The sequence below is a fragment of the Giraffa tippelskirchi genome, chromosome 8 (genome assembly GCF_054371585.1).
Source record: "Giraffa tippelskirchi isolate mGirTip1 chromosome 8, T2T-mGirTip1v1.2.pri, whole genome shotgun sequence".
Lineage (NCBI taxonomy): Eukaryota > Metazoa > Chordata > Mammalia > Artiodactyla > Giraffidae > Giraffa > Giraffa tippelskirchi.
Genome location: NC_137282.1, coordinates 51,767,730 through 52,344,445, shown reverse-complemented (window position 1 = coordinate 52,344,445; position 576,716 = coordinate 51,767,730). Strand labels below are relative to the sequence as shown.

Sequence of the window (576,716 nt, the reverse complement as noted above, 5' to 3'; positions counted from 1 at the left end):
AGATAATATGCACTTGGCACAGTTGTTTCTAAAATTAGTTTATCACTAGTCACTTAAGCTAAGAAAAAGTCTGATTTTAACTTGTAAGAATGAAAATGAAAAATGAGAAGAATGAAAATGCTGGCTTAAAACTAAATATTAAAAAAATAACAAACTAAGATCATGGCATCAAGGCTCATAATTCATGGCAAATAGAAGGGGAAAAGGTGGACATAGTGACAGATTTCCTCTCCTTGGGCTCTGAAATCACTGTGGATGGTGACTGCAGCCATGAAATCAGAAGACTGTTGCTTCTTGACAGGAAAGCTATGGCAAACCTAGACAGTGTTTTGAAAAGCAGAGACATTACTCTGCTGACAAAGGTCTGTATAGTTAAGGCTATGGTCTTCCCAGTGGTCACACACAGTTGTGAGAGCTGAACCATAGAAAAGGCAGAGCACCAAAGAATTGATGCATTCAAACTGTAGTGCTAGAGAAGACTCCTGAGGGTCCCTTGGACAGAAAGGAGATCAAACCAGTCAATCTTAAAGGAAATCAGTCCTGAATATTCATTGGAAGGACTGATGCTGAAGCTCCAATACTTTGGCCACCTGATGTGAGGTGTTAACTCATTGGAAAAGACCCTGATGTTGGGAAAGATTGAAGGCAGGAGGAGAAGGGGACAACAGAGGATGAGATGTTTGGATGGCATCTTTGACTCGATGGACATGAGTTTGAGCAAACTCCAAGAGCTGGTGATGGACAGTCAAGCCTGGCCTACTGCAGTCCCTGGGGTCACAAAGTTGGACAGGACTGAGTGACCGAACTGAACTGAACTGAACTGAGAGTCAATCTACAAGTCCAGGAATTTCCAAATTTATACTTTCACTTTCCATGATGCATGTTGTTGTAATCCATGGACTCTTAAAATATGTGACATGCAAAATTATTAACTATCCAATTCAGCTATTATCAAGTCTATACCCAGTAATTCTTTTTGTGTATATATATGTAATCTTTATCCAAGATTACTTGTGAGGTGGGGTGGTTGAATCACTAAGTTGTGTCTGATCCTTGTAACCCCATAGGCTGTAAACTCCCACGATGCTCTGTCCATGGGATTTCCCTGGTAAGAATATTGGCATGGGTTTCCTTCTTCAGGGGATCTTCCTGATCCAGGTATCAAAGCTGCATCTCCTGCATTGCAAGTGATTTTCTGCATTGCAGGCAGATTCTTTACCAACTGTGCCACCAGGGAAGCATATATATATGAAACTGTTGTTATTCAATCATGAAGTGGAGTCTGACTCTTTGTGACCCCATGAACTGTAGCACGCCAGGCTTCTGACACAGACACGCCAGGCTTCCCAGTCCTTCAGTATCTCACCAAATTTGCTCAAACTCATACTCACTGAATCAATGATGTGCTATTTATGTATATATATACATGAACATATATGTGTGTGTATATATTTTAATATATACAAGATTATATACAAATTAAATGAAACCATTCTTCTCAAATGAACGTTTCTTTGTCTATCCTTTAGAGCTATCTATAGGGCATAATTCAAATTCTGAGTATAACCTCCCTATTTTATTTTTCTCAAAGCTTGCTCACAAGTTCTCTACTCCCCCTTCTTCCATTTTTTGGTCTACTTTTTAATTTTATCCTATTCTCACTTTTTTAATATATTCTCAAGAGCACCATAAGCATTGAATCTAATGCACCTTGTTACCTCATTTCTATGATAAAATAAACAGAAATAAACTTACAAAAAAAATCTGTGAAAAGGAAGCTCCCTGTTTGCCGAGGATTATTGTGTAACGTTTTTGCATGAAATTATTTTTTAATTAGTTAGGATAACATTTTAAATATTTAATTATGCAATGCAAACATAGAATGCAAACAAGCCTGAATAAAGGAATAATTCAGCATGTGAGTATACTATTTAGCAGGGGGATTTTTAAGACTGCATTTAGATGGGGAAAATAGCTAAATTTGGGTTAGTTGAGGTACAGCTTGAGGACTTTTTTGATTTTTTCAAAGTCATTTACCCTAGAATGAGATTTAGCTACTAAATCAATAAAAGGGAAGCATAGCACTAACCTCTTAAAGTAGTTGGGAATAGACCTAGTAGAAGCTACATGCTCTGTGAAAGTATTATCAGGTTTAGTTGCAGTGGGCCACAGAGAATTCCAGCTGGTTAGTTTCTTTTAATTGATGTGATACTCATTTAAAATTGCCTAGTTCTAATTTGATTGAGGATTATTAAGTAAAATGGAATAATGCTCTTTGAGACTAGACTTAATAATAATGGATCTTGTCATCAATATCAGTACAAAGAAATGATATTGGGTCAGCCAAAAAGTTCATTTGGGTTTTTCCATAGCTATTAGGGAAAAATCTGAGTGAGCTTTTTGTCTAACTCAATATTTTTAAATTCTGTAGTAAGATAATTACCTTCAGTTGTCATAGACCAAACCATCACTTCATCTAAAGAGTTGCCTCAAACACATTTTTTAGGGAAACTCACTTACAAAATACCACAAACATGTTTATTTCCCTTTAGATTTAGTGCCAGAAGGTTAATAGGATTATAGTGTATCAGATGTGTCATGAAAACATTGTTTTTCAGTGATACATTCTACATCCTAATTTATACTTCATTATCTTGTCTGCAGCAAAGTAATCCTAGAGTATGTAAAACTACATTAGAATGATTCCTCAAGGGGAATAAATATATTTTAACAGTTTCTTGTCCCTGAGATATCTATTTTAATGTATTTGCTCTAAAACTACAAGGTAGTATTTTTTAACTTTAACATAATTTTCTTCAGCTCGATAAGCATAATCAGATTCCTCATTTCTGATTCTCCTACTAACAAGGCATTTTAAACTCAAAAATCTGGACTGGTAATCACCTTATTCTTCTGTATCTAAATTGGAATTCTCCAGGCCAGAATACTAGAGTGGGTAGCCTTTTCCTTCTTCAGGGGATCTTCCCAACCCAGGGATCAAAGCCAGGTCTCCCTCATTGCAGAAGGATTCTTTACCATCTGGACCACCAGGGAAGCAGCGTATTTAAATTAGAAAATTAAAATATGATACTTCAAGTTTGAAAAGTACTAAGATTTGCAAAACATTTATTTTCAAATTATTTTTTTGTTGTGACTACTGCTATGTAAGTATAAATGATTTATTAGAATGTAAAATTAATGTGTTTCCTTTATTTTCTATGGTATAATTAGAGCCAGGAGCTTCCTAGGTGGCGCTAGAGGTAAAGAGCCCATCTGCCAATGCAGGAGACAAGACACAGGTTTGATCCCTGGGTTGGGAAGATCTCCTGGAGGAGGGCATGGCAACCCACTCCAGGATTCTCGCCTGGAGAATCCCATGAACAGAGAAGCATGGCAGACTACAGTCCCTAGGGTTGGAAAGAGTCAGACATGGCTGAAATGACTTAGCATGCATAAATAGAGTCAGTTGCAAAGTATACATGAAATTATCAAAATGATTTTATAATTTATTTTTCCCCTGTAAGAGGCTCCCTCTTCAATTTGTATTATTATTTATTATTTATAATGCAGCATAAGATCAGTAACCGATTGTCATGGTGTGGCCATGACATTCAGAGCTTATTTTCCCATTTATTAACTTATTTTAGCAAATATCAGAAACAAAAATGCTGGAGAATATCTATGGATCAAAATAATATCCTAAATCTGAAGTGGACTTAATATCTAAACAAAATAATCTATAACCACTTCTTTCTTAATTTTTCTCAATTCTAATTCTAATAGTCAACAAATTATAAACAGCAAGCCTTTCAAAAAAAGACAAAAATATAAGAACTTCCCTCATGGCTCAGCAGTAAAGAATACACTTGCAATGCAGGAGACTGTCTGCTATGCAGGAGATGCTGGTTCAATCCCCAGGTTGGGAAAATCCCCTGGAGAAGGAAATGGCCACCTACTCCAGTATTCTTGCCTGGAAAACCCCACGGACAGTGGAGCCTAGCAGGCTACAGTCCACGTGGTCGCAAAAAGTCGGACATGACTTTACCACTAAACAAGTTAAGTATTTTAAATGGACCTTAGTTATTCTATTGGTAATAAACCAAGCCTCTCATAAAGACACATCCCATCATACAGGTTTAGATCATATTCACCTTATCAACTCATTTCTCAGGACTAAAATCTTATGTAACCTCTTATGCAGCTTCTTCAGGTAGCCCACCTTCCCAAGTTATCCATATACATTTTTTTTTAAATTATCACAGCAACTTTGTCTTAAGTATTATAATACTTTCCATTAGAAAGCAAAAGCAGTTTCAGTTCAAAATTTGAACAACGTGTCTCGTGTCTAAAAGGTCACGCTACTTATATCTTATGGTGAACAGTGTTGAATTTGTGATCTCCAAAGGAGAAAATTTTGCTTTGGGGCCAAAGATGCAGGTTCAGTCACTCAGAGCTTCATGTGGCAAAAGTTTTATTAAAGTGAAAAGGGAACAGAGAAATCTTCTGACACAGACATCAAAAGGGGGCAGAAAGAGTGCCTCCTCACTAGTCTTAGCAAGGCATTCATATACTTTTTCAATTGGTTACTAACAATAGATCAAAAAATGTCTCAAGGTTTTAAGTCTTACCAGATTCACTCCCACAAATACTTCTTAAGATAACAAGATTAGGGAGAAGGTAAGGGTTCCTGTTCAGAAGGAGAAACATGTCCTCCAGCAAGCTTCATTGTTGTTATACATTATCCTTAAGCACAGAGCTCAAGGAAAAACATACCCTTGAGCAATATGTATTATTTTGTTGTTTAATCATTAGCTCTGGGCTTAAAGAATTTAGTCTTTGGTGAAATAGATTGTTCCATAGCAATATAGAGCTTAAGAAAAAAGTCTTATGTGATTATGGCAAAGGAATGTAGAAAAAAAAATGTTTGTCCCCTCCTCCTCCTCCGGGGCCCTGGACTCCTAATCAACCTACCTAAGAATTAGCTCTCTCACTACTAAGATTATAACAACTGGATTCTAACATTTTTTTCTTGTGTTCTGTGTCACAGAAGAAGCAGTGCCCGTATGTTCTAGATATTAACACAAGTCATCTCGGGAAAGGTAACATAACAAGCACTTAGTTTCATAAGTCAACGTTATTGGATATTTTCTTTCCAACATATAACTCGGGGTTTATTGAGGTGAGCCACTGCATACAACTCAGTAAAGCTATGTTCTTTTAGAAAAAAACGCCGTCCTCAATTTGCTAGAATTCTGTCTCACTGAGCTCAAATGGTAAACACAACCATGGGAAAAGGATCATCATCTGATGTGTGCAGTGTAGAAGCGTATTATATTCTGCCTTTAAAACGTTATTCATATTTTCTCTTTTCTGCAACTCATATGCCATTAGTTACCTCTCCCTACCGTCCACCATCTCTCCCACCCTCCCTTTCTCCCTCCCTTCCTTCCCTCTGTCTTTCTCTTTTCTTCTTTCCTTCCTTCCTTCTTTTTCTTTATTTCTTTCCTTTCTCTTCCCTTTTATCTCTTTTTCTCTCCTTCCCTCCCTCCCATCATTGCTTTATTTTTCAATTTTTCCATGTATATGTATATATGAACCATTATAACAGCTTAAAAGTTAAATATCAAGTGTGCTATTATCTAAAAGCTATTGAATAGGGTTTACCCCAAATTTTCTATAAGCTTAGCTGTAATATTTTAACCTCTTCATGGAGCTTTTAAAAAAATATACATTTTTTAAATGAAAATAACTAAGGTATATTGATTTGTGGATAGTTCTAGTTGTAAAGTTATATGATTGTAATTGATTTTTAAATAATAGATTTTATGGGTGATATTTATCTGTCAATATTCCTATAAAACAACATTTTAAAAAAGTGCTTATACCTCTAATTAATTGGATTATTTGATACTGTTGAAAGACTTTTGAATTAAATAAATTATCTGTATCCTTGGAACATGTAGTTAGAATGCAGAGAAATAATACTCTTGATTATTCTCAAAGTGTATTCTTTCATTCTTTCCCTAATATTGGATGTATTTCATTAAGGTTGGGGTAGTAACAGTCCTAACAACCATAATATTTTCTTTCCAGTGACAGCTTGTTGTTTTACTCCTATAATTTTCAGCATTTGGTTTGGGTTTTCTGATATATCTTGATTTAATGGTATAGACTTTTCTTTTTTCCTTAAGGAGAAACTTCTCTCTTTGTATCCTAGTCTACTATCATGAAGTTATTTCCTTTCTATCCTGTAGAAAATAGCTATACTTTGCACAAGATTAGGTCAAGGTGTGCCTGCTTTCTGATCTTCCTTCTCTCTGACGGCCTGTCTTCTTTTCATTCCCTTGAGGTAAGGTCACTAAGGCATGAACTGCAGAAACTAAGTTCAATTCAGGGGGAAATATATAGGAATTTCATCTTAATTTCTTGTCCAAACAACATTTTCTAGTCAACTGTACTGGTAATAAAGGTACTATTTTGTTCGATGTCATACTTAACTTAAGCACTCTACCTCTCAAATGGTTCAAAATCTTTAAGGAGGACAGTATGATAAAATCATTTCATCAACTCACAGCGAATCTCAACATAAGACCCAATGCTTTTGTGACCCAAGAGCTTTTGCAAAGCATTTAAGAGACTAAATTCCTTAAAAGAGCACAAGTCCCCAGATTAAGCCATTATTTATTAAAATGGGTTTCTAAGTCCTGTATGATTCTTTCAGTGTCTTATTGATTATAGATATTCAAAGTTTATTGGTGAAATAATTAAGAGAAATAACAGAAAGTCTCTTGAAATCAATACCACATATTCTGTAATTTACCTGGCAAAAGAAAGCCAACAGATGGTGTTTCTGTTTCTGAAGAGAACTGAAATTTCACTGGGATTATTATATAAATTATTTAACTGATATTTCCTGGTTAATATGGCATTTTGGTTTTACTTTAGAACACATATTATGTTATAATCATCTTTCCTTTACCCTACCATATAGGCAGAGCATTGAACACAATAGGAACTTAATAAATAATTGCTGAAATACAGATACCTCTATTTAAAAGAGGACTGTGCAAAGTAAACTGTGTATTGGATATACATTAATTTTACCCTCTAGTTTATTTAAAAACCACGGATAGAATATAGCATCCACTTAACCTTTAAGAATTCTTGCTAGAAGCAAACTTTTGTCTGTGTCGGTCAACAAAAGTCCACAAAGGGAACAAGGTTATTCAATATTTAGATACTTTCTTATGCTCCAGTTATACAAACACAGGGCCAACAGCTGTTTATAAATATTTCTCTTTAGCATTAGAGTCTGACTTTAAAAAAAATCAAATTTCTAGCATAGAGAATGTCACCCATAGATCACTTAGTCCAACAGGAACTTGACAATAGCAACTGGCTTCAAGATTTAGGCCTCAATATGTGCTTATTGATCTTAGAAAATGTTCTAAGAATATGGGTTAAGATATTGCCACTAAATAGGAATTTGGTGACTAATTAGAACAGAATACTTTCTTGAATCTTGTTATGACTCCCCTTCTGATACATATAAAATAGGAAGACCACACTTTTTGGAAGTTGTTAGACGGTAGGCTACAGACCATAGTATCTCAAAGAGTCAGACATTATGGAAGCGACTAAGCACGCACACATGCAGGCAGATTTCTATTTTCATAGTTTTCTAAAATATTATCAAAAGTCATTTACTTCTATAAAAATAATTGTCATGACTGGTTATCATCAGGGGTTCTGTAGAATCCTTACATCAGCTTCCCATACCCATCTCTGTACAGCTCATCATTTATAATTAACCAAGCTCTGTATAACACATAGATTTTTCTACTTTGCAATGTCTTTGTTCAATGAGATTGTCATCATTTAACAGGTGACCATGACTGTATCCAAATCACAAGTGCCAATCATGTCAAAGCCACCAGATTGTAAGCAAAATTAAATGAACATACGGAAATTGATCTCTGAATAGTTTGCCAGTCCAGCACTCAAAGATTTAGTAGTTATTCTTGTTTTGTAGAATACATCTAGGGTGAAAAAAAGGTAACAATATGAAAAACAGTCAATTTCATGTTTTTGAAATTATACTGCTTTCAGTAATTTTAATAACTCAATAGACTTATTCCATACACATTTACTTTTTCCAAGAAAACATTTACAAGAAGTCTATGGAGAAAAAATATATATAAAAAGAAACCTGTTTATGACAAATTGAAGTCACTTATTTGCTTGTCTTTTTGTTATGTGAAGAATAGAAAAAAAAGTGTTAAGACAACAAAATGAATAATGTAAAATGTTTCTGTGACTACAAGAACAGACATATCAAACAGGTCCTGTTGTTAAGACATTTGACAAAGTAATAGGCAAAGAAGGAAAATTCACATCTTAGGTACAACAAAGTTTGTGTAAACTACATAAACAGCATGGTGCACGTTCTAAATATTTACGACTCCATTTTGAATAAGGTAATATTCTAAGTACTGGTAGTTTAGTTCAGTTCAGTTCAGTTGCTCAGTCGTGTCCAACTCTTTGCGACCCCATGAATTGCAGCACGCCAGGTCTCCCTGTCCATCACCAACTCCCGGAGTTTACCCAAACCCATGTCCATCGAGTTGGTGATGCCATCCAACCATCTCATCCTCTGTCGTCCCCTTCTCCTCCTGCCCCCAATCCTTCCCAGCTTAGGGTCTTTTCCAATGAGTCAACTATTCGCATGATGTGGCCAAAGTATTAGAGTTTCAGCTTCAACATCAGTCCTTCCAATGAACACCCAGGACTGATCTCCTTTAGGATGAACTGGTTGGATCTTCTTGCAGTCCAAGGGACTCTCAAGAGTCTTCCCCAACACCACAGTTCAAAAGCATCAATTCCTCGGTGCTCAGCTTTCTTCACCATCCAACTCTCACATCCATACATGACCACTGGAAAAACCATAGCCTTGACTAGACGAACCTTTGTTGGCAAAGTAATGTCTCTGCTTTGCTACACATAAAGTCTTTCCTGCTTCATTTCATTTTTATACAATGTATAAAAAGATGTTTAAAGTGAATACTACAGAAAAAAAAAATCTTCCTTACAGAGCTCATGTTATAGTGATATCTGTATGATTGCTAAGAGTGCTGTTATTGTTACAACATATTTCCTTAGGACAAAAAGGGATTAAATATATTTTCCTTTATCATGATTATGTAATAAATTAAAATAATTTACAAACTTTGTATTATTTTCTTCTCAAAATCCAAAGGCAGGAGTATGATCCAGATCAACCAAAGACTTGAATCTATAACTCTCGAGAAGGACTTGATTTGCCCAAACTATTTACCCTTATTTTATCATCCTTTGGACTCAATATTAGACTAGAGAACAATGTGGTTAGAAATAGTGTGAGAAAGACTTTTTATTCCTGAGAATATGACAGATACCATAGTCCTCCTAATTTGTTGGGTAAGCCCCCTTTCCATGATTGTTTCTAGCAGAAAGCCCATCATATTGTATGACAATTGTACATTGGCCCTTCTGTCTTTCCTTATTAGCCTGCAAACATCTTTAAAATATCATGAACAACACAAAGCGTATCCTTTCTTCCACTGAATCCCTAGTGCCCCACACAAGGCATGGTGTTTAAAGTTTCTGGAATAAAGTATTGGGTGGAGTACAGCTCAAGTTCAGGGAAATAATAAAAGTTTAATCAGTCTAATAAATAATGAGCTAATATTTGGGTTTGAGTCTGCATTGTTCTACTAAGTATTGATGTATTATACATTTTGTTTTATTTTCCATAGTGTTGTCTTTAGTGAAACTTTCACAAACTCATACAAAAGGTCAATTTCTTTAAAAATCAACTATTTTTATTATTAAAAAAATTTCTTTAAATTGTCTTGAGACTTTCAATACCATGAGAGTTTCTCAGCCAAGAGTAGAGTCAAATAACCTCATTTCCATTAGAATGCAACATAGTCAATCAACAGGTTTTTCTGTATCAGGTCTTCTTTTAAAAAAAGTGATTCATATTAGCTTATTTTAAATGTAATTTCAGGATACAGTATCATTATATGTTGTCCTATTCAAGTTGAATGAAGAAGAAACTTTAGATAGAAGCACCTCAGATTTAACACCATGCACATCATTAAATACAAATTAGAAATATATACATAAATTTATTGACCTTTACATTTTATTGAAGTTATTTATTTTTACTGAGTTCTCTTCACGATTTTTTTCCACTGGAAAATAAAAGTATATTGCATGTGATAATATTTAAGAACTGCAATAAAATGTAATTTAATTACACAATAGTTGATATTAAATTGATATGCTTTGCCTACATTGTGGTTTGATAGCCAGAGTAAGTTATATGGATCTCTCTTATCTTGCTTATTAATTTCTACATAAACTGTTTAAGGTTTGGATGTTTTTATTTCTAAATTATATAATCTTTCTGCACCTGGGCCAAATGAATCCCAGTGTCTCCAAGGTTATTAGACAGTTAGCAAAACACTTGCATCTATAACACCTGGTGGCAGTAAAATGTAAGCTCAGATTGAAATTAGAAATTAGTGAAGTCTTTAGCATCTTGAGGATTTTGGCAACAATAAAAGTAACTACAAAGTAACACAAAGAAATCAGGTTGTACGAATAGCTAATTTTGCTTCAGCAGAGCTACTGAAAACGTACATACAAAAATAAGTACAATTTAGACTTACCTCTCTCTGGTCTCCCTGTTGTCTTCTCAACTTTGCTTAGGTGAGTTAAAGCAGGGTGAGCAAATTGCCATAATCAGATGTAGGAAATATATACCTTCTTTTTAAATTTTAAGATAAGCAAAGGACCTTGATGGACCAGCTCTGGGAGGTAAAGTAGACATGGAAAGTACATCATCAAAGTTCCCATAGCCTAACTCCAGAAGGGTCTCAAAGCAGAGAGAAACCAATTTAGTTTTAACTTAATTAGATGAAATCCAAGAGTAATCTATTGCAGGCTGTATTGAAATTACCCTGGTGTTTGGCGTTTACAACATATGTACTCAAGTTTCTCAGAAGGCTGTTTGTTGCAAGCATTTTGCATGCAAATTCACCATAAATAGAGAAATGTATGCAATATCAAGTGTAGAATGTTGAACTTGATTCTTTGTATGCGCCTGCTCAAGGACAAGTCTTTGAACAACTACCATAACAGATATTTATACTTACAAAGTATAGAGAGAACACTTAATATTTTAAAGAACCATTCTATTTATCTGAAGAATATTCCTGTCCTGTATTCTGCTTTTATTAACAGTCATAGGCCTTTTAGTAGATTCTCCCAATTCTTTTCTTCTTCATTTTTCTCCAAATCCTGATTTCTCCTCTTACTTCCCCAGAAATTGCTCTAACAATTTCAGCAATGACTGCTATATTCCTGTACTTTGAAACTACTCATTCCATTTGGAGTTATTTACTCATTTGTCTTCTATGACACTCATTACTCTAAGCCCTCTCTGCCTCCCTCAATTTTTCCCTTCTATTGTAGCTCTTTAAACACATTTTTCCTCCCTCTCTTTTTTGGTCACTATTAAATGCCATTTTTGTTTATTAATCCAAAATATACAATTCTCTCCGATAATGTCCTTGAACTTTAAATTTTAATATCCAACTGCCTGAAGGACATGGTTACTGAGAATATCCTTACACATTTCTGTATAAATAGTTATATTTGAACTGAACATCTTCTCTCTGAAATGTGTCAGTTGACTGTATTCCATTTTTTTTTTTTTCGGAATATGGCACAATAATCTCATGTAAATTACAGAAGCTTAGAGGCTACCCTAGATTTCTCTCTCATCTTTATTTCTGATGACCCAGAAATTCTTTTTCTTACATCTTCCTTTTCTACTCCATTCTACTACCTCCATGTCTATTGATGCTGCTCAGGCTCTTGTAAACTCTCTGGAACAATTCTGATTGAGTTTTCCACCTTCTCTCCATTGTCCCCTTCAAATCCACATTTTATAAAGCTGCCATTTGAGCCCAATGAAGTGAAAAACAACTACAACAAAATGGCAGCAATGGTTCTCAGAGTAAGTCTACAGCCCAGTAGGATCATAGTTAATTGGGAAATTTAGATGAAAATCTCAAGCCTTATCCCAGAACCATTAAATCAGAAACCCTGGGGGTTAGGGCCCAGAATCTTTGCTTTGCTAGCTCTCTATATTTGACTTTAACGTACTTTCAAGTTTGAGAACCGTTATTCTACAACATAAAATCTAGGACACATATGCATACTTTGTAGACTTTCTTTGTGGAACTATACTGTTTGTTTGTTTTTTTGCTTTTCCTACCTGAAGTAGCCTTGCAATATTTACTCACTGAAATTTCTTAAGTGGACCACTTAGACTTTTCAGATATCCTCACTTCTGCAACTTCTTTCATTTCTCCAAACATCCTCCATATTCCCGACTCCTTTAGTTTTTGGTGCATAGCCCTAAAATTTTTTGTCTCACATTTTCCATTAGCCACAGTTTCCCCATCCTCTAAACTGCATCTCTCTGGGCAAATGATGGTGTGCTCTTTATTTTAGTATTGCCAAAGTTTAAGCATGCTGTTTACAAATGATGTCAATGATAAAATTCTCCAAAATACTATAGAAGACAAAGTGAATAAGAAACACCCTACAACCTGATACCTCACATTTTTACCCAGAAAAAGAAAGTGTATATGTATGTATCTCTAAGATAAGTGTATGCACCTCTTTCTCTATTATCTCATGAAATTCAGTATACCAACTGAAAAAAAAAAAAAGTGCAGTCTAAAAGTTAAAAGTTATGCTTTATTCAACAAACATTCTAAGGACTTCATGTCCAGGAGACAGGACACTCAATTCACTGTGGGGGGCTGCTCCAAAGAAGCAAGAGGGGAGGATATATAAGAGCTTTCGCAACAAAGACCAAGTAGTTGGAACATCGAAAGATTACCATTAATTAAAGAAAAACAGACATCTCAAATTAGGAATTTAGTGCTTTTCTTTGTATGGGAAGATGCAAGAGTGGGCTCACTGAAATCATCCCTTTGACATGCACCTCGGCTCACTGGGGCCAGTATCCTATATTTTTTCATCCTGAGTTCCCTCAAGGCTCATCTTTCCATGGCTTTAATGTGATGGCATGATGACTGCAACATCCTTTGTTTACTGTTACGACAGGCAATATTTTTCATTCACAAGTATCTTTAGTTTCATGTAATAAGATGAGACTTTCAGAATTTATTTATTCACTTTTGGGTTTAAACTTGTAACAACAAAATGGTAAAAGCGTATCTAAATAGATGAGAAAAAAGGAATACCACATAAGTACATTAGCCACAATCTGACTTCTGAAGAAAGCAGCAGAAACCACTTCAAATGCAACATTTCCACATGTTTTATTTGATTCAACAGAGACCAGAAAAGATATTGGTATTGAAACATGTTTGAAAACTGAAGAAATGATTCATCAAAAAGGAATAGAGTAATTATGCATAAGAGAATGACTAACTTAAACAAAGACAACTTTGTAGAGTGGATAAAATGGTGAAGATCCAGAGAGTGAGTGGAGTGATCTGAGATGAGAAAGACTGTTTTTGTATTGGGAGTGGAACTAACAGAGAGATGGTAGGACAAGCCCCAGAAATTAATAAATTTACACATATATTGCTGACAAAGCAATGATAAACAAATGTAGCTATTTTTACAATTCAATATGAGAAAGACACTTTAAAATGATCAAGAGATTTGAAGAGGCACTTAACAAAGGCACTTAACAAAGAGAAAAAGCTAAGATGTCTGTGAACTAAACAAAATAGCCCAGTCTCAATAAAAATAGGGAAATGTATATTAAAACATCAATGGAATACTACAACGCACAGCAGATAAGCAAAGACTAAGAAGTGTATTTTCTAGGGTGGGTTACTATATAGAGCAGCTGAAGCTCTCATTCCTTGCTGGAGAAGTATAGGAATGGGGGAGGAAGTGGAAATGATTAAAGCCAGTTTGGAAAACATTTGGCACTTTCTAATATAGCTGAAACTTGACAATAGTAACTTAGCAATTTTACCTTACATTTTTACCAAAAAGTTTGCACATATGTCCACAGTAAATATTCACAGCAGCTTTATTTATAGTAGCTCAAAGTGAGAAAACCAAATGCTCATTAATACTAGATCTAAAGATATATATACAACTGAACTTATTTGCAAAACAGAAAGAACTCACAGACATAGAAAACAAACTTATGGTTACCAAAGGGGAATGAAAAAGAGGGATAAATTAAGAGGCTAATATTAATAGCTACACACTACTATATATAAAATAGATAAACAAAAAGGACAACATAGGGAGTTGCAGTCAATATTTTCTAATGGCCTATTGTTTTTGACACCAGGCTTGCTCTGCTCCCTGCACGATAGGCCAATGAATCCAAAGACAAGATGTTGAGGCAGGGAATATGACTTTATTCAGAAAGCTGGCTGACTGAGAAGATGGTAGACTAACCATCTTGTCAGAGTCTGCATTTCAGATTCTTCTATAGATCAGAGATGTGGTGAGGGAGATGAGGAAACAACGTAAAAAAGCCCATTAACCTGAAAATATCTCCTAGAATGGCAACCCTTAGGAAAGGAGTGTGTTAATTTCTTTTTTCCTGCCATCCATAGGTGGGCAGGGTCCTGAACAAAGGTGCTTTGGCTTAGTAGTCAGACAGAGGGGCAGGATTCCCTTAGGCAGGCTATTATGTATGATTATAATAACAAAAGTGGAAGAAAAAAGGGTTAAAGTCAAAGAAATAGATCTAGTATGAAAGAGTCAATTTTGACTCTTCCCTTTTACACTGTAAGTAAAAGACCCTAAAACACACACACACACACACACACACACACACACACACATCTATATATACTTATATACCTAGACAGTGTATTAAAAAGCAAAGACATCACTTTAACTACAAAGGTCCATATAGTCAAAGCTTATGGTTTTCCCAGTAGTTATGCACAGATGTGAGAGTTGGGCCATAAAGAAAGCTGAAAGTGAAAGTACTAGATGCTCAGTCATGTCTGACTCTTTGCGACCCCATGGACTGTAGCCTGCCAGGTTCCTCTGCCCACGGGATTCTCCAGGCAAGAATACTGGAGTGGGTTACCATTCCCTTCTCCAGGGCATTTTCCCAACCCAAATATCGAACCTGGGTCTCCTGCATTGCAGGCAGATTCTTTACCATCCGAACCTCCAGAGAGGAAACTGAGTGCCGAAGAACTGATGCCTTCGAACTGCGGTGTTGGAGAAGACTCTTGAGAGAACCTTGGACAGCAGGGAGATCAAAGCGGTCAATCCTAAAGGAAATCAGCCCTGAATATTCATTGGAAGGATTGATGCCGAAGCTCCAGTAATTTCGCCACCTCATACAAAGAGCCAGCTCACTGAAAAAGACTCTGATGCTGGGAAAGATTGAAAGAAGGAGGAGAAGAGGGCGGTAGAGGATGAAGTGCTTAGATAACATCACCAACTCGGTGGATATAAATCTGAGCAAACTCTGGGAGATAGCGAAGGACAGGGAAGCCTGGAGTACTGCAGTCCATGGGGTTGCAAAGCGTCGGACACGACTTAGCAATTGAACAACAAAAACAACACACACACACACACAGATATATATATATAATATATATGCATGTGTGTATATGTATATATATATAACTGAATTGTTATGCTGTACACCTGAAACTAACATGACATTGTAAATCAACTACACTTCAACATAAATAAATAAATAGAAATCTGGATCATTGAAATTAGCCCCCAAACATTTCTTAATTCATAAGAAGCAAGCCCAATTCTTTCAATTAAAAATTAATTACCAAAAATCTTAAACATATTGTTAATTTCAAAATTGGAAAAAATATTATGTGGACCTCCTTGCAAATCATCATTCAATAAATAAATTTAAGCTTAAAGAAAGATGAAAAGTACAGATAGGTCTATGATTAATGTACTTATCTCTCCATTCCAGTTGGCCTTGTAATTATTTAAACTAAAGAATGAAGCCTCTCCAATACTAAGGAAGATGAATTACTGACAGGGTATGACACAGGTTAAAAAGACAAATACGATCTAATCAGGATAATAAAGGAAATTTGGTAGTTTTTCTCCCTCTAATACACCTGAAAGAAAATTTCCAGATTTTAGTTTCTGTCTTCCCACCTCCATTCCACCAAATAAGTGAAATGCAAAAGAAAATATATTACTATAGTTTGATTTTCCTATTAATAATAAATCCATAAGATATTTATGCTCTCATTACGAAAGTAAGAAAATGAAAAAGCAAAGTTAAAACCTTAGCATGAAAAATTCGTTCTGTGAAGGCAGGTAAGAAGAATACTTTCTGATCAAACATTGAATAGATCTTGTTCTATAACTGATCCTGGATCCTTGTTTTATGTTTGAGATAGTCATATTACATAGTTATATTAGTAAGGAGGTAGTCTATATCGACAAAATGCCAACTTTTATAATACTTAGTATATTTTAGAATCACCCTTCTTCTTGCATGAAATGGTTATTCAAGAGTAGATACAAGGCAAGAAAACATGGAAAAAGAGAAAAGCAATTTCACCTTAGTTGTTCTTTACAGGAAGCAATTAAAGATTTTTAAATCAATACACATAACAGCCACAGAGTAAAACCTCATTAATTGTGCAAAGATGGGGCAGTAATCATTATGAAAGAAGAAAATGGAGAAAAGCTAGCATTTCCTTCTAGAAAAAAATAATGGCTCCATCTAACATTTAAAGTTCAATTATCTGAAAATGAGTTTAGTTCTTTAATATAGCAGTTTGGAAGGGAAAAGCTATGTTTTTTAACTACTGCTTTCAGTGAGTTCCGAAAGTTGAGATCTATCAAAGATTTAACAGCTTGAAATGTTAATAGACGAGAATACAATTGAAGTAAATACAATTTGTTTTTCCATCACAGATTTCATAGGGGAAGGTGCTTCAGAAACAATTATGATGGCAGCTTTCAAATAACAATAATGCAAGGTGGCAGACGGAACACCTGCAAAAGCTGCAAAGTCAAGATAAACTTTGGCACCATGAAAACAATGGCCTGAAAAGATCAGCAATAACATAAAGATGGCAACTACTCTGGCAAGTAATTTACATATTGTGTTTTTTTGTGTATATTATGTGCATATGGATGGGAAGACAGTTTCCTCTCAAATATTTATGGGCACACAAGCATCCCTGTCAGCTTAAATTATGTATTTCTGCATATCCACTTTAAATAAACAGACATCAAGCAGCAACCCTTTCCTTAGGTATAAAAAGATTTCATATCCAGAATTAGGGAGCACCAGGCTATACATTTGCCAAGGCTTCCTCAGGCAAGTAGGGGTATTTCTATAAAAAGAAATGACTCTAACCCTAAACTACTGAAGTCCTTGGTGCTGAAACACATAAGGCCCAGGGTATATCCAGATACTCATTGTTAGAATTTAGTGTGCACTCTTTCTCCATTCCCCACCCCGCCCTTTGGATCAGAAAGAGCAGTTTGACTTGTCAAGCTTCATCATAAGGAAACTGACTTATCCAGTGATCTCATGTATCATACTTTCCATAGCTTCCAATAATCTAACACCAGAAAATTTAAGAAAAAATGCACAAAGTAAGAAATTATGATGACATGTCTGTATATATACACCATGCTCATGAATTACAATATTTTCTTTCAAAATAATGAATTTGAACTAATCATGATGGGAATAATTACAAGGATTAAAATGCATATCTGCTAAAGTGAGTACAGCTTTCCTTATTAATAAAAATATGTGTTTCCTTCAGTACAGTACCATGTCAATATCAAATAAATAACCCAAAATGCATTTTTGTATAAGTAACGCATATGTGTACATGCTAAATGAATTCAGTCATGCCCAGCTCTTTGTGACCCCATGGACCATAGTCAACCAGGCTCCTCTGTCCATGGAATTCTCCAGGCAAAAATACTGGAGTGAGTTGCCATGCCCTCCTCCTGTGGATCTTCCTGACCCAGGGATTGAATCTGTGTCTCTTATGTCTCCTGCATTGGCAGGAGGGTTCTTTACCACTAACTTCACATGGGAAGCCCAGATTATGGGTATACAAATATATATATATACTTACACATGTGCTTTCATGTGTTATATTTGAATATCCTTCCATATGCTGTGTGCTGTGCTGAGTCGCTCAGTTGTGTCTTACACTTTGTGACCCAATGGACTGTAGCCCCCCAGGTTCCTCTGCCCATTGAATTCTCCAGGCAAGAATACTGGAGTGAGTAGCCATTCTGTTCTCCAGAGGATCTTTCCTACCTGGAGGACTGAACCTGCCTCTTCTGCATTTCAGGTGGATTTTTTACCGCGGAGCCACCAGGGAAGCCCATAGTATAAATTATACCCCATCAAAAGATGTCAAAATTCTTGCCTTTGGTACTTGTGAGTGTTATTTTTTTTTTTTGGAAACAGGGTCTTTGCAGGTGCATTTACGATATTAGTTAAGATGAGGTCATACTTGTCATATACTGGTCATTCCCTTCTCCAGGGGCTCTTCCTGAGCCAGGGATTCAACCTGGCTCTCCTGCACTGTGGGCAGATTCTTTACTGTCTGAGCCACCAGGGAAGCCCATACTGGTCATACTGGACCCTTAATCCATAATACTATTGTCTTTATGGGAAGAGGAGACGAGGCATAAAAAAAAGAGGAGAAGGGGCACAGAGACACAGAGGGAAGACAGTGTGAACACGGGGAGAATGTCAGTGTACAATGAAGGCAGAGACAGGAATGATGTATCTACAGACAAATGCTGCCAAAAACAGCAGAAGCTGGGAGAAAGACATGAAATAGATGCCCTTCTGGAAACTTTAAAGGGAGAGCCAGGCTCTGACATTTGATTTGAAACTTTTAGCATTGGTGGGGTGCATGAAATGTGAGATAATAAATTTATTTTGTTTCAAATAATTCAGCTTGTGGTAATTTGTCACAACTGCCATAGAGAACAAATGTGATGACAAATTCTAATATGTTAATTCAACTCAAGTATTTTTTTTAAATACCCTACAGTTTTCTCTACTGAAACCACAGAGATAATATATATGCCCCACATATTATTAGCCCATTTGTTGAACAGATATTGGCTTAAAACCTGGTGATATTTTGCTTGATAATCAAACACTTTTGAGATCATTAGAATAAAAGCAAGGTCACTCAGAGCACAGAAGGTGTGGAAGCAGCCTACTTGGGCAAGTTCAGAGGAAAAGTGATGAGATTATATCAGAAATGGGAGATGAAGAAAACCGCCAGGACATCTACATCCTCATAGAGATTGTCACTGTGTGTACAGCAGTGCAAGAAACACTTGGAAGTATGATGGAGCTAGAGAGCGTAAGTCCTTGAATTAAGGAACTCAGTGCCTTCTCTGTGATAAACTTACAGAAGATATTTTCAAGAATTTCCACGGCAAATACATGTCAACTACAAATTGACACTTGCCATCTACCTCTACAAGAATAAACTCATGCGCTATTTGCAGCTACTCTGTTGTTTTCCTTATACTCTATTGGTTATGCTCATTAAAAATCCATCCACATTTGAGGGTAGATCTTCAATGAGAACAGTGTCAAATAATTTTAAGGTATGCTTTAAATTTGCCATAGGACACTAGACTGTAAGGACAGTGAGTCAAGTTACCAATCTACTCAGCTCTGTATAAAAAAAATGCAGGGATGCATACTTAACTCTTACAATAAGAAAATATGGCAAATGGAGATGTAAGTAGGAAAAAATAACACCTATTGTGTTTTGTTCTGATTTTCCCAACATGTGTCATTTTATACTTCACCTGATATTTCTCTGAGGATCTTATCCTATTTCTTTAGCAAAAGAGGGCATACCTGATACTTTCTCTGAGGGATGGTTTGTATATTTTCATAGTGTGTTCATTGATTAGTCTGAGTTTTCAGGTAACTCATGTGCTTGTAGGTTCACAGTCATTTTAGCACAGTAAAATAGATCAGTCTTCATGCAAAAAATACACTTGAATCCTCTGCAACCTTTAGAGATAAATTTCCTATATTCCTCATTTTTACCTACAGCTGAAGCAGAAGGAGACTCCTCTTCATCTCCTGCACAATTTTAAAGTTTTTATTTTCAATATGACCCCATATAAAACAGTTCTTTGGACTTCCCTGGTGGTCCAGTGGCTAAGACCTCAAGTTTCCAATGCAGAGGATCTGAGTTCAACCTTTGGTCAGGGAACTAGATCCCACAGGTCACAACTAAGACCTAGCATAGCCAAATAAATAAATATTTTTAAAAATCAATTATCAGCACTTCTTCAATATTCATAATGAAGTCATTAAGTAGAAGATATTTCAGTCTAAATTTCGTACAACTCATATATGTAGTTGAAATTATATTCACCTAATTTAAATGTTTTAAATTAAAGACTATTGATCAGCTAATTAACTGACCCTTTAACCTTTTTGATTTAAAGATATATCTTCATTCTAACAAGTGAGGAACTTTTTCAATTAAGTATTGATGATAGTAGTACTTATACTCAGAAATGCAGGAGCAAGTGAAATTAGTAATTAATGTGTCAGTAACCAAAATGTAAATATAAAATAGTTTTAAAGTTATAGTCTTGAACATTTATGACTAAAATATATTAATAAAATATTTCATAAATAGTATTATAAAGTTAAGATTTACTATCTTTGGAAGTCTACAACTGGTTATTTCAGTTTGAAATGTACATAAATTAGAATTCTTTACTTTTAAAACAATTGGCCTGTTTTTACTTGGCAAGTGAGCAAATGTACAAAATCAATACTTTTTATACATCATGAAGCTTTAAAAAATGTATAATTTCATGCTTCATGCACAACTTGATTTTTATACTGTGAGTAACTTGGACTTCACATTGAGATTAAAAGTGCTCTTTTTCTTCATTTCCTCACAGCTTTCTAGTTTCCCCTTGATGCTATGCAGGTCCTACAAACTGTGACTGGTGTACTCCTGGGATGGATTCATTTAACCTTCCCACAGTTGTTGGGGTATTTATTTTTAATGTTTTTCCCCATAAGCACTTTATATGTTAGAACAGATCCCTGGGCCCTAATAACTCAGAAAAGCTTACACTTGACTTTCAGCCAAACCCTTTTCTAAGCATATGTTTTCCCCAAATGCCAAGTTTGGAATTGTCGTTACACAAATTCATTGTGAAACTTCAATTTATTATTCAGAATGGAAAATGGGAATACTTACTAATCTATCAAAATGGCCAGGAAAGTTTTAGTTATAATATTTTCCTGGTACATCTCAGCTTTTTAGTTATTATAAGTCTCCCCTTGCTCCTCAAGATTATTTCAACTCTATTTTGAATGCTGATAAAAGAGCATAACAAAAAGCACCACTTCCATTTATTTTTAGATAACTGTTTGGAAGATGAGAAACAATTCTAAAAAATATTTAAAATCAACTAAATAAAATAGTTTAATGGAAATAGATCAAGCAAATTAAAAATAGCAGTTTTGTTTCTTATATATACTCATGCATATTTATGCTAACAATCAAGTACTAGAAGTATAAAAGGATCTCTAACTTGATTTATAAGGTCACTTAGAACAACTTCACCTATGGCATGTTGGCAGTCTGCAACATAGAGCCATTATTTCTTGGACTAACTGTACTACCTTTTGATTTCATGACAAGAGACTGCAGAAAAGACATCCATGATTAATCTAAAAAAGATTGTCACTACTCACAGATAAAAGTCAAGTCATTCGTGTTGCATCAGCTTTGTAATCCTGTTCCATATCTCTTCAAACTATACTACATAAAACTTGTTTTTTCTTTTTATTTCTTTGAATATCTTATTTCACTATACATGAAGTATCAAAAGCTCTTAGATTGGTTTACCCTTGTACATGGTTCTTCTGTTTGGATCTGTGGATGGCATATAGCTACTCAGCCTAAAAACACCCAGAATTCTAAGGAAATAAATTCTCTAGATCTATCTGCTCTTTTTCCAATGTTCTTATCATGACTTAAACTTCTTGAGCATAGGGATTATCCCTTTTTAAAACCTGTATTTTCTGAGATTTGCTAATAAGTTTAATGGATAGGTAGGTGTCTTCTCAGCTGGATTACTAGGGGCCCAAGCTCAGGATCCACTTCTGACTACTCACTCTAGGTCATTGGTAGACTAGAAACCAGTCTGCAAGTAGTTTGGCGTTTCTGTTTCTATACAGTTCACAGATTTGAAATAAAAGATTAATTGAGGTTTTTATATGGAAATTTCAGAATATTTACACTAAACCTTATTATCAAGTTTGCAAAAGCTTCAGAAGAAGTGTGTTTTTCAGTTAATCACCATACATTTATTTAATTAAACTTTACTTCTTAGTTATTTCAATCATTGGAATTTTTTAAAATGTGTTAAATTTTCATTTGCTGCTATTAATTGTATTTTCGGAATATGATAAATCTTTTGAATATTAATTTAGATCATAGTTTAAGAGTTTAAGAGTTTCATGATCCATATTTTCATGTTAAGATTTCTTTTTTTTTGGCCACAACATTCAGCATGCATGACCTTAGTTCCTCGACTAAGGATTGAATCCATGCCCCCTGCACTGGGAGCACAGAATCTTAAACTATTGGACCACCAGAGAAGTCCATCATGTTAACATTTCTGACATCAAGTTGTATTTATTTTTAATTGAAAGTATTTTTTCAGGTAGTGACAAATATTAAATGCCATCTTAAAGTCAAAGAAATAAAGAATTATGTATCACTAAATTTTACTTAAATAATAATGCGCTTTAAAAATAAACAGGTTTAAAATATGACAGAATGCAAATATGTAATTGTGACAAATGAACCTGATAATAAAGGGATGTTGAAGAACCAGAAAACTGTGAAAACTTTATGAATATGTTAAAAAACAAATTTTAATGCAAAAGTGACTCTGGGACCTGTCAGAAGTCTGACATGATAGTAGACAGATTTTACAAAAGCAACCTCAGATTTTGTATAACACTCAAAAATTCTTTCATTAATTTATTGAATTTTCCTAAGATAACAGTGAAATCATGATTTTTATATTAGCATTCAGTTTAGTAACTAAAGAAGAGAAAGAGAAGAAAATTAGGGTGCTATCATTCAAAGTCATCCTCTCTTTTGTGAAGGTGGGAAAAAGCCACAGTTATGGTGAGAGGCTCATAAAATGAATTGAAAAGTTCTGACAAATATTCTCAGACAAAAAAGCAAAACCAAGCTTTGGAGAAAATGTTTTTGTCTAATGACTTGATTGTGGTTCTATGATATTAATTTCATAATGTATGGTGGAAAAAATTAGACTGTATTCATAAAAAAACTTCCCAGGTGTCTCAGACGATAAAGAATCCTCCTGCAATGCAGGAGACCCAGGTACAATCCCTGGGAGGGGAAGATCCCCTGCATAAGGGAATGGCTACTCCAGTATTCTTGCCAGGAGAATTCCATGGAGAGAGAAGCCCAGAGGGCTACAATCCATGGGGTCGCAAAGAGTCAGACATGATTGAGCGACTAACGCACACATGAAAAATATTAGAGTGAGATGAGACTCTGAACATACAATGCTTGGTACAGTGGTGGTAAATATTAATACTTGAGTAAAATACTTGAGATACAGGATTTTGTAAACTGGAGTGTAGAGAGTATTCATTTGTGTATTGATACACCAGAGATAATTATAGCGACAAAGTTACCGTTAGGAGAATGCATGTATTTATAATTACATGTCACTCCACATACTATTTTATTATGTTCAAGTTAATTAATAATTTTCTCCCTGATCTTGATTCATTTTTTAAAAAATGTAAATCACGATCATTGGCTGTATATGATTTCAATGTGCTGTAAAAAATAAAAAGAGAGAAAGCAAACAATCAGTACTGTATTTCTTCATTCTGAAGTCCACTACTTCTCAAAGTTCACATAAGAGTTTTGAAATGATGGTTGAATTAACACTTGCAGTTTAATGACTTTCTTATGTCAGTAACTAACTTTGATTTGTACGTTGAGTGTAATTTGAATGTATTTCAAATGCTTCGCATCTCATATACATCAGGTACGCGTCTTGAGAGATGCAATATTTTACTGTAAAAGTATACCAATTTGGGCTTCCCTGATAACTCAGCTGGTAAAGAATCTGCCTGTGATGCAGGAGACCCCGGTTCGATTCCTGGGCTGGGAAAATGCCCTGGAGAAGGAATAGGCTACCCACTCCAGGATTCTTACTTGGATAATCCCCATGATCAGAGGCGCCTGGCAGGCTACAATCCATGAGGTCACAAAGAGTTGGACACGACTGAGTGACTAAACACGTACCAATTTAAGTTAGATAAGGTTTCGTGATGACATAAGGACAAACTGTCATCCACAGGGCTCAAGTTTGGGGATTCCAACATTTTTTTTTAAATGGTGGGTTTTTTAAATCAGATCATTTGAAATGATTAGATAGTTTGACATTATTAAAGTTTCTTAAGATATTTAGATTAATGTTAACAACTACTTGATAGAATCAAATGCAGTCAAATTGTGTTAGAAATCCACTCCCTAATTCAGTTTTCTCCCAATTTGAAAGAGACTTCCAGAATTTGAAAATTACTTGAATTTCCCCAGAGTATCTAATGAAGCATTACAAAGGATCTTTAATAAGAAAAATCTCTGTGGTTTTGGGGTCCATGTTACACTTATCTTTTTACTCAGAGATCTGCAGTTTCCAGGTCTCTATGTTCATTTTTTTAGGAACCATGCCTTAGAATTCAAAGCTGAAGCAATCTTAATACAATTTTATTTTTGAAGGAACAACTAGCAGTTCAAGGAAGTGATTGAGAAAGGAAAAGAAGCCAACATTTTACAAAAGTAGGATAGTGAGTCGAGTAGAAAAAAATTGAACTGAAGCTAGTCTGTACAGTTTCACTTGTCATTTTGTGCTGCTCAGGTGAAGCTTAGAGAACACAGGTATTCACACAGCAGTAGGAGCGATGTTATGCCAAGCACTTATGGAAAAGGAAAGGGCTGTGGATAGTTGAAGGGAGTGACGCATGTTTGAAGTGTGTGTGTTTATGGGGTGAGAAGGGGTTATGCCTAGAGCAGTTGTTCTCAAAATGTGATCTATGAACACTGAAGTACACGTGTCTTTTTCAATTATGGTTTCCTGCGGAGCCTGGTGGGCTGCCGTCTATGGGGTCGCACAGAGTCGGACACGACTGACGCGACTCAGCAGCAGCAGCAGCAGCAGGGTATATGCCCAATAGTGGGATTGATGAGTCATATGGTAGTTTTATTCTTATTTTTTTTTAAGGAATCTCCATGTTATTGTTGTTCCGTCACTCAGTAGTGTCTGACTCTTTGCAACCCCAGGGACTGCTGCCCACCAGCTTTCCCCGTACTTCACTATCTCCAGAGTTTGCTCAAATACATGTCCATTGAGTCAGTGATGTTATCCAACTATCTCATCCTTTCCATACTCTTCTCCATAATGGCTGTATCAGTTTATTCCCATCTACAGTGCAAGATGGTTCCCTTTTCTCTACACCCTCGTCCGCATTTATTGTTTGTAGATTTTTTGTTGATAGCCATTTTGACCAGTGTGAGGTGATACCTCTTTGATTTGCATTTCTCCAATAAAGAGCACTATTTACAACAGCTGCAGCATAGAAACAATCCAGATGCCCATCAACAGCTGAATGGATAAAGAAGTTGTGGTACATGCATACAATGGAATATTAGCCATAAAGAGAACACATTTGAGTCAGTTCTAGTGAGATGGATAAACCTAGAGCCTGTTACACAGATTGAAATCAGAAAGAGAAAAATATATATTAATGCATATAAATGGAATCTAGAAAAATGGTCCTGATGAACCTATCTGCAGGGCAGGAATAAGGCAGACATAAACATCAAACTTTGAACACAGCAGGGGAAGGAGAAAGCGTGATGAATTTAGAGAGTAGCATCAAATATATGCATTACCATGTGTAAGATAGATAGCTAATGGGAAATTGTTGTATAACACAGGGAGCTTCATGTGGTGCTCTGTGACAACCTAGAGGGGTGGAATGGGGTGGGGAGTAGGGGGAAGTTCAAGAGAGAGGGGACATATGTGTACGCATGGCTGATTCATGTTGTTATATGGCAGAAGCCAGCACAATATTATAAAACAATTATCCTCCAATTAAAAATAAATTTAAAAAAATTTAAAAATAGCCTATGAACCAGCAGCATTAATATCACCTAGATATGTTTAGGAAAACAAATTCTTAGGTCCTACACTAGACCTACTGAACTCTGACATAAAGGTCCAGAAATCTCTTTTTATTAATACCATATTGTCCAGATAATCTTGAGGCATGATGAAGTTTGTGTGCATATATTTATTTGTAAAGACACGGGATGATATTAAGAGAGTGGAACTTTGAGGCCAGGATTTTTGGAGACTATATATAAGGCCCATGGAAGTGAGTGACTGATATAGAATAAGTGACAATTACCAGAAAATGAGGAGTCGAGAAATAGAGACAAATTGTTGAACAGATTATACAGGTGACTCATCAACTCACCAAAATCATTGTGAAAGTTCTAATGGAGAGAAATTCAGCAGGCCAGTAGAAAATATTTTCAGTAAATCTGGAGTTCAGTTCAGTTCAGTTCAGTCGCTCAGTCATGTCCGACTCTCTGCGACCCCATGGATTGCAGCACGCCAGGCCTCTCTGTCCACCACCAACTCCCAGAGTCCACCCAAACCCATGTCCATCGAGTCGGTGATGCCATCCAACCATCTCATCCTCTGTCGTCCCCTTCTCCTCCCGCCCCCAATCCTACCCAGCAGTAGGGTCTTTTCCAATGAGTCAACCCTTCGCATGAGGTGGCCAAAGTATTGGAGTTTCAGCTTCAACATCAGACCTTCCAATGAACACCCAGGATTGATCTCTTTTAGGATGGATTGATTGGATCTCCTTGCAGTCCAAGAAACTCTCAAGAGTCTTCTCCAACACCACAGTTCAAAAGCATCAATTCTGCGGCGCTCAGCTTTCTTCACCGTCCAACTCTCACATCCATACATGACCACTGGAAAAACCATAGTCTTGACTAGACGGACTTTTGTTGGCAAAGTAATGTCTCTGCTTTTAAACATGCTATCTAGGTTGGCCATAACCTTCCTTCCAAGGAGCAAGCAGCTTTTAATTTCATGGCTGCAGTCACCATCAGCAGTGATTCTGGAGCCCAAAAAAGTAAAGTCTGACACTGTTTCCACTGTTTCCCCATCTATTTCCCATGGAGTGATGGGACCAGATGCCATGATCTTAGTTTTCTGAACGTTGAGCTTTAAGCCAACTTTTTCACTCTCCTCTTTCACCTTCATCAAGAGGCTCTTTAGTTCTTCTTCACTTTCTGCCATAAGGGTGGTGTCATCCGCATATCTGAGGTTATTGATATTTCTCCCGGCAATCTTGATTCCAGCTTGTGTTTCTTCCAGCCCAGCATTTCTCATGATGTACTCTGCATATAAGTTAAATAAGCAGGGTGACAATATACAGCCTTGACGGACTGCTTTTCCTATTTGGAACCAGTCTGTTGTTCCATGTCCAGTTCTAACTGTTGCTTCCTGACCTGCATACAGGTTTCTCAAGAGACAGGTCAGATGGTCTGGTATTCCCATCTCTTTCAGAATTTTCCACAGTTTATTGTGATCCACACAGTCAAAGGCTTTGGCATAGTCAATAAAGCAGAAATAGATGTTTTTCTGGAACTCTCTTGCTTTTTTGATGATCCAGCGGATATTGGCAATTTGATCTCTGGTTCCTCTGCCTTTTCTAAAACCAGCTTGAACATCTGGAAGTTCACGGTTCACGTATTGCTGAAGCCTGGCTTGGAGAATTTTGAGCATTACTTTACTAGCATGTGAGATGAGTGCAATTGTGCGGTAGTTTGAGCATTCTTTGGCATTGCCTTTCTTTGGGATTGGAACGAAGACTGACCTCTTCCAGTCCTGTGGCCACTGCTGAGTTTTCCAAATTTGCTGGCATATCGAGTGCAGCACTTTCACAGCATCACCTTTGAGGATTTGAAATAGCTCAACTGGAATTCCATCACCTCCACTAGCTTTGTTCGTAGTGATGCTTTCTAAGGCCCACTTGACTTCACGTTCCAAGATGTCTGGCTCTAGGTGAGTGATCACACCATCGTGATTATCTGTGTCATGAAGATCTTTTTTGTACAGTTCTTCTGTGTATTCTTGCCACCTCTTCTTAATATCTTCTGCTTCTGTTAGGTCCATACCATTTCTGTCCTTTATCGAGCCTATCTTTGCGTGAAATGTTCCCTTGGTATCTCTAATTTTCTTGAAGAGGTCTCTAGTCTTTCCCAATCTGTTGTTTTCCTCTATTTGTTTGCACTGATCGCTGAGGAAGGCTTTCTTATCTCTCCTTGCTATTCTTTGGAACTCTGCATTCAGATGAGAATATCTTTCCTTTTCTCCTTTGCTTTTCGCTTCTCTTCTCTTCCCAGCTATCTGTAAGGCCTCCTCAGACAGCCATTTTGCTTTTTTGCATTTCTTTTCCATGGGGATTTTCTTGATCCCTGTCTCCTGTACAATGTCACGAACCTCTGTCCATAGTTCATCAGGCATTCTGTCTATCAGGTCTAGTCCCTTAAATCTATTTGTCACTTCCACTGTATACTCATAAGGGATTTGATCTAGGTCATACCTGAATGGTCTAGTGGTTTTCCCTACTTTCTTCAATTTAAGTCTGGAGTACTTGGAAGTAAATGATGCTTCAATGGAACAAATGTTCTTAGAAAACAAAACAGAAGTAACATTATTAAGTAACAAAAATGAGCAACAGATACACCTAGTTCACCTCTCAGGAAAGATATGACTTGGTGTTGAACACATTCCATCTCTTCATTGTAAGGCAGCATTTAACCGGAGGCTACCTGTATGCTGTTTTCGGTCTTAGATAAATCCTTTTGTTCCTTAACAGCCCCAGAATACAGGTGTGAGAAGAGCTGGCAAGCCAGCTCTCGGGAATAATAGGAATTTATGTATCTCGTATACAGCCATTTACTACTCTTTTCCCTTCTAATATGGAAAGTAACTTTTACAATCCCCTCCCTTGAAAATGATTCTAGCCTCCAGCTTCCTGAATAACTTGTAAGATTTTTTATCCCTATCTCTGCTAAAAAGGGCTATCTTGTAACAGAGTATATATACGCCCACAATGTGTTAAATAAATGCCTTTGTTCCACCAGAGCACTGGTCCCCGTGTCTTTCTTCATTTCTCTCTCTCTCTCTCTGTCCCCTTCAGGCTGCTCAGCCTCTTTTCTTCCTTCTTTCACTTTCTTATCGGTCGACTCTGTACCCCCAAGTTCTGGTCCATTAAAGGACCCCAACACTTCATGAAATATATACATTTCTTTTTCATCTAGAGTAGCTTTTATTTTAGAAAATAAAGTGTTTGCCAGCTAGATGGAAGCATGAGATTATGCCTTGTCCAGGGGTCAAAATATAATTTTTTTCTTTTCATGAAGGGGCTGTACATAGGGAAGCAAAACAACCCCGAAGCATGAACTAAAATATTTACATAGCTACACATTACCATTGATCAGTCTGTTACTTAAGATAGTTCTTTACTCAATTTCCTTAGAACCAGAGATTCATTTTTTGACTAATTTCTCAAAAAAAAAAAAATCTTCCAACACTCTCAATGTCTTAGTTTCTCAATTATCATCCAGATTTATTTTTATTTATACCACTTTCAGGTACCCTCTGTTAAATGTGCATTTGTTTATTCATTTAAACTGTCAACTCTAGCACAGAATATTTTATGAGGTTATGGACTTCACCTTGTTTTTCACTATCACTAATTCGGAAAATAGTTTCTGATATATATTCAGCCCTTGGTTATTTTTGTTGCATAAATAAATGAAGACATTAATGACTTTTGTGTGGCTGCTGCGGTGATATGTCTTCCATTAGATAGCATGGTGTGCTTATCTTCACATCAGAAATCACTGGTGCTGGCAATTATATCTAATTTCTAGCCACTGCAATACTTTAAAACATTCTCTGGGGAAATGTTGTGCCACTTTCATTATATCTTCAGAGAGATGTGTGGGGGAAAAAAGACTGTTGTTTAGGAAAAAGAAATTTAAAAACTAAGCAAAGCCCTTAAAATCATGTATTACAGGATGCTACATGATATTGGAATGCTTGTTTATATCATGATATAGTCAACTAATATTAAGGGCTATGCCCTTAACTTGTTTCCATAACCATACAATAAAAAATGCAAAAATCTAAACAATTGAATGATTTTCTACTTATGATAAATTCCATTACAATGAAAAGCTCCTAAATAATGCAAAAAATTTCATTTTCTGTTCTTTTTACATCATCACTATTCCTGACTTTATTATTTCAATACTTTTCATTATGAGTAATATTTACAGTTAAAACAGAGCTAAATGATAGGATGGAGAAAATGACTTATGTGGAGCTTAATAGAAATTCAATAATACCTACCCATTTCAAGAAAACCCTGAAAAATAAGAATCAAAGAACACAGAATCCACAAAACATAGGGTTCTTTTCAACTCTCATTGTCAGAGGAGAGCAGATCATGATCAGTGATTGAAATGAAAGCTATTTTATGCAAATAAGGTAAAAATGTAAGTACATCAAAATCCTGTATTAATGCCACCGACTTGATAAATGTCTTGGAGAAATTTATTTTCCTTAATGCTAAACAAGAGTTGATAACTCAGGTAAGAATTGTGGTGAGGATAACATAAAACAAAGATAGCTACAGGACCCTGCTGAGTGATTTTTAAAGAAATGGATTTTCAACTTTTATTCCCACTGAAAGTGAAAGTGAAGTTGCTCAGTCATGTTCGACTCTTTGCCACCCCATGGACTGTAGCCTACCAGGCTTCTCAGTCCATGGGATTTTCCAGGCAAGAATACTGGAGTGGGTTGCCATTTCCTTCTCCAGGATATCTTCCCAACCCAAGGATTGAACTCAGGTCTCCTGCATTGTAAGCAGAAGCTTTACCATCTGAACCACCAGGGAAGATTCTCACTGAATCTACATTTTACTAAGAAAAAAAAAGTAACCATTTTTAGGTAGACAATATGCTTTTCTAATACAAAATAATAATTGGAGCATAATAGAAAGAAAGATGCTTACTCCTTGGAAGGAAAGAGTACATCATGAGAGATGCTGGACTTGATGAAGCACAAGATGAAATCAAGATTGCCAGGAGAAATATCAAAAACCTCAGATATGCATATTACACCACCCTTATGGCAAAAAGTGAAGAAGAACTAAAGAGCTTCCTGATGAAAGTGAAAGAGGAGAGTTAGAAAGTTGTCGTACAACTCAACATTCAGAAAACTAAGACCAAGTCATTTGGTCCCATCAGTTCATGGAAAATAGATGGGAAAACAATTGAAACAGTGAAAGATTTTATTTTGGGGGGCTGGCTCCAAAATCACTGCATATGGTGACTGCAGCCATGAAATTAAAAGACACTTACTCCTTGGAAGGAAAGTTATGACCAATCTAGACAGCATATTAAAAAGTCCATCTAGTCAAGGCTATGGTTTTTCCAGTAGCCACGTATGGATGTGAGAGTTGGACTATAAAGAAAGCTTAGCGCGGAAGAGCTGATGCTTTTGAACTGTGGTGTTGGAGAAGACTCTTGAGCATCCCTTGGACTGCAAGGAGATCCAACCAGTCCATCCTAAAGGAGGTCAGTCCTGAGTGTTCATTGGAAGGACTGATGTTGAAGCTGAAACTCCAATACTTTGGCCACCTGATGCAAAGAGCTGACCCATTTGAAAAGACCCTGATGCTGGGAAAGATTGAATGCAGGAGGAGAAGGGGATGACAGTGGACGAGATGGTTGGATGGCATTACTGACTCAATGGACATGAGTTTGGGTAAACTCCGGGAGTTGGTGATGGACAGGGAGACCTGATGTGCTGCAGTCCCAGGTGTCACAAAGAGTCGGACACGACTGAGCAACTGAACAGAAATGAACTGAGAAAGATCTTTATGGGAAGGCAATGGAAATGTATTTGTTAGTCTTTGCAGAATTAGAACTAAGTTAAATTAGTTACCCCATAAGTGAGGGGTTGTTAAGCTCACTTTGAGAATTAGCTTTTAGAGTTTGACCATGGCGAATAGCTCCAGGATATTATAACTTCCTAGGATCAATGACTATCTCTATTTATTCATGCTGTCTTTTATCAGAACTATCAGCCACTTTTCCAAGTTCATCATAAGATAATTTACCTGATGCCTGAAGGATGGTCACCAGTGGTGATCAAGGCATGCAACTTCTGTTTTCTCATCTAGCAAGACCTGGAGAAGGTCATGGCAACCCACTCCAGTATTCTTGCTGGGCAGATCCCATAGACAGAGGAGCCTGGAAGACTACAGTCCATAGTGTGGCAAAGAGTCAGACATGACTGAAACAACTTATCATGCATCAAACAAAAAATGAATTTATGACTTCCCAAATGTCTTTCCTAAGAGTAAAAAATATTTTGCCAAAAATGTCTAGCAAATATTGTCTACCTATGGCCAGATTTGTGATATATTCCTATTCATGACCATATTCACTGTAACATGGTTTTGTCATTAGAATAGTCATGAAATTTTCTGAGAAATTAAGTTTTTCTTCTTGTCCTTAACTCCTTGAAAGTCCTCCAAACACATACTAATAAATGGTTAGGTCATTACTTTATTTCCATGAAGTCAGAATTTAACCTCTGAGAAAAAGATCCTATATGCTATTTTTAAAATGTCATTTAAGCAAGGCAGAACCCTAGTTCCAGAATACAGATCCGAAAAGAAAACCACATACACTTAAAGGGCACAGCTGCAGGAAATGTGAAGAGTGGTTTTATTGTCTCCATTCAGCATTTAAAATTTTCCTATAATTGATGGAAAATGCTCTTACAAACACCTCTCTATCACCTTAGGAAATTAAACTAAAAACACATGAAATTATATAAAATTAAATAGAAAACATCACTTGAGTGCAACAGATATTTCAAAATGTTGCTAAGTATTCATGGGCAATGGGATTTGTGATTTCATGAGTTAATTTTGTCAAAGCTGTGACAAACAGAGACAGCATATCGAAAAGAAGAGACATCACTTTGCTGACAAAGGTCCGTATAGTCAAAGCTGTGGTATTTCCAGTAGTCATGTACAGATGTAAGAGTTGGGCCATGAAGGCTGAGTGCCAAAGAAATGATGCTTTTGAACTGTGGTGTTGGAGAAGATACTTCAGAGCCCATTGGACTGCAAGGGGATCAAACCAGTCAATTCTAAAGGAAATCATTCCTGAATATTCATTGGAAGGACTGATGCTGACGCTCCAGTACTTTGACTACCTGATGCAAAGAGCTAACTCATTGGAAAAGACCCTGTTGCTGGGAAATATTGAGGGGGAGGAGAAGGGGACAAGAGGTTGAGGTATGTGGATGGCATCACCAATTCAATGAATGTGAGTTTAAGCAAACTCTGGGAGATAGTGAAGGACAGGGAAGCAAAGTGTGTTGCTGTTCATGGGGTCACAAAGAGTCAGACATGACTTCGAGACTGAACAACAACAAAATATTAGTGAAAGAATTGTTAATCAATCCATTCCTGCTAATGATCAGAAAGGATTTCCTAAGATTTGTGCTGCATAACACACTCACACAGACACACACACACACACACACATACACAGAACTACAACTGAATTTTGGTTTCTTTTTTTTTTTAAACTAAGGAAAGAATGATGTATTTGGTCATAAAAACTTCACTTCACAATAAATTTGATAAAATGAAATGAATGGCAATTATATAATTTATATGACCCTAATCACATGTGAGCATAAAACATTAGGGCACATCATGCTTTTAAACCGGAATTCCACAACATTACACTATATAGTATCTGGGGAATTCTTTAACACTCCTTATGAATATCTAATTATTGTTTAGTGACAAATATATCAAGAAACAATTCTAGATGTCCTCATCTTCATATTAATGTGAGAAACAGTAATCTCATTTTAATAATATATTCAGGGAAATGCACTGATTATAGACACATTAACTTGAACATAAACAGAAACAAATAGAAACAAAACACATTTTTCATGTCATAAAATCATATTGCAAGTTAAAAATTGATTAAAATGACTTATATACAGGTATTTTAATAAGACTTTTAATAGGGATCATACACTAAATTTCTTCTCAACTCTAGTGGAGCTGTTTCCATTGTTTCCCCATCTATTTGCCATGGAGTGATGGGACAAGATGCCCATCTTAGTTTTCTGAATGTTGAGTTTTAAGACAACTTTCTCACTCTCCTCTTTCACTTTCATCAAGAAGCTCTTTACTTCTTCTTCACTTTCTGCCATAAGGGTGGTGTCATCTGCATATCTGAGGTTACTGATATTTCTCCCTTCAATCTTGATTTCAGCTTGTGTTTCATCCAGCCCAGTGTTTCTCATGATGTACTCTGCATGTAAGCTAAATATATAGTCTTGACATACTCCTTTCCCTGTTTGCAACCAGTCTGTTGTTCCATGTCCAATTCTAACTGTTGCTTCCTGATCTGCATACAGATTTCTCAAGAGGCATGTCAGGTGGTTTGGTAGTCTCATCTCTTTAAGAATTTTCCATAGTTTGCTGTGATCTACACAGTCAAAGGCTTTGGCATAGTCAATGAAGCAAAAGTAGATATTTTTCTGGAACCCACTTGCTTTTTGTATGATCCAACAGATGTTGTCAATTTGATCTCTGGTTCCTCTGCCTTTTCTAAATCCAGCTTTAACATCTGGTAGTTCACGGTTGATGTATCATTTCATATTCTTACCCAATTTCTGAAGAGTATAGTATCAACTGAACACAGTGGAAAAGAAAAGAGCGGTGGTCACACCCCAACCACTCATATTTCCTTCCAGCAATTCATCTTGATTCTGGATTGTGTCAACAGATGAAGAGTTTTGGCCCAACTCTAATACCAGCTATTTCTGGTTATAACACCAACCTATCAGCATGTTACGTGCAATGGGATCAAACAGTCTGCTATTTTGTAACTACACAAATTTTGTGTGACTTAGGTGTTGGAAAATTTAAATGAAAGAGTAAAGATGTGGTTTTAGTGAATAGTGGAAAGCCCTACAATTTGCCAACCTGGGAGTAACATGTTTATATATAGTACAATTTGTTGTTGCTCAGTCTGACAACATGTCTGACTCTTTGCAACCCTGTGGACTGCAGCACACCAGGCTTCCCTATCCTTCACCATCTCCCAGAGTTTGCTCAAACTCATGTCCATCAAGTCAGTGATGCCATCCAACCATCTCAAGCTTTGTAGTCCCCCTTCTCCTCCTGCCCTCAATCTTTCCCAGCATCAGGGTCTTTTCTAGTACATGCGCTTTTTGCATCAGTGGCCAAAGCATTAGAGCTTCAACTTCAGTATCAGTCCTCCAATGAATATTCAGGATTGATTCCCTTTAGGATTGACTGGTTTGATCTCCTTGCTGTCCAAAGAACTCTCAAGAGTCTTCTCCAATACCACAGTTCAAAAGCATCAAATCTTTGGTGCTCAGTCTTCTTTATGGTCCAACTCTCACATCCATACATGACTACTGGAAAACCATAGTATATAATTATGTACATGATACATAATTACAGGAAAAATTGGACTATAAGGAAAATCATATAATCTTTTTTTTTCTTTCATTTTAAATTCCCTCAGTCATGTTCGACTCTTTGTGACCCCATGGACTATACAGTTCATGGAATTCTCCAGGCAAGAATACTGGAGTGAGTAGCCTTTCCCTTCTCCAGGGGACCTTTCCAACCCAGGGACTGAACCCAGGTCTCCCACATTGCAGGTGGATTCTTTACCAACTGAGCTATCAGGAAAGCCTATAGTCCAATTACTTGCTATAATTAATACCAGTGTCAGTTGGACATCCTCAAACTGTGTCATGTGGAGGCAGATAATTACATGATCCAACCACAGGACAGAGTTTTTGTCAGAAATTTGATGTCTAGGGTAAATAAGATATTTGCATGATGCATGCTTGCTCAGTAACTTCAGTTGTGTCCGAATTTTTGTGTTGCTATGGATTGTAGCCTTCCAGGCTCCTCTGTCCTTGGGATTCTCCAGGCAAGAATACTGGAGTGGGTTTCCATTTCCTTCTACAGGAGATCTTTCTTACCCAGGGATCAAACTCATGTCTCTTACGCTTCCTGCATTGCAGGCAGATTTTTTACACTAGCACCACCTGGAAGATCCTAGGATCATATTTAAATGTTAGGAAATTTACACTAAAAGTCAAATGTTTTGTACATAAATAGAGAACTATTTAACATTCTTTCCTCGTTTTGCATAATTATTGCATACCCTGTGGCAATTTTTCAGAGATCTCATCAAAAATTCTATTATTTTTTTTTCTGTACTTCTATTTTATACAAATTTGTGTTAGTGGCTACATTTGATTTTATTTTATTTTTTTAACTCGTAAAAGCCTCAGAAAAAACAACTTGTTTTGGTATATGTATATATATATCTTTGGGGAATGCAGAAGAAAAAAATGTGTGACCCATACCATACATTATTTGTGAGGAAGGAGAAGAGAGATGTAAGGGATTTGGGGAGGAAGGGGATGAGGGTGCCCCTATGACTGATTTTTGATGTATGACAGAAAACCACAAAATTATGTAAAGAAATTATCCTTCAATTAAAACATATAAAGTTGCAATAAATAAATAAATAAATAAAATGTTTTACCCTGTTACATATTATAGATATTTAAATTTCAACATTGAATTATGATAGTTAAATGATAATATAATGTCTCAAAAAAGTAAACAACAGGGCAGCTAGCTTTCTTTCAACTACCACTTCTCACATAAGCTAGAAAAAAATTGCACTTTCTATATATCATCACAAGGGAAAAAAAGATTATAAAATGAATGAAATACTCTGTTGGCATTCTGGATAAAAGTTTCTGTAATGCCCACTTATTGGATATTAGGATAAAGATATTGTTAATTTTTATCCCTAAATCTCAATAAGGTTAATTAAAATTCATAAGAATAAACACAAAATATTTGCATGAATAATATCTTAAGTCAAAAGTCCATCGTTGCAAAGGAAAAAAACTTAAAATATAGCTTTTGTATACATATTCAGGCCTGACCAATGAACTAAACAAATCTGCTAATGAACTGAGTAATCTTAAGAGGGATTAATTAGGTTGGTAATTAAACATTATGAATTAAGAAATTAAAAACCAATAAACTATTTTGGTCACAGATAATGACAGTTGACAACTTGTTATACATTGTTATAGTATTTATTATAATAACATTAATTATGCACAGCTGTTCTGCTTTTTGAGTAGTTATAAGAGTAATTCCATAGTATTTCTTCACAAAAAGATCTGTTCACAGAGGGGAGCTGAATATGTGATAAGAAATACAAGGTGTGCTTTTCATGTGCTCATAAATTAGTTTCAAAGGGTAAAACATCTTTCTAGGTAATGTCAGATAAGTCTCTGAAATATTGCAATACTAATTTGAGTAGTATAGTACCAAATTTATTTAACAATACATGCAAATTTTGTTAATATAGGACATCCCATTGTGAATTTAAATGTCCGATTCTGAGAAAAAACTAAACAATATTCACTTTAACCAAAAGAGTAACTCAGTTGCACTGTAAGGTTAATTATATATTTGGATTAGGTACTATTTTGTTTATTTGTTTTTTCCTATTCAATATCCCTGCCTTGGGCCTTCCCAGGTGGTGAAGTGGTAAAAAATCCACCTGCTAATGCAGGAGATGTGGGTTAGATTCCTGGGTCGGAGAGCTCCCCTGGAAAAGAAAATGACAACCCACTCCAGTATTCATGCCTGGGAAATGTCATGGACAGAAGAGCCTGGTGGGCTACAGTCCCTGGGTCCCAAGGAGTCAGACACAACTGAGCGACTGAACACACACACATCCCTGCCTTAGCAGAGAAGCAAGCTCTTAATTTCCAAATACTAGCTTATTAGAACGAACACATTTGCTCTTTCTTTTTCTTAATACTCAGTCTTTTTGTTTCCCCCTTAAATTATGCACATTAAATGTAGGGCTAGGTGTGAAGTTTGGTAAGAGTCTGATACACGTTGAGGAAACTTGCTTTTTAAATGGGTGATGCTATGCACCTCAAGTTCGGAAAATTCCTTGTATCTTCTATCCAGAAGATATCTGTAGCTTCTTGCTGCCATGGAGATGATTAATTCAGAATGATGGGAGCGTCTTCTCCATTCTTTCCTTCCAGCTGATAACCAAACTTGAGTGGAGTGGAAGTGCCTGTGCTGTAGAATCAGGTTGGAAATTCTTCCCTCCTCCTATTTCTTCCCCTAATTAACATGCCTCTTAGGTTTAAGGTCCTTGAGTCTCTCTTGAGCTTCAAATTTTTTCTGTTAAGCTGAAAGAGCTGGACCAGCAAGGTGGGATAACCATTCCTGAGGTTCAGTTTTGTCAATAAAATGGGGGGATAAAATTCGTGTCTTTATGACCTCTGCTTAAGCTACATTATTTATCATACTTTAAAACTGCTTTAACATTTTAAATTGACTGGGAAGACTCCTAAGTTTGAATATAAACTGGAGAATTTTCAATTACTTGCTTGCTTCTAAAAATTCCAATTAAATTTTTTGTGAAGTTCTCTGGTCCAGGTACATATTTGTTGTTTCTGTTTAGTCGCTAAGTCATGTATGACTCATTTGTGACTCCATGGACTGTAGCCCACCAGGCTCATCTGTCATGGGATTTTTCAGGCAAGAACACTAAAGTAGGTTGCCATTTCCTTTTCCACGGGATCTTACTGACCCAGGGATAAACCCTATGTCTTCTGCTTGACAGGCAAACCCTTTGCCATTGAGCCACCAGGGGTGTGTCCAAGTCTTAGGTATATTTTAGCATGCTAAATCTTTCTGATTTTTTTTGTAAAATGATACATAGTACAGAGGATTCTTTGTAGCAGTTTATATTTTACAAAGCATATTTTCAAGTTTCCAACATGTCACCATGGGATTGGATAGGAATAATTAGTACTAATACTCATGCATTTGTGGTTGATCTCTTTCAACATTTGTATTCTTGCAAATTTTTCCATTCTTACATTGGGCTCATCAGCAATTTATCTAATAAATAATTGGTTTTTCAAAGTAATAAGTTATTACTTGTCTAGTCTACCACTTTTGTGGGGATTCATTAATTTCACTATTACTTCTAGTAATTCCCTCATCTTAGTTTCCTTTCCATTGTTCTGCTTTTTCTAGATTCCCAGCACAAGCCCTCCTTTTTAGTTCTCATAACAAGCTACTTCTTATGCAGTAAGATAAGACTGGCATACTGGAATTAAATTTATTTTTCTGTAATATTCTAGTGAGATTGGGAATTGGATGAAATAAGCTATGTGGCTTCTTAAAAAAAAAAGAAATCAAGAAAAACAGACACTAGGAAGCATCCAATAGCAGGTAGAAGTCAGCATGAATTTGCTTTCATAAAAATACAGCCAGAAGGGAAAGACAGTTTTGAGGCTTTCCAGCCCAAGAGCTGAAAAAAACATTTTTTTTTCCCCTAAGACTATGAAAAACAACATTAGAAACCAGAACTTCAGTCATTCAAGGTGTCAGAAATAGGTGTTTACAGTGGAGAATTTAAGGAGAAAATTCTGGGAGCATGCAAATCACAGCAGAACACCACAGATTTTGATCATATAGCTTTCATAGATTTCTTGATATTATATGCATTATGCACATTAGTGAGATCCTACCCCCCAGCAGAATATTGTAGGAAGAGACTGGAAGCTTGAAAGACAGAGCCATATGGGGTGAGATCTGTGAGATCTTGCTTCTCTGAATGCATTCCCCAAGTCTATAGCTCAGAAAGCAGAAGCCTTCTGGTTTTATAATGTCAGATAGCAATCTGAAGCTCAGAGTGGTGTAAATAACACAGAAAGTAGGGAGAAACCCAGAGTATTTGGATAAACAGCAATAGTAGGAAACCATAAGAACAGCATATAGATCTGTTTCTGTGAAATGAAAGGAAGAAAAATTTTACTATTAGAGTCCAGGAAAATGATAACTTCCATCTAGAAGAGCAGTTGCTAAAGTGATATTCAACAATGTCCAATTTTCAACAGAAAATTACCAGCCATGTAAAGAAATAGAAAAATGAGTCATACATTGACAAAAAGAGAAAAGGAAAACAGACCATCTAGGTCCAGGCATGGATTTAGCAAAGACTTCAAAACAACTATTATGCATATATTTAAATAATTAAAGGAAAATATATTTTAAAATAAGTTCAGTTCAGTTCAGTCACTCAGTTGTATGTGACTCTTTGCAACCCCATGGACTACAGCATGCCAGGCCTCCCTGGCCATCACCAACTCCTGGAGCTTACTCAAACTCATGTCCATCGAATCGGTGATGCCATCCAACCATCTCATCCTCTGTTGTCCCCTTCTCCTACTGATTTCAATCTTTCCCAGCATCAGGGTCTTTTCTGATGAATTAGTTCTTCGCATCAGGTGGCCAAAGTATTGAAGTCTCAGCTTCAGCATCAGTCTTTCCAATGAATGTTCAAGACTGATTTCCTTTAGGCTAGACTGGTTGGAGCTCCTTGCTATCCAAGGGACTCTCAAGAGAATTCTCTACCACATTTCAAAAGCATAGTTCTTCGGTGCTCAGCTTTCTTTATAGTCCAACTCACATCCAAACATGACTACTGGAAAAACCATAGCTTTACTAGACAGAACTTGTTGGCTAAGTAATGTCTCTGCTTTTTAATATACTGTTTTGGGTTGGTCATAACTTTTCTTCTAAGGAGCAAGTGCTTTTAATTTCATGGCTGCAATCACCATCTGCAGTGATTTTGGAGCCCCCCCCCAAAATAAAGTCTGTCACTGTTTCCATTGTTTCCCCATCTATTTTCCATGAAGTGATGGGACCAGATGCTATGGTCTTTGTTATCTGAATGTTGAGTTTAAATCAACTTTTTCACTCTCCTCTTTCACTTTCAACAAGAGGCTCTTTAGTTCTCTGCTTTCTGCCATAAGGGTGGTGTCATCTGCATATCTGAGGTTATTGATATTTCTCCTGGCAAACTTGATTCCAGCTTGTGCTTCATCCAGCCTGGCATTTTGCATGATGTACTCTGCATATAAGTTAAATAAGCAGAGTGACAATATACAGCCTTGACGTACTCCTTTCCCGATTTGGAATCAGTCTGTTGTTCCAATCTGGTTCTAAATGTTGCTTCTTGATCTGTATACAGGCTTCTCAGGAGGCAGAAGAGGTGGTCTGATATTCCCATCTCTTTAAGAATTTTCCACAGTTTATTGTGATCCATACAGTCAAAATCTTTTGCATAGTCAATGAAGCAGAAGTAGATATTTTTTCTGGAATTATTTTGCTTTTTCTATGATCCAACAGATGTTGGCAATTTGATCTCTGATTCCTCTGCTTTTTCTAAATCCAGCTTGAACATCTGGAAGTTCTTGAACATCTGGCTTGGAGAATTTTGAGCATTGCTTTGATAGCATGGGAGGCGAGTGCAATTTTGTGGTAGTTTTAACATTAAAGGAAAACAAAGTAGAACAAATAAAATTTTTTTTAAAATGCTATTTATGTTTTAGTAGATTGGGGATTTTTTTTAAAAAGTATAACCTTGAAGCCTGGTTGAAAGAAACTACCCTCTCTGAAGAACTAGAGGACAAAAATTGGAGAAATTTGGATGGATTTCCATTTCTATCAACAAGGTGATAGTAGAAACTAGATTTATCCTTTTTTTTCAAACAACTATAAAATCAAATAAAGTCTAAAAAATGATAGTTTTCAGATATTGCACTAACAAAAGCATAGGATGGTGATTTCTGAGAGGACTTTTCTAGACTGCTACTTAGAAAGAAATTCCTGATGTCAGTGCAGACAGTAAATCAAAAGAGACTTGTGGTCTTGCTGACTTGAATAAAGAGTTCATAGTCCAAGTCCAGAAGGGTCAGATTGTCTTAGTTTTCAGCCCAGAGTAGAGAGGATCAAGACATAGAAGTAAAAGCAACAGAGATCTCTACAGGAGACCCCTAGACTCTTTGACTGAGAACTGACCTATATTATGGAAAAGTGAAGTTTAAAGTGTAAAAGTGCTAGTCGCTCAGTCATGTCTGACTCTTTAGGACCCCATGGACTGTAGTCCAACAGTCTTCTTTGTCTATGGAATTCCCCAGGCAAGAATAATGGAATGGGTTGCCATTTTCTTCTCCAGGGGATCTTCCCAACCCAGAGATTGAACCCAATTAGCCCACATTGCAGGTGGATTCTTTACTGTCTGAGCCACCAGGGAAGCCCATATTATGGGAAGGAGTTACCAAATCTGGAGAAAAATCCACAAGATAAAATCCTGTGATGAACTGTGATATGTTCATTTGGTTTGGTATCCAGGTAATACTGGCCTCATTGAATGAGTTTAAAAGTACTGTCTGCATTTCAATTTTTCAGAACAACTTCTAAAACATTGATGCTAATCCATGTTTAAACACTTGGCATAATTCACCAGTGAAGCCACCTGGCTGGGAATTTCTCTGTTGCAATTAAAAATAATAATAATTTACTCCCTTTACTTGTTACATATCATATACATCATCTTAGATTTTCTAGTTTTTCTTTTTAAATTTCACAGAGGTCAATTATATCAGGCAAACAAATGTATAAACTTTTCAAGACAGTCCTGCAGACATATTATAATACACCAATTTCAGTGTCCCTCTTCCCCAGAACCCTCAAAGCATTGTTAAAATCATACAAGCTCCTTAGATAGACTAGCTGTAAAATAGCAATCATCAATGTTTTTCACATTGTTGGACTTCCCTTGGTTCCACAGAACTAAAACTCTTTCTCCTTTCATCTCAATATTTGAGCATTTGCTACCAATTTTCTGTATAACATTTGCATCTTTACAAGTTCTATTCCTATTCTGCATCATTGAATGCCATACATTGCACTTCAGCTTCTGAGAACTGAAATACCCATTGTTTGAGAAATTATAACATTTAGAGTATTTGATTTCTTATTTTGTGATGCAATTGTATGGAGATACAATCATATATTCAGGTCTTAAGAAGAATGCAAAACTGGCCAATCTCACAGAGATATTTCTGTGGAGGAGTGTTGTTTGGTAACTAAATTTTATGACTACAGAGATGGGTGAATCTGTTCTTATCTCATGTACATAAATTTTAATATGTTATCTCTGGTCATGGAACAATGAATATGCCAACAACTGAGGCTTCTCACCACTGACCCATTAGTGTCCTCAGATTCGATTACAAAATATTAAAGTTTCCAAAAGTATATTATAGTCGTGACTTTATATTAGCTGAAAGTAGTGCTCAGACAGCCTTGCCAAATTACTTATAGACATTAATGCAAAATTATTTCTGGGTCATCCGATGATTTCATGTTATCACTGCTTGGGCTTAGAGGCAACTCAATTTAATGACTTCTTTATGTGGAAGTCAGATTCTGTTAAAAAATGCCATATTATTTCCCTTTACTTATTAGACTCTGTGATCAATAACTGTGGAGAGCTCTGTTTATCTTATCTATTTTACATTTGCAGACCAAATGGGTGTCCAGAATGCATAATTAATTTTATCTTAACTAGCTGTGCTTGTTTCAGAATGGTTTAATTATTCCAGTCAAACTCAGATTTATTTACTTGCTAAAAGGACAAAAGACTTCTACGCTTTCTTGAATGTATTTATACATGGCCCTCTTTGAGTCTTAACTATACCTCCTTGCCTTGAGAAAGCAGGGATTTTCATGTTCCCATTATTTTGATTGCCAAAGGTCAACATCTATCGTTTAGAAAATTGATACATGCATTTTAGTTCTAAGAATACTATTTTCATGAAGCATGCCATGTATTAATGGAAAATTAATCTCTTAACCAATACACCTTCCCCTTTCAAGTATTGCCACCTGGTTGGCTATGATCTAGCAGTGATCATCAGAGTGAAGTCAAGGAGACTAGCTCACTAATTTGATGAAGCAGTGACACAAAGCTGGATATCTACTTATTCCAGTGACTCCATTTATTTCTATTGTTTGTGTTTTTTGTTTGGAGTTAGATTTCTAAGTTGCATAAGAAAGTAGGGTTAGCCATCAAAATTACTTGTAGTCACTTAGGATTTGGTCAGTACAGATATTTCATTCACTTGGTATTCCAGACTTGACTAAAAGGAGGATCTGTAATGCACATATGCCATTGTTACTTCCACTGGCATCATAAATAAGCATGCGAACTAGTGAATTGAAATTCTTAAGAGCAATGGGGTGGACTGTAATTTAGTGATTCTTAATGAACCATGACATTGAAATTCAAAAACTTCTACCTCCTACATGGACACTGACCTTAGTCTTATGATTGGCTTTGAGCAATGAAAAATAAACATGGTGTATGTGGAAACTTGGTAAAAATTTAGCACTTGTATTTACATTGGGACTTTTTCTCCTCTAGAATGTTCTTGGGATTGAACTATTTTAAAAAATAAGCCAAATAAACCACAGGAAGGGACCAAGAAGGACAGAGAGTCACTTCGGGCTTCCAGTTGTTCCCACTAAGGTACAGACTCATCAGTGAGACCATATTGCATGTTCCAGGATAAGTTTTTATCTGACCACAGTGGCACAAAAGACACCAGAAAGTCTGGCAGGAGGACCAATCAATGCAAAATAAATAAAATTCATTGACGTGGTAATGGATAAAAGAAGATGAAGTGTATATGTGTGTGTGTGTGTGTGTGTGTGTGTACAATGGAATATTACTCAGTCATAAAAAGGAATGAAATAGTGCCATGGCAGAGACATGGATAGACCTAGAGACTGTCATACAGAGTGAAATAAGTCAGAAAGAGAAAAGCAAATATTGTATAATATCACTTATATGTGGAATCTAGAAAAATGATAGAGATGAACTTATTTGCAAAGCAGAAATAGAGTCACAGATGTGGAGAACAAACATGGTCACCAAGGGGCTGGGAGAAGAGACTGAGTTGACTTCAGAGATTGGGATTGACATATATACACTCCTATGCATAAAATAAAAGAGAACTTACTGTATAGCACAGGGAATTTTACTCAATACTTAGTAACGACATGTATGGGAAAATAATCTAAAAAAGAGTGGACATATGTAAATATATGCCTGAATCACTTTGCTGTAGAGTAAGAAACTAATATACCACTGTAAAGTAACTATACTCCAATAAAATTACTAATAAAAACATAAGGAGTAATGTAATTTATCTTAGATTAAGCCATTAAACATTGGAATGACTTATTACACCAACCACTGGCAACTGAAATGAATTGTTCTTTTGGAACCTCACTTTGCGTTTGACTCACCTGGCTATAGTGACAAATTTCAGATTATATTTCAGTGATATGGGGTCAGAGCTGGAGATTTTACATTTTCTACAAGCTTCCAGTTGATGTCAGTGATTCTGCTCTACAGACTACACTTTTAAGTTACAAGTTTCCAGAGGAGCAATAATTAATTGTTCCTAGTCTGGAGAAAGCAAGGGAGCATCAGGAAAAACATATACTTCTGCTTCATTGACTACTCTAAACCCTTGGACTGTGTGGATCATAACAAGTTGTGGAAAATTCCTAAAGAGATGGAAGTACCAGACCACCTTACCTGTCATCTGAGAATGTTGTATACACATCAAGAAGCAATAGTTAGAACTGGACATGGAACAACTGACCCCAAATTGAGTAAGAGAAGGCTATATATTGTCACCCTATTTATTTAACTTATATGAAGAGTACATTATACAAAATTCCAGGCTGGATGAATCACAAGCTGGATAAAGTTGCCAGGGGGAATATCAACAACCTCAGATATACAAATTAAAGGTTGAAAGTGAAGAGGAATTGAAGAGCTTCTCAAAGAAGGTGGATGAGGAGAGTGAAAAAGCTGGCTTAAAATTCATCATTCAAAAAGCTAAGATAAGATTGTCTGGTCCCATCACTTCATGTCAAATAGAAGGGAAAAAAGTGAAAACAGTGACAGATTCTATTTTCTTTGACTTCAAAAATCACACTTAAAGACACTTAAAAGACACTTACTCCTTGAAAGGAAAACTATGACAATCCTAGACAGCATGATTTTGCTAACAAATGTCCATATAGTTAAAGATACAGTTTTTCCGGTAGTCATGTATAGATGTGAGAGTTGGTCCATTAAGAAAACTGAGTGCAGAAGAACTGATGCTTTGAATTGTGGTGATGGAGAACACTCTTGAGAGTCCCCTGGACAGCAATGAGATCAAACCAGTCAATCATAAAGGAAATCAACCCTGTATACTCGTTGGAAGGACTGAGGCTGAAACTGAAGTCCAATATTTTGGCCACCTGATGCGAAGGGCCAATAGTTTGGAAAAGACCCTGATTCTGGGAAAAATTGAAGGTAAAAGAGAAGAGGGTGGCAGAGGATGAGATGGTTAGCTAGCATCACTGACTCAATGAATCTGACATGAATCTGAGCAAACTCTGGGAGATAGTGGAGGCCAGAGGAGCCTGGCGTGCTGCAGTCCATGAGGTCACAAAGAGTCAGACAGGACATAGAGATTGCATAGCAACAGTATTCTTTCCTAAGACTATCTCTTTTTATTAAAAACTCAGATACATCTTTTTTTAAAGTCCTCTTTTACTATGGCAAAGAGTGTGGTAGATATGTTATTCAACAACATATATGGAAATGTGCCTGTATCTATGTGTGCACATACATTACCCAAGATTTTGGTGCCTAAAGAAATCTGTTTTAGTGAAACATTCCTTTTATGTCCTAATGTAGTAACTCAGTTTTTAATCATTTATTAGTCAAAAGCATCCTCAGAAGAATTACATTCATTACTATTACTATAAATTTTGTTCCCATTGAATTCTGCTACAGGATTGACTTCGCTGACTTAGGAATCTTTCTATGCCACTTTTCTTTACACTGTGCAGTGCTATACTGCCCCCACAATGTTTTGTGAAAATATACTTATTTATGCAAAGAACTTTTTTTGAACGTTTGAAGTGACAGAGCATTCAGGGTACATTATGATACAATCAGCAACCTAAAACTAAATTTTATATTTTTTTTACTCAGAATTCCATGTGTTCCTTTTTTTTTTGCAACCTCTTGCCTCTATCAAGCCCTCAATTAATAACATCTTCTCCATTCACTTACCCTGCATATGTGTCCATCAGGCTTAACTCTTAATATTGCTGCTAATTTTTTCAGAAAAATAATTTTTCTTCCATCATTTATCCAAATTAATCTTCTGATCTAAACATATTGGTTCTAAACTTTTAAAGGTGTTTTACTGAATTTACTGTAGTCCAACATTTGAGAGTCCTGCACATGATGATAATAAAATGGTACCAAAAGATTTCTACCTTGAATAAGCTTATTTTTATTAAAACAATTGAAAATGTGTATTTTAGAAAAGCTAAGTTGAATGACTGGAGGGTTAGAGTGGGGCAACTGTCAAAAGAAAAGACACCTACATCTAAACTTTCTCTTCTCTTTTGTTTCTAGAATCTGAATGTGTACCCAGTTTCTGACTTTATCTCATATAAAAAAATTCCTCCTTCTCTTACAATAACTGATCACCTGATCTTTTTATTTTTTGCAAATTTATTTCTGTCCATTCTTTCAAATCATTATTCTGTAGTAATTGAAAGGAAGAGTTTAAGAAGTTATTATACAAACCCAGACTCATTCTATCTTAACTAATATATTACCAAATATAAAGGTTCTTTTTGGGGGGTCTTCCCAGGTGGTACACTGGTAAAGAAACTGCCTACCAATGCAGGAGACCCAAGAAACATGAGTTCCATCCCTGGACTGGGGAGATCACCTGGAGAAGGAGATGGCAACCTATTCCAGTATTCTTGCTTGGGAAATTCCACATACAGAGGAGCCCAGCGGGCTCCAGTCCATGGAGTTGCAAAGAGTCAGATATGACTGAGCCAGTGAGACACACACACACACACACACACATGCACACACAAGGTCCTTTTTTATTCCTGGTAGCCAAATCCAAACTTTTAAACACATTTTGGTGACAGAGTCTGTTACCTGTAGTTGAGTAGTTGCCTGATACACTGAAGCATATTTATGACAGTTCTCCTACCAGGTTAAAGTCTGATATAATTTTCCTTGAACTGATTTAGTTGCTACTGTCGTGATAACTATTATCAATCAGCCTCAACTCTGTATTTTACTTTGCCTGTCAAAACCATGAAATCAAGTTTTGATGTGTGTGTGTGCTCAGTCATGTCCAATTCTTTGAGACCCCATGGATTGTAGCCTGCCAGGCTCCTCTGCCTATGGAATTTTTCAGGCAAGAATACTGAAATGGGTTACAATTTCCTCCTTCAGGGGATCTTCCCAAACCAAGAATCGAAGCCATATCTCTTGAGTCTCCAGCACTGGCAGGCAGATTTTTTACACTTGTGCCACCTGGGAAGGCCAATAGACATGTGTAAAAACAGTGAAAACTCATAAATCTTGATCTTATTCAGAATATGTATCAATTTATCTATAAGCTTGGCTTAAAAGTGCATTGATGAAATATACAAACAAAGGTTAAAGTATTTAGATTTATGTATTATTTAAATTCTGTTCATATTCAAAATGTTTTGAGGTATTACAATCCTCCACAGTAACGTAAAATAATCATACATAATCTCCATTAAGAGGGGTCATGAAATGATAAAAGTGTAAAACCATAGATTGTGAAAGGCAAGTCATTTGTTTCCAATAAAATTTTCATGAAACTTCTCTGAGCAAAAAATTGGGGCTCATAGCCTTACCTGAGGGCATATTTTCCCATCAAAATTTAAGTTTAATTTACTTATTCTGTCTTTGAAGCCAAAGTAGAACAACGAATGTAACTTGTCATTAAAAAAATTCTTAAAGATGAGTAGAGCTCATTCATAGACAATACTAATATAAAAAATTATTCTAACACAAGGCAAATAAATAACTAATCCATTCAAAGATTCAGATTTAATGATATAAAAAGCACATTATAATTTCATATGTTCTTTAATAATGAGCTTTGTTTAAATATTTCATTGATAACCACATATACTATCTTATAAGAAACAAAGAACACTAAGTTGTATACAATCTTAATACTAATATAACAACTTTAAACACATTTCTGCATCCTTATGTTTTGTCTTGTTTACAAATGCATGCTTAAGATCCTGACTAGTTGAAATTCAAATGTGTATAAAGCACAAAGCAAATGATCCAGGTTTTGCATTTCAAAACAAAACTGTAAAATAGTCAAAAGGCTTGGGAAGTTTATTAGCCCTACAGAAGCAAGTCTTTTATAGATATATATGCATTTATGTAAATATAGCAAAATTCCATATGAAAATATTTATCTTAATACTGAATTCAATGTGTCCTAATTTATTATGCTTCAGTGAAATTCAATTCTTTATTTTAATCCAAAGATTGAGATAAAAAAGGAAGGTTATAAGTGAGTTTAACTTCATGATGAAATGCCCTAGTTCATATTTAATGTTAAAATATCTACAAGTTCTAAAAATATAAATAATGTATCCTGTAGCTCTTTTGTTGTTTTCTTTATTATAGAATGTGCTTCATTTCCTTCATCAGTTAGAAAAAGAAGATGTGTGTTTGTGCTCAATCACTCATGTCAACTCTTTGCCACTCCACAGAGCAGGCTCCTCTGTCCACCAGATTTTCCCAGTAATAATCCTGGAGTGGATTACCATTTCCTCCTCTAGAGGATCTTCCCAACCCAGGGATTGAATCTTTATTTTATTCATTGGCAGGTAGATTGTTTACCACGGAACCACCTAGAAGCCAGCAAGCAGATGGTGGTGGTGGTGGTTTAGTTGCTCAGTCGTGTCCAACTCTTGTAGCCCCATGGACTGTAGCTTGCCAGGCTCCTCTGTCCGCGGGATTTCCCAGACAAGAATACTGGAGTGGGTTGCCATTTCCTTCTCCAGGGCCAAAAGCAGATAACAGCATATAATTAGGGAATGACTTAGCATTCTTCTGCTAATACTACCTAAGGAATTGGTTATCTGAGAGCTATGTTTGGTCATAGTCTTTTATCTGATTAAATTTTTGGTTGAGAAAAATAAACATTAAATACACACTAATAGACATATAGAATAATGAAGTAATGTCACTAGCTTGTTCAACCAATGCAAGTCAGTTCAAATAGTTTAAGCTTGAAATAGAAATAACAAGTTAGAAATGCATTTCACTTACTTTTTTTTTTCTAAAATGAGTCTTAATCAAACATAGCATTCATGCATGAAAATACACGTCACAAATAAAACATTTTTCTCAAAATAAATTTATCTGTGTAAAAGATCAAAAGATAGACATCTTCAGTATCTGAAGACATTGCAGTGACTAATCTCAGACTTCCTCAAAGAAACAACTACCCTGTCCTCTAATGGTCTAATATTTTACTTAATTTTAACCATCTCTGCAGATGGTGACTGCAGCAACGAAAGTAAAAGACACTTGCTCCTTGGAAGAAAAGTAATGACCAACCTAGGCAGCGTATTAAAAAGCAGAGACATTACTTTGCCAACAAAGGTCCATCTAATCAAAGGTATGGTTTTTCCAGTAGTCATGTATATATGTGAGAGTTGGGCTATAAAGAAAGCTGAGCCCTGAAAAACTGATGCTTTTGAACTGTGGTGTTGGAGAAGACTCTTGAGAGTCCCTTTGACTGGAAAGAGATTCAACCAGTCCATCCTAAAGGAAATCAGTCCTGAATATTCATTGGAAGGACTGATGCTGAAGCTGAAACTCCAATACTTTGGCCATCTGATGCGAAGAATTGACTCATTGCAAAAGATCCTGATGCTGAGAAAGATAGAAGGCAGGAGAAGAAGGGGATGAAGAAGATGAGCTGGTTGGATGGCAACACCAACTCAATGAACAAGAGTTTGAGCAAGCTCCAGGACAGTGATGGACAGGGAAGCCTGGCAAGCGGCAGTCCATAGGGCTGCAAAGAGTCATACATGGCTGAGCAACTGAACTGAACTGAACTGAATTTTAATTTTATAATACTATCTTGTCTCGCTTTTGTTTTTTTAACTCTCAGCATATATTTGAGAGACTTACACAGGTTGTTTTGTGTAGCAGTAGTTGTTGATTTTAATTCTGTATATTACTCCATAGTGCATGCTAAGCTGCTTCAGTCATGGCCAATTCTCTGCAACCTCATGAACTATAGCCCACCAGGCTTCTCAGTCCATGGGATCCTTCAGTCAATAAAGGAATGGGTTGCCATGCCCTTCTTCACGGAATTTTCCCAACCAAGGGATCAAACCCAGGTGTCCCACATTGCACGTGGATTCTTTACTGTCTGAGCCACCCGGAAAGTCCAAGTATATTGGAGTGGGTAGCCTATCCCTTCTCCAGCAGATCTTCCTGACCCAGGAATTGAACTGAGGTCTCTTGCATTGCAGGTGGATTCTTTACCAGCTGAGCTACAGAGAAACTGAGCAACTAAGCACAGCACTGCAAAGCATTTTAATGACAATTCCTAGTCATGGATTTTAATTTATGATAATACTATAAACTCATCTTTTGTACAAATGTGCTGTCATTTTTTTTGAATTTATATCAAGGATTACAATTTCTCGATAGTAGACTGTAACTATACATATGTATTTTTGCTTTATTCAGTCAGTAGGCTGTGTCCAAGTCTTTGTGGCCCCATGGGCTGTAGCCCTCCAGGTTCCTCTGTTCAGGGGATTCTCCAGGCAAGAATACTGGAGTGGGTTGCCATGCCCTCATCCAGGGGATCTTCCTGACCCAGGGATCAAATCTGCATCTCTTGAGTGAATATACGTAATTATAGTGTATATGCCCAAACATTTTCCAATATTTCTGTACCAAATCTTATTCCCAGCAGCAGTGTATGAAATGTCCAGTTGCTTCACATCTTCACCAACACTTGAATTTGTCAGGATTTCTCTAAATCAACTAATTTAAGCATAATTTACTTAAAATAAAATGTACAAATTTTAAGCATATAACTCAGATTTTTGACAAACATATACAGCCATGTAATCACCATCCCAATTAGTATACAGAACATTTCAATCACCTATCCCGTTTCCTCGAGAGCTTTGCAATCAATCATTCTCATTGCCAATCACAGATGACCAATATCTGATTTCTATATTCATTTGTTATTTTTGCCTGTTATTGAATTTCATATAAATGAAACTATACTGTGTGTACCCTTTTGTGACTGCCTTATTTACTTAAGCAAAATATTTTTAGTATTTTTTGTGTTTGCAATTCATTCATTTTTATTCATGAGTAAGACCTCCTTATATGGATATACCACGAGTTACTTTATCTATTCATCTGTAAACAGATATTTGAGCTGTTTTGAGTTCTAGGCTATTATGAAAAAAGTGATAAATTTCCACACATAGTTGTGTATATACTTTGTGTAGATTTGCTTTGGTTTTTCTTAAATAAAGATAGTAGGATTAATCTGAGTCATATGGTAAGCATACGCTTATGTATGTGTCTGCCAAACTGTTTTACAAAGTGGTTGTACTTTTGCACTTTCACCAGGAATGTGTGAATTTCAACTGCAGGAATTCTTCATCAACTTTATGAACTTTTTATCTTAGCTACCTTATGAATGCAAAATCGTATTTCTGCATGATTTTAATTTTTACTTAACTAAAGATACTGATCATTTAAAGAACATTACATGCCCATGATAGTCATTCATGTCTTTTATAAAATATTTGTTTAAATATTTTCCTATTTAAATATATATATATATATACACACACACACACACACACACATACATATATGCATTCTTGATAAAAGTCCTTTGTTAGAAATGTGTTTTATACAGTCTCTGGTTTACATTTTCCCTTTCTATGAGCATTTTTGAAGAACAGTGTTTAACTTTGTATGAAAGCCCAATTTATTATGTTTTGCTCATTTAGGACTTAGTGCTTTTTTTGGCATTAGTAAAATTTGCCTACTTTAAAGCTATGAAGTTTTAGTCACTATTTTTCCTGCAGATCTTGTTTTCATTTTAACTTTAGGTCTATAATCCATTTCAAGTTAACTTGTGCATTATTTGTGTCCCAGAGCAAGTTTTTTTTTTTTCCCAGTAAAAACATTTTTCAGCATTTTGTTAAAAATATAACATTTTCTTCACAGAATTTCCATGGTGTTATATAAGTTTGACAGCAAGCTATAAAATAATGTTTTCCCATTCATTATTTTGTAATTTCACTTAGCTCAATATCCTTTAATTTCTCTCCACAATATTTCTTCAGTGAGTATAATCTTTATGTATTTAAATATCATCCTAAGCATTTTATGTTTTTGATGCTATTGAAAGTGTTGAGTTTTTAATTTTGATTCTAGATGGGAGTTGATAGTATATAGAAATAGTTGGGTTCTTTTTTTATGTTGGCTTCTTAACTTTATTCATTCCAATTGAGTTTTGAACAAAACCCCTCCCCCTAAGATTTCCTAAACAAATGATCATGTTAAGTTTAAGAAAGAAAATTTGATTATTTCCCCATATATGTATGCTGTATATTTTTTTTACTGTTTGTTTATTTTAATCAATAGATAAAACTGTCAGTATAGGGATGATTTCTCTGACCTTCTTCTTTGTTCTTATGCACTTAATTCACAACTAGGTGTTATATGAGCTTTAAGATTTTTATAGATATCCTTTATTAGACTGAAGAAACAGCCTTATACTTCTAACTTGCTGATAAGTTATATTATGTGTGACTGTAACATTTAGTAAAATGCCTTTTTTACATCTATTGAAAAGGCTTTATTATTTTCTCTTTGTTCTGATAAGTATAAACTTATACTCAAGTATAAACTTGATTTTCAAATGTTAAACCAAATTAATATTCTTCAGATAAAATCTAATTAGTCACAATGTACTATCCTGTTTATATATTTTTGTAATTGCTTTGCTAATACAAGTGTATTTTGCTAAGAAATTTTGTGTAAATAATCTGGAAGGACATTTATCTATGTCTCTCATTTTTTTAATATCTAAATATATTTTTGGTGCCGTGGTATATCAGGTCTCATAGGAGTTTAGAACTATTTGTCCCTTCATGATACTTTCAAGACATTCATGGAAGGTTGGCACTATTTTGTGCTCAAGGAATTCACCTGGGAATGTTTATCAGCCTGAATCTATTTTGAAGGACAGTTTAAGTTTGAATATAACATGACTGATACATAGAAAGCTATTCAAAAATTCTTATTTCTTCGGGTCTTCATTTTAGCAAGTTGTGCTTTTTGTCCATGTCATCTGTGTTGCTTTGTTTGGTCACAGTGTTGTTCACTACATTTCCGTATGTGAACGCAGTTACTCAGTTGTGTCTGAATCTTTGTGGCCCCATGGACTGTAGTTTGCCAGGCTCCTCTGTCAGTGCAATTTTTCAGGCAATAATATGGAGCAGATTGTCATTTCCTATTCCAGAGCATCTTTACTACTCAGGAATTGAACATTTCCTTATTCTATGAATGCCTAAAAGTTCTGTAGGGACACTTCATCTTTCACAGTAATTCTTTCATAGTAATTCGTGCCTTCTTTTTCATTTGTGGATAGAAATGTAAATTATTGGACAAGTACATCTTCCCTTCCAGTTAATAAGCCTCAAAGAACGATTTCAGTTACATTCATCTTTTATTCCCCCTCTAACATCTTAGAAAGAATTCTGCTGCTAATTTGTGATCAATCTTTTATACTTTGGATGGCATATTTGGCCTTCTTAGGGGATTAGAACTTCAATTACATCATGACTTCAGGATGTTTAAAACTCTAAACTAGATCATTCTCAAGAACACCTGAATACCCTCCACACCCTTGAATCTTAAAAATCATCAGTTTCTAAACCACCACCTACCATTATTGATGCCAGTCCATAACTCTTCTACTCTGAACAAGTCCTTGCATTTCTATTGAGTTGAAAAAGCAATTTTAATGAACTTATAAACAACCAAATATTACAAAGTGAAAGTGTTTGCTCTTGAACATATTTTTACTAGGAGTCAAGTTCACTGAGAGAAATTGAAAGGTATTAACCTATTTTTAAAAATGTTTTACCCCTATAGTCAGAAAAAATACAAACTATTCCAAGGAAATATGGAAATCTCACTGTGAACAAAATGAAGAAGCATTTTACTAGCATAATGGTTGTGGATACAGAAGTCAGGTTAGGCAGATGATAAAGGGAAAGCAGATAAATTCTTTTCCAAAATGATAAAACATATAGGAATGAAAAATGCAGTGTATATTTATATTATATCTGGAGGGAAGAGGAAAGCCTAGGAAAGCTGAATAAAGTAATTACAAAGAAGCTCTTTAAAAGAAATCTCAAGTAATTTCCCCAAAATATAGTATAAAGGACTCTTAGAAATGTTTGAAAGAGTGAATAAAAGTTCAGTTCTGAGCATTTAGGCATCATTATGGTATTATTATCTTTAGAAAGATAAAAAATGCATAGTAATTGTGGACCCCAAAACAGAATTGTCACGCATTTTGAGGGAACATGCCAATAAATATATGGGGCCAGGTACATGAGGGAAAGAATTGGATGATATGCCGTTCTCAAGGCTTGGGATAGGTGTTGAATTTATAGTAGCATATATCCTGGGTAGAATTGTGCAATCCAGAAAGAAGTTGGTAATGTCACTGATAAATAGATGACTTTTTATAGACTCCTACTCACTATGAAAAATGTAGAGCCATATTCTTTGATGTACCTTCAAATAGGGTATTGAAATAGAGAAGAATTTAAGGGAATATATTACTTGGAAATGTACTTGGAAAAGTGTGGCACTGTGTCCAAAAAGCAAGCATGTCACTAGATAAACTTGCACTCGATTAAGCTCTGAAAAAGCAGAAGCTCAGATATCAAATTATTAATGGATTTTGGACATTTAATTCCCTGAGGGGAAACAAAATGACTTAAGGCCTGAATGATACACTCTTATGAATTGCCTAAATCATCTGAGTAGAGGCATGTCTTCAATTTTATTGGAAGGAGAAATATTCATGTGATGGGAGACTCTTTCCAGCTTCATCTGTGTTGTGAGCATTTGGATTTCTGACCTAAATACTACTGAGATGGAAATCAAGCAGAATTTTTTTTCTTTTCTCCTGTTATTTTCTGTTTGCCTACCTTCCATCAAATAGAAATAAGTTGTTCTAATACACTTGGCAACTTCCAGAAATAGGTGTTTTGATTGAATTCTTTTCTGAGTTTGAGAAACATAATTTTGATTCAGAAAATTATTTCAGAGATTGATGATTTGCCATGGCTTTTTTTTTTTTGATATTGATCTGATGTTCCAGTAATCATTCTCATGAAAATTGTCTTTCTTCAAAATAATCGGACACATGGCAGCCTGCAGAGTGTATTAATTTAGCTTTGCAAACGCTGAAAGAAGTATGCAGTTGTGAACAGAAGAATACCAATATATAGCTGGTAAAAATATGGCTCCATTTAGATTATATGAATAAAAGCTTCTGGTTTATATATTTTTTTAAATAGAAGTTAAAGCTAAGGAGGGCAGGATACTAAAATCAACTTATTTTGGTAATTATTGTTAACTATAACTGTTCCTAGAAATTTTCTACTAGAAAGAAGGTGGTGGTATAATTTTCATATTCAATATTGTCATTTGTATTTATTATATAACAACTACCTAAAAACTTGGATAATATGGCCAAAGATTTAACTGAGAAGTAGAGTAGGAAATGAATTGTTGGCCTATCTTAAAATGTGGCTTTAATATTTATTCAATTAATGTCTTATTTTCATTCATTTCTTTGTTTTAAAGGAATGGTTTACAGGACCAGCAAGAGGTAGTGGCTGCTAGTTGATTGGTCACCTAAAAAACAGACACAGGTTGTGCCCCCCAAATTTCAGTCTTTCTCTTGTGAGGCTACTATGCAAGTAACTGAAAACAGGCTTAGGTTTCATTGCAACGGATTTAGAGCAAAAAAAATGGATAGATGTCATCTTACTATTGCTAATATTTCAAAGAAGGAAGAGTATAATAATAAGTTGTATTTTTACATTAACCATCCATTATACTTTTTCCAGGAAAAAGACTTCATTGATTTTGCTGATAAAATTGTAAGGAGTCTGAAATCCATTTGGTCACACTGTACATGGAGAGAGATTTTTAATTTGGATTCCTCATGCTGTGGATCCATGTGTTTCTTGGCTTCTCAAATTATCTAAGCTTGCCTTAATTTAACACCCATCTATTGCATAGCATGGAGAAAGCAATGGCAACCCACTCCAGTGCTCTTCCATGGAGAGTCCCATGGACGGAGAAGCCTGGTGGGCTGCAGTCCATGGGGTCTCTGGGAGTCGGACACAGCTGAGCGACTTCACTTTCACTTATCACTTTCATGCATTGGAGAAGGAAATGGCAACACACTCCAGTGTTCTTGCCCGGAGAATCCAAGGGACAGGGGAGCCTAGTGGGCTTCTGTCTATGGGGTATCACAGAGTTGACTGAAGCAACTTAGCAGCAGCAGCATTGCAATACAAATGCTATTTATTTACAGTTTATTTATAAATAATAATTTATAAAATAATAATTTTAAAAAAATAATAAAATAATCTACTGCATTATTTATAATGCAGTTTATTTACATAACTGCTTTTATTAGTTTGGAAGAATTATTTATGATTATTCATATGTATGTATATATACCTGTGTGTGTATATATGTATATATATATATATGGCAATTAAAGTGATGTAATACAAACTTAATGAAAGAATGAAGATAAGAACTGATGTGTGGACAGTGGATGATTCTTATAAGAATATTTGAAAATAAGCAATAATATTTTCCCCTTTTTCTGAAGAAACACAAAGTGATTTTGTAATTTACATATAATTAAATGCATAGTATTGGTAACATTGATGAATGTTTCAGATATTCTGGCGGTTAATATGGCATCAGTTCATTTAGTAATGTTGCTTTACCTTTTCTAGTTCCCTGTCATGGTTTCATTAACTATGCTTTGTAAATCATGATACAGAAAGTTTGATATATATATTTCTTAGTGAATAGGAATCCTCTTAATATGCTCTTAACATGCTGAAAAGTGTCCAATCTTAAGCATGTCTTGCCTCCATTGCTTTTTCTTTCCCAGCAATATTAATATAAGCAACTGACTAAATGGACATGAGATTGAACAAACTCCAAGAGGACAGAGGAGCTTGGCACGCTGCAGTCCATGGGGTCACAAAGAGTCAGAAATGACTGAACAGCATAACAAACTACAATTAAAAGGAAGGTAATTTAATTTAAAATTATAGAAGCCCTCAAGAAAGCAGGCATAGAAGGAACATATCTCAACATAATAAAAGCCATATATGACAAACCCACAGCAAACATTACCCTAAATGGTAAAAAATTGAAAGCATTTCCCCTAAAGTCAGGAACAAGATAAGGATGCCCACTCTCACCACTACTATTCAACATAGTTTTGGAAATTTTAGCCACAGCAATCAGAGAAGAAAAATAAATAAAAGGAATCCAGGTTAGAAAAGAAGAAGTAAAACTCTCACTGTTTGCAGATGACATGATCCTCTAAATAGAAAACCCTGAAGACACCACCAGAAAATTACTAGAGCTAATCGTTCAGAAAACTAAGATCATGGCACCTGGTCCCATCACTTCATGGGAAATAGATGGGGAAACAGTGGAAACAGTGTCAGACTTTATTTTTTTGGGCTCCAGAATCACTGCTGATGGTGATTGCAGCCATGAAATTAAAAGATGCTTACTCCTTGAAAGGAAGGTTATGGCCAACCTAGATAGCATATTTAAAAGCAGAGACATTACTTTGCCAAGAAAAGTCCATCTAGTCAAGGCTATGGTTTTTCCAGTGGTCATGTATGGATGTGAGAGTTGGACGGTGAAGAAAGCTGAGCGCTGAAGAATTGATGCTTTTGAACTGTGGTGTTGGAGAAGACTCTTGAGAGTCCCTTGGACTGCAAGGAGATCCAACCAGTCCATTCTAAAGGAGATCAATCCTGGGTGTTCATTGGAAGGACTGATGTTGAAGCTGAAACTCCAATACTTTGGCCACCTGATGTGAAGAGCTGACTCATTGGAAAAGACCCTAATGCTGGGAAGGATTGGAGGCAGGAGGAGAAGGGGACGACAGAGGATGAGATGGTTGGATGGCATCACCGACTCGATGAACGTGGGTTTGGGTGGACTCCGGGAGTTGGTGGTGGACAGAGAGGCCTGGCGTGCTGCAATTCATGGGGTCGCAAAGAGTCAGACACGACTGAGCGACTGAACTGAACTGAATCAATGAATATAGTAAAGTTGCAGGATATAAAATTAATGGGAAGAAATCCCTTGCATTCCTATAGACTGGCAATGAGAAAACATAAAGAGAAATTAAGAAAACAATTTCATTCACCATTGCAATGAAAAGAATAAAATACTTAGGAATAAATCTACCTAAAGAAACAAAAGACCTATATATAGAAGACTATAAAACACTGATGAAAGAAATCAAAGATGACACAAATATTTGGAGAAATATACCATGCTCGTGGATTGGAAGAATCTTTATAGTGAAAATGAGTATACTAACCAAAGCAATCTATAGATTCAATGCAATCCCTATCAAGCTACCAATGGTATTTTTCACAGAACTGCTGCTGCTGCTATGCCGCTTCAGTCGTGTCCAACTCTGTGTGACCCCATAGATGGCAGCTCACCAGGCTCCTCCATCCCTGGAATTTTCCAGGCAAGAACACTGGAGTGGGTTGCCATTTCCTTCTCCAATGCAGGAAAGTGAAAAGTGAAAGTGAAGTCGCTCAGTCATGTCTGACTCTTAGCGACCCCATGGACTGCAGCCTACCAGGCTCCTCCATCCATGGGATTTTCCAGGCAAGAGTACTGGAGTGGGGTGCCATCACCTTCTCCTTCACAGAACTAGAACAAATAATTTCACAATTTGTATGGAAATACAAAAAACCTCAAATAGCCAAAGCCATCTTGAGAAAGAACAGAGCTGGAAGAATCAACCTGCCTGACTTCAGTCATCAAGACAGTATGGTACCGGCACAAAGACAGAAATGTAGATGAATGGAGCAAAATAGAAAGCCCAGAGATAAATACATGCACCTATGGACACCTTATCTTTGAGAAAGGAGGCAAGAATATACAATGAAGAAAAGACAATCTCTTTAATAAGTGATGTTGGGAAAACTGTTCAACCACTTGTGAAAGAATGAAACTAGAACATTTTCTAACACCAGTCTCTGACATAAACCACAGCAGGATCCTCTATGACCCACCTCCCAGAGTAACGGAAATAAAAGCAAAATAAACAAATGGGACTTAATTAAACTTAAAAGCTTTTGCACAACGAAGGAAACTATAAGCAAGGTGAAAAGAGAGCCTTAAGAATGGGAGAAAATAATAGCAAAGGAAGCAACTGACAAAGAATTAATCTCAAAAATATACAAGCAGCTCATGCAGCTCAGTGTTATCATATGTGAAACAGGTAGCCAGTCCAGGTTCAATGCAAGAGACAGAGTGCTCAGGGCTGGTGCACTGGAATGACCCTGAGGGATGGGATGGGGAGGGAGGGGGGAGGGGGGTTCAGGATGGGAGTACCTGTACACCCATGGCTGATTCAAGTCAGTGTATGGCAAAAGACCACTACAATATATGTAAAGCAATTAGCCTCCAATTAAAATAAATTAATTAAAATACATAATTCAAGTCACTTACTTTCTCAGCTATCTCTACAGATTGCCACGTAAACAAATTCTGCATAGTGTGTTATTTTTAATTTCATTTTTCCTTTTAGAATAAATGAGAATGTTTGACATTATTGAAAGCAGTCGTAACTAGATCTCCACATTGCAAACTGGACTAGTTTCAGTCTGGGGTCTATGAAGGGTACAAATCTGATATTGATGATAATTATAGGATTAATGCTCCCTTAGAGATTCAAGGGTAATGAAGCGTTACCTAGGTGTGATTTATCATAATGTGAAAAGCTGGATGGATTAATTTACTTCCTTTTGTAAGAGACAATATTCTGCTTATAAGAAGGGACTTCAATTTTTAATCAATTTGCCTTTGAGGAGGTCCCCAGTTTGTATATGTGAACTAGATGGGCAGCCACTGCTGCAGCATTTTCTGAGGACTGAGGTCAGTACTCTACCAAAGTCTTTGTCCAATGTCCAGTGTCCAATTCTGCCTCCTGTGTGAATTCTGCCAGCTAAATCACTCCTTCTCTGGATGTTGTCTGTCGAGAGATTAAGTCTGTGGTCGTGGTTCTCAGCATCTCTTGACAAGTGCTTGTTTTCCAAACTGGTTCTCCAGCCATCCAAGTTATTCCTTGAGCTATTGTATAGTAGTAGTGAAAGTCGCTCAGTTGTGTCTGACTGCAACATCATGTACAGGAGTGGGTTGCCATTCCCTTCTCCAGGGGATCTTCCTAACCCAGGGATTGAACCCTGGTCTCCTGCATTGCAGGCAGATTCTTTACCATCTGAGCCACCAGGGAAGAACTGTTTACCTTTTTCATTATTTCCTTTCCCTGTTTAATCAAACCAGAGTTGGTTTTGAAGGGTATACTATCGCCTATGGCTGTCACAGTAAATTGTTACATACTGGGTATCTTAAAACTACAGAAATTTATTTCCTCACAGTTCTGGATGCTGGAAGTCTGAACTCAAGGTGTCAGCAGGGCCATACTCCCTCTAATGCTCTCAGAGAGGGTCCTTCCTGCTTCTTCCAGCTCCTGGGGACTCCAGACTTTACCTGGCTTTTCTAGCTCCATACTTAAACCACTATGGTCACATAGCCTCTTTCTAGTAATATGTCTCTATCTTTTCTCTTCTTTGTCTCTGATTCCCCTTCTTTATGAAAAATGTAATTAATTATGATAATAAGTATAATATAAAATTTAACATCTTAAAAATTTTTATGTGTACGTTAGTGCTAGGTTCACTTTCCCTTTCACTTTTACTTTCACATTATTGTGTAACCAGTCTCATCTGCTGTATTTTATTTGCTGTTGTGTTCAGTTGCCAAGTTGTGTACAACTCTTTGCAACCCCATGGACTGCAGCAGGCCAAGCACCTCTGTCCACTAGCTCCCAGAGTTTGTTCACATTCAGGTCCCTTGAGTCACTGATGCTATCTAAATATCTCATCCTCTGTCACCCCTTCTCCTTTTGTCTTCAATCTTTCCCAGCATTAGGGTCTTTTCCAACGAGTTGGCTCTTTGCATCAGGTAGCCAGAATATTGAAGCTTCACCTTCAGCATCAGTCCTTCCAATGAGTATTCAGGGTTGATTTCTTTAGGATTAACTGGTTTGAACTCCTTGTAGTCCAAGGGACTGAAATTGGCCTTTTAAAATTTCTTTCATCATGTGAATTTTGTTTCACTAATGTCATTTAATGTCATAAAATACTTAGGAATATATCTACCTAAAGAAACAAAAGACTTATATATAGAAAACTATAAAACACTGATGAAAGAAATCAAAGAGGACACAAACAGATGGAGAAATATACCGTGTTCATGGATTGGAAGAATTAATATAGTGAAAATGAGTATACTACCCAAAGCAATCTATAGATTCAATGCAATCCCTATCAAGCTACCAATGGTATTTTTCACAGAACTAGAACAAATCATCTCACAATTTGTATGGAAATATAAGAAACCTCGAATAGCCAAAGCAATCTTGAGAAAGAAGAATGGAACTGGAGGAATCAACCTGCCTGACTTCAGGCTCTACTACAAAGCCACAGTCATCAAGACAGTATGGTACTGGCACAAAGATAGAAATATAGATCAATGGAACAAAATAGAAAGCCCAGAGATAAACCCACGCACATATGGACACCTTATCTTCGACAAAGGAGGCAAGAATATACAATGGAGAAAAGACAATCTCTTTAACAAGTGGTGCTGGGAAAACTGGTCAACCACTTGTAAAAGAATGAAACTAGAACACTTCCTAACACCGTACACAAAAATAAACTCAAAATGGATTAAAGATCTAAATGTAAGACCAGAAACAATAAAACTCCTAGAGGAAAACATAGGCAAAACACTCTCCGACATAAATCACAGCAGGATCCTCCATGACCCACCTCCCAGAATATTGGAAATAAAAGCAAAAATAAACAAATGGGACCTAATTAAAATTAAAAGCTTTTGCACAACAAAGGAAACTATAAGCAAGGTGAAAAGACAGCCTTCAGAATGGGAGAAAATAATAGCAAATGAAGCAACAGACAAACAATTAATATCAAAAATATACAAGCAACTTCTGCAGCTGAATTCCCGAAAAATAAACGACCCAATCAAAAAATGGGCCAAAGAACTAAACAGACATTTCTCCAAAGAAGACATACAGATGGCTAACAAACACATGAAAAGATGCTCAACATCACTCATTATTAGAGAAATGCAAATCAAAACCACAATGAGGTATCATTTCACACCAGTCAGAATGGCTGCTATCCAAAAGTCTACAAGCAATAAATGCTGGAGAGGGTGTGGAGAAAAGGGAACCCTCTTACACTGTTGGTGGGAATGCAAACTAGTACAGCCACTATGGAGAACAGTGTGGAGATTCCTTAAAAAACTGGGAATAGAACTGCCATATGACCCAGCAATCCCACTGCTGGGCATATACACCGAGGAAACCAGAATTGAAAGAGACGCGTGTACCCCAATGTTCATCGCAGCACTGTTTACAATAGCCAGGACATGGAAGCAACCTAGATGTCCATCAGCAGACGAATGGATAAGGAAGCTGTGGTACATATACACAATGGAATATTACTCAGCCATTAAAAAAATACATTTGAATCGGTTCTACTGAGATGGATGAAACTGGAGCCCATTATACAGAGTGAAGTAAGCCAGAAAGAAAAACAACAATACAGTATACTAATGCATATATATGGAATTTGAAAGATGGTAACGATAACCCTATATGCAAGACAGAATAAGAGACACAGATGCATGGAACAATTTTATGGACTCTGAGGGAGAAGGTGAGGGTGGGACGTTCTGGGAGAATAGCATTGAAACATGTATATTATCATATGTGAAACAGAAAAAAAAAAATTCAAACTGTCATGTACTTACTTGACAATATTAAATCAAAAATGAATGTTTTCAGAAATTTATTTTTAAGTATTAATACTTGCAAAATTCACAAAGCATTTTTTGTGAACAATGTTTGTTAATGCTGTTTTGACCTGTGGAAGAAGGATTATTTCATACACAAGTGAAACCTGGATTTTTAATTTCATTAATAACATCTTTTTCTGAGATTTTCAACATTTGAAAATGCACAAGTATAATTTGTTTAATGTAAATTGTGATTTTTATATCTGAGATATTCAATTACAAGTGGTTGATATATTCTTAGTATTTCCCCATATGTGTGTGTGTGTGTGTGTGTGTGTGTGTGTGTGTGTGTATATATATATATATACGTTGTTGTTGCTTAGTCGTTAAGTGATATCCAACTCTTTGAGACCCGACAAACTGTAGCCTGCCAGGCTCCTCTGTCCGTGGGACTTCCCAGGCAAGAATACTGGAATCTTCTTGACCTAGGGAGTGAACCCACATCTCCTGTATTGGCATGCAGATTCTTTACTGCTGAGCCACCAAGGAAGCCCATATGTGTGAGTGTGTGTGGGTGTGTGAGTGTGTGTGTGTATGAGTGATTGTGTGTGTGCTATGTTCCATTGCTTCAGTCATGTCTGACTCCTTACAACTCCATGGACTGCCACCCACCAGGCTCCTTGACCCATGGGATTCTACAGGCAAGAATGCTGGAGTGAGCTGCCATTTCCTTCTCATATGTTTTATATATATATTATATATATGTACATATATATATATAATATATATAAAACATCCAACTTCATAAAAGCCACTCTCCTCAATTATCCATTAGCCTACTTTAGCCTTAGCTTGTGTATGTGAGTGAACTCTTAACACATTATGCTCTTACAAAGACATTACCCACCTTGCAGTAGAAATGGGTTCACCAACTGTCACCTGCATGACAGGTCAGAAAAGTTTAAGTATTTCCTTTGCATTATGATCTTGCAAAAATGAGACTTGACGATTGAAAGGCCAGACCTCTGTGACATGCAATTCTGGAAGACTGTTGAACATTTTTTGAGACAGCAAAGTTGGCAAATAAGGGACATTTATTATGGTAGACAGTCTTGGGGTACATATTCATTTTCCCCTGACATGTTGTATATAGATGCAAAGGTTTAATTCATTAGCACTTTTTTTTTTCACAAAACATTATGCTGTGCTTAAAACTGAGATAAATGTAAGCACATCATAAAGATAGAAAGATTTCATTACTTCAATTACTTCCTAATTTAGAAAGTGATTTTAGATAAAGTCTGCAGATGTGTAATTTGCTTTCTATATTCAAAGATTTAAAATTGTTTGGATGGCTTCAATAGGAAGATATTTTTATCAGTACTTGTTTGGTTTAAAGTGTATGCATCGTTTAAAAGAAAAACTTAAATTGTTAGTTACTCACTTGTGTCTGAGTCTTTGCGACCTTATGGATTGCAGCCTTCCAGGCTCCTCTGTCCATGGAATTCTTCAGGCAAGAATACTGGAGCGGATAGCCATTCTCTTCTCCAGAGGATCTTCCCAACCTAGGGATGGAACCCAGTCCTGCATTGCAGATGGATTCTTTACTGTCTGAGCCACCAGGGAAGCCCGTGTATCTGTTTAGAGTTTAATAAATAAATGTTCGAACTCTATGGAAAAGAATTGCAATTCTTTCATGAAAAAAATCCAAATACTAATTTTACTAGAGAGTTAATATTGGTTTTCTGAAGCTAATTTAGTATTATATCATTTGATATATATATATATATATAAAAACTCAGTGACTTGTGTGTTTAAAAGACCCATTTGGATCATTACTTTTCAAATCAGTTTCCATACACTCACTATTTACTGAATTGATTTAGAAAATAAAAAAATTTGAAAACGGAGTCATTCATGAATATAACAGTATGCTATATCACTATAATTATAGCTTTCTATTTACGCTTATTTGATCAACAAATCAGTCAGGTATTTTTTAATATAACTAGATTGGGAAAGGTCATTTTTCAAAGTGCTGTATCAACTGCTCTGAATTTTAAAAAGCCAATATTACCTATTCTCATATAACTTAAATTCTAGAGTTAAAGATAAGTGATAAGTTCCAAATGATAAAACTATATCCTGTGTTAGTGGAGGAGGAAATGGCAACCCACTCCAATATTCTTCTCTGGAGAATCCCATGGACAGAGGAGGCTGACGGGCTACAGTCTACAGGGTTGCAAAGAGTTGGACACGATTGAGTGACTAAGTGTGCACCCATACTATGTTACATGACAATAAATGCTATGGTGACATGAAAAAGGACAATAAAAAGGGCTCCAGGAGGGGAGTGCAATTTCAAATTCAAATATCCTGGACTGTGTTGGTCTAATTGAGAAGGTATATTTGAGCAAAGATTTGAAAAAGATAAAGATAATCATTAGATATGGGTATCTGGGGAAGAGTGCTCCAGATAAGGAATGCACAGGTACAAAAGTCCTGAAGGAAAGCATTGCTTAGCATGGCAGAGGAAAGACATGAAGAGGCTATGATGGTCAGAGCTAGATGAGACAGTGGTGGGGCAGAGAGAGTATAATGAGGAAGGTCAAAGATTGTTACACAGAGGGTGATTTAACTCAGTACAATTAGCTGGAAAACCATTGCAGCATTTTGAATGGACAGACCTGATGTGTCTTCATTTTTACAAGAGTATTCTAGCTGCTGTCTAGACAGTAGACAGGGGTTGAGGTGTGTGCCGGAGTCCTGCTCCAGCCGGTCCAGGGGTACCCAAGGGATGAACAGCATCAGCGAAAGGAAAGAAAGGAGACAGAGAGTTTTTTGATGGCCCAAGGACCATAATCTTTATTGCTTTAGTCTCTGTTTATATAGCACATGTTCTTCTATGTAATGACTCTTACAATATTTTTCCATTCAGATCAACATCCCCTGATTCTAAGATGTGTTAAAAGTTTTTTCCTGGTCCTTTGTCACATTATGGTTACATGTTTACCCTGAAACCTATTTTTATTCTACTAAAACATAGTCTATGAATCATATTATTCCATCTACTTATTCTGTACAGCCTGCAACTACAGTGAGTACAGTGTCTTGCTTCAGTGAATAAGTACTGTAGAGGTGTCTAAGGGCAAAAGTTTCTCATAGTAGAGCCATTGTCAGTGGTGGTTTGTTTACAATCTACCCACATACCACAAGACTATTTCTGGCAGGGACAAGTCTTTTGCAGTAGAGCTAGAAATCATTTACAATACAATTCACATATTTCTTTCTGTTTACGCTTAGAGTCTAAGGGGCACAAATATCTCTAGCGTCCCAATCTTTATGAGAAAAGGCAATTGGCTTAGTTTCTGTAATTTTCCCTGATACATGACCCAAGTTTCCCAGTCATCAATAATAATCTCCTCATGAGGCCAGGTCACAATAGGCTTAGGGCTTGTTTTCTAAATGAACATGGCCTTATTCCCTGGCTGAGTGTTAGGCACCCACCAGTCAGGGGCCTCAGTAGGTTTAATCATTTTGGGGATGTTTCTCTGAGGCAAGGGATCATTTTTCTTTTTCCTGGACTCTCAGGACCTCATCGTGGAAGCCCCTACAACTCCAGCCATCAAAGAATGAAATGGAAAAACAAGCCAGAAAGAAAAACACCAATACAGTATACTAATGCATATATATGGAATTTGAAAGATGGTAACGATAACCCTATATGCGAGACAGAATAAGAGACACAGATGCATAGAACAATTTTATGGACTCTGAGGGAGAAGGTGAGGGTGGGACGTTCTGGGAGAATAGCATTGAAACATGTATATTATCATATGTGAAACAGAACACCATTCCATGTTCGATGCATGAGACAAAGGCTCAGGGCCGGGGCAATGGGATGACCCAGAGGGTCATTTTGGGGATGTTTCTCTGAGGCAAGGGATCATTTTTCTTTTTCCTGGACTCTCAGGACCTCATCATGGAAGCCCCTACAACTCCAGCCATCAAAGAATGAAATGGAAAAACAAGCCAGAAAGAAAAACACCAATACAGTATACTAATGCATATATATGGAATTTGAAAGATGGTAACGATAACCCTATATGCGAGACAGAATAAGAGACACAGATGCATAGAACAATTTTATGGACTCTGAGGGAGAAGGTGAGGGTGGGACGTTCTAGGAGAATAGCATTGAAACATGTATATTATCATATGTGAAACAGAACACCATTCCATGTTCGATGCATGAGACAAAGGCTCAGGGCCGGGGCAATGAGATGACCCAGAGGGATGGGATGGGGAGGGAGGTGGGTGGGGGGCCCAGGAAGGGGAACACATGTAAACCCATGGCTGACTCATGTCAATGTATGGCAAAAACTGTTACAATATTGTAAAGTAATTAGCCCCCAACTAAAATAAATAAATTTATTAAAAAAAAAAAAAAAGAATGAAATAGAGTTAGCCACAACAAAAGCATAGAAACAGGAAGGAGGGAAGGTTCTGATCCTGGAGAGAAACTGCTTTGCAGTTTCTTCTTGAGTGGTGCCGTGACTTTGTCATCCGGCAGTAGATCCAGGACGGCCCCCAACAGGTGTGGGTGGGGGTTGAAACAGGAAGATAAAGTTATTTCAATTTGTCAAAAGAGGAATGATGGTTATGCTGACCTGGATAACACCAATTCAAGTGGTTAGAAGGTGCTGAAGTCTGAGTATATTTTGAAACTATCTTATTGCCAGGAAGTTTTGTAGACTGACTGTGAGGCAGAAGGGGAAAAGATTAGTTGAAATGACTGATATATTTAGTTATATAATTCCATTTACTAATCATGAAAAGCCTATAAGAGGAGGAGGACTGAAGAATAAGTTCATGAGGGAAGTTTAGTAATAAAATATATACATATATATATATATATATATATAATAGATACATCATACCTTGTCTTTATATCTACTTGTATATGTAACTCTCTATCTACTTATACCTCTAATTCTCTATATATTTGCACTTCTATGTCCAAATTTTAAAATAGTGCCTGGACTTAGTGGACAAACTATAATTGTTGTTGAGTAAATGTTGAATGTGTATGTATCACATAAAATTTGGTTAGTATTGCAATTCCTATATATAGGAATACACAGCTTAAGTGTGCGTGACCTCAGGAAGAACATCCAATTGAGCCCAGCCAATACCTCTGATCCAAAAGCCTGGAGGATAATAAATGATAGGTGTTTTAAGATGGATGGTATTGCAATTCCTATATATAGGAATACACAGCTTAAGTGTGCGTGACCTCAGGAAGAACATCCAATTGAGCCCAGCCAATACCTCTGATCCAAAAGCCTGGAGGATAATAAATGATAGGTGTTTTAAGATGGATGCCAAGTTTGAGGTATTTCATTGTATAGCAATTGAACTTTAATGCCATATTCTGATAGACTTGACTTTATCTTAAAATGGAAGAAAGCTTACCCTGTGATAAATTCCTGTGATAGAACACCAGTATGATCTCTATAACCTTGTTGGTTACCAGAGAATAGTTACATCCAGTGGCCTAAGAGACATTCTATAATTATAAGTGATCAGAGTCACTGCTATCCTAGACGGCAACTCTGATCCAGCTGGAAAAAGATGCTGTTGTCTCAAGTTACTATATTTCTGTCTTTGCAGAAAATGTTAAAACAAATAACCTATTTTCAATGTTTGAGATTTGAATGACTTCCTAGAAGGTTATGGAATATCCAACTTGCACAGCTTTGTGCAAGTTAAGTGAATGTTGGCAAAAAATAACAAGATAGATGCCTGATGCTTTCAAGAGCTATCACTTATTAAAGCGTTGTGTGTGTTAGTTGCTCAGTCATGTCCAACTTTCTGCAACCCCAGGGACTGTAACCCACCAGGCTCCTCTGTAAGTGGATTTTTCCAGGCAAGAATACAGGAGTGGATCGCCATTTCCTTCTCCAGAGGATCTTTTCAACCCAGAGATTGAACCCGGGTCTTCTGCATTGCAGGTAGACAATTTACTGTCTGAGCCACCAGGGAAGCCCCCTCAGTTAATACTATTTCAGTAATAATTGTTATTGGGCTTACCTGATGGCTCAGAGGGTAAAGAATCTGCCTGCAATTCAGAAGACACAGGAGATACAGGTTCAATCTGTGAGGTGGAAAGGACCCCAGAGGAGAAAATGGCAACCCACTTCAGTATTCTGGAAAATTCCATGGACAAAGGGAAACTGGCAGGCTATAGTCTTTGGGGTCACAAAGAGTTGGACACGATGGATATATGGCACCAAAATTATTATTATATCATTGGATCATTATGTCAATATTATATCATATTAGTATATCAATACTAAAAGTTCAGTTAGTATTGAAGGGTGCTTTGAAATATTTTTAAGTACAAATATGTCCTCTGGTGGGTGCTATTTGTGTCTTGCCAGGTTCATCCCCTAGCTGCTGTGAGTGTTGGCTGGAAACAGCTCAGAACTGCCATTTTTCTGGAGACTTGCCTATGAGAAACAGAAGTCTTCACAGAAGGAGTATGGTTTTTCCCCTCCAGAAGCTCATAGACAGGAATGACTGATCTGGGGAACTAAGACCTGTTCCCTGACCTTGAGATGAGACCAGTTTTGTGTGTTACCTTTGGGATTGGGCTGATCTCTGGCCAAGACTGCAATCTTGCTGGTTAGTTCCCTGATCTATCCTGTGTATTTTCCATCCTTTCTTCCTCAATAAATCACTTGAACAAGAATCTTCATCTCATGTTCTAATACAACCCACTACAAACTATGTTCTTAGTATAGGTCCATTTGTACAAAGAAATAAGAGATAGACTTGGTATGAAGCTAATAAATCCTAAAGACAGGTTCTCTTTACATATATGACTTATTCCAAAGCCTTAAAGTTACCTTGGCATTATCCCCGGAGAAGGAAATAACCTACTTCAGTATTCTTATCTAGGAGTTTCCATGGACAGAGAAGCCTGGAGGGCCACATTTCATGGGGATGCAAAAGAGGTGGACACGACTTAGTGACTAAACAAACAGAAGTTATCTTAGAAGTGTTCAAACAGCACAAAATTTGTAAAATTTGCCAAAGTGAAATATTTTGCATTCTTTTCTTAAAGGAGGACTCCCAAAACAAGAATTCAGGCCCCACAAAACCGGCATGCCCTTTTGGAAAAAGATTCATATATTTTATTCTTCTAATTGTGAATATTATTCCAGTCTAATTTTTAGAATTACATTAATATAAGCTGTAAAGTCACGTGGTGCTAAGTTGCTTCAGCTGTGTCTGACTCTTCGAGATTCATGGACTGTAGCCCACCAGGCTCCTCTGTCCATGGGATTCTCCAGATAAGAATACTGGAGTGGGTTGTCATGCCCTCCTCCAGGGGATCTTCCCCACCCAGGGATTGAACCTTGCATCTTTTATGTCTCCTGCATTGGCAGACAGGTTCTTTACCACTAGAGCCGCTTGGGAAGCCCATATAATGTACAAATTTAAACAAAAAAGAAAAATCACTATGTAGGTAGAAAGATAACCCTTACATTCATTTTTCTCTGAATGAGGGAAACCTGAGTCCGTTATTTTCAATAAGTAAAGATTTAAATAGAATTTTTTGTAAAAGGATAAGCATTAATTGTCTTATTCTGGTGTTTCTGTAAGCTTCAGTATAGAGAAGGGAATATTGCTGACAAAAGTCCACGTTGTCAGGAGTAATAAAGCTGGCAGGTTGTGGGTAAGCCATTTTCAAGGCCATGGTGAAATTCCCGTTGCCAGGATTTAATGACTCTCTCAACATGAAGATTACAATCCAATGTCCAATAAAGATCCATACGTTCTGCACTCACTTGAAATAGCGCTAGTTGCTTTAAATGTTGATTTCAGAAATAAATGACTTGCAAACGTGCTGATTACTACATTTGGGGTAAAAACGTATATTGATATTGTGGACATTTTTAACATTACTTTTAAAACTTTCTATGTGGTTTAGTACATTTTATTTGTAAAAACTAGAGATCCTTTAAAGCTCAAGTAAAATTTTGAAAATAAAAAGGAATAAAAAGAAAATAGACATCGTTATGTAGCTATATTTTCCTTGTAAAGAACAGAAAAATATATCACCACTTGCATACACATAAACATACACACACATACACAAATCCCTTGATTAGCTTATCATTTTAAGTATTATGCCAACTCATTGGAGAAATTATATTTTTCCCATATATTTATGCCATATATATTTTAAAGTATAAACTATAATTTATTTATCCTGTTTTCTTGATTTCATTTTTGATCAGGTATTAAAATAGATTCTTTTCCTAAGTTTCAGCATAAGAAATAACACAATACTAGTTTCCTTTAAACAGAACTAGCTTTAGAGGTAACACATACTTGGAAACTTTGTTTTACTGTACTGTAACATTTTAAATAATGGTGTCTTCTATGTTAATAGATTTTATAAAGGAAAAACTTTACAAGCTTTCATCTAATGAATTTTGAAAATTCTGGAATATGAAATTTCTTATATTTATTTGTTATATGACATCTTTATGACTCAATCTTGATTATATAACAACAAAATTACCTTATGTCGTATTCCATAACCTTGGGGCCATCTAATAGGATTATCCTTTGCAATATTTTTCTATACTTTTATATGTTATTCACATGCAGTTCTGGCAAATATGATTATAATATTGGGGAATGGAAAATGCCAACTTTTTGAGTATCATTTTACAAGTTCAGTGTTTACATAGTATATTTCCCTTTGAGCTATACTTTTTAAATTTATAAACCTATTTTAAACTGTCAGAAATAAACTGCTCATACCCCCTGTTTGCTGTTTTATGCCAGACCTTACACTCATCCCTGGGTAAATTATAAAGTTTGTGCTGCATTAGTGCCCACAGTTAGCATTTTCATTCTCTGCCTTTGTTGTGATTCTTTGCAGTTGGATGCTCTTTATTCATAATGTAACTAAATTGCTCATTCTAATTTTGAGACTGCCATGAAAATGATTGGCAGAAGGCCTCAGTCTATCAAGATGGAAATGAACATAAATGAAACAGCACATTATGTGGTATTCCATGAACAAAGGAATACAAGACACTGGATAATAGAAAACATAGAGGGAAAAATAGAATTCTGTGCATAGAACAGAATGAAACTAGCTTATATACTTATGAAGCAACAAATCATTTTCTAGATAAAAAGGAAGAACATCCAATGGCACAGTCAGTGTATTAAGACCAGTATTGTGGAATGTCCATTTTAAGAACTAAAGCAAAGCGGGTTGTTTTAGTTTGCATATAATCAATGTATTGCAACTAAATTATAGTCAGAACTTTTCTAGAATGATTGTTTCAACACAAACACCATTAAGAACAAATATTCTTTTATGTCATGCGCAAGGAATGTAAAATTATTACACAACTATGTGGTATATCAATATTCTCAGATATGCAGATGATACCACCCTTATGACAGAAAATGAAGAGGAACTAAAGAGTCTCTTGGTGAAAGTGAAAGAGGAGAGTAAAAAGTTGGTTTAAAACTCAACATTCAAAAAATGAAGATCATGGCATCCAGTCCCATCACTTTATGGCAAATAGATGGAGAAACAATGGAAACAGTGACAGACCTTATTTTCTTGGGCTCCAAAATCATTGCAGATGGTGACTGCAGCCATGAAATTAAAAGACGCTTGCTCTTTGGAAGAAAAGCTATGACTAACCTAGACAGCATATTAAAAAACAGGAACATTACTTTACTGACAAATGTCCATCTAGTCAAAGCTATGGTTTTTCCAGTAGCCATGTATGAACGTGAGAGTTGGACTATAAAGAAAACTGAATGCTGCAAAATTGATGCTTTTGAACTATAGTGTTGGAGAAGACTCTTGACAGTCCCTTGTACTGCAAGGAGATCAAACCAGTCCATCCTAAAGGAAATAAGTTCTGAATATTCATTGGAAGAACTGATGCTGAAGGTGAAATACCAATCCCTTGGCCACCTGATGTGAAGAACTGATTCATTGGAAAGGATGCTGATACTGGGAAAGATTGAAGGCAGGAAGAGAAGGAGACAAAGGATGAGATGGTTGGATGGCATCACCGACTTGATGGACATGTGTTTGAGCAAGCTCTAGGAGTTGGTGATGGACAGGGAAACCTGGAGCGCTGCAGTCCATCGGGTCACAAAGAGTCAGACACGACAGAGTGCACTGAACTGAACTGATGTGCATATAGGTGTTGCTGAAAGGTGTGGGATCTGGCAATTCACCTCACAAAAGCCAATAAACAGGCCAGGTTGGTGGAAAGGAAAGTTTGCCTAATTTCAGGCACAACTGAAGTGACTGAGTATGCATATATATATATATATATATATAAATATATATACACATACACATATATATATGTATATATCTTAGTATATAATATCTGTACATTCTTCATATGACTAGATGAAGATTCCTATTAGCAAAACTTGCATATAAACCAAGAAGACATTTTTTAACAGCAGAATAGAATATTTTGAATTTTTACATTGTATCTGGCAAAGGTGAAGGGAATATCATTTTTATTTTGAAATATAGGAGTATTAAATTCTTCAAGGGCTTCCCTGGTGGCTCAGACAGTAAAGAATCTGTCTGCAATTCTAGAGACCAAGGTTTGATCCCTAGATCAGGAAGATCCCCTGTAGAAGGGGACTCAAAGAAAAAAAATTCTTCAAAAAATGTGTTAAGAATTAAACACTAAGTCTGAAGTGAAACAAATTAATAAAGAGGAACTAAACTAAATTTTTGTCCACTAAATCTTACAGGATTTTTTTTTTAAAATTAGCACCCATCTTCCATGTAGAAGTCAAGCAAAATAAAGAAGGAAAACAAAAGAAAAGCATTAACACATACATATGACATTTATAATAATATTCTTAAAAACTAATATCCATTACGGATGTGAGAGTTGAACCATAAAGAAAGCTGACCAATGAGTAATTGATGCTTTTGAACTGTGGTGTTAGAGAAAACTCCTGAGAGTCCCTTGGACTGCAAAGAGATCAAACAAGTCAGTCCTAAAGGAAATTAGTCCTGAATATTCATCGGAAGGAGTGATGCTGAAGCTGAAGCTCCAATACTTTGGCCACCTGACGCAAACAGTCAACTCATTGGAAAAGACCTCTGATGCTGGGAAAGATGGAAGGCAGGAGAAGGGAACAACAGAGGCAGAGATGGTTGGATGGCATCACCACCTCAATGGACATGAGTTTGAGCAGACTCAGGGAGATGGGGAAGGACAGGAAAGCCTGGTGCACTGTGTTCCATGGGGTCACAAAGAGTGGGACACGACTGAGCAACTGAGTAACAAAGCAGCACCACACCTGACTCGAGATATTTTTCTTTAAAAAAAAAACTTAATTTGTTGGGGTTTTTTTTGCTGTTGTTGCTATTTTTGTTTGTTTGTTTTTATTTTGGCTTAACTAGGTCTTCATTGCAGTGTGCGCAGGGTTTTGTTGTTGTTACATTTTGTGGACTTTCTCTAGTTGAGGCAGACAGGCTTAGTTACCTGTGGCATGTGGGATCTTAGTTCCCTGACCAAGGATCAAACCTCCATCCCCTGCATTGGAAGGCAGATTTTTAACGGCTAGACCACCAGGGAAGTCCCTGAGCTAAGGTATTATATTTGAGTCAAATTATAAAGTAAGGATTTTTAATGATAAAGAGGGTTGTATCTGAAGTACTAATAAGGATATATAAACACATTAGCAATTTAACTGGGTAATTTTAATAATACTCCATTATCTTGCAGTCTTTGTAGGTGATATAGTAGCAAATTATAAAGTGAAAAAAAAATTACAGAGAAGCCTGAGCTAGAACACAGCATAGCATTAATGGAAAGAGAGTCATTTAAAATGGAAATTGTCATTTCTTTAGATACAATGCTTATTTAAAATTTTTGAGATTATGACAAATAAGCATAAGGAAAAGAAGAAACAGAAATAATAGAGACACATTACTGATTTCATAAAATATATTATGTGGGAACAATGAAGAAAAGAAAATATGGAGCCAAGGTCACATCAAACTCTGTGGGTTTGTACTATCATGGACGTGAGTTTAATCCTCACATTATAGCATAGAGTTTCCTTTTTTGAGAATATCTGCAGGTTAATTAAAAAATACTATTTTAAGTCTCTGAACTAAGCATTAGTAGATGCTACACGGAATGGGTTTTGATTATTGTGTTTTCTTTGGTCCAGGAAATAATAAACACAAATGCATGAAAAACCGTAGATCGTGAAGGCTAATTTTCTTTGTCAACTTGACTGAGATACAGGGTGTCCAGGTAATGGGCCAAATATATTTTGGTGTTTCTTTGAGGATGTTGTTTTTCAGATGATTTAACATTTGAATCAGTAAAGCAAAGCTGACTGCTCCTCCTACTGTAGCTGGGCCACCTCCAATCATTTTAAGTCCTGAATAGAACAAAAAGATTGACCCTCCCCTCAATAAAATTACCTGCCTCTGGACTCAAGCTCAAACATTGGCTCATGTTAACTCAGTTGGTAAAGAACCTTCTTGCAATGTAAGAGACACCGGTTCAATTGCTGGGTGGGGAAGATCCCCTGGAGAAGGGGTAGGCTACCCACTCCAGTATTCTTGGGCTTCCTTGTGGCTCAGCTGGTAAAGAATATGTCTGCAATGCGGGAGATGTGGATTTGACTCCTGGGTTGGGAAGATCCCCTGGAGAAGGGAAAGGCTACCCACTCCAGTATTCTGGCCTTGAAAATTCCACAGACTGTATAGTCCATGGGGTTGCAAAGGGCTGGACATGACTGAGCAACTTTCACTTTCACCCTCACTTTGATCTTGAGGCTGACAGCCTTTGTACTGGAGCTTCCTCCTCTTCAGATTCTCAGCCTTTCAATGCTCACTGGAACTACACCTTCAGCCCTCCTGGGTCTCCAACTTACTGAGTACACATCTTATGAGTTTTTGGTCTCAATAACTGTGTGAACCAATTTACTGTAATAGATCTCTTTTTATTGTAAGGAATGTTTGTTTGGTTGATCTGGACAATGCTAACTGGAACAGAGATATCCAAAAACCTGTTTAATATAGTATTTATCACAGCATTTAATATTTACAAGTTTCTAGTTTGTATCGATAGTTCAAGGTATATTTTAAATTTCAATTCACAATCTCTCAAATCAGCCTATCATATATGGATTTTAAAATTCATTTCGTAGTCCCTGTGCTGTTTCTCAGGCTTCCAGGAGGAGCTAGTGATAAAGAACCCACGTGCCCATGCAGGAGACATAAGAGACTGGGATTGATCCCTGGGTCAGGAAGATCGCCTGGAGGAGGGCATGGTAACCCACTCCAGTATTCTTGCCTAGAGAATCCCATGGACAGAAGAGCCTGGTGGCTACAGTCCATAGGGTCACAAAGAGTGGGACAAGACTGAAGTGACTTAGCAGGCATGCACGTGCTGTTTCTCATAAATTTACCTTCAGTGTGCCCATTAAATAATTACTCTATAAGTATTCATATATTTCAAAGCTGTTAAGTAATATGAGGTCTCCACTTCATAATAATGATCTATTTATCGATCACTTATATTGAACATACATTATATTTAATTAGTAATAGTTATCTATTAACAAGCTATATTTTTCTCTTTTGATGGCTATATTATGGATTATAGAAAGAAAAGATTTTAATGACTTCTTTAGATATTGCATTGTTAAATAATTCTATGGGTCCCTATTTTAGAAATATATTTTAAAACTCCAATTTCATTATTCAGAATTATGCAATATGAAGTTTATAGTATTTGATTAATTTTCTTTTCTAAAACAAATATTACCTGCTATTTATCATCATCTTCTTCTGACTCTTAGTAATTCCTAAATCACAGCAAAAGCAATGTTACCACCATTGATAAAACCAACACCAGCAATGATATTTTAGTACAGCATATATACATAAATGTTTTTATTTATATACATGTACCTTAGGTGTCAGTATATGCAGATGCACCTTTAACTGTATAAGAATTATGTGCATACATAAGTATATACATATGATGTGTGTATGTATATACTTTTCTGAGGTATATAAATATATGAGTACATCAACATATTTTATATTTATAAATATATTATATTTTTATATTAGATCATCTTGTTTACCCCTAAGACACAGTAAACAATATATATTTTATATATATTTATATATTTATATATATTTATATATTTTATATATTTTATATATATAGATAGATATATATTTTATTGTTATATCTAGCATCTAGTGGGTAGAGGACAGAAATGCTGCTAAACATCCCATAAGGCACAGACATCCCCCCACACATACACACAACAAAGAATCATGAGGATTAAAATGTCAGTGGTTGGTGAGGCTGAAAAACTTTGCTCCAGAATGATCTTGAGCATCCCCAAATCCTGGTGAAGGCATATTGGCAATAGAGTCTATTTACATAAAGATATATTGAAAAACAGAATATAGACAAAAACTGCTGTTCATGTTTCTATTTGAAATCACTGGTTTGCTCAATTTAAACTCCATTTCATGAATCTTATATATATATATACATATATATGTGTGTGTATATATATGCTTTATGAGGCTGTCATCCTTTGTTTTTCTTGCAATTCTTTTTAGGACTGAAATCCAATTTCCTACCTGCCCTCAGGCATGCACACATTACTCTGTGTTATACTAACCCAGTTCTTCTCTCAAAATTCTAAAATTTCAAATTGATATCCTGAACTATGTGGCATATTGAATCTCTTATTTCCATTCCCTATGCCTTTCCTGCACTGGAAGTAAATATGCACCCTTTGTCCATGTGACTTTACAGTCCTTCCCATCTAGAGGTGAACTGTGCCGTTCTGTTCCATTGATGACATCATTGTCCTTGTGGCCAATAGACTGTGAGAAGTGACTGCGTGGCAGCTCCCAGGGGAGACTTCAAGAGGCATCCTGGGTTTCCACTTTCTCTGTGGCACTCTTGTCATTCTCGACTAGAAGCACATGTGTGTGTTTCTATGTGTGTTCAGTTGCTCAGTCCTGTTTGACTGTTAGAGACTATATGGACTGTAGCCCACCAGGCTCCTCTGTCCATGGGATTCGCTAGGCAAGAATACTGGAGTGGGTTGCCATATCCTTCCCCAGGAAATCTTCCTGAACCAGGGATTGAACCCAGGTCTCCTGTACCACAGGCAGATTCTTTACTACTGAGCCACCGGGGAAGTACTTGATGCTATTATGTAATTAATTGCTTGTTCAAGGAGGGTGAAGGCTCTGTGGAGCACACTTGAATCAGGTCCCAGAACTAGGAGCTCAGAGCCCGAAATGTAGCCTAGCCAAGGATTCCACAGCCCATGACTGAAGGTTAAACACTTGTTGTATTTTGAGCACTGAGAGGATTTGCTTTACAGTAGACATGGCTGAATAATAGAACACTATTAGAAGTGGGTATTTATTTCCTATGAAAACAAAACATGCAGTATCGGCTTTGGAAACATGTGGCACGTGTCCAAGAAAACTCACAGAGCAGAGTGTAAGACGATAGCTTGTGTTAATCAACAGCAAATAAAGGTTAGAAAAATGTCCCTTCAGCAAACTTGGAAGACCAAAAAAATATGGTACCTAAAAACTATTCCAAAAATTATTATTATTAATTATTCCAAAAATTATTCCAAGTAAACCGCATTTTCCGGTTAGAACCAGGGACACCTTATCTTTTTGTTACTACAAAGCCTGCCCTCTCCAAACACTTCTTGTTTGCTGAGTACCTCATTGTAACACCTTGTGGACCTGCGTGGTAAGCAGCGTCCAGCTATATGGGCTGGGAGTGTATGTGATGGTAAGCTGCTGCCATTCTCATCTGTCCAGTGTCAAATGTCATGTGTTAGAACATCTTTTGCTACTTGGGATGACGAATCCCTCTCTCACCAGTGGGATGGATAGGAGGCAATCAGAACAGTGATCTGACACATATGGCAGAAGCTGTGAAAGATGATTAGTTTGATTCTCATGCCAGTCACTTGCAACTCCCTACTGCTCCTGGAATCAAGCTTTCTCTGAGTTACAGCTGAGGATTCCTTTTCTCATACACTTTTTTCCTCAGTCCTGCAGGTCTTACTCTATCTAGGTTAACTACTATCCGTTCCCTCTCACTGTCAATAAGAAAAGCACGCTGTGTGATGTCTGCTAAAATTAAGGAAGCATTGCTGTCTTTCTGGACTTATATCCCCCCAAGCTCTTGGCCAAATACTGTAGCATGATTATTTAATCCCAGTATTACAGGCTATGAATCTTTTTTTTTTTCCTTTTACCAGGTCTCTTCACACCTACTCTTAGAGACATTTGCTTCCAGGGTTCCTCAACGCCCGGAAATCAAAACTCAACTCCTGAAGTCATCCTATAATAAATCACCTGTAACCGACACATGCTGACCTAGTAGGAAGTTCAGCTAGGACCGTTCATTTTAAGTGTGCATTCCATTCTCTTGGTATCTTTCCTTGCACACTGTTCTGAACTACTATCTCCCTAACTGAACATGTATGCTGAACAATCTCTCTATATTATTTGCAGAAAACAATTCAAACATTGTGATACTAGTTCTTGTGTTAGTTTTCTTCTCAATTCAATTCTCAGGTTATGTCAAGGACACTCAGAGTCTGCCAAACCACAATCCAGCCCTAGATTGTTAAATTCCATGGAAATTTCATATAAGACATAAGAATTAGCGCCAATGCTTTATCTAAGCCCATGCTTCTTCCACAAGCAATACTGATGAATTAGGGGAATATGTAAGTGTAAGTACACATTTCTGTTAATTTCGTTGACTCAGGTCAGCTAAAGAACAAGCATTTCAAAACTCCAGAAATTCTCTAATTTGCATCACATGGATGAACATATCTGTACATGCATGTTTCTCCAGTTTTGTTTATGTATATATTTGTCAAAATTTGGATTTTTTTGTCTACTATTTCTGTATTAAAAAGCTGGCCATGCACTATCATTCCCCAGTTATATTGCAAAGGAATCCTTATTCTTTAAGAAGGCATTTGGCCTGCTGAAATACTGCAAACCTGTTTATTACATACTGATTCTTCCATGATTAAGTCATTTTAATGCTTTGGTGGTTGGGTTTGTATTGCAGCCAAAAAATAACAAAAAAATGTTATATTTTGTGTTCCCCAAACAAGGTAAGTGGCCATGAAGACAAACAAACATAGATTGGCATTTGGATTAATATAATTGTGGTTAGTTTATTGAACTAGAAAATGGTACAGAACAGTTTTAATTCAATTTTCTGCCTGCCTGCCAAGTCACTGCAGTAGTGTCCGACTCTTTGTGACACCATGGACTGTAGCCCTCCAGGCTCCTCTGTCCATGCGGGTTCTCCAGGCAAGAATACTGGGTTGCCATACCCTCCTGCAGGGGAATCTTCTAACCTGGGATCCATCATGTATCTCTTATACCTCCTAAATTGGCAGGCAGGTTCTTTACCACTAGCACAAACTGGGAAGACTCACAGATTTGTAGCAACTGTTAAATATCAAATTCCTAGCACAAATCTTGGTACATAGCATATATAAGTAATATTTGACTTGTTTTCCATTTTCATCAAAAATTGCGTTCATTCAAAACTCCTGAACGTAGGATTATACCACAGGTGAAACTGGAACTATAGGTACACCGTTGTGTCACCTTGAGTTATGGGTATGAGCAATGTGTAGAATGTTGAGAATTCAAACAAATGTTTCATTGAAGAGCTGTAAAGAGTAAAATATTAGGTCTGCACCTAGAGATAAGATAAGCATCCTAAATTAAATGTCGGTAATAGATATGACATCATTTGATAATATGCTGATAACAACATATGACTGATGCTAAAGTTTAAGCTTCAATACTTTGGCCACCTGATGGGAAGGGCTGACTCATTGGGAAAGATTCTGATGCTGGGGAAAATTGAAGACAAAAGGAGAAGAGGGCTGCAGAGGATGAGGTGATTAGAGAACATCATTGACTCAAAGGACATGAACTTGAACAAACTGCAGGAGATAGTAGAGGATAGTGAAGCCTGGCATGCTGTAGTTCATGGGCTTAGAAAGAGCTGGACATGACTTAGCAACTGCACAACAACATGAGTCATATTAGCCATCAGGGTTAAATGGTTATTTGAGAAATTAGAAGTACAAGGCATGTGATTACAAGTAAGAAAAATGAAGCAAGAAAAACCCTGAAGCCATTTGTTTGCACATAATACACTGACCATAAAGAAGGCTGAGCACTGGAGAACTGATGCTTTCGAACCGTGGTGTTGGAGAAGACTCATAAGAGTCCCTTGGATGACAAGGAGATCAAACCACTCATTCCTAAAGGAAATCAGTCCTGAATATTCATTGGAAGGACTAATGCTGAAGCTGAAACTCCAATACTTGGCCATCTGGTGTAAAGAGCTGACTCATTTGAAAAGACCCTGATGCTGGGAAAGATTGAGGGCAGGAGAAGGGGGCAACAGAAGATGAGATGGTTGGGTGGCATCACTGACCCAATGGACATGTGTTTGAGCAAACTCCAGGAGCTAGTCAAGGACAGGCACACATGCTGTACTGCTGTTCATGGTCTCAGAAAGAGTCGGACATGACCAAATGACTGAATCACAGACACACAGAAGCACACATATATGCATGTACACACTATTTAAAAGCTCACTTTTAGGTTCTAGTATGGAGTAGACCAACTTGTACATTGTTGACTAAAAATACCCCAACTATTTTAAAGGTGTGTCACCCACTTTGGCCAATGTTAAATGTTCATGAGGCCTAAGAGAAGAAGGGGACATAGGGTTTGCTAGGCAGATTAACTAAAGTAACTGTGATTAAATGGTTGTAAGGGAATCACAGTCAAAATAATGTGAAAATTAAGAAAATCAGATCTGAATTGTCTAGTATTCAAAAGTTAAAATGCAAAACCTCGTTAGAAGTTCTTGAAAAAATAGATATTGGAAAGTGAAAGTGAAAGTCACTCAGTCATGTCTGACTCTTTGGGACCCCATTGATATACATTCCTTGGAATTCTGCAGGCCAGAATACTAGAGTGGGTAGCTGTTCCCTTCTCCAAGGGATCTTCCCAACCCAGTGCTTGAACCCAGGTCTCCCACATTGCAGGCAGATTATTTACCAGTTGTGCCACCAGGGAAGCCCAGCACTGGAAAGTTGACTTAATTTTGCCACAGTAGTCAAGTCAAAAGTGTTTTATGAAATATGTTCAGTTCAGTTCAGTTCAGTTCAGTCACTCAGTCATGTCTAACTCTTTGTGACACCACGGACGGCAGCAAGCCAGTCTTCCCTGTCCATCACCAACTCCCGGAGCCTACTCAAACTCATGTCCATTGAGTCGGTGATGTCATCAACCAGCTCATCCTCTGTCATCACCTTCTCCTCCTACTTTCAATCTTTCCCAGCATCAGGGTCTTTTCCAAGGAGTTAGTTCTTCACATCAGGTGGCCAAAGTATTCAGCCTCAACATCAGCCTTTCCAATGAATATTCATGACTGATTTCCTTTAGGATTGACTGGTTAGATCTCCTCACTGTCCAAGGGACTCTCAAGTCTTCTCTAACACCACAGTTCAAAAGCATCAATTCTTCAGCACTCAGCTTTCTTTATAGTCCAACTCTCACATCCATACATGACTACTGGAAAAATGTATGTGGTGCGAAAAAAATGGCCACAGCCTTTTTCTGTGAATGATCTCCATCTTAATGATTGTCTGCATTCTCTGTCTTTTGACCCTATGACACCTTTGACATATATCAAGAGAGTAACCAATATCAGCCACTCTGCTCTTCCACCTGAGCCCTTATTTATGAAACACTACTGCTCCACTGCTGAGGCTATGTAAAGAAAACTTGATATTACACAGGCAGAATAGAGTTCTAGAGGACTCACATTTACAACTATCCCTGCCAGGATGCCAGGATTGTGAGCATAGCCAGCAGCGACTTTCCAGCACAGATCAGTTGTCAGCATCATACAGTTGGGTGACTCAATCCATACCATAGACCTAAAAAGTAGTCCAGCCAAGCCATCATGAAACCCTGATTAAATAATATATTAAACGGGTCCTTTGCTAAGCTAGTAAGTTTTCAGACAGCTTGATTTAAAACTGCTGCTGCTTCTGCTGCTGCTAAGTCGTTTCAGTCATGTTCAACTCTGTGCGACACCATAGACGGCAGCCCACCGGTCTCCCCTGTCCCCGGGATTCTCTAGGCAAGAACACTGGAGTTGGTTGCCATTTCCTTCTCCAATGCATGCAAGTGAAAAGTGAAAGTGAAGTTGCTCAGTCATGTTCGACTCTTTGCGACCCCATGGACTGCAGCCTACCAGGCTCCTCCGTCCATGGGATTTTCCAGGCAAGAGTACTGGAGGGGGTTGCCATTGCCTTCTCTGTGATTTAAAACTATATATAACAAATTGGCAAAGTAAGGCATCATGGATCGATAAAATTTGGAAGTCAATATGGCACAATGACTGATAAGCATATATACTTTTTGAGAATTAGGGTAACTTATGGAATCAAAGGTTCTTCCCTGGTGGCTCAGTGGTAAATGCAGGAGACCCAGGCCAAATCCCTTGGTCAGGAAGATCCCTTGGAGAAGGAAATGGCAACCCACTCCAGTATTCTTGCCTGGAAAATCCTACAGACTGAGGAGGCTGGCAGGCCACAGTCCTTAGGGTGGCAAAGAGTAGGATATGACTGAGCTACTGAACACAAACGCATGCAATCAAAAAAACCAAATTCATAATTTTAGTCAGTCCTACTAAAGACCCCAGAATAGCCTTACTATAATGAAATACAACATTTACTATTCTAAGATCTAGAATTGTGTCTTTGTAGTGATTTCATCATTATATAGTAGAAATAATGAAGAAAAATTCAACAATTAATCATGCATTTGCTCTGATCCAGAATGGGATGGGAAAGGGGAATAAGATGTAGAGCCTATAAAGAAGCTTACAATCCGATTCTTCTGTTTTAGTGTTTTACTTATTTTTGTTTATGTGGATGGTTTGAATGGAACATCTGAGATGGGTTAGGTGACAGTCCTCAGACCACACAGCTAAGGATGGTGCTAAATTCGTCTCTCAGTTTCTGACCCAGAGGCCACTGCTGTGATAATCTTGCTGCGTCCTGAGGACTGCTTCAGGGACTTGTACGTTCTTGAGTGCCAAGCCAGTGGTGTCAGTGGTAGAGGCCTTTGTGAGCTGCAGTCAGAGGGACTGGAAAAGCTAAGAAAGGAGATTTCCAGTACACGAGAATGAAACAGCTTGTCAACTCACAGAATTACCAATTGTGAAAGGTCAGCAAGTGAAAGTCGCTTAGTCTGACTCTTTGTGACCCCACGGACTATACAGTCCATGGAATTCTCCAGGCCGGGATACTGGAGTGGGTAGCCTTTCCCTTCTCCAGGGGATCTTCCCAACCCAGGAATTGAACCAGGGTCTCCTGCATTTCAGGCGGATTCTTTACCAACTGAGCTATCAGGGAAGCTATCAGGTCAGCAAGAGTCTGAATTAAACTTTCAGATCATGGTAAAGAGGATACGATAACTGAGTGAAAAATAAGGCCATTACTTGTTCACTTGATCTCTCCTGATGGCAACCAAAAATTTGTCTTGATATATGCTAATATTATCCAAGACAGCCGACTTCTCAGAAGCTGTGTCCTTGCCTAATATTTCTTCACAGTTAGGAAAAGTTATTTTCAGACTCTCAGTGATTGCTATAAATACACAACGCAGAATCGAAGATGATCACAGAGCATGAAATTTAAGAAAGAGAAAAACCAACATGTTGGCATCATCCCTTGAAAATCCAGATTATTCCAAAAGTGTTAATAATTACAGATTTCCCACATTCATTTATCACTTGTTTGTTTTAGTTTCAGTGATATTCACAACAAAAGAATGATTTTCAGTAGCAGTTATAATAATCAGATACTGTTCTATAATTATGTACTCATATACAATCAGACCATGTAAGTTAATACGGTAATAATATTCACATTGATACTTGTTATTTGAAACATTTTAAAGCTACTACTGCTTTTTCCCTTCAGAAAATTACATTAAATAACTAAAAAATACTTCCTGATGAGTGTGTGTGTGTGTGTGTACTCAGTCATGTCTGACTCTTTGCAACCCCACGGACTATAACCCACCAGGTTCTTCTGTCCATGGAATTTTCCAGGCAAGAATACTGGAGTGGGTTGTCGTTTCCTCCTCCAGGGGATCTTCCAGACTCAGGGATTGAACCAGAGTCTCTTTAAGTCTCCTGTATTTTGCAGGTGGATGCTTTGCCACTTGCATCACCTGGGAAACCCTTTCTGATGCATAGCCATATCCATATAGCCTAGATATTGGAAATAACTGACACGTTATGTTTTCTCTTAATTCAAAATTAATGTATCAAAAATAATATATTCAAAAATAAAAATAAACAATATAACACAGAAAAGCAATATGTTCCAAAAGTGATATATTCAACTAGTTTTTTGTTGTTTGTTTGCTTTGGTCTTCCTCAATAAATAGCAAATATGTTTATTTGCTAACCAGTCTTAATGGTATTTATTATATAACTTATTTCATCGATCTTCTCTCATCCAGTCTTAATTCTAAGTATCATCTATACATTAACAACCTGATAAATATACACATGATCTGCTTAAATTTCTTTGAATTCCAAGCATATATATCCATTTATTATTTATATTGTAAATAGAAAATACGTAAGAACTGAAGCTTGGACACTTTGAAACTCATGGTCATGAGGAAGAGAAATGCCAGTAAAAGAGGCCGTAGAGAGCTGTCTAACATGGACTGAAAATGAGGTCTGCGGTAACCTGCAAGCTACATGAAGAAGGCATTTTGGTTGGAGGGAACAATCAACTGTTTCAAATATGTGGCTAGTTAAGTGAGACTGGAAGACTGAGAATTAACCATTGTTTTATCAACCCGGAGGTCATTGGGGGCCTATATAGGAGCAGTTTTGATTATACGGTGTGCATGCATGCATGCGTGTGTGTGTGTGTGTGTGTGTGTGTGTGTGTGTGTGTGTGTAGCCAGTCGTGTCTGACTCCTTGCAACCCTATGGACAATAGCCCACAAGCTTGTCTGTCCATGGGATTTTCCAGGCAAGAATACTGGAGTGGGTTGTCATTTCTTCCTCCAGGAGTTCTCCTCAATCCAGGGATGGAACCCCCGTCTTCTGCATCTCTTGTATTGGCAGGCAGGTACTTTATCACTAAGCCACCTGGGAAGGCTGATTATATGGTAGGTTTGAAGCTTAATTAGATAGGATGATTAAGACAATAAGCAATAAACAATTGTATACTACAATTACAGTTATTATGAGGAGATTTGTTATTAAAAGAAAAAAATAGGATTGGTAGCTAAAAGGTGAAATTAGAGTGAGGAATTTTTTTTTAACTTTTTGAGAAGAGTTAAATAATAGAATTTTTGTAGGCTTAGGTGGAAAATTAAATATACCAGAGATAGAAAGAGTGAGAATATAATTTCTGAGAATTCAGTTTATAGTCATATTTCTCCACCTTGCTCTCCCTGCTGCTTTTCCAATCTTTTTGAAAAGTGTCACCAATATAGTTCTGTCTTCTTCCTATTTGTTGTTTCCTAAACTTAAACCTCATTCCTCCTTGTATAGATAACTGAGGGAGACTAACTCAAGATTTAAAAATATGCTTTTACCAGTATATCTGCCATTGGAGTTTCTCAGTCACAGGCACTGGCTGATTTATGTGTGATTTTAATCATCCATCTACTCTGCTTATGACCATCTTATTTCAGTTTCCTATGAAACCTGTCCTTGACTCTTTTCATTTCTGCACAAATTTAGTGCAGCAGCATATTATTTGAAAATTTCCCATCATCAAACATGTGGATGGTGTAAATCAATAGAGAGGAGCTGGAAACGAACCGTCTTACACAGAACATTAATGAAATATTTTCTTGCATGCTAATTTATCTGACTAAATTGGACCTTGAAGTAGTGCATCCTCTTAGATAGATATTAATCTGAATGTTTTACCCCAAGATAAATTATTTTCCTCAGCTACATTCCTATAAAGTGACTCGACATGAATGGAAGTTGAGCTAGATTGGATATTACTACAAATTTTTGTTTTTTAATTCTGTGTGTTTGAGTTTGTTTTCATGTTTGTGGATGTTTAGTCACTAAATCCTGCCAGACTCTTTTGCGACCCCGTGGACTGTAGCCTGCCAGGCTCTTCTGTGCATAGCCTTTCTCAAGCAAGAATACTAGAGTGGGTTGCCATTTTCTTCTCCACAGGATCTTCCTGACCCAGGGATTGAACCTGCATCTCCTACTGCACCACCTGGGAAGCCCATTCATGTGTGCATTTAATTGTAATTAAAACAGCATGTAGATGCACTCACTGGTGATAAATTATAATCTTTGATGAAGACTGGATTCTTGAGAATAAAACAAAAAACAAAAAAGCACAGCTTGGCTTGCATATGATTAATCTATAGGTTTTTGAAGAAATTGGAATGAGTTGGTTATATCATCAGTGGTTCAAGGTATAGTTTTTTTTAGGTTTGTGACATCTGGCTGGGCACTTTTATTTATACATGAGAACAGTGACAACCAATAAACGCAATGCTTTTATTTGCAAGTGACAGTGGCAGACATTATCCTATGCATGCTACAAATATTAAATTATTTAATGTTTATGACAAATCTAAATGTAACAGTCATTGGTCCATAGCAATGACTGAAATCCCAACAGGAAAATGCTGCCACATCCCTTAAAACAGGACGTGGATGTTCCTTGATCAGGATTCAGTTTTGTTTTCTGGGAATAGCTCTTAAGGGAAGGGAAGGGAAGTCGCTCAGTCGTGTCCGACTCTTTGCGACCCCGTGGACTGTAGCCTACCAGGCTCCTCCGTCCATGGGATTCTCCAGGCAAGAATACTGGAGTGGTTTGCCATTTCCTTCTCCAGGGGATCTTCCCGACCCAGGGATCGAACCCAGGTCTCCCGCATTGGAGGCAGACGCTTTAACCTCTGAGCCACCAGGGAAGTCCTAGCTCTTAGAATAGCTTTAATTCTAGAGAGTGAATCCCTAATTCAGGGTTCATTGTGATTTTCTCCAGGGTTCTGGGCTCTGCCTTCTTAGAAGATGTTTTATTTTATCAAAGAATTAGCCTATGTATATATATGAGCTTGTATATGAGTAGCCTGCTTTCTGTGTACTTATACTTAGGGTCCAGAAGCCTTTCTACAGTTTGAACTATCTCAGACACTTTCAGTCTAGATCAGTAGCGTTTTTACCTCTGTGTGCTGTGTGCTAAGTCTCCTCAGTCAGATCTGACTCTTTGAGACCCCATGCACTGTAGCCCACCAGGTTCCTCTGACCCTGGGATTCTCCAGGCAAGAATACTGGAGTGGGTTGCCATTGCCTCCTCCAGGGAATCTTCCTGAACCAGGGATCAAACTCGCCTCTCCTGCATTGACAGGTGGGTTCTTTACCACTAGCATTGCTATTCTAAGATTTTTGAAATTTGTGTGGATTTATTTGAATGAAGTTTACTTCATTTATCAAAAGCCACACTGACATTTCATTTTCAAAATGTTATCATCTTATTTCAAAGACACATACCTTCATGCTCTTGGTTTTATCCTTGTTTACAGGTCTTGTTTCACTTCAAAATCTCTTATCAACTTAGAAAACTAGGCATTAAAGACATGATTTTCTAAACCCACAAAACTACCCCATATATTCCATTTAAGTTCTGCTTGAAAACTCTCATTCCTCCTTTAGCTCATCTTTCTCTTGCAATGCTTTATCAGAGTCAGCTCTGTGCACCCAGTTGTCACTTTCAGCAATATGCCTGGATCTATCTTTAACCAAATCTAGTTTCTTCAGCACATTTTATGTCTTCTAAGATCATTCAGGTAATATCTTTGGCATTTGTTTCACTAATACTAATGTCATTTTTCCTAATTCCAATTACATGCACTATTTTTATTTCTTTTGCATAGTTTGCTAATAATTCATTCACCAGTTTTTAAGGACCACAAGTTACTTGGTGTCAAAGCCAATTTCACAATTTTATTATGGCAAGGTCATACTTCTAATACTCAACTTCTAGAAGAGAAATATTTCTGGTATGAAAGAATTTATAGTACGGAGAAGAAAACAGAGGGTTACTGATAGGATGATGCCAACATAAAAGGCTTATACTTACATAAGAGCTGCCCATTAAATTGTTCCTGTAAAATTGGAGCAATTGCTGTCAGTGACACAGTGAAAGCTTGACTCTGGCCCTAATGGGTTAGACATTTACAGTCAGTGACATAAAAAGGTACATCAAATAAAATACATGGATGCTTTGATGTTAAGATGGAAATGCTAAAAGCAATGCTAAAGAATGTGTATTCAAAATAATCTTAAAACATGGTACCAAGCAAGATGAATTTAATAGGATCCACATATTTAAGTTCTGAACTTGGAGCAAAACTACAACAGCAACAGGAAGAAGAATAAAACCACAATGAACCAAAAATTAAAAACAGAAGATGTAAGACACGCACACAGAGGAAAAGCAAACCTGAATGACCGCCTGCTATGAAATATGTCACTCACGAGAGAAGCGTGAAAAGGATTAGAGGACTATGGTTCAAAAACGTGTTTGTGGGAAAAAATAACCACTGAATTTCAAGATCCTCAACATTCTCAGAATAGTAAACTCTGAGTAATTGTCTCTATAAAGAAACTTACAAGTTTTTGTTCCTGTTGTTTTAACAAATCCTTCCCCAAACGTATTATAATTTAAAGTAGTTCTTATTACTAGGAAGGTTATACTGTGAATATTTCAGTAATCATTTAATGAAAGAACTATTGTTTCTTGGCAACCCATTTACTATTTTACATTAGTTCATCATTGTATATTTACTTTGATACAATATTTTTTAATCTATGCTACTTTTCAGAGATTTTACAGACAAACCTACTTATTGTTACATCACGTGGACAAAAAGGAGGCCAATGATTTTCCAAATTGGGTAAGAGTACATCAAAGCTGCAGATTGTCACCATGCTTATTTAACTTATATGCAGAGTACGTCATGAGAAACGCTGGGCTGGATGAAACAAAAGCTGGAATCAAGACTGCTGGGAGAAATACCAATAACCTCAAAATTGCAGATGACATCACCCTTATGGCAGAAAGTAAAGAGAAACTGAAGAGCCTCTTGATGAAAGTGAAAGAGGAGAGTGCAAAAGCTGGCCTAACATTCAAAGAGCAAAGATCATGGCATCTGGTCCCATCATTTCATGTCAAATAGATGGAGAAACAGTGGAAACTGTGACAGACTTTATTTTCTTGGGCTCCAAAATCTCTGTACATAGTGACTGCAGCCATGAAATTAAAAGACTCTTGCTCCTTGGATAAAAAGCTATGACCAACCTAGACAGCATATTAAAAAGCAGAGACATTACTTTACCAACAAAGTTCTGTCTAGTCAAAGCTGTGGTTTTTCCAGCAGTCATGTATGGATGTGAGAGGTGGACCATAAAGAAGGCTGACCGCCAAAGAATTGATGCTTTTCAACTGTGGTGTTGGAGAAGTCTCTTGAGAGTCCCTTGGACTGCAAGGAATTAAAACCAGTGAGTCCTAAAGGAAATCAACCCTGAATATTCACTGGAAGGGCTGATGCTGAAGCTGAACCTAAATTTCCAATACCTTGGCCACCTGATGCAAAGAGCTGACTCATTAGAAAAAGACCTCCATGCTGGGAAAGACTGAAGGCAGCAGAAGAGGCTGACAGAGGATGAGATGGTTGGATGATATCACTGACTCAATGGGCATGAATTTGAGTAATCTCTGGGAGTTGGAGATGGACAGGAAAGCATGGCGTGCTGCAATTCTTGGGGTCACAAAGAGTTGGACACAACTGAGCAACAGAACAACAATGATTTTACACAAACTTAGAGAAACAATTGTTTGGGTGCAATACTCAGGTTCAGAATCTGACAATTCCACTCCAGCCTTCAAGTACACTGTGGAACAGTGGTTGAATGTCCTTGAAAGGGAAATATTCTTGCATACTCTTGTATGTTGCAGGTCCTGTCAAGATAAAAGCCAATAGGTTTGTGGTAAATGAATTAATGAGCTTAAATAGTAACTCTTTCAAACTGACTTCAATAACATTTAGAAGCTTTTTTTTAAAGCTGTTCAAAGGTATCTTAAATAAAAGTTACTTTAATGAATAACTCCCCAGATTACATACCTAGGTTGATATAAGGTCTCAGAAAATCATTTTCTCCTTTTATATTTAATGTCATTCAGTGTTACTTTTGGTTGCTTACAAAGTTTTCTATTCGTGCATCTACTACAATTTATTTAAGTTAAAATGTGGCTTGAGCCCAAAAATTGGAAGGAAAAAAAGCATACATTTGATGTGTATTACAAATCTTTCTAAATGTGAGAAGGAAATAAACTTGAATATTTTTTCAATAATGTATTATCAGAGGTCAGAATATTTTTATCATATTATATATAAGTTCTTGCCTATCATGTAGGTCTCAGACTGCAGGCTATGTTATTTTTATTCATCAGCTTAAAAGAAAATTTACAACCACAAAATAAAAGGCATTAAAACTGAGAAGGGAGCTTATATAAACTCCTAACTTATTTCTAAACTTTTTTACTCTGCTTTTATGTAACACAAAAAAGTAACTATGAACAAGGTAAATGGGTTGCCTAGATAAAAATTAGTTTTTAATTCATATGGGATTTATAGCATTTGTTGCAGTGATTTTGAAATAACTGTTTCATAATGCATTCAGTTGCAAGGACAACAAACAGGTAATAAATGTTAAATTTGCCAGGCTTGGTTTATCAAGGAAAATTATTATTAATAAATAAGAATATCCATGGAATGCAGTTTAAGATTTTCAGGTAGAGTTTAACAAGTTAGCAAAGCAGAGAACAATAAGAGACTGTGATTTCTCCTAGTGAGATAAACATATGATATCATATAACTAAACACAATAATGAACTTTATTATTTTTTTAAAATATTGTGCATATATTCTCTAACTCTATATGAATACCATAAACTAAGATATGTTTATAATACATACAAATGTACTTTAACATTAAGCACTAAGATTGAGATTAGATTTAGTTAAAAATGTATAGAATATAATTTTTAATGGATTGAATATATATTAAGTTCTTGTTTCAGTTTCTATATTCTTGTCCTTGTAGTGGAAACAAAAAATACTTCTATAATACACAGTCTTGCTATTTTCTCAATAAAATATAAAAAATATTTTGTACATACTTAAAAATGGAAAGAGTAATATTGGAGGCACTCATTATATTATGTTTACCTTTAAAGCTTTATTTTTAACTATTCTAAGGAAAAAAATTCTCAAAATTTGAATAAATGCCCAAAATTCTCCAAGCCAGCTTCAACACTACATGAACTTTGATTTCCAGATGTTCAAGCTGAATTTAGAAAAGGCAGAGGAAACAGAGATCAAATTGCTGACGTCCGCTGGATCATCGAAAAAGCAAGAGAGTTACAGAAAAACATCTACTTCTGCTTTATTGACTATGCCAAAGCATTTGACTGTGCAGATAACAATAAACTGTGGAAAATTGTTAAAGAGATGAAAATACCAGACCACCTGACCTGCATCTTGAGAAACCTGTATGCAGGTCAGGAAGCAACAGTTAGAACTGGACATGGAACAACAGACTGGTTCCCAATAGGGAAAGGAGTACGTCAAGGCTGGATATTGTCATCCTGCTTATTTAACTTGCACGCAGAGTATATCATGAGAAACGCTGGGCTGGAGTAAGCACAAGCTGGAATCAAAATTGCCAGGAGAAATATCAATAACCTCAGATATGCCGATGACACCACCCTTATGGCGGAAAGTGAAGAGGGACTAAAGAGCCTCTTGATGAAAGTGAAAGAGGAGAGTGAAAAGTTGGCTTAAAGCTCAACATTCAGAAAACTAAGATCATGGCATCTGGTCCCATCACTTCACGGCAGATGGACAGGGAAACAGTGGAAACGGTGACAGACTTTATTTTGGGAGGCTCCAAAATCACTGCAGATGGTGACTGCAGCCATGAAATTACAAGACATTTAATCCTTGCAAGAAAAGCTATGACCAACCTTGATAGCATATTAAAAAGCAGAGACATTACTTTGCCAACAAAGTTCCACCTCATCAAAGTTATGGTTTTACCTGTAGTCATGTATGGATGTGAGAGATGGACTACAAAGAAGGCTCAGTGCCGAAGAATTGATGCTTTTCAACTGTGGTGTTTGAGAAGAGTCTTGAGAGTCCCTTGGACAGCAAGGAGATCCAACCAGTCCATCCTAAAGGAGATCAGTCCTGAATATTCATTAGAAGGACTAATGCTGAAGCTGAAACTCCAATATTTTGGCCACCTGATGGAAAGAAATGACAGTTTTGAAAACACCCTGATGTTTGGAAAGATTGAGGGCAGGAAGAGAAGGGGACGACAGAGCATGAGATGGTTGGATGGCATCACCAACTCAATGGTCATGAGTTTGGGTAAACTCCGAGAATTGGTGATGGACAGTGAGGCCTGGCGTGCTGCAGTCCATGGAGTCACAAAGAATTGGACACAACTGAGCGACTGAACTGAACTGAACTGAAGGAAAACAATTACAGATACATTGGAACTTTAAAAAATCTTTGTCAACAAATCTTCTCTCCCTTCTTTTTTCTTTGAGCAAGCTATATTGTGACATTGCTGGATAGCATTACTAAAGTGGTTTTGTTTGTTTTATTGTTCTTAATAATATACATATATTTATCCATTAATAAGTTCAAGTGTTTTATTTTTTTTTTATTTTAAAATTTTCCTTTAAGTCAACATATATTTTTTAAACTTACTCTTTGTAATTAAAACTACATTATAGGGTAAAAATCGTTCATACTTTTTACATTTAGATAATGTTTTTGATTGGAGAAGGCAATGGCACTCCACTCCAGTACTCTGGCCTGGAAAATCCCATGGACGGAGGAGTCTGGTAGGCTGAAGTTCATGGGGTCGCGAAGAGTTGGACACGACTGAGCGACTTCACTTTCACTTTTCACTTTCATGCATTGGAGAAGGAAATGGCAACCCACTCCAGTGTTCTTGCCTGGAGAATCCCAGGGACGGTAGAGCCTGGTGGGCTGCCATCTATGGGGTCGCACAGAGTCGGACACCACTGATGTGACAGCAGCAGCAGCAGCAATGTTTTTGATGCACAGAATTTTGATGAAGCTCAATTTGTCTGATTTTTCTTTTGCTATTTACTTTTGACATGATGTCTAAGAAACTATTACTAATACCAAAGTCATAAAGTTTACCGTTGTGCTTTCTCTTAAGTTCAGTCAGTTCAGTTCAGTTCAGTCACTCAGTCGTGTCCAACTCTTTGCGACCCCATGAATTGCAGCACGCCAGGCCTCCGTGTCCATCACCAACTCCCGGAGTTCACCCAAACTCATGTCCATCGAGTCGGTGATGCCATCCAGCCATCTCATCCTCTGTCGTCCCCTTATCCTCCTGCTCCCAATCTCTCCCAGCAATAGGGTCTTTTCCAATGAGTCAACCCTTCCCATGAGATGGCCAAAGTATTGGAGTTTCAGCTTCAACATCAGTCCTTCCAGTGAACACCCAGGACTGATCTCCTTTAGGATGGACTGGTTCGATCTCCTTGCAGTCCAAGGGACTCTCAAGAGTCTTCTCCAACACCACAGTTCAAAAGCATCAATTCTTCAGCGCTCAGCTTTCTTCACTGTCCAACGCTCACATCCATACATGACCACTGGAAAAACCATAGCCTTGACTAGATGGACCTTTGTTGGCAAAGTAATGTTTCTGCTTTTTAATATGCTATCTAGGTTGGTCATAACATTCCTTCCAAGGAGTAAGCATCTTTTAATTTCATGGCTGCAATCACTATATGCAGTGATTTTGGAGCCCCCCAAAATAAATTATGCCACTGTTTCCACTGTTTCCCCTTCTACTTCCCATGAAGTGATGGGACAAAGTGCCATGATCTTAGTTTTCTGAACGTTGAGCTTTAAGCCAACTTTTTCACTCTTCTCTTTCACTTTCATCAAGAGGCTCTTTCGTTCTTCTTCAATTTCCACCATAAGGGTGGTGTCATCTGCATATCTGAGGTAATTGATATTTCTCGTGGCTATCTTAATTCCAGCTTGTGTTACTTCCAGCCTAGCGTTTCTCATGATGTACTCTGCATATAAGTTAAATAAGCAGGGTGACAATATATAGCCTTGACGGACTCTTTTTCCTATTTGGAACCAGTCTGTTGTTCCATGTCCAGTTCTGTTGCTTCCTGATCTGCATACAGGTTTCTCAAGAGACAGGTCAGATGGTCTGGTATTCCCATCTCTTTCAGAATTTTCCACAGTTTATTGTCATCCACACAGTCAAAGGCTTTGGCATAGTCAATAAAGCAGAAATAGATGTTCTTTTGGAACTCTCTTGCTTTTTCGATGATTCAGCGGATGTTGGCCATTTGATCTCTGGTTCCTCTGCCTTTTCTAAAACCAGCTTGAACATCTGGAAGTTCATGGTTCACGTATTGCTGAAGCCTGGCTTGGAGAATTTTGAGCATTACTTTACTAGCATGTGAGATGAGTGCAATTGTCTGGTAGTTTTAGCATTCTTTGGCATTGCCTTTCTTTGAGATTGGAATGAAAACTGATCTTTTCCAGTCCTGTGGCCACTGCTGAGTTTTTCAGATTTTCTGGTATATCGAGTGCAGCACTTTCACAGCATCATCTTTCAGGATTTGAAATAGCTCAACTGGAATTCCATCACCTCCACTAACTTTGTTCATAGTGATGCTTTCTAGGCCCACTTGACTTCACATTCCAGGATGTCTGGCTCTAGGTGAGTGATCACACCATCGTGATTATCTAGGTCGTGAAGATCTTTTTTGTACAGTTCTTATGTGTATTCTTGCCACCTCTTCTTAATATCTTCTGCTTCTGTTAGGTCCATACCATTTCTGTCCTTTATCGAGCCCATCTTTGCATGAAGTGTTCCCTTGGTATCTCTGATTTTCTTGAAGAGATCTCTAGTCTTTCCAATCTATTGTTTTCCTCTATTTCTTTGCATTGATTGCTGAGGAAGGCTTTCTTATCTCTCCCTGCTATTCTTTGGAACTCTGCATTCAGATGGGAATATCTTTCCTTTTCTCCTTTGCTTTTCACTTCTCTTTTTTTCCCAGCTATTTTTAAGGCCTCCTCAGACAGCCATTTTGCTTTTTTGCATTTCTTCTCTATGGGGATCGTCTTGATTCCTGTCTCCTGTACAATGTCACGAACCTCTGTCCATAGTTAATCAGGCACTCTGTCTATTAGATCTAGTCCCATAAATCTATTTGTCACTTCCACTGTATAATCATAAGGGATTTGATTTAGGTCATACCTGAATGGTCTAGTGGTTTTCCCTACTTTCTTCAATTTAAGTCTGAATTTGGCAATAAGGAGTTCATGATCTGAGCCACAGTCTGCTCCTGGTCTTGGTTTTGCTGATTGTATAGAGCTTGTCCACCTCATAGTTGTATTTTAATAGTTATGAGAAAATTACTAGATAAAATCAGTAGATAGGGGAACTTATTAAGCCAAATGTTAAGCCTAGCTTCATCTTCTAAATTGCAGAAAGGATAAATGGATAATATCTGCCAATTTTCTTCCTCTGACAAGCAGCCATGCCTGCTTTGAAATATTATTTTCATTCCATAATATATTTTTTGAAAGTTGATGCATATTATTTACTCCCATTTCTTTTTACTTGAATTGTAAAGACATTTAAGCGTGTCTTCAGTGAATACTATATGTACCGCTAGACTGAGCCCCAACCTATCATGTTGAAGTCAAACTATAATTGACCGTCTTCTTCTGACATTGTAAATACTGTCCCCTGTGTACACAGACAAATGCATAGCCATTGAGGAGTTTTATGTTGTCTGCCATCCTCTTTATTTATCCAAATCTTGCAGGCAGATTTTTATTTTAGTGTACAAGACACTATTAGTACACCATGGGATTCCCTGGTGATTCAGACAGTAAAGAATCTGCCTGCGATACAGGATACCCAGGTTCAATCCCTGGATTGGGAAGATTCCCTGAAGAAGGGAATGGCAGCCCACTCCAGTATTCTTGCCTGGAGAATTTCATGGACAGAGGCGCCTGGTGGGCTACAGTTCATGAGGTCCCACAGAGTTGGACAGAACTGAGCAACTATCACTTTCACTTTCTTTCGGATATTATTGCAGATTAACTGCTTGGATACTCCAAAGCATTGTGATCATCCTTTATAAACATGTTTATAACAATGATGCTAATTTCATTCAACATTAACATATTACAATGGTATCCTCAGAATCAAATAATTTCACACTCTTGGAACACAGTAATGAAAAGAAGACTGCCATTCATTCTCTATTGAAAGAAACAAAAGCTTCGAAAGTTAAAATACTGTGCTGAGAGTGCTAGAACAGAGATGTGCAAACATAGATACACCTGATCTTACCTTCGAATTACTATGAATAACCATTTTCTATGGAGATTGTTTGTTTTGTATTTCCTATAGAATCAATCCATCCTAAAAGAGATCAATCCTGGGTGTTCATTGGAAGGTCTGAAGTTGAAGTTGAAACTCCAATACTTTGGTCATCTCATGCGAAGGGTTGACTCATTGGAAAAGACCCTAATGCTAGGTAGGATTGGGGGCAGGAGGAGAAGGGGACGACAGAGGATGAGATCGTTGGATGGCATCACCGACTCAATGGACATGGGTTTGGGTAGACTCCGGGAGTTGTTGATGAACAGGGAGGCCTGGCGTGCTGCAATTCATGGGGTCGCAAAGAGTCGGACACAACTGAGCGACTGAACTGAACTGATAGAAACTAAGGAAATCACATGCTTCTATATTTTTTATATACAAATTACATCCATATCCTTAATCTGCTATTTTAGGACTTCTCCTCAGTCTCCTCCAGAATCATCTTTCCATTACAATTTTTGTGCTATTTCCCTGAATTTGCTTTTTGTATGTCCAACGTTTGGAACACCCATGCTTTAGGGTAACATGTTTCTAAATGAAGTGCATTACATCAGCTCTGGAACAAATGGTAACTTTTCTTGGAATATTTTCCCAATAACACTGATTGCTACCAAAATTCTCCTGCTAAATTTAGCTATGTTTCTGTCTTGACATTTCCCATATGCCTATTCAGTTATAGCTTTCTGTCTGTATTTTTATTCCATCTAATATTGCATATTACTTAAATATAAACCTAATGATAATAACATGAACTGTAAAAAAAAAAACCAGCAAGGCTGTCTTTTAAATAAAAATATATTTGACATAGAGCAATGTATACCAAAAAAAAACAGCTACGCTTTTTAAAAAAATAAATATATGTATTTGACATAGAGCAATGCATACATTTGGGCTTCCCTCATAGCTCAGTTGGTAAAGAACCTGCCTGTGATGCAGGAGACCCTGGTTCGATTCCTGGGTTGCCAAGATCCCCTGGAGAAGGCAACGGCTACCCACTCCAGTATTCTGGCCTGGAGAATTCCATCGAATGTGGGGTCACAAAGAGTAGGACACGACTGAGTGACTTGCACTTTCACTTTCAATGTATACATTTAAGGCTTACAGAATATTAATTTGATGCATTTTTATTGTAATATGATTACCACTGTAGAAATAATTAGCTTCCTTATCACATTATACAACTGCCCTTTCCGTTTAGTGGTTGGAATCTTTAAGTTCAGTTCATGTAGCCAGTTTGTTGATACAATTCAACATTGTTGTTTATATTTACTAAACTGTGCATTTTATATGGGTTTTATGGAAACGTAAATTGACTCAACCACTATGGAACATAATATAACAGTTCTTCAAAATATTAAGTATAGATCTAACATATGGTAAGCTATTCCACTTGCAGGTATGCAACCAAAGGAAATAAATGACGTATTGATAAATATCTGTACTTCCATGTTTATTGCAACATTATTCACAGTAGCCAAGATAAGAAAATTACCTAAATTCTCATCAGTAGATGAATGGATAAAGATAATGTGGTCTATACATAAAGAGAATAGAATATTGTTCAGCCGTGAAAATGAAGGACGTCCTGCAATTTGTTGCAACATGGATGCAAACTGAACATAATTTACCAAATGAAACAGGTTGGACAGAGAAAGACAAGAATGGTATTACATATACACGGAATCTAAAAAAGCCAAACTTACAAAGCAAAGAAATAAAATTGTGATTAGTAGGCATGGTGGTTCTGAGAGATAGGAAATAATTTTTTTAAGGATTCAAGCAGCTAATCTTGACTGAATATGCATTATATTTGAAGATATTGCCCTTGGAATGTCTATGAACTCTACCTATAAAGCTCTTATATTACTGTTTCTTTAATGATACCAATGATACCACTCAACATTCAAAAAGCTAAGATCATGGCAACTGGTCCCATCACTTCATCACAAATAGATGGAGAAACAATGGAAACAGTGAGAGACTTTATTTTGAGGGCTCCAAAATCACTGCAGATGATGACTGCAGGAATGAAATTAAAAGACGCTTACTCCTTGGAAGAAAATTTTGACCAACCTAGACAGCACATTAAAAAGCAAAGACATTACTTTGCTGACAAAGATCTGTCTACTCAAAGCTATGGTTTTTCCAGTAGTCATGTATGGATGTGAGAGTTGAACTGTAAAGAAAGCTGACACTGAAGAATTGATGCTTTTGAACTGTGGTGTTGAAGAAGTCTCTTGAGAGCCTCTTGGACAACAAGGAAATCAAACCAGTCCATCCTAAAGGAAATCAGTCCTGAGTATTCACTGGAAGCACTGATGCTGAAACTGAAATTCCAAAACTTTGGCCATCTGATGCCAAGAATTGACTCATTGGAAAAGACTCTGATGCTGGGAAACATTGAAGGCAAGATGAGAAGGGGACAACAGAGGATGAGATGGTTGGGTGGTATCACTGACTTGAGGGACATGAGCTTGAGCAAGCTCCAGAAGTTGGTGATGGACAGGGAAGCGTGTCATGTAGCAGTCCATGAGTGTTGCAAAGATTCAGACATGACTGAGTGACTGAATTGAACTGAATGATACCAATAACCATTCACAATCAACAAATGAGAAAACCAAAGTAGAAGAGGTTAGTTTACAAAATGATATCTCATCATTTTTGCCATTTTCTAGTAGAAATAATTCACAGGTTGTCCCCCTACTTAAAAGGAGAAGATCAATACAGGTGTGAATACCAAGAGGTAGGAATGGTTTGGGACATGGTAGAGTCTGTCTCAGTCCGTCTTTCGGTCACTCATGATCCATATCCTTCTGACAGGAAAAATGCGTTCACCTCTTCCCCAGGTCTGTAAGAGTCCCATCCCATTAGACTATTTACTCTAAGTTCAGATACTCAACATCGAAATCAGGTCCAGGTGAAGATGAATCTCCTGAGTGTAGTTATTTTCAACCTGTCAACCTATTAATGCAAAACTAAATAAAAGGTTGTCTGTTCCCACACTCACTCAATATACAGTGGTGAAAGAGTCAGGATGAGAGACATACACAAGTCTGTTCAAAAAGGTAACAATAAAGGTATAAAGAATTCGCTGGCCTGTAGTGATCTTAAAATGAAGTAAAAACATGTTCAGTTCAGTTCAGTTCAGTCACTCAGTCGTGTCCGACTCTTTGCGAACCCATGAATCGCAGCACGCCAGGCCTCCCTGTCCATCACCAACTCCCGGAGTCTACCCAAACCCATGTCCATCAAGTCGGTGATGCCACCATCTCATCCTCTGTCATCCCCTCCTCTGCCTGCCCCCAACCCTTCCCAGCATTAGGGTCTTTTCCAATGAGTCAACCCTTCCCATGAGGTGGCCAAAGTATTGGAGTTTCAGCTTCAAAATCAGTCCTTCCAATGAACACCCAGGACTGATCTCCTTTAGGATGGACTGGTTGGATCTCCTTGCAGTCCAAGGGACTCTCAAGAGTCTTCTCCAACACCACAGTTCAAAAGCATCAATCCTTCGGCATTCAGCTTTCTTCACTGTCCAACTCTCACATCCATACATGACCACTGGAAAAACCATAGCCTTGACTAGACGGACCTTTGTTGGCAAAGTAACATCTCTGCTTTTAAATGTGCTATCTAGGTTGGTCATAACCTTCCTTCCAAGGAATAAGCGTCTTTTAATTTCATGGCTACAATCACCATCAGCAGTGATTTTGGAGCCCAGAAAAATAAAGTCAGCCACTGTTTCCACTGTTTTGCCTGGTAGACCTGGGTTCGATCCCCGGGTTAGGAAGATACCCTGGAGAAGGGAAAGGCTACCCACTCCAGTATTCCGGCCTGGAGAATTATGGACTGTATAATCCATGGGGTTGCAAAGAGTTGGATACGACTGAGCGACTTTCACTTTCAATTTCCCTTTCCCTGAGCCCCAAGATGTGTATCCATGTGTAAAACATGCTTCTATTACCCAAAGTGAAGTCAGCAGAACAAAATAAGTAATTGAGTTTATGGCTCTATCTTTTGTAAGGTTCCTTTCTATACAACTTTACAGTAACTCTAGAAACCTACAACTAACCTGTTTTGTTTGTTACCAGTACTGAATTTTTGTCTTATACACACATCTTGTGAAATTAATAACTGGTTGCTTCCTCATGTCATAGATTTTTGTTATTTTATGATTTGTGTGCCTTTGAACAGTCTTACTTTACAGTGGCTCCAACCTAATTATCATGAGAATACTTAAAAGGTGACCATTTAATTCCCTGAAAACCTTCTTTTTTAATGTCAGAAAAATAGGGCTAAAACTCCAAAGATGGTATTTTAAGGCTCTTCATTATCCACCTCGTATATACCTGTTTAATTTGATATTTTACTGTTAATCTACAGAAGATGCTGCTGCTGCTGCTGCTAAGTCGCTTCAGTCGTGTCCGACTCTGTGCGACCCCATAGACGGCAGCCCACTGAGGAAGGCTGAATCTTCTTCCTGTGGTACAACAAGCATTGATTAACACCTATGCCTTTTATTTCCATTTTCTCTACCTACATGCCATTCATTTATCTCAGCAGACATAAACACAGTTGTCTTTCCTAATTCATCTTGTCAAGAGAAAACTGTAATTTATAAAATAGTTTATTCTCTCTTAATTAGGTTACACTATCCTTATGGTGGAGACCTATACTTGGCTCATTTTTATAACTGCAACATAATGGCTAACACCTGGTCCAAGAAATATGACTAATAGAAGTTTTTAGACATAGTAGAGAACTCAAAACAGTTTAACTATACACATGGACAGATCATAAATCAGCATGCAAAAAATAGATCTTATTTTAGTTAAGGAATTATACATTGAATGTGAAAGTATCATTGATTTTCAGGAATAGATCACAGAGATGTAGAGGTTACAGACTTTCTACCCTCTGATCTTTCTGAATAACCTTTAACCCTGCTGAATACCGGAGTGTGTAGCAGTTCCCTTCTCCAGGGGATCTTTCCAACCCAGGGATCAAACCCAGGTCTCCTGCATTTCAGGCAGATTCTTTACCAGCTGAGCCACCAGGGAAGCCCAAGAATATTGGAATGGGTATCTTATCCCCTCTTCAGGAAATCTTCCCAACGCAGGAATCCAACCAGGGTCTCCTGCCTTGCAAGTGGATTCTTTACCAGCTGAGCTACCAGGGAAGCTTTAACCACGCTAAATTTGTGCAAATTACCTCAAAAATGTGAAGCAAAAAAGTATATCAACAAAGTAAAAACATATAGCAATAAAGAATATAAAAGGAAAAAATAAAAAACTACTGTCTTGAAACTGCGATCATATTTAAGCACTATTTGTGCCCAAACTGGAACTGAGCTTTTATTATTTTTTTTTCCCACTAGGCAACTCCTGAATATAAGAAAATACATGAAAAATTTTATAAAATAATTTTGTTAAACTTGCTTTGGAGACTCACATTCAAATTCAAATTTAATAAGTTATATACTTTCTGTAAGCAATACATATGTAACTTAGGTCTGTAGGAAGACACAAAATCAAATATGCTGTTGTCTTCATGTAGAAATCCATAGTTGAGAAAGGTTACAAACACAAAATATTTTGGATTATGTTATAATGAACTTTCCATACATTTTCAAAGGGTGAATGCGTCACCTCCCTAGGTTTTAAAATAATTTTTAGAATAAAACATAACACCTGTTCATGTATCCCTTCATTTAGCAAAGAACTAGCTCTTGGTCAACTCTATGTATGAAGCACCTGTAAGCAAATGGGAAACACTTCCAAAAGGAAATATACATTATTCAATTCCATTCTCTAAGGAATACTGTTTACTGAATTTCTCCTTTCTAAATATCTTCCCATTGTTAATGGCGTCACATGTGTGGTGGGTGAATGTATGCGTGTGGGTTTGAGTGTACATGAGTTACTGACACATGCTACTACTGTTGTTTAGTGGCTAAGTCATGTTCAACTCTTGGTGACCCCATAGACTGTAGCTGGCCAGGCTCCTCTGTTCCTGGGTTTCCCAGGCAAGAATACTGGAGTGGGTTGCTGATATACACCCAATGCCCCCCAAAATCAAGGCATTTCAAAGGATACCACATTGTAACATTTTCATAGCATTTTTTTCTACATATAACTTTTTTCTATAAATAGATCAAGATGGTTAAAAATTTGATTAGTTTTTTTTAAAGTTATCATACTATATAAATTTGATTATATTAAAAATTTCAAATGATGTGTCCTACTTTCCATAGGGATGTTCTGGGGCTCTTGGCAGGCACACGTGCATTATGATGGATGAGTATATAATAAGAACAGGGAAGTGCTTCTTGATATACAGGGTCAGAAGATTTACCAATTGACAGGTTTGGGACCATTCCCTATTTCTGGCCAATTTGAATGAGATTTGGTAGACTTCACAAACTTCCTATGTTTCATGCCAAGAATGTGAAGGTACAAAGTATGACTCCTTTGGCTGACATCAGTGATGGCAAGTTTACTGGGTGGATTTCAGATCATCCCAGAGATAACTGGTAAGACATGACTCTATTCTCTGCTCCTTCCTCCACAAAAGTAGCTCTCAGAGTTCAACAACTGAACATAAGTGATTTAGGAAAAGTTTAATTCATAAAATCATGGACTAACTTCAGTAAAAGATATCTGGAAGAGAATGCAGATTTATGCTCTTACCTATAAATGGACTATTTAACCTACAAGTCTGATTGATGGACATCAGTATGTTTGAAAAGAGCTTAAAAATCTACCTTTGGGAGCACTCTGCTCCCACTGTCTTCAGTCATATCTCAGTTCAGTATTTAAAACTATACACATCCAAAGATAATTAATTGCACTTTATAGTTAGGCAATGTGGGAACAAGTTTGAAAAGTGCTGCCATATATATATTTATATATTTAACTAAATTATATAATAGAAAAACCCATGACTTGTTTCACAGTAGAAGTATTTTGAGCTATACCAAGCATTATTCACTTCAACAAAAGAAAGAGAAAAAATAGTGTAAGCAGTAGTGAGAGAAGAGAACAGTAACCTGTCACAATTCATCCATCCATTCACGTATTCTTGATAGATACATACGGCACTCCTGCCACGCTTGAAAAGTGTATGGATTTTGTGAATACATAAATGAATAAAACAGGCTCCACAGCTTAAGGAATTCACTACCTCCGAATACCTGCATAGCATCCATCCCATAAGAACAATGTTCTACAAGCTACTCACAAGAGAATGAAGATGGAGGGCAGAATTGCAGTTTACCAAAAATACAAATTTACTTTGAAAATAAGCATATCTCTCTTAGCTAGGGTGGCTTTCCTGGAGGATTCATAGATTTTATCTGTTAATTTGAAAATTCTGCAGAAATCAGTCTCACTAACAGATGCAAACCAACTGGGGAACACCAGCTGTCGGACAATTGCCCAAGCCTGCTCCCTCTGAGAAGAGGAAAGCTGCCTCAGTGCTCACTCACATAGCCCCTTCCATCAGACTCCTCCAACGTCCCCTTTCCTTGGAGAACATGAGAAGTCCCAGAGAAGTCCTCTGGTGGGGGGTCTCCCTCTTCTCAAAAACATACATCCCCAGTAAAGTTGGAAATATGCTTTTTTAAATGTCTTCATCTCCATATTTGATGCATAGTGGGTACATTGGCTTGAATAATGCCCCCTCTGCAAACAAATTCATGTCCACATAGAACCCCGGAAGTGTTTTGAGGTTTATGGTTTTTCCAGATGGAATTAGTTAAGTTAAAATGAGGCCCTAGATCCAATAACTGGTGTCTTCATAAGAAAAAGAAAAGACTCCCAAAGTCACTGAAATGTAGAAGGAAGAAGACCATGTGACAATAAATGCAGAGACTGGAGTGATACAGTTATAAGCCAAGGAAGGTCTGGGACTGCCAGTAATTACCAACTAGAAGGATAAGTAAGGAAGGATTCTTCCAAGGAGAGAGGAAGGATGGTCACGCAAACACTTTGAATTTGAATGTCTTGCCTCCAGAACTATGAGAGAATAAATACCTATTTATTAAAGCAATCAAATGCATGATGCCTTTTGGGAAACAAATATGGTAGAAGTGGTAATTTTGGTTAAAACTGAAATTAACAGGTGTGACAATTTTAACTCGTAAAGTTAAATGGGAAAACTTTTACCACAAGAAGAAAATAATTAAATGGAATCCAGGAAACTAGTAGCCTTTAGTATATTTTTGCTTGACACAGCAACCCAAAGACTGAAGGCATATATTATAAATATATTTTAAGCATTCCTGACAAAATCCTTCTCTCTTTCATCTATTTCCTTAGGGTTGAAAGGCTTAGCTACAGTTTGAAATACTTCATAAAGATAAGTTTATGGACTCAGCATTTAATGAGACGCAGGAAATATATATATATAATTACAAGTATAAATCAAGACTTACACCCAACTAAAAGGATTTCTACTAAAGATCACATCAATTCACGCAATATTCCCCAGAGTTTCACACATTGGAGGTTAAAGAAAAAAAAAAAAAACTTACAGAAAATGCTTATGCTCAAATTGTAGTAATAAGGAGAAAAGGAAGTAGGCTTCTTATGCCATGAGGAAGGCTTTTTGTGTATTTGTTTTTTTGGTTGTTTTGTTTTTCTTTAACATATTGCGATGCAGGATCTCCAATATTCTTAGGCAATGGAAAATTCTTGAGTTAGGTTTCCAAAACGGATGCCTCTTTCTGCCAAGAATGTGGTCCTCTGTGCTTAGAATATAGAGTGAGCTCTGTCTCAAATAAGTTAGCTGCCACCCCTGAAGGCATGAGAGAGGGTCAGACTTGGACCACATATCACTTTCTGCCATAAGGAGGTGGGCTGGGAGGTGCATTTCAGTCTATTCAGGAAAATTGGCTAATGTTTTTATGTTTGTTTACCACTTGTACATTTTTTTCTCCTTTCTTATTCATCTACATTATTCCTTTTTTCTACTTCCCTTTCTTCTTTCTTTCTCAAATATTTTATCTTAGTCAGACACGACTGAATGACTGAACTGAACTGAACTGAACACTGCTTTCCTTTCCTTATGATTTTATATTTTCTATATTCATCAGTTCAGTTCAGTCGCTGAGTCATGTCTGACTCTTTGCGACCCCATGAATTGCAGCACGCCAGGCCTCTCTGCCCATCACCAACTCCCAGAGTCTACCCAAACCCATGTTCATCGAGTCGGTGATGCCATCCAACCATCTCATCCCCTGTCGTCCCCTTCTCCTCCCACCCCCAATCCTACCCAGCATCAGGGTCTTTTCCAATGAGTCAACCCTTCGCATGAGGTGGCCAAAGTATTGGAGTTTCAGCTTCAACATCAGACCTTCCAATGAACACCCAGGATTGATCTCTTTTAGGATGGATTGATTGGATCTCCTTGCAGTCCATGGGACTCTCAAGAGTCTTCTCCAACACCACAGCTCAAAAGCATCAATTCTGTGGCGCTCAGATTTCTTCACCGTCCAACTCTCACATCCATACATGACCACTGGAAAAACCATAGCCTTGACTAGACGGACTTTTGTTGGCAAAATAATGTCTCTGCCTTTAAATATGCTATCTAGGTTGGCCATAACCTTCCTTCCAAGGAGTAAGCGTCTCTTAGTTTCATGGCTGCAGTCACCATCAGCAGTGATTCTGGAGCCCAAAAAAATAAAGTCTGACACTGTTTCCACTGTTTCCCCATCTATTTCCCATGGAGTGATGGGACCAGATGCCATGATCTTAGTTTTCTGAACGTTGAGCTTAAGAGTCTATATTCATAGTAATTAGCATATGCTATTTATTTTATTTATTATAAAAGCAAGAGTTCTGGTTAACAAGAAAAGATAATTCCTCTATATGTACAAGAAAACTATCCAACTAGGCTACTTACTGAAGCATTTAGATGGTTATAGCTTTACCTCTCTTCTTGTTCATCACTCTTTTGAAAATTTTTTTAGTATTGGGCTTGTAAAATTCTAATGCATTATAGTTGAGTTACAGAGCAAACTAATTTCTCATTAATTTTCTCATAGCTAAACCATCCCTTAGCATCTCATAGCCATGCCCAAGTGATTAAGTTACATAGTCTTTTATTTATTGGGCAAATATCTAAGGAAAGACAATTTGTATGCTGAATCTGAAATTTTAAATGTGTGAAATGACATACTTTACACAGTATAAAATAAATAACTATGAGATAGTATAGTGAGTATAAGAAATTTTAAATAGTACCACTTGATTATTAAGGAGTAGGAAAGTTATTCCTATTGTAAAATGGATTACAGAGTCCTTAATGTGTTAAATAAAATTTGGCCAACATTATATTTCAATTTAATGACAGAAGAATTGTCTGAAAAGAGAAAGGCAGCAGTACACGTTTTGTAAAATTAGTGAGGAGTTTTTGCCAGTGTCAACATGAATATATAACCATCAAAAATGAATATTTAAAAGATGATATGGTAACTGAGAATACATGCTTTTAATGTCTAGTTAGTCTTACATTACTGCAAAAAAACAATAAAATAAGTCACATTAGGTTATTTTACTAATGCTACAGAAGAAACTTTTTCATCACACTATCCCAAGGCAGATTCACAGGAATGATATTTTACTATTTTACTTCTTGTGGTAATTTTATGTTTTTTTTTCCCGAGCTTTTGACTGCATAAAATGTCAAGAAAGAAAATTCTTCCAAGTAAAATACAATACATATCAACTCAAAGAATTACATCAAAAATGCTAACTTGCTGTTTTCTCAACATGGATAATAGCTTTGCTTAAGGGCACTGAAAGCAAAAATGGTATTACATGTTGTCAAGAGGGCAGAGATTGTTGAAACATGCTGCTTCATAGAAGAAAAACAAAAATGTTTTATGTATAAAAATACTTATATGAAAGGGGAAATGGAAGTCTGTAAACTATCACAACATCTCTTTTCCTTTGCAATTGTATTTTGAAATGTCATAAGAAAATCAAATATCATATTTTAGCACATATAAGTGGAATCTAGAAAAATGGTACCGATTAATCTATTTGCAGGGTAGAAATAGAGACCCAGGGCTTCCCAGGTGGCTTACTGGTAAAGAATCTCCCTGCCAATGCAAGAGGAGTGGTTTGATCCCTCAGTCGGGAAGTTTACCTAGGGAAGGAAATGCCAACCCACTCCAGTAACTTTCCTGGGAAAATCCCACGGAAAGAAGAGCCTGACGGGCTACAGTCCATGGGGTCACAAAAGGGTCTGACACATCTTAGTGTCTAAGCAACAACAAGAGAGACACAAATGTAGAGAATGGATTTGTGATCACAGCAGGGAAAGGGAATGGGACAAATTGAGCAAGTAGCATTGACATATATACACTACCATATGTAAAATATTTCTTCGCAGTACAGGAGAAGAACCTGAGAAAATATCAGAACACCAGGGTGAGTATATAAGAAAGAGAAAGAAAATCAGGATGCTGGATGGTGAAAAAGGATGATGGATATAGAGAATCAAAATCTCTGGCTGTAAAAGAAATGGAATAAGTAACTTTGAGGTCACCAGTCTAAGAAAAATGGAAAGATGAGAGGATAATAGCTTTGCTGAGTTTGAAGGATTTTTTTTTTTAAACAGAACCAAGAAAGGAGCAGTCACAAAAAGATAAATGTTGTCAGATAGCAGCCTATTTCTTGTTTTATGTGGGTTTACAGAAGGAGTTTTGTGGTGCCACTCCTAAGAAATATGAGAAGATACATTGTATCTAAGTCCAGCAGCTGAAGTATCATTGTATACCCAGCAATCTAGAGGCAAAAAAGTCAATCAACTATTGTTCCAGTCTTGGCATTTAAATATGTTTTTATACAATAATGGGGAGTTTTGAAAAAGTGACTGCTGCTGCTGCTGCTGCTGCTCAGTGATGTCCAACTCTGCGACTCCACAGACTGCAGCCCACCAGTCTCCTCTGCCCATAGAATTCTCCAGACAAGAATACTGGAGTGGGTTGCCATTTCCTTCTCCAGGGGGCCTTCCTGACACAGGGATCGAACCCGCATCTCCTGTGTCTCCCGCTTTGGCAGGCAGATTTTTTACCATTGAGTCACCTTGAAAAAGTGAGGGCTTCTTCAACTTCAACTAAGAAGAGAAAGAGACAACTTTGGGGGTTCACCTTTCTTCTTAGAATATAGGCAGGAAAGTAGTTTTTCCAGAAGAGTCCAATAAGGCAAGTCTTGTATGGTTGTGTAGTTATATGTTCCAAGGCTGTTTAGAGAAATAATATCAACCAAATGGCAAACTCCTCAGCAAATGATGCAGCAGAACAGCTCAGTCTTCATGAGTTAGCAGCAGAATTTCAACAGAGTGAGGGTTTCCAAATCTCTGCTAGCATCAGGTTTGCTTCTGACCCTTTGACTAAAAGTTGAGAATATGTGTGAAGAGGACAGCCCACGGTGTGCATATATTTAAATAGCATCAAATAATATGTTACATATGAATAAAGATAACAAAAATTGTGCAATATATCTACACCGGAAACTACAAACATTGGGAAATTAAAAATACTTAAATAAATGGTTCATGTTTTGGAAAGAGTCAATGCTGTAAAATGTAATTTCTCTCCAAAATAATCTACAAATTAGCACAATTTCAATCATAAAGCCAGCAGCTTTTTTTTTTTTTTTTTTTTTGGCTTTTTGGGGAAACTGTTCTTAAAACGTGTACAGGAAATCAAGAGACCTAAATTTACCTAAATAATCTTAGAAAAGCATGTGCATTAGTCGCTCAGTCATGTCTGACTCTTTGTAACCCCATGGACTGCAGCACAACAGGCTTCTCTGTCCTTCACTATCTCCTAGAGTTGGCGCAAACTCATATCCATTGAGTCAGTGGTGCCATCCAACCATTTCATCCTCTGTTCGTCCCCTTCTCCTCCTGCCTTCAGTTTTTTCCAGCAACAGGGTCTTTTCCAATGAATTGGTTCTTCATATTAGGTGGTCCAAGTACTGGAGCTTCAGCTTCAGCATCAGTTCTTCCAGTGGATATTCAGAGTTGATTTGCTTTAGGATTGACTCGTTTGATCTCCTTGCTGTCCAAGGGACTCTCAAGAGTCTTCAGCACCACAGTTCAAAGGCATCTATTCTTTGGCACTCAGACTGTTTTGTGGTCCAACCCACATTTGTACAGGAGTACCGCAAAAAATCATAGCTTTTACTATATGAACCTTTGTCAGCAAAGTGATGTCTGTGCTAGAACCAGAGAACACAAAATTAAAGTTATATTTAGGGACCACCTGATATTTGACAGTTTCCAAAGCAACCTAAAAGGAAAAGGAAAATTGTTTCAATAAATATTTTATAAAAACAGAACATCCACTTGGAATACAATTAAGCTCAAATCCCAGCTCACACCATACAAAAAATAAAACATAAACTAAAACTAAGTCATAATATGTCCAGAAGAAAAATAATTTAGTAGAATATGTCATTAGTTTTGGATTGCCAAAGTTTCCTTAAGATACAAAATGTAATAACCATAAAGAAAAAAATAGATAACTTAGATTTCATCAAAACTAAATGCTTTTGCTCATCAAAAGTCTCTCTTTAGAGAATGAGTAGGAAAGTCACATTCTGGAAGAAAATATATCACAGCATGTGAAAAAAAAGGGTCGTAATTTAGGATGTATAAATAAATTAATGACTAAAAGAAGACAAACTCCAGAAGGGACAATTGGAAAAAAAAAAATCATTAACTACACACGAAAAGCTTTTTGACAGCATTGATCATCAAAGAAACATAATTTTAAATCACATTAACCTACTAATGCTTCATAAATCTAAAATTAAAAATACTGAAAGAGAGAAGATTGAAAATTGTAAGAACCAGCACTCTCATCTACTGGTCGTGGGAGTTTCACGTACTGTTGAAGCCTGGCTTGGAGAATTTTGAGCATTACTTAGCTAGCATGTGAGACGAGTGCAATTGTGTGGTAGTTTGAACATTCTTTGGCATGGCCTTTCTTTGGGATTAGAATGAAAATTGACCTTTTCCACTCTGGTGGCCACTGCTGGGTTTCCCTAATTTGCTGACATATAGAGTGCAACACTTTCACAGAATCATCATTTAGAATTTGAAAAAGCTAAACTAGAATTCCATCACCCCCACTAGTTTTGTTCGTAGTGATGCTTCCTAAGTCCCACTTGACTTCGCATTCCAGGACATCTGGCTCTAGGTGAGTGATCACACCATCGTGGTTATCTGGGTCATGAAGATCTTTTTTGTACAGTTTTTCTGTGTATTCTTGACATCTATTCTTACCATCTTCTGCTTCTGTTAGGTCCATGTCATTTCTGTCCTTTATTGTGCCCATCTTTGCATGAAATGTTCCCTTGGTATCTCTAATTTTCTTGAAGAGGTCTCTAGTCTTTTCCATTCTATTGTTTTCCTCTATTTCTTTGCATTGATAACTGAGGAAAGCTTTCTTATTTCTCCTTGCTATTCTTTGGAACTCTGTATTCAAATGGATATATCTTTCCTAGCAAGTAGGAAATAGATGAGTTGCCTACTTGCTAAAATCAACAATATTCAAAAGGAAAAACATCTTTAATTTGGTTTTATAGTTTGTGATTCTTCTATGCATTACATATGCTACTGAGAAAATTATATTTTCTGTCACCAACCCCTATTCTACCCAGTTAAATTACTGGCAGATTTTCTTTCCATCCAAATGGTTTCTCAGTACTTTATCAACATTTTCATGGCATTTTATATTCTAATTTTGTTATTCAAGTACTTATCAAGTTTTCTTGTTAAACTAAAAGTCCAGTAAGTATAGCATCCATAAGTCCTTCATAATTTACAATTCTTTCTCCACAATAATTTCACTTATAAGACTGAGCTTTCTTAAGACATAGAACAATTCATATTCATCTGCCTTAATATATTCAAATGGTGAGCACAAATATGTCTGATACATGCATGTTGGTAGAAATTCAGTAAATATTTACTGAATTGATTAATTGTTTAAAAAATCCACAAATACTTACACTGGACTATATATTTTATTTTTCATCTTATTTTCTATACCCAAGGTAGCTCCATTTTATAATAGATTGACTTGTTCTATAAGATATTTGAGACTTAAAAATTAAAAAGTAGGTTAAATGAATTAGACAAAAACTATTTTCACTATTGGCTTCCCTGATAGTTCAGCTGGTAAAGAATCCACCTGCAATGCAGGAGATCCTGGTTTGATTCCTGGGTTGGGTAGATCCCCTGGAGAAAGGATAGGTTACCCACTCCAGTATTCATGGGCTTCCTTGGTGGCTCAGATGGTAAAGCATCTGCTTGCAATGCAGGAGACCTGGGTTTGATCACTGGATTGGGAAGATCCCTTGGAGGAGGGCATGGCAACCCACTCCAGTATTCTTGCCTGGAGGATTCCCATATAGTCTATGGGGTCACAAAGAGACAGGGCTGAGCAACTAAGCACAGCACATATTCACTACATCCATAACTAAGCCCAAGTTTAACAAAGTAAAAAATAGTTTCCTTTATTTTTAAATATTTAAATGCCCTATTTAGATCGAATGTTATGGTTTTGATAAAGCAGCTTATGTGAAATTTCTTCCAAATAATTGATCAGTTTGTTTTTTCTGAAACAAAGGTCTGTTTAGAATTTATTTATATCATGAGAATGTAGTCTGATATTCTTTTTTTTCAATTAATCCTATTTTTAATGGTTATGTATTATGAATGTACCCTGTACCAGGAATCATACATGCTAGAAGCTGAGAAGAGCTGATGAACGCAGACATAATATTTGTGCTATAGGAACCAGTGACCTAATGAGAAATGTATTTTAACAACGATTCCACCACAAGACCATATGTAGTACCAGACCAATATATAGAAAGATATTTCTGTGTTACATAGAATCCTAACGGAACCTCCCTATCCCCCAGTTTCTTATGGCCCTAAATTACCCACCCTATTCCCAAGAGCTGGAATATGACCAGATAGAACATTCTAATTAAAAATTATGTTGTGTTATGTGCAAGGGGATTTTTCAAATGCCACTAAAATTACTAGTCAATTGATTTTTGCTTAATCACCAGGTAGATTATGTGATTGGTTACATGGATAATGGTTTACATGAAGACTTATCAATTTTCAATTACAAATGAATCCTTTAAAAACAGAGAGTATCCTCTAGCTGGTATTAGGAGGTACAGTCAAATATGAGAAGGATTTGGTGTGTCCTTGCTGACTTGAAGATGGAAGAAGCATGTAATGAGGTATATGCATGGGCTTTTAGAACTAATAGAGGTCCTTGACCGACAACCAGCAGCAAAAGAGAGTCCTCTGTCTGAAAACCATGGGAATTTAATCTGACCAACATGCTGAATGAGGGTGAAAGTGGATTGACCTTGATTTCAGTCATGTGAGACCATAACAGAGAATCCAGCTTTATCTCATCTTGACTTTCGCTGTATAGAACTATGAGATAGTTAGTGGATATTATTTTAAGCTGTCTAATTGTGATGATTTTTCATGAAGCAATTGAAAACAACTGAAGACTCTGAGAGCACAAAATAGAAGACAATTTTATTGGCTTTAAAGCCAAGCATGGCTTCACAGCAGAGAGAAGATTTTACATAAGCACTTTTTCCTCATTTTGGAGAATTCTTATCAATAAGACAGGTAGTATGATCAAAGTCATGAAGAAAAATGAGTATAGTGCTTTCAGGCATCATGAAGTTACATACTGTGACAAGAATGCCTAGGGTTTAACGGAAGGTGTGACCCCTAAGTTTGGATCAGAATACTTTGTGAAAAAAGAAAAAGAAAGAAAGTGAATATATAGTGTTCTAATAAACTTTGACCTCTCTCAGCAATAAAAAAATCATGGAAGGTATTTTTAAAAATTACTTATTTTATAGAGGAATGGCGTGGTTCTGTTTGAGAAAATTGCCATTAGAAAAAAATCAAGGATTGAAAAAATGAAATTTGCCACTTTAGACTAAGCCATACAGTTTAGAGATTATCAACAATAAGCAGAGTTATAAACACTATAAATATTTAGAGGTTTCTATAATATTATGTATCTATTTGATTTATCTTTTATCACTGATGTCTTTGTGTACAATTAACAGGTGGTAACGAGCCAAAGATTGATGCTTTTGAACTGTGGTATTGGAGAAGACTTTTGAGAGTCCCTTGGACTGCAAAGAGATCAATCCAGTCAGTCCTAAAGGAAATCAGTTCTGACTATTCATTCAAAGGCCTGATGCTGAAACTCCAATACTTTGGCCACCTGATGCGAAGAGCTGACTCATTGGAAAAGACCCTGATGTTGGGAAAGATTGAAGGCAGGAGCGGAAGGGGATGACAGAGGATGAGACGGCTGGATGGCATCACAGACTTGATGGACATGAGTTTGAGCAAGCTCCAGGAGTTGGTGATGGACAGGGAAGCCTAGCATGCTGCAGTCCACGGGGTCACAAGGAGTCGGACACAAAGAGTAACTGAACCGACTGATGCCAGTTTTTTGGTTATTATTTTTTAAATGTAATTACACCAAAATTCAGTGAAATAAGCAAGAAGTATACATTAATGTTCATTAGTCTGTGAGTCAGCTGGAGAAATCTTTGAGTGTCAACAGGGCACATCCATGCATCTCTGGGTAAGAATCTAAGCTAACAATGCCTGGGCTCTGTCTCATGTTTGGCTATAGGCTATTAGACGTCTCAATTTCTACCTGCCTCATTAAGAAGGTTAGTCTCATAAATGACAGAATATCAATACAACCATGCTCTGTTGGAAGAAATAAGTCACAAGTTAAAACTCCGGAGAAACCGATGTTACTGCTTGATGATAGTAATCATATGGCAAAGATTATATATAGAGGAAAGTATAATGATTTGGGTCACAACCAGTCTGTCACAGTGTGTTTTCACCTTTTCAAGTAAACCCCTACCCACTGGTCATAATGTCATAAAACCAAATGCTTTTAGGATCAAGTGAATGATAGAAGGTATGAAAATATCTGAATAGGGACATATTATATATGGCAAATCAGTGAGGAGGTAGGTAGTTACTACAAGGTAATTTCAAAGATTATTTTAAAAACAAAATATTCTAGACATGTTTGAAGGAAACCCATGGCTGATTCATGTCAATGTGGCGATGTAGTGGCAAAAACCACTACAATATTGTAAAGTAATTAGCCTCCAATTAAAATAAATGAATTAAAACAAAATTTAAAAAAATCATCCTTTTGTTATATTATCTCATTAAAGAAAGGTTAATTTTATTATACAATATTAATTTTAATTATACAAATTTCTGATCTCGATACTTAATAGCTGAATTTGCAGTATTTTCCTCTACCAACACTGTAGAGTTTTCAGTCCAATAGTTAGTTTTATTTTTCTTCCAGGGCAAGCTCACCCTTTATAGTAATCTGTTTGCTATTTTTTATAGCTTCATGATGCACTGTGAAAAAATTCTCCAAGTACAGAAATTTTAGTTCATTTCTTTTCAGGAATAATTTCAGAAACACCAATATCAACATATTGCAAGATGTTAATCCATCATTCTCTTTTCAGCTTTATCATTTAATTTCTTAATATAGTTTGCTGTTCTACTGTTAGCTAGAATTGCAAAACAAAATGCTCAGGATAATTAGTAATATTAATGTTGAGCATATTACATCTGAAAGCAGTCACATAGTTGTTGATAATTCCCCACACATAAACAATAAATTATTTTGCCATCAACAAATGGTCTATAGGAAAATTTCTTTCTAATATTTACCTATGTAAATTTGACGTAGTGCCACTTTTCATTTTCACTTTTGCTGTTTGTGTTTTTACTGTCATATATAAAAAGAAAATAATAATGCCAAGGTCAAACGTAAGGAGATTCCTTGCTGCATTTTCTTCTAGGAATTTTTGCAGTTTAAAACGTTATGTTTAAATGTTTGATCCACTTCAAGTTGATTTCTGTGTAAGATATTAGCTTGATTTCTGTTATTTGCATACGATTATACAGTAATTCCAACACTATTTTCTGAAGAGATTATTCTTCTGCCATTGAGTATTCTTGGCTCCCATGTTGATCATAAATATGGGGATTTAATTCTGGGTTCTCTGTTCTGCTCCATTGTTCCATGCCTCTATTTTTATGCCAGTACTGACTGAATTGAACTAAACTGAACTAATCCGTCTGAATGCAGAGTTCCAAAGAATAGTGTGGAGACATAAGAAAGCCTTCCTCAGTGATCAGTGCAAGAAATAGAAGAAAACAATAGAATAGGAAAGACTAGAGACCAACATTTCATGCAAAGATAGGCATAATAAAGGACAGAAACTGTAATGACATAGCAGAAGCAGAAGATATTAAGAGGTGGCAAGAATACACAGAAGAACTATTCAAAAAGAACTTAATGACCCAGATAACCACCATGGTGTGATTACTCACCTAGAGCTGAACATCCCAGAATGTAAAGTCAAGTGAGCCTTAGGAAGCATCACAAAAACAAAGCTAGTGGAGGTGACGGAATTACAGTTGAGCTATTTCAAATCCTAAAAGATGAAGCTCGGAAACTGCTGCACTCAATATGTCAGCAAATTTGGAAAACTCAGCAGTGGCCACAGGACTGGAAAGGTCAGTTTTCATTCCAATCCCAAAGAAAGGAAATGTCAAAAAATGCTGAAACTGCCACATAATTACACTCATCTCACATGACAAAAAAGTAATGCTCAAAATTCTCCAAGCCAGGCTTCAGCAATACGTGAACTGTGAACTTCCAGATGTTCAAGCTCGTTTTAGAAAAGGCAGAGAAACCAGAGATCAAATTGCCAATATCCCGTGGATCATCGAAAAAGCAACAGAGTTCCAGAAAAACATCTATTTCTGCTTTATTGACTATGCCAAAGCCTTTGACTGTGTGGATCACAATAAACTGTGGAAAATTCTGAAAGAGATGGGAATACCAGACCACATGACCTGCCTCATGAGAAACCTGTATGCAGGTCAGGAAGCAACGGTTAGAACTGGACATGGAACAACAGACTGGTTCCAAATAGGAAAAGGAGTACGTCAAGGCTGGTTATTGTCACCCTGCTTATTTAACTTATATGCAGAGTACATCATGAGAAATGCTGGGCTGGAAGAAACTGAAGCTGGAATGAAGATTGCTGGGAGAAATATCAATAACCTCAGGTATGCAGATGACACAACCCTTATGGCAGAAAGTAAAGAAGAACTAAATAGCCTCTTGATGAAAGTGAAAGAGGAGAGTGAAAAAGTTGGCTTAAGGATAAACATTCAGAAAACAAAGATGATGGCATCCAGTCCCATCACTTCATGGGAAATAGATGGGGAAACAGTGGAAACAGTGGCTGACTTTATTTTGGGGGGCTCCAAAATCACTGCTAATGGTGATTGCAGCCATGAAATTAAAAGATGCTTGTTCCTTGGAAGGAAAGTTATGACCAACCCAGACAGCATATTAAAAAGCAGAAACATTATTTTTCCAACAAAGGTCCGCCCAGTCAAGGCTATGGCTTTTCCAGTAATCATGTATGGATGTGAGAGTTGGACTATAAAGAAAGCTGAATGCTGAAGAATTGATGCTTTTGAACTGTGGTGTTAGAGAAGACTCTTGAGAGTCTCTTGGACTGCAAGGAGATCGAACCAGTCCATCCTAAAGGAGATCAGTCCCTGGGTGTTCATTGGAAGGACTGATGCTGAAGCTGAAACTCCAGTCCTTTGGCCACCTCATGCAAAGAGCTGACCCGTTGGAAAAGACCCTAATGCTGGGAAGGATTGGGGGCGGGAGGAGAAGTGGACAACAGAGGATGAGATGGTTGGATGGCATCACTGATTGAATGGACATGATTTGAGTAAACTCCGGGAGTTGGTGATGGACAGGGAGGCCTGGCGTGCTGTGGCTGATGCAGTTGCAAATTGTCTGACATGATTGAGCAACTGAACTGAAATGAACTGAGTACATACAGCCTTGCATGGGACAAGAATTTTGGGACAAGAATTTTGTCCCAAGCAAGGACAGCGACTGAGTGAGACTCATTGTCAATTGTTTGCCATCTGCATAGCGTGTAACCCACAAACACTCTTCACATGTGTATGTAAGAGATGACAGAATTAGAAAATTGCCTACCTGTATTGTGTGCCCTGTGCATGAAAATTGTTTGATTTACTGTTTCTCACGTAGAAAAGTCATTATATGTTTCAACATCATATTCTCCCCTTTGGAGGTCATTTTATAGAAGTTTTTCTTTAATATATTGAAGAAAGATAGAGGTCTTATTTTTTTTTGCAAAAACATGCACTGTGATAACACCATCTTGTATTCATGTCAATAAGCAAATGTCTCATATATTTTTTCAGCGTATGGATCAAAAAATGTTAAAATATATATTTTTTAAAGTGTCTCTCTGATTAGCAAAGTTGAGTCTACAATAACTATATTGACTCTTACTGAGAATGCTCTCATGTTAAAATATTTAAGTAATTCATAAAGTAGGTTCTGTTTGAATGTAGTTTCTATGTCTTTTTTCTTGCAGTTTACTGCCTAAGGAAAACAAATATTTCACCAGTATTATATGCTACAAACTCAAGACACATAAATAACACTGACTATAGGATATATACAACAAAGGAATATTGGGTGTGTTACTCTTATTCTCAAGACTGTAGCATGTACAGTTCACTTGTGGGAGTAACTACATTATTAATTTTATGCAAAGTTATCAATTCTTATGAAGAGAAGTCCTTATATGTCTAGACAAACTCTAAGCAGTTGCAAGTCCATTTACATCTATTATCATTAATTGTTATAACTCCTTTCTCTATATTCCACCTAAGAATTTAAGAGATATCAAGATAGTATTGGGACTTGTAGGATAGTCACGGCAGAAATATAAGGAAACTTTAGAAACCTTCATGGGATCACCTGGAAAAGAAAATAAAGGAGGGGGCAGTTTTATCTAGGAAGGTGTTTCAGAGATGTCTTCCAGGCCACAGGAAAACCTGTTATGTTGACAGTTCCAGGAATTCCCAGCTTGGTTGCCTGCCCTAGTACCTCACACCACAGGGAGAACTTAGCCACATGACTCACTTCACTCTGAAATGAAATTTCATTCATCGGTTTGATTTGCTAAAATGACCTATTAAGGAAGAAGATGAAGCAGTCTTGGGTGAGCTTTGGATGATATCCTTAGAAGCTACTTATAGTATTCAACACAATTTTTCATCCAAAAATATTAATGGACAACAGCTATTGTCAAGCTCCACACACCCACAATTATTCTAATCAATATCACCAGATTCAAGATAACATACACCTTAAAATACAGAATGAGATCTTGTATAAAAACTAAATAAGACATGAGGTTATAAAATAAAATCCACATTTTACCACATTCTGCAACACAGTAGTGATTTTAAAATGAATGGAGGAAGGGAATTCTAGTCTAACTGAGCAGTATAAATAAAAAAAGACCCTTACCAAGATATCTTGGTAGAATTTTGAACATCTATAGTAAAGAAGATATTCTAAAAGTTTTCAAGGTAAATGCTACTACTATGAGAAATAAATTTCAAAACTACTTACATTTAGATGGGATTTAAAGCCTTAATTCTGGTCATCTAGTGACACTGTAGAGAAAAAAGAACAGTCTGTGTTTGAGAGATCTAGGGAACTCTAAAATTCAGAGAGTAAAAGTATAGAATATAAATTATATAAAACTAGCCATACATGAAACCTGATAGATAATGCAGACAGTAAAACCAAAATTATATATTCAGTTTATGTGTTTGTGCCGTGAATATGCAGTTAAAGAATGGTCTATATGTATAAAAGATATAAAGGATATCTATATCTATACTTTTATATATTACTTCTGAAGGATCTATTAATATGGAGACAAAGAATGAACAATTGGACAAAATTATAAACTAAGGCTTCCCCCGTTGCTCAGCTGGTAAAGAAGCCGTCTGCAATACAGGAGACCCCAGTTCACTTCCTGGATCAGGAAGATCCGCTGGAGAAGGGATAGGCTACCCACTTCCCTGTTCTTGGGCTTCCCTGGTGGCTCAGCTGGTAAAGAATCTGCCTGCAATGTGGGAGACCTGGGTTCGATCGCTAGGTTGGGAAAGTCCCCTGGAGAAGGGAAAGGCTACACACTCCAGTATTCTGGCCTAGAGAATTCCATGGACTGTGAAGTCCATGGGGTCACAAAGAGTAGGGCAGGACTGAGCAACTTTCACTTTCAAAAACTAGTTTCACTGGATTGATGGTGAATCCATTGTATCCTGATTAAAGTAAAAAGGAAAAGAAAATTGAGCAAATAATCACTGTGAGCCTCATGGATTTGTTTCTTTTTTCCCATATACAGTTCAGTTCAGTTCAGTTCATTTCAGTCACTCCGTTGTGTCCGACTCTTTGGGACCCCATGAACCGCAGCACGCCAGGCCTCCGTGTCCATCACCAACTCCCGGAGTCCACCCAAACCCATGTCCATTGAGTTGGTGATGCCATCCAACCATCTTATCCTCTGCCGTCCCCTTCTCCTCCTGCCCTCAATCTTTCCCAGCATCAGGGTCTTTTCAAATGAGTCAGCGCTTTGCATCATGTGGCCAAAGGATTGGAGTTGCAGGTTCAACATCAGTCCTTCCAATGAACACTCAGGACTGATCTCCTTTAGGATGGACTGGTTGGATCTCCTTACAGTCCAAGGGACTCTCAAGAGTCTTCTCCAACACCACAGTTCAAAAGCATCAATTCTTTGGTGCTCAGCTTTCTTCACCATCCAACTCTCACATCCATACATGACCACTGGAAAAGCCATAGCCTTGACTACACAGAACTTTGTTGGCAAAGTAATGTCTCTGCTTTTTAATATGCTGTCTGGGTTGGTCATAACTTTCCTTCCAAGGAGTAAGCATCTTTTAATTTCACGGCTGCAATCATCATCTGCAGTGATTTTGGAGCCCAGAAAAATAAAGTCAGCCACTGTTTCCACTGTTTCCCCATCTATTTCCCATGAAGTGATGGGACTGGATGCCATGATCTTAGTTTTCTGTATGTTGAGCTTTAAGCCAAATTTTTCACTCTCCTCTTTCACTTTCATCAAGAGGCTCTTTAGTTCTTCTTCCCTTTCTGCCATAAGGGTGGTGTCATCTGCATATCTGAGGTTATTGATGTTTCTCCCAGCAATCTTCATTCCAGCTTGTGCTTCCTCCAGCCCAGCATTTCTCATGATGTACTCTGCATATAAGTTAAATAAGCAGGGTGACAATAACCAGCCTTGACGTACTCCTTTTCCTATTTGGAACCAGTCTGTTGTTCCATGTCCAGTTCTAACTGTTGCTTCCTCACCTGCATACAGGTTTCTCAAGAGGCAGGTCATGTGGTCTGGTATTCCCATCTCTATATAAACCCCTCATTTTCAAGTAGTTCAGGGTTATTTTATTAACGTATTTCCAATAACTATAGTTTTTTCTCCATTGCTTAATTATATTCACTAGAACTTCCAAAAGCACACAAAAACTGTGAAATTGATAATCCAAATTTCTATTTCCAGTGGTTCCCTGTTAAGCACTTTGGCATAGATAAGGCTTATTATGTATTCTCTGTGGTGCTCTGCAATATCATCCTCTGTTGGGAACAGGTTGAGGCCATGCATGCATTCTGCCTAACGATCTGTATAGGTTTGAATCATGTCACTTCTAAACAGAAGCAGTTAAAGGCCGATTCTTCTTCCATCCCTCTCTCCTGCCACTAAAATCTTAGAAACACATTTTGAAATGACTGCCCCACAATATAGAAGAACTATGGGCCCCAGTGTCACCATCTGGAAGAGTGCTTCACAATGGATAACAAAGCAAGCTCCAGTGTTTTGCTGTCTACAGAGACACAACAAAAGTATAAAGACACAGAGAGTTTGAACCTAAATCACGGGTTAATGCTGCATTCATTTTCCATCGATGTGTAACCAATTTCCACAAACGTAGCATTGCAGTGCCACACATTTATCTTCTCACTGTTTTGCGGACCAAAAGTTCAGGCACAGCTTAGCTGTGTCTTCTGTTTTGTGTCTCACAGAGCTGGGTTCATATCATCCACAGGAATGGGCCCTCAAGTCGGGGCTCAGCTAGGAAGAAACTGCTTCCCCAATAGCACAGCTGTTGATACCATTCTTTCCTGGCAGTTGGGTTATTCAGAGAGTTTTGTTCCTCAAATCCAGGAAGTAGGGAAAGAGATGCAAGATGAATGCTACCTGACGTTGTGCAATCACTCTCACCCCATCCCCTAAAAGTCAGCTGGGTTTGTATATAGAAAAGCAGATACTTAGTTACGCTAAAATAATAACTCTATTTCCACAACATCAAACGAAACTCAAGGAGAGAAGAGAGAAAGTTGAAAGTTGGTGGTAGAGTTGAGATCAAAGGTGACTGTACCCTGTGGGAGAGAACTGACTGGTGGTAACGAGGGAAAAGAAGCGTCCCAGAACACTGGACATAGTTGATCCGTAACATTTTAGACACTAGAAAAAGCAGATGTTAAAATTCAGAGTAGAGTCGAAATACTGATTTACATAGTAGAGAAGATAACTTTCAATTATAACTAGATAGGAGGGTGAAAGTGTGGGCCTGTATGCTCTTTGGTGTTCAGGTGAATGACAGAAAGTTCAAGAAAATTCTTGTTTTTTAATGTTTGCTGCAATATACAATATCAAGTTAATTATTGAGAACAGAGGAGACAGAGCTAAAGAAAAGGCAAATATTATAACATTTATTTTTGACTGTGAGGTTGAGCTTTGAACAGGGGAAGTGAGTAAGGTTATTGGTTGGTATTTGAGGTACGGACTACAGATGACAGTGACTCATCTGTTCACTTGCAACTTTGCTCTGACATTGATGAGTAATGCAGTTGCCACATTTACTTGGCTGAAAGATAACACTCAGATAAGGATATTGTTTAAAGGATGTTTGATATTAGATGATGACACCTCAGCATACATGCCAGAAGAAAAACCCGTGTGTATGTTCAACGGAGTCTGGCTCTGTGGCCCTATGGACTGTATCCTACCAGGCTCCACCATCCATGAGATTTTACACATAAGAATACTTGAGTGTGTTGCCTTTCCCTTCTCTAGCGGATCTTCCTGACCCAGGGATTGAACCCACGTCTCTTTTGTCTCCTGCATTGGCAGGTGGATTCTTCACCACTAGTGCCACCTGGGAAGCCGTAAGCATACAGGCAGGAAGAAAAACATAATGTGAAATAATAACATATGAGAAAAGAAGGAAGAAACTTGAATGGAGCCCTGATTTGTTTTGCAACCGGAGTACTGGTAGTATTATACGGAATCAGAAAAACTGCTGATATTATGTTCTACAAGAAAGTGATTCCTTTGTATTATCTGAATTTATCTCAGAGTGATCAAAGTCCAAGGATATGGCCCTGGGATTAGATGATTGAAACAATAGAGAATACAACTGCAAAAAGACAGAGAATATGGAGAAGGAGATGAAGATGGCAGACCAGGAGAATGCTGAGCATCCTCATGAGAGCATTGAAAATACATCTACATGCGGAGCAGTTCTCACTGAAAACAAACTGAAAACTCACAGAATAACACGTTTACAACCAAGGCTGTAAAGAAAAATCCAGAGTCAGGTAGAAAAGGAAGAGAAGCAGTCAGGTTGAGACCTTGCTCTTAGGATGAAAGAGAGTATGGAGGGGAAATATACAGACTTGGATATCCTTCCTGGGGAGTAAGCAGTTCAAAGCACATATTGAGCAGCCCAGCCCTGGGGTTGGCCACCAGAAAGACAAATCCTCTTAGCTAGCTTGAAAACCAACGGAATTAACAAGAGGGCTGTAAGACATCTTGACTCCACTCAGGAAAAGGATGCACACACTTGCTCACTCTTGGGAACAAGGCAAAGGAAGCAGATTGAAACTGCCTGGGACTTCATCCAGTTACCCCCAAGCACTCCAGCACACGTCCTGGCCCACACTCAGTACCTACTTCAGGGCTCAGAAGGGAATTCTATCAAGTATTAAAAATACCTACTACTTACCTTTACCGAGCTATTATAAGAAGTTAAAGAGGAGAGAACACTCTCAAATTCACTCTATAAGGCCACTATTAAGTTCAGTTCAGTTCAGTGACTCAGTCATGTCTGACTCTTTGCGACCCCATGGACTGCAGCATGCCAGGCCTCCCTGTCCATCACCAACTGCCAGAGTTTACTCAAATTCATGTCCTTTGGGTCAGTGATGGCATCCAGCCATCTCATCCTCTGGCATCCTCTTCTCCTCCTGCCTTCAATCTTCCCCAGCATCAGGGTCGTTTCAAATGAGTCAGTTCTTCGCATCAGGTGGCCAAAGTATTGGAGTTTCAGCTTCAACATAGTTCTTCCAATGAATATTCAGGACTGATTTTCCTTAGGATGGACTGATTGGATCTCCTTGCAGTCCAAGGGACTCTTAAAAGTCTTCTCCAACACCACAGTTCAAAAGCATCAATTCTTCTGTGCTTGGCTTTCTTTATAGTCCAACTCTCACATCCATACATGACTACTGGAAAAACCATAGCCTTAACTAGACAGACCTTTATAGGCAAAGTAATATCTCTGCTGTTTACTATACTGTCTAGGTTTGTCATTACTTTTCTTCCAAGGGGTAAGTATCTTTTAATTTCATGGCTGCAGTCACCATCTGCAGTGATTTAGGAGCCCTCCCCACCCCCCAAATAAAGTCTGTCACTATGTCAAAGCCTTTGACTATGTGGATCGCAACAAACTGTGGAAAATTCTTAAAGAGATGGGAATATCAGACTGCCTGACCTGCCTCTTGAGAAATCTGTATGCATGTCAGGAAGCAACACTTAGAACTGGACATGGAACAACAGACTGGTTCCAAATAGGAAAAGGAGTATCTCAAATCTGGATATCGTCACCCTGATTATTTAACTTATATGCAGAGAACATCATCAGAAATGCTGGGCTGGATGAAGCACAAGCTGAATCAAGATTACCAGGAAAAATATCAATAACCTCAGATATGCAGATGAACCACCCTTATGACAGAAAGTGAAGAACTAAAGAGCCTTTTGATGAAAGTGAAAGAGGAGAGTGAAAAAGTTGGCTTAAAGCTCAACATTCAGAAAACTAAGATCATGGCCATCTGGTCCCATCACTTCATGGCAGATAGATGAGGAAACAGTAGAAACAGTGACATATTTTATTTTGAGGGGCTCTAAAATCACTGTAGATGGTGACTGCAGACATGAAATTAAAAGGCCACTATTACCCTGATATAAAAAACTACACAAAGGCACTAACAAAAAAAATTGGAAATTAAAGGCCAATATCTCTGAGGCAGGTAGATATAAAAAATTGTCAATGAAATATTTGCAAACTAAATTCAACAATATATAAAAAGAATCATACATTATGATCAAGTGGGATTTATTCTAATGATACAAAGATGATTCAATATCAACAAATAAGTGCGATATATCACATTAACAAAACAAATGATAAATATCACATTATCATTTTAATAAATGCAAAAAATCATTTGACATAAATGTAGCACCCATTTATGGTAAAAAATCTCATCAAAGTTGGAACGGAGGGAATATATTTCAATATACTAAAGGCAAATTTTGACAAACCCACTGCTAATATCAGAGGGCTTCCCTGGTAGTGCAATCAGGTCTGTTCAGTCATTCAGTCGTGTCCAGCTCTTTGTGACCCCATGGACTGCAGCACACCAGGCTTCCCTGTCCATCACCAACTCCCAGAGCTTGTTCAAACACATGTCCATTGAGTTGGCGATGCCATCCAACCATCTCATCCTCTGTTGTCCCCTTCTCCTCCTGCCTTCAATCTTTCCCAGCATCAAGATCTTTGCCAGTGAGTCAGTTCTTTGCACCAGGTGGCCAAAGTATTGGCGTTTCAGCTTCAGCATCAGTCCTTCCAATGAATGTTCACGACTGATTCCTTTAGGATGGACTGGTTGGATCTTGCAGTCCAAGGGACTCTCAAGAGTCTTCTCCAACACAACAGTTCAAAAGCATCAATTCTTCGGTGCTTAGCTTTCTTTATGGTCCAACTCTCACATCCATACATGACTACTGGAAAAATCATAGCTTTGACTAGATGGACCTCTGTCAGCAAAGTAATGTCTCTGGTTTTTAATACACTGTCTAGTTTTTTCATAGCTTTTCTTCCAAGGAAGCAAGTGTCTTTTAATTTCATGGCTGCAGTCACCATCTGCAGTCATTATGGAGCCTAAGAAAATAAAGTCTCTCACTGTTTCTATTGTTTCCCCATCTGTTTGCCATGAAGTGATGGGACCAGATGCCATGATCTAAGTGTTTTTTTTTTTAATGTTGTCTTTTTAGCCAGCTTTTTCACTCTTCTCTTTCACTTTCATCAAGAGACTCTTCAGTTCCTCTTCACTTTCTGCCATAAGGGTGGTGTCTTTTGCATATCTGAGGTTATTGATATTTCTCCCAGCAAACTTGATTCCAGCTTGTGCTTCATCCAGCCTGGCATTTCAACATGATGTACTCTGCATATAAGTATAATAAGCAGGGGGACGATAGGTAATGAATAAGCAGGTAGCTCAATAGGTAAAGAATATGCCTGTAGTGCAGGAGACCTGGGTTAGATCCTTGGGTCTGGAAGATCTCCCGGAGAAGGAAATGGCAAGCCACTCCAATATCCTTGCCTGGAAAAATCCCATGGCAGAGGCGCCTGACAGGCTGCAGTCCATGGGGTTGCATAGATTCAGGCAGGACTGAGCAACTACCACGTACACTTTCATTTTCACTGCTACTAACATACTCAAATGGTTAAAAGCTAAAAGCTTTTCCTGTAAATTCAAGAATAAGACAAGGATGCCCACTGTGACCACTTTTATTTTAAAAATATTAATAAGTCCTAACCCTAACAATCAGATAAGAAACATAAAGGGTGTCCAAATTAAAAGGGAAAAAGTAAAATTCTCACTATTTACAGATGACATGATATTATAAATAGAAAAACTTGAAGTCTCCACCAAAAAACTATTGGAGCTAATGATTTAAATTATTTAAAAGTTTTCATCTCTAGACCAAGGTTTGGAAAAAGGAAATTTGAACAAAAAATTGATAGTTAAGCAATTTTGACCCTCCTTTCTCCTTACTTTTTCACAATTATCTGAAAGTGAGTCTGTTTCTACCTCTTCTGACACATCCTCTACCTACTAGCAAATCTCTAGCCTTTGATGACATAGATGAGAGGATATCTTCTTCATAGTAGGGGTTAACTTTATGAGCCAAATCCTCTAGGCTAGGCCTTTAATATACTAATTAAAGCAAAATAGTTCTAAGAAATCTTTTCTCAAAACATAAAAAAGACCTTAACTTTATTTTATCTTTGTTTTCAAAACCCTTTATTTTATTTCTATAATGTTTCTAATCCTAACCTTACATAATCCTTGTGATTTCTTTCTCTTTACATGAATTCAATAATGTCCTAATCTTTCAACTTCTTCCCATCTGTTCAATCCAAGAGAGAGAATAAACAAACAAGCAAACAAACAAAAAACTCAGTCATTACGACCTAGCAATTCCATCTTAGACATATATTCAGAGAAAACCATTATTTGAAAGGATGCATGCGTTCCAATATTAATCACAGCACTATTTACAATAGCCAGGACATGGAAGCAACCTAAATGTCCAGCAACAGAGGAATGGATAAAGCAAATGTGTACATATGCATGATGAAATATTACTCAGCCATAAACAGGAACAAAATAGTGCCATTTGTAGAGACGTGAATGTACTTAGAGATTGTCACACAGAGTGAAGGAAGTCAGAAAGAAACACAAGTATAGGATAAAGTCATTTATATATAGATTCTAGAATAATGGTAGAGGTGAATTTATTTGAAAATTAGAAATAGAATCAGAGATGTACAAAACAAACTTATGATTATCAAAGTGGGAAAGAGAAGGGGGATGAACTGGGAGATTGGAACTGACACATATACACTGCTATGTATAAAGTAGATGACTAATGATAACCTACTGTATAGCACAGAGAACTCTACTCAATGCTGTTTGGTGACCTAAGTGGGAAGAAAACATAAAGAAGAGTGGAGATATATATATATATACACACACATATATATCACAAAAGTAATTGAGTCACTTTTCTGTACAGCAAGAAACTAAAACACCATTATCAAAAACTACATCAACAAAAATTAATTAAAAAACAAAAATTAAAAAAGCCCAAAGGCAGTCTAGTAGCCTTGATCATTTGGTCAGAAATGAAAGATAAGCATAATTCTGAGAAACACAATAACATAATTAAAGCAGGGAAGAAAAGGCGTTTTTGTATAAAGTTGTTAATTTTTGTTTGTTTTTTTAAAAACATATGAAAACATAGACTTCTATTAATAAAAATATACAAACAAATTAAAAAACAACAGCAACAACAACAGTCATTGAAGGCCCATCATAATAAAACTGTTTTGGAAGCAAAAATAGAAAAACATTTTTGGGTGTTTTCCAAAAACTTCCTTTGGTTTTTAAGTAAAAATAAAGACACAGTTTTTATGTTCACCAAGAATTTTATTGAACAACATAATCATCATTTTGCTCCACTATTTTTTGCAATTTTTATGCATTTTCATCATTCTGTCTTTCCAAAACTTTTTATCTTTTGAGCAAAGAACTGTTTCAAGTGATTTTTACAGTCTTCCAGAGAATTGAATTATTTTCCTTTTGTAAAGATCAAATAACTTGGAATACAAAAGTACAGTGTCTGGCTGAAGTCAGGAGGTGAATCAGAACTTCCCGGCCAAGTTGTAACAGTTCTTGACTGGTCATCAAAGACCAGGCCAAAAACATGTGGTCTTGCATTACTCTGACGAAAGATATGCGTTTTCTGTTGACTAATTCTGAATGCTTTTCATCAAGTGCTGCCTTCAGTTGGTTTAATTGGGTCCACTATTGTTAGAATTGATCATTTGGTTTTCTGAAAAGAACTCGTAATAAAGGACTCCCTTCCAATCCCACCCCATACATATATCATCCTCCTCTTTGGATGTCGCCTGGCCTTTGGTGTGGTTGGTGATAGTTCATTCACTTGCCCCACAATCTTGTCTTTTCCACATTATTGTACAATATCCACTTTTCATCATCCATCACAATTTTGTTTTAAAAATGGAACATTTTCCTCACGTTTCAGTAGAGCATCACATGTGGAGAAGATATAGGCAAGGAGTTTTTTGGGTTTTTTTTGCTTAACGCAGAATCCAACCATAAAGTGATTAACATTATCAAGTTGGTGGTTCAGATGATTTTCAACACTTGATTTGGATATTTTGAGTATGCTGGTTATCTCTCACATGGCATAATGCTGGTTATTTTTAATTAATGTCTCAACTTGATGGCTATAAAATTCAACAGGTTTACCTAACTGTGGAGTGTTGTCCAGTGAGAAAGCTCTAGGACAAAACTTTGCAAACCCCTTTTGAAACATTTGATCAGTCATAGCACCTTCTTCATACACTGCACAAATCTTTTTTTGTGTTTCAGTTGCATTATCTTTTTTGAAATAGTAAAACATAATCTTCCAAAAACGCTGCTTTTGTTCTTTCAATATTAAAATTACTACACAGAAATTCACTAATTTTGATGTCTTTTTTAAAGTACATGCTGATATGACAGCTGTAACAATACAATCTAACAAAATTGTTTCAAATGAAGTTGGAAAACTAAGTGCTATTAGAGTCATTTTATGGGAAAAAATGAACAAACTTTTGGCCAGCCCAATAATATTTTTAAATGTCTTATCTTAGAGAGAACTTACTATTTTACTGTTGTGTATATTACTGATTAAAAATATAAATATGCTCTTGTAGGAAAGGGCTGAAATAATATGTAGTTTGAAGGAAATGAAAGAAAATCGAGTTCCATATTGGCACATGTGGCAGTTTTTGCAAAATTATACAGACAAATAAATGTTAAGAAAAAAAAACTCAATAACAAGATTAAATTGTCCCTCTTACCTTTAGGCAATGTAATTTCTCAAAATAATTCTGGGGAAAAAAAGCACAATGACATTATAAAAAATAGTATAGAATAAATTCAATGAAGCAAAACAATTTCAGAGAACCTGAGGCCTGGGTGGCTGTGTGAACATGAACCCTAAACTAAAGGTCATAGGAAATAGAGCCTCTGGGGTAAATGTGTGTGTGTGTGTGTGTGTGTATGTGTGCACGTGCGCGCGCACATACATGTGCATGCATAGTAGTGTCTGACTTTTTGTGACCCTTTGAACTATAGCCCACCAGGTTCCTCTGTCCATGGGCTTTCTCAGGCAAGAATACTAGAATGGGTTGCTATTACCTCCTCCAGGGGATCTTCCGGACCCAGGAATCAAGCCTATGTCTCCTGTGTCCCCTGCATTGCAAGCAGATTCTTTACCTGTTGAGCCATCAGGGGCCCATGTTGTAATCATGATAACCTTAATTCTCCATACACACTATAATAGGTTTCTTGTTTTCAGGCAAGTGGTTAGTGATAAAATGGTTGATCCTGTTAGCAAAATGGGAACTTAAAAAGATTCAAGTTCCATGAGAGCAGAGACTTTATCCTATCCACCATTGTATTTTTAGCCAGTGGAAGGGTTCCTAGTTTAATAAGTCTTAACTGGAACACTGGATGACTAATGTTTCTTTCCCTGTAGGCAGGAGACAAGTCATTGCTTCTCTATTAGTTCTCTACCATTACTGTTTTGACACAATTTTATTTATTATTTCACTATTTTATAGGTCAGAATTTTGACAAAGTTTTCACAAAACTGAAATCAAGGAGTTAGCAAGGCTGTGTTCCTTTCTGATATTCTGGGGACCAATCTTCCAGGATTTTCATGTTGTTAGCAGAATTCAGTTCAGTGTGGTTGTAACACTTGGGTTTCCATTTTCTGGCTGCTTGTCAACCAAGGGTCATTCTCAAAATCTATAAAACCAGATATGTGTGGGCATAGGCATATGTGTGCATGTATGTCTGGTGTGTGTTTACAAAATCTGTGGCAGTTTTGTGCCACATTAAACTGGATAAATGATAACCTAAAGTTGAGAGATTGAAGATAATATTTGTAAAATTTAGGTATTTGATTAATAGAATGCTCCAAGATAAACTTTATATGTTAAGGTAATTAAACTCATTTTTACTTGTGAATGACATGAGTTTAGATTATAATGTAATCGAATTGTCTCTTAGAAGAGAGAATTTAATATGGAATCAGATTATTTTTTTCTCCATACTGCTTTTTCCTTTCCCTTGCTCATATGGCTTTGCATATATACTGCTTTCACATTTTAGTCCTTTTTTTCTATTTATTTATGTTAACAGTACTGGCTTTTGGAAGATAATGCAGATATGCACAGACTTCTCCCCTCTTATATAGCTATATCAAATGCTTATTCAAATACCAAATGGCACTGATTCAATTCACTGTTACTGAAGCAAGCAGAAGATTGCCATCAAGTAAATTTTGGTTTATAATTCATGGTCATGAGAATAAAAAAAAAATAATGTAGTCAGGAAAATGAATGCAAGTAAGAAGCACATTTTCAACATATGTTATGTGTTCACAATTGATAAGGTTCTTCAAGAAAACACTTTTTTATGGATTTGTGACAATAACCACTTGCTATAAATTTATGTGGTGAATATTTGAATGATAGTATTGCAAACTGATTGCTGCCAACATCAGACACTTCTCACAGAAGTACTCCAGTGAACACACAGTTCCTACACACTAGCTCCATTCTACATGTTGTTGAAAAAAAAAGTACACAAAACCTTGTTAATGAGGATGGGGTTATCTTTCTAGATTAGTCTGAGTGAGATAAATTTACTTAGAATTATTATATCCAAATTTAACTGAAAAGTACAGCTTTTGCCCTGTTTAATAACTTACATGATACAAAAACTTATTGATTTTAAAGCTTTTCAAATTATATTGCAAAGAGATGACAAAATTGATCATTTTAAGATGGTGGAGTAGAAGGATGTGCACTCATTTTCTCCTGTGTGAACACCAAGATTGAAAATCGCTGCTGAACAACCATCAACAGGAGAATGTTGGATCCCACCAAGAAAAAGATAATCCATGTCCAAAGGCAAAGGAGAAACTCCAACAAGATGGTAGGAGGGACGAAATCACACTTAGAATAAAACCTCAGAGGCCCCAGAAACCCTCAGAAGGCAAAAACAAAACCTTGTGCACAAAAGGATCCAGGATAAGGAGCAGTGACCCCCACAAGAGACTGAACCAGACCTGCCTTTGAGTGTTTGAGTGTCTCTTGTGGAGGCATGGTTCAGCAGTGACCTGCCACAGGGTCAGGGATCCTGGCTGCAGTAGACCTGAATGGTGCAGTGTGTGGCATAAGTCCTCTTGGAGGAGGTCACCATTATAGAGCTGCTGAGCAGACCACCCACAAACTGGAGAACATTATATCAAAGAAGTTCTCATACTGTTGCAAAAGTTCTAGGGCCCACAACAGATTTCCCAACCTTGGGATGATCCATTAAAAGGACTCCAATCCCCTTGGAGTGCACAACAAAACTTGTGTGCACCACGACCCAGAAGAAGAGAGAAATGACCCCACAAAATACTGAGCCAGACATGCCTGTGAGTGTTCGGGAGTCTCTGGCAGAGGTGTGGGTCAAGTGTGGCCTACCGCGGAGTCAAGGGCACTGACTACAACAGTCCTGGGAACCACAGCTTGCTGCACTAAGTCCTTGTGAAGGATGTTACCATTATCACCATACCCTTACCATAGTTTGGCCTCACGCCAAACTACAGGGAGGAAACACAGGCCCAGCCATCAGCAGAGAATTGGATTAAAGATTTACTGAGCATGGCCCTGCCTACCAGAGCAGAGTTTTATCAACAGCCAGTCCTCACACCAGGAAGCAACCACAAGCCTCTTATCCTCATCCATCAGAGTACAGACTGAATGGAAACCACAATCACAGAAAACTAGCCAAACTGATCACACAAATGAAAACCTTGTCTAACTCAATGAAACGATGAGCCATGCCGTGTGGGGCCACCCAAGACGGATGGGTCATGGTGAAGAGTCCTAACAAAACGTGGTCCACAGGAGAAGGGAATGGTAAACCACTTCAGCTTTCTTCACTTGAAAACCCCATGAACAGTATGAAAATGCAAAAAGACATGACACTGAAAGATGAACTCCCCAACTCAGTAGGTGTCCAATATGCCACTGGAGATGCGAGGAGAAATAGCTCCAGAAGGAATGAAGAGGCTGATTAAAGTTGTGGATATGCCTGGTGGTGAAAGTAAAGTCCGATGCTTTAAAGAACAATATTGCATAGGAATCTGGAATTTTAGGTCTGAGAATCAAGGTAAATGGAAAGTTGTCAAACAGGAGATGGCAAGAGTGAACATTGACATTTTAGGAATCAGTGAACTAAAATGGACATGAATGGGTGAATTTAATTCGATGACCATTATATCTACTACTGTGGGCAAGAAAACCACAGAAGAAATGGAGTAGCCCTTATAGTCAACAAAAGGGTTTGAAATGCTGTACTTGGTTGCAGTCTTAAAAAAGACAGAATGATCTCTGTTTGTTTCAAGTAAAACCATTCAATATCACAGTAATATAAGTCTATGCCTCAACTAATAATCCCAAAGAAGTTGAGATTGAACGGGTCTGTGAAGCCCTAGAAGACCTTTTAGAACTAACACCAAGAAAAGATGTCCTTTTCATCATAGGAGACTGGAACATAAAAGTAGAAAGTCAAGGGATACCAGGAAGAGCAGACAAGTTTGGCCTTGGAGTACAAAATGAAGCAGGGCAAAAGGTAACAGTTTTTGCCAAGAGAACAAACTAGTCATAGCTAACAACACAAGAGACAACTCTACACAAGAACATCACCAGATATTCAATACCAAAATCAGATTGATTATATTCTTTGTAGTCAAAGATGGAGAAACTCTACACAGTCAGCAAAAATAAGACCAGGAGCTGACTGTGGCTCGGATCATGAACTCCTTATTGCCCAATTCAGGGTTAAATTGAAGAAAGTAGAGAAAACTTCTAGATCATTCAGGTATAACCTAAATCAAATCCTTTATGATGCTACAGTGAGAGTGACAAATAGATTCAAGGGATTAGATCTGATAGACAGAGTGCCTGAAGAACTACGGATGGAGGTTACTGACATTGCTCAGAAGGCAGTAATCAAAGCCATCCTCAAGAAAAAGAAATGCAAAAAGGCAAATTGGTTGTCTGATGAGGACTTACAAATAGCTGAGCAAAGAAGAGAAGCGAAAGACAAAAAAGAAAAGGTAAGATATACACATCTTAATGCATAGTTTCAGAGAATAGCAAAGAGAGATAAGAAAACTTGCAAAATGAACAATGCAGAGAAATAGAGGAAAACAATGTAATGGGAAAGACTAGAGATCGCTTCAAGAAAATTAGAGATACTAAGGGAATATTTTATGAATCACAGCCTAGTAGTACCTAACAGGTTCACTGAAATGTGTTCAACAAAATTAGCCATCAGGGAGATGAAAACCAGAACTACAATGAAAGACCACCTCACACCTGTTAGCGTGGCCATTATCAAAAAGATGAAAACTAGCAGATGTTGATGAGTACATGGAGAAAAGGAAACTCTTCTAAATTACTGGTAGGACTATAAACTTGCCCAGCCATTGAGGGAAAGAGTGTGGGGATTCCTCAGAAAGTTAAATATAAAACTACCAAAGAGTCAGTAACCCTCTTCCACTCACCTTCACTCTTAGAGATGGTAACTGCCTATATTTCTGAAAGGTATTATTGTATTATTATTTATATTTGCTATTCCCATTGTCTGGAGAGTATATTACTCCCTTACCTGTATGGCTAATGTTAATTTGCTTGTGAAAGCAAAACTTTCTTTCAAGGAATAAAAAAGAATTTTTTGAGTACCTACTTACATAGTACAAATAAAGGAGTCAGAATTTAATATAGGAAAAGCTTACAGTCAGTATTTCATATAAGGGATATACTGGAAATTTGTATCTCTATTTCAAAAGGCATAGTAAATGACTTTTTCCTATAAATATGTGATAAAAATCTTGAGCTCCAAAAACATACAAAAATTATGAGCATCCAGACAAGATAAAAATGAACTTAACCATAAAAAATAGACTGGCTTTAATGTTTTCAGTACATTAAAAATAAGGTTGGTATATATTCTTAAATATAAGCTTTAGTTTAATACATTACCAGCAAAATGTTACTCACTTAATTATGCTGAGATAATTACTTAAAAATGTGAGAATCATATATAAAAATCATTTACTTACATCAAACACCAGAAAAAAATAACTGTATTTAATTTTAAAATCTAACAAGATTTATAAAATAAATAAAATCTCACAAAAAAGACACACATTAATATCAGCATACATTTAGAGGAATGAATTTTTACATATTCATATGTAAAATGTGAAAAATGAAAGATTGATGAGTTTGACTGAAAATGATTAATGACCTCTAAATCATAAAAATAAACAAAATTAAGAGACAAATGACAAGTACCAAGAAAAGCTTGCAGTATATGAAGCAATGTGTTGATATATTTAATATCTAAAGTCCCATTTGCAAATCATTTAAAGAATAGCAGCTTGCAGTCTAAACATAGGAACAATTCACATAAAAATACATTTTATAAATAAAAAAAATTAATTAAGCAAACATAAGAAAATTATGCTTCATTGACTACACTAAAGCTTTTGACTGTGTAGATAACAACAAACTGTGGAAAATTCTTAAAGAGATAAGAATACCACACCACCCTACCTGCCTCCTGAAAAACCTGTATGCAGGTCAAGAAGTAACAGTTAGAACCGGACATGGAACAACAGACTGTTTCCAACTTGGGAAAGTACATCAAGGCTGTACATTGTCATCCCACTTATTTAATTTATATGCAGAGTACCTCATGCTAAATGCTGGACTGGAAGAAGCACAAGCTGGAATCAAGGTTGTAGGGAGAAATATTAATAATCTCAGATATGCAGATGACGCCACCATTATGGCAGAAAGTGAAGAAGAACTAAAGAGCTTCTTGATGAAAGTGAAAGTGGAGAATGAAAAAGCTGGCTTAAAACTCAGCATTTAAAACATGAAAATCATGGCATCTGGTCCTGTCACTTCATGGCAAATAGATGGGGAAACAATCGATGCAGTGGCAGACTTTGTTTTCTTGGGCTTCAGAATCACTGCAGTTGGTGACTGTAGCCATGAAATTAAAAGACACTTGCTCCTTGGAAGAAAACCTATGACCAACCTAGACAGCATGTTAAAAAGCAGAGACATTACTTTGCCAACACAGGTCTGTATAGTCAGAGCTATAGTTTTCCAGTAATCATGTATGGATGTGAGAGTTGGACCATAAAGAAAGCTGAGCACCAAGAATTGATGCTTTTGAACTGTGATATTGGAGAAGACTTTTGAGAGTCCCTGGGACTGCAAGGAGATCAAACCAGTCAACCCTTAAGGAAGTCAATCCTGAATTAGTAAGACTGATGCTGAAGCTAAAGCTCCAATACTTTGGCCACAGATGGGGAGAGCTGACTCATTAGAAAAGACCCTGATGCTGAGAAAGATTGAAGGCAGGAAGAGAAGGGGATGATAGAGGACAAGATGGTTGGATGACATCACTGACTAAATGGACATGAGTTTGAACAAGCTCCAGGAGATGGTGAAGGACAGGGAGACTTGTGCTGCAATCCATGTGGTCCCAAAGAGTCAGACACATCTGAATGACTGAAGAAAGAAAATTATACCAGGTTTCATTTCCGACAATACTCAACCTAATATTATTAATATAATGATTCAGCAGGCTCACAGCAACTACAATAATGTTAATAAAGAATTCCTAGTTGTTCCCCCATGCCAATGGTTTTGATGACAGTCTGATTATTTAACATTCACCTAGATTTGTTTCCACTTGCTCAACAAATTCAATGGTCTTCGAATTCAAGTATATATGTCATAACAACAGCATATAAAAATAGCATGTTCACATTCAACTTGGAATTTTTTTTACCAACCACTTCACATTTCAAAATTGTTGAACAAGGTGTATACAGAGGAACAAGTTACATAATTTTCAAAATCTCAACAGAAATATGTAAGTAAAATAAATTCACTACAAACATAAAAGTCATCACTATCAATAAGAAACATGTATTTTATCTGAGACGGTGTTTACATTTAGTCATTATGTAGGCTGAATGGTGAGTGACTCCCCCCAAAATGTTCTTGTCTGAAACCCAGAATTTGTAAATATGTTACCTTCAGGACAAAAATAACTCTGAGGTATGAATTTAAGTTGTCTTGGATGTGAGAAATTCCTTGAAAAAGACATGTTTAAAGGAGCCATCACTTCTATTCTCAAAAGATAAAGCAGAGGAATACACTGAAAATCAATGAATTTTCTTAGATCAACAGAAAACTGAGGTAACAGGGCAGATTGTCACCTGTAATTTAGAGAGGGAGATAAATATACCAAGAATCAGCTAAGATCAGCTTACTGGAAGCCAAAAATTCTAGAGTAAGTAACTGGTACACAAATACTGAAAGGCAGTTTTGATGAACTGCTGGAGGCTGAGAGGGGACTAATTTGAGAGTTAAGAACTCCTGGGGTCATTGTCCTAAGAGCCACTATATGATTAAGGCTTTTACTACAGGGGCCCCACTGAGTTCTGACAGTGAACAAGGGAGAAAGTTCCCTTGGGTTTCAGACAAGGGCGGGGAAAAGTAATCAGTTTGAAATATTCCTACACTGTTGTTCATTTTAACAGTGGTCTGATCTGAAAGCAAGACTACTTTACCAGAGCCTTATCAGACCAAAGATAGGGACAATGAAACCACTTCTGTCCCCCCTTGACTTATGGGAGGAAAAAAAAGAGATTTAAAGAAACACTTCTGTGGGTCCCATCTCCAGGACTCAGTATTGTGTGCTCACTCGTGTCTGACTCTTTGTGATCTCATGGACTGTAGCCCACAAGGCTCCTCTCCCTGTGGGATTTCCCAGGCAAGAATACTGGAGTGGGTTGCCATTTCCTCCTCCAAGGGATCTTCCCAACCCAGTGATGGAACCCATTTCTGTTGCATCTCCTGCATTGGTGATTAGATTCTTTACCACTAATGCCACTCAGGAAGCCCATATACTTCCACATTAGGAAACAACAAATTGAAAACCATATAAAAGTAAAGAAAGCAGAATAAATAAAATGTTACAAATAAGAGCATATCAGTATAAATGAAAACACAGAAACAATAGAGAAAAATCAATAAAACCAAAAGCTAGTGCTTTGCAAAGATTAATAACATTTACAAATCTATAGCTAGGATAAAGAAGAAAAAGAGAAGACACAAATTACTAGTTTCAGAAAGAAAGTAATAGGAGAATATTATGAAAAGAGGTATGGCTGTCAATTTTATAACAGATGAAATGGAGCAATTGCTTGAAAAAGGCAAACTGGTAAAATATGCAAAGAGAAAAACATAAACTATTCTCTATATTCATAGTTGTAAAACACAAAAAATGGACTTTACATAATCTATGAACTTATTTAATAATAATATACCAATACTAGTTCATTAATTGTTAACAAATATACTACCCTAAGGAACTTCCCTGGTGGCTCAGACAGTGAAGAATCTGCCAGCAACGCTGGAGACCCAGCTTTGATCCCTGGGTTGGGAAGATATCCTGGAAAATGGAATGGCAACCCACTGTAATATTCTTGCCTGAAGAATTCCATGAACAAAGGAGCCTGGCAGGCTACAGTTCATGGGTTCACAAAGAGTTGGACATGTGAGTGACTTTCACTTCACTTTAAAATTTTCCTTTCTGCACAAAAAAATTCCACTTATCAGTTATTTGATGGTATCATTGCCCAAATTCTGATGACAAACATCTTTCTTCAGTTTTAATGCACTTGTGAAACCCATTTCATTTAGATTTTTAAAATATCTTATTAGTTATTAAAATTTTGGAATCATTTTTAAACTGTTACTGCCTGTTCTTCAAATGTTACTCTAGAAATGTAAAATCTTAGCCTGTTTGCGACAGGACACTTTTGCTCAGTGGATTACACTAAGGTAATTCCGACTCAAAAGAAATGAACCTAAGTATTAACTGCAAAAATGCATTTGGTGAGTGTGAATGGTTTGATTTCTGACAGGTACTTTGCTTAAGCTCACGGAACTTAATTTGAACCACATCTGCAGACCACAGTTTTTCAATCAATTGTGCTGAGCTGAAGCATCTGACCAGATTTCTAAACAAAGTATTGTCTTTTAGAGAGGCAAGCAGTCTTCTCCGTCCTCCCGGGAATTATCTTTTGAAGTGGATGTGGCAGCAGCTCTAAGGTAACAAATTTAATGGAGGAAATGAGGCCAACTTGGGGAAAGTAGAAACAGAGCAATGCTCTCCAGACAAAGCAGCAAGAACCATATCACAATTTGAATAAAACCAAGAACAGAGGGGCTGGATTACTTTGGACTTGTTTTTAAATATAGGTGGCAATAGAAAAATTAATCTTAATTAAAGGACTTTTGTAACAGTTAAATATTATCACACCTGAAAATGTGGAAATGATTCTCTCTGTTGTGGTAGTTTGAAAGACATTTATTGGGCATTTCTTCTGGTTTTCCTTTGGCCAGTCATTTTGATTTCCGTGGTTCAGAGTTCATATTTGGTATATCTCTGTTTTGCAGGAAAGAGAAAACTCTGGCTTAAAACTCAACATTCAAAAACGAAGTTCATGGCATCTGATCCCATCACCTCATGGCAAATAGATGGGGAGAAATTGGAAATAGTGACATATTTTATTTTATTGGGTTCCAAAATCACTGTGGATGGTGACTGCAGCCATGAAATTAGAAGACACTTGCTCCTTGGAAGAAAAGCTATGACCAAACTGAACAGCATATTAAAAAGCAGAGACATTACTTTGCCGACAAAGGTCAATCTAATCAAAGCTATGGCTTTTCCAGTAGTAATGTATGGATGTGAGAGTGGGACTATAACGAAAGCTGAGAGCCAAGGAATTGGTGCTTTTGAGCTGTGGTGTTGGAGAAGACACTTGAGAGTCCCTTGGACTGCAAGATCAAACCAATCAATTCTAAAGAAAATCAGTCCTGAATGTTCATTGGAAGGACTGATGCTGAAACTGAAACTCCAATACCATGGCCACCTGATGTGAAGAGTTGACTCTTTGGAGAAGACCCTGATGTTGGGAAAGATTGAAGACAGGAGGAGAAGGGGACAACAAAGGATGAGATGGTAGGATGGCATCACTGACTCAATGGATATGAATTTGAGCAAGTTTCAGGAGTTGGTAATGGACAGGGAAACCTAGTGTGCTGCAGTCCATGGGGTCACAAAGAGTCGGACACGACTGAATGACTGAACTGAGCTGAACTGAACAAGATCCTCCCATATGTGTGCATGAATCTTAGTCAAGATGGATTCCACCATCGAGGCCTATGGAAAGTGAGCATCAGTTGGCATCATTCCCCTTTTTACCTCCAAGGAGATTTTCTGTGCATGTGTAGTCGGGGAGGTCTCTGACTTGAGAATGAGAAGTATATGGTCTCTTATCTTCTATCTGATGTACTTCCCTGGTGGCTCAAACGTAAAAGCGTCTGTGTACAATGAGGGAGACCCGGGTTTGATCCCTGAGTTGGAAAGATCCCCTGGAGAAGGAAATGACAACTCACTCCAGTATTCTTGCCTGGAAAATCCCACGGACAGAGGAGCCTGGTGTGCTACAGTCCATGGGGTCGCAAAGAGTCGGTTAAAACTCTGCCTTCTCTCCCAATTGTCCCGCTATTCTCATCGTGGAGTTTCAGTCTACAGGGAATGAATCTCCAATCATTTTACTCTGAGGGTCCATCTACCTTCTGCCCCAGAAAGTTGTGATCTTTAAAATTATAAAACCAATAATCCATTGGCAAAAGAATAGAAGCTAAATGCAGATGCACAGTTAACATGCTATGTCAGCTGAAACTCCTAAAATGTGCTGGATACTAGGATGCCCAAGGGTAATGAGCTATAAATATGTAGATGCATTTACTTTCAATGTAATGCAATGTTAAAACTTTTAACAACACACTTATGCCATTTATTTTTGTTTGAAAAAAAAATCTCATCTGGGAGTCCTTCAAACAAACAGCATATATGCAGATACAGCTGTCACTTTCTTCCTTTCATAAAAGAAATGGAAAGCAAAAGCTTGTTTATTAACTGCAATTCTAGGAATGGCAAGTACATAATTGTGGACTTCTGATTCATGGAACAAATTATATAACTAATGATTGTTAATTATGCTGTCTCCAGAGACTAAAGGTGAGTGTCACAGTAGATGCTAGAGAGATTAAAGTTTAAAAATCATTATGGTATATTTTTATCAGTAGCACAGAAATTTACATTCCAAGAGAAAATGATTTTGAGGGGAAAGTGCCTAAGGATAGGAAAGGATACAGAGAAGCGTGTGTGAAGTTTACAGTCCAGAAGCACAAGTTCACTAAAAGAATGAGACCTAATCAAATGAGTCTAGAATGCCTGCTTCCCCCCACATCTTACTGACACATTAAGGCCTATTTACCAGCACTCCTTTACCTAGTACATCATATCTAGCTTTCAACGAAATATTACAACGCATACTAAAAGGTAAAAAACACAATTTAAAGAGACAGAACAAGTATCAGTACTAGACTCAGACTGATTGTACCATTCCAAAGTATTGCTGGAATTACCAGACCAAGAATTTAAAACAGTCATAGTAAATATGTTAAGCATGCTAATGGAAAACATAAGCAGAAAGATAAAACTTCTAAAAACAATTCTTTTTAAGCTAGAGATGAAAAACACTATAGCACAAATGAAGAATGATTTTAATGGGATTTCTGTCACTGAGAAAAGAATATCTGAGCTCCAAAACATATTAATAGAAACTTACAAAACAGAAAGCAAAGAGGAGAAAGACTGGGAAAAAAAAAACCCACCTGAATAGAATATACAAAGACTGGGAATAACTAAAAATGTGCAATGGAAATAGCAAAGGAAGAAGAAAGAAAGAAACAGGAATAATATTTGAATCAAAAATAACTAAGAATTTCTCAGATTAATGTCAGATATCAAACAACAGATCCAGAAGTTCAGAGAACACTAGGCAAGGTAAATGTAACTGTATGTATATATATATATATATATATATATATATATATATATACACACACACACACACACACATATACATACATACATATATATATATATATATATATATATATATATATATATATATATATATATATATATACACCTAGGCATATCACATTCAAACTTCAGGAAATCAAAAATAATGAAAAAATTTGCCAAAGGTAAAAAAAAAAAACAAAAAAAACTTGCCTATAAAGTATCAAACATAAGAATTTCATCTGACTTCTCAGAAACCAGGCAGGCAAACACAGTGAGGTGAAACATTGAAAATGTTGAAAGAAAAAAATATCATTAGCTATAAATCTGTACCCTGTGAAATTATACTTCAAAACTGAAAGAGAAATAAAGAGTTTCTCAGACAAAAAAAAAACAAAAAGATTTTGATGCCAGCAGACCTTGCTTTGAAAGAAATATTAAAGGTATTCTTAAGAGAAGGAAAATAACATACATCAGAAACAAATTATACAAAAGGAAAAGAAGAGTACTGGAGAAAGAATAGTGAAAAAAATTAATTTGTTTATCCTTAACTGACTTTACAAAAAACAATTCAATATAATAATAGCAAGAGTGTATTTAATTATGTATCTGGTGTGTGTACACATATATATCTATATTTATATATGATTATGTATAAATGAAATGGTGGTAATGATACAAGACAGCAGAAAAGGTTTAGGTATATTATATTATTATAAGATACTTCCACTACCATGAAAAGTAAAGCATTATATAACAGTGGACATGGACGAGTTGTAAACGCATACTGCAAAGGCTAGGGCAAGAGCAAAAGAATTAAGATAAATAAATGAACAGATAGATAGATGAATCTCCTTTAAAAATCATCCATGGTTTATCTTAAATTTAAATTTAACTAGGCATCCATTTTGTTCATTCCCTTAACCTATTCACTTCAGTTCAGTCTCTCAGTCATGTCTGACTCTTTGCAGCTCCATAGACTGTAGCACACCAGGCTTTCCTGTCCATTCCTGGAGCTTGCTCAAACTCAAGTCCGTTGAGTCAGTGATGCCATCCAACCATCTCATCCTCTGTCGTCCCCTTCTCCTCCTGCCTTCAATCTTTCCAGCATCAGGGTCTTTCCCAGTGAGTCAGTTCTTCACACCAGGTGGCCAAAGTACTGGAGTTTCAACTTCAGCATCAGTCCTTCCAATGAGTATTCAGGACTGATCTCCTTTAGGATGGACTGGTTGGATCTCCTTGCAGTCCAAGGGACTCTCAAGAGTCTTCTCCAACACCACAGTTCAAAAGCACCAATTCCTTGGCGCTCAGCTTTCTTTATAGTCCAACTCTCACATCCATACATGACTACTGGAAAAACCATAGCCTTGACTAGGCGGACCTTTGTTGACAAAGTAATGTCTCTGCTTTTTAATATGCTGTCTCAGTTGGTCATAGCTTTTCTTTCAAGGAGCAAGCGTCTTTTAATTTCATGGCTGCAATCACCATCTGCAGTGATTTTGGAGTCCAAACAAATAAAATCTGTCACTGTTTCCCTGTTAATCGTGTGAAATAACTTGCAGAAAACTGCATGGAAAATTCATGCTTTGGAATAGTTTTTAAGGAAAAGGAAAGAAGGATACTGGACTTGGTGGCCTTGTCTCTCCTGTCTCTTGACAAAATATGTTCCATAAAATATCAATGTCTCCTTATTTCTGAACTATTGCCAGACTCCTCTGGACAGCCACTGAAAAAGGCTGGCAGTGTCCATTACACATCGTTTTAGTCCAGATAAGATGGAGGTGGCCAGAACCCACTGGAACCTGGCCAGGCAGGGCCTGAGTGATGGGGCTGGTTGGCACAGTGGAGGCCAGGCCAGATCCAACTTAGAGGAGGCTGAGACTGTTGTTGGAACTGTAGACTAAAGGACGGCTTAGCTTTTAGCTTTATTTTGAATATCTGATGGCTGAGAGGAAGTGAGGGCCAAATAAACATGGGAGGTACATAAACTTAATTAGTTATAATGAATTACTCAGGGGTTGTCATGAAGATTAGGCAGGAGAAGCATGCAGAGTACAATATACAAGGTGTGGCAGACAGAAACATATGCTCATAGGCAGTATTAGGATTACATCCTCATAAGAACATAAATGTACCTCCTGCCTTTGTAGTCTTCAAAATAAACCAGTAGCAACAGGTCTGAGGATTTCATCATAGTTAAGTAACTATATAATTATAGTATTTAAAGCATTAGTAGACAGAGCAGAAGGTGAGGATGCTGAGAATTCATTGGAGAAAACAATCTAATAACACCAGATCTCTCACATAGTGAAGAGAAAAAAGATTATGACAATTTACTTAAAAATTAAATTCTAAATTAGAATCTAAAATTTAAGGATAAAAATAAAAGAGCAAAATATAATGAATTATATAGGACTTGGAGGTACAATCCGAAGGGATTGCAAATGTCATAAATTCTTCATCATTCCTAGTGAGGACTTGTCACAGACTGTCGAAAATAGTTAATATTATAATTAAAAAGCAGGTATATCATCAAAAATAGAAATAAATTTCAAGAAGGGACCGGGGAGGGAAACACAGACTTTAATAATTTTACTTTTTATTTACAACTATTCTTTAGTGGGACATTACTCTTGGGGAAATATAAATAAAAATAAAATCTTAGAAAATCTTTCCACAAAAGTAAAAGAGAAGAAAAGATTTTCATTATTGAATTACCATTACACCAGAATGTGATGCCCATCACAGGCAGTTCACTAAAAATTAGGACAGAGAGAAATCTCACCCTTTTATGCAGGCAACTAGAGCAACCCAGTACCTGCTCTCAAAATAAATGATAATTAGTCTGCAAGTAAGGTAGGACTTGACAGCATTATTTGTCACACATAGTTCATCCTAAACTCACCTGGTAATTAGATGGCAATTTGCATTTGCTGATTACCCTTATCTAAAGGAAAACATAAATTTCCAGTCTATTTGTGCAAGTATATAGCTTTGAAACTTCGAGTCAGACACCCAGAGATTAGGCTTCTACTTTCTTATGAAAACTAAGAGAGATTCTATCTTCCTCTCATTTCAAAGAGATGACTTCCTGGTTCTTGAAAAAACACTCTAGATTTATAAAGCTGTCAATAGGTTATTTAGCTTTAAAAAAAAAAAAAAGAATCATACATCTCAAAGGAGCAGAGAAAGAATTCACAATTACAAGTTTTCTAAAGTAAATGCTCCCTTCATGGATCAGTGCCTTGTCATGGCGAAAAGGCTTGCATAACTCAGTGAAGCTATGAGGCATGTCGTGTAGGGTCACCCAAGACAGACAGGTCATAGTGGAGAGTTCAGACAAAACGTGGTCCACTGGAGAAAGGAATGCCAAACCACTGCAGTATCCTAGCCTTGAGAACCCCATGAATATATAAAAAGGCAAAAAGATATGGCATCAAAAGATGAGTCCCCCAGTTCAGAGGGTCTTCAACATGCTACTGGGGTAGAGCAGAAAACAACGCTAATTGCTCCAGAAAGAATGAAGTGCCTGGGCCAAAGCGTAAGTGATGCTCAGTTGTGGATGTGTCTGGTGAAGAAAGTAAAGTCCAGTGCTGTAAAGAACAGTGTTGCATGGGAACCTGGAATGTTAGGTCCATGAATCAAGGAAAATTGGAACTGGTCAAACAGATGGCAAGAGTAAACATCGATATCTTAGGAATGAGTGAACTAAAGTGGATGGAAATGGATGAATTTAATTCAGGTGACCATTATGTCTACTACTGTGGGCGTGAATCCCATAGAAGAAATGGAGTAGCCTTCATAATCAACAAGAGTCTGACAGTATTCGGATGTAACCTCAAAAATGATAGAATGATCTTGTTTCTTTTCCAAGGCAAAACATTCAACGTCACTGTAATTCAAGTCTATACCCAAACCACTAAAGGGGCTGAAGTTGATCAGTTCTATGAAGACCTAGAAGACCTCCTAGAACTAACACCAAAAGAAGATGTCCTATCCATCATAGGAATTGGAATGCAAAAGTAAGAAGTCAAGAGATACCTGGAGTAACAGGCAAGTTTCTCCTTGAAGTACAAAAGTTCCAGAGAATATCAAGGAGACAAAAGAAGGCCTTCATCAATAAAAGATGCAAAGAAATAGGGGGAAAAAAACAGAGGGGGAAAAACTAGCAATCTCTTCAAGAAAACCAGAAATATCAAAAGAATATTTCATCCAAAGATGGGCACAATAAAGGACAGATATGTAAAGACCTGATAGAAGCAGAAGAGATCAAGAAGAGAAGGCAAGAATACACAGAAGAACAGTTCAAAAAAGATCTTAATGACCTGGATAACCACGATGGTGTGGTCACTCACCCAGAGCCAAACATTCTGGAGTGGGAAGCCTAGGGGGCCTTAGGAAGCACTGCTGCCAATAGAGCTAATGGAGGTGATGGAATCCCAGCATATCTATTTAAAATCCTAAATAATGGTGCTATTAAAGTGCTGTACTCACTATGTCAGCAAATTTAGAAAACCCAGCAGTGACCACAGTACTAAAAAAGGTCAATCCTTATCTCAGTTCCCAAGAAAGGAAGTACTAAAGAATGTTCAAACCACCAGACAGTTGCACTCATCTCCCATGTTAGTAAGGTTAGGCTCAAAATCCTTCAAGCTAGACTTCACTATTATGTGAACCAAGAACCAGATATTCAAACCGGGCTTAGAAGAGGCAGAGGAAAGAGAGATCAAATTGCCAACATTCAAAGTATCCTATAGAAAGCAAGAGAATTCCATCTACCTCTGTTTCATTGACTACGTTAAAGTCTTTGACTGTGTGGATCATAACAAACTGTGGAAAACTCTTAAAGAGATGGGAATAACAGACCATCTTATCTGTCTCCTAAAAAACCTGTATACAAGTCAAGAAGCCACAGTTAGAATCTTGAATGAAACAACTGACTGTTTCAGGAGTGAGAAAGAATGACAAGGGTGTTTATTGTCACCCTGTTTACTTAACTTACATGCAAAGCCCTCAGGTGAAATGCCAGGCTGGATGAGTTACAAGTTGGAATCAAAATTGACAGGAAAAATATCAACAACCTCAAATATATGGATGATACCACTCTAATGGTAGAAAGCAAAGAGGAATTAAAAAACATTTTGAGGAGGGAGAAGGAGGAGAGTAAAAAAGCCAGCTTAAAACTAAAAAAAAAAAAAAAAAAAAAAAACTAAGATAATGACATCCGGTCCGACTGAAAATAAATGGAGAAAAATTGGAAGCAGTGACAGATTTCCTCTTCTTGGTCTATAAAATCACTGTGGATGGTGACTGAAGCCATGAAATTAGAAGATGATCGTTTATTGGCAGGGAAGCTATGACCAATCTACCCAGTGTGTTAAAAACAAAAGACATCACTTTGCCAACAAGGATCCGTATAGTCAAGACTATTGTCTTTCCAGTAATCACATAAGGATGTGAGAGCTGCACCATAAAGAAGACAAAATCAATGCTTTCAAACTGTAGTGCTGGAGAAGAGTCTTGAGAGTCCCTTGGAGAGCAGGAAGATTAAAACCAGTCAATCTTAAAGGAAATCAACCCTGAATACTCATTGGAAGGACTGATACTGAAGGTGAAGCTCCAATATTTTGGTCACCTGATGCGAGCAGCTGACTCATTGGAAAAGACACTGATGCTGTGAAAGATTGAAGGCAGAAGGAGAAGAGGGTGACAGAGGATGAGATGGTTGGATGGCATCACTGATTCAATGGCATGAACTTGGGCAAACTCCGGGAGTTGGTGAGGGACAGGGAGGCCTGGCATGCTGTGGTCCATGGGATCAAGAAGAGTCGGACACAACTTGCCAACTGAACAGCAACAAAGTAAATGCTCTAAAAATAGGGAGATTTTTTTGTTGCTTCAGAGATAATTTTTCTTCTTACATGTGATTTGTATTCATCTTTATGTTGCTTACATTATCTTTCATACAGTTAAACAATAAAACTGAATTCTGATTTCTAATTTAAGTCGGATCCAGAAAGGAGTGTAAATATTATTTGCAAGTGTCAGCATTCTTACGTGAAAACAAGAGGTATATTTATATAGAAAAGCAAGTATTCCGCTTACAATGAACAAATTTGACCCTTTTAACTGGGCTCATCTTATATTGTGGCATGATGTCTTTCAGAAAGTGACGCAAACTAGATTCCAATATACACGTCCTTAATTTTTGTGAACTACAAAATAAATAATTGCTCTCTGAAGTTCAGCACTATTTGGTGTAAGCTTAGCTAAAAAGTGGAGAAAGGAAAAAAAATCAAAATTAAATAAATATCTCATACTCATTTTTGCTTGTTTTTTTTTTTTTCTGTTTCTTATTTTATAACTCCCATACAACTAATTGTGTGAATGGAACATACCATTATTGAAGTCTACAATATTTTAGGATCTTACCAAGTGACCAATATCTGAAGATTTTTAAGTTTATTTTTCATGATGTCTAGTTATCTGAAGCATTCTTGATAAAGCTGTTCTTGGAAGAAGCAAGTCTTTTAATCAATATCCTATGTTCAGAGAGTCTGGGATGAAACCTTAAATTTCTGATCCTTATTGAACTATGTTCTTTCTATGTGGCATCTAATATTTATGATGCTGTGTGTGTTGCACTGTGTGTGCATGCGCAGTCATGTTCTGCTCTTTGGGACCTCGTGGATTATAGTCTGCCAGGTTCCTCTGTCCATGGGATTTCCCAGGCAAGAATATATTGGAGTGGGCTGCTATTTTTTCTTCCAGGGGATCTTCTTGACCCAGGGATTAAACCTGCATCTCTTGTGTCTCCTGCATTGGAAGGCAGAAACTTTACCACTGGGTCACTGGAAAGCCTTAATATTTATGAAATGTTTTCCCAATTAACTATGACTTGGACAAAGTAATATGGGAAATGGGTCCTTACATCTTAGAAACACCTTCTTGTTTCCTACCTTCCATTAATGAATATCATTGATATACATTTCAAATGTGTCTACCAAATATGGTCAAACGTTCAAAAGTCCTAGGGTGTTTTTTTTTGCATATTATAACAATAGATAAACTCTTATAGAGACTATATTTTAAGAAGTTGATAAATAACCTTCAACAAATCCACAGAATGTTAAGTAAGAATAGAGTACTATGTTAATATCTAAGTTGATACCATGGCATCTCTTCTTTTTCTGGGACTTCAGATCTAAGAATGCTATGCTGACAATATATCTGATTATTTTAAGGAATGTAGAAGGTAAAGATGCAGTTTAGACATTTTTCTATTACAGCGGAGTCACCTGGAAACTTTTAGTAATACGTTCTGGCCAGATGGAGAGAATAAAATTTAATAGTGGGTATTTAATCCAAGACTTTCTATAAGAATATGTTTCCTTACTACTGAAATTACATTTACATTCAACATTTACATCCTCTGGTTGAAAATGAGAAGGTACCAAAATGTGAACAAGCTTGCTATTTTTTTTAAAGCATGATTTTTTTTTCTTTTCTCAGGACCATTATCTATATGCACTTACTCTGTCAAGCATTTGTCCTTTTCAGTGAGCCAGAGGAATATGTATCATTTCCATCTTCATGTTGTTTCAAAAGCTTGCTTGAAAAAGTCAACCCTAAAAAAATTACTTGTGAATTTACTTTGGTTTCCTTAATCTGTGCAGTAAATTATGTGGGGTCCTACTTTCACTTTGAATGAAGCAACGTGTAGAAAAAGGCTTGCTCCCACCCTCACAATAAGAAAAATTCAGATAATGTAAATAGTCATCATTTTATTTAACCATCAAAGAGCCAGTTTCAAATTGCCTAAAGTTTAAGGAAAGAAAACTCCATGCTAGGAGAGATCAATTGCAGTCTCGGGCTCTACTCCTAGAGACCAAAATAGGAACGAATGAAAACCGTGCAAACACGTGGGAATTCAGGAAGAACTTTTAACCCCACTGCCAAAGCTGAATGTGGGTGAATTCACCGAGTCATGCGTTCACCCTCCACAAGAACCATTATGACAGCGTGTCCATAAAAAACACCCCTTTCTTGATCCCAGTGGCTAGCTACAGAATCAACTTCGCTCCTAACACTGAACAATGCTTCCTCAATTAAAATGTCTTGAGACTTTCCTGGCTGTCGAGCGGCTAAAACTCTGTACTCCCAATGCAGGGGGCTAGGGTTCAATTTCTGGCTAGGGAACAAGATCCCAAATGCTGCAACTAAAGAACCAGGATAGTGTAACTATAATAAAAGATCATGCATGCCACAACAAAGACTCGGTACAGCTAAATAAATAAATAAACATTTGAAAAAAAAAGTCTTGAAACTTCTTACTGGCTCCGCTATAGCCTACTGAGGATCAACTAATAGCATGTTTGCCGACCAGAACCTGTCTTAGTATATCCTTTTTTTCTCTCTCTCTACAAGATTTAACACTATTTTCCAATATTTTTGAATCTTTGCTGAAATGAAAGTAACAGCAGATGGGCTATTTTTTTGTTAATTTATGAATAAACACTGTGTTAATTCTGTTCTACACTTTATTTTTTTCTTTGAGAATGTAGAGCCCCCTGGGAGCTACAGATATAAGGAGAATTTAGTCCTATTTGTGGGTTCTTTTCCATACTCCTGAACAAGATGCTTAAGAGAAAGCTAAGGGCAGAGAAAGAAACTAGAGACAGTCTCTCTCATCATGCAAACACATAGAGAAGCTGAGTTACTAACAATGTGGGAAATACAGGAAGCCTATCAGACAGTTCTCCTCTATAGAATAGAAGCCTTATGCTGTGGAAGAGAACTAACAAGGCCTGTTACCCCAGCACACAAATGAAGATGCATTTTGTCTGGGAAAATAGAAAAAAAGATTTCTTTATGGACAGGGGAGGGATTAGAAATAATGCTGGGCAAATGAAGGTCAATGAATATACCCTGAAAGCATTGTGTGTTTCACACGGCTATGAGAGCAACTGGAAACTTTTGGGGAAATAAAGCTCATCAGGGGCATAAGACAGTTATGGTTGCCATGGAAAGAGTACAAATCACTGAAGAAAACTTTTGAGCCAGATCCATAGGAACAGGGAATGCCTGGGACAGAGTCTTCATCCCATCTTTCCCAAGCCCCTAAAGTAGGAGGTACTGTGTAACAAACAACAGCAGTCTGCTACTGAAGGAGAGATGGCAGTGTGTATAGAGACTGCTTTTGATGTACAGGTGGGCAGTGAAGACCAATAGCTGGTAGTAGAGGAGGAGTATTGAGAAAGAGCCTCCAATACTGCCAGCTGTCACACTCAGTACACAGTAAGATTGGAGAATTGTGAAGTTAATGCTGCACTCAAGCTGACAATAGCAACTGCAAAACCCAAACCCAGCTCAGCTCCTGACTAGAATCAACCTCCATTCATAATGGCCAAGCACCCAGTCCATCAAAAGCGATGTCCAACTCAGGGCATAAATACTACTTACTTCAGTCTCCACCCTTTTATACACGATGTCTGGCCTGACACCGTTCTTCAAAATTTTAAATTTATAAAATCTGCTTACTTACTGAATTCACATCTCAGTATTGGGGGCATGGGGATACAGTGGTCAAAGAATGCAAATTTCCAGTTACAAGATGAGTAAGATCCAGGTGTCTAATGTATAGCACAATTATAGTTAATAATGCTGTGTTATATATTGCAGGTTGCTAAGAAAGTAGATCTCAAATGTCCTCACCACAAAAAGAAATAAAAAAATAGAAAACATGTGGCATGATGCATGTGTCATTGTGCTGGGCTTAGGTGCTCAGTCGTGTCCGACTCTTTGGGACCCTATGGACTGTAGCCCACCAGGCTCCTCTGTCCATGGGAATCTCCAGGCAAGAATACTGGAATGAGTTGCCATTCCCTTCTGCAGGGGATCTTCCCGACCCGGGGACTGAACCCAGGTCTCCTGCCTTGCAGGCAGATTCTTTACCAGCTGAGCTACCAGGGAAGCCCACATGTGTTACTAATTATTAGGAAATCATTTCACAATACATGTGTATCAAATCAAAATAAACACCTTAAACTCAGACAGTACTATGCATCAAATGTATCTCAACAAAGCTGGGAAAAGAAGACACATTGAATTAGTACTTCTTGCAGAGTTTGAGGAACATGTTAAAACTTTAATTTCATAAAAATTATGAAATTATTTTTCATAATTAATTAAATTATGGTTTAAAAAGTGGTTAAAAAAAGTACATGTGATCATGATCCAAAATATTTTATTTAACTCAGTTTATCTTAGGAAACTGTGTTGATGTCTTCACTAGTTATGCTATCATTTCCCCACAGACACTGAAGAATAAAGGAAATATTAACAATTCCTTCTTTCCCATGTTATTGATACTGCTTTTGATTTTCATTTCTCCAGCATTTTCTTTTTTACAACCAACCCCCAAAGAACTGTATTTCATATTTATTTCTTTTACTTCTATCTGCTTTTTCCAATGGAATTTTGTTGTTTGTTTTTTAAGCTATGGACTTGCACATAAAAGTAATATGTATTTTATTGAATTTATGTTCAGAGTAGCTGAGAGGCTTCCAGAAATTCTGCAGAAACAATAGTTTGGAATATGTAATGATATACTGCTTTGCATGTGAAGGAAGGAAATTCAATCCACTCTATGCTCCCATCAAAATGCATATTAAAGAAAAACTTGCTTTATAAGTTTTCAAAGCAAATGTCAGTGTACATAAGCCACAAAATCTAGGAGAAAGCAGTACTGGTCCCAAGTCAAAAACCAAATAAACAAGATAATGTAGAAAGCTATTTTTACATGAAATCCACAGCAAGACACTTGAAATATTCCTCTATCTGCCAGATTTTGTCTAATCATGTCTCCTGTGGACACAGTGATATATATTGTGATTCAGTCTCAATGGCATGGGAGCAGCACACAGTTGTCATCCTTATTCTGTGACATAAACATTAAAATGAGATGCTACTTGTAGTTCTAATGTAGTACCCATTTATTTTGAAATACGTAGTTAAAAATATATAATGCCTTGCCAATTTTCCTTTAGCCAAGTCTGATGGTATTGTCTCTGTTTTCTCCTTACCCTAAATTATATTCTTTTGGTAACATGCCATCAAAAAATAAATGCTATCCTGTACTAAAACAACTGAATTATAATGATGCTTTAGAATATCACAAGAATCCAATAAAACACTTGACAATAAGCAAGTTAAAATTTTTCTCTGAATTCAACGGTAATTTTTTAAACAACCAGTGCCCCTTGCCTACTGTGTATCATGTCACAGGATACTCGTTGAGAAAATGAATTACAAAAGCTTAAGAATCCTGTGAAAGTTCACACTAGAACCTTGAGTTATTCATACTGTGAAACACAGGTTTGACAAGCTGCAACTTCAGAAGCATGAAAGTAAAATAAAATTTAACTCCAAAAGAGTAGATAGGTGCCATATGCCCGTTGGAAAAGTTTGTCATATTCCAAGACAAAGCATACACTTTGGGATTCCTAGAAATGACACAAATAATCAGTCTAAATGGATTGACTCAAAAATGTAAAATAATTTCAATAAACAAACTATACTCCCAGACTCAAAGTGATAGCAGACATATTTCAAATTTTAGGTAGTATGACGTTTATCATTCTACCAACCAAATTGACAAAGACAAGAGGAATCTCATCTTTAGAATGGCTGGTGAAGATATCCAATTCAAACTCTAAATTGTTTCCATTTTCCCTTTATTTCCATCTTACTAAAAGCATATCTCTGTGGATTTGCAATTGTTCCTTCACCATTTGGAGTTTGATTATTTCCTACTTTGTTTAGCATGAATAAAGGAACTGATCTGAAAAGAAAAAGTTAAAATTAATGGTGATTAGTATAGTGCAAATGAACATATAATGGACATAGGAGCCTGGCAGCTACACTCTATGGGGTCGCAAGAGTCAGACACGACTTGGCAACTAAACCACCACCACAACACAAAAGGGCTTCCCAGGTGGCTCAGTGGTAAAAGAATCTGCCTTCCAATGCAGGAGATGCAGGTTCAATCCCTAGGCCAGAAAGATCTCTGGAGGAGGAAATGGCAACTCACTCAAGTATTCTTGCCTGGAAAATCCCATGGACAGAGGAACCTGGCAGGCTACAGTCCACCAGGTCACAAAAAGAGTTGGACATGAGTTAGCGACTAAACAACAACCTAGTGTGAAAGAACATTTGTATCGAATTTGTATCCACAGAAAATGGATCTTATAGAGGTTCTCTTCTGTAGGGGTTTATTTTATCTCCTTTTCCAACTCCGTGCACTTGTTCTTTGGTTCCAATTATGTAACAAGGATCTTCATATAGACAGTTGTTAAAGGCTGAATTGTGTGTTGCCAAATTTCATATGGGCTTCCCAGGTGGCACTAGTGGTAAAGAACCTGCCTGCCAATGCAGGAGACATAAGAGATGCAGGTTCAGTCCTTGGGTTGGGAAGATCCCCTGGAGAAAGGCATGGTAATCCACTCCAGTATTCTTGCCTAGAGAACCCCTTGGACAAAGGAGCCCAGCAGGCTACAGTCCATAGAGTCACAAAGAGTTGAGCACAACTGAGGCAATGGAGCACACGTGCACACAAATTTCATTTGGACAGAGGAGCCTGACAGGCCACAGTTGATGGGGCTGCAAGAGTCAGATGTGACTTAGCAATGAAACCATCACAAATTTCATATGTTGAAATGCCTAACCCCCAGTACTTCAGATAGAGCCTTTAAAGTGTTGATTAGGTTCGGTAAGGCCATTTAGGGTGGACAATCACACAATTTTCAGATGTCCTTACAAGACTAAGAAATTGGAACACAGGTACAGAAAGGTAATGATGTGATAATACAGAGATAAGACAGCCATCTACATACCAAGGAGAGATGCCTCAGAAGCAGCAACCCTGTAGACACCTTGATCTTACATGTTTAGAATACAAAACTATGAGAAAATAAATAAATTTAAGCCATCCAGTCTGTGGGATTTTTTGGGGGGCAGCCTTAGAAAAATAATACATCAGAGTTGCCTCCTATTTTAAACAAACAAACAAAAAAATAAGTTTATAAGAAACAAATCCATGCTAATAGATGTATACTGTATATTGAATTTTAAGTACCTTTAATTGACTGCTCATAATATTATGCAAAGATATACATTTAATGTAGGTGCTCATTTTCTTACCCAAAACCAGGTGCATTTCAAAACTTAAGGTAAAACTGTGCATATGTTATAAATGATATAACATCTAACACCCTTGGGGACTCTATGGCAACACCTGTAATTAATCATATTACCATTTCTACCTAGAAACGTATGTATATTCACACCAAATGCAATAAAGTATATGAACCTTAATCATCATAACTATTCAGTAAGACAGAGTTATCAAATGTTTTGATTTTTCAAAGTTTTAGGGGGGGTTGGAATTTCAGATTATTAATCTAAGTAAAGGAGGAAATAATGCAGAAGCTTGGTGTTGGTTAACATCTCTCTGAATAAGGACTATCAAGGTTTTAAACCACACTTGTCATTAATAACATTACAGCCTCTGTGCTATGCTTTCATCCTTTCGGATCAGACTGCTGTGCCTGGTTCAGCATCAGCTCCTCATTTTCTTTAGAAAACACGCTAGACAGAGATTTAGAGGGATCAAAATGAATGTACTATTAATACTTTCAAAGAAGACCCAGTGTTTAATTCTCCAAAATAAACTCCCTAAACATTATAACCAAAGAGTTTGTAACCCACATTTTTTTTTAAGGAATATGAATTCTAAGATATGAATAGGAACATGTGACAGTGGAGTGATGGGGGACTTCTGGTCAACCTCACGTCAGTATGGTTGGATTTTGGAAAGTCTGTACAAGTAGTAAGTTGGTTTATAAATCTCCAAAGAAGAACATAATCAAGTTTCCTAAAACAGAACTGAACATGGAACAATGGACTTGTTCCAAACTGGGAAATGAGTATGTCAAGGCTGTATATTGTCACCCTACTTATTTAACTTATATACAGAGTACATCATGTGAAATACCAGGTTTGATGAAGAACAAGCTGGAATAAAGAATGCTGGGAGAAATATCAATAACCTCAGATATGCAGATGACACCACCCTTATGACAGAAAGTGAAGAGAAACTAAAGAGCCTCTTGATGAAAGTGAACGAGGAGAGTGAAAAAGCTGGCTTAAAACTCAGCATTCAAAAAATGAAGATCATGGCATCTGGTCCCATCACTTCATGGAAAAGAGATAGAGAAACAATGGAATCAGTGACAGACCTTATTTTCTTGGACTCTAAAATGACTGCAGATGGTGACTGTAGCCATGAAATTAAAAGACACTTGCTCCTTGGAAAAAAGCTATGACCAACCTTGACAGCATATTAAAAAGCAGAAACATTACGTTGCCAACAAAGTTCTGTCTAGTCAAAGCTATGGTTTTTCTAGTAGTCATGTATGGATGTGACAGTTGGTCCATAAAGAAAGCTGAGCACTAAAGAAATGATGCTTTTGACCTGTAGTGTTGGAGAAGACACTTGAGAGTCCCTTGGGCTTCAAGGAGATCAAACCAGTCCATCCTAAAGGAAATCAGTCCTGAATATTCATTGAAAGGACTGATGTTGAAGCTGAAGCTCCAGTACTGTGACCACCTGATGTGAAGAAGTGACTCACTGGAAAAGATCCTGATGCGGGGAAAGATTGAAGGCAGGAGGAGAAAGGGACGAAAGAAGATGAGATAGTTGGATGGCATCACCAACTCAATGGACATGAGTTTGAGCAAGCACCAGGAGCTGGGGATGGACAGGGAAGCCTGGCATGCTGAGTCCATGGGGTCACAAAGTGAGAAACAACTGAGTGACTGGACTGAAATAAATTGAATGGAAAAATATTTAATCTTATTTTTTTTTCTGGAATTCTATCAGCATTCGAAATAGAGGAAAACAACAGATTGGGAAAGACTAGAGATCTCTTCAAGAAAATTAGAGATACCAAGGGAACATTTCATGCAAAGATGGGCTCGATAAAGGACAGAAATGGTATGGACCTAACAGAAGCAGAAGATATTAAGAAGAGGTGGCAAGAATACACAGAAGAACTGTACAAAAAAGATCTTCACGACCCAGATAATCACGATGGTGTGATCACTCACCTAGAGCCAGACATCCTGGAATGTGAAATCAAGTGGGCCTTAGAAAGCATCACTACGAACAAAGCTAGTGGAGATGATGGAATTCCAGTTGAGCTATTTCAAATCCTCAAAGATGATGTTGTGAAAGTGCTGCACTAGATACGCCAACAAATTTGGAAACCTCAGCAGTGGCCACAGGACTGGAAAAGGTCAGTTTTCGTTCCAATCCCAAAGAAAGGCAATGCCAAAGAATGCTCGAACTACCGCACAATTGCACTCATCTCACATGTTAGTAAAGTAATGCTCAAAATTCTCCAAGCCAGGCTTCAGCAATACGTGAACGGTGAACTTCCAGATGTTCAAGCTGGTTTTAGAAAAGGCAGAGGAACCAGAGATCAAATTGCTAATATCCGCTGGATCATCGAAAAAGCAAGAGAGTTCCAGAAAAACATCTATTTCTGCTTTATTGACTATGCCAAAGCCTTTGACTGTGTGGATCACAATAAACTGTGGAAAACTCAGAAAGAGATGGGAATACCAGACCACATGACCTGCCTCTTGAGAAACCTGTATGCAGGTCAGAAAGCAACAGTTAGAACTGGACATGGAACAACAGACTGGTTCCAAATAGGAAAAGGAGTATGTCAAGGCTGTATATTGTCACCCTGCTTATTTAACTTATATGCAGAGTATATCATGAGAAATGCTGAGCTGGAAGAAACACAAGCTGGCATCAAGATTGCCGGGAGAAATGTCAATAACCTCAGGTATGCAGATGACACTACCCTTATGGCAGAAAGTGAAGAAGAACTAAAGAGCCTCTTGATGAAAGTGAAAGAGGAGAGTGAAAAAGTTGGCTTAAAGCTCAACGTTCAGAAAACTAAGATCATGGCATCTGGTCCCAACACTTCATGGGAAATAGATGGGGAAACAGTGGAAACAGTGTCAGACTTTATTTTTTGGGGCTCCAAAATCACAGCTGATGGTGATTTCAGCCATGAAATTAAAAGCTGCTTGCTCCTTGGAAGGAAGGTTATGGCCAACCTAGATAGCATATTTAAAAGCAGAGACATTACTTTGCCAACAAAAGTCAGTCTAATCAAGGCTATGGTTTTTCCAGTGGTCATGTAAGGATGTGAGATTTGGACGGTGAAGAAAGCTGAGTGCCAAAGAATTGATGCTTTTGAACTGTGGTGTTGGAGAAGATTCTTGAGAGTCCCTTGGACTGCAAGGAGATCCAATCAATCCATCCTAAAGGAGATCAGTCCTGGGTGTTCACTGGAAGGACTGATGTTGAAGCTGAAACTCTAATACTTTGGCCACCTAATGTGTAGAGTTGACTCACTGGAAAAGACCCTAATGCTGGGTAGGATTGGGGGCAGGACGAGAAGGGGACGACAGAGGATGAGATGGTTGGATGGCATCACTGACTCGATGGACATGGGTTTGAGTAAACTCTGGGAGTTGGTGATGGACAGGGAGACCTGGCGTGCTGCGATTCATGGGGTCGCAAAGAGTCAGACACGACTGAGCAACTGAACTGAACTGAACTGATCAGCATTTGATTTGTCACTAGTGTTGCAAGTATTATTTCTTAGGATAGATCACTCTAATTTTTTTTCTGTTAGTTTTTGCATAAATCCACAAAATGCTGAATCTCAGGCACATTTCTTTTCAGTAAAAGTACACTTCCACTGAAACAGAGAAACAGTGTAGAGGGAGGAAGTTGTTGCACAATGCTGTAACTTGATAGGTGCTGCCTCAAAATATCTTGCTTTATCTCTCAAAAACTAAATCAAAAATATACTATAATATACTTGTCTTAGTATTTCTGGTTAACTAATCCACATACATTTCTATGAGGGCTACATCTACAATATTTTATCACACTTAACATCCAGACTATTTTAAAACTTGCTGTGAACCTATTTTTCAGCACAGGGCAGAAAAAAAAAATCTCTGGGTGAATAAACTCATAAAAATTAATTGTAAAATGCATACTGAGTACAGAGATTAAAAAATAAGCTAATTAATAATTAAATGAATTAATGGATTAATTACTTTAAAGTTTGGTGATAATGATTTAATTGAGAAAGCCATTTTTTCTGAAAAATATTTCAGAAAATGTCTAATGATTGAAGGTGACCAAAGAATAAATTTTAGATTGATATTGTGGCTTAAAAGTCAGTTTTAAATCTCTGGACTTCCCTGGTGGCTCAGATGGTAAAGAATCTTCCTGTACTGAAGAAGACCTGTATTTGATCCCTGGCTTGGGAAGAACCCTTGGAGAAGTCAATGGCTACCCACTTCTGTATTCTTGCCTGGAGAATTCCATGGACAGAGGAGCCTGGCAGGTTATAGACCATGAGGTTGCAGAGTTGGACTCGACTGAGCAACTAACAATTTCACTTCCCTTTCAAATCTGATTTCTAAGATATTCTTTATTTCATAGGAGCAATCAAGAGCTCTATTCTACAAACTTCTCTCACTACAGTGTGCCAGGATGGAGTTTGCCAGTGAAAATCACCAGCGTGGGATGTATATAGGAGAAAGAGAAATGCAGCCATTAATTGTATTTAGTCTAGAAAGAATCAGCAAAACAGAAACGGGTTATCATTGGACACCAGATTTAAATGTAACAGGTAAGAGTAATGCAATCTTTCCTAAATTCATGCTTCTTCAGTGCTAGTTACACAGAAGGGCACAAATCTAAGAGGAAGCCACTGTTACTTGCAATATCATTGGATTTGAGGAAACAGAGGTCCCTAAAATACTGGGTAAGGACAACACTGTGGAGAACATATATTAGGTGGAATAAACAATGATATAGTTAATAGGTATACCTATAGCGGTACAATTAACTTGTAACACCATACCGTCAAATGGAATATATAAAAATGTATATTATGATCCATAGCATACAACAATATATATAAATTTTAAAAACCTACATATTCAAATTAAATTCATATTGGGAAAACAATTAGCTTGTAAAGAAAAGTAAAACTAAGCTTCTTCCTTATATCATATAAAAATACAAACTTCCTAATCTTTGTCAAAAATTTACTCTTTGCTAATGGGGGAAATATTTGTATTTTACATAACAAATAATTAATTTCTCTAATAAATAAAGGAAATCTACAAACTGAAGAGAAAATATCTGAAAAGCAATAGAAAGGTGAGCAAAAGATATTAAGGGAGAAATCAAAGAAAGAAAAAAAGACTCAAAATCCTATAAAATATTTTTAACTTTACCCATAAAAAGACAAGTCAAAATGAAGAAAAAAGGAAAAAAAAATAAAAGATATTCTTTCCTTCTTAAGATAACCCAGAAGGATCTTAAAAGAAATCAACAGCCTACTGAAAAGACACTCAATGAACTTTTGTACATTTCAAAGTCTTTCACGATTTTTCCTGGGATAAAGGAATGGTCTAAGTTTTCTGTAAAGGGCCAGACAGTATTTTAGAATTTTCCACATTTTCTCCTGCAAATATACAGCTTGCCATAGTGTGAAAGGAGCCATAGGTATTACATAAACAAATGAACATGGTTATTTTCCAATTTTATGAAATTTTATTCATATTTCATGAAGCGTTATTCATAAAATAAAAAGAAGAGCAAGTGGGACTGAGCCTGTGAGCTGTACTCGGCTATCCCCAATCTATGGAAATTTTTCCAGAGCATATTATTAATACTAAACAACATGCTAAAGTTATGCCGATGCTCATCACCAAGGAGTTGCATATGATAGATTTAAACATTCATGAAGCTTTTATTGGCACCACTCACCATAATTCTGTACATCTCTACTTAAAACTCTAAAGCAACCCCAGAGACCACATTATTTGTCCTTTTTCTTAAAGGAAATGAGAATCAAATCCTAATTTTATTCTTTCACTTTACTAGAGAAATACTACAGCTGAATCAAAATCCAAGTTTCAGAGAAAATTTTTAGAACATGGCTGTTCAGACAGTGGACTTCTTGAGGGTGAATGACACTGGTTTGCTGGTGTTCTGAATACTGTACATGGTGCGATGTCACTCACCTAGAGTATGACTGGGGTGAAAAGACTGACTCAGTCAGACATGACTGAGCAGCTAACATATGCACAAAGTGTACTTTTAGCTATTTCCTCACAATAATCCTGTGAATTAGTCAAAGCCGTGTTATTACCCACAAATAGTTGACATTTTTTGGCTTCATATAATCCAGTCAATCAATAATTAAAGGATAAAATGGAGACTAAGTGTGCTTAATCTAAACTAATCTATGGATATATACTTTATTGCATATATATTCATTTTTTAAGATTTTAAAGGGGGGTTGTTTTGTTTTGTTTTGTTTTTTGGACAGGGGCATTACCCTGGTTGCTCAGATGGTAAAGAATCAGCCTGCAATGAGGGAGACCTGAGTTCTATCCCTGGGTCAAGAAGATCTCCTGGAGAAGGGAATGGCAACCGACTCCAGCTCACTTGCCTGGGTAATCCCATGGACAGAGGAGCCTGGTGGGCTACAGTCCATGAACCACAAAGAGTCAGACACAACTGAGTGACTAACAAACACAAAGTGTGTTTTTAAGTATTTTCTCACAATCATCCTGTGTTAGTCAAAACAGTGTTATTACCCCCCAAATTTTAAAAACTCAAAATCAAATTCACAAAGTTTGAAATTCATACACCTAGCAAATAGCACTGAAGAATTGATATTTTTGAACTGTGGTGTTGGAGAAGACTCTTGAGAGTCCCTTGGGCTGCAAGGAGATCCAACCAGTCCATCCTAAAGGAGATCAGTCCTAAATATCCATTGGAAGGACTGATGCTGAAGCTTACACTCCAATATCTTGGCCACTTCATGCAAAAAACTGACTCATTGGAAAATACCCTGATGCTGGGAAAGATTGAAGGCAGGAGGAGAAGGGGATGACAGAGGGTAAGATGGTTGGATGGCATCACCGATTTGATGGGCATGAGTTTGAGCAAGCTCCCGGAGTTTGTGATGGACATGGAAGCCTGGCATGCTACAGTCCACGGGGTCACAAAGATTTGGACACAACTAAGTGACTGAACTGAACTGAGCAAATAGCAGAGCTGAAATTTAAATTCGTGTCCTCTGCAATACTTCACTGGTAGTGGTCTGACCTGAATTCACCACAATCTTGATCTGTTTCTTTTTTCTGGCCTGGGGAAAATTTGGGAGATTTGCAGAATGATCCAGTTGACATTAGAATATGTTTTTAAAACATCTTTCCAGAAAAACAGACCTCATGTTAACTTTCGGGTAAGAGGCCATTACTGCAGCATTGGCAGGAGTGAATGCAGTTCACTGATTCTCTCAGCTTCCAAGGCAATGTCTATGAAGTTAAAAGCATCATCCAATTATTTACTTCTAATTGGAGTAATTTTACACATAGTTTCAGCTACAGGCTATACCACATATTAGATTAAATAACATGTCTCTTCATTACTCTGTTGTTGTTCAGTCATCAGTTGTGTCTGACTCTTTGTGACCCCATGGACTGCAGCACGCCAGGCTTCCCTGTCCTTCAGGAATTTTCTGATTCATGTCCATTGAGTTGGTAATGCTATCTAACTATTTCATCTTCTGCTGCCCTCTTCTCCCTTTGCATCAATCTTTCCCAGCATCAGGGCCTTTTCTAATGAGTCAGCTCTTCTCATCAAGTGACCAAATATTGGGGCTTTGGCTTCCACATCAGTCCTTCCAATGAATGATTAGAATTGATTTCCTTTAAGATAGACTTATTTGAGCTCCTTGCTGTCCAAGGGACTCTCAAGAGTCTTCTACAGCACCACAATTTGAGGGCATCAGTTCATCAGTGCTCAGCTCTTCTTTTGTAGTAACTCATAATTCAATCTTTCCCACTTCCACAAAAGTTCTTATACAGACATGGAATATAAATCTCAGAAAAATTAAAATGAATAGTGAGTAATCTTGACCTCTCCAATCAAAATTTAAAGAAAACACATTTCAATATATATATATATATATATAACTTCAAAAGTCAGAAAAATGATAAACAAACTTAATTTTTTTAAAGTTATAAATAGCTTTAAGCCAGCTATTAAAATTTTTTGAAACAGTTGATTTAAAAACTCAACATTCAGAAAACTAATATCATGGTCTCCCGTTCAATCACTTCATGGCAAATAGATGGGGGAGAATTTATTTTTTGGGCTCCAAAATCACTGCAGATGGTGACTACAACCATGAAATTAAGACACTTGCTCCTTGGAAAAAAGCTATGACCAACCTAGACAACATATTAAAAAGCAGAGACATTACTTTGCCAACAAAGGTCGGTCATCAAACCTATGGTTTTTCCAGTAGTCATGTACGGATGTGAATTGGACTGTAAGGAAAGCTGAGCATGAAGAACTGATGCTTTTGAACTGTGGTGTTGGAGAATACTCTTATTAAGAGCCCCTTGGACTGCGAGAAGATCCAACCAGTCCATCCTAAAGGAAATCAGTCCTGAATATTCATTGGAAGGACTGATGCTGATGCTAAAACTCCAATATTTTGGCCACCTGACACGAAGAACTGACTCACTGGAAAAGACCTTGATGCTGGGAAAGACTGAAGATGGGAGGAGAAGGGGACGACAGAGGATGAGATGGTTGGATGACATCACTGACTTGATAGACATGAGTTTGAGCAAGCTCCAGGAGTTGGTGATGGACAGGGAAGCCTGGCGTGCTGCAGTCCCTGGTTGTCGTAAACAGTCGGACACAACTGAGCAACTGAAATGAACTGATAAATAGTTTGCAGCAGTCATTTCCATAAGATCTATGCAATACATATTTGTTACATGATGAAGGAAATAAATGATTTTTATTTAATATAAATGGAGACAAAAAGAACATAATATTTTGAATATGATATTATGTTTGAAAGCAAACATTGGAAGGAGTGACGCCAATAAGAAAGGAAAAGAGACAGTGAAGGGTGAAAGAAAGAAAATACATGCAGTAGAAAAATGGCAATAGGGAAAATAACAAAATGTTAAATGTCAAAACACTGTGTGGTGACAATGAAAGAGAGCATTGCTTTCTTCTGGCTTTCTGTATTTCTTATGTTTTTTTTCTTATTTTTTTTCCTAATCATTTTGCATTTAAGGTTTTAAATATTTTTTCAACTCACAAAATCAGTATGTTTCACATATATGTGTTAGTATGTGATATTTGTTTTCTCTTGTTTTTGTTTGTTCTCTTCATTTCATTCTGAATGACAGTCTCGAGGTCCATCCGTGTGTCTGCAACTGGCACAATTTTTTTCCTTTTCACAGTTGAGTAATATTCCATTATATGTGCCACATCTTCTTTACTCATTGAGAACTGACTGTTTAGCACAGAGAACTCTACTCTGTGCTCCGTGTTGATCTAAAAGGGAAGGAAATTCAAAAAAAAGAGGGAATATATGTATAGCTGACTCACTTTGCTGTGCAACAGAAACTAACACAAGATTGTAAAGCAACTATAGTCCAATTAAAATTTTTCAATTAAATCTCAATATTTTCAAATTGATAAAACTCAATATAAATTTCTGAAGGCTAGTTTTGATTGTCAAAAAACAACAGCAATAACAAAAATTTTAATATTCTTGTTATCTAAGTATTTGGCATAGCCAGAGGCAAACAGAATCAGTTCTTACCTCTGTGACTCTGTAAATAAATGACATTTTTTATTCCATTCAGCTGGCTGTTTTCCCATAAATTTAAAGAAACATAATAGCAGCTTGCTTGTTGTACTGATTTTACAACGTTGAATGTGTTTTTGATCTTGGAAAAAGTAAACCTTCATTAACAAGTTGTCACTTTCACAGCAGATAATTTCTAAATTACAAGATTTCATTAGGAAAGGAAAATATCCCTTTCCAATAATATGAAGTGATTAAATGTTCTTTGTGTAAACTGATGAGTTTTAATTTTCTAAAACTAAACATTTAACAAGTTTGCTTATTTGCATTACATATTTTTGGAGGTTATTTACTTGAAACTCATGTTAACCTACATGTGCTCACTGAGGAAATCATGCCTTTTATCTTAATGCATTAAGACAAGAAACAGTTACAATAGAAATAAGGGAAAATGGCAGAGTTGCATAAATAAAGGATGCATTAAAAGTGTAACTTCAAAGGCTGAGTCAATTAATCCTTTTTGATTTAGAAATGCTATAAAATACTAGTCATCTAAAGAAAGCTTTTTCTAATTCTGTCCTTGGTTTTTTCCTACTTTAACCAGATGTCTGTGTGACTCAATTAGATCAGACATTCCTTGGTATCCAGGTAACAGGATTCATCAATGTTCTACATCTACGTTTGAATGGACTATGACTGGGTGGAAAAAACTGCTAAACTCAGCCTTGCCTTAGTTTTATTGATTCAAAGACCAAAAAAAAGAAGAGGAAAAAAAAAGGTTATACTCTCGCTCACAGAAAGCAAATGCCTTCTAGAGAGGCTGAAATTCACTCCTATCATCAAACATAGCTTAGGATACCAAAACAGTTGTTACTAAGAATGTTCTTGTCCTAGAATTTTGGCAAATAAGATCTGAATCATGAAATTGGATCCTGAACTATTGTTTTGATATCTCAAATCATGGTTGGTCATAGGAAGAGAGAATTTCAATCTTGCTCCATGATATAAATGAAATTTCATCCAAAATTACGTTTGGAAGGCAACTTTTTGAAAATGCTAAGTTGTGCATTTATTTCTCTTCACTGTGAGCCAGTTACCTGGGTGGCCATTCCACATTACACATCAGGGAAAGAGGTAGAGAAAATGCCTCTTTGAAGATATGAAAGCCAGGTCATGCCAGACTGAAAGAGAACCTAGGGACAGGGAGACCAACACAGTGGCCAGAAAAAGCAGATGTGCAGTCACAGCTCTTCAAGCTCTGGCCTTGGATGGTGCAGTTGAGTTAGGATGAAAGAAAAGCAAAAAAGGGAGGTGGTGAGAGGCTGAGGGTTCCCTATTCCCTAGATCCTATCATTCACTCACATATATACATTTTCTGTTTACCCAAAACTGCTATAGGATATCAAATTGGCAAGGAACCTGGAATAATTAGACAGAAGGAGAATCTGATTTGGGCTTCTAAGGATTTTCCTTGGGTTCTATGTAAAAAGGAAGATACCCAGGAGCTGCATTCCCCCAGGACTGTGAGAGGAACCTAGAAGCTACTAAAGGTGCTGACTGCTGATTTACCAGGGATGTCATGGTTGGATTTGAGTGATGTGACAGCTGGGGCAGCAAGACCAGAAGGTAGGAGTATGCCCAAGGCCAGTGATACTAACTGGTCCCTTGGCAAGTGGCAGATGGGAAAGGGAAATCTGACAAACCAGGCCATCTGAAAGAGATTGAGTTGATTATTAAAGTGAACTCAGTTTACTGAGTAAATATTTCTCTGCTCCTTATTTAGGGGCTCTTGGGATGGGATAGAGGTAAACAAATGGACATTTAAACTGACCTGTCTTTGTATGTTTGAGTGCAAGTGTGTACATTTGTCATTATACTACTTCTCAAATAAAGACTGGCTCAAAATTTTCTTTGGAATAAAGTCACAAATTCTAGACCTTCTGTGTACCACTTTAGGACGTGAAAGAGCTGGTGAGATGAAATAGATTAAAATAATTCTAATTGCTTATGTGGATAAAATAAAATATAAAAACTTTGAACTAATACATCCATACTATAAATTAGCTCAAACAACTTACAAGGCCATTAACATTTTTACTAATAGAAAAAGGTTATGTCTTTGAGATAATTTTAAGTAAAGCTGAAGGAAAACATTCTGGGTTGTACCTTAATATTCTTGGACGGCATTATCTTTTAAGTACTCACTGGAAGAACATAATGGAATAATTATTTCGTCAAAAAGAGGACATGACTATTTGGGTAAAAAACAAAAAGAACAAAAAGAATGTTTGGGGAAAACATCCTCAAGAGTTATTTTTGTTCTTTTATAAAGATAAGCACTGTGCTTGTCAGTATTCATGTAAAAGTATTTCATGCCTATTGTTGATAAGGGAGGAAAATATTTCTGGGATTTTAATTCTTTAGAAGACTGAAATAACTTTTCAAAAATAATTCTGACTGTATTCAGATCCCAGAATCTGGATGCTGGGCTGACATGTGCTATCTTTCATGAAAACAGTTTAATTTCTTAACCAAATAATTATTTCCCCTCTTAGAATATTTTATATCTAACTATTCATGCTGATAAGTGATAATCTAGCATAATAGGAAGTATGTACAATAAGATTTAAATAATAAGCATATAGCATCTATTTTCTACATCTCTGTGTTTGCATTAAGGGTCAAACAGTAAATGCCATACACAGCTTTCTAATTATTCCTTCTCTTGAACTTCCTAAACCCTTGCATGATTTATGAAGATCAAATGCTCAAAAGCATAGTATATTTTGTTACAAATACTGCAGTATACAAAAGGGAAAAGCAATAGTATCATAAGATTAAGCCATGATCTATTAAACTATGTCTATTTGTAAAGAAAGAACTTGCCAGTGTAACGTAACAAAGTTTAGCATTTTGAATTGAAAGAGCAATTTACAAATGGAGATGTGTGCAAAGGTAAAGAATAAAATGCTACTTCAGTACTTGTCCCAACTTCTCTCTGGTATTCAACATTTTGTTGAAACTTGCCATAGTTGTTTCCTTTCACATGTGTTATCAGAAATTAGAAAAGGCCCCAGAAGCACCACAAAAGAATGAAGGCAGATAGGATAAAGATGAAAAGTACGTTTTATTGTTTCAAAGTGTTTGTATTAATAGCATACTCTTCAACTCTTACAACAAAAAGGAAGCTGCTTAAAGATTTACTATTATTAACAAGTTATTATTTACATGTTTATAAAACAAAAATAAAAAATGACATACACATTCGGTGCCAAAGTTGGCACATCCAAACTAATATCAGTACAAAAAATAAACATTCAAGCTACATGTTTCTTTAAAAAAGGAAAGAAAGAAAGAAGGAAGCTGCTTCGACATTGACCAATAATTTTTAAACCTGAACCCTGAAGAAAAACAGAAACTACTCGTCTTAACTCCAAATATTATGTTTATTTCTTTTTGCTTTTGGTTTTGGGTACAAAGCTAGCAGGAAGTGATGGTACAAAGAGAAAACAAAATTTAGTGTAACATGGCATTGGATTTCAAATCTGACATTGTCTATTACTAGCCATTGACTCTTGAGACAATTATGTGAGGCAGTTCTGCAAGCTGTGTTTCTCCCAATTTCTGACTGCAAGCTGGAGACCCAGCAAAGCAGATGATGTAGCTGGAAGACCTGAGGGCAGGAGAGTCAATGGTATAGATTTCAACCTAAGTCTGAGCCTGACAAACAGTACTGAGGGCAGGGGAAGGTTACTATCCCACCTGAGCAGTCAAAGAACCTTCCTCTGCCTTTTAATTCTATCTGAGGATCAAGAGGTTGCATCAGGCCCACACACATGGGGGAGAGCCATCTGCTTTATTCAGTCTCCGAATGAAAGTACTAAGGAACACCTTCATAGACACACCCAGAGATAATGTTTAACCAGATTCTTAGACATTCCATGAACCAATCAGTTGGACACATGCAATTAATTTTCATTTTCACACATGAAATGAATTCATTCCTGTAACTGCTGGTGTCATGGACAACCAGGTCTAATCATACTGACTTTCTAAAGTTGTGCACTTTAATATTTGTTCAAGAGACAAATGTGACTGCTCACATTTAAAATAGAGCTTTTTTTTATTCTTGATGAATTTGAGTCCTTGTTTGTTTTCTGCTTATTGGGCCATGTTATCAAGGTGCATGGACATATCAAGACTGTCCCCCATCAATCCACTGAGATTAGACATACTCTTCCTTACCTCCATTGTACTGGACCTGGGATTGTCCCTACAGATGACAAACAGGGGAGCCGAAAGTCACAACAGGGTGATGCTAACTTTAATTTTGGGGAAACATCTGCTCTGCTGCCAATCCTGCCCTGGTAGACATGCTCTCATACAACCCTCAAGCACCAGAACAACTGGCAGAGGACCTGCAGCACGTCTGGCACAAGTGAGTAACTGGATGGTGATGAGAAGATCTACCCTCTGTCCACACTTTGGATACTGGAGCTGCTTATTCTAGACATTGACAAACAGAATTCTATACTAGATTTTTGGTCACGGTATCTCAAAAGGTGGAGCTCCAACCATTGTAGTGTGTTGCCCCAAACTGTTGTCTCTGATAAGCATTAAATAAACCTTTCCATTATTCTGTGTGCTGGATCTTTTCCAATGGACACCTACTTGTATTCCACTGATTCAGAGTTGCCATTGGAGAGTGGCCATGCACATATAGAGGGGAAAGGGGAGAGTGGAACTAACTGAGAGAGTACCATTGGCATATACACATAGTATATAGATAGCTAGTGGGAAGCTTGGTTCACTATGATGACCTAGCCAGGTGAGATGGGAGCAGGGGTGGGAGGGAGACTCAGGCAGGAGGATATGTATGTATACTTAGAGCTGATCCACTTTGTGGTGCAACAGAAATTAAAAACACTGTAAACAAATTATATTTCAATAAAAAATGACTCATATCATCAGAGAAGTTATAAATTAATTAAAAAAAAAAAGAGTTGCCATTGGGAGCATAAAATCTCATGCACTTCTGACGTGTGCATGTGCATGACTGTCCAAGTATTTATGGCTTTGCATATAGTCCTTGGTCATTCAAAGAAGATTGCCCATGATTGATGCTGGAAACTAGCTAAGTAAACAGAATTTTCCCATAGAGCTGCCCTGAAAAGTGGTAGGCCACGAGCACATGAAAGTGTGTATCAAAAGTGTTTTTATAGTATATATTTATTTTGTCTCCTCCTCTGAATATAAACCTCACTGTCTTTATCATGCTCAGTATTACACCCAGCAAGTACCATACAGCTTAGCAAATGGTAGATCTCCACTGAGGATGTAACATCCTCAATGCATCAATGAAGTTGCATATCTTCTTTGGTGAGATGTCTGTTAAGGACTTTGGCCCACTTTGTAGTCAGGTTATTTTTCTTATTGTTGAGTTTTGTGTGTTCTTTATATATTTTGCATAGCAGTCCTTTATTAGGTGTGCTTTTACAAATATTTTCTCCCAGTCTGTGGCTTATTATGTCATCTTCTTGATTATTTTGTAATATAAGTGACAAAATAGATTGCAATACTTCTCTAGGCCATTGTTATCATTGTATAACATGCTGTAGAATTTCTAGATAATGCAAGAACAGAGGAAAAATTAAGCAAACTCTTATAATAACAAAACGATATCTTCATTCAATGAATTTGTGCATTTATAACTGCGTGCATGCTTGCTGAGTCACTTTAATCATGTCTGACTCTTTGTGACCCTATAGACTGAAGCCCGTCAGGCTTCTCTGTCCACAGGATTCTCCAGGCAAAAATATGTGAGTGGGTTGCCATTTCTTCCTGCAGGGGATCTTTCTAATCCAGGGACCAAACCTGCATCTCTTGTGTCTTCTGCACTGGGAAGCAGGTTCTTTATTACTAGAACCACCTGGGAAGCCCAATTTATAACTGGGGAAAATACAGTAAACCACAATAGGAACTGCTTTGCCTTCAGTGCCTCTCTTCCTGAAGAAGTTTGTTCTTTATCATTAAAATAATGGTTAACATGAATATTGAGTGACATGAATTATTTTACAATTGAGAAAGATTGTTCAGTTTTGAAACAATATAGAAACAAGAAAAGAGTGGAGGTGGATGGGATAGTTGTAAGAGCATCTACATAATTCAATTGATGCAAAAATTAATAATTATTTAAATGATTAATTAAATTATTAACATAATCACATGAAGACCAAATAAAAGCACTAACTCTGGGGATGATTAAAAAATAGATGAAGTTAAGAAACAGTGAGACATTTGTATTAAATGATTTTGTCTGTATGTGTGTGCTCAGACTCTTTGTGACCCCGTGCCCACCAGGCTCCCCTCTCCATGGATTTTCGAAGCAAGAATACTGGAGCGGGTTTCCGTTTCCTCCTCCAGGGGATCTTGCAGACCCAAGGATCAAATCTGCATCTCTTGCATCTCCTGCATTGGTAGGTGGGGTTAATTGGTAAATAGAAATGCAGATTTCAATTATTGGTAAATAGAAATGCAGTTCATGGGGGTCGCAAAGAGTCAGATCTGACAGCCTCTGAACAACAAATAGAAACAAGGCAGAAAGGAAAAGGAGGAAATAAAGGGAGGGAAGAAGAGAAAGAGAAAGAAAGAGGAAGAAAGAAAGGCAAAAGGGAGGGAGGGAAAGAGGGAGGGAGGAGGAAAGAAATCTCCCCAGTATTTTTCTCAGTTATTTGAGAACATGGTATTTTTCTGTTGTAGAGATAAGAAAACTATTTAAATGACATTGATAAGTTAAATGGGGATGTTTAGCATCACAAAACAAATGGTGAACTTAGAACAGTAACAAGGTGCAATGATGCATGGTTTGGAAGGTGTATGGAAGAAACGCTAGAACTCAGGAGAAGTGTTGGTGTGTCTTTTTGTGAATTTCACGTGTGATCTAAAAGATACCAAGTAAACTTTTCAAGTTCTGAAGGAGAAGAATTTATTGTCAAATGCATACAATCCTCATTGATCTTTTGTAAAAGAGTTGACTTCATTAGTGCTATTATGTGTTAAAATGTAGCTTTATTAAGTATTCTAGGGTCTGTGGGTCAGAGGTTGAGGGAAAATATTTTCTGTCTTTACACCATTTGGAAACACAAACCAGTTGGTATTTTAAGAAAAAAGGTGAACAATTTATTTGTTATCTCCAAACTCGATGGTAAATGGCCTGTAACCAAAGCGCCAGATGCCTCATTTAGTTCAATGAATAATTTGAAAGACAGAAACTAAGAAAAGTATACCTTGTACTTCTAAATGATAATAAAATAGCACATTAATATAAATGAAATTTAAGGGTGATCAGAAACAAACATTGGAATTTAGCATTTAATGATATTTTTGCAGCAGCAGTCTTGCATTTTAAAGGCAAATAAACCTAGACACATGAAAAATATTCTGACATCATTAAAACATTATAAAATGTTTTTGAATGTCTGTAGCTAATATCGCTTCTTTTTCAAAGCAGTATGTTTACAGACTGACATTTTGTACTCATGTTGCAATAATTTTGGGACCAGGAGGTATGAACGTCACACTACTTTCTAAATGAATTTTATAAACGCAAATCCTTGGGGCAGAGAGGATCCAAAACAGCCCTTACTCTATACGTCAATCTTGATGTTCCAATAAATATACACTTCTCATGGAAACCCCAGTGACCTAAAACGTATCTTCCTAAAAGAATACTATACTGAAAACTTTTCAAGTTATACATGATGAAAAACTCAGAATCATATTAAAAACAAATTCAATTTAATTTAGCAAACATCCAATGCACAGTATCAGCTTCCACCTGCTATTTCAGGTTTCAGGAATAATTAAACAGGAAGCAATTAAATATAAAATAACGAGACAAAAAACACAATAGTGGTATCTATAATTTGTTATGGAGTGGTTATTTATGGAAAGTTGCTAGGAAATGTCTTCAAAATTGTATTATTTTTACAATGTGCATAAAAAAAATTAATTCGTATTATCTTTCTCCAGGGGCAACTTTTTTGAGTTAGCAGTAGATTATCAAAAGCTTTTGCATTGATTTAGAGTTTGGATCCCGGAGTAATTTTTCAGAGCCTTTGAAGATGGTATCTCCACTTCCAGAAAACCGTTTATAAACAAGTAACAGCTGCTCCCAACTCTGTAGAAATGAGGTTATCTGAAATAGACCCAGATTTTCTCAAATGCCTCAAGATGTGTAATATTATACACTCCTCAAAAACTGCAGCGGTCCCCACTTAGCCTCTGCTTCCATTTCTGTAGTCCCTGCTTAGCCTCTGTTTCCATTTCTGAAGTTTCTGTAAACTGCAGCCAACTGAGATCCAAAAATATTAAACAAAAATTCCAGAAACAAACAACTCATATTTTAAATTGTGTGCCATTCTGTGGATGTGATGAAATTTTAAGCCATCCCACTCCATCCCGCCCCGGATGTGAATCACTCCTTGATTCAGCAAATCCCACTTAGTAGAAGCGTGGTTATCAGAGCCACTGTTGTGATTTCACAGCTTTTGTGTTCAAGCACCCTTGTTTTATTTAATAACGGTCCCAGAGTGCAAGAGTGGTGATGATAATGACACTTTGGATATGCCAAAAAGAAGCCATAAAGTGCTTCCTGTAAGTGAAAAAGTGAAAGTTCTCAATAAGGAAAGAAAAATACTCTACTATGCTCAGGTTACTAAGATCTATGGTAAGAATTTTTTTTTTATCAAAGTATAGATGATTTACAAGGTTGTGTTAGTTTAGGGTATACAGCAAAGTGAATCAATTATACATGTACATATATCTACTCTTTTTTAGATTCTTTACCCATATAGGTCATTACAGAGTATTGAGTAGGGTTCCCCGTGATTTAGAGTAGGTCCTTACTAGCTATCTATCTTATATATACCAGTGTGTATATGTAACAAATTTCTTACATTATCACCCCCTCACACTTTCCCCTTGGTAACCATAAGTTTGTCTTTGTCATATCTTGACTTTATTTCTGTTTTGCAAACCATTTTTTTTAGATTCCACATATAAGCAATTTCATATATTTGTCTTTGTCTGACTTACTTCACTCAGTATCACACACTCCAGATTCATCTTTGTTGCAGCAAATGGTGTTACTTTGTTCTTTTTTCATGGCTGATTAACACATATATATATAAAATATTAATATATATAATATTGGGGTCACAAAGAGTCAGACACAACTGAGCAACTGAACTGAACTGAACTGATATAATATATATATACCATGTATATATGTATATGTGTGTATATATATATCTTCTTTATCCATTCCTCTGTTGATGGACATTTAGGTCACATCCATGTCCTGGCTATTATAAATAGTGCTGCAGTAAACTTTGGGGTGCATATGTTTTCTGAATTGCGGTTTCCTCTGGATATATGCCTAGGAGTTGAATAGCAGGATCATATGATAGTTCTATTTTTAGTTTTTAAAGAAATCTCCATACTGTCCTCCAGACTGGCTGTACCAATTTACATTCCCTCCTATAGTGTCAGAGGGTTCCCTTTACTCTACACCCTCTCCAGCACTTCCTGTTTATTGTTTTTATTTATTTATTTATTTTTTTGATGATGGTCGTTCTACGCTGTGTGAGGTGATACCTCATTAAAATTTTGATTTGCATTTCTCTAATTTGCAAATTAGGGAAATTTGCACTATTAGTGTTGCTGAGGATCTTTTCATGTGCCTTTTGGCTATCTGTGTGTCTTCTTTGGAGAAATGCCTATTTAGATCTTGTACCCATTTTTTATTAGGTTTTTTGTTTGCTTGTTTTTTCATATTGAGATGCATGAGCTGTTTGTATATTTTGAAGATTAATTCTTTGTTGGTAGCTTCATTTGCAAATATTTTCTTCCATTCTATGGGTCATCTTTTTGTTTTGTTTATGATAAGAACAAATCTTCTATTCAAGAAATCCTGAAGAGGGAGAAATAAATTTGTACTAGTTTTGATGTCACATCTCAAGCTGCAATAATGACAGTCACAGCATGTGATAAAAGCTTAGTTAAAATGGAAAAGGCTCTAAATTTGTAAAATAACACCTTCTGAGAGACAAACAGAGAGAGAGATCACATTCACACAGCTTTTATTACAGCATTGTTATAATTGTTTTATTTTATTATTAGTTGTTAAAGTTTTACTGTACCTAATATAAATCAAATCTAATCATAGGTACAAATGTATAGGAAAAAACATAGTGTATATAGGATTTGGTAGTACCCACATTTTCAGACATACACTGGGGGTCTTGGGACATATCCCTCTTGGATAAGGGGTGGAACACTGTCTCAGCATCATTCCTGAGTGAAGTAACTTTCAACATAACTGTATAGGATGTTTTTTCTGATTTGCTTGTTACAAAGTTATTTCCAGGCTCTCATGCAGTTCTAGTTATAAACATTACAAACCATATAATATCATGTATTATATAATAAGATCCATCTGTAGATACATCCTTGAGAAACTGGTATGTGTTTTATTTTTAAGTAATGGTTAAAGGAAACCATGTCATAAACTTGGCATTTTCTACATATTCAACACATTCTTGTAGTAAAAGGAGGGGAAAACTGCTAATAACAATTTACCTTCACTGTAGCTTTAAAAATGTTTAATTATCCTTATGGAATTATTGCAGCCTGAAAAAAATAACTCATCATTTTTTAAAGTTATTTTTTGTTTGGGGATCTATGATAAAAGCCTAACCACTAAGGAATCATATACTAGGACCTAATTAGTTATTTAACTGGGACCGTTGGTAATTTTCATTGTTTAATCATAAGATAGAAATATGGACTTGGTCCCTAGATTACAAGTAACTCTTCTTCCACCCAACATGAAGTCAAAGGGAAGAAATTTTAACATATGTTATGGCAGCTAGGCAAACTGTCATGTTTATAAGCAAGTCTTGAAAGCAATTCATGCAAATTGCATAGCAGATTGTTGTCACTGGATCTTGCATGCTGTGGGCAAAGAGTCCATAACAGTGGAACCAACAGGTTGCAAAGAACAAAAACAAAAGAAGGGACAATAGGATGAAGAGCAGTATTTTAGAGAATAAAAGTGTAAACACATTTAGAGTTAGACAAACATAACTTGCTAAAAATAATTTCTGTCTTCCAAAAACCTAGAAAAACACACTTATGAAGTGATAGCTGCTGGGCAGATAACATTTAAAAATTAAAAATAAACAGGAAACCTTATTTACATGTAAAAGAAATGATCAAAAAAGATTAATATGATTAGTGAAAATGTGGTGGGGGAAAATCTTTGAAATTAAAACAAATGTGAATGTTTAAAAGTCTCAATAAATTAAACCATTATCTGCACACTAAGTAAACAAGTCATGAACTTAATCATTTATGAACATAGTTGTCATAAATTTATGTTTCACTGGAACTCACTGTCATATCTCTGTTGCTTTTGGGTTTTTGTTCTGGAAAATAGTAGAATGAATTGTAGAAAACATCATTTCCTGGAAAATAAAACACTTTGTCTCTGGAGAATGCAAAATGGAACTTCTTTGAAGTCTGAGTGGAGGGATTGAGTAGTGAGTTTTCTGAGACTGGAATCTATTTGCTTTGTTTTTCTTCTTACCCTAGTAGTGCTCCGGATTTGTTAAGCAGATGAGAAGGTTGTCGTCACCTGCTCAGTCCTAATGTGTGCCCAGAAAAGGTGATATACAGCTAGCCCTGCTTATCCTTGAGTTCTGCATCCATAGTGTCAACTAATGTCAGATCAGATATATTTGGGGAAAAAAATATCTAGAAAGTTCCAAAAAACAAAACTTGAATTTGCCACATGATGTCAACTATTTGCATTGCATTTGCATTGTGTTAGGCATCATATATGATCTATGGATGATTTGAAATATATGGGAGGATGTGAATATGTTATATGTAAATAGGATACCATTTTATATTATTATAAAGGCTTGAACTTTTATGGATTTTGGTATCCTTGGCAGTCCTGGAACCAATGAATGTCCCCTGAGTTCCCAGGGACAACTATATGGGTGTGCTTTGAGAATAAAGCACTGATTGGAACTTCAAAAAGGCATTAGTGTGTCCCATAAACAGAGTTAAGAAAGTTTCTAAATTCAGAAATCTAAGATAGAGACCCAAGAATAAGGATGCTACCAGAAAAAAATGGTGACTCTTAGAAACTAAAAATACACCTCTCCTCCTCCAATTTTACTTTATTTAATTTTATTTTTGAAGTACATAATGACAAATATGGTGCAATTTATATATATACATATATTTATATATATTCTGAATGTCTCAGTAATATTATATGTTGAAGTGTTGTTAATTAAACAATGTTATACTAAAAAGAGGCTTCCTTGGTGGCTCAGATGGTAAAGAATCAGCCTGCAATGTGGGAGACCTGGGCTCGATCCCCAGGTTGGGAAGATCCCCTGGAGGAGGGCATGGCCACCTTTTCCAGTATTCTTGCCTGGAGAATCCCCATGGACAGAGGAGCCTGGCAGGCTACAGGCCACGAAGTCACAAAGAGTCAGACACAACTGAACAACTAAGCACAGCACATACTAAAAAAAAAAAACAAAAAAACTTACAGATGGCTTTGCTGCTTATTCAGATATTGACATTTTAAGAACAAAATCCAAGAATAGAAGGCTACTTACTATATATCATACCAGAATTACATATATATTACCAGTATTTCATCAAAAAATAAAAGTGACTGGTGGGAATTTCCTGGGTTCCATCGTTTAAGACTTTGGCTTCCAATGCAAGAGGTGTGGGTTTGATCCCTGGCTAGGAGCTAAGATCCCACATGCTGCACCACCAAAAAAGCAAAGCATAGAACAGAAGCAATATTGTAACTAATTCAACAGAGGCTTAAAATTGGTCCACATCAAAAAAAATTTTTTTTTGAAGTGACTACTTTAATATTCTTGTCGTTCAGTTGCTAAGTCTTGTCCGGATTTGTCACCCCCTGGTTAGCCAGACTCCACTATCTCCCAGAGTCTGCTTCACATTAAGTGGCCAAAGCTTCAGCTTTAGCATCAGTCCTTCTAATAATAGACAGTGATCAAGACCATCCCCAAGAAAAAGAAATGCAAAAAGGCAAGATGGTTGTCTGATGAGGCCTTACAAGTAGCTGAGAAAAGAAGAAAAGCTAAAGGCAAAGAAGAAAAGGAAAGATATAACAATTTGCATGCAGAGTTCCAAAGTATGGCAAGCAGAGATAAGAAAGCTTTCCTTAGTGATCAATGCAAAAAAATAGAGGAAACTATAGAATGGGAAATGCTAGAGATCTCTTCAAGAAAATTAGAGATACCAAGGGAACATTTCTTGGAAGGATGAGCACAATAAAGGACAGAAACTATATGACCTAACAGAAGCAGAAGATATTAAGAAGAGGTGGAAAGAATACACAGAAGTACTATACAAAAAAGATCTTCATGACCCAGATAACCACGATGGTGTGATCACTCATCTAGAGCCAGACATCCTGAAATGGAAAGTCAAGTGGGCCTTAGGAAGCATCACTACAAACAAAGCTACTGGAGGTGATGGAATTCCAGTTGAGCTATTTCAAATCCTAAAAGATGATTTTGTTAAAGTGCTGCACCCATATGCCAGCAAATTTAGAAAACTCAGCAGTGGCCACAGGACTGAAAAAGATCAGTTTTCATACCAATCCCAAAGAAAGGCAATGCCAAAGAATGTTCAAACTACCCCAAAATTGCACTCATCTCACATGCTAGTAAAGTAATGCTCAAAATTCTCCAAGTCCAGGCTTTGACAGTACATGAACCATGAACTTCCAGATGTTCAAGCTGGATTTAGAAAAGGCAGAGGAACCAGGGATCAAATTGCCTCCATCCTTTGTATCATAGGAAAAGCAATAAAGTTCCAGAAAAACATCTACTTCTGCTTTATTAATTACACCAAAGCCTTTGAGTGTGTGGATCACAAAAAACTGTGGAAAATTCTTCAAAAGATGGTAATACCAGACCACCTAACCTGCCTACTGAGAAATCTGTATGCAGGTCAAGAAGCAACAGTTGGAACGAGACCTGTAACCATGGACTGTTTCCAAATTGGGAAAGGAGTATGTCATAGCTGTATATTGTCACTCTGCTTGTTTAGCTTATATGCAGAGTACATCATGCAAAAGGTGAGACTGGATGAACCACAAGCAGGAGTCAAGATTGCTGGGAGAAATATCAATATTTCTCAGACATGCAATGACACCACCCTTATGGCATTAAATGCTGCTTCCGCTAAAGAGCCTCTTAATGAAAGCGAATGAGGAGAGTGAAAAAGGTGGCTTAAAACTCAACATTCAGAAAACTAAGATCTGGCATCTGGTCCCATCACTTCATGGCAAATAGATGGGGAAACAATGGAAAGAGAAAGACTTTATTTCCTTGGGCTCCAAAATCACTGCTGATGGTGACTGCAGCCATGAAATTAAAAGACGTTTGCTCCTTGGAAGAAAAGCTATGACCAACCTAGACAGCATATTAAAAAGCAGAACATTACTTTGCCAACAAAGTCCATCTAGTCAAAGCTATGGTTTTTCCAGTAGTCATGTATGGATGTGAGAGTTGGACTATAAAGAAAGCTGAGCACCAAAGAATTGATGCTTTTGAACTGTGGTGTTGGAGAAGACTCTTGAGAGTCCCTTGGACTGCAAGGAGATCAAATCAGTCAATCCTAAAGGAAATCAGTAGTGAATATTCATTGGAAGGACTGATGCTGAAGCTGAAGCTCCAATATTTTGGCCACCTGATGCAAAGTACTGACTTATTTGAAAAGACCCTGATGCTGGGAAAGCTTAAAGGTGGGTGGAGAAGGGGAGGCAGAGGATATGGCATCACAGACTCGATGCACATGCGTTTGAGCAAGCTCTGGGAGTTGGTGATGGACATGGAATCCTGGCGTGCTGCAGGCCATGGGGGTCACAAAGAGTCAGACACAACTGAGCTACTGAACTGAATTGAACTGAAGTGAATTGAACAAGGAGTAGAATGAATTCAAGCAAATCAATTAGGCTTGATAGATCTACCATTTTATCACTGAAGTCCTGACTGATCAAAATTGACTAGAATCTTAGAAACGAAAGAAGGTTTTCACCCTCACATATGGGTGAAGGAAGTGATAGTTCTCAAAAGTTGTCATATATAAATCATGCGCCATTTTATAAAGCAAACTTCACTGTCCTGTCAGGTTAAAATAAATTTTTTTGAGGGAATGTCTGCTTTGGAGTTTTAACTTAGACAAATTTTGAAAAATTGGTGCCAACTGGAAGCATTTTATTGACAGTTTAGTGACTGGCTTTTCTTCTGATAACAGCAGAAATTTAAGGTAAAAGAAATATCACTAATATTGAAACAACTTGATCGTTCTCAAGAGCAAGTTATTTCCCGTCTCAGTCTATTTGGAAACCTTTGAAAAAAATACTTTGATTCTGAAACATGTTGATTTTAGCCAGGTTTGCCAATGATCACCAACTCTGTTGATATAGAAATCGTATTGCATGATTGGGGATTTATAAGAAATCTTTGATAAAAATATTTTATTCTATCATGAGGAACTCAACTGTGTTCTAACTATTATTTGAAATGTATTAATACTGAATATATGCACAATATAACATCAAAATGAAATAGATTTTCATCAAAATATAAATCACTTAATTTAGCAACTAACAATAGTAATATCAAATTTAAATGGGTAAGGAGGGACTATGGTATTTTATTAATATGCCTGCTGTCTATAAGTTTTAACCCTTACTATTTCTTCACTTTTGTATTTGTATATGTATTAAAATTAAATGTTTTTTAGGAACCATGTGTCTAGGTCTTTCTTTTCTAAGCCATTATTAATATGTGCCTTCTAAACAGTTCTTATAATATTAATTATATCTAATTATATAAAATATTAAATCAACCTTCCAATTTTATTACTTATCATGTTTGTTCTCTCATCTTTATTCCACTGTTTTACTTTCCTTCATTTATTGTCATTATTTTAATCTTTTGATATAGGCTATTTAAAATCATCTATTGGCTTTTTATAGAAGTAAAACATCTTTCGCTTTATTGACTATGCCAAACCTTTGATTCTGTGGGTCACAACAAACTGTGGAACATTTGTAAAGATATGTGAATAACAGACCACCTTACCTGCCTCCTGAGAAATCTATATACAAGTCAAAAAGCAACAGTTAGAACCAGACATGGCATAACGGACTGGTTCCAAATTGGAAAAGGAGTACATCAAGGCTGTCTATTGTCACCCTGCTTATCTAACTTATATGAAGAGTACATCATGCAAAATGCCAGGCTGGATGAAGCACAGCTGGAATCAACATTGACAGAAGAAATATCGGTAACCTGAGATATGCAGATGATACCAACCTTATGGCAGAAAGTGAAGAGTAATTGAAGAGCCTCTTGATGAAAGTGAAAGAGGAGAGTGAAACATCTGGTTAAAACTCAACATTCAAAAAATGAAAATCATGGCCTTTGGTCCAATCACTTCATGGTAAACAGATGGGGAAGCAATGGAAGCAGTGACAGACTTTATTTTCTTGGGCTCCAAAATCACAGCAGATGCTGACTGCAGCCATGAAATTAAAAGACGCTTGTTCTTTGGAAGAAAAGTTATGACCAACTAGACAGCATATTAAAAAACAAAGACATTACTTTGCCGACAAAGATCCATATAGTCAAAGCTACACTTTTTCCAGTAGTCATGTACGAATGTGAGAGTAGGGTTATAAAGAAAACTGAGTGTCAAAGAATTTATGCTTCTGAACTGTGGTGTGGGAGAAGACTCTTGTGAGTTCTTGGACTGCAAAATCAAACCAGTCAATCCTAAAGGAAATCAGTCCTGAATATTCATTGGAAGGACTGATGCTGAAGTTGAAACTCCAATGCTTTGGTCACCTGATGCAAAGAACTGTCTCCTTGGAAAAGATCCCAGTTCTGGGAAAGATTGAAGACAGGAGGAGAAAGGAACAACAGAGAATGAGATGGTTGTATGGCATCACTGACTTGATGGACACGAATTTGAGCAAGCTCTTGGGAGTTGGTGATGGACATGGAAGCCTGGTGTGCTGCAGTCCATGGGGTCACAAAGAGTCAGACACAATTGAGGGACTGAACTGAACCAAACTGAACTGAACTGGCTTTTTGGGAAAAATTATTTCTGTTTTCAGTAATTGTTTCTGATATTACAAGATGCAAATCTAATTTTCACAAACTACTTTGTTGTTGTTTCTCAGTCATCAAGTCCTGTCTGCCTTTGGGACCCCATGGACTGCAGCATGACAGGCTTTACTGTCCTTCACTCGCTGCCTGAGTTTGCTCAAACTCATGTCCAGTGAGTCAGTGATGCCATCCAATTATCCCATTTTCTCTTGCCCCCTTCTCCTCTCTCCCTCAATCTTTCCCAGCATCAGGCTCTTTTCTAATGAGGCTACTCTTCACATCAGGTGGCCAAAATGGTGGAGCTTCAGCCTCAGCAACAGTCCTTCCAATGCATATTCAAGGTTGATCTCCTTTAGGATGGACTGGTTTGATCTCCTTGCAGCCCAGTGGACTCTCAAGAGTCTTCTCCAGCACCACAGTTCAAAAGCATCACTTCTTCAGAGCTCAGCTTGTTTTATGGTCGAACTCTCACATCTATTCATAACTACTGGAAAACCATAGCTTTGAATAGGTGGACCTTTGTCAGCAAAGTGGTGAAATTTGAAGAAAATTTTTGAAAAATACAATTTACCAAGCTGATATAAGAAGAAAGAGAATATAAGTAGTTCCATTATCTAATACAAATTCAGAAAACTTTAAACAAAAACACTCCAACCAGAAATCTTCAGGCAAGATGATTTTTACTGGAGAATTAAATATTCAAGGAAGAACAAATATCAATATTAATTAGTCACTTTATTTATTTATAAAATAAATCATTGCTCTAATAATTTTTTAAAGGCAGTATATAGATAATGCCAAAATCTGAAAAAGCAGTTGAGGGGGTGGTTTAGTAAAGGAGGAAAGAACAATGACACAGAGAGTTGAGAAATGGAGATAACATGGAAGGAAAGAACGAATAAAAGAAGAAAGGTAAAGAAAATAACATGTCACCACTATCTCTCATTCAGCAAACTGAATTCACCAATGTACACAGAGAGCTTCCCAAGTGGCACAGGTTCTAAAGAACCCACCTGCCAATGCAGGAGACATAAGAGACACGAGTGTAATCTCGGATTGGGAAGATCCTCTGGAGGAGAGCATAGCAATCCACTCCAGTATTCAGCCAGGAGAATCTCATGGACAGAGGAATCTGGTGGCTACAGTCCATGGGGTCACAAAGAGTCAGGCATTACTGAAGCGACTTAGTACACATGCATACGAAGGAGAACCTATCATAACCAAACTCTCTTTCATCTCAGAAATTCAAGGGTATTTTTTTTAAGTAGCTTTACTGATTTATATTCCATGTATCATAAAATTCACTTACAGCACACAATTAAATGTATTTAGGATGTTTACCAATATATGCAACTATCACGATGGTCAATTTTAAGTTTGCATAACTTCAGAATGTAATCTTATATCCTGTATCGATTGCATGCTGAATTAAATTTGCAAACTGACATAACAAGGGATTGACAGGATCATACTCCCTCTGAAGACACTAGGGAATGATCTTTCCTTGTCTCTTTACTTCTGTGCATTATTGCAGATGCATTTTTGTGCTCTATTATTAGGTGCATATGGGCTTCCCTGTTGGCTCAGATGGTGAATACTCCCCTTGCAATGCAGGAGACCCAGGTTTCATCTCCGGATGGGGAAGATCCCCTGGAGAAGGGAATGGCAACCCACTCCCTCCAGTATTCTTGCCTGGAGAATTCCATGGACAGAGGAGCCTGGCAGGCTACAGCCCATGGGGTCACAAAGAGTCGGACACGACTGAGTGACTAACACTTTCACTTTTTTTCATGAGGTCCATATGTGTTTATAACTTTTATATTCCTGATGGGTTGAACTTTAAGCATTATGAGATATGTCTCTTTTACCTAGTAACATTTTTTGTCTTAAATGCTTACCTAAAACACTTGATGTGCAGACCATAATTTTTTTAAAGATAAGTTGGTTTCCCTCATGTATATTTAAATTTAGGAAATTAGAAGGCAGACAACACACAGGGAATGACTTTCTAGAAGTAAAAAGAACTCTTGAAATTAAAAAAAAAAACTCAATATAAATGGTCAAAACGATCTGAACAGACATCACACTTAAAAATATATATGAATTGTTAATAAACATATTAGAATGTTATACATGTTTAAGGCATATAAAAATGAAAATCATAATGAAGTTCAATTTCATATCTATCAGTATTATTAAAATTTGAAATAGAAAATCAAGTGCTGATAAGCATATGGGGCAACTGAAAGCCTGCTGTACTGCTGGTGGAAATGTAAAATGGTTAGATCCACTTTGAAAACTAAATCTAAAAATTTTAAACATACATTTGCCATAAGTTACAAATTTCAATTCCTAGATGTGTACATAGGAGAAATGGAAATAGCCACATAAAGATTTGTATGCAAAAGTTTATAAAATGTCATTGGTAATAACATAATTGGAAATCAAATTATTACAAAGAGGAGAATACTGGATAAACAATTTGTGCTATATCCATACATTGGATAACTTCCAGGCAATAGAAAAGAATGAACTGCACACGAGGCAGTACAGATAATATCAAAATTATTACACTGAGTGAAAGAAGTCATACAATACTGAGTACCTACTGTGTAAACTCATTTAAGTAAAATTTCATAAAAATAAAATCTAATTTAGGTAAAAGAAAACAGATCAGTGAGGAAGAGCAGTGGAGAAATAGAAAGATTACAAATGGGCACAAGGAAACTTTGAGGGGTAAACAAAATGTGCCTTATGCTGACTATACTGATGGTTTCAAAAGTGCATCTGCACATCAAAACACAGCAAATAATATACGTTTAATAAGTGCAGCTTATAATGAATCAACTACCACTCTATAAAGTGATAAAAGCAGCATATTTCCAAACATATCTTTATTGGTTATGATATTTAGTTTAATCTTAAAACATTCTCCAACATCTAATCAGAAACAAGTTCAGAGATACAGCTTCAAAAGTGACCATGAAATAATGCTCTTTTCCTTTCCTTTATTAAAATTAAGTATAAATGGAGTGGAAGAAAAAGGTGAACAGATACAAGTATTCTAAAAGTAAAATACCATGGTCCCAATCAAACTTGAGTAAGTTCCCAGCAGTAGAAATAGCCAGCATGTTAGCTTAGCGTGAGATTGGAAGATTTTTGTAGAGGGGAATGTAAGAAATGGAATATTTTCATTTTTTACTTGTTTCAAGTTTTTTATCAGTCCCTTTCATTTCTCTTGTCTCTTCTTTTTCCTCTGTTGCTTTTATTTTTCTTGTTTCTTGTCTACATACATTTTATTTTATATGTTGTATTTACTTCATGTCTCATTTCTGTCTCTTTATTTGTATCCAGACAAGATTCAACTTTAGTATATTATTATTTTCCACTTTTTTTCTTTCCACTTATTGCTTCTATCATAAAATGTGCCTTTATGTTTTGTTTTTATTTCCTTCTTATCATCTTAATTATATATCTCTGAAACATATTATTAAATCTATTAGTGTACCATTATTTATTACATTTCTATTATATTTACATTGAAGAGCAATTATAAAAAAAATTAGTCACATGTGGGAGCAATAATGCCTAGTGAAATTCATTTTTATAATTTTCTATAAGTAGCAATTAGTTGAGTTATGATTAAATCCCTGGTGTTTTCAATTCTTATTTACTATACTACCTAGTTGGCAAATCTTTCCATATCCTTTCATGCTGATGACCACATTATAATATTATGCCTAACTAATTTAAAATTCTAGCAGCAGTTCTGCATTTGATTAACTAAACTGTTATTTCTTTAGGTTGATATTGGAGTGAAAAAGTACGTTTGTAAGTATGTTCATAAATAATGGAAAACATAGCTTGCATTATCAGATATCAGAACTGCTCTAATAGAGTAACAAGAAATGAATTTTCACTTGGCAATGTTAAACACATAAATACATGGTCTATGTAGAATTCCAACTTTCCCAGATTAACATTAATACTTTAAAAAGCTTTTACTTTATTTTCTTGAAGACCTGTGAAGAGAAGTAAAATAGTATATCCCATAAAGGAATCATAAATAATATTGGAAACAGGTCTTAATATATAAGGCTATTAGAGTATAATATGTTTTCTTTATTTAGATCTTAAGAAATAAATATGCATTTTAAAGTTTTTTTCACATAGTAATGAATTTATAAGAAAGTAGAAATATTGAAACTAAACTGTGTAACAAAATATTTGGGAGGTTAAATCAGTTATGGCCTCAAAGTTTTACAGTAATAGTTTTAAAAACCAGACCTCAGATATATATATCTATTGAGTTATATACTTTCAATGATTTACTTCTCAATAAAAGAAACATACAGTAGTATTTAAATTATTATTTACATACATATTTTATGCCTATTAATATTTACCTTAATAAATCATATAAGCATTAGGTAATCACACCCAATTGTTTAATTTCAATTTAATCTAATGTTTAGGTCATCAAATAACTTTAAAATTTTTTTAAAATAAAAAGAAAATTGAAGTCTATATTAACTTTGGTCTAAGTCTTGGATGAAATAAACAACACATAAAAAATTTCTGTCTTGGATATGAGAACCTAAAAATGAATGCTAATTACAGGAAGAGTTCTGATCTTCAGCCATTATTATTTTCACAGTACATTGAGATAGATTCCCCTCAATTAACCAAAAGCTAACCCAACCTCCTGATTCTCCACAGACTGTTTGTTCCTTTTTCTTGAAACAAAAAATTATAGGTTATTAAATATTTTAATTATCTTAACTAAATATCAGTATTAATTTAAAACAATGTCAAATATTTTACTGATTTGGGAAGTTTCTTCTGTTTATTTGCTTTTATGTCAGGATATACAAAATGGAAGGTTATGTTGCCTCAGTTATGTCCCCAAATTAGAATTATCGTATTTACAGAAGTTAAGAGGATCTTCCCTGGTGGCTCGGGTGGTAAAAAATTTTCCTGAAAAGCAGGAGACCTGGCTATGATCCCTGAGTAGGGAAGATTCCCCAGAGAAGGGAATGGTAACCCACTCCAGTATTCTTGCCTGGAGAATGCCATGGACAGAAGAGTTTGGTGGGCTACAGTTCATGCGGTCACAAAGAGTCAGACACAACTAAGCGACTAATACACACACACGTGTGCAGAGTAGTTAAGAAGACCAAGGAGGGTATAAAAGGGCCAGTTCCTTTAAGGAAATTAATTGTGCATAGTGTATCTTATTGTCTTAGAATAAGGCAGTGTTCCAGTTAAGAACACTGGAAAAAGGAAGATGTTTCAAGTTCAAACAAAGGCAAACTTGGACAAAGCTACAGCTTTTCTATCTCCCAGATTTTCTAATTTGATTTTGATGTATTTTTCTTGTCTCTTCAGAATTAGCAACTTGTAAAATTCCCTTTTGTATATTATGGACAACTATTATTTCCCCAAACCTGTTCTCTCTTCTGGTATAATGCCCTCCTACTCCTGGGAAATTATGTGATAATAGCCATGTGGGACAAACGCAGGACATAGCTGTTTGATTGCGTGTCATTTCATCCTTGAATATTTCTACTTAATTCTTCTGTGTAATTATGAAATAAATAAGTTTATCCTCTCAAAGTAAATTAAGTTATACAAATTATTGGAGCAGGTGACTTTATAAGATATGAAGCAATTATTGATGCATGAACATTGGTTGAAATAAATCATAATGAGAGCTGTTTATTAAAGGTCTTATTTCAAAGAATTTTTAAGAGTCCTAGCAATTTTTAAAAACAGTCATTTTGACTCAGAAATGTGTCCAAATTAATTAAAAGTAGCATCAGCTATTTTTAAAAATTACAGCAGATGTGTCAAGAGTTATTTACTAAATTGTGTTGATTAGATACAAAATATTTGTTTTTATTCACATCATATTATTGAAGATTTATAAACAGATTTTAATCAGGTTGATTAAAACAATTCAGTAAGTCAACAGATGCTCACATATTACTGCTATGAACCAATAGAAGTTCAGGAATTATTTTTTTCTGGATTTGGACATAGTTGATACAGTGTATCCACTTCTGATCTCACACACAGATATCGAAGTTGCCGATGCTTACTGCAAAGTTTGTAATGTGCCAAATCATTTCAAATGTGACACAAGGAAAATAATCATGTTCAAAGTGAATATGGGCTTGTCATCATCTACCTTGCAACACATTTTAAAGTGAAGAAATGCTCACTCTTCTTGGAAAACCTAACTTTTTTGTTTATTATAACCTTTAACAATTTGTCTCCAAAGAAACCAAACTGTCAACAATCGCTGAGCCAGATCTGGCAGCTTGGCAGTTCTCACTGCTCAATGAAAAAAGAGCAAAAAGACACAATCCATCAGAGACCACACAGCTCCAGGTATCAATTATTATGATGCTTCATTTCAAAATATTTTCCAGAATCATCTAAATGAACACTTGCTTACATTAGAAAATAAGTGTGAAGACTCTTCATTATGGCTCTTCAATATAAATTAATTTATGTTATGAATCTATCATTTTGATGACTTTGATGTCTACAAGGAAGAAAGAAGGACAAACTTAAAACCATGATTATTTTCCTAAACCATTAATAGGAATCATGTAGTTATAAATCATTGAAACTTCCTTCTATAAATTAAATTTTATCTGCATACTATGTTTTCATATTCTTCTTCCTTAAATTCTCACTAAGAGTTCCAGATTGACTCTAGATAGCTTTGATAATGTATATTTTGCTGTTGCTGTTTAGTCATTAAGTTGTGTCCAACTCTTTGCATTCCCATGGACTGCTGCATATCAGGCTTCTCTGTCCTTCACGGTCTCCTGAAATTTTCTCAAACTCATGCTAATTGAGTTGGTGATGCTACCCTAACATCCTATCATCTGTTGTCCCCTTTTGCTCCTGCCTTCAGTCTTTCCCAGAATAGGGTATTTTCCAATGAAACTGTATATTTTGAGAGAATGACAAATAATTAACCTTCAATAACAATAAGCTTTTTTAAATCTGGAAACACTAATAACCAAAGTTTAATAGTACATTTTAATTTAAAGAGAAAAGAACTATCCCTTTCTCTGCAGTCCCAGTTCTCCTCATTCTTCACTACTTTTACACAGGAATTAATACGGTACTTAGAGCAACTAGGCACAGCACAGGATAGCACAAACACAGGTGGTTTTGATGATTTATGTTAAGAACTGCACACTTGCACACAGTAAAGTTGAAATTGCTACATTCATTACAATAATTATTATTCATAAACAGCTCATTGGGGCTTCCCTGATGGCTCAGTGGTAAAGAATCCACCTGCAATTCAGGAGTTGCAGGAGACATAGATTCAATCCCTGAATCCATCCGGAAGATCCCCTGGAGGAGGAAATGGTAACTCACCCTAGTATTCTTGCCTGGGAAATCCTATGGACAGAGGATCCTGGCTGGCTACAGTCCACGGGACTGCAAAGAGTGAGTTACAACTGAGCTACTCAGTTTACATATATATATATATACAGATATATATGCATATATATATATATATATATATATATATACTTTTCCAGAGCAGACATATTTTTAAAATTTTGACAATTGATGGTAGGTCTTGAAGAAAGAGTTTTTGAGTGACATATATGAAATCATAATTATTAATGTGTTTTCATGCATTAAATAGTTTAATGATTTTATTAAACATCATGATAAGGTTTTCACTACCATTTTACTGTGTGAGGATTTAGTTTGATTATGATTACATGAGTTACTATAAATAAAATACACCTTTTCAAATGTTCAACATGCCAAAATCCAAAATATGAATAGTACCAAATTCTAGCCAAACAGTGGAGCCTTAATTTCTAGCAGGAATACAAAGTGATTCAGCCAGTTTGGAAGACAGTTTGGAAGTATTTTACAAAACTAAACATACTCTTACCATACAACCTGACAATTTGTTATTTACCTAAATGTGTTGAAAACATGTCCACACAAGAACCTGCACGCATATGTTTATGGCAGATTTATTAATGATTGCCCAAACTTGCAAGCAACTAATATGCTCTTCAGCAGGTAAAAGGATAGATATACCATGATGCATTTAGGCAATTCAACTCTAAAAAGACATGAGCTATTAATCCATGAAAAGATATGGAGGAAACTTAAATGCATACCACTAAGAAAAGGAGCCAATCTAAGAAGGCTGCAAACTGTATCATTTTAATGATATAACATTCTGGAAAAGATAAAACTGGAGTCAATGAAAAGATCAATGGTTGCCAGAAGCTGGGTTGCTGGATAAATAGGTGAGGACAGATTTTTAGGGTAGGAGAAACGATTCTATGGGATGCTATAATGGTGGGATTGATTCATGCAAATATGTTGTTGTTGAGTCACTCAGTCATGTGCGAGTCTTTGCGACCCCATGGACTGCAGCACACAAGGCTTCCCTATTTTTCACCATCTCCTGGAGTTTGTTCAAACTCACGTCCATTGAGTCAGAGATGCCATCCAACCATCTCATCCTCTATCAACCCCTTCTCCTCCTGCCTTCAATCTTTCCTATCATCAGGGTCTTTTCTAATGAGTCAGCTCTTTGCATCAGGTAGCCAAACTATTGGAGCTACAGTTTCAGTATCAGTCCTTACAATGTATTCTCAGGGTTGATTTCCTTTAAGATTGAATGGTTTGACCTCCTTGCTGTCCAAGGGACTCTCATGCCACTATACATTTGTCTAAACCCATAGTTTGTATTACCACAAAACCAAGAGTTAACGCTAGTGAAAACCATGGAGCTTGGCTGATCGTGTTCTGTCAATATTGTTGTTGTTCAGTCACTAATTCTCACTATTTGGGACCCCATGAATGGGAAGATGCCGAGCTCCTCTGTCTTTCAGTATCTCCTGGAGTTTGCTCAAATTCATGTCCATTGAGTCGGTGATGCTATCTAACCATCTCATCCTCTGCCGCCCACTTATTCTTTTGCCTTCATCTTTCCTGGCATCAGGATCTTTTCCGTGTGTCATCTTTTCACATCTGATAGCCAAAGTATTAGAGCTTTAACATCAGTCGTTCCAATGACTATTCAGGGTTGTCAGTGTAGGTTCATCTATCATAATTAATATACCTTTCCAGTGGGGATGTCAACATGGAAGAGGTTTGGCTTGTAGGTACAGGAGGCAAACAAGAAATCTCTGTATTTTCTGTTCAATTTTGCTATGAACCTAAAATGTCTCTTAAAAAAAGTCTATATTTTTTCAAAAGTTCAATATTACTACTAGTTCATACTCTGTTTCAGGATGCATACTATTTAATATGTTAAACATCATGATTAATTCATGATTTTTTGGAGTCCCTATGAAATGGATAATAATCGGTGGAATTTGAGAAGAATTTAGATGGAGGAAAGGAAGAACAAAATAAATTAGGAGAAAAGGACTTTTCTCATTCTGTTAGAAACAATACAGATGGCCATAAACACCAATTCAGAAAATAAACTCAGGAGGAAAAAAAAAAATTTAAACTGGAGTTCTAAGTGTTACCAGTGACATTTCACTATCCTTCTTGGTCTTAATGCATTTTTCCACCATTGTTTGTCAAGAATAGATGATATGCTGCTAGTATTAGCCAACTCTGTGCAGGAAAATAGACAAAATATCAACAGTATCTTCAATAGCTCACAGAATCAGCCTGCATTTTTATATACTATTGAATTGGTCTGATTCAGGAAAAAAAATTTGAGTGGAAAATGTTACAAATTCCCTCAGAGTGAGAAGCCATACTTTCTTCTAAAACAGGTAGCTCAAGACATGTCAAGGTTTTAATATGAGTAAATGCACTTTGTAGTTTCAAAATGTTTTCAAAACTCTTAGAGAGTAGCAAAGTTAAGAATATTATTTTATGAATAAATCTTTATGGGTTACAGTCAAATGATATTTTCAAAATAAACTTTCTTCAGTAAATGAGATACATGACTTTTACTCCCCAATGAAAATAGTAATGATGTGTTCATCCTTGAAAACAGATTCCACATAAAAACAACTCTATTGGAAGAGTCATAAGAATTGGAACTTTTTTAGTAATGACTAAGGTTTCTCAGGTGCCACTAGTGGTAAAGAAGCTGCCTGTCAATGCAGCAGACATAAGAGATGTGAGTTTGATCTCTGGGTTGGGAAGATACCCTGGAGGAGGGCATGACAACCCTCTCCATTATTCTTGCCTAGGGCATCCCACAGAGAGAGAAGCCTGGCAGACTACAGTCCATAAGGTCACAAAGAGCTGGACATGACTGAAGAACTTAGCACACATGCAGGAAAAATGCAATACTTTTATTAGATTTATTTTACATTAAATTGTATTATCATAAAAATGCCTCACCATACTTGGAATGTTTAATAAGCAATTGTAATCATTTACTTTACAAACATAAAGGTGACCTACTGAAAAAGTATTTAAAATAGCATGGTCAAAAATGTATCTAAATAAATCTGTAGAACATCTTTATCTATTCATCTGTGATAGACATCTAGGTTGCTTTCATGCCCTGCCTATTGTAAATAGTGCTGCAATGAATTTTGGAATGCACTGTCTTTTTGAATTATGGTCTTCTCAATGTATATGCCCAGTAGTGGGATTGCTGGGTCATATGATAGTTCTATTTTAGTTTTTTAAAGAATCTCCATGCTGTTCTCCATAATGTCTGTATCAATTTACATCCCCACCAACAATGCAAAAGGGTGCCCTCTTCTCCACACCCTCTTCATCATTCACTGTTTGCAAATTTTATGACAATGGCCATTCTGATTGGTGTGAGGTAATAATACCTCACTAGAGTTTTGATTTGTTTTTGCTAATATTCATGATGTTGAGTATCTTTTTATGGGCTTCATCTTTTCATGTGCTTCTTGGCCATCTGTGAAGTGAGGTGAAGTCGCTCAGTTGTGTCTGACTGTTGAGGTCCCATGGACTGTAGCCTGCCAGACTCCTCCATCCATGGGATTTTCCAGGCAAGAATACTGGAATGAGTTGCCATTCCCCTCTCCAGAGGATCTTCCCAACCCAAAGGGATCAGACACGGGTCTCCCACACTGCAGGCAGACTCTTTTTTGTCTGAGCCTCCAGGAAACAACCAGGTATCATGAAAGAAACTTTCTGCACTGGCACAAGAATATCATGCTTTGCGTCTTTCTTTTTTATCTTTTTCATCACGGGCATTTGTCTAATCTATCTATATAATTCCTGAATTGTTCAAGCATAATAAAACCTTCATCATGAGGCTATTCTATTGGAGCATTAACAGAGATTATGTATAGGAAAATGCTAAGCAAACTGTAATATGCTTATGTAAAATTTAATTACATCAAGTCTGCTTCTCACACTAATTACCATGCTGTTATATGACAGTAAATCATCAAAACTCCTTCATCATAAAATGTAGCATACAGAAATGTACATCAGGTACATGTATATTTTAAAGGATAACAATTTTCAAAACGCATTGTTTAAGATAAAATGTTGTCTACATTTTGGATATCTCCTTTTGTCCTTCTTGATAATGTCTCCTCATACACTTTGAAATCCCAAAAGGTAATCGCTTCTCTACATCTTGTGATAATCATCCTCTTTGTCTTCATAGGTTTCCTATACATAATGGGTGTGTGTTAAGTTGCTTCAGCTGCATACCACTCTTTGCGACACTATGGACCATAGCCCACCAGGCTCCTATGTCCATGGAATTCTCCAACCAAGAATACTGGAATGGGTTGCCAGGCCCTCCTCCAGGGGCTCTTTCCAACCCAGGGATCGAAGCCACATCTCTTATATCTTCTGCACTGACAGGTGGATTCTTTATCACTAGCACCACCTGGGAAGCTATATATCCCTAAATACATAAGTCTCACATTGGCTTGCTTAGAGAGTTTAGGGACACTTAAAATGATTAGCTTAGGATTCCTCATGACATGGCAGTGAGATTCAAAAAAAGGGCATTGCAAAAGGAAAATCTCCAGTGTGTAAACATTTGTCAAACTTTGTTTTCATTATGTTTGCAAAAACCTTATTGGACAAGCTCAGAGTCAGTGGGGGAAGGTACTTCACAAAAGACATGAATTCTAGAATTTGTGACTCATTTGGAACAATCAAAGCCATAGTCTACCTTCGAGACCTAAGCAGGTAGATGGACAGTATTACAGATGTATTTATACAGATGCGTGTATGCTCAGTTGCTCAGTCTTGTCCAACTCTTTGCAATTCAGGGACTGGAGCCTGCCAGGCTCCTCTGTCCATGGAGTTTTCCAGCCAAGAATACTCGAGTGGGTTGTTTTTTCCCTCTCATTAAAGTAATTAACTAAATTATTATATCATATAATGGATTTGCTTGTATTTTAATATTGTATTTGTATAATGGCTTTTGATTACTCATGTTATTATTATTTAATTATAAAATAGTCAGAATACATAATTTTTAATCAAAATTAAGAGGCTGGAAAAAATCTAAAGAAAAGTAATTTCAGTACAAATTTTCTTTTTCCCTAGAGTGATCAATTCTGCATCTTGATAAAAAATGTAATGTGTCATATTTTGAAAATCAGACATTGGATTTAAATAGAAAATGTGTGGCACATGTATTCTTGTTTCAATCTCTTTATCCCTTTATTTGAATCTTATAAGTCAAATTAGCAAACAACTCTTCAGACAAAGAATAGGACATGTGCATTAAATAAGTGCTCATAAGTTTTCATATTTCATGAGTTTTCATAAACCATGAAACTAAGATCCAGGAGAGACTGATACTTAAAAGTTTCTGCTTGTGGAATGACTTCTCTGATTTTGCCATGGTTATTTTACATTTTCTCTCTTCAAATTCTGGCAGGTATGTGATAGTCCATGCAGCAGCTTTTGAAGACAGAACTTGAATGATAAAATGTTGACAGATGATACTTACAAAATTGAAAAGAATTTATTTGTTAACTCCAGAGACAGCAAAATTAGCTGACTAATGTTAGAGGTTTAAGATAAAAAAGGTAACACAGGTATTGTGGGTTACCATTAAACTATATTATTTCAATAAACTGAAATTTTATTCACGTTATGTAAAATATTAAAATTAAGCAACCAGCAACATACTCAATGTATTGATACAAATGAAAGGTATCATATAAAGAAATTTATCTGATAGAAAACATAAAACACATTTGTTTCTCTTTAAATCAGAATTTAAAAATTATTTGTGTTTTAGCAAGTTTCCTTTTTCCTTGAATAAATATTATCCAAGCAAATTCCAAAGATATAATTAGCATTTAAGTTTAAGAAAACAATTTTGTTTCAAGCAAGCTATCTAACCATTAAAATGGCATAAGATTTAACTATAACTATTGTATAAATATCTCATTTTCCTCAATAAAACATAATGAAACATCTGGGAAATAGTAAGTATACATACTTTGATTCAAAGAAATAAATTTGAATTAAAATATTTTATATCAAAATATGTATATATTGTTTTTCATTTACATATGCCACTATTGTCTATTAAAAAACAACCTCACCTTCCCCCAAAAATCCTGAAAGTAATAAGCAAGTATAACAAATGTGCAGTTTAAACAGTCAAAAGTCAATTGCTTTCTTATACAGAACAAATGAAAATTCGAAGTTTGAAATTTAAAAATAGCATTTACAATAACACCTAAGAAAGTGAAATACTTAGGTGTAAAATCAAACAGAAATTTTTTTATATGCAGAAAAGTATAAAACTCAATATTTTGAGCCTTACAATCCATGAAAACTAAATATCTTTTCACTTATTTAGATATTTTTTGATTTCTCTTAACAGAGTTTCACGGGATCCAGCAATTCCACTCCTGGGCATCTTGAGAAAACCATAATTCAAAAAGGCTATGGTTTTTCCAGTAGTCGTGTATGGATGTGAGAGTTGGATCATAAAAACTGAGTGCCGAAGAATTGATGCTTTTGAACTGTGGTGTTGGAGAAGACTCTTGAGCCTCCCTTAGACTGCAAGGAGATCCAACCAGTCCATCCTAAAGGAGATCAGTCCGGAGTGTTCATTGGAAGGACTGATGTTGAAGCTGAAACTCCAATCCTTTGGCCACCTGATGCGAAGAGCTGACTCATTTGAAAAGACCCTGATGCTGGGAAAGATTAAAGGCAGAAGGAGAAGGGGACGACAGAGAATGAGATGGTTGGATGGCATCACCGTCTCAATGGACATGAGTTTAGGTGAACTCCAGGAGTTAGTGGTGGACAGGGAGGCCTAACGTGCTGCAGTTCATGGGGTCCCGAGAGTCAGACACAACTGAGAAAATGAACTGAACTGAACTGAACTACCTACTTCTTGAATAATATTGAGTGGTTCTTCACATCTGACATTCTGTTGTATATTCTATATCATAAGACATTAAAGGTATTTATTTTCCCCAATACCCAAATATTTTTATTAAAACCTAGTATATAGCAAATAGTCTTCATTCATAGAATTAGGCAAATCTATATGTAAAAACTACGCTGCACATAAGAACAGACCCACAATAAGACAGAAACATGAAATTAACATGACTCAAAATTGGAGCTAGGAAGAGCAACCATAACTGATATAATTTCATATGAACTACATAAGAATTAATTAAATGAATTTCATCATCAAGCTTATATAGACATTAGAAAATAATTGTAGTAAAAATAAGTTTAATAAATATGCCAATAGGAGAATATAAGCCTCACAGGGGCATATATCCTAGTGGACTAAGCTTAGCTGTCATGGCTAAAGTTATTCAGGAAATGAACTTTTTTCTTCATCTCGCAATCATAGAGATACTGCAAGAAATGTCTGAGCAATAGAATATAACACAAGCAATAAAATTTTAGGGGACTAGAAGATACTTATTAATTTTTTCACTCTTCAACAGCTAGAACTTTTTTTAATCATAATCATCTCCAAAGGTATATTTGAAGCTTTCCTTGTCCTCACAGCTGTATAATGTCTACATACACCAAAACATGCAGTTAGCAAGCATTTAGGCATGTTAAAATTATAAATTTGTTTCCTCCCATTAAATTACAAAATATTTGCAGGAAGATACTAAATTTTATTACACTTTCACTACATTTAACACAGTACCAAAAAGTCATTTAATTAATCAATTAGTTCTTTACATTGCTAATGACTGCATAATACAGTGAGATTGAAAGAACACAAGAGGAACAAATACATAACACAGAGAAAGTAAAACTTACCACGGATACTAAAATATGAAAAGAATGGAGAAATCTAAGAATTTTAACATCTTTGTCTTTATAACTTGGCACCTACTTTTGCATTCAATGGTAATTAACTTTCACAGGCAAAGTCTCCATGGAATTACTCATCATTTTGATGAGTTATTAGATGGAATTATTATTTACTCCACTTGTACAGTCAATGAGCAACACTCATTCTTTTCCCAAGTCGTAACTCACACACTACCATTTCCACAGCAAACATTAATCAACAGGTATTCAACTATAGTGCCTGAATGCCATGAGCTAAATTGTGCTGAATTATAATGCACATTAATACACTAGATCTCTCCAGAGACTTTTGATATATGGCAGTTGTAATTCCACTTTTACTGATCATACATTAAATTGTATTAAGGTGAGAAACACCCCTTAAATAAATAAATGAGAGCTTACTCTGCTTGAATAATTTCAATTTAGAAATTAATGTGCTAACATGGCCTGTGAGTCACTGCCTGTCTTCTCCGAGTAAACTCTAGTGATGGAGGCAGGCTGTGTTCACTTTATATTCTACTGCCCTCTGGCTGATAAAACGTGCTGCCAGAATAAGAGATTAGTTAACATTCAGCATAAGTTAATTAATATAGTTTATTAAAATGTGTTATTGTTGCCTTTATTCATTCTTAGTACATAATTCATTGCTGTAAGGGATATAATAAAACTATTAGGGCTTTCCAAACAGTCATCAAAATCTCACACAGCTGAGTTAGATTTTAAATAGTAGGATTCCTTTATTCACCTCTTGCTGCTTAAAATATTTTTTCTCACTGTGTGGCAAACCATAATTCAAAAGTTTATTATACCAAGTGAGTAAGGAGAATTCATTTGCAAAGTATGTGGGAGGTTTATCCCAAGAAACTCAATTGAATATGTTTAAAATACTCGGTTAAATAGACTAAATGTTGTAAATCTATGAATTTGGGAAAGCCATTTAAATTAATGGACACACTCAGGCATACAACAGAACTTTTCTAATCAATATAGCTCATTCCTTCTACAAAACATGATGTCTAGTGCTTGGGTAGGCTAAGAATTTTCTTTTAATGGGCTACTGTGAAGTGTGATGACATACATGTATTCCCACCAGGTGAACTAATATGGTTAACAAAAGTTAACTCTATCAAGTTAACTCTATCAGCTTCTCATCTTCCTATATCACACATGGTGAGCTGGGCAGTTTTTGTGGAAACAACCCTAAAATCCTAGTGCATGTGTATTCAGTTGTGTCCAACTCTTTGCGACCCTGTGGACTGTAGCCCACCAAGCTCCTCTGCCCATGAGATGTTTCAGGCAAGAATCCTGGAGCGGGTCGCCATTTCCTCCTCCAGGGTATCTTTCCAGTCCAGAGATCAAACCCGTGTCTCCTGTGTTTCATGCACTGCAGGCAGATTCATTACTGCTGAGCCATTGGGGAAGCCCAAAATCTTAACACAAAAGTCTTTTGCTAACTTATTCAAGGTCAACTACATGTCCTACGACACTTCAGTCAGCTCTACTCCATCAAAAATCTAGATTCCACCAAGATAGCACGAGTTGCCATCATGTCATTTGTGTTGTCTTTTCAACAAGTGCCTTTCATACTCTTGAGGCAAGGAAAGAGAAAATGTGGAGAACAAATAGAGCTTCTAGGCTTCCCACAGGTGTCTACACAATTTCTCCTGAAAATCACTGTCCAGGGCTAATCACATAGCACCATACAAACTTCTGAGGAGGTTGTAACAAATACAAGGATATTTAGTGCTCATTAAATGGTTCTTTTATTGGCATTACATCATGTAAACTAATTTTAAGATATATATTAAATAGGAGTGAAAAAATGAGGTATAGTTATCAAAACAGGACCATTTTGAAGTACCTTGATAAGGTCTAATCAATTTGAAAAAGCATACAACCCAGTTGTGTTAGGTAAAATAAATAAATAACTCTAAGGAAAAAGCACTAAAATCAAAGTAAGAGATTTTAACTTCTCACTGTGTGTGCTCAGTTGCTCAGTCCTGTCAGACTCTGCATCCCCATGGACTGTAGCTCACCAGGCTCCTCTGTCCATGGTGCTTTCCCATCAAGAATACTCAAGTGGGCGGCCATACTCTCCTCCAGGGGAACTTCCCAACTCAGGGATCAAACCCACATCTTCTGCATCTCTGGCATTGGCAGGTGAATCTTAACCTCTGAACCACCAGGGAAGCCAACTGCTCATTAATTTTCTTTAAAATAGCAGATAATAATAATGAAGCACTGCAGTTATTTCTGCAAGTTGTGTGAAAAATAAGAAACACTCACAGTAAAACTCAAATAGACTCATATTAAAAGAAAGAGCTTTGATCTTACATTATGCTTATAAATGAACATTATTTAAGATAAAATGTTTAACTCAGGTACATATACTGTAAATTAAAGAATAGTGAGATGATGTTTGATTGAATGTGTTACTTCTATGTGACTTTAGTCAAGTTATTTAGCTTTCCCATCACTCAGTTCCTCGTCTATAAAATAGATTAGGAATAGTACACATCTCTCGGAGTCATAAGGAATAAAGGGGAAAATATATGGCAAGTTCTTTAGCACATAAATATCACTGAATGCATGTTAGCTATCCTTAGTATCATCACGATTTTAACTGACTTATTTAATTAACCATGTTTTTTTTCCAGTAGTCATATACAGACATAAGAGGTGGACAATAAAGAAGGCTGAGTGCTGAAGAATTGATGCTTTTGACCTGTGGTGCTGGAGAAGACTCTTGAGAGTCCCTTGGACTGCATGGAAATCAAACCAGTCAATCCTAAAAGAAATTAATCCTGAATATTCACTGAAAGTACTAATGCTCCAATACTTAGGTCACCTGATGTGAAATCGGTTCATTGGAAAAGACTCTGATGCTGGGAAAGATTGAAGGCAAAAGGAGAATGGGTGACAGAGGATGAGATGATTGGATGACATCAGTGACTCAATGGACATGAATTTGCGCAAACTCCAGGAGACAGTGAAGGACAGAGAAGCCTAACATGCTGCAGTTCAAGGAGTGGTAAAGTGTCTGTAAATTGGACTTAGTTTCTGAGCAACAACAATTTAATTAGCAAGCCAAATTCTAATATGATTTCCGTTGAAGAATAAACCTTTTATTTCTAAAGTTTAAATTGTATTTAGCTTTATTGCATTTCAGTATATGTACTTTGAAAGTTAGCAACCTTTTAGACATTTTAAATTTTAATAAATTTAGTATTTTAATGTATATATATGGAATCTAGGATGTTACTGATGAATCTGTTTGCAGAGCAGCAGCGGAGGTGCAGACACAGAGAACAGACTTATGGACAAGTGCCAGGGAGAAGAAGGAGAGGGTGAGAGTAGCATGGATGCATATACACTAACATATGTAAATAGATAGCCAATGGAAATTTGCTCTAAGACTCAGGGAACTCAAACTGGGGTTCACAATAATCTAGAGGGGTGGGAATGGGCAGGACTTGGGAGGGAGGTTCAAGAGGGAGGGGACATATGTACACCTATGGCTAATTCATGTTGATGTATGACAGAAATCAAACCAATATTGTAAACCAATCATCAATCAATTAAAAATAAATAAATATTAAAAAAAAATCTAACTTGAAAAAAATAAATGTAGTTTCTTTTTAAAATATAGTTTCCAAAGAAATTTGACCTTTAAATTTTGAATAATTTATTAGCTTCTTTAGCATCTTGTTTTTAAAAGAAAGCTAATGCTTGAATTCCAAGCAAGGGAAGTCATCTGCAGTAAGGTTTTATTTCAACTCTAAAAACTGACTAACATACATAAAAGCATACAATCAAACACTATTTTCAATCCATCTGTTACCATTTGTAAAGCATTTGACTGTCAGTAGTGAATAAACCTAGAGATTAAAGAAGTAAGACTTTAAAATAATAATTTGGAAATTTAAATGATTATACATTCTTAATAGTGCCATATTTTTAGTTGTTTATTTTTGAGTGATCTAGTTGTTTTTTTTTTTTTTAATCTTAACTTTGGAATTTAAAAAACACACAATACAGTGCTGTGATATACTCTATTACATGTTTAAAATAAATTCGCATGTTGACATTTGTAATGAATATATCTTATTAACCTATATTACCACCAAAAGATATGTTTTAAAATGGACCTGCATACATAAAATTCTCCTTAAATAAATTCCCAAAAGGATGTATACTTTAAATAAAATACAACATTACTTTCCTTTCAGCTTTGAGTTCTTTTTTGTTTTCCTTTTCCAAGCTATGAGTGCAAAAATATGTTAAAAAAAAAAACACTTTTGTAAACATTTAGAACAAAAATTGAAAAGGCACAAAATATTCAAATTTTAATTTGCTTTTCTCTTCTTTTAGCCAAATTACATGAAATGATAATTATTAGTAATTTGCCAATGACCTTCTTGTGTCTTCCGCTGCACTCCCTTTTATCAAGGAAACCAATCTACCAATTTCTCTCCATTCTATTCAAATGCAAATATTAATCAATCAGGCCAATTTCAACATATTCAAATTCTACCTAGAATGAAGTTCATTTGAATTTCAAATAGGATTTGGAATACACATTCAAAAAAAGTTGAATTTATTTTGATCTCAACAGATTCTTGGGTCAGGATCAAACATCCTGCTAGGAAGAGATAAAACCTTCAGCTCCATTTCTTTGATAGAAATCTCTCTCTCTATTTTTTTTGTAGTGTGAGAGGAAATATTCACTTCTGAGAGAGAATGAATATTCAACCAAGATCAATAGCCTTCAGTGCTTGGAGTTTGTAGTTGCAAATTCATAGCCTCTATAACTTTGATGGGAAATTTTGAACAGGAAATATGGTGCTGTGATTTTATAATCCAACAAAAGAAACATGTTTGCAAATAAACGACATAAGCATCACTTTCAGGAGAACTTGTTGGACATGGGTTGTAGGACCAGATCGATTTACACAGAGCACCTGCTGCCTGAGTAGGATTCCCCGTGGTCCTGTGGATAGATCTGTTCCCAGTGGTTAGGAGAGTTTCTTTTATTGTTTCTGACAAACATAGCAGTCTGGTCACAGGTGTGGAAGACAGTTTTTTTAAAAAAGAGAAGAAATACTCAAATTTTGACTGACATTTAGGTTATAATAAGACACAAATGCATAGTAAGTCCAAGTGAAAGTGAAGTGAAAGTCATTCTGTCCTGTCAGACTCTTTGCGACCCCGTGGACTGTAGCCCACCAGACTCCTCTGTCCATGGAATTCTCCAGGCAAGAATACCAGAGTGGGTTTCCATGTACTTCTCCAAGGGATCCTCCTGACCCATTAATTGAACCCAGATCTCTTGCATTGCTGGCAGATTCTTTACCATCTGAGCCACCAAGGGAAGCCTGAAAGTTTAATGAAAGACTTATTATTAAGCCTTATACCACATTGATTTGGTACTTTGGGGAATCGGATATACTCCTTTAAAGTTGCTTTCGGAATAAACAGGAGTTACAGCAGATAGGATGAGTAAAACATTTCCATCATAAAATCACACATCCTGACTATGCAAAAGGTTTACCTCTGGTAACCACTGGCTCCTTTGCAGTTCCTATGGAAGTATTTATTTCTCGTTCCATGACTTTTCATTTCAACTGAAGGCTATATATTATTCAGATCCAGTATTGGATTCATTATCTGTGACTATCTCTATCTCCATGGAGTATTATAAAATCTTTTGTATCAAAATAATTTGATCCTCCTCTTAATTTCCATTTTGATGACATTTCAGTGTCCATAATCTAGCCATTCTTACATATCTAAAAAAAGCTGAAACATGAAAAAGAGACCATAATTAGAGAAAAGCATAAATCTGCTCCTTTATTGAAAGGTGTTAGCAGATGTGCAAATTTATATACTGCAGAGATTACAAGCATAAATATTTTAAAAATCAAAAACATAAACTCTCATAAACTCACAGGGTTTCCCAGGTGGCACTAGTAGTAAAGAATGCCTGAATGCAAGAGACACAAGAGATGGGGGTTTGATCCCTGGGTCAGGAAGATCTCCTGGAGTAGGAAATGGCAACGCACTCCAGTATTCTTGCCTGGAAAATTCCATGCACAGAGGAGCCTGGCGGGCTATGACCATGGGGTCACAGAGAGTCAGATATGACTGAGCACACTGAAACAAAAATCACAACAAACACAAATGCACAAAATATAAGTCACTAGAAATGGTTCATAATATTGTAATATAGACTTAAAAATGAGAGGCAAAATTTTCACAGCATTATAGCTATCAGAACCCTCGCTGGTTGAAGCTGTCTCATTAAAACTATATGCTGATAAATACTACGATAAGCCTAAATATATTACGTTTATGTTGATACCTCACTTTGGTGTGATGATTGTTGGGATCCTACTCAACTCTGCTCTCACATCACCAAATCTATCGTTAAGTTGCGCTTCTTCTTTCTGCCTGAGACTTGTTTTGATGTTTACGAAGTTAACTAATTAATGAAAATCTTGTTTCTTCCTCTCTGGATGCTGAGAACATTACATGTAATGCAGAGAGCAGACTAGAAGTATTACGTTTATTCTAAGGCAGGGTCAACATACTTGGAAAGTCATAATATTGAAATAAACAGTGCTTCCTCAATATTTTGATTTCCAAGTTCATTCTACTTGCATGACAGTCGGATGAAATTTATGTTTTGAAGTCTTTTGTTTTCTGACATTTTGTGTTCTTAAAAGTTCTTAAAATGTTTTAGTATTTGTAAAATATAGGAAGTAATACATAATAGTCAATATCAATACTCCATTATATTTGATTATAAATGAATTATAAGAAACCATAATCATTTCAGAAGAAAACGGTAATGAATTACAGACTCTTCAGTGTTTAGAAAAGACAATGTGGGAAACAATGACTGGTAGTGATTTAAAAAAAAGAAAGAAAGCTTCTAATGGTGAAAAGAAAATGTATATAAAACCAGAGCACAATGATACTTTTAGTGAATCAAATTATTTGGTATGATTGGAGGATTTAACTTCATTTTGCAGAAAGACCAGGTAATTTTCTCTCCTCATTTAATGTTTTTGTCCATTTTTATTTTTTCTGTTTACTTGTCATTGAGGCACAAGGTAGTGAAAGGTACATTTTTGTACACTGCAAAATTGGAAGAAAAAAATATGGCCCTATTTACCTGTGACTGTGATATTTTGGATTAGAAACAAATATAATGATCACTAGGAAAATTGTATAACTCAATTTCTAGAGAAAGTTATCAATCCAGTCATCAGTAAACTTAAATACTAGGCAAATCTAAGTTCTGTGGTAAATCTCTGAAAGGAAATCAAATGAGAAACTTAAAAATCTCTTCTGAACCATTTAAAATATTACTAATTGACTCAGAGAATCATCCCGGGAGAAAAATTAAAATGCTTATCAGGTCCAAAATTTAAGAGTTCCTTTTGACTCTTTTAAACTTATTTCACTTCCCTCCATTCCTCCCTGAGGCATGCTGATTTGCATTGTCCCACAAAAACAAAAACATCATAATCACAGATAAAAGCAACATACAGTAACTTTTGATGGTATTGGTGCTGTGATTTTTAATCTTGATGTTGGAAAACCAGCAGTCTTTCTGCCAATAGACACAAAAATGATTTACAGAAGGTTCAGAATTAGGAAGCTTAAAGTAAACAAGTGAAGAAGCATCCTGGATTCTCTACCTCTTGTTTGACCAACAATTCTTTAAATATTAAAAGCAATATTTAGTCTCACTATGTCACACAAAATATCTTTGTTTGACTTAGATTGTTGTGTAAGATAAAATTTTGAACACTCTCACAACATTTTTGCTATGTGTGAACCTTAAGCTTCTATCAAGGGGAAATGTTCACAAAACCAAATTTGGCCTTGTCATCAGAGTCTACCCAGTAGCCGACCTCATCACAGTCACACCAAAGTACCACTCAATATTTATCTACTCATGTATGCTACATTGCTTCAGTCCTGTCTGACTCTTTGCAACACCCTGGACTGTAGCCCACCAGGCTCCTCTGTCCATGAGATTCTCCAGGTAAGAATAGTAGAGTAGGTTACCATGCCCTCCTCCAGGGGATGTTCCCAACCCAGAGATCAAACTCGCATCTCTTATGCCTCCTGCATTGGCAGGTGGGTTCTTTACCACTAGTGCCACCTGGGAGCCACAAATCCTATTTGTAAAACATTCCCAATATGATTTCAATAAAGTAAAAAAAAAAAGTTAGAAATAACATTTCTTCTGGAAATTGTACTTTGGCAATTTTAGCCCTCAAATCTTTGGCTTTGCTTTATTTTCCTATAAGCAGTTAAGGACTAGACAGATGCTTTCAGTAGCAATTTTTTTTTCTTTCATAAATGAAAATACCAAAGATTGTAATAACATTTTTGAGAGCAGATAATCTTCTTTTAGTCCATTTGAAAATAATAGAATATGCATCAAAATGGACAGGTCAATAAGCATGCAGGGCTGTCTACGCAGAGAATTGTGAGTTCTGATTTAGCTTCAAATGCTGTGAATAGATCTATCTCATTTTATTATCACCCAAATTCATCTTGCTTCAGTAATTTTACATTTTACTTTCTAGTTCCAGCTTTGGAGGCCTTGAATAAACTAAGATCTTGCTCATCCACAGACATTGTTACTTTTATATGCATTTCCTAAATAGGCTTGAAGGATAAATTCAACGGCTTAGCATATAAGAGTCAACAGGGTTCAACCACCTCTTTAATGCTGTTTATAGTCTTAAGAACATTGCCTAGGGTGTTGGAAATCCATTTTGAAGGGAAGAAATTGTCAAATCAAATAGCTTTTCATAAAAAGTAGGCAACAAGAAAAGTAAAGGTGACTACTTAAACCACCAACAGTATGAACTTATGCCCTTTGGCCCAGGAGAATTTAAATGTTCGACAATACCTATCTTCAGCAACATATGACCAGAAAGTTAGTACCGAGTGAATTTGTCAAAGGACATGAGAGATGCACTGTGGTTGTTGATTTCCAAGAAAAAGGAGTAGGAGGAGAAGGAGAAGAAGTAGAAGGTGAGAGCAAGGGGAAGACAGAAAAGGAGAAGAAAATGTTACTTTCACAGGCCTGTACTTAAAAGCATGGCCTTCAGCTGTCATTCCCTGTTCACTCCTCTCTCTCCACTGCTGTAGGATGCCTGGCCTACACTTTAGAGGAACTTCTCTAATTTAGTACCAGGGCTTCCCTGGTGGCTCAGCAGTCAAGAATCTGCCTGTAATGCAGAAGACGTGTGTTTGATCACTGAGTCAGGAAGATACCCTGGAGAATGAAATGGCAACCTACTCCAATATTCTTGCCTGGAGAATCCCATGGGCATAGGAACCTGGTGGGCTACAATCCATGGGGTCGCAAGAGTTGGACACAACTGAGCGACTAAACAGCAGCAACAGCATCCTTCCCATATTTCTCACCAGAACTCTCTCCCTTTTTTGACAGTGTTGGCTGGCTAACTCTTTAACTGATACACCCATCTCCTACCCTCTGTGACAACAAACCTTTGTGGGTTCCCTCCTACCTATAGGCTGCAGATTCTCAGTATCCTTGCAACAGGATATTTGTTTTTCATTTCTTTTTGAAGTAAACAGCAAGTGCCAGGTGCATCAAATCTGTCAAATCATTATACTGGAAAAGTAACTTGGAGAAATGTATAAACCCAAACATAGTCCATAGGGATTTTAAATCTATCAAATATTATATATAGTCACTCTAATGCATATCTTATATGCAATTAAGTCTGTGAGTTTCAAAATTTTTGGTGAAAATAATTATAACTTTTTTTTTTTACAGTGCTAAATAATTTACCTGGCATTTTCTCAACCACTTTTTCACTATACACTCATAAGTGCTAAATACTAAAGTGACTGTTTACATTTCCTAACCAAAGTAACTAAATTTAGCATATTGAAAATGGAGTCTCAGAAAAGTTAAGTTATTAGTGCTAGTTTAAGTATCTTCAACACTTGTAAGAGTTGAGTCAAATGATCTTAGCTGATATAGTGTCTATAAATAGGAAACAGAAGATCAAATTTCATTATTGGCAGCAAACAAAAACTAAAACTTTCAAGAGCTACAATTTAAGACATAATGTTATAATTCCATATTAACAAAGCATTCATAAATTGATTTATTTTTCTTAAAGATTATAAAATGTTAGTTTTCTGAAAAATGTAATCAAGTAAATGTATTAGAGAAAAACATTGTGTCTATTACACTTATGATAAAGTATGTTAATTGTATGTGTCCTTTCTATGGTATGATGAAAACAGAAACTTACTGCTGTGGTCTTCTTCCAGTAAGTCATGTATTTCCTAGTTTAATCTTGGGGAAAAGCATCAGACCTATCCCAATTGAAAGACCGTCTACATATCTATCCATTACTCCTCAAAGTTGTCAATATCGTTAAAAGCAAGGAGAGTCTGAGAAACTGTCTCAGTTAAAAGGAGCTTAAGAAATCAGGCAAACTAACCACAATGTGTATCCTGAATGGGATCCTGTAACAAAAACATAAATAAATACATAACTATAAGATGTCAATATTGCATTCATTAATTGCAACACATGTACCTGACTAAAGATATTAATGCCAGGGGAAACTGAGTTTGAGGCATGTGGAAACCCTATACTTTCTTTGCAGTGTTTCTGCTAATATAGAATTGATTTAAAATAAACATTTTACTGAAAAAGAAGCACTTAAACATACACGTACTTTTTCCAAGTAGACTGACAGTATAAGTTTCTACAAAATAATCTATATGAGAATGTTTATAGTGGCTTTATTTGTAACTGTTACACATCCAAAAAAGTCTGAATGACATTCAGCTTGAAAATTAACAAACAGGTAATTCCATTGTGAAACAGTACTCAGCAATGAGAAGAAATGGGCTATTGATAAACCAACAACCTGAATGAAGCACAAATGCATTATGCTTATGGAAAGAAGACAGATTTGAAAGGCTACCTAATGTTTTTCCACTTACTTGACATTCTTGCTAATACAGAATTGTCAGGACATATAACAGATCACTGGTTGCCAAGAGATGGGAGATGAGTATTGTGCAAATATCAGGCTAGGGAAAATGTTTGGTTGTTGGAACTGTTCTTTACTTTGATTTGTAGTATAGTGATTATACAATTGATACATTTTTAACTCACAGAATGATTTTCTACAAGGGATGAATTTTATTGTATATAAATTATACCTGAACAACAGCAACAAAAAAAGAAAAACATTGTGGGTCAACATAATGTGTCAACTTAGGTATGATATAAAAGTAATGTCTTGAATCATAACATGAAAAGGCTAAAGTACTGTTAGTCAAATCTTTAGGCAGGCTTAACAATAGAAAAACAGGCTTCCCAGGTGGTAGTAGTGGTAAAGATTTTGCCTTCCAATACAGAAGAGTCAAGAGATGCATCTTCAATCCCTGGGTTGGTAATATCCCTTGGAGTAGGAAATGGCAACTCACTCCAGTATTCTTGCCTGGAAAAATTCCATGGACAGAGGAGCCTGGCGGGTTATAGTCCATGGGGTTTCAAAGAGTCAGACATGACTGAATGACTGAACACTCATCCACGCAACAAAAGAAAACAGCCATGACAACTGTGGGCCAGTTTATACATAGGGGAAAATTGGGGGAAGAATTTTAAATTGGAGCCATCATCATGGGAAGAATAAAGATCTGATATGTACTGGGCAAACTGCTTCCATGAGTGTTAAGGATCAGAGTGTGGTTGTGAGGTTATTCGAAGAGACATCAAATTACACTTTTACATCAATTCTGAGAACTAAACATTAGAAAAAGAAGCAGTAAGAATGGAGAGTCACACCATATTTCATAGTTATCCACAAAATAATAACCTTGTTCATGTAAAAGATGAAGCATCTCATTCTGACTTTCTGTATAAAGCCACTTTGCTAGAAAAATGAGTAGTTCTTCTCAACATTTTCTATTAAAATCTGCATGAATATTTTCCCAATTCAATATTATATTGCAATTTGTTTACAAGCACTTGTGAAATATTTTCCTGTCATGAGCAGAAGAATAATCTTTGTTGATTTAAAGAAACAACCAGAGCCCCTGAAAATGAAGATAGCAATCAAGGTATAACATATTTAATAATGCCTCATTGATGTATGCAATTCAGAATAGCATGAGGAATAAAATTACATTCTCATCAGTCAAGGAAGAATAATCTCAAAGTATTATTTAAGATTTAAAAGAAGTTTAAAATGGAAGTAGTCTTGTACCACTGATGCTAAAGCTGAAACTCCAATACTTTGGCCACTTGATATGAAGAGTCAACTCATTGGAAAAGACCCTGATGCTGGAAAAGATTGAAGGCAGGAGGAGAGGGGGACTACAGAGGATGGGATGGTTGGATGGCATCACTGACTCAACTGACATGAGTTGGAGCAAATTCCGTGAAATAGTGAATGACAGGGAAGCCTGTGTGTCCATGGTGTCGCAAAGAGTCGAACATGACTAAGCAACTGAACAACAGACTTGTAGAGCTCATTAGGTTACAAAACTTGCTCTAAAGGAATGTGAACTCAGGTATGATTACTATAATGAGAAAAAAAAAAAAGTTAAATTACTGGCCCTAAGAGGTTAATGATGTATCAACCCAGCTAATACTGACCAGGGTTCTTGGCTTTCCCCAATCCACAGAAATTGGCTAAGGCTTCCCAGGTGGCTCAGTGGGTAAAGAATCCACCTACAGTGCAGGAGATGTAGAACATGTGGGTTTGATCTCTGGGTGAGGAAGATCCCCTGGAGGAGGGCATGGCAACCCACTCCAGCATTCTTGCCTGGGAAATTCCATGTAACCCTGACAGGCTACAGTCTATGGGGTCACAAAGAATCGGACATGACTGAAATGAATGAGTACAGCATATAGCACAGATGCCAGAGAAGAAATTCAGGCAAGGTTTAATAGGGACCCCTGCTGCAGCAAGGGGGAACAAGAACAAACAGCAGTTTCCCTTACTTGCTTCCTTGATTCTTGGAGGTGGGGAAGGCAAGCATGTTCCTTATATGGGGTGAGGGTAAGGGTGTGTACAGGGGTTGAACCAGAGGGGTGGTTTAGGTGTTTTGCCCACCCCTCTAGTGGTGTTGAGTGCAGGAGGCGTGCTCAGTATACTGCTTTTGCTTCCAACACCCTGTTTTTGCTCTATGCTCTTCAAAAATGGCTGTTGGGTTTTCTGGTATCTTTGTCCAGAATTTAACCCAATTGCAGCATGCACCCAGTTATTTTTAGTTCCACATAGTTTCTTTGTGTCCTATTGTTGGAGGAGAGATGTGTCCAGGTGCAAGAACTGCAGCATTGCAGCAAAGGGTCCTAGATCCCAGTCTGTCTCACACCCTCTTATAGAATGAATTATTTATTAAGAATAAATATAAAAACTTTGATTATAGCTGAAATATAAGAAATATTTAAAAGTTAAAATGGAATACATGAAAAGAAAAGCAAAATAACTAGAACTGGAATGAGAAACTGCTAATTGACTATTTTTCATCCAGTGTAGCAAATTAAAGCATCTTATCATGAAGTAGTATATTAGTGTGCCTGACATTTATTAGGAATTATATATAGTTTGTCCCAATTAATCTCCAAGTTAATAAGGTAGGATCCCTATCATTATCCAAGCTTTACAGTTGAGAATATCAGTCTGTTATGTCTTTCCTTGGGTCCTGGTATCTGAAAATCTCAAAATCTACACTGTTTGGTCCTTCATGGTTTAGATCACTTTGCATCCAGAAAAACTTGTACTAAACTGGTGAGTGGAATCCAGTGGAGATTATAACTCTAATTGGTTTAGTATTGTCAGAGTTAAATATGATTCAATTTCCATCTTGTTTCCTATTTCATTAAACTTTTATTTAGCTCTACATTGTCTGAAACAAGAGTATTGAATAGTGACTGAAATAGGACAATTTCTTGGGTTGATCTGCTCAGGTTCACAAATGTGAATCATAGAGACCTATGTTAGAAAACCTTAAATGTTAACATACACACATGTCTTATTTCTACACAAGTGGTTCTGATTTATTTGGATTCATTTTGCTACTATTTCCTCATAACACCTGGAGGTAGATGCTTTGATCATCAATTTTCACCATTTCTTCTTCTCTAGTTTAATAATTTAAGGCAATAAATTTCCATCTAAGTATCACTTTAGCTGCATGCTACAGGTTTTCACAAGAGCAATTTTGGCATTGATGTCCAAAAATTTTCTAATCGCACCGTAATTCTGTATTTGACCCAGGAGTTATTGATCATTGGCTTATTTTTTCCTGGATTTTAAAACACATTATTTCCCTAGTTCTTTTTTCTTTTTGTTTTTTAAGCTAGATGTATTGTAATCACAGAACATTTTACTCCTTAAAAATATCTGAGATCTGCTTTTAACTCCTAGGATGTGGTCAGTTCTCACATTGGCTTAAGGTGTATGTTTATTTAACATATCTGGCTTGTATACTGGTTTGTTTGAATTTTTTAACCATGATGGTGTGATCACTTACCTAGAGCCATACAGCTTGGACTGTGAAGTCAAGCGGGCCTTAGGAAGCATCACCAAGACCAAAGCTAGTGGAAGTGATGGAATTACAGCTGAGCTATTTCAAATCCTAAAAGATGATATTCTTAAAGTGACACACTCAATATACCAGCAAATTTGGAAAACTTAGCAGTGGCCACAGGACTGGAAAAGATTAGCTTTCATTCCAATCCAAAGGAAATGAAGTGCTAAAGAATGTTAAAACTATAGCACAATTCCACTCATCTCACCCGCTAGCAAAGTAATACTAAAAATTCTCCAACCTAGACTTCAATGGTACGTGAACCAAGAACTTCCAGATGTTCAAGCTGGATTTACAAAAGGCAGAGGAGCCAGAGATCAAATTGCCAACATCTGTTGGATCATGGAAAAATCAAGAGAATTTCAGAAAAACATCTACTTCTGCTTCATTGACTATAATAAGGCCTTTGACTGTGTAGATCACAACAAACTGTGGAAAATTCTTAGAGAGATGGGGATATCAAACCATCTTCCCTGCCTCCTGAGAAATATGCATGCAGATCAAGAAGCAACAGTTAGATCTATATATGGAACAGCTGACAGTTTCCAAATTGGGAAAGGAGTATATCAACTCTGTATATTGTCACCCTGCTTATTTAACTTAAATGCAGAGTACATCATGAGAAATGTTGGACTTGATGAAGCACAAGTTGGCATCAAGAATGCATGGAGAAATATCAATAACCTCAGATATTTAGATGACACCACACTTACAGCAGAAAACGAAGAACTAAAGAGCCTCTTGATGAAAGTGAAAGAAGAGAGTGAAAAAGTTGGCTTAAAACTCAACATTTAGAAAACTAAGATCATGACATCCAGCCCCATCACTTCATGGCAATAGATGGGGAAACAATGCAAACAGTGACAGACTTCATTTTTTTGGGCTCCAAAATCACAATAGATTAGACTGCAGCCATGAAATTAAAAGATGCTTGCTCCTTGGAAGAAAAGTTATGACCAACCTAGAGAGCATATTAAAAAGCAGAGACGTTGTTTTGCCAACAAAACCCATCTAGTCAAAGCTATTGTTTTTCCAGTAGTCATGTATGGATGTGAGAGTTGGACTATAAAGAAAGCTGAGCACCAAAGAATTGATGCTTTTGAACTGTGGTGTTGGAGAAGACTCTTGAGAGTCCCTTGGACAGCAAGGAGATCCAACCAGTCCATCCTAAAGGAGATCAGTTCTGAATGTTCATTGGAAGGATTGATGCTGAAACTGAAACTCCAATACTTTGTTCACCTGATGTGATGAAATGACTCACTGGAAAAGACCCTAATGTTGGGAAAGATTGAAGGTGGAAGAAGAAGGGAACGACAGAGGATAAGCTGGTTGGATGGCATCACTGACTCAATGGACATGAGCTTGAGCAAGCTTTGGGAGTTGGTGATGGAGAGGAAAGCCTGGCATGCTGCAGTGCATGGGGTTGTAAAGAGTCATATATGACTGAGTGACTGAACCGAACTGAGAGAGGGTCTTGTGGTGGTAAACACTTAAAGCTTTTTTTTATGTCTGAAAATGTGTTTATATTGTTTCCATTTGTGTTAGATATTTTCAGTTGATATACAGCTCTGAGTTCTGCTTTCTCCCCCCTCTAAGCACAGTATGACTTTTTTCTCACTGTTCGTTTTTGTTGTTGAGAAATCATTCGTTGTGTGGTTCAGCTGCCAGGATAATACTTATGCCTTTGAAAATAGTCTGTCTCCTGGTGATAGACGCTTTAAGACTTTAGTTCTCTCAGTGCTGATCCAAATTTTACTTGACATATATTTAGGAGAAGTATTCTGTTTACTTGTCCTGCCTGCTATTCTTGGGTTTTCCAAAGTGTGTATGTTGGTTTATATAATCAGTTATGGAAAATTCTCAGTCACTTCTTCTAACTTTGCCTCTTCCCCACTATCCATTTGTTTGAGAACATTGGTTAGATATGCTATATTTCTTACTTTAACCTTCAATTTTCGTGATTTTTTAAAACATTTTATCCCATTGTATTGTATTCTGTATAATTTCTTTAGATTTATCTTTAAACTCATTAAGATCATCTTCAGATGTTCCTAATCTATTAAACTTGTACAATTACTGATTTCTTTCTTTCTCTTGAGTTTCCTTTTAAATCCACTTATTTTATATAGGTCTTGCCATAAACATACTTTCAATTAGTTTTATTTTTAAGTATTTTATATGATTTTATTTCATTTAGTAATTACAATATATGATTTGTTATGGGCCTCATTCTATTTTCTACTTTATCTGCTGGTTCTGAATAATACCATTTACTTTTTATCTTTTGTGTTTTGTGATTGTTCACTTAGTATATTCATAGAAGTTTTCCATGGGAATTCTTTGAACCAGGTTTCAAACTGAGTTTCTGCAGAGAATTTTACTTTTTATTTCTACCAGGCATTTATCAGTATTACTTGGCACATTTTCAACTAAATTTTGGATTTCAGGTGTTTTATACTAACCAAGTTTGTAGGAATTTATAATGAAAACTTGCAAAACCATTTGGGATTTTGTGCTTTTAAGATTTTTGGTTTTCCTCATCACTCAGGGGCAAAATTATTATGAATCACTGGATGAAGGATAAGACAAGTGGGTCTACTTTATTGTTTTCCCTTAGTACAATTGTGTTCTTTAGGACTTCATATATGAAAATCTAAGAATTCTACTTTTCTTGCTGACTTTTCTACAGAACAGGAAAAAAAAATGTTCTTTTGGATCCATATTGCAGGAATCAGAATTTACATCTAGCTACTTTGGCCTCCTGATGCAAAAAACTGACTCATTAGAAAAGACTCTGATGCTAGGAAAGATTGAAGGCAGAAGGAGATGGGGGTGAGATGGATGGATGGCATCACTGATGCAATCATGAACTTGAGCAAACTCCAGGAGACAATCATAGACAGGGAGGGCTGTGTGTGTGACAGTCAATGGGGTCACAAAGAGTTGGACATGACTGAGCAACTGAACTGAACTGAACTGAACTAGGCTACAACTATGCAACAGTCAAAAATTGGTGGTGTATTAAATCATGATTCAGGAGGGAAGAAAGATATTTATTTCCCAAATCTAATCAAGAGTAGCCTCAAAAAGCTGTATAAACATGAGGATAATGTTGAAGCTGGAGTTCGTGATGACCCTATTAATTCTCTGTACACAACAGGGTCCATTGGCACCAATTTGCAAATAGTTTTTTTAAGCAGTTACAAATAATTGTGTGTATTATTGTTTAAAGGCTTTCATTCTTTGTCAGAGCAATTAAAAGAAAAATTGTAAAAATTACTTAATTAGAAAATCATTTTATCTTAAAAATACAATATAAACTATAACTCCATTATTTTTATGTATGTACACACTATGGGTTATCAGTGACATTGTTTTTCTGTATTTAATTCTTTTCATTATAACTCATTATTCATAATTATTTCTAACCAAGTTACCAAAAATTAAAATAATAAGTAAGCTTTAGCAGGGTGTAATAGCTACAGGGAAGATAAAATATTAAAATACATTATTACCTTTCAGTTTTTTATTATGTTACCCAAAGTATTACATCTTCTTTCAAGAAGGTATTAAACAAATTGGAAACATCTTTGTAATCTATTTTTTATAATGTATTGAACATTATTGAGAATTCAGAATTTTAAATATTTTATGTACAATGACAAAGAGAAAAAGCTGATATGAGAAAATGCAGTATTACTAGATGAGTCAGGAGATGAACACGAGGAGACAGAGAGCATCCCCCTGGACTCTAATATTGAAGGTCAATTAATCATATCAGTGACCTCAGACTGAATCTTCAGATGATAATATTCTAAATAAATGTTCCAAATTCAGAAGCCAACAAATAAATACTCCAATAACAGTAAGAAAGTACAGCTTTCCTTCCAGTTAGAAATAGTGTTACCTTACTTCAGCTAGATTTAAGATCATCACTGTCATGGGCAAAGTCTTTAAAAATAGCCAAATGTTTCTCATATACAATAAACTGTAGTAGGATCATTATTATCCCTGCTGTCATTTCTGATAATCTAATTCTTAGTTTATGTTATAATTTGGAAAATGCAGGAATTTTAGGTTAATCTACATAATGCAAATTGAGATGATAAAAAAGCACCATTTGCCAGTTTTGAAACCAGTATTTTTCTTACACTTTTGTACTTTTTCTGTATTAAGGCACTCAATTTTATAGGCCTGTGTATTAGGAAGCTCAATTTACATCTATTCTTACTAATGTGTGTAATATATAAATAAATATATTGGACCTTCTGGGAAAAATTGAAATTCCACTGAAACTCTATTATTTAATATCACAAAATGAATGTTGGAGAAATGCAACTTTTTTTTTCACTTCTATGACCCACAGCTGACACCTTTCTTTAAACAAGTTTATGTAACTCAGAGACAGAATCAAATAAAAAGAATCATTAGAACATTCGGCTTGTATTTGAAAGACTGCTGATAAATTCAGAAGATTGTTTAATGAAGGTTACTGAGGTCAAGTCTATCTTTTGTCTAATATTATAAATATTCCAAATCTCCTGCATTGTCTCTCACCATCTCAGCTGACTGGGAGCTATTTCTGATTTTCTGGTCACCTGTGGAACTCAATGGAGTGAAGTTGGAAGAGGTTTTCACCACAGGCACAGAGCTTAGATGAGCTCAGAAGCAGAGTTCACAGGTTTGAAATTTGGTGCATGGCCAGTCCCTGGGGACCTCGGCTCTTGGTATCTCCTGATATGTAGGCTCTTCTTGCCTTGACCTATGGTCATCTTTTCTGTCTATTCTTCTGCTTTCTGTGGGTTGCATTCATCTGTCTCCTTATCCACTGATATCAGCTCCATTGGTAATTCTAATTCACTTATAGGTGATGGAAATTATTCCAGCCCTGATGGCTTCTTCACTATGCCCTAGGGAGAGCCGACAAATTATCCCAGATGCTAGAATTATCTCCATGTGAGGCTTTCGAATGGATCCCCGTTGCTAGAGTTGAGATGGTTTCCTGAAGACAGTTACCCCCTTGCCTGATCTGATATGATGCCAAATCCTTGAATATATCCTGATGCTAACTTCCTATATTCAACACACATTTATGGAGAACTATCTCTACCGAGGCCAGTGTTAACACACAGTTTCTCCCTTCAAGGACCTCAAAGTGCACTACATGGTTCTAAACCTTGACAATGTATAATGAGTGCTTTAAAAATGCAGATTCCTTGACCTGACACTCCGGCATTTTAATTCCATAAAACCAAGGAATCCTGTAAACCAAAGAAGATGAACAGGAAACTGTAAAAGAAAAAGTACTCCAAGTGAATCTGGTATTCATCAGATTACAAAGAATCCACTTGTAAGGCAGGAGACTTCCTTGCAAGGAGAAGGAAATAGCTACCCATTCCAGTATCTTTGCCTAGGAAATCCCAAGGATAGAGGAGCCTGGAGGGCTATGTCCATGGGGTTGCAAGAGTGGGATACGACATAGCAATTAAACCATCACCAAGATAGCTTACTCATAATAAGTGAGGCACTGAAAATTGAAGCAACTCTCAAATTAGTCTTAACACTTTCGTTTTTTATTAAGGTGTTCAGTTCAGTTCAGTTCAGCTGCTCAGTCACGTTCAATTCTTTGTGATCCCATGGACTGCAGCACACCAGGCCTTCCTGTCCATCACCAAACTCCTGGAACTTGTTCAAATTCATGTTCATCGAGTCAGTGATGCCATCCAACCATCTCATCCTCTGTCATCCCCTTCTCCTCCTGCCTTCATTCCTTCCCAGCATCAGAGTCTTTTCCAATGAGTCAGTTCTTCATATCAGGTGGCCAAATTATTGGAGATTCAGTATCAATGCTTACAATGAATATTCAGGACCGATTTCCTTTAGGATTGACTGGTTTGATCTCCTAGCAGTCCCAGGGACTCTCAAGAGTCTTCCTCAACACAACAAAAGCATCAATTCTTGAGGTGTAGATTAGCAAGGTGAAAGTAACAGAACTATGGCTCAATTTCCCACACCTTTTGGTGAGAGCAAGCAGAGCGAAAACCACAATGATAGAAAACTAACCAAACTGATCACTTGGACCACAGCCTTGTCTAACTCAATGGAACAATGAGCCATGTCATGTAGGGCCACCCAAGATGGATGGGTCATGGTGGAGAGTTCTGACAAAATGTAGTCCACTAGAGAAGGGAATAGAAAACCACCTTAGTATTCTTGACTTGAGAACCTCATGTCAGTTCAGTTCAGTCACTCAGTCGTGTCCAACTCTTTGTGACCCCATGGACTGCAGTACGCCAGGCTTCCCTGTCCATCACCAACTTCCAGAGCTTTATCAAACTCATGTCCATTGAGTCAGTGATGCCATCCAACAATCTCATCCTCTGCCATCCCCTTCTCCTCCTGCCTTCAATCATTCCCATCATCAGGGTCTTTTCAAATGAGTCAGTTCTTCGCAGCAGGTGGCCAAAGATTTGTAGTTTCAGCTTCAGCATCAGTCTTTCCAATGAATAGTCAGGACTGATTTCCTTTAGGTTGGACTGGTTGGATCTCCTTTCAGTCCAAGGGACTCTCAAGAGTCTTCTCCAACACCACAGTTCAAAAGCATCAATTCTTCATCGGTCAGCTTTGTTTATAGTCTAACTCTCGCATCCATACATGACTACTGGAAAAGCCACAGCTTTGACTAAACGCACCTTTGTTGGTAAAGTAATGTCTCTGCTTTTTAACATGCTGTCTAGGTTGGTCATAACTTTTCTCCCATGGAGCAAGTGTCTTTTAATTTCATGGCTGCAGTCACCATCTGCAGTGATTTTTGGAGCCCCCCAAAATGAATCTGTCTCTGTTTCCATTGTTTCCCCATCTATTTGCCATGAAGTGATGGGACAAGATGCCAAGATCTTAGTTTTCTGAATGTTGAGTTTTAAGCCATTTTTCACTCTCCTCTTTCACTTTCATCAAGAGCCTCTTTAGTTCTTTTTCGCTTTTGGCTGTAAGTGTGGTGTTATTTGCATATCTATGGTTATTGATATTTCTCCCGGCAATCTTGATTCCAGCTCATGAACAGTATGAAAAGGCTGACTCCTAGTGATGGAGGTTGAATCACTGCTACTGGGTAATTAATTATCCCATCTTGACCCCATGTACTCCAGGTAGGACAAAATGTGTCACAGCCCCAAGGCTTATAAGGAACACATATTTTTATTTTACCTGAAATAATGGCAGTCTCAAAGGAAATATAAAAAACCTTCAGCACTTTGAAGTTATCTACAGCTGCTTTGGTTTTGAAGTAGGTTCACATTTCTCTGGTGGCTCAGATCATAAAGAATTTGCCTGCAGTGCAAAAAACTCAAGTTCGATCCCTGGGTTGGGAAGAGCTCCTTGAGAAGGGAACAGCAATCTACTCTAGTATTCTGGTCTGGAGAATTCCATGGACAGAAGAGCCTAGCGGCCTATAGTCCATGGGGTTGCAAAGAGTCAGACACAACTGAGCAGCTTGTGTATGCACATAAGCACAAATATTGTTCTTTTCCTGAAATTCGTAGTTTTCACTTTGAAATTAATACTTTAATATATACAGACAGTTGACAAGAGTTTTTAAGGTAAAGACTGTCAAAAGGAGCATTTATTATTATTTATAGGAGAGGAGAATGTGAATATTTTAAGTAGATACTTTGGGAAGCATGACTTTTTGTATATGAGCTGATGCAACTCATATTCACCAGTCTCTAGGACAAAATAGTTATATTATATAAAATACTTATATATACTTATATTAGGGCTTCCTCTGTGGCTCAGAAGTAAAGAATCTGCCTGCATTGAAGGAGACTCAGGTTCGATCCCTGGGTTGGGAAGATCCCCTGGAGAAGGGCGTGGCAAGCCACTCCCGCATTCTTGCCTGGAGAATCCCCATGGACAGAGGAGCCTGGCGGGCTGCAGCCCAGGGGGTTGCAAAGAGTCGGACAGGACTGAAGTGACTGAGCAGCACAGCAGCAGCAGCCTACTTATATTACAGTGTAATTGACACATAAATTATATTCGTTTCATGGGTTCAACTTAATGACTTGAATTTGTATATATTGAACGCTTGGTTTCCTGGTGTTTAGCATGACCTGAATTTTTCCAGCCTCGGTTGTGACTGTGAACAACTTACCAGAACATCGAGAGGAAGGACACTGGAGAAGTTGAAAGCATGGTCTCTGGGGTCAGCCTGCCACTTGCCATCTCAGCGAACCTGAGCATGCTGCTTAACTGCGTGCTTCAGTTTCCCATCTGTAACTTGGGTAGTAATTGTCCTTACCTCTTAGGGATTTTGAGATGTTTAAATATAAAGGTGCATTGCCATGTTTATAATAATATCCAATGCATAACCAATATATACTAAATAAATGCAAGCTCTCAATTTTTCCTAAGAAAAGCATATTTATCAGATGATTTTTTAAAAATGGGAAGGTTATTATTTAAAGCATCAAAGAATTTTGCCCTACAAGTTTAAAGATTTCTGCATAACTTCCTACCTTATTGATCAGAATAAGTGACTGTAGTTTAGCCTCTCCTGAAGGTTCAGGTTAGGGTCCTCTTTATGTCATTGATGGTGAAGCCCTGTGATGAATAGCAGGCCCATAATTCCCTGAAAGATGGGATTGTTTGGCCCATAGAAAAGAAATTCAGCTTGCATTGATCTTCAAGAAGGTAATCTTCCTTCATATTCAGTAGACGTGTTTTTATTCTTCTAAGGACATTGAATGCAACCTCCTTTACCTGCTGAAGAATACAAAACAGAGCACTTAAAAAAATGATAGTTAATGCAGCAGTCTCGATTTTTCAAACAATGCAAATGCAAACAGACTTAGATTCTTGAAGAACAACATAAAGACACCAATTTCCAGCTGTCATTAAAAGCTCAGGCAATTTTATGTTTATTTTAACTTGAAAATTCTGTGCTGTGAGTTTAAGTTGTGGAATTTTTGTCAAATTATTGCAAGCATATTTTGTCTGAAATATAAATATTCCAAATCAATATGATTTTACCATTGTTACATGCCAGATACAAAGATATTAACTCTAGGGGAATTAGGTAGTAAGTCAGTGTATCAGTCAGAAAAAACAGCCCACATCAGATATTTCAATCGAGTGAAGTAGCTACAAAGCAGTTAAAAAGCTGAAAGCTTAAAAAGAGCAGATGGTGAGGCAATTTAGTAATAAACAAAGCAGGAAGCTGCTCTCAGTTATTGGAGGAGGTGGAGGAACACAGGCCTTGGATCCAGGGCTTCCAGTGAAAATAAGAACCGCAGATGAGATCTGGCTACTTCCAGAAACATCCCTGAAGCAGAAAAAGAGTTTGGGTGAATCCCCCATGCTCTAATTTACATTTTTTCCAATAACTGTCATTGGTTAACTGGTAAGAAATTAGTTGGTTAATAGAGGCCTGGATCTGAGAGTAAACAGGCAGTGAGCAAAGTGAGAGTACAGGAAACAGATAACAATATAATACTGACTCTCGAAAGCTCTGCTGCAGGAGAGCCAGGACATGTGTGCTCTGTATGCCCAGAGGCATGTTTTTTGTAATATCCCAAAATTAATATCCTGTGATTACCAGAACAACAGTTTCTTCATTTTCTTTAAGTATGATTGCCATAAATAAATGGCATAATTAAATTAGGAGAAAATTTGATTACATTTATTAAACATCAACTCTATTTAACTTGAAAGAAAAATTAAATGTCACTCAATATTCCAAGTAAAGGTAAATTTAAAAAAAAGAGAAAGTTATTTGCATTCATCGAGTAAGGATATGTTGATGAATTGAGATTATCTTACATTAGAATATTCTAGAAACTTGTTGACAATTAGATATCTCTGTGCCTTCTAATAAAAGTAGACAAGAAGCATCATTAGGTATTTTTTCAATGTATTTTCCTCTTGTGTCCTGTGAATAAGGTAAGAAAAGGGAAAAAAGATCAAAAAGTAGTAACAAATGTTAATAGGGGAGAAATTCTATTGTAGCCTAATTCATTTAGCTTGGTCATTTTCTCCAAGTCGAGCCCCATTTTGTGCGTTCTTCTCTAAGGCACTCCTAGTAGTACTGACGTTGCTGGTGCTCCCTGTCAACTGATGGGACCATCAAAGTCAAATTTGAACTGCCAGGTGAATTTACCTCTTATCCATTAGCATTCAAAGAAGTGTCAGTCACTCAGTCATGCCCGACTCTGTGACCCCATAGACTGCAGTCCACCAGGTTCCTCTGTCCTTGGGATTTTCCAGGAAAGAACAATTGAGTGGGTTGTCTTACCCTCCTCCAGGGGATCTTCCTGACCCAGGGATTGAACCCAGGTCTCCCGCATTGTAGGTGGATTCTTGACAGAATAAGCCACCAAGTCTCTTAAGTCCCCTGCATTGGCAGGCAGGTTCTTTACGACTGTGTGTATGTATGTTAGTTGCTCAGTCGTGTCCGATTCTTTGTGACCCCATGCACTGTAGCCCACCAGGCTCCTCTGTCCATGGACTTCTCCAGGCAAGAATACTGGATTGGGTTGCCATTGTCTTCTCCAGGGAATCGTCCCTACCCAGGGATTGAACCCAGGTCTCCTGCCTTGCAGGCAGATTCTTTACAGTCTGAGCCACCAGGGAAGCCATGAAGATCATACATTACATTTATATGTGAAAATCTCCATGAAGTATAATATTCTATACATACATAAATTATCATTGTAATTCATAACTAGAGGAGAAAATATCACAGCATACTAAAGGTGATTCTAATAAGTAATACTTGAAATATTATGATGAAAATCAAACTTGATGACATCTTTGAACAATAAGATTACACAGCAGATACAGTCCAACCATGCTGTACATCAGAGTAAAAATAGACAGTGATTTCCCATGGGATTTAGAATAATTTCTAAACATTTACTCTTACCTAACAATCTCTACTTAAATTGGCCCCAGCTACCTTACTAATATTACCACTGAATATCTTCCCCGGCCCACAGTTTTTAAAGGCTCCTTTTTGCTAGTCTTTAAAAATATAAGCTTAATTCTGCCTTAACAATTCCTTCTGCCAATAAGGCATTTCCCCTGATCTCCTCATGGCCAGCACCATCTTGTATTTGAATCACTTCCTCAGAGGTTCTTAGTTGACCTCTTATTCAAAAGTAGCCACTCAGTCAAAATCCTAGTCTATTACCTTGTTTATTCTACAGACCACTACTTCATATTCCATTTCTCAATATTTTATATTTCATTTGATCCAATTAAAAGGGCTTCCCTTGTGGCTCAGCTGGTAAAAATCCGCCTGCAATGTGGATGACCTGGGTTCTATCCCTGGGTTGGGAAGATCCCCTGGAGAAGGGAACAGCTACCCAATCCGGTATTCTGTCCTTGAGAATTCCATGGACTGTGGCTTCCATGGGATTGCAAAGAGTCGGATACGACTGAGTGACTTTCACTTTCACTTTCATCCAATTAAAAGCAGTCTACATTTGAATGGAAGCCTTGTCTCTCCTCATGAACTGGCATTAGTAGATAACAGCATATGTGACAGAATAAATGAGTGAATGAATCATAAATAAATAATAAAATAAATATATTTTTTAATACAGAAAGCATCATCATATTAAGACCAAGGTCATGGGCTAGAGCTCTATAAAAACCAATTAGCATCAGCAGAGTTTCAGTATTGAAAACAAATTCATTAACATAAAAATTCATAATAGTAGTCAAAATAAAATCAAAGTAAAAGTATAGTATATATAAACTCATATGGATTCATATCCTCACCTTTTAATGAGATTGTATCTCAAAATGGATGCCACTTTTAGTGTTACCTATAAGATGGTATTAATAAAGGCAAAAAATGAAAGATATGATATAGAGAGTTATATGAATGCAAAATAAGTGTCACTTATTTAAAATTATAAAAATGAACAAACATGGAATTCAGTAGAATTATTTTGAGTTTAAATATCCACAAAATATCCTTTCGGGATAATATAATATTACCTTTGAAAAGAAAATTATAAATATATTTTCACCAAATGCATTTGTTGTTTTTTCCAAAATATTTTGGTTTCAATTTTCAGTAGTTACTTCAAGTCCATTTCACCTATAAAAGTCTTACAGTTAGCTTTGCTTTATACGCATTCATTTATATTCACATGAAATCTCTCTCTCAAGACTTATTTTCTGTTATTTGCCTTTGTCACAGTCGATGTATGAAATAAGCCATTTAACTGGAAAAAGTGTTTAAATTGAATAAGGATGACATTGACAATGAGGTGACTTTTGCATGAATATATATTTAAAGTAAAATGACTTTTCCTAAGATTTACAATGAAAACTTTTATGTTAAGACAGCTGAGGTCAATATGCTTGACATCAATGTTAGATTGCAGGATTTATGGTGAATTTTATACTCTATATTTTTACAGTAAATTCAGTCCCTGTTGTATCATTTCTGTCTAGTGTTTCAACCATGGCTGGCACGTATATAATTTTTAGCTTAATTCATTATAATAAAGAAAAGGGTTCTTCCAAAACAATGTTTACAACCTATCTTTTCTTCATATTCTTTTTTTTTTTCTCCAAGGATAGTGGAAAGAAAAGGCTAGAATTTTTTTAAAAGACTACTACTCTTGTTCTGAAGTTTTCCAATAAGGAAAGTTCACATTTTTAGAAATGAAATTAGCATCTATAATGACTTCTCAAATTTAAACAAGTATCTCTTCAAAATAATTAATTGAGCTAGAACTCCAAAATGTGGACATTAAGGGACATAAAGTCTATGGGATATTTTCTAAAGCATAGAAATCCATGAGTGAATAAACTTTATAAATACAGTTTTGTATCTAACATGGAGAGTCAGTCACAATAATCAGTCAACTAAAGATTTTGAGAAATTCAGCTGTAATGGTATCTGACCATCTCATGCATAATCTGTTTAATTCAATTTTTATAAACTCACCTTAATACAGATGCCCTTCATACAGCAACCTAATAATTTTAGGAAAATATACTTTGGCAAAAAATCACTTTGACTTTTTTTCTAAATTAATTTATGCTTACTTATGTTAAAGTGCTTTTGTATTAGGTTTATTTTATGTCTATATTTACTAGAATATATTCTTCCCCTGATCACTCTAGATAAATGTACATGGGTATGTATTCATTAGAATACATGTGCCTCTGTCAGGTAAGATTTTTACCAGCATCAATGTCAGCACACATATGGTGTGCACACATGTGATAAACATAAACAAAATCTGATTACTGTGATGTCAAGTAAAATTAAACTGTGTTTGCATGGCCCATCTTTGAATAATCCTTTGACTTCAATTGACAGTTAAGTGAGAAGTGAACTCAGGACAGTGTTTCTACTTTGGACAAGAATAGAAAAGAAAGTTGAGTTTCCAGGATAAAGGACAATAAGTCTATCAATTATGATTCTAATATTTACAATTCTCTCAGTTATTAGATTTGGACAATTTGGGAACATATACATATTAGAAGGGTGCTGATTTGGTAGAATAGATGGTATTGGCATCAGGATAAAATTTAACAAAGCATAGCTGTGAATATTCTATATAGAAAGCAATGAGATGAGGGAATGTTGGAGACAGAAACCTATGCCCAAATACTCTGATAGGTTTAAGTGGAGAGATGTGAGAATTGGAATAAGAGGCAGAGGGATGAACACCTTAGAGACAGGAAGTGAGAAGGAATAGAAGTGATGAAAGTGCTCCTTGTGAAATGCAGATGGATTCAAGAGAAAGGGTGAGATTTCCTGGGACAGAGATACAATAAGATGCCTAAAATATTTCCCCCACTTTAACCCTCCCCAAAGACGCACAACCCAAAACAAACCAGTACTGTAAAGTAAATATTTATATTATTTACCTAAAATAATAAGCAAGTGTTGAACGAATACACATTGTTTTTAAAGATGCCAACTGACCCACTTCAGAAAAGTGTGTGTGCTAATTCACTTCAGTCGTGCCTGACTCTGCGACCCCATGGACTATAACCCCCAGGCTCCTCTGTCCATGGGATTTCTCAGGCAAGAATACTAGAGTGGGTTGCCATTTCCTCCTCCAGGGGATCTTCCTGACCCAGGGATTGAATCTGCATCCCTTATGTTTCCAGAATTGGCAAATAGGTTCTTTACCACTAGTACCACCTGGGAAGCCCTGACAAATATAGATTGTAAACATGAAAATTAGCTTGTTAAAGATTGTTACCATTACTGATTCTCTAGTAATCATAGGATTTTCCTTGAGTTCCAAGAAAAATCATTAATTCTTAATTTATTTTCTTAGGGTAAATAAAAACCCAGTAAGCTAAAATTACTTTCAATGTCTTATGTTATAACTGCTTTTTGAATCAAAAGAAAAGGAAGAAATATTCACTGGTATGATATCATGGAAAAAAAAAAACAGGACTATAAATCTGCTGATTGTAAGATAGAATATTGTATAAAGCTAACAAAGTATTGAAATTGGATGGAACAAAGAAAATATTAAATCTACTGACTGTAGAATTTTTGTTTTGTTATGTGAATAAGAGTAAGATTTCCATTTGCTTTATTTCAGTAAGTTTAAACTAAGTCATTCAAAACTCAAGCTTCATAAGGTTTTATGAATTCCAAGAATAACCACTTCAAAATTTTGTCAACATCAGTTCAGTTCAGTTGCTCAGTCGTGTCAGACTCTTTGTGGCCCTGTGGACTGCAGCACGTCAGGCCTCCCTGTCCATTGCCAACTCCCAGAGTTTACTCAAACTCATGCCCATTGACTCGGTGATGCCATCCAACCATCTCATCCTCTGTCGTCCCCTTCTCCTTCTGCCTTCAATCTTTCCCAGCATCAGGGTCTTTTCTGAGTCAGTTCCTCATATCAGGTGGCCAAAGTATTGGAGTTTCAGCTTCAGCATCAGACCTTCCAATGAACATTCAGGACTGATTTCCTTTAGGATTAACTGGTTGGATCTCCTTGCAGTCCAAGGGAATCTCAAGAGTCTTCTTCAGCACCACAGTAAAGCATCAATTCTTCAGTGCTCAGCTTTTTTTATTGCCCAACTCTCACATCCATACATGACCACTGGAAAAACCATAGCTTTGACTAGATGGACCTTCATCAGCAAAGTAATGTCTCTGTTTTTTAACATGCCATCAAGGTTGGTCATAACTTTTCTTCCAAGGAGCAAGCATCTTTTAATTTCATGACTGCAGTCACCATCTGCAGTGATTTTGGAGCCCAAAAATATAAAGTCTGTCACTGTTTCCACTGTTTCCCCATCTATTTGCCGTGAAGCAATGGGACCAGATGCCATTATCTTAGGTTTCCAAATGTTGAGTTTTAAGCCAACTTTTTCTCTCTCCTCTTTCACTTTCATCAAGAGGCTCTTTAGTTCTTCTTCACTTTCTGCCATAAGGGTGGTGTCATCAGCATATCTGAGGTTATTGTTATTTCTCCCGGCAATCTTGATTCCAGCTTGTGCTTCATCTAGCCCAGGGTTTCTCATAATGTACTCTGCATATAAGTTAAATAAGCAGAGTGACAATATACAGCCTTAACGTACTCCTTTCCCTATTTGGAACTAGTCTGTTGTTCCATGTCTAGTTCTAACTGTTGCTTCCTGACCTGCATACAGATTTCTCAAGAGGCAGGTCAGGTGGTCTGGTATTTATTTGTCAAAATAAAATGGGACAATTTCACTGGTAGAATATTATGTGAAACAATCACCATTATGAGTAACTATATCTCCCCCCAAATATAAAATCATATTAAAATTTAGAATCACTTTACCTTACTAAGCATTTCACTTTGGCATTCATTTATTTAATAACAATTTCTATTTGTGGAGTACTTAAACTTCTCCTTTTTGTTATTCATGATAAGTGATTATATACTATTTGACTTTAATAGAATTCAGTAAATGTATCTAATTTTAGCTGCTAATAATTCCTGTTTGATTGAGATTCTTTGAAATTGTTTCTGTCTTCTATTAAAAAGTTATCAATATTGAAGAAATGAGTTTCCACAAATATATGCTGAATTTTCTTTCATACAAAATCACCATTGACCATATAAACTTAGAGGATCAGGCAAAACAGATTGGACAAGAAAAATGCTTCATGGGATTTCTCAGGGAGGAAGGAGATTCTGTGCCAATAATTACATATGAAAATATTTATATATTATTTTTATAGTTTCCTTTTAAATATTACTCATTAATTCATCCTTAACATTCTTAACTTCCTATCAGAGTACTATGAGTGTTTAACACAATGTCTGTGTTTTACTATTGAAATCTTTGGGTTCCTTTTATTCTTATGCAGAACAAAATTATTATTTCAAGTTAGATTGCAATGTCAGGACATTAATGTTGAACAATACATATGGCACTGAAAAAGGCTGATGGCTAACTCTGGATATTTAAAAGATGCGCTTTAGAGACTTATTAATCTCTTTACATGTACTCTTATTATTCTAACAATGTAATGAAGGAAATATTAATAATTAATAAACATGATATTTTCAATCACTATACAACATTCCCAGTTTTACTGTATCAGGTAAGATTCCTGAAAAGGTAATAGGTTTGTCTTAGATTTCGAAAAGATTCACTTAGAGAAAAAGAAATTATTCAAAGTCTAAAATGGAGATTTGGTGGGGCAGTAAATATTAACATCAGGAAGAATAAACACTATCTATCTTACAGTGTCTTTGTAGTAAGGAAACAGAGTAAGTCCTAGATATGACTTTGAATAGTCATTCTTATGCGCTTATTTCAATAGCTTACAAATCTAATTTTCCCTACTTGTTACTTTTGCTAAACTCAATTCCTGTAAGATAAGTAATGAAATAAAGGATAAAGCTCGTACAATAATATAACTCCTCAGGGAATGTCTATAGGAGACCACCTTTGTCACCTCAATCACAAGCAATGATTGCCCTTTTTTCACGTTCATTACTATTTGTTTGTTGCCAGATGTTTTCCTCAGTCCAGCTCATGTCACTTTGGTGTACAGCGAGCTAAGGAACATATCTCTGATGCTATCACAAGAGGCCTTTATTTACTTTATGGGACTTATTAAATGATAAATACAACTGGAGTTCTAAATATGACCTAAAATGTTTCATGCATGTGTGCTAAGTTGCTTCAGTCATGTCTGACTCTGTGCAACCCCATGAACTATAGCCCATCAGACTCCTCGGTCCATGGGGTTCTCCAGGCAAGAATACTGGAGTAGGTTGCCATTTCCTATTCAGGGGATCTTCTGGGTCAGGGGATCTTCCTGACCCAGAGATCAAATCCCTGTCTCATGTCTCCCTCATTGGCAGGAGGCAGTTTCTTTCCACTAGTGCCACCTGGGAAGCCCAGAATGTTTTGGTATTTCTTATTTGCTCAATAACAGGCCTTAAGAAGTATATTTTAAATAGAAAAAAAAAAAAGTGTTTCTGTATAAACACATACATGACTATAGTACAAAAGGATTTTAAAAAAGCAGATTTGCAATAAAAGTGAAAACAAAGTTTTGGAGAGAATGAGAAGACTTGGATTTATTCTGATTGAAGACAAGGGAAGTATGAAGTATGAAAGTCACTCAGTCACGTCTGACTCTTTGTGACCCATGGACTCCACACTCCATGAAATTCTCCAGACCAGAATACTGGAGTGAGTAACCTTTCTCTTCCCCAAGGAGATCTTCCCAACCCAAGGATCGAACCCAAGTCTCCCACATTGCAGGCAGATTCTTTACCAGCTGAGCCACAAGGGAAGCCCTTCACTCCAAAAGGGTAAAATTTAAGCTAGCTTTAGAAGACGAGTCAGATTTTGACAGATGAAAATGGGTGGAAAAGCCTACTAGATATTCTGATATTTAAAAAAAAAATTGACACTGCAACATTTTTGGCAGCTTTTCTTTATTAATTTTTTTTTTCCCTGAGCTCTAGGAAGACATTTAGCAATTAATCTTGTGGAGCTACAGTGAAATAGGCGAGTGTGATTAGAATCATGAAAAGCTCTGTATGAGGATAAAAGATAAAAAAGACAGAAGTGACAAGTCTAAGATCATAAAAGCATCAATCATCAGAGATTAGAATTACTAAATTTTAGACTTTACTATGTAGGCCTCAGTCCAATAATAGATGTCACTGGCATTCTTCCATTTACTTGCCATGATGGTGTCTCAGGAAAAAAGAAAGCTATAGGATTTTGGTCCTTTATCAAGTATACTACAGTCTAAAATACTCTGTTTCTCTGAGGGAATTAAAATAATATTTTAATAATGTTTATTTACTATTTTATTATGTTAATACAAAATTCATTCTTGGAAAAATTCAAAATTTCAGACATTTGTTAAAGTCAGGACAATATTCTCTAGAATTAGTTAAACCATAAAATTATATATATATATATGCACAGCATGCCTTTTTTTTTATTCACTGTTAGTAGAGGATCAAAATACTATACACATTTTAAAATAAGAACTTGAAAGCAAACTCCTTTTTTGGAAAATTGTAAGAAAAAGACACAATATAAAGAGCAAGTAAAAATAGTGTTTCACATTTGGACTACATAGTCATTGTACATGTACGCATATATTTGTAACAACTTGGAATAAAAGATACTTCACTACTCTGTAAGTTATAATAAGTAATTATTATCTTTTCATTATTTTCCTCCCTAAGAAAGCCTGTCATAAGTCCAGGTCAAGAAACTGAACTTCACTAAAGAGTAGAAATATCACAAACTAACTAATAAATATGATTCATAAATTTTAAACAAGATAATGTATTTAAGAAGAGATGTAGAGGTTTCAGAGTCACAGAAAACTTTAGTTAAGGAAGTAAACAAAGTTATGATGGAAAGTCATGGACTAAATCCGGGAATCATTAATATAAAATCAGAAAGTGTCTTTATTGGCTACAGTCCAAAATGGACTGTCCTAGTTCCCATATTCAGACCCAAGGATAGAAAGCAGAAAGTAAATGTTAAATGGGTAATACTGATTGTTATAATGGAGGGTTAAAGATAGTACACTAGTTGTTGTAAGTAAAACATTCTAATTTAGTAAATTCAGAGAGACGTCCATTATCAGAAGAACTTTGTAAAGAAACCAACAAATGAAACAGAGAAAAACTTCAGAATAGCTCTTACTTGCTAACACAAGAGTGAAGTGATTTGGGATCACAACTGAAGTTTGAGTAAGTGTAGTAAGAATCCATTTGACATTGGTGTGTGTAATGTCCATCCTGGTTCTCAAAAATCTGATTTTGATCATTTTAAAATTTTAAAAATTGGCATTTAAAAGACATGCAAAGACTCCCATTTTGAGGTAGACCTATAGAATATTACAGAATGGGTTTTTGCAATGAATAAAGAATGAGATTATAATCAGGGGAGTAGTAGAGAAGAATCTGGATCTTGTATAAGCTGTAAATTTGATCTCTGTGCTCTGTCCCATCACTCCTGTGTATAACTCAACAGAAGTACATATATCTGTTCAACAAAAAAATATATTAAAAATGTTCAAGCATAACAAATTATAAAATCTAAAACTGGAACCACTGTAGTTCACCTGGTGTTCAGTAGAATGGCTATATTGTGAAGTATTCACAAATGGGACATTTTTCCAATCATACTTTATGGTTGCAAAGTATGAAAAGGTGCACAAGGAAACTTACTAGCAAGTTCAGAGCATCATTTTTATCATAGGACAAACAAGAACCAAACAAGATGTCCACAATAATAAAATGGAAAATTTGTAGAATATCTATATAATAAAATATTATATAACCACAATTATGAATGGACCAAAGCTACAGGAAACAACCCAATGAATTACAAAAGCCTTAAGGTTTAGTAAAAAATTAAATACTATATGTTTCCACTTGCATAATTCTATAATAGTTAAAATGGAACTCTATTATAAAGTATAGAGAAAAACAAGGAAGTGGTTTCTTTAAGTCAAATAGTACTTGTGAAAAATACTTAGGTATATAACCCCAAAATTTAACATATGATCATGAAAAAGAAAACACTATTTCAACTAGTATATAAATAACAGTATCTGTATTCATGCCAAAAATAACTACAGACAATGGTATGATTTCTAGTAGGTAGAGTTCTAGTGGAAAGAGAATCCTGGCATAATGACAAGCCATGTTCTAGGATACTTTACAGGTTACTAGTTGTTCAATACGGAAAGAGTTCTTTGTGCATGCATGCTAAGTCGCTTCAGTCGTGTCCAACTCTTTGCCACCCTATGAACTGTAGCCCTCCAGGCTCCTCTGGCCATGGGATTCTCCAAGGCAAGAATACTGGAGTGGGTTGCCATGCCCTCCCCGGGGATCTTCCCAACCCAAGGATCAAACCCAGATCTCCCACATTGTATGCAGATTCTTTACAGAATAAGCCACCAAGTCTCTTAAGTCTCCTACATTGGCAGGCGGGCTCTTTACCACCAGCGCCACCTGGGAAGCTGTCTTTAACTGAACAAGAGGAATTCAATTATTTCATTTCTGCCCTTGAATCTTGGGCTTTCACAGTCTCTTGATTTCAAATCTGTAGTCCTTTGACTGCAGTGTTTGACTGGGAGAAGACCTTCAATTTCTTAGGAATCCTGGGCTTTTTAGTTTTTGGGTTTTATTTTAACATGGAGTCCGTGAATGCACGCTCCCCAGGTTGCACCAGTGGTAAAGAGCCTGCCTGCCAATGCAGAAGCAGGTTCATTCCCTGGGTCAGGAAGATCCCCTGGAGAAGGAAATGGCAACCCACTCCAGTATTCTTGCCTGAAAAATCCCAAGGAGAGAGGAGCCTGGCAGGCTACAATCCATAGGGTTGCAGACAGTCCAACACCACTGAAGCGACTTAGCATGAATGCATCCTATTAAATAACCACAGCAAACATTTTAGTCTTAATTTTAGATTTCTATTTTTATACCAATATATTCACATATTTAATTTTCTTTTTTGAAATTAACATAGTATATTTGCTCAGTGACAAGTCAAGGTAGATAAAATTTATGATTTTCACAAGTGATAACTTGAGAGAAATGGTGATGTTATATTTTTGGTAAATAACTTACAATAATAAACCATGATGATTCACAGGAGAATTTTTTTCCTATTCTAAGGAATTTTTTAAGGCAAGACAATGCTTGAATATGATTTCTGAAACCTGGAGAGGATACAAAAAAGAATAAAACTCAAACATATAGTGACTTTTAAACGCCATTCAGAACCTACAACTCATATGCAGTGCCTGCAGCAAGACTGACTGGGAACATTGCTCTTCATTTAAAGGTCACTCTCAATCATATGCAGTTTCATGCAAATCTTTGCTGCACTCTTAGTTTTATCTCTCCAGAAGCAAATGACTGTACTTTTTCTTTGCTAATTAGTCAGAGAGAAAGAGAGAGCAAGTTAGCTCCCGTTTATTTTTGGAATCTGTCATTTTATGCCAGATGCTTCTTGAGATTTGTACCACAAACATCTGAAATTTAATTAGAACATTCATCCTTTAGATTGTGTCACTGTGATTTGCCCCCTTGTTCATTTCATATGCTATGTATCTGACACATGAAAAGGAAAAAAAAAATCATTTCGGTAGTGCAAATACAATTCTGTTGCCATTTAGAGGTATGGGATAGAAGACACCAGGCAGATAATTGGCTGAACAAATGCTTCACTTTAGAGGGTAAACAGTCAGACTGTAGAACTGAAGTGTCAACTCACCAGACATTAAATTTTCTTACAGTTAGCTGGTGATTACAGCATATGTAGTCATGATTCATTACAACAGGGCAGTCTTAGGGAAATTGTTCTTCATGTTCATATCTCTCAGTGACTTGAATGTAATTGCTACAGAAGAAAGTAACAGCACAAAATTGTCTTTGAATAATTAAAAAAGTCTTAATATTTCACATCACAGAAGCAGCTTGCTTTATGACCAAGACCCTTGGGAATCTGTTTAATAATGTTTCAAGTCCCTGCAGTCTTGGGAAGTTTGATCACAATTGAAACCATAAAGCTATGGAAAAAACTGCCATTGTTAAACTTGACACAATGGAAATATTCATATGATGTAATGTGTCCCTAGATTGCCTGCCTGCCCCCTACAACCTCAGTAATCATCTACCTAGATAAAAAGCTCTTACCTTCACAGTCGAATAAAAGATTTAGGAGAGCCAACTAGAAGCAAATGGGCTACTTATAGTCCCTTGGGTTAGAGGAAGCCAGGCAAAAGAGAGTTAGTCCCAAGTTTATTGAGACTGACTTTTACAAAGTAGCCATAGAAGCAAAACACTGAGATGATTTGTTATCAGAACCAAAAACTATTGAAAATGTTTAAAAGGGTCATACTTCTGAAATGACAATGAGAAACCTTGTTTTAAGTAGCTATACAAAAGTTACCTCATCTCATTGTCTTGGGGGGATTACATGTCACATTAAATGGAATATCTTGGACCACTCTGGGTATTTGATTTATGAGACTATCATGTGCTGGAATAATTGGAAGAATCTCAAGAATATATGGAGGCTTTGGGTAAAACAAATAAAAGAATCCTTCCCTCCTAAGTTATGAACATTAGACTGAGCATTCATCATTGTGGGCATCTGCAGATACATTTCTGAATCACAGAACTACTGCTGTCCTAGCAGACCTTTCGCATGTGGAATGGAGAATTTTGTTTCCATTAGAGTGAAGTTCAAAGAATCCTAGGAATTTTGAGGATTACAAGATTTGAGAAATACAAATATATGAGGATACACCTGTTACCTTCTTCTTACACCTGAAGGAAACAGTATTAATATTAAAATCAAAGAAGGCAGCAACTGAGAATCAGCATGATGTTGTCATTGCATGGTACAATGACTCTCAGAGCCCATTTCTGAAGAGATGCTAGTAAATTCAAATATGTTAGCTTCTGGGATTGCAAAATGATGCAAATTTTCATTTTACTTTTTACATTTTCTTTTTACTTTTCTAACTTTTATAAATGTACAGATAAAATCACTATCACTGGTGTTATATTTTTGTAAAGGCATTATGCTTATACTTTTATATTAATAGATATATAAGATCAAATTTATATAAATGTATAAATTATAAACATTTTATACTTATATAATTTAATTTATATAATTTCATACATTTATATAAATTTATGTGATTTAATTTACAGAAGATGAGATGGTTGGATGGCATCACTAACTCAATGAACATGAGTTTGAGCAAGCTCTGAGAGTTGGTGGTGGACAAGGAAGCCTGGCATGCTGCAGTCCATGGGGTCACAAAGAGTCAGACACGACTGAGCGACTAAACTGACTGGACTAAAGATCAAATATAAAGAAGTACCTGAATATTTGTTGTAACTTTTTAAATGAAACTCTAAATTATACTACCCATACTTCTTCAGTTTTAATGACCACGTTCAAAGAATCTGTGCAAATTATTCCTCCAAATCCTTTCTTCAGTTCAGTTCAGTTTCTTAGTCATGTCCGACTCTTTGCGACCCCATGGACTGCAACACACCAGGCTTCCCTGTTAATCACCAACTCCCGAAGCTTGCTCAAACTCATGTCCATTGAGTTGGTGATACCATCCAAGCAGCTCACCCTCTGTCATCCCCTTCTCCTCCCACCTTCAAACTTTCCCAACATCGGGGTCTTATTGGAAAAGTCAGTTCTTCGCATCAGGTGGCCAAAGCATTGGAGTTTCAACTTCAGCATCAGTCCTTTCAATGAATATTCAGGACTGAATTCCTTTAGGATGGACTGGTTTGATCTCCTTACACTCCAAAGGATCTCAAGAGTCTTCTCCAACACCACAGTTCAAAAGCATCAATTCTTCTGGCACTCAGCTTTCTTTATAGTTCAACTCTCACATCCATACAAGATACTGGAAAAACCACAGCTTTGACTAGATGGCAAAGTAATGTCTTTGTTGGCAAAGTAATGTCTCTGCTTTTTACTATACCATCTAGGTCTGTCATAGCTTTTCTTCCGAGGAGCAGGCGTCTTTGAATTTCATGGCTGCAGTCACCATCTGCAGTGATTGTGGAACCCAAAATAATAAAGTCTCTCATTATTCCATTGTTTCCCCATCTATTTGCAATGAAGTGATGGGACCAGATGCCATGATCTTTGTTTTCTGAATGTTGAGCTTTAAGCCAACTTTTTCACTCTCCTCTTTCACTTTCATGAAGAGACTCTGTAGTTCTTCCTCACTTTCTGACATAAGGGTGATGTCATCTGCATATCTGAGGTTATTGATATTTCTCCCAGCAATCTTGATTCCAGCTTGTGCTTCATCCAGCCTGGCATTTTGCATGATATCTTTTCATGTAAGTTAAATAAGCAGGGTGACAATATACAACCTTGATGTACTCCTTTCCCTGTTTGGAATCAGTCTGTTGTTTCATGTCAAGTTCTATTCAATCAAATGTTTGCATTTAAATGCAGTATTTTGCACTTGCTATCTTCTTTTTGCTTTGAGAGAAAATTAAGCCATATTGAGGTCTTGGAATATATTAGCATAAAAAGTAAACAAAAAATACCATTTATCTTTACATATAATATTAAAAAACTTTAAACAAGGTGAAAAACATGTTTTTTTAAACAAAGGATGGAAATTTCTGTTGATAATTTTGTTTGGGTAATTGCAAAGGTATATCATTTTTTATTATCAATTTTAAAAATGGACACTACTAAATTTAGGTAAATATTTGTTGACTGTGTCTTAAGCTTTGTGAGAACTGTACCACATTTATAAGGATGTTTCCATTTTTGTAAATGCATGAATAATTTCTATAGCATATTTAGCTATAACTGTAAGCTAAAGGAAATGAAATTATAAAAAGGCATGATTACATTATTAAAATCAATCAAACATATAAAAGTACAATTTCTCTTCTGTACTTGATGATAGCATTAATATTGTCTTTATTTAAAAACTTTAATGGCTAAGTTTCTAGAATACAAATTCTATGAGCAATTTATTTTTATCTTTCATTTAAATAGCAGAAGGCAATTCACGAAAAATCATAGATCAAGATTTATTTCCAGAAATAATTTCACAATATGTCTTGTGGATGGTACCTATGTGACCTGATCACTTTCATTCTATAACAATGTCCTGTACTGTGAGAGCTAAGAAGAGAGAGAGAGCTAAGTCCTCAGAAGAGAGCTAAGTCCTCAAAGAATGTAGTAATTTATTTTAACAGAATTAACCACTATGCCATGAAAAGCAACTATTTAATTTTAAAAAGACTTCCAACATAAATTTTTAAGGGAAAGTTTTTTTTTGGTTAGTTTCCCCAAAAATCTAGTAAGGAAATTCTACACTATTGCATGATTCAATATAAGGTGACTTATATGTCCCCAGCAACATCTTCATCTCATGATACTCCAGCACTGGCACTTTTAGCACCTACTGTTTGATCAGGAAGGGCTTCCCAGGAGCTGCAGTGCAAAGAATCCACCTGTCAATGCAGAGACTCAAAAGATGTGGGTTCCATCCCTGGGTCAAGAAGATCTGCCACAGGATGAAATGGCTACCCACTCTAGTATTCTTGCCTGGAAAATTCCATGGACAGAGGAACCTGGCAAGCTACAGTTTTTGGGGTCACAAAAAGCTGGATATAACCAGCATGCATACATTTGATCAAGGCCTTTTATCCCAAGTGTTGTCTGGGTGGTTTTAATAAAAGTTAAGGAACAGCAGCTACACTGTCATAGTCAAAAAATGTCTATGTTTGCTGAAGAAGAGATTTTTGTTATCAATATTTGTCATTCTTATTCTAATGAAAAAATTCATAAGATTATTTTCACTTTCAAAGTTCAATGCAGTAAGACTCCAATAGTATGAGAGCATAAAAATTGTATATCTTGGAATAGTTAATAAAAGTGATATAATTTTCTTTACATGCTTCTGACTAATATTTTAAATAATAAAACACTCCAATTCATGTCTTCAGCTTCACTGAGGTATAAGTGACAAACAAAATTGTAACATACTTAAAGTATGCAATGTGTATCTGTATACATAAACATAGTGAAGGATCTCCACCATTGAGCTAACATGTCCATCACCTCATGTATATACTTTTTTCCTTTTGGGTGAGAACACAAATTCCACTGTCATAAATATTCAGCTATACAATATAGTATTACCAACTATAATCATCATGTTTTACATACGATCCTCAAATATTATTCATCTTATAGCTGGAAGTTTGTATCCATTTATCAGCCTCTCCCTGTTTCCTCTATCCCCAGCATTTTGCAAACACCATTCTATCATTTCTATGACTGAAAAAAAAAAATTTTCAGAATTCACATAGAAGTAATATCTATTACACAGTATTTGTAGTTCTCTGTCTTACTTACTTCATTTGGCATAACATCATCAAGGTTCATCCATGTTGTTCTAAATGGCAGAGTTTCTTTCTATTTTAAAACTGAATGATGTTCCACTGTCTCCATATAGAAAACTTTTTATATCCACAGGCACTTAGATTATTATCCTAATTCGACTATTGTGAATAACGCTGCCATAAACATGGGGGTACAAATATCTCTTTGAGGTAATATCCTTTTCCTATTTGGAACCAGTGTGTTAGGTCCTTCTAGAGTTCCTAGGAGATACTGATTCTGCATTTTCTAAGAAACTCTCTGGTTGATCCTTAGATTCACCATAAATTGACAATCAACATAAAATAAATTAATCAAGCTGTAAGAGACATATTGTAAGAAATGAGAAGTCATCATGAGTGTGGGAAGACAGCAAGTTAGCCAACATGGTGTGTTCAGGCTCTCTGGCCCCACGTTTTGTAAATATGATTATGTAACAGCTGAGATCACTAATAGCACAGCGCGTGCGTCACGAGGTATTCACTTGGTCACTGGCTACTGTGTGCAGTACCCCAGTATGAGCTTCACCATGAAAGCCCTGGCTGCTTCTGCATTGGAGCTGCATTGAAAAGATATCATGTTGATGTTATACAAGGCCAGGTTATGGCTATGTTATAGCTATGTTATGGCTATATCATAGCTATATTATGTTATGCTGTGGCTATATTATGTTATAGCTATGTTATGTTGTGGCTATATTATGTTATAGCTATGTTATGCTGTGACTATGTTATGTTATAGCTATGTTATGCTGTGGTTGCTTCTATGGCTGCAGTACCAGCCAGGAGAGAATAAATGTGCCTGCAGTTCCTATGGCTCCTCAGGTCTTCCAGCCTCTTAGCTCGCACCTTGCCTACCCTAGGCTCAGCGAATATTGTGAACAGCAAGACAGTTGGTATCACGAACAGGATCAGCAATACAATGGGGAAAAGATTAAAGAGTATTGCATAGGCAAGTATTCAATAGAGGACAGAGTATATGTTTGTTTCTTGAATACATAACATTTGCAGAAAAAGCTTTTTTTTTACATTTGTAAAGACTAAAATGCAGAAATAGGGATTTCCTGATTATGGGAACCAGTATGTTGGGATAGAAACACTTGAGATTAAAGTCATTGTGTTCTGGGGACATAGATAATGCTTAATAAATCTTTATCATTTGAATAAATTAATAAGACCTTAAGTGAAGGACTGCGGAGTTCAAAGGTGTTCTCTGAAATAAACAATATTAATCATTTGTTTCAAATACTTCCTATAAAGCCATTTGTGTTTTTCTTCCCCTCCATGCATAAAACAACTCTCAATGTGAATAGATAGTCTCATAAATAACAGAATAGTAAATTCAGGCTCAGAAAGTTTAAAGTAACTTGCTTGACTTCCTGTAGTTAATCAGTGAACCCAGATTTTCTTCCTTCCTTTGGACATTTCCTCTTCACATCATAAAATAATCCCTACAGTGGGACAGCATCCTGTGCAAAGTAAGTTTAATGCTACAGTAGTCAACATTATCTGGTTCTTTGTGAATTTTACTTTCTAAATGAAATTGCTTGTGTTCCTTTAGAATGCATATTGTTCTATAGGAATTATTTTCTATTTTCTGGAGAAAGAAAGGTCTAGTTATTTCAATAAAGGTTGTCTTTATTTTGTTGTATAAATATAGCAAATACTATTTGGTGTTTTTTGTAAGTTTATACTGGAAGCTTCAAGTCTCTACATATAATCATGACATTGTTTTTAAAAGTGAAAAACTTCTTTTATCTTTCCCAAGCTCAGCCAATTGATCCTAAGCCTGCACTAACCAGCAATCTATAATTATTTCCATGATTGGTTTGCTCAGAAGCCTAGAAAATTACTCTAAGGTGAGGATAGTTAATGAGCACAACATATTAACCTATATTTAATTCTTCTTTTCAGAAATGAGATTGTGGTTTCAATTTCAATTACAGTCACCAGGTCTGCACATCACTGAATCATCATCAACATAATCTGCACTGATAGCCTCAATAGTATTAAAACAACAACAATTCTAAACTGAGACTTAAGAGTCAGAAATAAAGTCTAAAATTCTCATATCTCAAAACTGCAATTTTAAGAAATGAGAAGGGCTTAAAAACTATTGTCAAGCTGTAACTTTGTAATTTAGTCTCCTTTATTAGTTCTCAAAGTTTCTCCCATCATTTTTCAATAATTGTCAACTTTTTCTCCAGGTAAGTTATAGACTAGTTCTTATTACAAAGCAGAAAGAAGGAAGGAAGAAGGGAAGGAAGGAAGGAGGGAGGGAGGAAGTGAGGAGAGAGGAATGAAGGGAGAAGTACTAATGTATTTTTTACAGTATTCAAAAGGCTGAATCATCTGGACGATTAATAACTTCTCACTATCAGTTCCTCTTTACAACTTAGATGAGTCCTAAAGAATTCACACCTCAAAAAGTAAACAGAATTGAATTGTTATAATCTAATTCTTCAAAACATGGTAAGAAATGATGCTTCTAATTACTGGAATGCCTTACAGATTGTCATCTATTTTTTTTTTCTGTAAATGTATTTGGAATTAAATTTGGAACCATAGCTAAATTACCTGAAAGATATTACCTCGTGTATTGAAGGCAAAGAAATATGTGCATATTGTATTATTTCTTGGTTCTAATCATGACACAAAAAATCAAAATAACTCAAGGTTTCAGGATATTGACTAATTTGGAATATATCATATATAAATGTTTCAAGAATGTAGTAATTTCCTGAACAGTAAAAATAATGAACACAACTTAAGACACATACAAATTTTCACTTTAAAGATCACACATCTACAATATTTTGGTGAAAGTATGGTGAATTATTCAGACAGTGGCTTCAAATCTTCATTTCAGTTTTCATATGTAGATAACATGTCAACTTAATTTTTTCTCTGTCATGATTTTCTATGTGAATATGTATTCAGACATTCGTGTGCAAAATCTGTACCCATAACCAGGAAATAAGGTAGAAATTGAGGTATTTAAGTAATCAAATACTGAGCAAAGTATAACATATAAATGATTTCTTCAAATATTGTGAATAAAATATACCAAAACACTTAATAAGATAAAAAAATAATATTTTAATAAAGTGAAAACAGAATGATATAAATTGTTGAAGGCAGAGAAATATTGAGATTGGTTGATAGAATGGAAACAATTTATGCTGGCATAGTGTATTTAAAATATTTTCTATTCTTTGTTATTAAATTGAATGATATGTAGACATTAAAATCTAAGGCAATATTTCAAATACCAGATTACAGGACTATGTTTATTTCATATACTTTAATAATCTACATGGATACAAGACCCCTGTAAATAAGAACAGGGTAATCTGTATACTGTCAGTGCTGAGAAAGAAAAGAGGCATCAACCATTATTTGCTGACATGGATTTTTGAATAGAATCCCAAGATGAGAGAAGCTCAGGCTGACCCTAGGCTAAATTATACAGGATATGTAGTTTGTCTTACTACCTGTCCTACCTTCATTTTTTTTAATAGTGGAAAGCTGTATGTAACATAAAATTTGCCATCTTATACATCTAAGTGTAAAATTCAGTGACACTGAAGATGATATCCACAATCTTCTGCCACCATCATCACTATTTCAAGAATTTTTATCCCACCAAACAGAAAGTTGCACCCACTAGACAATAATTCTCCATTTCTTGTACTCCTAGCCCCTGACAACTTCTAATCTAAATTCCGATTTCTTTTAGATTCATGGATCCAATTTCCAGTGTAATCCAAAACTGTAACAAGCTATTCCCTGGATACTGGGTGGAAACCCTACAATATTGCTCAATTCTCTTGCTGTCTGCCTGGGCAACCTATCAAGCATGACAGATGAAGGGTTCAGTACAAGACTGTCGATCCCCCCATCACTTCAGATACCAGCCCCCATTGCAAGTTACCCCTTTGACTTATGGGCTCCAGATCAGAGGTTCTAACAACATACTCTTTGGACTTCAGACTCCAATTGCAAATCCACAGTGTCACCTGTACTAGCCAAATAGCTATAAATCAAAACTTCCCATAACATCTCCCTTGGGTTTGATTAATGTGCTAGAGTGAAGAGGAAAAATTAAAATTTTACATAACCTCCTTCTCCTTCTGCCTCTGTAAGTCGGCTTGCTCCTTGCAAAGTCTAGATCACGTAGGTCACCTGGTCTCAGAAAGTGGGGACTTGCGATACTAGGAATGGAGCTTGTCTCACTCACCCTTGTCCTGCTCTTTGCAATTGCCCGGCCCCTGCAGACCTGCTTCATCATGCCTGTCCAGGTTAGGCAACCCCCTCCCCATCTTGACTGCTGATCCCCTGCGTGAAACCCCTTAGTTTAAACCAGCCTATTAACAGCTAGTGTTGCCCACTACACCACTACAGTCTATTAAAACTCTGTAATCCCTCTGTTTGGGGCTCAGAGCTTGGAGTGTTAACCTGAGTTAAACCTGAGTTCTCCAACTCTCCGAGTGTGGTGCTTGGTTTCTGCAACAAGAGCACCTTATAGAACTCAGAGAAACACTTTACTTACTAAATATTAGATTATTATAAAATATAGATTATATATATAGGTTATATGTTATATAAATACAAAAGAATATAACACAAGAAGAATCAGCTGGAAGAGATACATAGGGCAAAGTAAACGGGAAGAACCATGGAAATTCCATGTTGCACTTTTCCCAAATCTTCTGTTCAGCAACCTGGAAGCTCTCTGAATTCTTCTATTTGCATTTCTACTGAAGCTTCATTACAAAGGCATAACTCATTAAATCATTAGCCACTGATCCAGACTCCAGCCTCTCTCACCTCAGGAAGGTCAGTGCAGGACTGAAAGTTCCAATCCTCAAACTGGAGGGTTCTGGCGATCAGATTCCATCCTTAGGTGAGGTCTGAAATTCACCTCATTAACGTAGCAAAATATAATTTTGTCACTCTCCACATTTAGGACATTCCAAGGACTTGGACATGCTGAGTTACTAACTTTCTTTTTTCAAGGATTTTAAGAGCTCTGTGTTCTAACGGAAGACAAAATATGTATTTCTTATTAGAGATCACGATCATATAATGAATTTGCTATTCTAGATATTTCCTATAAGTAGAAACTATATTTTTCTTAACTTTCCATTTTCCTTCCTTTTCCTTCAATCACTTAGGTCCACATTCAATACATGTATAGCACCTACTCCACCCCACCACCCAAAGCTCCATATCGAAAAATCAATCATTTAACTCATTTATTTGCCACAAAAGAATCTGTCTTCACTCAGGTTTTGTGAAAGACAGGCCATTGCCCTAAATTATTGTCCACTGAGTTGAAACAAAAGAAAAAAAAGTGAATTACATTGTTTATTCCAAAGTTTTTAATTTTCTCAAAATAAACTTATACAGATCCTTCTAGATGTGCTTGCACCTCAATTCAAGAAATAAATTACTTCCTGTTTTCTTATTTTGTTGGACGCGTTCATCAGCATAAACAGGATTGATCTAGTCATTTTCTCAATGGCCCCATTCCCACTGAGTTTGTGCCTCAAAGGTATAAGCATTGCTCTTACTGGAAGTATTTATCAGCATGAACAAAAGCGATCTTATTAACTATATCATCGCCCACTTGGGCTTCCCTGCTGGCTCAGCAGGTAAAGAATCTGCCTCCAATGTGGGAGACCTGGGTTCAATTCCTGGATTGGGAAGATTCCCTGGAGAAAGGAAAAGCTACCCACTCCAGTATTCTGGCCTGGAGAATTCTATGGACTGTAGAGTCCATGGGGAAGCCAAGAGTTGGACACAACTGAATGACCTTCACATCACAATGCCCACTTCAGTGAATATTGTACTGATGTCTCAGAAGCTTCATTTTAATATCCCATCAGCTGCACCTAAAGTTAATGGTCTACATCTCAATCTTTTTATGTAGTAATCAATGATGCATAAAATATTGCTGAATATCAGAATTAGAATAAGATCTTCCATTTCAATATGGGAAAAGTCCCAGATTGTTCCTCTTGTTTGACAGATTTCCAGCAATGTTTCCTTGACAATCATCATTATTCCTAAAAGTTATTTGCATATAGTCTTCAAATACCTCCCTGCTATTTTAATTAGTGGGTTTTTTTTCACACAATAAAAATTCAGAATACAGATGTTGGCTTCATGCAGTTAATTAATAACAGCTATGATGTAGAGAAAGCAAAATATTTTGAAAGACAAACCTAGAAGATAAACATGTACTGGTAAACAGTGAAACTAATATGGCACTGCTGTATAACTGCCATAAAGCAGTAAAGTCCTGTGCAAATTATTTCAATCAATCTAAGTTTCAAGATTCTAGATATTCTTATTGCATCTGAAGGCTTAGAATAAAGCTTTGCTTCATGAGTCCTAGATATTTAAGTATTACCAATGAATCTGTCATTTGATATTATTTTTAAAAGTTTATATTGATCCAAAAAGCAACATGAAAAAAAGGACATGCCATCTTAACTTTTTTATTCTAAAAAAAGTATGGCTCTGAATTGGATTTAATTACCTGATGATTATTGAATTATTTTCAGAGAGATAAATATTTTTCAGGGTATGCTGCTTTTGTGATATAATAAAAATATCCAGATACTATAACTACAGCCTAAATTTTATATATGTATATTAATGTGTATTATGCTAATAAACAACTGCAAGCAAGCTTTAGTCTCTCAGTCGTGTCCAACTCTTTGTGACCCAGTGGACACCAGGCTCCTCTGTCCATGAGATTTCCCAGGCAAGAATACTGGAGTGAGTTGCCATTCTCTTCTCCAGGAGATCTTCCTCATCTAGGAATTGAACCAAGGTCCCTGGCATTGCAGGCAGATTTTTTACCATCTGAGCCACCAGGGAAGTCCTGAGCTAATGATATCAATATATTAGATATAATATTAATATTATGATTATTGCCAATAAATAACATTATCTATATCATTTTAAATAATATATAGTGCTCTAAATATGCATGTTTATAAATTCCTGTCTTTCAAAGGAAATTTTTACAAATATTGGCATTATAAGATGAATTGTCAGATCTGAGCTCAGATTTGTCAATTAAGTTTAATTCTGTCATTATATGTTATTTGATTTGCCTATGTATAGAAAATTAGTCTAGTTGATACATAATATGAAATATTTGATATTATAACCACCACATAAAGAAAAGTATATGATGTTTCTTTATAAAACTTATTTTAAAAGTTTTTTAAAGACGATTCATTGGCTCCAAATTTCTTCTCAGAACAGTCTTCTATTTCTGGTTCCAATCTTCATTGCAATTTAGATTGCTACATCTAGCAAAATGTAAGGAATCCATAATAGGATTTCCTTACCAACTTGAAGAGAAAAGAGAGAATTTTGCAAGAGCAAAGTTTGAGATGGAATGGTAATTTGATAAAGAGGTATGTCTTTGCTCAAGGTAACCAGCCAAAACAAAAAGTAAAATTATTTATACTATTAATAAACATACCTAGTTTTTAATTCACTGCGGGAAAAATATGAATATAATTTATTTTGTTTACTAACACTACTAATAAGACATTTATTAAATGGCAATTATCATTTAAGGTTTATTTCTATTTACCTTTTATTAAAGAAAAAATTTATATCTGAACTGTGAGTTAACTTAAATGATAGTTGACTATTCTATCAAAGAAATTCAATATTCACTTAAAAGTCTCAGGAGAGAAGCAGTATAGGTTAGAGTTATGTTCTCAAACTTTATAGAGTGTATTCCCTGCTTGTCAAAGCTCAGACTGCTGGAGCCCACCACCAAAGTGTCTCATTCAGTAGATTTGGGTGGAAACTGAGACTGTGAATTTTTCCCAAACTGTGAGAGATGCTGATGCTGCTGATTTAGGCTTCAAACTTTAAGAACACTGGATTAGTATAATTAAAAGTTTGCCTCTATGAAATGAAAGTATTTCCTGCCATATTAATAAACAAGAAATGTCACAGCCATCAGCAGTTTCTGGCCTCTGAATGTGTGTGTGTTAATCATTCAGTCGTGTCTGATTCTTTGCGACCCCACGGACTGTAGCCTGCAAGGCCACTCTGTCCATGATATTCTCCAGGCAAGAATACTGTAGTAGGTTGCCATTCCCTTCTCCAGAGGATCTTCCTGACCCAGGGATCTAACCTGGGTCTCCTGCATTGCAGCCAGTTTCTTTACCATCTGAGACACAAGGGAAGCTAGGGCTCCCTAAACTGCAATCCAGCAGATGCCGCCAACCTCCACTGTGATTGCTGAGGAGCTCTTGGGAATGTAAGAAATAGCCATCTGACATTCCTTAAGGTGAACAATGAAACAAGATTTGGCCCCAGATAACTGAGGTGCCTATGAAAGGAATGAATTCAGTGAGCCCAGAGGCCTGCATCTTCCCATACATAGAATGCTAAGTTCCTTAACTTGATATCTGATCTTTGATGTTCAGACTGCCTGCTCCCTTTGTTGCAAACTTGTATATAGTCTGACTACTCCTCTGGCCTCCTTGGAGCAGTTTTCTCAGAAGAACTAAGATGCTGTCTCCTAGTCTCAGAGTCTTAAACAACTATCTTCACGAAATAAAATAACTCTACCTTCAGGCTGTGACTATATTTTTTAGTTGACATCTTCACACTTTGTAATGTAAAACTTTTTTGTTTTTAGAACAAGTCATTTTAACATTGGGGTCTATTCCCAGGTGGTTCAGTAGTAAAGATTCCACTTGCTAAGGCGGGAGATGCAGGAGACACAAGTTCGATTCCTGTATCTGGAAGATCCCCTGGAGAAGAAAATGGCAACCCACTCCAATATTGTAACCTGGGAATCCCATGGACAGAGAAGCCTGATGGGCTACATGGTAGACGTGACTGAGCACACATACATTTTAACATTAGACATTAATCCAGAATTATAATATCTGTCTCTGTAATCTCTGTGCCAGATGAAATTTATATTAGACAGGGAATCCTAACAAGTTTGGTATTTGAAAATGTTTAAGGAATTTAGGTTTCTCTTAAGTCACTCAAATTTTGAGATAAATGGATTTAATATTTGATCATGAGATTCTTTGATATTTATGAGGAATAACAGATACATGAAAATTCAGATGATCCAAACCATTGTATTTGTTAGGGTCCACAAGGGGCTCATAGCATATTATTTAAAAACGCTCATTGTGGTTCCTGACAAACAAGGGATGATGTCACAGTGGCCACACTGCCCTGGTGGCATCCTGTTCTTCCTTAAGGTGATATCACGCTTTTCCCTGCAGGTACCAGTTTCTCAGGACTATATGACCACTTGACTGTGAGGACCCCTCTGACTAACTGATCACGAGACCCCAGCTGCGGGCTAAAGATAAAGTAAGGCCCCCTCCCTTCGGGACACAATTTCGCATCGATAGGATATAACAAGGGTTGGCTGTAAAAATAGAGCACTGGTTTCTCTCTAAAGTCAGTCACTTTCTTTCTTCCTATAATAAATCTTTCTCGGCCTGAATACCCAACTCACTCTCTTTTTCTCTGTGCTTGCCTTATGGTATTTAAGCCTGATGTTTCTTCAAAAATACTCAAAATTAAGCTTTCTTAGTCAATCTTTATGACTTTTACTACCATAGGACCACCCTGGCTCATTTGCTTCATCTTTAGTGAGAGCTCACTCTTACTGAGAGCTCTTAGGCACTTGCAGGAAACATCATCTGAAAACGAGAAAGGAAGGAAAAGGAAGGAAGGAAAAAGAAGAAAGGAAGATTGATTTTCATAAAACACAGAATATGTAGAAAATGCAGCATCAGTTAAATCTCACACCTAAAAATCAAACACCCTTGAAGTGTTTTTCATTTGGCGGCTACCATCTTGGCGACAGTCAAGCAGAGCTGGCTTCATGGACATTTGACTTGTACAGTCACTCAGAGCCTCCTGCTCAGAAGGCCCTTGTGCTTGGTTGAATGATCTACCTGTTTTGCACTGGAACTCTTAATAATTTATTAAAAAGGGCTCCATATTTTCCTTTGGCACTGTAGCCTGCTCTACATTCAGGTAATAAAATTAATTCAAATATTGTGTTTACTTTTCTCCCAATGTAAACTTATACTTGGTAAGCATATGTCTAAAAGTTTAAGCAATAACTCTTGATATATTCATTTAAAGTCACAAATACTTCTAAGCCTATCCACACATAGAAAATGTACTAAGTATGACAAAATAATTATTATAGAAAAGAACTAAACCTGGAGAAAAAGAAAATGAGCATGTGTGCAGTGAGAACAGATTCACAATGAAATTAATCAAAGAAGAGAAAAAATTTGAGCCTAAGGACTTGCAGGCTTTGGAGGAGCACTCCATCTCTGCCAGGGGAAGGAAATCAGATTCATGCATGAGAGGACTATATTGTTGAGCAAACTAGGTTGTGTGTGTGTGTGTTTGTGTGTGTGCCTGTGTGCTCAGTCCCTCAGTTGTGTCTGACTCTTTGAGACCCCATGAGCTATAACTTGCCACGCTCTTCTGTCCCTGTGATTTTCCAAGCGAGAATACTGGAGTGGGTTGCCATTTCCTCCTCCAGGGGATTCTCCCAACCCAGGGATCGAACCCACATCTCTTCTCCTGAGTCTCCTGCATTGGCAGGCAGATTCTTTACCACTGTGCCACCTAGCAAGTCCATTAGCATTTAGCCTACAGTGAAATACACACAGGCCAATCTAATACTTGATAAATTGAGCTTGGAGAGGTTTCTGGCCTGTATGAGCATAGATAAAATCCTCCTAAAATTCAAGTTTACATAATTCATATGGGCATGGTTTCTATTAGGAAGTTCTTGTTAATTATTAAATTGATGCATATTTTTGTGACCCACAGGAAAAAAATTTAGCTTAGTGAATAAAAATGTGATGTCATTTTTTTTTCAATAACAACATTGTGTCTTGGCCAGGATCCAATTAGTGTTAGCCATGATAATAAATATGTTTGCTTGAAATCTCACATCTCCTTCTGATGACTAAAGGACATTTTGCTTTAGAGTCTACATATATTTCTAAAATCATTTACTTCCTTTTAGTACAAATCATCACCTCTCAAACAAAAAAGAAAAATCTCTTCTCTGACTCTTTTTGATATAAATAAGTACCCTGTTTTCAAAAGTTGGAAAAATAAATTCTATAGTTATAAAATAAACATTTGGTACAATGCCTATCAAATTAGGACACATCTAAAAGCTTTGAAATATAGTCCACATACACAATGAAATTCTCTTCTGCTCATGTCCGTTTTCTTAAAATAAAAACAATATACAGTCATCCAACCCTTAGCAGGCTCTACTGAGATGTCTATCTCTCTGGAGCCCCTATTAGACTATATCACACTGACAATATAAAACCTCTAGTTCTTCAGTGTATTCCAACTTTTAGTATGATACTGGAAAATGGTGAGTATTCATATGCATTTTAAAAATGAATGAATAAAATGAATGAATGAAAAGTCTATGGAAATTATCTCAATGATGAATAATTTGCAAGTATTGTGCTGAAAATGATGTTCTTAAATAAAAGCCTGATCTCAACTCTGTGGAAAGCTACTAATAATAGAGAATAAGCTTCAGAATTTATTTTAAAGAAAAAAAGTTAAATAATAATATGCATAATGTAATACCCTTATGTTTAAAGAGAGAGAAAATAGAAGCAAACAGTTATATTTGATATTTCCTTATAAGATATCTAGAATTATTTCTCAGAATTTGTACAAATTTTAAGTTAAAAATTTTACAATAAGAACTTTACAAATGGAAATAAAAGTGTTACCTGCATGTGCTGCATGAGAGTAATGAGGAATGTCCATGGAAACACACAGATGTCAGGGAAGGAAGATTCTACATGGCACAAATGAGCTCCTCAATCCAGATATGTAGAGTTTGATTTAATTTGGGTATGTTTGTAAGAGAAACACTTTTGCAAACAAATTTAAGCTACCCTCTATTGCACAGTGACTTTTATATACTAAGATCACCCCAAAGTTCTTGCCTACTGCTCCCAGATACCATTCATAAATAGATTTATTTTTTGTGTGTATTCTGATAAAAATACTTTCCCTCTGCTACAGTTTACCTAATTGCTCTCTTGTGGATTTCTACAAAAGTAGCCATCATATCTCTCTGTAGGCTACAGACACCTCCTAAGAATCATCGATCTTACTTTCTGCACTAGAATGCATTACAGACCACAGAGCAGACTAGATAATCCAGATAACCAGATGGGAGCACCTACAGATTTTCTGTTTTAGGTAGCAGAATTAACATTCTTTACAAACTTCACTGAACTGCTGTTTGATCAATTGCCTCTTTACGAAAAAAAGTAGTACCTTTTTACTGAGAAAAAAAAATGTTCAACTTGATTTACCATAATTTCAGAGACAGCACGATTTAATGCAGGGTTTCAATTACATCGGGTCTTACAAGAGCTCATTTGTGCAACTTCATTGACATTGTAAAGCATTGAGCAACCCTTGGTCCAGGAGGAAAAAAGAGACTTGGAAATATGCTCTTACATGGACCATAGTTCTTCATTCTATTTGAAAGAAATTTTATACGAAAGAGACAATGCTTATTGCTCACAGTTTAATGCTCTTTGAAATAAAAGAATTCACTTTATGTTGATCCAAACAGAAATTTACTTATTCTTTCTTCTCTGGAACTTCAGTTCCCCCAGAAAAGGGAATCATGTTTTCAAAAACATTAATTTAAAAGTAATCTAACAGTACAGAAATGCTACTTATCTGACTGGGCCATCTGCCCTAAAGCATACAAATTTTTTGACTTCAGGAATACTATATAATTAAAACATATTGAGACTGAGAATCCAAAGGGCGTTTGTTTACATGGATTATATATATTATTGTCTACCATATTAGAAATAAAAACCGAGACATTAAAAGACATTTATTTATTAATTCAATTTAAATAACAATAAAATACATTTGAGGTTAATGTAAATAATGTATCTTGATTTAAAAATACCATAAAACCATCTCAAAAAAAGGGGGAAATTATTTTACAAGTTTGCACATCTTTTTAAAATCTGTATTAACAGACAACAGGAGGGTTATCATACCTGCTGGTACATTCCATCTGTTGCCTCCACACAGACACACCTGGAAAAGTGTTTTAAACAATTTGTAGATAATTGTGGGTATTCTTACTTGCTTTTACAACAAAGTCTGATAGTTGTGGTTTTTTAAAGGTTAACTGCAATGTGGAATCTGAATTTGATCGATGCAGTTTTTGTACTCTACTACATGAGTTTGAGCAAGCTCTGGGAGTTGGTGATGGACAGGGAAGCCTGGCGTGCTACAGTCCATGGTGTCACAAGAGTCGGACACAACTGAGCGATTGAACTGAACTGATATTAAATTCATTTTTTTGAGTTCCAAATGAGTCATTTACCCATGTACTAAATCATGGATAACATCCATGATTATTGGATGTTATTGGTCATTTGAAATATACTGGTTCACTGAATTACACAGGTGATCAAAATGTTGATGCATTTTATTATACAATATCAAGACATCACATTTGTTAATATCACCAATGACCTCATCAGAAAAGTCTTTGAGACTAAGAATCTCTCAAGCACATGATGATCGATACCAAATTGGGGAAATTATAATTTTCACTGGAAATGTCCAGTATAATCATTTGGCAACAAATATTGTCAGTTATTGTCCTTGAAGTGGCAATCTCACTTTTCTGATGAATTCAAGAAACTACCTTTTGAATATCCAAGTCTGAATAATTATTGTGTCAGTCTTTATTTTAAATACATCTTATGTTCCATGTCAGTCATTGTTTGAAATAAAAGTATTTTTTCATGAAAAAGAAGCTAGGGTAGCCTCAAATCTCAAACAGCTGCATAAATACTTCTATTCAATACAAGCATCATATTTCATTTTTGTAACAATTGTTCTTAGTCTGTACTTTCCATTTTATCACACAGAATTTTGAAAAGACATGTACTCAAGGGTCACCCAAGTGTTACTCTCAAGAAGAGTAAAGGGAATGAAAAGAAAGCTTCTAATAAAACAGAGTCAAAACATGGTAAAATATTATTTCATAAAGTGAAGTTTTCTTTACATCTCACTTCATTACTTTATATGATATCTTTGGTTCCTACTTTGTCAAAATGTGTTTCTGAAACCTAGCTTTATACAGGGAAGTTTAAATTTTAAATTTTTATCAGAATTGCTCAATTGTCTATCATGTTAATGGAATGAATATTCCATTTCATAAAGTGATTTAATTCTTCTTTACCTGGACCATAGAATGCAGGTCTGATTTTGATATTAACCATTTATCACAAATATTATTTAGTCCTCTGGGTCATATTATACATATAATTTATATAATATTATATTTATTTTTATAATTTATATAATTTATATTGTCTTTGCACATTTTAAGATCTGAATGTATGAGTTTAAATGTTGAGAATGAGCAAATATTTCTAATTAGCATTAATTTTCCAGCTACCTTCAACTGAAGCCAAAATTCACCAAAGAATTTCATCAGTATTCAAAAAAATACTGTGTGAATATCTTCACAGTTCTTTCACAATCTATTTGATTAATTGCTTAATTTGAATTTTTTGAAAAAATAAAATGTATAGAAGCACTCAGATTTATGCTGAGATAAAATGAATAAAATAAATGTGTAAAAATAAACATAAGATCATAATCCACTGTGTTAATTGCATTGAACACAGGGCAATAGAGTCATTTGTTATAAATTTGTTAGTTGGTTCAAAATATCCATTTATGTCATACAATGGTCAGTGTTTCAGTTCACAGAGAATATGAGAAAACTGCAAAATTATATTCTTGAGAAAAAGGAAAGAGTTGAAATCAGATAATGAGTTAGAGAAAAGTTCACAGATAAGTTATCCTAGGTAGGAAGTGTAGGTGGAAGAGAGTTGCTATTTAGTTGCTGTGTCACTTTGGACTCTTTTGAGACCCCATAGATTGTAGCTGCCAGGCTCCTCTGTCCATGGGATTTTCCAGGCAAGAATACTGGAGTGGGTTGCCATTTCCTTTTCCAGGGGTGCTTCCGTACTCAGACATCCAACCCTCCTCTCCTGAATCTCCTGCATTGCAGGCAGATTCTTTACCATTGAGTCATCTAGGAAACCAGGAGGGACGCCAGGATTTGTACAATTCTGACTATGGACTGAAAGGAAAAAAGCAAGAAATTTCTACTGCCATGTGCTAAGGTGCTTAGTCACTCAGTCACATCTGACTCTGCAACCCCATGGACTGCAGTCTGCCAGGCTCCTTTGTCCACGGAATTCTCCAGGCAAGAATACTGGAGTGGGTTGCCATTTCCTTCCCCAGATTTTCCCAACCCAGTGGTCAATCCCAGGTCTTCTGAACTACAGGCAGATTCTTTACCATCTGAGCCACCAAGGAAGCTGCCGTGCTAGGGTTAATGGAAACAAATAGGTGGAAAGTAAGAAAAAAATGTAATCAGAAAACAATTTAATATCTTGTCCTCTTGAATGACTTAAATCACATCGGGTTAAATACAGAATACATTTCTTTGAAGGCATAGTAGCAAGGGCAAACAGCAACAGAGGTTACTTTAAGCTAATAGTTATAAATAATTTATTATTTTACTGAATTGTTGGCTAGGGAGTTAATTTAGAAGAGAGTTTGTCTGTGCAGTGTTGGCAAGAATCCCCATGGATGAATTTAATAGAAGACGGTCTCGCTGGGAGGCAAATGACTTTATTCACTGCTCCAGCCAATTCAGAATACTCCCAACTGCCTGAGCTCTGCCCAAGGCTTACCAGGAAGCAATATAACCATGGTGCAGAATGCTGAGGCTTCCTTTTGAGGCGATAATTAGTCATAAAAGTCACACTGGAGGAACAGTAATTAATGATCAGAAATACTTTCAGGCTGCTTCATTTGGGAAGGGGAAACCAGAGCAAAATGCTGGGTTTAGGAACTGTGTGCCAAGTGTTCATCAGCCAATATCCAGACTACATCCTCCTTGGAAGACTTCTGATCATATAAGCCTTAAGCTCTCTAGTCCTCAGGAGTCCCCTTATGTCTTGGTAATGGCATTTTTTCCTCTTCTGTCTCCAAGGTAGGTTGCTGGAAACTCTGAGAACTCTAGAAAGTTATCTAAAAGGCAATTATCTCACAAAGCTACTTAGTAAAAACAAACTGTCTAAGGACGAGGAAAAATTTTTTTTTTAATTTTTAACAAAGAAATATAACTAAAGGTACATGGCACCGGCTTTATTAAATGGAAAGAATATGAACTCAAGTTCTAAAAGGATACAAACAACAATAATAATATGTTGTATTACACATGATATATATTTATATTATGTTTCTTGTTAAGGAAAAAATGCACTCTTGAGGCATCTTAAGAGTTTTGTTAAATAAAATTTTTATTTTAATATACAACTTCTGTTCCATAATATCTAATTTTGTGCTGGTTTCTGCTTATAATTTAGATCAAAAGTGACCAGTAAGAGCATCAGGAAATATAAGAACCATGGGGTCATTTAAGTGTTTGTTGCTATTGCTCAGTCCTGTTTGACTCTTTTGCAACCCCATGGACTGTAGCCTGCCAAACTCCTCTGTCCATGGGATTTCCCAGGCGAAAATACTGGAGTGGATTGCCATTTCCTGCTCCAGCTGAATCTTCCCAAATCAGGGACTGAATCTACGTCTTCTGCATTGGCAGGCGAGTTCTTTACCACTAAGCCACCTTGGTAGCCCCTAACTCCCCAGAAGGCAGGCCTTCTTGTTTTGCTTGTGTGTGTGTATGCTAAGTCGCTTCAGTCATGTCTGACTCTTTGCAACCCTATGGACTGTAGCCGGCCAGGCTCCTCTGTTGCTGCTATTTATTCTTACCCAAATACTGCCTAATGCCCATATATCACATTCAACTATCTCAATGGAAAAATAATATTTACTTCTTCTTCTGTAAGTGGTAACTCAGCACTGCTTCTGTTGCTGCTAAGTCGCTTCAGTTGTGTCTGACTCTGTGCGACCCCATAGACGGCAGCCCACCAGGCTCCCCCGTCCCTGGGATTCCCCAGGCAAGAACACTGGAGTGGGTTGCCATTTCCTTCTCCAATGCACAAAAGTGAAAAGTGAAAAGTGAAAGTGAAGTCTCTCAGTTGTATCCGACCCTTTGCGACCCCATGGACTGCAGCCTACCAGGCTCCTCCGTCCATGGGGATTTCCAGGCAAGAGTACTGGAGTGGGGTGCCATTGCCTTCTCCGAACTCAGCACTAACCTGTCAAAATAATCTCCATCATCTGTCTTTTGTATACTACCTTCATCCATCAGTAAATCTCTTTGAGATGAATCCTTACTGAACTAGAATATCACACAATCTTGCAATTCTATGTCTGCTATGTTTGTCACCCGTTTCTCATCCCACGGCTTTACAGATTACATGTATTTGGGATTAATGTATTTCCATTAGTACTAATGGAAAAATATACCATTTTTTAATGGCTCACTAGAGAAGACCATAAATTATAGGCTATAAAATGGTTGTCATATTCAAATTCGCAATGTTTCACATGTCCTGTGATGGTTTTCCTTGGTGACCCTAACTTAGTGACATTTTGTCTTTTCTCTGAGTGCAGTTTGCATCTCTGGCTTCCAGCATAAACTTAATTACACATATTTAAATTCCATAGTTTCTGTCTGAGTAAATTATTTCCCCAACAGTGCTTAATCTTCTAGTCAGTAGGACCTGTATTATTTTTCCTCTGTTTCCCATGAAGTGCCTAGAATACTACTCAGTAGGTACTTGAAAATGTGGATAGATTTGATTTAGTAATGTCATAAAGGGAAATTATACAGAATATTGAATCTCTTCAACTGTTAGTTTTCTAGACTTGAGTTCTAACTTGTAACTATGAACATTTTTCCAGAAATCAGAGAATGCCTCCTGTTGACATATGCACCCCCTCAGCACCTGTCTCAGTGTTCTTGAAGTTAGAATGTAAGTTAGATGAAGCCAGGTATGCTGACTCTATTTTTTTAATTGTTTTTGGAGTATAATTGATTTACCACGTAGTATTTGTTTCAGGGGTATAGCAAAGTAAATCAGTTATATTTATAAATGTGTCCACCCTTTTTTTAAAGATTCTTTTCCAATATAGATCATTACAGAGTATTGAGTAGAGTTCCCTGTGCTATACGGTAGGTTCTTATTAGTTATCCATTTTGTATATAGTAGTACGTATATGTCAATACCAACCTCCCGATTTATCTTCTCCCCTTATAGCCTGGTGACTGTAAGTTTGTTTTCTACATTCAAGATTCTGCTTCTGTTTTATAAATAAGTTCATTTGTATCCTATTTTAGATTCCACATGTAAGCAATATCATACATTATTTGTCTTTCTTTGACTTCACTCAGTGTGACAATTTCTAGGTCCATCCATGTTCCTACAAATGACATTATTTCATTCTTTTTTATGGCTGAGTAATATCTCATTGTATATATGTACCGCACCTTCTTTATCCATTCCTCTGTCGACAGACGACGTTCAGGTTGCTTCCATGCCTTGGCATGGATGTTGATGCTTTCATTCACCTCTGCAACCTGTCACATGATATAGGCCCTACATAAATGCTTATTGAATGAAGAAAGTGAGTTTTATTAGATAATTTCTGGGATGTCTTCCTAATCCACATTCATTTTTTCCTTGAATCCTTCCTCCCTAACCAAAGGTGAATTCAATAGGCAGTAATGCCCCTTCCATTTTTGCCATAACTGATTGGACCTATGTGCATTTAGTACACAACTAGCCGTCCAGAGTCTCCTGTATTCTTGCTGGAATATTCCTTGGTGGCACTGGAGTACATTACAGCAATGAAAGCTTGTGAAGGTAGTGAACTGCAGGGCTGAGAGAGCCACATGCTACCATGGCTACAGATGGAATAACTCTCAAGCATGATGGCTCTGAGGAGCAGAGAAAGAGAGAGAGAGTGCTTGCAGAGACAGACAGATGGAGCAAAGGCCAAGAGAAAGAGAGTTAAGGGGCAAGGATGGAGATCCTCTGGCCCTGCCTCTAACTGCTTGAGAAGTTGGCTCATATTCTACCCTGTTTCCATGAGTGTGTCCTGAGAGGTAATAAGCTAGTCTTCAGGGTTTCCTGTTATTATATCAGCACAGACATTTTACTAACTTGAAATACTCAATTAAAACTATGCATGGCCAAAACCACTACAATATTGTAAAGTAATTAGCCTCCAACTAAAATAAATAAATTTAAAAAAATAAAATTCTCAGTAATCTGCTGAACATTAAAACAAATAATAAAAATGAAAACTATGTAATAGAGACTGACTTGAGAAGATATTGAGGGTATTTTGGGGCTACCCTAGTGCCTCAGCAATAGAAGAATCCACCTGTAATGCAGGAGATGTGGGTTCCTCCCTGGTGTGGAAAGATCCCCTGGAGAAGTAAGTAGCAACGCACTCCAGTATTCTTGCCTGGGAAATCCCACGGAGAGAGGAACCTGGCAGGTTGCAGTCCATAGGGCCGCAAGAGAGTTGAACATGACTGAGTGATTAAGTCACAGCAACAACTGAGGGTATTTTAACTGTTGGGGGACTTGGACTCTAGTTGCAGCTCTACCACAGGCTGGGTGTATCATCTGAGTTCCTCTGCTGGTGAGTAAATGATGCTGAAGGAGGTGATTTCCCTTAACCTTCCTATCCCTTAACTTTTGTCATCTTGCCATGATTCCAGTCACTTTGATAAAAACTATAATGCTCAATTAGCCAAGTATTTCCAAGTTCCCAGATATTTTATCACCAAAGAGAGACTTACTTAGATATTCAGAGCATTCTTTAGTTTTCACCTAGATGTTTGAATTTAAATTGGTGTAGTCTCCTTTCAAATTCACTCTTTAGCTCTTTGCATTCATACAGCACGAGACTTTATTTCTTTCATTCTGGGATCCTTCCAAATAACATTCATGAAATCAAAATTAAGCTTGAATAGGTTTTTCTAATCCATGTGCATGGAACACCTGTCTTTTTCATATCTGCAGAAGTCTGTCTCACATGAAAAATTTTAAATCACAATTTTAAATTCTTTCATTCTGAATGCATTAAAGTAGCTTTCCCAACAAAATTTACAAGATTTTTTGAGCATATGTAAATATAGAAAATTCGGTACAAGGCCTTGTCTCAATCGATATAGACCCAAGGGACAGAAACTGGCAAGACAGTACATTGCAAAGAACTCAATAAACATTTATCATTACATCTTAGTAACCCTTTCATGATGACATCTATGTAACTGCGTAAGAGCTTCTCAATTAAATTACAGTAGCTAAAGGTTGGAAAAAAACACATTTTGAAATTTAATTCATTTGGTTCTTTTGTAACTCATTCGGTTCTTTTCTTTTTCCTGTTAATCAGCTATAGAATATGTCTCCTAAGTATGCATGAAGTGAAGCAAAGTATTAGTTGTTCAGTAGTGTCTGACTCTTTGCAATCCAATGGACTGTAGTCCACCAGGCTTCTCTGTCCTTGGGATTCTCCAGGCAAGAAGAGTGGAGTGGGTTGCCATTTCTTACTCCAGGGGATCTTCCTGACGCAGGGATTGAGTCTGGGTCTCCTGCATTGCAGACAGATTCTTTACCATTTGAGCCACCAGGGAAACCCAACATTATATTTATGTGACACAGCAGCATTAGCTGCCTAAAAATGCTTGAAACAGCCTCTCATAGCTTCATTCAGAATACTAATTTTGTTCATGCAGTTATCACTATATGTTTTTCCAGGAAAACTCGTGCTAAAAAAGACGGCAGAATTATCTTCCTGACCCTGAGCTCCTCACTAAAACCACAGCACTAGCTCAACGACCTAATCCATAGCATGCTGCCACTCATCTCCATGCCTAGAAATATACAGTCACTTAACAAACTTACCCAAAGACATAAGTCTGTCTCTACCTGTTGAGAGCCAAACAGTCTGAGCACCCAGACTCATTTTAGCAGAATAGTTCCATGGGTGGCCGACATGAAGAGTGTGGGAAGAGCCAGGTGACTACAGTGTATAAGGAGAAAGACCAAGAGATACGTCAAAATGAGATTCAAAGATAAAACAGCAAACATGTGCAAAGAACACCAAACAGTTAAGTTTGACTCAGTTGGTACTGCATGAAGTAGGAAATAAATCTGGCAATTCAGATTGGCACCAGATTATAGACAGTGTTGATAGCCAGGCTGAGGAAACCAAAACTCAAACTATACATAAAACACCAAGTGACATTTTTTAAGCAGAGAACTTACTTAGAGCAATAGAAAGAGTGACAATATTAACTTCAAATAATATGTCACACTCATCTGCATTGGACATGGGACTGCATGAAAAATTAAGAATAAGGCAAGTGTAGTATCTGCCTTTAAGAGAAAAACTACACACACATACAAAGTCAAATAATGAATAAATTAGACCTAAACCCTAAGGCAGAAAATGTTAACTTCTATAAGAAAGGATCAAAATGCTTTGGGAGTCTTAACAGTCTCATACATTCTTTGACTTTTATGTAGGAGTTATTTACCTTGAACCTTTGACTGTCTTTCATCAATACATTGATGATTCTCAGCAATAGCAATCCTATTTCATACAATCGCTATATCCTCAAAAACTATCATGCAACCAGCACATTACCTTTCTCTACTATTGCACTGCAGTTCAGCACCAGTGAAAGTTGAATGTTCATACCACACTGCATGCCATGACCCATCAGGCTGCCATATTCCCAAAGGAATGAGACCCACCATCTGATCACTGGGTAATTCAGCTTGAAAATCCCATTATAAATTCACCTTCTCATGCCAATGAAAGTGAAAATGAAAGTGTTAGTTGCTTAGTAATCTTCGATTCTTTGTGACCCTATGCACTGTAGCCCACTAGGCTCTTCTATCCATGGAGTTCTCCAGGCAAGAATACTCGAATGGATTGCCATTCCCTTCTCCAGGGGATCTTCCCAACTCTCTGATTGATCTCACCTTCCCATGCCAATAACTGGCACCAATTATCTTAATAAGATTCCCAGAAAATATTCTGAAGAAGGAAAATCCCACTCTAGTATTCTTGCCTGGAGAATTCCATGGACAGAGGAGCCTGGCAGCCTAACATCCACAGGGTCACAAAGAGTTGGACAGACATAACGGGGTGACTAAGACACACACACACACACACACCAGAAAATAGATGTTAGGTGTCCAAACTTTGCATGCAAGTGGTTTATAAAGGAGAAAGTAGTTAGTGGTGCAGGACTGGGCAGATATATTGAACAGTGAGGAACTTTCATCTTGTCCTGTTCAAAATGAGGCTAGGATGCCATGACTTTTTACTTCTACATCAAGGTATTGAATACAGGCTGACGCCAGGAAGTGCATTTAACTTGGGAAACACAGCCTCCCTCATCCAAGGGTAGTTCCTGGAGAAGAATTGGGCTACAAGCATTCAGTAGACAAGACTACCAGCAGCTGTGAGAATTCATGCTCAGTACTTGAAGAAAACCACATACCAGGATAAAGTCCTCAGCTTACTTGCAAGAACTTTCCTCTAGATTGATATTGATTAGTCACTTTGCTAATGGTTAAGCACATTTACCCCCTTTAAAACCTTTTATGTAGAACCCATATCACTCTTTTACCCCTTAAACTGTCTTGACACAGAGAAATACAAGTTTTTGATCCCCTACTGCCTGCTCTTGATAAAACTGAACACATAGAATGTAAAGAAAATATCAATTTAGTGCCTATGAAAGCTCCAATAAAGAATATTAGCTGGTTAAGATTTAAGGGGCTTCTACCACTTAAACATCTCCAGTTGGCACCAATATATTTATTAATAGTATAAAAGATCTTTAGTTTCTCTGTAAGAGGAAGGTAATGGTCAGTAATTAATGTTTCAGTATCTTATTATATTGGGAGTGATCTAACTGCTTAATAAACTTCCATCATCTAATTTAATTTAGCACACCTTTAGAAATTTAATTTACCAAAACCTAGTGGTGTTGGAGAAGACTCTTGAGAGTCCCTTGGACTGCAAGAAGTTCCAACCAGTCCATCCTAAAGGAGATCAGTCCTGAGTGTTCATTGGAAGAACTGATGTTGAAGCTGAAACTCCAATACTTTGGCCACCTCATGCGAAGTGTTGACTCACTGGAAAAGACCCTGATACTGGGAAGGACTAGGGGCAGGAGGAAAAGGGAATGACAGAGGATGAGATGGCTGGATGGCATCACCGACTCAATGGACATGAGTTTGGGTGGACTCCGGGTGTTGATGATGGACAGGGAGGCCTGGTGTGCTGCAATTCATGGTGTCACAAAGAGTCTGGCACGACTGAGCAACTGAACTGAACTGAACCAAGAGGGACTCAAATAGATAGACATTTCTTGTTGTTTTTCAGTTGCTCTGTTGTCTCCAAATCTTTGCAACGTCACTGACTGCATATGCCAAGCTTTCCTGTCCTTCACCATCCCCAGGAGCTTGCTCAAACTTGTGTCCATTGAGTCAGGGATACCATCCAACCATCTCATTCTCTGTGGTCCCCTTCTTCTCTTGCCATAAATCTTTCACAGCATCAGAGTCTTTTCTAATGAGTAGGTTCTTTGCATCAGGTGGTCAAAGTATAAGAGCTTCAGCTTCAACATCAGTCCTTCCAATGAACACCCAGGACTGATCTCCTTTAGGATGGACCAGTTGGATCTCCTTGCAGTCCAAGGGACTCTCAAGAGTCTTCTCCAACACCACAGTTCAAAAGCATCAATTCTTCAGTGCTCAGCTTTCTTTATAGTCCAACTCTCCCATCCATACATGACTACTGGAAAAACCATAGCCTTGACTAGATGGACATTTGTTGACAAAGTAATGTCTCTGTTTTTTAATATACTGTCTAGGTTGGTCATAACTTTCCTTTCAAGGAGTAAGTGTCTTTTAATTTCATGGCTGCAATCACCATCAGCAGTGATTTTGGAGCCCAGAAAAATAGTCAGCCACTGTTGCCACTATTTCCCCATCTATCTGCCATGAAGTGATGGGACCGGATGCCATGGTCTTAGTTTTCTGAATGTTGAGCTTTAAGCCAACTTTTTCACTCTCCTCTTTCACTTTCATCAAGAGGCTCTTTAGTTCTTCTTCACTTTCTGCCATAAGGGTAGTGTCATCTGCATATCTGAGATTATTGATATTTCTCCCAGCTATGTTGATTCCAGCTTGTGCTTCCTCCAGCCCAGTGTTTCTCATGATGTACTCTGCATATAAGTTAAATAAGCAGGATGACAATATACAGCCTTGACATATTCCTTTTCCTATTTGGAACCAGTCTGTTGTTCCGTGTCCAGTTCTAACTGTTGCTTCCTGACCTGCATACAAGTTTCTCAAGAGGCAGGTCAGGTGGTCTGGTATTCCCACTCACTGACCACAATGTACAAGATACTATGGAAAGACAGGTAGCACATGACAGGACACTAGGTCTTTGCTTTAACAAACCTCTTTTCATAGAAACAAATTTATTAGGTAGAAAAAAATCATTATTTTTTTCCAATCAACATTTGTGGATCAATGCCCAAATGCCAGTCACTATCTGGGCAATTTAGGTGATACAGAAATAAACAACATTTGACCCCTGAGCCTGAGTTTGCAGTTTAATTGGTTTAGTCAGAAAAGTATAAAGCTAACTGCACTAAATGACACAGGGAGCTAGGTAGTCTAGAAAATGTGCAAGTAAAATATTAGGCAGAGAAGAGTGGGCCAAATTCATTTGAATTTTGAATCTCTGGGACACACTTCGCAGTAGTTACCTTCATCCATCAGAGAAATCCCTAGATAATAGTTCTCCATATAGAAGCATACAGAGAACTAGGAATGTAGCAGACTATGAAGTTGATCACACAAGCATATGGGTCAGCAGCCCATAAAGTCTGCAATCAATACCAGAAATTGAAGTAAATATGCCTAGAAAATAACCCATCAGGCAGTAATGAGAAAATAATGCTTCTTCCAAAGAGAAAGAAAGCTATTGTCTTTAATATTTCTGCATGTATTTGCTTGTTTTATCTCAACTGATAAATGCATGACATTTTTCAAATGGGTAAAAATACAATCCATCTGAAATACAGGTCATGGACAGTAAGTGAACCAAAAAATCAATCCCCTACATCCAAGGAAGTATTGATTTGTTTAACAAAAAGGGAAAAATACAATGAGGCCAAAAGTTGAATAGAAAATATACTTCATACTGCTCCTGAAAAATGGCAATACATGAGCTCTGAAACCACAAAGAAAAGCTAATACCAGAGAAATTTCAGGCAATTCAGTCTGAGAATTCATATCCAGAGTCTGATGATGAATGAATTATGTTGGTATTCATTTTCTTATGGACTAATCCCTACATTCCAACTTCATAAATATTTATTAGTGCAGGAGAGTATAGATTGCTCTGCTGACTACAGTATTTTACAAACGGTGAAGTGTAAATTTTAAAGGATAAAATAGATGTATCTGTGAAAAAAAATGCATATTCATAACATCCTTAAAATGTTGCTTCCATGACTAGTTCAGTTCAGTCTCTCAGTTGTGTCCGACTCTTCGCTACCCCACGGATCACAGCAAGCCAGGCCTCCCTGTCCATCACCAACTCCCAGAGTTTACTCAAACTCATCTCCATTGAGTCGATGATGCCATCCAACCATCTCAACCTCTGTCGTCCCCTTCTCCTCCTGCCTTCAATCTTTCCCAGCATCAGGGTCTTTTCAAATGAGGCAGCTCTTTGCATCAGGTGGCCGAAATATTGCAGTTTCAGCTTCAACATTATTAGTCCTTCCAATGAACACTCAGGACTGATTGCCTTTAGGATGGACTGGTTGTATATCCTTGCAGTCCAAGGGACTCTCAAGAGTCTTCTCCAACACCACACACAATTCAAAAGCATCAATTCTTTGGTGCTCAGCCTTCTTTATAGTCCAACTCACACATCCATACAAGACTACTGGAAAAACCATAACCTTAGACAGCCCTTCAAATGACAAACATAGGCATGTATTCTTTTCTGTTGTCCTAATACTATTAATTTTGCCTACAAAGTCAGTCATCACTGACTGAGACATCATTTTGCAGGCAAAATGTATAGCCAAAGCTATGGTTTTTCCAATAGTCACATATGGATGTGAGAGTTGGACCATATAGAAGACTGAGGCCCGAAGAATTTGTGCTTTCAAACTGTGGTGTGGAGAAGACTCTTAAGAGTCCCTTGGACAGCAAGGAGATCAAAGCAGTCAATCCTAAAGAAAACTGACCCTGAATATTCATTGAAAGAATTGATACTGAAACTGAAGCTCCAATACTTTGGCCACCTGATGTGAAGAGGCCACTCATTAGAAAAGACTCTGATACTGGGAATGACTGAAGGCCAAAGGTAAAGGAGGTGGCAGAGGATGAGATGGTTGGATAGCATCACCAACTCATTAGGCAGAATTTGTGCAAACTCCAGGAGTTTGGAGGACAGAGGACCTTGGTGGGCTATCGTCCACGTGGTCACAATGAGTCAGACACAACTTAATGACTGAACGACAACAAGAAAGTCAGTCAGTATTTCTTTCTTTTTGTTTTCTGAGCTTTTATTTAGTTTCCTTTTATTTAATATATTTGTCTTGTCTGGCCTGAATAATCAGACCTTCTTTGAACACTGGGCATATTTTAGTTCTTGGGAAAAAATGGAGAGCTCTTGAGTATTCAACATGTTGAAAATCTAAAACCAGTATTTCATATATGAAAAATGAATCTTAAAAAAGGATGATATATATATATATATATATATATATATATCTGCATCACTTTGCTTTACACCTGAAGCTAACAAAGCATTGTGAATCAACTATACTCCAATATTTTTTTATTTCAAAAATAAATAGAAGAATTAAATTTAAAAATCAATGTTTATATTTTCTTTCTGAAGCAAAACTATTGGAAAACACAATGAAAAGGGAATAATTTCAAAAGCAACAAACAAACATGAAATGAATTGAGCCTGCTTCTGTTACTTTTGGCCTTCTAACCAAATTGACCCATATCCTTATGTTTCTGATCATATTTTTCGCTCCAAACTTATTGAAACATCCAGAGATTGCATTTGTGTCCAAAACTTGCGAGAAAATACATAAACAGGCACCCAGCCAGAGAATACAACAGGGTACAAACTGTGCTTCTCACTCAGAGTAGCTCAATTACTCAGAAAACTTCAAAACATATGTTTAAGAGCATTTATTCAAGGTTAAATACCAAGGAAGAAGAGATGTTAGCATGTAAATCACTCAGCTCATGTTTGATATTTATGTAGTAAAGGATGATTATCTTTGACTTTAGATTTCACATCTTTATTATAACTTTCATAATGTGACTGTTTAAAAAATTCTCCAAATTAGCAAGTCTTCTCAAACTAATCCAAAATTTCAATACTGTATTGACTTCATTTGAATGTTCTGTTTATACTTGCCAAATCTCAAATTGGGACCTCAGTTCTAGTTTGAAGTTAACATAAGCTTTACAATAATTATAATACAAGAGCTAAATTAAAAAGCAAACAAAATGTAGATCTTATTAATTTGTAATCGAATTTTTTGTTTATCCTTCCTTCTATTCATTCACGTGCACTGGGTCCTAGAGGGATGCTTTCACTCCAATATAGTCGAATGGGAATCCTAATTCCATGCATACAGTTTTGCTTTAAATACATCTTTTAGAAATCTAAATGTTATGAAAGTTGATTTTCACTGGGTTTTTTTTGGTGAATTTTTCTTAAAGTGTTTAGCGAATTTGTTACAATATTGCTTCTATTTTATGTTTTGGATTTTGGGCCCAGTGGCATGCGGGATCTTAGTTCCCCAACAAAGGATCAAACTCACACCCCCTGCATTGGGAGGTGAAGCTTTCATCTCTGGACCATCAGGGAAGTCCCTCACAGTTCTTTTTATTGTCGAGAGCAGATAACTCCATTCTAAAGTTGCTCTAGACTCTCTACGAGAAGGATCCGCTTTACAAAGCCACCCTTTTATGAACAAATACATAGACTTGGTTGTTATTATTAAAGAGTGATTAAAAGTCCTTAGTACCATGAATGAAAGAACAAAATGCACAGATGTGTTACATATATAGAAAAATTAGAAGGTGCAATGCTCTTAAGCCCTGGTTACTTGAACAAGAGAAAACTAGCATTGTTCCAATAGATGGTGCCTGGTTGAAGGGTGAGAGTATGGAGGGTGAGTAATAAACTATTTTCCAAAAAGCACTATTCCTTCTAATGATACACTTTCTGAAGTTTCCAGCTACAGAGATGATAGTTACCTGGGGATACAAGTCTTCCTTTTAGATCAAGAGTCTGCCTCACAGAGTGTATAATCATGATAAACACAGTGATGAGTTATTGGTAAGAAAGTCTGGGCTAGAAAATGGACAAGTTCAGTGGCCCCTGTAACTTTCGCTTCCTCCTTTGAATTTTCAGCTCTAGCCACAATTTCTATCACTTCTAAGAACTTGCCAGAATCTTCTTAGAATCTTTGTATACATAAAACTTCTAGTCAATGTTAACCAAATGTTAACCAAGAATTTATTAAGAACCCACTCAATAGCACTTTTGTGTAACAGAAATCCGAAAGTAGTTTCACTGAACAATCTCTTCATTATTCCAAATCCATACTTTCTGAAAATTTAGCACTGTGTGAGGGAGGTGAAGAAATCATACTAATAAGTTAAAATTTCCTAGTGTAGTAGAAATTGAGAAAAGAAACTAAATTAAGTTGGAAAATCATCTATGGCTATGTATACCTATGGTTATCTAAGAACAGTTGGATGTATAGATAGATGAGCCAAGTCTTGGTGTTCCTGCAAGCTGGTCTGGGATCCACTGCTAGATATCAGTGTTCTCTTGAACATTAACGATTTCACAGAATATCAATATCAGACAAAGCCATTTTTGACCATGATGGATACACACACACACACACACACCCCAAAAATGAATGTTGTCCAAATGGTAAAAAAGGACCAAACATCTCCTTATACTAGCTGTTATTTTTTGACCAGTCACATGTAAATTTCAGTTCAGTCTTCCTTTCTTCTAGATAAAGTTTATTAAGATACCCAGTCACAGCAGTACCCTCACCTCATAACAGCATACAATTCATAGCAAAGCCCTACTTCCTTAAACCCTCCCAAGGATCATCCAACTGAAGCCCAAATCCTTTGAAAGCCTTCTTGCTGAGACTCCAGAGTGGCCCGTGGTGTGCCTTCTCCCTTGTTTCAATTTGTAAGAAACCAACTCGTTCAGCTGCACATAAGTTCCTGGTGATCTTTTTGCTGCAGGGCATTGACACAGCTGTTACCCAAACAACACATTGCTGCCTTTTTCTTTACATTCTAGGTGACATGCTGCTACTTTTAACATGCTAAAAATAGAAAATGTATAATCTTTTCACATCGAAATCTGGATGCAAAACTTCCCCTTGGATGCACACATTATAAGCTGTACGAGCAAGAGGTCATGTGAAAATATAAAACTAAATAATATTAGGGAGAAAAATGTCCATCTTTATCTAGGTTATTTCAAATACAGATTTAATGGGAGGCACATACATAACCATCTATCATGATCTCCTCTTTCTGCATTTTTGCTCTCCGTGTGCCTGGTAGATTTTTAAAAATCAATTACAGTTTTAGTCTCTGAAAAATGATCCCTCTCTAGGGAAATTTTATTGTTGTGCTTGTGATATATATTTTTGTTATTTTTCCTTGAGAGCAGAAGAAAATTACTGCATATTCTTTAATATGGAATGATTTATTTATTCACTTCACTAGCCAAAATATTTGGGAATTGAAAGAATTATTCTGCATGTTACTATACTGCTGCTGCTGCTGCTGCTGCTAAGTCGCTTCAGTCGTGTCTAACTCTGTGCGACCCCATAGACGGCAGCCCACCAGGCTCTGCCATCCCTGGGATTCTCCAGGCAAGAACACTGGAGTGAGTTGCCATTTCCTTCTCCAGCGCATGAAAGTGAAAAGTGAAAGTGAAGTCGCTCAGTCGCGTCCGACTCTTAGCGACCCCATGGACTGCAGCCCGCCAGGCTCCTCCATCCATGGGATTTTCCAGGCAAGAGTACTGGGGTGGGGTGCCATTGCCTTCTCCGGTTACTATACTAGCCTCCAATAATTTATGTTCTTTTTATGCTGAACCAATTGATCAATTTACATATCATTTCATAATTTTTGTTTGCCTCTGACTTTACCATTGTAATGTCCAACATGATTCATTACACATACTTTATAAATTGTCACTCCTTTGAAAGAACCTTAAATAAGAGTCAGAGGGGAAAATGATATATTTCATACCTAACAGTTTGCTTTCTGCAGTTCCATATATTCCCACCTACGCTTTGTTGGGCTGAAAACAAATATTCATTAAGTTTTAAACATATGTTGAAATATTATTCTGAATTAGCAACCATGCATTTAGGGGAAAAAAAAAAGTGTTAGTTGCCCAGTCGTGTCCTACTCTTTGAGAACTGCAGACTGTAGACCACCAGGGTCCTCTGCCCATGGGATTTTCCAGACAAGAATACTGGAGTGGGTATCCATTCCCTTCTCCAGAGGGTCTTCTTGACACAGGGATCAAACTCAGGGCTCCCATATTATGGGCAGATTCTTAACTGTTTGAGCCACCAATCACATATTTAGGTTTACCGAATTTGATATATCACTTCTATCACTTACATATAACATCACATCAAAAATTTAAAGTCATTCAGAAGTCAATAAAGCCTGTCCTGGAAACTTTTCAATTGATACATTTGAAACAGAAGCACAGAATTCAACATCAACCAGAATACAGGTATAACAGAATATTAATACTTAAATTTAAATGGCCATCTATTAGGCATCAAAAAAAAGTAGTCATAATCTCAGTGTTTCTGTTTCTAAAAATTATTTTGAATGTAATTGATGGTTTCCAGTTTCAGTGTGTTTACATGGATAAAAGGAACAGAGGAACTAGCAACCTTGGCAACAAAACCTTATATGTAATGTTATGGAAGTCAGCAGATTTTTAACACTTGTTATCAGGGATCCTACGCAATAAATAAAAATTTGTTAAGGACCACAAAGAACCCTTGATGATTTATGTTTCAACATTTGCTGCATGAATTATTAAAACTGAGACTTAAGTATTTTTATGAATTCATTTCAAAATAATAATCCTATGACACATTAACATAAATAAGAAGAAATCTATATATGACAAAACAAAAAATAATAGTGGAAAGAGTAATACAGAGTAATATAATTTTGCATTTTTGAAAATCTCTTTAATGCCTGGCAACCAGTCTGTTGCAATATGTGGCTTTGGTTAGAGTAAATGAAGGAATACATAGATATCTAATAGGCAAGAAAGAATGTTAATAGTCTTTCACATAATTGTGGGTATTTCTTTTGTTACCATACCAAAATTCACAATGACTAGTTGCAATATGAAACCTGAAATCATATCAATTAACTCTTTGCACTCTGCTTCATTATAATCTATTAGTGGTTTTAAAACAGTGTGCTTTTGTACCTTGAATAGGTCTTTTGCCCATTGAGAGATTCTGTTAACATCATGCAATGATCATTTAGAAACCATCAGATCCTTCAACTATGTTGATCATCCAAATATCAACATATTTCTTTATGTAATATCAAAAATTACTTTTATCAGCATCACTGGTAATCTCACTAGAAAAGTCCTTAAACTTTTGGAAGCTGATAGTAATCAACATACATTTTCCAAAAATTTAACTACCCTTGAAAGTTCAAATTTTATTATTGGCCTCAAATGCTCTCAGTTATTTTCCTTGAGTAGCAGTCTCATCTTGTTCATTTTTGAGAAAATGTCTGTCAGGAACTCAGGTCTGAAAAGTCATCGTTTGTTTGTCAGTTCTTTTTTTTAGATGAAAAAGTTGCTCCATGAGAAGAACATTTAGATCAGTTCATGACTCAAACAAACACACATGTGTTTATTTTTCTGGAGACAACCATCATACTTCAGTAGGCAGCAGAATTGTTTGGTGTGTCCTTTCTGTGTCATCAGCCAAAATATTAAGAGGAAGAGTACTTGATAAGGGATAAAAATTAAAATTCGACCCAGTGAGATCTTCCTCAACTATTATAGGCAACATTTTCCATTACTTCTTTTATATTTGTACTTTTCTATTGCAGTGCCCAGGCGTTTATTTACCAAGTTTACCAAGTATGTGTGGAGAAGGAAACGGCAACCCATTCCAGTATTCTTGCCTGGAGAATTCAACTGACAGAGGAGCCTGGCAGACTACAGTCCATGAAGTTTCAAAAGATTGGACGTGACTAAGCAACTAACACACACACACACACACCCCAAGTATGTGCAGTCTAGTAATCACAGAGGTGTTTACCTTCCTCATAAAATGCTGTTTCTCAAGGTTTAAGATAATGTCATTCATGTGTTTGTCATGTAATGTCATTCATATTGATTATATTCTTTGCAGCCTACAATGGAAAAGCTCTATACAGTAAGCAAAAACAAGACCAGGAGCTGACTGTGGCTCAGATCATGAACTCCTTATTGCAAAATTCAGACTTAAATTGAATAAAGTAGGGAAAACCACTACACCATTCAGGTATGACCTAAATTAAATCCCTTACAATTAAACAGTGGAAGTAATAAATAGATTCAAGGGATTAGATCTGATAGATAGAGTGAAGAACTGTAGACAGAGGTTCATAACATTGTACAGGAAGCCATGATCAAAACCATCCCCAAGAAGAAGAAATGCAAAAATGCAAAATGGTTGTCTGAGGAGGCCTTACAAATAGTTGAGATAAGAAGAAAAGCTAACAGCAAAGAAGAAAAGGAAAGATATATCCATCTGAATGTAGAGTTCCAAAGAATATCAAAGAGATAAGAAAGCTTTCCTAAGTGATCAATGCAAAGAAATAGAAGAAAACAAGGCTGTATATTGTCACCATGCTTATTTAACTTATATAGAGAGTACATCATGTGAAATGCCCAACTGGATGAACCACAAGCTGAAATCAGGATTGCAGGGAGAAATATCAACAACCTCAGATATTCAGATGATACCACACTAATGGCATTAAGCAAAGAGGAACTAAAGAGACTCTTAATGTAAGTGAAAGAGGAGAGTGGAAAAGGTGGCTTAAAACTCAGCATTCAGAAAACTAAGATCATGGCACCCAGTCCCATCACTTCATGGCAAATAGATGGGGAAAGAACAGAAATCGTGACAGACTTTATTTTCTTAGGCTCCAAAATCACTGCAGATGCTGACTGCAGCCATAAAATTAAAAGACGCTTCCTCCTTGGAAGAAAAGCTATGATCAATCTAGACAGCATATTAAAAAGTAGAGACATTACATTGCCAACACAGGTCTGTATAGTCAAAGCTATGGTTTTCCCAGTAGTCATGTATGGATGTGAGCACTGTACTATAAAGAAAGCTGAGCACTGAAGAACTGATGCTTTTGAGCTGTAGTGTTGGGAGTCTTGAGAGTCTCTTGAACTGAAAAGAGATCAAACCAGTCAATTCTAAAGGAAATCAGTCCTGAATATTCAGTGGAAGGACTGGTGCTGAAGCTGAAGCTCCAATACTTTGGCCATCTGATGCAGAGAACTGACTTATTGGAAAAGACCCTGATGTTGGGAAAGATTGAAGGCAGGAGGAGAAGGTGATGACAGAGGATGAGATGGTTGGAGGGCATCACCAACTCAATGGACATGAGTTTGAGCAAGCTCCAGGAGTTGGTGATGGACAGGGAAGCCTGGCATGCTTCAATCCATGGGGTCGCAAAAAGTCGGACATGACTGAGCAACTGAATTGAACTGATTCATGTGTTTGTAATCGGCACTTAGGAAATCCTTTGGCCGATAGTAAGCCTTTGGAGATGGGAGAAAACAGAAATAATTATGCTTTCTATAACAGTTTATTAAATGCCATGTAATGAAGACTGCAGTTCCTTGTTAAAGCCTGTGGAAAAACAGTATAGGAGCTCTTCAGAAAAATTGATACAACTATCATTTTTATCAAACTCATTTCTGGGTCTGTTTCCAAAGAATTTGTATTAAAGTCTTGAAGAAATATCTTCTCATGTTCATTTCAGCATTATTCACAGTAGTCAAGATATGGAAACAACCCAAATTTCAACTGACATTTAAATACATAAGGGAAAAGTATTATATACATGTAATGGAATCTTAGTATTAAGCCTTAAAAAAGAAGGAAACCCTACCATTTGTGACATGGGTGAATCTGGAGGACATAATGAAGAGTAAAATAGACCTGTCACAAAAGGGCAAATACTTCATAATCTCACTTATGTGAGGAATCTAAAATAGTTAAAAAAAAAATTGGAGTAGCTTGGTGGTTGCCAGGAGCTGGGAAGAGGGAGAAATTGAGAGCTGTTCACTGGGTATAAAATTTCAGTTATGCAAAACTGAACAATTTCTAGAGATCAGCTACAAACATAATGCCTGTAATTAACAAACCAATATTTTGCACTTAAAAAATTATTAAGAGGATAGATCACATGTTAAGCTTCCTTACTACAAAAAAAAGGACAACAGTATATATGTAATTAACCTCATCATCGTATTAAATAATATATTGGGTGTATTTTTAAAAAGATAAGGAAAATCATTAAACCCACCAGAGGAAAACAAGTCATTTTTCCTGCTAACAATTGTGGCAGATTTTTTTTAGCAACAAAGATGCTGGAAAAGCATATAATACTGTCTTTAAAATTCTGAGGGAAACAATCTATTAACCTAGGATTTTATATGATGACAAATTATGATTTAATATTAAGGTGTAATATTAATAAACAGTATTTTCAGATATAGATGATAAATGATATTAGTAGTTAACAGCAACTGCTCTTCTAGGTGCGAGTAATTCCCACATAGTTCCCTTTCACTGATGAATAATGTCAGGCACAAAGGGGTTAAGTAACTTGCCTCAAATATGGCAAGAAGAAGTGGCAAGGGAAGAATTTGAAGTCACATATTTTCTAGATGCAGAGTCTATGTATTTAACATAACACTAAAGAATCTGTCAAAGGATATTTATCAACAATAAGCAAAGTCAATCTGGAAGAAAGCCATTACGTGCAGGATGATCTGTCTGTTTTTACGGAATGCTTTCATCTAACAATCATCTTGCTGATAAAAATCTTTGTAACTCAGCAGCATATGTCTCATTTCGATAAAATATACTGTATATTTCCCTCTGAGCCTTCAGGGTTCTTGCTTATATTATATTCTATATTAAATCTATGAAAAAAAAATCTCTGAAAAATGGTACATAAAAGCTGGTCTTTTGAAGACATAAATAACTGCAGTAAGACCTAGGCACCTATCTAGCCCATTTCTGCTTAGAGACATCTTCAGAGGAAACACACAGATCCTATTCCAGAAACCTTGAGGCATACTGCTGATCTACAATGTGGGTTTTCTTTAAAAAGTTCAGGCCAAGAGTTTTACCTATTTTAATAGGCAAAATGTTTCCAAAAATCTTCTCTATACCTCATTGTTCTTTGATAGAGAGAAAGGAAAGAAAGTGAAAGTGAAAGTCATTCAGTCATGTCTGACGATGTCATGGACTGTATAGTCCATGGAATTCTAGAGGCCAGAATACTGGAGTGGGTAGTCTTTCCCTTCTCCAGGGGATCTTCCCAACACAGGGATCGAACCCAGGTCTTCCACATTGCAAGAGGATTCTTTACCAGCTGAGCCACAAGGGAAGCCCAAGACTACTAGAGTGGGTAGCCTATCCCTTCTCCAGCAGATCTTCCTAACCCAGAAATTGAATTGGGGTCCCCTGCATTACAGGCAGATTCTTTACCAACTGAGCTATGAGGGAAGAAGAAAACTTTAAACACATCAAAGAAAAGACACAGACATAAAAGACAACACAAAACAAGATATTGACAGAAAGAAGTCCTGGTCCTTGATGGTTTCCAAGTTCTCAGAATCATCCTGCCTTGTAATCTGGCTTCTCTTTCTGCCCCTGGCTTCCAGGAGGTGCTTATGTAGCCTATTTAATGTGTAAAAAAGGGATGGGATGATTTGATATTTCATTGGAGAAAAGTGACTCTGAGTATGGTAGAGTAACTGAAGCAATGGTAGAGTAACTGGAAAACTAAATGAAGATCAAGAGACTTTTTTAAAAGTTGAAAATAAGGTTGGTTGTAATATGAAAGATCCAGTAGAAAAGGAGAGGCTGATGGTTCAGAAAAATGGTTAAGGCCAAAGGAGCAAAGCTCTTGAAAAAGGCAGAAGACAATGGAATTGGTCTTTCAGGACTGGACATGCCTCAGTAAGAGAAGATAGCAAAAATGAAGAGAGAAGATGGGTGGGAATATAGGACACATAGATATGTTTTGATCTGGCCAGGAGCCTTTTGATGAGGGTGAAAGAGGAAAATGAAAAACCTAGCTTAGAACTCAGCATTCAAAAAAGTAAGATCATGGCATCTGGTCCCATCATTTCATGGCAAATAGATGGGGAAAAATTGGTAACAGTGACAGATTTTATTTTCTTGGGCTCCAAAATCACTGTGGACGGTGACTGCAGCTATGAAATTAAAAGATGTTTGCTCTTTGGAGGGAAAGTTGACAACATATTCAAAAGCAGAGACATCACTTTGTCGACAAGTTCAGTATGTCAAAGCTATGGTTTTTCCAGTAGTCATGTAAGGTTGCGAGAGTTGGACCATAAGGAAAGCTGAGCATCAAAGAATCGATGCCTTCAAATTGTGGTGCTAGAGAAGACTCCTGAGAGTCCCTTAGACAGCAAGAAGATCAAATCAGTCAATCCTAAAGGAAATCAACCCTGAATATTCACTGGAAGAACTGATGCTGAAGGTGAAGCTCCAAGACTTTGGCCACCTGATGTGAAGAATCAAATCATTGGAAAGGACTCTGATGCTGGGAAAGATTAAGGGCAAGAGGAGAAGGGGTCAGTATAGGATGAGATGGTTGGATGGCATCACTGGTTCAATGGATATGAATCTGAGCAAACTCTGGGAGATGGTGAAGGACGGGGAACCTGGCATGATGCAGTCCATGGGGTCACAAAAAGTAGGACACAACTTAGGGACTGAACAACAACAGACTCAAGCAGGACCAATGGGAACTACCTGGGCTACCTCTTCTAATACAAAAATTTCTTGTCTTCCCTGCTGTTTAAAGGTTTTGATCTATAAAGAATTGAATAATTATATTTACAGTATAGAAGAGTGTTCAGTAGTGAGATGTTTTTGCTGATGAAGTTACTAGAGAGAAAGGAGAAACTAACGTATGTTATTTTGATTTTCCATCCACTCAGACTAAGTATACAGATTGTTTTTTATAAGTCACTACTTTGCCCAAAAACTTTTAAAATCTAGTTTCCTATTGTCAGTTGCCTAGTTATTTCATAATTTCAATAGTTTAAAATATTTCTGTTTGAAATGTATAGTAAGGCCATGGGATACTGACTGTGACACAGTCACTAGACTCCTTAAAGAAGGAGATCAAATCCTCATACTCACCTGGGGGGAAAATTTCAAATGCTAAAGCCAAGCCACAAAGTGAAAAAGAGGTCTGAAGCCTTTAAATTTTACTTCTTTCTTTTGCCTTACTTACCAAATACCTGGAGTGAATGTGTATTTTTAGCCTAACTTTACACCATAATTATTTCAATTCTGGATCACATCACCACTGTATAACTGTTAATATACTACCAAAGAGAAGTTGAAAAAACATTTCTGGTAAAACATTTCTTTACACAGGTTGGAGCAACCCTGTAATTTTCAGTGAGATGATTACATAAAGTCCTACCTATAATTTTATTTAATTGTGCCTTTTTACTTCATTTTCTCAACCACGATCCCTTTCATTTTTTCACCTTTGTCTCAAAAGGAATACATTGAAACTATCTTCAGCAAAATGTTCAAGGATATTTACTTAGCTAACTATTCTCCATTTGTGTCTAAGATTACAGTATTTCAAACTATTAGCAGATAACATAAAACACATTCTAGCAACTATTTTCCATTGTTACAGGTACAGAGGAGATCTTTTCTTTTAAACTTGGGCCATTAAAGCAATAGTCATGGGCTACATATAAGTAAAATTAATATGGAAAATATATAATGAAATTAATATGCTATATGGCAAAAAATACAAATATAACCTTACATGAGCACATATGCTACATAGATGGAGTGTGATAGATAAGAGTGTGGATTCAGGGGCAAATATTTCCTCAGTTTAAATTCAGCTCCGCCGATACTGACTATGTGAATATCCCCAAGTTCTCTACCTTTTCTAACCACTGACTCCTCATGAGTAAAGTGAGGATATCTGAAAGGATTGATTGAGTGCTTAAATTAAAAAGTAGAGATAAAGGATATAAACCAGTGGTTGGCAATTGTGAGTTGTGAGATCCGTGCACAGGTTAGCTTTTTCAATTAAATGTCTATATCACAGAATTACTGATAGCCTAGATTAAATTATTAAGTGATTTGCTGATTTTTCTACTTATGTCTTCTAGTTCAAATAAAGATAAAACTATATCTTCAATCTATATTCAGCTAAAAGCATGAGTATTTTATTCATACAAGTCAAAAATTCTAGATCTTTTGCTGAAGCTTAATTAACAAATCATTTAATTCATGACTTGGCACACTTTTTTCTGCAGTTAGCCATTTGGGCAATATATTCATCTTTGCGGGCCCTGTAACTTCTTTCCCAACTTCTCAACTCAAGTCATTGTAGTATGAAAGCATTCATGGACAACACAAATAGGCACAGCTGTGACCCCAGGAAGTTTTATTAACAGAAACACACAGCGAGTCAGCTTTGTCCCAAGGGTAGTTTACTGACCCTTGCTCTATGCACTTGATAAACTAAAAACAGAGTTCTCAAATATTTTAACACTGTTTAAACTTTCCCTTTTTGGTGGCTTCTCCAGTGGCTCAATGGTAAAGAATCCGCCTACCAACACACAAGACTCTGGTACAATCTCTGGTCTGGGCAGATCCCCTGGAGAAGGAAATGGCAACCCACTCCAGTATTCTTGCCTGAAAAATCCCTTGGACAGAGGAGCCTGTCGGGCTATAGTCCATGGGGTCACAAATTGTCGGACATGACTGAGCACACACACACACACACACACACACACACACAAAACCAAACAAAACACAACTGAACTTTCCTGAGTTTCCAATAAACTCAACTGAGCTACTTGGGTACCATGGTTCTGTAAATATATATACCTAAACTCTGAATTATCTTTCAAATAAAATAAATAACAGTCCAGTATTTCTTGTTAGCAAGTACAAAGAGGAGATATGACAGTTGACAAAACTTAAAAACCATGTTTGACTCACCAGTTGAATAAGCTTTAAGTAATTAGAGGAGTTGTGCTCATATATTAATTTTTCGGCTTACCATGTAAAGACAACACACCATATACATGGTAAAAGTACTATTATGTACAATTGTTCCTTGAACAACAAGGATTTGAGCTGCCCAGTTCCACTTAATGGGGAAATTTTTAATCCATGGATGTGGAAACTTGGGAACTTCTCTGGTGGCTCAGATGGTAAAGAATCTGCCTGCAGTGTAGGAGACCTGGGTTCTGTCCCTGAATCAGAAAGATTCCCTGCAGCAGGAAATGACTACCTACTCCAGTATTCTTGCCTGGAAAATTCCATGGACAGAGGAGCCTAGTGGGCTATACAATCCATGGGATCACAAAGAGCTGGAGATGACTGAGTGACTAACACTTTTTACTTGGAAAAACATGAGGAGGAGCTAAGGTAAGGAGAACAGACTATGAATAATACTCAGATCTTCTGCTAGGGGAGTGGGGTGAGGGAAGAAGATGCCCATAAACCCTTTGTGTTGTGGAAGGGTCACCTGTATTATTAACTTGAGAATGTTCTAAATTCTAAGATAATGGCATGATAAATTCTTAATCTGTGTGCTTAGTTATTCAGTCGTGTCCAACTCTTTGTGACTCCATGGGCTCTAGCCTGCCAGGCTTCTCTGTCTGTGGGGATTCTCCAGGCAAGAGTACTGGAGTGTGTTGCCATGCTCTCCTCCAGGGGATCTTCCCAACCCAGGAATTGAACCCAGGTCTCCTGCATTGCAGGAGGATACTTTACCATCTGAGCCACCAGGGAAGCCCATGATAAATTCTTAATAATCAAATATAATGTTTTCTAAAATAAAAAGCAGGTGAATCTGTCTTCAGATTTCTCTGGTCTTCACACCAAATAAAAGTGTGAGAAGCAGCACTCCACAAGAATGATACTTGTATCTTCACACATATACTACCTTCCACTCTTTTAAAATCTCTGTTGTACTCTTAAAACAACTGACTATCAGGTATTTATTAAGTGTATACTTAATATGCATATAATATGTATATGTTGGGCACCACGGACAAGCATAAACCTTGATTAAAAAAGTGAAGTTGCTCAGCCGTGTCCACTCTTTGCAACCCCATGGACTGTAGCCTACCAGGCTCCTCCATCCATGGGATTTTCCAGGCAAGAATACTGGAGTGGGCTGCCATTTCCTTCTCCAGGAGATCTTCCCAACTGAGGGATTGAAGCTGGGTCCCTCGCATTGTAGGCAGAAGCTTTACCATCTGAGCCAGCAGGGAAGTCAAGGCAAGTCTAAAATCTGGTTGGCTGCATGAGCTGCTTGTATATTTCAGAGATTAATCCTTGGTCAGTTGTTTCATTTGCAATTATTTTCTCCCTTTCTGAGAGCTGTCTTTTAATCTTGTTTATTGTTTCCTTTGCTGTGAGAAGCTTTTAGGTTTAATTAACTCCCATTTGTTTACTTTTGTTTTTATTTCCATTACTCTAGGAGGTGGGTCAAAGATCTTGCTGTGATATTTGTCAAAGAGAATACTATGTCTTCTGCTGAGAGCTTTATAGTTTCTGGCCTTACCTGTACATCTTTAATCCGTTTTGAGTTTTTTCTTGTGTATAGCATTAGAAAGTGTTGACAGCAAGTGGGAATTTGCTGTGTGATGCAGGGCACTCAATCCAGTCTCTGGGACAACCTAGAGGGGCAGGATGGGGAGGGGGATGGGAAGGGTTTCAGGAAGGAGAAGACATGGTGAAAAGAGAAAAGATTCATGAGCCAAGATGTAAATCTGTGGACAGGCCTTCAGGGGTTTAAGAGGAGGAGAGCCTTGTCTGAGTGGGGGCTTGTGTGAAGGCATTCGTACAATAGGAGGTGCAGATTCCTATCACACTGACAGTGGTTTCTGTCTCCTTTTAATACTCTTGTAATCAGTTAAAAAAAAAAAATCTAGTTGGCAAAGCTGAACCAGAGAAAGTATAGAATTCTGGAAAGTACATGAGCTTATAGTATCTTTTACATATATACTAACATAGATCAAACCAGTCACTCCTAAAGGAAATCAACTCTGAATACTCACTGGAAGGACTGATGCTAAAGCTGAAGCTCCAATACTTTGGCCACCTGATGTGAAGAGCCGACTCATTGGAAAAGACCCTGATGCTGGGAAAGATTGAAGGCAGAATGAGAAGAGCTCAACAGAGGATGAGATGGTAGGATGGCATCAGCGAGGCAATAGACATGAACTTGGAAAAACTCCAGGAGACGGAGGGAAACAGGGAGGCCTGGTGTGCTGCAGTCCATGGGGTTGTGAAGAGTTCGACACGACTTGGCAACTGAACAACAGCAACAAAACTGAACAAAATTCAAGGATGCAGTTAGAAAAATCAGATAATTTGTGTTGCAGTCCAAAGAGTGGGCTGTGGATAAACCAGCATCACCAGAAGCTGTTGAAAGTTTTCCCAACATCCTGCTTTACCATCTCTAGCCAATGCAGAGCCCTGAAAATTAACAGCTTGGATGTTCATTCACCACACTCTTTATTTAATCTAAGAAAATGTTCAAGCAAACATCAAGACTGGGGACATTTTAGGAAAATCCTTAATACTTGTGAAGCCAGTTTTTGTCCCGCCCCCCCCTTACAACAGATCTCTTACAGCAGCCGTCATAAAAATGCTCAGCTGAAAAATCCCAGATCATTTATAGCACTCAGATAAATAAAATGTGCTTTTGGAATCTTATACTACACCTCATAATAGACTCTACTTCACCTCATCAAATAATGAAAAGAGAAAATGAAACCCTTTCCTTGACAACAATTTGGACTCAGTAAGAATGTATTAAATCAACTGCCCTGGGACAGAGGGATATTTTTCATCCTGCAATAGATGGGAACTAACAGATCTGGGAGGGGTAAGTGGAACCTTCTTACTGTTTATGCTTCACAGCTTTATCCTGAGGCCAGAGCCACCTGGAGTCCTTTCGCACACACACAAGACTGACATTTGTTTTAATCTATGAAAAAGCACGGACACCATAGTGGCAATGAAGTCCCAATGACCCTTTAGCTACTTTGAGACTTTCCTGACGTTATGAGATAGTAACAGAAATAAAGAGATGTCCAAACTCAATTTCGCATTTTAAAACATTCCCATCTGTTAACATTCTTCTCGTTACAAGCATCATCACAGAATCACATCTAAGCAACCTGAAATTTGAGGGGTTTTTTGTTTAATATGTTTGAAATTATTTTAATGTAATCATTTTACCCACACTCTGCATGTTCTCAGTAAATTTCAGATGGTAAAGAATCTGCCTGCAGTGCAGGAGACCCAGGTTCGCTCCCTGGGTCGGGGAAAATTCCCTGGAGAAGAGAATGGCTACCCACTCCAGTATTCTTCCCTGGAGAATTCCATGGACAGAGGGCCTGGCAGGCTATAATCCATAGGGTCCCAAAGAGTCAGATGCAACTGAGTGACTAACACTTAAGCCTCCTTTCCTCTCTAAGTAAATTTTTATGTATGCTTTCCAGCATCAGATAAAAGGTATAATTGTACAATCATTTCTGTCATTTTTCATGGATTTGGGTCTATACATCTTTGATTTTCCAGTACTCCTTGTTCTTCACTCAATTATTTATTTTCAACAATAGAGTTGGGAATTTAAAGTTGAAATGATCTGAGTGTTAACTCATAAGTTCTGTAAAGACTTTGACATTCTTCCAAATGCTCTCATCCTGAATGTGGTAAAATAAATGCAAGGAATAATAATGTGGTGGATGTTTTTGACATAGATCATGGTAGAGGCAATACATTGTAACAGGAGGCATGGATTTAAGTAAAATTAGCAAGAAATACCAATGTTATTCCTGAAAAACTGTAAAACTGAATTATTCCTATCATACTAATCCTAGAATTTCATTATTACAACATCTTAATCATTTAATTGGACAATAATATACTTTATCATAAAATCCTGATTTAACTTGACATCATATGTTTACAAAGTTGTATTTAACACTTAGGTGTCTTTTCAGACCAAGAAGAATCAAATACATAAAAGGAATTGGCTAACAAAGTAACTTGATCATTTGCATAAATAATACATTAATTAGAGAAAAATTTCTGAAGCTATCCTTGATCCCATACCCCTGTTCTCTGGCTTTCCAATTCTGAGCCTAGCTATCATAGTCAGTAGGCTGAAAAAGTCCCTATTTATTTGTATGCCCCTAATACTGTGTGCAATGCCTTGTTGATGTACAGTGGACATTACATAAATGTTTCAATGAGTAAATCAACTTAAGCTTTCTGTTTGAATTTGTATAAGATTAAAACTTTCTAATTCACAAAGAAACAAGAAAACATAACCCACTGCACTTTCGGGGTTTGACTGGGCCCAATAAATATTAAATTTATGACTAAAGACTTAGAGACAAAACTAGGGACGCAAGTTCTAAAGAAAATAGACGGGGAAAAACTAGACAAATTTTATTAGAAGGAAAACCAGTTTAGAAATATAACTGCTTCCAAATACCCAGTAACAAATCAGTGCAAGCAATTTTCTCGTATAACGATTGGTTAATACTTACAGAGGCAAAGGGTTAGAGGCACTCTGTAATGACCTACTTTAAGGAAGAATTCATGAACTACCATTTAAAGGGCAGGAATTTGCTAGAATTTTATCCCTAACAAGCTCACCCTGCCACCTGGTGGTAACTTCCCTAAATTGCAGATGTTTGGTCTGCGGTGCTCAGGGCCGTTTTTTTTTTTTTTTTTTTTTTTTTTTTTTTTTTTTATAAATTTATTTATTTTACTTGGGGGCTAATTACTTTACAATATTGTAATAGTTTTTGCCATACATTGACAAGAATCAGCCATGGGTTTACATGTGTTCCCCTTCCCGAACCCCCCACCCACCTCCCTCCCCCTCCCATCCCTCTGGATCATCCCACTGCCCCGGCCCCGAGCCCTTGTCACATGCATCGAACATGGAATGGTGCTCTGTTTCACATATGACAATACACATGTCTCAATGCCATTCTCCCAGAACGACCCACCCTCACCTTCTCCCTCAGAGTCCATAAAATTGTTCCATGCATCTGTGTCTCTCATTCTGTCCCGCATATAGGGTTATCGTTACCATCTTTCAGATTCCATATATATGCATTAGTATACTGTATTGTTGTTTTTCTTTCTGGCTTACTTCACTCTGTATAATGGGCTCCAGTTTCATCCATCTCAGTAGAACCGGTTCAAATGTATTTTTTTTAATGGCTGAGTAATATTCCATTGTGTATATGTACCACAGCTTCCTTATCCATTCATCTGCTGATGGACATCTAGGTTGCTTCCATGTCCTGGCTATTGTAAACAGTGCTGCGATGAACATTGGGGTACACGCGTCTCTTTCAATTCTGGTTTCCTCGGTGTATATGCCCAGCAGTGGGATTGCTGGGTCATATGGCAGTTCTATTCCCAGTTTTTTAAGGAATCTCCACACTGTTCTCCATAGTGGCTGTACTAGTTTGCATTCCCACCAACAGTGTAAGAGGGTTCCCTTTTCTCCACACCCTCTCCAGCATTTATTGCTTGTAGACTTTTGGATAGCAGCCATTCTGACTGGTGTGAAATGATACCTCATTGTGGTTTTGATTTGCATTTCTCTAATAATGAGTGATGTTGAGCATCTTTTCATGTGTTTGTTAGCCATCTGTATGTCTTCTTTGGAGAAATGTCTGTTTAGTTCTTTGGCCCATTTTTTGATTGGGTCATTTATTTTTCGGGAATTCAGCTGCAGAAGTTGCTTGTATATTTTTGAGATTAATTGTTTGTCTGTTGCTTCATTTGCTATTATTTTCTCCCATTCTGAAGGCTGTCTTTTCACCTTGTTTATAGTTTCCTTTGTTGTGCAAAAGCTTTTAATTTTAATTAGGTCCCATTTGTTTATTTTTGCTTTTATTTCCAATATTCTGGGAGGTGGGTCATGGAGGATCCTGCTGTGATTTATGTCGGAGAGTGTTTTGCCTATGTTTTCCTCTAGGAGTTTTATTGTTTCTGGTCTTACGTTTAGATCTTTAATCCATTTTGAGTTTATTTTTGTGTACGGTGTTAGGAAGTGTTCTAGTTTCATTCTTTTACAAGTGGTTGACCAGTTTTCCCAGCACCACTTGTTAAAGAGGTTGTCTTTTCTCCATTGTATATTCTTGCCTCCTTTGTCGAAGATAAGGTGTCCATATGTGCGTGGGTTTATCTCTGGGCTTTCTATTTTGTTCCATTGATCTATATTTCTATCTTTGTGCCAGTACCATACTGTCTTGATGACTGTGGCTTTGTAGTAGAGTCTGAAGTCAGGCAGGTTGATTCCTCCAGTTCCATTCTTCTTCCTCAAGATTGCTTTGGCTATTCGAGGTTTCTTATATTTCCATACAAATTGTGAGATGATTTGTTCTAGTTCTGTGAAAAATACCATTGGTAGCTTGATAGGGATTGCATTGAATCTGTAGATTGCTTTGGGTAGAATACTCATTTTCACTATATTAATTCTTCCAATCCATGAACACAGTATATTTCTCCATCTGTTTGTGTCCTCTTTGATTTCTTTCATCAGTGTTTTATAGTTTTCTATATATAAGTCTTTTGTTTCTTTAGGTAGATATATTCCTAAGTATTTTATTCTTTTTGATGCAATGGTGAATGGTATTGTTTCCTTAATTTCTCTTTCTGTTTTCTCATGATTGGAGTATAGGAATGCAAGGGATTTCTGTGTGTTAATTTTATATCCTGCAACTTTACTATATTCATTGATCAACTCTAGTAATTTTCTAGTAGAGTCTTTAGGGTTTTCTATGTAGAGGATCATGTCATCTGCAAACAGTGAGAGTTTTACTTCTTCTTTTCCTATCTGTATTCCTTTTATTTCTTTTTCAGCTCTGATTGCTGTGGCCAAAACTTCCAAAACTATGTTGAATAGTAGTGGTGAAAGTGGGCATCCTTGCCTTGTTCCTGACTTTAGGGGAAATGCTTTCAATTTTTCACCATTGAGGATAATGTTTGCTGTGGGTTTGTCATATATAGCTTTTATTATGTTGAGATATGTTCCTTCTATTCCTGCTTTCTGGAGGGTTTTAATCATAAATGGATGCTGAATTTTGTCAAAGGCTTTTTCTGCATCTATTGAGATAACCATATGGTTTTTTTCTTTCAATTTGTTAATGTGGTGTATTACATTGATTGATTTGCGGATGTTAAAAAAACCTTGCATTCCTGGGATAAAGCCCACTTGGTCATGATGTATGATCTTTTTAATATGATGTTGGATTCTGTTTGCTAGAATTTTATTAAGGATTTTTGCATCTATGTTCATCAGTGATATTGGCCTGTAGTTTTCCTTTTTTGTGACATCTTTGTCTAGTTTTGGAATTAGGGTGATGGTGGCCTCATAGAATGAGTTTGGAAGTTTACCATCTTCTGCAATTTTCTGGAAGAGTTTGAGCAGGATAGGTGTTAGCTCTTCTCTAAATTTTTGGTAGAATTCCGCTGTGAAGCCGTCTGGTCCTGGGCTTTTGTTTGCTGGAAGATTTCTGATTACACTTTCGATTTCCGTGCTTGTGATGGGTCTGTTAAGATCTTCTATTTCTTCCTGGTTCAGTTTTGGAAAGTTATACTTTTCTAAGAATTTGTCCATTTCTTCCAAGTTGTCCATTTTATTGGCATATAGCTGTTGGTAGTAGTCTCTTATGATCCTTTGTATTTCTGTGGAATCTGTTGTGATCTCTCCATTTTCATTTCTAATTTTGTTGATCTGATTCTTCTCCCTTTGTTTCTTGATGAGTCTGGCTAATGGCTTATCAATTTTGTTTATCTTCTCGAAAAACCAGCTTTTAGTTTTGTTGATTTTTGCTATGGTCTCTTTTGTTTCTTTTGCATTTATTTCTGCCCTAATTTTTAAGATTTCTTTCCTTCTACTGACCCTGGGGTTTTTCATTTCTTCCTTCTCTAGTTGCTTTAGGTGTAGAGTTAGTTGATTTATTTGATTTTTTTCTTGTTTCTTGAGGTACGCCTGTATTGCTATGAACCTTCCCCTTAGTATTGCTTTTACAGTGTCCCATAGGTTTTGGGTTGTTGTGTTTTCATTTTCATTCGTTTCTATGCATAATTTTATTTCTTTTTTGATTTCTTCTGTGATTTGTTGGTTATTCAGAAGCGTGTTGTTTAGCCTCCATATGTTGGAACTTTTAATAGTTTTTTTCCTGTAATTGAGGTCTAATCTTACTGCATTGTGGTCAGAGAAGATGGCTGGGATGATTTCAATTTTTTTGAATTTACCAAGGCTAGATTTATGGCCCAGGATGTGATCTATCCTGGAGAAAGTTCCATGTGCACTTGAGAAAAAGGTAAAATTGATTGTTTTGGGGTGGAAACTCCTGTAAATATCAATTAAATCTAATTTGTCTATTGTATCATTTAAAGTTTGTGTTTCCTTGTTAATTTTCTGTTTAGTTGATCTATCCATATGCGTGAGTGGAGTATTAAAGTCTCCCACTATTATTGTGTTATTGTTAATTTCCCCTTTCATACTTGTTAGTATATGCCTTATATATTGTGGTGCTCCTATGTTGGGTGCATATATATTTATGATTGTTACGTCTTCTTCTTGAATTGATCCTTTGATCTTTATGTAGTGTCCTTCTTTGTCCCTTTTCACATCCTTTATTTTAAAGTCTATTTTATCTGAAATGAGTATTGCGACTCCTGCTTTCTTTTGGTCTCCGTTTGCATGGAATATGTTTTTCCATCCTTTCACTTTCAGCCTGTGTGTGTCCCTAGTTTTGAGGTGGGTCTCTTGTAGACAGCATATATAGGGGTCTTGTTTTTGTATCCATTCAGCAACCCTTTGCCTTTTGGTTGGGGCATTCAACCCATTTACATTTAAGGTAATTATTGATAAGTATGATCCCGTTGCCATTTACTTTGTTGTTTTGAGTTCGTGTTGAAACATCCTTTCTGTGTTTCCTGTTTAGAGAAGATCCTTTAGCATTTGCTGGAGAGCTGGTTTGGTGGTGCTGAATTCCCTCAGCTCTTGCTTGTCTGTAAAGCTTTTGAATTCTCCTTCATATCTGAATGAGATCCTTGCTGGGTACAGTAATCTGGGTTGTAGATTATTCTCTTTCATTACTTTAAGTATGTCCTGCCATTCCCTTCTAGCCTGAAGGGTTTCTATTGAAAGATCAGCTGTTATCCTTATGGGGATCCCCTTGTGTGTTATTTGTTGTTTTTCCCTTGCTGCTTTTAATATTTGTTCTTTGTGTTTGATCTTTGTTAATTTGATTAATATGTGTCTTGGGGTGTTTCGCCTTGGGTTTATCCTGTTTGGAACTCTCTGGGTTTCTTGGACTTCTGTGACTATTTCTTTCCTCAATTTAGGGAAATTCTCAACTATTATCTCCTCGAGTATTTTTTCATGGCCTTTCCTTTTATCTTCTTCTTCTGGGACTCCTATGATTCGAATGTTGGGGCGTTTCATATTGTCCCAGAGGTCCCTGAGGTTTTCCTCATTTCTTTTGATTCTTTTTTCTTTTTTCCTCTCTGCTTCGTTTATTTCCATCATTCTATCTTCTACCTCACTTATCCTATCTTCTGCCTCCGTTATTCTACTGTTGGTTCCCTCCAGAGTGTCTTTTATCTCCTTTATTTCATTATTCATTCTATATTGATTCCTTTTTATTTCTTCTAAGTCCTTGATAAACATTTCTTGCATCTTCTCAATCTTTGTCTCCAGGCTATTTATCTGTAACTCCATTTTGCTTTCAAGATTTTGGATCATTTTTATTATCCTTATTCTAAATTCTTTTTCGGATAGATTCCCTATCTCCTCCTCTTTTGTTTGGCTTTGTGGGCATTTCTCATTTTCCTTTACTTGCTGAGTATTTCTCTGCCTTTTCATCTTGTTTAGATTGCTGTGTTAGGCGTGGCCCTTCTGTATTCTGGTAGTATGAAGTTCCTCTTTGTTGTGGAGGTTCCTCACTGCGGTTGGGGTTGGACAGGTGGCTTGTCAAGGTTTCCTGGTTGGGGGAGCTTGTGTCGGTGTTCTGGTGGGTGGAGCTGGATTTCTGCTCTCTTGAGTGTAATGGAGTGACCAGTATTAATTTTTGAGATGTCTATGGATTTGGTGTGCCTCTGGGCAGCCTGTATATTGATGCTCAGGTCTATGTTCCTGCGTTGCTGGAGAATTTGCGTGGTATGTCTTGCTCTGGAACTTATTATCTCTTGGGTGGAGCTTGGTTTCAGTGAATTTATGGAGGCTATTGGATGGTCTCTTATTAATTAATGTTTCCCCTGGCTTTCAGTCTTATTCTTGCAGTAGCCTCAAGACTTCTCCTTCCATACAGCCTCAATAATAAAACTTTTAGGTTAATGGTGAAAAGATTCTCCACAGTGAGGGATACCCAGAAAGGTTCACTGAGTTACATGGAGAGATGAGGTGGGGGGGGTGGGTTGTAGTGACCAGGAGGGGAAGAGGGGAATTCAAATGTGGAGAGAGCAATCTAGCCAGTAAGCACTTCCCTCTGTGCTTTCCACAGTTTGGAACCCTCAGAGTGATTCACAGAGATACATAGAGAGGGGGGAGGAAGGTAACAGAGGTGAGCATGAGTAGAAAGGGAGGAATTAAGAGAGGAGAGAGAGATCTGGGCAGTATCCTGTTCCTGAAGTGTTCTCCGGTACCCAGAACACCCTCAGAGATTCACAGAATTGGGTTGAGAAGAGAAGGAGGAGGGTGGGAGATAGAGGTTCTCAGGGCCGTTTTTAAGGAAGTCTGTTAGTCGCTCAGTTGTATCTGACTCTTTGTGACCCCATGGACTGTAGACCCCTAGGCTTCTCTGTCCATGGGATATCCAGGAAAGAATACTAGAGTGGGTTGTCATTTCCTTCTCCAGGGGATCTTTCTGAGCCAGGAATCGAACAGGGGTTTCCTACATTTCAGGCAAATTCTTTCCTGTCTGAGCCACCAGGGAAGCTTGTTTTTAAGGAAGTGTGCCCCAAATCCCACCAATACAAAGCATCCTTGTGGTGATATGAGTTCTTGTGGTCCATAGAAACACACCACTACCACTACTATCATCACAAACTCACACGCAATAGATTAAAAAACAAACAAGCGAAACAAAAGTTTTCATTGTTCTGTCCCAAAAACAAAGTCTGGTCTAAAATGAAATTTTGTAACAAATGAAGAGTATGTTCAGTACTTGGCTCATTCCCTTCCTGTACCAGCTTTCTACATCTACCAGTAAAATCATTGCCCTTGTTCAGCCCACTAGCCCTTCTGACCACAGCTCACTGAACACGTCGAACACATGCTTGAAATCTTCCTTTCTACACTCTAGCATAGCGACTATTAATATTACCTGGAAAAATCACATGTCCAGAATTCCATAAAAGTGACTCAAGGTGAGTCCTTTGTCAAAGGGCCAAGACCTAGATAAGGACTAGCACAATAAAAGTGTACAAGAAAGTAAATTAACTACTGTAAACGATGTTGTTCCTTTGTGTACAGTACTAAGCATTTAAACAAAGGAGTCTCATTTTTCACAGATGTGTTTCAAATGGCATTGAGACGTGTGTATTGTCATATGTGAAACAGAGCACCGTTCCATGTTCGATGCATGTGACAAGGGCTCAGGGCCAGGGCAATGGGATGATCCAGAAGGTTGGGATGGGGAGGGAGGTGGGTGGGGGGTCCGGGAAGGGGAACACATGTAAACCCATGGCTGATTCATGTCAATGTATGGCAAAAACTATTACAATATTGTAAAGTAATTAGCCCCCAACTAAAATAAATAAATTTATAAAAAAAAAAAAAATATTAGTTGGTGCTCTGTTGATTATGATGAGTTATGTTTAGTAAATATTATGCATGCATGCATGCTCAGTTTCTTCAGTCGTGTCCGACTTTTTGAGACCCTATTGACTGCAGCCTGCCAGGCTCCTCTGTCGATGGGAACCTCCAGGCAGGAATACTGGAGTGAGTTGCCATGCCCTCCTCCAGGGGATTTTCTTGACCTAGGAATCTGACTGGTGTCTCCTTAGTCTCCTGCATTGCAAGTGGATTCTTTATCCACTGAGCCACCTGGGAATCCCAGGTAAATATTATATGGAATGTAAACAGAAATATGTTCATTACCTTTTGCATTTGTGGTTTATGCTCTAAAAAATCTTTAAAAGAAAAAAAAACATTTATAAACTACCAGCATATAAGCCCTATTTTCCATAGTCAAGGTTTCATAACTCAGGAAATTAAGCAAGTATTCAGTATGTGATTAAGATAGTTCAAGAGAAAAAGAATGGCACTTTATATTAAAGAAAAGGGCTCTTTCAAAAAATAAGTCTAATTTATCAAAAAGCTAATCAAGTATCCGCGGCGCCTGCTTCCTCTGTGTGTGCGTGCTCAGTTGCTCAGTCCTGTCAATTCTTTGCAACCGCGTGGACCGCAGCCCGCCAGGCTCCTCTGTCCATGGAATTTTCCTGGCAAGACTACTGGAGCGGCTTGCCATTTCCTCCTCCAGCTTGCTTCCTATAGACAATGAGTAAACAACTTGCTCCAGATGGGCAAGAACAACTTAATCACTTTACTAGATCTCAGTGCAAAGTCAAGGTCAGCACTTTAAGGTCAAACTCTGGGACTTTTATTCAATTACCAAACTTGAGAATTCCTTGTGAAATCTAGAGGCGTGCATCAAAATGGGATTGAGATTTTGAACAGGTTTCTTTCTTCTTTTTTTTTTTTTTTTGGAGTATAGTTGCTTTACACTGCTGTGGCAGTTTTTTCTACGTAACAAAGTGAATCATTCACATGTATACATATATCCCCTCTTTTTTGGATTTCTTTCCTATTTTGGTCATCACAGAGTATCTAGTAGAGTTCCCTGTGCTATAGGGTAGGTTCTCATTAGTTACCTGTTTTATACATAGTATTGTCTATATGTTAATCCCTATTTTACATTTCATCCCCAGGCCCCTTCCCCCTTGGTATCCATGTTTATTCTCTATATCTGTGTCTCTATTTCTGCTTTGCAAATAAGATCATGTACATCACTTTTCTAGATTCCACATATATGTGTTAATATATGATATTTGTTTTTATCTTTCTGACTTACTTCACTCTGCATGACAATCTCTAGGTCCATCCACATTTCTGCAAATAACACAATTTTTTTTTTTATGGCTGAGAAATATTCTATTGTATATATGTATCACATCTTCTTTATCCATTTCTCTGTTGATGGACATTTAGGTTGCTTCCATGTACTGGCTATTGTAAATAGAGCTGCAATGAACACTGGGGTGCATGTATGGCATTTTGAACAAGTCTGTTAAGTACCTTGTCCTCACTTTTTATAACATTTTCAAACAAACGTGGTTTTTTTAAATTTATTTATTTTAATTGGAGGCTAATTACTTTATAATATTGCAGTGGTTTTTGCCATACGTTGACATGACTCAGCCATGGGTGTACATGTGTTCCCCTTCCTGAACCCCCCTCCCATCTCCCTCCCCATCCTCTGGGTCATCCCAGTGCACCAGCCCTGAGGACTCTGTCTCATGTATCGAACCTGGACTGGCAATCTGTTTCACATGTGATAATATCAAATGTTTAGAGTCATCATACTTGATAAAAATTAAATAAGGTATATCATGCCTGAATACCTAAAGATAAGAAAAAACTTCATGTATCAGAGATTGGAAAAAAATGGATAAATGGAGAGAAAGAAAGAGAGATAGGGAGGGATACATACAACTTTATAGATTAAATTACTAAAATGTTAAGAATTTAAGCTATATAAAATTAATGTGAGTAGATTTTTAAAATTCCTTTACAGTGAAAATAAGCAAAAAGCACTTATCTTAATTCAACATCCAATTCCTATTTTTAGCTTTCAGTACTGCACTGACTTATCAGGAGACATGAAGCCCCATGTCAAAACTACAAAGGAACAAAGACGAAGTAGCTTCTTCCAAACCAAAATATGTCTTTCTCTGAAGAAAGATGGAACAATTGAGTTAATATGCCATGATAGTCTTAAGGGCTGATCATGTGTTCTTATTCCCTCTCCTTCCAGGTACATGGAAAGATTATAGTTTCCAAATATCGTGAATCTAGTTAAGATCATGAGACTTACGTGGGTCAATGAAATGCGACAAGTAACACAGCTATGGGGCTTCCCAGGTGGCGCTAGCGGTAAAGAACCCGTCTGCCAATGCCAGAGACTTAAGAGGTGTGGGTTCGATCCCTGGGTCCAGAAGATCCCCTGGAGAGAAGCATGGAAACCTACTCCAGTATTCTTGCCTGGAGAATCTCATGGACAGAGGATCCTGCCGGTTTACATTTCATGGGGTCACAGAGAGTCAGACAGGACTGAAGCGACTTAGCACAACACACCTATGGCATTTGCTTTACTGTGTGTTTTTGTTTGTTTCAATAACAAGTGATAACACATAGATAACAAGAGATAACAGCTGGGTCCTGGAGTGAGGAAAGATTTCCCCAGCCAACTCAGACTGATTTATACTATAAATGATAGTAGTAGTGTTAGTCACTCAGCCCTGTCTGACTCTTTGCGACCCCATGGGCTGTGGCCTACCAGGCTCCTCCGTCCATGGGAGTTTCCAGGCAAGAGTACTGGAATGGGTTGTCATTTCCTTCTCCAGGGGATCTTCCTGACCCAGGGATTGAACCCAGGTCCTCCGCATTGCAGACACTTTACTGTCTGAGCCACCAGGGAAGCCACAAAATAATAATAATTACATTGTACTAACCACAAATTCACCAAGAACTTAGGCTTAAAATTAATAGTAATTACAATAATAATATTAAAATGGCATGCTATCTGCAGCATGGATCAAAGTATTACCTATCTTTGGAAGAGGAATAAGACTGAGTTTTCTGAAATACTATATTCCAAGTTCAGAGTTCCTAATGTGCGTGTCATACAAACCAACCAGAGCAATAAAGCAAATTATTATTCACAGTGAAATTGAGGGCCCAATACTTTAAATGGACTTCCCCTAGCTCAAATGGTAAAGAATCTGCCTGCAATGCAGGAGACCCGGTTTCAATTCCTGGATCTAGAAGATCCTCTGGAGAAGGGAATGACTATCCACTCCAATATTCTTGCCTGGAGAATCCCATGGACAGGGAAGCTTGAAGGGCTACAGTTTGTGGGGTGGCAAAGAGTCGGACACAACTGAGCAACTAACTTAACTTAAGTACTTTAAACAATAGCCAAATTGCCAGAAATAACTTCTTGAAATAGAAACTAAGTTTGTGGATAATTCAGGCTTTGGTTTGTTTGTTTTTTAACTAATTCCTGCTGGTATATATATATGCTCATTAGAATAGAGTGAAAAACTCATACTACTGACTTGGAAATTTAATATACTTAATATGTTTTCCTCTATGTTCTATGGCTATTCTGTATGTATATGTCACCATAGACTAAGTTATACCTTGATCCAAAAAAATCTAATCTCTAAATCTTAGTAGCTTAAAACCAAGATTCTTTGTGACAAGTGTGCTCCTATGGGCAAAATACATCAGGTCTATATATTCGTGATAGTGGAACTATTAAATATCATGCAGATGCTAATATTATATAGTGTTTAACATCATATTCAGATACTTGATGTCATATGGACAGTAAACCTATATAGTAACATAGCATAAAAGACAATAGAAATTTGAGTCTTTCAATCACACTGTTATACAAATTGTCTTCAATTTCTGCTGTTTCTACTAACTTAGGCAAACTAATGATATAAACACATCCTGACTAGAGTTCTAGCTGAAGTGATCTCATGATTCCTAAATTTGTTTCTTCACATTGTATCTGCAGCAAACCAGTTCTAGGCTATAATACTCTGAGTCTTGGAATAAAATCAAAGACTAAGCTCACTAAAATCATCAGATAAGCTCTTCTGACCAAATTTATCAGTCATTTGGTTAAGTATTTGGTTTGGCAGATAATCAGGTTGATGAACCTTTTTGCTGACTAAATTAGTTAAATTGAACTAAATTTACCAGCTACTTTGACACCGTTCATATCTCCCTTAATTGATGGTGTGGAAAATGTTCCAAATTAATTATTCATTTGAACTCTTTCCAGAACAGATTTAAAGTGTAGCACATTATTATAGCTTTCTTTAACTTATAATGTTTTTGGAGATATGTTTATTTTCTCGAAAGCTTTCAGGAAATTCATTATTAAAGTTTACACTATCTATTGAAAATAACCACTGTTCTTAGGTGAAAGTGAGTATATGGATTTAAAGTATGATTTAAGTGCAGTGTATAGTTTATTCTCTCAGTTGTTGCTGGGTGTTGCTGTTGTTTAGTCACTAAAACTTTTCTGACTCTTGCAACCCTGTGTACTGTAGTCCTCCAGGCTCCTCTGTCCATGGGATTTCCCAGGCAAGAATACTGGAGTAAGTTGCCATTCTCTTCTCCAGACAATCTTCCCAACCCAAGGATTGATTTGTGTCTCTTGTAGGCAGATTCTTTACCACTGAACCATCAGGGAAGTCCTTGTTGCTGGGTATCTGAGCAGATTCATGCAGAATGCTGAGGAATGGACTTTTATATAAATGGCACTGCAGTATTGAAAGGAACCAAGCAGATCTCTATACATTGTCATATCTTCCTTACCCCATCCTTACCCAACCAGGACAGCATGCAGCCTGGAACCAATAATATTACCATTAAGGTTGCCGTATTTAGACACTTGTTTCTTGGAAGAAAATCTATGATAAACCTAGACAGCGTATTAAAAAGCAGAGACATCACTTTGTCGACAAAGGGCTGTATAGTCGAAGCTATATTTTTTCCAGCAGACACGTACAGATGTGAGACCTGGACCATAAAGAAGCCTGAGCACTGAAGAATTAATGCTTTCAAACTATGATGCTGGAGAAAACTCTTGAGAATCCCTTGGACTGCAAGGAGATCCAACCAGTCCATCCTAAAGGAAATAAGTCCTGAATATTCATTGGAAGGACTGATGCTGAAGCTGAAGCTCCAAGCCTTTGGCCATCTGATGTGAAGAGCCAATTCATTTGAAAAGACCCTGGTTCTGGGAAAGATTGAGGGCAGGAGGAGGAGAGGGCAACTGACTCAATAGACATGAGCTTGAACAAACTCCGCAAGATAGTGAAAAACAGGGAAGCCTGGTATGATGCAGGCCATGGGGTCGCAAAGAGTCAGACATGACCTAGCAACTGAGCCATAACAATTTGGGACACGTGTATACTAAAAAAAAAGTGTTATTTATCAGAAAATTGCATTTAACTGGATGTTTTGTATTTTATTTGTAAAATCTGGTGACAATGCAGTTCCTTGAAATATAATAGTGGTCAAGTTAAGTAACTGTTAATATTTCTTCTGTTTTCTCTGTCTTAGAATGAATTATTCATCTGTGCTGAGCAGTGTGCAAGCAATAATAAAGCCAAATCCACATTTCTGTGACACTCCTGACAAACTGCTGGTATATTAAAAAAATAAATTACAAGTCCTGTATTGCTTAGCTACATGGCCCTCATCCCTATTTTTGAGGCATTTCAATCAACCTTGCAATCTTCACCAAGTTGTAAGATATTAAACATATATTTTATCCACCCTGAAGTAGCATTGATTTTGAAACCGTAAGATCTTCTGATTTTTTTTCCAGATAATGGTCAAACTGACCATTTGGGTTATAAATTAGGTTTTTCATGACGAACATACTTCACATCGGCACTTATTATACAAGCGACAATTATGTCATCACAAGGTTCTGTTACAACGTGAAGGGAGCGTAAATGTCAGGGTTGATGATGATGGCCCTGAGCCAGCTCATTAAAGGCAATGGTGTGAATAATACAACTGTGTTGCTTTGGAAAGAACCGAGTATGTATTATCCACCTATCACTGCACCAAAGCGGCACCCTAAGCATAGATCTCTAACTGCAGCCCATTTAAATGATGAAAGGGTGTATATTAATCTATGAAATTGATTTTACCCAGGGGGAAAAATTGTTCTCTCTATTTATGAAAGTTAAAGCATTCAGTGCACAGAGCAGCACTTATGAAATGAGCATCCGTGCTATGTAGATGCATTTTACTAATGCTTCCTGCTAAGATAAATAGGTTACAGTCATAAAAGATGCTACTATAATTTGCTAGAAATAAAGGAACTAAAAAAGAGCAACATGTATACAGCTTTTTGTAAAGCATAGAGAGTAAATTTTCTAAATTACTGAGCCTCTGTGTTTGATATATTCAATTTGAAAGTCATTGATGAAACATACCAGTGATTTTATACACACACACAAATAATTCAGTATTTTTTTATATTTAGTATTCCCTACAGGTAAATTGGGCTTCCCTCATGGCTCAGTGGTGAAAAATCCACCTGTCAATTCAGGAGACGCAGGTTCGAGCCCTGGGTTGGGAAGATCCCTTGGAGAATGGAATGGCAGCCTACTCCAGTATTCTTGCCTGGGAAATCTCATGGACAGTGAACCACAAAGTTATCATCAAATGATTTATTAATTTACCTGCTGTTTGTTTAGTTGCTAAGTCACGTTCCAAGTCTATGACCCCTTGGACTGAGGCCAACCTGTCCACAAGAGTTAGTGAAGGATGGGGAAGCCTGGTGTGCTGCAGTCCAAGGGGTCACAAAGAATCAAACGTGACTGAGTGACTGAACAATAGTCTCTCAACAAATGTATCTAAGCACATCTTCTATTTGCAAATACCCAATTTACAGATTCCAGGGGAAAATGAAATTTCACACAGTATAAGGAAATAAAGCAAGAAATAATTTTACTAGAGAGAAGGTGGCTTTAAACATTCTCACACATGGAGTCTCTGAATCCCCTCATAACCTAGCAAGGTCAGTGTAATTCTCTACATTTTTCAGATTGAGGCACTGAAGATGCCAAAACTGAAGGTCCCGACACTAACAAATGGAAGAGAAAATATTTGAACCCAAGATTTATCATTTTTTTAAAGTTTTTATTTTATACTGGAGTACAGATTAACCCTGGTGGCCCAGCAGTAAAGAGTCTACCTACAATGCAGGAGACCTAAGAGACGCAGGTTCAATCCCTGGGTCAGGAAAATGCCCTGGAGGAGGGCATGGCAACCCACTCCAGTATTCGTGTCTGGAGAATCCCATGGACTTCAGGAGACTTCAGAACTTCAGGGCTTAAGGAGGGGGGCAGGCTACAGTGCATAGGGTCTCAAAGTGTCAGACATGACTGAAGCAACTGAGCATCATATAGATTAACAATGTGATAGTTTCAGATGTACAGCAAAGGGACTCAGTAATACACATACTTGTATCCATTCTCTCCCAAACTCCCCACAGAATAGTTTGCATAACTTGGATTCTCTCTTTTCCTCTTTTTTCCCTCTGAAAGTGTTCCATCCATTTAGCCACAGGAAGGGCTTCCCTTTTGACTCACCTGGTAAAGAATCTGCTTGCAATGCGGGAGACCTGGGTTCAGTCCGTGGGTTGGGAAGATCCTCTGGAGAAGGGAAAGGCTACCCACTCCAGTATTCTGGCCTGGAGAATTCCATGGAGTGTACAGTTCATGGGGTCACAGAGTCAGACACAACTGAGTGACTTTCACTTTCACAGCCACGGGGGGAAAAAAAGGTTGGGAGGTTATCCATCCAAATAAATAATAACAATAGTTATCCCCAGGGAATAACATTATTAATAATTTTTCTTAAGTACTGTTTATATTTTATAGAGCAAAAATACAATTTTTTTTTAAAGGTTAAGCTAAACAGGGAAGAGGAGATCGTTGATACTTATTTACTGCCTACTATGAGACCTGACTTGGGCTTCCTTGGTGTCTCAGTGGTAAAGAATCCTCTTGCCGATGCAGGAGACACAGGTTCGATCCGTGGGTCAGTAAGACGCCCTGGAGAAGGAAATGGCAATCCGCTCCAGTATTCCATGGACAGAGGAGCCTGATGGGCTACAGTCCCGGGCATCAAAAGGAGTTGGACATGATTTAGCTACTAAACAACAATGCAAGACATGACAAGTACTTGTAAGTTTAATTTTCAATACACCCTATTTTAAAAGCTCTATTTTACAGATTTATTTTACAGCTGCAGCTGTAGATGAGCTTTTTCCCCAGTTTCTGAACTAGTATATATCTCATGCTGTTTTAAATGACAAGAGCCATCTTCTCTTTTTGAATTGGTAGAAAATTTCAAAATCCAGCTCATCAGAACCTTTCATTAAATAATTTGAAGAATTTGATGGGTAAATTTGACTATCATGATATGAGTCACTTACACTGATAAAAACCTCTCAATGACTTACAACTTCATTTGGCTGCTAAACTCATCTGTGTATTTTCTCATTTTTTCCAGAACTCAGACTATAAGGGAAAGCCTCTACTTGAATTTGCCCTTTTTCCTGGTAAGTGTAAAGAACTAAAAGATTTCAGCACCCATCACATCCAGTCATGTGTCCTTAGACAAAGCAAGCCACATGGGCCAACCCAGAATCAACAAGAAGCACTGTATGCATGACAGAACTTCTCACGGATGAATAATACTTTTATCAGAAAGATGAGTGAATCCTTGGGAACAATATTGCAATCTCCTCCCTAATTAAATTCATTTGAAAATTTTTTCTCTAACATTTTCCCTCTTTGAATAAAAGAATTAAAGGAATGTGATGTTTTCAACCTTGCATCCGCAGCATCTACCACAGTGCCTGAAACAAGTGTTTGCCAGATGAATTACTGGATGGATGAATGAATTGATAAATGAATTAAAAAATAATCCATTTTTGACAGATTACTTGGAACTTAGTCAGAAATTCCTTTCAGCATAGATATTCTATTCAAATTTCTTTCATTTCCCTTCCTGAAACTACCTGTAATTAGCATAGAATTGTATGAGTATACGTTCAGAAAATCTTGCTGAGGACTGAGTAAATGAATGAATGCAGTCAACAGACGTGTACTCATGACTCCCTCCATGTAAAATCATCTTCAGTAATGACACATGTCATATAAAGGAGATATGACACTCAACTAGTTGCATTTTAAGAGAACTCTGGAAAACTACTCAAGTTTTTGCTCTATTCAATTTTGTTCTTGAAAGCACATTGTGTATACAAGCTTGGTTTTATATAGGTCCATATAATTAAAATTCAAGAAGGAAGAAATGTCTACCCTCAAAGACGAAAAGTGTCTCCTTAAAAATAATGCCAACGTTTATTTCTAGCCTTTAAAAAAAATCCCCAAAGATTATTTGATGACAATTTTCTTAGAAAAGCATGGAATAAAGTGAAAAAAGCTTTCACTGCAGTTCCATTGTTATGAGAGTGCTCAGAAACACTATTTCTGGGTAAGTATTTAAATCTGTGGTGGCTAGTGTTACTGATAGTGAGAAATCTGGGCTGGGTCATCTTCTGTTCTCTTAAGTTGACACTTAGTTGTCTAGAAACTGATGATCCCACTATAATTGATATAGACATTGGCAATCTGCATGAAAACTGCCCGACTTTGTTATTAATTCCATTTTCAACTTGATGTTCAACTTAAGTTCTTTTGGACTGTCAAACTTCATATCTTACTAAATCTTCCATCACAATTCCAGTAATTTTGCCTACTGCTGGTGCTGTTTTTGGAATACGATTTTGCCCACCAAGCTAAACTGAGTATCTATCTAAAACAGAAGATGTATAACAAACGTTTTAATAATTTGTCACTACTGAGGAGAGAGGTTCTGAAGAAGGTTTCAGAATACCCAAGACTTATTCTCTTTCAGTATCATCATAAAAAATAATAATCTTGAAGGAAATTATTCCAAAACATATTCAACAATTCCATATTTTCTTTCAAAAGTATACAAATATACATTTTTCTGATGAAGCAGCATTACTATGATTAGTTTCCATTTATATAAAAAAAACGCTGACTTGTTTTTTTTTTAATCTGCTCATAGTTATATTTTGTTGAGTTTGTTTGCCTCTTATGAAATACATTTCCCATAAAAAATTTAACTGCTATTTTTTATCAGCTGTAATTGATGAAAAATAAAACTATGATCCTAAGATTTCTGGGCTTCCCTCGTAGCTCAGTTGGTAAAGAGACTGACTGTAATGCAGGAGACCTGGGTTCAATCCCTGGGTTGGGAAGATCCCCTGCAGAAGGAAATGACAACCTACTCTGGTATTCTTGCCTAGAGAATCCCATGGACAGAGGAGCCTGGCGGGCTACAGTCTATGGGGTCGCAAGAGTAGAACAAGACTGAGCAACTAAGTGCCCATGCACGTGCATGAGATTTCTATACATATTGAGTCAACAAATGGGAAATAAAAATCATTTATTATGAAGTGAAATTCAAACACTATAGCATAGAGCCTTTGCTGTTGTTTTCTACTAATCAGTGTTTTTGTTTTCTTCAGATTTTTTTTCTTATGTCAATTAAGCTTGCCCCCAAATTAGAATAATTTCTATGCTGAAGTAGATGGAAAGGTAAATGAAATAAAATATATTTTTTCATAAATCTAGACCACCATTTATTGTAAGATACACCGCTATTTTATCACCCTCTAAAAGAGAAAAACATTTTTAATTAAGCTTTTCTTATCACTTTAATTATTTTATTATGAATTCAATAGATGATCACTTAAAAACTTATTTACACATGTATTTTTATCTTCATAATTTTAAAAAAGGAAGAAAATATAAGTGGAACAAGTTGATTATGATACTCCTCAAACTTCTTGAGCAACTTCATTTTTGTGTGAATTTATTTCCATTCATTCTGGCCTTCACCATGGGGTATAATTTCCTTCAACCTGATTATGTAGTTGCAGCATTTTGCCTCCAGTAATTTTCATCAGTCACTTTATCAGTTTTCACTCATTAACCAACTGAAACTCAGCTATAAAATCTGAAAAGATGTAGTACCATGCTTATTTTTCTGGCTTAATTGGGAGAAAATAACACCTCTGTGTGACCAGACTTCACTGTGGCTTCTCTCTAAAAACTGACAAATTTTCTTCTGATATATAACTCCTGTATCCTTTATAGGGTCATAAAACAAAACATAACACAGACACACACACACATACACACACACTTCTAAACAGAAGCTTTTCCCCTGGAATCTAAGGTTAAATGTTATAATATATCAAATTAGTTTAAAGATTATAGTAAAGGGAATTTTTAAATTTTATTATTAATGCTATTGAGTGCATGCCCATATGCCTGAGCCCCTAGGATCAGCTAGATCCATTTTGTCTCGGTTGATTTACTGGATTTGCTCTTTGCCTCCATGAACAAAAATACATCCTGCCAGTACAAAACAATATCCAGTTACCATGCTTCCTAGAGAACTCTCTCCATACCAAGATGGCCTTCTGGATTCTCAAAAATCCCTGCCAGCTTACTTTTATCTTCACTCTAATATGATATCAAGTGGCCTCTGCAATAGCCATTGTGTGTTCAGCACAGTACCTGTCTGTTTCCATTATAAAAATGCTCAGAGCAATTTCCTTGACAAGAAATGGTCTCAAGGACCCTTCTTGCACATTGACCCATCTTGAACACATTTTATTTCTATCATCACTTTGGAGAAGCAGGAGACATGAGTTCGATCGCTGAGTCAGGAAGATACCCTGGAGAAGAAAATGGTAACCCACTCCAGTATTCTTGCCTGGAAAACTCCATGAACAGAGGATGTTGGCAAACTACAGTCCACAGGGTGGCAAAGAGTTGGACACAACTGAGAATGCATGCGTGCATCACTTTGCTCATGTCACCTAAGGTATCGCTAAAACACAATTTTCTCTCTGCTGTTTTCAGAAGGTGAAAGAGGTGCGATTAATCTCAGAATATGGTGTCTTGCAAGCATTGTAGTCAGAATTCACCTGCCAAAAGATCTTGATGCTGGGAAAGATTAAGGGCAGGAGGAGAAGGGGGCAACAGAGGATGAGATGGTTGGATGGCATCACCGACTCAATGGACATGAGCTTGAGCACACTCAGGGGGATAGTGGAGGGTGAGGAAGCCTGGTGTGCCGCAGCCCATGGGGTCACAGAGTCAGGCATGACTGAGCAGCTGAACAGCAGTAACATCACCAAGAACAAACTCAGCAACAAAAAGCCAAACACAAGTGCTCCAGACTCACTCTGGCTAACATTTTGAGTGAGACTCCAGCTGTGCATCTAACAGCTCTTGGAATTGATGGCACTGGTGGTTTTGAGCCAAGCCAAGGCAGACAGAACATTCTTTTTCTAGCTACAGTGGGTGTAATTTTGGCAAAGAATGTCAGGAACAGTCCTCCCTGTCAACAGCTCTGCCCTCTCTCAGAAGAGAACTAATACACCAGAATGAACTAAAGATGGAGGACAATTTGATAGCGTCTGTGGGGGAAAGAAACCCACAGTTTAATAGACAATATTATAAATATTATAATAGAGTTATTAGTGAGAGCAGACTGAAAACCAGCTGGATTGTAGCAGTCAAAAATGCTATAGCCTCGGGCTTGAATATGAGAGTGCACAGCTGAAGAAACTTCGCATCGAACGTTCCATTCTGTAGAACCGAAGAAGCTGGAGAAAAAAAACAGTGTATTTTGCCAATGACTCCAGGGAGAAGGGCCTATCATTATTCAGAAGGGCTTATTCATTTTTTTTGCTTCTGAGGGACATTGGTGATGATATCTGAGTGACTCTTGACAAGTGCGTCTCTGAAATTTAGGAACTGTGAGGCATGTCTCTCAAGGGGAAAAAAAGAACTTGAGAAATCTTAACAGTACTTTCTGAGATAGAAAAATCCCCCAGGTCTCTCAGAGCAAGGCTGTGAGAGGATATGTGAGAGAAAATGCAGCATGATGATTTTGCACGTGTATTAGACTCACCAGTTTATATACACAGGTGTGGTCATTAGAGACTCATGGTATTAACATATCAATTGCTCTCTTATACGCCTGAAGAAAATTCTGCAGGAAAACTGTAGAAACCAAGTACTGTTCAAAGCCATACTTGCACTATAGGTTACTAAGCAACTTCAGACAAATTTTCTACCTTCATCCCTCTTAAATATTTTAGGGGTAATGGAAATCCACATTAACTCCAGACCTTAAAAACAAATGGGACAGCAAAGTCAATTGGCAACTTCAGTGTTGAGAAAGTGAAAGTCACTCAGTCGTGTCCAAATCTTTGGGACCCCATACAGTCCATGGAATTCTCCAGACCAGAATACTGGAGTGGGTAGCCTTTCCCTTCTCCAGTGGATCTTCCCAACCTAGGAATCGAACCAGGGTCTCCCACATTGCAGGCAGATTCTTTACCAGCTGGGCCACAAGGGAAGCCCAAGAATACTGGTGTGGGTAGCCTATCCTTTCTCCAGCGGATCTTCTAAACCCAGGAATTGAACCAGGGTCTCCTGGGTTGCAGGCAGATTCTTTACCAACTGAGCCATCAGGGAACCTCTCAGTGTTGAGAGGAAGACATTAAAATGAATAGACACATCCACGGAAAATGTTTTCTGCTAATGAACAGTCCTTAATACATGGTCTACATATAAGAGTACACTATCACTCAGGTTGCTATATAACCCCTGGGTCATGGACCGGTACTGGAAGCAGGTCACACAGCAGGAGGTGAACAGTGGGTGAGCAAGCAAAGCTTCACCTGAATTTACAGTTGCTCCTCTTTGCTCAAATTACACCCGAGCTCCACCTCCTAACAGATCAGTGGGGGCAGTAGACTCGCACAGGAGCACAAACTCCACTGTGAACTGCACATGTGAGGGATACAGGTTGCACTCCTTAAGAGAATCATCCTGAAACCATCACCCACCTCGGTCTGTGGAAAAATTTTCTTCCATGAAACCGGTCCCTGGTGCCAGAAATGTTGGGCACCACGCTGTAACACAGACATAGCAGGGAAGGATTTAAAGGCTAATGAATTATGATACACGATGTTTTCTTCTATAATAGTAGTGTTTGAATCAAAGTGAAAGTGTTGTTCTATTAAATATAACCATGTAGGCCATGGTTCTTATGCTGAGGGGAAAAAAATTATAATTTTGAAATCAAAATTTTAGGAAAGGCCACAGGCAAAAGAAGCCTGTTGTTTCTGCGGAAGCGGTCTTAGAAATGATTCATATCGAAGCCATTCTGTTCTACTCAAAATGATGTTCCCAATCACAGTGACCTTCCCAGGAAGCTAATGTGATGACATTTGAGTTGTAGCAGGTTTAAGGATTAAATAGTGAGATGAGGAAACTGATCAATGAGGTTCCCGGCCAGTGAACTAAAATGTCCAGAAAGACCACAGATATTTGAGCAGCGGTCCTGTGGTTAGGAAGGCGCTCCCTTCTGCACCAGATGAGCCCCTTAGCTTTGCACCTCCAGTGGCAGCTTGGCAAGGAGAAAATACAACCGTGAAATACAGACTGAAAGAACAGTTCAGGAAGATCTCACAGTTAGTTTTGCAAATTGGTTAATACTGAGTGAGACACTAAAAACAGAATTTTTTTAAACCTTCTAAAAGGATAGACCACTGACCCATGAGTTCTCACAAGACCAGATCTTGAGGCAGATTTAAGAGAAATGTGCTACATAACTGTAGCCGATGCTGTCAGTCACCAGACCTCATCTCCTGGGTACCCACAGTACTCATTCCTACTGGGTTTACCCCAGTGGCAGTAGCCAGCTCAGCTTCACTACAGGACAAGCCAGAGCATTTCAGAGCTAAGAGCTCTGAAGTGGCCCACAAGTAATAATGAACAGGAAGTGGTGGGCAAGCAAAATAATTTCTCACTCCTCTGGAGGCACAATTCTGAGATTTGTGTAGCACACACAAAACCCTGATTTCCAACATTAATAAGCAGACTCATTATTGCAATACACATAAGGTTGTGTGTGTGTTAGTCACTCAGTCGTGTCCTACTTTTTGCAACCCTATGGATTGCAGCTCACCAAGCTGCCATGGAATTCTCCAGGCAAGAATACTGGAGTGGGTAACCATTCCCTTCTCCAGGGGATCTTCCCAACCCAGGGGCTGAACCCAGGTGTCCCGCATTGCAGGCAGATTCTACACTATCTGAGCCACCAGGGAAGCCCACACATTGGTTTATATGGGAACAAATAGAAGCTGTACTATATAATAATGTATGGTGAAAGAAAGCAGTTGAAGAACAGAAATGCAGAGAAAAGAGAGGAGCCAAATAGAGGCACCTGCTACATTAAGGGGGCGGCAGAGTGCCCACACTCACATTTCTGCCTCTCCCCTCCCCTCAGAAGCCCTCTGTGACTGTGCCATAACTCTGTGATGCACACCTAGGACTCAGCTCAGGTTCACTTTCTCAGGGTCCACCTGCCTTCACATCATGGAGAAGGATCTCTCCTTTCGAAATTTCGTTTTTTATTTTTTGTGTGGTACGTGGTTCCTCGTTGTAATTTTCTACCTTCTAAAGAGGAATCCAGCTTCACCAATACTTAGGAAAATTAGAGACAGTCATCAGGGGAGGGAATGCTTGGCCAGCACTGGGAGACCAGACCCCAGAGCAGCCAGACTGGTTTCTCCTGTCCTTCTCCTCACCTCCCTGCATCAGTTACACTAGCAAAGAGAAAAGCGTGAGCTCTCGGGCCAATTAGAACATCCTCATCCCAGGGAACAAGGCAAATCTTTGTGCATACAGTAGATGGTTCCATGGTATAATTTCAAACAGTGACTTGTGACCCTGGGTTTGGTTATGAAGAGACTTCCAGGTGCCCACAGGAGAACAAAGTACCCCAATCCATGATCATTGGTGCCCTTCTCATTCCAGGTGGGGCGGCCAAATCTTCGTGCTCAGGCTAATGTGGATAGCCATGTGCAGGAGAGCAGAGGGGAGCCACTGAGAGCCTTTGATCAAGAGTCCCAGCTCTCCCCTGCAGAATTGCAATTCTTTGTCTTTCTTAATCAGAGGAATACTGACTGAGAAATCAGTTGAGGAAAATGTAGAGAAAGAAATTCACTTGAAGAGTACATTTTTAGGCTTCTAAAGGTAGGCAGATGCATAGAGGAAAGTTAAGAGGGATTTTCCATATCTACCACCTTGCAGAGTACATTTATTCTGTTAAGATAGCATAACTTTGGAATATATAATTATTCATCATAACAATCAGATCAGTTCAGTTGCTTAGTCACGTCTGACTCTTTGTGACCCCATGAACTGCAGCACACCAGGCCTCCCTATCCATCACTGACTCCCAGAGCTTACTCAAACTCATGTTCATTGAGTCAGTGATGCCATCCAACCATCTCATCCTCTGTCATCGCCTTTTCCTGCCTTCAATCGTTCCCAGCATCAGGGTCTTTGCCAATGAGTCAGTTCTTCACATCAGGTAGCCAAAGGATTGGAACTTCAGCTTCAGCATCAGTCCTTCCGATGAATATTCAGGACTGATTTCCTTTAGGATGGACTGATTTGATCTCCTTGCCGTCCAAGAGACTCTCAGGAGTATTTTCCAACATCACAGTTCAAAAGCGTCAATTCTTCGGCACTCAGCTTTCTTTATGGTGCAACTCCCACATCCATACATGACTACTGGAAAAAACATAGCTTTGACTAGACAGACCTTTGATGGCAAAGTAATGTGTCTGCTTTTTAATATACTGTCTAGGTTGGTCATAGTTTTTCTTGCAAAGAGCAAGCATCTTCTAATTTCATGGCTGCAGTTGCCATCTGCGGTGATTTTGGAGCCCCAAAAATATAAAGTCTCTCACTGTTTCCATTGTTTCCCCATCTATTTGCCAAGAAGTGATGGGACCAGATGCCATGATCTTAGTTTTTGAATGTTGAGTTTTAAGCCAACTTTTTTCACTCTCCTCTTTCACTTTCATTAGGAGGCTCTTTAGTTCCTCTTCGCTTTCTGCCATAAAGGTGGTGTCATCTGCATATCTGAGGTTATTGGTATTTCTCCCAGCAATCTTGATTCCAGATTGTGCTTCATTCAGCCCAGCCTTTTGCATGATGTGCTCTGCATATAAGTTAAATAAGCAGGGTGACAATATACAGCCTTGATGTACTCCTTTCCCGAACTGAAACCAGTCTGTTGTTCCATGTCCAGTTCTAACTGTTGCTTCCTGACCTGCATACAGTTTTTTCAGGAGGCAGGTCAGGTGGTCTGCTATTCCCATCTCTTGAAGAATTTTCCACAGTTTATTGTGATCCACACGGTCAAAGGCTTTGGAGTAGTCAATAAACCAGAAGTAGATGTTTTTCTGGAACTCTCTTGCTTTTTTGATGATCCAACAGATGTTGGCAGTTTGATCTCTGGTTCCTCTGCCTTTTCTAAATCCATCTTGAACATATGGAAGTTCATGGTTCACGTACTGTTGAAGCTTGGCTTGGAAAATTTTGAGCATTACTTTGCTAGCATGTGAAATGAGTGCAATTGTAGTTTGAACATTCTTTGGCATTGCCTTTCTTTGAGATTGGAATGAAAACTGACCTTTTCCAGTCCTGTGGCCACTGCTGAGTTTTCCAAATTTACTGGCATATTGAGTGCAGGACTTTCAAAGCATCATCTTCTAGGATTTGAAACAGCTTAACTGAAATTCCATCACCTCCACTAGCTTTGTTCATAGTGCATTGGAAAAAGGAAAATTAGTGTTAAAATAGGGCTTTTGAAAATGAGAAATCCAAGTAAAGCCCCAGCCCTAGTGCCTTGCTTAGCCAGTTCTTCCATTTCATTAATGACCTACCTGCCTTTCCATCTCAATACCAATGAGCCTGCAAGCAGCTCTGAGTGAGTAATACAGGTGTGTTAATACATGTGTAGTAACTTTGGCTGGGTGGGTATTGTAAACCCAGGTGAGGTTAGGGGTTGATGTATTCTCCCTTCTCCTTTCTCAACAGGAGGAAGACAGAGGGTAAGAACGGAAGAGGAAAGAGCTTGGCTGAGCTAGGAGGAGAAGGGAAATATCTCATTTTCAAGCTTGGATAAGAAATCTTCACATATTTCCAAGTAGAACTCAGGTCACTTTCCAGACTCTAGATGAGTATAGGATTCAAAGTCAGGGACACACTAAAACTTCCCTCTGACCTGATCCAGCTTGCCCAAACTTTCAGCATGACAACCATGACAACAAGGGGTATGAATGGGCTCAAGGATAAAAACATTTTCCTGTTTTGTATGCTAGAAAACATAACCAATGTGATGCCATATGATATTTGTATTTCTGTATTTTTTCCCGACATTTCACTTAGTATGATCATCTCCAGGTCCATTCATTTTGCTGCAAAGGGCATGTATCATTCTTTTTTATGGCTGAATAATATTCCATTGTATATATCTACCACATCTTCTTTATCCATTCATCTGTCAATGGAGATTTGAGTTGTTCCATGTCTTGACTATTGTAAATAGTGCTGCTATGAACACTGGGGTGTGAATATCTTTTTAATTTATAGTTCTGTCTGGGTATATGCCCAAGAATGGTAACTTTATTTTTAGCTTTTTAAGGGCCTTCTATACTGTGTAAAACATTTTGAATGTTATTGCTCAGACTCAGAGATCAAAATCAGGCTCCATCATCCATCTTATGCAGATCTTTGCTACAGAGAGTGCTGCTGATACTGAATGCAATGGGGATGCGGCTACCTGAAGTTATGCAACACAAAGCCTCACACCTCACACTTAGTATCAGGATAACCAAAACGTAGACATGCTTAGACATCTGTTACACAGTCTACCCAGGATCGCATGTGGAAGGACATTTAGCCAGTTTTTCCTGAGATGAACCTGGGAGAAGATAAGATGAATGCTGGGTTGAAAGAGGAAGAACTGTCCAAGGTTAGCAACAGCCCCTGCGTAATTATGGTAAAGGATGTGGGGATGGTTCAATTGGTGTCATTTTCCTGTGGGGTTGGATGTGCCCACAGATGCAACTGCACTTATTGAAGTGAATACCATGATTAGAGAAGAAATGTTGCCACCAAAATTGACTGGTATTGGGTGTCATCTCACTCAAGTAAAGAGGAATATTGAAACTGATACAAATCAATTTTGAAAAATTAAACTATGTGATGCTTCTTTCACCTCAGCATTGTGAAATATATTCATACTTTTGTATTCATTATGTTGTTCAATACTCACAACTCTTTGAATCGGTAAATATTACATGCCTTATTTTAAGAGAAGAGGAATTAAAGGCACAGAGATGTAAATGTATACTTAGCATAATGTGGACTAGCATAGAAGAAGGAGCCAGGGATTGGGAACACTCTTTTATTGTGAGAAAATTCTTTTGACATAAGGTGACAGAAAATACAAGGTAACTGTCTTAAGCAAAACAAAAGATTGACTCATGAAATTGACAAGTCTGAAATAAGAGCTGCATTCAGACACCAGGGTTGTTGCAGGAGCTTCATTGATGTCTGCAGGATTCATTTTCCTTCTATTTCTTGGTTCTATTCTTTTGTGCTTCTTCATTTTCAGGCCTTATATAGTGGAGACATCCTTGCCAGCAAGTACAAAGTGATATCTGACTCTTTGCTACTCTTTGCAAGTAGCCCACCAAGCTCCTCTGTTCATGGAGATTCTCCAGGCAAGAATACTGGAGTAGGTTGCCATGCCCTCCTCCAGGGGATCTTCCCAACCCAGGGATCCAACCAGCATCTCTTCTGTCTCTTGTGTTGGCAGGTAGGTTCTTTACTACTAGCACTACCTGGGAAGCCCAATCAGTGGACACGAAATGTTTTTTTCAGTTGGGTCTATGTCAAATGTCCACCCTTGAACTAGGTGTGAGGGTGGAAGACACTCCACCTACACATGGACAGAAATTGAAGAACAGAGGTAGTTCTCCTACATGAATTTTGATAATTGTTTTCAAGTAACAAACAAGTATCAAATCAAGTATCAAACAAGGAGATATTTTTCACTAAATCACAATGAGGTATATTCCTTCACAGTGATCACAAAATTCTAATTGAATCAAGTTCCAGATAGACATATGACAAATGACTAACAATCCAGATTCTCTGTATCTCTCACCCAAACAAAACTGATCTCTATAATCCACTAACCTGTAGACAGAAATTGCCAAATATTCATATTATAAAGCTAATTTCTAATCATTGCTGAATGAAAATTGAGAATAATTCTCCTGGTGGCTCAGATGGTAAAGAATCTGCATGCAATGCAGGAGCCCAGGATTGATCCCTGGGTTGGAAGATCCCCTAGAGAAAGAATAGCTACCCCTCTCCAGTATTCATGCTTGGGAAATTCCATGGACAGAGGAGCCTGGCAGGCTACAGTCCATGGGGTCGAAAAGAGTCCAACACAACAGAAGGACTAAAACACTTTTTTTCCCCCCATCTATAAACAGACCACTAATAGAAAGTAAACCAAAATTAGTAGAGAGGGAAAATCTAGGGGAATAGTTTGAGCAAAATTAAAGGTCTGCTATTCATGTTAACTTCTGCAAGTCTGAACTCAGTCTGTCCACGAGGGACATATTTTTGACAATCCAGTTAACCTGGCTCTGTCAGAAGAATCTATTGTACATATCAGGAAATGACCTCCAAAATTGATAAAGACAGTGTGCGTTCAGTTGTTTCGTCAGTGTAACTCTTTGAGGCTCCCTGGATTGTAGACCACCAGGCTCCTCTGTCCATGGAATTTTCCAGACAAGAATACTGGAGTGGGGTATCATTTCCTCCTCCATGGGATCTTCTTGACCCAGGGATCCAACCCACTTCTCTTGCACCTCCCACATTGGCAAGTGGATTCTTTACAACCAGCACCACCTAGGAAGGTGGTCATAGTTGTGACTCTCAAACAGATATACAATGAACACTGTGAAAGTTTTATTTAACCCATTAATTAATGAGGAAATCAGTAAATGTGTCAAGTGATTCAAAGGAGAATCCAAAACAATACATTCATAGGCAAAGGAGAACTATTGGAATAAATGTATAGACACATGCAAAATAAGTCTATCTATAGGGTAATGACCCATTGCATTCATAAGACACGACTAATTTACATATCTATGGACAAGTATCATTTGCATTATTATTGATTTTATACAATTTACAGAAGCTGTAAAATAGCTCAAAACTGTAAAAGGTAGAAATATCATAAAAGAGATTTTCTATTTCTGAGTAAGTACTCTTGTTTGGTTTTCTTTTTTGCCATTTCAGAGTCTTTCACAATATCCCATGACACAATTTGCTCCAACAGGCGTTCCAAGAGGACCAGGGACCCCATTACATTGAGAACCAAAGAAAGGATTTCTCTCAATCTCCAAGTCCCATACATTTTTTAGTGAGACAGCTTTCCTAGTTTTTGTTGAATCTCCCCTCCCTAGAACTGAACTACTTTCCATGGAAATTAGGCCAAAATAGTATAAGTCTACTGGAATGTACTCAAAATCATCTCTCCTCACCACAATATAAGTATCTAAATTACATACATCTTTATATATCGCTTAATAGTTTCTTGCATCTATGAATTTGTTTATAGAAGTTCTTTCAGTTACACTCTAAATTCCATTTACATTATACAGGGACTGTATGGAACTTATTCCATTCTTTTTCTCATTGAAATTTCTTTAATGAGAAACAGGCTCATTTAACGTTACCATTATGAGCTCTGGTACACTGAACTTCTATGAGCATACAATTAACAACTCAGAGTATCTTTTCAAGTTTGATTTGTTGAAACACATAAGGTCATCTTCTATAACATATCTTGGGCTTCCCTGGTAACTCAACTGATAAAGAATCCACCTGCAATGCAGGTGGTTTGAGAGTTTGATTCCTGGGTCATGAAGATCCCCTGGAGAAGGGATAGGCTACCTATTCCAGTATTCTTGGGCTTCCCTGATGGCTCAGATGGTAAAGACTCCTCCTGCAACGCAGGAGACCTGGGTTTGATCCTGGGTTGGGGAGATCCCCTGGAAGAGGGAATGACAACCCACTCCAATATTCTTGCCTGGAGGAGCAGAGGACAGAGGAGCCTGTGCCAATGGCATCACAAAAAGTCAGACATGACTGAGCAACTAAGCACAGCCCATGACATAACTCACTTTTTTATTTTTTTTAAACTACACTGAATCTCTTGAACAGCCACTGTAAAAATGTTTTATATTGACAAAGAAAGCTTCCCAGGTGGCTCAGTTATAAAAAAATGCACCTGCCAGTGCAGGAGCCGAGAGATGTGGGGTCATCCCTGGTCAGGAAGATCCCCTGGAGAAGGTAATGGCAACTCACTTCAGTATTCTTGCCTGGAAAAATCCCACGGACAGAGGAGCCTAGAAGGCTACAGTCCATGGGATCACAAAAGACTCAGACACAGTTGAGTGACTGAGAATGCACACGTAGATGATGATACCTGGTCCCCATGCTGGAAGAGTATTTAGTAACATCAGTCTAAAAGAATTAGATTCTCCAAGACATGAGATCTATTTCAAAGGCTGGTCATGACAGCTGTCATACTTTTCACTTCAACTCAGAATTTCTTGTTCATAATAATGTCCTTTTTAAGAACAGCCTTGCCACTGAAAGAGAGAAGAGATTTTGTCATTTTTCTCTTTAACACATTCAACAAGTTCCCTGAAGCAATGAAGTCTTTCAATAACACTGTTTGCACTTCTTTCAATTTACATAATTTTATAGCTATTGAGATGCTGAACATTATGAAGAAAAAATAATAGGCCTTACTTAATAAATTATTTAAAAAGTCAATAAAATTTTTTACATCTTTTGTTCTGAATTAAAATATGATTTCAGCACTTCAAACAAACTGAGAATTCTTTCAGGTCTGTTTGTTAAAGAGACCAGTGGTTTTTGAATGAGAAAGAATTAGAACATGTTGAACTCCAAGTGTTTTATAGACGTCTCACCAAATTTTAAAGAAAAAGCTAATCTTACCCAAGTTGTCTGATAAAACTTGCTGCCTAGCTCATTTCACAGGGTAAAGTAGCATTAATTTTGAAACTACATAAAGGCAAAGCCAAAAAAATCACTTATAAACATAGATTGTTGTTGCTGTTTACTCCCTAAGTCATGTCCGAATCTTTGTGACCCATGGACTGTAGCCCACCAGGCTCCTCTGTCCACGGGATTTCCCAGGCAAGAATACCGGAGTGGGTTTCCTTTTCCTTCTCCAGGGGATTTTCCTCACTGAGGGACTGAACCCTTATCTCCTGCATTGCCAGACAGATTCTTTACCAATGAACCACCAAGGAAGCCCCTAAACAAGGTGTAAGTATGCACATAAAAAAAATTAGGTAGGAAGATCAAGCAAAGCATTTACAAAAACATATTTTATTATTAGAGTATATGCCAGGAATATAAGAATCTTTCAACATAAGTAAGACTTGAAAATACACACTCCAAGGGATTATGTTTGCATATGTAGTTAATTTTTCCATGGCTCTTATCGTAAGATGGGGTACAACTACTCTCAAAGAACATCAGAATTTTGCAAGACATTTTGAATTAAACTCCACTGTGAGAACATGTGACATCATAATTCAGTGGTTAATTGACCACTGAGAACACTGCTGCAAAAGTTGACCAGTTTGGAACTGTAAGACTAACATCATATGAAATAACTGATAGTTGATAATAGGTACAAGCATAACTGATATTTTTGAGATACCTACAATAGTTATCATGTGTAGAAAAATATTCATGATTTCTGTTGACACTGATACCACAGGTAAAGTTCAATGCTAACTGGTTTTGCCTATATTTGTAGTGAAAGAAGATGTTAAATTTCTCATAAGAAAATTAACCTTGCAGATTAATAAAAAAAAAAAGACTTTATTTTTCCTTACTACAACTACTACTAAGATGCTTCAGTCATGTCCAGCTCTTTGTGACTCCATCGCCTCCAGCACACTAAGCACATCTGTCCATGGGATTCTCCAGGCAAGATTACTGGAGTGGGTAACCATTTTCTTTTTCAGGGGATCTTCCCTACCCAAGGAATCTTCCCTACCCAGGGAATCCATGTTTCCTGCATTGGCAGGCAGATTCTTTACCACTGAGCCACCAGGGAAGCCCCGTTATATATATATATCACCAAGAAGCTAGATTGCTGAGTATGTTATAGAGGCCTTTCACATTTCACCAACTGCAAAAGATGTTTGCTCGATAAATTACTCTAAACTTTGGTAGTGTCACTTGGCAGTTTCCCTAATTGAGGACTAATTTAAAACATAATTTCATTGTAACCATCACTTAAGCTGTATGTCTAAGGCAATATGATTTGTTAGGGAAAAACAATAATAATTTAATGATAATTATAGCAAAAACAGACCATACACCAATCTTAACAGCACACAAATGACATGTCTCTACACTTAAAACACCTGAGCTTGTATACAGCTCTCTCATTATTGAATCTTCAAAGACCAAACACAAATGATTATGTTTTTAATTATACTGATTGCAATCCGCAATAAACAAAAAATGTGCCTCAGAAGGGTATGCAGAATTTGTGACTTTTTTTATATTCAGAGAGTAGTAGTTTTTCTAGGAAAAAATAACAAAATAAAAAATGTATAGTCTTTGGAGATCCTGGAAAATATTGACTTTCTTTTATATAATTAATTTTTATCCATATATAAAATAATGCAAGTTAAAAAGCAAAGAAAAACAATATGTTTTATACATGCATGTGTGCATGCATGCTAAGTCAATTCAGTCATGTCCCATTCTGTGCGACCCCACGGACTCTAACTGACCAGACTCCTCTGTCCATGGGATTCTCCAGGCAAGAACACTGAGTGAGTTGCCATGACTTCCTCCACCAGGAGATCTTCCCATTAAGGATAGAACCCTTGTCTCCTGTGTCTCCTGCAATGGCAAATGGGTTCTTTACCACCAGTGCCATCTGGAAAGCCCATGTTGAAGGTATCAGTTCAGTTCAGTTCATTTCAGTTGCTCAGGCATCTTCAACTCTTTGCAACCCCATGGAATGCAGCACTCCAGGCTTCCCTGTCCATCAGCAGTTCCCAGAGCTTGCTCAAACTCATATCCATTGAGTCAGTGATACCATCCAGACATCTCATCCTCTGTCGTCCCCTTCTCCTCCTGCCTTCAATCTTTACCAGCATCAGGGCTTTTTCCAATAAGTCAGTTCTTTGCATCAGGTGGCCAAAGTATGGGAGTTTCAGCTTCAGCATCAGTCCTTCCAATGAATATTCAGGACTGATTTCCTTTAAGATTGAATGGTTTGATCTCCTTGCAGTCCAAGGGATTCTCAAGAGTCTTCTCCAACACCACAGTTCAAAAGCATCAATTCTTCGGGACTCAGCTTTCTTTTTGGTTCGACTCATATCCATACATGACTACTGGAAAAACGATAGCTTGAACTAGATGAACCCTTGTTGGGAAAGTAATGTCTCCGCTCCGCTTTTTAATATGCTCTATAGGTTTGTCATAGTTTTTTCTGCCAAGGAGCAAGCATCTTTTAATTGCATGGCTGCAGTCACCATCTGCAGTGATTTGGAGCCCAAAAAAATGAAGTCTCTCGCTGTTTCTATTGTTTCCCCATCTATTTGCCATAAAGTGATGGGACCTGATGTCATGATCTTCATTTTTTGAATGTTGAGTTTTAAGCCAGCTTTATCACTCTTCCTCTTTCACTTTCATCAAGAGGCTCTTTAGTTCCTCTTCACTTTCTGCCATAAGGCTGGTGTCATCTGGATAACTGAGGTTACTCATATTTCTCCCAGCAATCTTGATTTTAGCTTGTGCTTCATATAGCCCAGGATTTCATATGATGTACTCTGCATATAAGTTAAATAAACAGGGTGACAATATACAGCCTTGACGTACTCCTTTCCGAACTGAAACCAGTTCATTGTTACATGTCCAGTTCTAACTGTTGCTTCTTGACCTGCATACATTTTTCTCAGGAGGCAGGTAAAGTGATCTGGCATTCCCATCTCTCTAAGAATTTTCCACAATTTGTTGTGAGCCACACAGTCAAAGCCTTTGATGTAGTCAATAAAGCAGAAGTAGATGTTTTTTCAGGAACTCTCTTGCTTTTTCGATGATCCAACGGATGTCGGCAATTGATCTCTGGTTCCTCTGCCTTTTCTAAAACCAGCTTGAACATTTGGGAAATTTCAGCCCATATACTGTTGAAGCCTCACTTGGAGAATTTTGCACATTACTTTGCTAGCATGTGAGATGAGTGCCATTGTGCCGTAGTTTGAACGTTCTTTGGTATTTCCTTTCTTTAGGATTGGAATGAAAATTTACCTTTTCCGGTCCTGTGGCCACGGCTGAGTTTTTCAAATTTGCTGGCATATTGAGTGCAGCACCTTAACAGCATTATCTTTTAGGATTTGAAATAGCTCAGCTGGAATTCCATCACCTCCACTAGCTTTGTTCATAGTGATGCTTCCTACGGCCCACTTGACTTTGCACTCCAAGATGTTTGGCTCCAGGTGAGTGATCACACTATCATGTTTATCTGGGTCATTAAGATCTTTTTTGGTATAACTCTTCTATGTATTCTTGCCACCTCTTCTTAACACCTTCTGCTTCTTTTAGGTTCTTCCTTTTCTGTCCTTTATTGTGCCCATGGAAGGTACAGCTGGCACAGTTTTCTGAGATGAACCATGACTATGAGAGTAGTGTCGGATGCCTCCAGGACTTTTGACCTTAGTGACTGGAAGAATGATTTTCTCTGGAAGGAAAGACTATAGAAGAAGACTTATAGGATAAGAAATTAAAGGCAACCAAAATTCTTTAGCACTTATACTATTGAAAGTTGGGTCTATACATTTGCCCTTAAACCTGAGTGGGCTCTGTGATTGTTTTAATTCATGAATTATGTTGCATGTAGTACCTTGCCAGTGTCTGGGCCCATGCCCTAAGAGATTGGCAGCTTTGCTTTGTTTCTTGGAACACTTACTCTTGGAATCTGAAGCTCCATGTGAGAAGTATGACAAGTCTTGTCTTCCGCACAGTAAGAAAACCCAAGCCATGTGGACAGATCATGAAGGGTGAAACTATGTGAACTGTAATGGAGATGAAGGCAGAGAGGAAAGACAGAGAGACACAGAGAGAAAACCATGTATGAAAGAGAAGAAGCCATTTTGGGAGTGGATCATTCAACCCCAGATACCTCAGTTGATGGCATATGGCTTAGAGATGAACCATCTATCTGATATCTTCCCAAACTCCTAACCCACAAGATCCTGAGGAAAATAAAATGGCTATTTTAAGACATTAAATTTAGGAGTAGTGCACTACACTACCACAGATAATCAAATCAGAATTGTTTTATACATGGTAATTCTGAGATGCCCATAATTACTCATAGTTTCAACATATTCCAGCATTGGGATATTTGATGAAATGTTTTTTTGAGGATTAAATGAGATAATGCTTACAGAGAGCCCAGTTTAGCTATTTTCTGTCATAAATTACTCAGCCAATGTTAAATATCTTCCCTGGTAGTTCAGATGGTCAAGAATCTCCCTGCAATGCAGGAGTCAGTGGAAACATGGGTTTGACCCCTAGGTCCAGTACTCATGCCTGGAGGATTCCATGGCCAGAGGAGCCTGGGAGGCTACAGTTCATGGGTTCACAAAGAGTCAGACATGACTAAGCTACTAATACACACAATATGAAATGGTTTCCAGTTTTTAAAGTCACCTGATAGCTAAAGGACAGAGGAAATTAATTATGTTATGAATCAGAATGCTCTATAAATTTTATGGAAATTAAATCATGCCAAGAAGTAGAGGGGAAAAAGCAGAAATGAAATCAGAAATGTATATATTAGTATCATCCTATTTTATAATGGATAGTCGTAGAGATTCTTTAAATGTGATATTTCATTTTCAAAAATAAGTTTATCTAATCTAAGTCTTAAAAGTTTATGTCTAGGATAACCTGAAATAATATTTCTAAAATAGGAAAGGTAAAGTGGACCAAATTGGGGCTCTATTGAAAGCATGATAATTTGTTCCTCTTACAGCAGAAAATCATATGTCTGTAGCAGTTTTCTACAAAGAATTATGCACTAATGTGTGTTTTGGAGGAGGGTGTATGTATAACGGAACACAATATGGATTGTATGATTCATTCATGAAGATAATATTGAATATATATTTCATATGCCAGAAATAATTTTTTAGACTATGCAATAAATTTTGGATTATAGGAAAAGGAAAAACTTCTCCTTTTTACTGTCACAATTTTATACTTTCAAATGAAGATTTTACAGTTACAATGAAAGTAAATTTCCAGTTATTACTTAACACATTTTTAAAAAATATGCCAACTCTCATCCAATTAAAAAAAATGTCCTTTTACTTAAAATTTGAATTATCTATATAGTCATTAATGTGCTTTTTAAACTAATCTCCTTTGTGATAACTAGAGGCTTTCATTCTTCTGTGAGTCTTTCTAATTCCAGTTTATCCAAAGTTATTTTGTCAGCATAAGATAACTGTTCTCAACTAAAAAATAAAGAATATATTACACTATACTTCAGAATTCTATTCTTAAACATTTTGAGTAGACTGGACATCTGAAATCTGTCAGTACTGGAAAATCAGAAAGTTGTGGTTACCATCTTCATTTTCTCCTTTCCCTTCTAATTTGACTCAGAAACTGACCTTTTGACCATAACTTGCCACCCTTGCCATGAGCAACACATCATCAATCATACTTTTGAAAAGACAAAGCTTTCTACAGGCTGTACAACTTTACCAAAACCAAGTTGATACTAGTACAATGAAACAGAGAACTAATTTGATCATTCAAATCATGTGGGTTCCAAAGCATATTCATACTTTTCTCTAAAATATGTAAATAACTGTATCAAAAGTGATATTGTTGTTTAAAATGCCTGAAATTACCACACATTCTCTGACTCTCCTGCAAATAAAAGCTGTTCTGTCTCACCGCATATCTTAGTTCTAAATAAGCACTAACCTCATGTCATAGTGTTCATTTCACCTTATGCAAAACCTCTATTTCATAATAACATTATTCATTTACTTCTGTTATAACTATTATTACTGATTACTTGGTTTATGTTTTCTAAACAGAAGGGACTAGAAGCAAACAAACAGGCAAGTAGATGAATCTACAGTCTTTATGGTGAAACATCCTGAGGGAAGAATCCTTCAATAGTCCTTTTGTGGCACTGTCAGAATTATTTTTCAAAGAACTAAGCCACAGAGAATCCTGTCACTAGCTCAGAGCTTAAATATATTTTATGAAGAAAAATAGATTTAAGCAAAAGAAGGCTAAGGAATTTTATTGCACTGAAAAAGAAAGTTTAGTTTAAGAAACTAGCTCAATATCATAGTCGTTTTATTAAAATTCCATCAAGTGCCCATTTTCTTGTTCTGCTTTGCCTTCTTTATCTTTGCAGCATATGCATTATGACCTACTATATATGAAAGATATTTCAAGCATCAGAGGCCTTGGGAAACTTTTTCAGTCTAAATATCTGAGACATTCTAATTCATCACCATGCAAGAAAGTATGACACATTTAGTGCATCATTTCCCTGGGGGCTGTATTGTGACTTGACAACAAGGTAGAGACAGTGACCTAAAAGGTCATTTCTATCTCTTGCTTTTATGCTAAAACATTGGGAATTGGTTGTGTTTTCATTCTTAGGATTATAGGGCATTTTAAAAGGTAGACATGCAGTCATTTTGGCATAAAAAGGTAATAACTGGCAACTGAATATATAATAGAGTAAAATATGAAAGCTGTATGACGTTCTGATAATAGATAGCATCTGCTTCAAGAATACTGTAGCATGACAGAGGTTGCATGACTTGAACCTTCATGTTCAACTGTTGTACAAGTTAGGAAGCCTGAGTACCGGAAGGAAAAATAACCAGAATGACGTTTGAATGGCTCTCATAATTCCTGCCATTTCAAAACAAACCACAGAAGAATCCCCACAAACTTAGTAGTTTGAGAGCTCTGAAGGGAGCTATCAATGGATGTTCTGACAAGGAAAAAGAATCACATGTAGAATCACAGAGCAATTACAGGCATTACTAACTTGAAACAGAAAAATTGAGCCCAGCTGCTTTGTACTGATCACTGGGGAAAGATCTGTGTTTCTGTTGCCTACTGCAATTCTTGGCAAATATCATCACAATTTAATACATGTCTCTATGCCTGGTAATTAAAAACCAACACGTTCCAACCAGTTGCACAGAGGCTGAGGTCAAAAGACCATGTTAGGACAGCTGAACTAGCTCAGCTGCATTTCCAGAGGACAATTGCTTTGCATAATTAAACTTTCAACAATGGAATTCAGAGAGGAACCACCCACACCTCCTAAGGCCCATTCTGATACAGTCAAAATTTCTTCTAATTGGATGTTCTTGGAACACAGACAGAGTATCAGCATGGGACTTGGAAGCCATCTTGGAAAGGAAGTTACACTGGAAAATCTTTTGTTTTTCTTTCTGGCTTGCTTCGCTCTGTATAATAGGTGGGATGATATGGGAGAATGGCATTGAAGCATGTAAATTATCATATGTGAAACGAATCGCCAGTCCAGGTTTGATGCATGATATAGGGTGCTCGGGGCTGGTGCACTGGGATGACCCAGAGGGATGGGATGGGGAGGGAGGTGGGAGGGGGGTTCTGGAAAACATGTACACCCATGGCAGATTCATGTCAATGTATGGCAAACCAATACAATATTGTAAAGTTAAAAAATAGATAAATAAACTAATTTTTAAAAAAAGAAAATCTTCTGTTGCCTTCTCTTTCACATATCTTTTTCCCTCTCCCTCCTCTCATTTATTGCGAATCTTTATTTGTGAGTAAAACTTCAGACTAGTGTTCATTACCACCCTTATTTCCACCAAGCACACACATCTTTTTTGTTACCTAATGCATCAACTCAATCCACAACTACACTTATATTGCATCTACATGTCACCCACTGCATGTCTACCCAGTCCCCTTGAGGGGACTCTCAAGAGTCTTCTTCAATGCCACCGTTCAAAACCATCAATTCTTCAGTGCTCAGCATTCTTTATGGTCCAACTCTCACATCCATACATAACTACTGGAAAAACCATAGCTTTGACTAGACAGACCTTTGTCAGCAAAGTAATGTCTTTGCTTTTTAATATGCTGTAGCCTGAGAGTTTTTTTCTGGGAAATATTCAATGGTATGGAGGAAAAAGGAGCACAGAGTTTACACTCCTTATGCATCCGAGGGTGCCCTTTTATAAAAGGGGGCGCTATCTATGAAGGTATTTAAAAATGTCCTTCTTATTTCCATAGTTCACAGAGAACACTAATTCGGCAGAAGGAACACAGTTCCCAAAGAGAATGAAAACATAGCTCACCAATATGACTGACACAACGAGTGACTGGGTCCTGGGAAGTTGTTCTGGGGTTAACAGACAGTAAAGCAATCTGCAATTAGTAAAGAGAGTCCAGTGACAAGAACCTGGTACAGCATTACAGAAATCTTGAGGCAAAGCAATGTAGGATACTCAAGATTATTTTAGGAAGTAGAAAACCAAGTTTTATTTCAGACAAGAATTCTCTGCCTAACCAAAATGATTAAGCATCAGCACAAGCTATTTAAAGAGAGGAACTGGAGAGTGATTTTTAAAAACCTGAACATTATATATAGCATTGCTTCTCAACATTTTTATCTTCTTTCTTTGTGATAAATTAAACATCTCAGTGCCCCTCCCCCATCACATCACAATGCCTGGATATTCTGATAGTTTTAATGAAGATGCCAGTGACAAATTATTGTTTTGTCCCAATTGTGTGTCCCAATCAGACAAGAAGTTCTATCAACCTTTCAGTTCAGTTCAGTCGCTTAGTCGTGTCCAACTCTTTGTGACCCCATGGGCTGCAGCATGCCAGGCTTCCCTGTCCATCACCAACTCCCAGACCTTGCTCAAAGTCATCTCCATCGAGTCAGTAATGCCATCCAACCATTTCATCCTCTGTCATCCCCTTCTCCTCCTGCCTTCAACCTTTCCCAATATCAGGGTCTTTTTCCAATGAATCGGTTCTTCACATCAGGTGGCCAAAGTATTGGAGTTGCACCTTCAACATCAGTCTTTCCAATGAATATTCAGGACTGATCTCCTTTAGGATGGACTGGTTAGATCTCCTTGCTGTCCAAGGGACTCTCAAGAGTCTTCTCCAACACCACAGTTCAAAAGCATCAATTCTTCGGCACTCAGATTTCTTTATGGTCCAACTCACATCCATACATGACTACTGGAAAACCCATAGCTTTGACTAGACAGATCTTTGTTGATAAAGTAATGTCTCTGTTTTTTAATATGCTGTCTAGGTTAGACAAGTCAAAACTATGTTGACTAATAAAGAAAACACATCTGGTGCACCATTTGCCGTTGGAATCACTATGTGATATTAATAAAATAGATGATAATCCATTGTAATTTGCCAATGCCCATATCTTTTTACACAGACTAAATAAGTTATTAGAATAAGAATGTAGCAGAAATCACCATCTCTGTATCCTCCAAGACCTTGAGAGTGGCACTAATCTCTGCACATCCACTATGAGTGCACTATTAGTTTTGGTTAACTAGTTTTCTAGGTAGATACAGATCTAGTGGCTTCCACTAAACTTGTTCTACAATAATAGCTCTCACTCCACCTGTTAAAGAACAAACATGTGGATTAGGCTTTTTCTAAATGTTTACACTAAATTATGCATTTCAGAACTGGGAAAATAACCACCAGATATGTTCAGAAACCAAACAGGCCAACTAAAGGTGAATCTCAGAAACAGACATGATTTACTTGGCCTTCAATGCCCCTAATCCTACCAGCTGAACATTCTGGACTTCAGAGGAATTAAAATCAGTATAGAGGCAATTCTGTGTAATCCTTGAAAATTTGGGGAGTATATCCACTTCTCACTTCAGTTCAGTCACTCAGTCATGTCCGACTCTTTGCGACCCCATGTACCGCAGCACACCAGGCCTCCCTGTCCATCACTAACTCCCAGAGTCTACCCAAACTTTGAGACTCATTGAGTCTGTGATGCCATCCAACCATCTCATCCTTTGTTGTCCCCTTCTCCTCCTGCCCTCAATCTTTCCCAGCATCAGGGTCTTTTCAAATGAGTCAGCTCTTCACATCAGATGGCCAAAGTACTGGAGTTTCAGCTTCAACATCAGTCCTTCCAATGAACACCCAGGACTGATCTCCTTTAGGACGGACTGGTTGGATCTCCTTGCAGTCCAAGGGACTCTCAACAGTCTTCTCCAACACCACAGTTCAAAAGCATCAATTCTGCGGCGCTCAGCTTTCTTTATAGTCCAACTCTCACATCCATACATGACTACTGAAAAAACCGTAGCCTTGACTAGATGGACCTTTGTTGACAAAGTAATGTCTCTGCTTTTTAATATGCTGTCTAAGTTGGTCATAACTTTCCTTCCAAGGTGTAAGCATCTTTTAATTTCATGGCTACAATCACCATCTGCAGTGATTTTGGAGCCCCCAAAAATAAAGTCAGCCACTGTTTCCACTGTTTCCCCATCTATTTGCCATGAAGTGATGGAATCGAATGCCAAAAATGATGGGACCAGATTTCTCACTTACAGTCACCCTATTAGTGACTAAAATTCGAGGCCAGGAAGCTGAATTTTGCCAAGTGAGTCCTAGAGAGAAAGGGATCATTGTACCATTCCTATTTCAATACCTAAATGTTCTTATCTGTGTTCTATCTTTAATGGATACTCCTTGAGATAACAGCTTTTGATATAGGATTTGTACTGTATTTTAGAAATGAAACCCATTCTTGTAAGGTGTGCATGCGTGCATGCATGCTCAGATGCTCAGTCGTTTTCGACTATTTGCAACTCCATGGACTGTAGCCTGTCAGGCTCCTCTGTCCATAGAATTTTCCAGGCAAGAATACTGTGAGTTGCCATTTGCTACTCCAGTAAGGTAGCTACACCAATCTTTTATTCAGCAATATATTCAAAAAGTATTGCAATTCTGATAGCTTTTTTGGGGGGCGGGGGGCATTAGGTCCCATAGTCCTAAACCCTTTACCACATTCCCTATGAAGTATAGTGAGCCCCTTGGTTTAATGCAATATTAGCCAGTATCTGTGCCAGTGAATCAGTCCTATGTAAGCCTTATATACTCGTGCAGGTGGAGGCCCTACAGGCAGAAAAACAAACAGGAAATGTGCTATTTTTGGTAAATATCAAAGGCTGCTGCTTCCAGGATAGAAGTACAGCTACACAATGTAATCAATGTACCAGTAAGTGGCTGGTAGCACAATGCCAGTTCTCAGCCTTGCTCTCTGTTGATGGTGGGTTACATAGGTTTGGAAGCAGTAGCTTGGCCGAGATTCTTAGGGAGATAAGGAGTGTTTTGAAAACAAAAGAAATAATATGAATTTAATACAACACCTTATGGAAAATAGAAGAGGAAAAAAGTGGAAGCAGTGACAGGTTTTATTTTCTTGGGCTCCAAAATCACTTCAGACAGCGACTTCAGCCATGAAGTAAAAGATGCTTGCACATTGGGAGGAATGCTATGACAAACATAGACATCACTTTAAAAAACAGAGACATCACTTTGCCAACAAAGGTCCATATAGTCAAAGCTATGGTGTTTCCAGTAGCCATGTCCAGATGTGAGAGGTGGACCATAAAGAAGGCTGAGCACCTAAGAACTGATCTTTCAAACTGTGGTGCTGGAGAAGACTCTTGAGGATCACTTGGACTGCAAGGAGATCAAGCCAGTCAATCCTAAAGGAAATCAATCCTGAATATTCATTGGAAGGACTGATGCTGAAGTTGAAACTCCAATTCTTTGGCCTCCTGGTGGGAAGGGACTATTGACTGAAAAAGACCTTGATACTTGGAAAGATTGAGGGCAAAAGGAGAAAGGAATGACAGAAGATGAGATGGTTGAATAGCATCACCAACTCAATGGACATGAATTTGAGCAAACTCTGGGAGATAGTGAAGGACAAGGGAGCTGGGGGGCTACAGTCCATGGACTAGCAAAGAGTCAGACATGATTTATTGACTGAACAGCAATAACAAATTACATATTATTAATAATTATACATCTAGACAGTAATGATTTAGAATGTAGTAAGCCAATGTACTGTCGATGGGTGCAGGGTTTCCAGACACCCTGCTTTGCTATCAAGAAAAGAGGCTTGTTGTTAAAATACATGAGACATATGTGCTGTGATGCTCACATTGGCCCCTCTGGATAAAACTCCATCCTTCTCCGCCTTGGTTTCTCAAACTTCCCTCTGCCTGAATGGACTTCTTTGCCCACATATTGGCTTCAGCTTTGGCTTTGACTCATAGAAATTCCTGGAAGAAGATTGGAGAAAGGGAGTGAGCTTGGGGTTTTTGTCCTCACAGCTCCCTACCTGCAAGATTTGTGTCCTTTCAGTTTTCAGGAAGAACCATCTCATTCCTTCAGCCTAGAGGAGCAAGCTACCTCTAGTGTTAAGTTCTGTACATTACCACGCCTATGTAGAGGGTTCATGTATTAAATCCTCTTCACGTTATCCATATTCGTGTATGCCGTCTTTTTCCTGTCAGGACTCTGACTGACACAACATGTAAAAAATTGGGGATAGGGAACTTTAATGAAAGTGAAAAAATGGAAACCAGGATATTCTTTTTCAAGTGACTAAGAAAAAGGATAAAAGGTTTCTAGTAAAAATGTTTTATTGATACTGAAGTGAGAACCTGGGCAAAGGATAAATCCCAACAGATGTAATTAAGCAATAATATGCAATCTCTTGTAAGAAAGACTTTAAGATATGAAGCTCTAGCAGTACTAAATTAAAGTTAGATGTAATCTACTTTCACTGATTTTAAACTAGCTAATTGTGTATATTCATACCAGAGGAGTGATACAATTAATTTTTAATTATAAAGTCATACTTCCAGAACTTCCCTGATGTATAATAAAGAGTCCACCTGCTAATGCAGAAGACCTGGGTTTGATCCCTGGGTCACGAAGATCCCCTGGAGAAGAAAATGGCAACCCACTCCAGTATGCTTGCCTGGGAAATCCCATGGACAGAGGAGCCTGGTAGGCTACAGTCCATGGGGTCGCAAAAGAATCAGACATGCCTTAGCGACTAAACAACAACAAATACTTTCTTCCATTTGACCTCAAATAGTCAAATATGTTCACTGTTGCCCTTATTGTACTCCTCATCCACCTCATGGTTTATCTGTTATCTATCACCACAAAAATAATAAATAACCAACAATACAAAACATCACTAGCTTAAGCAATAACTGATCATTGCTCATGTGTATGGAGTTGCTGTGACTAGACCAAGTGGCCCTGCTGATTGTGGCTGGGTTTGCACATGATGGTTGGCTGACTGCTGGGTGACTCAGCTTTGCCCCATGTGAGTTTTTCTCTAGCAGGCTAGCCGTGGCATTTTCTCATGGCAGTGGAAGAGCCACAGGGGCAAAAGTAGAAAAGCAAGACACTTGAGGCCCTGCCTTGGAGCCTTATGACCCCTTCAATCATATGCTACTCAGAAAAAACAATGTGCAGGGCCAGCCCGCTGAAGAAATGGGGAATTATCTCCATTCTTTCAGTGAGAGGAAAGGCAAAACCACATGGTATTTGTTTTTCACTTTCTGATTTACTTCACTCTGTATGACAGTCTCTAGGTCCATCCATGTCTCTGCAAATGATCCAGTTTCATTCCTTTTTAAGGCTGAGTAATATTCGATTGTATAAATGTGCCACATCTTCTTTGTCTATTCCTCTGAGGGCATTTAGGTTGTTTTCATGTCCTGGCTATTGTAAATAGTTCTGCAACAAATATTGAGTTGCGTGTATCTTTTGGAATTAATGCATATATGTGGAATCTAGAAAATGATACAGAGGAACCTATTTGCAAAGCAGAAATAGAGACACAGATGTACAGAACAAACATGGACACCAAGGTGTGGGGGTTGAGGTGGTGGGAACTGCTGGGTGGGATGAACTGGGAGAATGGGACTGACATATATACACTACTGTGAATAAAATGGAGAAGGAAATGGCAACCCACTTCAGTATTCTTGCCTGGAAAATTTGTGGACAGAGGAGCCTGGCGGGCTACAGTCCATGGGGTCACAAGAGTCGGACACAACTTAGAGACTAAATCACCACCACCATGTATAAAATAGATAACTAACAAAAAACCTACTGTATAGCACAGGGAACTCTAAGTGGTAACCTAAAGGGGAGGAAATCCAAAAAAGAAGGGATATATGTATACATATAGGGCTTTCCAAGTGGCTCAGGAGTAAAGAATCTGCCTGCCAATCCAGGGGACACAAGAGACTCAGGTTCAATTCCTGGGACAGGAAGACCACCTGGAGTAGGAAATAGCAACCCACTCCAGTATTCTTGCCTGGAGAATTTCCATGGGCAGAAGGAGCCTGGCAGGCTACTGTCCATGGGATCGCAAAGAGTCAGATACGATTGAGCAGCTGAACACACACACACACACACACACGTATATGTATGACTGATTCACTTTGCTGTATAGCAGAAACTAACACAGCATTGTAAAACAACCATATTCCAATTAAAACTTTTTTTGAAAATCACATGGTAAATGAACTGAATATGTAGTCTTAGTTCACTCAATCAAGGTTCTTCATTCATTCAAGCTACGCTGTATGCATTTTCTCATACCTAACATGACTATGAGGGCCAGCTGTGCAGCTCTTTCCATTCTCTAATACTCATGTCTTCAAAATAATTATTCCCATTTTAGACAATTAAGACCATAGGTTCTTCTCCTAGCAAGGAACAGAGATGGTGACCAGGAGCATCAAGAAATGGGAGTTTGCATTCACCAAAGCATAGGAAAAAGTGAGCACCCAGACTCAGGAAAAGCAGAGTCCTTATACCAGGCACTGATGGCAGGCAGCCATCAGAACTTGGAACTTTGTACTCAGGTAGCTGGTTGCCTGATCAACTCTCCATCTCTTTGCTTCCTGCACAGATCTATGATTACCCTGCTCCTCTTTTCAGTCAATAAAATCCACCTCCCATGGGGCCAACATGTCCCCACTCCCTGCCCTCCTCAGTAGATTGATGGAGCAGAGGCTAGCATGGAGGAGCTCTCCTGAGCAGGGTGGAAAGAGTAGGCCATTGTAAGGTCGCTAGCAGTCAGGTCTGGCAGGAGTCCTGAAACAATCTCCAGGTAGAGAAGAGGTGTTTTCCCCCATTACTACAATCATTAGCATGAAGGCTGCTTTTCCCTTTTCATGACTCAGAAACCCTGCAAGAAATGAGCCAGGCAAAGAGGAATTCTTAACGCGACTGTTGCTAAGGAAACGTCCTCCTTTTATTAAATTGTTAGCTCAGTTGGTAAAGAATCCCACTGTGATGCAGGAGACCCTGGTTCAATTCCTTGGTCAGGAAGATCCACTGGAGAAGGGATAGGCTATCCAGACCAGTATTCTTGGGCTTCCCTTGTGGCTCAGCTGGTAAAGAATCCACCTGCAATGTGGGAGAACTGGGTTTTATTCCTGGGTTGGGAAGATCCTCTGGAGAAGGGAAAGGCTACCCACTCCAGTATTCTGGCCTGGAGAATTTCATGGACTAAGTCCATGGGGTCGCAAAGAGTTGGACACTACTTTCACTTTCACTTACTACAATAGTGGGTCTTCCTAGGTGGCTCTACTGGTAAAGAACCTGCCTGCAAATGCAGGAAACATAAGAGACTGGAGTTCGATCCTTGGGTCAGGAAGATACCTTGGAGGAGGACATGGCAACCCACTCCAGTATTCTTGCCAGGGAAATCCCATGGACAGAGAAGCCTGTGAACTTCAGTCCATAGGATCACAAAGAATCAGACACGACTGTGTGACTAATCACGCACAAAATATATGTATAACTGAATCACTTTGCTGCATACCTGAAACTAGCACAACACTGTAAATCAACAGTATTTCAATTTAAAAAATTTAAGGCAAAAAAATTCTGAAACAAAAATTGACTTCTGTTCCTTGTTTTCCAAGTACACTCAATTTTGTTTCACAAAGATAATCTAGTAAAATATAAATGATTTCCTCTATGCTGTTCTCAGTCACTTCCAACTCTCTGCAGCCCTATTGACTGTAGCTGGCCAGGCTCCTCTGCTCATGGAATTTTCCAGACAAGAATACTGGAATGTGTTGCCATTTCCCCCTCCAAGGATCTTCTGGATTCAGGGATCAAAAGTGCATCTCTTGCAGCTCCTACACTGACAGGTAGATTCTTTGCCACTAGGGCCACCTGGGAAGCCCCAATTTTCTCTATATTTAACTATAAATTTGAATACAGCTTTTTAAAAAATTTATATTCAGAAACTTTAGGGATGGAATCAACAAACTGTCATATTTAGTAGAAATGCTGACCTCATGAAGTTCTTCAAAAAGGAAAGAAATTGCACATCTGCTGGGCATCAGCCTATGGGAGATATTTTGGAAAACATCCTCTTATAAAAATGACCTGAGGGGACTTCCCTGGTGGTCCAGGGACTAAGACTCCAACCTCCCAATGCAGGGGTGCTGAGTTCAATCCCTGGTCAGGGAACTAGATCCCACATGCCACAGTTGAGAGTTCAAAGGCAGCAACTAAAGATACTGCATGGTGCAACTAAGACCTGATGCAGCCAAATAAATGAATTAAACAAATAAATATTAAAATATATAAAAAATAAAACCTACCTGAATGTAGTGGTGATGGGGGGGGTGGGCTTGGTGGTCATCTATTGAATTCACATCTTGCCTCTACCACTTTGGGCAGATTAATTTCTCTGTTTCAATTTTCTTATCGGTAAAGGAGGGCAATCACACTACCAGTCTCATAGGATTTGCACATAGATGAAAGGAATTCAGATAAGAAAACCCTGGAGACCTAACGGGGCTTCCCCAGTGGCTCAGCAGTAAAGAATCTGCTTGCCAATGCTGGAGATACAGGAGACAAGGGTTCGATCCCTGGGTTGGGAATATCCCTTGGAGGAGGAAACGGCAACCTACTCCAGTATTCTTGCCTGAGAAATCCCATGGACAGAGAAGCCTGGCAGGTTATAGTCTGTGGGGGTCATAAAGAGTTGGACAGGACTGAGCACATTGTCTAACACTGTCCATAGAGCTAACATATAGTAAATGCAAAGGAAGATGAGCTATTATTGTTATTGTATGATGATTTACAGGTTCTATTCATTATTACTCAAAGGGATCATTCAATGTTTCTTAAAATTAAATTACCTATAATTTGGCTTAATTAAGGTTGGCAAAATATATATACAGTACTAATATATGGTAAATTGGCTTGACTGTATTTTCATTGTTGTCATTTTTTTCATCTATCTTTTTCCTGAATGGAAGTTGTGATACTTCCATCAATCTACCATTGTCAGATCCCACCTCATGCTATGGGCCTCTCAAAGATCAGTTCAGTTCAGTTGCTCAGTCGTGTCTGACTCTTTGCAACCCCATGGACTGCAGCACACCAGGCCTCCCTGTCCATCACGACCTCCCGGAGTTTACTCAAACTCATGTCCATTGAGTCAGTAATGCCATCCAAACAACTCATCCTCTCAAAGATCAAGCCTGGATAAATCCTGGAAAAAAATTAATTCTGCTGCTCTCTTTTATGAAGAGGAAAATCAAAGATTCTCTCTTACCTTCTGTTGAAAGATTTTTAAGATTAACTTCTTCATGGCTTGGTTTCAGTCCCCTCAGCATGGAGTACCTGGAAGTAATAGCTATTTTGCATTTTAACTAAGGGCCTCCTTAACCTTCTGTCTGGCATTTGAAGATCTGACTGTGACTCTGATAAAGGGCAAACACTAGGGGAAGTGAAGGGCAGTCTTACCTTCGTCCGTATGTTGCAGCCTTTTAGGAAGAGGAGGGGGAAAAGGCTCTGATTAATTTTGTGCCTTCAAGTTTTCCCATGACATATTGGAGTGCTTCTCTTTTATGATTTCAGCTTTTCTCTGGTGCTTCCTTTACACACTCCTCCAACAGAAACCTAACCTTTCTGCTTTTATAGACTGATCCAGCTCAGAGTCAAAGCAGAGCTGGCAATCAAAGGCGAGGATGGCATTTGAAAGGAAGATCATACCAATGGGGTTCCCAGGATGAGTTCTCTGAAGCTCACAAAGGTCTCTTTTGAATCCAGTCTTCTTTGCATATCACTTGTTACTAAAATGCTAATACTGTTAGTGTTCAAATTGTACTCCAATTCTCCATGGGCTTTATGTTCACTGTTCTTCCCATTGTTCACAGACTGAATATGCAGCTCGTTGGACCAAGTCCTGGGCCTTTATCCTGATTTTACAGCCACTCCATCTCCTTCAGGGCCATTTCACTGATTGATGTGTATTACACAGCCAGAAGGTGATTACCCATCATGCCTCTTCCTGCTTAAATGTACTGGCAGTAAGATTAGATATTACAATGCCTGCGTTCTCCTTCCTCTGCAGAGATGCAGCTGCTAATTCATTACTTCTGGGGCTTTCAGATCCGTGGGGAAGTTTTGGTTTGTTAGATTTTCTGTTCACCTATCTTGTCTTCTCTCTGATTTAGCCCCCTTGCTGTTAGAGGCATGTGAGTATGAAGCCATAGTATTCAACACTATTTGTATTAGCTTCACGTGCTACGTGTGCTAAGCAGCTGCAAGTCTCTTTTTTTGGAAGGGGTCAGGAGGTGGGGGCATTGGGATAGGATATAAGATAAAAGTTGGAAGATGCTTATAGGAGGCCAAGATTTTCTTTTTCTTTCATCCCTTTGGAGGGAAAAGGCCTTTAATGATGACAGAGTAAAAAAGGAGAATGTCTTTGGGAGCTTAACAGTGTATCAGCTTTATGCTCCTGGAGTGGACATCACCACCATTGTCTGTACTCTACGGGGAAAACATACGAATGACTGAAAGTTTGAAGGAGATAAAGAGCCCTTGGTTCCTGCCTCCCCGGTGGAATCAAGGAGAGCACAGGCTTGCCCGCTTTCTCACAAAGATTAAGCCTAAACAAGTTGCTGAAGGTAAGGCAAAGAGGGAGAGAAATGTCTAGTAAATCCAATACGAGGAGAAAAAACACCCATCCAAAAAAAGAAAAAAATATATCAGGATAGAAAATAACTCTGATTGAGACAAGTACAGAAATATTTTGTACCATTATGTGAATTATTAGCATATATAAGATTAATAATGACATTCTTTTATTATAAAGGATTGTATTCACATGGCCAAAATATACTGTGTACCTAATGAAATGGTGATATTTAGAAACTAACAAGCAAAGTATAATGGGACAAACACAGGCCTCTAAGTTAGGAAACTGAAGGTTTGAGGAGTTTGGGTTTTTTTGTTTGTTTGTTTTCCACTTATAAATCCTGTGAGTCTCAGCAACCCACATATGAAAAGGTGAGAATAATCTCTTTCCTGTGTTCTAAGAAAGAAAAAATGATAATTTATTCAAAATCTTTTTCTAAAATCTAGCAGGCCTCTATAAACTTAAAGTAATATCATCAGGAAATTAATCCTACCCTTCGACAGACTGACTTTTGCTGCAAATTCCCCTCCATCTAATTGCCATCAATAATTTATCTTAATTTAATCTAGTTCAGCATTGCTGGTGCTAGGGGTAAAGAACCCACCTGCCAATGCAAGAAACATAGAGACACGGGTTCAACCCCTGCGTCGGGAAGATCCCCTGGAGACGGAAATGGCAACCCACTTCAGTATTCTTGCCTGGAGAATCCCATGGAAGAGGAGCCTGGTGGGCTACAGTCCATGGGGTCACACAGAGTCGGCCACAACTGAAGAGACTTAGCACACAGGCACATGCATTCTTCAAACTGGGAATCATGTAACTTCTGTTCTAATTCTTCCAACCTATGGAAGCTGAGTGCTAGAGAATAAATTTTGCTCATCACCGTGTTGCTGATCTTCTCCCTGGGAATAAATCTCTTCTAGAATTTAATATCGGAGAAGGCAATGGCACCCCACTCCAGTACTCTTGCCTGGAAAATCCCATGGACGGAGGAGCCTGGTAGGCTGCAGTACATGGGATCGCTAAGAGTCAGACACGACTGAGCGGCTTCACTTTCACTTTTCCCTTTCATGCACTGGAGAAGGAAATGGCAACCCACTCCAGTATTCTTGCCTGGAGAATCCCAGGGACGGGGGAGCCTGGTGGGCTGCCGTCTGTGGGGTCGCACAGAGTCGGACACGACTGAAGCGACTTAGCAGTAGCAGCTTAGCAGAATTTAATATACCAGTGCTGAGAACGACCTCTCATTTAATTCCCTAAAACAGTCCCTTTATCGAATGTGGACTTAGGCCAAACAACAACTGCACATTCTTTTGAAATGTAGAAAATCTGAGTTAGTTAGATCCCTGCTTCTAACTGATGTAGGCTGACTTCTCAGCTTTTGCTAGATATAATCCAGGTTGCACTCAAGAATTTGAGACTGTAGTAAAGAAAATGTGCTTGGCATGCTGAGCTTGTTCTGTAAATCCTAATATTTAAATAGACTCTTCACCTCCAAACTTCACACCTGGGATATGCAATCAGGAAGAACTTAAGAGGAAAAACATTACAGTTATTTAATTTTACCAATATGGAGGTTGAGTACTCAAAGACTGCAATTGAAACACAAATAAAAATAGTAATTATGTGACATGATGGTGGTGTTGGCTAATCCTACGTTGGTAATCATTTTGCAATATATAAGTATATTGAATCAGTACATTGTACCTTAAACTTATACAATGTCATATATTTTAGTTATACCTCAATAAAGCTGGAAAAAGACATAAATTAAAAAAAAAAACTTGGTTTCCATTGTTATTTGATCTCTGCACCAATTCAAATGAATTATGAGACCTGAGAAATACAAAGCAATGTAAAGAAACAAGGTCTACAAATTCATGCTAATACTGATTGAAAGTGAAAGTGAAAGTCGCTCAGTCATGTCAACCCTTTGCAACCCTGTGGACTATACAGTTCATGGAATTCTCCATGCCAGAATACTGGAATGGGTTGCCTTTCCCTTCGCCAGGGTATCTTCCCAACCTAGGGATCAAACCCAGGTCTCCCACATTGCAGGCAGATTCTTTACCAGCTGAGCCAAGAGGGAAGCCCAAGAATACTGGAGCAGGTAGCCTATCCCTTCTCCAGGGGATCTTCCTGACCCAGGAATTGAACCCAGGTCTCCTGCCTTGCAAGTGAATTCTTTACCAACTGAGCCACGAGGGAACACTAAATGAAAACTCTGCTTTTTAAAAGGTTACAGTGATATTTACTGTAAAAAAAAAAAAAACCATGAAAGTACTCTAGACCACCATTTGGTAGCTTGTAGGATCACTTAGAATACGTTTTTATTCTATTCTCTCCACTGTTTTAAACATATGAATTGGAATTATTGCCATTGCCTTCAAATGCAGGTACAATTTTTTAAGAGAAAATCATTTTACTTTTATCAAGTTGTTTATGCTTAACACTGTTAAATCTTTTGAATTTAAGACAACATTAACAATCAACCACTAACAGTTACATTGTATTTGAACTCTGAATATAAGTACTAAATTCACTCATATTTCTGTTTTTATTTAAAATATGTCTTTTGAGCCAAATAAAAATTACTTAAATTTTCTTAAACATTTAAAATGAGGAACACCTCTGACATTCCTGCCAACTTTTAATTCAAATCAATTTTTTTTCCATGCAAAAAAAGCACCATTGTTGGTTTGAAACTTTGAGAGTTTCCTGGGTAAAATCTGAAATAGTAGAGATGATCAAGGGTGAAAGGTCAAGAAGAGACCAAAGAAAGGGGTAGACCACTCCAAGTTGCTAAATGGCAGGTTTAACAAGGAAATTTACAAACAAATCTTGTCTTGGGCATCACAAAATTAGATCTCTGCACCCACGAATCTTAAAAGTTTATATGTATAGAGATTTTAGACTGAGTTCAGTCACATATACGATCCAGATAGTCTCAGCAACACCTTCCTCTCTCAAAGCTACACATCCTTGGAACAGCTTGGGCTGTGAGAACAATGGGCCAAGTATACATTCCAAGGACCAGGGAAGGCTTGAGGAGTTTCCAAACCCCAGATCTGGTTCACAGGTCAACCAACATACATATCCTCTTGATGGCCTCTTCCAACAACCATTTTCCATTTCTTTCTTTCATTTAAAAAAGATTATTGAAATATAGTTGATTTATAATATCTCATTTGCTTCACGTATGCAGCATAGTGACTCAAAGACAATACCAAAAAACAAAATAAAAAACCACAGGCCAATGTCTTTGGTGAACATAGATGCAAAAATCCTGAACAAAATATTTGAAAACTGAATCATTCAACATTTTTTTAACAGTACATCCTTGTAAGCTATCACAAATCCTCTTTGAAGAAGTGGTATCAAAATAAACTCTCTTCAAAATAAACTTCAAGAGGTTTAGTTAATTTGCTATTCACCAGAGAAAAAGTACATCAATAAGACACGTTTCAAAGTAAATATGAGATATTTACCAGTCAGACTGGGCTAGCTGTGTGCAGTAATAAACAACCTCCAAATTTCAGTGGCTTAAGCAGAGTTGTGGTTCCTTTCTTCATGTTTCATGGCTGTCATGGTTAACTGACACTCTGCTCATCCTAAATCCAAGCTAATGAGGCAGCCACTGTTGAACTATTGGAGTCATTCTGCAGAGGCAAAGACAGTACTGTTGAGAGCCTTGGATCGAAACTAAAATACGAAACCCAAAAATGATACACAGCATTCCCACTCTCAACTTATTGGTCAGAAATGGATTTGTGGTTCTGTCAACCAGAATAAGCAAGAGAACAAACCAAACTTGTGCCCAAAAACTGGAGGATAAAAATATGTACATAGTAAGGAACCCCAAAGATCAGCACAATCTACCCTTCTGAACACCAAATATTAGTTTCAATTTTCATTTTACCAGCAAGATACACTTACAGCCTCCCTGAGTGAGAAAGCCTAAACACTGTGCATCCAGTCATGGCATAAAGCTCACAGCCTTGGATCTGAGAGAGGAACAGTAAGATGTGTATCAGGGCATGTACCCCTCATTAAGCTACATTCTCTCACCTCGAATTCCATCTTTCTATATTATATCCAGATTCCACAGACCATATTTTATTTCACCAGCTGACTCCTCATTAGACTTTGCAGTCAGGGATTCTGGAAGAAGATTGGAAAACTTGAAGAATGAAAAAGAAATGATGCTTGCTTGCTTGCTTTTTGATTCTATAAAATCACTCATGTAATATTGCTACAATGGCAGTTATTCTAGTCACAGTGGTTGATAAGAGTTGATAACTTTTCAACACACTCCAAAGAGGCTTACTATGCCCCCTTGGAGATAGCAGAACCAGATAACTGGGGTAAGTGCCACTCCATCAATGTCTCTGTGTCATCTCTAGCAGGCTCCTCCTCCCATCATCAGTTCATCAGTCAGCTCGGAATCCCAGCTCAGAACCGAGCTCTGTGATAGTTCTAACTTTTCCTTTCAATTCCCAGTTTCTAGACATAGTTCAGTTCAGTTCAGTCACTCAGTTGTGTCCAGCTCTTTGCGACCCCATGGACTGCAGCATACCAGGACTCCCTGTCCATCACCAACTCCCGGAGCTTGCTCAAACTCATGTCCCATGGAGTTGATGACGCCATCCAACCAGCTCATCCTCTGTTGTCCTCTTCTCCTCCTGCCTTCAATCTTTCCCAGCATCACGGTCTTTTCCAATTAGTCAGTTCTTCCCAGGAGCCAGTTACTCCCAGGTGGCTAGAGTTTTGGAGCTTCAGTTTCAGCACCAGTCCTTCCAACGTATATTCAGGACTGATTTCCTTTAGGATTGACTGCTTTGATCTCCTTGAAGCCCAAGGGGCTCTCAAGATTCTTTTCCAACACCACAGTTCAAAAGTATCAGTTCTTCAGTGCTCAGCTTTCTTTATAGTCCAATTCTCACTCCATACATGACTATAGAAAAATGATAGCCTTGACTATGTGGACCTGTGTCAGCAAAGTAGTGTCTCTGCTTTTTAGATGTGCTCTATAGGTTTGTCATAGTTTTTCTTCCAAGGAGCAAGTGTCTTTTAATTTCATGGCTGCAGTCACCATCTGCAGTGATTTTGGAGCCCAAAAAAATAAAGTCTCTCACTGTTTCCGTTGTTTTCCCATCTATTTCCCATGAAGTGATGGGACCAGATGCCATGATCTTCGTTTTTTGAATGTTGAGTTTTAAGCCAGTTTTTTCACTCTCTTCTTTCACTTTCATCAAGAGGCTCTTCAGTTCCTCTTTGTTTCTGCCATAAGGGTGGAGTCATCTTCATATTTGAGGTTACTGATATTTCTCCCAGCAATCTTGATTCCAGCTTGTGCTTCATCCAGCCCAGCATTTCGCATGATGTACTCTGCATATAAGTTAAATAAGCAGGGTTACAATATTTAGCCTTGACTTACTCCTTTTCCAATTTGGAACCAGTCTGTTGTTCCATGTCTGGTTCTAACTACTGCTTCTTGAACTGCATACAGATTTCTCAGTAGGCAGGTCAGGTGGTCTGGTATTCCCATCTCTTGAAGAATTTTCCACAGTTTGTTGTGATCCACAGTCAAAGGCTTTGGCATAGTCAATAAAGCATACTTACTTACTACCTTGGAGTGTCGATGAAAAGTATAGCCCTGGCATACCCATGGCAATGATTTCAGGAGTCCCTGAAGTCACTGGTCATGAACTCCACTGTTGATGATCTGAGTAGCATATCCTCATGGATACCACACTCTTTTGTAATGGAACACCTTCTTAGATCCTTTCCTCCCACATAAATGTGAAAGTTCAAGGTTGTTCAGTGTTCAAAACTGTACAATGTAAGCCAAGGTCTTGTTTTATTTTTGTTTGTTTATTGTGTTTAACTGGTATAGCTTTCTCAGGCAATTAAGAGTCTTATTCCAGTCCACAGCATGTCTGAAGAGTGATGCCCATAGTTTTCCCCAAGACTTTTACTATCACTTGCTGGATATAATTGCTACCTGGAGCCTATCAAGTTCCCAGGAGAAAGACACACTCGCTTTTCTTCCCTCTAAGTCAACTATTCAACTAAAAGGCATAATGGATTGCACCCAAGTCATTCAAATGTTGAACAGTGGACTTTAAAGCAGTGCCCTTAATTTGTTTCTTTAATTTAGGCAGTGTTTAATCTGATTTTGTTGCTCAAAGAATTTCTTTATTTGTATTTTACTCTTTGGGGTTGAAAAGCATTTATTTTTTCTAATCTACAAGTAACTGAATATCTAAATTCTCTATGTTCTATATTTCTACTTACAAACCAGTTCTCTTTCCTTTAGGGCCTTTTCAAGTGGAGTGGCAAACATACCTAATATCAATCCGCTGCTTTCCAGACACTTCTACTAATGATTTGTATTTCTTAGGTACATTATGTGCTTTCCAAGTTTATTCAGGCAACAGTTTCACCAAATAATTTGCCACTATATAATGATGATGACATTTTTGTCCCTGAATAATTGCATTGGCAATTAGATATTTGTCCTCTGACGCTTCATAGGTCAGAACTATTTACATATCTCCAACAAACCACACAAGGTTAGAAAGTTCATTCCTGATATGTACTTAGGGGAAAGACTAAGAATAAGGAGTTTCATAATAGTTTATAAAAAATATAGATACATCAGTATCAGGTGCACCAAATTTTGCCCATTTTATCTACCCAAATTTCCTTTGCCATTAATATAAATGGAGCTAATTACATGAGGGGGCTTCCCCAGTGGCTCAGTGGTAAAAGTTCCACCTGCCAACACAGGAGACACGGGTTCGATTCCTGGGTCAGGAAAATCCCCAGAAGAGGAAATCACAACCCACTCCAGTATTCTTGCCTGGAAAATCTCATGAACTGAGGAGCCTGGTGGGCTACAGTGCATGAGGTCACAAAGAGTCAGACATGACTGAGCAAAACAACAATTACTTGAGGATGATTAAACTAGATTTCCAAGATGCGACAATATCACTACCAGTGATCTGACCATTCTAAGCAAAGACAGCACAGGGTATGGTTTTCTGGGCATCTCTGGTTACCAGTGCCAGAAAACTGAGAAAATATCAATGGAGAAAGAAAAGTTTCCATTAAGGACTCTGCCATCCTATTTGGGATAATAGAAACTTTTGGACAAGTAAGGAAGAATAACATTTAAGGAACACTTTAAATACAGATACTGCTATTCACCTGTCTACTAATCCGTTCTCTGATTATATGTCTCTACATATTAGGGGAACTTTTTGTTCCATTTCTCCAAAATTGTTCCTTAAACCACAGAGAAGGAAACTTCTACTGATAATTTCATCCAATGCGGGAATATTGAGACAGCAGCTTCTGTCTCTTTCATCCCTTTATTTGCACCTACAGGATTCCCTGATAGCTCAGCTGGTAAAGAATCTGCCTGCAATGCAAGAGACCTGTTGATCCCTGGGTTGGGAAGATCCCCTGGAGAAGGGAAAGGCTACCCACTCCAGTATTCTGGCCTGGAGAATTCCATGAACTGTAGAGTCCATGGGGTCGCAGAGAGTCGAACATGACTGAGTGACTTTCACACACAGGTAAGTAGTTTTAAAGTGACTAACTAGATGAGGGGGAGAAGGAAATGGCAACCCACTCCAGTACTCTTGCCTGGAAAATCCTATGGACAGAGGAGCCTGGTAGGCTGCAGTCCATGGGGTCGCTAAGGGTCGGACACGACTGAGCGACTTCACTTTCACTTTTCACTTTCATGCATTGGAGAAGGAAACGGCAACCCACTCCAGTGTTCTTGCCTGGAGAATTCCAGGGATGGGGGAGCCTGGTGGGCTGCCGTCTATGGGGTCGCACAGAGTAGGACACGACTAAAGTGACTTAGCAGCAGATGAGGGGGATTAAGAAAAGTCTGACTTTATTTGGATATAAGCATCAAATTGAGACCATCATGGTCTTAACCTGTATCCTGACATTAGTAATAAATAGCAAGTCTTTTCACTGTTAGAAGTGTCTCAGCAGTGACAGGAAATTTTGTGATCATTGTTGTTAAAGGTTCCCAATGATACATGATGTGTTTTTCACCTCCCACTTCCTTTTGAATTTCTAACTATGATCTCGGGCAGCAGACTTGGAGACTTCTCTCTCTATGTAGTCATTTCTTTTGTGTGAGTCCTCTTTATTTGCAGAAGGACTGTGGCATGGTTAATTTTTTGAGTCAACTTGGCTAGGCTAAGGGGCCCAGGTGTTTAATCAGACACTAGACTAGATGCTACTATGAAGTATTTTGTAGGCATCATTAACATCTACAATCATTGCCTTTAAATAAAAAAGATTGCCCTGGATATCGTGGGTGGGGATCATTCAATCAGTGAGATATAAGAGCAAAAACTGAGATGTGCTGGAGAAGGAATTCTGCTTCAAGATTGTAACACAGAAATCCTGCATGAATTTCTTGCCCGCCGAACTGCCCTGCAAATTCTATGCTTGCCAGCCCTCATAATCAAGTGAACCAATTCATTAAAATCTCTGTATGCACGTATCTGTGTGTGTGTATATACGCACACAATGGGATTATATATGTATATGTATATATATATATATATATACACACACGACAAATATACATATGATTATATATATATATATATATATAGAGAGAGAGAGAGAGAGAGCAATTTATTGCTTCTGTTTCTCTGGAAAATACTGATTGATACAGCCTGCTGTTCTGCAACCTTTCCAGCTGATCTTGGATCTAGCTGTAAGACAAGTTCAGACTCTCTTCATAAACACCAACTGTCTTCAGCAATTACAGTGAAGTGAAGGCTGTAAGTCTCATCTTCTACTACTTATTTATCAGGTGAGCAGGTGATTTGCTGCAATGAAAATATGTTTTAGACAAAATAAACTATTATTTTTTAGCAAGAAGGCACAGAAACAGCATTACAATCTATTCTATAAAAATCACCCAAGACGGCACTGTTCATCTTAGCCACTGCAATGCCTCCCAGGATTGAAGGATTCATTCCAAGGTGGATGAGATGACGTTTTGAAGGCAGACTCATTCATCTTCCTGTGGGTCAGGTGACAGTGTCCCCAGGAAGCCAGAGGCTGTAGACGGAAAATACTGTTCACTGGTTCTTATCAGATCCTATCAGTTTTTTCATAAAAGGATGAGAAACCCACCTCATCTCTCTGGCCATCCTCACCACTTGAACATCACTCAGTTCTCTAGTTCAGAAGTATTTTATTGTTAGATTCTACTAATAATCCTGATTTTTCAGTGCGTAATGCTGATTCCTGACATATAGCTTCCAGATTAAGATGTTTCAAAAGAGAACCACTCTTAGCGTACAAGTTATAATTATCTACACATGAATCCAACTCATTATGATGTTATAGTAATTTATTTTGCAGAAATTTAACAATCATAGCATCACTGAGCCTAAGTCATCATTTATCACAATACAAAGTCAATAATAAACTAGAGTTTAAGGCATTGGCAATAGAGAGAGATATAAAATTTTACTATATTAATTAAACAAGTGGAAAATAAGTAGATTAGATAAAGTAAAATTATAGAAATATAAGTGATATTGTGCAGTTGAAATCTCATTTATTTATGTAGTTGGTTTAAGCAGGACAATCTCATAAGGCAGTCCTATTTTAGCAATTTAAAATGCATTTTTGAGTGTCTATTGCTCAAGGTACTAGAAATCCAGCAAAAAAAAAAGTACATTTATAAAGGCCGTGGACATTTTGTATTCAACATGAATATAACTATATATTTCATATTATGTGAATTAATAAATATTTATATCATATTTATAAATGTAGAAATGTTCTGCTTTGCATCCTACTGGGAAAAGTAGGTGAAAAAGCAAAATAAATAGTGCCCTTCTTGCATGTGTGCTATGCTAAGTCACTTCAGTCAAGTCCGACTCTGCAATCCCATGGACTGTAGTCTTATAGGCTCCTCTATTCATGGGATTCTCCAGGCAAGAATACCAGAGTGGGTTGCTGTGTCCTCCCCCAGGGGATCTTCCTGACTCAGGGATAGATCCCGTGTCTCTTGAGTCCCTTGCATTGGCAGGCAGGTTCTTTACCACTAGCATCACCTGGGAAGCCCCAATAGTATAGTATAATAATAAAATAAATATACTCTAATATATTACAATGATAAGTATTATGAAGAAACATAAATCAATGTGAAAGGAGAGAAATGGGCAAGTGTTCTGTTTTAGAAAGAGTAATAATTCCAAGCGTTTGTGAATGACAAACTGTCTTGGTCTTTTCAAGTCTAAAATGGCTAGTGTGTCCTTAGTTTAGCTGGTATCAAGGTCTAATAACCTTTGAATACTTTGGAGATATTATGCTACCATCTGCTAACATCATTTTTGTTGATGAAAATTTTGTCCTCAATGTAATTTGGAAATAATCCTTTTTTTTTTGCTAAGGTAGATCTTCACTTGAATGTTTTGAAGTTTTAATAGTTTGTACAGGGGGACTTCTTTTTTTTAGCTTAGTGATATTTGAAATGCACTCCCTAGCTAAACTCCCATTTCTTTTTAAATTGTAAACAATTATTCAAATTGAATAATTATTGATTTGTGTCATTTCTTCTCCTCTTTCAATTCAGTTCAATTGCTCAGTCATATCCGACTCTTTGTGACCCCATGGACTGCAGCACGGCAGGCTTTCCTGTCCATCACCAACTCCCGGAGTTTGCTCAAACTCATGTCCATCAAGTTGGTGATGCCATCCAACCAGCTTATCCTCTGTCATCCCCTTCTCCTCCGGCCTTCAATCTTTCCCAGCATCAGGGTCTTTTCTGAGTCAGTTCTTAGGATCAGGTGGCCAAATTATTGGAGCTTCAGCTTCAGCATCATTCTTTCCAATGAATATGCAGACTGATTTCCTTTAGAATTGACTGGTTTGATCTTCCAGTCCAACGGACTCTCAAGAGTCTTCTCCAGCACCACAGTTCAAAAGCATCAATTCTTCAGTGCTCAGCTTACTTTATGGTCTAACTCTCACATCCATACATGACTACTGGAAAAACCATAGCTTTGACTAGATGGACCTTTGTTGGCAAAGTAATGTCTCTGCTTTTTAATATGTTCTATAGGTTGGTCATAGCTTTTCTTGCAAGGAGTAAGCATCTTTTAATTTCATGGCTACAGTCACCATCTGCAGTGATTTTGGAGCCCAAGGAAATAAAGTCTCTCACTGTTTCCATTGTTTCCCCATCTATTTGCCATGAAATGATGGGACCAGATGCCATGATCTTCGTTTTTTGAAAGTTGAGTTTTATGCCAGCTTTTTCACTCTCCTCTTTCACTTTCATCAAGAGGCTCTTCACTTCCTCTTCACTTCCTGCCATAAGGGTTGTATCATCTACATGTCTAAGGTCATTGATATTTTTCCCAGCAATCTTGACTCCAGTTTGTGCTTCGTTCAGTCCAGCATGTCGCATGACGTACTGTGCATATAAGTTAAATAAGCAGGGTGACGATGTACACCCTTGATGTACTCCTTTCTCAATTTTGAACCAATCCATTGCTCCATGTCTGGTTCTAGCTGTTGCTTCTTGACCTGCATACAGATTTCTCAGGAGGCAGGTCAGGTGGTCTGGTATTCCCATCTCTTTAAGAATTTTCCACAATTCCAATTATATAAGTGTTGCAATGCTTCCATTTCTGTTTTCTCTGTTGCTTAATATTAGGTTTTCTAATGTATATATGCACCCGTGTGTGTATTCATGTGTAAGTATGTGTTTCTTACTGTATCTTTAATTCCTACATGTGACTTTACTTATTCATTCTATCATTGGTTTTATTTAGTTTGGAGTTTATCACTTTGTTAAATTTCATTTAATTAAATATATTTTTATTATAGTACTTCATATTAACCCTTTCTATTTTCACTTACTATCTTGTTTCACTGTACTGTACTTTACCTTATATTTTACTGATTTGGGGGAGAATTTAAGGTTCATGTCAAATGAGAAAAGATCACTCCCTCTCAATCTCCTTTCTCTCTCTCTGTCTCTTCCTTCTTACCCCATGACAGATCCCTCCTTCATCTGCTGATTCCAAGTATTGAGACTTGATCCAATGGTGCTCTTATTCTCATTTCCCCAAGAAGACCAAATTTTCAGTTACTCAATTGCTGCTGTAATTCTAATCCCAGTAGCCTCAGAACATTAGCTTTGCATAATGGCTTCCATTTATTTTTAAAATTCTGTTACACAAAGGTGTTTGCATTAATTTTATAGTGTACATATGTCTTCTTTAATATTCTCTTGTAAATTTCAACCATCATCGTTATGCCTTTGGAGCAGGAAGATATCCAAAATGTGGAGTCTCATTGCCATCTTGGCTTGAAAGAAGTAGCAAATTCTCAACAGTTTATGGCCCAGGGCGTTTTCAATGTTGTTGCTCCTTTTTGCTTTTGCATATTTCCATACTTTTCTTCAATAATCATGTATTACTTCTTTTAACAAGAGAAAAGTAATAATGGATTTACAAATTGGAAAGGAAAAGAAGTTTGTAAATGTTTGTAAATGTTTGATCGATACACATTCTGGTGATTTTTCTAACAAATATTCATTGGATTATTTTGGTTTAGAAATGAGAGAAAATTCTCAAGTATATGAGGACATAAAGCTATCAGGGGAAAAATGGATATTAAGATAAAGAAGCCAACTACATTTTCTTACTTCATTAAGTTGAAATATGTTCATATAATTAGCCATTTTCCCTTCTGAGTACAGTACAAGTTAACAGCCATTTTCCAAACAGCAAAGGTAATTTTAGATACTGCTTGGTGATTTGTTTGCAAATCCCCAAGCTGAGCATTGAGTTTTGAAAACCTCCACTTCTTTGACACCAACCTGCAGGTCTGGCCTATATTGTTCATCAAAATCTCAACCAAACACTTTTGCATAAAAAACTATGTGACAAAAAGACATCAACAAGAAAAAGAAATAGAATTTCCTAATGACCTTTTAAAAATGCTTCAGCGATGCTAGTCAAATGACATAAAGATAGCTCCCTCCGTGGAACATGTGTATTATTTTTCACAGTCTAGAACCTTTATTTCGTCTCAACTAGATTTCTACCCTTAATTTTCAAAAATATTTGTGCTTGAATAACCAACTGCATATTTAAGTATTTAAACAAGTGATGCTCTCATTCTTATTATTTTCAAATGGCTAAAATCTGTAAGAAGAGCAAGGAGAAGTAACCATTTGTAACTTAAATTATTAATCCCAAACAAAGAGATACTGGCATTGAAACCAGTGAACTAATTTCTTCATAGCAACCATGAGTTGAGGTTTTGAAAATATTTTTTCTTTAAATGTATAAACCTAAAGCTATAGGTCACCAAATGACATTTATGTTGCCAAGTCCAATGACCAGTCCTCAGTCTTCACCTTATTAATCCTGTTCTAGGAAAAATTGTACCAAGATAAGTTAAAACAAGAATGAAGACTTCATTCAAGAATACTGAAATAGAGGAAAGATGCTAAAACTAAAGTCTCAACTCAATTCTGCTGAAACAAGGTGGGAGAAAGTTTAATTGTTGGAGTGAGCCACTAAAAATATACTGGAGAAAGTTAGGCTTAAAGTTGATCATGAGATGTGCTGAGCACACTGACTTATACTGAGTTTCCAAATGTTTTCTCTCTGTGAGTAAACCAACAGTGCTTGCTAACTGCACCCACAGAAGTTTAGCTCCTGTCCTCCTCCAAACAACTGGTAAAAATATGCGTGCTTAGTTGCTCAGTAGTGTCTGACTCTTTGTTACCCATGGACTGCAGCCCGCCAGGCTCCTCTGTCCCTGGGATCCTCTAGGCAAGAATACTGGAGTGGGTTGCCTTGACCTTCTCCAGGGAATCTTCGTAACCCAGGGATGGAACCCAGGTCTCCCACGCTGCATGGGGATTCTTTACTGTCTGAGCCACCAAGGAAGCCCTGGCGAGAATAGAGGCACTATATTCTTGATGATGACATTTTAAAGGAACAGTTCCCAGATTTTTGAGGAAGACATTTTGGGGATATACGACTTGCTGGAAGCTTTTTAAAAGATTTGAATCTCCAAGGGACCCAGAAAGAATCTACAATTACAAGTTTTTTTAAAGTAAACGTTTTAAGGAAAGAGAGTCCAAGCCTGTCTGAACTTCAGTCAAGAGCAAGTTAAGAGCGTTGTTAAGACCTTCTTTCTCAGCTCTCTCTCAGCACCACTTGACACAGTTGATTATCCCCTCTTCCAAACACTGTTTTGATTTGGCTTAAGGGATACCACCCATGGCCAATTTTCCATCTACCTCATCAGAGGCTGTTTTGGTGTCACTTGTCTTGGACTGAGGACTCTCTTAATAGTTTGCTAGGCCTGCCATAACAAAATACCACACACTGGGTGACTTAACAGCAGAAACATATCTCTCATACTTATATAGATTGGAAGTGTAAGATAAGGTGTTGTCAGATTCGGTTTCTCCTTAGCCCTCTCTTCCTAGCTTGCAGATGGCTGTCTTCTTCACTGTATCCTTCCTTACATGGCCTTTTCTCTGGGTACGCATCCCTGGTGCGTCTACCTTTTCTCATTGGAACATCAATCCTATTGGATTAGAGACCCACAGGGATGAGCTCATTTAACCATCACTACCTCCTTAAAGGCTCTGACTCCAAGTACAGTGATTTTGGAAGTTAGGACTTTAACATATAAATATTGGGGAGACGTAATTTAGTCTATTATACTTTATGAGCTCAAAAAGCTGTAGTGCCATAAGGTCAGTTCATTGATCCTTCTCTGTTATCATTTACTCCTGTCACTGCAGAAACACCCTGGATATAAGCGATAACTTATTCACTGATGACACCCAAATTTATATCCTTAGTCTTTAATTTTTCCCACAAATTCAGAAGACCTATAGCCAAATTCCTATATTCCAGCTTCATTTAATATTTAATATACCTGTAATGTAATATGTAATACGAATTCTTCATTTCCCTTTAAGGTGAAACTTCCTGAGTTTTCCCTATCTTAAGAAATAACTCCAGTGTTCAATTGCTCAAGGCAAAAAATCTTCTTGTCACTTTTCACCCATCTCATTCTTTCATATTCCCAAAATAAGTCTTCTGCCAAGTCTTCCAACTCCACTTTAAAAATATATCCTAAGTCTTACCTGAATTCACAGGAGAAGGGCTTTGGCTCTCATCCTGTGTTTATTAATTCTGTGAACTTGGTTAATTGCCTTAACCATTATGCTTCAATTTCATCTTATCTAAAATGGATTTTTAAAATATCTACCTCATAGATATGTGTTGTATTAGCACATAGAGTAGCTGGCATGTATAATTGCTTAATCAATAAATGTCAAACATAATCACACAGTGTTTAAGAAGTTTATTCCAACTGGGACATAGTATCAAGTTTATCAACAATACAATATTTTCATCTTTTTCTTTTTTTTCTTCCTTATTTCCCGTAGAAAATCTTGGTCAACATTCAAGTATATTCAAAATTTTACATATTTGAGCATAAATAGGGTTTATTTTAGAACATTCCAGCAATTCCTACTCTCACCACTGCCTTCTTGAAGTTGATGCATAATTCATTTTGATTGAGACAAGGCAATAGCAAGTTTTAAATGCTTATGTAACAGTAGACTTGACAAATGATCACAACCATAGAACTTATCTTCTGCCAAACTAAAGGTTATAATCTTTACCACATCTAATATTTTTCTCTGCTGATGACTTTTAGAATCTCCTTGTATAGAGACCATATAGACAGTATGAGTAAATGCAGCTTGTTAAAAAGGATGGATCATCTATGTCAGCCATACTTCAAGGGGTATCATCCTCAATTACCATTCTTCTCTCCTGTTTTTCTACTCTGCAAAACTTTTTAGGATTCGCATCTCAGGGACATCTTCCAATTTAGGGATTTTAGTTGATAAGTATTTATTGTAAAAGAGAAAGTGTGTGAAGTTAATAACTTAAGCCCAAAACATTAATTTCTAACTGTGCAAATAGAGTCATTAAAAAAAAACAACAATGTTGGAAAAATGTTTTATAAACTATAAATCCTGATGAAATATCAGATACCACTATTTTTAATAGGATCAGCCTATTCTTCTGAGGTTCATGACAGTAACCTATTCCGGAAACATTATGTCTTAGGCTCCTTGGTATCAGTCAGGCAAGCTTGGTGCTCTTGTGGCTCATTCATTTATTAAAAGGAGTGTGATATTTCACCAAGTCACTGAACTGAGATGAAGAGTTTATGTGGCATGAATTCTATCAAACACTCATCTTCTGAGAATGAATTAGGTACAGCTAATAGAAGTGTTGGGCTTCCCAGGTGGTGCTAGTGGTAAAGAACCCCCTGCCAATTCAGAGACGTAAGAGATGCAGGTTTGATCCCCAGGTCAGGAAGATCTCCTGGAGGAGGGCACAGCAATCCATTCCAGTATTCTTGCCTGGAGAAGCCCATGGACAGAGGAGCTTGGTGGGGTGCAGTCCATAGCATTGCAGAGTGTCAGACACGACTGAAGCAACTTAGCACACACACATGCTATAGTGTTAATTAGTGAAAATGGTCCTGTCCCTGGTGGACTCAAGAGGTGGTATCGTTGGAGGTTAGCTGGTTAAAGATGGATTGTTTTTCTCCTCTTAGTTGTTCCTCAGAGACTTTGAAGTGGAAAATTAATTTACTTTTAATTGAGAAAGAGTTGGAGCCATCACCACCTTAGAGTTGGAGCCACCAGAGGCAGCTCCTTGAATATAGAGATCCTCACATTGTCTTCTCTCTCTGAAGCTTTAATAGATGTCCTCATACTCCTCTCTCCTTATCCTAATGTTTGCAAGCCAAGCTTACATTTCTTATCCTCCTTAATGCTTCCTGCATCATTCTAGTCCACTAGGATCCCAAAGCCTTGAATGCCATCTTACGCCTTAACCTTCTTCTATACATGTCTTTGTCATGTAGGCTAATGTTTCACATGTGAATGCCTCCATACACGTCAAGACTTTAAAGAAAAAATGACAGCAACTCATTGGAGATTACTTATACTCATATAAATAATAATAATTACAAGAAAATACAGAAATTGTTTTCTTAAAAGCAATATTCAGGTAGGCCACATGACCAAAGAAAGGTGTGCAGGAACAACATCATAGGAACTGAAATGGGAAGTCACTGCCAGCAAATGCCTGTATCCCTTAAGCTGGCTCTTGCTTCTGCTTCTGCCATTGGACCTAATTCTATAGATAAGATTTCTTCATAGAGAAGAGAAAGAAGCTATTAGTAACCTGACTTTTAAATTCTCCAAGTTTAGCACTCCAGCTGAAGGAAAAAGGCCTCTTGATTTCAGGGTCTGTCTGTCACCCATGACCCATTACTACTGCCAGGTTCTTGGTGTGGACTTGTGCCAGTTATACTGTGACTTTGCTATGCTGTGACTTTGCTTTACTGTGACTTTGCTATACTGTGATGGGATTCACTATGGGAATCACAGCCCCACCAGGTCATGAGGGTCCCCAAATTAAGGGATAGTGGGAAGAAGAAGCACACACACTTTATTTTTCTATCTTTAGTAAGAGACATTTTAACTTTATCCATATTAATACATTATTATGTTATCTAAAGTTTCTTTTTTTTTGGCCATGCCACTTGGCATATGTGATCCTAGTTCCACGACCAGGGATCGAACCTGTGTCCCCTGGCATTGGAAGCACAGTCTTAACCACCAGGCCCCCAAGGAAGTCTCTAACATTTCTTGAGTAAATTTTTCTAGGTAGTAGTATAATCATTTTACATTAAATCCTCATTAAATCCTACAAAATTCTTCTCTTCCTTATAAGGTTCATCCTAAACACTTTCTTTTTTTTTTTTTTTTTTTTTTTATAAATTTATTTATTTTACTTGGGGGCTAATTACTTTACAATATTGTAATAGTTTTTGCCATACATTGACAAGAATCAGCCATGGGTTTACATGTGTTCCCCTTCCCGAACCCCCCACCCACCTCCCTCCCCCTCCCATCCCTCTGGATCATCCCACTGCCCCGGCCCCGAGCCCTTGTCACATGCATCGAACATGGAATGGTGCTCTGTTTCACATATGACAATACACATGTCTCAATGCCATTCTCCCAGAACGTCCCACCCTCACCTTCTCCCTCAGAGTCCATAAAATTGTTCCATGCATCTGTGTCTCTCATTCTGTCCCGCATATAGGGTTATCGTTACCATCTTTCTAAACACTTTCATCTTGCCCTACGCAAAATAAGCTAGGGAGTACGGCATATTAACTAAACTCTGCTCCAAACTCTCTGACAATAAATAGTACTATCCTTGGGATTGTTGTACACAGCAGATAGTGTGTGTGCAGGGCACGCAGGATCACAGTTTACCCCTTTTTTCTGGCTCCTTATCCTACTGTGTTTTCTACTTCCCTACTTTGAGTTCTACTAACTTCACCAAGAAATTAGTGTTTAAACAGTACAATGATGGAAGTCTCATGAATAATCTGATACTGAGCCATATTGGATGGTAGCCCTAAAAGATTTACCCATATAATAGCTTTACATAATTCCTTATATGCCTTCAAATGGACATAAGTCTACTAAAGTATGTTCTTTTATTCAAGTTCTTGCTAATAATGATAAATAATACTTTAGCGCTCCAAATTCCTAGATAATTTTTGGCCATATCCATTAAAACTTCAACTTTGGAGTTTATACTTTCTGAGTTGCTTTTGAATAACTCTTTAAATTTGCTAGCATTTGGCAAAAATAGTAAATAACCCCAACCACACAGAGGTTCTCCATGACAGCACAGTTTAAAGAGCTTTGTACTTTAGTGTATTACATTTCTAATGCATCACTTCTGATTCCAATGTTCAAATTTGTTAATACTACTTTATTTTCAGGAATAAGTTCCCTATAATTATAGTTGTTGTTCAGTTGCTAAGTCTTGTGTGATCCTTTCCTATCCTATGGACTGCCTCACACCAGGCTCTTCTGTCCTCCACTATCTCCTGGAGTTTGCTCAAATTCATATCCATTGAGTGGTTGCTGCTCTCTAATGATCTCATCTTCTGCCCTCCTCTTCTCCTTTGGTCTTTATTCTCTCCCAGCATCAGGGTCTTTTCCAATGAGTCAGCTCTTCGCATCAGGTGGCCAAAGTATTGGAGCTTCAACTTCAGCATCAGTCCTTCCAATGATCATTTATGGTTGAACCTATAAGGTGCTGGTGTGTGCTCAGTTGTGTTCTACTCTGAAACTCTTTGGACTGTAGCCCACCAGACTCCTCTGTCCATGGAATTTTCCAGGCAAGAATACTGGAATGGGTTGCCATTCCCTCTGTCAGAGGATGTTCCCAACCCAGGGATCAAACCCTCATCTCCTGCATCTCCTGCATTACAGTGGATGCTTTACTGCTGAGCAATCAGGGAAGCCCTGAACCTATAGTTGCTTATACTAAATGATTAGTTCACATATGTGTGATGAATACTTGGAAGAACTGAAGTAAACATGGCTTTATGACTAGAAGTAGAATTTAACCACACTGGGATTCGCTCTCTCCTCTCCTGTTTCCTAGTCCTTCTAAAATTCCTTCTGAATGTACATTGTCTTCAGGGAGTAATATAGATGCTTCAGAGGTTCTCATTCACATTCTCTCATTTTAGTAGTCCTAGATGGAGAAAAAGATTATTTCCGTATTTTCTTACTAAAGAAGGACTTAGAGTCAACGTTACTTGAGTCATGTGCCTACTCTCCCATTCATTATGGTTCTCAGAAATATGAGGGTTTGTGATGGATAAGGTTGGAACCATATTCCTTATCTTGTGGATTAGATGAGGGGTATCCAACTATGATATCAAGATCCAAGATGTTTAGAATCAGATAAACAAAAAAGAAAACAATAGCTTCTAAAAGAAGAGATATTCCTAAGTTCTGTATGATTCTCTACTTGAATTTTCATATATTAAGGTAAATAATAACAGAGCACACTTCCAGAGTCCTTTATATGTACAGTTACATTGCACAGTATAAATTCTCTGGTGATTCAGATGGTAAAGAATCTGACTGTAATGCAAGAGATATGGGTTCGATCCCTGGGTTGAGAAGATCCTCTGGAGAAAGGAATGATAGCCCACTTCAGTAATTTTGCCTGGAATTCAATGGACAGAGGAGCTTGGCTGGCTACATTCCAGGGGGTCACAAAGAATCAAACACAACTGAAAGCAACTTAGCTTAGTAACCATGTAAGTACGTACTATCATTATTACCACCTTCCAGGTGAAGAATGACTCTCTGTAAAGCAGAGTAAATTGCCTAAGGATTCAAGTCTAAGAAAGAGCAAGAGCTGCATGACACTCAGATTTATTTGACTCTTCAAAATCGTGATTAACCAAACCAGGAGGTATGGCTGAGGGAATCAGAGTTCATGCTTGGACATCAAATGGACAGAAATTTGTTTATCAGCTCTACCAATTACTGGCATCATGGATTAGGCCACGACACTGCACAGAGTAACCACAGTAATGTTTATTTAATACAGGAATGACTTTTGTATATTGCAATTTTCTATGCTGATGCATGCTTAGAAATTGAATTATAGCTTCCAAAATCCTAAGTAAGAGTGAGCATAAAACAGTTAGGTGTCTAACTCTAAAGGTGATAAGTAGAAGGGAATCTTAATCAGAATAGCTAGAAAATGTCAAACCTCTCTGATTATCCTTTCAGACTGAACATGCCCCATATAATCTGTTTATTTTTTTTTAATTTCAGCTTGCTTCTCCAACTGTATTTTTTGTCAAGACAAATACACTCTTTTTTGTGATTGTTCCATTAAATGAGAGAGAAGGAAGATACTGGTTTACAAATTAGGTGAAGGACGATTCTGGCATGTCGAGAATTTGGCCATGAAACAGAAAGCATGGGGAAAAAATAAATTGGAGCTACTGCTGTAATTTTGTTTTTCTCTACATGGGTTAAAAATAGCCATAAAAAATGGAATGAACTTGATTAAGAATTAACACACCTGGACTCATCTTCTTATACCTCTTTATTTCCCATCCATATCTTACAGAACTGCTATCAAATTGCAGACTTTCACATGATTTCTGCCAAAATGTAATCTTGCTGAAAAATTGAAATGTAGGCATAGCCTTGTAGTGATCTTACTCCAGTATCTAAATCACTGAGGAGAGTGTAGTTACTACCCTCAGTCTGTGTATGTGCTGTGTTTGGTTGCTCAGTCCTGTCTCTTTGTGACCCCCTGGACTATAGCCCACCAGGTTCCTCTCTCTAAGGGATTTCTCAGGCAAGAATACTGGAGTGGGTTGCCATTTCCTTCTCCAGGGGATCTTCCTGACCCAGGGATCAAACCTGAGTCTCTTGCATCGTCTGAATTGACAGGTGGGTTCTTTACCACTATGCTACCTGGGAAGCCCTATCTTGAGCCAAATTACTGACAAGACAAATAAGTATTATACACGTACACAGAGTCTAGTACATATTTGTCTGTTATTCTCCTTCTCTAGTTACCTGCTTTACTAAAAGAAAAAGAAACCTATTAAAACCAGAAAAACCGGGACTTCCCTGTTGGTCCAGTGGTTAAGACTCTGTCTTTCCGATGCAGAGGCATGGGTTCCATCCCTGGTTGGGGAACTAAGATCCCACGTGGGTTATGGCATGGCCAACAACCTCTCCCCCAAAAAAGCAGAAAATCTTATCAAACTACTGTTGTTACTCATTTTTTTTGTTTCTTTCTATATATATATATATATCGATATAACTGATATTTCCTATGAATTGACAACTTTTGGGCACAATGAAAAAAATAAGTGTTATACTTTTAGCAATCTTCAATATATAAATACATGAAACTTCATGAATTATCTGCACATAGTATGTTCATTCTAAGAGTTCATTCTTTATCCAAATTGAACCAGCATCATTGGTTAACTTCATTGTTTTATAATTTTATAAAAGGAATATTTTTTCTGTCTCTTATAGACATCTAAAATGCTTCCATTTGCTTGAGATAGCATAAATGAACTGAAAGTCACTCTGCCGTGTCTAACTCTTTGCAACCCGTGGACTTCAACCCACCAGGTTCCTCTGTCCATGGAATTATCCAGGCAAGAATACTGGAGTGGGTAGCCTATCACTCTTCCAGGGGATATTCCCATCCCAAGGATCAAACCCAGTTCTCCTGCATTGCAGGCATATTCTTTAATATTTGAGCCACCAGGGAAGCCCTGAGATAGCATATTCTAGCAATATTTTTTAAATGACATGATACATTAAGCAAGAAGTAGTTACAAGTTACAGACTGTCTCACAAGAAGACTGATTCATTAAAAAATGCTTTCTAGACCAGCACTGTCTAATAGAACTTATTGTGATGACAGAAATTTTCTATATCTGCCTTGTTCACTATGATAGACACTAACCGCATATGACTATGAGAACTTGAAGTTGTCTAGTGTTACTCTGGAGTAGAATTTTAAAATTAAATTAAAATAGCTTTGTGCAGTTAGTAGTTATTGTATTTAACACAATTTTAGACAACAACGCAACAACACTTTCTATAGTTTACTATGTCCTTCATCATCAAAACATATCTGGAGCCTTGCAGGAATTGTTCTCAATTTGTGTGTCCACTTCCTTAATCTGTGAACTGCATAATCATTAGAATATTCTTGCTTTGTTCAGCATTTAGCAAAAGTTAACTGAGAGACTATAATCTTACAGGTCTCATGATATACAACAGACATATATCTACAAGCAAAAGTAGCATAGGTCTTGTACTCATTCAACTAAAACCCCACTGGTTAAGGAACTCGCAAAGCACTGTTTTAATCAAGTTACTCCCCTCTCCAAGGAGGTTCCCCTGGTGACTCAGATGGTAAAGAATCTGCCTGCAGTGTGGGAGAGCCAGGTTTGATCCCTGGGTCTGGAAGAGCCTCTGGAGAAGGAAATGGCAACTCACTCCAGTATTTTTGCCTGGAAAGTCCAGGAGGAGCCTGGCAAGCTATAATCCACAGGGTCTCAAAGAGTCAGTTATGACTGAGTGACTTCCCTTCCCTTCCCCTTTACAAAATGTTCTGTGGTTCTCTGTTGCTAACCCCATGAAAACCAGATCTGAACATAGAACTCAAATTTAATACAGTTCTTTTCTATGTTTATATTTTCCAGCCAGATTGAATAATAAGTAATATCCTGAATGTTGCCATCTTCATCACTATTGAGACATCCTCTTACATCTGACCCTTGAAATTTTCTTCATGCTCGACCTTTTAAGGTTTTTATCAAAAGCCACCTATTTTAGGAACAAACATTTTATTTACTTAATGATGACTTGGAATTAGCCTCTGGAGATCTTGTGTGTCATACAAATGCAGATTTTCATCGTCAACTTGGATCTATGGTGGTTTAGAAAGAACTAATTGGTGCTACTTTGGCACTGACAGAAAGCTCAAAATATAATCCTGAAGAGCAAGCCATTTTAAAAATCAAATTGACAGGATGAATCAAAAAAAAAATGGCAGTTCATTGTATAAGTTATCTAGTTTCAAAAGAGAAAGCCATGCTATTTTTTTTAAAGTCAATTTACTAAGTTGATCTATATTTCACATGTGTTAAGGTTCAGTTCAGTTCAGTCACTTAGTCATGTCCGACTCTTTGCAACCCCATGAACCGCAGCACACCAGGCCTCCCTGTCCATCATCAACTCCCTGAGTCCACCCAAACCCATGTCTATCGAGTCAGTGATGTCATCCAGCCATCTCATCCTCTGTCATCCCCTTCTCCTCCTGCCCTCAATCTTTCCCAGCTTCAGGGTCTTTTCCAATGAGTCAGCTCTTCACATCAGGTGGCCAAAGAATTGGAGTTTCAGCTTCAACATCAGTCCTTCCAATGAACACCCAGGACTGATCTCCTTTAGGATGGACTGGTTGGATCTCCTTGCAGTCCAAGGGACTCTCAAGAGTCTTCTCCATTGTTGTGCAAAAGCTTTTAAGTTTAATTAGGTCCCATTTGTTTATTTTTGCTTTTATTTCTATTATTCTGGGAGGTGGGTCATAGAGGATCCTGCTGTGGTTTATGTCGGAGAGTGTTTTGCCTATGTTTTCCTCTAGGAGTTTTATAGTTTCTGGTCTTACGTTTAGATCTTTAATCCATTTTGAGTTTATCATATGTGAAACGAATCGCCAGTCCAGGTTCAATGTATGCTACAGGGTGCTCGGGGCTGGTGCACCGGGATGACCAGGAGGCATGGGATGGGGAGGGAGGTGGAAGGGGGGTTCTGGAAGGGGAAAACATGTACACCCATGGTGGATTCATGTCAATGTATGACAAAACAAATAAAAAATAATAATAGCAATAATAAAAAAAAATAAAAGCCAAAAAAAAAAAAAAGAGTCTTCTCCAACACCACAGTTCAAAAGCATCAATTCTTTGGCACTCAGCTTTATTTATAGTCCAACTCTCACATCCATACATGACCACTGGAAAAACCATAGCCTTGAGTAGATGGACCTTTGTTGGCCAAGTAATGTCTCTGCTTTTTAATATGCTGTCTAAGTTGGTCATAACTTTCCTTCCAAGGAGTAAGTATCTTTCAATTTCATGGCTGCAATCACCATCTGCAGTGATCTTGGAGCCCAGAAAAATAAAGTCAGCCACTGTTTCCACTGTTTCCCCATCTATTTCCCAGGAAGTGATGGGACCGGATGCCATGATCTTAGTTTTCTGAACGTTGAGCTTTAAGCCAACTTTTTCACTCTCCTCTTTCACTTTCATCAAGAGGCTCTTTAGGTCTTCTTCACTTTCTGCCATAAGGGTAGTGTCATCTGCATATCTGAGGTTATTGATATTTCTCCTGGCAATCTTGATTCCAGCTTGTGCTTCATCCAACCCAGTGTTTCTCATGATGTACTCTGCATATAATTTAAGTAAGCAGAGTGACAATATACAGCCTTGACGTACTCCTTTTCCTATTTGGAACCAGTCTGTTGTTCCATGTCCAGTTGTAACTGTTGCTTCCTGACCTGTATACAGGTTTTTCAAGAGGCAGGTCAGGTGGTCTGGTATTCCCATCTCTTTCAGAATTTTCCACAGTTTATTGTGATCCACACAGTCAAAGGCTTTGGCATAGTCAATAAAACAGAAATAGATGTTTTTCTGGTACTTTTGTGTTAAGGTAGAGAAGTGAAAACTCATGGATAATAAACTTGAATCTCCAACATAGTCTTTTCACTTCCCATTCAGAAAATAAATCCTGGGAAAGTGGAGAGTCTGGGAGAACTGCCAACATGGCTTTTCTCCCTGCAGAGTCAGCAAATAAGCCATTTTGTTGATTGAGTATAATTTCTGATATCTTATACTCACATGTGACAATTCTATTATGTGTCAAAATAAACACAGCTAATTGACCCTTGTCCAACCATCCAATTTGAGCTTTTTTCATTAATTCCTAGAGTATTGAATAGTTGTAACAAGCTAATTTTTGCATAGTGTTTTAGTATTAATACACTTTCATAAATCATATCTTAACATGAGTCCCACAGTTAGTTCAATACAATCGCTCAGTCCTGTCCATCTCTTTGTGAGCCGACGGACTGCAGCATGCCAGGCTTCCCTGTCCACCACCAACTTCTGGAGCTTACTCAAACTCATGTCCATCGAGTAGGTGTTGTCTTCCAACCATCTCATCCTCTGTCGTCCCCTTCTCCTTTTGCATTCAATCTTTCCCAGCATCAGGGTCTTTTCAAATGAGTCAGTTCTTCGCATCGGATGGCCAAATTATTGGAGTTTCAGCTTCAACATCAGTCCTTCCAATGAATATTCACGACTGATTTCCTTTAGAATGGACTGGTTAGATCTCCCTGCATTCCAAGGGACTCTCAAGAGTCTTCTCTAACATCACAGTTCAAAAGCAGCAATTCTTCGGTGCTCAGCTTTTTTCGTGGTCCAACTGTCACATCCATACATGACTACTGGAAAAAACATAGCTTTGACTAGATGGACCTCATGTCTCTGCTTTTTAATATGCTGTCTAGCTTGGTCACAGCTTTTCTTCCAAGGAGTAAGCATCTTTTAATTTCATGGCTGCAGTCATCATCTGCAGTGATTTTGGAGCCCCAAAAGATAAAGTCTTTCACTGTTTCCGTTGTTTCCCCATCTATTTGCCATGAAATGATAGGACCAGATGCCATGATCTTAGTTTTCTGAATGTTGAGTTTTAAGCCAACTTTTTCACTCTCCTCTTTCACTTTCATCAAGAAGCTCTTTAGTTCCTCTTCACTTTCTGCCATCAGGGTGTTGTCATCTGCATATCTGAGGTTATTGATATTTCTCCTGGCAATCTTGATTCCAGCTTGTGCTTCAACCAGTCCAGCATTCTGCATGATGTACTCTGCATATAATTTACAGAGAAGAAAATACATTTTAAAATGTCTTGAACAAGGTAAAAAAGCATACTAGTGAGGACTTATATGTCATTATGTGCACTATCTCAATATTTCAGTCTAATATTTGGTCTGTTCATCCCATTCTCTCTCTCTTTTTCTCTTCTCTTCCTCTCTTTCCATACAGAGATAAATGCGTACAGAAAGAGACAAAAGTAGACATGAAAATATGGATAAATGCATGTGTTTGTATGAAGATAATTTTTCAATTAAAATGGATATGTAAAATTGTGTTAAGGCAGAGAATATACAATTTGGGGGGTATTAGTTACATGAATTTTATAAAAGGAAAATTTTCGTATCGTGTCTTACAGATAAATGTTGTGCTTCCATACTCAGCTTCTGAATTTGGCCACATAATCATGATGGTTGCCAAATAAAATATATAGTAGTTACTGTGGAAGATAAATAACAAAATTCCTAAGTCCTATACTGTAGAAATAATCATGACTCCTGCTTAAAATTTTTTAAATCAATCACTTTTTGGCAATGAAGCTCAGGCCATGTGGCTTTGCTCTCTCATGAAAAAGGATAATGACATTCCAAAAATCTATTTTATTTTTTCAGATACTTGGCACATCACTCCACTATGGGTACATATATGTATCCACACATACTTGTTCTCTACAGAGTTCTTTGGTGTTTTCATTCCTTCCCGAGGTTTCTCAGGTTCTTCCATTTTCCTGTTTATACTTGTCACCTTCTCATCCAGCATAATAAGATTATTTTCTTTTTTTTTCTTCTCCAAAAGTTTTCAGCTACAACTGGTAATAGAATTTTAAAGCTCCAACTCTGGGAATGTAATTTTATTTAAAAAAAAAAAAAAAGAAAGAAAGAAAAAGTTTAACCAAAGAATATTTTCCTGACCTAATGGTTTCAAGATGATTCAGTGGCCCTGGATCTTAGAAGGCTGTAACAATGAGCAAAATACTGTGACTAATAAGTCACTAGGGTTGCAAATATTGCATTTCTTTCCTTCCAGGCACAAGAGGGCACGTCAGTTCTTGGTTCCTCTCTTGCACCAGAGATAAGTGAGCAATTTTGTTCAAGAAGTCATAAGGGAAGAAGTAATAACTTTTGAACTGAGCATTTTGTTGACAGCACATCACTCTTGGGCTTCACTTTCCTTGTGCTGCAGAAGTGCCAAGGTCCAGATGGTGAAGAGTCCATTCCGAAGTGAGAATGAGGATGATGCAATTAACAGTGTCACTTGCTAACCCATAGTGGACAGAGAACAAGAGGAAAGCAAGATGGTTTTTTCAGGCTACTGGGAGTTGGGGGTTGTATGTTACAACACGGGCTTCCCAGGTGTCACTAGTAGTAAAGAACCCGCCTGCCAATGTAGGCAGAAGTAAGAGATGCGTGTTTAATCCCTGGTTTGGGAAGAACCCCTGGAGGAGGGCACAGTGACCCACCCCAATATTCTTGCTTGGAGAATCCCAAGGACAGAGGAGCCTGGAAGGCTACAGTCCATAGGGTGGGAAAGAGTCAGACACGAGAGAAATGACTTAGCATGCACACATGTTACAACACAATGTAGCTCAGCCATACTGATACAGATGGTATGACTGATGAAAAATATTTCTGGGGTATCTCCTTTAGAGAGAATCATGAGGCAGAATCATGATGCACATGTATTTTCTACTCATTACAAAAGTACACTTACAAAATGGGTTGTGTGCGTGCATCCTCAGTTGTGCCTGGCTCTTTGTGACCTGTGGACTCTCCACATTCCTCTGTCCATGGGATTCTCCAGGCAAGAATACTGGAGTAGGTTGCCATTTCCTTCTCAAAGGGATCTTCCCAACCCAGGATTTGAACCCAAGTTTCCTGCATTGCAGGTGAATTCTTTACCCACTGAGCCACCTAGGAAACCTACAAAATGAGTTAAATAGATCTAACACCTGTCCTCACTTTTTGCTTCCTCTGTGTTAATACCCAGGATACATTCCTACTTACCCCCAATTCATCCCTATATCCTCCAACCTAAAGCTATCTCTTTTTCTGTCAAATATATTCCACACATAAACATATCACAGCCTATATTTAGTGCAGTAGCAAAGTAAATTAGCTTTGAAAATGTCTGTCAAACCCCATAAACTTTGTAAAGTAGTTCATGAGATAACTGTATTTGATCTTTGCATAACTGTAATTGTGCTTAGTAATACTAAGTCATTCAGAAAGAAAACCAAATAAATAATAAAATCGACTGGCTCATTCTAAAACTACAAATTTGTTTATTTAAAATACTTTGTAATATTTTCTATTCCTCAGTTATCAAAAAAAAGAGTATCATTGTGAGAAAACAGTGTTTAATATTAGCTGTTAATCTGAAGGAAAACATTGAAAAAGGCTAATTTTTTTAGTTAATGTATTTGAGCAACATTGTACAAATATTTCTAATTACTTCAGTTCAGAAGTACCTATTCTGCATATATAAATTATATAAATATGCATTATATAAAATATAAATTATATAGCTGCAGATATTGGTATTTGTCCATTATACAGAATATGCATCATTGTCATTATCATCATCAAGAAATTAAAAGGCATGATTCATTTTGGAAATCGCTTAGTTTCATGTCAGTATCTAGCAGCAAAATAAGTCCATTTTTATGCTCTGCATTTAAATTTCTTTCCTTTGCATAGAGGAGACTGTGAATTTCTTTTTTTAATATAATTTTATTTCTTACTTTTGGCTATGCCGGGTCTTCCGTGCTGTGCAGTCTTTCTCTAGTTGCGGGGAGCACGGAGCTTTTCTTTAGTTGTGGTGCACGGGCTTCTCATTACGGTGGCTTCTCCTCTCCGGAATACAAGCTCTAGGGCATGCGGGCTTCCGTAGTTGCAGTGCAAGCTCAGTATTTGCAGTCCCCAGGCTCTAAAAGCACAAGTTCATGTGTTGCGGCATAAGGGTTTTGTTGCCCTGTGGCATGTGGGATGTGGGATCTACCCAGATCAGGGATTGAACCCTTGTCTCCTGCATTGCAGGCAGATTCTTTACCACTGATCCACCAGGGAAGCCTGCAGCCATGAATATCAGGGCTTCCCTGATAGCTCAGTTGATAAAGAATCTACCTGCAATGCAGGAAACTGCCAGTTCGATTCCTGGGTCAGGAAGATCCGCTGGAGAAGGGTTAGGCTACCCACTCCATTATTCTTGGGCTTCCCTTGTGGTTCAACTGGCAAAAAATTTGCCCACAATGCAGGAGACCTTGATTCAATCCCTGGATTTGGAAGATACCCTGGAGAAGAGAAAGGCTACCTACATGGACCGTATACTCCATGGGGTCACAAAGAGTCGGACACAACTGAGAAACTTTCACGAAAGTCAAATGAATTTCTTATAAAATTTCTTGCAAGAAAAATATCCTGCAGTGCCTACATGTTTTTTCTTAGAAGCAGGAAGAGAATTTACCACCTCCGTCAGATAGTAGATGTGAATGAGTCTCTTATAGACAGCAGGGCCTGTGTTTGGACAAAACCTGTCTTTGATGTGTACCCACTGCCTGGTTTGGCTCCTTTTACTTTCAGGCTGCATACTGTCCAACCAAATCATGGCCCACGTGTCCTGTGGTCTATTTGCTATGGTTCTCCAAACTGACAGGTCACTCACAATACTGCAGGCATGGATATATTTTTTAAAAAGTTTGAATCACAGAGTTCTGCACTTTCAAATGCTCCACAAGCAAATTGAATGTAAAGATAGACTGGTTTGGAATAAAACCTTCAAGACTAATAGCAATTATGATAAGAAGCAGAAGAAAACAACTCTCAAGCGTGGAGATTTTAGTACTTCTTGGCCAGAGAAGAAGATATGTTGGTATGCTTAAATGTACTTTGAAGATATTTTGTGATCTTTTACATGTAACCTAGAAGATGCACACCCAGCCCTCTGTAAGGCTGCACTAGCCAGTGTGCGTATGTGCTCAGTCGTGTCTGACTCTGCGACCCCACGGACTGTAGCCCGCCAGTGTCCTCTGTCCATTCTCCAGGCAAGGATACCAGAGTGAGTTTCCATGCCCTCCTCCAGAGGATCTTCCCAAACCAGGGATTGAATCTGCATCTCCACAATGTGTTTCCTGCATTTGCAGGAGGATGCTTTAACACTGAGCCACCTGGGAAAGTGCTATATGAGTATCGGTATTTATACTAGTGTCAGTGATATTTATTCCAGAGACAAAGAGAGTCTGCCTCACCCACTCAGCCACATTCTCACGTTCCAAACAAAGGTAGTTTTTAAACTGATGTTCACAACTATCCCTTGGGAAGCTTGCTCAACAGGCCGAGTCAAAGTCCCAACATCCACAAACTTGGAATCAGAGGGCTGGTATGTGGCCAGGGAATTTGGCAATTATCCCTTTTCCCTGGGGAAGAATGGAACTGGATAAGAGTTACAGGAAGTCACATTTCTCTCTGTTGTTATTTTGGCATCCTGGAGGATCTATAACATGAAATAGGATAAATAACCTTGATGCACTCGGGCAAGGGAATATCATAGAATTTACTCTGAAGGAGATCTGAATATAAAACCCAGCTCAGGGACATTCTCATGGTTGGAGCTTAGATGAGTTATTCCAACTTCTGAGACAGTTTCCTTATTTGTAAAATTAAATTTTGTAAAAATCCAACACAAAAGAAAACTAGCTCATAGATTTGTTGTAATAATTAAAGAAAATAGAGAGACAATAACAGTGTTTATTTAAATACCTGGCCATTTCTCTTGTTACTTTAAGGTTTTCCATTTTAAACCTGCCTGACTGCATAGTTGCTAAGAGGTGTCCAACTCTTTGTGACTCCGTGGACTGTAGTCCACCAGGCTCCTCTGTTCATGAGATTTCTCAGGCAAGAATACTGGAGTGGTTTGCCATTTCCTGCTCCAGTTCAGTTCAGTTCAGCTTAGTCTCTCAGTCATGTCCGACTCTTTGCAACCCTGTGGACTGCAGGACGCCAGCCTCCCCTGTACATTACCAACTCCCAGAGCTTGCTCAAACTTATGTCCATTGAGTCAGTGATGCCATCCTACCATCTCACCCTCTGTCGTTCCCTTCTCCTCCTACCTTCAGTCTTTCCCAGCATCAGGGTCCTTTCCAATGATTCAGTTCTTCACATCAGGTGGCCAAAGTATTGTAGTTTCAGCTTCAGCATCAGTCCTTCCAATGAATATTCAGAACTGATTTCCTTTAGGATGGACTGGTTGGATCTCCTTGCAGTCCAAGAGACTCTTACAGAACCACAGTTCAAAAGCATCAATTCTTCAGTGCTAAGCTCAACTCTCACACATGACTACTGGAAAAACCATAGCTTCGACTAGAAGGAGATTTGTCGGCAAAGTAATGCTTATACTATGCTTTTTAATATGCTGTCTAGGTTGGTCATAGCTTTTCTCCCAAGAAGCAAGATTCCTGCTCCAGGGATCTTCCCAAACCCAGGGATCGAATCCGCATCTCCTGAGTCTTCTGCATTGGCAGACAGATTCTTACCACTGGTTTAATTCTAATAAAATTGTTTTCCACTTAATTTTCTTCTGAAGCAATTCTAGAAAGATTAAAGTTAGCATTTTTCCTGACTGCATGCAATTTCGACTGTCCAGTCAATTAGCAGCCAGATTCAATCATGTATAAACGTTGCTCAGAGTTATGTGTTGGTTTCTCTCACCCTAAATGGTGACTATAACTCTTTTCAAAATGCGGCAAGGTTTCTTTATGTGATGCAGTACCAATGCTGTCAATGCTGTGTTTTTTAGGGTTTTTTGCTATGAGTTGAACTGTGATTGTCCTTCATGGATGAAAAGTTTTATACAGTTAAACTCTGCTTTCAAGGTGTTGGAAAACAAACTATTTAACCTTTCTTTGGAGTTTCCCCTGACGGGTGAAGGAAGGCTTATAATCATGGGCATATACAATTGTCGATGGTTCAAGGAGATAATCGGTGAAAGAAAACCAAGCCTTTCAGCTCCAGGTCACCAATTCTAGTATATACCAGGTCAGCAGTGATCAAAGATATGAGAAACCTTACAGATTATTTTCTGGTTCCTGCTGGATGGAGAGTTTATATCAGAAAAGCAGCTCCAGAAATGACAACCTCAGCACAGAAGACACAATTTAATTGACATGGAAGAACAGCCATCATTTCATCATTATAGGCTGCCAGCCACAATCACAAGGAAGACAATTCCATACAAATCTTTGCCTTTCCAGGGACACATGCCATTCAGTGACCAGATTATCACCTGATAAAAGGGCTCAAGTGTGGATGATACAGCAAGTGAACAGCCTATCTGCTTAAGGAAGACAGTGCTACCTTGTGTGTGCACTCAGTCTCAGTCCTGTCTGACTCTGTACGACCCCATGGACTGAAGCTCCCCAGGCTCCTCTGTCCATGGGATTCTCTGGGGAAGAATACTGGAGTGGGTTGCCGTTTCCTCCTCCTGGAGCTCTTCCCAACCCAGGGACTGAACCTGGGTCTCCTGCATCTCCTGCATTGGCAGGTGGATTCTTTACTACTGCTGCTACTGCTAAGTCGCTTCAGTCGTGTCCGACTCTGTGCGACCCCATAGACGGCAGCCCATCAGGCTCCCCAATCCCTGGGATTCTCCAGGCAAGAACACTGGAGTGGGTTGCCATTTCCTTCTCCAATGCATGAAGGTGAAAAGTGAAAGTGAAGTTGCTCAGTCATGTCCGACTCATCGTGACCCCATGGACTTCAGCCCACCAGGCTCCTCTGTCCATGGGATTTTCCAGGCAAGAGTACCGGAGTGGGGTGCCATTGCTTTACTACTGAGCCACCTGATAATTAACACTCAATGTTAAATCGCCCAACCATGGGCCAGCTGTTGTCCTAGATTTGCAGATACTTGGGTACAATTTCTTCTTCCCTCCATGCTCTCCAGTTTGGGGCTCTTTTCTAGTCTTCCCTCCTTTCTAAGGAAAGGTGGCTGTGGCTGTTTTTCCCATTTTGTTCTCATCACAAATTTGGAGGATTTGTACAATTTCGGCATTCCTATGATTATTAACCCTTTACAACAATACATTTGATGACAACATATCAAATTCAGCTCTTCCCTAATTAGAAATATTTTAGTGTTAATAAGTGGTGCTTGGTTCATGGAAAAGACATTGGTGACCCAAAGCCCGGATATGAATGCCTACTCAACACTCAGTGTCTAATATATGTGGAAACTTGGGCAAATCACTCAGCTTTTTCAAACTTCCACTTTATTCACTTTTCAAACGGTTATAGTAACGATGATCCTACAGAGTCATTGAAAGAATTTGCAGTATCTATAAAGAGTTTAAAAGACATATTTCATAAAAGATACCCAGCCAGTGTCAGTTTCTTTTCTTTCATTAGTAAGTGTAGAAATTACAAAAATACTTCTGCAGCTTTATTACATATGGATCCATTTAAAGAATTAAGACATTGAACCAGTGACTCTGAGATTTCCTTCTTTATGGGGAATGCAAGCATGTCCCCAATAGGAAGTTTCTGTCAGGTGAAGAAAAAATGCCTTCTTATTGGAGAACCACAGAATAAAACGATTGAATGAAGCACAGTTAGAAACCATGGGAAACCAGTTTGCTGGGTTAGTCAAGACTGACATTTTGTGAATGATTGACAAAATTATAATAAGTTCTTGTATTTCACAGCATATGCACATGGCACATTGATCATTTTGTCAATAACCAAGTATATAAAAGGAAATAAATCAAATAATGATTGGTTAATTCTATAATCAGCGTGTGGAATAAATGCCCCAAACTAGTGGGCATCTTACAAGTACCATGTATCATGCTGGTACATGGTGTCATGGATAGTGATCCCCTGTTGTGTAGCCTTAGTGAACAACTTAACCTCTCTGTGACTAACATTTTAGTGTAAATAAAAAATATTCAAAATCTTTCCCAAGTATAAATGTGTCTGAACATTTGCTCTTATTGATGGAAATATATAATGATAATTTTGCAACTTGCTTTAGTACAGTTCTTTTGCTGTGGTTGACTTAAAATTAATTTATTTCATAATCTAAGCAGCAATTTACTCAGACGTATTGTAGTCAAGTTATCTTATGTGACATCATTTACTTTATTACTAACATTGCCTAATAGTTTTCCATTTCAAACAGGCATCCTATCAATAATGACACAGGACTAGAAGAATGTGGCTTGTTGTTCCAATGCCAGGTTGATTGCAGAGCACAGACAGTAAGATTAGTGCTCACCTGACAAGTAAGCCCAATACATTCTGACAGGAAAGTCACTAAGAATAAATGCATGCCCTATACTTATTCTTTTCTGACTATAAACATATTTTTAAAGAATATAGAATATTTTCCTTGACAGCATCCTTGATGTTTTAGCTACCAGTTTATAAATCATATAGGAATTTGACGTTATGATGCTGAAGTGCCTGTGTAGCACAGAGAAATGGAGCATCCAGACCAACCTTGAAACCAAAGAAGGATAATAGTCATATGAAATAACATTACTGTAATTTATTGGAACTGTTTTCCCAGTGTATAAGAGACTTATAGGTTCTTCCCTTTCAATCAGGAAAGAACTAGAACTCATTCTCACTCTGTGACTCAGATATATTTTTCCCTTCCATTTTGTTAATACATTGTTTAGGCATTTCACTTAATTGAACACAACTTATTAATTTTAGAAATAGGATTCTATTGGCTAACATAAATTTGTTCTTTAAATCAACTTACATTAAGCCTCTATGTGTAAAAGAGTTTATACTCTTAGTATAAACTAAAAGTTTATCTTTATACTATAAATATATCCTGATATAAATTAGACACAATTCCTTGACCTGAAGAAATTTTGTATTCAGGACTGATATACACAGTACTGGACTGAACTACACAGTACTACACAGAACTGAACACTGTTAATGGATTTTTATTAATAATTTTATAGTATATGACAGATATACCATTTTTTGTCCATGAATTGGTTCCCCACACTCATATACACAAATATGTCTTAAAAATCTATCTCTAGAAGGGTAAAGTTACATTGCACAGAAAAGAGTGTGCAACCCTAAGGCCAAAAAATAAGTAATGATTTTGATAAACTAATTGTATAATCTCATTCTTGGTTGCCATTGACTTGTCTAAATTAGCCATATGCTCCTGGCATAATAAAATATAAGAGAAAATTTGCTAAAGAAACATGTTAAATCAGAAACCGTGAAGAGTCTGAGATTTTGCAACTTGCAAGATAACAAATTATCCTGCCACTTTTTAATATACATTTTCTGAAAGAAAAATGCAAGACTTCTGGGTAAGAGAAAAAATTCATTTAATGCTCATGTCAAAAATGTGCCCATGCTTCAGTCAGGAAAGAGAGAGAAGCTTTATTTTTACTCTAGAATGTGAACAGATTCTGTTTGGGAAGATAGGGGAATATCTCTAAGTTAATTGTTGTTGTTCAGTCACTAAGTAATGTCTGACTCTTTGCGACCCCATGGACTGCAGAGTTCCAAGCTTCTTTGTCCTTCACTGTCTCCAGAGTTTGGACAAATTGATGTCCATTGAGTCGGTGATGCTATTTCACCATCTCTAGGTTAATATCCTGGAATATAAACAAATATGTCCAGATGAGGGGGTGAAAAAAGATGGCCTCTGTGAGTATCTACTGTCCAAAGCCTTTGCTAGTCAAACATGTCAGAAGAACCAGACAATACAAACCTGAAATATGAATGGAGATATGTCTTTCAACAGCTTCTCATCTTGCATAAAAAGACAAAACCTTCCAAAATGAAGGTCTTTTCTCTCTTTTATCTGTGTGGGAATTTCACATAATCCCTGGACATGCAAATAGCATTTGGAGACCATGAAATAACAAGCCTGTTGGCAAAAGTCAACACACTAGGAATGACAGAAGAGAAAGATAAAAAGAGTTTGAAAATCTCACTGCATTGCTGTGCATCTGAATTAGTGTGAGGTACTGTGTACCTCTGGATTTAATGGTATATTAGTTAAACAAGCTCTCATTTGTTTCAGGTAAGTTAATTTGAGTTTCCTGTTACTTGCTGCTGAAAGCATTTTTAAATCATGTGTAGCATGTGGTGAGATCCCTAAATGAACAAGCTCCTCCCCTACTCTGAGTAAATCTGTGGTAGCGCATATGGAAATTCTGACTACAGTTAATTTATGAACACTTGTGATTCACACAAATTCTACCAGTTAATCCGTACAACCCTTGTGAGGTATGTAATTTCCTCAATTTCACAATTGAGTCAATTTCAATTTAGCAAAATTAAGTAACAGGCTTTCGAGCAAGAAAAAATATATAAACATATGGGGGTCCATGTTTTTAACCCCTTCTATCATATGCTGGCATCTCCTGCCTCTGTTACAATTTACAAAAGATGTGAACACGTACTTCTCAAGCAACAATCCATTCTCCAGGTTTTGTCATTACACCAGCCCTCCTTAAAAAAAGGTCTTTCTCACTGGTATCATCTCAAAATTCTCCAAGCTAGGCTTCAACAGCACATGAACCAAGAACTTTCAGATGTTCAAGCTGGATTTAGAAAAGGCGGAGGAACCAGAGATCAAATTGCCAACATCCACTGGATCATACAGAAAGCAAGAGAATTCCAGACAAATATCTACTTCTGCTTTATTCACTACGCCAAAGTCTTTGACTGTGTGGATCACAGCAAACTGTGAACAATTCTTCAAGAGATGGGAATACCAGACCGCTTTCCCTGCCTCCTGAGAAATCTGTATGTAAGAAGCATCAGTTAGAACCGGATGTGGAAAAACGGACTGGTTCCAAATTGAGAAAGGAGTACTGTCAAGGCTGCATATTGTCACCCTGCATATTGTCACCCTGCTTATGAAGAGTACATCATGTGAAATGCCAGGCTGGATGAAGCACAAGCTGGAATCAAGACTGCCTGAAGAAATATCAATAACGTTAGATATGCAGATGACATCACACTAATGGCAGAAAGGAAAGAGGAACTAAAGAGCCTCTTGATGAAAGTGAAAGAGGAGAGTAAACAACTGGCTTAAAACTCAACATTCAAAAAACTAAGATCATGGCATCTGGTCCCAACACTTCAAGGCAAATAGATGGGGAAACAATGGAAACAGTGAGAGCCTTTTTTTCTTGGGCTCCAAAATCACTGCAGATGATGAGTGCAGCCATGAAATTAAGATGCTTGCTCCTTGGAAGAAAAGCTATGACCAAACTAGACAGCATATTAAAAAGCAGAGACATTATTTTGCTGACAAGGTCCATCTAAGTCAAAGCTATGGTTTTTCCAGTAGTCATGTATGGATGTGAGAGTTGGACTATAAAGAAAGCTGAGTGCTGAAAAATTGCTGCTTTTGAACTGTCGTGTTGGAGAAGACTCTTGAGAGTCCCCTGGACTGCAAGATCAAACCAGTCCATCATAAAGGAAATCAATCCTGAATATTCATTGGAAAGACTGATGCTGAAGCTGAAGCTACAATACTTTAGCTACCTGATGTGAAGAGCTGATTCACTGGAAAAGACCCAGATGCTGGGAAAGATTGAAGGCAGAAGATGACAGAGGATGAGATGGTTGGATGACATCACCAACTTGATGGACATGAGTTTGAGCAAGGTTCAGGGGTTGGTGATGAACAGGGAAACCTGGCATGCTGCAGTCCATGGGGTTGGAAAAAGTCAGACACAACTGTGTAACTGAACTGAACTGATTGTCTCTACACCCACTTCTCTTCTGAGTAGCAGTTCAGTTACTCTGATTTACCGACCCTTTTGAATATTTATCAACTACCAATAATATGTACATAAAATACGGTCATCTTGAGGCAATGCCATAACAGAGTTTACTGTTGGTTGGAATGGTAATATCAAGGATGGAATATCCTTAATATGGTCTACCAGTGGAATATCAAGCTGGTGGTGGACTGAGACACTGGGTGTATCTAAATTCATGGGATACAGTCTGTCTTTCTTTTACTTTGCTCAGAGAAATCTGTTGGTTCTTATGCACTGAGTGGAGCATTGAATAACAAAAGGGGTTAACTAGTATCTCTAAGTAATTTGATTTCCTATAGGAAAAAAATAATCTCATTACAACAAGCACCTAATCTCTATATTTTATAAAAGCTTTCCAAATCCCCTAGGCTGATGGTTCATAGATTTCAAATATTTCTCAACATACCAGAATGTCAATGAAACAAGAGAATTAATCCCCCCAAGTTACACATTGGTTAAACCAATATAGCAGAAGACAAGGTGGTTGCTGGGAATATTCTAGTTCGCTAAAATGTATGATGATTGAGGTAACACAAATGAGCAATAGAGTCAGATACCAGCGATGTTACATGATGGCTGTCCTGGTTATTCCTTCAAATGCCACGAATCAGTTGCATCTGCTATATTCAGCTAGACCCATGTTTGCTTGTTTTGTTTTTTAATTTCCATTATGAACCAATAATTTTATAAAATTCAATAAATCTGAAGCACTAAAAAATCAAAATTTTAAAAACCATAAGCCTCTAATTTTTAATACTAGTGTCAGTAGACAAATATCAATAAATGTAGAACAAATACAATACAGAGAAAAAAATAATTTAGATACCATTAGTTTTTTATTTAAAGTATGTATCAGTTCAGTTCAGTCACTCAGTCCTGTCTGACTCTTTGTGACCCCATGAACCACAGCACACCAGGCCTCCCTGTTCATCACCAACTCCCAGAGTTTACCTGCATAGGGCAATTAATAGAGAAAAATTCTGTTACACATAACTTTCTGTCCTTCTGTAAACATAATTAACAAGAAGTTATAAATTAAATACAAATTTCTCCAGATTAAACACACATACACACATATGCATGCATGCATATATATATATATATATATATATATACATATATATAGGTATATATATGTATATATATATATATATTCAGGTGGCACTAGTGGTAAAGAGCGCACCTGCCAATACAGAAGACATAAGAGACACTGGTTTGATCCCTGGGTCATGAAGATCCCTGGAAGAGGGCATGGCAACCCATTTCAGTATTCTTTCCTTGGGAATCCCATGGACAGAGGAGCCTAGCAGGCTACTGTCCATAGGATTGCAAAGAGTCTGACACGACTGAAGTGACTTAGCATGCACGAACATATATATATGTGTATACATATATCCTTAGAATGAACACTGTGTGTATCTATATCTGATGTGACAAATAAGCCTGCCTTGTTGCTTTTAGCCTAAATATTCTAGGTTATATTGACAACAAAGCTATTTCTGTAACAATGTTTATAAGCTCCATTTTTGTTTTGTTTTAAAAAGCACTGATTCTAGAGAACTCAGTCTCACAGAGGTATATTGACGGGAGCTAGGAAAAGATTTTTAAAGCAATTTCAGTAAGCTCAAGATATTCATATTTAACTTTCATAGAACATAAACCAAGTGATTCTGTATTTAAAAGCTCATTTTTACTCCTACATCAACAGACATTTCTAGTAATTTATTCCGCAAAGTTTGGGTTAAACTTAAATTATCTTTTGATGAAAAAACTAGACTCTGGTTTTCATACACTTGTTAGCTACAATTAACAAACTCACGGGAAAATACCACACACAGTCATGAGCTCTTACTGTGTGTAAGCTCTACAGAGTTTGTGCCACAAGCATAGTACAAGAAAAGAGCTACAACACCTGAAATTGTGTATGTTTGTTCAAGCAGTAAGTCCACTGATCATATCTTAAATATCTAGTCATATCAGAATGGTATAAAACTTTCTAAACTCTTTTCTAGAGGCTTCTGTTTATCTTTTTTGCAGACCCCTGCTAACTGCATGTCCACACTAAGAAGCACTGATCTGGAGAGAATGCAACGGTCTGGCCAGAACTAACACTTCACAGAAGTGCAGAATGGATAGATAGGCTGTTATATACAGCACCAATAATCTGTATTTTCTACAACCATTCCCTCATTTTTCATGAGAAGCCCCTCTCCTTTCTTCTTAATTCAATTTCACCTCATGTCTATCTTACCTCCATTTAAACCAACTATTGTATTTGCACTAGTATCTTAAAGGGCAAACTTTTAATAAGGGCCCATGCATTTCAGCAGGAGAATGGGAGACCAGGGGCTCCTCGTGTTGCTCAGTGGTGAAGAACCCTCCAGCCAATGCAAGAGATGCAGGAGACCTGGGTGTGATCCCAAGGGCTGGAAGATCCCCTAGAGGAGGAAATGGCAAACCACTCCGGTATTCCTGCCTGAAAAAAATCCCATGGCCAGAGGAGCCTGGCAGACTACAATCCATGAGGTCGCAGAGAGTCGGACATGACTGAGCACGAAAGCGCATGGGAGACTAAAGAGTTAATGAAATGACTTATTTACAGATTTCAAGGTGGCAGCAGGTAAGACAAGCCTGATGAAGACCAGCCATTCTCCCCAACTGAGTAAAACCCTCTTGGTGCTAATGGTTGCTGACAGGAAATGGTTCCTTTACAGACATCCTGGAGAACATTGTCGTCTAGATGAAGGATAAGAAAACTACTTTTTTATTGCTGTTTCTTTTTCTTGGTCTATGATTCTCCCTTCCATCAACGTTACCCTTCTACATACTCTAGGTCGGATGTGAGACAACCAATTGCAGAATTTGAGACATTCACATTCATGACCTTTAATACTAGCTGGCTAATTGAATTTGCTATCTGTGCAAAATGAGTAGATTCTTATTTTATTTCTTTAACTTCTGAGTAATGGAATAACACTGCCCATATCACCACAGGGTTTATCATTACCCGTGGCATGTCTTGCTCTTTTAACTACTCACAGTAGCTCTGAGCCACGCGTGACTTAACTCAAGGCAGATAGATGAACAACTCTTTGATTTGGGTGCAGTTTTCATTTCATTGTATATTTAACACTTTGAAATGAATATTCAACCACCGCAGTGCTGGGGTACCACGTTGAGAGTCCTGGCAGACGGAAAAAGACAAATTTTCATACACAATATTCAGACAAAGCCAAGCACCTTGGCAAAGATTCAGTGTCTCCATGACCTTACCCAGACAAACACAGAGCTTAACCCTTTGCAACTTTCTCTCTGACTATTGCTTGTTTAGTGTGAGTGGTTTGGGCTTTTCTGAAGATGATGTAATTGATCCGAATTAGCCTTGGCTTCAGAAATTAATCTCTTTGAGAAGGAACGTAGACCAGGTTTACACTCTATAATAATTATTCCTTCAGGCTTCCCAGGTGGTGCTAGTGGTAAATAATCTGCCTACCAATACAGGAGACACAAGAGATGGGGGTTCACTCCCTGGGTCTGGAAGGTCCCCTGGAGGAAGAAATGGCAACCCATTTCAGTATTCTGGTCTAGAAAATCCCATAGACAGAGGAGTCTGGCAGGCTACAGTCCATGGGGTCGCAAAAGAATCGGACATGACTGAGCACAAGATTCTTCACGTTCTGCAGTAGCTCTGTAAACTGAGCTACAGAGCTCCTTTTTTCTGGGCTTCTCCTTATTTTCTGTGTTGCAAAAGTGTAAGCATCATGTTTAAAAGTTAGTCTCATTATTTGACAGAATGTGCATTGCTCAAGCTAGCAAATTCTATGGCTCATGAGGAACCAAAGTGTTTTATTTCTTTTGGTCCAAGGTTAAACATGCACTGTGAAGTAGATATTCACATTTATTTTCATGAACACAATCCCAGAATAAATTACTGCATGTCTGTGAAGTGCAGATGGGACTCCTGGCTTCAAAAGATTCTTTAAATGCTTCTCCGGAAACAAATAAATTGTACCTATTTTACATATTGTTATTTCACACAGAACATTGAATGAAAACACTTACAATGATATTATAGTTTAATGTTTCTATAAGACGGGAACAGAGGATGAGATGGTTGGATGGCATCACTGACTCGATGGACATGAGTTTGAGTAAGCTCTGGGAGTTGGTGATGGACAGGGAAGCCTGGTGTGCTGCGGTCCATGGAGTCGCAAAGAGTCAGACACGACTGAGCAATGGAACTGAACTGAACTGATATAATTTTAATCCTCACAAGAACAGTTAATAACTGTATCAAGTAAGCACTAATTTCTGCATTTTAGTTATATTGTTTTGTTTTTATCATAACAAGTTTGTTTCATGAAAGGCTCTCAGTGTCAGATATTAGAAGGCAAGCATGTAGCTGCTCCATTATAAAAGTAACTGAATCATTCAAAGAACAAGCATTTCACTTTTATCTATCAGCAAACCAACTAAGGCAATGTCCACATTATTAATAAGTTCTCTATCCAGAATTTCCCACCTCTAAATATGACTCCCACTGAGTCATATAGAAAGGAAAGACATCTTCCTAGTATGAAGAAATAAGTGATAAAATGAGAGTGTGGCTCTCATTAGAGTAGGTCAAAAAAAGTAAATGCGAAAACTCATTGATGTTCAATGTTAAATCCCCTTAGCTACAAATATATAACTTACAATATCAATTAAAATTATTTTACCACTATGATTCTTTAACTTTTGTCCCTCTATCCTTATCAACCACTAGTCCTAGGGAAGTTTAGTCAGTGTAATGGGAGAAAAGGGGGGAACTCTAAAATAAATTTGTATCCTTCTTCCTTCATAATTATGAAGCCAAAAAGGGACTGTGGCCAAGATGAATAAGGGAATCCTAGGTGTAGAAACATTTATAAAACTGTCATTATATAGATAAGACTATTCAGGATATATGAGGACTAAATTTCTGTGTAATAACTGAGGCATAGCTAGATCACGAATTTATGACTCTTCTAGTCCTATTTCCTCTATTTTACCTTCTTTGAAATCTGTTATCCAATAAGTTTCAAACAGTGACTAACTCATGGGTTTCCCTTTTAATCAGCCCTCCTGCTTCTCAACCAAGATTTAGATGCAAAAGTGAAGGGAGGAAAGGAAACAGTCATTAAGGACTTACTGTATGCAGATATTGACCTAAGAATTTGTTCACATACTTTACATCGGAAAATAACCACACCACCCTGTTAAGTTATGTATATTCCAATTTCTTATATTACTAGGGAAAATTAGACTCAGTTAAGTGAGTGTACATTGTCCAAAATTGTAAGGGCAGTAAGTTCTGATTACTACAAAATAAATCAATTTTCCACTTAAAAAAAAAAAGAAAGCTTATACATGGATCAGGTTTTGTAAATTGATCTGGAATCCAAAAAACAATTTCATGGTACTTCCAAAAACAAATGTCCTCAGTTGTAAAGTGGAGCTAGAGTGTCCTGCAACCTTACCTCACCCCATAGCTCCTGTTCGTAAGACCAGAAATGGTCTCAAGTTGGGGAAAAGATAGCAATTATTTAGTCAAAAATCCTTAACCCAATATGTATCAAAACTCATGCATTTACATTTATTTCCCATGTCTTTGTCTAAACTGAGTCTGTGATGACTCCATATCAATAGAAGATTCCCAGTATTTTTTTCACTTGAACACCATCATTACCCCCATCAGATTAAATCACTATATGAAAGTAATCAGTATTATGTGTTTAAAACACTGAAAAGCATAATAGCATTTGGAGCAATTATAAAGTCAAGCACAGGTATTTCCTCTTACTGTCTCTTACTCAGGCTAGAGCAGACCACAGAGGAACCATGCTGAGATCACCAACTCTAATTAACCACAGTCTGACTCACTTTTGGAAGTAATTTTTGAGTGTTGAAAGTTATTCAGTGATTTCAAGCTCCAGTAGGTAACATTGTAAAATTTATATCCCCAAGACATAGTGATATCCTTCCAGTGAGTCAAATGGCTGAAGTGTGTAGTTGAGATGCTCTTATTTTCAAAGTACATGGCAGAATAAAATAGCAAATTGACTATAAATAATAAATGGACAAGTAATAGGCTATAATCACTTCCTAGGATTTTTAGATTAAAAGTGCCAAGATTGTTTAGTATCCTCTTTATATTTTGTAGTAAGATATTTTGTCCAATAAATTTGAACTGAAAAGGATACAATTAAAGACTAAAAATAGTGCAGAAAATGGGAGAAGTGAAAAACAAGCAAGTATCCCCAACGTTAACAAATGCAGTGGAAGATCAAGCAAAAAGAAATGCTGTTTTATTTATAACGTCACTGACATTTAAGAAATTTATTGTGTCTTATGGCGCTATGGGCTGAAATTAAAGACAGCAACTAGTAATGCTGAAGTAAGTGTATGTTTTATAGATAAGTATTATTTTGAATACTAGGTTCCAGAGTTATGGTCTCAAATTTTGGCACAAAAAACAAAACCATATTTTGCCAAATTGTGATCTTCATATATCTACTGAAAGTAAAATATGAGGGTAAATGAGAAATGAATTTGATCTAGGATGGTATTTTAATGCATCCATTAAAACACATTGTTCATTAAAATGATAAAAAATGTACTTGAAGCAAACTTCAAATGTAATTTTAACTAGCTGGCATATGTTTAAAGCATTATCTGAAGTTTGGTATCACAATTTTTGTTCTGAGAGAAATATTTCTGTTTTAATGGCATCTGTAATAAGACTTGGATGTGAAAGATGATCTCTTAACTTGCAAATCTTTATCTAAGCTATTTATTTTACTAGAGTTAACCATATTTATTTCACAAAGTTGGTAGAGATATGCAATTTGTGTCAAAAAATAATTCATATTAGGAGTGTCTGTTGCAAGAGAATACCATTAAAATAGCCAGGAGTATAGTCCATTTTATGGGAAATATTCTTTTTTTTTTTTAATTACCACTACAAGTCATAAGGATAATATTAATTTTCATGAGCATACTGTAGGATTACTAAATTGAAGGCCAAATGTGCTGGCTTTGCAGTTTTGAAGAGCGTCTAAAATTAAGCTGGAAAGAGACATGCTCTTTATCTGAGCAATTTTCTGCAAACAGTGCCCCAAACCAAGGCTTACTCATCATTAGAAGTCTGAAACTGTATACACAGATGTGAATCTCAGGGTTGTTTTTTTTTTCGCTCCAAAGCTATGGGCACATGCTTTTTTGGTGGTTCAGACCATAAACAATCTTCCTGCAATGCAGGAGACCCAGGTTTGATCCCTGGGATTGGGAAGATCCCCTGGAGGAGGGAATGGCAACCCACTTCAGTATTCTTCCCTAGAGAATCCAAATGGACAGAGGAGGCTGGTGGACTACAGTCCATGGGGTCTCAAAGAGTCAGATATGTCTGAGCAGCTAACGCTTTCACTTCACTTTTAAACTTATGTTCACATACCTATTGTCTATGGGAAATCCCATGGAAAGAGGACCCTGGCAGGCTACAGTCCATGTGGTCACAAGAGTTGGACATGACTTAGCGACTAAATCACCACCAAAAACCATACACCAGTTTTAAGATTTAGTTAGTGCTTACTTGTTTTTGTTTTGGTGTGTGTGTGTGTGTGTGTTTAGTGAAGAAATAGGTAAAAATAGGAGCAGAAAAACAAAACAAAAACTTAAAAACTGCTTTGAAATTCTTGTTCGATCGCTAAGTCATGTCAGACACTTTGCTTTGAAATTACTGACAATTAAACCAAAACTAAGCGCAGGACATTCTAAACTTTTTTCAGTCCTATTCAGTCAATTCGAATCAACAAACTTAAAACAATTAACTAGTGAGATATTGTACTAGGTCCTTTATTTCAGAGGAATGAATTAACTTTAAGCCATATTCATTCAAGAGGAATAATTCTCTCTAGAAAGAAAGGAAAATAAAACTAGAAATCTTTTTTAAAAAAACTCCCGCACTGTACCAATTGTTATGCTTTTATTTCATGATAAAAACATATCATAAAATTTACCATCTTAATCATTTTTTAAGTGTACCGCACAGTTGTATTGACTGTAGTTCAACAGTTCTCTCAAGTTTTTGTCATGTAAAACTGAAACTCTATACCCATTGAATGACTCCCTATTACCATTTTTCTTCAGTCCCAGGAGGAAAAAATGTCCCAGGAAGAAAAAAGTTCCCACTTTATATTCCGGATTTTTATTAAAATAAAGGCATCCATAATAACCACAACAGAACTAAGTAAATGGTTTCTAAGATTATCAATATATTGTGTCTCCTTGTATAACCAGATTAATAATTGTCAATGTTGGTTCATTTCTTAAATCAAAGGATATAAAAATATTTGGTCTCCTTTATTTCCACTTAGTTGACATTTGTAATAAATGTATTTTGTATCTGGAAAAAATGTTTTTGTTTGTTCAGAACATTTAATCTTAACATAGCCTTCTTTTATGTCTTTATTATCTCTTACTTCAGTTTTCTATTCCTAATGCTGACCATGTAGTCCTCACTATTTCTTGCAATTTTGCAAAAGTCTCCTATTTAGCTCCTTATTGCCTTCTTATTCCTCTCTAATTAATTACTTCAATTATTGCCAGTATATTTCCTAATGTGTAATTCTGATCCAATCTTTTACCTGAACAAAAATCCTTAATGCTTCACTCTGCATTGAATTAATGTTCAAGGACCTAATAGCCCACGTTACCTGTAGAACTTTAGTCAAAATTGCATTTCCCTGCCTTTGCTCACATAGAACTTCTTATCTCATTTCTCCGTTTTATCTTAACTTTTACTACTGCGACTTCCCTGGTGGCTCAGATGGTAAAGCGTCTGACTACAATGTGGAAAACCCAGGTTCAATCCCTGGTTCAGGAAGATCTCCTGGAGAAGGAAATGGGAACCCACCCCAGTATTCTTGCCTGGAAAATCCCAAGGATAGAGGAGCCTGTTAGGCTACAGTCCATGGGGTCTCAAAGAGTCGGACACGACTCAGCGACTTCACTCACTTTACTAATGCATCCATAGTATATATACTAAAAATATACAAAGTGCATACTTTCATATACACACACACAATTTTAAAAACACAAAAATATGATGACACCTGTATCCACAGTTAAGATGAAGAAAAAGGATACTGCTACATAGCAGAAGCCCCTGCTAGTGTCCATCTTTGTTTGAATTTTGTGTTAATCATTTTGTTGTTGTCGTTTTTCTGTTGTTTTATCCCATTGCTAATCTCTAAGCTACAGTGCCAAATAGTGTGTTTTAAAATTTCATATCAATGGAAGCATAGAATTTGTTCTTTAGCATCTTGTTTCTTTTACTGGATAGTATGCTTGTGAAATTCATTCAGGTAATCAGATTTAGCTCTAGGTTATGTGTTTTCATTGCTTGGCACTATTTTCTGAACATCCAGCTGACGCCTTTTAATGTGTGTTGGGTGTCATCAAGTAGACATAACACACATGGACTTGAAATTCCAAAAAAGAGTTCTGGACCTGGGAATCAGTGACATACGAGCAGTCATTAAAAGTCAAGGGCATGGAAAAAATCATTTGGGATAGTGCACAAAGTGAGAAGAGAGGAAAGACTTGTTGCCAGGAAAAGCCAACTGTAATATGAAGAAAACAGAAAAAAATAGCCTTGGGAAGGAACTGTTAACAAGGAAGAAGGAACACGAAGATATAGAAGTGTTAAGAAAGTCAACAATAATGCCTCAGTAGAGAAGGGAAGTAAGTGTAAAAGTGATGAAACTGCTGATTTGGTAGGTACCCAGTGTGGGGGGTAACAGTCTAATTTCAGTAGGTTGAGAAAAAAAAAATGAAAAGTGAAAACAAGAAGAGACATCTTAAAAAAAAAAATCCAAGTAGCTTGGCTGTAAAGAGGAGAAATATAAAGTAACAACTGGAGTAGGATAACAATGGAATGGCAAATTTTTTAGGTTAGAAAAGCCTGAAGTACTCTTAAATGCCAAGGGAAAGGTCCATTAGAGACTAGAGATCATTGTTAGAATCTAAAGTTACAGGCATTAGTCTTTTGAGGCAAAAAGCACAACATAGATTTAAGCTTCAAAGTCTAAAAATCTCATGGATTATTATTCATTGTCTCTCTATGTGGATTATTTTCTTACAAATTCATTCCTATTTCTTCTGATTAAAGTTCTAAAGCCATTTAAATTTCTAGTGATCCAATTCAGTGGTCCTCTTCTGCCTTTTTTGATATTTAAATGAGTTTTATGGAATTGCAATTTAGATAAAATTCATAAATTTTACTATTAAATTTGTTGAGTTTTGAAAATATGTTCAGTTGTGTATATAATGATTTAGAACATTTTCATTACCTCAAAACTTCCTCAGGCCTTTTGCAATTAATTTTCTCTATTCACTCCCTGCCTTGCTTTTTTATCTCTGTGGTTTTTCTTTCAGAGGATTTCATATGAATTAAATTTTGCAGTATATAGAATATAGTCTCTTGAATATGGGTTTTCTTACCTTTACATAAGGTTATACGTATCAGCAGTTTGTCTATTTTAGTATGCTATCAAATGCATGTGTTACAACTCATTTATCCATTTATCAACTGAAGGAAACTTGGCTAGCTTCCAGTTTCTGTCTACTGGGTTTTCATTTCCTCCTCCAGGGGATCTTCCAGATTCAGGGATTGAACCTATGTCTCCTTTGTCTCTTGCACTGCAGGCAGATTTTTTACCACTGAGCCACCTGGGAAGCCCAATAAAGCTTCTACTAACAATCAAATACAAGTTTTCACATGGACATATGTTATCATTTATCTTGGGTAAGTATCTAGAAGTAGAATTGCTATATCATATGTTAATTGTCTAATTTTACAAGAAAGTGCATAACTATTTCTCAGAGTGGTTGTATCATTTTGCATTCCCACCCATTATTTATTAGAGTTCTAACTGTTCCACATTCTCATTAACACTTGTTTTTTTCAACCATAATTTTAGCCTTTCTAGTAGTCTTAGAGTTGTATGTTGTTGTGCTTTTAATTTGCATTTGACTTATAGCTAATGCTATTGGCCATCTTTTCATATCTTTATTTTCCATTTGTATATCTTCTTTGGTAAAATGTCTTCTCAAATCTTTTGCCTACTTATCAGAGTACAATAGTTGTAACTGGGGCCTTTATTCAGATTTTATCAGAATTTATATGAATTCATTTCTCTATGTGTATACATATATATATGTGTGTGTGTGTGTGTGTGTGTGTGTCATTCTATGTAATTTTATTGCATGTATAGATTTGTGTAACCACCACCATAGTTAAGATACAAAACTGTTTCAACACCACACATGAACTCCTTCATGCTACCCTTCCATGGTAATACTTCCACAATCCTGGCAGTAAATAATGACTTTCAAAGAGTAAAACTTTAAATTTATAAATTATTTTAGAGCTCATGTTTCTTCCACTTAGGAAACCTTTGCCTAAGCCAATGTTACTAAAACTTCCTCCTAGGTTTTCTTCTAGAAGTCCTTTCCTTACACATATACACTTGATTCAGTTCAAGTCATTTTTTTTCCTCACTAAATGCCTTGTGTATCCTTTATCTTTAAGCATTTCATCATCTTTATGGTATTAAAATTGTATTTTTAAAATTACTTTTTCACAAGATGACAAGGAATTTTCCTGTAGTACTTTGGTGTTTCAGGCTTTCTGAAATCATTTCTTGTTCTCCATAATGGATTGAATAGTATACCTCAAAATCTGTGTCTACCCAGGAACTTATAATGTGCCCCTACTTGGAAAAAGGGTCTTTGCTGTAATTAAGGTAAGGATCTTGAGGTAAGATCATCTTGGGTTATCTTTGGACCCTATGGACTATAACCCGCCAGGCTTCTCTTTCCATGGGGATTCTCCGGGCAAGAAAACTGGAGTGGGCTTCTGTGCCCTCCTCTAGGGATCTTCCCAATCCAGGGATCAAACCTATGTTTCTCATGTCTCCTGCATTGGCAGGCGGGTTCTTCACCACTAGCACCACCTGGGAAGTCCGTGGCAGCCCTAGGAAACTAATATTTCATTATCAAACTACAGTGGCAATTTCATAATGTAGACAATAATTCTAGGTAGCTGAGAGACAAGAGCATAAAGAAAAAAATAAATCTTATGAGGATACAATGGAAAATGCAGTTATGTGATAAAAAAAAAAATTATCCAAGGCACCTGTATCAAAGTTGTGAGGAGAATTTTTGTAAACTTGGCCGTCTTTCCATTCTGAAGTTCTTTAATGATTTCAAATATCCTTTGTGACTTGCTCCTTACCACAATGAAACTAGAAGAACTTTCACATCAATGAAGTTAATTTTCCTACGTCCTAGTTTTAATTCCGAATTTCCTCAGGTTTAAGCAAATGATATTTATTAAAGTCAAGATTGCATTTTTTATGACACCAGCATTACCTTATCATGTTATAACATTCTTTAGCACTGCTCATTAAATGATCACCTGCCTGTTAAAAACAATTAAAACTAATTCTTTACCATAATTTGTTTGGAACTACAAGGTAATTATGAAGGCTTATATTTGTTAAGATTATTATTAAGAGAAAAAAATTACCATTCATAACAATAAACTCACTGAAAGCTAATATTGAAATCCTAATTTTTGAATTTATCCTACTGCTGGCTTTTATTTTCTGTATTGTGTGAAACCAGAGAAGATAGCACACTGGTTCAGGCTGCTGACTCCATTAACTCTAAACTATAAAAATCCAAATATGGGCAAAAATTTAAATAGCTATTTTTCTAGGTCACCCACCAATAGTCTCAAAGTAATAATAAAATAGTTATTCTGTACCTCAGATTTTGCAAACACTGTCCTCTGTATTTAAAAAAAGGGGGTGTGGGAGAGGGAAAAAAAATAAAAGCTTACAATGGCCAAAATCAAGAACATTGACAACATCAAAGTTGTTGAGAATGTGAAGCAACAGGAACTCCTTATTGCTGGTGCAGAAATGCAAAATGATGCAGCTACTTTGGAAGACAGTTGTGTGTGTGTGTGTGTGTGAGCTCTTTATAGAATTAAACATATTTCTATGAAGCAATCTCAGAATTGTGTTTCTTGGTGTTTTCTCAATGGAACTGAAAATTCATGTCTACTCAAAGGCCTACAGACAGATATTTATAGAGCTTTATTCATAACTGCCAAAACTTGGGAGCAACTAAGATGTCTTGCAGGAGGCCAATGGCTAAATAAGCTATGGCACATCCAGACAATGCAACATTATTCATCACTAAAGAGAAATCAGCTATCAAGCCATGAAAAGAAGTATATCACGAACTTAAAGAAGCCCATCTGAAAAGGCAGCATACTGTATGATTCCAACTATCTAACATTTTAGTAGAAGCAAGATGATGAAGATATTAAATAGGTCAGTAGTTGCAAGAGGTTAAAGGATTGGGGTAAATAAGTGGAGCAGAGAGGATTTTCAAGGCAGTGAAAATACTCTCCACAGTATTATAATGATGAATACATGTCATTATACACTTGCCTAAACCTATAGATGAACAATACCAAGAGTGAACCCTAATGTAAACTATGGACTTGGGGTCATAATGTTTCAATGTAGGCAATCAATTGTAATAAAAGTACTACTTGGTAGGAGATATTAACATTGGGAGAGGTTATGCATATGTGGGGGCAGGAGGTATATGGGAAATCTCTGTATGTTCTTCTCAATATTGCTGTGAACATGAAACTGCTCTAAAAATAAAGTCTTAAAAATAAATAAGTGTTATGTGTACTGGTTGAGGAGGGATGAGCTTGCTGTCGTTGCAAGGGGAGGTTCCCCATGTTTTCTAACAGCTCTACTTTCCCTCCAACTCCTACTGGGTACCAAGCTTTTAGATTACTACGGTAACCCTCATCTGCCCAGAGCCTGTGCAGAATTCTTATGCCACTCAGGTAAATTATACATTTCTCTTACTTCTGCTAAGTTTGCCAGGAACAAAACTGCACAACACATAGGTTTCACTCATCTAGAGTTCTTTGGTGTTGATGGTGGTTTAGTCTCTAAGTTGTGTCTGACTCTTGTGACCCCATGGTAGCCTGCCAGGCTCCTCCGTCCATGGGATTCTCCAGGCAAGAATACTGGAGTGGGTTGCCATTTCCTTCTCCAGGGGATCTTCTCGACCCAAGAATCAAACCTGGGTCTCCTGCAGTACAGGCAGATTCTTTACCAACTGCTCTACAAGAGAAGCCCAGAGGCTCTATATCCTTGGCTAAATTAAGAGCTCTATGGTCCTACATGGTTTCAGCAAATATTTCCTACATAATGGTAGACGCTGCTTTAAATACTAAGATTATAATTAATTAAAAGAGCCAAAGTCCTTGATCTCAAGAAAATACATTAGGGATGGGATGACAGGAGGAAGACATTTTTAAGTCAAATAATACGATGGTGCTTAGTAGCATGTGATATAAACCTAATAAGCAGAGTTTCCACATAGATTATACATATATATAGTTACAGTTATAGTTATATTGATAGTGAGCCAGGTGGTGGGGAAAGTATTATAGAAGACAGGGAGATATGACAACAGAGCATCCCAGGAAAGGCAAAAACATTGCCAAGGGAGAACAGGGAGACTTGATGAAGTTGACCTCCAGGGGGAAGCCAAGGGGTTCAAGTCTCCAAGTACAGCTAGAGGTTACTGAATGACTTTAAAGAGGGAGTTGCATGATCTGATTTAACACTATAAATGATCACTGTGATCACTCCAACTGCTCCATGGAGACAAGCTGTAAAAGTGCAGAAAAGACTTAAAGCATAGAAGACTATTACAGATTACAGGAGTCCAAGGGAGAAATGAAGACATCTTAAATCAGCAGTAGGTGGAGAGAAATGGCTACGCTTGAGAGGTATTTTGAATGCAGTCAATCAGACTTCTTGATAAGTTAATAGATTTGCTGGGGGCAGGTGGCAAGTGAAGGATAGGTGAGAATCCAAGATGACACCAAGGCTGACTTGAATCTTTGCATCAGCACTTTTGCGTAAAACGCCTTAGGCTGCTGTTCATATCTGTCTCTGCCAATCCTGAGAACATATTGTGGGAGCCAATTCTCCATGTGTCTCTCACATTTCTGTACATTTTATGAGCACTAACTGCATTCGTTCTGGGCTATCTTTTCAAAAGTACATACAGCAAAAGCCTTCAAACAAACACCATGTGACCCTCAGAAACAAAGGAGAGGTTTGCTTGCTATCTGATATAATAGTGACCATGTCTGCCACAGAGGGAAAAGGCAGACAGGTTTACTTCTCACTATTAAATAAATTGCGTTTCCTAAGCTCATGGTTCCCATCTTGTAATACAACCTGTGTGTCACAGTCACTTGGGGCTCAGAGAAGCGGGGTAAATGCTGTACGCTGGATACTCCTATTACTTTGAGTAATAAACAGTCCTTTTTTGCTGACCCAGGAGCCTCGCGTCTTCTGACAGCATTAATAATGTCCATGAAACTATGTAAAGCTCCCTTGTTAACTGTAAGTGGAGTAAAACCTCAGATTCTTCCTAGTTCTTGGTGTTTATCACCAGGAGAGTGAAGGAGATACTCTGTCTTCACTCCCATGGTAGACCTCTGCAGTTTTCTCATGAGTCACTTTCTCATTCTTATCACCTTCTCAGAAGCTTCAGTTACTAAGAAGTAGCACCATCTTACTTATCAGACGTGTTGAGAGCTCCAAGGAAATCACAATAAATGTCATCTTTATTTTTAAAAGTTTCATATCTAGATCAATGAGTACATGAGACAAAAATAGTTTTAGGATTAGAAGCTTGATTCAGGAAAATATCAACGTCAATTGATACAAGAAAAAAAATTGGAAAATTTTATTTGAGCCAAATTTGAGGATTATAACCTGGGAAGAGCATCTCAGAAAAGTATGAGAATTGCTGCTCCCTCCCACTAGAAGTCAAGACAGTTTATATGGGGGAACAGGAAGATGACTGGAAGAGTATCATCGACTTATATACACTACCATGTGTAAAATAGATAGCAAATGGGAACCTGTTTTATACAGCACAGGGAGCTCAGTTCAGTTATCTGTGATGACCTAGAATTATGGGATGGGGACAGGGTGAGAGGGAAGTTCAAGAGGGAGAGAATATATGTATACACAAAGCTGATTCACTTTGTTGTACAGAAGAAACAAATACAACCTTGTAAAACAATTATACTCCAATAAAAGTAATTTTAAAAAAGATGTCAAGGCACAGTTTATAGTTTTTTTTGAGACAGAAGGCAATGCATCAAATGATGCATTATTGACAGCTCACATAATCCAGACATAAGTGCCATTGTGGTTGGTCATGTGATCCTCTTAAAAAATCAAGAAGGCACATTATATTTGGAGGAGTTGTTTTCCTGATGCCAAGAGAAGTTGCTCTTTGGGGCTGAGCAGGTCTTCTTGCTTATGACAGAGGTTTGGTTGATGCATGATGCAAATAAAAAATACACAGTAGGAAGAGAGAAGAGACAAACGGCAAGAATTTTTATGTTTAATTTTTTGTCATAAAATATGAATTTTATATCACAAAACAATTTAAAATATTCTTTCTAAGCCAAAAAATGTATCTGTAGCAATGCCTATGTAATGAATTACAGCAACTCTTTTTCTTTCCATAATTAAAGACAAGGGAATGTTTCCTAATTAGATGCACAATTAGATAGAATAAGGAATCTTGATGACGTAAAGAGACAGGATGTAGCATAACCTGATAAATTAATTACCATCAGGAGAATGAAAGTACATGTTTAAAAAGTGGAAAACAGTAATCATTTGTGTGGGGAAGGGAAGTGGGAGGAGCTTAAAGGCAGATAAATCTATAAAAGATGGGAGAGAATGAGTGAGAGATTAAGATAGAATAAAAGCAAGGTCAGTTTTGTAGAGTAGAGTTCAGTGTAAATTTGAGGCAGTTACCCATCGGAATCACCTTGTTGGAGTAATTGAGAGAATTTTTCAAGAGCTCTTGAGTGGAGTCATTAGGTCCTTAAGTGTGCTTAAAAATAAATGCTTCACTCTTTCAGGTAATTATTCTGTTTGTTGGTACAGGTTCCTTACAAGGGCTATGGGAGTGCAGTTAGCCAATCAGTTACAAGAGTGAAGATCTAGATCAAAAGAAGAAAGGGGAAGTGGAATATGAGAAGAACTCCTTAGACTTGTTTGGATACAGAATCCTACTTTTCAGTGAGACGTTTTGTGGGTTCTTTCATCTATGGAATGACCAGTGTCGTTGGTTGTTTCACTTTCAAATGATTGGAACTTGCGTAGAAATAGATGCAAAGATGAGGAAAATGAACATCTGAAGGAAAAGGGACATCATATATATTATTACCCAGGTCTAGTATCTCTTTTTAGTGAGCCATCATCTATAGCTTCTAGATTCCAACTTCCTGGCTCTTTAAAAATATCCTCTGAGTTCTAATAATCTACACATCTGAATTTTAAAACTATTCATCTATCTATGTTGTTGTTGTTGTTGTTGTTTAGTCACTAAGTCATGTCCGACTCTTGCAACCTCGTGGACTATAGTCCACCAGGCTCCTCTGTCCATGGGATTTCTCAGGCAAGAATACTGGAATGGGTTGCCACTTCCTTCTCCAGGGGATCTTCCCAACCCAGGGACTGAACTTTCATCTCCTGAACTGGTAGGCGGATTATTCATCCCTGAGCCACCAGGGAAATCCAATGTCTGTCTATCTGCTGCTGCTAAGTCGCTTCAGTCGTGTCCGACTCTGTGCGACCCCACAGACGGCAGCCCACCAGGCTCCCCCGTCCCTGGGACTCTCCAGGCAAGAACACTGGAGTGGGTTGCCATTTCCTTCTATCTAGTGAGACCTATTTTAACAACATTCCAACCATGGCTTTCCACAAATATTGCCTGTTTATGATATTTAAGGATACACACATTTCTATTTCAAATTCAAGCTTGTCAAGAATATTAGAAAAGCCACTATTAGAGTCAAACCAGAGCAAGATATGAAGCAAAGGATTCACAGATGTATATTCCATGAAGTTTTAACAAAGTTCACTTTGAGAATTTTTTTTAACCTTCCTGAATTAAGTTAACCCACTTTTGTGCCTGATCAAATTATAAAAATTTGGTCATACATTCTGATAAGCTTCTTGGAGAAAGTTGATAAATTTTCCCTTAGTGGTGACACTAAGTACAATCTTTTCAATCGCTATATTTCATTTAATAAGTTGTAGTAAGTACATGTCTTAATCTGTCCCAATCACTTATCTAGACTTCTTCTATCTGGTCATAGACTGTAAAACCTATAGTAAGTGGAATTTTAAAATGGTTCTCATGACCTTCAGACCCTGGTGTCACTCACGCAGTTTTGTTACCTTGAAAGACAAAAAGAGATTATCTCAATGGACCTGTCTAGTCAGAGAAGCTTTCCTAAAAGTAGAGATTTCTCTGACTAGGAGCACAAAAAGAATTCAAGAGATTGGACATACAAGATCTATTGCCAGGATAGGGGAGGAAGAAAATGTCCTTTGCCCTTTTGGATGCATCTGGCTGCCTTATCAGAGAGTTGATTCTTGTTTCATTGCAGAAAGAATTTAGAGATGAAACAGGGAGGTGAAGAAAGAAGAGCAAGAATTCATTTATGCTATGGTATGCTCTCAAGGGGAGAGTGAGCAGTCTCAGGTGAGTGGTTGCCCTGAATCTTTTGGCAAGCTGGTTATGAAGGGTATAGAAATGAAGAAATGGAATACTCAAGGGGGAGCGGGGGACTTTGGGATCTTATTCCGTGATTTTTCATCCCAGCTCCAACTTCCCAAGAGGAGGGAAGATTTTTGTCCTTATTTAGATTTGATTGGAAGTGTCCTGGCATCAGTGCATGTTGGGTACTTCTTATCTGCAAGGCTAACTTTAATGTAATGAGAGCATATTAGTGAAAGATTACATTCTGAGATTCCTTTTCTGACCTTTCTTTGTCTTCCTCCAAGACACTTATCACCCGAAATGTGTGATTTCCTGTCAGTCTGGTGGTTCCTGCTTTTCTTTATCCACCCAAGGACCCACTTTGTTTACAAGATGTGTGGTTTAATGTCATTTGGCCTGTGCCCCCATTTCTCTGTTCATATATAACTGCTTTATGTAACAGCTGGTCTAAGAATTAAACTGGCATGAGACAGATTAACAGGAGAAAACGAAACTAAAGTTTAGTAACATGTGTTTTGTTGTTTAGTGGTTAAGTGATGTCAGACTCTTTTGCTACCTGCAAGGGATTTCCCAGGCAAGAATACCAGAGTGGGTTGCCGTTTCCTTCTCCAGGGTATCTTCCTGACCCAGGCATTGAATCAGCATTTCCTGAGTCTCTTGCATTGGCAGTTAGATTCTTTACCACTGTGCCACTTGGTAAGCCCTGGGAGAAACTCAGAAAAACTGAGTTACTGGACGAAATTGCCAAAACCCTCATTTTAAGTATGATCTTCAGCCTAAGACAAAAGAGAATGGTATGGGTAGGTGGTTTGAGACTTCAAAGGGGAGGAAGGCAATTCATGTGGAAATTAAAAGCAAGTATCCTGTAAACAAACTTTTGGTGGACCTGCAGAGACAATAAGACAAAGAGTGGACTCTGATCTCTAAGCCCTGCTGAATTTCCCCTACAACATTTCACCTGTATTCTTTGCAAGCATACCTGGTGATACCTCTACAGTGGGATTATGCCTTTTACCTAAATTATTTTAGGCAAGAGAGGTAGGGAGTATTAATAAGAAGAAAAACTTCCTAAGTCTTCTGCTTCTTAAAAATAGTCAGCTTAAATTAATCCTCATATCAGAGACACGTTTTGGGGAGACACAAATGTTTAAGAAGCTAAGTTTGTAGTAATTTGTTATGCAACAATATAAAATTAATACAGAACTAAAAGCCTGAATTATGAAGCTGCAATAACCCTCGTCAATATTATAGACAATATTGACAAAATAATCTCCTGATATTTATTTTTAAAGAATTTCCTTTTAAAGTGTAAACTCCCAGGCAAAGTTTGAAGCACATTTTATTTCCTCTGTTCCTGCACAGTTTATCTTACATTTTTCTGTTAGCTGTCATTTTTTTTCTTTTTTAGTGAAACACTATTTGATAGTGTGTATCTTAGAAAACAACCAACCCTAGTAAATAAAGAGGATAGAATTTTCACCTATCCCTTTATATGTGTCAGAAAGCATTCACTCTACCTTTACCTTTGATATTTCGGTTCTCTAAGATTTGCCAGAGAAGTTCATTAAAATCAAGCCTGTTTGATACCTTGATAACAAATCAAGTAGCAGTTTTAACTACATACAGCAGAAATGAGGCCGTGTAGCATATTGAAAAGGTCTGTCTGGTTGCCAATTCTGGGTCTGCCAGTTGTTACCTTATAACTTTGAAACCTGATGATGTGTTTTCTTTTCTCTAAAATCAAGAGAGATAGCATCTATCTAACATAAGGTATTATAAAGGTATGATATTGTAGGTACTTTCTAGGATACAATGAATGCTCAGTAAATTTTACATTTATTGTCACAAAAGAGCTACCCAAGGCTAACAGCCACTCAAATGCAATATACTTGGTTCTAGGCAACACTGAAGAGTGTCTAAACCAGTCTTTCTCTTATCTTCCCTCTTTTTATAGATAACTTCCACCATTTCCCAAATTATCCAGAATCAAAGCCTTAGAATAATCAGAAGCAAAGTTTTAAAGTTTAATATCTAATGTTTACAGGGACTCCCACATAGATCACTGGTAAAGAATCCGACTGCCAATGCAGGAGATGCAAAAAATATGGGTTCCATCCCAGGGTTGGGAAGATAACCTGGAGGAGGAAGTAGCAACCCACTGCAGTATTCTTGCCTGAAAAATTCCATGGACAGAGGAAGCTGGCAGACTACTGTCCATGGGGTCACGAAGAGTAAGACATGACTGAAGTGAGAGCACACACACATACATGTAACTCTGATTGACCCTGTATGTTTCTACTAGAACGAGCCATAAGAGAGATTCTTTTACATGGAGGATGGACTTAAAGGAGCAGTTGTTTATACTCTATACACTGTCTCTGACCTGATGATTCATACCATTGGTAGCACAACTGGGGCTGCAACTGCTCCATCTGCCCCTGGATCCTGCTTGGGCCTCTCTGACTCCTGATCCACATATGCATGGTTAGATTTATGATAAAAAAAAAAAGTCCCAGCTTCTACAGGAGACCCATTCTACTTGAGTCAGAGGCAAAGAGAACTGACACAGGTTTCAGTCCCCTCTGGTGGGTCCCATCTTTTGCCTGGGGCTAGCAGCTGGGTCTTTGTCCCTCCCACCTTACCTCCATCTGCCCTTCCTGATTTCCTATCCATTGGATCTCAACCTGCAATATCAAAGGCAACAGCCTGGCAGAGACAGCCTAGTAGCTCCCATGATTCTTAACATGCTGCAGAGACAGGGAGAATTGAACTCACCAACAAGAAGCTGAATGAAAGGAAACATCAGATGAGCACAAAAAGTAAAAGAATGTGTCTTAACTAACATATGGGAGAGCAGTTTAACTCCAGGAGTTTCAGAAGTGGGTGATAAAAGGAAAGGAAGGGGAAAGGATGACCCTTTATTCTGGATAGGGTAGGGCAAGAAGCTGAACAGTCTGGAAGAAGTATATCCACCATTCATACTTCGAGCTTGACACAGTGTCTGCTTGAATTAGAACAACAAATATGAGCCTGTAGGAACCCTTAGAAGAAAAAGGTCAGGAGGGGCAAGGCTGATGTAGCAGATTTTAAGATGCTTCAAGAATGATACTAACTTGCCAACTTCAGCAATATTTTAGTTTGCCAGTTGGCACTGTTGCCCTTCTACCTCTCAGACTTGTCTTCTCCTTTTCAACCAAAGGATTGTTTAAACCCTCTCTCCCTTCTACTGAGAAAATGCAAAGGATACCTATAAGCTGGCAGCTAAGTAACTCAGAGATAACTTGTTATGTAGAAGAAATCAAATAGGCTGGACTAGAGGCTTCAATGTAGGAAAGAAGGGGCAGAGGTTCAAAGATGAAAGGAAAAATTCTGTGTCTTGGAAATGACCTGTGGTTGTAGGAGGGAGAAGAGAGGAGTAGCAGGTTTTCTGTAATATAGTGAAATTTCTGCCTGAGTATAACATAGATCACTAGAGTTCAAATGTCTTTGGTCAAAGAAAGTTCAGTCTGCTCTTGAGTCAAGAGTGCAGTTAAAGTCCTCCCACAGTAAGGAGGGACTACAAGAAGAGAGGCAGACTATTTAGTAAAAAAAGTTGAATTCCCCAAAACCTTACCAAAGTTAGAATAAAACAAATCTACCCTTCAGTTCAGTTCAGTTCAGTCGCTCAGTCGTGTCCGACTCTTTGCGACCCCATGAACTGCAGCACGTCAGGCCTCCCTGTCCACCACCAACTCCTGGAGTTTACCCAAACCCATGTCCATCGAGTCAGTGATGCCATCTAACCATCTCATCCTATGTCATCCCCTTCTCCTCCTGCCCCCAATCCTACCCAGCATTAGGGTCTTTTCCAATAAGTCAACTCTTCACATGAGGTGGCCAAAGTATTGGAGTTGCAGCTTGAACATCAGTCCTTCCAATGAACACCCAGGGCTGATCTCCTTTAGGATGGACTGGTTGGATCTCCTTGCAGCCCAAGGGACTCTCAAGAGTCTTCTCCAACACCACAGTTCAAAAACATCAATTCTTATGCGCTCAGCTTTCTTCACTGTCCAACTCTCAGATCCATACCTGACTACTGGGAAAACCATAGCCTTGACTAGATGGACCTTTGTTGGCAAAGTAATGTCTCTGCTTTTTAATATGCTATCTAGTTCAGTCATACCTTTCCTTCCAAGGAGTAAGTGTCTTTTAATTTCATGGCTGCAATCACCATCTGCAGTAATTTTGGAGCCCCCAAAAATACAGTCTGACGCTGTTTCCACTGTTTCCCCATCTATTTTCCAGGAAGTGGTGGGACCGGATGCCATGACCTTAGTTTTCTGAATGTTGAGCTTTAAGCCAACTTTTTCACTCTCCTCTTTCACTTTCATCAAGAGGCTCTTTAGTTCTTCTTCACTTTCTGCCATAAGGGTGGTGTCATCTGCATGTCTGAGGTTATTGAAATTTCTCCCGGCAATCTTGATTCCAGCTTGTGCTTCTTCCAGGCCAGCGTTTCTCATGATGTACTCTGCATATAAGTTAAATAAGCAGGGTGACAATATACAAGCCTTGATGTACTCCTTTTCCTATTTGGAACCAGTCTGTTGTTCCATGTCCAGTTCTAACTGGTGCTTCCTGACCTGCATACAGGTTTCTCAAGTGACAGGTCAGGTGGTCTGATACTCCCATCTCTTTCAGAATTTTCCACAGTTTATTGTGATCCACACAGTCAAAGGCTTTGGCATAATCACTAAAGCAGAACTAGATGATTTTCTGGAACTCTCTTGCATTTTCGATGATCCAAGGGATGTTGGTAATTTGATCTCTGGTTCTTCTGCATTTTCTAAAACCAGCTTGAACATCTGGAAGTTCACAGTTCATGTATTGCTGAAGCCTGGCTTGGAGAATTTTGAGCATTACTTTACTAGTGTGTGAGATGAGTGCAATTGTGCAGTAGTTTGAGCATTCTTTGGCATTGCCTTTCTTTGAGATTGGAATGAAAACTGACTTTTTCAGTCCTGTGGCCACTGCTGAGTTTTCCAAATTTGCTGGCGTATTGAGTGCAGCACTTTCACAGCATCATCTTTCAGGATTTGAAATAGCTCAACTGGAATTCCATCACCTCCACTAGCTTTGTTCATTGTGATGCTTTCTAAGGCCCACTTGACTTCACATTCCAGGATATCTGGCTCTAGGTGAGTGATCACACCATCATGATTATCTGGGTCGTGAAGATCTTTTTTGTACAGTTCTTCTGTGTATTCTTGCCACCTCTTCTTAATATCTTCTGCTTCTGTTAGGTCCATACCATTTCTGTCCTTTATCGAGCCCATCTTTGCATGAAATGTTCCTTTGGTATCTCTAATTTTCTTGAAGAGATCTCTAGTCTTTCTCATTCTGTTGTTTTCCTCTGTTTCTTGACATTGATCACTGAGCAAGACTTTCTTATGTCTCCTTGCTATTCTTTGGAACTCTGCATTCAAATGGGAATATCCTTCCTTTTCTCCTTTCTTTTCGCTTCTCTTCTTTTCACAGCTATTTGTAAGGCCTCCTCAGACAGCTGTTTTGCTTTTTTGCATTTCTTCTCTATGGGGATTGTCTTGATCCCTGTCTCCTGTACAATGTCTCGAACCTCTGTCCATAGTTCATCAGACATGCTATCAGATCTAATCCCTTGAATCTATTTGTCACTTCCACTGTATAATCATAAGGGATTTGATTTAGGTCATGCCTGAATGCTCTAGTGGTTTTCCCTACTTTCTTCAATTTAAGTCTGAATTTGGCAATAAGGAGTTCATGATCTGAGTCTCAGTCTGCTCCTGGTCTTGTTTTTGCTGACTGTATAGAGCTTCTTCATCTTTGGCTGCAAAGAATATAATCAATCTGATTTCAGTGTTGGCCATCTGGTGATGTCCATGTGTAGAGACTTCTCTTGTGTTGTTGGAAGAGGGTGTTTGCTATGACCAGTGTGTTCTCTTGGCAAAACTCTATTAGCCTTTGCCCTGCTTCATTCTGTACTCCAAGGCCAAATTTTCCTGTTACTCCAGTTGTTTCTTGACTTCCTACTTTTGCATTCCAGCCCCGTATAATGAAAAGGACATACTTTTTGGGTGTTAGTTCTTAAAGGTCTTGTAGGTCTTCATAGAACCGTTCAACTTCAGCTTCTTCAGCGTTACTGGTTGGGGCATAGGCTTGGATTACCGTGATATTGAATGGTTTGCCTTGGAAACGAACAGAGATCTTTCTTTCATTTTTGAGATTGCATCTAAGTACTGCATTTCAGACTCTTTTGTTGACCATGATGGCTATTCCATTTCTTCTGAGGGGTTTCTGCCCACAGTAGTAGATATAATGGTCATCTGAGTTAAATTCACCCATTCCAGTCCATCTTAGTTCGCTGATTCCTAGAATGTCAACGTTCACTCTTGCCATCTCCTGTTTGACCACTTCCAATTTGCCTTGATTCATGGACCTAACATTCCAGGTTCCTATGCAATATTGCTCTTTACAGCATCAAATCTTGCTTCTATCACCAGTCACATCCACAACTGGGTATTGTTTTTGCTATGGTTCCATCCCATCATTCTTTCTGGAGTTATTTCTCCACTGATTTCCAGTAGCATATTGGGCACCTACCGACCTGGGGAGTTCATCTTTTGGTGTCCTATCATTTTGCCTTTTCATACTGTTCATAAGGTTCTCAAGGCAGGAATACTGGAGTGGTTTGCCATTCCCTTCTCCAGTGGACCATATTCTGTCAGACCTCTCCACCATGACCCATCTGTCTTGGGTGGCCCCACACGACATAGCTTAGTTTCATTGAGTTAAACAAGGCTGCGGTCTGTGAGATCAGATCGGCTAGTTTTCTGTGATTATAATCTATGCTTATGAGACCTCAAATTAGTAATCATTCAGTTTAACTATTTTAAGTAAGAAGAGTGTAGCAGGCAAATTCTTAAATGAGCTGTATTTATCATTTTGTTGTCATTGTTCAGTCGCTAAGTCATGTCCAACTCTTTGTGACCCCATGGGTTTTTCATTTCAGTTGGTGTCATAAAAATATCTAGGAGATATATCTTCTTGAAGATTGCCAAGGCAAAGGTCTCAAACTGAAGCCATGAAGCTGGTGGAAAGGTGGCAAATTAATAGTCATTGGAGTGGTGCTAAGCAGCTTGAATTGAGAAACAAACACCTGCCTATGTTTACTGTCTTATAAGACACAAGTGAAAACAACCAAATATCTATTTGATCTATGGAACATCCATTTTCAAAGCTCTAGTATACCAATATCTACACTGAAATATCCTGCCGATTGAATTATTTTTTAATAAAATGGGCAAGCAACAGGTTACCAGTGTACATAAAAAGATAACAAAAAGTTCCATGGGGCTTCCACTATCAAGTTGTTAGATGACTATAAGTAAATAACTAAAATCTTCTTTATTCTATTTTCAGCTTAAAGGCAAAGAAGTTTCACTGAATTCATGAGGACATTACAGCCTATACATACATCATTTTTGGATAGCTCCTTAACTTGGGTGCTTGTTATTCTACAATGAGATCAAAACTAGTAAATCACACTACTACTCTACTATTAAAATGAATACCTGTTGGCTATTTATGACTCTAAGGGTACAGAGGAAACTGAACAGCTAACATTAATGCTTAGATGATGAGAGTCATCATTCAGCATCATCCTGGTAATTCCCAAGGCTCACAGCATTTGGTGAAGCTTTGACATACTCCACAATATCCAGTATGTTTCCTTGAGAGAATATCAGCAAGATATCAGGATTTTTAGGTGTATATACATAGATAGATAGATAGATAGATAGATACAGATATAGATAGATATAACACTTTTTGAAGTATAATTCATATATAATGAAATTTATCATTTTAGACTTTACAATTCAGTCAGTTTTTAGTATATTCACAAAGTTATATGACATCATCACTCTCTAATTCCAGAACATTTTCATTACCACAGGTAGGTGAATTGATTAAGAAACTGATGTGAACATTAACCAAAAAATCAACCTATAGCACCTAAAAAGAGCCACTTGAGGAAAGTGAAAGAGGAGAGTGAAAAAGCTGGCTTAAAACTCAACATTCAAAAAACTAAGATCATGGCATCCAGTCCCATGGAAAATAGATGGGGAAACAGTGACAGACTTTATTTTCTTGGGCTCCAAAATCATGGGCTACAGATGGTGACTGCAGCCATGAAATTAACAGATGCTTGCTCCTTGGAATAAAATCTATGACCAACCTAGACAGCATATTAAAAAGCAGAGAAATTACTTTGCTAACAAAGGTTTGTCTATACAAAGCTATGGTTTTTTTCAGTAGTCATGTATGGAGTTGGACCATAAAGAAAGCAGAGCATTGAGGAATTGCAAAGAGTCGGGCATGACTGAGTGACTGAACTGAACTGAACTGAAATAAATCCAGTGATTGACTGAATGCAACAAGCAGAGGGTTCTGCTGTCTATATCAAGAAATGATTAAAAATCTCCCAAGTACCAATATAATCAAGTAAATTGTGAAAGTGAAAGTCGCTCAGCCATGTCAGACTCTTTGCTACCCCATGGACTGTAACCCACCAGACTTTTCTGTCCATGGAATTCTCCAGGCCAGAATACTAGAGGGGGTAACCTTTCCCTTCTCCAGGGGATCTTCACAATCCAGGGATCAAATCCAGGTGTCCCACATTGCAGAGAGACTCTTTACCATCTGAGCCACCAGCCAAGACTAAGAATACTGGAGTGGGTAACTTATCCCTTCTCCAGCAGATCTTCCCAACCCAGGAACTCAACTGGGGTTCCTGTATTGCAGGTGGATTCTTTACCAGCTGAGCTACCAGGGAATTTTAGCTTCCTGATATTTAATATCATTTGCTATAATGATTACATCAGACATGAAGATTTTAAATAACGAAAATCACATTCATAGCCCCCTGGCCCAAAGGGTAGAGGTTATGGTGACAATTCCTGTGGACTCTGATTTGCTAGCTGTTGAACTCAAGCTATGTCTAAAAGATACCAGAACACCCAGAAGAAAAGTTAAAATTTCATATCTAGAGAGACACTTTTTTCATGAATTGGGGTTTGTTTTGCATTACACTGTGATGAATGTATATCTCTGATGTCTCAAGTATATATAGACTTGGATCAGCAACTCACTTGAAAACAGCATTTACTAGACATTTTGTGCTCACTCAGTCGTGTATGACTCTTTGTGGCCCCATGGACTGTAGCCCGCCAGACTCCTCTGTCCATGGGATTCTCCAGGCAAGAATACTGGAGTGAAGTGCCATTTCCTCCTCTAGGGGATCTCCCTGACCTAGGGATCAAATCCATGTCTCTTGCATCCCCTGCGTTGGCAGACAGGCTCTTTATCAATAGTGCCACCAGGGAAGCCCTAGTAAAGATTGAACGGTCACCCTAAATTTCTATTCCTAAGTTATGATGGTCTTAATAGAAGAAAAAGAACCAGTTTTGTGTGGAAATTTCTCTTAAGACCAGAAGTGGATGAAATGAGAGTCACTGAAAGTTGGCAAAGCAGCTCAGGTTATAGAGAATTACCAATAAAAACTGAGAAGAGTTGACCTCTCTGAACTTCGAGGACTTTCCCTCTCTCTTCTTCAAAAATCTACCCTGCGGGCTTCCCTGGTGGTCTAGTGGTTAATAATCCACCTGCCAGTACATGGGACACAGGTTTGACCCGCGGCCCAGGAAGATTCCACGTGCTGTGGGGCAACTAAGCCTATGTGCTGCAAGTACTGAGCCCGCATGTCCTAGAGCCTGAGCTCTGCAACAAAAGAACCCACTGCAATGAGAAGCCCTATGTGACTCAGTGAAGAGTGGTCCCAGCTCACCGCAGCTAAAGAAAGCCCACACACAGTAATGAAGACCCAGAGCAGCCAAAAATAAATAAATACATAAAAATTATTTTGGAAGATCAAACCTGAAATATTTTCTTTCCTTTATGCTCACATTACAATATCCCTCCTCATTACTGGGTCACATTGACCACTCTCTCTAAAGTCCACCCTCATAACATAGCAAGTTTTGCTTTTTAGTATTGTATGTGATCTCACTACCCTTTCCTATGAGACCTTCCTTGGTAGTTCAAACAGTAAAAAAATCTGTCTGCAATACAGGAGACCCAGGTTTGATACCTGGGCCAGGAAGCCCCACTGGAGAAGGGAATGGCAACCCACTCCAGTATTCTTGCCTGGAGAATTCCATGAACAGAGGGGCCTGGTGGGCTACAGTCCATGGGGTCGCAAAGAGGCAGACACAACTGAGCAACTAATGCTTTCAATCTTCCCTATGATAATATATACGGTGCCCAACTTGTTCTTCCATTTGCACAGGCCACAGGCTTTGCAGTCATTCTTGACTGCTCTCATTTGCGTTCTATACCCAGCCTGAGAACTCTATGCTGCTCAATCTTCAGAAGAGAATCTGACCACTTTGTCTCACTTCCACTGCTACCACCCATGTCTAGTCTTGTACTCATTTCTTGCCTTCCAAGTGTTTCATACTAGGCACAACCTCAACCTTTGTCTTTTCTGAATATAGCAACAGAGTGATTCTATTACATTGCAAGTTCAAATATTCTCAATCTATGTAAGCTTATGTTTGCTCCAAATTTCTATAGGATCTTTGCATCTCATCCAGAGAAAAAGCCAAAATATCCTAATGGTGGGCCATTAGATCTTACTTGATCTGCTCCTCCAACCATTACTTCCCTAGTCATTTTCACCCCTGGTCTCCCATTTGGTCTCTCAATTCCAGCCTCACAGGTCTTCTTGCTGCATCTTGAATTCACAGCATGTCTTTGCCTCCAGGCATTTGAGCAATCAATTCTCTCTTCCTGGAATACACTTCTCCAAGATACCCACATGACTCACACCCCTTCTTCCTTTGAAAGTCCCTCAGTCATGTCCAACTGTTTGTATAGTCATGGACTATACAGTTCATGGAATTCTCCAGGCCAGAATACTGGAGTGGGTAGCCTTTCCCTTCTCCAGAGGATCTTCCCAACCCAGGAATCGAACCAAGGTCTACCACATTGCAGGCAGATTCTTTACCAGCTGAGCCACAAGCGAAGCCCAAGAATACCGGAGTGGGTAGCCTATCCCTTCTCCAGGGGAACTTCCTGATCCAGGAATCAAACCGAGGTCTCCTGCATTGCAAGTGGATTCTTTACCAACTGAGCTATGGCTTCTTTTGTCCTCTATAGCCCTTCTCCCCAAAACAATACTATCCTGTTCCCTTGTGGCCATGGTCCACAGAATTGGAACTCATTCCCCCCGCAACACACGCACAAAATGTGTTCGGATGCGCAAACTGACGAAGCCATACACACAGCAAGACGGTAGAAAGAGTTTATTATATAATGAAGCTCTGGAAATAACCAGTCCAGGTGGCTAAGCAGGTCAAAAATGGCAGGAGAGAGCCGGGAAGGGAGACTGAGTTGGGTTTCATTATGGTAGTTAGGGGGTGTTCTGCCCATAGATTTATGTTCTGCTGAAAGATTTACTTTCCATTTTAGGTTCAGAGGATTCCCTGGCAAAATAACCACTCTACACTTAAGAAAGCAAGAAATAAGGAAATTTATTGTATTAATAGTAAGTTGCAGTATGATGATAAGCAATACAGTAAAAAATAAATGTTTATACATCACCGTCGGGGAAGCGCCTACATCCAGATCCAAGCAGTGTTGGAAAGTCCCTGAAACAACATTTCAGGGACTCAGTTGAGAAGGTCCAGGTCAGTGAGGACCTCCAGCCTACAGGCTGGTAATCATCAGCTTGCGTGCAAATATATGACTTTGGCTCTCATGTTACATGCTTGTATTTCTGGTTTTAAGTTTCAGGATGCTGGCTGATCCCAAGGAATTGCCCAGATTCCCAGGGTCAAGGAAGCTTCATGATTCACTCACTTCCTAACCTATTGGTTCTCAAGACTTACTTACACCCTTTCTGCTGGTTGGCAGTTTGACTTGTAATTCCCTTTAGGGTCTCTGTTCAGTCAAAGGCCTATTGTAGCCTCTGAAGCCTGAACAAGACAATTTCTATTAACTTCCCTAACAGAGGGTGAGGCTCCAGTGGGCACTCCTGCATGCAGGCATGGACCGGGCTGTGCAAGATTAACTTCCTGCCAAGGAAAAGTGAAGACATCCAGGTTTTCTTACTAGCTCAGATGTGGGACTTAAGATACGCATTTTATGATGAGTTTGAATGCTGTTAGCAGTCAAACATGAAAAATGGAGCCAGGTGTTTTATTTTATACTTTTACTTGCTTTACTTTGTCCTTCTGTCATTATCATCTAATATGTCATTAACTTTACACATTTTATTTTATTGCATTCTAGATAGAAGTTTGATTTATAAGCAAGGATATGTTTCTCTTTGATTTATCATGCTTCCCGATTTCTAGAAGAGGGTTTGGCACACAGTAAGAACTCAATATTTGTTCTAAGAATAAATTTGTTTTTGTTTTTCTGCATAACAAGTATCCTGCACATAATATGAATTAAATATTTGTTGAATGGATGAATAAAATACATTGAATGAATTGACAGGCTCTCTGCCAAATGAATAAAGAAGAAAACTCCTACAGTTATGTTTTTATTGTCTTTTAGGTAGGATATTAACCTACAAACTATAGGAATTATGATGTCCTATAGAATAGAATAACAATATTAACACTCCTTTTCTTTTTTAAAAAAACTCATCCAATACCCAACTCCTCAGATATTCTTTGAACTAGCTTTGACCAATCCTGCTAGCTACCTCATTTATGAATACAATAATTTTGGACACATACTCATTTTTTACTTCTATGAGAGTGATGTTCACTTTTTAACTTTCAAAAATTAAACTTTGATTCACCATATGAACAAAAAAAAATAATAATTTTAGAGAAAAAAAAATAATACCTTGGCCACCAGCCAGAGTAGGTAATTTGAAACTGGCTTTTTCAAGGAGACAGTGTTGAAGATTCCAAGGCAGTCATAAAATCTCAGAATGCCATCCACAAGTCCTAGAATTTAAATGCAACCGTCCATGGCTGGATGGTATCTAATGTAAAGAAGTTCTATCATTTCTATAACCATAAAAATGCATTTTCAATGAATTCTTGGTATTTGAAAAATAATATCATTTAGCTGCCTGTGCTAGAGAGGTTTGACTTTCAAATCATAATACCAGCACTTTATAACAATAGATATCTCTTATGCTTCTTTTCCTGTAACAAATTCTTTGAAAGAACTTTAGTCTCACAAATATACCCCATATATCAGTCTAGGCCATGGTAGAATCAGACAGATAATAGAGGTAAATGATAAACTAAAGAAAGTAATCATCTAAGGTAGGGAACACTGTGGAGCTGGTGGAAACTGTGTTACACCTAAGTCACCACTGCTATGTATATTATTAGATCTTCCCTTGGATGGGACCAGCCACACACATTGTCAGGATGTCAATCAATCTCCATCAAAATAACTAATGAAACAAACAAACAAACAAGACCTCATCTGAGTCTCATATTGAGTTATATCAGTGTTTTGTTGGTTCTCCAGACCATATTTTAAAAATTTGATTGGCATATAGTTGATTTACAATGTGTTAATTTCAGGTGCACAGCAAAGTGAATAAGTTATACCTATATCTACTTTTTCTAAGATTATTTTCCTATGTAGGTCATTACATAGAATTGAGTAGAGTTCCTTGTGCTATGTCAGTTCAGTTCAGCTCAGTTCAGTCACTCGGTCATGTCCGACTCTTGGAGACCCCATGAACTGCAGCACATCAGGCTTCCCTGTCCATCACCAACTTCCAGAGCTTCCTTAAACTCATGTCCATTGAGTCTGTGATGCCATCAAACCATCTCATCCTCTGTTGCCCCCTTCTCCTGCTGTTGATCTTTCCCAGCATCGAGGTCTTTTCCAATGAGTCAGTTCTTTGCATCAAGTGGCCAAAGTATTGGAGCTTCAGCTTCAGCATCAGTCCTTCCAATGAATATTTAAGACTGATTTCCTTTAGGCTGGACTGGTTGGATCTCCTTGCAGTCCAAGGGACTCTCAAGAGTCTTCTCCAACACCACAGTTCAAAAGCATCAATTCTTCGGTGCTCAGCTTTCTTCATAATACATCTCTCACATCCATACATGACTACTGGAAAAAACATAGCTTTGACTAGACAGATCTTTGTTAGCAAAGTAATGTCTGCTTTTTAATATGCTGTCTGGGTTGGTCATAGCTTTTCTTCCAAAGAGCAAGTGTCTTTTAATTTCATGGCTGCAGTCACCATCTGCTGTGATTTTGGAGCCCAAGAAAATAAAGTCTGTCCCTGTTTCCATTGTTTCCCCATCTATTTGCCATGAAGTGATGGGACCAGATGCCATGATCCTAGTTTTCTGAATGTTGAGTTTTAAGCCAACTTTTTCACTCTCCTCTTTTACTTTCATCAAGAAGCTCTTTAGTTCTTCTTCACTTTCTGCCATAAGGGTGGTGTCATCTGCATATCTGAGATTATTGATATTTCTCCTGGTAATCTTGATTCCAGCTTTTGCTTCATCCAGCCCAGCATTTCTCACGATGTACTCTGCATATAAGTTAAATAAGCAGGGTGACAATATACATCCTTGGTGTACTCCTTTCTGGATTTGGAACCAGTCTGTTGTTCCATGCCCAGTTCTAACTGTTGCTTCTTAACCTGCATACAGATTTCTCAGGAGGCAGATAAGATGGTCTGGTATTGCCATCTCTTGAAGAATTTTCCACAATTTGTTGTGATCCATAGAGTCACAGGCTTTGACGTAGACAATAAAGCAGAAGTTGAAGTTTTTCTGGAACTATTCTTTTTTCTTTAATCCAAGGGATGTTGGCAATTTGATCTCTGGTTCCTCTGTCTTTTCTAAATCCAGCTTGAACATCTGGAATTTCTCAGTTCATGTACCATTGAAGCCTGGCTTGTGCTATATGGTAGGTCCATATTAGCTCTCTATTTTATATATAGTAGGATATATGTGTCAATCTTAATCTTCCAGTTTCTCCCTCCCCCCTTACCCCTGGTACATGTTGAAATGAAATGTTTGTTTTCCACATTAAATGCAGTTGGGAGTAACTAAGTCATCAGTGAAAGTTTCAGAAGTTCAGGAAAATACAAAGCTGAAAATCATCGACTCCCACTCCATCTCTCTGCACTGTATTTCTCGTCTTTTCTTCTACCCCAACCTGCTTTTCCCTAGAAGGTGATTTTGAGATTTAAGTTGAAGTCTATATCTCATTCTATATTTATAAAAACTTAATTATGATCCTTCACACCTGATTGCTATTAATAATAAGCCTTTATATGCTCCCTGCCCTGAAGCTGCCAAATAATCATTCCATTATCAATTTCATTCTAAAATAAATTCTATGAATGATTGCAGACTGGTTCCAAATAGGAAAAGGAGTACGTCAAGGCTGTATATTGTCACCCTGCTTATTTAACTAATATGCAGAGTACATCATGAGAAACGCAGGGCTGGAGGAAGCACAAGCTGGAATCAAGATTGCCGGGAGAAATATCAATAACCTCAGATACGCAGATGACACCACCCTTATGGCAGAAAGTGAAGAAGAACTAAAGAGCCTCTTGATGAAAGTGAAAGAGGAGAGAGAAAAAGTTGGCTTAAAGCTCAACATTCAGAAAACTAAGATCATGGCACCTGGTCTCATCACTTCATGGCAAATAGATGGGGTAACAGTGAAAGCAGTGGCTGACTTTATTTTCTTGGGCTCCAAAATCACAGCAGATGGTGACTGCAGCCATGAAATTAAAAGACACTTACTCCCTGGAAGGAAAGATATGAACAACCTAGACCGCATGTTAAAAAGCAGAGACATTACTTTGCCAACAAAGGTCAGTCTAGTCAAGGCTATGTTTTTTCCAGTAGTCCTGTATGGATGTGAGAGTTGGACTATAAAGAAAGCTGAGCACATAAGAATTGATGCTTTTGAACTGTGGTGTTGGAGAAGACTCTTGAGAGTCCCTTGGACTGCAAGGAGATCCAACCAGTCCATCCTAAAGGAGATCAGTCCTGGGTGTTCATTGGAAGGACTGATGTTCAAGCTGAAACTCCAGTACTTTGGCCACCTGATGGGAAGAGCTGATTCATTTGAAAAGACCCTGATGCTGGGAAAGATTGAGGGCAAGAGGAGAAGGGGACGACAGAGGATGAGATGGTTGGATGGCATCACCGACTCAATGGAAATGAGTTTGGGTGGGCTCCAGGAGTTGGTGTTGGACAGGGAGGCCTGGCCTGCTGCATCTCATGTGGTCGCAAAGAGTCGGACACGACTGAACGACTGAACTGAACTGATGATTGCAGTGTTGTTGAGATATCCTAAGTCCGTATAAACTCGAGTGGATTTGAAATTGGGACTTTCCATGACTTCCTGCTCCCCACATGCCTACAATGATTTTTAAACTAATTGTAATGGCTCTTTCTTATTCAGTAGCCACCATTTCACTAAACCATTAATTGCATACAAGAGGATGGGCATAAAATGTTGTATTGCTTTTCAATTTTTCATGTGTTCTTTCTATGAGAAATTTTTCCAATTAAAAAAAAATGTTAAATAAGGGAAAATGTTCTGGGGTGCAATACTATAAAGAAGCAATCGATGGGTAAAAGACAAAAGCAGTAATCAGTGACTGTAAGATTGTTGAACAAACTATTATCACTCTCACCTGCCTAATATTGAAATTGGGGCTTTATTCAACTTCACACAATTTGGGAATAACTTTACTCTTCATTTTAGGAATCATGAATCCAGATGTGTGAGTATGTAAGATTCTTCAGTTAATGTTTTTCAGATTGCCTCTCTCAGGGAATTATTGTCAAATGAAAGACATTACAATCACAGCAGCATGGGTTAGTATTGTAACTTCCTCAGTTTATTCAATTGGATAAGAAGTACACAAAATAACTGCAGTTCTATTTAACAGTTGTATAGACTCTAAACTATAGAGGTTAGAGGATATGACTTACTCATGAAAAATTCAATGTACACAATAGTAGCATTATTATTGGAATTTCCAAAAAAAAATACAAGAATTTCATATACGTTTTATTTGGAACAAAACATTTCTTTTGTGCATTTGAAATATGCTTAGTTTTACAGTGATCCAGCTCAAATAAAGAGAGATCTACATGTCTTCTTATCTTTAGGCTTACCTTTGTCATGGATTTCTTTGATAACATCTTTCCTAGAGTTGTTGGCTTTTGCCTCTAGAAAAGTGTTCTCGTATTGTAGTATTGTACTTATTTCATTTCTTTAATGGAAAACAAATTCCTCCATCCACCCAATTAGAAAGCATCTTTCCTTTTCCCAGAGAGAACTCAAAAAAGGAAATGGCTTTTTCATCACTTTCTCCCATAGTGTGACGTCCAAATATGCTAGAGAGAAATGCAAGCTATTTATAAGAGCCTGTCATGTTTGAAAAATGAACCTTTGCCTTAGTAACTCAGAATAAGAGATTTGTCACCTACCAGTGCTCTTTTATCATGGTGTTTCCATATCATTCATCTTGTTGCTTGTCAATAGCTTTTTTAAATAGAGTCCTTCTAATTACCAAATGACAACTACGGTTTTAATTGAGTGTGGATGAGGTGCTGAAAGTCTGATACTATATATAAATGGGTTGAACTTTTCCTAAAGGATCTGTATTAGTTCTGTTTTGTACAGACAAAATTCTGCATGTGAATTTTGAGGATTAAGTGTGGTCAGAAGCAAGTTACCTTAATAAGGGATAGTAATGTTTCTACTTACCTATTCCAAATCAAGTGCATATTGAGAGCTATGCTAATGGAAAGACTAATGATCAACAAGGAACTAAAGTATTAAATCAACTTTGGTTGATGAACTATATTTCTCAGTAAATGACTAAATCTAGGCCCATGAGAGATCAGAAGCCTTGGAAAAATAAAAGCCATTATCCAAATCCAGCTCCACCAGCTTTTGGCTATATGATCTTAGGTGTGCTGCATACTTAAGCAAAAATTTTCTGCCCCTGGTACCGAGTGCCAAGTGAATTCCTTGAATAGTTGGTACCATACCATAATCATGCATACGTCTATTCTGGGAAAATGCAGAATTTGAGAGCTCAAAGTTCCTTACAAGTGAAGTGAAAGCCCCTATGACTGATTCTCCTTGATGCTCTGTCCTCACCACCCAGTCCTTCACACATATACTTAGATCATCCATCCTAAGTACCCTAAATCATTTATTCTTGATGTTTATTACAATTTTAACAGACACACTGCTATCAGGTGTATATCATAATGATTTTACATATGTCTACATTGTGAAAAGATTCCTCAGTTCAGTTCAGTAGCTCAGTCATGTCCTATTCTTTGCGACCCCATGGACTGCAGCACCAACTCCCAGAGCTTGCTCAAACTCATGTCCATAGAGTCGGTGATGCCATCCTGACTCTGTCCTCATCTTATCCTTTGTCATCCCCTTCTTCTCCTGTCTTCAATCTTTCCCAGCATATTTGGAAGCTTCCCTGTTAGCTCAGTTGGTAAAGAGTCTGCTTGCAATGCAGGAGATCCCAGTTGGATTCCACAATGGGGAAGATCCCCTGGAGAAGGGAAAGGCTACCCACTCCAGCATTCTGGCCAGGAGAATTAAATGGACTGTAGAGTCCATGGGTATCAAAGAGTTCCACACAATTGAGCAACTTTCACCTTCAAAAAGATTCCTGCCATCTAGTTAATTAACATAGCCATAGCCTCACATGTTGCAAAGAGTTGGACATGACTGAGCGATTGAACAATGACAATAACCTAACATATTTTTCTTTTCGTGTGTGAAAAGTGAAAGTGAAAGTCATTCAGTCATGTCCAACTCTTTGCAACCCCATGGACTGTTACCTGCCAGGCTCCTCTTCATAGAATTCTCCAGGCCAGAACAGTGGAGTGGGTAGCCATTCTCTTCTCCAGGGGATGTTCCCAACCCAGGGGTCGAACCCAGGTCTCCCCCATTGCAGGTGTATTCTTTACCATCTGAGCCAATTTGAGTTCTACTCTCTTAACAAAATTTGATTATATATAATACAATGTTATAAACAATAGTCACTATGTTTTACATTAGATCCTGGGTCTTATTGATATCATAGCTGAAGACTCAACATAGTGTTTTCCATAGAGATTATATCAATTTACATTTCCACCAATAGTGCACAAGACTCTTTTCTTCATATCCTCACCAATATTTGTCATTTGTTTTCTTTTTAATGACAGTCATTCTAACATGTGTGAGGTATCTCATTGCAGTTTTCATTTACGCTTTTCTGATGTTGATGTACCTTTCCACATACCTGTTTTTCATTTGTATGTCTTCTTTGGAAAGATGTCTATTCAGGTTGTCTGCCCATTTTTCAATCTATTTTTTTTTTTTGATGTTGGGTTTTGCTTTGTTTTCTATTTTTTGTTTGTTTGTTTGGGTTTTTTTGCAATGAGTTTTATAAGACCTTTATATATTTTGGATATTAACCCCTTAATAGGCATATGTTTGCAAATATCAGAATAGAGAGCCAGGAAACTCACATCCACATGGTCAATTAATCTACAAAACAAGAGACAGAAATTTGCACCAGGGAAAAGGCAGTCTCTTCACTAAGTGGAGCTGGAAAAACTGGACAGCTACGTATAAAAGAATGAATTTGGAACTGTCAGATCCTATGGCCATTTTTTAATCAGATTGTTTGGGTTTCTTTGCTTTTGAGATGTATGAGTTGTTCTCATACTTGAGACAGTAATCCCTTACCACATATATGATTTGCAAATGTTTCTTCTCCCTTCTGTAGGTTGCCTTTACATTTTGTTATGGTTTACTTTGCTGTGCAAAAGATTTTCAGTTTTATATAGTCCCACTGTTTATTTTTGCTTTCATTGCCTTAGCTTTTCTTGTCAAATCCAAAGTCTTTGCCAAGATCTATGTCAAGGAGCTTACCCTCTATGTTTTCTTCTCAGAGTTTTATGGTTTCAGGCCTTCTGTTCAAGTCTAAATTAATTTTAAGTTGATTTTTGTATATGGTACCAGATAGGGATCTTTGCTGTTGTTCAGTCCCTAAGTCATGCCTGATTTTCGGCAATCCCATGGACTGCAGGACATCAGGCTTCCCTATCCTTCACCATCTCCTGGAGTTTGCTCAAACTCATGTACATTGAGTCATGGTTGTACCTAACCATCTCATCCTCTGCCAAGCTCTTCTTTTGCCTTCAATCTTTTCCAATGAATCAGTTCTTCACAATCAGGTAGCCAAATTATTAGAGCTTCAGCCCTTCCAATGAATATTCAGGGTTGATTTCCTTTAGGATTGACTGGTTTGATCTCTTGCAGTCCAAGGGACTCTCAAGAGTCTTTTCCACCAGCATTTGAAAACATCGATTCATCGGCGCTCAATGTTCTTTATGGTCCAACTCTCATATCCGTAAATAACTACTGAAAAAAAACCATAGCATTGACTGTATGGACCTTTGTCATCAAAGTGATACTCTGTTTTTTAATATGCTTTCTAGGTTTGTCACAGCTTTCCTTTCAAGGAGTATGCATCTTGAAATTTCATGGCTGCAGTCACCATCTGCAGTGATTTTGGAGTCCAAGAAAATAAAATCTGTAACTGCTTCCACTTTTTCCCTTCTATTTGCCATGAAGTGATGGGACCAGATGCCATGACCTTAGATTTTTTCGTGTTGAGTTTTAAGACAGCTTTTTTTTTACTCTTCTCTTTCACCTTCATCAAAAAACTATTAAGTTCCTCTTCACTTTCTGCTATTATGGTGGTATTTTCTGCATATCTGTGGTTGTTGATATTTCTCCTGGAAATCTTGATTCCAGCTGTGATAAGAATCTAGTTTCATTCTTTTGCATGTGGCTGTCCAATGTTCCCAACACCAATTATTTCTATTCTATATTCATGGCTCCAATAAACTTTTTTAAAATTTAGAGTTTTTTTTTAATAATGAAATTATTTTAGACTTACAGTTAATAATCTTTATTAATTATTATTAATAATTTTAATCTTTTAACCATTAAAACAGATCTTTGCTCCTATGATTAACTTCCTTGTCTTGCTTGGTAAACAGTCTAAGGAAAAGAACTCAAAATTATGATGACAAGAATAGCAACAAGTAGATATGTACATTTAATTTAAATTTTATAAGGCATAAAATATTGGAGAATTACTGAGTCTATTTGATGTGATAAATGGTTAGGTCAAGGCTTTCAGTTCAATCAGTTCAGTTGCTCAGCCGTGTCTGACTCTTTGCAACCCCACAGACTACAGCACGCCAGGCCTCCCTGTCCATCACCAACTCCCGGAGCTTACTCAAACTCATGTCCATTGAGTCAGTGATGCCATCCAATCATCTCATCCTCTGTCATCCCCTTCTTCTCTCACCTTCAATCTTTCCCAGCATCAGGGTCTTTTCAAATGAGTCAGCTCTTCACATCAGGTGGCCAAAGTATTGGAGTTTCAGCTTCAACATCAGTCCTTCCAATGACCATTCAGGACTGATTTCCTTTAGGATGGACTGGTTGGATCTCCTTGCAGTCCAAGGGACTCTCAAGAGTCTTCTCCAACACCACAGTTCAAAACCGTCCATGGAATTCTCCAGGCCAGAATACTGGAGCGAGTAGCCATTCCCTTCTCCAGGGGATCTTCCCAACCCAGGGATCAAACCCAGGTTTCCCACACTGCAGGCAGATTCTTAACCAGCTGAACCACCAGGGAAGCCCAGTCAAGGCTTTACTTCTCAATATATTATCAATCTTCTATTTCTTTAAGATTATTTACTAGCAAATATTAGGCTAGCTAGAAATGATAGACATTGCTTTCACTAAATGTCTATACAAACAAAATTAAATAATGTTGACATATAATTTTTTTTTTTTATTCTCAGCTCAAATACATTATGAGGGATGTGAAAGTCACTCAGTCGTGTCTGACTCTTTGCAACCCATGGACTATACAGCCCATGGAATTCTCCAGGCCAGAATACTGGAGTGGGTAGCCTTTCCCTTCTCCAGGAGATATACCCAACCCAGGGATCGAACCCAGGTCTCCCACATTGCAGGTGGATTCTTTACCAACTGAGCTATGAGGGCAGTCCATTACTATAAATTCCTGGTTTTTTTCAAGGAAAAGAAAGACAAAAATAAGAATTCTTATTTTATGTTGGATATGATTGATTAACAATGTTCTGTTAGTTTCAAGTATACAGCAAAGTGATTCAGTTATACTTAAACAAAATACCAAGCTTACATACAGATTTATTTTTTTACATGTCTAGATAGAATATCATTTGAAGACAACCCATGTGAAGAAATCCACACCCTTTCTTGCCTGCCCTGGAAACTCTTGGCATAAAAATCCAAGCTGTGATTCTTCTGTCCCTCTTCTAATGCTGCCTATTTCTTTTATGCATAAGGCCTCTACCAACTTCAAAAGAATGTAGATGAATCACTCAGAGAAACAGAGAAGAATGAAAATCAAGTCCAAGGACACTGAAGTAGTTACTGTAATAGTAAACTGAACAAGGAAGAGAGAGCTAAAACTTATCATTTCTTAGCAAAATTTAGGAAAATAAGGAAATGTGTGTTAATAGGCAGTGTGAAATCTCATTAAAAAAATTAATTTGCTATTTATAGTCAGTAAAGACTAAAGGAAAATTTACCTTTGCATTGTGCTTGGGAAAATCAACTAAACTAGCAAAAGGATAGAATGAACTAGACTGGAAGACATTCAAGGAAAAAATCTCTTTCAAGCACATCGATAACACTAAACTTTTCCTACAATAAATGCTCTGTACCAGTAACTAAAGCATCATACCAGTGACCAGCCTTGCTTATCTGCTGCTTTGATGTGTAAATCATGAATCAACCACCATTCTTTATTCATTAAAGCAAGTCCTCAACAAGGCAACAATTTGTTGCCATATAATCTTGACCCGTTATCTATATAGTATGTAATTAAATTTTTAAATGATATAACCTAAATAAAATTCTTTTTAGTAGAGATCTTAATAGCAATATGAAAATTTTTGTATGATCCTTAACAAATATGCTTTTTTATCACCTAAATAATACATCTAATTGCATAAACATTTAAAAGAATTAAAAATATAAACAAGAAAGGTAAAATACTCATTTGAAACTGTATACCCCTGTGGCTGTAGTGATAATCCTATCATAAATATGTCCTTCATATACAAGTCAATAATCTGCTACTTTGAAATTTAAAAAAAAAATTTATATAAACCATTTGTGACAAATCCTGCTAAGTCCTGACATAACTAGTACAGGCTCATCATTCTTTCCATCAATATAATATTTATATATTTCACAGCAAAAAATATAAATGTATTTGATTATGGTGTGTTGCTCCAAGCACTTCTTGAAACATGAAATAACATGATATTATGTTCCTAAAATCTAAAACCTACAGAATTTTGAAACACAACTTGTCCCAGCGATTTCAGATAAGAGAGCATGGAGCGATATAAGATCAGAAATATAATTTTCAGTTCAGTTCAGTCGCTCAGTCGTGTCCGACTCTTTGCGACCCCATGAATTGCAGCACGCCAGGCCTCTCTGTCCATCACCAACTCCCGGAGTCTACCCAAAGCCATGTTCATCGAGTCGGTGATGCCATGCAACCATCTCATCCTCTGTCATCCCCTTCTCCTCCCGCCCCCAATCCTACCCAGCATTAGGGTCTTTTCCAATGAGTCAACCCTTCGCATGAGGTGGCCAAAGTATTGGAGTTTCAGCTTCAACATCAGACCTTCCAATGAACACCCAGGATTGATCTCTTTTAGGATGGATTCATTGGATCTCCTTGCAGTCGAAGGGACTCTCAAGAATCTTCTCCAACACCACAGCTCAAAAGCATCAATTCTGCGGCGCTCAGGTTTCTTCACCGTCCAACTGTCACATCCATACGTGGCCACTGGAAAAACCATAGCCTTGACCAGACGGACTTTTGTTGGCAAAGTAATGTCTCTGCTTTTAAATATGCTATCTAGGTTGGTCATAACCTTCCTTCCAAGGAGTAAGCGTCTTTTAATTTCATGGCTGCATTCACCATCAGCAGTGATTCTGGAGCCCAAAAAAATAAAGTCTGACACTGTTTCCACTGTTTCCCCATCTATTTCCCATGGAGTGATGGGACCAGATGCCATGATCTTAGTTTTCTGAATGTTGAGCTTTAAGCCAACTTTTACACTCTCCTCCTTCACCTTCATCAAGAGGCTCTTTAGTTCTTCTTCACTCTCTGCCATAAGGGTGGTGTCATCCGCATATCTGAGGTTATTGATATTTCTCCCGGCAATCTTGATTCCAGCTTGTGTTTCTTCCAGCCCAGCGTTTCTCATGATGTAATCTGCATATAAGTTAAATAAGCAGAGTGACAATATACAGCCTTGACGTACTCCTTTTCCTATTTGGAACCAGTCTGTTGTTCCATGTCCAGTTCTAACTCTTGCTTCCTGACCTGCATACAGGTTTCTCAAGAGACAGGTCAGATGGTCTGGTATTCCCATCTCTTTCAGAATTTTCCACAGTTTATTGTGATCCACACAGTCAAAGGCTTTGGCATAGTCAATAAAGCAGAAATAGATGTTGTTCTGGAACTCTCTTGCTTTTTCGATGATCCAGAGGATATTGGCAATTTGATCTCTGGTTCCTCTGCCTTTTCTAAAACCAGCTTGAACATCTGGAAGTTCATGGTTCACGTATTGCTGAAGCCTGACTTGGAGAATTTTGAGCATTACTTTACTAGCATGTGAGATGAGTGCAATTGTGTGGTAGTTTGAGCACTCTTTGGCATTGCCTTTCTTTGGGATTGGAACGAAAACTGACCTTTTCCAGTCCTGTGGCCACTGCTGAGTTTCCCAAATTTGCTGGCATATTGAGTGCAGCACTTTCACAGCATCACCTTTGAGAATTTGAAATAGCTCAACTGGAATTCCATCACCTCCACTAGCTTTGTTCATTGTGATGCTTTCTAAGGCCCACTTGACTTCACATTCCAGGATATCTGGCTCTAGGTGAGTGATCACGCCATCGTGATTATCTGGATCGTGAAGATCTTTTTTGTACAGTTCTTCTGTGTATTCTTGCCATCTCTTCTTAATATCTTCTGCTTCTGTTAGGTCCATGCCATTTCTGTCCTTTATCGAGCCTATCTTTGCATGAAATGTTCCTTTGGTATCTCTAATTTTCTTGAAGAGATCTCTAGTCTTTCCCAATCTGTTGTTTTCCTCTATTTCTTTGCACTGATCACTGAGGAAGGCTTTCTTATCTCTCCTTGCTATTCTTTGGAACTCTGCATTGAGATGGGAATATCTTTCCTTTTCTCCTTTGCTTTTTGCTTCTCTTCTCTTCCCAGCTATCTGTAAGGCCTCCTCAGACAGCCATTTTGCTTTTTTGCATTTCTTTTCCATGGGGATTTTCTTGATCCCTGTCTCCTGTACAAGGTCACGAACCTATGTCCATAGTTCGTCAGGCACTCTTTCTATCAGGTCTAGTCCCTTAAATCTATTTGTCACTTCCACTGTATACTCATAAGGGATTTGATCTAGGTCATACCTGAATGGTCTAGTGGTTTTCCCTACTTTCTTCAATTTAAGTCTGAATTTGGCAATAAGCAGTTCATGATCTGAGCCACAGTCTGCTCCTGGTCTTGTTTTTGCTGACTGTATAGAGCTTCTCCATCTTTGGCTGCAAAGAAAAAAATCAATCTGATTTCGGTGTTGACCATCTGGTGATGTCCACGTGTAGAGTCTTCTCTTGTGTTGTTGGAATAGGGTGTTTGCTATTACCTGTGCGTTCTCGTGGCAAAACTCTATTAGCCTTTGCCCTGCTTCATTCTGTACTCCAAGGCCAAGCTTGCCTGGTACGCCAGGTGTTTAGTGACTTCCTACTTTTGCATTCCAGTCCCCTATAATGAAAAGGACATCTTTTTGGGGTGTTAGTTCTAGGAGGTCTTGTAGGTCTTCATAGAACCATTCAACTTCAGCTTCTTCAGCGTTACTGGTCGGGGCATAGACTTGGATTACCGTGATATTGAATGGTTTGCCTTGGAAACGAACAGAGATCATTCTATCGTTTTTGAGATTGCATCCAAGTACTGCATTTCGGACTCTTTTGTTGACCATGATGGCTACTCCATTTCTTCTAAGGGATTCTTGCCCACAGTAGTAGATATAATGGTCATCTGAGTTAAATTCACCCATTCCAGTCCATCTTAGTTCGCTGATTCCTAGAATGTCGACGTTCACTCTTGCCATCTCCTGTTTGACCACTTCCAGTTTGCCTTGATTCATGGACCTAACATTCCAGGTTCCTATGCAATATTGCTCTTTACAGCATAGGACTCTGCGTCTATCACCAGTCACATCCACAGTTGGGTATCGTTTTTGCTTTGGCTCCATCCCATCATTCTTTCTGGAGTTATTTCTCCACTGATCTCCATTAGTATATTGGGCACCTACTGACCTGGGGAGTTCATCTTTCAGTGTCCTATCCTTTTGCCTTTTCGTACTGTTCATGGGGTTCTCAAGGCAAGAATACTGAAGTGGTTTGCCATGCCCTTCTCCAGTGGACCACTTCCTGTCAGACCTCTCCACCATGACCCATCCATCTTGGGTGGCCCCACACGGCATGGCTTAGTTTCATTGAGATAGACAAGGCTGTGGTCCGTGTGATCAGATTAGCTAGTTTTCTGTAATTTTAGTTTTAGTGTGTCTGCCCTCTGATATAATATAATTTTACATAAAATCATTTTACATAACTGAATAGTATTATACCTGATTCCTTTTACACTTTTTTCTTCTGGGTATAAATGCTAATCTTAGCTATTTGTAGAGAGTCTTATGTAATATAATGTGTGTGTGCTGTGCTCAGTCATGTCAACTCTTGGCGACCCCCTGGACTGTAGCCCACCAGGCTCCTCTGTCAGTGGGATTTTCCAGGCTAGAATACTGAAGCGGGTTGCCATTTCTTACTACAGGGGATCTTCCCAACCCAAGATTCAAACTTTCATCTTTTATCTCTTCTGCATTGGCAGGCAGATTCTTTACTAACGTGCTACCTGGGAAGCTCCTTATCTAATATAGGTAAAATTTTTAAATGTAAATGGTATTAAAATATTTCTTCAGGATATATGCAAATCTAGTCATTGGCATTATTTTTGTCATTAATATACAATGGACAAAGAAAAAATAATTATGGTATGTTTCTTCCATTAGAAAGGCATTTTAATTGCATTTCTGGGCAAGTGTGTACAAAGCGTTAATAAATTAGGAAAATCTTGTAGCAACCCAGCCATTCTTCAAATGAAAATCCAAGATTTCATAAAATACTTGATTATCTTTCCTTTCAAAGAAGTGGCTCAGATAAAAATAGGCAGGGTCTACAGTAATGATGACAAAAATAGACCTGGCAGTTAATAATTATAATTCAGATAATAATTATAAAACTTGAATAATTTTCAAAGAGATAATTTGAAAGCAATAGAAAATTACCAAAGTAAGAAGAAACCTGAAGAGAGTTTATAGCTGAAAAACACCTATTTCACTAAGAATTGTAGATTTATGGCTTTTTAGCCTGAAAGCACTCCTTATTTCACCACCCGTGACAGCAGAAAACTGCAGCTTTATACTTTGAAGTGGTAGATGATAAAGCTCAGGGTATCAGAGCAAATGAATAGAATGTTGTTAAAGGAATATATCCTATAAGCCAGAAAACCTCAGAACTGAGGTCAAAAACCTGAATACAATTCTCCTCAACCCCATCTCTCTCACCCTCCCCACCACATCCTGCCTTCTTTGTTGATGAATGTTACAAGACTACACGTTTGCACAGGAAATGCAGAATGCCCAGCAGAAAAGCAGATAGAAAGCAGAGAATGTTCAATTCTTTAAACACAGACCCCCTCCTCGTTATATTTGCAAGATTTTTCCAGTATCCAGCAGTTCTCAATGACTATCTAAACAATGAGACCATCACCAATGTATCTAGAGAAGAGGAATTCTTCACTAAACACACAATGGAACTTGTACCATGTTGCTGTTTAGTCATTCAGGTGTGTCCGACTCTTTACGACCCCCGTGACCTATACGAACCCCATGACCTACACGACCCCCATGACCTATAGCCCACCAGACTCCTCTGTTCATGGGATTTTCCAAGCAAGAATACTGGAGGGGGTTGCCATTTCCTTCTCCAGGGAATCTTACTGACCCAGGGATCAAACCAGCATCTCTTGCATTGGCAGAAGGATTCTTTACTGCTGAGCTGCAATGAAAGCCCCTGAAACTTTTACCAACAAAGTTATAAATAACAAGAGAAAAAAAATATGCATATATACACACACACACACACACAAAAATATCTGAATCACTTTGATGTATACCTGAAACTAATACACTATTGTAAATAGAGTATATGTCAGTTTAAAAATGTTAAAAAGAAGTAAATGTGAGTGATAATGATTATATGAGAAACAAGTAATATGTACTTGAAAAAATAAAATAGCAAACAAACTCAGCATATAGGATTTGTTTGGATCCACAATATTAAGACTCAGTATTGTCCCCTCCCAACCTTTTTAATGCACTCACTAACTTGTTAAAGGAACAAAGCCATTTGTTCTTAGATAATTTCACAGTGTGAATTTGTCTGTTTCCTTATGGTATGTTTTTTTACTTGTTCCTCAGTTTTAGTATTTTGTATAAATGAGAAACAAGTTCTGAATTAGATTCTGGTACTTCCAAATTTTAGCATAAGAGTTGCTATATACTTCATATTACATCATATCAAGAAGGACATGTCTAGTTATCCTACTAAAATTAAGATAAATAAGTAGTTTCGTGGGTGCAAAGTTTGACACCCTCATTATAAAATTTCCCATAATATTTCAGAAGTGGTGTTTCCATCCACTATCAAGGCTAAAGCCAAAATGATGATTTTCTAATTTAAGCATTCCTTTAATATTTGCTAGATGAAATTGTTCTGTAAAGAAGTACTTTTCCTAATCAGTTAGACTATTTGGCCACTCTTACATATTAATACAATTTTAATAGAAAAGTCTGGGCAAATGCTTAAGTCTTTCTCTCAATAGCTGTAATTGCCAAACTTCTAGCAGCTGATTTCCTTGTCTCTCAATTTATTTGTTGTTCTATTTTTTCTGTAACTCCTATGTCAATATGACATGCTTACCCCATCTTTTAGTTCTGCAACTAGATACATTCAGTGATTACCTTCAGAATTTATGCTAGTTTCTGCAAATATTTAGTAATTGATTGAAACTCATTCCTAATAGAACCCTTGGGATGGTCTCACATGAAACTCCCCGAATTCTTAATCGCATGTTTTCCTGTGATCTTTCTACTCAAAGTCAAAACTGTGGCTAGATATAAAATCTTTGGTTCACATTTTCTTCTTTGCATATTTTCCAGAAATGCTACACCATTAGGTACTAGCAGAACATTTTGCTTTTGATATTTTATTTATAACTTACTTGATTTTTTTTGGCCAAAAGTCCTAAAAAACATTTTTTAATCTATAATGTTCAATAATTCTCAGTGTTAAACAATCTGGAACTATATAATAAATTCCTAGATGTACCTTGTGAATACATAGTTTATTTTGGTCTGGGTTGGTGAATAGGAATAGATATTTGAAAAGTGTGTTTGTATCTGGAAGGGGTAGTCTTAGTAACAGAAATAAAGCAAAAAGCAAACTTTTCAATTTGGGGGAGTGAAAAAGCTCTAGGACAATCTTTCATTCCATCAAAATGTTCTCAAAGATATAAATGACTTCAGACTAGTGTTTCTTCAACCTCAGTTCTACTGACATTTGGTGATGGATAAATTATTGTGCGATATTAAGCAGAGTCTTTCATTTCTGTTTATTAGGTGTCAGTAGCACCTCCCAGTTTGTGAAAATAAACAACTTCCCCAGACATTGCCAAATGTCCTTCTCTTTTCCTTAACTGAGGATCACTAAGAGGGAATCAGAGATGTGCCTTTAAGATACTTTGTTAAGATCTCAGAAAACTGTAAAGCAATGCCTCACATACCACCTCAGTAAAACAACAACAACAAATCTAATAATCCCAAAGAAACGTCTCTTAGTCCTTCTGGAATGGGCAATGCTGCTTCCAAGACTCTTGTAAGTTTATTGTTCTACTGCAGCTTCACAGAGAACTCAAGACCAAGAAGGACTGATACCACACATTCATGGATATGGTTTTTGTCTGATAGAGTGGATTATAAATATTTCAGAAATATAGTGTATTAAAAGTAATTGTATCAACTTCGATAAAAAGTGATAAAGATGACATACTGTTCAAATTCACTGGTGATCCAAAACTTCATGAAAAGACATAATGAACCACAGAACCTATATACAGCAAGAACCTGATGGAATAAAATGGTGGAATTAACCTTAGGCAAAGAAGCCATGAAACACGTGCCAGGTACCATATTAAGAGGTTTTTGTGTGCTATTTCATATATATACAAACTCCTTGAGGAGTAGACTTTAGTAGCCCTATTTAAAATAAAGGTAATAGAGATAAAGGGCTTCCCTAATGGCTCAGTGGTAGAGAACCCATCAGCAGTGCAGGAGACGTGGGTTCGATCCTTGGATTGGGAAGATCCCCTGGAGAAGAAATGGTAACCCACTCTGGTATTCTTGCCTGGAGAATTCCATGGACAAAGGAACCTGGTTGACTACAGTCCATGGGGTCACAAAAGAGTCAGACACAACAACTACTAAACAACAACAATACAGGTTAGGCTCAGGAAAGTAAATGGACTTGCTTATAGCTGTACATCTGGGGAATATCTGAGGAGGGATTAAAGGTCCATCAGATTGCAAAGTTCATACTCTTCCTATTATTCTATTCTGGCATCTAAAACATGGCCCATGCTCTCTACAAGGTTATAGTGTTTTCTAAGGGCAGATAATAAAACCAAAAATTATAGTGCAGTGTGATGAATGCTGAAAGGTAGACTCTGTAACTTAAGCTGTGGGAGTAAAGATGATCACACCAAACTCTAACTGTCTGTCAGGAAACAGTCTGAGAGGCAGTGGAGATGATACTTGACCAAAGAAACCTAGTTACAGAGCAGGTGGGGAGAGAGGAAAGCAGAACACATGAGTTCCAGGCAATGAACTGCAATGTGAAAAGCCACCAAGGGCAAAAAAAATTCATTTGGGAATGTCTGAGTAAAAAGAGCTTCTAAAACAGATTTTGGAGAAGGAAATGGTAACTCACTCCAGTATTCTTGCCTGGAGAATCCCATGGACAGAGGAGCCTGGAGGACTACAGTTCATGGGGTCACAAGAGTCAGACGTGACTTAGTGACTAAATCACCAAAACATATTTAGAGAGAGAGAGTCTGTGTGCATGTGTGGTGTGACAGGGTGGCAGAGGAGGAAGCAATAAATACATTTAGATAATTAAGTGAGAACTGGCTTCCAAAAGGCCTTGTATACTGAAGGAATGGGTTTGAACTTCCTCCAAAAAGTTATAGAGAGGCAAAAAGGAATTTAACCAGTGGTCAGAGATAATTAAATGAGCGTCTGAGTGCCAATACTCCCAGAAAAAAATATCTACATATTCATCTCAAGCCAACTTCTGAACGAATCACTGAGGCCAAAGCCATGGGCTCCGTGAGTGCGTCTTCCCGGAACTCGGTCTGCAAATGGGACCCTTCAGAGCCACACTGCCCACAAACGGAAAGGAGCTCTTGCGATTGGTCAAGAGGGACTGGTTTTGGGGAAGACAACCAATCCCAACACTCAAACACATTCTCACGTGGCTAGATTGTGGGTTTGCATTTTAAATCTTTACGTGCTTTCAGGTGAGCAAGGATATTAACAGTCTTTCCTTGTTAAACAGTATCAAAACATTCTTACACCCTACCATAAAAAAAATGGACTATTACAATTACCCAGAAAGACATAATTCTACTAATCAAGACTATCCAAATAAGATGATATATTTGCTTTTAAAGGAAAATATAAAACCAGTAGTTATACACACACACATGTTCATTTATGTGCATACATAGTTTTTAGTACGGGCTTCCCTGGTGGCTCAGAGGTAAAGTATTGGCCTGCAATGCAGGAGGCTGCTTGCAATGCAAGAGATGAGGGTTTGATCCCTGGGTTGGGAAGATCCCCTGGAGAAGGAAATGGCAATCCATACCAGTATGCTTGCCTGGGGATCCACATGGACAGAGGAGGCTGGCAGGCTACAGACCATGACGTCCCAAGAGTTGAAGATGATTTAGTGACTAAATCACTATAATTTAATATATATGGGATACTTGTTACATTAAAAATATTAATAAGAGTATTCAGTATGTTTCAAGGAAATTAAGAACACTGAAGCTTAGGATACACAGCAAAGTGTGTTAAATAACAAATATATGTATTTTATAAACCTATAATCATATTAAGGAATAAAGTCAGTTGAATGAGAAACGTCATTTAGTAAGCTTGTTTACAATAAAAGTCTACTTGACAACTGAGCAAAGACATGAAGGACTTGCCATAGAAAACAAAGAGCCCCAGTGTTTCTCATAGGACTTATTGTTAGCTGCAGGACACAGCAATTACATAGATGGATTACAGATTTCCTTAGCTGGGAAACTAAGGTGAGTGTGATGAATTCTTTTCATATAACAAAAGAGAAGGAACACTGAGGAACAGTGTTAATCAAGGATAATCTGACATAAGAAAATGAGAAGAAAAACCCTTTAACAAGGTAAGGGGAAAGAGAATCTTTAGCAAAAGAACTGGAGGAACCTATGACATTCTAGCAAGGAAATCTTTCCCGTGAGGGAGTTCTCCTCAAAAGATTAAAAGAAATTGCTTGGTGTGCTCTCAAATACCCAAATACTATCAACTCTTTTCAGAGTCAAAATATGACGCATAACACTTGCTCACAAGAAAAGAAATTTACTTTTCCAGTTGAAGAATGGCCAGATCCAGTTGTTTTAATTCTTAATATGTAAAGAAATAATTAGTCAAGTTGTGCATGACTGAGTGACTAAGCACAGCACAGCACATGGATAAATTAACATCCTTAGTGGCTCAGACAATAAGGAATCAGCCTGCAATGAGGGAGACTTGGGTTCTATCCCTGGGTTGGGAAGATCCCCTGGAGAAGGAACGGCTACCCACTCCAGTATTCTTGCCTGGGAAATCCCATGTACAGAGGAGCCTGGAAGGCTGCAGTCTCTGGGGTTGAAAGAGTGTCTTAGCAACTAAACTACTATGGATAAACTGTTTGGATGAAAGTGACTAAATTCCAATAACATCATGTAGACTCACTCAGATAAGTCCATATTAAAATAGGTCTTAGGGAACTGCAGCCTGCAACACAGAACAGGAAGGGGAAAAAAAGAAAGGATTTCAAATCCAAATTTTCAGGGTAAAAAGGCTCAAATCTGCATCAGCGTAGTTGTGTGATCTTGGTTTTGTTACACAATTTCTCTGACTCAGGTTCCTCATCTATACAGTGGATGTATTATACAATTGTCATGATTATTTAATGAGTTAATATCTTACAGGCTCAGTGGGTAAAAGAATCTGCCTCCATTGAGACATAGGAGCCACAGCTTCAATCCACGGGTCAGGAGGATCCTCTGGAGAAGAAAATGGCAACCCACTCTAGTATTCTTGCCTGGAAAATCCCATAAGCAGAGGAGGCTGGTGGGCTACAGTCCATGGGGTTGCCAAGAGTCGAACATGACTGAGCGACCAAGCACACACATGTTATAGGATCTTTAATGTAAGTTTGGTGGGGAATCTTATTAGTTGTGGTATAAGTATATATTGATTTTATATTTTCTCCCAGCTGTATTCAATTACCTTCTCCTTTCTTGCCTCTGTAAAAAGCAAGCTATATTAATGTAATTTCAAGTTATTTTTTATAAACTTTCTCAATAACTTTTGCTATCAAAGCAGTAGTCCCATTGGGGTCTTCAGTGATACTAAATTCCTCTCTTTTCATCATATCCCTACCCTCCCACCCATCTCTTCCCATGTGCATGAGATTCTAATAGCTCAGAGAAGTAGTCTACTCCTCTCATATGCACCCCAAATCTCTGGGGATGGTTTTTGACACCAAAGCAGGAGAAAACTTGTTGCCTATGGTGAATCCATTTTGTCATACCTGCTGGCACAACTAGCTGTCAGGGAGGAACTCAACATGACAGATCTGTTCCACTGGCTCCCATTGATTCTGCTGATGATAGACTCATCCAAACTTATCTAGGCATTGATCAACCTACATAAGATTTGCTCATATCTTCTAGCCTGTTTTCCCAGCTGGATGCACCACTTTACATTTCTCTGATGCATGTTCCACTTTGCCCCAAGCTGTGTTGCTGCTGTTAAACTAAAATCCTAATCCCACATGTGATGATAAATTTCTTGTCAATTTGGTCAGGCTATGACCCCCAATTGTTTTGTCAAATTGTTTTGCTGCTAAAGTACTTTTTAGATATGATAAATATCTAAATTAGTAGACTTTGAACAAAGCAGATTATTCTCCATAATGAGGGTGGTTCGTATCTAACCAGTTGAAGCTCTTAAAAACTGAAGCATCAACACTTACTTGAGTCTCCAGCCTCCTTGCCTGCTATACAAATTTCATACTTGTCAGCCTCTACACTCAAGTGAGCCAATTTCTTAAACTCTTTTGTTCTGTTTCTTTGGGTGCGTATTGTTCAGTCACTAAGTCATGTCAAACTCTTCTGCGATCCCATGGACTGTAACTCACAAGGTCCTCTTTCAAGGCAAGAATACTGGAGTGGGTTGCCATGCCCTCTTTCAGGAGATCTTCCTGACCCAGGGATCAAACCTGCGTCTCTTGCTTCTCCTGCATTGACCGGCAGACTCTTTTACTACTGTGTTACCTGGGTGTGTGTATATACATACATACATACATATATATATATATATATGTATATATATATATATATATGTTTCTAAAGAATCAGACATGACTGAGCAACCAAGCACATACAGATATACAGGTACATTTATAAGTATATGTAATATTTATATCTGTGTGTATATATTTACACATCTTACTCATGAATATATATACCTTTGTATGTAATATGTGTTTGTGTGTATATGTACATTGTTATTGCTGTTTTTTAGTTGCTAAGCCATATCTGACTCTTTTGGTACTTCTTGGACTGTAGACTATAGCCTACCAGGCTCCTCTGTCCATAGGATTTCCCAGGCAAGAATACTTAAGTGGATTGCCATTTCCTTCTCCAAGGGATCTTCCTGACCCAGGGATCAGATTGAACCCAATCTCCTGCATTGGAAGGCCAATTCTTTACCACTGAGCCACCAGGAAAGCATGTATATGTATACACACACACACTCCCCTCTACTCTTGAATTTCCAGTTTCTAAGTGGGAAATGTTTCTATGTGTTTGTGTGTGTGTGTGTGTATTTACATATACATTTTCCTCTTAAGAACTAGAAATTCAAGAGCAGAGAATGATACTTCCCACCTCTGTCTGGTAGTGTTCCACCATGCTCCACCACACATTTTTTTTCTGAAACCTCCTTGGCATGACCTCTCTTGTAGAGGATGCTGAGTCAATCAGTCATTGATATAAAAAGCCAGGTCTGGGAATCTCATGCTTCTTTCTTCTCTTCATAATTGCTAGAAAATATTACAAATCATTCTCTCAGTGCCATCCTTCCTTTGAAGAGTGGAAGAGAAGAGAGCGTTCTCTTCTCAAGTAATCAGAGCTGTGCTTGGGACATGGTAGGTGCTCAATAAATATAAGCTATAATTATTCACAGGCACTGCCCTTCTCCACAAAGTGAGAGGGAAAGAGTTTAAAGAATGGCTGATGGTGGCACAGCTGGCTCTCAACTGACGTGTTTGTGAGCTTCTCGGAGAAGAAGTTGACACAATCACTTGCAGTGCTCAGAACTCAGTATGTGGGATTGTTGGCATTTTTCTTCTTTTTTTTTTTTTTTATAAATTTATTTATTTTAGTTGAGGGCTAATTACTTTACAATATTGTAATAGTTTTTGCCATACATTGACATGAATCAGCCATGGGTTTACATGTGTTCCCCTTCCTGGACCCCCCACCCACCTCCCTCCCCATCCCATCCTTCTGGATCATCCCATTGCCCCGGCCCTGAGCCCTTGTCACATGCATCGAACATGGAATGGTGTTCTGTTTCACATATGATAATATACATGTTTCAATGCTATTCTCCCAGAACGTCCCACCCTCACCTTCTCCCTCAGAGTCCATAAAATTGTTCCATGCATCTGTGTCTCTTATTCTGTCTCGCATATAGGGTTATCGTTACCATCTTTCAAATTCCATATATATGCATTAGTATACTGTATTGTTGTTTTTCTTTCTGGCTTACTTCACTCTGTATAATGGGCTCCAGTTTCATCCATCTCAGTAGAACCGATTCAAATGTATTTTTTTTAATGGCTGAGTAATATTCCACTGTGTATATGTACCACAGCTTCCTTATCTATTCGTCTGCTGATGGACATCTAGGTTGCTTCCATGTCCTGGCTATTGTAAACAGTGCTGCGATGAACATTGGGGTACACGCGTCTCTTTCAATTCTGGTTTCCTCGGTGTATATGCCCAGCAGTGGGATTGCTGGGTCATATGGCAGTTCTATTGCCAGTTTTTTAAGGAATCTCCACACTGTTCTCTTTTCTCATCAGCCAGAGTCTCAGTGGTCAATTCTCAAGACAGAGGGTTCCACTCAGTCCTCAGTCCTTACTGCCATTAGGTTAGCAGTAACACCCTTACATAAAAACCAGTTCACCAGACCAGATTTAAGCATATGACCATCAAACACTAAGATAGTACTCTTTAATAGAAAGATTATTTGGGTTGAATTTTGAAGCTTTGGTTTCTAGTTCCGTTCAATGCCTTGGAAAAATTGCAGATTGCAAGTCTCAGTTTTATTTTATAAGTGAAAAAGAAGTACCTTATAATATTGCTGTAAGGATTCAGCAGATGCCATACCCAAAGGACTTTGCAAAGTACACTATTGGGTTTTCCAGGTGGCACTAGTGGTAAAGAACCCACCACTAGCATTTGAGGTAAGAGACACAGGTTCAATCCCTGGTCAGGAAGATCTCCTGGAGGAGAGCATGGCAACCCACTCCAGTATTCTTGCCTGGAGAATCCATGAACAGAGGAGCCTGGTGGGCTACAGTTCATGGGGTCACAAAGAGGCAGACACTGCTGAAGTGACTTAGCACACTACAAGTGAGTGGTATGCAAAGCTCTAGTCTCCTTCATCTCACTAAAGAAAAGATGAAATGTTTTGCATTGATGAAAAACTTGTGTCTTTGACAAGTTCTATGGTTTCAGTATAGATTCCAAGCTATTCATGACCCTGCAAATCCGGTGCAGTGACATCATTTTTCAGCCAGATTCAAGATGAGTAAGATCAATGTTTTGACAAATAGAATCCCCATTCAAAATGCTATAAAACAGGGCTGAATTATAGCCCACCTCCCCTTCTCCCACATGTGTATTTAAATAAAATGCGGTACACTCCTGGAGCTGAATGGCTGATTGATTGTCCTCACTTATAAGGAGACAAGCAATGTCTCTACTGAAAGTACCATTAAAAAGGTGCTACCTTAAAGAAGCAATTAGCTTCTTAACTAACTGTTGTCAGAAAGAACAACTTAGCATCCATTACTTAAACTATGTTTTCATTCTTCAAATTTTAAAGGGGAAGTGTTAAACAGTTCTGCAATGAGTCAATTTATTGTGATTAACTCATAGCATGTCAGGAAATCTGAACTAAGTTCCATTCCAAATTAGTATTTCTTTGAGGGACATCTTAAGATTTATCGGCATGGAGGCCCATGTTTGCTAACATGTTCTTGTAATTTTTAGTGCCAAATCAATGTTTCAAATGCAATATGACTCTGAAACATGTACATATGCCATGCTTTAAAACAGATTAAGATCACGTTTTTTATTAAAAGAAATATAGGTTCTATTCACTGGTGATTCATGAGCCCATCTCCCTATAAAAGTAAAATGGTGTTACTTTCAGGAAAGAATATTAATTAACCTCCTTAATATTCAAACTCCATGACCAATTCTGTCACTCACACATCCGATAAATAAGCCATATGGTGATTTCTTTCTTTAATGAAAATCACCGAGTACTAACAGTTCAAGTGCCCATGAAAAACCAAATATAAGTTGCCTCAGTATAGAACTTAACATTTTTTGAGACATATTAAGATATATAGTATGCTTCCCTGGTGACTCAAATGGTAACGAATCTCCCTGAAGTGCAGGAGACCCAGGTTCAATCCCTGGGTCAGGAAGACCCCCTGGGGAAGGGAATGGCACGTGCTCCAGTATTCTTGCCTGGAGAATCCATGAACAGAGGAGCCTGGCTGGCTATAGTCCATGGGGTGGCAAAAGCACTGGACAGAACTTAGCAACTAAACAACAACAACAAGCATGCACACAAGACTGGATTTGGAATCAAATGAGAAGGGTAGAGGTGAGCCAAGACTAAAAGATGCTCTGTTCACAGCTTTTGTCACATTTCCTGGTAAATCCTGAGGACCCAACAAGGAAAAGAATGAATGCAACTCCAACTGGCTAAAAACATGATGGCTATTCCCAGTCAGTACTTTATTTTACCTGGTCATGTCATATAAACACAAAATTGGAAAAAATATAAGCAACACTAGGTTATCCCCTACTGCCTTTGGGGTTATTCCTCATGAGTCTCTTTTTGAGAGAATGCCCTGTTTTTCAGCCTCTGATTTTAGGTTCTCTTTTAGGCTTTGTCAGCCAGAGTCCTAGCACAAGCTGCTAAGTTTTTAAATCTACCATGTTTAGCCTTAGGCTGTGTCCTCAACAGTCAATTTCCTGTTGTATTTGTGTAGGGCCAAAACGAGCTTCCAAGGTGGTGCTAGTGATAAAGAATCCACGTGACAGTGCAGGAGATATAAGAGACACAAGAGACACGGGTTCCATCCCTGGGTCAAGAAGATCCCCTGGAGGAGGGCATGGTAACCCACTCCAGTATTCTTTCCCGGAGAATCCCACTGACAGAGGAGCATGGTGGGGTCACAAAGAGTCAGACATGATTTAAGCAACTTAGCATGCACACAAGCGCCAAAATATGGCAACTTCCTTTCTGATATATCTGCGTGCTCTCCTCCTCACTATTACCTAAATATCTTTCCCCTTATCTTTAATGTTCTATCCTCCTCAGTTTTGATTCAATTTCCAGAAATTTCTTCCCCTTGTAAGCCCTGATTTATAAGGAAACTCGGGCAAGGAAGTTTCAAGAGTACAAAACAGCTACTTCAGCCCATTGTGTTCGTCTTACCACTGAAATTTTACTTTCCCCAGCTATCGGAAAAAGCAAATCTCCTCCCAATTTCAGCTGCTGCTATGCAGTCCACCTACTGGAGGTTACATGCACAACTGTTGGTTGCTCTGTGATTTTTCTGTGTCCAGGTTCATCACATGCTCCCCCTCCACCCCGCTGCTTCTTCCTCACACACAAAGGCAACACCATACAAGTCTTGGGGCTGAGGGTAATTTGCTCCCACTCATTTGTATCTTTAAGGTTCATAATGTATACAAGACGATACTTTTCAAAGATGGCTGCAACAACATTTATCATTCAATACATCCTCACATTGCAATATTGAAGAAGGAAATGGCAACTCACTCCAGTATTCTTGCCTGGAGAATTCCATGGACAGAGAAACCTGGCAGGCTCTAACAGTCCAGTCCTTGGGGTTGCAAAATGTTGGACACGGCTGAGCGACAAACACACACACACACATTACAATACAGATTTGATAGCATTTCCTCCAAAAAGTCGAGGCTGTATCCTCTCTCCTTGAAAGTGGGCTGGCTTTTTAGACTGAAATTTTAAGTAGAATATGGCTGAGATGTCGCTATCTTCTGAGATTGGATCATAAAGAACTGTACCATATTCACCTTACTGGATGGAATGCTCTTGAAGCCTTTAACCATAATGTAAGGACATAGTCTTACTTTCCGGAGGATATCGTCCTCTGAGGAAATCCAAACTTACTTGGAGAGACTACATGAAAACACCCTGATGCCACACAGAGAGCAAGTTGCATGGCCCATCCTCTGCTGCTTTAGCATCTGTCTCACTGTTCTAGTCCCAGGCACTACCTGACTGCAGCCTTCTGAGAGGCCTAGAGCCAGAACTATTCACCTGAGATGTTTCCAAATTTCTGGTCTATAGATATCCTGCATGCATGCGTGTGTGATCAGTCATGTTCAACCCTCTGTGATCCTATGGACTGTAGCGCACCAGGCTCCTCTGTCCATGGTATTCTCCAGGCAAGAATATTGGAGTAGGTTGTCATGCCCTCCTCCAGGGGATCTCCTGACCCAGGAACTGAACCTGCATCTCCTGTGTCTCTGACAGTGCAGGCGGGTACTTTACCCACTGAGCTACCTGGGAAGCCCAAATTTGTTATGCAGCAACAGATGGCTGAAACACTTTGTCATCTAGTTTTGTTGTATTTATTGGCTATAGGTTTTTGGATTTGCTACTGAACTTCTTCAGCTAGTTGTATTAGTTTTATGTGGCGATTTGGAAAGATTGAGAAATGATGCTACCACTGTCATTCTCTTCCCAGAATTTTTATCAGAGAAATTTTTAATTGAAACATAATTGCTTGACAATGTTGTGGTGGTTTCTGCTGTAAAAAGAAGTGAATCAGCCATATGTAAACATATATCCCCTCCCTCTTGGGCCTCCTTTCCACTCTACCCCCCATCATATCCCTCTAGGTCATCAAAGAGCACTGAGCTGATCCCCCTGTGCTTAGCAGGTTCCCACTGCTGAGCAAAGTACTATTTTACCATGGTAATGTATATATGTCGATCCCAGTCTCCCAATGCATCCCATCCCCCTTATTCCCACCATGTCCACGTATCTGTTCTCTGTATCTGCATCACTATTCTCTGTTCCTAGATTCATCTGAAATCTAGAAAATTGGTGAGAATTTTTAAGATGTCGTTCAGTTCAGTTCAGTTCAGTTCAGTCGCTCAGTCGTGTCCGACTCTCCGCGACCCCATGAATTGCAGCACGCCAGGCCTCTCTGTCCATCACCAACTCCCGGAGTCCACCCAAACCCATGTTCATCGAGTCAGTGATGCCATACAACCATCTCATCCTCTGTCGTCCCCTTCTCCTCCCGCCCCCAATCCTACCCAGCATTAGGGTCTTTTCCAATGAGTCAACCCTTCGCATGAGGTGGCCAAAGTATTGGAGCTTCAGCTTCAACATCAGATCTTCCAATGAACACCCAGGATTGATCTCTTTCAGGATGGATTGATTGGATCTCCTTGCAGTCCAAGGGACTCTCAAGAGTCTTCTCCAACACCACAGTTCAAAAGCATCAATTCTGCGGCGCTCAGCTTTCTTCACCGTCCAACTCTCACGTATTTCCAGCCAGATTTGAGAACCACTTGTTTACATAAGCTGACTCTCATATCTCTCAGTTCTTGGAATCAAATTTATATCTGGGCTTTCTTTGTGGTTTACCTGGTGCAAGGTTTACCTGCACCTTGAAGTGAGAGAAATTGAACTGACCAGCAGTAGAGTAGATTCTACACTTCTCCTTGCAGTGCTTCTGCAAATTTACCTGCTGAGAATTTGATTGGTGCTGGGCATGATTTCCATGGCCAGTGATTGGTCTCTTCTAGTTAATTTTCTTCCCATTGTTTTGTAGTTAATGGCAATCCAAGTGAATTAATGGGGAAAAAGTCTATAAAGGATAAGGTAAGCATTTCTCTATGTACACAGAGTGGAGTGCTTCCTGTTTATTTAGAATTATTCTACCATTTGTAAGTCACATCAATATGATAAATAAGCTCTCTTGTGTGGAGTGTTTCTAGGTTCCCTCCCCCTCAAAAAAATAGACAATAGGGAAAATTGTCTTAGCTTGTAAGGCAATCAGGTATGATCATTTGGACTTTTGCTCTCAGTATTCACTTCTCTCCTTTTCTCATCATGGATCAGGTATACCTTATCATACTATTTATGTTCAGTCTGATCCTATGACTATTTTGGCCAATGGAATATCACCAGACACGGCATGAGCAGAGGCCTTAATGGAGCCCTGGTTGCATCTTCCATTCCTCTGAATCCCATAAGCAGAGCTTGCACCAAATGATCATTGCCCCTTCAACCTGGGTGCAGAACAAACACCTGGCTAGCAGGCCTGACTCCACCTGCTGCTTGGATCCAAGCCCAGCCAACCCACATCTTGAAACTGAGCCACCCACCCTAGATCAGCCAAACTGTAGTTCCTCTGCAGAGCTGTCAGCATAATAATAAATGTTTGTTTGGGGAAACCACTGAGTGTTTGCATAATGAGTTATTTAATGTTGTTCTGACAGCATTTGATCAAAATATGAGGTATAGTCAAAGCATAGTTGAGGAAATATAGACCAAACCAGCAAACTACAGCTGGCAAGTCAAATTCAACCTGAGGCCAGTCTTGTAAATAGTTTTATTTGTGTATTGTCTGTAGTCACTTTGATGACTCAATGGCAGCATAGAGTTATTGTGGTAGAGTATACAATCCACAAAATCTAAAATATTTATTATCCAACTCTTTACAGGAAATATTGGTCAACCAAAAATAAAAGAATCACTCCTCCTTGTATCTACGTTCTTTGCTTTTTGACTTTGCAATTCTTACCACTATAGGTAAAGAGACTATTTCCTTGCCCCGTGATTTTGACCATGTGACTTCCTTTTGCCTATGAAATGAAGAGATACTTCTACCAGAAGTGTCCGTTCTGAGGCTAGAGTGTAAGCACCTTGCATCTTTCTTTGTGTCCTATTAAATTGGCCATCATCATACCCAGCTAGCTGGAGAGAGGGCAAGATGAATTTTCTTTCTACAGTTAGATTATATTATATGATACAGTTGTCCTTAAGAAAGGGAGCTTATGTGGGTAGGATTAATGTAATCATATGAATCATATGAATTAGGATTAAGCTAATTCTTTAAATCTGGATCTGGAAGTAAGAGAATGGCAGAAGCCAGAGATATGAAACATGACAAGGATCTGATGGGCTGTTGCTGGTTTGAAGAGGAAGAAAGCCAGGTGGTAAGAAATGCAGGCAGTCTCTAGGAGCTGGAAGTGGTCCCCTGGTTGACAGCCAACAAGAAAGCAGGGACTTCAATCTTGGAACCACAAGGAACTGGATTCTGCCAACAATCTGAAAGCAAATTTTTGCCAGATCCTTAGGATAAGAATTCAGCCAAGATGACACCTTGATTTCAACCTTGAGATATCCTGAGCCCATAGTAAACACCCACTTATTTTCATTATTTTTAACCACATCATTTGTAGTTTATAATCTAATCCAATCATCAGTGTTGAAGCAGATAAAGAAGCAATGATAAACTCTAGAATATCCAATAAATGTTTGATGAGTAAATGAATGAGATAATGCATGTGGGAACCAGAAAGTGGGTCTGAGTCTGCAAGAAACATAATTTCTACCTCTGGGGGGGAAGAGGGATGAAGCACCTAGAATCTAGCACATGTTAGTGAGAAATGAGAATATTATTTGATAATGTAGTTAAACTCCAAACTCTGAACTATTATAATTGTAAACTTAAACATAATTATATCTATCACATAGCACATTTCAATTAATATTTATTCAATAGAAACTATACCAGATTACAACAGAAGAAATGATTTCCTTGATTGTATTATAAGACAGTGTTATGGGTTATATTTCATCCCCCTCAAATTTCATGTTATTTAAAATCCTAACCATCAGGACCTCAGAATGTAACTATATTTGGAGGCCAAATTTTTAAGAGGACATTGAGCTAAAAAAAGAGAGGTCATTACCAAGGCAATAATCCAATATGGCTGGTTTCCTCAAAAGAGGGGGAGGAGATTAGGACACATACACACTCAGAATGAAGACCACAGAAGGATAAGGTGGCTGTCTACAAGCAGAAGAAAGAGTCCTTGGATGAAATCAATCCAGCTGACACCACAGTCTCAGACTGCTAGCCTCTAGAACTGCGAAGAAACAAATTTCTGTTATTCAATGGCCTGTTTAAGCCACCTAGTCCATGATACTCTGTTTAAGCAGCTGTAAACAAGCTACAGATTCAATTTAAGTGTATATTAGTCTTATTTTGGGAACTTTTCACCTAAATATATCTATATATATGTAGATATAGATATAGATATAGATATAGATATAGATATAGATATAGCTTTCTGTTCTAATGGTAATGCCTTATTGATCCTTCCCAAGATGAAGTCTCTTGTATTTCAACTTGAATATGCCTAAATGGCAAAACTCCCCGAAAGAAATTTCCAATCTCTTGTGTTTAGAGCCATATAATAACCCCTGCTGCATATGGCCTAGTATAAGAGCTCTCAGACTACATCAAATATACTAAACAATGCCTTATTCATTGAAACGTATGCATACATATAATGCAGTGAATATTAAAAATGGAACTTACTACTTATACATTAAGCTAATGGTTTTCATTAATTTCACATAATAGCCATAAAAAAATCTGTTTTCCCATCCAAGAGTCATATGATTAGCATATAACATTTGTGATCAGTTCCTTTCGTGTTCCTTTGCTGAACTGCATTTGCCATCTGCTGGCTCAATAAAAAATCATCAATCCTCTCATCCTGTCTACACTGTGCTTTGGTCTTGTCATCACTTTGAAACAGTGACAATACAAATATTCTACTTTGAATGCCACTAAATAAAGCATTTTGTGGAGGCCCAGGCATTTGCCAGGTTTTCCTTATCTCAGCAAATTTAATTTATTTTCAGAAGAGTTTGCATATTCTTTTTTGTTTATTTATTTTTTTGCCTGCACTGGGTCTTCAGGAACATTCTCTAGTTGCAGTGCTCGGACTTTGCACTGCAGAGGCTTCTCTTGTTGCAGAGTATGGGCTCAAGGCACCATGGGCTTCTGAAGTTGCAGTGAGTGGGCTTAGTTGCTCCTCATCACATGAGATCTTCCTGGACCAGAAGGCGAAACCATGTCTCCTGAATTGGCAGGCAGATTCTTAACCACTGGACCATCACGGAAGTCCCACCAAATTTCTAGATTAACTGTAAACACACAACTTTTTGTCCAACTCACTCAGGTTCTTTGGTTTATGAGTCAGTGTTAATTGATATGCTCAAGATTAGGACCGAGAAGAAGCATGTCAGATGTGAGGTGAACGCCTCTATTTAAGCCTCTCAGTGACACTGAGGCACATGAGGAAGATTAGGAAGTTAGGAGACTGAGGAAAAGGCTGAGACAAGAATACAAGGATGTTCAATCACAATGTACACACATATCATTGCTTTTCTATGCCTCGTGTTATATGTCTACAAAATTAGAAATGTAGACGTGTTGGATGGAGGTCCCATCTAGTCAAATATTGGAGGATTTCAGCATTCAGAGAATGGGAGAGGAACAAAATATAAAAAAATGCAGATACTGTTCTGGCTATGGCCCAATACCTGGATTTCCTATGATAGCATAATTCTTTTTTCTTTTTTTTAAATTAGTTTATTTATCTATTTTTTGACTTTACAATATTGTATTGGTTTTGCCAAACATTGACATGAATCCACTATGGGTGTACATGTGTTCCCCTTCCAGAACCCCCTTCCCATCTCCAATTTTTTCAAACTCAGTTAGTAACAGAATAATAGAGTCATAAAGGGCCCTTCATGATCAGGCCAACCTGTGTTCAAATTATGACTCCATTATTCTGTTACTAACTGAGTTTGAAAAAGTTACCAGTATCACTCAGCTGGGATTTCCTCATCATGGAGATGATAGTAGTCCATCCCTCATGGTATTTTTTGAATACTCAATTAGATAATACACTGAAGTGTTAGTCACTCAGTCGTGTCAGACTCTTGCGACCCCATGAACTGTAGCCTGCCAGGCTCTTCTGTCCATGGAATTTTCCAGACAAGAACACTGGAATGGGTTTCCATTTCCTCCTCCAGGGGATTTTCCCAACACAGGGATAGAACCCAGGCCCCCTGCATTTCAGGCAGACTCTTTACCATCTGAGCCATCAGGGAAGCTCAGATAATCCACTTATGTCTTTGTAAATATCTTGTGCATGATAATATTAAACATTATCATTATTGTATAATTACTTCTGTTATGCCCCCTTCTTAACATGAGGGATGACACTCAAATGGAATTAGGTAATATTATCAGTATCAGTATCAGTTCAGTCCCTCAGTCATGTCTGAATGTTTGCGACCCCATGGACTGTAGCACACCGGGCTTCCTGTTAGGCACTGTTTTATAAAGAATTTTTGTTTACCCTTTGTTTCGTCTTACTAGTTCAAAAGACAATGATTTCACCCAGTTCAGATAGTCTCATAAATAAGACACAGAGCGATTATTCTATTGTAGGTATTACAAAAACTGATATTAATCAAAAATAAACTTATGCTATAGAATTCAATATATATATGTTTATATATATGGTCTAACCATCTAATGCAATTAATTTAAACAGACAGATGGAAGTGGGCACACATACAACACACAGTCACAGGAGCTATAGCTATGTGGTACAGAGTGGTTCTGAAACTGATCAGCAATTTCTCTCAATTACCTTATTAGAAACTCCTTGATCGTGGATAGAGAGAGTAGAGGCTCTGTCCTTCTGATGCTGGTTTCTGTATTGTCTTCTGAGTCACTGCTGCAGCCAACTTTAAAACATCTCTGTGAGTCACCTTATTTACCACAGAATTAGTCACTTCAAAAACGAGAATCCAGGGTCCCCTGAGCTTATTTTGCACACACATCTTCAGAGTCACTTTCCTGACTCAAGAGAGTTCTCTGTTTTCTCTTTCACGTGTCGGGGAAGCACTGACTTGAGGAGTGGGTCGAGTCACTCTCCGTCAGTGTGCTGAGGATTTGTGGTGAACAAAGCCTACCATAAAAACAACTAGAAAAAAATATATATCCACTAGGTTTTTCTTGTCGGGTTTAGGCAGGAAAAAAGATAACTTTGAGCCCAGGATATGTTAGCACATTCCTCATGTAACTTTTGCTTCATGGCATTTCATCTCTCTCAGAGTCACCCTCTTTCACTAGCTGCAGTAATTTGGTTTAAAGATTATCGTTTGGCTGTCAAAGCAAGGATTTTACTCTGCAGCTTTTCTGTGGCCAATTACCCATCAATGATTGTGTGTCTCTTAGTGTCAATCTTTTGTTGACGTGTGTTTTTCTTTAGATGAAAATTTTGCTTCAAAGTTTAATGGTAAGATCCAAGGTACTGCTTTCCATCTGGTGCCTTCAAAGAATTAAGCAAGTGATGGATGAGCTGAGCTGTTCTGCCATGACAAAACTAAAACAGTGATTATCCTTACACTGTAGGCTGTCCCTACAGCCTAACCCAGTCTGAACACTGTGACCTGAAATAGTCTGCAAGCTTGCTTGATTTACAGTAAATTACACCCGTTACTTTCCTTCAATATACTCATTGAATTTACTGCAAAGCACCCACTTGTTTATACTGAGCGGTATGGCTTCTCTGGTGGTTCACGTGGTAAAGAATCTGCCTGCAAGTTGGGAGACCCAGGTTCAATCCCTGGATTGAGAAGATCCCCTGGAGAAAGGAATGGCTACCCACTCCAGTGTTCTTGCCTGGAAAATTCCATGGACAGAGGAGCCTGGCAGGCTACAGTCCTTGTAGCCTACAGACCCATGGGGTTGCAAAAAAAAAAAAAAAAATCCACAAAATTAGACACACTGCCAATATCTCCAGATTAGGTCACACAAAAAAAGTGAAAACTTTAGACTAAGATAGCTAGAAGCCAGTTGGCATGGTATTCTATAGTTCTTTTATTCTCTGCTCAAGACAGTATATGAAAGTCCCATTATTACCACACTAATTTTATCTCTTGTAATAGATTTCCATTCCTGCCCAAATTTTCACTAACTTTGTACTTTAAAACAACATAAATTTATTTTATTTCATTTACAGTTCTGCAAGTCAGTAATTTGAAATGGGTCTCACTGGGCTAAAGTCATGGTGTTGACAGAGTATATCCTTTAGAAGCTCTGGAGGAATGTGTTTTCTTGCCTTTTCTATCTACTAAACGCTGCCCACATTCTTGGGTCATGACCCCTCTCCATTTTCAAAGCCACTAATATTGGGCTGAGTCCCTCTTAAGTCTCTATGTCTCTAGTTCATTTCTTCTTTCTTCCCCTTTTAGGGACATTTATGATCACATTGCTGTGCTCAGTCAGTTCAGTTGTGTCCAACTCTTTACGACCATGGACTATAGTCTGCCAGGCTCCTCTTTCCATGGGATTCTCCAGACAAGAGTACTGGAGTGGGTTGCCATGCCCTCCTCCAGGTTATGATCACATTACATTAACACAATATTTTAATAAACTTTATTTTATACATATGCAAAAAATTAGCTGAAATGACAAAAGACCTTAAGAGCTAAAACTGTAAAACTCTTCATGACCTCCTCCAAAACACACACACACACACAAGCATGTATTTTTTGAATTATTTTCTGGTTGGTTGCTTGTCTTTTGTTGCTACAACTATAAAGACAATGTCTTCAGGATAATAATATGCGAAAATATTGATTTCTTATTAATAACTTTTTTACATGCACACACTTGAAATGTCACTAATTATAGAAAATAAAATTATTTGTGCTATGTATTATGCAATGTGTTATGTATGTATGTGTACAGACAAGAGTATATACTCTTGTATATACAAGAGTGCATGTGTATGTTATTGACACATATTGAGCAAAAAATCATTAATGGTAGCTTCTAGATAGGTGTCACCTTGTTGATGGTAATGATGTCACCTTGGGAAGCTATGAAACAGTACAAACTATGTTGTCTTCAGCATAAACTCTGTGGACAGGGATTGCAACCATGAAATTAAAAGACACTTGCTCCTTGGAAGAAAAAGCTATAACAAATCTAGGCATCATATTAAAAAGCAAAGACATCACTTTGCCAACAAAATTCCATATAGTCTAAACTATGTTTCTTTCAGTAGTCATGTACAGATGTGAGAGCTAGACCATAAAGAAGGCTGCGTGCCAAAGTATTGATGCTTTCGAATTGTGGTGCTGGAGAAGACTCTTGAGAGTCCCTTGGACTGTGAGGAGGTCAAACCAGTCCATCCTAAAGGAAATCAGTCTGGAATATTCATTGGAGGGACTGATGCTGAAGCTGAATCTCCAATACTTTGGCCACCTGATGCAAAGAGCTGACTAGTTGGAAAAGACCCTGATGCTGTGAAAGATTGAGGGTAGGAGGAGAAGGGGGTGACAGAGGATGAGATGCTTGGATGGCATCACTGATGCAATGGACATGAATTTGAGCAAACTCTGGGAGATAGTGAAGGACAGGGAAACCTGGTGTGCTGCAGTCCATGGGGCGTAAAGAGTTAGACACGACTGAGCGACTGAACAACAACAGCATAAACATGCACATTAGAGGGCTGGTCCCATCAAAGAAGATCCAGAAAAGCCACCTTTGAGTGAGGTAGGGCTAGCAACGCACAGTCTCAGCCATGGAGGGAAGCCAAAGACTTGCATGGAAATCAGTTGTTAAAGGCTCATGAAACTCAAAATTTACTCCACTCAAATTCAAGCCCAAAATTAATACTCTGTAAAAAAAAAAAAAAAAAAAAAGAAGACCCAAATCAAGATACCTGCAGCTTAGTACAGACTACATATCATAATACAGGAATACTTCAGACTACCTGGAAAAGCTCCTCATCCGTTGTTATCCCCAGAAAGAAGAACCTGGTCCATGTCATCAGAACCGACTACACAGCTTTTTATTCAATTCTGCATAAGCATGATGATGAAGGGCACATCATTCAATTATGGAGAGAAGACAGCATTACACAACACATGAGTAAAGCCTCTTGCAGTGGATTTATTAAATTTAATTAGACACAGAAATAATAAATGGGCCTTTCTGATGAGTGTCAATTTACCAACATGTTTCCACTTAGACTCTGTAATAACTAACCTCTTTTAGTCATATAAAATGAAACCAGCTAAAACTAAAGCTCATTCTTATTTATGACAACTTCAGAAAGAAAAACTGCACAATATCAAAGTTATAGAAACAAGCAGATAAATTTCATTTGAAACCACTGCCACTGAAAATGTATTTTAAATGGATGAGAAAATTAATATGTTTACATATGTTCTAAAAAAATGTAATGCAACAGCCAGTTAAAGCAAGTATATTTATTTTAGCTTCTCATTAAAATTTAACTTATTAAAAGTTAAAGTTCTAGGGAGGTAATTTTATAGACATATATGGCTTTAGAGCATGGGCTCAATAGTTGTGGAGCATGGACTTGGCTGCTCCGCAGAATGTGGGTTCTTCTTGGATCAGGATCGAACCCAAGTCTCCTGCATTGGCAGGCAGACTCTTTACCACTGAGCCACCAGGGAAGCCCATATATATATGTGTGTGTGTGTGTGTACACACACACACACACACACATATATATATTAATACATATATTCAGTTCAGTTCAGTCGCACAGTCGTGTCCGACTCTTTGCAGCCCTGTGGACTGCAGCACAATTATATAAACTGAAAATTATATATAGGCACTATGTAAAACTTTGTATTATGTTGAGAAGATTCTAGAAGACTCTATTTAGGTTGAACTATGTTTTCAGTTAAAATAATACACTTTCTATAATTTACCAAAAATTATCATAACAAAACATAACATTACATTAACCCTCTAAGTCCCCCCACCCCCCTACTCCCAGGTGTACCAACGTGTGCATCTCATCACAGGTAAGTTTTACATAAAAACTGAAATGCAGGGTGGCTCTGTCTTTTTGAAGATACAAAGGATGAGTGTCTTCCTCATGAATGTATCCGATTTTCACGGATTGGATGAAGAGACAAGGGAGAACCCTCCACTGCGTGTATCTGTAATAGTCATTAGCAGCAGCCCTCAAGGTGTGCAAGCCAGGAGATCACAGAACAGGAGGAGGCAGACATAATCACACTGATTTGTCATTATGAGCATTCTAGGTCACCTGTGCTGCTACAGTGAGCTATGCTTAGCAGAGTCCTCTTTTGATCTTTGCACTTCCCTCGTAGCTCATTGGTAAAGAATCTGTCTGCCAATGCAGGATATGCAAGAGACTCCACTTTGATCCCTGGGTCAGTAATATCCCCTGGAGTAGGAAATGGCAACCCACTCCAGTATTCTTGCCTGCAAAGTTCTACGGACAGAGGAGCCTGGTGGGCTACAGTCCATGGGGTCACACAGAGTCAGATACAACTGAGCAACTGAGCTCACCTGCACAGTTTTGCCCTTCATAAAGTGAAGATGCTGGCTACCTGCTGAAGGTCAGTATTTGATCCAAAGCATAAGTCCAGGTCTCCTGAAATGAAGAGTCAGGTAAAGATTTCGGTCAGTGTCTTTATCAGTTTCCAGAAGACCTATCAGGTTAAGTCCTGAGAGGGTGAGTGAGTCCAGGTAAGGATGGATGGACAGACTTTGGATACCTCGTTCCTTCCTAGCTCAGAAGAGCTGACTATGTCATGTAATTTTAAAAAGACATCATTACTAAGAGTATCTTTTACACTATTGTGAAATATATGCCAAAGAAGAAGCAATTACAAGAGGCTAAGACCAAGGAGGGAGAGAGCTGAGAGACAGACAAGAAATCCAGTCACAGAATCTTAGCTAAGGTCCCATTTCCTTCCAGTGTGTTCTAACCAGTCTTTCAGAAGCATGTTATCAATACGAGTAACTTTTTGAATGATTGGCATATTTACATTTAAAGCAGATGCCTCTGATTCCCTCTAATCTCTTTGACAGGAAGTGCATTTGGCATCACTCTCCTGAAGAAAAAATGAACGTACTGAAATTGCCAGTAGGCGGCTCTCCCTTGGAAGCACATCTCTCATGGGCACTCCGTGGACAAAAACAGTGAGAAGTGCTATTTTGGAGGATGCATGCCCTGGCTGGGGTCCCCAGAGACTTGTCAATTTTTCTGTTGTATAACCCCAAAGAATACAGTCATGTAGATCTCTACACACGTTACTGGCCATGTCAGCCTCTGTGTAACCATATACTGCATCCAGATAATCATACACAGGAAGAGAAGGGGACAACAGAGGATGAGATGGTTGGATGGCATCACTGACTTGATGGACATGAGTTTGAGCAAACTCTGGGAGTTGGTGGTGGACAGGGAAGCATGGTGTGCTGCAGTCCACAGGATCGCAAAGAGTTGGAAATGACTGAGCAACTGAACTGAACTGAATCATACACATCTCCCAATAATTCACCAAAATTCACTTTATATTCAGATTGGGATATGAAAAGGGGCCATGAAAAGACAGTATTAAGGTATTTAAGAAGCCAGATGTGTAGAGTAAAAACAGGAGATCTTAAGGTGAGCCAAAGTCAGGCTGAAGAGCCTGAAATGAATGAACAACAAAACAGCACGTGAGCCTATCATGTAAGGTTCTGTTAAGGCCCCATGTTATGCTATCAAGCCACGCACTGTAAGATCATAGGTTCAAGGAAAACTGAAGAGGTGTCTTCTTGGAATTGTAGAGGTGGATGCAGAATCAGAAGACAAGGAAAGAGAAGATCAAAAGTCTGTCCCATCCAGGGGTTTTATACCCTTGAGGAAACAAAACCCCATTAAGGATATATGGAGAATGTGAACATTTAGAAATATAATACCTTTGTGAAAGCCTGTGTAAGTGGTACAGGAGACAAAAGGGAGGGTGATTTTTCAGGAAAAGGAGAAGGACAGGGCTGGGAGAGCAAGTACAGTACAATTTTAAAGGTGAGGACTACAGGAGGAGGATGCAAACCCGGCAATGAGGTTAATGTCTTGGTGGGTTACCCATGCTTGACGCATTCATTGTAAATGAGACAATGGGAGAGAACAGTAATTAATCAAAATAAATTGTAAGCGAATGCTACAATTGAAGGTATAGGGGCATGTATTTAAACATAGAGAAGTCTTTTCGTTCCAAAGTACCAGACAGACATTTACCAAATCCCAATATACTTTCTGTCATCTTCTCTTTCAATTGTTTTTATTTTTTGTTCTCATCATAGCTTCACTTTCTCCCGCCTCTTTCAGATTCCTCTGTTCCTTATCTTTTCCATCAGTCAATATCTCTCTCAAGAGATCTTAAGTTCTGCCAGTTATTTTCTTAGACCAATTTTCTACATTAAATTTTGGGGTGAGATGACAGAGAGAAGAAAACCCCTCATAATACCAGATTGGCTCACTGCTCAGTCCTGAGATGCTTTATTTTGAAGAGTGAGCACTTTTGTCATCATTGAAAGATCACCAAAAAAATTTATTTTTATTTATTCTAAGAAGAATAGTATTCTAACACTGATTCATGATGGAGAGCTCTACCCCTCAACCTGACACAGAGTTCAGCCAAAAAAAATGAAAGTGAAAGTCGCTCAGTCATGTCTGACTTTGCAACCCCATGGACTATACAGTTCATGGAATTCTCTAGGCCAGAATACTGGAGTGGGTAGCTGTTCCCTTCTCCAAAAAGGCAAGGTCAAAGAGAAGGAGGTCAGGTGACTGGAACAGAAAGGAATCTAAGATGTAAAGTCTAGAATCCCCCTCTTGTTAGTTTAAGCAGAAAGAAATTTACTAAAAATATAGGTGGCATGTTGATTTTTCAGGAACGTGAAGAACCATCCCTAGAGGCTAATACAGCTGACTTAAATTCCCAAGTTACACAGGCAGACTGGTTGCTGCCATCAGCATCATGGATGCTTGAACTAACATGATTAATAGTGAGCAGGGGCTTCCCCTAGCAGGAACTCACGAATTGCTGCCTTGAAAAAATAGATATCCCCACCACATGGGTTCCTCCATCTTCAACTCATTTTCTGTTGAAATATTGAATGAAACTAACATCAGATGCCTCTAAATGATGGAGTTGATGTCATGTGTGAAACCCCAGCTGCAAAGAAAATGGGAAAGTCCTAACTCCTATCTTGAGGACCTGGAACTCATAAATTGGGAAATTCTTATACAGGAGAGGCATTTAATTAGTGCTGAAAGTGAAAGTGTTAATCGCTCAGTTGTGTGCGACTCTTTGCAACCCCATGGACTGTAGCCCACCAGGCTCCTCAGTCCATGGAAATCTCCAGGCGAGAATACCAGAGTGGGTTGCTATTCCCTTTGTCAAGGGATCTTCCAGACCCAGGGATTGAACCAGGGTCTCCTGCATTGCAGACAGATTCTTTCCCATCTGAGCCACCAGGGAAGTAGTGTTATAAATATTTTTAAACGCATGCTAAATATCCACTCAAGTAAGTGAGTTTTAAATAAATACCTCAAGATCCTCTAAATACTTGACAGATATTAAATTGGGTATTGATTTCTACTTGGTTTTTCTGATGACACCCTACACCTATATTTGATAATGTGTGCAACATTTCAAACATCCAGTAACAACCAAAATGTTTATCTCAGAACTCCAGCTTGTCTTTTAAAACTGTAACTAGGCTTAGAGACTCTGAATCAGTTACTTCATTGGATACATGTGTGGAGAACTGAATAAATTACAAAGATGACCCAAATAATCAGTTGTAAAGCTTGAACTGGAATGATGCAATTATGCATGCTCAACTTGACCTTCATATTTGCTTTTCCCAGGTGCTGACTGAATCACTCTGACTACTGATATTAGCCTAAGTTCATGTGCCTGACGCATAGTGAGGCCAAACAAACCAAAACATCAGAGTCTGGAGCAGAGAAAGGTTTATTGCACTGCCATGCAAGAATGGGAGGCTCATGTTCTAAAAACCCCAGAAGGATATTTGGTTTTTTTGTCATCTAAAAATGATAGTTTTTCTAACCATACTATTAAAACAAACATACCACTCTCCTTTTGCCAAAGACTAATGAAAATTAAATGTATATATCAGGCATCAGTGCAAGGGTTACAGCAAAGCATTTTTAAAAGGCAGGTGAGGGGAGCGTGTTGCAGGGACAAGATTAGCTTGTGCACAGTTCTCTGATTGGCTGATGATGAGGAACAGGGCAGTGTTGCAGGGGTTAATATTATCAGTCTTGAGGCTCCAGGAGGCCTGGGGCTGTGTGCCCACGATCATCAAGTAGTTAACGTCTGCCATTTGGTGGGGGTTTTCATATCTGCAAAACAATTCAGGAAATGTGCATCAGATACCTTTCTCTAGGTACCACAGAAAGAATCTAAAGCAGTGGATATGGGGGAAGGTTTGTTCTGGGACAGGCTTCCCTGGTAGCTCAGATGATAAAGAATTTGCCTACAATGTAGGAGACCTGGGTTTGAAGGCTGCGTTGGGAAGATCCCCTGGAGAAGAAATGGTAAACCACTCCAGTATTCTGGCCTGAGAATTCCATGGATAGACCATGGGGTCCCAAAGAGTTGGACATGACTGAGTGACTAACACTTTATTTTACTTATCCTGGGAAGGCCCATAGGGTCCTTTCCAGTTACACTGGATTCTATTTTCCTCACCTCTATAACTCCAGAATTCCCTATTACTTAGATGAACATTCTGCTCATCTTACTTTTAGCTACACCATTTGCCTCTTGCTTAACTAGTTCTTTCTCTAACCAAGTTTGATTTGTGGACCACAAATTATCCATACACGTGTATGCTTGCAAATCTTGGCTCTTATTGTTTCCATCCTCTGGAATATTCTTCCAAATTTTCTAATGGAAATGATCTACTAGTTCTTCTGAAGTGAAGTGAAAGCCACTCAGTCGTGTCCGACTCTTTGTGACCTCATGGACTGTACAGTCCATGGAATTCTCCAGGCCAGAATACTGGAGTGAGTAACCTTTCCCTTCTCCAGGGGATCTTCCCAACCCAGGGATTAAACCCAGGTCTCCCACATTGCAGGCAGATTCTTTACCAGCTGAACCACAAAGAAAGCCCAAGAGTACTGGAGTGGGTAGCTTATCCCTTCTCCAGGGGATCTTCCCGACACAGGAATTGCACTGAGGTCTCCTGCATTGCAGGTGGATTCTTTACCAATTGAGTTATCAGGGAACCTTAATTTATTCCAACACATCAGACCCAGACATAGCAATGGTCTACTAAATGTGTGTACTACATTCTTCTTGTTGTTCATTTACTCAGTCGTGTCCAACTCTTTGTGACCCCATGGACTGCAACACATTAGGCTTTTCTGTCCTTCACCATCTCCAGAAGTTTGCTAAAACTCATGTCCATTGAATCGATGATGCCATCCAACCATCTCGTCCTTTGTCATCCCCTTCTTCTCCTGGCTTCAATCTTTTCCAACATCAGGGTCTTTACCAGTGAGTTGGCTCTTTGTATCAGGTGGCCAAAGTATTGGAACTTCAGCTTCAGCATCAGTCTTTCCAGTGAATATTCAGGGTTGATTTCCTTTAGGATTTATTGGTTTGATCTCCTTGCTGTCCAAGGGACTCTCAAACATCTTCAAGAGTATATTACATTATATCCCTATTATTTATTTACACATAAGCCCCCTCCAACAATGTTTTAACAGCATTGCCTTATTCGTCTTTGAATTCCAAGCAATTAAAATGTGCTTTATCCATGTCTCCATTAAATGTTTGATGACTGAATTATTCAGTCCTTAAATCCATCTTATATGTGAAACACCTTCAAAAAAGTCATCTTCCCTTTGTGCGTGTCTGTCTCAGTGTCAAATTTACCCTTTTTATAAGGACACCAATCATATACGATGAAGATCCAACCTCCTGATATCATTTTAACTTGAGTTCCTCTGTAAAGACTCTCTTCCCAAATAAGGTCACAGTCAGAGGTATTGAGGGTTAGGACTCAAGGAATGTATTTGGGAACTACACAATTCAATGCATACAATATTTCCGTGTGATAAGCACTTTGTCTAAAAGTTCTTCAACTTGACCTCTGCATTGTTTCTGCACAATGAGAGGATTGTATTGTCTCCTACTCTCTCTTTCTACTGTTGCAATCTTAGCAAAAACTCAAGCTCTCACATTGGTTGCTGTGCATGTATGCTCAGCCACTCAGTTGTGTCCTACTCTGCTACTCCATGGACTGTACACCAGGTTCCACTGTCCACAGGATTCTCCAGGCAGGAATACTGGAGTGGGTTGCCAAGCCCTCCTCCAAGGGATTTTCCCAACCAAGGGATCGAACTCAAGTCTCTTGCATCTCCTGCACTGGCAGGTGGATTCTTCACCAGGGCACCACTGGGAAGTCCATGGTTACTATAGCAGTCTCTTATTTCACGTCTTTCCTTGATCACTGTATTTCCTCCAACTCAATCTATAGAACACTGCAACACAAATCTTTTAATATTTAAACTTGATAATGCCATTCTCCTGAAAAAGCAAAACAATGAAAATACTCATAGCTTTATATTACTTATAATGTAAAGTCTAGATGTCTGCATTCCTTTATGACATTAAATTGAATGATTCAATGTTAACTAACTTTGACCTTCTCTTTTTCTTTGTCTTCACATCTCTCTCCAGCTCTATTCAATTCTGTCTCCAGCTGTAATGGTTGGGCTATGTTAGGTTATGTTGCAGTTAACAATCATGTCCCCTCCTGCCAAAGTCATAATGGAGAAAATCAAATAAGCTTTATTTCTTTTTCTCACTTTATGTCCACCGTGAATTTTTGAAGAAAGTCTGCTAATCATAATCAACCAAGAATCCAGGCCAACAGAGCAGTCACTGTTGCAAACATTATTAGGAAAGAATGTGGAGAATCATGCAATTGCCCTTAAAGTTTCACTTGTCCATCACATGACCAAATTCTAGAGGGTGTAGAATCCTGCATGTGCAGGAAAAACTGGTGCAGAATTAGTGACTTTTCCATCAGCCAAATTGATTCTCTTGCTTGGTTGTTGATTAATTTTCTTCCTTTGACATGCCTGCTTTCTCCTTACAAACTCAAAGCCTACTTATGAAGACTGAAATCAAGCATTATCTCCCGCAAAGAATTTCTCATTGAACTGCCTCCAATCTTATGTAGCATCCATTCTCCAAAGTCTTTGGTACTCAGTGATTCTCTCATAACACTCAGCGCAACTTATAGTTATTTGACTAATTTTATCTTCCCCACAAAACTATTTCCCTGGTGGCTCAGATGGTAAAGAATCTGCCTACAAATCAGGAGACCTAGGTTTGATCCCCAGATTGGGAAGATCTCCTGGAGAAGGAAATGGTAACCCACTCCAGTATTCTTGCCTGGAGAATTCCATGGACAGAGGAGCCTGAGGGACTAACGCTTATAAATGAACTGAGAAGTGTAGCCCCAACTTATAGCCTGCAAGGAAGTGGGGACCTCAGTCCCTCAACATGCAGTCCTTGATTTCTGCAGACAAGACAGCCTAGAAGATTTTCCCCTAGAGCTGCAGTTCATAGGATAGTAAAGTCGGAAATGACTGAAGCGAATGAGCATGTACAAAATTACTTGCACTGGGACAGAAAAAAATATCATTCACTGGAAAATTCATAAGATAGAAAATAAGTGTCTTAGGTAAATTATGTGTTGTTCAGTTCAGTTCAGTCGCTCAGTCGTGTCTGACTCTTTGCGACTCCATGAATCGCAGCACGCCAAGCCTCCCTGTCCATCACCAACTCCCGGAGTTTACACAAACCCCTGTCCATTGAGTCGGTGATGCCATCCAACCATCTCATCCTCTGTTGTCCCCTTCTCCTCCTGCCCCCAATCCTTCCCAGCATCAGGGTCTTTTCCAATGAGTCAACTCTTCGCATGAGGTGGCCAAAGTATTGGAGTTTCAGCTTCAACATCAGTCCTTCCAATGAACACCCAGGACTGATCTCCTTTAGGATGGGCTGGTTGGATCTCCTTGCAGTCCAAGGGACTCTCAAGAGTCTTCTCCAACACCACAGTTCAAAAGCATCAATTCTTCGGTGCTCAGCTTTCTTCACGGTCCAACTCTCACATCCATACATGACCACTGGAAAAACCATAGCCTTGACTAGACGGACCTTTGTTGGCAGAGTAATGTCTCTGCTTTTAAATATACTATCTAGGTTGGTCATAACCTTCCTTCCAAGGAGTAAGTGTCTTTTAATTTCATGGCTGCAATCACCATCAGCAGTGATTCCTTAATTGTTAGTTAGTAGAGGCTACTTTTATCATTGGATAACAACATTAAAACTAATTTTTACAGGAATTCCCTGGTGGCCCAGTGGTTAAGACCCTGAACTTCCACTGCAGGGGGCAGGGGCTTATCCATGGTTGGGGAATTAAGATCTCTCAAGCCACAAGTTACACTTCTCAAAAAAATACAACATAAAATAAAATAGTAAGATTTTAAAAAATAATTTTTACTTTTATTTCATTTTTTATACTTTCCTAAATTTCCAACCTTTGTGGAAATATATATTTTCCTATTATAAAAATCCAATAATTTAAAAATTGCTCTTTTGAAAGATCACATACAAATAAACAGAAGCAAAACAAAAATGCCCTTTTGAAATAAAGCTTATTTTTCATAACAAACTGAGAAATCTGAGAGGATACAGCACAGTGAACATGTTGGCCATCCTCTTGATGCAGTTCTCACCAGAATCCACATTGTTTGACTCTCACATCCTTAAGTTATATAGTGTATATTTGAATAGTTCCTTAAAATATAGTCAGAGCTAGTTATGCCTATTTTAGGTATCCACAATAGATATATTAGGGTTCCACTGACTTTATTCAATTATTTTAATCAGTTGTAAAACATGTTTTTTTTTAATATATTCTAGCTTCTTTGACAGCTGAATGTGTCTTACAGTCAATTTCTTCTGACCATGTGTGAATGTGTGCTAAGTCACTTCAGTTGTGTACAACTCTTTGCAACCCTGTGAACTGTAGCTCCTCTAGCCATGGAATTCTCCAGGCGAGAGTACTGCAGTGCATTGCCGTGCGCTCCTCCAGGGGATCTTCCTGACCCAGGGATCGAACCCAAGTCTCCAAGTCTCCTGTGTTGGCAGGTGTGTTCTTGACCACTAGCACCACCTGGGAATAGTTGCTGTTATTCATGAAACAAGTTGGCATTGCTTGTAAATGCCTGAACACGGTCAGAGTGGTTCAATTGTTACTTTAATTGAGTAGTGTGCATTTTTGGTAATACCTATAAGATTTTTGCATCCGTTTAAAATATTACATTGTGATTCAGCATTGAATCGTGTGTTTGCTATTTAAGCTGAAAGGCTAGAGGAGCAAAATAGTAGGGTGTACATTTGGTGAAAATGAAACTGATCCTCAAAGAATGATAACAATTCTATATTTTCTTTTTTAATTGTATTTTTCCAGTTTTATTGAGATGTAATTAAAATATAAAATTACAGGAACTTAAACTGTACAATGATTTTATATATGTATATACTACAGAATTATTGCACTGAGTTTGCTTAACATCCATAAACTCACATAATTTTTTTTTTCCTTGTGAGGAGAACTTTAAAGATTTACTCTCTTGGTAACTTTCCAATATATTAAACATCATTATTATTGTCATCATGTTACACATTACCTTCCAGAAATTACTCATCTTATGAAATTTGTACCTTTGATGACCTTCACCTGTCTCACTCACTCCCTCCATACCTTGTTTCTGGTAACCACAAATCTCATCTCTGTTTCTAGGAATCTGGTTTTTTAGATCCCATATATTCATGCACTATTTCTCTTTGTCTGACTTATTCCACTGAGCATAATGACCTCGAGCTCCATCCACATTATCACAATTGGTAAGATTTCCTTAATTTATACTGCTGAATAGTGCAGCATCATGTATATCTGTATATATCACAACTTCTTTATCTGTTCATCCATCATGGAACACTTAGGCTGTTTCTGTGTATTGGTTATTGTAAATAATGTTCCAATGAACATGGTATAAAATATCTTTCCAAGATAGTGATTTTTTTCACTGGAACAGATGTTCATACACATTTTCTTCCAAAAAAATTTTTTTTAATTAAATCTAAGGGAAGTTGGAATTCACAGGAAGAAAAAGCTTTGTTTTTGTACGTGAGAACTGTCAAGCACACTCCTAGCAGTGAAACTTAAGGCAAGGTAAGTGGCAGGTTACACCCCTAGAAAGGGTTCAAAGATAATTCAAACTAATGAGATACTTGTGTAACCAGTTAACAGTTAATTAATTATTAAAAAACACAAGAAGTATAAAATAAAAGTCTTAATGAAAAGGTATGATTGTGTCATAGTTTAATTGGAATTTTTCATTTCTTTGTGGAAATAAAACATTCACTCTCTAATAATTCCTGGTGGCTCAGATTGCATAAAATACAATGACAACAAACAACCAAAGAACTATTTGAAGACTAACAGCCCTTTTTCTTTTTTTTTTAAAATATGACATGATTCTATTTTAATATATAACAAAATGCAAAATATTGATGGCAATGAAAAACAGTTAGCATCCTTAGTCATAAATGAGTTCTTAGAAACCAATAACAAAGGTATTGACGTGCCGAAGGAAATAGAAAAAGAAAGGAATAAAATGAAATACACAAATGACTAAAAAGGATTAAGCATATATGAAGATGACTGAGCTGAATAATACCAGAAGAAAAGCAATTTCTGTGTAATATCATATTACCAAAGAATAAAAATATAACATTTGTACAGTTTTAGGAACATACCCACATAAGCACTGAGGGACAAGATTGATGAGATGTACATAGTAGAAGAAATCTAGTTTGTACTCAAACCATAAGTTTTGAATATCCTTAGCCCTAACAGTTCCAATTCATTGGAATTATTTCAACAAATCAGTTGGATAAATGTATAATTTATATATGAACCATGTTTTCTGCATAGAAAATTTGCACCTAATATATAGACCCCTAAAATGACAGGCATGTTAGTTTATCAGTATACCCAAAAGGATGCTCACAAAATTTCACTCATGAGTGATAGTTGCTCAGTCATGCCTGACTCTTTGCAACCCCATGGACTGTAGCCTACCAGGCTCCTCTGTTCATGGAATTCTCCAGGCAAGATTACTGGAGTGGGTTGCCATTTCCTTCTATTTTTCTATTACTCTCGGAGGGTGAGGCGTGTTCCAGGGCAATATGCAGCATGGCAGATTCACCACAATGTCTCAAATTCAGCACATTGAATTCTTCATATATATGCTCTCTCCCTACTTCTCACTTTTCTCTCTTCTACTTTTCTGCTCTTGTATTTCTTGCTGGCCCGTAATGGAGCATCTGCTGTGAGTCTCAGTTAGGTGCACTCAATAATCTGCTCACCCTGCCTTCCAGGTCACAGGCTTCACTGAGTTGTGCTCAAGTCTACCAGATATTGACTTGCAACGTCAAACTGCCATCTCTGTTCAAGGCTCACAATTCTCTGGGTGCTTTAAATAAAAATGGAAGGAGTAATTTTCAAAACACTTTTACTGTTACTTTTGGCTACACTGATTCTTTGTTGCTTCATGGGCTTTCTCTGGTTGCGGTGCTCGGGATTCTCACTGTGGTAGCTTCTCTTGTTTCAAAGCACAGGCTCTCGAGCACGGGCTCAGTAACTGTGGTGCATGGGCTTAGTTGCCTCGCGGCATGTGGGATCTTTCCCGATAAGGGATTGAACTCGTGTCCTCAGCATTGCCAGGCAAAATCTTAACCACAGGACCACTAGGGAAGTCCTGGAATGAATATTTTTAAGTAACTGCATGATATTTTTCATCCAAAAAAGATTAATTTTCAACCGCTGGGCTAAATTTTGAAAATTCACCACATTTATAGAGTTTTATAGTTCCTCTTTCATTTCCTCTGTCCCTAGAATCCATGACTAATTAATTGAAAGTTAAAGAGCATGAGAATTTTCATCTCTCTTGCAGTTTCACAGCATCAAAAAAAAAAAAAAAGTTGTAACTTGTGAGCACTGATGGCCAAGAAACGTTCCTATCGCCTGCAAAAAGCGGTGTTGCCATTTCTAATTTTTCCTAATCTTGTTTTCAGGCTTGTCTTACAAAGTACACACAGATGTTAAAATGACTGGGCTGGGAGAGGTGAGAGGTGAAAAATCCTACATATTCTATGTGCATCCTGCCTGAGGATCAAGGGAGGGAATTTGCTTAGAAAATCAAATTATTGGCTGTAGAACAAGCTTTGGAGCTGTCATGGCACTGCACTGGAGATCAAATGTTTACCTTAATAACTAAACCTGCGACCTTAACCTGAATATTTGCTGCACCGAAACTTACCCCCCTTTCAATCCACTCAATTTAATCATCCCACAGACATTTACTTCTGACACAAAATGCTGCAAAGTAGAAGCACAATAGTCTTTCCAACACATTCCACAAACAGAAAAATATCAGAGGGAGGAGGGCACTGGAAATCCTTTCCCTCATAGTGATCTAAGCATCAAAACACTAAAAAAGAGAAATTTTATTTTGAATTACAGTCAAAGAATGCAGTCACCCAAATGACGAAACACAGATACCTCGTGTTGATTTTTATGCTGATGAAATTAAATGTTCAGCTCAAGTAAATACACATTTACTTTATCCCTCTATTTGACAGTGGTGCCTGGTGAGCTACAGTCCATGGGATTGCACAGAGTCGGACACGACTGGGCACACGCATACACGCACACACACACTATTTAAATAGCCTCTGCTCTCTATCAACACCTTTCATCCTCTAGTTTGAAGAAAGTCCCTTCAGAAATAGGCACTTGAAGCATTCTAAAAATAAATCAAACTCCAAGAAACCTTAAAGAAAAACAAGATGATATTGTACGAAAATGGAGAAAAGAACCAAACTTTATAGAATCCTTCTTAAATATTTATTTCCCGCAGTTTTCTGCCTGAGCAGCACCATTTCATCTGTTCCTTGTCACCAGCCATGTTTTTCCTCCTCAAAATTAACCCATCATTCTTCTCATTCCCTCAAGTTGCTACAAATACTGATTGAGGTTCTATACAGATATGGATAACAATCCCAAATACTTTTGCAGCTATAATATTTGTTGATACTAACATCATATTTATATTCATATGTGCTGATATTAACATAAATGATAAATAATAACAATACCATAATCACATGAATATCGACATAAGAATAACATAAAATATAAACTTTCAAATATATCCTGGTCGTGGGCCAGGAGTAGAGACGCAGAAGATGAGAATGGACTAGGGGCACAGTGGGGCATGGAGACATGTGTGTGTGTATGCTTAGTCATGTCTGACTCTCTGCGACCCTGTGCACTGTAAACCACCAGGCTCCTCTGTCTGTGGAATTTTCCAGGCAAGAATACTGGAGTGCCATTTCCTCCTCCAGGGGATCTTCTTGACCCAGGGATTGAACCCAAGCCTCCTGTGTCTCCTGTATTGGCAGGCGGGTTCTTTACCCCTGAGCCACCTGGAAAGCCCATGAGGGAAGGGGAATGTGGGGCAAATTGGGAGAATAGAATTGACATATACACACAACCATGTGTAAAATAGATAGCTAGTGGGAAGCTGCTGGACAGCACAGGGAGCTCAGTTTGGTGTCTGCAATGACCTAGAGGGGTGGGATGGCAGGGGTGGGGGGTGGCGGAGTGGGAGTGAGGCTCAAGAGGGATGGGATATATTTATGCAAATAGTTGATTCACATTGTTGTACAGCAGAAACTAATACAACACTGTAATGAAATTATTTTACAATTTTAAAATGATTAAATAAAAAATAACCCTGAGCAAAAGACTGTGTGGGAGGCAAAAGATTTTGCCTCATTCCAGCCCTGCTATTTACCGGGGTATGAGCCCAAGCAACCTATCTAATTTCTCTGAGGATATTTCTTCATCTTTCAAGACAGGATGCTCATATATGTTTCATGGAGTTGCAGGGAGAATTAAATTATTGTAAAGTACTTAAATTAACACATAATATACATGTTCAATAAAAAAAAACTATTGTAAAAATGCCTTGATTCTTTGTTCAATTTTTCTTATAGGATGTCTTTTCAGCTAAGACTTCTTGAAAAACACCTCCTAAACCCACCTCCTTAGATGTGTCTAAGTGAAAAGTGAAAGTGTTAGTTGCTCGGTCGTGTCCCACTCTTTACAATCCCATGGACTGAGCCACCGGGGAAGCCCCTAGGTGTGTCTTGAACTACGTAAGTGTTAAGTTCTTTTCCTCCAAACTTCCACTAACTCCACGGACTGAATCAGACCACAAAGGAAGAAAAGGATAGGGTAAGAGGGAGGATCGTTTGGTCCATCTCAAAGTCCTGGTGGAGAATGGCTTTCTGCCCCTTTCCAGATTCTCATAAACTACCGCAGGATCCAACATCTAGGAAACGGAAGGCGTCTGTTCAGTTTGGAAGTGTAGGATCTTATGTCAGGATCCTGGCTTCCCTGGTGGCTCAGATGGTCAAGAATCTGCCTGCAATGCATAAGACCCAGGTTCAGTCCCTGGTTTGGGAAAATCCTCTGGAAAAGGGAATGACAACCCACTCCAGTATTCTTACCTAGAGAATTCCATGGACAGAGGAGCCTGGAGGGCTACAGTCGATGGGGTCACAAAGAGTCAGACACAACTGAGCAACTAACACTTTCACTTTCACCCCAGGATTCAACATCTAGGAAATGGAAGGCGTCTGTTCAGTTTGGGACACAACTTATTTCTTCCTGGGTCAGGATCCCATAATGAAACAAATAGTTGAAAATCTCGTCAGGTGATACGGATGTTTTGTCACATTTGAAATCTTCTGACTCAAATTAAGAGATGGTACATGCAGAAATATTGTAACTGATACTGATAGTGCTACAGTAGAGTAGAAAGCAGAACACAGAAGCAAGAAGGGATTCCGCTGAGAACATTGACAAAGCTTCAAAGAAGAAATGACATTGGGGCTAAATTTCTGGACATGACCGACTCAACAAGATGCACCCAAGGAAGAAGTGCAAACTGAGTGCATTTACCATTAAAGACCAAAAAGTCTAATTTTAAATGAGACCTCTGTGTTTAGAGTAATATTATCAGTTTGTTTCTGCACTGATGTCAGTTTCAAAGATATTAAGAAGACATTTGGAAAGTATTGCCCTCAGGCAAAATGTAAACTCCTTTCCCAGACACCTGGCAAAAAGAAAGATCATTCCCATTTATAGCTCTTTGTAGAATACTTCTGTTTGAATTTTAATGCTTTCTATGTTGACTATTGCAAAAAAGAATGAATATTCTTGAACGCAATTATGTGAAGATAATACGGTCTTCCAGAAAAACTATAAATTAATGTAAAAGAAAAATTCTTCATTGAAATGCAACTAGATGTACATAATGGACTTCCAATGCATGTAGGCAATTTGTTCTGTAATAAATTCCTTTCTGAAAGAGGAATGATTAAAATAAAATAAAGCATGTGTGTGCTAAGTCGCTTCAATTGCATCTGACTCTTAGCAACACTATGGACTCATCTGTCTATGGAATTTCCCAAGCAAGAATACTGGAGGGGGTTGACATTTCCTCCTCCAGGGGAAATTCCTGACCCAGGAATCAAACCCACGTCTCCTGAAGCTCCTGAATTGCAGGCAGATTCTTTACCACTGAGCCACAAGGGAAGCCTACAATGGAGCATACACTTCCCAAAATGCATTTCAACTAATACAGTATCTTCATGGTGTTTGCAATGTCTTTCAATAAGCAAAGAGATGCTACTGAAAGGATGTAGTGGTAAGTGCTTTATTGGTTTTACATATCTATATCTTAATCTATGTCTATATATTGGTGTGTGTGTGTGTATGTATGTATATATTTCTTTCAATTTTGGGGGCTGTTTTCAAATTTTGGCTGAATAATATGTACTCAATTCCCTCATCCAAATTATCTACTTTCTCAGTTGTTGTTCAGTCACTCAACTGTGTCCAAATCTTTGTGACCCCATAGACAGAGCACGCCTGGCTTCTGTGTCCTTCACCATCTCCCAGAGCTTTCTCAAATTCACGTGCAATCATATCATGATTGTCTCAGTAATATTATGTTTTTATAATATCTGTGAAGTTTGTCTTATTGATAATAAACTACACAATTCATCAGATGTTATAGCACCCTACTTATTTTGATTATTAATTAATATTACCGGTCTTATTATCAAGTTTTTAGATTATGCCAAAGGTACACCCAGAAATGATATTAGCACCACAGCCAAGAAAGACAATGTGAGAGGAGAAGCAAACATGAGGAAATGGAAAATTTGTAAAAAGATATACTTCAAAACTTTACATCCTGTGAATAGCTATAAGCAAAAAGACAGATAATAAGTGTTGGTGAGGATGTGGAGAAATTGGAACCCTTCCAGGAGGGAAGGTGAGAATTAAAGTGGGCAGCTGCTTTGAAATCTGTTTGAGAGGTCCTCATAAAGTTAAGGTCTTCCCTTATGGCTCAGCTAGTAAAGAACCCACCTGCAATGCAGGAGACCTGGTTTTGATCCCCGGGTTGCGAAGATCCCATGGAGAAGGGAAAGGCTACCCACTCCTGTATTCTAGACTGGAAAATTCCATTGACTGTATAGTCCATGGGGTCACAAAGAGTTGGACACAGCTGAGTGACTTTCACTTTCAGAGAGTTAAACAGAGGGTCACCATGCAACCCAACAATTTTCCTTGTAAGTATATGCTATGGGCTGAATTACATTCTCACAAAATGCATACGTTGGTGTCCTTACTCCCAACACCTCAGGCTGGAATTGCATTTGGAGTTAAGGTCTTTAGTGAGGTAATTAAGTCAAAACAAGGTCTTAATGGCAAGCTCTAATCTAATATGACTGGTGTCCTCATAAGAATAGGCGATTAGGAGACAGACTATACACAGACTGGAGGGATGACCATGTGAGCATACAGTAAGCAGGTAACCATCTGCTAGCCAAGGAGAAAGATCTCAGAAGAAACTGAACTTGATCTTGAACTTCTAGCCTTTTGAACTGTGAAAAAATACATTTTTGGTGTTTGAGCCTTGAGTCTATGATATTTTGTTACGGCAGCCCCAGAAAACTAACAGTATATACCCAAGATAGATGAAAACACATGTCCACACAAAAAAGTGTTCATGAATGTTCAAAGCAGCATAATTCATAACAGCCAAAAGGCAGAAATAACCCAAATATTTATTAACTGATGAATGGATAAACACTTTTGCATATCAACCCAATGAATATTACTCATATATAAAAGTGAATGAGGTACTGATATATGCTGAAACATGGGAAAATTTTGTTAAGTGAAAAAAAGCCAGATATCAAACAGAAGATGACATACTATATGATCCCATTTATATGAAGTCTCCAGAACAGGCAAATCTAGAGGAACAGGAAGTGAATTAGTGGCTGTGCGGGGCTGAGGAAGAGAAGAATAGAGAGCAACTTCTAAGGGGTATGAGGTTTATTTTGAGGTGATTAAAATGTTCTAGGAACTTCCCTGGTGGTCCAGTGGTTAAGACTTCACCTTCCAATGGAGAGGGTACAGGTTCAATCCCTAGTCAGAGAGCTAAGATCCCACATGCCTCAGGGCCAAAAGACCAAAATAAAATAGAAGCAATATTGTAACAAATTCAATAAGGACTTTAAAAATGATCCACATAAAAAATATTTTTATAAAATTAAAATATTCTAAAATTAGAAGGTGGTAATAGTTGCACAACTTTGTGATATACTAAAACCACTGAAATAACATGTGCGTTTTAACATGGTAAACTTTAAGTTTACGAATTATATCTCAATGAAGCCACAAAATATCTTTTTTTAAAGGAAGAATAATAGGAGCTAAAGGAAAGGAAAAAACTGCACTCTTCAATATTTGGAAATGAAATGCAAAATTATAGTAGACTAATGAGATTATGACTTTTTGTTTTATAAATTTAAAGTAATGTTAAAAATTTTCTTCTTTTTGTTCTAACAAAATCACAAAAATAATGTGAAATACTAAATGTACTAGATTACTAAAATATGCTAAAAGAAAGCAAATAGAAACAACTCTATTGCCTGTGAATATGAACTTCTGATACTAAACAATAGAAGGAACTGAGGGAGTGAATATTTAGGGTAAAAGAAAAGGTTACAAAACCTAAATGAGAACATCAGTCAATTATTATCGCAAGAGATGATGGTATGTTTGACTGGGCTTTGTCGTAACAGTAAAACACAAATCTGTAGCTCACCTCCTTCAAATTGAGGACTTCTGCGAAAGCAGTGGCTTTGGGAGTCATTTATGAGGGCTTAGCATGGTTACTATACAGCATCACCTTGCCCTCCAGGTACCCAGACAAAATAAAAACCTTCAGTCTCCCTGAGGGACAATCAGCAGAAAACTACCAGTCTCTGTGGTGCTCCCACTACCGTATACCAATCCTGGGGGCTCCAGCTCCCTCCACTGTCTCCCTCAGCCCTGGCTTTCCTGGAACAGGATCATAAGAGGTCTCTCTGTGTCTTCTCCAAATTTGACTGCTTCCATCAACACCGAGCATGCTACTTTCCTTGCCATTCAGACACTTTTTTCTATTAATAGATGATGTCTGCCTCTTGGGGTCACGGTTGATGTTCTGGGGTCACAGCTGCCATCTTTGCCTCAGCCAGGAGCAGGCTGAGTCACTCTGAGCAGGCATGCAGCACTGCTCTGACTGACTGGGGCAGGGGAACTCTCTTTTCAGTCTGAGGGTCTTACTCTTGTCCAGAGTATCAGCTACATTGATATTCCTAGCTCCTCATCATCTCCCCATGTCTGTACCTTCCCTTCTTAGAACAGTCAGCTTGTCCCTCCCATTCACACATCACCCTTCTTGACCCACACTTGAGAAGACACAATAATTTCCTGCTTCTTTCTAGATTTTTATCTCTTGATAAACGTTCCCCTTTGCACTTTCTTTCATGTCTGAAAAGCATTTCTTCACACATCTATGAGTGATAGTGCACTTAAAAACAGTAAGAAATCTGAAAATGTTTCATGAATCTAAAAATGACAATTTTTCTAACCTTGCTATTAAAACAAACATATCACTCTTCTTTTGCCAAAGACTAATGAAAATTAAATGTATATATCAGGCATCAGGGCAAGGTGATTATAGCATACTGGAAGTTTTTAAGGCATTCACAGGATATCGTTTATTTTTTCTTTTTGGTGTAGCATATGGTTAAATTGTGTCTGTCTTCTTTTTTGCTGTTATTGATTTCTATTATAAGATGCCAAGGGGTGTTTATGTGATAAGTTGCCCTATAAATGGCTTTGTACTCAGACAATGAAATGAGAAATGTTCATCTATAACCATAGTCCAGATGCTTTCTTGAAGATGTTGGAAGATGTTACATTTAATGCTGTCAAAAACCTTTGTTTCAGGAAACACACACACACACACACAACAACAACAGCCAAGTGGTTTCCTTTAATTGACATATCTTGCCTTATTAAATCAGTGTCATACAAACCCTGAAACTGCATGAAAGAAAATGCAATTGCAAGAGGAAGTGGTGTTGTTGTTGTTTAGTTGCTTAGTTGTGTCTGACTCTTTGTGACCCCATGGACTGCAGCATGCCAGACTCCTCTGTCCATGAGATTTCTCAGACAAGAATACTGGAGTGGGTTGCCATTTCCTTCTCCAGAGGATCTTCCCAACCCAGGGATTGAACCCAGGTATCCTGCATTGGGCTTCCCTGGTAGCTCAGAGGGCAAAGCGTCTGCCCGCAATGCGGGAGACTCCGGTTCGATCCCTGGGTCTGGAAGATCCCCTGGAGAAGGAAATGGCACCCCACTCCAGTACTCTTGCCTGGAGAATCTCATGGACAGAGAAGCCTGGTAGGCTACAGTCCATGGGGTTGCAAAGAGTCGGACACGACTGAGCGACTTCACTTTCACTTTCACTTCACTTTTCATCCTGCATTGGAGGTGGATTCTTTACCACTCTGTTACCTGGGAAACCCAAACTCAATGTTAATACTGTGGAATTTACAGTCACCAGTTAAATGCCATTCATAAGGACCAGATTGATAGTCAGATTGAAATTCAGTTCAGTTCAGTCGCTCAGTCGTGTCCAACTCTGTGACCCCATGAATCGCAGCACACCAGGCCTCCCTGTCCATTACCAACTCCCAGAGTTTACTCAAACCCATGTCCATCGAGTCGGTGATGCCATCCAACCATCTCATCCTCTGTCGTCCCCTTCTCCTCCTGCCCCCAATCCTTCCCAGCATCAGGGTCTCTTCCAATGAGTCAACTCTTCGCATGAGGTGGCCAAAGTATTGGAGTTTCAGCTTCAACATCAGTCCTTCCAGTGAACAACTTTTCAGTTAATTGTTTACCAGTTCTCTACTTGAAATATTTCAGAATTATATGGATTGTTAAGCTGCAGGTACACTGAAAAGATTGAGAGGACTCTAGATCCAGAACATGTCATAACTTATAATATTTTTAAGAAATCATTCCTCCTACGGAAGCAGTGACCTCACCATGAAAAGCAAAATAGAGAAACTGGTTTGTCATAAAAAGCCTGCTTTTATCTGCAAAAATAGCCAAAGCAGTGAATCTTGTAGTTATTTGACTGTTATTTCACTTAAAATATGTAAAGATCTATTCTTATGTCCTCTTTTCATGGTCCAACACACTGAAAGGAGCCTATCCCAGGCTTTTGAGGCACAATGATGAAACGTATTGTCCAAAAAATCTCAGAAGCATACAGAGTCCTTGTTTCTCTCTAAAGCTAAAAACCTTTCTACCATATATGGCGAGATTTTGAATTGACAGAGAAAAGTAAAACATTGTAGATTTCTTCTCAATGGAACAAGGAAGGAAAAAAGGAAGATGTGACTTAAGAGAGTCTTGGAGTCGTCTCCTAAAAGCACAATTGCCCCCACCGCCTGCCCATCTGCATATACCAAGGGATAACTGTAATGTCAATTTTGAGAGATAGTATAATAATAAAAACTAAAATGGAGTGCTTCTTATAAATTATCTGTGTGCTCAGTTGCTCAGTGATGTCCGACTCTTTGCCCGTGGGATTTTCCAGGCAAGAATACTGGAGTGGGCTGCCAGTTTCTGCTTTGGTCACCTGATGGGAAGATTCCAACGCACTGGAAAAGGACCGAAGCGACTTAGCAGCAGCAGCAGCAGCAGCTGGGAAAGACTGAGGGCAAGAGGGGAAGGGGTACACAGAGGATGAGGTGGTTGGATGGCATCAGCAACTCAATGGTCATGAATCTGAGCAAACTCTAGGAGACAGTGGAGAGGGAAGCCTGGCAAGATGCAGTCCATGGGTCACAATGAGTTGGACATGATTTAGTGACTAAACAACAATTCCAGGGAATCTTCCTGACCCAGATGTTGAACCTGTGTCTCCTGCATTAGAAGGTGGATTTTTTTTTATCATGGTGCCACCTGTAAAGCCCCTCAACTTCTAGTACCAGTTCTAAAAACTTACAGATATAGTCTCACTACATTACTAAAAAACAAAATAAAATAAAATCCTGGTATTACCAATAAATGCAGAAAACTTCACATTGCATTTTTAAAGAGGCAGAATTCCATTGCAAGAGGGCCATCTAGTCCTCCCACCCTGGATGGAAGAACTGCCTCCCTGCCCTCATGGTTCAGAGCACAGGGGCCAGGTGACAGGCTTTCTGAGCCATACACAGCACATGGCGGACCCTCAATACGTGGCTCTGCTTGCCATGAAGGAAACATCACACAAGTACCCAGAAGGAGGGAAAGGGCATCAGGGGAAGAGAATATGGCCAACCAGAGAGAAAGGGGACAGAGCAAAACTAGTGCATTATTAATTTAATATATTTCATATAGAAAGGAGAAAAACTTTAATGAATATTGAGTGAGCCAGTGGCCAACGTGTGAGAGCATAGTTAGGGAGATTGTGATGGATAGGAACACACTGCTATATTTAAATTGGATACCAACAAGTACGTACTGTATAGCACATGGATCTCTGCTCAATGTCATGGGGCAGTCTGGAAGGCAGGGGTCTTTTCCTAGAGAAAATTACAAGAGAAAGAAGAGTGGGGTAAACTACATCCTCTGTTGCTGCCAGATGGCTTCCCTGGTAACTCAAATGGTAAAAAGTCTGCCTGAAATGCAGGAGACTCAAGTTCAATCCCTGGGTCAGGAAGATCCCCTGGAAAAGGGAATGGCAACCCATTCCAGTTTTCTTGCCTGGAGAATTCCATGGCCAGTGGAGCCTGGAGGGCTACTAACACACACAGACACACACAGAGACACACACACACACACACACACATCTGTTGCTGCTGGTCTATTCAGTTCAGTTCAGTCACTGAGTCATGTCCGACTCTTTGTGACCCCATGGACTGCAACACGCCAGACTTCCCTGTCCATCACCAACTTCCATAGCCTGCTCAACTCATGTCCATCAAGTTGGTGATGCCATCCAACCATCTCATTCTCTGTTGTCCCTTTCTCCTCTTGCCTTCAATCTTTCCCAGCATCAGGGTCTTTTCTAATTAGTCAGTCCTTCACATCATGTGGCCAAAGTACTGGAGCTTCAGCTTCAGCATCAGTCCTTCCAATGAATATTCAGAACTGATTTCCTTTAGGATTGACTAGTTTGACCTCCTTGCAGTCCAAGGGACGCTCAGAGTCTTCTCCAACACCACAATTCAAAAGCATCAATTCTTCAGTGCTCAGCTTTCTTTACGGTCCAACACTCACATCTATACATGACAATTAGAGAAAAACATAGTTTTGACTATATGGACCTTTGTTAGCAAAGTGATGGCTTTGCTTTTTAATATGCTGTCTAGGTTTGTCAAGTAGCTTTCCTGGTGGCTCAGATGGTAAAGAAGTATCCTGCAATGCAGGATACCCAGGTTTGATCCCTGGGTCAGAAAGATCCCTTGAAGAAGAGAATAGAGACCCATTCCAGTATTCTTGCCTGGAGAATTTCATGGACAAAGAAGCTTAGCGGGCTACAGTCCATGGGGTGGCAAAGAGTTGGACACGGTTGAGTGACTAACACTTTCACTTTCAAGTTTGTCATAGCCCTCCTTCCCAGGAGCAAGCATCTTTTAATTTCATGGCTGCAGCCACCATCAGCACTCTGATACAAAATAAAAAGTTTAAAATAAGAAATAAACCCACACACAGGCACATTCACACAAACAAGCTTAAGGAGTATGGCAGTGAAATTGACTATAAATTTCCCAAGTCCAGATCAAGGGCCCTTAAAAGACTAAATGATAATGGAGACTGATGAGCGATGTATGACAAAGATGTAGGGAGCATTTGTTATGGCTGGAAGGTCTGGACTTCAAACAAGCAGCATGCAAACAATCTTTGAACTACAAAGATGGTAGTTTTAAAAAATCTAAAATTATGATACATAGTTTTGTACGTAAAACAATAGAATAAAAATACAAATGGGCAGAGGAAGGGCAAATTTGCTCTCTGCTTTAGCTGACACATCTATTTTCTCCCCTCCTCGGATACTGGGGCACCTTTTTTCCAAGTTTTTCAGACTCAGATGGGGACTTAACACCATCAGCCCCCATGGTTATCAAGTCTTCGGACTTGGACTGAATTACTGAATTTGGCTATTATTTCATTTTATTTCTCCAGCTTTCAGACTGCAAATCCTGGGGCTTCTCAGCCTCTATAACCATGGAGTCTACTCCTACAATAAATCTGAATGTGTGTATGTGCATATAGATTCGAGCCTCTGGTTCAAGGTCTCCCACAAGGCTGCAGTCAAGGGACTGGAGTCAGCAGAGACTAGTGTCATCTCCAGGCTCAGTTGCAAAGATTCTTTTCTGAGCATACTCACATGATTGTTGCCAGGGCTTAGGTCCTCACTTGCTACTGGCCAAAGACATCAGTTTCTTGCCATATGGTAATCTCTGCAGAATTACTTGCAACATGGCAGCTGGCTTCTTCCAGACTGAGGGCAGTGGGAGAAAAAACAGCCAAAGCAGAGACACATTCTTTTGAAACATAATCTTGAAAACTACTTTTCATCACTTTTGCTGCAGTCTCTTCATTAGAATCATGACTATAAGTACAGACCACCTTCAAGAGAAGGGGAATTACCTAAGGTCATAAATATCAAGAATCAGGGATCACTAGAGCCCAGCCTGGAGCCTACTCACCATTCTTCTTTTCCTTCCCCCTCTCTTGTGCTCTTTTCTCTATTTCTTTTTTTTCTTTCATCTAAAACCAAGCAGGATCTGCAGGGCCTTCTTGGAAGTAGACCACTCGTTGTCCCTGCCATTTGTTTGTAAAAACGCATTAGCCTCCTAGATTTTATCCAACTTCCAAAGAGCAAATTTAATCATAGAAGTAAAATAAAAAACAGAAATAAGCAAAAAAAAAAAAAAAATCAAAGCAGGACAAAATAGTAATAATTTAACCATGAAACAAAGCCAAGGAACTTCTGTTTATCCTCAAAGTCTATAGATAATATCTTGAACCATATCCTTGAGTTATTTTACAGATACTTAAAACGCCCATCGGGTGGAAGAAGTTAGCTGCATGTGACCACCAGCACGTAGACCCCAAAATGGTTGGAATCAGAGACTGATCATTGAGATTCCTGAAACACTACTCTGTTACCTCACCACCAACCAATCAGAAGGAAGTCCACAGCTGATCATGCAACTTGCAACCCTCTCCCTCACTTTGCCTTTAACAGCGCTTTTCTGCAAGCCATCGTGGCGTCTGGGTCTTTTGAACGTTAGCTGCCCATTCTCTCTGCTTGGTGCTGCCAAAAGGACTGCACTTCCCCTGGTGTCAACCTGGTGTCACAGATTGGCTTTTCTGCACATCAGGCCAGTGAACCCATTTGTTCCAGTAACACTTCAGGAATTCAAAAGTTAGCTCACTGATCCACACCTAATACTGACTGTGCATGGAGGTTTGGCCATGGTCCATTCTTTTAGATTGACTCTCTTCAAACCACCAGCTTTTCATTCTGACATTTCAACACTTTTCTGCATCCTTGATGACATGAGCACATAGAGGAAACCCTTCCTGAGTCTGTTTATCAACAGCTGTGTAACATAGCATGTCCCCCTGGGTGCTTACCCTAAAACTGCAATCCTAGGGAAAAAGAAAGGGGAAGAAGAAGAGAAATAGAGAGCGTGCCATCAACAGAGCTAAAGCTAGAAAGAGTTAATGAGTGAAACAGCTCCTTTCAGCTGCTCAACCAAAGACTTTTTCTCCGTTTTCACAGACCATTAAAAATAATTGCCAGCTTTAATATATGTCTCAGAAAGAGAAGAGACATTTTTGTACTATTTAATTTGTGTGCTTTAGTATCCAATTTCCTATTCAACTCATCACTCCACAGTGGATCTCTGAGATTCTTCCAAGTCACTAAAATTTATATTAAATTAGTACATGTCCAATTTTTGTGACCAGCTGCCTGCTCTCAGCTCCTCGGGGTGTCATTAACACCTCACGGCCCCAAACACAGATAGACTAAGAGAGGGACAACAACATGGCCAAGAGCAATTTGTATATTATTGGCACCATAACAGCTAATTTGTCTCCATGTTCTAGCAACTACTGCTCTGGCCACCCTTATCCTGTCTGGTTGTCTGGTATTGGCATTTGGTAAACATACTTTTTTTTTTTATAAATGGTTTGCAATAAAGAGCTGACTATTGAAACTAAAATTTAGTAAGTTTTTGAAGGTAAGATTTGGTACTTAGACTTTAGGAAGCCAATAAAGCAGAGTGATACATGTTAGCACATATTCAAGTTTTTTTGAAAATATGTTAATTGTAGATTTATAAATTTCCTGGTAAATGCTTACTGTTTATGATACAGAAACTTCTCTTAATGTTTGTATGCACTGATGAATAAGTGATAAGTGAATTAATATGCTATCTGATAAGTTTGTGCCATAGTGAAGTTCATTAACTACTGAGGCATTTTAGTTGATAAATGGTATGAAATGTCATGTATCCAAAATATATTTTGAAGAAAACAAATATTGTAATTAAGATTATTCCCCCTAGTTAATCCTGACATATTTTCCAGTGTTGATCTTGCCTCTTTAATCTTTTTGGCCTTTTGCTAGTAAGTAGAAATGGATGAAAAAAAAGAAAGGAAAAAAAAATAATGTGGAGCAAAGAAGATGAAAAAAATAAAAGGTTAGAACATAAAGAAGAATTTTTTTCCCAAAGAGTAAGCAAAATATAGGGAAAAAAATGATGATTAAAATCCAAAGAGCTACATTTTACTTCTTTTGTTCCTCAATTTTCAGTGCAGAATAATTACACTCAGATGTTTATGAGGAATATCAAAGCATAATTATAATTGGTTTACTTCTGTCTTGAGATTAGTATGTATCATATAATAGATGACCCAGTTCTGTTTCCATTGGGTGTTATGAAGCTCAGAGTAAATATGCAGCACACCTCTAAGAAATACACATATTTTGTATGGTATTTAGCTTATTTTTTTCTACCTCTATTTTCATTTGAGGGTAAGGGAGGGCTTATGCTTGAGATTTTAATTTTTTTCAGAGCAGTTTTAGATTCACAGCAAGACTGAGAGCAAGATACAAAGATACCTCATTTACCCCCGTCCCTACACATGGGTAACCTCCCCATTGTCAACATCCCTCTCAGAGTGGTACCTTTGTTACAATTTATAAACCTACATTGACACGTCTTAATCATCCAAAGTCCATAGTTTATGTTAGAATTCACTGTTGGTGTGGTACATCTATTGGTTTGGGCCAGTGTATGATGACATGTTCTGGACGAGGGCATGGCAACCCACTCCAGTATTCTTGCCTGGAGAATCCCCATGGACAGAGAAGCCAGACAGGCTACAGTCCATGGGGTTGCAAAGAGTCAGACATGACTGATCAACTAAGGACAGTACAGCACGTGATAACATGTATCCATTATTACGGTATCATTGAAAGTATTTTCACTGCCCTAGGATTCTCTTGTGCTCCATCTATTCATGCCTTCCTTTCCCTCAACCCTTGGTGACCACGATACCTATATTGTCTCCATGGTTTTGCCTTTTCCATAATGTTATATAGTATGCAGTCATTTTTGATTGGCTTTTTCACTTAATAATATGCATGCACTTGTTTCCTCCAAATCACTTCATGGTTTGATAGCTCATTTCCTTTTAGCACTGAATGATATTCCATTGTCAAAATATACCACAGTTTATTCATTTACCCACTGAAAGAAATCTTTGTTGCTCCCAAGATTAGGCAATTATGAATAAAGGTGCTTTCATTATCTGTGTGAAATTTTTGTGTGGGCAAATGAAGGAAATTGATGATGAAAGTAGACCATGTTTCCAAAGCAGATACATCACTTTGCTGACAAAGGTCCATATAATCAAAGCTATGGTTTTTTCCAGTAGTCATGTACAGATGAGAGAATTTGACCATAAAGAAGGCTGAGCACTTAAGAATTGATGCTTTTGAATTGTGGTGCTGGAGAAGACTCTTGAGAGTCCCTTGGACTGCAAGGAGATCAAACAAGTCAATCCTAAAGGAAAACAACCCTGAATATTCATTGGAAGGACTGATGCTGAAGCTGAAACTCCAATACTTTGACCACCTGATGAGAAGAGCTGACTCACTGGAAAAGACCCTGATGCTGGGAAAGATTGAGGGCAGGAGGAGAAGGGGACAACAGAGGATGAGATGGCTGGATGGCATCACCGACTCAAGTTGAGTCTTTTGGAAACATTTTCTGTCTATAGCTTGTCTTATTCTCTTGACAATATCTTTAACAGAGCAGAAGGTTTTTATTTTAATGAAGCCAGCTTACCAATTATTTCTTTCAAGGATAATGTCTTTGGTATTAAATCTAAAAAGTTATTGTTATACTCAAGGTCATCTAGGCTTTCTCCTATTTATCTTCTAGGATTTTCATGGTTTTTCATTTTATATTTGGGCTTCACAGTTGTACAGAATCCACCTGCCAATGTGGGAGACACAAGAGACATGGGTTTGATCCCTGGGTCAAGAAGATCCCCTAGAGAAGAAAATTGGCAACCCACTCAAGCATACTTGCCAGGAGAATTCAAGGGACAGAGGAGCCTGGAGGGCTACAGCTCATGGGTCACAAAGAGTTGGACACAACTGAGCACACACATTTTATATTTAAATATATGATCTATTTTAATATAATTTTTGTGATGGTGAAGATCTGTGTCTCGAGTTTTCTTTTTGCAGTTGTTCTGCCACAGCTTGTTGAAAAATATCTATTTTTACTTTTCCTTGATTGTTTTCCCTTTGCTTCTTTGTCAAAGATCAGTTGACTATATTTACAAAGGACTATTCTGGCTTCTCTGTTCTGCTTCATTAATCTATTTTTCTATCCTTTGTACAATACCACACTGTCTGATTACAGTTGTTTTATGCTATGTCTTGACTTTGTATAACACCAGTCCTCCAACTTTGTTCTTCTCCATCAATATTGTGTTGACTGGTGTCACTCTAAGGAGGCTCGAACAGAGGCATGAACAGAGAGAGAACTATGTGAAGGCACCAAAGGAAGACTGCCATCTAAACCCGAGGAGGAAGGCCTCAGAAGAAACCAACCCTAAAGACATCATACTCTTAGACATCCAGAATTGTGAGAAAATACATTTCCGTTGTTCAAGCCACTTGATTAAGCTACACATTCTATGAAGCTACACATTATGACAGCTCCAGAAAACTAACACACCCCTTTCAGATCCATGCACAAAGGTGGAGCTCAGATTGGGAGTGATGTTTCCTCACTTAGGATGCTTTCTTGAGGTTGCTGGCACAGACATGTCCCTGGGGAACCACTGTAAGAGATCTTATACTTTCTTCTGTCCTTGTAAGTTGCATGTGTGTGTACATAGTCTGTCAGTCATATACGACTCTTGGAAACCCCATGAACTATAGCCCACCAGCTCCTCTGTCCATGGGATTTCCCAGGCAAGAATACTGGAGTGAGTTGTCATTTCCTCCTCCAGGGGATCTTCCCAACCCAGGGATCGAACTTGCATCTCCTGTATTCTCTGTATTGGCAGGCGGATTCTTTACCACTGTATCACCTGGGAAATCTCCCTTGTAAGTTACCATAGATAATAAACTTTGCTGTTATCAGCATCATGTGTTTGAGGGGCATGGGTAATCATGAATCTTGTGCAACAAGATAGATGTTCAAAAGATCTTATTGCATAGATATAAAGACACATAAAAAAGGTAATGTATAAGATTGGAAATTGGATGAGGTATGTTGAAATTGATCAAGACAATGGATAGGAAACTAGCCAGCCTTCCCAAAAGCAATATTTTAGTTACTTACTTGAATACTGATTTGCTCTATTCTGCAAAAAGACATTTTTGATTTATGCATTTAATGAAACCCGCACTGAAGCAGAAGAGTAATGTCTCTGCATGAATTTGAAAAGTCTGTTTCATAGGATAAAATGAAAGAAACTTGAAATCCACATTTATTAGAAAATGATAGATAATCTTAATAGATAACATAACAGTACTATAATAAATTGGGGTTCTTCAGAAAAACACAAATCATATGAAATGTTTCCTATAGGATTAGTCAGTGAACTAAGAGGAAATATTGAATCAAAAATATACAATGGAGTAAAAGGTACAAATTATAGAAGAACATGTATTCTCCTTGCTCAATTTGCAGCATGGATATACACTGTAAAGTAGAATAATGAACTACTATTAGCTATGGTTAGCTTCCCTGGTGGCTCAGGTGGTAAAGAGTCCACTTGCAATGGGGGTGACCTGGGTTCAATCCCTGGGTCAGGAAGATCCCCTGGAGAAGGAAATGGCAACTGACTCCAGTATTCTTGCCTGGGAAATCCCATGGAGAGAGTAGCCAGTGGGCCACAGTCCATGGGGTCGTGAACAGTCACACAGGACTGAGTGACTAACACACATTAGCTTTGATTAAGTAGGAACAATGGTGGGGGTGTTAGAGAAAAGCTTTAAAAATACCAGAGAGAACAAAGTGCTGTCACTGGAATTCCTCAAGAGTAAAATCTGCAGTGGAGATTTGCATGGAGGAATTTTATTAACGAGTGTTCTTGGGAGCAACATATGAGTGAGGGAGTGAAGGAAATGGGGCAGACAGGGAGAGAAATTGAACTGAGATTAAACCACAACAAAGAACTCATCTGAACTTGGGAAGAACTATGGGATCAGGATTGTCCTTAGAGTTGTTTCCCACTGACAAAAGGAGCTGGAATTTTTATCTTGTCATCGTCACTGGATATAGGCTTCCCTGGGCATGGGGCATAATCTTCCAAGAGGCAGCTCCTTCAGCTGAGGGCAAGTCCTCAAGAGGGACTTGAATTTTAATCTTAGGCAAGCATCACTCTCCACAACTTAAAAAATGAGTGCCTTAGTTCTGAGGGGTACCTGGGCAGTGTACCACGTTCCCCACCACAGTCCACCCCTGGCACTCTTAATTGCTATTGGCTTCATAAACATGTTGACCTTATCAAGGAATAGCAAGATTCAAATCTGTCTTTTTTCTAGAAAAAATTACAAGAGAAAGAAGAGTGGAATAAGCTACATGTTTGGTTGCTACTGGTCTATGGTGGCAATCAAAGGAAAATAAGAGAATGACTCAGATCAGAATGTAAAGATATTAAAAACCTGTGCCATATGTACAGTAAATAGCAGACAATGACACTCATGCACACAACAGATGTCCACTAGATTCTGAGTTCTTTGAAAGCACGGATTATGTCTTATTCAACTTTAAATGCCAAACACCTGCCACAATGTCTTGCAAAGAAAAATGCTCGATAAATATTTTATGGCTGAGGGAGCCAACTAATTAAAGAACTGGTGAACATAAATTCTGTGCTCACATTCAAAATTCAATTCAGGTGCTTAGTGAATGATTTGTCTGAGATTGACTGAGACATGTTTTAAATAAAGTCACAAACATAAAAAGTATCCTCATAGGCTTTTATCATGGAAATTATATAATTTTTTAATGGGGATTTAAAGTCCTTTCCCTAAAAATTGGTATAGAGTAGCCTCTGTTATTCAATACATACTGTTAAAGACAGCATACACTGATAAAAGATAAATTACATAACAAGATGCTGCTAGGCTTTCAGAATAAGATAAATAATACACAATTCCTTCCTCCACAGGACTTACAGTTTTTCTAGTGATGGTAGCATTCATGTGAAAGCTAATTATGATCAGGCAAAATAACACAAGAACTAAGTAGAAATATGTGGTTGAGATTGATAATTCCATACTCAGCTACTATTTTCCTCTCTTTGAGTAATAGAACCAAAGTTCAGCTGGATATATAACCCTCCAGAAAGTGTTCCGCAGTACCCTTTGCTGCTGTAGTAGTCATACGTTACAGACTGGATGTCTGTGTCCATGCTAAAATTCATACTTTGTATTTTAATCCCCTGTATAATGGCATCAGGAAGTAGGGCCTTAGGTTATGAGAGTCAAACCCTCATTAGTGACCCTACAAAAGAGATCCCAGAGAATTCCTTCACTCCTTATACCCCATGAGGACACAGTGAAAAGATGGTTGTCTATGAACCAAGAAGAAAGTCCTCATGAGATGCTGAATCTTCCAGCAACTTGATCTTCTCAGCCTTCAGAATTGCGAGAAATATATGTCTGTTGTTTAAGGTCATGGTATTGTTATTGCAGCTAAGCTAACACACCATGTGACCAATCTCTGGGAGATAGAATGTAAACAAGGATTCTGTGAGAACTCCAAGAAAGTCTCTTTAAAAACAGCTGACTTCTTACCTCCCACTGAATCCTTAAAATGGGAACATAATGACTAGAGTTCCAGAAGCTTCTTGAACCAGGAGGTAACTGTGACGAGGGAAGCCACATGCTGAGGAGAATAAATGGTAAACAGCTTGAGACTGGTGATTCCGAAGGCACCACAGTATCAGTTGGGAACAAAGAAAATTCTATCATTCTTATCTTATGTATATTTGTTTGTACACTTTATTAAATAAAGGCAAAACTAGGATACTAGAGGAGTGAAAAAACAGCAATTTATTCTTATTGGGAGTTTTAGGGAGAAAGTATCTTTTGAGCTAGACTTTAGAGAATATAAAAAAAAACAAAAAACGCTGCTCTTCTGTAAATTCTGAATTCAACTTTTATCATTAACCTGAAAAAAAAAGACTGGAGATTTATGTTAAAATATTTGTGTACAAGTCATTCCAGAGGAATAGTCAGTAATAAGAGCCTATTATACAGAGTGAAGTAAGCCAGAAAGAAAAACACCAATACAGTATACTAACACATATATATGGTATTTAGTTAATCGGCAAAGATAACTCTGTATGCGAGACATCAAAAGAGACACAGATAAATAGAACAGTATTATGGACTCTATGGGAGAGGACGAGGGTGGGAGGATATGGGAGAATGGCACTGAAGCATGTAAATTATCATATGTGAAACGAATCGCCAGTCCAGGTTCGATGCATGATACAGGGTGCTCGGGGCTGGTGCACCGGGATGACCCGGAGGGATGGGATGGGGAGAGAGGTGGGAGGGGGGTTCTGGAAAGGGAAAACATGTACACCCATGGTGGATTCATGTCAACGTATGGCAAAACAAATACAATATTGTAAAGTTTAAAAATAGATAAATAAACTAATTTTTAAAAAAAAAAAAAGAAAAAAAAAAAAGGTTCAGTTGTTCCAGGCTTCCTATTTAGCTATGGCTATATTTAAAAGTTCTCTTTGAATCCCTGAAATGAAAGCCGTAATTTATTTGTCTAAGAAAGACAAAATTTCATAAACCAGATTATCATTTTTAAAACGCTCTTTAAAAATATACATAACAGCCAATTAAGCTTTCAAGACAATTAATTTTGAAAGCAGAAATATATCAACGGCATATACTGTTATGTATATATGAAAATGACCTACTTAGATACCATTAAATATAGAGTGCATTATTTTGGTATTATATTAAATATAATGAGGCATCGTACAGAGACTTCTGCAGATACCTGTGCAAAACCAACAGAAAATTATATGAAAAATCTGTCACTCTGTTGACAGTTATTTGTAGACTGCAGCAATTTTTGCAAAGTAGGTTACTACCTCCCTTGACATATTTTCTTAAACACATGAATATACAGGTTGACGTACATTCCTGGAAAGAAGACATATAAGGTTTGGAAGGAGGAAGGAGAATACTGGGGAGCTATTGCAAATTTCTGGTGGCTCAGTGGTAAAAAAATATCCACCTGCTAATGCAGGAGATGCTGGAGGCATCGGTTTGATCCCTGGGTCAGGAAGATCCCCTAGAGGAGGAAACAGCAACCCACTCCAGTATTCTTGCCTGGAGAATCCCATGGACAGGTGAGCCTGGTGGGCTACAGTCCACGGAATTGCAAGGAGGTGGACACAACTGAATGACTGAGAATACATGCACAGCTTACCCTGCCTCCAACATTTCTTCCTGGAAAAGCCTCACTACAGACTCTCCTCTATGCCTCCCCCTCACTCTTTCTGCCTCCTGATCAACCTTGGTGCTTCCCGTGTGGCCCATTACAAATTGCATAATATTGTAACTAATCTAAATATCTTTTAGGAAAGAACCCTGAAGTGAATATTTTGGTAAAGCAAATAATGTTTCTGTAATTTTTTGAAATTGTTTGTCAAAACCTATCAAGAACTGTGTAGAATCTGAGATTTACTCTACTTGCCAGTTAACAAGTTGAAAAGGAAATGGCAACCCACTCCAGTATTCTAGCCTGGGAAATCCCATGGAACAAGGAGCCTGGTAGGCTATAGTCCATGGGGTTGCAAGAGTCGGAGATGACTTAGCAACTAAACCACCACCAGCAGCTAACAGGTTGCATGGTAACCAGTTTCTTTGATGCTTATGAAAGAACCCAGACTCCCAGATCAGAGACAAGGGATTTATTAGTCATGGCACTGCAATGCAAGCAACATGTTTCATTCCCACATATATTTTTCTGCCCCGGAACCCATGGAGGCAATGCAGAAAGGCAAAGGAAGATACTGTACACACAGTATGTGAAGAGACCTCTGTTTCAGGAAGACAATTTTCCTAAAAGTGTGGATAAATTGGAGGAAGAGAGACAAGAGATAGCAATGAGTTTGGAGAGTATTGCAATTGGCCAAGTACTTGATCCATGCATAAAGTAAAAAGTTACTGGGGTGGAAGGGTAGAAATTAGAGACCCAAAGGTATGTTAAGTAGGTATTGAGGTGATAGACTCAAAGCCTACCTGATCATTTCCTCTCCACATCAATTTTCTTCTGCTATGGTATGAATGGTCCTAAAAAGGAAATGTTAGTGTCATTTTTTGCTCCCTTCGCTTTTCACCTTCTCCCACAACTGAAGAGTAATTGGGGGCACGGTGGTGAAAAGGGGAGGGATAGGAGAACAGAACCTACAAAGCGCTAAGGCAAACTGCCGGGAGTTCCCTAGTAGCTCAGTTGGTAAAGAATCTGCCTGCAGTGCAGGAGACCCCGGTTCAACTCCTGAGTCAGGAAGATCTGCTGGAGAAGGGATAGGCTATAGTCCATGGGGTTGCAAAGAGTCATACGCAACTGAGCGACTTTCAGTTTCACTTTCAAGGCAAACTCAATCACACTGTTTTGGGAAGTTTCAGGAATAAGTTAGCATGAGTTTTTTTAAGGAACCTCCCCATACTGCTCTCCATAGTGGCTGTAGCAAGTTACATTCCCACCACAGTAACAAGTACGGGTGGAATCTAGAAAATATAGTACAGATGAACATATTTGCAAAGCAGGAATAGAGACACAGACATAGAGAACAATGTATGGATCCCAAGGGGGAAAAGAGCAGGGGATAAACTGGGAGATTGGGATTGATATATACACAGTACTACATATGAAATAGATAACTACAGAGAACCTACTGTATAGCACACCCGGGAAGGAGAAGAAGGTAAACAAAATCCTCCTCATGGGCTTGTTTTGCTTGAAAAACACATTTTCCTTTCAATTTGTGTATGTATGTGTCTGTGTGTGTCTGTGTGTGTCTGTGTGTGTGTGTGTGGACTATGAGAACCTGAAGACAAGAGTGTTTGAAGACAGATGATCCAATATTAACTTAAAGCCAATTACTTTCTGTGGGCACGTTCTCAATGTGCTCCACATGTTTATAATACGCAGAAATGTTCTTCTAACAGGTGCAGTTGCCACAATGAATGTCACAGCAGGCACAAGAGGTGCTTTAGCTACCCTTGGGTCCTTGAAACAAAGTGCAGAATAATGAAAATATATGACTGCTCAGATGTGTTTGGAGTAAGTAGTTTGCCCGATGGTAACTGATGGCTTACTGAGGACAGGGAAGCACAAGGAAAGTGCTGTGACTCCATATTTCTGTTGCTGCCTGTATAGCTTCTCCATCAGAATATAGTAGAATGGGAGTTTGTCTTTGGGCCAGTGTATAATTTCATGTATATTTTCTGCCTCGGGTTTCCGTTTATTCCTTTTTTTCCACACAACAACTTTCTTTGATTTTTTTTTCAATATGCCATGTAGTATACATTTATTTCTCTTTTTTTTTCCCCTCATGGTGTAGGGGGAAATCCCTGAGCAGATGTTGTGTTAAGATTGCCAAACTCATTTTGCTTTTGATGTGCCGTGTTCAAAGCTACTTTTCGGAGAACACATTGCAGAAACGTACTCCTCGTTGTGCGCTATACATTTAATAGCAGGAAGACAGTTGGAGTGCATTGTAACATGGCTCTTGAAAACAGCAGTGTCCTTGAGCACTCCAAAACTGGCAGGAGGAAGAATCTGGCAAAGGGTTCACAGGTTGAGACTCAAAGATTTTCTATACAAGCTTGTTAGCTATTAAGAACAATATTATGTACATGTATGTTTTCAAGGGGCTTCCCTAGTGGCTCAGATGGAAAAGAATCTGCCTGCAATTCTACAGGACACCTGGGTTCAATCCCTGGATTGAGAAGATTCTTTACTGACTGAGCCACCAGGGAAGGAAGACATGTGTCCTTTGATCTGTGACTTGAAACACGAACAAGAACTCACTAAAAAGAAAGGAATTATGAAGACTACGGCGGAGGATATGATGGCAGCCTGGCAAAGGCACAGATATTTCAGAGAGACTTAGTCAAGGCTTGAGATATCCCCAGGCACAAGCAATGAATTAGTACAAAGGTCATTAAAAAGTGCAACCTCTAAGAGTTATAATACATTGCAGAAAATGAAGCGAAACCATCTATTATGCATAATCTTCTACTTTCACGTTGGATCTTCATGGATATTTGTACTAAGCTACTGCTCCAATCTTGGAGTCTTAAAACAGTATTCAAAATTTCCCATCAGGAATTCCTGATCCTCCAGGAGTTTGGAATAAAGATGAAACTAAATCAGAATTGGAATACAAGCAACACAATCACACACGTATAGGGAGGTGACTTTATGTACACGATGGACTTACCTACCAGGGACTCTCATCATGTTAAATGCAGTTCAGGAATTTTTGTGACATTTTTCTCTCTCATCCGTCTTATGAAACTCAAGATTTGACTGCCTCATTAACCAGAAAGATAATTCTTTTAGTAGGAATGGTGGACATAACCATTTTATGTGACTGTGTAAATTTTGTAAAATCATCAACTAAGGACATGCTCATCTTTTCAGGTTAATCTATAACCATTCAGTTTATTTCTCTGGCCAAGGTCAACCACACAGTCCTTGGAATGCTACTGATGTAGCTTAAATTGAATTCACAGGACTGGAAAAGATTAAACCTCATGTTGGTAGGTGATTTACATCTGATTCCTGACTTTACTTAGCTCATTAACTCACACATTCTAGCTCAATCTCTCAAAAACCACAGCATTTGTTTGCAGCACCCCCAAAACAAACAAACAAATAAAAAACCCTGGTTACTAATTCTAGACAAGGAGCTGCCTAATAATTAGCCTATTCTGAGGTGTGCAACCCCTAATTATGTGCCTATCCTGTGTCCACTCAATAATAACCAGCCAGATCCTCTCACCAGAACTCTTCGGGGTGAAAGATAATCAGTTGAGAATAACTGAGACCACTGTGTCCATAAAGACTCAAGTACAACAAACCAGTAAGGATATACAGTAGATGCTGACATCAGTCTCCAGGTCCCCTTTAAAAAGGGACTGTGGCTGAATAAAATCTCTTCATGCTGGCTGTCTTCTGTTCTCCTGGTCCTGAGCCATGTAAATTCTGGTGAGAGGATCTGAAACTTCTTGCTTCAAAACCTTCCACTATAAGTGTTAGATTTTGTGAATGCACTTGCTTAAAATGTAGACTTGATTATTAGGTCTTTATCGGCTGATTTCTTCAGGATAACTTGCTTTCATTTATAAACTCAGCAAACGAATACCTGTGATGGCATGATGCTGTGGGTCTCTTTCTCTCACGCAGAGCACTGAGTCTGGATTTCCTAGACTTGGCAACAGGGTTAGATAAGCAAAGAATAAGATAGAGTTGTAGCAATGGGGAGCAAAGGATGACAGTTGCTGAAAACCACCTTTAAGATTCTAGCATTTTCTATGTGCCTCATTAAACATGTCACCAGCAAGGTCATACCACAACATCGATATTTAAATGTCTTGCCCAAAGGGAAGGGTCTATGTCAGCACCAAGACTTTAGCATATAGTATATTCACTAAGCACAGACTGATTTTCTTTAACTTTGGATGTAAATCATAATGCCTAACATAAACAGAAGCATTTGAATTATTTTTATGTTGGCAGAAAGCCCCACCATCACCTACCTAGTTTCTAATTGCTTTTTCCAAACACAGGAAATCTTGAAATTCTAACATTACTAACAGTATTTTGAATGCAATGTAAATACTATACGCACATATATATGCACACAGTTAATTATGTATTTTAAACAGCAGCAATAGTTATTTTATTGATGAGAAGAATAATGCTGTCTTACTAATTAACCAAATTCTAGAATCATGGGGAATTGTTTAAAATTTATAATGCTACTACAAATGATTAGAGATCAGTGCTATTTAACCATTAAGTAGTCAAATCATCTGTTTGAGAACATGGAATAAAAATGTAATAACACCCCAACTATTTATGTAAGTGGTTTTCTGATGTGTGCTATTATCCATATTTGGCACCCATTATTTTAAAACTGCATTTTCATTTAAAAAATAAAAGAAAACTGCACAAATGTGTGAGCTGAATTAAAGGAATGATGCAACTGGCAGAGTTTCTAGTTGCTAGGGAAACCAAATCTTTTGTATGCTTATGGAAATGTCCTCTTCCTTGGTAAACTGAGACTACTTTTGTGACATTTAGTAAAAAATAAAAGTTAAAGTTCTGCTAAATAAACATATATGTATTAAATAAACAGTACAAAGTTGTACTTACTTATGAGCATTTATATTCAGTGAACACAATGATTAAATTATCTCGTTGTTTATAAGTAAAGGCAATGCTAATGAGCATGGTAGATAATACTAGCGGGCAAAGACAATATTACTGAGCATAGCTGAAAATATCTAAGCATTATTAGATGTTGTTTTACATCAAAATTTTGTTTTTCAATTGATAAATATTTCTGAGTACCTATTGTGTGTAGGCACAGAATTAACTGTGATGTTCATGATTAATATTGCATTTGACAGGATCACCTAACATCAGCTACTCACTATCAAATGAAGTACAACATAGAAGAATTCAGGGCCAAAGAAAGTCATTATGAGCATTGCCCCCTAAAGCACAGTTAGCTATCATCAACCCTATTTTATAAGCAGGAAAGTATATGATCAGAAGATTAAATACCTTAATGAAGGGTGCCTCTAATCATTTTCTGTATATTAGAGACTTTTCCAACTAGACCGTATGACTTTAGAGTATGAAGAATGATCTACACTAAAAAAAAAATCATAATAATCAAAAATTTGTTGCTATGAGAGTTATGACTTATAGCTTCTGTAGCTTCTGACAGTGTCTCATCTGATGATTGTATCACCTTCTTCATTCAAGACTGACATTAGGCATGATCCGTTGCTTCTTCTCTTCCCTTAATTCCCCTCACATTTCCTATCCACTTCATCTAGCTCATCCTATTGGATTTCAGTAGTACTAACTCGTTTGCTAGACTTTTATTCTTCAGACTTTTACTTATGAAAAGAAATTGCAAACAGAGTTTTGCATCGCCTAGGTCTGCTCTGGGACATTTCAAGCAAGAAATAATTTCCACTTAGTGTAACTAAGAAGGACCCTATGGGGTCTTCCCCCAGCATCCTCTGCTTTTAGCTCCTCTCGGAGGTGCCTAGATAATAGTGTTTGATGCCCATTTCTTGAGTTGTTTTGCAGATGTGAAAACTCTCCAACAAATGTAAGATACTTGAGGACAATGAGCTCATAGCCCCAGGCCTCCTGAAGCCTCAGGACTGGTAGTGTTAACCCCTGTGCCACCACCCTGTTCCCTCACCATCTGCCAGTCAGAGAACTGTGAATGTTCTGATCAAGTGCCTTGTGATGCCCCCTCCCTCATGTGGCTTTAAAATGCTTTGCCAGAACCCTTCAGGGAGCTCAAGGCTGTTTAGGGCATGGGCCGCCTCATCTCCTTGCATGGCCCTGCAATAAATATTTCTTTGCTCCAAACTCTGACTTTCAGTTTGTTTATTGGGCACATGAACTTGCATTAACACTAGTATTCTCTCCCTTTTCCCCTTCATTTTTGGGTGATGAAGGGCAAACCCTACATTATCAGGTGACGCGTCTTCTGCCTGATCCATAAAATGCTCTCCACGTCAGAGATGGACTTCATTTGAATTCTTCACTTGAGAGAAATATTGTCCGTAAAGAATCTGCCTGCAATGAGGAGACCGAGATTCAATCCCTGGAGAAGGGAACAGCTACAAACTCCAGTATTCTTACTTGGAGAATTCCGTGGATAGAGGAGCTTGGCGGGCTACAGTCCATGGGGTTGCAAAGTGTTGGACGCAACTGAGCAACTTTCAATTTCACAGTCATAATTTGGGTTTTCTTATGAAGGGAAAAATTTCATATGACTTAAGGATTATTATTTTCGATACACTCTATTCAAATGAAGTCTCACAATAATCAAATTAGATTTGGGGGAAGAAAGAATAACAATCAGTCCATTTACAAGAGGGGTATTTGGGTCTGTTTGAATGGCTAAAAGTTCTGAAGGGACTCAAATGGGTCAAGATTCTCATGTGCTAGATCTCTAGAGCTTATTTGCTAATTATTACTACAATGGCAGTCATCTTACAACACACAATGTATCAAATTAAAATGTTGTGCATTTTAAATTTGCATGATGTGTCAAATATATTACAATTAAAAGCAATAAATAAAAATTTTAAAATTTCTTGTGTGTGAGGGGCAAGTAATTTCTATCTGAAAAGAAAGAATAGAGTAGAGAAAAGAAAACAAAAAGGAAAACAAGACAATAATAATGGAAAAGAAAGCCACCATTAGGTCATTCATATAGTAAAATAATTGGCCTTATGTGGTAGAATTATTTTTCTCTTTTTCCTGTGTGACTTGGCATGAATAAAAGGAGTTGCGAGCAAGGAACTTGAAGGAAAAAAATAGAGAAAATTTGCTAAGAATAACATGTAATCAGGAAATTGACATTTTTCTCCACAAGTGAAGGGATTTGGCACACTGAATACTATTCAGACATGCAGAAGGATTTGATCAGAAATATGAAAAGTCAAGTGAGCTTATACCTTCAAACTGAGAAGGAAAATGAAAAAAAATTAGATTATATAAAGCAGCAATCAATTAAAATACAATTTGCAATAGTAGTTCATTTTAAACATGTTTGCCTTTCCATATAATTTTCTGTAACTGATTCATTTTTCTTATAACTGCAGTATTTTAATACTAGCTCATTTCTTGACTAAAGAATTATGATATGTTTTTCCAAACAATAATTAAACAGTTAATTATTGTTTCAGTTAGTTACTACGGGAGTATAGTTTCTATACTAGGATGCTATGGCAAATAATGTGCTGTCCAACTCTGACAATAAACCCTAATTATGGAATAATCAGAGTCGCATAAACTGCCTCAGGGGTACAAATTATTCAAATTCAAGACTAGGGAGTAAAAACAAACATTACACAGATCAAGTTGTATTCTAAAGCTGAAAATGCATGTGATAGAGAAAAATTGGGGTGCAATACCTAAAAGCAGAAAAAGTATCAGGCGTTCCTGGCCTCCAATGATATCATATTATTGCACCTGGAACCTCTAACCTGTCAAAGTTAAAGTGTCAAGGTCAATTTATGAGAGTTGTATTTCTAAATATATTAACATCTGTTAAATGTTCAATGAACTTCGAATTACTTGCAGTAAATATTTACTCATAAGAAAATATACCATTTTTTTTAGTAGATGTGAGTGACACAAGGCATGTACTAGTGAAACAGAAGACATTTTCTAAATAAAGGCAGTAGATTTAATCATGGGCAAATGCTCTATATCTTAAATATGACATGGCACTATGAAAGATACTAGAGTTTTGAGGGACAGCTCATAGGTAAAAGTAAAATCATTACTGGAGTCTCACAACATACCTTATTTAGAATTGTCAAAACCATTTGTAAAGAGTGAAAGTCCTAAGATCCTTCTGATTATTGAAATATTGTTTTGTGCCTCACATTTTTTTTTAGAGGTATGTTTATTACCTTGATAATAATGATATCATGGGTATGTGCATATGTCTTTGCCCATTAAATTGTTTACATTAAATACATGTAGCTTTTTGTGTATCAATTATAACTCAATAAAGTTTTGTGGTTTTTTTTTTTAAGGCTATAAAAGCAATGACTTTATTTCTCATTTTTTAGGATCCTTCTTTCCCTTTGGAATAATCCACTGCATTCATGACTGATCTTTAAAAATATCAGCTAATAAACAATTATAAAACAATGGTTTCTCTATAGTCTGCATATATTTGTTAATGGCTTTAGGTATGTTTCATTGTATTTGATTTTTTTAATTTCTTAATTGAAGGACAATTGCTTTACAGAATTCTGTGGTTTTCCGTCATACATCAAAAAGAATCAGCCATAGGTACACCCATGTCCCCTCCCTCCTGAAACTCCCTCCCATCTGCCTCCCCACCCCACCCTTCAGCCCGTCACAGAGCCCCTGTTTGAGTTCCCTGAGTCACACAGCAAATTTCCATTGGCTATCTATTTTACATATGGTACTGTAAATTTCCATGTTACTCTCTCCATACCTCTCCCTTTCTCCCTCCTACTCTCCCCCTATGTCCACAGGGTCTGTTCTCCATGTCTGTTTCTCCATTGCTTCCCTGAAAGTAAATTAATCAGTGTCATCTTTTAGATTCCATATATGTGTGTCAATATACAATATTTATATTTCTCTTTCTGCCTTACTTCACTCTGTATAATAGGCTCTAGGTTCGTCCACCTCATTAGAACTGACTTAAATGTGTTCCTTTTTACGGCTGAGTAGTATTCCGTTGTATGTATGTACCATAGCTTCTTTATCCATTCATCTGTTGATGGACATCTAGGTTGCTTCCATATTCTAGCTATTGCAAATAGTGCCGTAGTGAACATTGTGGTACATGTGTCCTTTTCAATTTTGGTTTCCTCAGCGTATATGCCTAGGAGTAGGATTGCTGTGTCATGTGGTGGCTTTATCCCTAGGTTTTTAAGAAATTTCCATATCATCCTCCATAGTGGCTGTATCAATTTACATTCCCACCAGCAATGCAAGAGTGTTCCCTTTTCTCCACACCCTCTTCAGCATTTATTGTTTGCAGACTTTTGATGATGGCCATTCTGACCAGTGTGAGGTGATATCTCATAGTAGTTTTGATTTGCATTTCTCTAATAATGAGTGATAGTGAGCATCTTTTCACATGCTTGTTAGCCATCTGTTTGTCTTCTTTGGAGAAATGTCTTTTTAGGTCTTTTTCCCACTTTTTGAGTGGGTTGTTTACTTTTCTGGTATTGACTTGTATGAGCTGATTATATATTTTGAAAATTAATTATTTGTCAGTTGTTTCCTTTGCTATTATTGTTTCCTTTGCTATTATTTCCTCCCATTCTGAGGGTTATCTTTTCACCCTGTTTGGAGTTCCCTTTGCTGTGCAAAAGCTTTTAAGCTTAATTAGGTTCCACTTATTTATTTTTGTTTTTGTTTCCATTACTCTAGGAGGTGGGTCATAGAAAATCTTACTTTGATTTATATCATCAAGTGTTCTGCCTATGTTTTCCTCTAAGAGTTTTATTGTTTCTGGTCTTACATTTAGGTCTTTAATCCATTTTTGAATTTATTTTTGTGTTTGGCATTAGGAAATTTTGTTTGTTTGTTTGTTTGTTTTAGGAAGTTTTCTAATTTCATTCTTTTACATGTAGCTGTCCAGTTTTCCCAGCACCACTTATTGAAGAGGCTATCTTTGCCCCATTGTATATTCTTGTCTCCTTTGTAAAACACAAGATGCCCATAGGTGCATGGGTTTATCTCTGGGTTCTCTATCCTGTTCCATTGGTCTATATTTCTGTTTTAGTGCCAGTCCCAATCTGTCTTGATGACTGTAGCTTTGTAGTATAGTCTGAAGTCAGGACAGCTGATTTCTCCAGCTCCATTCTTCTTTCTGAAGACTGCTTTGGCTATTCGGGGTCTTTTGTGTTTCCATATTAACTGTGAAATATTTTGTTCTACTTCTGTGAAAAACGTCATTGGTAATTTGATAAGGATTGCATTGAATCTGTAGATTGCATTTGGTAGTATAGTCATTTTCACAATATTGATTCTTCCTACCCAGGAACATAGACTATCTCTTCATCTGTTTATGTCATCTTTTATTTCTTTCATCAGGGTCTTATAATTTTCTGTATACAGTGTTTTTGTCTCCTTAGGTAGGTTTATTCCTAGATATTTTATTCTTTTTTTTGCAATGGTGAGTGGGATTGGTTCCTTAATTTCCCCTTCTGATATTCCATTGTTAGTATATAGGAATGAAAGTGGTTTCTGTGTATTGACCTTGTATCCTGCAACTTTGCTGAATTCACTGATAAGCTTTAGTAATTTACTGATAGTTCTTTTGGGTTTTCTATGTATAGTATCATGTCATCTGCAAACTGTGAGAGTTTTACTTCTTCTTTTTCTATCTGGATTCCTTTTATTTCTTTTTCTTCTCTGATTGCTGTAGCTAGGACTTCCAAAACTATATTGAATAATAGTGGTGAAAGTGGACACCTTAGTCTTGTTCCTAATCTTAGAGGGAATGCTTTTAGTTTTTCACCATTGAGAATAATATTTGCTGTGGGCTTTTCATATATTGCCTTTACTATGTTGAAGTGGGTTCCTTCAAAGCCCATTTTTTGAAGCATTTTTTTTTATCATAAATGGGTGCTGCATTTTTTCAAAGGCTTTTTCTGCATCTATTGAGATGATCATATGGTTTTTATCTTTCAACTTGTTAATATGGTGTATCACATTGATTTGTGTATATTGAAGAATCTTGCATCCCTGGAATAAACCCAACTTGATCATGGCATATGAGCTTTTCAATGTGTTGTTGAATTCTGTTTGCTAGAATTTTGTTGAGGATTTTAGCATCTATGTGCCTCACACTTTAAAAAAATAATCAGGTCACAGAGAGTTAGACATGACTAAGCACACATTCACAGACAGAAAGGTTATGCTTACTAGTGGAGAATATGATTCTGTGGAAGAGTTACATAGCTGTCTGCTGCTGTTCTTACAACTTTCCATTCTGAAGCATTCAGGATGTTTTAGAATGTTTAGTCTCAATTGAGACTAGTTTCTGGTGTAGTAATCTAAAAAACTGAGGAACTGGCTACTTCTATGGGAGACTCATAAGACTATATAATTTTTTCCATTATTCTTAAAATCCAGGTACATTGGACAGAGAAGCAAGTTGCCACTTGGGATTCTTAAGTTAGTATCATCCTTGAGAATTCATTAGTATCTCCAAGAAAAGTGTCAGGGAGGAAGAAATTTCCCTCTGTCCCTCTAGGTTCTTCTGGTTGGTCTAAGATTCTAATTGACAAGAAACAGACTAACAGGAGAAAATCAAAGCTTAATAACATGTATCCATGGGAGAGACCAAGAAAACTGAGTAACTTGTCAAAATGGCTGAAACCCTTACTTTACCATCTTCAGTTAAGACAAAAGAGAATGTTGGGAGTCCTGGTTTGGGACATTAAAGGAGAGGATGGTAATTTGCATGGAGATGGAAATGCAAATATTTGTTTGGACCTGCAGAGATAATGGGACGCAGAGTGGGCTCTGATCTCTAGGCCCTGTTGAGTTTCCAAGCCACACTCAGCCCATATTATTCGCAGATATCTCTGTTGATGACTCTGGTCTGGGAATAAGCCCTCTATTTAAATTGTTTTAGGAAGTTAAAGAAAAGTTCAAAGTTTCTTCCTGAGTTTTTTTGGGCTTGATTGTTCTCAGCTTGAAATTATCTGCATACTCAAGAGACATTTTGGTGTGGCAAATTTTGCTCCCCTACAAAAGGAAATATTGTTTGCTCCAGAAATTTTACCAGTTAATTTCTTATCAGTGAAAAGAAAAGGAGTCTAGTCATACAGAGTGGTTGTACTATACTTCTTTTTCTATTTTCTACCTGAGTGACGCTAAGTAAGTTATTTAATATCTATAAAGTTCAAATTCAACACTTGTAAGATGTTCCCTCCCTCACAGCATTCAGTGATGGATGATATATGAATGAGTGTATATGAACGAGTCTAACATAGTGACTGCCATATCGTTTTTATAAATGCATCTGAGAAATGGAATATTTCCTGCCATATCAGTAAACAAGGATGTCACAGTCATCAGCAATCCCAGCACTCCAGGGCAGGGATGCCTGTGTGACCCAGCACCCATCAGGCTAGAGCCATCAGGGAAACCCGAAGAACTCAGGAGGTGAAAAATTGGAGGATACTGGCCCCAGATAGCTGAGCTGTATATAAAATGAATGATTTCAGTGAGCCCAGACTGTTGCATCTTCTCATATATAGAAAAATGCTAAATTCCTTAACTTGAGATATCTGGTTTTCTTTAATTCCCCAAAATAATTTTGGTGTTCAGACTACCTGCCCTTTGTTGCAAACTTCTATATAACCTGACTCCTCTCCCCAACTCCTCAGAGCAGTATCTCAAGGCTACTTGAGATGCTGATTCCCAGGCTTGAAGTCCTAAAAATTCCCACTGAATAAAACACAACTCTCAACTTTTAAGTTGTGAGTATATTTTTTAGTCAAGAGATCTATAGTTAACAATTAGTGTCATTATACCTTGTTGACTAACCTTACTATTCCAGATAGATGGAAAGTTTATGTTTAACAATCCATGTCTTCAAACTCTTTAACGTTTCTTGGGATTCTGGCACTGCTGGGTATAATGGAGGCATTGACAACATCCCAATAATTGGCAAGTTCAGACAAAAGACAGCTTCACAAAGCAGAGTCTCCTGGTCACCCATATGCACAGCTTACTTCCTTCTGTATCCCTCCCAGGGACTCCCAGTGACTCAAACAAGTTACAAGGCTATTCACATGGGAAAGAATTTATAAGAGAAATTTGGAAAAGAACATTTGGAGAGTTGAAGTGCTCAACAGTCTAGGCTAACACTGTCAGTTCCTGGAGGAATAGTCAACAGAAATCAGGTGTTTAAAAATCTCCACGATTTTTTTTAAAGCTTCCAAGAGATTAAGAAGGGTGATGGAAGGGTACCCCCAGATCAATTTTCAAGTATCACATAATGTGCCAAGTACCACCTCAGCCCTGATACAAGAGGTTTCTGGGAACACAAAATGACAGGCTTTTTGCTCAGAAACCTCTGTTTTTCTTATTAATCTGAGAAATGGAATATTCCCTGCCATATCAGTAAACAAAGGATGTCAGTCATCAGCGATTGAAACCACTAAAGATGGTGAGCGGGTGAGCTCTGAGGAAACTCAGGAAGCAGAAAATCTGCCCTCTAGTAGCCATCAGTTTGCAGCCACTCCCTATGGTGAGCCTTGAGGAAATTCAGAATGTAAAAAATACAGGATTCTAGCCCCAGATAGCTGAGGTGTATATCAAAGGAATGATTTCAGTGAGCCCAGACTCTTGCATCTTCTCATACATAAAAAGTACTAAATTCTTTGAGATATTTGGTTTTCCTATAATAAATAATAAGCTTTGACATTCAGACTACCTGCCCTTTGTTGAAAAATTCTATATTACCTGATTCCTCCCCTTACCTCCTCAGAACTGTTCTCTCAGGGATACTTGAGGTGCTGCTTCCTGGGCTTGAAGTCCTAAAAATTCCTGCCAAATAAAAAGTAGCTCTCAACTTTTAGGTTGTTAATATTGCTTAAATCAGCAAATTATATTTCTCAATTATCCTCAAAGAAGCTGATATTAATCCCATTCTGAAAAGTAGTTTTAATGGCAATATATTCTAAAAGAAATGAATCTGAGGCACACATCATTGCTCTCCTTCTTCAAGGTCATGGAAAAGTTAAGACTAGAACCTAAATGGTTTCAGCTTTCTAGGTCAAATTCTTCATCAATTTTAGTACTAGTTTGGATGACATTAGTACTAGAAAAGCTTGCAAGATTTAAAATTACCCTTAAATTTTTGAATATATATAAATATATACATACACACAAATAGACACATATATACATATATACACATGTCTAAATACACACAAATACATACATACATATAAGTACATACATACATAAATGTACACACATGCTAAATATGTGATTCAAAGGGAATCAGTTATAAGTTTTCATAGTAAATATAATAAAAAGATACAGTAAAATAGTAGTCAATCTAAATCCTATTGCATCAGTATTCACTAGTGTTTAAGTAAATGCTCCTATTCCAATTAGTTATTTCATAGTAAATATACTCCACTGGTTTGGTTTTTGCATATTTGTTTCAAAAATGAGTTTAAAATAGAAAAAAATTAGCAAGTAACATACAAAATTTTTCATACTAAAACACAAAAACAAAAAAGTATTTTAAATTTATTTGCTGTTTTTCAAAAATGTTTCTTTTTATTTTATAATCAATCCAATTTATAGTAAACTTGTAGTAAACTTTGCAAACTTATGAATGCAACAAATTTTATTTTATTTAGAGGTGATTGTTATTTGATATATTTAAAATCGTCTTTCAAGTATGCTTCTTTAAATAGAAAAAAAGTCACAAAGTATGTGAACCATAAATCAGCCATAAATTATAATTTCCCTTGGCGTGTCACAATCCCAAGTCTCCCACTAATTCTCTCCCAGCAACAGCTGACACAAGTATAAGGAGAAATCTATCTCTCCTCTGCAGCTCAGTGACTTCTACATGCCCACACCACCACCTTGTCTTGAAGGGCCTCGAGTTCATGTATGTTTATAATGACCAAGCCTCCAGGCTTAGTGCATTCCTGAAACTGCTGTAAGCTGCAATTGGCTGAGACCGTAACAAGCTAGCTAAGTTCTCCAGACCACTTTGAAGAAGTTCTGGAGGAGTTTGGGGCGGAGAAGTAGAGGGCAGACTGGGTTACTTAATCCCAAGGTGCACATGTGTGCTAGGTCACTTCACTCGTGTCCGACTCTCGGTGACCCTTCGGACTGCATTCCGCCAGGTTCCTCTGTTCGCGTGATTGTCCAGGCAAGCATACTGGAGTGGGTTGCCATTTCCCCCTCCAGGGGATCTTCCTGACCCAGGGATTGAACCCATGTCTCTTATGACTCCTGTATTGACAGGTTCTTTACCACCAGTACCACCTGGAAAAGCCTTACTTAATCCACAAACTTTCCTCAAACTCTTCAACATTCACCGTTCTTAAGTGAGGACGGAACTAAAGTCTTCAGAGCATCATTTGCTCTCTGATTCTTGGGAACATCAAGAGAAACTTTCCCTTAACAGATGCTCTGCTGTTATAAATTTATTGCAAAGATAGCTAGAGCCCTGAAAAAAAAAATGTAGGAAAACTGCTAGCTTCTAAGAAGACACATGAAGCCAAAAGAAACTCTTCATTTGACTGGAAAAATTCCAAACACCAAGAGACATTCATTTTAATGAGTTGTCATGAGGTGTTAATAGGTATAGAGAACTATGCATTGCCAAAATTTGTTCTTTCTCCATGTTTCTCCCTTTTTCCAGAACTTGTGCTAATGAGGATATAAGTTCTCTCTTTTAGGACAGTTGTTTTTCTTGTTTTGGTTAAAAAAAAAAAAAACATACACTTCTCTAGGACAAAATAATGTATCTCACAACCTATAACTTGGTTATACAAATCTCAAGCTTCTGCTCTATACATTTTTTGCATAAAATTTCATTTGGCTTCTCCTTTTATGCTTTGAAACATACATTTTATAACTGCCCTTTTACCATTTCCTTTGTGAAAAATCAAACTATGGATTAAGATCCCAGTGGAACTGAACTCCATCCTTTGGAATTAAGTCCTGGAATTACTTTGGATGTTGCCCATACCATCCTCATCTTGGCCCTTTTCACCACTCAACATTTGTTAAGCACTTATGTTGAAGGAAGTACTATGAAGGAGTCAGTGGAGTGCCTGCACTTAGAGGAAGGGCAACCCTCAGACCACCACTGAACAAAATCCAGGAGCAAGAAGGGTACCTTGCTCTGAGCTCCGGTGGGAGACCGGAACGCTTCCTGCTCTGTCAAGCTGCCTCTGCATCCCTCGTTCCCTCCACCCTCACCCCATCTCCATCGGTTTGTACTTTCGACCAGCCGGACAGATCTAATTGTGTGCTTTATTCCTGTTCATCTCAGCCACCACAAAAGACCTAGGACTCCGAGGTCATTCTTTATCCCCTGAAGGTTAATCCACACCTGACTCCATAAGCTGCTTTTTCTGATTCTATCGCCCACCTGCCATCTCCTGAAACCTTTCATTTACTGCACCCCTGAAACACTAAGCCAATAACCAGTCCTTTCCCTTAACCTCAACATCTTCCCCCAAAGTCCCCATCACATTCTTAAAATGACTGAACCCTGGCGGCCCCTAAAGGTACTGATTTCCTTCCAGCCTTCTGTTGTTGTTCAGTCACTAAGTTGTGTCTGACTCTTTGCAAACCCTTGGACTACAGCACACCACACTCCCCTGTCCTTCACTATCTCCTGGAATTTGCTCAAATTCACATCCATTGAGTCGATGATGCTATTTAACCATTTCACCCTCTGACACCTTCTTCTTCTTTGGCTTCAATCTTTCCCAGTATCAGGGTCTTTTCCAATGAGTCAGCCCTTTGCGTTGGAGCAGTGGCTATTTGTCTTCCACTCTCTGTGTGTTATGGCATCTGAAATATGTGTCCCCTTTGTTCATCATTTCCAGAACTTTCTCTCTCCCATCTATTGAAACTTCCAGGACTGAGTCATCTCATCAGACATTTTGCCTCCCTGTTACAATCACCTCCCAGGTGGCTACTGTCATTCTTTCCAATATTTCCCATTACAATTAAAATCCACATTGGTCAACCTTCCAGAAACCCAGCCTCTCAATTGCTTGAATTCCTCTTTTCTAAAGATCTCTTTAACCCTACCTTGTCAATTTATCTCTCGATTGCTTGAATTCCTCTCTTCTAAAGATCTCTTTAACCCCACCTCGTCAGTTTGTACCCACGGTCATATCTTAACATTACCAATTTCAATAGTCACCAGTCACTGCCTCTTAGCTTTTAGCCCACACTTGATAGTGACTGAAGTCTAATGTCAGCATGCTACAGTCCATGGGGTGGCAAAGAGTCAGACATGAGTTAGCAACTGAATAACAAACAACAAATGTTAGGGACTAAGTGTTTGGCATCACCACGACCACTCTTCTCTCCCCTGCTCCCCTGCTGATTCGTATATTAAAGCCCTAACCTGCAGTGTGATGATATTGTAACCAACTAAGACTCTGTGTGGCCTTCCCAAGACAGAATCCCCCACCTCCATGTCCTGCACCTGCCTCTTGTTTGTGGAAAAACTTTAACCTCCTAGGCATTCTCTAAGTTCCAAAGAATAAATTTAATCAGATAAATGAGAAAATTCGGAAACAAAAGGAAGCAATCAAACAAGACAAAATAATAACAGTTTAGCCATTAAACAAAGTCAAAGACTTTTAGTTCCTCTTTCAAGGTTATAGAAAATATTCTGAGCCATGTCCTTTGAGCTGTTTGGCAGATACTGAAACCCCCACCAAGTAGAAGAAGATAACTGCATACTGGCCACAAGCAAGTAGATCCCCAGAGCAGGTGGAACCAGAAATTTGATGATCCTGACTCTTCGGTTCACCAACAACAAATTAGAAGATGGTCCACAAGCTGATCACTTATCCTACAACCCTCTCCCTCACACTGTCTTTAAAACCTCTCCCTGAAAGCCAATAGGGAGTTTGGATTTAGTTTCCTTTATTCACAAAGTCCTCTTTCAGGGATGTCTTTTATGGCCATTCTATATCAATTCCAGTCCTGTCCCATGTTTGTCTTATGTGCCATCCCAGATTAGGATGCTTGTGTTGCTTTCTGCTGGAGCAACTTTAGCCATGGCGATGCTGTTCCCATGGTCATAGACCCAGGTGCTGCTGTGTTATAGATCAAGGAACCCACTGAAGCAGTAACTCCCAGTCCCTCCTGTTGCTATGGCTACTGCTCATCATGTTGCCTTTTCCCTCCTTCATATGCTTCTCACTTTCAGCCTTGCAACTTCTATGCAGCCGCTAAAGCCAGAGACAGCACAGGAGCTGGTCAATATGCTGCAGGCACAACCTGAAGCCATGGGCTACCTTCCTCTCCCTTCCCCCTCCCTGACATGCTTCTCAGAGACACAGTCACTTCACGTATGCCCTCTGAAAAGATGCTGGGAGAGCAAATGACTGTTCATCCACAAGCAGTGGCAGGTTCAGTAACACACTTTCTTACATTTGCTCTCCTAGAATGGTTCATGTTTCAGAAAGCATCATTCTCAGTGCATTACTCTCCTGGCTTATACCTATCCATAGCTCCTCTTTGCCTATAGAATAAACCACCAGGTTCCTAAGGTAACCATCTCCAGCCTTGCTTCTTGCTTGCCCTATGTCCCATCCAAAATAAACCAATCACTGTCCCGAGACAACTTCCAGAAGTCTTCTATGTGTCTTGGTTAAGAATTTCACTTCTTCCAGGAATCTTAAGACCCACATATCTTCCTATCAAAATTCTTTCTATATTTTCATGATCTATATTCAGCATCACTTCTTTCCAGAAGATTTCCTTGCTCCTCTCAGAAATGCTTCACCATTCCCTGTGTGGCAACTTATCCAGGTATTCTTGTTTTTATGCATTCATCTCTAATTGCTCCTTGAGGGCAAAGAATATTCTCTATCTCTGTCTCCCTTGCAGTAACTAATTAACTGATATGCATATATTATATTTGCTCAAAAAAAAAGTTAACTGTGATCAAATAGCAGGGCAGGCTATCTGGCAATACCCAAAGAGCATGTTCTAGACAGTGTGAGACTCAGGAAGGCCACAGAGAATTAGAAAAGAGCTTAGACACCTGGGATCAGCTTGGTTGGATCTTGAATCTGCTATTTAACACTTGTACAGTTTGGGGCAAGTTTTCTTTTTCCTATTTTTTATTTTTTATGAACATCTTGCCCCTCTTGCTACTTGTAGTGAATATAAACATCAATACCACATGTAGATAATTGTATCTACAGCCTACGGTTGTGTTGAGTGTTGTGCGCCTTTTAAAGTGTCTGACCTAGAGACTTCCTTGGTGATCCAGTGGATAAGAATCCACCTTGCAATGAAGGGGACAAGGGTTCGACCCCTGGTTGGGGAACTAAGATCCCACATGCCACAGAGCTACTGAGTCTATGCACCACAACAAGAGAGTTCATGAGCCCTAACAAAGATCCTACAGGACGCAATGAAGATCCTGTGTGCCATAAATAAGACCCCATGCAGCCAAATAAACAAATTTTTCTTTTTTTTAAAGAATTCTTATAAAAATAAAATAAAGTAACTGGCCTAAAATCACTGGCCTTGATTCACAGTCTAGAGTGCTAACCATTCCACTGCGGAACAACCACAGAAGGCCTGATTCAAAGCCCAAGTCACCCAGATGTAAGAGTGTGACTTGCACCACGGTAGCCCTCACAGTCTCAGAGTTTTCATTATAAAATTACAGAACTTGACTTGATTTCCTTAAGCTTTCTTTTTTTCAGTTTTATTGAGTTTGGTTTACAATGTTGGGTTGTTCCTTCTGTGCAGTAGCATGACTCACTCAGTTGTGTGTGTGCGTATATATATATTCCTTTTCATATCCTTTTCCAATATAGTTTTCACAGGATATTGTATATGATTCTGCAAGACAGTGCATCTGCAAGTTAGATGAGCCTTGCCAAACTGTAGCTCATGAAACAATGGTGCCATGAGCTGCTCTGTAAAAAATGCTTGACCATCAAATAATTATTTGAGGAAATTCTGGATTCTAAACAATAAAATTTAAAAAGTACCTGGCCTAGGAACCCAGTCCTCGTGTCCTGACTCTGTATTCTAAGTACCAAAGACACAGGCCTCTCTGTGTTGCCTCTGAGGAAGCAGCCTTAGGTCACGGGGTCACAAAGGTCATGACACACAGAGGCTCATTCTGCTGAGGGCACAGAATGAGCTCTGCTGGCTGGTGAGGCTCTAGGCAGTCTTTTTCCCAAACCCAAAGGTACCTCGTGTCCCAAGACTGACCAGTGACAGCAGAGGGTGACTGAAGCATGAGCAGCCCTTCTCTCTTCCTGTCCAACTCTGTGTAGAAATGTAAGTCCTGAGAGATGCGGAGCTAGAAAAAGAGGATGTGCCTTTTAAAGCAGTCACCTGAGCAGAGAGTGTGGAAAGTAACCTTTCGAAAGAGGAGGGGACTTTCACCCTGTTTTCCATGTTTATTTCTCTCAAAATGGCTAAACACTCTTAGAGATTATGCAGAATTTCGGGAAGACAGAAAAATAACCTGAACAATGCTAGTACAGAGTATGAAGTAAGATGAAAAGGAAGAGTTATTTTCTTGTCTGTGAGAAGAATAACATTAGACCTGCTTTTGCTTTTGATAATAATGTTAACATGCCGATATAAATGCAACTTGTCTTCAAGCTGGAAATTTCACGTCATAGTAATAGAGGTTTAGGCGGTGTTTATAATTATACAAAATTGCATGGCTGAGAGTGGAAAAGAGCTAAGGCAGACTTCACTGACAACACAGAAACAATGTATTAGGATCAAAGTAACCCTTGTGAAACAGAGCATTTCACACACAAGACGGCATGAACCCAGTTCATTGATGGCATTAGCTGTTAATGGCATGGTAAAAAATTGTGTCATCTTGTTTTGAATAAAAAGAAAACACTTCTGTTACTAAACCTCAAAGATGTCATTTTAAGCAAAAAAATATTATATTGAAACAACAGGTAACCCTAAAATTCATTTCCTGAAACAAGAATTTTGCCCCAAACAAGCAAGTTTCCCAAGTTATTTTCCTCTGTAAGCAAAGTGGCTGACCTATGTGATTATGTTTTATAACTAAAAAAAACCTGAAGTGTTGCCCTAGAATAATGTTTGAGTAGAGAGAGAAGCTTAAGTATTTTATTATATTACATTTATACATATCTATGCATATACATATACATAGTTATATATGTATATACCTCCATATACAGTCACTTCTGGTTATTCAGATGATTCCAGGACCCACCAAGAATGTCAAAATCCACTTAGGAACAAGTCTAATAGCTGGCCCTCTATACCCATGGATTAAATCAATCACAGATCATTTAGCACCATAGTATATATATTTTTTCATTATATATATATATAAAAATAGATAAATATTTAGAAATATAAATAATAAATATATAAATATATAAATAAATAAATATATATATATAATGAAAAAATCCACAGATAAATGGACCCATGCAGTTGAAAGCCCACATTGTTCCAGGGTCAGATATATAGATAGATAGATATAGATAGATATAGATATGCACATTTATACCTAAGACCCCTTTAGTCATTGACTGTTACCACATATAATTTATCCCTATTTATCTTGTAATCAGCATTACTTTGCTGACAAAGGTCCCTATAGTCAAAGTTATGGTTTTTCCAATAGTCACATATGGATGTGAGAGTTGGACTATAAAGAGGGCTGAATACCAAAGTATTGATGCTTTTAAGCTGTGGTGTTAGACAAGACTCTCGAGAGTCCCTTGGACTGCAAGGAGATCAAACCAGTCAATCCTAAAGGAAATCAATCCTGAATATTCATTGGAAGGACTGATGCTGAAGCTGAAGTTCCCATCCTTTGGTCACCTAATGCAAAGAGCTGATTCATTAGAAAAGACCCTGATGCTGGAAATATTGAAGACAGGATGAGAAGGGGATGACAGAGGATGAGATGGTTGGATGGCATCACTGACTCAGTGGACGTGAGTTTGAACAAGCTCCGGGAGATGGTAAAGGACAGGGAAGACTGGCGTGCTGCAGCCCATGGGGTTGCAAAGAGCCAGATATGACTGAGCAACTGAACAGTAAATCTTGTATTCAGAACAGTAACCTGGAACATTCACCTGTAGTCTTTACATCTTAAGTTTCATTTTAGGACTTCATAGTTTCAAATATAGAAAATTTCTTAATAAGTTAAGGTCAAAAATTTAGAAAGCTGACCCTGTCAAGGAAGAAAGGATTATATTCTTTTACAAGGGTAACAAAGTCTTGGAGAGGTGGGTGAAAAGCCAACCTGAATGTCCCATAAACATTCTTCTAATCTATCAGTTTCTGGTTCAATAAAAAGTAGCATCCAGAAAATACAGTTTTTGCCACCAAAAGATAATCGATATTAATTCACAATGAACCAAAAGATAGAAGCCATAGATAGAGACCTTCAGCCAGCACACAGTGGGCCCCAGGCCAGGCATCATGGAAGGACACTCACAGTGATGAGCCCTCCACTGACTGGCAGAAGGGGATGTCCAGGGGAGTGCAGTGTAGTCAGCATGAATGGGAATGGCAAAAAGGCCAAGTATTCACTCATCCTTCAGTTTTCACATATTTGCCATATTCCAAATGGGATGCCTTAATAATCCAAACAGGGAAAAATCTCTATCATTAGAGTCTAGTGAGAGGACACAGGAAATGAAATATAAGCATAATCAATAACTTAATTATACAGTGAATGAGAAGGTGATAATTGCTATGAAAATGGAGCTGGGCAAGTGGAACCAGAAGGTGAGGGATGGTTGCAAACATCAATATTATTGGGTGATCAAGACAATGTCTTCAAGATGGCAGATCTGTGAACAAACACAGAAAGAGAGTAACAGACATTGAAGGAGAATGTCATAAGAGATGAGCATTTGGATCTAGACAGACAGCTACCGCTGGAGGAACTAGAAAATCAACAGAAGAATGACAGAAATATCAGTGAGCCTTGCAATAGTGAAGCCTGGGGCTGGAACACAGGAAGATGTCCTGGGTTGCATGTTATGAAGGGTGTGATGAGAGGGTTTTGATGTCCCCTGGTTGGACTCCCAGGACAGAGGACAAGCCACTGCAGGGAACCACTTAAACATTCATTTTGGTTTATTCTCCTATCAATATCAATTGAACACTTTGAAAATTATTGCAGAAATAACTTATATGTATTATAGGAAGCCCAGATATGTCTTCAAGCCTGATAAGTAAAAGAGGAGGAAAATTCATGCTACTGAAGCCTGATCCTTCTGAAAGTGTAATAGCCAACTTTAAGGTGGAAGATCAGTGAGTCTCAGGGCCCTGGGCTTCTGTGGAGTTTTTACATCTCTCCATCTCCTTCATAGCAAGAAGGAGTAAATTCAGCTGTTCCCTGCCTGGCTAGTGTCCTCCAGCATTCCTCTATGTTGAAGCTGAAGCTCCAATACTTTGGCCACCTGATGCAAAGAGCCAACTCGTTGGAAAAGACCCTGATGCTGGGAAAGATTGAAGGCAAAAAGAGAAGGGGATGACAGAGAATGAGATGGCTAGATAGCATCACTGACTCATTCGACATGAATTTGAGCAAACTCTGGGAGATAGTATGACAGAGGAGTATGACAGAGGAGCCTGGCATGCTGCAGTCCACGGGTCTCAAAGAATCAGACACAACTTAGCAACTTAACAACAACAAGAATCTACTGTATAGCACAAGGGAAATTTTTAAAAAGGCTGATAAAAAAGAATAATCAGGCACATATAGTACAGAATACTACAGAGGAGGTGTGTACAGAGCATCGCCAGTCATAAATGGAGAAAATTGTAATCTGAGAGAGGACAGGAGAGAGAAAAATGTTCCAGAAGATGGTCTTGATAATATTTGAGAATAACTAATTCACTAGACAGACAGAGAACATTCCAGAATTGTGTCATTTTGCTTTGAATAAAAAACCATTTCTATTACTACACTTCATAGATGTCATTTTAAACAAAAATAATGCCACATTAAAGTGACTCAGGTAACCCTAAAATTCACTTTCTGAGACAAGGATTTTACAGAAAACAATCAACAGCACATTTCCCAAGTTACTTTCCTTTGTAAAGATAGTGGCTGACCTATGTGATTATGCTTTATATACTCAAAAAAATCTGAAGTTGCTGTCTAAGAATTAGGTTGGTGTAGAGAAAGAAACTTAAATACTTAAATAAAGTTATTGTATTCCGTTTGTACACAGTTATGTATATACGTACATATGTACTTGCATATATATAGTCGTATACAGTTGCCTCTTGTTATCCATGGGGTGTTGGTTCCAAGACCCAACAAGGATGCCAGTGTGTGTGTGTGTGTGTGTGTGTGTGTGTGTGTGTGTGTGTGTGTGCGCGTGGTGGAGAGGGTGGACTTGCAGTGAGGAGCTTATAAGCACAGAGACTAGAAAATGCATGGCTTGAGAAAAGCTCAAGAGTTTAGGGAAACTATTTTCCACATCTAGCTTCATTTCAAAAATCTTATATCAAGAGCTTTGAATAGATAGGTGTTTGGATTTTATTTTTAAATTATTAAAATGTTTTGATGCATGTTCAAAGACATTCTATGTAAGCATCAGTAATGTGTTTCTGCAGAGTGAGCAAACTTGCAGAATTTGGGACAATGTTTAGCGCAAAAATTTTATATCTAACAGAGCTTCAGCTAGTTAGGAAATGAACTCTGCTCTAATCCATCTTGTCTCCCACTTAGTCTGGTTGATAAAAGGCAAGACATCAATCAGGAAAGAGCATAACTATCTAGTGCTTTAGGGAGAAATATGGACACCTTAGCAAGAACATGAAACCATTATGGAATAATTTGAGTTTGGATGAGCATAGGTCAGAAACATAACTTCTTGAAAAATGTCACTGACACTGAAATCAGACTCTATATTGAAGGGATATTGTTCCCTAAAAAGTTTCAAACTTTCTGCCTTTTAAGATTGAAATGTTAAATATACCTTAAAAGCTATTCTACTTAGATGCACAAAATCAAAATATTCAATACAAAACAATTTCAGTTGCATAACCATGATCCAACACACTTGTCGGTTCAAGTCTCTTCTGGGTAATGGTATCAGCATTCATCCAGTTAATCAATGAGGTGACCTCCAGCATCACTGAATCACCACTCTTCCTCCTACAGCCCTCATATCTCCTACCTCCTTTCTGTTTACCTCCTCTCTGTCCATTACATTCCACACTCAAGACAAATTGCCATTCTTCCTGTAAGATACACTCAGAATCCAGCCTTTCTCATCACTTCCTCCAGTGACTACTTAGTCTAAGTAAGTGGTTCTCAAGTGAGAATGACTTTTGCCTTCCAAAAGATATTTGATGATGGCTGGAGACATTTTCATTGCCATCACCGTGGGCATGTTATTGGCATCAGTATGTAGAAGTTAGCAATGCTGCTAAAATCCTACAATGCACAGGATAGCTCTCTACAATACAGAATTATCTCCCTTCAATTGTCAATAGTGCCAAGGTTGAGAAACACTCATCTGAACCACCATCAACTATTACCTGGATGATGTCAGTACCTTTCTTCTGAGTAGGTCTCTGCCTGCCTCCTACGTTGCCCAGAGTCATCCTTACAAAATGTTCCTTGATCCAGAGCATATCACTCTCAACTCTTCAAGTCTCCTCAGTTCAGCTCAGTTCAGTCTCTCAGTCGTGTTCGACTCTTTGCAACCCCATGAATTGCAGCATGCCAGGCCTCCCTGTCCATCACCAACTCCCGGAGTCCACCCAAACCCATGTCCATCGAGTTGGTGATGCCATCCAACCATCTCATCCTCTGTCATCTCTTTCTCCTCCTGCCCCCAATCCTACCCAGCATTAGGGTCTTTTCCAATGAGTCAACTCTTCGTATGAGGTGGCCAAAGTATTGGAGTTTCAGCTTCAACATCAGTCCTTCCAATGAACACCCAGGATTGATCTCTTTTAGGATGGATTGATTGGATCTCCTTGCAGTGCAAGGGACTCTCAAGAGTCTTCTCCAACACCACAGTTCAAAAGCATCAATTCTGCGGGGCTTAGCTTTCTTCACGGTCCAACTCTCACATCCATACATGACCGCTGGAAAAACCATAGCCTTGACTAGATGGACTTTTGTTGGCAAAGTAATGTCTCCTCACCACATGTCAAATAAAACTTGAAACTCTTGCCTCACCTCCAAGATGAAACTCCTGCCAACCTCTATGAGTTGCCCTTGACTTCCATTCTGACTTTCCACCTCCCTTCCTTTGCTTCAGCTCTGTGTTCACGGGACCCCTAATCAGAGAGGCTTTCCTTGGCCACTCTGTCTAAATTGGACTCTCCCCTCTTCACTGATCATGCGCATATAACTGTGTCTTTCTTTATAGAATATATCACAACCATATATATTAGAAATCGCTCTTCTATTTATCATTTTTCTTTCATAGTTGACAGCAGGGATTTGCTGTGCTTAGTCACTCAGTCATGTCCAACTGTTTGCAGCTCCATGGACTGTAGCCCATCAGGCTGCCCTGTCCATGGGGATTCTCCAGGCAAGAATACTGGAGTGGGTTGCCATGCCCTCCTCTAGGGGATCTTCCCAACCCAGGGAATGAACCCAGTTCTCCCGCATTGCATGTGGATTCTTTACTATCCGAGCCACCAGGGAAGCCCATGAAGACTAGAGTGAGTAGCCTATCCCTTCTCCAGGGGATCTTCTCGACCCAAGAATAGAACCAGGGTCTCCTGCATTACAGGCAGATTCTTTACCAGCTGAGCTACCAGGGAAGCAGGGACTTAGTCTTCTTTTATCCTACTATGTTTCCCACACTTCAAGCAATGCTGGTGCATAGTAGATGCTCAATAAATATCTCCTAAATGAATGAGTGTATGAAGCTACTTGCAACAGATTTATGAACATCTCTGTACATGTTCACTACATCTCTGTAGATTATTTGGGTTATTTTAAAGGACAGCAGGGAAGGCATAGTGGACTGGAAGAATTTAAGTTTACATCTATAAGTTCTAGGTCATTTTTTAAAACATGTATTTATTTATTTATTTGGTTGAGTCAAACCTTAGTTATGGCCGGTAGGAGCTCCAGTTGTGATGTACAAGCTTAGTCACTCCATAGCATGTGGGATCTTGTTTCCCAACCAGGGATCGAACCCATGTCCCCTGCATTGCAAGACAGATTCTTGACTACTGGACCACCAGGGAAGTTCTTAGGTCATTTACCATATGGCATTAAACTATTGGTTTATACGTTTCTTTCCACCATTAAGCCATATGTGTCCTAAGGAGAAGAATTGCAGCTTTTACTTTCTGTTTTCCAGAAAACCTAGTTCTATGCCTGAATTATAGCAGTTGGCAAATAATAGTTTGCTGAAAATAAAAAGGAAAACATCATTAGATATTTTATGCCACAATAAGCGTAATAAATTAAATTTAATAGCTATAAGTTAAAAAATGGTTACTTAGAAATCTGTTTTAAACAATGTCTTGGTATAATTTCAAGAGGTTAATCATCTTATCCCTGGAGAAGGGAATGGCAACCCACTCCAATACTCTTGGCCTGGGGAAATCCATGGACAGAGGAGGCTAGTGGGCCACTGTTCACGGAATTGAAAATAGTTGAACATGACTGAATGACTTTCACTTACTCAATCATCTTACTGTAAAAAGTTCAGTACAGATACGCAGGTTTTTTTTTTTAACTCCATATTCTATAGTACCTGATTTCCACTGTTACAAATGTGACATTATTTATAATAACTACATATGACAGTGGTTCTTTCTGCAAACAAAACAAGAACTCTATCACAAACAAGGGACAGCATGTTTCTTTCCTATGGTTTTAAGTCTTCAGCAATTCTTCTTTGGAACCATCTTCTAATATGTAGTATTTTCTGAGGAACTTTGAGGAAGTGGGGGAACATATGACGCACAACTGCAAACAATTCTATATTTTCTATAATCTCTTATATTCTGAGTACTGGATTTGAGCTCATTTTCCAACCAGAATTACATTTCAAATGTAGATTGCCAGCTAACTCTCAGTGTTATGCGAATATAATAATCCTCACTTCCCATCTACAACCTCCCTAAAGCTTCCTCAGTCTTCTTTGTCAATCCTGTATCTTCTTGTCTCTATGGACTTTTTAACTTCAATTCTCAAACATGTAGGATGTCAAAGCAAAAATCTCAGGGGATAAAGGTAAGCAGGTAAGGAAGATTTTATTCAGGCTATCGCAATGGGAGATAGAAGCTAAAGGAATGCCTTCCACTTGAAAACAAAGGTGGGGAGGGGTTCAATCATGAGGGTAAACGCATTGAAAGAGATGCATTGCCCACATGGTGGTTGTTGTTGTTCAGTCACTAAGTCGTGTCAAACTCTTTGTGACCCCATGGACTGCAGTACGCCAGGCTTCCCTGTCCTTCACTATCTCCCAGAGTTTGCTCAAACCCATGTCCATTGTATTGGTGCATTCCTTCCAACCATCTCATCTTCCGTTGCCCCCCTTCTCCTCCTAGCATATTTGCAAACAGTTTTCTCTGTAATTATGCCATCCAAGTTAGCCCTCACCTCCCACAGAGACAGGAGATGGTTGTGTGGAGGTGTGTGGAGGTGTTTCTTACTTGATGTTTAAGTTTCAGAGAGATGGTTCCTCGAGTCCTTAAGAAAGTCATTTCCTGGGTTGTAAAACTGATGAGAAGCTGGGTGAAGGTTTACATACATTTCAAGAAGCAAAGAATTTACAACTACTAGGCTTCTAAAGCACATGCTCTAAGAAAAGGGACATCCGGGGCCTCTAGGCAGGAAAAGTCTGCCTGAAGTGTAGCCAAGCAGAGAAAAACATTAAGTCTTTCCTGGTCAAGATTGTATCACTAGAACAACTACAGATGCAGACATTTCAGTCAGTAGAGTTGCCAACTGGAAGATCCTATTATTGAACTCCTGTTCTCATTTCCATAAAATCATTCACTGTGACATGTACTGGTGTTGTGTGTGTGTGTGTGTGTGTGTGTCTTTATAAAGTACCACTTGGGATTTTGAAAGAATGGTCGTTTTTACTCCTAGCTAGGAACTGAATGTTTATGTCCCCACAAAATGTGTGTGTTGAACCCAACACTGGTGTGATGGTATTTGCAGATGGGGCCTTTGAATTAGGTCATGAGTGGGGAGTACATTATGGGATTACTCACCTTGTAAGAAGAGGCCCGAGGCCTCAGTGTCCTCACTTGTGGCCATGTGAGGATGTGAGGTGGTCTCCTATGGGAAGTGGGCCCTCATCAGAGCCCAGTCATGCAGGCACCCTGATCTGGCACTTCCAGCCTTCAGAACTGTGAGAAATAAATGATTGCTGTTCAAAGCACCCAATCTATGGTATTTTGTTATAGCATCCCAGGCTAATGAAGACACTGATACACACTCCAGTGTTGCCTGATTTACACTCATCTCATCAACATTATCATCAATATTACCATCAATATTATGGCTATCAATAATCAATATCAAATATCAATAAGTGAGCTTCAAAAGTGGATTTACAGGGTTTCTCTGGTGGCTCAGTGTTTCCACCTGCCAATGCAGGGGACACGGGTTCAATCCCTGATCCAGGAAGAACGTACATGCCCCAGAGTAACTAAAGCCCATGTGCCACAACTATTGAGCCTGTGCTCTGGAGCATGGGAGCCACAACTACTGAGGCACACACGCCCCAGAGCCTGTGCTTCTCAACGAGAGAAGTCACGGCAATGAGAAGCCTGTGCACCACAACTAGAGACTAACCCACACTCACCACAACTAGAGAAAAGCCAACACAGCAATTAATTAAATAAATAAAGTGACAGAGAATGAGATGATTGGATGACTTCACCGACTCAATGGACATGCGTTTGAGCAGACTCCAGGAGATACTAAAGGACAGGGAAGCCTGGCGTGCTGCAGCCCGGCGGGTAGCAAAGAGTAGGCACGAATCTGTGCAACAGTCTAAACTATGGTCCAGTTAGAGACTGAATGAAAAGCAACAACAATAAAAAAAGGAAGTGGACTAACAGACCTCTTCAGTAATGATCCAAAGTAGGAATTTCAAGGACAGCGACAAACTTTCCACTGAATCCCCTCCCCTCTACTGCACCACACCTGTGTCTGAGCCTGTTGATTGTAAAAATTTCAATGGAATTTAGAGGGCTCTCCCTGGAGCATCACAGGTCTCTCATCTCATACGACTACATTCAATTAGCATTCTAAAATTGAAAAGTCACTGCCAATTCTGTAATTTAAGTAACTGAGTGCCTGAGGAAAGAACAATGCCTGCAAAGGGAGGGGAATGCAGAGCTTCAAGCCGATCTCTCATTTGAGCTGAGCCAATGGTCTAGAGCAGGGATACCGGTGATGCATGCCCTCTTCGCTTCTCAGGTGAAGCTGACAAGACTGTGACACCCTTAGTTTGAGCTTCTTGAGCTCACAGAGCACAGAAGGAAGCCAGCTGAGATTTTGACTGCTGATCTAATTTTCTACCTACTCAACAGAAGTCATATACTCTGTCCTTCCAAATTAATCTTCTAAGTCATTAAAAAAATAAACCTCAAGCAAGTGGATCTTCAATGTAATGACCAAATTAGCTGGATGAAAATGGGGGAGAGTGGTTCTCAAGATCAGGAGAAAGAAATGAAAGGCCATATACTAGAGATAGTATATATGTGTATGTATACATATATGTACATATATGTACATATATGTATATATATGTATGTATACGTATACATATATATACATATGTATCTGTATATGTATATATGTGTGTATTTATATATATGTATATGTATGTGTGTGTGTATATATATATATACACATGTATCTTTTCTTATAACCCCAGCACATCATCAGTGGCAGTTAGAGCACTTGTCATCCATTAGATAATTAATTCTCACTGCATCCTGTTCAGAGATAACCAGCCCCCCCACCCCCCGCCATCTGGTACCTGCCCATGAGGAGACAAAGCTGGATTTTGCAAAAGTACTCTTAAAATGGTAAGACCTGGAAACTAAATTAGATACTTATGTTTCCACCTGCTCATTGGAAATTCAGATTTATTTTAGGATGTCTCTTGGAATTCAGTTAGTTCAGTTCAGTCGCTCAGTCATGTCCGACTCTTTGCGACCCCATAGACTGAACTTTCCCAAAGCTTGGTCTTTCAAAACGGTAAAAATTGACAGCAACTGTGATGACCCGAAGGCACCAGGAAATAAGTTGCTTAACAATGATGTGAAGAGTTTTGCTGAGTGTAGACTTCCAGTAGACTTTCTATCTGTATTCCTCCTCTTTTTGAAAGTAATAATAAACCAGCTGTTCATCAATGCAATAAACTACTTAAGTATTCTGTCTTCCTATTAGTTATCTTCCCCAATAATAACAGCATAACATCAATTACACCATCACTCTAAATTAAGCAGTACCTGTGAGCAGCAAAGTTAGAACAGGTACACATAACATATGGCTTTGAGGGTCAAGGTTTCACCTCGCCTAAAAGTTATTGTGTATGCGTGTTCAGTTGTGTCCAACTCTTCATACCTCCTGGACTGTAGCTTGCCAGGCTTCTCTCTCCATGGAGCTCTCCAGGCAAGAACACTGGAGTGAGTGGCCATTCCCTTCTCCAGGGGATCTTCCTGACTGAGTGATTGAACCCCAGTCTCCTGCATCTCATCTTTTGCATTGGCAGGCAGATTCTTTACCACTGTACCACCTGGGAAGCCCTTTCATAACAAGATAATTGCTATTATTAGTCCTTTTGTATCATATCAAACTTTCTTTCTGCACATCTATATTGATTTTAATTTAATAAATGCTTCTTTGTTTAAAAAGCTGGTGAAAACAGAATAAAGCAATATTTAAAGAGAAGTAAAAACTAATTTGATGACAAAGCACTCTTTTCTTAAAGTAGATAGACCTTTTCTACACTGTTTGTTTGTTTTTTCCCCCTTAACACAGTTGAAGTTTTACAATTTTGATTTTCTAGTACTCAGTTTTTACCTACTGGTTCAATTAAGAAAGAAGTCCATTTGTTAGATAGGTTTTAGTAAATAATTGTGAGTCAGACCTGAGAAATTATCTATTTTCTGAATAACGAACAAAAAAGAAAATGAATGTCCAATGCTGTTCTATATTCTAGTACTGGTGTTTCACAGGTATCCTAATTAATAAGAAGGTGAGACCTTATCAGAACTGAAAAGTCCCTTGAGATTCCATTTCAAAATAGAGTTCTAACTTTCTCAGTTACAGTGGTAACTGAGATTGCACCTGCAGAAGACGTTAAGAAATTACTGATAATTATTAGCAAAAATGATCTAGGAAGCAGAAATGTCATTAAAAAAAAAGAAAGTAGGAGAATTTTATACTTCATCATCAGTAAATTTTTACTGAGCATTAATTTGATGTCCTATATTTATTTAAACCCCATTCTTCAAGTATTTTTTCTGATTTCCAAAGAGTTACAATCTAGATCAACTCAAGAAAAACTAAAATTAGTACAAAAGTCTAACTTGTCAAAATTGAAATGCCATAAAATCACATTGTTTACACAATTAGTGACTGTATTAGCCACTACTACGATAAACTTGTGTAACAGAGCCTTCTCAAAATCAGTGAGTTATAGCAGCATCTATTTTTCTTCCTTGTATTTCTTCTGGTTGGTTAGGATGCTCCGTTTAGGCTGTCAGTGAGCTGAGCTTTGCTCCAGCCTGCAGGTTGAATGCCGATCTGTGTCGTTCATCTCTTCCTTCTCCTTGGGCCAGTGGCAACCCAGGGCACATTCTTCTCATGGTAACTGTCAGAGCATAAGAAAGCAAGGCTAAATAATATCAGCACATTTAAGCTCTCAGCTTACAAGTCATATGGCCAACATCAGTATCAATGGGATAAGTAAATAAAGGTTGCCCACAGTGGAAGGGCATTGGATATATAATTTATAATGAGATAGTGAAGAATTGAGGGCAATATGAAGGTCTTCTACAGTGGTAAAGAGAATAAGCATTACAGCTTCAAAGGTTAAAGAGGCTTTGGCAAAAGTTTGACCATATCTTGAATGTATAGCTAAAGAAAAATACCAATAATTGCATATAAGAAGCCAAGTTTAGGTGAGACACCACTTTTGATCTAAAGATGTATTTATACATTTATTTATGCATTTGCTTTTCCAGAATGTTCCACAAACAGCTGCTCTTTGTGCTTGCTGCTGATACTGTCTTGCTGGTCTCTGTTTACTGACTTTCCTGAATTATGTAAAGTCTGCTTCTGGGTCACGTGTAGCCACTAAAGTTCTCTGCTTAGCATAGTGGCTAGCTAATGACTGAGCAGAGGTTTCCTCAAATTCCTGGAACCAGTAAGTTTCCTGATCTTTGCCCAAGAGCTCTGTGTATGTGTTGGGACATGCCTTGGGCAGGCAGTTCACAGCTCTAGCTTACCTTTCACTTCCTGCTTGCTCAAGGTCTGCCAGAGGTGTGTTCTGAGCATGCATGTAGCCCTGAACATGGTCATGGCCTTCCAGATTTTTCTAGAAGATGTTGGAGCTTTTCAAAGCAACTAACTGTCCAACTTCTCCTTTATTTTTTTCCCTGTGTGTGTGATTGTTGCTTGCCCCACTAGTCATCAGTGCCACAGGCAGCCGTGATATTAACTAACTGTGCTCTACTTTGGCAAACACTTCTTGGAAAAAAGGCTATTTGCATTGAGCAACATCTGAATCAGGCCAAATAAACACAAGCCCTGAAAGTGGAGTTTCTCTGGGAACTACCAGGATGGTCAAATGACAACAATTCTCTGAAACTGAAACTTAAGAGGAGAGCCAAGCATTCTCTATTCTACTTCCTTCATGGTTGCTAGTTGTCTGGTTTTCACAGAGACTATGGAACTGCTGGGTTTCAAGGTCCCCACATGGTGGCAACAGGGACATGATGATCGGGTAAGTTAAAGCATTATTATTTGTCAAAATGTCAAAAGACAAAGGCAGTCCTGAAAATAGCAAGAGAGAAGCAATTCATCACACGAAAGGGATTCTCCAAGATTAACATCCAATTTCTCATCAGAAAGAGTGAAGAAGAGAATACAGTGGAATGACATAGTCAAAGTGCTGGGGGAAAGAAAACAAGATTGTCAGACAAGAATTCTATATCCTGAAAAATGTCCCTGAAAACTGAAGGATAAATAAAGATATTCCCAGATAAACAATCTCTTGTGCACTTTTGGGAAGTGAGTCAATTTAGACCCAGAACCCATTACCTAAAAGGGCAGCCAAGTCTCCAGAAGAAAGTCCTTGCTGCATCACAGTATGTATAAACTGTATTGACTGCCCTACTCTCTCCATAAAAGAGCCTGAAACATTTGCTCAGCTAACTGCACTGAGGGACAAACAATACACAGACACTTTTGAGGGCTACTGGACACAGATTTCAGGAAATGACAAGCTTCATGAGTTTGTGCAATCTCTGGGAGATGGTGAAGGACAGGGAAGCCTGGCATGCTTCAGTCCATGGGGTCACAACGAGACAGACACGGCTTAGCAACTGAACAACAGCAGATGTTTGTCAGTAGAACCTAGCCATATGAATGTTGTGATTTCTCCCAATTAAGATATAGTAATTGAACCAATAATAATCAGATCTTGGTCCTCTGATCCAGTCTTAACAGGAAATTTCAATGAGAAATAGTCATTGTCTCTGATGTAATAGCCTTGGGAGACCAGTAAGGACCAAGCTTGATTCCAAGGGATATACATGGGGGAAGGTCGGGTGAAGATGGGAGGAGGGTACAGTGACAATAGAGTGAAAAGGAAAGTGTCCAGCTAGACACTCTGTTTGCTTCTTCCAAAGATGCTTAGGTACCAGTTTAAACCTAAAGACTTTTCTGCATGAAGAATTCAAAGAACAGAGATAGCGAATGTCTACAGCTGAGCTTGATGTGAGTCCATTGATTTTTCATCCATCTCTAGACACATGTGTTCTCAAAGAGGACTCATAAGCCATTCAAGTAGATTACTCTGGCCCAGGAGTATGAGACACAGGGATGGGCAACTCATATCTTTTCCTTCTCTATCTACCACATCCCCAAATATTCCTCCTTCCTTTACAAAAAAGTTTAAATATTTAATCATGAAATTTTGGGGCTTCTCAGGTGGTGTAGTGGTAAAGAATCCGCCTGGCAATGCAGGAGCCACAGGAGATGCGGGTTTGATCCCTGGGTCAGGAAGATACCCTGGAGAAGAGAACGGTAGCCCACTTCAGAATTCTTGCTGGGATAACCCCATGGACAGAAGAACCAAGGTGGACTACAGTCCATGGGGTAGCAAAGAATCGGACAGGACTGAATTGATTTACCATGTATGCATGCAGGGACATTTAGATAGCCTAACTTGAATGTTAGAAACTGGACTTTAAGTCATTCTATTCCACTAGTTGAATGAAACCTAAACTCTATTGGATTAACTTGATTGTGTGACATACAAGAAGAGAAATTGGGATTTGGATGACAGATTTACTTTTACATGTATCACAATGTCATACCTTTGCCAAGTTACTGTCACCACTCAGATTCACCAAGAAAGCTTCCATGTAGGGATTGGCACTTGATTTAGGCCTTGGGAAATGTGTAAGATTTGAATTGTGTAGAAAAGATGAATGTTTTATATGTAAAGAGTAGGATATGAGCAAATTTAGAGTCAGAGAAGTAATCAATCATTGTACAGTTGGATAGGGAGGTGTGTGTGTCTGTTAGTCACTCAGTCGTGTCTAACTCTTTGTGACCCCATGGACTGTAGCCCTTCAGGCTCCTCTGACCGTGAAATTCTCAAGGCAAGAATACTGGAGTGGGTTCCCAGTCCCTTCTCCAGGGGATCTTCTCAACCCAGGGATCAAACCCAGGTCTCCTGCATTACAAACAGATTCTTTACCATCCAAGCCACCAAGGACACCCACGAGGTATAATTAATAGGAAATAAGATTCAGGTAAGAAACTTTTTTTTTTAATTTGCTAAATATATAAATTTTTAAACAAGTATTATTCTATTTAATCTTTACCACCAAGGTAGGTATTGTCATCTCTCTTCTAAAGATGAGGAAACTGGGATTCCAAGAGGCTGAATAAGTAGTTGACGATCACACAATTAGAAGGTTGACAGGTTTGAGATAAAAACCTAGGGTAGGTCAAGCAGCTGAATCGGCCCCCACACAGCTGCCATGAGTGAGGAGTAAAATCATAAAACAAACTCAGGGCCACATAATAAAGGTCTTCCATAGCTAGGTGAAGATAGAGAGTTTCACTCCATAGGCTTACGGCCACCAAATGTTTGTGCTACAGGAGTGCTGATTAATGTGATGTGTGATTCTGATGGAAAACAGAATGATTAGTTGAACATGGAATGGGGATTCTCAAGTGAGAGATCTTCACCTGAAACATGATGCTCCACTCCCATCTACACACTTCACTCTGTTCTCTTTATCCTTGTGGGGGCAATAGAAGCTTCTCCAACATGCAGCCCACACATGCATTTCATTTCTCCACAGCTCTTTTTTTTTGTTTTTCCTCAAGCAAAGGACACCTTGAAGCTATACTTTTGATCTTATCTCCCTAATTCTCTTCACTCATGGAGCATTTTTAATGTCATTTATTTTGCATACATTTCTACATATTATATTATAGGCTACCAGCTCTTCTTAAGAGGGCTCCTAAAGGATCTCTAGATGTAGCTTGTCCCACAATTGAAACATATTTGTGCAAAAATAATCCAAAGGACACCCTCATGTTCATCGCAGCATTAACACAACAGCCAAGGCGTGGTAAGGACCCAAGTGTCCATCAAAGGATGACAGAAAAAAGGAAATGTAGCATATACATGCAATAGAATATTACTCAGCCCTTGAGGGCACTTTGCTAATTGAAGTAAGTCATTCACAAAAGGGTAAGCACTATATGATTCCATTGATAAGAGGCCTCTAAAGTAGTCAAACTTCTAGAAATGGAGAGTAGAATGGTGGTTGCTAGGAGCTGGAGGGAAGAGGAATTGGGGAGCTGTAGTTCAGCAGGTTTGGAGTTTCTGTTTCACAAGATGAAAATATGCAGGAGATTTGTTGCCCAACAGTGTGAATATACCTAACAGTACTGAACTGTACACTTTAAAATGGTTAAGAGAGTGAACTTTATGCTGTGAGATTTTTTTTTTACCACAATTAAAATTTCTTAACGATTCCAATGGAAATAAAACTTTATCACAGGAACATATCATTGACTAACTCTTTGATAGTTAAACATCATGCCCAATAGGATAATAAAAAGTAAAAAATAATAAAAGAGGGACTTCCCTGGCAGTGCAGTGGTAAAGAATCTGCCTTCCAAAGCAGGAGACGATTCCTGGAACTAAGGTTTCACATGTCATGTGGCAATGAAGATCCCGAGTGCTGCAACTAAGACCCAACATAGCAAATAAATACATAAATAATGCTTTAAAATAACAATAATAAAAGAGAACCCAAGAAAGCTGTTGACGGAGCAGAGGTTTGCACCTCCCTTGGGTTCAGGAAGGTACCGGGTGACACTCAGGCATGAGGAGGACAGAGGACAGGGTCCAGTCAGAGGTTAACAACCGCTGTGCTTACTGTGCTGTCAGTCAGGCCCGCCACACTTTTATTTGCTTTATTGCCTTTTTCCTTTCCCTACACCCTGGGCCTAAAAGCAGGCATGATGGATGCATCTGTCACAGTGTGAGCTGATAACTGTCCCACTTCCCCTCCTGTTCTCACTATAATTTCCTTTAGGAGGTTTGGCTTACTGCTGGCTGAGTTCGGAGAGAGCCATTCTTGTCAGACTTAGCAGAAAAGAGAGAGAAGAAATATGGATTTGTGAGTCCACTTTAAATGAAGAGGTGGCAGTTTCCCTGGAAATATTAAATTAGGGGCATGATTCAGGCTTCCAGGTCTTGCTCTCCTTATTCAGCTTTCTCTTAAAAGCAGGACTTGGAAGAAAAAAACACACGATCTCAATATTTACCAAAAATGTTCAGGGAAAATCTTTCCAGAGTTCCTGTGAGAGTCAAACGAGACATGGCATAAAAGTACATTTTATTTCACAGAATGACAAGGGCCCAAGGCTTTGGGAATTATTCATTGTGAGCATGGTCTTTCTAGGGGGACTATGCAAGCTCAGGGAAGAAACGTCCATAGGGCATGTTTGACCAATCACAAAGCAACTAGGTATAATTGATGGGTCCAAATGTAAAGCAAGTCCTGGAGGCAGATCAATGGATCTCGTTGAAAGATGCAAGGCATCTCTGACAGTCAGTATCAAACTGACAAAATAGGGAGACAAAGGTGAGCTTGATTCTGTCCCAAAGATATTCTGAAAACTAATTGAACAATGTTCAACATCAACAAGCATTTACAGTTTGATGTTTAGATGCTCCTGAGATGTGTTGTGAAAAGCTAGCAAATGCAAAAGCTATGTGCCTAGTCACTCCAATTCAATCACATCAGAGGACCTTGCTTTAAACACCTCAACACGCTTGGTTGCCTAAGGAGAATGTCAGCTTCCAGGTACCCAAGGCAGAAAATTCTGACCCTTAACGGGGATAGTTTCAAACCAAAATGGGAATTTCAAAAGGTTCAGAGTGTTTGTCCAGGTAAATTCCAGTGAGCATTGTCTTCATCCTTTGGAGAAGCAAAGTTAGGCTGCAAACATCACCCACAGAATTCCCAGGAGATGACCTATCTTTCATTTCTTTCAAAACTTGTTCTCTTTCCTAGCATTGTACAGATTTTAACTCAGTGTAGACATGAAACATGAATATCAAAGTTGAGTTCTTAGAGGGGAGAGAAAATTTTGCTTTGGTCTCTCTCTGGCCCTGCTATATTGTTACACAATTCAAAGTTAAGGTGGCTATCTGAATTCCAGGCAGCAATTTTACTGTGGTTACCTTTTGAAAGTTCACAGAAGGCTGCCATCATAAATGCCATTTTCATTAGAATAATGCAAAAGGTTACACACCATACAGAAGATGGCAAGGCCCAACGATCAGGTACCACTCTGAATTCTCCAGTTTGCATAACTGTCCTTCAGACTCAGAGCCACAACATCTCACAGGGAAACCAAACCGAATAACATGAAAGAAAAGTCTAATGGGCAGAAAGCACAGTGCTTCAGTCTCAGAAATCCTACAGACGTGAAACATTCCCTCAATTTAAACAACAACAAAAAACTTGGGCAGTCCTCAGCATTAATCCTGGGGACACACGTCTACATCTGCAGCATATTCTGCGTGTGGGCTCAGTTTCTCAGTCATATACAACCCTTTGAGACACCATGGACTGTAGCCCACCAGGCTCCCTGTCCATGGGATTACTCCAGGTAAGAATACTGGAGTGGGTTGCTATTTCCTACTCCAGGGGATCGTCCCGATTCAAGGAGCGAACCCTCATCTCTTCCATCTCTGCATTGGCGGGTGGAGTTTTTACCACTGAATCGCCTGGGATGCCTGCAATATATTCTGAGGCAAACAATAAAGGATCAGCAAGAGCTGTCTTTCAGGACACATGAGGTCACAGGAGGCCATCTCAGAAAGGAAGAGGAAGTATGCATGTGTGTGCGTGTGTATTGTATGCACACTCAGGTGTGTGTTGTGCATTTACTAGGACCCCTGGCAAATTTTAACTCTAAAATGTCACACAGGCATGACTTCTTGTTTATTATTTTGAACAGATAAATTTCACCAGCATCCCAGGGCAAAATAAAACTTCCTGTGGTAGAACCAAAGTGAATGAACAATGCTGGAGACATTATTGTTGTGCTGAGATGTTGGACTTCGTAAATAATTGTGCCATCATTTTATTTTTTTATATGGTACTTTCAGTGAGGCATTTTAAGCAGCCAAATGGTTTAAAGACTAAATCTAAGATTTTAAGAGAAACAATGGAAATGGACTTACAGAAAAGCATAAAATTGCTGTTAAAGCATAAGAAGATCCTTGCAAGTGGTAGCCAATGTGTGTTAGATACTCCCATCTCAAGGTCATGGTTCAGGCTGCCCTCTCTCTGCTATCTGTCTTCAGTATCTATATGCTCCATCTTTCAACTTTAATTAGGTCTCAGCTCACATGCCATCTCCTCAAATAATTCACCAACTCTAACAGTAGAGTGGGTTCCTCTCCTATGATGGCTACTTTTATGGGTCAACCTGGCTCAGCTACAGCACCTAATTTTTTGATCAAACACCAGTCTATATGTTGCTGCGAAGGTGTTTTGTCGATGTGATTGACATCCACAATCAGTTCACTTTAAGTAAAGATTACCCTTGATACTGTGGGTGAGCCTCATCCAATCAGTTGAAGGTCATAAAGGTTAAAAACTCAAGTTTCCCAAAGAAGAAGGAATATTACCTCAAAACTATAACATAGAAACCCTAGCTTTCCTGCCCAACAGTTTCCCATACAAATTTTGGACTCAAGACTGTGACAACAACTCCTGTCTGAGTTTTGAGCCTGTCGCAGAGCTCAGAGTGGGAAACTCAGCAGCCCCCGCAATTCCAGTTATGTCAGCCAATTTCCTATAAATAAATCTCATATGAATGTGTGTGTGTGTGTGTGCATCTCCTTTCCCACTCCCTTTCTCTACTTCCTCATTCTTCATAACAATTGTCAGCACTAGTTAAGATACATAAGTATTTATTGGTTTGTATTTTTTAGTGCCTAGAACAGTGTCTGAGGCCTAGCAGGCATTCAACACACATTCACTGATTCCATCAACTGTGTACTGAATTTTGCCAGTCACGCCTTTCTACTGCTTTGCACAGAATAACATTAGCCATGTTGATGGTTGAAGTTGATGCTGTTTTGCTCCCATTTTATAGATGCTGAAATTGGGCACAGAGAGATAAAGTTACTCTGCAAAAGTTGTGCAGCAGACACCAAGTGAAGCTGATCATTGAAACCATGCAGCTGGGCCCCAGAGTCCACACTCTGAAATTCCACATCCGAAACTCTGGGGCTTCACGGGAATATTATTTGATGGGAGAAAACCCTCTCTTAGAAAGTATAAAAATTGAGAGCATATAATAATAAAACTAAAATACTCCATACATCTGTGATGCTGTGGCTCCATGTGATTTGAGGGGATGTTACAAACAACTCCAACAGATTAGAACAAAGGATTCTTAATTTAAAGAAGAAAGAGGAGAGTTCCTTGTGTGCATGAATAGATGCATGTATACATATAACCAAATCAACTTGCTGTACACCTGAAACTAACACAACATTGTAAACCAACTGTACTCCAAAACAAAAGTATGGTTTTGTATCGGAAAATTTTAAGAGAAGAAAGAGGAAAAGAAAGATAAAGAAAGGGAACACTGAAAATCATCAATGTTCTGGAAACTACTAAAAACAGATTTCAAATGATTCAAGTAGAGCAAATTGGTCCATTGCAAAGCCTTAAAAAGCAAGACAGCTGAAAGAGTATGGGAAACATTTGAGAATGTATTCACATTTACATCATCACAAATATCCTAGTGAAAAAAAACCGAAAAGGCAGTGAAGGAGGGGAGAAGAGAGGAAGGAGAAGCCCAGAAAGTGTCCAGTGAGCCCAGGAATGTGAAGCAGGATGGAAATCAGATGGAAATCACATCACAAGTGGAACACTTTCCCTCAGGCCACAGCTTCCACCGGGTCCTGTTGTGGAGATCAGGGTTCTGAGTCTCCAAGCCTGGCTAAAAATCTGCCAAGAGTTTCTGGGACTCTGTCCCCACCTAGAGGTCTGACGGTGAATAAAATCAGATAAGTAAGTGCCCAGACTACTTCAAAATAGCCATCTTTGCTCTAATCATCACTGTGTAAGTCCTGATAAGATAGCATTTTGTAACCATTTGGCAAAGAAAGGGCAGTGTCTGGGAGTCAGAGGGTTAATAATAAGCATGCCAGCCTTAAAGCTTTCTTGAGATACCAGGTCTTGATTTCAGCAAGACTTTTGACAAAAAAAAACCCCACAGTTTTGTGGGCAATATAAAGAGATATGTGCTTGATTATGAGACAGCCTGATAGCTGATTAATTGTGGAATACAGCATTGTGGACTGTCTATGTTGACAAGCTAACACTGAATCTCAGTGGTACCCATGTGGTAAACCAGGCTCTGCAAGGCCTCCATGGGATTGCCTATCGGTTCATTTCAGTTCAATCACTCAGTCGTGTCCAACTCTTTGCGACCCCATGGACTGCAGCATACTAGGCCTCCCTGTCCATCACCAACTCCTGGAGCTTACTCAAACTCATGTCCATCAAGTCGGTGATACCATCCAACCATCTCATCCTCTGTCGTCCCCTTCTCCTCCCGCCTTCAATCTTTCCCAGCATCAGGGTCTTTTCAAATGAGTCAGTTCTGCACATCAGGTGGACAAAGGATTGGAGTTTCAGCTTCAGCATCAGTTCTTCCAATGAATATTCAAGACTGATTTCCTTTAGGATGGACTGGTTGGATCTCCTTGCAGTCCAAGGGACTCTCATGAGTCTTCTCCAACACCACAGTTCAAAAGCATCAATTCTTCGGCACTCAGCTTTCTTTATGGTCCAACTCTCACATCCATACATGACTACTGGAAAAACCATAGCCTTGACTAGATGGCCCTTTGTTGGCAAAGTAATGTCTCTGCTTTTTAATATGCTGTCCACGGGTCATAACTTTTCTTCCAAGGAGCAAGCATTGCCTATACCTGATGTGAATGTAGCAGCTTTATCATTAATAGGTGCTAACTCTAATTGTTTCCTCTTTTCCTCTCTCTTCTCTTGGGCTCTTTTAGAAAGGGAAGGAAGTCAGGCTTCATGTAAGACATGAACTTTCATATCTGGGGCACATCGCTTCTCAGATGATGTCCAACTGCAGAGGCTGAGATTATCAAGGATGCTTCTCATGGTTGGTTCACCCTAAACCCTTTGTAAGGGATACTTTAGCCTCTCAAGAGATTAAGTGAGTCCTGCCTGAAGATCTTGGTCTGCCCTAGTAAATCAGTTGCCATGGGAAACCTAGGATTCCCTATCTTATCAGTCTGATACCCACAGAAAATAGGTTGAAGATGGGTTTCTGGTGATGGCTGTGGCCCTCTCCTCACCATCTCAGCCCCTCTACCATCTTCCAGACAAAGGACCTTCTCGACGCCCCTGGAACTTGTCTACAGGTTCTGCCAATAAATAACCACTAGGTAAAACCAAAAGAGCTCAGACCCTCCATTCAGAACCAGGGCAGTCTTCAGGGAAAATGTGTCCCAGTGGCTCTTTTCTCAGTAGACAGAGGAAAAAGATGACTCCCACACTGAAACACCCTCGGAACGCCCTCCACGACATTCTCTCCCCGAAGCCCCCTCTTCTTTCCGAATCTCTTTTGTGAGTTTTGTTTTTATTTTATCGCGATAAGAACAGTGAACATGAGATCTGCCCTCTTAGATTTTTTCAGAGTACAATACGATATGGTTGGGCAGCAGGTTTCAAGAATTCATTCATCTTGTAAAAGTGAAACCTAACACCCACTGATTAACAAGTGCTCAGCCGCCTCCTCTCAGCCCCCGGCAACCAGCGTTCTGCCCTCCTTGGAGCTGAGGAAGATCCAGCAGTGTTGGCTCAGCTCAGCAAAGTCTCCTTGGAGCCTAAACATTCAAGTCAGTCAGTCAGTTCAGTCCCTCCGTCTTGTCTGACTCTGCGACCCCATGGACTGCAGCGCGCCAGGCCCCCCTGTCTGTCACCAGCTCTCGGAGTTTACTCAAACTCATGTCCATCAAGTCGATAATCCATCCAACCCTCTCATCCTCTGTCAGCACAAGAATAGTCAGGAGCAATGTTTCATGTCTTAAGTTACTGTTACCAAAAAACCTTTTATATCACCCTGTTATGCAACTTAATGTAAGTCAGCAGCATGATATGCTTGTCTCTAGTTTTGTGCTATAAAAATACTGAACTGCTTATGATCATCAACGCTGTTTCACTCCCTGACCAGCAGACAGTACTGTGTTGTGGATGCCAAAATGCCTTTCTCATGAAGAAGAATTCCAGAAAGTAGAGTCTCATTCTAGATTGGGTGGTGCTATCAGAAAAGCAAGGGGTGGGAGCAGTGGTTAAGACTCCACACTTCTACCGTCTTGAGCCTGGATTAGATCCCTGGTCAGCGAACTAAGACCCTGCATGCCTCACAGCACAGCCAAAAAAAAAAGGAAGGTGAGTGAAAGTCACTCAGTCATTTCTGACTCTTTGCAACCCCATGCACTATACAATCCCTGGAATTCTCCAGGCCAGAATACTGGAGTGGATAGTCATCCCCTTCTCCAGGAGATCTTCCCAACCCAGGGATCAAACCCAGATCTCCCGCATTGCAGGTGGATTCTTTACCAGCTGAGCTACAAGGAAAGGCCAAGAATACTGGAGTAGGTAGCCTATCCCTTCTTCAGGGGATCTACCTAACCCAGGAATCGAGCCGGGGTTTCCTGCATGGCAGGAGGATTCTTTACCAACTGAGCTATCAGGGAGCCAAAAGGAAAGTAAGGAGAAGCAATTCAATGTTCAGTGATTGGATCTTGGTCATTTTCACCTAACAGTGGAGAGAATTAATGTGACAGCAGCCCACTGCTCTTAAAATCACACAGCACAAAACTAAATCCTATAATAAGCCTCTTTCTCTTCCATTTCCCTTTGCCCTTCATGCCCCATGGTTTCTGGGAAGTGCACTTTCCCATATAGTAACAAGCTAAATAAACCTAATCTTATTGGACTTGGTGTATCCCTGCTGACTGAAGGGGATGGGAAGGAAGACAGTGTTGATTGGGACATACTGATTGGAGAGTCTTCAGTCTTCTCAAAATTCAGTGTGCATATGAATTACCTGAGGATCTTATTTAGCTACAGATTTGGACTCAGCAGAACGGAAAAGTGAAGTCTCTCAGTCGTGTCCGACTCTTTATGACCACATGGACCATAGCCTCCCAGGCTCCTCCATCCATGGGATTTTCTAGCCAAGAGTAATGAACTGGGTTGCCATTTCCTTCTCCAGAGGCTCTTCCTGACCCAGAGATCGAACCCTGGTCTCCCACATTGTAGGCAGACGCTTTACCATCTGGGTCACCAGGGAAGTCCAGAAGTGATGCCTAAGATTCTGTATCTCTAATGAGCTCCATTGATGCCCACACTGCCAGTCTGAGGCGTCCCATACATATAGCAAGGTTCTGGTCCACAGGTTCTCAAAAAAAAAAAAAAAAAGAAAGAAAGAAAGAAAGAAAATAGAATACCACTGATTTCAGCTGGAGAGCTGCAAAAAACACTGAATCCTGGTCTTACTACCCAAGATGATTTAAATGCAAAGCAAAGTTTGAGAAATATATTCTACTACTCTGTGGTACAAAGTGGAAGGTGTAGAAGAGTTAAATTCACAATTTCAAAGGAGATTATACGGATGAGCCAAATTATGTCAAGACGGACAAAACAAAGAGTGAAGATGTGCAGATTTGGGAGCTAGCCTGCATTCGTGGGATCACAGAAACAAGTGAGGTGAGCCAGGAGCAGCCCCATGGTAAGGAATCCACATGTAAATTAAATAAACAGTAATTAGGGCTTCCCTGCTGGTTCAGAGGGTAAAGAATCCGCCTGCAATGAGGGAGACCTGAGTTCGTTCCCTGGGTTGGGAAGATCCCCTGGAGAAGGGAATGGCAATCCACTCCAGTATTCTTATCTGGAGAATCTCCAAGGACAGAGGAGCCTGGTGGTCTACAGTCCATGGGGTTGCAAAGAGTCAAACATGATTGAGAGACTAAGCACAAGCGCATGCCTACAATTAGAGACAGAGTTCTAATAGTCTAGTGAGCTCCTCTGTGGAGAGAGGTCAGGAAAGACAGTGGAGGTTTTGAGCCACATAAAAGAATGAAGATATAAAGGCGAAGGAGCTAAATTATGTATGAAAGGGGTCAGGAGTCTGTTGAGCTTCTGGGTTCCGCTGACCTATAGATTCACCCACTTCCTCAGGTCGAATCAATATATGTAATAAATTATGTACTTGCTCGCTCATCTTACTCCTCTTCGGTTATCACTCCTGGAAAGCAAAAGGAATTTGCCTCCCCTCTGGTGCCCTGCATAGATCTTCTTTTTGACTTACTGCCTCAAATTTTACCCTCCTCCAGGGCTCTGGGCTTGAGCCAAGTACAGATCTGAATCAGAAGTCAAGAGAACTATCATGAAATACAAAGATGAAACCCCTTTACCATGAACCCTGGGACAGCTGCACCCACTCATGAAGGAGTCCAGGAACTATAGGAAGTTTCACCATCAGTAGAGTCTATGAAGGCCAAATGTCTTTGCTTAGACATACCTATGTAGAGACCCCAAAGTGAGTTTATCACTTGCTAAAGAGGCTGTTCATTGGAAGGACTGATGCTGAAGCTGAAGCTCCAATACTTTGGCCACCTGATGAGAAGAGCTGACTCACTGGAAAAGATCCTGATGCTGGTAAAGATTGAAGGCAGGAGGAGAAGGAGATGACGGAGGATGAGATGGTTGGATGCATCATCAACTCAATGGACATAAGTTTGAGCAAACTCCAGGAGATAGTAAAGGACAGGGAAGTTTGGAGTGCGGCAGTCCATGGGGTCACAAAGAGTTGGACATGACTTAAATACTAGCAACTTAGTGACTGAACAACAACAACAAGGATCCTGTATTTTTAATCAGACCTTCCCCAAAACACATTCCAATTGAAATAACAATTGGCTGGATTGGATAAATGAATGTAAAGAAATACATGGAAAACATTTTTATGTTTAACATCAGATTCAGATAGATACAGACAGTAACATTCACTCCACCTCCTTCAATTGGCTTTCCTAGGACCCTAACCAGTCTTAAATCCATCTTATCTTCATGCGAAACAACAAGAACAGGACAGTCTCCTTCAAAGGTGCTCACTTGCTCTCACTTTAGTGTGTGTGTCTGCACTCAGTCGTGTCCGACTCATGACCCCATGGACCACAGCCTGCCAGGCTTCTCTGTCCATGGAATTTTCCAGACAAGAACACTGTAAGAGGTTACTATTTCTTATTTCAGGGGATCTTCCTGACTCAAGGATTGAAATCTTGTCTCCTTCGTCTCCTGCATTGGCAGGCAAATTCTTTACCACTAGCACCACGAGGGAAGCCCATCACTTTAGAGCAGAATTCAGCTAAAACCTCAGCCATGGTGGTTGCTGTTCAGTTGCTAAGTCATGGCACTAATGTTAAAGAACCCACCTGCCAATGCAGGCACAGATTCGATCCCTGGGTTGGGAAGATCCCCTGGAGTAGGTAATGGCAACTCACTTCAGTATTCTTTCCTGGAGAATTCTATGGACAGTAGAGCCTGGCAGACTACAGTCCATGGGGTCTCAAAGAGTCAGACATGACCAAAGTGACTTAGCATGCATGCAGCCATGTAAGGGAAATTAAAGATAACAATTACTCTTTAACGTTGTTCTGTTCTCCAATTCTCATTTTCTCTACTGATTATATGCATAATCCCAGGAATAAGTCCCATAGCACAAACAGCTCTGATCATAACAGCCAAGATCAAGCCTTATTGGTATTGATGGTGTTTGTAGGGATTGGTCAGGATGACAAGACCAGCCTCGTGGGGAGACACAGATGGTAGCTGCCTCAGAGGTCAGATTCCAGGGCCTGTGGAGCCCTCAGCTCCTTCTAGTGGATCCCTTACATTTCATTCTTGAATGTCTGTCCCTCAGTCACATGAAAGCTCTCATTAATGCCATATCCCTCATTGTGAATTAAATATCTGAGCATGCGTTTTGATTTTTGACTCAGGAAAGGGAGAAAGACAGGCAGGTGGAGATGTGTGGGGGACACGGAAGGATGACTCACCCTCTCACAGAAAGGCCAATTCAAGATGCTCCCTTGTGTGCCTCTTCCCTTCTTTCTCCTCTGGGAACCCCTTCCATTTCTAGCCAGACAAGGAGCAAGTAGAAAGGCCAGCCGCCACCCCAAGCTCTCTGGGAGGGATAGCACCCAAGAGGCTCGGCAGAGAGAGGTCCTAACTGTGACAGAGGCTGTTGATTTCCTCAGTCCTCCCAAAGGGCAGTCATTCAGAGCATGCAGATTTCTTCTTCCTTCCTCTCATCCATCTTCACTGCTTGTTAACAGAACAGGAGCCTTCAGAGCATAATCAAAGGTGAAAGTCTCATCAGCATCTCCCCCTCCGTCGCACCTCTTCCCCATTTCTTTTGGCATCTTGCTCACTTTGCCAGCCCTTCCCAAAGAGAACCACTAAAAATAGCAACAGTTGTAAAGGCATGCTTTATGTGTTGTTCCAGATAAATATCTGTGTCAGAATGGGGAAAGCATTTCCAAGCATAGAAATAAAGAAAGAGAACATAAAGTAAAAGATTGATGTTAGAGCACATAAAAATTTAAAATGTTTATGCAACAAAAGCTGCCAAAAGCAAAATCGAACAGCACAAAACTAGATAGAAGAAAACTGGTACACCACAAATAACAGACAATGGGTCATTATTCCTAATACAAAAAAAAATGCTCTTCTATAAAAGAAAGAGATGGATATGCTAGTAAGAAAATTGGCAAAAACTGTGAAAATCTGATGAACAAAAGAAAAAATACACATGGACAATGAAAATATTTATTTCTTAGAGTTCAATTTGTGTGTGTGTGTGTGTGTGTGTGTGTGTGTGTGTGTGTGTGTGTGTGTGCTTAGCCATGTCCGACTATTTGCAACCCCATGGACTGCATCCCACCAGACTCCTCTGTCCATGGGGATTCTCCAGGCAAGAATACTGGAGTGGGTTGCCATGCCCTCCTCCAGGTGATCTTCCCAACCCAGGGATTGAACCCAGGTCTCCTGCATTGCAGGTAGATTCTTTACCCTCTGAGCCACCAGGGAAGCCAAAGAATACTAGAATGGGTAGCCTATCCCTTCTCCAGGGAATCTTCCCAGCCCAGGAATTGAACCAGGGTGTCCTGCATTGCAGGCAGATTCTTTATCAGCTGAGATACCAGGTGTGTGCTTAGGTGCTCAGTTGTGCCTGACACTTTGTGCCACCAGGGAAGTTGTGCAAATAAAAAACAGGGATTTTGAAACCAGTGCCATTTTAACTCATCATATTAGCAGTTAGTTTTATGACAATATCCAGTACTAACAAAGTTATTAAAAAGTGAATATTTATATGCAAGTAGTGGAACTGTTACCTGCCGCATTTTTTAAATAGGAAATACACCTATATGGATCAAAGAACTTAAAAAGCTGTACAGTGTTTACATTCCTAATTCTACCTCCAGGAATTTTTTTTGTGAAAAAATAATCAAAGATATAAACAACTATCTATTAACAAAGATACTAAACTCAGAGTTATGGATAAAGAAAAGAGAGATGAAAACAACGTACAGATGTGATACCCTAAATGTCAAACAGAAATGTGGTGAAATGTCTATAGCATGGAATATATGCCTTTCGTTATAATTTTCATTTTAAAGAATATTTGGTGACATGGATAAATAATAATATTATAAAGGATGAGTTAAAAAGTTATAAACAATAAAGGCAATAAAATGATTTTTATATATTTGAATGTGTTTGTGCACCTGTGTATGTGAGTGTGTTTGTGTGTGTGTGTGTTTTTCCCCTAGAAAGCTTAGCACATAAACTCATGGTGATCCAGGATAGGATCAGGATGACCATTCGAGACTGCAGTTTCTCATGGGAGCTTTTTCTCCTGTATTCTCCTAGTCTACAATGAATATGTATTTCTTTTCTAAATATTATCAGAAAAAAAAATGTTACTTTTTAGAACTATGTATGTGTTTTTACTTGATCAAAATGTCTCTCTTCATTGTATTATGCAACAGGTTATTTAATTCACTTTTTATTGTATTCATACCAAAGATGCTGCAGCCCTGGAGGAAGAAATAATTCTGCTTAATAAATCCAGGAAATGGTTTACCCACTGTCCATAGTCTTACTAGCAGATGTGCTCAGTTGCGCTCCACTCTGCAGCCCCATGGACTATAGCCTGCCAAACTCATCAGTCCGTGGGATTTCGCAGGCAAGAATACTGGAATGGGTTGCCATTTTCTTCTCCAGGGGATCTTCCTGACCCAGGGATCAAACCCACATTTCTTGTGTCTCTTGCATTGACAGCGGATTCTTCACCCCTAGCACTACCAAGGAAGCCCACATCAGCAGATAACTCTTGAAATAATGCTTGGAGCAGTTAGTGTCCAGAAAATAAATGTGACTGCTCAATGTCCAAATTAAGGGCCTGTGGTTGACGGTTACAAAGATCTCAAGTATTTTGGAAGCATTGTCTATTTAAAATCAAGGTATAACCATTAAGCTTTCAATTGATGGCAAAATAAGTTTAAAATTACATTATTTAATCCTATAGGATAAAAATATCCAAGGTACTCAAATTATGACATATTTGTGTTTCCTCTTTATCTACAGTTCCTCGCCTAGAATTGTCAGGTTTAAAGTGGTTCAGGGACTCAACCCTCAACATGGGGAGGATGTTGACTGTAAAACAGGAATTGCGTACACATGGTGTCTCTAAGCTGCATACTGCTGCTGCTGTGTTGTACTCAGTCGTGTCCGACTCCGTGCGACCCCATGGACTAAGCCCACCAGGCTCCTCTGTCCATGGCATTCTCCAGGCAAGAATACTGGAGCGGGTTTCCGTTTCCTTCTCCAGATCTTCCCAACCTACGGATCAAACCCACGTCTCCTACATTGCAGGTGGATTCTTGACCACTGTGCCACCTGGGACGCCCCAAGTTGCATATGGCCTGGTTCAAATATGGCATTTTTTATATCCTAATCCAACCAAAAAATAGATATTATAAAATAATTCTACATCTGGCAGTAGCACATTTCCACATAGAATTCTCCATCAGATGTCATGGAAGATGTAACTTCCCAGTTGGTCTGATTTAGTCTAGGTTTCTTCTCATCCTTTGTTCTTTCTAGAAATGGCAGTAGCTTTGCAGTTTGTCTTTCACAGTGAGCTGCATCTTTTCCAAAGTGCAGCAGAGCATGGTTCCCTAAAATGTGTTAATCCTGGAAAGATTTACCTTTCTCTCCCAGAGCCTTCACTAAATCACCATCCTACTTCTGGTGTTTATCATTTTAATGAGGAGCCTTGGAGAGCAGCTAGTCAAAACAGACTCCCAGTTAGCACTTTTTAAAATAGCTAATGCCAATTCACTGATCCTTCAATACTTAGAGGTATTTTAGTGGGAAAGATTTCTTGAGCCATTTCTAAAGCTGATGTAAAGGCTCTGATTTTTTGTCTCACATTGACAAAAACAGAGTTGATCTAATCTAACCCAATTCTTTCTGGGATGCAATTTCTTTCTCTTAAAAATAAGAGAGTGTTGAAATGGATAGCCAACAAGGACCTACTGTATAGCACATGGAACTCTGCTCAACGCTATGTGACAGCCTGGATGGGAGGGGAGTTTGAGGGAGAAGGATACGTGTATTTGTGTGTCTGAGTTCTTTCGTCATCCACCTAAAACTCTCACAACAGTATTAATCAGCTATGATTCACTACAAAAGAAAACATTTTTTAAAGATAAGAGATAGCATTGTGTGTGTGTGTGTGTGTGCGTGTCTGTGCGCATCTGTGCACTGTGCATTTATCACATCTCTAGAGCCTCAGAGAATATACACTAACCTGTTAGCAATGATCCCATTTGGACAATGAGATGATGGGCAACTTTTTTAGAATATTCTTTTCACAAATGTTTATGGAACTAAATAATAATAATAATAAACTCTAGATTTGCCCAACTACCCTAGATCATAAACCCTTTAAACTATTCATAAATATTTAATGCATTCATTAAAAATTACATTGGTTTGTTTATAAGGTTTTAAAGATCTATGATTTGATAAAATAGGCTGTAAATATGTTTTATTATCTAGAAACAACACAATAGTTTTGAATATTGAATGAAAAATAAAAGCCTATATGGGTGGGCTAAAATTAAAAATATGTATAGATACATATTGTCTAGAAAGAACAACAAAAATTTCTTTCTCTTCTTCTTTTTCTTTAATATCTCTGATATTATGTTGTTGTTTAGTCACTAAGTCGTGTCCAATCCTTTGTGACCCCATGAAGTGTAGTCTTCTAGGCTCCCTTGTCCATGGGATTTTTGAGGCAAGAATACTGAAGTTGGGGTGCCATTTCCTTCTCCATGAATATCTTTAGTATAAGTCTACAGAAAATCCTCTCAAATTAAAATGTAAATAATAAAAGAATATTTTTTTAATTATTAATATCAAATTAAAGGAGATGTGACAAATTCTACTCCTCTTCCTTGACAAATTAGGAACCAATTTAAAACTGACAGAGCAGTAAGGCAGATAAATAAGCAAAATATTACTGATACTGCTGATGAAGTTGATATTGGATTAAATGGCCTATGTCTGATATAAGTAAATTTCTAATGCTGGATCCTCAAACTGGGCTGACTTACACCCAAGACATTGCAGAACTCCAGGACCCCAGGCCTGAGCCACTGAGATATCATGTACACATATCCATGTATATACATATCTACACTATACACATATCCAGTAGGGCTTCCGTACTAAGCTAACTCATGGAGCAACAAAGGAGAACATTGGCTCTCAATGGACAGGCCAACTCTCAAGAGAAAAGGGGGATGAAGAGGTCAGTAAGCGTGCAAACACCTCCTCTCACTAAACTTTCTACTAAGAACACTGAGGTGGAGGAATGGAGGAGGGGAGGAGGGGGAGAAGTACTACATGAGTATTGCCTTTGACGGTGTGGATCACAACAAACTGTGGGAAATTCTTCGAGAGATGAGAATACCAGACCACCTGACCTGCCTCCTGAGAAACCTGCGTGCAGGTCAAGAAACAACAGCTAGAACCAGACATGGAACAACAGACTGGTTCCAAATTGGGAAAGGAGTATGTCCAGACTGTATATTGTCACCTGGCTTATTTTACTTATATGCAGAGTAGGTCATGAGCAATGCCAGGCTGGATGAAGCACAAGCTGGAATCAAGACTACTGGGAGAAATATCAATCACCTCAGATACGCAGATGACACCACCCTTATGGCAGAAAGCGAAAAGGAACTGAAGAGCCTCTTAATAAAAGTGAAAGAGGAGAGTGAAAAAGCTGGCTTAAAACCTCAACACTCAGAAAACTAAGATCATGGCATCTGGGCCCATCACTTGGAAACAGGGACAGACTTTATTTTCTTGGGCTCCAAAATCACTGCAGATAGTGATTGCGGCCAAGAAATTAAAAGATGCTTGTTCCTTGGAAGAAAAGCTATGACTAACCTAGACAGCATATTAAAAAGCAGACATTACTTTTCCAAAAAAGGTCCATCTAGTTAAAGCTATGGTTTTTCCAGTAGTCATGTATGGATGTGAGAGTTGGACCATAAAGAAAGCTCAGCACTGAAGAATTGATGCTTTTGAACTGTGGTGTTGGAGAACATTCTTGAGAGCCCCTTGGATTGCAAGAAGACCAAACTAGTCAATTCTAAAGGAAATTGTTCCTGAATATTCATTGGATATTCATTGCTGCAGTCCTTGGGGTTGCAAAGAGCCAGATACAACTGAGCGACTGAACTGAACTGAACACAGGAAATAATAAAACAAGGATTAATAAGGGTTCAGCAGCCTGGTACCAATGATGATGAAAATATTCCACATCCATGAATTTCCCATCTAGCTGAGTCCTATTCACTTAATATATGATTGGGAGATTATTCTAAATGTGTTTCTCCTTTTCCTGTTTTCTTAAATGTATTTTAGCAAGGGTGATGGTAAATTCTTCTGTCCTGAATCCAAAGTTCCTTTGACACCTGCCATCACACTCAGGTTCTTGTGTATATCAGCCAAGTGGCTGTCCTGAGAACCTGGCCCCAGGAAGGCTTACCTGTCATGATGGATCAGTCTGGCCAATGTTGAAACTTCAAAGTGGTCTTTATCTGGAGTCCAGGGTCTATTCCCTAGGATCCAATCTAGCATAACCTCAGATTTCTAGCTTCTACTTCCTTTGCAGAAGACAAACCCAGCCCCAAACTGGTCCCCTTCCTGTTATTACCAATTAAAGAAAAAAAAGTAAGAGAAGATGCTGGCTATTTGGGGCTTCCCAGGTGACACAGAGGTAAAGAATCTGCCTGCCAATGCAGAAGATGTGGGTTCTGTCTCTGGGTCAAGAAGATCCTCTGGAGTAGGAAATGGCAACTCATTCCAGTAATATTGCCTGGAAAATTTCATAGGTATAGGAGCCTGGGCTACAGTCCAGTGGTTATAAAGAGTCAAACACTACTGAGCAAGCGTGCGCACATGCGCGTGCACACACACGCACACACACTAGATTCTTTCTCTCCCTCCTCCTCCCCAAAATGTCCCCAATACAGTTATCTCCTACAGGACTCCTAGATTTCTTCCCTCTTAGCTCAGTCGGTAAAGAGTCTGACTGCAATGCAGGAGGCTTGGGTTCGATCCCTGGGTCGGGAAGATTCCCTGGAGAAGGAAATGGCAACCCACTCTGGTATTCTTACCTGGAGAATCCCATGGACAGAGGAGCCTGGCAGGCTACAGTTTATGGGGTCGCAAGAGTTGGACATGATGGAGCGACTAAGTGTGCACACAGATTTATATCATTTCACTCCTCCAGTCAAGAAGCTCATATCTGTGGACATAGAAATAAAATGGGAGAAACTCCTCTGTTCCCTGGATGATGGAGTTTTTATTTTTCCTGTTCAGTTTTTGCCATTGATAACATACCAGGATCCCTCCCCTCTGTGAGAGTGGGAGGAATAGGAGAAGGTAGAGTCATGGCCGTGGTGGTGTTTTAAGACTATTGTTTTCAGCATGTGCTACCTAATAGATTATTTACGCTTTGTGACTTACACAGTGAGGCCTCATGATAATGCTTGGCAAATATTTAAATCCAGACAAGTGTGGAATCAAATTCTTGCTCCACAGTTTAGTTCATGATGGATTCAGATCAAGTTAATTCAGTTCTGAAATTGGCCCATTTGCAGAGATATGGATAGACCCAGAGATTGTCATAGAGAATGAAGTCAGAAAGAAAAAAACAAATACATATATTATATTAACACATATATAAGGACTCTAGAAAAATGGTATGGGTGATCTCATTTGCAAAACAGAGATACAGACACAGAAAACAATTGTATGGACCTCAACGGGGGAAAGTGGCGGGGTGGGGGGGTGGTTAGAGAAATTGGGAGACTGGGATTGAAACATATACACTATGGACATTGTGTATACACAATAGACAACTAGTGGGCACCTACTGTATAACTCAGGGAACTCTGTCCATGCTCTGTGGTGACCTAAATGGAAATCCAAAAAGCGGGGGTGGGGATGTATACATATAGCTGATTTACTTTGCTGTACAGAAGAAACACACAATGTTGTGAAGCAACTGTACTCCAATAAAATTAAAATTTGTATTCTCTAGGCCAGAATACTGGAGTGGGTAGCCTTTCCCTTCTCCAGGGGATCTTACCAACCCAGGAATCGAACCCAGGTCTCCCGCATTGCAGGCAGATTCTTTACCAGCTGAGCCACAAGGGAAGCCCAAGAATGCTCGAGTGGGTAGCCTATCCCTTCTCCAGTGGATCTTCCCGACCCAGGAATCGAACTGGGATCTCCTGCATTGCAAGTGGATTCTTTACCAACTGAACTATCAGGAAAGCCCAATTTAAAAAAAATAAAGTTAATTCATTTCTTTAAGACATTCTTTCCTCTTTTACAAAATAGAACATCATCCTGATGATTAAATAACATGACCTAGGGGATGCAATAGAGCACTTGGCAGGTGTCTTTCTCCCCCCTCTGTTACTTCCAGTGGTTACCAAAATAAGCAGGCTTTCTGACTACACACAGCATACTCAGCAAAGCTAAATTTTCTATTCCCACCTCCTCCTTTGTTGTCAGGTGTCTCTGTTTGCCATCACTGTCTGTCCTTCAGCTTCTAGCCAGCATCTCCGCTCAACACGGTATTTGCTGACTGATGCTGAGAACATCTACCCTCCTCCCATGGAGCAGAGGCATGGGCTTTCGGACAGCTTATCCCTTTGTCACGGATGTGTGTCATATCTGTGCTTGCCAGTGCCTTTTGAACGTCATTCCTATGTTTCATGAGTCCCCTTCACTAGACAGTTACTAAGGTAGTGTCTCAACTACGAACCAGCTCTTCTATAGCCCATTTTGTAATGCAGAAGCAGAACTCTCCCATCCAAGTACTAATCAGGCTTGACCCTGCTTAGCTTCCGAGATCAGGTGAGACCGGGCGCATTCAGGGTGATATGGCCGTAGACAGAACCAGGACTCTGTAAACCGCACATCTACCTCACTTGTTGCTCCCTGATGGATTCTGCCAAAGGAGACCACAAGGCTTGAGGAGCAGAAGGGAGCGCTGTCCCCTCCCGTGTGACTCCTGCTTCCATGAGCAACAGTCAAACAACCTTCACTATGGCAGGAGCACATCATTCTGGTACTCAGGTTGGTTCCAGTTTTCAGTTTTCCCAGCACCTTCAATACCAGGCTCAGTGCCCTCAGGGACACGGTAAACACCAACCAGTCAATTTCCCCATCAGGAGTCTGGGTCCCCACCCAAAGGGACCACTCCTCTAAGGATCTAAGGATCCTCTAAGAATCTAAGTTTTAATAAGTCCAATCTCTTCCTTTGATTCTTAAACCGTAGTGGTGGTCTTCATTTCCTGCAGTTGCTACTCTGATACATTAGTGGGATTTTTTCCCAATAATTCCTGTACTTAGTTAACTCTTTTTTAAAAATTTTGTTGAAGTAGAGTTGATTTACAATGTTGAGTTAGTTTCTGCTGTGCAACAAGGTGGATAAGTTATGCATATACAAATATGTACTCTTTTTTTTAAGATTTTATTCCCATATAGGTCATTACTGGAATAAGAAATGGCAACTCGTTCCAGTGTTCTTGCCTGGAAAATCCCATGGACCGAGGAGCCTGGCAGGTTATAGTCCATGGGGTCACAAAGGGTTAGACATGACTGAGCGCGCACACACACACACACACACACACACACACACACACACACGTCACTTCAGAGCATTAAGCAGAGTTCCCTGTGTTATATAATTAGCTATATATTTAACACATAGTAGAGTGTACATGTCAATCCCAATCTCCCAATTTATCCTTCTCCCTTTTCCTCCTTGGTAATCATAACTTTGTTTTCTACATATGTGACTCTATTTCTGTTTTGTAAATAGGTGCATTCATATATTTTTAGATTCCACATATAAGGATATCATATGATATTTGTCTGTCTCTGTCTGACTTTACTCAGTATGACAAACTCTAGGTCCATCCATGTCACAACAAATGGCATTATTTAATTCTTTATTATGATTTAGTAGCATTCCATTATATATATATATATACATATATCTATATATACCATAATTCTTTATCCATTCTTCTGTCAAAGGATGTTTAGTTTGTTTCTATGTCCTGGCCATTGTAAATAGTACTGCTATTGGAGTACATGTATCTTTTCATATTATGGTTTTCTCCATACATATATAAATATCTTTGTTAAAATTACTGATGTGATTACTCAGTCCTAACAGGACCCTGACTGATAAATCCCCATCAGAAGTCCCACCTCACCCGGGACTCATTTATAACAGGCTAATGACAGCTAGAATACAGTTGTATGTTCATCTACCCATTGACACACATGTGTTGTCAACTCAGTGTACCTTGCAATGTTCAGAAGGGACCAGTCAGAGATTTCAATTGTAATTATTTGGATTAGAGAGATAAAATATATAGAAAAAACCTGGTACTCCATATTTCTAACAGTTTTATTGAAGTATAACTGATATACAAAAACCTGCACGTTTAGTGTATACAATTAATGGCACACTTTGTGCTTAGTCACTCAGTCATGTCCGACTCTTTGCGTCCCCATGGACTGTAGCCCTCCAGACTCCTCTGTCCATGGGTATTCTCCAGGCAAGAATACTGTGGGTTGTCTTGCCCTCCTCCAGGGGATCTTTCCAATCCAGGGATCAAACCCAGACGTCTCATATTGCAGGTGAATTCTTTACTGTCTTAGCCACCAGGGAATCCCCCCAAAAGGCTGAGCTCTAAAGAATTGATGCTTTTGAGCTGTGGTGCTGGAGAAGACTCTTGAGTATCCCTTGGACAGCAAGGAGATTAAACCAGTCAACCCTAAAGGAAATCAACCCTCAATATTCATCAGAAGGATTGATGCTGAAGTTGAAGTTCCATCCAATACTTTGGCCACCTGATGTGAAAAGGAGACTCATTGGAAAAGACCCTGATGCTGGGAAAGATTGACGGCAAGAGAAGAGGGTGACAGAGGATGAGATGGTTGGATGGTATCACCAACTCAATGGACATGAGTTGGAGCAAGCTCCAGGAGATCGTGAAGGACAGAGAAGTCTGATGTGCTGCTGTTTATGGGGTCACAAAGTGTTGGACACAACTGAGCAACAGAACAACAACAACAACTCTTGAAATACTGTAAGCATATTAAATCTATGATATGGGATCTTTGAGGGTAAAACTCATATTCTACATGTGTTCTGAATCCCCAGCACCACTGTCTTAGTCCACTCAGGCTCCATAACATAACCCCACAGACTGGGCAGCTTAAACAACAGATATTTATTTTCTCTCATTTTACTTCTTGGACCTGAAAGTACAAGATCAAGGTGTTGCAGGACTAGTTTTAGATGAGCTCTCTCTTCTCAGCTTATAGATAGCATCTTCTCACTGGGTCTCATACAGCTTTTTCCCTACGCACACATGGGAAGAGATGTGTTTCTCTTTCTCTTCACAAGAGGACACCAGTTCTATTGGATCAGGGCCTCAATTCTGTGACCTCACTCAGTTCAATTCAGCCGCCCGGTCGTGTCCAACTCTTTGCGACCCTGTAGACTCTAGCCGCCAGGCTCCTCGGTCCATAGGATTCTCCAGGCAAGAATACTGATCCCTCCTCCAGGGGATCTTCCACACCCAGGGACCATACCTGTGTCTCTTAGTTTCCCGCATTGGTAGGCAGGTTCTTTACCACTAGCACTACCTGGGAAGCCCTCATTTAACCTTAATTACTTCCTTATAATCTCATTACCAAATACAATCGCATTGGCAGTTAAGGCTTCAATATGTGAATTTTAAGGAGACAATTCAGTTCATGACATTGATTATAAATGAAGTGAGGAGTGGAAGTGTTATCTAAAATATGTGGAATTCTATCTTTAAATTAATCGATATGGAATGATTTGGAAAAATCCGTATTTTCAAATCCCGGTTTATTTTCTACTAATTTCAGCATCTTAGGTCTTACACCTTCTTCCTCATTCCATACCAAATAGTTTTCTTTCTTCAGAGATTAGTTTGGGATCCATGTTACTAACATAGGAGTTGACATCACTTTTCTAGAAAAGTGACTATTTTCCAAAGATCAACCATGAAGCATTTTCCATATCCTATCAGCAGGTCAGAAGTAAAATTGAATGGCTTCATGTAATTTACAATCCTCATATTATGTGTTCAAAATAAGTAGTGTGGGCTTGCCTAGCCTGGCTGTGAATACCTGTCTTGAACAGTTTCTGAAATTACTGGAAAGTACCTCTGTCTATTGTGGTAAATGCATTATTAAGATCACAGCTGTACTTCAGGTGCCATTATGTGGTATTTGTCAATGTGAGGTATCGCATTAATTAATTCTTTCTGAGCTTTCAAATGGGTACCAAAGGATACAACCAGCAGGAAGAAGGAAAATGACTTATCCCATCTCTGCTGGTTTCATGTAGCTTAAAATGAAAATGTAGACACACTGAAAGCATTGGCACATCTAAATTGAAGATAAACCTTGGGGTATATGTTTTGCAACTGAAAAGTGTGATGAAATTGCATTTCTGGCAAAGCAGGAGAAAGAATAATGGCTTAATTTTATTAATCGTGGTTTCCTTAAAAGAGTAGTTTTCTTTTATATTATTGCGATGTTGCTATGACAATTCAAGAAAGCTGCATAACCTCAGGACAGACCAATTTGTTAAGATGCAGGCAAAGTATAAAGGTAGTGGGCACATTGGAATCACAGCCCTGGGACATTACCATAAAAAAGACAGGATTTCCCCCTTAAAAATGTAACTGCCCACTGCCTTACCAGCAGGAAGTTCAGACAAATATAATTGTCGCCAATTCCACAACTATTGTATTGGCAGGAACAATTGCAAGCCAATGATCAGATTACAAAATTATGAATCAGTTAAAGAACTTATTCAGCTTAAAATTAGTAAAAATGTACATACTATTAATGCAGGTAAAAGGGAAGCAAGAAAAAATTTACATTCAGTCTTTCAGTTGGCTCAGCTTCCCTAGCCTCTTTCAGTTCCAGCACACCCAGAGGTCCATGCCTTGGATGAGGTAGTTAACAGCTCTTCATCATTGTGGTCTCAATTGAGATATCACTTTCTCTGAAAAAAATTGTTCCAGCAGGTATAATCTAGGAGAAAAATGGAGCCCTATAGTTCCCTATTCCATTCTTTTTAAAAATTTTTATTGGAGTGTTCAGTTCAGTTTCAGTTCAGTCGCTCAGTCGTGTCCGACTCTCCGCGACCCCATGAATTGCAGCACGCCAGGCCTCTCTGTCCATCACCAACTCCCGGAGTCTACCCAAACCCATGTTCATCGAGTCGGTGATGCCATCCAACCATCTCATCCTCTGTCGTCCCCTTCTCCTCCCACCCCCAATCCTACCCAGCATTAGGGTCTTTTCCAATGAGTCAACCCTTCGCATGAGGTGGCCAAAGTATTGGAGCTTCAGCTTCAACATCAGACCTTCCAATGAACACCCAGGATTGATCTCTTTTAGGATGGATTGATTGGATCTCCTTGCAGTCCAAAGGACTCTCAAGAGTCTTCTCCAACACCACAGTTCAAAAGCATCAATTCTGCGGCGCTCAGCCTTCTTCACTGTCCAACTCTCACATCCATATATGACCACTGGAAAAACCATAGCCTTGACTAGACGGACTTTTGTTGGCAAAGTAATGTCTCTGCTTTTAAACATGCTATCTAGGTTGGCCATAACTTTCAATCCTATGTTAGTTTCTGTGTGTGTGTGTGTGCTCAGTTGCTCAGTTGTGTCTGACTCTTTGCAACCCCATGGAATGTAGCCCGCCAAGCTCCTCTGTTCACAAGATTTTCCAGACAAGAAAACTGGAGTGGGTTGCCATTTTGCCCTCTAGGAGATCTTCCCAACCCAGGGATCAAACCCCCGTCTCGTCCGTTGACAGGTGGATTTTTACCACTGTGTCATCTGTGTTACGTCATCTGTGAATCTCCATGTTAGTTTCTGCTGTACAGCAAAGTGAATCAATTATATGTATACATATATCCACTTTTTTGTGGATTCCCTTTGCATTTCAGTCATCACAGAGCAATCAGTAGAGTTCCTTGTGCAGTACATTAGGTTCTCATCTGTTGTGTCTGTTTTAGACATAGTAGTGTATATATGTCAGTCCCAATCTCTCAATTCACCCCACTCCACCCCTCTTTCCCCCCTTGGTGTTCATATGCTTATTCTCTATGCTTGTATCCCTTTTTGGTTCTTTGCAAATAGGTTTATCTGCACCATTTTTTTGGATTTCACATATATGCTTTAATATATGATTTTTTTTCTCTTTCTGATTTACTGAACTCTGTATGGTAGACTCTAGGTCCATCCATGTCTCCGCAAATCACTCATTTTCATTCTTTTAGTGGCTGAGTAATATTCCCATTCTATTCCTAATATTCCCATAACATTTCTACTCTATTCTCATTGTGGATCTTCCCATTTGAATCATTAACTGGACTGTCAGCTTTATGAAGAAAAGCAGTGTGTCTTCTTTTCCTCATTCATTCATTTAACTCTTCAGTCAATAAATATTTATTAAGCATGTATTTTGTGCCACAATCTGCTCTAGAAAGAGGAACACCACAGTTAACAAAATGATAAAGTCCCTGAATTTGCAAAGCTTGCATTCTAACAGGGAAGGAAAAAAAATAAATGCATATGGACCAGAAGTTCTTAAGAAATTGATTAAGTAATATGAGAGAAAATGATGAGATTATTATTTCATACAAAGTGAGGTGCCAGAGAAAACCTCACTGAGGAAGCAGACGTATATGTGAATTACCTGGAGGTAGAATTTTTCTGTAGATGGAAAACTAAGACAGGAGCAGACTCCATCAGCTGAAGGCATAGAAAGAAGTCCAGCATGGTGTGAGAGCAAGAAGCAAGGAGAAGAGTAGTATAAGTAGAGAAGATCTCATGGAACAAACAAGATGATCCATTGAAGACCATGATAAAGATATTGGGTTTTCTTCCAACGATAATAGGAAGCCCTATTACATATATAAAAATTGTATATTTTTTACTGGCTGGGGATTAGGTTAATGGTAGAGAAAGGAGATCCCTCACAAAACCACTGTAGGAATTCAAGCAAGATGGGATTATGGCCTGAAATAGAATGATAGGAGCAAGACCCATGAAAAGCAGTCAGATGTGGGATCTATTTTAAAGGCAGAATCAGTGACATCACTGATAAATTGATAAAGGGATATAAGGAAAAGTAGGAGTGGAAAATGGCTCCAAGGTTTGGGGTTTTGGCAACTAGATGGACAAAGATCCCACTTACTGAAATAAGGAACCCTGGAGATGAGGAGCCTAGGTTTGGAGAGGGAAGAGGGCATCAGAAGTTCTGTCCCGAAAATGTTAGGTTTGAGAGTCCTATTCATGAAATAGATTAACAGAGATATCAAATGGGCAGGTGACTGTACATGACCAGGCTGAGGAAATCCGTGGATAAATCAGGAGAATTTAAAGGATGTTAAAAGTCACTGGTTTGAGGTTACCTAGATTAAGATCCACAAACTCCGGCTTGTGGTCAAATCAAGACACTTCTTTGTTTTTGTAAAAACACTTTGCTGGAACACAGGCCCATTCAGACCTTCATGTATTGTCTGTGGACACTTGTGCTACAACAGCAGAATTGAGAAGTTGTGACAGAGTCTGTGTGGCCTGTAAAAGCCTAAAATATTCACTATCTTGACTTTTACAGAAAAAGAAATTTGCCAGTGATGCCTGACCTAGGGATGAGTAGAGATGAACAGAGGAGGTCTGAGGACTGAGCTGTGGGATCTTCTAACATCTAAGTCAGTGAGAGCAGATGGATGCAGGAAAAGAGAATCAGAAGGAGCAGTAGTGAGAGAACAGGAAAATGGAAGCTTACTTCTTTTTTCACACTTGTACCTTTGACATCTAGAACACAGACTGCCTTGGGAAGATGCTCAATGAATATTAATGGACATCAAACTAATGGATCAATACAGTCATAGAATTAATTTTTTTAAATGATTGAAAATATTTTTCCTTCCAGTCGGCCAATACTTCAGTCTGATTCTAGGATGACAGATTGTGAAACTACCACAAAGTTTTCAGAGGAAAACTAATATTTTTCAACTCATATATGGGTGAGAGAAAAACAGCAGGCTCTAGCATCAACTTTTGATCTTCTGTATTTCCCTCCTGATCCTAAAAATAGGTTCTGTATATTTTTATTGCAGGATCCAAAAGAGAGGAGAGATTGTCCAAAATGAAAGGGCTCAGACTGACTCTGCTCTTCACATTCTATCACCGGAGAAGATGGGCATTTCAAAAGCCAATTTGTGTAGTGTAATTTATTCCAGCTGCCCAATGGAAATAAGTCATACTCTGAGGCCTTCTCATATTGAAAGATTTAAGCCGGACAAGCATTTCTCACATCTTTCATCTGCATTAGATATCTAAGGGGAAAATCTATCACCCTGGGAAGTTATGCACTCTGCTTCCCAGGATCAAGCTTATCACCAAATATTCTGTACAGCAAGTGCTCTCTCTCCTGCCTTCAGCTGATAGTCTTTCTGAAAAGTGAAGCTTTGTGAGAATAAGGATGAATAGGAAGGGGAATCCAGACCGGGGATCCCTTCGATTTTTGTAAGCTATCTCTATGCAATATCTTACCAAGTATTCATATAAGATATAAGGAAATACATTCAGTGTCAATAGTAATAATCATCAGGCTGTACTTAGCACTTTCCTTGCTAAATCATCTCAGGAAGTCCTTACAATAGCCTTTGGAAGAAGGGTTATTTTCTTTATATACAGAGGATAACTTGGGCTCAGACAGACATGATAAAATTATTCATTATAACTCAACTTGCAACACAATGAGATAGACTTTTACTTTAAAGTTTTATATTTGTGTTTTTGTTTTCTTTTTACCTCACCTCATGCTTCCAAAGCTCATCACTGAGCTATAAATGAATTGAAAAGAACCTAGGCAAGATATCTTAGGAAGGAATTAAACAGTTTAAGGAGCCACTCAAAACAAAGATCCCATTTCCTTCTGGCTTGTTTTAAAAGATAAACTGAGGCACATTAACATTTTCGAGTTTCTCTGAGCATGCATGGATTCCGATAAGGCAACACTAAACCAGAGGTGATTGAAAGCACTCCACCAACAGGAGTTAAGGAAGAGGATTTTACTGAGATGTGAAAGCAAAGCAAGGACATTATTTCATTGGCTGTAGGTTAAGTGGGTGTCTAATCTGGGAAAGCCTGGTTGATTGTGATATGTTGTTTTAACTTTCATTTTCTCAAATTCAAGTACACTGGCTCTGGCTTAGGTTTTACTTTGCTAGTGTAAGCTACCAAGACTTTAGAGTCACCCTCATCTAATGTGCTCCTTGTTTAATTACTTTAACTCTCTTGCCCGGGTGGTTATGAAGCTATGCCAAGTCATAAGATCCAGTGCCAATAAATTTGATGGTAATTAACTTAAGTAGTTTTGAGACACAGGCAAACCATCACTAAGTTCAACTGGGTAAGATAAAATAACAGTCGCTGATTTAAAAACCATGCATGGTTACACTGATAAGCTTTTATTTCTACTGAAAGTCATGCCAAGTAAATATTATCAACCAAGAAACTTCAGGGTGCATTCCCGTAATCTTCACTAATTATTTTGTTTACTAAGCAAAACCAAAATTCTTATCTAGAACAAGCACTTTCTATAAAAGATCTTGCACTCCACAGCTTCTTTCATGTACAGTAGCAGATGTCTCACCTGATAGTCCTTGGCAAAATGTTTCATCTTTAATCTGCGGGTTTAAATCCTGCCATGCCATTTTTTAATCATCATTTAACTTCTCTTACTGTTTAATTTATCCTGCAGTGAAGAGTGAAGCTGTGAGATTCTGCAAATAAAATTCCCTTGTGTGTATTACTTTTTAAAAATAGGAAAAATAAATGCTTCCTCATGTTCTTCCAACTTCTAAACTATTCAGAGGTACCTACTTGCTCTCTAGCCTCAAGAAACATAATTCTGTGTGTCTGTCCCTTAACAGATTTTATTCACTATGCCTCATGTATTTATCAATTACTAGTCACCAGTGGTTAAAAGAAAAGAAGTGTGACTCTTCTTTTTTCTATATTCTGTTAGACTATGTTAAATGCATCATAATTCTATAAGATTATAACAGAAATCTAAGATGTGCTTTGTAGAGTAATAGGCCATTTCAAATCCTAAAGATGACGCTGTTAAAGTGGTCCACTCAATGTGCCGGCAAATTTGGAAAACAACTGGGACTAGAAAAAGTCAGTTTTCATTCCAATCCCAAAGAAGGACAATGCCAAAGAATGTTCAAACTACCACACAACTGCATTCATTTCACATGCTACTAAGGTCATGTTCAAAATCTTTCAATCTAGGCTTCAACAGTATGTGCACTGAGAACTTCCAGATGTACAAGTTGGATTTACAAAAGGCAGAGGAACCAGAAATCAAATTGCCAACATCTGTTGGAAAATAGAAAAAGCAAGAGAATTCCAGAAAAACAACTACTTCTGCTTCATTGACTACACTAAAGCCTTTGACTGTGTATATCACAACAAACTGGAAAATTCTTAAAGAGGTGGGAATATCAGACCACCTTACCTGCCTCCTGTGAAACCTGTATGCAGGTCAGGAATTAACAGTTAGAACCGGACATGAAACAACTGACCGGTTCAAGATTGGGAAAGGAGTAGTACATCAAGACTGTATATTGTCACATGATTATTTAACTTATATGCAGAGTATATCATGAAAAATGCCTGTTTGGATGAAGCAAAAGCTGGAATCAATATTACCAGGTGAAATATCAATAACCTCAGATACACAGATGACACCACCCTTATGGCAGAAAATGAAGAGGAACTAAAGAGCCTCTTGATGAACGTGAAAGAGGAGAGTGAAAATCCTGACTTAAAATTCAGCATTCAAAAAATGAAGATCATGGCATCAGGTCCCATCACTTCATGGCAAATAGATGGCGAAGCAATGGAAACAGTGACAGACTATTTTCTTGGGCTCCAACAACACTGTGGATGGTGAATGCTGCCATTAAATTGAAAGACTCTTGCTCCTAGGAAGAAAAGCTATGACAAACCTAGATGGTGTATTAAAAAGCAGAGACATTACTTTGGTGAAAAAAGTCCATCTAGTCAAAGCTATGGTTTTTCCAGTAGTCATGTATGGATGTGAGAGTTGGGCTTTAAAGAAGGCTCGGTGCAGAAGAATTGATGCTTTTGAACTGTGGTGTTGGAGAAGACTCTTGAGAGTCCCTTGGACAGCAAGGAGATCAAACCAGTCAATACTAAAGGAAATCAGTCCTGAATCTTCATTGGAAGGACTGATGCTGAAGCTGAAGCCCCAGTACTTTGGCTCCCTGATGCACAGAACTGACTCACTTGAAAAGACCCTGATGCTGGGGAAGATTGAAGGCAGGAGAAGGGGAGGACAGAGGATGAGATGATTGGATGGCATCACCTGTTGGGAGCCGAGTTAGGCATTACTGACAAAATGGAGGCACGGCCCCAATCCCCTCTCCTCATCCCACAGGCACGGTCCCGGGATGAAGGAGTTAGGTCTTGTGATTTTGACTTGTCCTTTCCTTCCTTCGGTTGAGTTGGCTGGAAAGAATGTTATAATCCATAAAGTTAACTATTGACATTTGTTCAAGGACCCTTACAAAGAATGTTCCAGGATGAGCACATAGGCCGCAGCTGGAGGCCATGGGAAAGATTGTTATTGAGACCTGCTTGTGAGAGAAATGTTTATGGCAAAAGAAGTTTGCTGAGTTTAGGGTTTAGGAATAACTAAGAATAGTTAGAAGCTAAAAGTTTAAGGTATGTTGTAGTGTTGGCATATTTTACTATAGCTTATAGAGACTAGGAATTTTAGAGATACTAATAGCTCAAAGCCTTTTTAGGAGATAATGAGCTTAAGTTACTAAGGGATAGCAGGATTTAGAAAGATAAGAAATAAACTGAGGAATGTGGTATACAGCCCAGAGACAAACATGAGTTACAATGTAATCACAAGGATGCTTAAGAGGGAACTTTGAAGGACAACAATGATTTATGGAGACAGTAAATTTGGGTGAGGGGAAACCGAAGATGTCAAACCTCTGATCTAATGCTTTTGTAAAAGTATAAAAGAAAACCTGATGCTTGAAATAAACATGCAGTTCCACACTTTGAGTCAGAGGCTGCATCATTCTCCGCTGACACCGCTCGTCCCTTCAGGCCGATTCCCTGGCTGCTGGAGCTGGACTCCAGCAATCACCGACTCTATGGACATCAGTCTGACCAAGCTCCGGGAGTTGGTAATGAACAGGGAAGCCTGATGTGCTGCTGTCCATGGGGGTCACAAAGAGTCGGACACGACTGAGCTACTGAACTGAACTTATATAAATATATCACATATGTAAAATATGCATATTTCTATATATATATCACATATATATATAAATCATTGTCTATAGCAATATATTGGGCTTCCCTGGTGGCTCAGATGGTAAAAGCATCTGCCTGCAATGTGGGAGACCTGGGTTCGATCCCTGGAGGAGGGCATGGCAACCAACTCCGATATTCTTGCCTGGAGAATTCCATGGATGGAGGAGCCTTGTGGGCTACAGTCCATGGGGTTGCAAAGAGTTGGACACGACTAAGTGACTTCACTCTCACTTTTCATTTTAATAGCAATATATTGGGATTCCTAGTTGGGGCCAGTGGTAAAAAATCTGCCTGCCAGTGCAGAAGACATAAGAGAAGCAGATTCAACCCCTGGGTCAGTAAGATGCCCTGGAGGTGGGCATGGCAACGCCCTCCAGTATTCTTGCTTGGAGCATCTCAAGGACAGAGGAGCCTGGCCCATGGGGCCACAAAGAGTTGGACATAACTGAGTGATGGAGCACTTATTTGCTGATTGGAGGTCATTTTCCAGAGCAAAGCTGTGCTTAACATTAAGATGAAGAAAATCACACATCAGCTTTGTGTTTTTTGATTCAGTCAAACCAGAGCTCACTGTCTCTTCCATTTCACTAGTCATGCTGAGCCCAGCAGTAAAAATTCACTCAACAAATGTGATTGTATTGTATGGTTCTAGGTACTGTGGTCAGTTCAGCTCAGTTCAGTTGCTCAGTCATGTCTAACTCTTTGCAATCCCATGGACTGCAGCACACCAGGCCTCCCTGTCCATCACCAACTCCCGGAGTTTACTCAAACTCATGTCCATTGAGTCGGTGATGTCATCCAACCATCTCATCCTCATCATCCCCTTCTCCTCCAACACCACAGTTCAAAAATACCCCACGTCCAAGGGCAGAGAATCCCTAGCAGGACGGTAGGCGCTGGAGCAGTGGCTGTGCTGCGCTGGAGCAACTGTGAGGAGATACCCCACGTCCAACAGCAAAGGAGAAGCCCCAGCACGATATTAGGAGGGGCAAAAACGCATTTAGAATCAAACCCCATACCTGCCAGAGATGCTCAGAGGGCTCAAACAAACCTTGTGCGCACCAGGAGCCAAAGACCCCACAGAGACTGAGACAGAACTGTGTTTGGGTGTCTCCCGAGGAGTTACAGGTCAGCAGTGGACTGTCGCAGGGGCAACGTCTTGGGTGGCCCTACATGGCATGTCTAACTCGATGAAATTATGAGCCATGCCATGTAGGGCCACCCAAGACTGACACCTCATGGTTGAGAGTTCTGACAAAACGTGGCCCCCTGGAGGTGGGAATGGCCAACCACTTCAGTGCTCTTGCCTTGAGAACCCCATGAACAGTATGAAAAGGTACTGTGATAGAGACAAACAAAGCCCTTAGCCCTGTGTAGCTTACATCCCTGTAGAAACAGACAGTCAATGAAAGTAGCAGACAAATAGCTAAATAATATTTACCTCTCAGGGAAACTAGGATATTAGTCTCTTGCAGTTTCCACAATAAAGCAACAAAACTGGGTGGCTTTGTGCTCAGCCACTCAGTTGTGTCCGTGTCCGAATCTTTGTGACCTTATGGTCTGTAGCCTGCCAGTCTCCTCTGTCCATGGGATTTCCCAGGCAGGAATACTGGAGTGGATTGCCATATTCTCCTCCAGGGGATCTTCCTGACCTGGGGATTGAACTGGCATCCTCTGCAACTACTGCATTGGCAGGCAGATTATTTTATCACTAAGCCACCTGGGAAGCCCTAGGTGGCTTTAACAATAAATATTTATAGTCCCCTGGTTCTGAAGACTAAAAATCAGAAATCAAGTGTTAGCTGGAAAAAAAAAAAAAAAAGCACAACCTAAAAGTTGAGAATTATGTTTTATTCAGTGAACTTGCTGAGGACTGTAGCACAGGTAGCTCTGAGGTACTGTTTCAAAGAGGTAAGGAGGAAGCAAGAATACCCAGGAGTTTTTGCTAGGAAAAATCCTATATATAGTTGAACATCAAAAGATTCCTACTAATCACACACACACATAAAAAGACAGATATCTCAAGCTAATGTTTTTAGTGCTTTTCTGTGTGTGGGAAGATGCAACATTTTGGGCTCATTGAAGTTATTTCTTAAACATGCAGCTTAACTATCGAGAGCCAGTATTCTGTTTTTCTCCATCCTGAGTCACCTCCAGGTGCATCATTGGGGCAACTTCAGGGGCTGGGGATGTTATGGCTGCAGTATCCTTGGTTTACTGAAATGGCAGTTAACGTATTTTGCCTACACAAGGTTTTAACAGGGTTGATTCCCTCTGAGTGCTGTGAAAGAGAATCTATCCCATGTCCCCACCCTAGTTGCTGTTAACCTCAAGTATCCCTTGGCTTGTGGATGTTCATATCCCTGTATCTTTCTATCATATTTCCTCCACACCTGTGTCTCTGTGTCCAAATTTCTCCTTTCTATAAAGACATCAGTCATATTGGATTACAGCCCACTCCGGTGATGTCACCTTTACTTGATTATCTACAAAGATCCTATTTCCAAATGTCACTTGAAGTACTAGAGCTTAGAACTTCAATATCTTTGTGAGAAGTGATGTGGGGAGGGGACATAATTCAACCAATAGCAGGTAGAAGAGAAGGTCCTGAAACAAACTAACTGGTTCTCAGCTGCTCAGTCCTGTCTGACTCTTTGTGAACATATGGACTATAGCCTGCTGGGCTCCTCGGTCCATGGAATTTCCCAGGAAAGAATACTAGAGTGGATTGCCATTTCCTACTCTACAACTAACTGGAAGCAGAGAGAGTTTATCTTTGGGGTGTCTGCCACCAGCCCTCCCTGGTATTTCACCAGGTCCAGCTCTTTTACCAAGATTCTTCTTTCACTTACTTATTCACACTCCCTCTGGCTTTATGTTCCCCCAAGTTTTTAGAATCTCTTCTTCAAATCACTGTGGTTTTCACCTTCTCTGATTTCCGCATTACCCCGGATCTGCGTTATAACATTTAACCTGATCATCTTCCCCTGCAGGCAAGTTTTTTGCACCCAGGTCATTCAGATCACAAATTGACTTAGTTTTGGCTTAAATTATGGTTGGCTTAAATTATGTTTTCTTTAAACATTTGTGGCAACTTTTGCTCATATCTGAAAGTGAGAGAGAAGTAGAACAACAATGCACATATTTCTGTAGTGCTTTATAAGGAGCTTCCCTACAGAAATTTCTCTCTTTGTCTCTCAACAACTCTATGAGATATAAATTATGTTCTCCCTCAATGCAGACAGTTAGCCTCAAAGATCACAAGCTTCTGAATGGATTCAAAAGCAAGTTGGGACCATTTTGCTGCTAAAACATGGCTTCAGATCATCTGTCACTTGAAATTATTTGGAATTGGAAAAGGTGGTCATGATGGGGTGAAAAAACAGTAGGGTGTTACCCTGCTATTTACCGGATAAAATTTTCACCAAAATTATTTCTTCCTGGTGCATCACACTCCCTTTAGGTGAACTGAAAAATCATCCCTTCAGGATTTAAGCTCCCTCATGACTGTAGAATTGATAAATCTTTCTTCCCTACGAGAGACATGTCATAATCAATATTTTCCTGCACTGAACAGCCCTACATTGTATCACAAAAGATCTAGTTTCTAACTTAATTCCACTTAATTCACTTTCATTCTTTTATTCAGATTTTTAAAAAGACGTACCAAGTGGAGTTTTCAGAAGGCAAATTATCATTCTCACATGGGGGTGCTGCTCTAATGTGCTTCAAAGAGAGTGTGATGCAGCCAAAATCACTCAGAAGGATAACCAGCCAGTAGGTGGTTATTAATTGAGAAGAATATTGTCTGCGTGCTCCAAAAAAGGAAGAAAAGGCTCACTTCTCATTGCAGCTCTATCCTCTGTTTTCTCCAGGGCTTTTGTTGGAACTTGCTAGGTGACAGGGCAGTGCACAAGCTCCAGGCAAACGGAAGAGAATACTTACCTTGAATAGGTCAAAAACTACACCCCCTTATAATGAAATCTCAGAAAGGAGCATTTAATTTCAATGTTGGAAAGTTTGAAAAGGTTAATAACAGGGAAAATCCATTCCCAGCATAAAGTCAAGTTCACCCCTGGAGAGTGCATGTGCCTATGCTAACTGAGAAGAAAGCTCTGTCTGCCAATCCACAGGGTGAAAGTAAGGAAGCAAATCTCTGGCAGGACTCATGCTTCTTTGTTTTCTTTTTTTTTTTTTTTTTTTTTAAATTTATTTATTTTACTTGGGGGCTAATTACTTTACAATATTGTAATAGTTTTTGCCATACATTGACAAGAATCAGCCATGGGTTTACATGTGTTCCCCTTCCCGAACCCCCCACCCACCTCCCTCCCCCTCCCATCCCTCTGGATCATCCCACTGCCCCGGCCCCGAGCCCTTGTCACATGCATCGAACATGGAATGGTGCTCTGTTTCACATATGACAATACACATGTCTCAATGCCATTCTCCCAGAACGGCCCACCCTCACCTTCTCCCTCAGAGTCCATAAAATTGTTCCATGCATCTGTGTCTCTCATTCTGTCCCGCATATAGGGTTATCGTTACCATCTTTCAGATTCCATATATATGCATTAGTATACTGTATTGTTGTTTTTCTTTCTGGCTTACTTCACTCTGTATAATGGGCTCCAGTTTCATCCATCTCAGTAGAACCGGTTCAAATGTATTTTTTTTAATGGCTGAGTAATATTCCATTGTGTATATGTACCACAGCTTCCTTATCCATTCATCTGCTGATGGACATCTAGGTTGCTTCCATGTCCTGGCTATTGTAAACAGTGCTGCGATGAACATTGGGGTACACGCGTCTCTTTCAATTCTGGTTTCCTCGGTGTATATGCCCAGCAGTGGGATTGCTGGGTCATATGGCAGTTCTATTCCCAGTTTTTTAAGGAATCTCCACACTGTTCTCCATAGTGGCTGTACTAGTTTGCATTCCCACCAACAGTGTAAGAGGGTTCCCTTTTCTCCACACCCTCTCCAGCATTTATTGCTTGTAGACTTTTGGATAGCAGCCATTCTGACTGGTGTGAAATGATACCTCATTGTGGTTTTGATTTGCATTTCTCTAATAATGAGTGATGTTGAGCATCTTTTCATGTGTTTGTTAGCCATCTGTATGTCTTCTTTGGAGAAATGTCTGTTTAGTTCTTTGGCCCATTTTTTGATTGGGTCATTTATTTTTCGGGAATTCAGCTGCAGAAGTTGCTTGTATATTTTTGAGATTAATTGTTTGTCTGTTGCTTCATTTGCTATTATTTTCTCCCATTCTGAAGGCTGTCTTTTCACCTTGTTTATAGTTTCCTTTGTTGTGCAAAAGCTTTTAATTTTAATTAGGTCCCATTTGTTTATTTTTGCTTTTATTTCCAATATTCTGGGAGGTGGGTCATGGAGGATCCTGCTGTGATTTATGTCGGAGAGTGTTTTGCCTATGTTTTCCTCTAGGAGTTTTATTGTTTCTGGTCTTACGTTTAGATCTTTAATCCATTTTGAGTTTATTTTTGTGTACGGTGTTAGGAAGTGTTCTAGTTTCATTCTTTTACAAGTGGTTGACCAGTTTTCCCAGCACCACTTGTTAAAGAGATTGTCTTTTCTCCATTGTATATTCTGGCCTCCTTTGTCGAAGATAAGGTGTCCATATGTGCGTGGGTTTATCTCTGGGCTTTCTATTTTGTTCCATTGATCTATATTTCTATCTTTGTGCCAGTACCATACTGTCTTGATGACTGTGGCTTTGTAGTAGAGTCTGAAGTCAGGCAGGTTGATTCCTCCAGTTCCATTCTTCTTCCTCAAGATTGCTTTGGCTATTCGAGGTTTCTTATATTTCCATACAAATTGTGAGATGATTTGTTCTAGTTCTGTGAAAAATACCATTGGTAGCTTGATAGGGATTGCATTGAATCTGTAGATTGCTTTGGGTAGAATACTCATTTTCACTATATTAATTCTTCCAATCCATGAACACGGTATATTTCTCCATCTGTTTGTGTCCTCTTTGATTTCTTTCATCAGTGTTTTATAGTTTTCTATATATAAGTCTTTTGTTTCTTTAGGTAGATATATTCCTAAGTATTTTATTCTTTTTGATGCAATGGTGAATGGTATTGTTTCCTTAATTTCTCTTTCTGTTTTCTCATTATTGGAGTATAGGAATGCAAGGGATTTCTGTGTGTTAATTTTATATCCTGCAACTTTACTATATTCATTGATCAACTCTAGTAATTTTCTAGTAGAGTCTTTAGGGTTTTCTATGTAGAGGATCATGTCATCTGCAAACAGTGAGAGTTTTACTTCTTCTTTTCCTATCTGTATTCCTTTTATTTCTTTTTCAGCTCTGATTGCTGTGGCCAAAACTTCCAAAACTATGTTGAATAGTAGTGGTGAAAGTGGGCATCCTTGCCTTGTTCCTGACTTTAGGGGAAATGCTTTCAATTTTTCACCATTGAGGATAATGTTTGCTGTGGGTTTGTCATATATAGCTTTTATTATGTTGAGATATGTTCCTTCTATTCCTGCTTTCTGGAGGGTTTTAATCATAAATGGATGCTGAATTTTGTCAAAGGCTTTTTCTGCATCTATTGAGATAACCATATGGTTTTTTTCTTTCAATTTGTTAATGTGGTGTATTACATTGATTGATTTGCGGATGTTAAAAAAACCTTGCATTCCTGGGATAAAGCCCACTTGGTCATGATGTATGATCTTTTTAATATGATGTTGGATTCTGTTTGCTAGAATTTTATTAAGGATTTTTGCATCTATGTTCATCAGTGATATTGGCCTGTAGTTTTCCTTTTTTGTGACATCTTTGTCTAGTTTTGGAATTAGGGTGATGGTGGCCTCATAGAATGAGTTTGGAAGTTTACCATCTTCTGCAATTTTCTGGAAGAGTTTGAGCAGGATAGGTGTTAGCTCTTCTCTAAATTTTTGGTAGAATTCCGCTGTGAAGCCGTCTGGTCCTGGGCTTTTGTTTGCTGGAAGATTTCTGATTACACTTTCGATTTCCGTGCTTGTGATGGGTCTGTTAAGATCTTCTATTTCTTCCTGGTTCAGTTTTGGAAAGTTATACTTTTCTAAGAATTTGTCCATTTCTTCCAAGTTGTCCATTTTATTGGCATATAGCTGTTGGTAGTAGTCTCTTATGATCCTTTGTATTTCTGTGGAATCTGTTGTGATCTCTCCATTTTCATTTCTAATTTTGTTGATCTGATTCTTCTCCCTTTGTTTCTTGATGAGTCTGGCTAATGGCTTATCAATTTTGTTTATCTTCTCGAAAAACCAGCTTTTAGTTTTGTTGATTTTTGCTATGGTCTCTTTTGTTTCTTTTGCATTTATTTCTGCCCTAATTTTTAAGATTTCTTTCCTTCTACTGACCCTGGGGTTTTTCATTTCTTCCTTCTCTAGTTGCTTTAGGTGTAGAGTTAGTTGATTTATTTGATTTTTTTCTTGTTTCTTGAGGTACGCCTGTATTGCTATGAACCTTCCCCTTAGTATTGCTTTTACAGTGTCCCATAGGTTTTGGGTTGTTGTGTTTTCATTTTCATTCGTTTCTATGCATAATTTTATTTCTTTTTTGATTTCTTCTGTGATTTGTTGGTTATTCAGAAGCGTGTTGTTTAGCCTCCATATGTTGGAACTTTTAATAGTTTTTTTCCTGTAATTGAGGTCTAATCTTACTGCATTGTGGTCAGAGAAGATGGCTGGGATGATTTCAATTTTTTTGAATTTACCAAGGCTAGATTTATGGCCCAGGATGTGATCTATCCTGGAGAAAGTTCCATGTGCACTTGAGAAAAAGGTAAAATTGATTGTTTTGGGGTGGAAACTCCTGTAAATATCAATTAAATCTAATTTGTCTATTGTATCATTTAAAGTTTGTGTTTCCTTGTTAATTTTCTGTTTAGTTGATCTATCCATATGCGTGAGTGGAGTATTAAAGTCTCCCACTATTATTGTGTTATTGTTAATTTCCCCTTTCATACTTGTTAGTATTTGCCTTATATATTGTGGTGCTCCTATGTTGGGTGCATATATATTTATGATTGTTACGTCTTCTTCTTGAATTGATCCTTTGATCTTTATGTAGTGTCCTTCTTTGTCCCTTTTCACATCCTTTATTTTAAAGTCTATTTTATCTGAAATGAGTATTGCGACTCCTGCTTTCTTTTGGTCTCCGTTTGCATGGAATATGTTTTTCCACCCTTTCACTTTCAGCCTGTGTGTGTCCCTAGTTTTGAGGTGGGTCTCTTGTAGACAGCATATATAGGGGTCTTGTTTTTGTATCCATTCAGCAACCCTTTGCCTTTTGGTTGGGGCATTCAACCCATTTACATTTAAGGTAATTATTGATAAGTATGATCCCGTTGCCATTTACTTTGTTGTTTTGAGTTCGTGTTGAAACATCCTTTCTGTGTTTCCTGTTTAGAGAAGATCCTTTAGCATTTGCTGGAGAGCTGGTTTGGTGGTGCTGAATTCCCTCAGCTCTTGCTTGTCTGTAAAGCTTTTGAATTCTCCTTCATATCTGAATGAGATCCTTGCTGGGTACAGTAATCTGGGTTGTAGATTATTCTCTTTCATTACTTTAAGTATGTCCTGCCATTCCCTTCTAGCCTGAAGGGTTTCTATTGAAAGATCAGCTGTTATCCTTATGGGGATCCCCTTGTGTGTTATTTGTTGTTTTTCCCTTGCTGCTTTTAATATTTGTTCTTTGTGTTTGATCTTTGTTAATTTGATTAATATGTGTCTTGGGGTGTTTCGCCTTGGGTTTATCCTGTTTGGAACTCTCTGGGTTTCTTGGACTTCTGTGACTATTTCTTTCCTCAATTTAGGGAAATTCTCAACTATTATCTCCTCGAGTATTTTTTCATGGCCTTTCCTTTTATCTTCTTCTTCTGGGACTCCTATGATTCGAATGTTGGGGCGTTTCATATTGTCCCAGAGGTCCCGGAGGTTTTCCTCATTTCTTTTGATTCTTTTTTCTTTTTTCCTCTCTGCTTCGTTTATTTCCATCATTCTATCTTCTACCTCACTTATCCTATCTTCTGCCTCCGTTATTCTACTGTTGGTTCCCTCCAGAGTGTCTTTTATCTCCTTTATTTCATTATTCATTCTATATTGATTCCTTTTTATTTCTTCTAAGTCCTTGATAAACATTTCTTGCATCTTCTCAATCTTTGTCTCCAGGCTATTTATCTGTAACTCCATTTTGCTTTCAAGATTTTGGATCATTTTTATTATCCTTATTCTAAATTCTTTTTCGGATAGATTCCCTATCTCCTCCTCTTTTGTTTGGCTTTGTGGGCATTTCTCATTTTCCTTTACTTGCTGAGTATTTCTCTGCCTTTTCATCTTGTTTAGATTGCTGTGTTAGGCGTGGCCCTTCTGTATTCTGGTAGTATGAAGTTCCTCTTTGTTGTGGAGGTTCCTCACTGCGGTTGGGGTTGGACAGGTGGCTTGTCAAGGTTTCCTGGTTGGGGGAGCTTGTGTCGGTGTTCTGGTGGGTGGAGCTGGATTTCTGCTCTCTTGAGTGTAATGGAGTGACCAGTATTAATTTTTGAGATGTCTATGGATTTGGTGTGCCTCTGGGCAGCCTGTATATTGATGCTCAGGTCTATGTTCCTGCGTTGCTGGAGAATTTGCGTGGTATGTCTTGCTCTGGAACTTATTATCTCTTGGGTGGAGCTTGGTTTCAGTGAATTTATGGAGGCTATTGGATGGTCTCTTATTAATTAATGTTTCCCCTGGCTTTCAGTCTTATTCTTGCAGTAGCCTCAAGACTTCTCCTTCCATACAGCCTCAATAATAAAACTTTTAGGTTAATGGTGAAAAGATTCTCCACAGTGAGGGATACCCAGAAAGGTTCACTGAGTTACATGGAGAGATGAGGTGGGGGGGGTGGGTTGTAGTGACCAGGAGGGGAAGAGGGGAATTCAAATGTGGAGAGAGCAATCTAGCCAGTAAGCACTTCCCTCTGTGCTTTCCACAGTTTGGAACCCTCAGAGTGATTCACAGAGATACATAGAGAGGGGGGAGGAAGGTAACAGAGGTGAGCATGAGTAGAAAGGGAGGAATTAAGAGGGGAGAGAGAGATCTGGGCAGTATCCTGTTCCTGAAGTGTTCTCCGGTACCCAGAACACCCTCAGAGATTCACAGAATTGGGTTGAGAAGAGAAGGAGGAGGGTGGGAGATAGAGGTTCCCTGGGGGAGAAGAAAGAGCATCAATAGGGGGACAGAGTGATCAGGCCAGTGATCACACTCCTGAGTAAAAATGGGTCCTAAAGATTGGGTTCTTAAATGTACAAAGTTGATATCAAATATGTAAAACACAGATTAAAAATCTAGAGTAGAGGTTAGACTCTTATAAAACTTACAATCTAAAAAAAAAAGAAAAAAGGGAACAGTGTAAAAAGAAAAAAAAACAGTAAAACAGTAAAAAAGAAACAGTAAAAAAATGTAGAACAGGAAAAAAACATTAAAAAAAAAAAACACAAAAGGTATAAGATATATGTATGTAGTTTGCTTCAAAAATAGGGTTTTTTTTTTTTTTTTGCAAGTTAATAGTGGGTTATGAAAATGAAACTTAAAGGTGTAATAGAGGACTTGAAGAAAAAGGAAAGAAGAGAAAAAAAATTTTTTTAATTAAAAAAAAATTAAAAAAAATAATAATAGTAAAAAATATATATATCCCGGACTTTCTCTGGAGCTGTTGTGAGCAGTGTGGGATCTGCTCAGTTTTAGATAGATCCTTATTCCTGCTTATACTTTTCAAGATCTGTAGGTCCTTTTTAATGCAGTCGGTATTAGCTACAGGGATCTTAATCTGTTGGCCTGTCCCTTCCAAAGCACTTCCCTCTGTTTATTTGGCTTCTGTTTGGAGATCTCTTCAGTATCTAATTTCCGCCCTGCATCAAAGCGGTGGAGGTGATCTCTTTAGGTTCGCTTGTTCAATAGTGCTGTGGGGAGGAAGGAACACTGCAATTCTGGCGTGTGTGTGGTAAGCTCGCAGTGTCTCGGCCGCACTGGGTTCGCCCCCGCTCACGGCGTGTGTGCTTTCCCCGTCTACCCTGCTCAGGCTTCAGGTTACTCGGCCGGGGAGCGGGCCCTGAGCTGCGTGCACTTCCCAGGACTAAGCCGCTCAGGTTCAGGCTCCCGGTTACTCCACAAAGGCGCAGACTCGGTTTCGCCCGCGGCTTGTGCCGTTCCCGGTCGGAGCTGCCCAGGCGGCCAGGAGTTTGGCGAGGGCGCTGTCCCCTGTTGGGGCGGTGCGGCTTATCACCTCCCTGGTCCCCGCCTCGGTTTACGGGCGCGCCCGGCTCCGGTGTGCTTTGTGTCGGTTCTGGGGAGCTGGTCTCTGGCTGCGACCCTCCCGGCTGCTGTCGACCCTCCGGGATCTCAGGCAGTCTTTGCTTAAAAAACTGGGAGCCTGTTTGCAGTTTGGTAGGGGGTGCCCTCTCTGGAGCCGAGTTTGCCCCTTTCCGGCTCTGGCGGGCCCCGCCTGCCCGCTGTGTCCGGCGGGGGATGGCGCAGTCCGCAGCCGGCTAGCTCTCCTCTGGTATCGCTCAGTCCTTTGTTCTGTGAGCGGGCCGGCAGTGCCTTAGCGTTGGGCTTTTCGCGGGATAGTTCTCTCTCTCTCGCTGGCCCACAGTTTAGGTTACTATCTCACGTTAGCTCCCTCAGATTGCCCTCGGGGCACTCGGGCCCGGTCCTTACCCTAGGCAATGCCGCCCGCTCCTCTCCGTTCAGCCCCCACTTGCTGGTGGCGGATGATGCGAGCGTCTGGGGTTCTTTGCTGGGAGTTGCTTTAGGCACGTAATCTGTCGATTTTATTTATTTTTCCTCCCAGTTACGTTGCCCTCCGAGATAAAAAATCCTCCCCCACACCCGCCGGTGAGAGGGTTTCCTGGTGCTTGGAAATTCCTCCTCTTTTACGACTCCCTCCCCGGGACGGGTCTCCGTCCCTAACTCTTTTGTCTCTCTTTTTATCTTTTATAATTTCTCCTACCTCTTTTGAAGATAATGCGCAGTTTTTGTGAAAGCCTGACGTCCTCAGCCAGCCTTCAGAAGTAGTTTTGTGAAGTTTGGTCAGCGTTCAGATGTTCTTTCGATAAATTTGTGGAGGAGAGAGTGGTCTCCCCGTCCTATTCCTCCGCCATCTTCTCGCCTTCCGCTTCTTTGTTTTCTTGATTGTTGCCCAAGTAGGATATATTCTTGGCTCAGTTGGCTTCTCAGCACTAGTTTTGACAAAACTGCATGACTTCTGCTCTGAGAATTCATTGGTTTCTCCATCTTTTTATATTCTGCCATGTCATGTTAATAAAGAAGACAATAACTTCTGCCAAAGGACTTATTAGAAAGTTTTACAAACAAAAACCTGCTTGCCATTAAAAAAAAAACATAGCTGCACTGGAAAGTGTTCAAAAATAGCCTCTAGGTTTCCCTTGAAATGGTACTTAATAAATGATAGGAAATGTAAACTTGTCAACTCTTTAAGAAGGAAAGCTGATCATAATCCAAGTGACTTGCAAAGATCTCCTCAAATAACGTACAAATCACCACCATATTTAGAACCTGGCTTTTTCAAATAGCAACAATGACATCCAGTTAAACTCTGGTCTTTTGAGAGCTAAGCAATTAAGAGGGAGTTTTGAAGAGAATTTGCTCAATAACATTAAGCAGAGGCTGTCTGACATCTCTGTAGCTCTTTACAGATTACAAAGGACTCATAGGACACCATCTGACTCCCCCTCCCCACCCAACCCAAAAGGCAGAGAAGGCAGAGGTGTTGCTCTCCTCATTCCATAGAGTAGGAGATTGAAGCTGAGTAACTCAGTACAACTTGCCTCAGTTTCCGTTAGTAACTGGCACAGATGGAGCTCTGGTTCCTTGTCTGGTCTACATTACAACTCAATGATTACAAAATATTCTCTTAGCAGAAGGACTATCACAGGCTTCCTACATCATTTATTGCTTCAGTGACCACTGAAGACTGATGATTCCCAAATCCATATCTGTGGGCAGGTCTATACACTGGATTTCCTACTGGATATATACACTTGGATAGGCCACAGGCAGCTCAAATTCAACATTCAAACACACCGCTAGATGGGCTCCTTCTCACTGCACCAAAGATAGATGCTGGTAAAGATAGATGCTGCAGAGAAATTGTTGCAGGAACTTCCCAACACTAGCCAAATGCAATCCATTCCATGAGCCTCTCTCAATAGTCTCAGCCTTTACAGTTTGTAGCATTTATGCAATTATGAATTTTCCCACACGCCGTCGTGTGCTTACACCTATATCCCCCTCAATATTTTGAAGATGTGGCAAACAGAGGCTGTGTACCTATTGTGTAGTGTGCATGCTGTGAATGTTTGCTAAAATTGAGCTGAAATTAACATAACTCTTTAATTAGAAAGACTTTTTTAATGAAGTTTTAATTTCAGAATAGTTTGAGGTTTAGATAAAAGTATAAGAGTAGTACAGAGAGTCCTCACATGCCTCACAACTTCCCCTATTATCAACACTTTACATCAGTATGGTACATTTATCACAGTTAAGGCGCCAACACTGATTGCAATTAACTAAATTTCATACTTTATTCTGATTTCTTTAGTTTTCACCTAATCTCATTTTTCTGTTCTAGGATCCCATTCACGATTCCGCTTACATTCTTTTGCCATGTCTTCTTAGGCTCTTCTTGGCTGTGAGACTTTCTCAGACTTTTCTTGTTTTTGATGATCATGACAGTTTTTAGGAAATATTGTCAGATTTTTCCACCCTAAAGATATTCCCTTCCTCCTCTTTCCATTCTATATTCTTTGGAAAGATGTCCCTATGAATAGCCCACACATAAGCGGGGCAGCTATGGTCCACTTCCCTGAGGGCAGAATATCTACATGAATTATTTGGAATTCTGAACAGATCTGTCTCTTCTTTCCCACTGATGTATTAATTCACTTACTTATTCATGTCAGTATAAACTCATAGATATTTATTTAACACTTTGAATTATAATTCAATACTTTCTTATTTATTTTCTGGCTCGAATTGTTTCAGCTTTGGCCGCTGGGAGTTCTTTCAGTTGGAAGTAGTCTTTGTTCATAAAAATAAAAATATCATTTATGGATGCAAGCTGGTTTTTACCATTTGAGAAAATGACATAAGTTATATAATTTAGATGCTTAAGATCTGATTTTAATAAACAAAAGTATTTGGATTTCTATTCTCTTTTTTCATACTTTCCTCCTTCTTTTCTTATTTTAACAGCTGTAAAAATATATAATCCTTGCTCATCTTCATATTGTACCTAACTAATCCCTATATCCAGCAGGGCATGATAATGAAGGACTTTTATCTCTCTTTTACAGATGAGAAACTAAGACACAGAACAGCTAAATGGCATGCCTTAAGGCCTTGCATGCCATATACGGAAATCAAATCTGTAAGGCATCACGCCCAACCATCTTGCAGAGAGCTGGGTCCCCTTTGCCCCTCTCCCTTCTCCAATTATGGTGGGCTTTGCAATCAATGAGGTGGTGACCATGCCCTTTGCAAAGGCTCAAGCTCTCTAGCAAAAGGTCAGCTGGTGTTTTGCAGCTCCTCTGGCAATGTTTTGCCTTCTTCTACCTGTAAAGCCCAGCAGAGCAGGGAAATTTCTGCCGCTTCTCAGGACCACCTGGAGTTCTCAATTCCCAGCTTCCCTGAAAAGCTTCACAAACAAGTTCTTTGTTTTTGCCCTGATCCCACAAGACCTTTAATTCAACATCCAGTTGCCTGGTAGGCTTAGCTTTCTTTTCAAAACAAATAGCACTCATTTCTGTTCCGAAAAGCTAAATTCTGTTAAGCCACTGTCCAACACCGACGGGTGATGAGATTTTGCATTCTCAGCGCTGGATAACACAGGGATTGAAAAGGAGGCTGAAGAAGGAAAAAATGCACAAACGTGGCTAAAACAAAAAGCGCCTCTGGTTCTACTTGGCGTTTTGCCTGTAATTAGCTTTGTGACTCCCCCACCCCACCCCCCTCATTCCCTCTGGACCTCATTCTCTCCATCTGTAAAATGAAAAGGTTATGGACCTGAACCCTGTGTAGCCTTGCAAATTAAAGCCTTTACAAGAACAGTTTCATTTTATCCATACGTCATTGAAATAACAGTTTCACTAACTTGCCCTTTTCACGTGTGGCTACTTTGATATTTTACATTCTATTTCATATCTTCTTTTTTTAAATGTAAGTGATCTGGGATCTAGTAATACTTTTGTCCTAACCTGTGAATGGATTATGAGCTGCAGTTCCTTTTGTTTTTAATTGGAGGACAATTTATTTATAATGTTGTGTCGGTTTCTACTGTACAACTACGTGAATCAGTCATAATTATATATATCCCCTCCCTCAGGAGGCTCCTACCCCTCCAGGCTGGGCTCCTTGTGTTATATAGCAACTTCCCCCTAGCTATTTTATACATGATAGTGTATATTGACATTGTATATATGTCAATGCTACTTTCTCAATTCTTCCTACCCTCTCCACCCCACGCTGTGTGCACAAGTCTGTTTTCTAAATCTACATCTCTATTCCTCCCCTGAGAATAGGTTCATCAGTACCATTTCTCTAGATCTCACCATCGACTAAAAAAGATGCACAACTTGAGAGTTGCGAGTTAAGTTTTATTTGGGGCAAAATGAGGACTGACTGCAGCCCCAGAGGCAGCATCTCAGATAGTTCTGAGAGACTGCTCCAAAGAGGCAGCTGGGGAAGGTCAATATATAAGATTTCGGTGAAGGGGGAGTTCAGTGCAATCAAGCACTTACTTTGCAACAGGTTTTCTGTTAGTCAGGAGGATCTGATGTCATCATGAAGGAATTCCGTGTTTTTCTAGAAAAAGAGATGCAAAGACTGGGATCATGAAATCAGTTCTGAAAATACCCACCTATCTAAAGATCTGTTCCATCAGATTCCCTGGAGCACAGAGGGCCTCACTCCATCCTGAAATCCCTCAGTGGGTGTTGAAGGTCAACAGCTGCATCAGCACAAGGTTCAATGTGCACAGAAAGTGAAAGTGAAGTCGCTCAGTCACGTGCGATTCTTTGCGACCCCATAGACTGTAGCCTACCATAGACTGTAGCCTACAGGCTTTTCCATCCATAGCATTTTCCAGGCAAGACTACTGGAGTGGGTTGCCATTTCCTTCTCCAGGGGATCTTCCTGACCCAAGGATCGAACCCCGGTCTTCCGCATTGCAGTCAGATGCTTTACCCTCTGAGCCACCAGGGAAGCCCAATCGGCACAGAGACAGATGGCAAATGCCCTTGTTGTTCAGTCACTGGCAATGCTTTTGGCAAGTGCCCATTTGTAGCTGATAGGCAAGTGTCAATTTGTAGTTGAAACCACATACATACATTAGTGTATGATATTTGTTTTTCTGTTTCTGGCTTACTTCGCTCTGTATAAGAGCATGAGCTGCAGTTCTAAAGGTCTTGGGTCTAGGTGATATCTGAGATGCTGCCCAGGGCTCAAACTTCTAAATCAGGGTTGGAAGGGGTACTTACTGTCAGAGTCATTCGCCACATCCACAACTTTGTCCACTTGCCCTCAATTTCACCCTCATTCTGTACTAGCTGTGAGACCTGGAGCAAGGTACGCAACTTTCTCAGCCTAGGTGTTTTCATCTCTAATGAAGGCTTGTCATTAAGACCATATCATATAGTGCAAGTAGCAATGCCTCAATATTTCATTTCAAAATATGTGGTGTTATTATTGTTATACAAGACTGCAGGGAAAAATTCTTCTTATCTAGGATGAGGCATTCTGCATGAGGTGGGACTATGAGCAGTGCAGACTTCCCAGGGGAGGGCTGATGGGGAATCAGGTAAACTCTTGAACACTTTTGGGCATAGTTCTCTCCCAGTTATACCCGTTGGCTATATTTTAAGGGTGTTGTGGGGTTACATGGGTGCTGAGAATTAGTCAGACTCTTGGATACCCCTCAAGGGTATACAGGAAATTGGCATCAAAACTAATATTTAACTTTATCATATTAAAATTAAATTATCATATTTTATCACGATTTATCATATAATGTGGGCTTCTCGGGTGGTTCAGTGGAAAAGAATCCACCCACCAATGCAGGAGACACAGGAGATGTGGGTTCAATCCTTGAGTCAGGAAGATCCCCTGGAGGAGGAAATGGCAATCTGCTCCAGTATTCTTGCCTGGTAAATCCCATGGACAGAGGAACCTGGTGGGCTACAGTCTATAGGGTCACAGAGTCAGACATGACTGAGCACACTCACACACTCACACATCATATCATGTCTGTCATACCTTATAAAATAGAAAAAATAGTAACAAAAACAAACAACAGAATCACTTTTAAATCTTTTTTACCCCTGCCTGGAAAGCTCTCTCAAGCAATCCTTCACTCTATGCAGGTGTGAATTCTTACAAGTCCCGACCTCCTTAACCACCTATTCGACACCGATTAATTTCCAGATTTCTCAGGCATCCAGAAGTGTTTTATCCAGCAGAAGAGCAGGCCAGCCCAACCAAGGCAACCAAGCTAGTACCTCAGCAGTTGTCATCTTTAACTAACGTCTTCTACAAGGAGCAAGGATTATTTTTGCTGTCTGAAACATAACAGGCTTAATGGCAAATGCAATAAGGGAAGAAACTCCACCCTCCTCTCTTTTCTTAGAGCAGCTACTTTAGGAAAATTATAATTGTAAGTTCTTTGTTGCTCTGTGATGACCTAGAGCAGTGGGAGATATACAGCTGAATCACTTCATTGTACAGCAAAAACCAACACATTATAAACCAATTCTATTCCAATAAAAAATTATAAGTTCTTTATTTCTTTGTAATGTATGTAAATCTTTTTAAAAGCTAAATAGGCCTCTAGCTTTAAGTCTAATGTCTTTCTCAAGGTCCTGGAAAGCATCTTGTTGAACTGTGATCAACAAAGGAACGAGAGCCTTAAAGCTGAACCTGCCAGGCTGGGTGCGCAGGCAGAAGGGGTGGGCATAATTCCACGGCTTCTTCCCTCAGTGGGATGGTGATGCTCAGAAAAGTGACCAATGAAAAATCAAGTGCAATGATTAGCATCCTGCTGTAGAAGCTGAAATAACTTTGAGGAGGTGAGCTGAGTTTTGCATTAAAGGCCATTGCAATTCCTTTGAGAATTTTATCCAGTCCCTTGCTGTCATTGTTCAACCATTAAGTCATGTCCTGCTCTTTTGCAACCCCATGGACTGCAGCCCACCAGCCTCCTCTGTCCATGACATTTTCCAGGCAGGAATACTAGAGCAGATTGCCATTTCCTTCTCCAAGCAATCTTCCCAACCCAGGGATTGAACCCGCGTCTCCTGCATTGGCTGGCAGATTCTTTATCGCTGAGCCACCTGGGAAGCCCATCCAGTCCTTTAGAAGCACATGAAAAGGATCCTCCCTTCTATCTTGCCCCCTTTCCAGCCTCTTTGTTACCTGAGAGGGTGGCAGCATATGGTAAGAAATGTTGGCGGCTATGAAGAGCTCATTTCAAAAGTGTAACCTGACACAGAGTGACGGTTATGTGGGCCCAGAGTTACAGCTAGGATCCAACAGAGATTCAAAGTCTGGGAAAAGAACAGCCGTGGGCAGGTGCCAGGTGCCTGGTGGAACAAGCATGCCCTGCTCGGTGTTATTTGATTATCACAACAAGCCATGAGATGTAACTGCTATTAGTCCCAATTTACACAAAAAAAGAAATAAAGCTTAGATCCTTTAAGCAACTGATATAGGTGGAAATTATAATTCCAGACCTGGGGATTTCAAAGCACAGACGGTAACCTCTGTAGTACAGCTCTAGGATTCAGAGATGCGGGTTCTTTCCTGCTCAGTGTGAACTTGGAGAAGCCTTAAACATCTCTGGTCCTCAATACGTTCATCTGAAATGAGGTTTATTAACAAGAGTCCTGATGCCTCCGAGAATCAAGGAAATCGGCAGAGAAGAAAGTGCTTGGAAAGGTCTAAAGTGTGTGAATTGATGATTTAGCCTGACAGTTGAGAGGGCAGGAAATCAGGAGGGAGCCCTGCTCATTGGAAATTTTATTAACACACAGAGACAACAATAGAGTGAAGGTTTCCTGGACAGCAACCCCTGGTGTCCAGGTTTCCAGGAAACTGAAGGTCATATCCAACTGTGGGGCTACATCAGGTCCACAGCTCCATCAGAAGAAGCTTCCAGAGGATTCTTCAGTGTGCAATTCACACAAAAGACCTACTAGTCAGGAAAGATCAAGGCTGTCACCTTGCGACAAAGTCTCCAACAGGGGTGTTTTACATCTGAGACCTGGCACATGATTCTTCTTCAGAAATACAGGAGGACAAACATAAGTTCCCAAAGACACCAGTGCAGTATCTCTCAGAGTAGTGAGATGGTCTGATTAGGTCACAGTGGGAGTGAGGTAGAGCTTGGGCAGGTGACCCTTAGCTCAGAATTCTGTGACCCACTGTAGTGTATACAGGCTAAGGAGTTGCAAAAAGACATATGTTTATCTTGTAAACCAGCAAGTGGCTGGGGGTCCCTGGTGAATCAGCAGTAAAGAATTCTCTTGCCAGTGCAGGAGATGCAGATCGATCCCTGGGTAGGGAAGAATCCCTGGAGGGAGAAATGGCAACCCACTCCAGTATTCTTGCCCGGAGAATCCCAGGGACAGAGGAGCCTGGTGAGCTATAGTCCATGAGGTCACAAAGAGCTGGACATGACTGAGCAACTAAACTACAAGTGAGTGGTTAACATGAGATTGAAGTTGTTTCTCATCCATGAGATGGTTTAGGTGAGGAGGAGGCTCTCCTACATGGGGATCCAGGCTGGAAGGGAAACTCAACACAGTGGTAGGCTGGTAAAAGCTTACAGCTAGCTCTAAAAAAAAAAAAAAAAGAACTACAACAAAATAGGAAAAGGAGTATATCAAGGCTGTATATTGTCACCCTGCTTATTTAACTTATATGCAGAGTACATTATGAGAAATGCTGGGCTCGATGAAGCACAAGCTGGAATCAAGATTGCTGGGAGAAATATCAATAACGTCACATATACAGATGACACCACCCTTATGGCAGAAAGCAAAGAACTAAAGAGCCTCTTAATGAAAGTGAAAGAAGAGAGTGAAAAAGTTGGCTTAAAGCTCAACATTCAGAAAACTAAGATCGTGGCATCCAGTCCCATCACTTCATGGCAAATAGATGGGGAAACAATAGAAACAGTGGCAGATTTTATTTTGTGGGGCTCCAAAATCACTGCAGATGGTGACTGAAGCCATAAAATTAAAAGACTCTTTCTCCTTAGAAGGAAAGTTATGATCACCTTAGACAGCATATTAAAAAGCAGAGACATTACTTTGCCCACAAAGGTCTGTCTAGTCAAGGCTATGGTTTCTCCAGTAGTCATGTATGGATGTGAGATTTGGACTACAAAGAAAGCTGAGGACTGAAGAATTGATGCTTTCTTGAGAGTCCCTTGGACTGCAAGGAGATCCAACCAGTCCATCCTAAAGGATATCAGTCTTGAATATACATTGGAAGGACTGATGTTGAAGCTGAAACTCCAATATTTTGGCCACCTGATGTGAAGAGCTGACTCATTGGAAAAGACCCTGATGCTGGGAAAGATTGAAAGCAGGAGGAGAAGGGGGCGACAGAGGATGAGATGGTTGCATGGCATCACCGACTCAACGGACATGAGTTTGCGTAAACTCTGGGAGCTGGTGATAGAAAAGGAGGCCAGGCATGCTGCAGTCCATGGGGTCTCAAAGAGTCAGACACAACTGAGTGACTGGACTGAACTGAACTGAAAACAAAATATCCTTAATTTGTAGCATTTACCTGTTTCCATGGTGTAAATACTCCAGCATGACCAATGCAAGATACCAACAAGACACTAAAAAAGGCAGAGTATGGAGGAGACTGCACAGTTGGCTCTTGTGCATCTTATCAGCCATCCCCATCATATCACAGCTCCCATCTCTTACCATCTTCTTCCAGGAAGCAACTCCAGCTTCTGCTATTTCCCAGATGATGGAAAGGGAGTTAGGGAGAGTGACAGTAACTATCTTCCTTATAAAAATGTGATATCACATCCCACTGTCTAAACAGTGTTTTAAACCCTGTGTCTAAAACAGAGTCATATGGCAATGCTTAGCTGCACAAGAAGGTTAGAAATGTAGGGGCCTCTGGAGTGAGGCAGTGTTGCATGCACCTACTCAGTTGAAAAAAAAAAAACGAATATATATTGCCCTCTTTTGCCTTAGCCTTAAATCCCCTAAAATGACAAATTTACTCCCTCCCTCTCCCTTGCCTGCAGTCCAGGGAAATTCTGTGAATGTCTGCCTTGGGATGGAGGAAACACATTTTCACTGTCTTACCTCCCCCATCTAAGGAGTGAGAAGTCCAGGCTGAAAAGAGTGTCATGGGCAGGATTATCAAGTTGCTTGGAGCAAAGAAATGCTCATTTAAGCAACCGAAGCTTTTACTTAAATTCATTGAGGTAGAGAAATAGAGCTTTGCTTATGTCACAACAAATAAGCAGGTGAGAACAACAAAAGTGCAAACAAACCAACCTTCCTCCAAATTTGAGTACTGGACCATTTTTAAGCCAGTGATTTTCCACTTCCTCTCCCCATGTGATTCTCTTTGATACAGCCGAAGATGGGTCCTCACAGAGAGTTATGGTGTCACTTGTAGGTTGAGTTCACATATCATTCACTTTAAAAACTTTCCAAATATCTGTGGTATGCTAGCTATGTTCAGTTCAGTTCAGTCACTCAGTCATGTCCGACTCTTTGCGACCCCATGGACGGCAACATGCCAGGCTTTTCTGTCCATCACCAACTTACAGAGCTTATTCAAACTCATGTCCATCGAGTTGGTGATGCCATCCAACTATCTAATCCTCTGTAGCAAGGCCATAGTGATACCCTGGAGGAGGGCATGACAACCCATTCCAGTATTCTTGCCTTGATAATTGCCATGGACATAGGAGCCTGGTGGGCTACAGTCTATGGGGTCACAAAGAGTCAGACATGACTGAGAAAGTAAGCACAAGGCGGTAGTGATAAGACCTCCACATTAGGTGTTCATAATGCCATAGGAAACTCGGGTGTGCAATAATTCATCAAGTCTGCTGGCAAAAGTCACTAACAATATGTCCAGTTGGGCAGCATGTACTGAGAGTTTCATGCCAGTGGAGGTTCTATTGACATGTGAGTGCTGTGTGTGTGTGTGCTCAATTGTGTATGACTCTTTGTGACCCCATGCGCTATAGCCCACCAGGCTCCTCTGTCAATGGAATTTTCCAGGCAAGAATACTGGAGCAGGTTGCCATTTCCTACTCAAGGGATCTTCCCAACCCAGGGATCAAACCTGCATCTGTTGTTTCTCCTGCATTGGCAGGCAGCTTCTTTACCGCTGTGCCACCTGGGAATGGGCTAATGTTTCTGTCTTCACAAAATCCATATGTTGAAATTCTCATCCCCAAAGTGATGGTATTAGGAGGAGGAGACTCAGAGAGATAATTAAGTCATGAGAGTGGTACCATCAAGAATGGGATTAGTGCCCTCATAAGAAGAGACATGAAAGCTTGCTCCCTCTCTGCTGCCTGCCACAGAAAGTCACAAAGAGAAGATGGACACTTGCAAACCAGGCAGTAGTCTCTCACCAGACACCATTTCTGCAGACACTCTGATCTTGCACTTCCAGCCTCCAGAACTGTGAGAAGTAAATGTCTGTTGCTTAGCCACCTAGTCTATGGTAATCCATGACAGCAGGCTGAACTGGCTTCTTTTAGACCAAACTGATTTTATTTTTGTTATTAATTTCTGAGCAACAAATTACCACAAACCTAATGACTTTAAACAGATACATTTAGTTCTCACTGTTTCTCTGGATCAGTAGTCTGGACGTGACTTAGCTTGGTTCTCCAGGAAGCTACAATCAAGGGATCAGCAAGGACTGGATGCTCTTCTGAGGCATGACTGGAGAAGGGGCCCACTCTGAGGCAAGACAATCATTAGCTGCAGGCAGTGTCTTGCAGACTTCCAGTGTGAGGGTCTCAGTTTCTTGCTGGTGGCTGACCAAGGCCATTCTTAGTTCCTTCAAAGCATGGCCCTCTCCACAGGGCAGCCGATAAAGAGGCACTTTCAAAACAAAGGAGAGCGTTCTTAGCAAGACAGATATTATAATCCTTTGTAATATAACTGCATGTGCCTTGTCACATATGTCCCATCACTTTTTGTTGTACTCTACTAGCTAGAAGCATGTCACACACCCCTCCCACATTCAAAGGGTATGGATTTTATAACAGCATGAATCCAAAAAGGGGTCATGGTGGCATCTTAGACTCTGCCTGCCACAGGGTAGGACAATTATTCCTGGGGTGGTACTGTCCCCCACACACATGATGGATAGCAACCCTCTCCCCTGCATACAAAATGCCACGATGCCCCCTCCCCAGTCATTTTGACAAACAAAGGTGTCCCTAGGCATTTCCAAATACATGTCATATGCCTGAGAACCACTGCAGTTTCTTCTTATCAAACAGACCACAAAATTGTTAAATTTATATTCAGTTTGTGTTCCGCGGATGTGACCAATAACTAACAAGAAAATATGTCTTCATGTTTTCACCTCACAAGCAACATAGACAATATAACCAATCCAACCAGCTGTGAGTTACATTTAGTAAAATTTAACTGGAATGGAGACCTTTAAATAAAAGTCACCCTAAAAGTATATTTATTTCATCATGAAAAACGTGGTTTATTTTATGTAAGGAAACATAAAAGACAGTGGATTCAAAGAAATTTTTATTCATGAAACATTCATAAAACTAGACCCACCATTTTTCTGGTGAAAAGTCTTTGCAAACCTCTACTTAATTCTTTTGAAACTAAAGTATTCACTTCCTCCCATAGCATGGCGGCACAGTTGGTAGACTACAGGTTCAAATTCCCCAGAGGATAGACTTCATTTAATGTCTTTCCAAACTCTCCTCAGCATCACTGATACAGGAAAAGATAATTGTGTCATTTTTCGTTCTCATTACACTTCCAAGATTGACAATGGATTTATTTGATGCTTTTCAGAGTTCTCCTCAAAGATACAATCAAAAGAAGGAGAGTGCATCAAAGAATCTGGGGCATTTTTTGTTGTCCTTCATCCTTCATGATGAGACAAATTAAAAATAGAAAGAGATTCCAAATGAGGTCTATTCTTGTTACCTAACGTTTCTTCTGGGACTAACTTGCTAGTGGTAAAAGCCACCTTTCTTTGTTGAAATCTAACTTTTGCACATGTTTTAAGCTTTCTGAAACATGTAGACAGGACCTCATGACCTTTTCTAAAATATAGTTGCCCTATAAATGCACTTCATATAAGCTTTCTAAATTTAGAGGAAATTTAAAACCACTTTCATTTTAGAAACTCACAGAATCTCAAGCTTGATAATTCAACTTTAAACAAAGTCTTCTTCTAGGATCAGGCAAACACAAAGATTAAGATAACCCTGGTTTGAAAGTCTGATCTCTTAAGGACATTTCTCAAACTTTATGGGCACACAAACCACTCTGAGATCTTGTTAAAATACAGGTTCCAATTCAATAAGTCTGGGATGGGACTTGAAATTCTGTGTGTCTAACAAGCTCCCAGGAGATGGTAGTGCTCTTGATCAGAATTTAGGGTGAGAAAAGGGAGGTACTTGCCTCTAGCACAAAAAAAGTTAAGTTGTAATCAAAATTTTAAAAAGTTTTTAAGGCAATATTTTAAACTATCAAAATGAATGCTAAAATATCCATGATCAAAACATATCAAATACTTTAACAAAAACAGGCAGTATTTTGTATTACAGCCCTACACTATTTTATAGCAGAAACCCTTATTCCCAACCCACGCTACCTTGCAGATCCTACCGTGCAAGCTTAGGAGGGTAACAATTGGGTGGGAGCATATTGGGCATGGAGGGACTTAATATATGGTAATTTTTCTTTAATTGTAAAGATTTTATTAACATTTTTCCATTTAATATCCATGAAGTGCATAGGATATTTGATAAGTGTATGTAAGGGCACATTTTCCCTTTGACCTCAAGCTCTAACATGGCTATGCAGGACATTGCTGTAGGTCTTCAGATCATTCTTGGAGCCACAAGGCAGCCATGGCTGTCTGAGCAAAGAGCCTCCTTCTTGGTCTACATCTGAGACCCACCTACTCAACATGGGTCACAGGCAGCAGCATGGACACCATCACTGGGGAGCTATGCAGGACCTTCCCATTCCAGAGCTTCAGAGTCAGGAGCTGCATTTTAACATGATCCACAGATGATTTTACATACAATAAAATCTTAGAAGTCTGGCTTTATAAATGTCCAATCTCTCTCATCAGCATGCGAGCTCTTATTTCTCTGCTCCTTGCATGTACTTTCTAGATCTGAGCCTGTGTGCTGGAGTGGTTTCTGCATGTCTTAAGTAAAAAAAGAAAGCAAATTTCCCATAGTATGGTATTTTTTTATATTCCTTATTGTGTTTTTGAGCCAACAATGGTAAATGGCCTCTAGAAAGACTCCTATCCGCACGTGGAAGAAAGAGAAGAAATGAAAAATGCAAGATTTACGGCCACAGGAATGTTTGATGTCTACTCAGTACCAACTCTTCTCTTGCAGAGCGATGGATAATTTTTCAAGAAGAATGTCAGGACTGACTGCACTAACCTTGAAACATCAGTCCATTTGGGTTGTAAATTCCTACAAACTCACCAGTGAGTCTTTTTGAAAGAGAAGAGCAGAAGGGAAAGAGTGGGAATGGAAGAAATAATCTTGCGCAAAAAGGAGAGTCCTGGAAACTAAAATCTGGGCAGTCCCATGGCCAAAAATGGCATTTATCTTCCCCATTCACCTGAATGAATTGCGTGCGTTCCATAGTTAAAATATGATCATCTACCACTCCCTCCAGGTAAACATGTCTTTACTAGAAAAGTTTAAAATAAAAGAGTATAAGAGTTCTTTATACACTGTTGGTGGAAGCGTAAACTGGTTCAGCCACTGTGGATAACGGTATGGAGGTTTAGCCCCAGATTGAAAAATAGAATAGCCATATGACCCTGTGATTCTACAAACTGTGTGTGTGTTTGAAAATATAAAGAAATCACTATCTTGAAAAGATACCTTCCTCTTCCTGTTCATAGCCATATTATTTAAAATAGCCAAGATGTGGGAAAAAACCTGTGTCCAATGATGAATGTATATATATATATATATATGGCTTCCCTGCTGGCCCAGACAATAAAGAATCTGCCTGCAACGTGGAAGACCCAGATCCCTGGATTGGGAAGTTCCCATGGAGAAGAAAATGCAACTCACTCAGTTTTTTTGCCTAGAGAATTTCATATACAGAAGAACCTGGTAGGCTATAGCCCATAGGATGACAAAGTATCTGACATAACTGAGCAACTAAAACTTTCACGTATTTATATAATTGAATATTTTCAGCTATATAAAGAAGGAAATCCCACCATTGCAAAAACATGAATGGACCTTGAAAACATTCAGTCAGTTCAGTTGCTCAGTCGTGTCTGACTCTGAGCAACTCCATAGACTGCAGCATGCCAGGCTTCACTGTCCATCACCAACTCCCGGAGCTTGCTCAAACTCATGTCCATTGAGTCAGGGATGCCATCCAACCATCTCATCCTCTGTCTTCCCCTTCTCCTCCTGCCCTCAATCTTTCCAAGCATCAGGGTCTTTTCCAATGAGTCAGTTCTTCACATCAGGTGGCCTAAGTATTGGAGTTTCAGCTTCAGCATCAGTCCTTCCAATGAATATTCAGGACAGATTTCCTTTAGGATTGACTGGTTTGATCTCCTTGCAGACCAAATGACTCTCAAGAGTCTTCACCAACACCACAGTTCAAAAGCATCAGTTCTTCAGTGCTCAGCTTTTTTTATGGTCCGACTCTCACATCCACACATAACAACTGGAAAACCCATAGCTTTAACTAGATAGACCTTTGTTGGCAAAGTAATGTTTCAGCTTCTTAATATGCTGTCTAGGTTGGTCATAACTTTTCTTTCAAGGAGTAAGTGTCTTTTAATTTCATGGCTGCAGTCAAAATCTGCAGTGATTTTGGAGCCAAGGAAAATAAATCTGTCACTGTATCCATTGTTCCCCCATCTATTTGCCGTGAAGTGATGGGACTGGATGCCATGATCTTAGTTTTCTGAATGTTGAGTTTTAAGCCAACTTTTTCACTCTCTTCTTTCACTTTCATCAAGAGGCTCTTTAGTTCTTCTTGGCTTTCTACCATAAGGGTGGTGTCATCTGCATATTTGAGGTTATTGATATTTCTCCCAGCAATCTTGATTCTAGCTTGTGCTTCCTCCACCCCAGCATTTCTCATGATGTACTCTGCATATAAGTTAAATAAACAGGGTGACAATATACAGCTTTGACATATTCCTTTTCCTGTTTGGAACCAGTCTGTTGTTCCATGTCCAGTTCTAACTGTTGCTTCCTGACCTGCATACAGGTTTCTCAAGAGACAGGTCAGATGGTCTGGTATTACCATCTCTTGAAGATTTTTCCACAGTTTGTTGTGATCCAGTCAAAGGCTTTGGCATAGTCAATGAAGCAGAAATAGATGTTTTTCTGGAACTCTCTTGCTTTATCGATGATCCAACGGTTGTTAACAATTTGATCTCTGGTTCCCCTGCCTTTTCTAAATCCATCTTGACCATCTGGAAGTTCATGGTTCACGTACTGTTGAAGCCTGGCTTGGAGAATTTTGAGAAGTACTTTGCTAGCTTGTGAGATGAGTGCAATTGTGTGGTAGTTTGAACATTCTTTGGCATTGCCTTTCTTTGGGATTGGAATGAAAACCGACCTTTCCAGTCCTGTGGCCACTGCTGAGTTTTCCAAATTTTCTGGCATATTGAGTATAGAACTTTCACAGCATCATCCTTTAGGATTTGAAATACCTCAACTGGAATTCCATCACCTCCACTAGCCGTGTTCTTAGTGATGCTTCCTAAGGCCCACTTGACTTCTCATTCCAGGATGTCTGGCTCTAGGTGAGTGATCACACCATTGTGATTATCTGGGTCATGAAGATCTTTTTTGTATAGTTCTTCTGTGTATTGTTGCTATGTCTTCTTAATATCTTCTGCTTCTGTTAGGTCCATACCATTTCTGTCCTTTATTGAGCCCATCTTTGCATGAAATATTCCCTTGGTATCTCTAGTTCTCTTAAAGAGATCTCTAGTCTTTCCCATTCTATTGTTTTCCTCTATTTCTTTGTATTGATGACTGAGAAAGACTTTCTTCTCTCTCCTTGCTATTCTTTGAAACTCTGCATTCAAATAGAATTCAAATTGAAGACATTATGTTAAGTGAAATAAGTCACACAGAGAAAGCCAAATGATTTCACTTATAATGTGAAATTAGAAAAAAAAAATGGAGAAAAAAATAAGTGGTTGTCAAAGATGGGGTGGTGCATGGGGGAAATGGGTGATGGTGGTGAAAAGGCACAGCACTTCCAGGTACAAAGCTGATAAGCCTTGGGGATATAATGTAGGACATGATGATTATAACTAACAATTTTGTATTCTGTATTTGAAAGTTAAGAGAATAGATATGAAACATTCTGATGGAAATTAACTAACTAAATTCATTATGGTTATTATTTTGCAATGTATACATGTATCAAGTCATCATATTGTATAGTTTAATACACTGTTATATGTCAATTATTACTTCATCTCAGTAAATCTAGGAAAAAATTAAAAATTAAAAAAAAAAAGCATTTACTCCTTTTCACCAGTGGGGAACTAACGTTTCAAAGAATTGAACAACTTAAAACATCATGGATTGCAGAGTTCTCATGTTGAAGAATGCTTAGATAGCTATTTGCCAATGATTATTTACAATCCAGAAATCTGAAATAAAATCTTGGTTTGCCGTTATAGAGGATCAATGTTTTATAGAGTTCATTGCTATCCAAACAGTGAAATAGAATATTATAGTGATTCCTCAATCTATACTCAGAGAACTAATCACAGTGACATCTGGTGAACAGTTGAAGGGATGTAACTAGTGAAGTGAAATTAGGTACATAATGAAGGGTGGAGTGGTGGTTGAGAAATCAATGAGGTTTTGGATAGAACCTATTTCTTCTGAAAATGAAGTGCCAGTTGTTTATTTTATGTCATATAATGTGCTTCTAAAACCACAATTCAATTGACATACAAGTTTTAGAGATCCCTCTGCCACTGCCCTTGATATAAATTGGTTCATAAAACTTGATATCAGAAAGCAAGAAAGTGTTAGCATAAAAAGAATCATCTTCCATTTAAATAGCTGTCTAGCAAGGAAGGGTTAAATCTCAGAACTTGCAGCTGAAAAACAGCATTTTTCTTTGGACAGTTCAGGTCACTAACACTACCATTTGGTAACTGCACATTTTAACCTATAAAATCATTTTTCCCCTCCAGTGTTCTTTCCTTTCATTGCAGGATATATACCACCCAGTTTGCTTTGTCTGATATTTGCTTTGACTGTGATCCACTTCATTCCTGCCCTCTCCTTCCTATTTGTTGAGGATTTTTTTTTTTCTTTTTGGTGCTTGCTGAAGGAATGGGATTGTCAGCCCAAGATACCAAAATCCTCTCTTTATCCAGAGGAAAGGTAAAGAGAAAAGCAATGAGACTATTAGCTTGGCTGACACCCAGGGCGGCCTCTGTCTTGCTGCTGAATCCTCAGCTCTCAAGAAGCTTATGCACTGGACACTCTTTAGTTCTTCCCCAAGGTCCTGGTGACCTGTGGGGCGAGGCCCACTAGCATAGATACTAACTTCTAGGGAACTGCCTAATGTCCTGGTATTTAATGTGGATGATAGACGAAATCTACAAGAAGATATGGAACAAACACATGGGTCTCTTAGCTCTCCCATTTCTCCCACCCAAACTACAGTGGATTTTGGCAAAACTCAGTAACAAGCTTGCAAAGCTATGTGTACCTGTGTGCACAGGTGATTCACACAGGCATGCATGTGGGCATGTAGGTATGTATGTGAGTCACTCAGTCATGTCTGATTCTTTGGGACCCCATGGACCATAGCCAGCCAGCCTCCTCTATTCATGAAATTCTCCAGCCAAGAATACTGGAGTGGGTAGCCATTCCCTTCTCCAGGGGGATAGAACACAGTTCTCCTGCATTGCAGGCAGATTTTTTACCATCTGAGCCTCTAGGGAAGCCCCACTGTAGTGAATTCTCAAACTTTCCATCTTTTCTGTCACCTGGAGATCTTGTTAAATTTCAGACTCTAATTTAAAAGCTCTAATATGTGACCTGAAATTCTGCATTTTTAATAAGTTCTCAAGGCGCTGCTGGTCCAGTGACCATATTTTAAGTGACAAGGGCTGTATTTGGGAAAGACCCAGAGGTACTTGTCACCAATCAAGTGCCTCCCTTAGTCATTTCTCAAGTTGATTTCATGATAAAAACAAAGAAGTTACCTTAATACCTAAATCACTAAATCCCTCTAGAGTGAGCATCATCACCTCTGCATTAGTTCATGTCATCTTGGTGATGAACACTGATAGGATAAGGAATCCATAATTCAAGAAGAAACTATGTATCTATTTGCCAAATAGATACTCTGGGCTAGGAACTGGGCTAGGAAGACTACACCCATGAGCCTGAAGAATACAGGATGCTCACACCCTGCCCTCATCCTTAAACTTGGGCTATAAGTTAATTGGCACAAGTCCTCTCTGCTGCTTGGGAGCCTGCCCTAGGAGTCTCCAGTTAATATGAATCATTTATTACCCCTCTTCAACTGGAGACTAGACCAAATTTTTATTTTCCAAACAACAGCAGTGCCTTATTGTCTGCTTTTATCCTAGTGGGTTGATCTCAATATGTTATCATTTTAAACAACAATGAGAAATATGTATAGTTTTTTAAGTAACTAGAAATGTCTCTTATCCAATAACTAGAGGTTAATTTTTAACTTTGGAAGAATTAAATACCTCATATAAGCCCATCCCCAAGGCAAAACTCTAGGACACTTGCTTATATAAAGATGTGACAAGGTCTATATTAGCATTCCCTAGTCAAAATATTGCATTTGCTTCCTCCTAATTGTGGGTCAGAACAGAAAAGTCTGACCCATAATAGAATGCCTCATCGAATCTCCAAGGAACTCCTTTTCCAAAGTGGCTTAAAAAACTATCAGTAGAAAATGTACATTGAGGAGACAACCTTTTATATGGAAAAATTTTTAAAGGTTAGAAGTTATGAGATTCTGAATGGAAAATTATCAAAAGGTATCACAGTTGGTGGACTTCCCAGGTGGCGCTAGTGGTAAAAAAAAAAAAACACAAGGAGACTTAAGAGATGTAGTTTTGATCCCTGGGTCAGGAAGATCCCCTGGAGGAGGGCATGGCAACCCATTCCAGTATTCTTGCCTGGAGAATCCCATGGACAGAGGAGCCTGGTGGGCCACAGTCTATAGGGTCACAAAGAGTCAGACACAACTGAAATGACTTAGCACATACAGCATCATAGTTGGTGGACCTTTCTTGAAAAATAATGACACATTCTCTCTCTTCATATCTATAAACATCAGAAACCCTTACACATATTTATACCATGAGAAAACAAAATCAAAAAGTAAGCAAAAATGTCCTGTAATTTTCCTTTTATTTTCAATTTTTTCTTTATGATTTTTATGTTTTTTTCAATCGACCACCCACTTCAGGGCCTAATCAGCAAGATACCAGCCATCTGCTTGAATCCTCGCAACACAGCATCTCACGTCCTTGTCTTACCTCCTCTCCATTTTCTTATGGTCTCTGAATGTTATATTATTATACATTTATGTAAAAAGAACTGATGTGACCTTCTCTTCACTCTAGAAAACAAACATTACATTATTTTGCTTGAGGGTTTATTCTCAAATAAGCAGACCAGATTTTTGCTCTTTAAGTTCTTTCTCATTTTGTGCTTTAAAACTTTTTCCTAAAAAATTAAGAGAAATATCTTCTGCCTTGTCTAATAAACTCCATTAAGAATAAAGCAATGATCTCTTTTCATATTCAATATACATCATATTTATTTTCAGAAACTTCCAGGTTTGAGGTCACTGGGTTACTGAGGTTGTAAAACTCTGCAATAAGATCATATTATAAAAAACGAGTAATACACTAAATATAGATCATGCTATCTTAGAAACCATTTTTCATTTAAATGTAAGATCTCTAGGTCCTTACTTTATCTGCTTGGTGAATCAGACTGTAAAGAATCTGCCTGCAATGCAGAAGACCTGGGTTTGATCCTTGGGTAAGGAAGATTCCCTGGAGAAGAGAATGGCAACCCACTCCAGTGCTCTTGCCTGGAGAATTCCAAGAGCAGAGGAGCCTGGTGGGCTACAGTCCATGGGGTCCCAAAGAGTTGATCACAACCAAGTGACTAACACTTTCATTTTCACTCCTCTAAAAAAGGTGACACATGTCAAAAAGTTGTTAAGAAGGATGCCTAGAACTACTTTTCCAA

General features: G+C 38.1%; 2 long non-coding RNA genes across 3 annotated transcripts; one reads left to right on the top strand and one right to left on the bottom strand.

Annotated features, from left to right (window-relative positions):
* The first annotated feature begins 167,983 nt into the window (after positions 1–167,983).
* Positions 167,984–202,991, top strand: LOC145516334 (uncharacterized). 2 transcript variants are annotated; one of them, XR_014061305.1, is made up of 6 exons: positions 167,984–168,095; positions 168,716–168,943; positions 173,678–173,793; positions 196,199–196,401; positions 198,395–198,982; positions 202,506–202,991. It is a non-coding gene; the product is annotated as an uncharacterized LOC145516334 (long non-coding RNA). The 2 variants fall into 2 exon arrangements; XR_014061306.1 differs by lacking the exons at positions 167,984–168,095; positions 168,716–168,943; positions 173,678–173,793; positions 196,199–196,401 and adding an exon at positions 196,745–196,874.
* Positions 202,992–287,071: 84,080 nt separating this feature from the next.
* LOC145516621 (uncharacterized) lies at positions 287,072–554,634 on the bottom strand. Its single transcript, XR_014061555.1, has 2 exons — positions 552,944–554,634; positions 287,072–290,513 (listed from the first exon to the last, which is right to left on the bottom strand). It is a non-coding gene; the product is annotated as an uncharacterized LOC145516621 (long non-coding RNA).
* Between the last annotated feature and the right edge of the window lie 22,082 nt (positions 554,635–576,716).